Source organism: Leopardus geoffroyi, chromosome A3 (assembly GCF_018350155.1).
Source record: "Leopardus geoffroyi isolate Oge1 chromosome A3, O.geoffroyi_Oge1_pat1.0, whole genome shotgun sequence".
Lineage (NCBI taxonomy): Eukaryota > Metazoa > Chordata > Mammalia > Carnivora > Felidae > Leopardus > Leopardus geoffroyi.
This window is the reverse complement of record NC_059336.1, coordinates 13,208,460-13,782,500: the sequence shown is the minus strand read 5'-3', so window position 1 is coordinate 13,782,500 and position 574,041 is coordinate 13,208,460. Positions and strand designations below refer to the sequence as shown.

The following is a 574,041-nucleotide window of genomic DNA, read 5'->3' as shown; positions in this document are numbered from 1 at the left end:
GGTGGGTGGTGGAGAGGGGGATGGGAGCCAAAGCCCACAGGGATGCTACTCCTGGATGGGAAGTGAGAGAAAACAGAAGCTGAGAGCTGCTCCCGACTTTTGTGCTTATCAAAGCCCAATAGAAGGGCGCAGATTTTGGCGGGGCAAGAGGCAATCAAAGATTCTGTTCTGCACCATTGGCAATGGCTAGAGATGCTACTCCCCAGATCTGGACGTGCTCAGGGGACAGGAGACATAACTGGGGAAGTCATCAGCTTTGAGATGCCATTTAAAATCTTGATACTGGGGGCGCCTGGGTGGCTTAGTTGGTCGAGCGCCGACTTCAGGTCACAATCTCATGGTTTGTGAGTTCAAGTCCCGCATCAGGTTCTCTGCTGTCAGCGAGGAGCCTGCTTCGGAACCTCTGTCCCCCTCTTTGTGCCTCCCCTGCTCCTGTTGTCTCTCCAAAATAAATAAACGTTTAAAAAAGAAATAAAAGTAAACTCTTGATACTGAACAAGATCCTCTAGAAAGAGGGCAGTTCCCAGGGCGCCTGAGTGGTTCAGTCAGTGAAGCAAGTGTCCAACCCCTGACGGCTTTTATGTATATATGTATAATGTGTGTGTGTGTGTGTATATGTATACATGTATATATGTGTGCATATATGCGCATATGTGTTTATGTATACCTGTATATACATATACGTGTATATGTGTGTATATATATACGTCTATGTATATACATGTGTATATATATGTATACGTATATACTCATATAGATATATGTATACATATATATATACATACACATATATATTTTTAGGGAAGAGAAGGCTTTATTGATAAATAAGTTACAATGAAATAGATAGAGTGATGGTTTGTTGGGGAATAAAAACTCAAGCAGAATCTCAGTCTCTCTCCAGCCTGGCTCTAGCCTTCAGCTTACAGGTCAATGTGGATGAGGAGGCCTGTGTGGGCATGCTGGGCCTTCTGGGCCCTTGGGGGCCTCTGTCTTCCTGGCCAGGTGTTCAGGCACTGTCTCAGAGCACCGCCCCTAAGAGGAGCAGCAGCCTTGACTCTGGGCCCCACGTTGGCCCCTTGGGCAACAACCTCTTTAGAGACCTCGCTTTCCTTCTTTTTGGCTGGAGAAGCGTCACTAATTTTGCCCTTGGGAACCGTGGATTTTGAACTCTGACTCCTAGCTTTTGTGTTCATGTGGGCCTCACCGTCTTGGCTTCTCCTTGTGCCTTTGACCTTGGACTTCCCACTGGAGCCAGGGGCACTAGGAAGGGTCTGGCTGGCCTTGTAGGGCTGCTGGGAGGCCTTCCTGGCCTCACTCCGTCTTGCCTCTTGGTCTTTGGTCTGGCTGCCTTTCTTGGGAGCCTTCTCGGCTGCACCTGGTTTGGGAGAAACCTTGTCCTCACCTCTCCTGGCTTCATGGGTCCCCTTTTCACCTCACCTGGGTTGGGAGGGTCCTTCTTTGCCTCCGTTGGTTGTTTGGGGCCCTTCTCCTTGGCCTCACCAGGCCTCCTGGGGGCTGTCATGGTGGATGTCTTCCCTGGTTGGACTTTCCTTTTGTGCTTGGGAACTCAGTTAAGCTGCCAGAGGCCCCAGCATGGGGCTCGAACTCACGACCCCAAGATCAAGAGTTGCACACTCCACTGACTGAGCCAACCAGGTGCCCCCCAATAAATCTTTATAAAAAAAAGAAAAGGGGGCTCCTGGGTGGCTAAGTTGGTGGAGCATCCCACTTTGACTCAGATCATGATCTCGCAGTTAATGGGTTTGAGCCTCGTGTCGGGCTCTGTGCTGACAGCTCAGAGCCAGGATCCTGCTTTGGATTCTGTGTCTCCCTCTCTCTCTCTGCCCCTCCCCTACTCATGCTCTGTCTCTCTCTCTCTCTCTCTCTCTCTCAGAAATAATCCTTAAAATATTTATTTATTTAATTAATTACTTAAATTTACATCCCAGTTAGTTAGCATATAGTGCAACAATGATTTCAGGAGTAGATTCCTTAGTGCCCCTGACCCATCTAGCCCATCCCCCCTCCCACAACCCCTCCATTAACCCTCTGTTTGTTATCCAAACTTAAAAGTCTCTTCTGTTTTGTCCCCCTCCCTGTTTTTATATTATTTTTGCTTCCGTTCCCTTATGTTTATCTGTTTTGTATCTTAACGTCCTCATATGAATAAAGTCCTATGATATTTGCCTTTCTCTGACTAATTTTGTTTAGCATAATACCCTCCAGTTCCATCCATGTAGTTGCAAATGGCAAGATTTCCTTCTTTTTGATCGCCAAGTAACACTCCATTGTATATATATACCACATCTTCTTTATCCATTCATCCATCGATGGACATTTGGGCTCTTTCCATACTTTGGCTATTGTCGATAGTGCTGCTATAAACATTGGGGTGCATGTGTCCCTTTAAAACAGCACATCTGTATCCTATGGGTAAATACCTAGTAGTGCAGTTGCTGGGTCGTAGGGTAGCTCTAGTTTTAGTTTTTTGAGGAAGCTCTGTACTGTTTTCCAGAGCGGCTGCACCAGTTTGCATTCCCACCAGCAGTGCAAAAGAGATCCTCTTTCTCTGCATCCTTGCCGACATCTGTTGTTGCCTGAGTTGTTAATGTAGCCCTTCTGACAGGTGTGAGGTGGTATCTCGTTGTGGTTTTGATTTGTATTTCCCGGATGATGAGTGATGTTGACACATGGTGTTTTTTTCATGTGTCGGTTGGCCATCTGGATGTCTTCTTTGGAGAAGTGTCTATTCATGTCTTTCGCCCATTTCTTCACTGGATGATTTGTTTTTCGGGTGTTGAGTTTGATAAGTTCTCTATAGATTTTGGATACTAACCCTTTATCTGATATGTTGTTTGCAAACATCTCTCTCATTCTGTTGGTTGCCTTTTAGTTTTGCTGATTGTTTCCTTTGCTGTGCAGAAGCTTTTTGTTTTGATGAGGTCCCAATAGTTCATTTTTGCTTTTATTTCCCTTGCCTCTGGAGACGTGTTGAGTAAGAAGCTGCTGCGGCCAAGGTCAAAGAGGTTTTTGCCTGCTTTCTCCTCGGGGATTTTGATGGCTTCCTGTCTTATGTTTAGGTCTTTCATCCATTTTGAGTTTATTTTTGTGTATGGTGTAAGAAAGTGGTCCAGGTTAGTTTTTCTGCGTGTTGCTGTCCAGTTTTCCCAGCACCGCTTGCTGAAGAGACTGTCTTTATTCCCTTGGATATTCTTTCCTGCTTTGTCAAAGATTAGTTGGCCATACGTTTGTGGGTCCATTTCTGGGTTCTCTATTCTGTTCCATTGACCTGAGTGTCTGTTTTTGTGCCAGTAGCATACTGTCTTGATGATTACAGCTTTGTAATACAGCTTGAAGTCCGGGATTGTGATGCCTCCTTCTTTGGTTTTCTTTTTCAAGATTGCTGTTCGGGCTATTTGGGGTCTTTTCTGGTTCCATACAAATTTTAGGATTGTTTGTTCTAGCTCTGTGAAGAATGCTGGTGTTATTTTGACAGGGATTGCAAAAAATTTTTTCTTAAATAAATTAAAAAAAAAAAAAGGAAAAAAGAACCCTAAGGGTTATAGCCTCCATTATCAGGGTACCAAGAGAATTCGCTGAACTATATTTAAGAAATGTTTTAGGTCAATAAAGTAATAATAATGACCACTGAGGGAAGAACAATCATAATATTAAATTAATAATACTCGAGTACATTATTAGCGTGTGGGTTCCATCGCTGTACAAAGACTGAAAAAAGAACAGTAGATTTTTATTTCTCACTTAATGGTCCATATACTCGACGAGGCCAACAGCTCTGTGGGTGGCTCTAACTTGTTGCTCAGTATCTTCAACATGTGGCTTTCACCAGAAGGACCAAGACAGCTGCCTCAGCTCCCAGGAGGGAACAGAGAGGCAAGGCGCTCTCTTTCCCTTTCAAGGTCTTGATCCCAGAAGGTGCCTGCATTATTTATTTCCACTCCCATCTCATTGGCCAGAACCTTATCACGCGGTCGCATTTGGCAGTGAGGAAAGCTGGCAAATGTAATCTTTATTTTGTTAGAGTTTATTTATTCTGAGAGAGAGAGAGAGAAATTGTAAGTGTGAGCGGGGGAGGGGCACAGAGAGAGAGAGAAGTGGGGGTGGGAGGAGAGAGAATCCCAAGCAGGCTCCACGCTGTCAGCACAGAGCCCGCTGCAGGGCTCAATCCCACCACCCTGAAATCACGACCTGAGCCCAAATCCAGAGTTGGAAGCTCAACCCACTGGGCCACCCAAGCGCCCCTGGCAAATGCGATCTTTAATTGGGCAGCCCGGGGCTTCCTTCCGGTCACGTCTGGCAAAGATGAGTCTGTCCTGATTACTAGCAATGCAAGTGCACATTTTACATTTACACAAATAGTCTTGTGTCACGGGGCTCATTTGGTTTCTTTTTTTTCACTGCATTTGCAAGATCGATTCATGTCTCTATGAAAAACTAATCCCTGCCTTCCAGGGGCTTTCCCAGACTGGGTGCATCAGGCATATTTAACCAATGCACTCCCCTAGCGATGCACCCCCACCCCTGCCTTCACTTGCACCTGCTGCTTCTACATGTGTCATTGCCATGGGCATCTGCGTGCACGTTTCCTGGGGACCGAATGAGCTGTTCTGTGGACTCCATCCCCAGGAGAGGAGGTGCCTGGTCATGGGGACGTGGGTGGCACGGATGGCTGGGTTGCCTCCCACAGAACTGCTTCCAATCTTTACTCCCACCGGCTGTCGCGGGGGTTTCCGTAGTCTCCCACAGGTATTTTGTTCATCTGTGTTACACCTGGAGTTGGACATCTGTTGTTTTTGCCAGGCTATATCCATTCTTCCTTATTCCGGTCACTGGACCCTAGGTTTCTTTTGGGGAACCATCGCTAATCTCAGCCCACCTGATTCAGATGGCTGTGGCCTTGCTGTCTCACCTTCTAGTGGATATGAGTGGGCACTGGCCAATCGGAATCTTGCAATTCCCAGTCATTCAGGTGAAGGCAGGTGACTGACGCTAAGCCAAATTAGAGCCAACTCAGGACTTTTACTGGGACTGTTGGGGGAAGGGTGCCCTCTTTCCCTGGGAGTGTCTAAGCCGGTAAGTCAGGAGCTGCTGGAGGCCATCAGTGCTACTGTCTCAGGGGGAAAGCTGCTTGAGGGTGAAGTCGTTACAGAAGAAAGCATCTGAAAGATGACTAAATCATGATGTTGTTGTGTGTGCCCCTGGAACCAACCATGCCTGAAGCAGGTATACAGTGAAGCTTATAATTCATAAGCCAATGAATTTATATTGTTTTTTTTTGAAATTTTATTTTTATTTATTTTTCAGTATATGAAATTTATTGTCAAATTGATTTCCATACAACACCCAGTGTATTCTGTTTTTTTTTTTAAGTTTTTAATTTAAGTAAACTCTATACCTCACGTGGGGCTCGACCCCACAACCCTGAGATCAAGAGTCGCACACTCCTCTGAGCCAGCCAGGCCCCTCTCATTTTCTGCTTTTTAAATTTTTCATTATTTTTTAAAAATTTTTGATTAAAAAAATTTTTTTAATGTTTATTTATTTTTGACAGAGCATGAGTGGGGAGGGGCAGAGAGAGAGGGAGACCCAGAATTCGAAGCAGGCTCCAGGCTCTGAGCTGTCAGCACAGAGCCCGACGCGGGGCCATAACTCACAGACTACGAGATTATGACCTGAGCCGAAGTCAAACGCTCAACCGACTGAGCCACCCAGGTGCCCCTAATTTTGATTTTTTAATGTTTTTGTTTGAGAGAGAGAGAGAGAGCAAGCTGGGGAGAAGGGCAGAGAGAGAGAGAAAGAGAATCTTTTTTTTTTTTTTTTTTTTTTTTGGGACAGAGAGAGACAGAGCATGAACGGGGGAGGGGCAGAGAGAGAGGGAGACACAGAATCGGAAACAGGCTCCAGGCTCCAAGCCATCAGCCCAGAGCCCGACGCGGGGCTCGAACTCCCGGACCGCGAGATCGTGACCTGGCTGAAGTCGGACGTTTAACCGACTGCGCCACCCAGGCGCCCCGAGAAAGAGAATCTTAAACAGATTCCATGCTCAGCATGGAACCCAACACCGGGCTTGATCCAACGACCCTGGCATCATAACCTGAACTGAAATCAAGAGTCGGACACCCAACTGACTAAGCCACGCAGGCACCCCTATGTTTTTTTTAAGTAGCCTCCACACCCGGCATGGGGCTTGAACTCAGAACCCTGAGATCAAGAGTTGCACACTCCACTGACTGAGTCAGCCAGGAACCTCATTCTCTGCAGAAGCCTATTTGAGTTGGGCTAAGGAAAGCCATGACCAAGAGAATTCAGACTAACTATCCCACTGCCAAGCACATAGTAGGTCACAGAAGAAATGTTTGTTGAATGAATGAGTCCGTGTGTGGGAATAAATAAGACATCAGAAATAGCCACCCAGTGTTATGTGCCCCACGAGTTCTCCAGGAGTTCAGATGAAATAGTACTGGGAAGGCCCATTAATAAGAAAATGGGCCTCAAAAAATCCCTTTTTTTTAATTCAAATCTTCAGGCTAAGATATGTGTGAGCTTTTTGTTCCTTTCGCTTCCAGACAATGACCAATCGCTTCCTCGTTAAACGAGGAAGGTATCTGAAACCACCCCCCCCCCATTGTCCTGCTAGAGGGATGGAAATGAGACGAGCAGGTATAAGAATTTCTGTTCTGCAGCTTTTCCAGGGATGTTTCCCTTTGTGCTTGTTTTTACGAAGAGTGTGGTACTGAGAAATCCTAAGAGTGAGCACATTAGTGCCATCCATTCTTTCTATGTGTATTTATTTATTTAAATAATCTCTACACACAATAAGGGGCTTGCTTGAACTTGTGACCCCAAGATCAAGAGTCTATGCTCTTCATTTTTTGTTTTAGAGAGAGAGAGAGAGAGGCCCCAAGCAGGCTCCCCACTGTCAGCACAGAGCCCAACTTGGGGCTCGACCCCAGGAACCGTGAGATCATGGCCTGAGCCGAAACCAAGAGTTGGACACTCAGCTGACTGAGCCACCCCAGGCTCTCCTGGCCTTTGGATTTTTAAAAAAAAAGATTTTATTTTGGGGGCACCCGGGTGGCTCGGAATGGAGCCTGCTTGGAATTCTCTCTCCCCATCTTTTCCTCTCCCCCACTGGCATGCTCTCTCTCTCTCTCAAAGAAAAAAAAAGAAAAGAAAAAAAAAAGATTTTATTTTTAAGTAATCTCTGCACCAAACGTGGGGCTTGAACTTACAACCCCCAAATCAAAAGTTGCATGTTATACTGTCTGAGCCAGCCACGTGCCCCATGCCTTTGGATTTTTTGCTCATAAACAAAAGTAATACATAGAAAAAAAGTAATACGTGTAGTTTATTTTTTTAATGTTTATTTTTGAGAGACAGAGAGAGAGAGAGCGTGAGTGGGGGAGGGGCAGAGAAAGAAGGAGACACAGAATCCAAACAGGCTCCAGGCTCCAAGCTGTCAGCACAGAGCCTGATGCAGGGCTCGAACCCACAAACCATGAGATTGTGACCTGAGCTGAAGTTGGACGCTCAACCAACTGAGCCACCCAGGCGCTCCAATAGTGGAAGATTCTTTGCTCACTCTGCAGCAGTGCAGGAGAGATTAAAAGTGCCTGACAATTGTCAGTGGGATGTCCAAGTCCCTACAGAATTCGGGGATCCCTGTATAGCCCTGGGTAAGAGTAGGAAAAAGCCACCTGGATGATACAGGTGTAATTGGCCCCTCATGGCACTTAGGTGACTTGGGTGGTCCCTTTGAAGATCAGCCTCTGTGATGGGAGCCTGGAGGGGAGGGTCTGATTTGTTTTTATCTCTATTCTTAAGCCCCAAATTTCCAATTCATTAAAAAAGAAACCTGGGGGCACCAACTCTCAAGGAGCCCGTTAAGATTTGACTTTGGGGAATTGGCTTTTGAATTGCCAAGCAACATGAAATCATAAATATAATTATGTCATTGTACTGTTGTGTCTAAGTAGCACAAGAAATGAATCTGTGAGAGTTGGGGGGGGGGGCAGCTACAAACAGTAGACAACCTGATTCAGAGTGGCTTGTATTTTCTCCCAAAACAAGGAATCTGGAAGTAGGTAGCTGCTGTTGCTGGTTGAATGGTACCAGGGTCAGGTGCTCTGTGATCCCCTTGGCCTTCAGCTCACGGTGCAGCAACATGGCTGCTGTAGCTCCAGGCATCGTGTCAGTGTTCAAGGCAGGAAGAGGTAGGGGAGGGGCTGGAGCCAGTCGCATCTGTCCCTTCTATCAGGAAAACGAACATATTCCTGGAAATCCACCAGCATAGTTGGCAACGAGCTGCAGAGGAGCTTTCCAGCTTCTAAAACAGGAGGAAGAGGAGAGTCAAAGGTTGGGAGCAGTTGCTGGCTTAGCCTGCTGGCTGGCTGTGTCCGCCACAAGAAAACTCAGAAAACCCACGGTGTTTGGAATATTGAAATCTCTTGTCCTTCCTTCGGGTTTTGCACCTAAATGATGGACGCTGAAATAATTTTTCACGTCTGTGTACGCCCACAGGAGACCTAATAGTAATTCACTACGTGAGTTATTAAGGGTTATTAAAATGCAGTATTCATGAACTAAAATTAGCCAACTTATCCACACCCGTGTTCTGCCAAGTCCATCTGGCTAGCACTCAGTGCTTGATGGCCTTGCCTTTGCATAAGTAGCTGAAATTCATACAATTTAAGGAAAAGACACTTTGTTCTTGGTGTTATCTTGAATTTGTTATGGTTCTCAACAGCAGCTTCTATTTCCTGTGGACTAAAAGGTATTACACCCCATCGCGGGTTGAATTGTGCCTTCCCAAAAGGTATGCTCAACTCCTAATCCTCTGCTTGTGCATGTGACCTTATTTGGAAATAGGGTCATTGCAGATGGAATCAAATTAAAATGAGGTCACTCTGGATGAGCGTGGGTCCTAATCCAGTGACTGGAATCTTTATAAGAAGAGAAAACAGACCTTCGCGCGCTGTTTATGGGAATGTAAAATGGGGGGCAGCGGCTGTGGAAAACGGTTCGGCCTTTCCTCCAAAAGTTAAATATAAAATTACCAATTTTATGGTAATTTTGACCATACTATGGAATTATGACCAATTGCACTCCTAGGGATAGACCCCAAATAATTGAACACAGGTATCCAAAGAAATACCCGTACGAACAAATGTTCGTGGCACCACTATTCACGAAAGCCAAAAAAGGTAGAAACAACCCCAATGTCCCTCAACTGATGAATGGGTAAATGGAAGGTGTGATATTCGTACACTGGCCCATTATCCAGGCTCGAAAAGGAAGGAGGTACTGATACCTGTGGATCAAGTGTGGATGACCCTTGAAAACACCACGCTAAGTGGAAGAAGTCACACGCCTCCTGTAGGACGTCGTTGGTATGGAGTGCCCAGAATGAGTGAATTCACAGGAAAGGAAAGCTGATTAATGATCGCCAGAGGCCAGAAGGAGAGAGGCATGGAGAATGACACAAATAGGCACAAGGTTCCTTTTAGGGTGATGAAAATATTTTAGGCCTAGGTGATGAGCTAGGTAGTGGTGATACAACGCTACAATGGTGCTAAAGATCACCGATGGTTAAATTTACGCCATGTGAATTTCACCTAAATTTTGAAGGAGAAGGAGGAGCAGGGGGAGGAAGGAAAGAAAAAGAAAGAACCATGAGAGTTATTGCTTGTGGCCATACGAGAAAATCCTTATACATTTCTATACGGTTACAGCCTTCGGGCAGGATCTTTTAACATTTTTTTAAAGTTTTATTTATTTAAGTAACTTCTACACCCCGTGTGGGGCTCGAACTCACAACACCAGGATCCCACGCTCCACCAACTGAGCTAGCTAGGCGCCCCAGTATCTTTTAACATTTTTACGTTTCTACGGGATGGCTTCCATTCTTAGGAACCGATGGATGTAGGTGAGGGAAGATTTACATGGTATCATTCACAGTGGCAAACATGGGGAACAAAGCAGGTGCCTGGCTGGCTCAGGCGGTAGAGCACGCGACTCTTGATCTCAGGGTGGTGAAGTCAAGCCCCACGTTGGGTGCGGAGCTTACTCAAAAGAAAAAAATCAAACAAAAAAATGGCAAAGCAAATATTAATCCTTAGGGAGTGGTTGAATACATCATGGTACAGCCACACCACAAAATAGAAGCACACCCCATACTATATTGCACAATCACTGACGTGCTTTCTGCCAGGTCACCTGGAGGGATTTCTGATACTGTTAAATGAGAAAAGCAAAGTGCAGAAAAATGAGGATAACATGATGTCATCTATATAAACTCCTGTGTATTCAGTATAAATCTACATGTGTCTCTATGTGTGTTTGTGTATCTATCTGTGTCCAAACACATAGGGGTACATGACTTCGTATAAAATTACATATACCCCTATCTTTATAGGCGTATATGAACTAGAGGCGAGGAAGAGAGAGGAAAAGGAGAAAAGGTGGGAGGAGGAGCTAACCAGAAAAAAGGAAGAGAAACAGGACGATTTCCCTAGAAAAGGAAACCCGCCCAATACATACGATATGGTCACCCTTATGATTGTATGTAAAATTATGCACGTGTGCATAATATGCACGTATAAAAACTTTCAATCATAAACTTACTTTTAATGCATTCTAATGAATCAAACAGAACTAAACACAGAATTAGAATTACTATTGCCTTGGCTTTCTCATTATCAATTAATCCGTGATGCCTCGTTCGTGCGGAATGTAAAGCTGCATATTTGCATGAACGAGGTTTCTGGTGTATAATTTTCCACTTATCTGGCATTATAATATGTATGCGTTAGGATTCAAGTATGAATTATTCAGCATCTCCCCCCAAATATATCCCGAATCTTCCATATTAATTTATGTGATTAAATAATTAATATAAGTGCTTACAGCATCCCTGCCCCCAAAAGAAAGAGCATTCAGTCTTCGCCTTCTGGGCAACTGAGGTCCTCAAAGGAGATGGCCTTTCCCACTGGTTTCTCCGGACTTTTATGACGTGGAGAATGAACTAGGAGACAGAGGGGAAGCTATGGAGCAGCTGTCTGTATTTTTACCCGCTGAGCATTTGTCAAAGGGACCACCCCACCTACATCGCCATTCCGCTTGGTTCCTCTAGGTCCACGCCCGGGATCAACTCCTGCTACGGGCCTACCCAATCAGAGGACATTATTCATCTGGCCACTGTGATTGGTTCAGGGCTGGACACATGACCCGAAGCTGGACCAATCAGAGGATTCACTGACTACCCTGGGCTGCTGAAACTGTCAAGGGCACGCTCCTTTCTTAGAACTGTCTTCGCCATCGCCCGGAGAGAGGCAAGCCCATCCAGGGAGAAGCCGAGCAGGAGGGAGTGAAAGAGTCTGGTGACCAGGTTCTGCCAGGGGTGGAAGACGGAATCACTTTGGACATTTTATTTCAGTGCTTCAAGTCGTAAATAGTCTCCCCAAGTTAAAAAAAAATTTTTTTTAACTCAGTTTGAGTGTGATTCATTCACGGTTGCAGAAGGGGTCTCAAGTCAAGGGGAGAAAGGATGAAGAGCTAGACCAGTAGTTTTCTTTTCTTTTTTTTTAATTTTTTTTTTTAACGTTTATTTATTTTTGAGACAGAGAGAGACAGAGCATGAACGGGGAAGGGTCAGAGAGAGAGGGAGACACAGAATCTGAAACAGGCTCCAGGCTCTGAGCTGTCAGCACAGAGCCCGACGCGGGGCTCGAACTCAGGGACCGCGAGATCATGACCTGAGCCGAAGTCGGATGCTTAACCGACCGAGCCACCCAGGTGCCCCTAGACTGGTAGTTTTCAAACCTCCATGCGTAACACCTAAGCCTTGGTGCCTCAAACACAGATTCTGACCTAACTGGCTAGTGGTATGGCCTTGGCATCCAGGTTTTTAAAAAAGTTTTATTTATTTATTTTGAGAGAGAGAGAGGGAGGGAGAGAGAGAATCCCAAGCAGGCTCCAAGCTGCCAGTGCAGAGCCCAACGCGGGGCTTGAACTCATGAACGCAAGATCATGACCTGAGCCAAGATCAAGAGTCAGATGCTTCACTGACTGAGCCACCCAGGTACCCCCCAATTTTTTTTTAAGATTTTATTTTTGGGGCACCTAGGTGGCTCGGTCGGTTTAGCGTCCAGCTTTGGCTCAGGTCATGATCTCACAGTCGTGAGTTGGAGCCCCACCTCGGGCTCTGTGCTGACGGCTTGGAGCCTGGAACCTGCCGTGGATTCTGTGTCTCCCTCTCTGCCCCTCCCCCGTTCACACACACTCTCTCTCTCTCTCTCTCTCTCTCTCTCTCAAAAATAAATAAATAAAAAAAAAAAGATTTTATTTTTAAGTAATCTCCACACCCAGGGTAGGGCTCAAACTCACAACCCCAAGACCAAGAGTCGCATGTTCCACTGACTAAGCTAGCCAAGTGCCCTGGCATCCAGATTTTTCTAAACTGTCAAGATGTGCAGTCAAACTTAGGAATCAGTCAGCCAGGTTAGGTGCTTCTCCTTTTTCTTTCTTTTTAATGTTTGTTTATTTTTGATAGAGCATGAGCAGGGAAGGGCAGAGGGAGAGGGAGACCCAGAATCCGAAGCAGGCTCCAGGCTCTGAGCTGTCAGCACGGAGCCCGACGTGGGGCTCGAACTCACGAACCATGAGATCATGACCTGAGCTGAAGTTGGAGGCTCAACTGACTGAGCCACCCAGGCGCCCCAAAACTGAAAATTTTAAATATACGTGATCATTGGTTCATTTAAAATTATCCTTTTGGTGTTACGTTAGGGGCGCCTGGATGGCTCAGTTGGTTAAGTGTCCCACTTCGGCTCAGGTCATGATCTCACCATTTGTGAGTTCGAGCCCCACATCGGGCTCTGTGCTGATAGCTCAGAGCCTGGAACCTGCTTCAGATTCTGTGCCTCCCTCTTTCTGCCCCTCCCCCACTCGCACTCTGTCTCTCTCTCTCTCTCTGTCTCAAAAATAAATACATGTAAAAAAATTTTTTTTAAAGGGGCGCCTGGGTGGTTCAGTCGGTTAAGCGTCAGCTTGGGTCATGATCTCACAATTTGTGAGTTCGAGCCCCACATTGGGCTCTTTGCTGACAGCTCAGAGCCTGGAGCCTGTTTCAGATTCTGTCTCCTTCTCTCTCTGTCCCTCCCCTGCTCACACTCTTTCTCTCTGTGTCTCTCAAAAATAATAAGATAAACATTAAAAAATTTTTTTAATTAAAAAAAGGTAAGTTAAATAACAATTTTTTTAAATGAAAAGTGGCATTTTTTTTCCACCTGAACAAACAAAACTTAGTGGAGGGGCGCCTAGGTGGCTCACTAGGTTGAGCATCCGACTTTGGCTCAGGTCATGATCTCACAGTTCGTGGGTTCGAGCCCCACGTCGGGCTCTGTGCTGACAGCTCAGAGCCTGGGGCCTGCTTCGGATTCTGTGTCTCCCTCTCTCTCTCTGCCCTCCCTTGCTCACACTCTGTCTCTCTCTTCTCTCTCTCAAAAATAAACATTAAAAAAAAATTTTTTTTTTAATTGGTGGAAAAGTGAAATTGTTTTACATTTTTCTTTATCTCTTCAATGTCTGGTTTAATAGAAGAAGCCAGATTCTAATTTCTCCTTCTGCATTCAATCCATCATGATATGTCATTTTGCTTGAAACGCAGAAAGAAATTCTGGCCTCACAGAGATACGTTATGACAAAAAGGAGGGTCCGGTGGATCCCCTGAAAAGGTCTCAGGGACGCCCAGTGGCTCTTGGACCACGCTTTGGAAAACCACTGGCTTAGATCAATCAGAACTCACTCCTGGGCTATGGAGGGGCTTACCCCCACCCCTAACTCCACTCAGCTCAGCCTCCCTGTAAACACACGGTTGTTTCCATTCCTGAACAAAACCACAGTTCTCTTAGCAAACAGAATAGTGGCTATTGCTTTGGCAGCCTGTAGTGTTTGCCACAAAGCGCTTTAAGGTGGTGGTTTGTAAACTTATCTGACTGCATCTCATGGGAAGAAATACATTTAACATACGCTTCGCACATGCATGCTACAGGAAGAAAAGTTTTATAAAATACTTAGCCTTGCAACATGCAGTGCCTTCTGATATTTTCTATTCCTTTTATTCTATTTTCTTTCATTGGGAAAAAAAAGTGCCGGCCATAACCCATTACATTCATTTCATGACTCACTAGTGGGTCATAATCCTCAGTGTGAAAAATACTGCTCTCCAGGGACTTGTTGATTGATTGGATGGAGGGGTTGGACTGAGGTATCTGAGAGGAGGGAATTCAATAGGAATTGCCTCAAAAGTTGACCAGGGAAATTCCCTGAGATGCCCATGGTGACCCTGCCTTTTTTCTTACTGCGTGTGTTAATTCCTTTATGTTTAGCAGGGGGAAGAAGGCTCAACCCAAATAGCCCTAAGTTAAAAAGAAGAAGGAGAAAGAGAAGGAGAAGGAGAAGGAGAAGAAGAAGGAGAAGAAGAAGAATTTATTGACTCACAGAATTGGAAAGCCCAGGAGTGTCATGAGCTTCAGGCATAGCTGGAACCAGGTGTGCTCAAATGGTGGGTACCTATCAGTCTCCACCTATAAGCTCTGATGCCCTCCATATTGGCACCAATCTCAGGAAATAGTGGTCCCCTTCAGCTTTCCGACTGCAAAAACCATGAGGGCAAGAAAACTACATCTTCCTGGTAGTTCTAGAAAGATGTCCTAGTGCTGGTGCTTATTGGCCAAACCTGAGTTGTCTGTTCACCTTGGGAAGGTGATGTTGAGGTTAGCCACATCTGAATCACATGGGATCGGGGTGGATGGACAGTGGCTCCCCAGTGGAGAATTAAAAACCTGTTGCTTTATGAAGGGGATAGGATTACGATCAGGCAAAACCCAGCAGATGTTCACTACCCCAAGCTCCATGAGGGAAAAGGAAAATGTTGGGTCTTGACCACCATTATATTCTCAGTGACTGGTATAGACTAGGCTCAGAAAATACTTGTTGTATGTAAAAGGACTATTTTGTTTGTGTGATAGAGTACCCTGGGCCACTTCGCGTGTTTCAAAAGGGAAAAGAAGTAAGGATAGACAGATCCACAGAAGAGAATAGAGAGGCCAGTTTGGACTAACATATATATGGCCAACTGCTTTTCAACCAGAGCAGTAAGATAATTCCATGAGGGAAAAAAACCTTTGTTTTTCAACCAATGTTCCTGGAACAATTGGATATTCATACTGAAAAAGGTGAACCCAACTCCTACCTCGCACCATACATGAAAAATATTCAAGATAGATCGGAGAACTAAATATAAAAGCTAAAATTAGAAGGTCCTAGAAGAAAGTATAGGACCCAGTTGAGACGGGCAAGGATCTTTTATCTTGAAAAAAATTTTAATTAATTAAAAAAAAATTTTTTAACGTTTATTTATTTTTGAGACAGAGAGAGACAGAGCATGAACGGGGGAGGGTCAGAGAGAGAGGGAGACACAGAATCCGAAACAGGGTCCTGAGCTGTCAGCACAGAGCCCGACGCGGGGCTCGAACGCACGGACAGTGAGATCATGACCTGAGCGAAGTCGAATGCTTAACCGACTGAGCCACCCAGGTGCCCCAATCAATTAATTTATTTTGAGAGTGTGTGCACAAGTGCGGAGGGGCAGAGAGAGAAGAGAGAGAGACTCTCAAGCAGGTTCTGGACCGTCAGGGCAGAGCCCAATGCAGGGTTTGAACCCATGAGCCATGAGATCATGACCTGAGCTGAAGCTGGCCGCTTAACTGGCTGAACCACCCAGGCTTTTTTCCATTTTTAATTTAATTTTGTATAAGATTATTTTCCTTACCGTACGTATTTATTTATATTTAAAAATTTTTAATTTTATTTTAGAGAGTGTGGACACGAGTGGGGGAGAGGGGCAGAGAAAGAGAGACAGAGAATCTTAGGCAGGCTCCTTGCTCAGTGTGGGGCCCGACTCAGGACTGAATCAATCCACCGTGGTCAGCAGGGAGCCTTCCTGGGATCCTGTCTCTCTCTCTCTCTGCCCCTCTCTCCTACTTGCGCGTACTCTCTCTCTGTCTCTCTCTGAAAAATACGTAAACACTCAAAGAAACAAACGAACAAACAATACAGATATCTGACAAAGGAATTGGATCTAGAATATGTAAAGAACTCTTACCATTCAATAACGTGAAGATGTCCAGTAAGCACATGAAAAGATACTCAGCTTCATTAGTCATCAGAGAAATGCAAACTAAAAACTGTAAGGAAACACCACCACACGCCTATTAGAATGAGGTTTTGAGGGGCGCTTGGGTGGCTCAGAGCCTGGAGGCTGCTTCGGGTTCTGTGTCTCCCTCTCTCTCTGCCCCTCCCCCACTTGCACTCTGTCTCTGTCTCTCTATCAAAAATAAATAAAAACATTTAACAAAATGAGTTAAAAAAAAAAAAACAAGACTCAGTGATGTCAAGAATGTGGAGTAGCTGGAACTTTCCTTCATTGTTGGTGGCAATGCAAAATGATACAGCCACTTTGGAAGAGAGTTTGGCAGTTTCTTATATATATTTGTTTTTAATTTTTAGGAAGAGGGAGAGAGAGAGAGAGAGAGAGCAAGAGTGGGGGAGAGGGGCAGAGGGAGAGAGAGAGAGAATTTCAAGCAGGCTGCAGCCTGACTCAGGGCTTGATCTCATGATCCTGAGATCATGACCTGAGCTGAAAGTAAGAGTCAGACACTCAACCAGCTGAGCCACCCAGGCGCTCCTAGCAGTTTCTTATAAAGTTAAACATACAGTTAACATATGACTCAGCAATCCTACCTAGACATTCTGTATCTTTAAAAAAAAAATTTTTTTTTAATTTTAAGATCAAGACCTGAGCTGAGATCAAGAGTCAGATACTTAATGACTGAGCCACCCAAGATATTTTATATCTTTTTTTTTTTTTTAAATGTTTATTTTTGAAGGAGAGAGACACAGAGTGCGAGCAGGGGAGGGGCAGAGAGAGAGGGAGACACAGAATCTGAAGCAGGCTCCAGGCTCCGAGCTGTCAGCACAGAGCCCGAGGTGGGTCTTGAGCCCACAAACCGCGAGATCATGACCTGAGCTGAAGTTGGATGCTTAACCGACTGAGCCACCCAGGTGCTCCAAGATATTTTATATCTTGATTGTGATGGTGGTTACCTGACTATATACGTTTTGTCAAAACCTATAGAACTAAAAAGGATGAGTTTCACTATGTGTAGATTAGACCTCAATAAACCTGATGACTTAATTTTTTTAATTAAAAAAAAATTTTTTTTTAAGTTTTAAGTAGGCTCCATGCCCAACGTGGGGCTTGAACTCACGACCCTGAGATTAAGAGGCACATGCTCTACTGACTGAGCCAGCCAGGCGTCCCTGATGACATGAAACAAACAAACAAACAGCTGAAAATAACAAGGAATTGTGATGATGCAGAGAAACCAGAATCCACCTGTGTTGATGGTGGGAAGATAAAACATATAATGATACCAATAGAAAATATAAAAGTATAACCCAGTACAACCAATTTGGAAAACTTTGACGATTTCTTATACACTTGATCTTAGCCAAAAGGCCGAGAAGCGATGGTGATTTCTTATAAAGTCAAACACACAACTAACATAACACAGCAACCCCCCCTCCTAAGTATGTACCCAAGATGAGCACGTATGTCCACGCAAGCTTGTACAACAAAGTTCGTAGCAATTTTTTTCATCGTAGCCCCAAACTGAAACCTACCCAAATGCCCATCAGTTGGTGAACGAATCAACAAATTACGATGTGTTAATATAGGGACTTTATTTTGTTCGCTTCTGTCTCCCTGGGAACTAGAATGACTGCCTGCCTGGGACATAGTAGGCTGTTTTATGATGTGATTCTATACTTTGAATGAACAGCATCTATAATCATAGGATTATGTAAATATTTCCCACTGCAGAACAACTACGCTACGGGACCAACTGAAAGGGAAATAGATCTTCCTCTCTGGTTCCTTCTTCCACCAAGTGGCCCTGATCCCAGGGCTCCTGTTAAATCCCCCGCTGTCCCAAGGGTAGGGTGGTACCTTTCTACCAACAGGGTGCTGAAGCTGGCACGTCCCAGCTCACAGAAACTCATTGTACACACCTCTTCCCTTTTCCATGCTCAGTGCCCTCCTGTTGGCAGCTTGAAATCGGCCACGGTGGGAGTATTTACGTCTCCAAATTGGAACACACGACAAATCAGGGCTTGTTTCCAAAAACCAGTTGGTCGTTCACCAGCACACCCCTGTTTCCTGCTGTCCCTAATCCCTGCCTGCCTCTTGGTCTTCTGGCTTCTCAAACGTTCCATAACTTGTGGAACCAACTCCCCACACCAAATTCCCACAGTGAGTATTTAAAATCCTTGTTGATAGAAGAGACACATTTATTTTATTTTATTTTATTTTATTTTATTTTATTTTATTTTATTTTATTTTATTTTTTTATCTTTTGCTTTGAGAACATCTAGGTCTTTAGCCATATAATTTGGGTGGAACAAAAAATCGACTTTCTTCTTTATGGCAGTTTTCATACAGCCCGTTGACTTCCTGTTCTAATTTCTTGTTCTTATGTCTTCCTGGGCCTGTTGCCCATATGTCATGCATTCTTAGGTTCATTCCACCATCTCTCGCATACCATGCCTTTTTGCTTGTTTTGGTTTCCATTTTCATTTTTCTGGCACACATCTTGAATTCATTTTTGTTGGAAGGGTTACGCTTGTTTGATATGGAAATGTGGGTCTAAAGCACTTAGAAAAAATTCCTAAGCACTTTTTGCTGAAAAATTTTAGCTCCATATTCCGAAGAATTCCCTTGCTCTGATATTCCCACACACTAATTTGGTCTTTGGCCATTTTTATTCTATTTTCCGGCACATTCACGGATACACAATTTTTTCGAGCAACTATATTTTTAATGTCTAGAACCCTTTTCCCCGTTGTCTGATTGTTTCCTTTTCCTGACAGCCTGTTCTTTAAATAAAGTTAGAGGGGCGCCTGGCTGGCTCAGTCAGTAGAGCATGTGACTCTTGATCGCAGGGGTGGGAGTTCGAGCCCCACATCGGGCGTGGAGCTTACTTTAAGAAAGAAAGGAATAAAAGAAAGAGAGAAAGAAAGAAAGAAAGAAAGAAAGAAAGAAAGAAAGAAAGAAAGAAAGAAAGAAAGAGAGGAAGGAAGGAAGAAAATTAGAGATAACTATGCTTGTATCTATAGACAAAATGTAGCAAGGAGAAAAGATTTTTGCACAAACCACATTGCAACAACAGAACAGAATAATAACCATCTTGTGGGCATATTGTGTTGGTGAGGTAGGAAAACAGACACTGGCATACATCTCTGGGGGCAAGCTTTGTGGGGCAATTTACCAATACGTATCAAAAGTACTCTGAGGGGTTTGGCTGGCTCAGTTGTAGAACATGTGACTCTTGATCTCAGGGTGTGAGTTTGAGCCCCATGCTGAACACAGAGCCTGCTTAAAAATAATAATAATGCGGCACCTGGGTGGCTCAGTTGGTTGAGCGTCCAACTTCAGCTCAGGTCATGATCTTGTGGTCTGTGAGTTCCAGCCCCACATCGGACTCTGTGCTGACAGGTCGGAGCCTGGAGCCTGCTTTGGATTCTGTGTCTCCTTCTTCCTGCACTCCCCCTGCTCTCTGTCTGTCTGTCTGTCTGTCTCTCTCAAAAATGAATATTAAAAATTATTTTTCATAATAAAATAAAATCTTTGTAAAGTTTATTTATTTTGAGAGAGAGAGAGAGAGAGAGAGAGGGAGAGAGCAGGGGCAGGGGAGGGGCAGAGAGAGAGGGAGAGAGAGAATCCCAAGCAGGCTCCATGCTGCCAGCACAGAGCCCTATATGGGGCTTGAACTCACGAACTGTGACATCATGACCTGAGATGAAAACAAGAGTCAGATGCTTCACTGACTGAGTTATCCAAATGCCCCAAGAAAATAAAATCTTTCAAAAAAAGTACTCTGGCATTTTCCCTTTGCCCCAGCAAGTCTGCTTTCAGATATGTATATCACAGATATACCTGTGCACATACAGAAGAAGGTGAGTACAAAGTTTTTCGTTGTAGAATCATTGGTCATTGCCAGAGTGGAAATAAAGTTCCCATGTACAGGGAATGAGACCGAGACCCTGGAATGGTGTACCGTGATAAGGGAAGAACGAGGAAGCTCTCTGAGTACTGCTAGGGAATGATCTCCAGGATATGTTGGTGAGTGAAAAAGTCAAAATGCGGAAAAAATTTATGCGGAATGCCCCCTTTTGTATAGGAGGGCTAAGTATTTATGTTTGCTTAAAGACACAGAGGAAGTATTCACAAGAAACTAACAAACGTGTTTACCAGTGCTGTAGGGGAGAGGGAAGAAGTCCCTCTTTGGATCACTTTGCCTTTTTTTTTTTTTTTTTTAAGTTTATTCATTTATTTTGAGCGAGAGAGAGACTGAGCAAACAGAGAAGGGGCAGAGAGAGAGGGAGAGAGAGAATCGCAGGCACTGTCAGCACAGAGCCGATGTGGGGCTCAAACTCACGAACTGTGAGATCATGACCTGAGCTGAAATCAGGAGTAGGACACTTAACTGACTGAGCCACCCAAGGGACCTGTCTTTTTTTTTTTTTTTTTAACATTTATTTATTTTTGAGAGAAATAGAGACAGAGTGCAAGCTGGGGAGGGACAGAGAGAGAGGGAGACACAGAAGCTGAAGCAGGCTCCAGGCTCCAAGCTGTCAGCACAGAGCCGGATGCAGGGTTTGAACTCAGGAACTTCGAGATCATGACCTGAGCCGAAGTCAGATGCTTAATCAATCGAGTCACTCAGGCACCCCTAAGATTTTATTTTTAAGTAATCTCACCCAACATGGGGTTTAAACCCACAACCTTGACATCAAGAGTCACATGCTGTACCAACTGAGCCAGCCAGGCACCCTTCATATTGCTTTTTGAACCTTATGAATGTTTTTTATTAAAAAATTAAATGGATGCCTGGGGGGCTCAGTTGGTTGAGCGTCTGACTTCAGTTCAGGTCATGATCTCATGGTTGGTGGGTTCGAGCCCCGAATTGGGCTCTGCACTGAAAGTGTGGAACCTGCTTTGGATTCTCTCCCCCCTCTCTACCCCTACCCCACTTTCACCCGTGTGTGCACGCACACACACACACACACACACACACAAACACACACACACTGTCTCTCTCTCTCTCTCAAAATAAATAAATAAACTTAAGAAAACTAAATAGAAAAAATTAAATAGAAAAAATTAAAGCCAGAATAGATTGCTCATTTATTATGTGTCAAGTTCCATGGCGGGGATCTTTTATACATCACCTTATCTAAACCTCAGGCTGAGAAGCAGTAGTAAAAAACCGAATTTACGGAGGGAGAGACTGATGCTCAGAGAAGTTAAGTTACACAGGTAACTTGTGTTGTGACTCTGTGATTTGAACATGGGTATGTCTGACTTGAGACCTTTGCTCTCAACACTAGGCTGACCGAGGCAGTTAACATTTAACAGCATCCACGTCTCACCTCCCTTTTGCATATTTTATTTTCATTTTCCTGTGTCCCCACCCAGTCCCTGCCCAAATGAATACATAATTCTGTGTAATTGTCATTGTAGGGAAGTTTCAATTTTCTACTTTATAGGTAATATTTCTTTATTTTTTTCTTCCTTCCTTCCTTCCTTCCTTCCTTCCTTCCTTCCTTCCTTCCTTCAAAAAACTTTTTTGAGGGGGAATGCAGGTTGGTGCAGCCACTCTGGAAAACAGTATGGAGGTTCCTCAAAAAACTAAAAATAGAACTACCCTACGACCCAGGAATTGCACTACTAGGCATTTATCCAAGGGATACAGGTGTGCTGTTTCAAAGGGACACATGCACTCCCATGTTTATAGCAGCACTATCAACAATAGCCAAAGTATGGAAAGAGCCCAAATGTCCATCGATGGATGAATGTATAAAGAAGATGTGGTATATATATACAATGGAGTGTTACTCGGCAATCAAAAAGAATGAAATCTTGCCATTTGCAATTATGTGGATGGAACTGGAGGGTATTAGGCTAAGTGAAATTAGTCAGAGAAAGAAAAAAATCATATGACTTCACTCATATGATGATTTTAAGAGACAAAACTCATGAACATAAGGGAAGGGAAGCAAAAATACTATAAAAATAGGGAGGGGGACAAAACAGAAGAGACTCATAAATATGGAGAACAAACTGAGGGTTACTGGAGGGGTTATGGGAGGGGGGAGGATGATCTAAATGGGTAAGGGGCACTAAGGAATCTATTCCTGAAATCATTGTTGCACTATATGCTAACTAATTTGGATGTAAATTTAAAAAAAAATAATAAAACAAGTTAAAATTTTAAAAAAGCAAAAAAAGAAAGAAATATGTATCCAGCCAAAAAAAAAATTTTTTTTTTTTAATGTTTATTTTTAAAGGAGACAGAGACAGAATGTGAGTGGGTTAGGGGCAGAGAGAGAAGGAGACACGGAATCCGAAGCAGGTTTCAGGCTCTGAGCTGTCAGCACAGAGCCCGACGTGGGGCTCGAACTCACGAGCTGTGAGATCATGACCTGAGCTGAAGTGGGATGCTCAACCGACTGAGTCACCTAGGCGCCCCTATTTTTTATTTTTTAACGTTTATTTATTTTGAGAGAAAGAGCTCACAAGCAGGGAGGGGCAGAGAGAGATGGAGAGAGAGAATCCCAAGCAGGCTCCATGACTTCAGCATGGAGCTCAAACCCACCAACGGTGAGCTCATGACCTGAGCCAAAATCAAGAGTGGATGCTTGACCGACTGAGCCACCCAGGCGCCCCCTAGAGGAGGGAGGTGGAATCTGTCTCAAAAGCTTGCCACGTGGACAGAGAAGACAACTTCCATGATGGTGGCTGATAAGATGCCTCCAAGGTAGGCATCAAACAAGCGTGATTAATCTTGCTTTAACTTCCATATGAATTGATATTTAAGAAAAAGTGGGACCCAATTCATCGTTCCCTCTTTAGAAATAGGAACAGGCTTGCATTAGTTTCCTGTGGCTGGGGTGACAAATACCCATTATAATCTTGGCTGAAAAGGACAGAAATTGATTAGGTCACACTTCTGGAGGCTAGAAGTCTGAAAGTAAGTGTCTGCAGGTGTGATTCCTTCTGGAGGCTCTGAGGGAGCCTTTGCTCCAGGCCTGCCTCCCAGCTCATGGTGGTCATTAGCAATCCTTGGTATTCCTGGCATGTGACTACATCGCTCCGATACCCTGCCTCTGTCTTCACGCGCTTTCTCTGTGTGTCTGTCTCTCCTGTAATAAGGACTTGGGCCCACTCTAATCCAGTTGAACTCATCGTAATGATACGCTACCCAAAAATACAGCACCTCGACACACTGGGTGTTTTTTTATGTCTATTTATTTTCGAGAGAGAGAGAGAGAGAGAGTGTGAGCGGGGGATGGGCAGAGAGAGAGACACACACGCAGAATTCAAAGCAGGCTCCAGGCTCTGAGCTATCAGCAAGGAGCCTGACTTGGGGCTTGAACTCACCAACTGCTGTATCATGACCTGAGCTGAAGTCGGACGCTTAACCGACCGAGCCACCCAGGCACCCCAGGATGTTCTTTTTTCTTTTTAAAAAAAATTTTAATAATGTTTATCTTTATTTTTGAGACAGAGAGAGACAGAGCATGAGCGGGGGAGAGGCAGAGAGAGAGGGAGACACAGAATCGGAAGCAGGCTCCAGGCTCTGAGCTGTCAGCACAGAGCTCAAAGCGGGGCTCAAACTCGTCCACCGTGAGATCATGACCTGAGCTGAAGTCGGACGCTCAACTGACTGAGCCACCCAGGCGCCCCTCCAGGATTTTCTTTTTAAGTAATCTCTCCTCCGAACGTGGGGCTTGAACTTGCAACCCCGAGATTAAGAGTTGCACACTCCACCGACTGAGCCAGCCAGGCATTTCGGGTGTGACAGTATTAATATGCACTCCATTTTTTTCTTTTATGTTTATTTATTTATTTTGAGAGAGAGAGAGACAGCACACGCAGGGGAGGGGCTGAGAGAGAGAGGGGAGAAAGAGAATCCCAAGCAGGCTCCGCACAGAGGCTGATGCAGGGCTCCAACTTATGAACTGCGGGATCATGACCAGAGCAGAAATTATGAGTTCCTCACTTGGGGTGCCCGAGTGGCTCAGTGGGTTAAGCGTCCGCCTTCGGCTCAGGTCATGATCTCCCGGTTCGTGGGTTTGGGTCCCGCGTCGGGCTCTGTACTGAAAGCTCAGACAGCCTGGATGGAGCCTGCTTCGAGTTCTGTGTCTCCCTCTCTTTCCACCCCTCTCCCTCTCGCACTCCGTCTCTCTCAAAAATAAATAAACATTTAAAAAATTAAAAAAAAAAAAAAAAAAAAGGGGCGCCTGGGTGGCGCAGTCGGTTAAGCGTCCGACTTCAGCCAGGTCACGATCTCGCGGTCCGTGAGTTCGAGCCCCGTGTCGGGCTCTGGGCTGATGGCTCAGAGCCTGGAGCCTGTTTCCGATTCTGTGTCTCCCTCTCTCTCTGCCCCTCCCCCGTTCATGCTCTGTCTCTCTCTGTCCCAAAAATAAATAAACGTTGAAAAAAAAAATGCTATAAAAAAAAAAAAAGCCTGTGGCTTAACCGACTGAGCCCCTCAGGTGCCCCTGAATTCCATTTTTCTAAAACCCTAGCTTCCGCTCTATGGTCGGTGTATAAAAGGACGGAACTGAGAGGTTATGTTTGTGAACTCTAGACAGTGCAATTCTTTCCCCTGGAACCAGAAATACTTGCCTGCCTATTATTTAACAGAGTGCTCTGTAAGATTACGTTGTGATGGCTGTTGATTCTCAAATTTGGGCAGCCAGCATCTGCCATACAATTATGTCAAGTCACAGCATCCTGATTTTCCTCCAGGAAAACTCTCCCTTCTCCATCTCCATCCACGCAGTTTGGAGGAGCTAAGTCCATTCTTTGGCTCTACGAGTGGGCACGTGACCATGGTTCAGGAGATGAACCCATGACCGAAATTGAGCCCATCAGAGCCTTTGAGATCCAGTCCTGGCAGGGTGGAGGCAGGGGGTGGGGTGGGGCGGGAGTCGCCATTTCTCAGCCTTTTGGTTAAGATCAAGCAGAGATTCAGTCCTGGGCTTTTGCTGGAGTCGTTAGCACTGAGTGCCCGAATGCCTGGGTTATCAAACTGAATATAAAAAGCTGGAGCTCCAAGTCCCCCTCCCCCCTGCCCCCCACCTCCCCACCAGGGAGGAATGGGTCCCCTGGGTGGGAGATCAAAACAAGGGACATCAGGGCCAAGGGATCGAGAAGGTAGGCTCCCAATGACATTGTCTGAACTCCTAGATTCAGCTGTACTTGAACTCAGTCCGTAATCCTGACTACCAAGGATAAAGCAAAGAACTCTCTTTCAACCCAGTGTGAGCTGAGTTTCTGTTCTTTGCAACTGAGAGAGTCTTGGCTAACCGAACATTCCTTCAGTTTCCTTGGATTTCCAGTTTATGGCTTGAAGGTGAATGAGAAGAGAGCGTATGCTAGTGAAGTATGGAAAAAGGGGGACCTTTCGGGTCATCTAATTCTATGGGGTTCTGTGCCCGGCTTTGTCTTTGAGCTATTTTGCAACTCTGCAATTTGTCCCAAACTGATAATAATGCAAATGATCCTTGCCCATAGAGATGCAAATGAATTCTGTCCATTGGAGACCCAGTCGGTTTGCACCCTATGGAAGAGATAGTTCCAAACATCACATGTTGCTCTGCGGACATTGATCCGTTTTGTCTCTATTAGCAATTTCGTTTCAGCGTTGCTGAACTGCCTAAAAAGAAGTCGTCTTTGGATTCTCCTTTGATTCAATATTAGCATCTTACTGGTTCCTTTATTAATTCACTAGTTAAGTAAAATCTTTGACAGATATTTGCTTTATTATTATTATTTTTTCAGCTTTTTAAGTTAACGCTACATCCAATGTGGGCTCGAACTCATGACACAGAGATGGAGAGTCACACGCTCTACTGACCGAGCCAGCCAGGTGTCCCCCCCAATTTATCTTTTACAGTGGGGGGCGCACTGCTAATGAGAAGCAGAGAGGGGTGGACTGGTGTGTGGGGGGCTATTTTAGATCAGGTGGTGGAGAAGTCTTCTCTGAGAAGGTGGCATTTAAGCAAAGATGTTGGGCCTCAGTTTTCTCACCTATAAAATGGCTTCTAGGCCCTCCGGGACTTATTTCCAATGAGTTTGTTGATTCTTCTTTCAATTGAAAGGGTATCTCTGCACTGATCTTATTGGCAGTTTCTTCTTACAGCCTTTTTTTTTTTTTTTTTTTTTTGTGATCAGTAACAACAGAAGCCAAATCCTGTCTGTTCATTTAGCCAGCTCAGTATCTATTTTGCACGCCCCTGGTAATGGCATCCCAGTTCTCTGTTGGGGAACCAGCCCTTCTCCACCCTTAGAAACCACTACGTGGCCGTGCCTGGGCGGCTCAGCCGAGTCAGACTTCAGCTCAAGTCAACTCCCCGTTGGTGAGTTCAAGCCCCGTGTCGGGCTCTGTGCTGACAGCTCAGAGCCTGGAGCCTGCTTCGGATTCTGTGTCTCCCTCTCTCTCTGCCCCTCCCCTGCTCGTGCTCTCTCTCAAAGAATAAATAAACATTAAAAAAAAGAAAAAGAAGCCACTATGTGGTTTGGGAAGACCCTACCCCACGATCCAGGAGTGGGCATGTGACCCAGGCCTAATCAATGAAAGCATCGTCTCTCTGGCCAAAGTGATTGGCTTGGAGTGATTCAGGCTGAGCCAATGAGAGCCCACCTCAGAAGTTTTCTTGGAAGATTTGTCAAAGGGATTTCCTTTTTTCTTTCTTTTTTATTGTTTATTTATTTTTGAGAAAGAGGGATAAAGACAGAGCACGGGCGGGGGAGGGGCAGAGACAGAGGGAGACACAGAACCTGAAACAGGCTCCAGGCTCTGAGCAGTCAGCCCAGAGCCCGATGCGGGGCTCGAACTCACCAACCGCGAGATCATGACCTGAGCCCAAGTCAGACGCACAACCTACTGAGCCACCCAGGCACCCCAGGATTTCCTTTTTCCATTGGGGTTGCTAGGCTGGTGGGAAGGAACCTGGTAGTGACGTGTGGAGAAATCTTCGAGGGTGAAGCTAACATGGAAGAAAAGAACTAAGAGGACAGAGAGACCGGATACTGACAGCCAGGAGCCCTTGGAGTCACCTACGTCTGATATCGCCCCAGCGTTTTGTTTAAGCGAGTTTAAGTCGGGCTTGTATTTCTTACAAATGTGACTCCCGACTAATACCTCAAATCATTATAGCAAAAAGCTCTAACTGCTTCTAATATAGGATCAGTGTACCCAGATTATCTCCCTAATAATTTTGTTATTCCTTAGTATATGGATACCTTGGAGTTAGTCTTTGGAATCAGAGAGATCTGGGTTCAAATGATATCTCCACTGCTTACTCTATGGATGAGCTTGTTGAATTTTGATCAAGCATACGAAACTGTTCGTCTGGTATCTCTAGGCCTGAGGTATAGGAGTCACAAGCCAGACAAAATATTGCCATGCCTGTAGACTAGCAGAGAACTTAACTTTTCTGAATCTCAGTCTCCTCACCTATAGAATGGGTGCAAACATATTTTCAATATTTTTCAGTATTGCTGTATGAAATATTGCTATCTTGTTGTTATTACTTTTTGCTGTGAATGGGATCAAGAATCCTTATAGATTGAGACTCCTTTTCTGTAAGTTGGCACTTTCTTCATTGATTTGTACACCATATTTGTTTTTTTTTAACTTTTTAAAAATGTTTATTTATTTATTTTTGAGCGAGAGAGACAGGATGCAAGCAGGGGAGGGGCAGAGAGAGAGAGGGAGACACAGAATCCAAAGCAGGCTCCAGGCTCTGAGCTGTCGGCACAGAGCCTGACGTGGGGCTTGAACTCAAACTGTGAGATCATGACCTGAGCTGAAGTCAGACCCTTAACCGACTGAGCCACCCCGGTGCCCCTATACACCATATTTATTGATCAGCGACTATACGTCAACTCAGAGGAAAGGGAGTTCACGTCCAAATCCCAACTCTACCACTGCTTAGCCTTGGCCAAGTGGCTTAAGCCTTTGAGGCTTAATTTCAGGCAAGAAGGGTGATAAAATCTACTTCAAAGTGAAAAGAAGAGAGAAAAACAAGCAACAGGGAAACTAAAAACCTAAGGAAAAGGTTAAAGAGGAGAATGATGAAAAAATTACGAGCATAGAGTAGGCATGTCGTGGCTGTCTGTCCCCCCGCCCCTGTCCTCTCTCTGGAACACAGACCAGAACCACGCTCTGTGTTTGAGATGTTCTTCCTCTATTGCTGCTTCCTTTCTCCTTAAATATCCTTTCCTCTGGACAGGATGTTCCTGAAGGAGGCCACGAGGCAGAACATCTCTGCTAACTTTAGTTTGCTATTTTCAGCCTCAATTTGTTCCTGGACACATCAACCACGGACAGAGGAGCCTCTTCGGGCTGGACATTTCTCGCATGGTGCACTAGCGTTTTGCAGGACTTAAAAGCTTAGTTTCACTAACATCTGAGCCTTGAAACCCGGTGTGCATCTGGGTTAGGGTGCCTCCTCTGGTCTAAAAAACCCTAAACCGCAGAAGGTAGGGCATGATGAAGCTCTTTTCAGCATTCTTTTTATTTTATTTTTTGAATTAAAAATTTTTTTTTTGTTTTTGCATGATTTGCTTTTAAAGTTTATTTATTTATTTTGAGAGAGAAAGAGACAGCGCAAGTGGGGGAGGGAGACGGAATCCCAAGCGGGCTCCACATTGCCAGCGCAGAGCCTGATGCGGGGCTTGAACCCACGAAGCCGTGAGATCATGACCTGAGCCGAAACCGGGAGTCGGACGCCTACCCGACTAGCCACCCAGGCACCCCTGCATTCTTTTCTCGATGGACATATAGGGAAAACAACCACCACCCCCACCACAACAAACCTTCCCTCCTCCCCACCAAGACCCTCCTCATAACTGTCCCCCCAGGGGACTGAGAAACTGGGGCATTTGTCCACTGATTCCTGTATCACATTGGTTGAAGGTGGCCCCTGGTGGCATGAAGTCCCTGACACTTTTTCTGCCTGCCATGCAGCCTATACTGGAGCCAGACCACAGGCGGAGAGGCCTGGTGTGTGAGTGGGGAGGCCGGGAGCATACCAGCACATTCTGCCACGGCGGTAGCTGACCTCAGAAGTGGGCCAAGAGGATTTGGGATGGGGTCCTAAGAGCATCAGCTGCAAAGAAAATACACCTATTGGCCGGTAGAACTGGGAATACAGGGGAGAGTCTGGTTTCAGGCAGTGCTGAGTCAAGGACCTTGAGTCATGCCAACAGGACCTGGGTTCTCACCAGCTTTTAGTCCTTTTCACACAATGTTGGCTTTATTCACCACAGTGGCTCCTGGCACATCCAGGCATAATCCTACCTGTCCAGGAGTCCCAGAACAGAATGCGTTTTCTTCTTCTTCTTTTTTTTTTTCAGTTTATTTATTTGCTTTGGGAAAGAGTGAGAGACAGCAGGAGAGGGGCAGAGACGGAGAGAGGGAGAGAGAGAATCCCAAGCAGGCTCCCTTCTGTCGGCGCAGAGCCCAGTGTGGGGCTCGAACCCACGAGCTGCGAGATCATGACCTGAGCTGAAACCAAGAGTTGACGCGTAACCGACTGAGCCCGCTCCTTCTCCCCTTCTCCTTTTCAAATAAACTATATTTTAAAAGATTTTATTTATTTTTAAAAAGAGTGTATTCTTAAGTAATCTCCACACCCAATGTAGGGCTCGAACTCACAACCCCAAGATCAAGAGTCACATGCCCTGCTTTGGGTGAGCCCTGGTTCTCTCTCTACCTCTCTCTCTCTACCCCTTGCTTACTCGCTCCCTCTCCCTCTCCCTCTCTCTGTCTCTCTCTCAAAAAAAGGCATTTATTCTCATGCTAATGGGTCTACGAGTGTCAGCTGGGCTCAGCTGGCCAATTCTGCGCCAGGCTGCAGGGGCACTGGACTGGGTCGGCCCCACGTTTCCTCATCCTCCTTGGACCAGTGGCCACTTGAGACGTGTTCCTCTCAAGGCTCCCATAGGAGTTCCACGGGCCAAGTCAAACGGTGCAAGACACGACGGGCTCTGCTCTGCGCCCAGGACATTTGCCAACCTTCTATTGGCCAAAGCAAGTCACGTGGCCAAGCTCAGCTGTGGGACCAGGAAGTGTGCTTCAACCGCAGTGGGAGGCCTTGCAAAGTTACTTGGCATTCACCGGTTTGTGAAAAGCGGCTGTAGGTATTATTTCCGTTATTCTGCAAATCTCTTTGTTCAGTTAAGGCCTTATGGACGTTCATCCAGGTCTGTAGGGATGGGTCTAACTGGTTCTTTTTACTTATTTATTTTTTACTTTTTAAAAATATGTATTTATTCCTGAGAGGGAGAGGGAGAGACAGAGCGTGAGTGGGGAAGGGGCAGAGAGAGAGGGACACATAGAATCTGAAGCAGGCTCCAGGCTCCAAGCTGTCAGCCCAGAGCCTGACGCTTGAACAGTTCGAACTCTTCGAACCTCGAGATCATGACCTGAGTCCGACCTAAGTCGGACGCTTAATTGACTGAGCCACCCAGGTGCCCCTAACTGGTTCTTTTTAGTATTTGTACAAAATTGCATAGTTTAAACATGCCGCAATTTATCAGCCACTGTACTAATGAACTAAAGATCCATGTTTGCTGTTCAAGTATTTTGCCTTTTTTTTTTCTTTTTGCTTCAAACATTCTGCAATAAACATCCCAGTATGTATGTTCGTGTATGTGCTTTTTTTCTATAGCACAAGTTGACAAACCAAATTCCACAGACCAAATCCAGCCCAGCATGTATTTTTGCAAATAAAGTTTTATTGGAACACAGCCAAATGCATTAATTTACATAATAGCCATAGCTGCTTTCTCACTACTCTGGCAGAGGTGACTCATTGACACAGAGGCTGGATAGCCCACAAAGCCCAAAATGTTTACTATCTGGCTCTTTACAAAGGAGATTTTCTGACTCTGGTTTCATAAGAGAATCCCACAGTGGGAATGCTGGTTAACAAGAAAAGGGTATGAGTTTTTAAAATTTTAATAGATACTGACATAATTATTTTCCAGTAGTTAGGATATTCACTCTTCATTAATTTTAAAAGTTATACATGCTTGTTGTAAAAATAAAATCAAATACAGAAATGTATACAGAAGAAAGCACATTTCTCTTCTGCAGTCACTGTTAGCAGTTTGGTATAGTGGGTCCAATCAGTACAACGAAGCAGACACACAGTTCCTGCCTTTTTCTTTTTTAAGTTTATTTATTTTTGAGAGAGAGAGAGAGAGGGTGCAAGCCGGGGAGGGGCAAAGAGAGAGAGGAAAAGAGAGAATCTTAAGCAGGCTCTATGCTCAGCTTGGAGGCTGATGTGGGGCTCAATCCCACGACCCTGGGATCATCACCTGAGCTGAAATCAAGAGTTGGATGCTTAATTGACTGAGCCTCCCAGGTGCCCCCTTCTTTCCTCTTTTTTAAGACAAGAATGGGGGGAACCTGGGTGGCTCTGTCAGTTAAGCGTTTGACCTCGCTCGGCTCAGGTCATGATCTCGTGGTTTGTGAGTTCAAGCCCCACATCGGGTTTTCTGCTGTCAGCACGGATCCCACCTCAGATCCTCAACCTCTCTCTGTCCCTTTCCCCCCAATGTTTTTAATAAACATTAAAAATATTTTAGAAGATAATAAAACACGAATGGGATCGGATCATTCCTATAACTATGACCCCCCCCCAAATAATTTCGTATTATTCTGCCCTCTTTCTGATGGCTCCTATCCAAAGAGGTGACTGCAGGTGTTTGGACACAAAAGTCCTAGTGGCCAATGCCCTCACAGAATTTCAGAGAACACCCTCAAAGTAGACTTTCAAGTCAACAGATCGAAACTTTGAATATGTGTTGTCTGAGAAGCTAATAGTCACGTGTTTTTATGTCCTATGTCCCCGAAGAGCCATTTTCATATGACTCTTGGGCTTCAGACCATTCAGTGGCTTCCCAGTTCACTGAGTTAAAGATTCAAAATGCTTACCGTGGCCTGCAAGGCCCTCTGTGCCTTGGCTCTCAGCCAGGCTTCTCATGCCCATTCTCCCCCTGGTCCCTGCCTTCTTTCACTTCCTCCCAAAGTTGCACCAAGCCCTCTCAGGTCTTATCCTGGGTGAGTCAGAACTCTTTCAGTCACAGGGGACAGAAATCCCATTCACATTGGCCTATATGTAAAGGAGGATATTGGCCCGTGCACCTGAGAAGTTCCAGAGAAGGCCGGAGTAAGGAGTGGATGCCTCTGGTCTCCATTGGTTGCCCCAGCCTCTGATGTCTTATCTTCATTCCTGGTCTCTCCCAACGGGACGTGAAGTCCTCTTTAATCTTTTGTCCTGATTAGCTACCCTAGTGGAAAGAGGATTCTCACTTCCTCCCAACTGCTCTAGAAAAGGCCCTTGAATCAGCCGAGGTCAGGTGACCATCCCCAGACCAATCGTTGGGACCCGTCATGCGGGATGCACTGATTAGGCAATCCTGGGTCTCGTGCCTCCCATCTTCCCCACCAGAACAGGAGGCACGATCCGCCCCACGCGAAACTCAAGTCCTGCAGTCAGGGAGCTCCCCAAATGCAAGCCAAGGTGCTGTTACCCGGAGAAGCAAGATGGCTGCTGGTGAGCAAAACAGCCGTTGTCCAGGGCAGGCCCTTTCTACCTGTTGTCGCCCTCCTCCCACTTTTCACTGTGACAAGGTTGTTCTTCACAGTTTGGGTAGAGGAGACAAAAGACTGAAAATGGCACAGATGTCTGGGGTGCCTGGGGGGCTCAGGTTGAGCATCCAGCTTTTGATAGTGAAAGTCGTGATCTCTCAGTTTGTGGGTTGAAGCCTTGTCTCAGGCTCCATGCCGATAGTGCAGAGCCTGCTTGGGGTTCTGTCTCTCCCTCTCTCTGCCCCTCTTTGCTCGGTGCGTGCGCATTCTCTGTCAAAAAATAAATAAACTTGGGGCGCCTGGGTGGCGCAGTCGGTTAAGCGTCCGACTTCAGCCAGGTCACGATCTCGCGGTCCGTGAGTTCGAGCCCCGCGTCGGCTCTGGGCTGATGGCTCAGAGCCTGGAGCCTGTTTCCGATTCTGTGTCTCCCTCTCTCTCTGCCCCTCCCCCGTTCATGCTCTGTCTCTCTCTGTCCCAAAAATAAATAAACGTTGAAAAAAAAAATTAAAAAAAAAATAAACTGAAAAGAAAAAGAAAAGGGCACAAATGTCTATTACCATAATAGACTGGCAGGAACAGTGATTTTCAACCCGGGGTTTTAGGATCAGCTGCGGCACCTGGGAATTGGTTAGAAACGCAAATTCTCAGGCCCCACCCTTGGTCTATTGGGTGGGCCCAGCCTCTGGGTTTTAACAAGGCCTCGGGTGATGTTGCTCAACAGTAAGTTTGAGAACCACTGGGTTAGAATATTAATGCTCACACCCACAGTGGAAAGCTATTAGATACTTTTGTTGCAGAAACCATTTTCTTAGAGGCTTAGAACTTGAAGAAGTTGCTCATCAGTTACAAAAGCAGCATTCTTTTGGGTGCTGAACTTAATTATTCAGGTTGTTTTGCGCCCTGGCTCCTGTAGCTTCTGTGGCACAGCGGGGAGGCTCTCTTAACCTCCACTCAAAACTCTTCTCTCTTGCCTGGGGGCCAGAGCTAAAAATGAGATTATCCAGCCCTTTTCTCCTTTGAAGCTGTGTAAGAGGAAGCGTGCTGAGGGGTTACTGGAGAAGCTTTCATTCCCCTCCCACAGCATCAATAGGGATAAATACAACCAGCAAGGCCTTTTTGCCTCCCTCATCGTTCTTGTCTGGAACACGGATGTGATGCCTGCAGCTGCATAGCGACCTTGTAACCAGGAGATGAAAACCAGCATGCTAGGGGCGCCTGGGTGGCTCAGTTAAGTGTCCGACTCTTGAATTGGGCTCAGGTCAGGATCTCACGGTGTGTGGGTTCGAGCCCCGCGTCGGGCTCTGGGCTGACAGCTCGGAGCCTGGAGCCTGTTTCCGATTCTGTGTCTCCCCCTCTCTCTGCCCCTCCCCCGTTCATGCTCTGTCTCTCTCTGTCCCAAAAATAAATAAACGTTGAAAAAAAAAAAAAATGTTTAAAAAAAAAAAGAATAAAAAGGGCAAATCTATTGACTCCAACATACAAAAAGAAAAAAAAAACCATAAAAAAATTAATGACTAAGACATACTATTATCGTAGCATTATAAATTGTGAAATTCAGTCTTCATAAAAATGCCCCTATACATGCAAAGCTATTTGTCAGTTAGATTACCTCACTTTGCAAACAAGCAAAGTGCCGTGTGGTAATTGCCTACAAGCCGTGGCCCATGGCAAATTCAATGAATAATAATCTAATAAATTACAAAACTAATGTCAAAATTTTCTCTAACAAAAAATTACGTTGATGCAGGATATGGGTATATTTGCAAATCTCTTGTAACACACAACTTTTTTCTTGTCATATGCTAAGTGTGCTTTTCAAAATCATTGTAGGACATGTCTAGAGTCCGATAACATTTATTATACTTTAAGCCAATTAATTATCCAAGCTTCTAAGATAAGAAAACTTCCAGGGGCGCCTGGGTGGCTCAGTTGGTTAAGCATCTGATTCTTGATTTCAGCTCAGGTCAGGATCTCATGATTCATGAGTCGGAGCCCTGCATTGGGCTCTGCACTTTAAGCTGCACGGCTTGCTTGGGATTCTCTGCCTCCCTCTTTCTCTGCCCCTCCCCCACTCATTCTCTCTCAAATAAACATTAAAAAAAAAAAAAAAGAAAAGAAAGAAAACTGCCAAAATGAGGGGCGCCTGGGTGGCTCTGTTGGTTAAGCGTCCAACTCTTAGTTTCGGCTCAGGTCGTGATCTCGTGGTCTGTGAGTTCGAGCCCCGCTTGGGGTTTCTCTCTGCCCTCCCCTTGCTCACTCTCTCTGTCTCTAAATAAACTTAAAAAAATAAATACAGAAAAATAAAAGAAAACTGCCAAAATGAGATTTAGGAGCAGGTAAATCGAGCTATCACCTCTGTCGTTTGAAACATTGACCCCCTAGAGGAGATACTGTGCATTGTCCCTAATCTCAGTGCACTGCTAGTAATCCTGGGCTATTTTGCATTGCTCGCCACTCAGAGCCAAACTAAATCATGTCTGATGGATAGCTTTGTGTGATTTTTAAATTATGTGCGTGTGAACAGAATATATTCTATTTATTTATTTTGATAGTGATGGTAGTTATACACGCGGAGGCAATGGCCCAAACTCAGAAATGTAAGCTTAAAATGGGTGAATTATACTGTGTGTGAAGTATATCTCAAGTAAAGCTGGGGAGAAAAAGAAAAAACATATTTTTAAAATGTCAAGAAGGGCTGCCTGGGTGGCTCAGTCAGTTAAATGTCGGACTCTTGATTTTGGCTCAGGTCATGATCTCACGGTTGTGAGTTTGAGCCCTGTGTCAGGCTGTGCGCTGACAGTAAGGAGCCTGCTTGGGATTCTCTCTCTCCCCCTCTCTGCTCCTCCCTGCGTGTGCACATACATTCTCTCTCTCTCTGGCTCTCAAAATAAATAAATAAACATTTAAAAAAATTTTAATGTAAAGAAAAAAGTGTCTATGTGTATCAGGATTCTCCAAAGAAACAGAATCAGTAGGAGAGGTATGTGTGTATATTACTATATTACAATATATATAGATATACGTATATAATCTCTTTATATAAGGAATTGGCTCACACAAATATCGGAGGTTGGCAAACCCAAAATCTGCGGAGTCAATGTCCTTGTTCAACTCTGAAGGCCAGCAGGCTGTGGTAGATCCAAGAGAAGCTAATGTCCTAGCTCAAAGGTCATCTTTTACTTTATCCAGACCTTCAACTGATTGAATGAGGCCCACCACATTGTGGGGGCAATCTGCTTTACTCAGTCTGCTGATTTAAATGTTCACTGCATCTAAAACACACTCACAGAAACACCCAGAAAAATACTTGGCCAGTTTTCTGGGTACCCTGCGGCCAAATCAAGTTGACACATAAAAGTAACTGTTTTACCATGTATGTATAACATCAGCACAAAAGTGAGACAAATAAGGAAGCTCTTTGCATGATATGCCTGTAAGCTTACTTTTCTTTTATCATTGAGAAAGTTATCCATGTATATGGAAAATATTCAAACTGTAACAAAATGTTGCATAATTAAAAAGTTCTAGACCCTCTGCCTGGAGTCATTCACTCTTCCTGATTTCTTGTGTGTCCTTTTGAAATATGTTATGCTTATGCAAGCATAACTATAACTCTGTGTGTGTGTGTGTGTGTGTGTGTGTGTGTGTGTGTGTGTTTGTACATGGAGGACATTAAACCAATGTGTAAAAATAATTGGTCCTAGGGCATCACACTCCATAGCCCAAGATCCAGAGCCTGGCCTAGAGGGCGTAGATAATAAGGGTCCCTTGCAAAGTATAGAAAGGCTTCCCCTTCCTTCTCTGATAACAGGATCATGCATCAGGTTCGGAGTCCTTGTTGGAAAGGGAGACATGTTTAGAACAGCAAGAATATCAGGCTTTGAACCAGGGAGAGTTTAAGGGAATCAGTGTAATTAAAAAAACATTTTTTTTCAGTGTTTATTTTATTTTTTTTTTTAATTTTTTTTTTCAACGTTTATTTATTTTTGGGACAGAGAGAGACAGAGCATGAACGGGGGAGGGGCAGAGAGAGAGGGAGACACAGAATCGGAAACAGGCTCCAGGCTCTGAGCCATCAGCCCAGAGCCCGACGCGGGGCTCGAACTCACGGACTGCGAGATCGTGACCTGGCTGAAGTCGGACGCTTAACCGACTGCGCCACCCAGGCGCCCCCAATGTTTATTTTTGAGAGAGGGAGAGAGTGTGCGTGGGGGAGGAGCAGAGAGAGAAAGGGAGACACAGAATCTGAAATAGGCTCCAGGCTCTAAGCTGTCAGCACAGAGCCTGATGCGGGGCTCGAACTTGGGAACAGCAAGATCATGACCTAGGCTGAAGCTGGAACTTAACCGACTGAGCCACCCAGGCGCCCCTAAGGGAATCAGTTTATAGTTCCTCCCCTTCCTTTTATATCTTTTCTGCCAGCTTTTGTTCTCACTGCCCTCTGCCCAGTGTCCCTCTGTCCCTTTACAAAGGACAGTCAGGCTTCTCCCCAATCTTCTTTTGGAATAAAATCTTATGAAAATTTTATTTGATTACTATTAAATAAAACCTTATTTCATTATTTAATTTTAATTAAAAAAATCTTATTATTTTTAGGCATGCCTGGTTGGCTCAGTTGGTGGAGCATGTGACTCTTGATCTTGGACTGGTGAGTTCCAGCCCCGTGTTGGGCATAGAGATGACTTAAATACATTATAAAATACATATATGTATTTGAAGATTTTATTGGCAAAGAGGGTCAAGTAATATTTCCATTCTTGTTCATGGCTTATTTATTTATTTTTAAAATGTTTATTTATTTATTTTGGAGAGAGAGAAAGAGAGCGAGAGAGAGCAGGGAAGGGGCAGAGAGAGAGGGAGACAGAGCATCCAAAGCAGGCTACATGCTGTCAGCGCGGAGCCGGACGCGGGGCTCGAACTCACAAACGGTGAGATCATGACTTGAGGCAAGACCAAGAGTCGACCGCCCAACGGATCTAGCCACCCAGGTGCCCCATATTGTTCATGGCTTTTTTTTTTTTTTTTCAACGTTTATTTATTTTTTTTGGGACAGAGAGAGACAGAGCATGAACGGGGGAGGGGCAGAGAGAGAGGGAGACACAGAATCGGAAACAGGCTCCAGGCTCTGAGCCCCCGTCAGCCCAGAGCCCGACGCGGGGCTCGAACTCACGGACCGCGAGATCGTGACCTGGCTGAAGTCGGACGCTTAACCGACGGCGCCACCCAGGCGCCCCATTCATGGCTTTTTAAGAACAGATGATGGTGGAAAACAAACTATCATGCTATTGATGTTCTTTGGGGATCATTTCAGTGTGAAGAAACTGTTTTAAGATGTCAGTATTTATGGGGTGCAAACGTGACACCCCTTTCAGCTGTTTAAAAAATGGGATATAGGAAAAAATGTACAAGTATCTACCTAGTGTTTTGAAAACGACTGGAGAAAATGAGCAACGAAAAGGCTCGGGGACAACGAAGAAGGGAAGAGGGAGGCTCGTGGCTCAGGTTTCTGGCTCAGTGGAGTGTGATGGAGAAGAGAAAATCTGAGAGCTGAGGGCCCGGAGGGGAAAGAGCGGGCAGTGGAGGGGAACGCATGGGAGGAGGGCCTGAGCCCACACCTGATTCTGACTAAGTCGGGGGGAGGGTGCTGAGCCACCCCGGACACAGGCGTGGACAGGCAGAGAGCAGGCCCAGGGAGCACTCCCGAGGCATCCTTGCACGCTACCTGCCACGGGGTAGACCACGGCTGGGCTCAAGGTGGCCCTGCAGCGAGGCTGGTGGCAGGCCCTGGCCGGGCCTGGGTAGAGGTCGTAGCAGAAGCTTGGGGACGTCTGCAGACTGGGCCAAGGTGGAGCCCAGCTCATAGCATACATTTGGGCAGCAGATGCCAAGAGAAAGCCTTGGGATGGGACCCAGCCAGATGCCCTTTGGAGGATACCCACCAGTCCCAAGTTAAAGACCAGCTTACGTGCAGGGTTGACACAGTTAGGCAGATTGTGGACTGCACAAAAGCACCAGGCTGAAGGGGACTAAAATTCAGCTTTTGCTCTGGTCAAGAAGGAACTTTTTTTTTTTTTAATTGCCTTTTAGAGGAGAGCTTTTAAAAGCTTACATGAAGACCTCCCTCTATAGGCTGGGGCAGATGGCCTACAAAAACGTGTATACACTTGACATTCTTTATAAAAATTAAAAAAAAATTTTTTTACTGTTTATTTATTTTTGAGAGAGAGAGAGAGAGGAGAGAGAGAGACAGGGCGGAGTGGGGGGTGCGGCAGAGAGAGAAGGAGACACAGAATCCGAAGCAGGCTCCAGGCTCTGAGCTGTTAGCACAGAGCCCCACGTGGGGCTTGAACTCACAAACTGTGAGATCAGTGAATATTTTTGCTTGTGCTTCACCCATAGGCAACAGCATGCCGTAGCAGGCTTGTCCCTGCTCCGGAGAGCCAACTGTTCAAAATTCAGGAATCTTTTTTTTTTTTTTTTTTTTTTTTAAGATTTTATGTTTAAGTAATCTCTATACTCAACGTGGGGCTCAATGTTTCAGCCCTGAGATCACGAGTTGCATGCTCTATCAACTGAGCCAGCCAAGCGCCCCCCAAATTTAGGAATCTTTTTTTTCAACGTTTATTTATTTTTGGAACAGAGAGAGACAGAGCATGAACGGGGGAGGGGCAGAGAGAGAGGGAGACACAGAATCGGAAACAGGCTCCAGGCTCTGAGCCATCAGCCCAGAGCCCGACGCGGGGCTCGAACTCACGGACCGCGAGATCGTGACCTGGCTGAAGTCGGACGCTTAACCGACTGCGCCACCCAGGCGCCCCCCAAATTTAGGAATCTTAAGAGCTAGTTGTTAAAACATAGGTTGCTTGAAATCAGTTATGGTGGAAATATTTCCACCATGGGAGCTGGCAAATACTACAAACCAGGATGTTTTTCCTCTCCTGGAAAGCCCTTTACCAGCAGCATAGCATGAAGGGTTCCAAGGGTCAGGAGTCGGAGAGAACGGCCAATTAGCACCAAGAAATCAGAACAGGCTTTGGCCAGGACTTGTAGGTCAGGGAAGGAATTGAGATCTGGATAGCTGATTGACTCCCCCCCTCCCCCCGAAACGATGGACCCTTTGAATAAAATCAGGGCACTCTCGGGGTGGGGATCCGTAACCATATAAGGTGCTCTTGTCACTCTTGGTTTAATACCCAAACGGGCTGGTCACTAGGATAGAGCTATTGCCTAGAGCTGAGGTCAGAGATTATTACACAAGGTCAAGGTTTCCTCCCCTGTTTGCAGTAGTGATCAAATAGGAAAATGAATGCAGATATTTGCCAAAGCCTAAAATAGCCTCTCCAGATATTAGCGAATGTTGGAAAATGCCCGCATGATGATTTCCGCTATGATAATCACCACCCTTGCGAGGCAAAAATCAAATCCTTCTTGGTCCCGGCACAGCAACATGGCAACATCCAGCATTTCAGCCCAGCGTGGCCTTATCGGCCATCATTTTATGCCCCCAGGAAAGGAAAGATACAGAATTAGGAAAAACAAAAAGTCCCCACCATTATTGATGACTGTACTTGTGGAGGTTAAAGAGGCGTTTTGTCCTCATATAATTGCGAACTTGGTTATTTTAATAGCAGAAATCTCAGGAATAATCATCCACATTTGGGGATAAGCACACTTGATATGAAAATCTAGGAAGCAGAATGTGTCTGATTCATGATTCTCTTTTCTCACAAGATCTCGGGGACTTTCCATCCAGGTCCTGGCACCCTCCCTCCGTTGTCCTGAGGACATCCAGACAGGACAAAGAATCCGTCCCCCTTTTCTTCCCAGATTCTTCCTCAAGGGCCCCCCAGCCCCTGCACTGGTAAATGCTAGCAGCTCTCTCTTGATGTGTGTGGATTGTCCCCGTGCAGTAGGGACTCAAAGGCAAGCCAGTCCTGGGGGAGAAAGCAGGCATCAATTTGGGCAGCTCTGAAATCAGAGCCATAAAATGAGACTTCTGCTCTGAGAGGGGCTGCCCCCCGGGCAGCGGTAAGCAGGGCTTCCCAAACCTGAGTTCAAGGTGGGTTCAAATGTCCCCTCTCATCATGAGAGGTAGGCAGGGGGTGGTTCCTGACGAAGGAGGCGACTCAAGACAGATGGCTTTGCTGTCGGTGGGACTAGCACTGGGTGCGGCTGCTGTGGGTCACAGTCAGGCTCTTGCTTCCTTAATGCCAACCACAGGGGAACACGCGGCTGGGAGACCAGAGGCAGGAAGGGAGGGACGCCCTAACTCATTACCCTGCAGAAATCAGGTTAAAGTGCTTAACTAGGGGGACCTGGATGCCGAGGGGTGAAGTGATTTCCAGGCAGCCCCATCCCCCCGTTTCCTTTTCCCTCCTCCCTCTCCACTTTGGAAGCTCCCACCACTCGGATGAAATCCTCTGCAGAGAGACTGGAGATATGAATTCTCTGTGCTTAGCACGGACCGGGGGCCCAGGCCCGCCATTGAGACTTTCACCTCGCCTCCCGTCGGCCAGAGCGTTCACGGCCAAGGCGCCTAGAGCACATGTCAGACTTATCCCATCTGAAGGCTGGGCACCATGTTGCTGAGGGCTGCTGGTGGGACAAGTCCCCAGCATTACGGCCCGCCCTAGGTGAGGTCCAGAGAATGTTCCCAGGTGGGGAATCGCGGGTACATGTGGTAGAACCCCCCCCAATCTTGGTGGCTCATGTATCCCGGTCTGTCTCCAGTTTTTACAGGGGTTGGGGGGTTGGGGGGGTGGCGGCTCAGGAAGCTGCAGTGATTCATGGGCCCCAAGTCATGAAGCAGCCACCGTCTTGAGCACTGCTGATGACCCAACTAGAGAAAAAGAAAGCTGCCTGGAGAGTCCGGAATCTACAATTAAATGCTCTAACCAGAAGTGATCCGTGGCTCCTGAACAGCACTCATTGGCCAGAATTACTCACGCGGCCCCACCCAACTGCAGGGGGAGAGGAAGTGCCCTCCTACCTGAGCCTGGATGGCAGGGAGCTGCTTACTCTAAGTACCAAAACTTCTCACTGGCTCCAGCCATTATAGGGTAAAATGCAAGCCTATGAGCATTGTATACGTAAGACTTCCTTTAAAAAAAAAAAAAAATTTGTTTGATTTTATTTTTGAGCGAGAGACAGAGCACGAGTGGGGAGGGGGCAGAGAGAGAGAGACCCAGAATCCGAAGCAGGCCCCAGGCTCCGAGCTGTCAGCACAGAGCCTGATGCGGGGCTCGAACCCACGAACCGCGAGATCATGACCTGAGCCGAAGTCGGACGCTCGACCGACTGAGCCACCCAGGCGCCCCTGGACATAAGACTTTCTGAGACCCGTGTCCTCTCAATGTCCATTCTTGAAATAATCACATAATTTGGCTATTGGGCCCCACATTCCTGCCTCGAAACTCTCGGTTGAGCTGAGAACTGACCATCTTCTGTGGATGGAGTCGTGCTTTTACCTCAGTGTCAATGGGGCCTACCCTTCTAGAGGAGTCAGGAACCATGTCTGTCCTATACCCCTAAAATCTCCTAAAGCTTTCTACCACTCCCTTACGCACTTCCACTCCGACACCCACACTGTTTCCTTGCTCCTCCTCCAGCAGCCCAGGCTTGCACACACCCCATGGCCTTTGCACTGTGCTTTTCTCTGTCTGCCCAAAACACTCTGCTTCCAGAACTCCCTGGGGCTCCCATGCTTTCCACCCCCACATCCATGCCTTTTGTCTTGGTACCAATGCGCATCCTTGGGAGTCAAGTGTGAAGCCACAGTGGTGCCTGGCTAGCTTAGTCAGTGGAGCGTGTGACTCTTGATCTCGGGGTCATGAGTTCGAACCCCACATTGGGTTCGAATTTTTTAAAATCAAAAAAAAGATGGCGGAGCCACAAAATGGGGATTCAGGGACATAGATTCCCAAATCTTCACGTGGGGGAGATGTTCCTCTGATCAGGAATTTACAGGAGCAAGAATTAACCATCTATTGTGCCAAACCACCAAGATTTAGGACTTCTCTAACAACGACCCTGACAGTACCCTAATAAGTGAGCTTGTTCACGTTCAGGGGTGAAATGTTTGCAAGCCCACCTGTCTACAGTTCTCCCATTGGAAGCCGTGTTCTCCAATCAGTTTTCTCAGAGGTAAAAGTGATCATTTGTTCTCCCTAGGACACCTACATTCGTCCTTCAATGTATTCTGCATTTGGGTGAGGGCAGAGGTTGTTGCTTATTAATTGAGACTTCTAAAAAACATGGGGTGCCTGGGTGGCTCAGTCAGTTGAGCATCTGACTCCTGATTTGGGCTCAGGTCATGATCCCAGGGTCGTGGGATCAAGCCTTGCGTCGATCCACACTCAGCGTGGAGCCTGCTTGGGATTCTCTCTCTCCCTCCCTCTGCCCCTCCTGCTTGCGCTCTCGGTCTCTAAAATAACAAAAACAGGGGCGCCTGGGTGGCTCAGCTGGTTAAGCATCCAACTTCGGCTCAGGTCATGATCTCACAGTTCGTGAGTTTGAGCCCCGCGTCGGGCTCTGTGCTGACAGAGCCTGGAGCCTGCTTCAGAGTCTGTGTCTCCCTCTCTCTCTGCCCCTCCCCACTCATGCTCTGTCTTTCTGTCTTAAAAATAAATAAAACATTAAAAAAAATTAAAAACAAAAACAAAAACAAAAAAAAAAACTCCTAAAAAACCAACAAACCAACAACAGTTAAGTCCTGAAAATATCACTTGTGGTATTGATGAGAAGGAAGGAATAGGTTCCAAGACCTCTCAAAGGACATTGATGTGATTACACAATTGTTTTCTAGATAAAAGAGCAAACTGAAGTATTAAAAAAAATTTTTTAGGGGTGTCTGAGTGGCTCAGTCGGTTGAGTATCCGACTTCGGCTTTATGCCCAACATGGGGCTTGAATTCATAACCCTGAGATCTAGAGTCACACACTCTACTGACTGAGCCAGGAACCCTGAACCTGAACTATTAAAAAACAAATTTTTTTTTTTTTAGATCTTTATTTATTTTTGAGAGAGAAACAGACAAAGTGCGAGCAGGGGAGGGGCAGAGAGAGAGGGAGACACTGAATCTGAAGCAGGCTCCAGGCTCTGAGCTGTCGGCACAGAGCCCGACGTGGGGCTCAAACCCACAAACCGTGAGATCATGACCCGACCTGAAGTCGGATGCTTAACCGACTGAGCCACCCAGGTGCCCCACAATGGTTAACCTTCTTAACAGAGCAATGGTTCCACATTCTTAGCCACTAGGGCTTCTGATTTGAAAGCCTTGCCCTAAACTTGTTTCAATCTAACTTTGCTTCAGAAATGTTCTGATTACGTTTCCATTGCAGCTCCGTTAATCAGTGATGGTGATCAGACATAGAGAAAGAAGGAAATAGCAAGCAATTCTCTGGCCGCTTTCAAACAGGCCGAGAGTTCTAACAAACACTAATGGTGACACAGGGCTCTTACCTCCTTGGGGCTTTCAACCTATAGTCACACCCTGAAACATCACCCGGACACTGCTCTTAGAAATTGTATGTTTGATCTCCCTCCCGTGAGGAGGGCCATATGTACTCAGAGCTCTCAAATGACTTCCTCCTAGAAAATAGAGCTTTCAAGCTGCATGAAGCTTGGGTCCAAAAAACCGTGATTGGTAAAAACCAACCACGTTGCCCATAGACTCTATAGCCCCACGGTCATGGCCTATGTATTGTTATGTCATGTTATATTATAGTATTTTTTCATGCTGTTCTGTACTGTTTCATACTGTGTTTTATTTGTTTGTTATCTACCTTCTAAGAATTAAAACTCCCCGAGGGCAGGGGTCTGGTATTGTTGCCTATGTATCCTCAGTATCTACGTGAGTGTGACAGCAAGTGTTCATGATACGTTTTTGGAATGAATGTATGAGTGATCTGTTTAATATCCAAAATCAAGACATTTAAAGAAAAAAGTCTGAATTCACGAAAGTGTGGATTGTTAAAGTGGAAAATAGGAGTTATGCTGGTTAAGTATGCTTTAATTTTTTTTTTTTTTTCAACGTTTTTATTTTATTTTTGGGACAGAGAGAGACAGAGCATGAACGGGGGAGGGGCAGAGAGAGAGGGAGACACAGAATCGGAAACAGGCTCCAGGCTCTGAGCCATCAGCCCAGAGCCCGACGCGGGGCTCCAACTCAACTCACGGACCGCGAGATCGTGACCTGGCCGAAGTCGGACGCTTAACCGACTGCGCCACCCAGGCGCCCCTAAGTATGCTTTAATAGGGGAATAGTTACATAAATTATGGTAGATCCATGTTCCGGGTTACGGGATCATTGAGAATATGCTAGGTTGAATGCAACAGAAAGTGTAATACTGACCGGCTGAGGGGATCGCGGGAGGCAGTTGTTCATAATCTTGCAAGATCTATGGTAACATGGGCCTCCGGTTGTGTTTGGTTAGGGGCTTGGTGATTTCATCAAGCACAAGGTTTCCTTCCAGTTTGTCTGCGGCGTCTCCCATGGCAGCAGCTAGAAACAAAAGGTGGCTTCTAATCCCACGATCACAAGATGGCTGCCAAAGGGTCCGCAGTTAGGATTCTTCAGTCACGTTCAAAGAGGAAGATAGAGGGGCTCCTGGGGGCTCAGTCGGTTAAGTGTCTGCCTTTGGCTCAGGTCATGATCTCACCGTTTGTGAGGTTGGCTCGCATGGATTAATCTGGGTACATGCCCATTTCCAGAGCATGGGCTGTGTGGGGCAAATGTGGCGACCAGAATGAAAATTCAGGCCTTTTCCAAAGGAAACAGAACAAAGATATGATCTATTTTCTGTGGTCAGATGATTACATTTATGGAAAACAAAACAAAACAAAACAAGAAACAAAAGAGCCCACGCTATTTTCTATGCTCACATACGTATCCGCATAAATACGTACTAAGAACCTGGAAGGATCCAATGCAAACTTTCAGTAGTGGTTACTTCTGGGGAGGGTTCCCAAGATTGGGAATTGTGTGGTCAAGGGCTGTTTTAAGTTTACCTGGGAAAAACGATCCTCAATCAGAGGCAATTCTGCCTTCCAGGGAACATGAGGCAACGTCTCCAGATATTTCTGGTTGTCCAGCGGAGGCTGGGGGAGACGAAGAGTGCTACTGGCATCTAATGGGTGGAGGCCAGGGATGCTGCTTGACAGACGGAGCCCAGAACAGCCTTCACAACCAAGAGATATCTAGCCGAAAATGCCAACAGTGCCGATGTTGAGAAACCCTGGTCTAGAACATTTTAATTTTTTTTCTTTTTTTTTTTTTCAACGTTTATTTATTTTTGGGACAGAGAGAGACAGAGCATGAACGGGGGAGGGGCAGAGAGAGAGGGAGACACAGAATCGGAAACAGGCTTCAGGCTCTGAGCCATCAGCCCAGAGCCTGACGCGGGGCTCGAACTCCCGGACTGAGAGATCGTGACCTGGCTGAAGTCGGACGCTCAACCGACTGCGCCACCCAGGCGCCCCTAATTTTTTTTCTAATTATTATTATTATTTTTATTATTTTTATTTTTTTAATGTTTATTTTATTCTTGAGAGACAGAGAGAGAGAGAGAATGAGTGGGGAAGGGGCAGAGAGAGAGGGAGACACAGAATCCGAAGCAGGCTCCAGGCTCAGAGCTGTCAGCACAGAGCCCGACGCGGGGCTCGAACCCACGAACCATGAGATCATGACCTGAGCCGAAGTCAGGCACTTATCCGACTCAGCCACCCAGGTGCCCCTAGAACATTTTAATTTTTATAAGGAGGTGGGATTCAAGTATTACTTGCAGAGCCAAAAGTTGATTTTTTTTTATTATTTTTTATTATTTTTTATTTTTTTATTAAAAAAATTTTTTTTTTCAACGTTTATTTATTTTTGGGACAGAGAGAGACAGAGCATGAACGGGGGAGGGGCAGAGAGAGAGGGAGACACAGAATCAGAAACAGGCTCCAGGTTCTGAGCCATCAGCCCAGAGCCCGACGCGGGGCTCGAACTCACGGACCGCGAGATCGTGACCTGGCTGAAGTCGGACGCTTAACCGACTGCGCCACCCAGGCGCCCCAAAAGTTGATTTTTTTTTTTTTTTTAAATTTTTTTTTCAACGTTTTATTTATTTTTGGGACAGAGAGAGACAGAGCATGAACGGGGGAGGGGCAGAGAGAGAGGGAGACACAGAATCGGAAACAGGCTCCAGGCTCTGAGCGTCAGCCCAGAGCCTGACGCGGGGCTCGAACTCACGGACCGCGAGATCGTGACCTGGCTGAAGTCGGACGCTTAACCGACTGCGCCACCCAGGCGCCCCAAGTTGATTTTTTTTTTAAAGGATGTAGTGGATATTGTGATGTGCTGTCCACATAGCCCTTCGGGACCAGTCACTTATTCTCCCAGCTGCCGGGAGCCTTGGCTGCTGCTGACTCACATTTCTGGTGAATTCTCCAGAAATTGCCCTTAGCTAAAGGAAGCCGCTCTAAGATTATGAGTCCACTTCAAGAGCAGGCTTTATCCTTGAGAAACCTCAGCACTCTTGACACCTTGGGACAGTACTTGTTTGTCGTGGGAGCCGTCCTGGGCACTGTGGGATGTGTAGCAACACTCTGGTCTCTCCCGCTGGATGCCCAGTAGTACCCCTCCTCCAGCAACAACAACCAAAATGTCTCCAGACATGGCCAGGTGCTCTCTGGGGACAAAATTGGCTCCCCTCCCTGCATTAAGCACCCATGCCTGGTTGGAGCCCCTGGGTGGCTCAGTGGGTTAAGCGTCCAACTTCGGCTCAGGTCATGATCTCATGGCTCATGGGTTCGAGCCCCACATCAGGCTCTGTGCTGACAGCTCAGGGCCTGGAGCCTGCTTCAGAGTCTCTGTTTTCCTCTCTGCCTCTCCCCCACTTGTGCTCTGACTCTCTCTCTCTCTGTCTCAAAAATAAACAAATAAGCATTAAAAAACAAAAGAAAAAGAAACCAATGCCTGGTTGATGCAGGCATGCAAAGGCCCGGCCCCCCAGCCTCACTTTAGAACATCTCTGAGGGCCATCCCAGCTTTACGGCCCCGCAAGGGACTGACTGAGGCCTTCACTGCAACTGCCTCATACTTCATTTTCTCCCTGTGCACCCCCTTGCTCCCCTCACCCCTTCACGGGTGTTAAGTACTTCCCGGTAAAGGATCTATCTGCAAATCTCCCTCCCATAAGCTGTTCCCTGGGACAACAGGTTCAAGACTGAGATCAAGGCGCAGGGGGCTTAAGGGACTTGTGGAAGGAGCCACTGCAGGTTAGAAGGAGCTAAGACCGCAACCTGTCTCCCTATTCCGGAAATGCTCCCTATTCCAGAAAAAAAAGGTCGCATTAAACTTCACGACCTTCTTAACATTGGGCTCTGCTGACACCACAGTGAGCCTCACTTTCCCCTCCCCACTCCTCCCCCATGTGTGTTTCTATAATTGACGGAACAGAAGAAGAATGCACAGAATGTAAAACCTGATGGCATTAACTCAATTCCTTTTTCTTTGTGGCTCCTAAGCTACACACTTTACAGACGTGCTTGTCTGTGAGTTCTTTCAACTAGTTGATGGGGCGGCAAGTCCAGACATGTAGACATTTCATCTACAAGTAATTAGCACGACTGCTGAAAGGCCACCTGTTCAGCAGACTTTTTCCTTTGGATAAAAGTATGGATGTGAGAGATAAGGCCCATATGCACGTCATGGTTGGGACAAGGTCATTCCTCAGCGAGAGCGTCCATTTCTTTTTTTTTTAAATTTCTTTTTTTTTTTTTTTTTTTTTTCAACGTTTATTTATTTTTGGGACAGAGAGAGACAGAGCATGAACGGGGGAGGGGCAGAGAGAGAGGGAGACACAGAATCGGAAACAGGCTCCAGGCTCTGAGCCATCAGCCCAGAGCCCGACGCGGGGCTCGAACTCACGGACCGTGAGATCGTGACCTGGCTGAAGTCGGACGCTTAACCAACTGCGCCACCCAGGCGCCCCGAGAGCGTCCATTTCTAACAATGTGGGACAGTTAGGGAAGTTAGAAGGCCACGGTCTGCTGTGAGGGGTCTTACTATAGCCATAATTAAGACAAATAAGATGCGTTATTTTAATCATTATATAATATATACTAATAATAAACATTAATTGAGCCATTGCTAAATGCCAGGCACTTAAAAAAAAAAATTTTTTTTTAATGTTTATTTTTGAGAGAGAGAGAGAGAGAGAGAGAGAGTGAGCAGGGGAGGGGCGGAGAGAGAGGGAGACACAGAATCGGAAGCAGGCTCCAGGCTCTGAGCTGTCAGCACAGAGCCCGACGCAGGGCTTGAACTCACCATCCACAATATCATGACCTAAGCCGAAGTCAGTTTAACCAACTGAACCATCTAGGTGCCCCTGTCAGGCACATGTTTTGCATATACATATACATATACAGTTCTGTATTCTATTTTCATATATTATTAAATATATTATATACAGTATTATATTTGTATGTATTTTGCATATTATATATACTACTTATATGATATGTAATATGACATATTATGTATCATATATCTATGAGCGAGGTATTATTGTCTTGGCTGCTGAGGAATCTGAGGCACAGAGAGGTTAAGTAACTTGCTCAAATTCCCACAGCTCTTAAGTGGTAAAGCCACTCCAGCCTGCATGACTGCTTGTAATTTTCAAAAGCTATGGTTGGAGCACATTCATTCAATTGAATTCATTTATTAGGAAGAGAGAGAGAAAAAAAAAAAACAACAACTGTCTTTCTCCCTTCTTCCTAGCATATAGTAGGTCTTTAAAAAATAATAAAAGTAAATAAATTGCATGATCTTTGTCTTAAACTGGTATGTTCAAGCTGGTCAACCAGGTTCATTTAAGGAATGTGTATAAACGCTGAAAATGTATTTTTTTTTAATTTTATTTTTTATTTTTTAAAATTTACATCCAAATTAGTTGGCATGCAGTGCAACAATGATTTCAGGAGTAGATTCCTTAGTGCCCCTGACCCATTCAGCCCATCCCCCCTCCCACCACCCCTCCCGTAACCCTCAGTTTGTTCTCCATATTTATGAGTCTCTTCTGTTTTGTCCCCCTCCCTCTTTTTATATTATTTTTGTTTCCCTTTCCTGTGTTCATCTGTTTTGTCTCTTAAAGTCCTCATATGAGTGAAGTCATATGATTTTTGTCTTTCTCTGACTAATTTCACTTAGCCTAATACCCTCCAGTTCCATCCACATAGTTGTAAATGGCAAGATTTCCTTCTTTTTGATTGCCGAGTAACACTCCATTGTATATGTATACCGTATTTTCTTTATCCATTCATCCATCGATGGACTTTTGGGCTCTTTCCATACTTTGGCTGTTGTCGATCATGCTGCTATAAACATGGGGGTGCATGTGTCCCTTCAAAACAGCACACCTGTATCCCTTGGATAAATGCCTAGTCGTGCAATTCCTGGGTCGTAGGGTAGTTCTATTTTTAGTTTTTTGAGGGACCTCCGTACTGTTTTCCAGAGTGGCTGCACCAACTTGCATTCCCAACCCTGAAAATGTATTGGTGTTCATCATAGCTGCAAAGGAAAATATAATTATGAATTAGTGATGTATTTTCAAGCATTGTAACCGGCAACTTTCTTGTAACACCTCGGTATATTATTCAGCTACTGATCCTTCTAGTAGTGTCCGACTCTTTTTTCCATTCGTGCGCTATATGCGAAAAGTAGGGGAGTTGATCAATTACTCAGTGTTTAACACACTCTGCAAGGCATGTCTCTGTTGAAGGAGGGTTGCAAGAGCTAGAACTGACTGTGTCATTCCTCTCTGTACTCAGAAACCCTGCCTTGGGTTTTGTATTGGTTTGTTTTTGCTCTACCCCTGATGGGCAGGATCTGATCAGGTTGAGCTTCCTGTAGAATAATTCACAGAAAAGCTATTTATGGCTTCATAATCTTACTGATCTGAAATAGCAACTTAGGGTAAAGGAAGAGTGTGGAGGAAGTGGAGCATAGAAAAAAGAAAGAAAGAGAGAGAGAAAGAAAAGAAAGAAAGAAAGAAAGAAAGAAAGAAAGAAAGAAAGAAAGAAAGAAAGAAAAGAAAAGAATAAAAGCCTAAGGTGATGGCCAGGCTAGATGTCCTTTATAGGAAGAAAGTGTTCAAAATCACAGGCTGAGTAGCATGTTGTATTTGATGTCACATTTTATTTTTTAAATGTTTATTTATTTTGAGAGAGAGAGAGAGTGTGTGCGAGCAGGGGAGGGGCAGAAAGAGAGGGAAAGAGAGAATCCCAAGCAGGCTCCACACTGTCAGTGCAGAGCCCGAGGTGGGGCTCAGACTCACAAACCATGAGATCGTGACCCGAGCGGAAACCAAGAGACAGACGCTTAACCGACTGAGCCACCCAGCACCCCATGATGTCACATGTTTTAACATCTAACAGAGGAAGTTAAAAAACAAAACAACACTTGGTTCTGAGATTGAAAACTTCCTCCCTCCCTTTTAAGTTTATTCGAGAAGTTTAGCAGAGTGGCCTGGAGTCTGATTGTGTAGGTCCAAATCCTACCTCTGCCCCTTCCCAGTTTACCCGTAAAGGCTTACCTGAATTAATACACGTAAAGGGCTTAGAAAAGTGCCTGGCTCTCAGTAAACACTCACAAATGTTATATAATATTATGATAAATAATAATTTGAGTGATCATTGTTTTACGGGGACACTTCTCTTCCTCACATTTCAATTCATCTAATATTGGCTTAGTTCTTTCTAGATGCCCAGCCTTGCTTTCCATTGGGTACAACTCAGTTGTGGATAACATCAGGATAACATATTGTGCTTGGGGTTGAATCTACTGGAGCCACCATTTATTTATTTGTTTGTTTGTTCATTTATTTATTTATTTAATGTTTATTTTTGAGGGAGAGAGCGAGTGAGAGCTGGGGAGGGGCAGAGACAGAGGAACAGAGGATCTGAAGTGGGCTCTGTGATGACAGCAGTGAGCCCGATGTGGGACTTGAACTCATGAACTGCGAGATCATGACCCGAGCCAAAGTCAGACGCTCAACCGACTGAGCCACTCAGGCACCCCAGAGTCGCCATTTTTATTTGAGTTGTATGTTGGGCTGCGAAAGCCAGTAGGTCTGGGGCATGAAGACTGAGAACTCAGATGAGCCTATGCTATCTAAATAGTGATGAGTCTGATCAACATGGTTCTCTTACAATGTGAGACGTGAACAGATACCAAATTTACTACTTTACTGGATTGAATAGCGTCCCTCAAAATTCATGTCTACCTGGAACCTAAGAAGGTGACCTTCTCTAGAAATAGGGTGTTTGCAGATGTTAGCAAGTTAAAACGAGGTTGTACTGGATGAGGGTGGGCCCTAAGTACAACTTGTAAGAAGAGAGAAATTTGGACAGAGAGGCACAGACACAGAGGCAAAGGTCACCCCAAGATGGAGATAGAGATTGGAGGGTTGCATCTACAAGTCAAGGAATAATAAGAACCACCAGCACCAACCAGAGGCTAGTGGTGGCCAGGAAGGATTCTTTCTTGGAGACTTCGAAGGGAGCACAGCCCCGCCGACACCGTGATTTCCGTCTTCCGGCTTCCGGAACTGTGAAAGAATACATTTCTGTTGTTTAAAACCACCAAGTTTGTGGTAACTTGTCATTGCAGTCCTACAAAACTCACATTCATAATGAGAGAAATGAAAGTTACCATTACACTGACAGGCCATTTTTTTTTTTAATTTTTTTTTTTTCAACGTTTATTTATTTTTGGGACAGAGAGAGACAGAGCATGAACGGGGGAGGGGCAGAGAGAGAGGGAGACACAGAATCGGAAACAGGCTCCAGGCTCTGAGCCATCAGCCCAGAGCCCGACGCGGGGCTCGAACTCACGGACCGCGAGATCGTGACCTGGCTGAAGTCGGACGCTTAACCGACTGTGCCACCCAGGCGCCCCAGGCCATTTTTAACCTGCTGCTTTGATAAGGATCAAAAAGTCTGATAGCAGGGATGGCTTGGGGAGATATATATAGTACTTTTTGAATTCTGAGCCCTGGTAAATTACCTATTTGGAAAACAAAACAAAAATTTTCATTTTTTGTATTAAATTTATTTTTTAACGTTTATCTATGTTTGAGAAAGAGACAGAGAGAGAGAGACAGAGTGCGAGCTGCAGAGGGGCACAGAGAGAGGGAGACACGGAATCCAAAGCAGGCTCCAGGCTCTGAGCTGTCAGCACAGAGCCCGAACCCATGAACCATGAGACCATGACCTGAGCCAAAGTCAGATGCTTAACTCACTGAGCCACCCAGATGCCCCAAAAATTTAAATTTAAAAAGGTGAACAAGTTGAGGCACCTGGCTGGCTCAGCGGGTGGCGCCTAAGACTCTTGATCTCGGGGTTGTGAGTTCGAGCCCCACACAGGGCATAGAGTTTACTTAAAATACATAAATACAGAAGTAAGTAACTAGATAAATAAAATATTAAAAAAATTAAAAAGTGAGCAAATTGCTTTCACTAACGCATATATTCTTTGCACGACCGGTGAACTAAGGAAAGGCTTTTATCTTTCAATGGTTGGAAAAGAAAATCAAAGAAATAATTTTTTGACACATGAAAATTCTATACAATTCATGTTTCAATGTCCTCCAGCAAAGTGAATTGAAAGTCAGCCACACTCATTCCTTTGTGTTTTGGGTCTACAATGGCAGAGTTGAGACGCCCGAGGAAGATCCATAGAGCCTAAAATATTCATCTGGCCCTTTGCATAAACAGCTTTTGGATGCCTGTTCTAAAGAACCAAGTAATCATTTGCATGCCGGTAGAAATAAAAGGGGTTATTTAATAGCAAATGACCCTCCCATGAGGACTTTTTTTTTTTTTTAAGTAAACCCTACACCCAACGTGGGGCTTAAAGTCACCACCCAGAGATCAGAAGTCACATGCTCTACCAACTGAGCCAGCCAGGTGTCCCCCATAGAGGACTTTCAAAAATTAAGCAGCTCATGAAAAACTCAAAAGTAAACAGAATTTTCTTGCTTCACATTAAAGAACATCAGAAAATCTGGGGCTTCTGTAAACTTTAGTAAGACATAACCCTTACTGGGGTCTGGGTCTCCCCCTTCTCTAAGCCAGTGAGGCCATGGGGATGGGAACGTATCCCGACCGCCTTTCCTTTATCTTACTGAAAATTCAAACTATTTGGCTAACAGAAAACCAAAATGACCTGGAACTACATTTAACTTTTACTAAGTTTAAATCAAAGCTTTCTGGTTTTGTTATTTCGATAATGGGAAGAGGACTTTATCACCAATAAAACAGGTATAAAAAGATACCTGATTCCTTGAAAGTTCAGTTCTGGGTTTATGAGAGAAAAGAGACTCATGTAAAAAGTTAGGTCATAATAACACGGTCAGTAGCTGCATTTTTCAAACTTTTGGACAGCGATCCAGAGTAAAAAAGAAATGTTATATTATGACCCAGCATACATGTGTTTACACACATACTGAAACAAAACTATTGGTTTTAACATATGTCATTTAGTGCATTCTGGTACTTTCTATGTCATTCCATCGTTTTCTTTAAGAGGTTTTATTTATTGGGGCACCTGGGTGGCTCAGTCCGTTAAGCATCGGACTTTAGCTCTGGTCATGATCTCGTGGTTCATGAGTGTGAGCCCCATATAGGGCTCTCTGCTGTCAGCACGGAACCTGCTTCGGATCCTCTGTCCTGCTCTCTCTCTGCCCCTCCCCTGCTTGTGCTCTCTCTCTCTCAAAAATAAATACACATTAAAAAAATATTTTATCTATCTATCTACCTATTTAAAGTTTTATTTATTCAAGCAATCTCTACCCCCAACATGCAGCTGCTCAGACTCACAACCCCCAGACCGGGAGTCACACGCCACAGACTGAGCCAGCCAGGCTCCCCCTACTGTTTTCTATTCCATTTAGGTCTAGTCTAGTCTGCTTATAAATAAAATATTAGTCATGACCCAGAAAGTTAATTTTATAACCTACTAATGTATTGAAACCTGAGGTTTGAAAAACACTGGTCTATGTTCTTTAGAATCGTGGTCAAGGAGAATGGTCCCAGAAACTTGTTCAAATTAAATACAAGCAAACAGGATGGCTATATAATCATTAAAATAAATGTGGTAAAGGTCTATGTGCTGATGCAGAAAGTTGTCCCCAGAATATATTTGCAAGTTTATAAAACTGGGTTATAAATAGCACAGTATTAGGTGGGACCCTATAGTTGCAGGCGACCACACACACACACACACACACACACACACACACACGCCCCTCCATCCCACCTTCCCATGGCTTCAGGAAAAAAGCGATAACTGTCCATACTTGAATCACAGTTCCTTCCCCTACAGTTGGTCTGTAAGGATTGTAGGTGGGCAAAAAACACTTGACACAGGAAAATTAGGGCTAGTACTATCCAGAGAAGAGGGAAACCAGTGCTACTAAAGTTCAGTAAAAAGTAAGCACAATATGATCTAGCTGGTGTTTACGATGATTTTTTTTTCTTTTTAGAGAGAGAGCACAAGTGGGGGAGAGGGGCAGAGGGAGAGAGAGAAAGAGAGAGAGAGAGAGAGAGGGAATCCCAAGCAGGCTCTGCACTGTCAGCACAGAGCCTGATGCAGGGCTCGAACCCGTGAACCATGAAATCATGACCTGAGCTGAAATCAAGAGTCAGACACTTGAAAGACTGAGCCACCCAGGTTCTTCTTGCCTTCTTTTCTTCGGATGGAAATATTGTTATTGCCTTTTAAAATATACTGGTTAAAATAAAATAAAATAAAATAAAATAAAATAAAATAAAATAAAATATTTTGGTTCTAAAAGCAAGACATTTGTGGTAAAAAGTGCAAATGATACAGAAGGGAATAAAGTAAAAGGTGAGCATTCTCTTGTTAACCCCGCTCTTTAGAGGTCTACTGTTAACAAATCACTAGGTACTTATCCCTCCCAATATTTTTGCCTAAATCATCTTAAACATGGGGTGCCCGGTGGCTCAGTTGGTTGAGCATCCGACTCTTGATTTCGACTCAGGTCTGATCCCAGGGCCGGGGGGTGGAGTCCAATGAGGGCTCCAAGCTGAGCACAGAGCCTGCTTGGGATTTCTCTCTCCCTCTTTCTCTCTGCTCCTCCCCCGCTTGAGCACTCGCTCGCTCTCTCTCTCTCTTTCTTTCTCTCTTTCTCAAAAAATAAATAAACACAAAAACTCTATACATTTGCCCAACTCCAATCTTCTCACCGTTCCCAATCTCCATGATTTCCCAAAGATTACTGTCAGCATTTTCTTGATCACATCTGCAAATTGTTTCAGTCCTTGGGAATGTAATTCATCAGGTTTTAAAACTTTTTGACAAGGTGAATAAGGTAACAAAGCCCCACAGTTGAATGTTTTCCCAGGGCCTTCTGAACCTCTCCCCTTCGTGTACGATTTTCCTCTGATTACTTCTCCTTTCGTCTGTGTTTACATTTTGTGATTTCTTAAAAATGAGTTCCTAGGCAACACAGAGACCGAGGGTGGTTGTGGTGTACCCTGAACCAGGACTTGGGGACCCAGGCTGCTGGGTGGCCCTGCCCAAATCGGCTCAACAGTAGTAGACGTTCATTTTTCAGTCTACCTGGCAACATTTTTCGCTCTCCGGAAACTGCACGCCAACTTTCTTGGGGGATTTCCCCTCCCCCACTTGGTCTCTCTGGTTCCAGGGGGGCTGACCCCCATCCTTGAGCTCCAAGAATAAGCAAGTGACTCAGATCTGCCCGGACATCAGCATGGCTCATCTCAGGCCCCCGTGATCAGCTCAGAGATGGGCATGTGACCCAAGGCAGTCCAGTGAGGGTCAGTTCTGGGATGTTTACTAGAAATACTGGCAAAGAAGTGCTCTTTTTTAACCAGGATGTGATGGGGAGTAGGGTTGCATCTGCTATGGGCCACTGGATGGGAAGGCCTATGAAAGAATGAAATGGTACAGTGTCGGTGGGATGGTGGTGAGCTTAGCTGCCTTCCAAGAATGAAGTCGACACATAGGAGATAAACCAGGAGATGAGGAGAGAGTTCTGACTTACTGTCCGGATCCATCCATACCTGAACCTGTTGCTACCTATGACCCTTGTAGTCAGGTGAGCCTGTGAATTCTCACAGTTTGGTTTGGGTTTCCGTCACTTGCTGTCGAGAAACCTGATTAATATAATGTCCTTGGCTGAGCCATTTCATCCGTTGTCTCGGTTTCCTTATCTGTAAACAAAAGGAGGGGGGGTAGCAATCAAAGGAAGAAAATTTTTTAAAATGTTTATTTATTTTGAGAGAGAGAGAGAGAGAGAGAACTAGTGGGGGAGGGGCAGAGAAAGAGGGAGAGAGAATCCCAAGCAGGCTCTGTGATGTCAGCTCAGAGCCTGACTTGGGGCTCGAACTCACAAATGGTGAGATCACGACCTAAGCCGAAATCAAGAGTCGGACACTTACCCAACTGAGTCACCCAGGTGCCCCAAAGGAAGCAATTTTTTGGAAAGCAACAGGGATAGAAGGATAGAAAGGTTATACCAATTTATACTACTGCTAATAGGGTATGAGAATACCTACTCACTTCCTCACTTTTTTTTTTTTTTGTCTTTTTTTCATATTAAGAGAACTCCAATTTCTTTAAAAAATTTTTTTTGATGTTTATTTATTTTTGAGAGAGAGGCAGAGTGTGAGCAGGGAAGGGGCAGAGAGAGGGAGACACAGAATCTGAACGAGGCTCCAGGCTCTGAGCTGTGAGTAGAGTCCTACGTGGGGCTGGAACCCATGAACCATGAGATCATGACTTGAGCCGAATTCGGATGCTCAACAGATTGAGCCACCCAGGCACCCCAAGAGAACTCCAATTTCTAATCTAGTATATTGCCACTTGGAATAAAAGTTGAATTTCCCAGCTTCCCTTGCAGTTAGGTATAGTCACATGACTAGGCTCTAGCCAATGAGATATAAGTGGAAGTGAGTGGAGGAGGGGCTTCCAGAAAGGAGAGTGTGTGCTCTTCTCTTTCTCCCCCTGCATCCCACTGCCTGGGATGCAGATATGACAGATGGCGCTCCAGCCAACGTTGTGAGACGTGTGACTTTAAGAATGGAGTGCTGGATGGGGCGCCTGGGTGGCTCAGTTGGTTGAACGTTCCACTTCGGCTGAGGTCATGATCTCACGGTCCGTGAGTTCGAGCCCCGCGCCGGGCTCTGTGCTGACAGCTCGGAGCCTGGAGCCTGTTTGGATTCTGTGTCACCCTCTCTCTCTGCTCCTCCCCTGCTCATGCTCTGTCTCTCTCTGTCTCAGAAATAAATAAAAACATTAAAAAAATTTTTTTTAAAAGAATGGAGTGCTGGATAAGCAGGCACATGGACAGAAGCCAGGTCCCTGAGGAAAATGGACCCACGGTACCAGCTCCGGCTGACCTACAGCCTTCTTTTACATCACAAAAGAAATACACTTCTATCTCACTCAAGTCACCAATGTGTCACGTGTCTGTGGCTTATATTCCAAATCGGAGTCAGTCTCGTTGACAGTGCTGTTTTCCCTGCACCCTGGGCAGCACACTTTTTCATTTTGAAAGTCGGAGAGATAGATGCAAAAGCAATGCTACTTTATCGCTTTGAATTCATGTCTCCTGAACGTTGATCTTCTTTTCATACGTTTATGAGCCATTTGTCCCTTTTTTGCCCGTGAGCTGTCTCTTGTCATTTATTTCTTGACTCCAGGCTCAGGCTGCCCCTTCTCTGTGGTTGTAAAATGCTCGCCAGCAGCTCCTGCCTTCTATCTTGTCTTCTCGGCAGCCTCGGCAGGGTCACCACCACTTTCCAGGATGATCCCACCAAAGTGTGGGAAATGTCAAGGGAACAAGAAGACAAGCCACAGCCCGGGAGAAGACATTTGCCAAAGACATACACTAGCCTCCCCCCCCCCCCCCAGCCTGCCCCCCTTATCCACAAGGGATCCCTTCCAAGCCTGCCAGTGAGTGCCCAAAACCACAGGTAGTACCGAACCCTACATATGCCATGTTTTTTCCCGTACGTACGTTCGTAGGAGAAATTTTCATGTATAAACTAGGCACAGCGAGGAATGAACGACAACAACTGGTAATAATATAGGGCAATTCCAGCAACACACTGTACTAAAAGTCATGTGAATGTGGTCTCTCTCTCAAAATACCTTGTTGTACGGGACTCACCTTTGTTCTTGCGGTGATGAGAGACGATTAAATGTCTACGTGCTGGGATGAGGTGAGGTGACTGTCATAGCTGTTGTATGTAGTGTTGTATGTACGTATGTAGTCGTATGTGCTCTTGACTTTCCGAGGCTCGATCGGGAGAGGACCATCTGCTTCCGGGCTGGGGTTGACCTGAGGTCGCTGAAGCCAGGGAAACTCAAACTGAGGATAAAGGGGGACCACTGTTCTCCCGTAAAAGACTAGTATCCAAAATATACAAAGAACTCTTACAAACCCCACAGTGAGAAAACCAACAGCCGGATTTTTTTTTTTTTTAGGTTTGTTTATTTTTGAGAGCGAAAGACAGCATGAAAGAGGGGTAACGAGGGGCTGAAGCGGGCTCTGCACTGACAGCAGCAAGCCCGAGGTGGAACTGGAACTCACGGACTGTGAGATCATGACCTAAGTCAAGGTCGGACGCCTCACTGACTGAGTCACTCAGGCACCCCACAAACAGATTTTAAAAACATGCAAAAGGGGGCGCCTGGGTGGCTCAGTCGGTTACGCATCCAGCTTCAGCTCAGGTCATGATCTCACCGCTCATGAGTTCAAGCCCTGCATCCGGCTCTGTTCTGACAGCTCGGAGCCTGGAGCCTGCTTTCGATTCTGTCTCGTCTCTCTTTGGCCTCCCCCACTCGCACACACACTCTCTCTCTCTCTCAAATATACATTAATAAAAAATTAATAAAAACATTAACACAAATTAAAATGTTTAATTAAAATAATAAACATTAAATAACAAATTTCTTTAACGTTTATTTATTTTTGAGACAGAGAGAGACAGAGCATGAACGGGGGAGGGGCAGAGAGAGAGAGAGACACAGAATCGGAAGCAGGCTCCAGGCTCTGAGCCGTCAGCCCAGAGCCCGACGCGGGGCTCGAACTCACGGACTGCGAGATCGTGACCCGAGCTGAAGTCGGACGCTTAACCGACTGAGCCACCCAGGCGCCCCAATAAATTTTTAATTAAAATAATAAACATTAATAAAAATAAAAACAAAAACGAAAACATGCAAAAGACCTGAACACACACCTCTCCAAAGAAGATAAACAGATGGCAAATAAACATACGAAAAGATGCTTTTTACATCCCATGTCATCAGGGAAATACAAACTAAAACCATAAGTAAATATCACTACACAGCTCCTAGAATGGCTACAGTCGAAAACACTGACAACACCAAACACTGGAAGGGAGCAGGGCAAGAGGAACTCTCATTCACTCCTGGCAGGAATGCGAAAATGGTTTAACCACTTTGGAAGACAGATGGCAATTTCACGCAAAACTAAGCATACTTTTACCATACGATCCAACCATTGTACTCCTTGGTTAAATCCAAATTAATTGACATTTACATCTACGCAAAAACCTGTACACAAATGTTTAAAGCAGTTTTATTCATAATTGCCAAAACTTGGAAGCAACCAAGGTTTCCTTCAGTAGGTGAATGTGTTATATCCATACAGTGGACTATTATTCAGCACTAAAGTGAAATGACTCAGGGTGCCTGGGTGGCTCAGTCAGTTAAGCGTCCGACTGGCTCAGGTTCTCATGGTTTGTGAGTTCGAGCCCCACACGGGGCTCGCTGCTGTCAGCACAGAGCCTGCTTCGGGTCCTCTGTCTCCCTCTCTCTTCCCTCCCTCACTTGCACTCTCCCAAAAAAACAAACGAACAAATGAAATGAAATGACTTATCAAGCCATGAAGAGACATAGAGGGATCTTAAGGGCATATTAGTAAGTGAAAGAAGCCAGTGAAAAGGCTATTTGCTGTACCATTCCAACAATATGACATTCTGGAAAAGCTAAAACATTCTGGAGACAGTAAAAAGATCTGTGGTTGCCAGAGGTTGGGGGAAAGAAGGATAAATAGGTTGAGTACAGGGGATTTTTAGGGCAGTGAAACGACTGTGTATGATACTGTAATGGTAGATATGTGTCATGACATATTTGTCTAAACGTATAGAATCCACAACACCAAGAGTGAACTACTCTAGGGGCACTTAGGTGGCTCAGTTCGTTAGGTGTCTGACTCTTGATTTCGGCTCAGGTCATGATCTCACGGCTCGTGCACTTGAGCCCCGCGTCAGGCTCTGCCTAGTGGCATTCTCTCTCCTTCTCTCTCTGTCCCTCCCCTGCTCTCTCTCTCTCTCTCAAAAATAAATACATAAACATTTTTAAAAAATAAAAAACTTGGGGCGCCTGGGTGGCTCAGTCGGTTGAGCGGCCGACTTCGGCTCAGGTCACGATCTCGCAGTCCGTGAGTTCGAGCCCCGCGTCGGGCTCTGGGCTGACAGCTCAGAGCCTGGAGCCTGTTTCAGATTCTGTGTCTCCCTCTCTCTGACCCTCCCCCGTTCATGCTCTGTCTCTCTCTGTCTCAAAAATAAATAAATGTTAAAAAAAAAAAATTTTTTTTTAAATAAAAAACTTAAATGTTAAAAAAAAAAGTGAACTCTAATGTTGACTACAGACTTTGGTTGATAAGGATGTATCAGTGTGGGTTCACTAATCATACAAATATACCATTCTGGTAAGGGATGTTGATAGCAAGGAAAATGTGTGTGTGGGAGGGGGAGGGTTAATATCGAACTCTGTACTTTCCAGTCAATTTTACTGTGAATCTGAAACTGCTCTTAAAGAAAAAAAAACAGATCTGTTTAAAAATAATAATAATAAAGGAATTGGCTCTGACTGGACCAGATTGGGTCACATGTCTCTAGCTGATCAATGAGTGTAGTTGGGTCACGTGCCTCTCTCTGATCAATGGAGCATATTGATTGATTGGACCCAGGTGCCTGTCCCTCTCTGGAGCCAGTGGAATCAGCCCTCCCAAAGCGCGTGGAATGGGGGAGGGGAGGGATAGCACTTGAGAAAGAAAGAAAGAAGTGTTTGTTTCTCAACAAGAGGAAAATGGTTATCGAGAGGATAAATCAATAGACACTGACTATCCTAGGCAAAGAGCAGAATCAAATCTTATAATCAGGCAGAGTAGCAAGTCCAGAGGCCTGGAGGGCGTAAACGATATGGAGCTTGTGGGCAGACCGGGTGACGCATTCTCTTTTAGGTGTCTAATTAACTCACATTCGAGTCAACAACTTCATTAATTTACTGGGCACCAAACAGGGGCCAGATCCTATGTTCGGAGCTAAAGAGACTTTTGTGAATAATAACTCAGTGGACAAGTCCATTAATTTTCAAAGGCTTACTTAATGTTTATTCAATGAACATTTAGAAGACCATGTAAATTTCACCACTCCAAAATTAAATTATATATGGCCTAACTAGAATACCCATAATCCTTCCCGATCACTGCAATTTCAGAGAATTTAAGGATTCAGAGGAAGCCAGATCAGTCACATGACTCACCATGACCCTCCCCAGGCTCCCAGGACTCATGGCTAACTTTTGACCTTGACTAACTGTAGCGACCACTTAAAGGGAAGAAAGTGCCCACCAAGAGCTGTCCATGGTTACTCTTGACTAGCTGGACCCCAAAGTATGTGCGTCAATCTGGAGATTTTGTAACTGTTCAAAAGAGTGGAACACAAACCGTAAATTGTTTTTACATAGCCTTCAGAAAAAAATGCTTTTTACATAGCCTTTTAAAGTCAACAAAACCAACTCTTTAATATGATGCCTGAAATGAAATACAAACTTCTTTTAGTCTGAATTTTAGTCTCTGGACTCTTTGAAGTGGTTTTGTTAGTTTTTTTAGATTTTTGTGCACCAATACTGAATTGCTCCACTGCTATCTGAGATAAAAAGAAGGCAACGTCAATTTGTCTGCTCCCCCCACCCCACATTGTCCCTGTTTCTATTTTAAAGAGATGCTTACCTGGGGCGCCTAGGTGGTTCAGTCAGTTAGGTGTCTGACTTCGGCTCAGGTCATAATCTCACCGTTCGTGGGTTAGAGCCCCGCATTGGGCTCTATGCCGACCGTTCAGAGCCTGGAGCCTGCTTCGGATTCTCCGTCTCCCTCTCTCTCTGCCCCTCCCCTGCTCATGCTCTCTCTCTGTCTCTGTCTCTCCCTCAAAAATAAATAAACATTAAAAAAAAAAAAAACATTTAAAGAGATGCTTACCTGATTTAGATAAAGATGTGCCACATCATTAACTCTTTCAGTTAATTTACATTATTAAGCACTTAATATGTTCTGGGCACTGTGGAAAACACGAAAGAAATGGACACTACAGGCTGTCCATTAAGGAATCAAGATTCAGTCTGTGTGATCCTTTTTTTTTTCTTTGAAGTTTCTTTATTTTGAGAGAGAGCTCATGCACACGAGCAGGGGTTGGGGGGGAGGTGCAGAGAGAGAGAATTCCAAACAGGTTCCACACTGTCAACACAGAACCCAATGTGCGGCTAGAACTCACAAACCATGAGATGGTGACCTGAGCCAAAGCTGGATATTTAACCAACTGAGGCACCAGGCGCCACCAGTCTATGTGACCTTAAGCCCATTACTTAACATCTCTCAGCCTCTGTTTCCTGAACCATCAAGTAAGGATGAAAAATCACTCTTGCAAGGCTCTTATTTACTCATTTATTCAACCAGTCCAGGGTGAGTTTCTGCTCTGTGCCCCACCCTCTTCCAGGAAGCAGGGACACAGAACAGCGCTAGGAGCTGTGCAAGGTTTTCGGTGGGCAGGGAAGCTGGGCTGCAGGCAGGAAGTATTTGTATGTGAGCATTTCTGGTATATTACCTAAAGCCAGCACAGAAGAAAAGAACAGCCCATCTCCTAAGGCCAGTGTATTATTCTTGCTTATTGCTAGGTAACAAATTGCTTCAAAAGTTAGCAGCTTGAAACAATGAATAAATCTAAGCTTTTATCTGCGGGTTTCAGTGGCTTCAGGATCCAGGAGGGGTTTGGCTGGGTGGTTCTCATCAGGGTCTCTGAGCTGCTGGCAGGCAGGCTGTTGCTGGGGCTGTCTTCCCCTGAATGCTCACTTAGGGCTGGAGGATTTTTCTGAGCTGACTCACGTGGTTGTGGGAGGAAGTTTCGACCTCTCGCTAAGTGGGCCTCCCTGGAGGGCTCTCTGAACATGGCGGCTGGCTTCCCCTCTAAGCAAGTGACTTAAAACAGAGAAAGAGAGAGAGAGCAGCTAAGACAGAAGTCTTTGATAACTTCAGAAGTGAGGGTGTATCATTCACTTCTGGGGAATTCTCCGATTCATTCAGACCACCCTGGACGATGAGAGGGTGGGGGCCACACCAGGGTGTGATGGCCAGGAAGTAAAGACACGTTGGGTGCCATTTTCGACTCCGGCTACCAAAACGCCCACAATTTTTTTGTGATTCCTTTTCTCATTTTATTTATTTATTTGTTCATTCATTTACTTATTTATTTATATACAATTTTTTTTTAACGTTTATTTTTGAGAAACAGAGTGTGAGCAGGGGAGGAACAAAGAGAGAGGGAGACACAGAATCCCAAGCAGGTTCTGTGCTGTCAGCACAGAGCCCGACGTGGGGCTCAAACCCACCAACTGTGAGATCGAGACCTGAGCTGAAGTCACAGACACTTAACCGACTGAGCCACCCAGGCACTCCTCATTTTATTTACGTATTTATTTTTAAAGTAAGCTCTACACCCAATGTGGGGCTTAAACTCACAACCCTGAGATCAAGGGTCACAGGCTCCACAGACTGAGCCAGCCAGGCACCCCTCTTTTCTCATTTTAAATCACTACTCACCTTTATACTAATTTTGTATTTTTTTTTAAGAAGCCCCCCCCCCTCGCCCCCCCACCTGGATTGTATAAACTTCTGGTCCCAGCAAGCCTGGATCCATCTCTGGTCTGCTTTTCATGACACAGGGAGTGTTAGAGGTTTTCACACAGGGTCAGAAGTAGGACCGAGTCCAGGGACATTGTTTGCTGAGGACCAGCCCTGCCTGGTGGAAGGTGTAGTGTAGATTTCAGCTCCTTCCCGCTGCCCTCCCTCAACATTCCTTTGGAAGCTTAAGCTGCTGGAATTAAACCGGAGGTTTTGATGAGTGGCAAAGAGATAAAGTCTTGTTTGCACATTGTAATGGTGTATTTAAACATTTTGACAATGATCAGGTGAGCTCCTTGGCTGGTATTGACTCCACTCTTGTGTAAAGTGATTGTACTACTGGGCAGGAAGGCCCCTTGGCCACAGGACCGGGGAACTCACAAGTTAAGTGACTTGCTTTTTTTTTTTTTTTTTTTTTTCCTTTCATTTTGCTTAAGCCACACAAGTGAAGAAATGCAATTTTGTTGTTGTGATTTTCGTTTTCTTAGTGCACCAAGAAAAACAAAGCCGGCTTTTTCAATCCTATTGTGTCTCTTAACTTTTTGAGGCTCCAGCTGTGAATTAGCAAAAGCAAACAAACAAACCCCCCCCCCCCAAAAAAAAACCCACATCAATTCTTTTGGTCCTTGCTTGAATCTCTGATATGAGATAAATCAAGTTCCTCCCACGCTCCAAGATAGACCCCTAATGATGTGTTGAGATTTGCTTAATAAAAGAAATGGCCACTGTTTATTGAATGTCTATTTTTGTGTCACAATGTCTGCGTGTTTTATTATCTCATTTGCCACTCATTTAACAGGGTAAGTATATAATGACCCTCATTTTGCGGGGTCTCAGAGAGGCTACATGATTTGCCTAAGATCACACCGCACATAAATGATGAAAGTGGGCTTACATGGAGGTCTGCCTGGCTTAGGAGCTCATGTTCTTTTAAATTTTTCATGTCGATGTATTTGAGAGAGAGAGAGTACACGCACGAGCATGGGGGGGGGGCAGGGAGAGGAGGAGAAAGAGAGAGAATTCCAAGTAGGCTCCACACCAGAAGCAGGGAGCCTGACGAGGGGCTTGAACCGAACCCACAAACCACGAGATCGTGACCTGAGCCAAAACCAAGAGTTGGATGCCTAACTGACTGAGCCCCCCAGGCACCCCAGTACTCTTATGTGGCCTCCTCCATCATCAGATTAAGTCAGATTTTTCCATCATATGATTTTATAGCATCCAGTAGTTTTCTGCACAGTACTTACTAAAAGTCATTATTACATTACATCATATCATATATCCTATTGTATTATAATAGTTACCTATATTTGTGTAACAAACTACCACAAAACATAGTTGCTTAAAACAAGCATTTACTAGGGTACTTAGCTGGCTCAGCTGGGGGAACATGTGACCTTTGATCTTGGAGTTTTAAGTCTGAGCCCCACGTTGGGTGCAAAGATTATTTAAAAATAAAATCTTGGGGTACGTGGGTGGCTCAGTCGTTTAAGCATCTGACTTTTGATTTCGGCTCAGGTCATGATCTCACGGTTCATGGGTTGGAGCCACGCGCTGACGGCTCAGAGCCTGCTTGGGATTCTCTCTCTCCCTCTGCCTCTCTCTCTCTCTCTCTCTGCCCCTCCCCCGCTTGTGCTCTCTTGCTCTCTCTTAAAATAAATGCGTAAACAAAAAAAATCTTAAACACACACAAAAACAAACAAATAAAAGCCCAATCGTTTCTTATGAGCCTTTTTTTTTTTTTTTTTTCTTTAAGCAAGCTCTACCCCCAGTGCGGTTCTTGAACTTGCAAGTCTGAGATCAAACATTGCCTGTGCTCTACGGATTATACCAGTCAGGTCCCCCCATTTCCTATGATTCTTTGGGTTGGGGTGGGGGTCCTTCCGAGAGTTACATCCGGGTTTGCTCGCGCAGCTGCGGTCAGCTGGAGGGTCAGCGAGTTTAGCCAGATGGCCGGGTCTCTTTCCTTATGTGGTCTTTCTTTCAGGGCTGTTACTGGGATGGTAGACTCAGGGCAGAGTCCCAAGGCAGCGAAAGTGAAAGCTGCAAGACCTTTCAAGGTCAGGCTCTAGAACTTGTGCCGAGTGCCTTCCACCCTGTGATATTAGTCAAAACTAGTTCCTCTAAGCTTCGTACACGTTTAAACCATGTTGGCCTTTTTACAGCTGCGTTATTGTGCCCAGAACACTCCCCGGTACATAGAATATTTGCTGATATAAATGAGGTTATCACAGTGAATTTTGCTCCTAGCACAGTGTCTTATACATCAAAATTCCCTAAATGAGGGTTATTATTTTATAGCTTTCCCAGGGGAGAAAAATAATATAAGTATTATTTTTTTAATGTTTATTTATTTATTTATTTATTTATTGAGAGAGAGAGAGAGAGAGAGAGAGAGAGAGGAGCCTGATGTAGGGCCCGAGCTCTCAAACCATGAGATCATGACCTGAGCCAAAATCAAAAGTTGGATGCTTACCTGACTGAGCCACCCAGGCGCCCCTGTGGGGTTTTTTAAAGTTTATTTATTATTACTATTTTTTGAACGTTTATTTATTTTTGAGAGAGAGAGAGAGAGGGAGACAGAGTGTGAGTGCTGAAGGGGCAGAGAGAAGGAGACACAGAATCCAAAGCAGGCTCCAGGCTCTGAGCTGTCAGCACAGAGCCCAAAGTGGGGCTCGAACTCATGAACCGTGAGATCATGACCTGAGCCGAAGTTGGATGCTTCACCAACAGAGCCACCCAGGCGCCCCTATTTATTTATTTTTTTAGGAATCTCTATACCCAATGTGGGGCTTGAACTCACAACCCCAAGATCAAGAGTCATACTCTCCACCAACCGAGCCAGCCAGGCACCCCTCGATGATCTGTTCTTTCTAGGGATACCTCAGGTTTCCACAGAATGAGCACAGAATGATCTTCATCGTTCTCTCCAACCTATCCCCATTTTTCTGATACTCAGTAAATTGCAGGAGATGCATAAACTAATGGAGAGGCAGTAGAACATACGGACAAAACAGGTGGTCCCGGAGTTCAAGTCCTAGTCAGCCTCTCACTAGCTGTGAGAACTCAGACGAGTCATTTCAACCCTCTGCTTTTGTTTCCTCTTTCGTAAAACAAATACAATAATAAAATAGTACACATTTTTTTGAAACTGATGAATTAATTGACAATAAATTTCATATATTGAAAAAAAAAAGAAACTGATGAATTAAATGGGTTAATACTTGTATAAAGTATTCACAAGAGGATTGGCATGCAGTTACTGTTACATAAAAGTGTATTATTACAAGTAACCTATGAGGCCTGACTTCAGTTTCCAGGAGTCACTTTTTTAAGATGTACAACACAGACTTTTGAGAGCCGTTCTCCGTCTCACCCAACAGCCTTCAGAGAATCAGGAAGCCATTGAGATGAGCTCTGAGCAAGAGAGAAAGCAATCTTCCCCAGTGCATGGTTGGGTAGCTTTAATTCACCAATTTCTAATTTCATATATAACGTTTAGATTTTTAACGGTGGTTTTCTATTGGTATGAACCGAGGATGCCTTTGATGGGGAAGTCAACTTTATAGGCTTAAATAGAAAAATGATATTATAGCATGGAGCTTTCCTTTATTATGTTATTACTGTTTTATTATGGAAAATTTCTAACATACTCAAAAGGAGAGAAAACAGTATAATCAACCCTTGTATCCATCATCGGGTGGTTTGAGAAAACCTCGTCAAAAAATTGTGGTTGGCCTATAAAACGGCATACTGCAGACTTTAGAAAGAAAAAGGTGTATTGTTCTGGAAAAGATGTCCAAAAATATTACGTGAAAAAAAGTAAGTTGCAAATCAGTCTACACGTTATGTTTCCATTTGGTACAAAAACAATGTAGTTCACCAGCATGGATCTGTAACACGACTGTTTATTCTTACAGAGGCTGGAAAAGCAGGAAGGGACGGCTTTTCCCAGAATGCCAAGCAAGCTTACCGCTACCCAAGTAAACACACACAGTCAGCCAAGGTGGCAAACGTGGTTTTCCTCCCCAATTCGTTCTGCAGTCCCTGCTGGGTCTGAAAGGCAGCTCCCTCCTCTCTGCTGTCTCCCCGACTCCAGCTCAGGCCTGGTGGGCCCTTGCAATCATGGGGTTCCCCGTTTATGGTCTGAACTCACAATTCTATTGACTGCCTTTGGAACTGTCTTGGCGGGAGGCTCTAGTCTTCAGAAGTCCTCAGAGAGGAGCCTGTGCAAGACACATACCTCTCTCTCTTGCTGATGCTGAGTGCCTCCCTGGGCCCCGTGTTCAAGCTTCATCATTCGGGTGGGGAGGGAAAGAGGTGTGATAAGGTGAGTAAAATCCCTTCTTGCCTTGTGGGGGCTTGGAGATTTGGAGATCCTGGCAGTTAACATCTCCTGAGTGTTCACCTTGAGCCACTCTGCTGAGTGCTTTATGCTTAAACAACAACGGCAAACACACAGGGGTGCCTTTGTGGCGCAAGTGGTTAAGGTCCAACTCTTGATTTCTGCTCAGGTCACGATCTCAGGGTTTGTGCGATTGACACCGCCTCCCCCCCCCCCCCGCCCCCATGTTGGGCTCTGCATTGACAACATGGAGCCTGCTTGGGATTCTCTCTCCCTCTCTCTCTGCCCCTCCCCTGTTCATGCTCTCCCTCTCTCTCTCTTTCTAAAAATAAATAAACATTTTTTTTTAATTTTATTTTTTAACATTTGTTTATTTTTGAGACAGAGAGAGACAGAGCATGAACAGGGGAGGGGCAGAGAGAGAGGGAGACACAGAATCCGAAACAGGCTCCAGGCTCTGAGCGGTCAGCACAGGGCCTGACGCGGGACTGGAACTCACGGACCGTGAGATCATGACCTGAGCCGAAGTCGGACGCTTAACCGACCGAGCCACCCAGGCGCCCCTAAAAATAAACATTTAAAAACAAAAAACAAAAAATGGGCACCTGAGTGGCTCAGTAGGTTGAGCATCTGACTTTGGCTCAGGTCATGATCTCACTGTTCCTCAGTTTGAGTCCCACATCTGGGCTCATTGCCGTCAGCACAGAGAGAGCCCGCTTCAAATCCTCTGTCTCCTTCTCTCTGCCCTCCTCCACGTGTGCTCTCTCTCTCTCTCTCTCAAAAACAAACATTTAAAATAAAACAAAACCCCAAACTCCTTTGGTGTTTGCAACCACCCTGGGGGATGGTACTATGACTGTGCCCCTTTTAGGGATGTTCAGAGATGTTCAGAGATGTGCTCAAGGTCACACTAACTGTGGGATGCTTTGAACCTCAATGTCTTAACCATTAAAAACCAGCTGCCTCAACACGAAGAATGTTCTAGAAAAGCAGCAGAAAAAGAGCTCATAATGGTTACCCGTGGGGACTGAGCCTGGGCTGGGTGGAAGGGGAAAGGAAAGGGCATGAGGAGGCTTTTATTTCCCACCCAATACTTGGGTCAGGTAGATGATAGAAGTAGGCTGTGGCTAAGATCAGAGCCCAGACTCAAGAGCCAGACCGCACCACCCTCCAGTTCAGGGCTGTCCCTCCTCAAGTGCAGACAGTGATGGTCATAATGCCTACTTCACAGGGTTGCTGTGAGAATTAAGTGAGTTAATACATTCCTAAAACATTTCAAACAGTGCTTTGTCACATAGTAAATAGCATACACAACTTAACTATTCTTATTCTGGCCATGATTGGCATTTCCCCTAGAATGTGTATTAGTTCCAAAATAATGAAAAGAATAAGTTGGTTATTTTAAAAGGCCAACTTCAGTGTCTAGTAAAGTTAAACATATGCCTACTCTGTGACCCAGGAATTCCACTCTTGGGTTAAGAAAAATGAATGCACTTGGCCATAAAAAGACTTGGTCAAGAATATTCATAGCAGGGGTGCCTGGGTGGCTTGGTTGGTTGAGCGTCCAACTCTTGATTTTGGCTCAGGTCATGATCCCATGGTTGCTGGGTGTGGAGCCTGCTTGGGATTCTCTCTCCCTCTCCCTCCCCCTCCCTTTTTCCCTGCTTGCACACATGCCCTCTCTCTCTCTCTCACTCTCTCTCTCTCTCTCGAAAAAAAATGTTCATAACAGCTTTTTTTCATAATAGTCCACATTGGAAACAAGCAAATGTTCATCAACAAGAGGACAGATAAATAATGGTGGCATAGTTGGAAGATGGAACACTCAACAATAAAAACAAATGAACTACCCATGCATCCAATAGCGAACATGACTGATTCTGGAAAACAGTATTTGAGTGAAAGAAAATCAGATCCAAAACAGTTCATTCTGTGTGGTTCCATTTATACGAAGGCTGTGAGTAGGCAAAACTAATGGCAACAGAGGTCAGAATAGTGCTTAACTGGGTTTGGGAAGGGGCAGAGGGAACCTTCTGGGGAATGGAAATGTTTTGTGCTCCAGAGAGCAGGTGGCAATGTCTGGAGACATTTCTGGTGGCCACAACTGGTGGAAAGAGTGAGTACTACTGGCATCTGGTGGATAGAGACCAGAGATTCCACAGAACATTCTACAGTGCTTGGGACAACCCCCACAACAGAGAATTATCTGGCCCAAACTGCCAATAGTGCTGAGACTGAGAAATGTTGGTATATGGTTTAAATTGCTTACACGTGATCAAGGAATATCCCCCTCCTTGTGGATTCTTGCCATTATTAGAAGCAAAGTCGGAGTGCCAGCTATGGCTAGTTACCCTTAGGATAGAATTGTCACTGAAAAGCAAGCTGCCCAACCGGGGATATTTCCCACCCTCCTTTGCATCTGAGTGCAGCCATGTGATTCATTCTTGCAAATAGAATGTGAGCAAAACCAATGTGTATTAGCTCAGGGCAAGGCAGCTGAGAAATGTGAGTGCCGTCTCCACTCTCGTGTCCCTGCCAGCCCTGGATGCAGACAACCATGGAGAGCTGTCGGGCAACCGGCAACACAGCGTGGGAGAGCAGTGTGAACAGGAAATAAACTTCCGTTATGCAACCGTGAAATGCTGGGGTTTATTTGTTACCGTGGCTAGTGTTACTCTAATAGAGTATTCAATGAAAAATATAGTCTCTGAAGGGCAGGTCTTCCAAGCTGATCTACTGAGGAGTAGGTAACCTCACTTGTAAACTCTCCAAGAGCAGGGATCATATGGTACACATTTTCTTGATCCCCCAAAATACTAAGCACCATGTTCATTTGTCCTCTTCCTTCCTTCCTTCCTTCCTTCCTTCCTTCCTTCCTTCCTTCCTTCCTCTTTCTTTCCCTTCCTTTCTTTCTTTCTTTCTCTCTCTCTCTCTCTCTCTTTCTTTCTTTCTTTCTTTTCCCCCAAAGTCGTATGGCTCCATGGATTGGAAGAGAACTTAAATGTCTTTTTGTAGTCTTTCTAGGCACTATAGACCACAAACATCAATTCCTACACTGTCATATCATGTGTTGGGGTAGAATATACCTTATCCAACGCTCCAGCGTTGGGTTCTGATTGGCGAAAGCCAACTGATACATTTTCTTTTTTCTTTTTTTTTTTTTTAATTTTTTTTTTTAACATTTATTTATTTTTGAGACAGAGCATGAACGGGGGAGGGTCAGAGAGAGAGGGAGACACAGAATCTGAAACAGGCTCCAGGCTCTGAGCAGTCAGCACAGAGCCCGACGCGGGGCTCGAACTCACAGACCGCGAGATCGTGACCTGAGCTGAAGTCAGACGCTTAACCAACTGAGCCACCCAGGCGCCCCCTGATACATTTTCTTTTCCCTAGCCTCAGTGTTTGGTTCACAGATGAGCACATAACCAAGTCAGAGCCAATGAGATATAAAATATTAGCCGAGGTTCCTGAGGGGAAACAATTTCTTCTCTTTTAAGACAGAGCCCTAGGGGCGCCTGGGTGGCGCAGTCGGTTAAGCGTCCGACTTCAGCCAGGTCACGATCTCGCGGTCTGTGAGTTCGAGCCCCGCGTCGGGCTCTGGGCTGATGGCTCAGAGCCTGGAGCCTGTTTCCGATTCTGTGTCTCCCTCTCTCTCTGCCCCTCCCCCGTTCATGCTCTGTCTCTCTCTGTCCCAAAAATAAATAAACGTTGAAAAAAAAAAATTAAAAAAAAAAGACAGAGCCCTAAATACAACTCTCTGTTCCCCAGATGGTGGTGTAGGTTTGTGAGGCTTCCAGTTACTGTAGTCATTTAGCTACCGAGAGGGCAGTGCTTGGAATTGTCAAGAAGCCACAGGTAGAGAGAGTTCCCAGGGGCTCAAGCAGTGGCAGGACCTAAGTTCTTTCTGCATTTCTTCTCTGCCTCTTTCAACATGGCAGTTTTTTTCACCTGTGGTGGCAAAATAATGCCCATGATTCCAGACATTTGGGTCACAATGTCATGTGTCTCTGTTATTGAGAAAAACCTTTCCCAGAAGCACTCAGCAGATTTTTCCTCTTACCTTGTTGCTCCAGAGGGTATCACATAACAGTGCTCAAACCAATCACTGGAAAGTGGATCATCATGACTGGCCTGTTTCCATCTTGATTCTATTCCTCAGGCTGAGCCTGAGACTAGGACCATCTCCCTGGAAGAACATGGCCACCAGGAGGAAGGGGAAAACGTGGTCACAACCTGAATTCTGATCTAAAAAGGGAGAATTAAAAAAATCATGATAAAATACAAAATAAAAGGAGTGAATTGTTCTGAGTTGGCCAACAACAAGGTATGCAATATATCCTTCCCTTTATTATAGATATTCCTATATATGTTTTATCAGTCAATTGCAAGAAATATAAAGCCGAGGAGAAGAAAAAAGTTAGGAAAAACTTTAATCAGCTTGCAAATCCCAGAAGTTCAGAGGCATTCAGCTTCAGGCGTGGCTGGATCCAGGCAACGATATCATTAATATTTGGTCTCTTTTTTCATCTCTTGTCTCTGCTTTCCTGAGTGCAGTCTTTATTCTCAGGCAGAGGCTTACCAAATGATGACGTCAGAAGTTAGGCAACTGTTCCAACAAAAGTTTTAAGAATTGAGCCTCAATGACCTGGCTTGGATCACAACCCCATCCTTGAACCAGTCACTATACCCAAGAGTAGTGGAAAATTCTCATTGACCAATCATAAATCTTGTTCCTGCCTCTGAACCAGAAAATGAAGTTATTACCATATCCATCTAGATTAAGAGCGGTGGTGGGGCGCCTGGGTGGCTCAGTCAGTTAAGCTTCCGACTTCGGCTCAGGTCATGATCTCCCAGTTTGTGAGTTCGAGCCCCACGTTGGGCTCTGTGCTGACAGCTTGGAGCCTGGAGCCCGCTTCGGATTCTGTCTCTCCATCTCTCTCTGCCCCTCCCCCACTTGTGCTCTGTCTCTCTCTGTCTACCAAAAATAAATAAAATGTAAAAAAAAAAAAAAAATTAAAAAAAAAAGAGTGGTGGTGAGGGGGTACCTGGGTGGCTCAGTCGGTTAAGTGCCTGACTTCAGCTCAGGTCATGATCTCACGGTTCATGAGTTCGAGCCCCACATTGGGCTCTGCGCTGACAGCTCAGAGCCTGGAGCCTGCTTCTGATTCTGTGTCTCCTTCTCTCTCTCTCTCTGCCCTCTCTTGCTTGCACTCTCTTTCTCTCTCAAAAATAAATAAACATTAAAAAAAAATTTTTTTTTAATGTGGGAAAAGAGGTGCCTGGCTGGCTCTGTTGGTAGAGCATGCAACTCTTAATCTCAGGGTCATGAGTTTGAGCCCCATATTGGGTGCAGAGTTTACTGAAAAAAAAAAAAAGAAAGAAAGTAAGAAAAGAAACCGTAATGCTACCAAATTGCACGTAGAGTGACTGGATGACTCTGAAGGCACCTCCCAATCCCAGCGTGCTTTGCACCAAGGCAGCAGAGGTGTAAAGTTCCTCAGACTTTCTTTAGTTCCTTCATTGATTCCTACCTGTGGTTAAGACTTGTTCTCTGAACTTAGTCCCTGAGGCCAGGGCTTCTCAAAGACTCGTGTGCCTTTGAGTTATGAGGTGGTGGGGGGGATCTTTTTAAAATGCAGATTCTGGGGGCGCCTGGGTGGCGCAGTCGGTTAAGCGTCCGACTTCAGCCAGGTCACGATCTCGCGGTCCGTGAGTTCGAGCCCCGCGTCGGGCTCTGTGCTGGCAGCTCAGAGCCTGGAGCCTGCTTCCGATTCTGTGTCTCCCTCTCTCTGACCCTCCCCCGTTCATGCTCTATCTCTCTCTGTCCCAAAAATAAATAAACGTTGATAAAATGCAGATTCTGGGCACCTGGGTGGCTCAGTTGATTAAGCAACCAACTCTTGATTTCAGCTCACGTCATGATCTCGCGGTTTGGGGATCAAACCCTGAGTTGGGCTTTGCGTCGACAGTGTGGTGCCTGCTTGGGATTCTCTGTCCCTCTCTCTCTGTCCCTCATCTGGTCACGTGTGCTCCCTCTCTCTTTCAAAATAAATAAATAAACATTTAACATAAATACATAGGGGCGCCTGGGTAGCTCAGTTGGTTAAGCGTCTGACTTTGGCTCAGGCCACGATCTCATGGTTCATGGGTTCGAGCCCCACATCGGGCTCTGTGTTGGCAGCTTGGATCCTGGAGCCTGCTTTGGATTCTGTGTCTCCCTCTCTCTCCGTCCCTCCCCCGCTTGCACTCTGTCTCTCTCTGTCTCTGTCTCTGTCAAAAATAAAATACATTTTTTAAATGAATAAAATTTTTAAAATTAAAATAAATGAATGAATGAATGAATAAAATCAAATGCAGCTTCCGATTCGGCAGTTCTGAGTTAGAGCCTGAAGGTCTGCATTACTGTGGGCCACACGTTGAATGGCATGTTGTCAAGTGCTCCCTGGATATTATCTCAGCTTTCCAGAGGAAACCACAATTGAGTTAAGGAAGAAAAGCAGATCATACACACTTTCCTTTTTAAAGAAATTTAAATTAAAAGGCGAGTCAATTTAAATAAAAAATATTAAGTAAATAATACCAAGGTGGTTTGTGGCTGTGGCAAAAATCCCAAAGGCCCTATGTGAGTGACTCAGCTTTGGGGAATTCTGGTCGAGCCAGAATCTCTTCTAGACCTTTTTTTGCCTGAACGAAGTTGAACCAAAACTCCTTGCATGAAAACTAGTGCTGAAGAAAGACATCTCTCCAAGGACTCCCGGTGGATCTTCAAAATCCAAACAGCCTTTATTCGGGGCCCCTTTAAACCTGGGGGGCTATTTGTTCAAAACGAGGCCTTCATTTTTTGGGAGAGGAGGCCTTGTATACACTAATTGCCAGTTACAAGAACCAAGGGGCCGGGGCGTCTGGCTTTTGAAGTCTTGCGAAAGGTACTCATAAAAGTTCGCAGCCCTGGTAAGACCCTCGAGTGGCATCCAGAGTCCAGGGCCTTGAAAGAGCCCAGTGTGTTTATTTACAGAAAGTTTGCCTTTACTAACCGGGCCGATCGAAACCCCGCTTAGCCCTGGAAAGACCGCGTGTACGCGTCCCTGATCCTCCTTTCCCCCCTCACCCGGTTACAAACACCTAATCCCAAGGAACTGAGGCTCACGTCGCCTGGAACCGACTTTTCATTTACCCCTGGCACATCAGATATTCATCTCAGGGCGGTTGACAAGGCAGGGAGAGTGCCGACTGACTCTGGAGGGGAAGTTCAATCAGGTTTTTCACCACCCTTATTTGCAACAGCAGCTTCCCCCAAATCGTGTCTCATTTGCATTAATTCAGTAAAAATACTAATCAAAGATTGCATATTTTGATTCATTAAAAACGTCTTTATCCCACAACATGGCTGCTGGATCTGGTTCACAGAGACACGCTGCTAAATCTGAATAATGGGCGCTTTGGTTTTTTTGTTTGTTTGTTTGTTTTAAGAAAATGGCCTTGCCGTATCTTCTGTGTTTGGAAATGAAGGATAGAGGAACCCATACTATTCTTTCTTTCTTTCTTTCTTTCTTTCTTTCTTTCTTTCTTTCTTTCTTTCTTTTTTTTTTAAGTAGGTTTCATGCCCAGCGTGGAGCCCAATGTGGGGCTTGAACTCAAGGACCTGAACTAAAGTCAAGAGTGGGATGCTTAACTGACTGAGCTGCCCAGGCACCCCTAAAGGAACCCATACTAATTCTTTGGCCTGCTCTGACTGACTAAAAATCTTTGGTAGGCCGTTTTTTTTTTTTTCTCTCTCTTTCTCCCTTTCTCTCTCTCCCCTTCACCTTCTCTCCCTCCCTCCCTCCCTCCCTCCCTTTCTTTCTAAACTCTATTGAAACTCTAGGGTACTGCTATCTGTTTGGGATCAAGTCAGGCTCAGTCACTAGAGAATGCGACTCTTAATCTCAAGATCATGAGTTCAAGTCCCACACTGGGCCTAGAGCTTACTCAAAACAAAGCAACACAACACAACAGAATAATCCCGGCTCAGATGGAGTTCAGTTTCTGGGCAGGAGTGACAAACTCAAATGCACACCAGGAGCCAGAGATGCAAGGAATAGAGAGCTGGTTTGTGTAGGACAATAGGTTATAACTCACTCAGCCTCTTGGCAAGGACAGCGGTAAACTGGAGACCCCACCCCCACCCCTCATATTGGCCGTGCAGGAAGGGAGACCCTGTTTTTCCACACCCTCACGGTTTACGTTTCGGAAGAAGCCAGAAAGTGCCGGAAATTCAGATCCTTATTTAAAATCTACCAATATTCAAATACTGGCAACTAATTTAGACTTTGTAAAACATTGTATGAGTCAAATGGAACACATCTGTATTCTAGATTTGACTCAGGTAAAAAAAAGTAGCTTTCAAACATTTTTGATCTCGATTCACAGTGAGAAATACACTTTATATCATGGTGGTACGTGTGCAGACACGTATACACGCATACACGCTCCTGAAATGCCAGTTTCCAGAATACTTTCCTTTGCTATGTGTGATGCAGTATTTTCTCCTCATTTCTCTTCTAGTTTATTCTATCCTAACCTACTTTGTAATAAAAAAGACTGAGGGGCGTGTGGGTGGCTCAGTCGGTCAAGCGTCCGACTTCAGCTCAGGTCATGATCTCACGGTTTGTGAGTTCGAGCCCCGCGTTGGGCTCTGTGCTGACAGCTCAGAGCCTGGAGCCTGCTTCGGATTCTATCTCTCTCTCTCTCTCTGCTCCTCCCCCGCTCAGTCTCTGTCTCTGTCTCTGTCTCTCTCTCTGTCTCTCTGTCTCTGTCTCTCTCTCAAAATAAGTAAACATTTAAAAAACTGGGGATAATAACTAATACTTAGCTTGTCGAGTTGGTCAAGGATCAAATGAGCTGTGTAAATAGCTTTGCCTACTGTACTATATCTGTGGCAGGTGCTCAATAAATAGGGGCTATTGTTATGTGTGGGAAAGAAAGATTTAAATAAATGAGTTATTCAGAGTCCCAGCCAGACCTTTTATTTAAAGACAGCAGCTTCTGTTTGCTGTTTCTACCTGCTGCCTCTGACGTCGCGGGATGTGGTGGGACCTTGCTGTTTCCACCAGGGTTAGTAAGAAAGATGCTGGCAGGGCTGAGTTCATTTACATATTGCAGATGTGTGATTCTTGTTAAAATACTAACACTAGTAATAACAGTAACACTTATATGTTGCGTGATCAACTATCCTCGTTTCCCAGGGACTGAAGGGTTTTCCAGAAAGTGATACATATTCAGCTCATTCTGGTTTGCTCAAGACTTTGCAAATGTTTAGCACTGCAAGCCACAGGTCAAATCCAGCCCATTCTGTTGTTGTTGTTGTCGTTGTTGTCGTTGTTTATAGAAATTTTTGTTAATTACAGATTCACATGCAGTTGTAAGAAATAATACAGAGCGGGGCACCTGGCTGGCTTGGTCAGAGGGGCACATGACTCTTGATCTCAGGGTGGTGAGTTGGAGCCCCATGTTGTGGATAAAGATTACTTAAAAACAAAAATCATAAGGGGCGCCTGGGTGGCTCAGTCGGTGGAGCGTCTGACTCTGGGTCAGGTCATGATCTCACCATTTGTGAGTTCGAGCCCCGCGTCGGGCTCTGTGCTGACAGCTCCGAGCCTGGAGCCTGCTTCCGATTCTGTGTGTGTGTGTGTGTGTGTGTGTGTGTGTGTGTGTGTCTCCCTTGCTCTCTCTTGCTCTCTGCCCCTCCCCCACTCACACTCTGTCTCTCTCTCTCTCAAAAATAAACATTAAAAATAAACAAATAAATATCTTAAAAAAAGAGAGAGATCATACAGGGAGATGCCTTGTACACTTTGCCCATTCCGCCCCCGACCCCCACCCCCCAGTGATAACCTTCTACAACTCTGTAGTATAAATCACATTCAGGTTACTGACATTAATACAATCCAGTACCAAACAGTCTTGTTCAGATTTCCTCAATTTGACTTGTACGCATTTGTGCCCGTGTGTCTGTCCTATACAGTGTTGTCTGTGTGTCTGTCCTATGCAATGTTGTCATCTGTGGCTGTGCATCTACTGTCCTGGTCAAGATGTTGAACAGGGGTTTTTGTTTGTTTGCTTTTAAGTTTATTTGCTTTGAGAGAGAGAGGGAGAGAGCGCAAGCAGGTGAGGGGCAGAGAGAAGGAGAGAATCCCAAGCGGGCTCCACACCATCAACGCAGAGCCTGACAGGGGGCTCGAATTCACGAACTGTGAGTTCGTGACCTGAGCCAAAGTCGGACGCTCAATGGACTGAGACCCCCTTATTTTATTTTATTAAAAAAAATTTTTTTAACGTTTATTTTTGAGACAGAGGGAGACAGAGCATGAGCGGGGGAGGGGCAGAGAGAGAGGGAGACACAGAATCTGAAACAGGCTCCAGGCTCTGAGCTGTCAGCATAGAGCGTGATGCAGGGCTCAAACTCACGGACTGTGAGATCATGACCTGAGCCGAAGTCGGACGCTCAACCGACTGAGCCCCCCAGGCACCCCAAAGAATGATTTTTAAATTTCAGAAAAATATTTTGAATGTTTATTTATTTTTGAGAGACGGAGACAGAGCACCAGTGGGGGAGGGGCAGAGAGAGGGAGACACAGAATCCCAAGCAGGCTCCAGGCTCTGAGCTGTCAGTACAGAGCCCCATGTGGGGCTCTAGCCTCCGAACCGTGAGATTGTGACCTGAGCCAAAGTCAGACACTTAATCGACTGAGCCACCCAGGCGCCCCAAGTTTTCAATTTTTAACAGGTGACAGTCCAACCTTTGGGAAGGGAAAATATTGAAATCACTGAAAGGAGAAGTACCTTGTTTTGGGTCATATCTGCTTCTTTGTTGGTGAACCCAGACTCTAATTTTGGCCTCCATTTCCGTCCGCATCTAGGTAGTTCATCAGCCTTCTGTGTTTTTTAATGTTTACTTATTTATTTTGAGAGAAAGTGAGAGGGAGAGAGAGAGAGAGAGAGAAAACACAAGTAGGGGAGGGGCAGAGAGAACCGGAGAGAGAGAGAGAATCCCGAGCAGGCTCTGTGCTGTCAGCACAGAGCCTGACTCTGGGCTCAATCCCACGAACCATGAGATCATGATCTGAGCCAAAATCAAGAGTGGGACACTGAACTCACTAAGTCTCCCAGGTGTCCCTAGCCTTCTGTTTCTAAAATGGACTCCACTCCCCCACCAATCCCATAGTATGGTTTTTTTCTTTTCCTTTTTTTTTTTTTTTTTTGGTCAGAACTCTGCTTAAAAAAAGCAAAACAAAAAAACAAAAGAAACCACCACTTTTTTCCTTATTATTTTTGCACACAACTCAGTTTTCTCCAACAAGGCCTGAACTGCTATTGTTTGTGACAAACTTCTTTGCATCCAATCCTTCCTCTTTTCAAGATAAGGCCTGTTTTTCCCAGGGCTTGGGGAACCACACCTACAAGAGCTGTTCCAGGCACGTACAGCATTGTTTTCCTTTCTCTGATAAGCTTCTTTTGCTGAAAGCACTCCCTTTGTCTCCTACCTGTCTCCAGAGCACTCTGAGACTCGCTTTTATTTTCGTGTGATAGTGTGGCCATTTCTGTTGGGATGCCGGCTGATTATCCCTGTGTTGTACGTATCATTTCGCTGACCATCCCCAGAACCATGGCTTAAGCCAAAGGTTCTAAAGCTTGAACATGCATCAGAACCATTTGGACAGCTAGTTAAATCATGACTGCTGGGCCCTACCTCCAGAAGGTCTGATTTAGGGGCGCCTGGGTGGCTCAGTCAGTTAAGTGTCCGACTCTTGGTTTTGGCTCAGGACATGATCTCGTGATTAGTGAGTTCCAGCTCTGCATCAGGCTCCGGGCCGATAGCGTGGAGACTGCTCGGGATTCTCTCTCTCCCTCTCTCTCTCTGCTTCTCCCCTGCGTGAGCTTTCTCTCTCTCTCTCTCCCTCTCAAAACAACTAAATAAACTTTCAAAATAAATAAATACATGGGTAAATAAAAAAACTTAAAAAAAATATTAAAAAAAAAGAATTTCTGATTCAGTCATTCTGGGGAGAGGTCAAGAATCTGCATTACTGGGGCGCCTGGGTGGCTCAGTCGGGTGAGAGTCCTACTTCGGCTCAGGTCATGGTCTCATGGTTTGTGGGTTCGAGCCCCGTGTCGGGCTCTGTGCTAACAACTTGGAGCCTGGAGCCGGCATCAGATTCTGTGTCTCCTTCTCTCATTCTCTCTCTCTCTCTTTCGCTTCCCCACTCATGCTCTGTCTCTGTCTCTCAAAAATAAACATTAAAAAAAAAAAAAGGAATCTGCATTTCTAACCTGTTCTAGGTGATGCTTATGGTGCTCCTCCGTGGCCTACACTTTGAGAATCACTGGCATAAGCTGGCATTTATAGGACAGACTGATTATATTGAAGTATTTATTTAATTATTATTATTATTATTATTTATTAATTTTTCAAAAAATTTTTTGACGTTTTATTGTTTGCTTTTGAGAGAGACAGAGAGATGGAGCGTGAGCAGGGGAGGGAGAGAGAGAAAGGGAGACACAGAATCTGAAGCAGGCTCCAGGCTCTAAGCTGTGAGTAGAGTCCTACGCGGGGCTGGAACCCATGAACCGTGAGATAATGACCTGAGCCAAAGGACTCAGCCACCCAGGCACCCCAGTGATTATTATTTTTTAATGTTTGTTTTTATTTTTGAGAGAGAGAGAGAGTCAGTGGGGGACGGGCAGAGAGAGAGGGAGACAAAGAATCCGAAGCAGGCTCCAGGCTCTGAGCTGTCAGCACAGATCCCAACACGGGGCTTGAACCCACGAACTACGGGATCATGACCTGAGCTGAAGTCAGATGCTCAACCAACTGAGCCACTCAGGCACTCCTATTCAACTGTTTTTTAGGTACGCTCTGTGCCCAGCATGGGGCTCGAACATGACCCCCAAGATCAAGAGTTGCTTACCCTGCTGACTGAGCCAGCCAGGTGCCCCACATTGAAGTATTTTAAAGTCAATTACAGACATTGTGACACCCACAAAACCTGACAGCCCCGTCTTCCCAGGGGCTCAAACCTCTGCTTTCCCTTGTTCCCCTCGTCTAATCCGTCTTGAAGGTTCCTCTGTTCTAGCTTCAGTCTGTACCCCCACCCGTCCTTTCCTCCTGCAACCGTCCTAGCCCACGCACACGTCCCCTCTGACCTGCCACACTGCCTACCTGGTCCTCTCCCACTCCTGCCCCCGCATCACCCAAATGGTCTTTGACACACGAGTCAGATCATGTCATTCTGCCGAAAACACATCCAGTGGCTATTGCGATCACAATTAATTGCAAACTTCTCTTACGACGGCAAGAGCCTGCATGCCCCTGCCTCCCTGCCTGCCATCAACGCTTACTTCTGCTTGACCCATCACACTCCAGATGCACCAGAGGCTTCTGGGTTCTGCTTACACCAAGCCATTAGTGAAACAGGTAACCCTGGTTGCCTCTAGGGACAGAAACTTGGCATCTCGGGGAGCACAGGAGGAAGGAGATTTTCACCCTGTCCCTTGTAGCTTTGAATTTCGAACTTCATTAATGTATTATCTATTCAAAGTGAAAAGATAAACACAATCAAAACAAACTAAAGAGGCGTTTCTGTGGTTGCTCTCTGGCCTATCGTAATCAGCTATTTCTTTTATAGCACTGATCATGATCTGTAATTATCTTGCTTTTGTGTTTAACTTTAGTCCTCTGCCCCTTCCCCCCTCACTGGTTTACAAACTCCCCATGGCAGAAAGTGCTGGTCTCTGAGGCTCACTGTTATAGTCCCAGGGGTTAGCAGAGCTCCCGGTAAGTGGGAGTCACTTGATAAATGTTGTTGGATGAGTGACTCTTATACAGTGGGGACAGGAACGTGCAGTAGAATCACTCGGGGATTCGGGACTTGCATATCTGAACCCCAGACCCACTGGAACGGAAGCTCCAGGGGTTCGTGACTGTGTAACACACTTTGAAAGCCCAGGCATCCTCCGCGATCTCCTGGTGGTGGCCACTTGAGCAAGTCAGAGCCAGCAAAATAACTCTGGAATCATTTTGGCTGTATCAGGTCTTAGCTTTCCTGCCTGTGAAATGGGCATAGTGGGTTAACTTTCTCGGTCCATCTTTAGGATTTTTGCCATGTTCTCGTACCACCTACATCATTTATTTAGTTAGTAGATTTCTTGAAATCAACTCACTTATTTTTGGTTGTATAAGCTTTATTTCAAAAGGAAACATTATATCAGTATGTAAGCAGAAGGGGCACCTGGGTGGCTCAGTCGGCTAAGCATCCGACTTAATCATCCAAGACTGCTGTGTCTCTCTCTTTCACTGCCCCTCCCCAATTCATGCTGTGTCTCTCTCTCTCTCAAAAATAAATAAATGTTGGGGCGCCTGGGTGGCTCAGTCGGTTAAGCGGCCGACTTCAGCTCAGGTCACGATCTCGCGGTCCATGAGTTCGAGCCCCGCATCAGGCTCTGGGCTGATGGCTCAGAGCCTGCAGCCTGCTTTCGATTCTGTGTCTCCCTCTCTCTTTGCCCCTCCCCCACTCGCATTCTCTCTCTCTCTCTCTCTCTCTCTGTCTCCAAAAATGAATAAACGGTAAAACATTTTTTAAATTTATAATAAAGTAAAATAAAATAAATTTGTAAGCAGAAAACCTGAGTCCCTTGACATTCATGGAAGGTAGGGGTCAAGACCGTGAAGTAACTTAACAAGATTACATTCTGGCTAGAAACTTTAGGATTTCTGATGGCTTGTCCTTTGTTCAAAAAGGAAATTGCACCATACTGAGACTTCCTACTAAAGGTAGAATTGGAAGATATCTGAAAAAGGGGCGATTTTCTCACAGTGCTATGTAGAGTCGTCTAAATATTTGACCAAAAATCATCTTACCCACCTGTGGGGAAAACACTGAATTCAGACAGCTCATTTCAGAAATGGGGAAATTGAGGCCCAGAATGGAGAAGATAATTTCCCCCAGGACACCAGGACAACTCATTTGGGAATTTATCAAGTCCTTTGGACCATGAGCTTTGATACTAGAAGCTACAGCCACAGGTATCTGGGGCAGGGTCTGGAACACAGTGAAACTCAAGATATGAGTCCTAACGTGATCATTGTCATTCCACTCGTGTAGTTATCATCTGGGTGACTTGCCTGTATGGGGCAGTTAACATTTTTTTTTTTCTTTACGTTTATTTATTTATTTTGAGAGAGAGAGAAAGAGAGTGTGTGAGCAGGAGAGGGGCAGAGAGAAAATACTAAGCATGCTCCATGCTGTCGGTGAGGAGCCCAACACAGGGCTCAGGGTTCACGATCTCACAAACTGTGAGGTCCTGACCTGAGCTGGGCACTTAACTAACTGAGCCACCGAGGTGTGCCAGGGCAATTGACATTTGATCATTTTTGTCCTTAACTAAACTTTCAGTTCCTTGAGGGCAGCGACTGTATCTCATGACATATGTCTTATTAATTTTATTTATGTATTTCCTTTTTTTTTTTTTTTTTGGTAATCTCTATACCCAACGTGGGGCTCCAACTTATGACCCTGAGATCAAGAGGGTCACACGCTCTACAAACTAAGCCAGTCAGGTGCCCCATCAATAAAAGCTGATTTTTAAAACACATGTTAGGGGCACCTGGGTGGCTCAGTCAGTTAAACATCTGACTCTTGATTTTGGCTCAGGTCACCATCTCATGGTTCATGATTTCGAGCCCCATGTCTGGCTCCACGCTGACAGTGAGGAGCCTGCTTGGGATCCTCTCTCCCCTGCTCTGCCTGCGGTCTTTCCCTCAAAATAAATAAATAAACTTGAGAAAGAAAGAAGAAAGAAAGAAAGAAAGAAAGAAAGAAAGAAAGAAAGAAAGAAAGAAAGAAAAAGAAAGAAAGAAAGAAAGAAAGAAAGAAAGAAAGAAAGAAAGAAAGAAAAGAAAGAAAAAAGAAAAAGAAAAGAAGAAAACATATGGTATAAGGGGCGCCTGGCTGGCTCAGTTGGTGGAACATGTGACTCTTGATCTCGGGGTTGTGAATTGGAGCCCCATGTTGGGTGTAGAGATTACTTAAAACTAAAATCGTAAAAAGAAAAAATTGGCTTTTATGAAGATATAGTTTCTATACCATAAATTCACCCACTTAAAGTGTACAATTCAGGGGTGCCTGGGTGGCTCAGTCGGTTAAACATCCGACTTCGGCTCAGGTCATGATCTCGCAGTCCGTGGGTTCGAGCCCCGCATCGGGCTCGGAGCTGACAGCTCAGAGCCTGGAGCCTGCTTCAGATTCTGTGTCTCCCTCTCTCTCTGACCCTCCCCCGTTCATGCTCTGTCTCTCTCTGTCTCAAAAATAAATAAACATTAAAAAAAAATTAAAAAAAAAATAAAGTGTACAATTCATATAAAAATATATTAAGAAAATTAACAAGGGTACAATGGTTTTTAGTGGATTCATATCCATTACCATCACTATAATCAATGTTACAACATTTCATCACCCCCAAAGGAAACCCTATACCCATCAGCCATCAATCAGTCTTCCTGTCTTGCTCCCCCCCATCCCTCGGTAACCACGAAACTATCTTCTGTCTGTATGGTTTTGCCTGTCCACACATTTCATGTAAATCGATTCCTACAATATGTGGCCTTTGGTGAGTCGCGTCTTTCACTCAGCCTAAAGTTTCAAGATTCACCCACGAAACACGTATCAGTACTTGGTTCCTTCGTGGGACCAGACGATGTTCCACTAACGGATACACGACATTTTGTGTGCCCATTCATCAGTCGACGGGCATTTGGGGTTGTTTCTGCTTTGGGGCTCTCACGAAGGGTGCTGCTATGGACAGTCACGTGCAAGTTTTTGTATAGACATACGTTTTCATTTCTTTTGGGGATCTGCCTAGGAGTGGAGTTGCTGAGTCATGAGGTCGCTCTAGGTTTAACCTTTTTGGGAGCTAGATTGTGTTCTAAAGCACCTGCACCACATCACATCATGTCTTATAATATTTTGTGTCCTATATCAGCTTAGAGCTTTTGGTTGCAATAGATCAATCTACTTCAGGCAAGGGTGGGCTTCCCTGGGGCATAATCTTTTTTTTTTTCCTCCATGATCCTTGCAGAAAGCCAGCAAGAGCAGATTGCTGGATCATCTCTTGTCACCCACTCGGCCATGCTGCCATCCTGCTCCTCCCGGGATGCACCCCTATGTGCCCTCTGCCAGCAATGCCCTTTCCTCAGATATTTTGAGGGCTCCTTTCTTGTCACCACGCCTGTGTCACCTCAAATGTCATCTCCTTTCAGGAGCCTGACCTGACATCCTAAGGTAGCCTCCTCAGCCCCCAATCTCTGTTCTATTACCTTGGAATTATTTCTTTCATGGCGTTGATCACTTGATGTACCTATTTTCTTACTTTTGTGTTCACTTCGGGACTATCCATCCTTCTTCGCTGTCTCCCCATCCCTTGGAACTCTAGCTTTGTGGGAACAGGTCTCCGTGGTTCACCCTTCCATTTCCCATCCTGGAATAAGTGCCTGTGAGTGTGTTACCTTACATGGTCAAAGGGCACCTGGCTGGCTCAGTCGGAAGAGCATGTGACTCCCGATCTCAGGGTCCTGGGTTCGAGCCCCACGTGGGGTGTAGAGATTACTCAAACAGATAAAACTTAAAAAAAAAAAGGAAGAAAGGACTTTGCAAATGTGGTTAAGGATTTTGAAATGGAAAGATTATCTGAAGTTATCTGAGTGGGCCCAATGTAACCATAAGGGTCTTTATAAGAGGGAAGCAGGAGTGTCAGAGTCAAGAGAAGATGTGACAACAGAAGCAGAGGTGGGAGTGACGATAGAAGGGGGCCTTGAGCCAAGGAATGTGGGCAGTCTCTAGAAGTTGGAAAGGCAAGGAGACACATTCCTCCCTAGAGCCTCCAGAAGGAATGCAGTCTCTGATTTTAGCCCTTTAAGACCCATTCCAGGTTTTTGACATCTGAAACTGTAAGATAATAAATTTGTGTTGCTTTAAGCCACTATGTGGCTATTTGCCATAGCGGCAACAGGAAATAAATACAGCACTTAATAAGTATTTGGAAAGAAGAGTGAATGAAGGCCTCACAACACCCACAGAGTTCTGCTGGCCTTGGCCACATGGTCGCAGCACTCCACGATACCTCTAGCAAAGTTAGGGCTCTGTCCTTCACCGAGTTCAGTTACTTTCTCTATGTTTGGGTCTCCACAGGCCATCTTGTTTTCCTTCCTGCCACCTACCAGCTTCTCCTTCTCTACCCTGCTTGGTTCTTGGTCAAACTTGCTTGTCTTTACATTTATGAAATATCTTGTTCTTCTCTCCTATTTTGGTTCCTTTTTTGTGTGTCTTTATACGCCACTATATCACATCCTATCTCTTCCATGGTTCTTATCCTCGTACCCTGTCTGCTTGGGGTCTAATCGCATCTTTGCTTGTCTGCTGATTGCTAGCTCAAGGAGGACTCTCTCTGTGTGCTGTAATTTTGGATTGTAGGAGCCCAGGGCCTCATTTCCTGTCCTTACTTTTGCATCTCAACCCAAGACCCACAACACCTCCCTCTTCTGGCACTCACAGTGTCAGTTTGCACTTACTGGTCTAGTTTTCGGTTCCATTTTTGTTTTTTGGCACGAGGGGATTCCCCTCACTTTCTTGGGAACTCAGTTTTTTTCGTTTGAAAGAATATTTGTTATCTTTTACCCAGAATTGTCAGATGTCTTTGTCGGGGGCGGGCGGGGTGTTTCAACTTCTCTGAGTCTGCTGTACTGCTGGGGGTGACCTGCCTTCACTTTTCTTTTCTAGTATCTTCTCTCTGCCTCCCAGCTCTGGATATTCTGTTTCTGTTCTTTGTGTCCACTCTAGGACATGCTGTTTCTCTGTTCTTTATCCCTTCAGGCGCAAATCCTTTTATTAACTAGTTGATTCACTCCAGAGTTTCCTCCCCCCCCTTTTTTTTAAGTGTATTTATTTAGTTATTTACTTATTTAAGCAATCTCTACACTCAACGTAGGGCTCGAACTCACGACCCCGAGATCAAGAGTCACTGAGCCAGCCAGGCGCCCCCACTCTGTAGTTGTCTGATTCAAAGTCATACAAATGGAAATCTGACAAGTCAACCTGTTTCCTGTTTGGCTCAATATATTTGTGCCCAGCCACCTCAGAAATCACTAGGCAGCCCATGTATTTGGCTGCTGTTGGGGCTGATGCCCAAATGTGATCTAGTCAGCTGTGTCGTGAGCAGAAGTGGCCAAATACAGAGTACCAAAGACAGTGACTTCTGCCCTTCCTTTAGACGGGCCCGTGGGTGGGGCAGGCATCATAATTGATGTGTGTGGTGGCTTATCCTTAACAGACTCTGCAATCCAGTTGATTGATAATAGCCAGAGGGTGGTTTAAATTTTTTTTTTTTTTTTTTTTTTTTTTTTTTTTAACGCCAGGATCTTCACTTGGCTTACACATTTATTTACCCCTGGCATAGATACTGTTTTCATGCCTCAACACATCCATTCCTCCGATGTTTCTACTCTATAATTACTAAATAATTAGAAGAAGGTTTATCCATTAAATAAGCTCACTGTCATCACTTTAAAACCTAACTTCATTAAAAAAATAATAAAAAGAGAAGGAAACTGTAATTCCAGGGCTGGGGTCAGTCAACCTTTCAAAGCCCTAAGATTTGGGTCTCCCGGGGGGCTCAGTCCGTTGAGTGTCCTCGGACTTTGGCTCAGGTCATGATCTCGCGGTTCATGGGTTCGAGCCCCACAGCGGGCTTGCTGCTGTCAGCATGGAGGCCGCTTTGGATCCTCTGTCTGTCTCCCCCCTCTGCCCCTCCCCCACTTGTGGTCTCTCAAAAATAAATAAATAAATAAATAAATAAATAAATAAAAAAAAAAAACAAGCCCCGAGATTCCATGATGGGATGCCACGCAGACAACAAAATAACGAAGACGCTCAACACGTCCCAATGTGAAAAGATGTTCCAGATACCTGCCGGAAGAGAAAAAAGTTACGGGCAAAGCAGGGCACATTAGTACACCATCATTCGCGTACAAAAATTTATCTGTACGTGTACGTGTGTTTCTTTGTAAACGCATCTCGTATACAACATCTAAGAGACTGGTAACGGTGGTTACCTCTGGAAGAGCACTTGGGTGGCCAAGGGCCTTGACCTGGCATCTTGTTTGTGGAATTTAGAAGGAAAGAAAGAAGGAAAGAAGGAAGGAAAAGAGGGAAGGAAAATGTAAGAAAAGCCCCACAGCCAAGGTGGCAAGAATCTGCTGGAGAGTCCTCAAATCTATCCTCCTCTGGAGGAGAGGGGTGGGGTTGAATCTGGCTCCTCAAGGCCACTGTCTCCACCACCTTCCCACTTCTCAGTTGAATTTATCCTGGGAAGGAGCGGGGGATTTGGTTCTCAGTTCTATATGCTAAGCCTGGCAAAAAGGCTGGGGGTTATGAAAGAGAACGTAGGGGCCAGAAAGTCACTCTCCCTGCTCGGTGCCTTTAAGCATTTGACGGTGAATCACAGTGACAAATATATTTCACACGGTGATTCAGCATTCACACTTCTATATATACTTGAGGTAAAAATTTTAAGAAACAATACATACTACGGGAGATCTACTCTGATATTTCGCAAAATTCCATCACAAGTGTTTTAAAATCGTGGGCAAATCCCATGCTGTTGATTTTCAAACCCATGAATGGGTTTTGACTCACCATCTGGAAAACATGATATTGTCTCATGAAGCCAACTCCACTATTGCCTTTTGGAGACACTGATGTGTCCATCTTCAAAGATGCCTTTTCCTATCTGAACCAAAAAGCTCCACCTTTGATGATTCTTCCATTTCAGAACTTGGAGTTGCCTTGATTCAAAACATGACCATTGCTAGAAAACATCTCTGTCTCCTCTCATGGGGCCTTCTAGTCCCATTCCTCTGCTAGTCCTGGCAGGGTCTTAGGTTTCACATTGTCAAACTTTCTTTCTTTCTTTCTTTCTTTCTTTCTTTCTTTCTTTCTTTCTTTCTTTCTTTCTTTCTCTTTCTTTTTCGATGTTTATTTATTTTTGAGAGAGACAGCGTGTGAGTGAGGGAGGGGCAGAGAGAGAGGAAGACACAGAAACTGAGGCAGGCTCCAGGCTCTGAGCGCATAGCATGATGCAGGGCTCGTGCTCGAGAACTGCAAGATCATGACCTGAGCTGAAGTCGGAAGCTTAACTCACTGAGCCACCCAGGCGCCCCTGACATCATCCAACTTTCTAAATAGAAAGACTTCATTAATAAGATCTCTCTTTCTTTATATTTTATGATTACTAGTACCTGTTAAAATGTTTCTTTTAAGAGAGAGGTACAAGGAAATTCATTGTAACGGTAACAGACAGGAAACAAACTGAGTGTCTACTAATAATATCCACATTTTTGGGAAAAACATGACAGCTCTCTATGTGCTTTGTCATAAGGTCCTTGCAAAGACAAGGGCCAAAACATTGTGGACATTATGCTCTTGTTTATATAAGAAGCAATACATATATAAGTTTGGGTAGGCATAGACTATCCCTGGAAGGACAAGTAAGAAAATGGTGATGGTGGGGGTGCCTGGCTGGCTCAGTTGGAGGAGAGTGCAACTCTTTTTTTTTTTTTTTTTTTTTTTTAAGTTTACTTATTTATTTTGAGAGAGAGAGAGAGAGCGCAAGGGGGAGGGGCAGAGAGACAGGGAGAGAGAGAATCCCAAGCAGGCTCCCTGTTGTCAGTGCAGAGCCCAGCTTGGGACTTGATTTCATGAATTGTGAGATCATGACCTGAGCTGAAATCAAGAGTCGGATGCTTAACTGACTGAACCACCCAGTGCCCTGCGGTGTGACTCTTGATCTCCGGGTTGTGAGTTCAAGTCCCACGTTGGGTATAGAGGTTACTTAAAAATGAAATATTAAAAAGAAAAAGAAAAAAGGAAAATGTGATAGTAGTATCCCTGGAAAGAAGAAGATCTGAGAGCACGGGTGGGTAGAGGGTTACTTTTTATTTCTTACAAACTCTTTTTACCTTCTGAATTTCTACCATTATTTAAAATTTTTTTCTTTTCAGAGGCGCCCGGGTGGCTCAGGTCATGATCTCGTGGTTTGCGAGTTCGAGCCCCACATTAGGCTCGCTGCTGTCAGTGCAAATCCCCCTTCGGATCCTCTGTCCCTCTCTGTGTCCCTCCCCTGCTTGTGTGCTCGCTCTCTCTCTCCTTCTCAAAAAGAAAACGAACAGTAAAAAATTTTTTTCTTTTCACATCTCTGAGCATGATGTGAAAATTACCAATCTCACAAGTGCATTAACCACAATGGACACTTAAAAAAAAAACAAAAAAAAACACAACAGCTTTATTGAGATGTGATTCACATGCCATAAAAGTCACCCTTCTAAAGTATATGCTTCAGTGTTTTTTAGCATATCCCTCGCGTCACACTATCATTGCCACTACCTAATTTCAAAATATTTTCATCCCTCCAGAAAGAAATGCTGCACCCCTCCTTTGCCACCATCTCCCACGCTCCCCTCCTCCCGTCCCTAGCAACCACCAACCTACTTTTTGTTTCTTTAGACTTGCTAATTCTGTACATTTCATATAAATGGAATTATGTGATATATGACTGGCCCCCTTCGCTCAGCATGATGTTTCCAAGGTGCACCCATGTTATAGCACGTATCAGTACTTCATTTCTTTTTATTGCCAAATAATATTCCATTGAGTGGGTGCACATTTTGGTGGGGCCGCTTATCAGTCGATGGTCATTGGGGTTCTTTCCATTCTCCACGATAATGAGTAGCCATCATTCACTTGAATAATTTGAATATAACGACTAGATCATTTGACTATAATGAATAGAGTTGCCATAAACGTTTCTGTACAGTTTTTGTTTTTGTTTTGTTAAGTAGGCTTCCTGCGCAGCACCGAGCCCAGAGCGGGGGCTTGAACTCACCACCTGAGATCAAGACCTGAGCTGAGATCAAAGGACATCAAGAGTCAGATGCTTAGCCGACTGAGCCACCTGGGCGCCCCAGCTGTGTAAGTTTTTGAGCGGACTTCGGTTTTAAATTCTCTTGGGAATATACTTAGGGGTGGAATTGCTCTAGGTTTCACATTTTGATGACCTGCCAAGCTGTTATCTAAAATGGCTGCACCTGGATGGCTCAGCCGGTTGAGTGCCCGACTTCGGCTCAGGTCATGATCTCCGGGTCCGTGAGTTCGAGCCCCGCGTCGGGCTCTGGGCTGACGGCTCAGAGCCTGGAGCCTGTTTCAGATTCTATGTCTCCCTCTGTCTCTGCCCCTCCCCTGCTCGTGCTCGCGCTCTCTCTCTCTCTGTCAAAAATAAATAAACATTAAGTGGCTGCAGCATTTTACAGTCCCTACCAGCAGCATATGAAAGTTCCAGTTTTTCCTCATCCTTCCAACGCTTTTTTTTTTTTTTTTAATTTTAGCCTTCCAACGATGGGTACTTATAAAGCATTTGGTAGCAAACTAATTTTTTTTCCCTAAAGCAAACACATTTAATAAGTAAGTCCCAGAGGGGGAAGAAAAAAAAACCAAAGAGCAAAAAGCAAAAAGTGAGCTGGGCTTCAGAGTCTTCCTACTGTGTGGAGTCATTTGCAGGTTACGGGGATGGGGGAAGTCTATTGCAGGCAGCCAGCTGCCAATTTCAGCTGGGTCCTGAGACAGCTCTGGAACGAAAATCACAGGTCACCCAACCCCTGTTCTCGGTTTAAAGCAAGAGGTGTGAACAAGGTTACTCTGGGTCAGAAGGCTCAGGCTGCTTTTTGCCAACGAAAGATGGGCTTTAAATGCGATTCTTCACAGAGGTGTTTTCCTCTTTTAAGCAAAACAACAAGTAAAGCATTCACTGGCTGGAAATCTCTTTTGCCTGTGTGTGTGTGACTCCGGCTCAGCTGTGTGTCCTACCCAGGAGTGGACAGGTTCAGAGTGCACCCAGCCTAGGGGCGGAGCCTGGACCGGGGCCAACTCATTTTCAGGCTGGGTATTTCAAAACAGAGTGTCAGGCATGTGCAGGGTTTAGGTATCCACCCAAGCATTCTATTTTCACTTGCAGGGAAATTTCAGACTATAAGAAGTATGATGTGGCAAAATGGGGGGAAAGGAGGAAATTGTGACTAACCTTTGGGTATTAATTCCTGCACACCCCAAGTATAGAGCTACCGTATGTGATCATTATTAACATTTATTGAAGGTGTGCTTTGTGCTTGATCCTGCTTTTAGGGCTTTCACTGTATTGTTTTATGTAATCCTCCCATGAAATAGGTGTTATTTTAGTTCCCATTTTAGGACATGGAGGCACAGAAAGTTCAAGCAACCAGTCATTATCACACAGGTTGATAAGTAGCAGAACCAGCTGAGCAAGTCAGGCAGTGGGTGCAAAGCCCACACTCTTAACCACTAGGCTATATTGTCACAGTAAAAGAAGGAAGAATGCAGGGGACTGTCAGGGGGACAGGGACGAGAGTTGAGCCTCTGGGTTGTCCCCAAACAACTGAGAAACATTTACTCATCCTCTCAAAGGGAATGGTTGAAATAGTAAATGCTTGGATTCCCAGATTCCCTTGCAGCCAGCGGTGACCATGTGGCTCCTCTCTCCACTATGATGAGATGTAAGGGGACATTTGCTGCAGGGGCATGGGGGCCATGAAGGGCAGTAGGGAAGTTTGGGGAGAGAGTTGTATGTCTGAAAAAAAACAACAACAAACAAACGGGGAGAGAGGCGGCATCTGTCTTGACACCTATTCACTTTTCTGCTTTCCTGCATTCTAACTGGAATTGGAATTGGTGTGATTCTTCAGCTGTGGCAGCCATCTTGTGCCCATGAGGTTATAAACTAAGGACAGAAAGCCAATATGCTGAAGATGACAGAGGAGGATTGTAACATTCTGGTTCTTGATGAGCATACTCTGGATCTGTCTACTTTTAGACATATGTGACAATTAAATGTCTTTACTGTTTATGCATCTATGGAGAGACAATAAAGCATAACAGTTAAGATTATAGGCTTGTGAGCCTGGGTTTATACCCTGACTCTAGCATTTAGTACCTTATACCGTTGGGCAAGTTACTCACTTGTTCAACGCTCCCATTTATTCATGCATAAAATGGAGATAATGAAAGACCCACTGCTTAGGGTTATCACAAGGGTTAAATGAATTAATATATATAATGGACTTGGAATTGTGTCTGGTAAATATGTTTTCTATGAGTGCTGTTTAGTATTATCTTTTTTTTTTTTTTTTCTGCCAGAAATTTTTATTTTGGAAAATTGCAAGTCTACAGGAAAATTTCAACAACACAATAAACACCCGCATACTCTGAATCTAGATTTACTAATCGGTAAAATTTTGCCACGTTTGCTCACATGCAGTCTCTCTCTCTGTGCACGCACGCGGGTTATATTTTTCTCCCCTTGAATTATTTGAGAGTAAGTTGAAGGCAGGCTAGTTAGCATGATTACCGGTCTAGCAGCCTGTTACTTGCATACACAGCATGTGACCCGAGCTAGACCAATTGAACAAATTTCTCTCTCTCTCCCTCTTTTTTTTTTCTTTTGATTTTAAGTAATCTCTACACCTAAGGGGGGCCTCGAACTCACAACCCTGAGATCAAGAGTTGCATGTTCTACCAACGGAGCCAGCCAGGCACTCTTTGAATTTGAATCTTGGAATAGGGTGATGAGAAGATAGAAAAAAATGATTCAGCTCTAGATTTACTGTTGGTTCCAGAGAAGATATTCGGGATCTTCTTTTTCCCTGGTTTCTGACATTTTACTCCATCCCATAGTCTATTGTTGTTGCTTGCAACCCAAGAGCCCTGAAGGACACAGCTGTCCTTGAGGAAGGGAGCGCCTATCCTGGGAGTGTGGAGGTAGAGGTTTCGTGAGATCACAATTGTTGTAGGCAGAATCTCTTCATTTTTGGAGGGCTTTAGCTGGGTGACCTTATAACCTCATTCTCACAGCATTATGCTTCTGTGTACCCTAGGCCAAGGCAATTTGATTGGGGCAATTTCAGGATTTGAGACTACTCTTCCTACCTACTGAAAGTTTTCAGCCACAGGTCAGCAAAAGCACACACATGTAGAATGTTTCAGTTATCAATTGCTGTTAACAAACCACTGCAAAATTTAATGGTTTAAAGAACAACCATTTTATTATCTCTCATGATACTGTAGGATGATTTGGCTCAGTGGGTGGTTCTTCTGTTCTCGATCTTATTGGTGGGGACTGCAGTCCCCTGAGCCTCCAGGGACTGGCATGTGAAAAAAGGCTGACTCATGGGGCTGGCAGTAACTACTGGCTGGGATCTTAGCTGGGACTGTCGACTGGAGTCCCTCCCTTTTTTTTCCATGTGGACTCTCACTCTCCACGTGGCTTGGGGTTCCCACAGCATGGAGGCTGGGTTCCAAGAGGAAAGAAATGGAAGCTGCCAATCATCTTAGGGCATGAGCTGAAAGTCTCACCATAAAACTGCCACCATTTTCATTCATCGAACAGTTCCAGAGCAACCCCAATTCAAGAAAGAGGAAAGAAAGTTTACTCCTTGATGGAGGCACAACTTGTGCAAACAGGACGGAATGATAGCAGACATCTTCACAGACTATTTACTAGAGCATTTCACTCATTTGGCTTATATTTGAAGTCAAGAATAGTGTATTCCAGGGGTGCCTGGTGACTCAGTCCGTTAAGCATTGGACTTTGGCTCAGGTCATGATCTCGGGGTTGGCAGGCTGGAGCCCCTCTTAGGGCTCTGTGCCAACAGCGTGGAGCCTGCTTGGGATCTTCTGTCTCCCTCTGTCTGCCCTCCCCCTGCAAATAAATAAACATTAAAGAAAAAAAAAAAAAAAGAATAGTGTTTCCCAAATGTCACATCAAAACCTTGCCAAATTCAGCACAGAAGTTGCTTCCTCCTAGAAGCTTTTTCCAATACCCCTTGAGTTAAAAGGTCTATTCTTGGGTTCCCAAACAATTTGTATGTATTTTTTATTTTCATTTTTCGTATTTTTTACTTATTTTTTTAACATTTATTTATTTATTTTGAGAGAGAGAGAAAGTGTGCGCACAGGTGCAAGTGGGGGTGGGGCAGAGAGAGAGAATCCCAAGTAGGCTCTGTGGCGTCAGAGCAGAGGGGCTAGATCCCATGAACCATGAGGCTGCTGTGGGGCTTGATCCCTTGAACCGGGAGATCGTGACTTGGGCTGAAATTAAGAGTCAGACGGTCAACCGACTGGGCCACTCAGGAGCCCCCAGGCGCCCCCATATTTTTTAATTGTTAATATTAGTTACACCTGCTGTGAATCTATGTCTTCTATATGTATATGTATCTATACATATCTATAACATATTTATATGCGTAGAGATATATATTTTGGCCACATAAAGTAACCCATTTATTATAGGCTAGCAATGTTTCAAATGGTGGAACTTCTCCCGGTCTTTCTACTCCTTTAGTCTTCTGATGGGACTGTAGAGCTGGTAGTGTAGGTCCAGGTACCACCGGCCACCGTTTTCATGCAGGAGCCACAGTGCCAGATCCCCACAGCTTTTCTTTTCATCTTGGTTTTGCCACAGAAGGAGCAAATGTACTTGGCACACTAGCTTCTTTCAATCTTCACCATTTTCCTGTGGGAGGCACCTTAATGGGTCCCATATTTACTAATGATTCCCAACTTCTTGCTGTGTTTAGTCATGTTGCCACAAACTAGGTCTGAGACCAGAGAGCTGAATATATATGTGTGTGTGTACACACACACACACACACACATATAAGTATGTATGTATATATATGTACATGTATATATATGCATATACATGTTTACGTATATGTATATATATAATTGATAGATTGATTTCTTTTTTACCTTCTTTCCTTTCTTCTTTTCCCCTCCCTTTCCTTCCTTCTTTCTTTCTTTCCATTTCCTTCACAATTATTTAAGTGCCTACTCTAAGCCAGACACTAATCTGGGTGCTGGAGACGCTTGAGTGAACTGAACAAATTCCCTGCCCTCTTGGAGCGTTTGGTTTGGAAGATCTACTTGATCTTCTATGTTTTTTTTTTTTTTTTTAACTTTTTTTTAAGTTTATTTAAGTAATCTATACACCCAACTTGGGGCTCAAACTCACGACCCTGAGATTAAGAGCTGGAAGCTTCTTCACTCGCCCCTGATCTTCTTTGCTTTAGAAGATCTACCTGAATGACAATAGGTAGCAGAGATCTGAATGACAATGGGGAGCACGCCAAGAGGAATGAAAACTGCCGGAGAGCAAAGGGAACAAACAGCACAGTAAGCGACAGTCCCTGAGGCATGTTTGGGAAGTTCTCGAAACAAGAGAAATGTTAGTGTCTTGCACAGGATAAGAAATTAGAAAAGATCTATTACCTGAGATCGGAGAGGGAAGCAGAGACCAAGCCAGTTAGGTTCTGGGTTTTATCCCAAATGCAACAGGATGTCACTGGAACATGTTCAGGTTGGAAGTGACATGATTTAGTGCATGAGTTTTCAAAGATCCCTCTGGCTACTGTGTGGGGAGTGTTTTGGGGATTACTAAAGGGAAAAGCAAGGAGAGCTTCAGTCGTTCAGGTGAAAGTTCATGCAGGGTCTTAGCATTCATTTCGGGATCCTCAACATCCAACCACAGTGTTTATTATCTGTTGTTTGATGAGGGATTGAATACAAGTAGCATATACCGTCTGAGTGAGTACTCTCGCTAAACTATGTGGTGGGTCCTGAGAATACTACGTCAGAGAATGAAAGAGACAAAAGCTCTACCTTCATGGAGTTTTCATCCTAGTGAGGAAAAGAGATAATAAGTACCGCAAGTAAACAGAAATATGTTGTTTCCAATGATAAAAAATGCTATGAAAAGAAATGAAGCAGGGAAGAGGGATAGAGAAAGCTGAGACCACAGTGGGCGGGAATTTAAAATAGAGCAATCAGGGAAAGCCTCACTGAAGAAGTGACATTTGGACAATGAGGGGTGGGGAGGGAGATGAGGGAGGGTGTTGTTTAAACTTTCAGGTGGTGGTGGGGGTAGGGGTGGGGCGGGGAGCGAACCAGGCAGAAATAGCAGAGGCAGGGCCTCTGAGGTCAAGGTGTGGTAGGTATGTTGGAGGGACCCCAAGGAGTCCAAGTGGGCCTGGAATACAGCAGTGGGTTGGACAAGAAGCCGGTGATGGTGACTGAAAGGGGATAGACAGGTTGTATGGGCTCTGCAGGTTACTGTAAAGGTTTTGGAGGACAGACATAAAATGACTTGGTTTTTATCAGGACCTCTCTGGCTGCTACGTTGAGAGTAGGCTGGAATGGAAGCCGGGAGAACAGCAAGAAAGCTACTGCAGTAGTCCAGGTGGGAAAGGATGGGAGCAGAGCATAAAGTGGTTTTTTTTATTCTACTCACACTCGAGACATTTAACACTGATTCAACAGTATTATCTAATATAGAGTCTATATTACACCCCCCCCCCCCCCCCCGCTTCCTGCCGTCCGTTTTACATTAAAGAAAAAAAAATCTTGATCCAATCAAGGCTCATCTACTGCCATTTGGTTTTCACCTCTTCCGTGCTTTTTTAAGAGCCCAGGCAAGGTGTTTTGTAGCATGTCCCACATTGTGGATTTGCCTGGTTGTTTCTTCATAGTTAGGTTCAGGTCGGCTGTTTTTTTTTGGCAAGGATACTACTACAGAGGTGGCGTTGTGCCATCCCCATTGCATCATATCAGGAGACAAGTAATGTCAGTTTGATCCATTACTGGTGAAGCTAAGTGATAGTGTTTGGTGATTAGATCTCTCGGTTGAGATGGTGTCTGCCAGATCTGTCCACTGCAAAGCAAGCTATTCCGTGGGATACTTGGGGGCTGAATATATAGTGAATATACTATCACCCAACAACCTTTCGCCCGGTGACTTTAGCATCTAATGAAGGGCCCGGTGGCTTCTGACCGTGTGCCTCAGTTTGCTCCTCTGAACAATGAGGATAACAGTGGTCTCGAAGGGATGCTTGTTTTGAGGATCAGTACTTGGCATACAATAAACGCTAGGTAAAGGTTAGATATTACTGGACGAAGGCAAGTGTGACAGGATTGAGGGCAGGGCTGAGGCTGCACTCCAACGCTCCGGAACCCGCCGCGGCTCCCAGGCGGCGAGCCGGGGACACCGGCCTGGGGGTCCTCACCGCCACGCCCTCGCGCCGCGCGAGCGCGGCCGGGCGGGGGCACCCAGCGCCCAGGCCGCGCAAGGCCCCCTGGGACCGGTAGTGCTGGGCGTGGCCTCGGGACTACATATCCCGGAGGCCCCCGCGCCGCTGCTCCAGCCGCTGCCGCCTCAGCCTCCACACAGCGACGGCGGCGGCCGCGGCGGCTGAGTCGGTGGCGGCGGCGGTGGCGGCGGCTGCGGGCTGAGCGGCGAGTTTCCGATTTAAAGCTGAGCTGCGAGGAAAATGGCGGCGGGCGGTGAGTGGAGATAAAGGAGGAGCGGCGGCGGGCGAGGGGGTGGAGTGCGAGGCGGGGGTGAAGAGGGCGAGTCCCCGGGTTGCCGCGAGCCGGCGGCTTTGCGGCTCCGCGGCGGCGCTGAGGGGCGCGCCGAGCGGGGGGCGCGCTGGGATAGTTTTGGGGTGTCGGGGCCGCGCCGCTTCCCCGCAGCCCGGGGCGGCCCCGCGGCCGGAGGAGGGGAGTTGAGGTGGGGCGGCAGCCGGCTTGGGAGTCGGAGGGGGTCCCCGCGCGGAGGGGTCACCCCGAGGAGTTTCGGGGGGGGGGACCGCGGGGGCCCACTTTTCCCCTCCTGTCCCTGAAGTTTTGTCTTTCCCCAGCCCTTGGGGCTGCTTTAGAAAGCTCCCCGCGTCCGCCTCCCGCTGCCTCGGCTCCTTCGCAGTTATTCGGAAGAATTAGGGGGCGGGGGCAGCGGCGCAGACCCCACGACCCCCACCCCAGCCTCCAAGTCGCACCCAGAATCGGGTTGCGTTTTGTTGCTGTGTTTCCTCCCGCACCGGGGCATTTTTAATATTTGAACTCGAATGATCTGCGGAATTTCATTTTGGGCACGGGGAGGTTCTCCGCAGTTTTCTCGGTAAAAAGGCATTTTGCTACCTCTGGTGTGAAGGTTGGGAAATGGCAAGTGGGAAGTTGGCAGATCAAATTTGGGGTTTGGCTGTCTTCGTCAGGACTGTTTTTTCTCCCCCCCCCCCCCCCCCCCGTCCCCATCTCGAATCTTACGTACGTTGATGGAGTTTGCAATGATTTAAATTGTCTTGCACATGCCTTTAAATTAAAAAAAAAAAAAAAAAAAAAAGGATGATCCATGAGTCGTTGGGAGGCTTAGTTGCTCCCAGTTTGAGGGCACTCGGGGTGGAAAAGTTAACCAAAAGAGCAGTGGTGAGAGCGAGAAAGCATCGTCTCAAAATCTCATAAAACAGGAGGAGTTTGGGATTCCAAAATGGAATGACACGAAAGGCATGAAATTGTCCCGAAGTCGAAACTCACCCCCCCCCAGCCCCCCGCCCCCCGCCCCGTCTCGAATGCGAAGACTTCCTTTTTTGCAGTTTTTGAGCAGCGCTTCAAAGCCAACCTGTTTTTGTTATTAAGCCTGTACCGTAAAGAAACCGGAAGGCGAGTACCAGCTGTCTTGCTGCAGTGGTTTTTTAAATGGAGTTGAATGAGATGAGCGAGTGGGAGCGGTGTTGAGTGAGATTGCTGGATCTCCTGATTTAAATGCCCAGCCTCGGACCCACCTAACTGGTCCCTGGCTGCAAGAAAGCTTCAGTATATTTGTTGCAGCAGGTTGTAGAGAGGATGATGGAAAAAACAAAACAAACCAAACCAAACCCCAAACGTGGGTCTTGTGAATGCCGCATACACTGAAAGGTGAAATGGAAATCTGGAAGTTCGTGAAATATTTGTTCTTGAGAAAAATTTGAATTACTGCTCTGTTTAGAATAGGTTATACCAGATACGATACCCAACTGGAAAAAGGTACACAAGCGTTGAAAAAGGAGTCTCTCCCGTGAACCCTCCAATTCCGGCTCCTCGGAGGCAGTGGCTGTTGCCGGTTTCTGGAGTATCCTCGGTCTTTGGAATAATTATTTTAAGATTTTTATTTGAAACATAACCCTTGCTGGGTACCAAAGCCAGGAAGATAAGATGAACAGAAGAAAGGGAGAACGTGGCGGGAATATTGTTTTCTTTTCACTGTCTTGAACAAATGTTCATAGCTGTTAGAAAAAGCTTCTGAACTTACCTCTGATGTTGCCTTAAGCACTGACACCCTTAAAGAAGTAACAATCTGTGGGGCTTGAGGATGAAGAACGGCTGCCAGGGTGCATTGTTTGTATGTAAGATGAAGCCTCTGTTTGTAACATGTAAAATGATATTGAACACTATAGCTCCTGTCACTGGAGGTTGCTTCAGGTTCTGCATTTAAATGAGCAGTAATCTAGGTTGCCTGTGATCCTAAATTACAGTGGTATTTTATATATTGATAGAAGTGACTTAATTGTCCAATCAGCATTAAAAAAGAGGCATATGCCAGCTTCTAGTTTATACAAGTACATTTTGAACATGACTGTAGAATAAGCGGGTTGCCATGATGTTTCTAGAGCGGTTGCAGGAAATATTTCTACCATAAAATATTCCTTACCTACAGAGACCTCGAGAATGCAAACACAACCCCAGCATAATTAACAGGATTTCTATTTTTGTAAGTTCTAGAATGTTGGTTTTGAATTTACCAACACTACGGTTCATTAAAGAAATTCAGTAATACTAGAGTTTAGACGGTTAGGGATTGCATTAAATAATTTCACTGTATTTTGACATTGAGTAAACTGTGCATCCCCTCCCCCCTCCCCCCCATAAGAGTTATTTTTTATATCAGGGATACATTCTTAATCCCTGTATAAGAATTGTTTCTCTAAATTGCCCCTCACTCCCTAGACAAACAAATTAGAATTCATTCAGTAAGGAGTGTACTGCAGGACCCTGGATCCTTTTTCTGGGAGATGCGAAATGAATACTTTTTGAAATGGTTACTTACTAAAGCCTTCTTGACTGGTGTTTTGAAATAAACTTCAGGGACATATTAAAGATGAGGGTTTTTTTTTTTTTTTTTAAATTCTTTTGTGTATTAACTGATTCTAGAATCTTTTAAAGACGAGTATGTTTTTTGAGAAGTCTTTAAACAAATAATTTAAAAATAATTCAGACAATAAGGTAAGATATAAACCCAAATTGGTGTTAAAATAAATGGCTTTAGGGTTTCTTTTTCAGTTTTTTAGAATATATAATTTCAAGCCATGGCCTGAGGATGTAGACTACTTTCAAAAACTTAATTTTTGTAAGTTTAGAATGAGTATAGCCTCCAGTGGCTGTTTGTCTACAATGGAAAGGGACCACAATTTAATGCAGTTGTTACTTTAATGTTACCTAGGACTAGAAGGAGTTGTTGATCATGTTGAAGAGTTTCTCATGTAGTTTCTCATAGGTTAAACCAGAGAGTACCTGTCCCAGTTTGGTTTGAACTTATTATATACCCTGTAGTGTAAAATATTCTGTTTTTGTTTTTTCATTATCGAGTGTTTAAAGCTCTGGGAGCAGAAAATTAGTATTGGAAATGTATCTTAACTTTTCTTCTTTCTCATAGTTCAACAGATTAAAGAAATAGGTAACTGCATGTTAGTTTAGATCCACAGGGATAGTATGGAGATTGAATGCTGCAGTAAAATGTAGGCATTTTCTTCCATTTTATTGAGTGCTTTTTGGGGGTGGGGGAGGGGATCACAAAATGAACATTTCTCGGTAAAAGTGGAGGAGGGGCTGTATTGTAATGAGGCTTATTCCTTCTTTTTGTTAGTGTTTGCTGCGTAAATTCATTTAGCCCATTGGTTTTCTGATAGAGTTTCTGGGAGATTATTTTGGGTTAAGGGTGCAGTTTATCCAGAGTCTAACCTTATTTCCACTCCTAACAAATGACGGAATTGACTTGAATTTAATCGCCGTTCCCTTTCCTACCTTCTGGTGGGGAGTTAAATGAACAGGAAAATGGCCAGAAGATACACAGCAGGAGTTGAAAGGAAGACCTGCACTGTCTAGGAGGCTGATTTATCCACAAACTGGATAATCTTCTTAGACTACATACTGCCAGTTCCCAACTTTGTCAGCATTAACTCAGTTTGGTAGGTTCTGCTGGCCTAGGTCAATTTACAGGGGGGGCAGTAATAAAGGTTTATTTAACTGTAATAAATTTTGTGGCCTAGAGGCAAAGGAAAGAAGTCTGACCTATCTGGCAAATGGGCTTTACCTAGTTCAAAGAATATTTTAAGAGCAAATGTACTAGTCTTTTCTGTTAGTATTTTTTCCTGTTTTTCATTATGAACGTCTGTGTCCTATTTTTTCTTTTCCATTGATATTTTTTACCGGTATGTTTGGGGAAAGAATGACTTTTTTTTTTTTTTTTTTGAGTGTAAAAAAATTTTTTTTTGTATGCTGTCCACCTATGAAGGTATTCTTCTGAAATGTTTAATTTCTTTGATTAGAGGTTAAGAGGGTTCTGAAGGTTCAGTTTTTGGAAACTAGGCTGATTAGATTACTAAATTTAACTCTTTATCATCCATGTAAGGATGAAAAGGGAATATTGGCATGGGTACCACATAGTAATGGATAATCTACTGCTCCCTGGGGCTTTGCTTTTGGTAGCTATAGCAGCTGAGTGGGAGTAGTAGATGGATAGATGGGAAAAGACTGCAGAACTCAGCATAATCCTCAATTAGGATAAGCCTCATGGTTAATTGAATGTTGAGTGCACAGGTTAAATCCCATTATAACAAACTCCAGGGGACTAGCTAAATTATTTTGTTGTACTGGGATTGAACTTTTTTGAATATTGTTTGAAATAAATTAGTCTTTTTGTTTTTGTTAGAGGTGTTAGAAAAATTTTTATGTATTGTAACAATTTGAGAAGTTGTTACTCATGAACCAATGTGTCCAAGGTTTAATTTTAATGCTTTTGCCTTTAAAAAGGAAATAACTCATGTTGAACGGGGCATATACTTTATCCGCCCCCCCCCCCCGCCCCCCCCCCATGCTCCCACATCTAGGTCTGTGTCTAGAGTAGCTCCATTGGTTTATTTCAACAACCAAATACATTTATGGGTACTGCTGCCACCATTAAAGTGTGGTCAGAGGAAATGGGAAATTCCCCATGTTTCCAGGTGACTGCTGCTGGTAATTTTTTCTTCCCTTGAAAACTTTTTAAAATAAATGAATATACTTCACTCTTGTGAACTTTACTTTTTTGGTAATAATTAAGGTAGCCCTTTTCCACTGATCCCAGTGTAGTTGGTGACAGAGATCTATATGGTTTAAAAAAAAAAAGGGATGGTAGTATTGTAGTTATAAATGTGGAATTTTTCAGAAACAGGATTAGTATACATATGAGAAAAGTTAGTATTATGCTTGGCCAGAAATACACTTTTTGTTTTTTTTCCTGTCTTGTATTTTCAGATTGGTGTTTGAGGAACTTCAGGTGTTTATATCCCACCTTCATATCTAAGGCTAGCGTTTTTAGTTTGCGTAGAGAGTGTTGATTGGGTGCAGCAAGACATTTTTGAAGTCATTCTTTTAAATAGATGTTCCATGAAGGAGGGAAAATCTGAAAGAGGGAATTTCAAAGCAACCCAAGCAGTGTTTTGAAAGTTCTCGAGTCAAGAATAATGACTGGCCAGTAGGCAGGAAGCCTGCAGTTGTATTGTGGTATTGTGCCTCCAGCTTACGCGTTTGAGAACTTGAGTACAAAAGAGGAGAAAGCGTGGGGAGGGGAAGAAAGAGTTTTAACAACAACAAAAAGAGGGGGGTGGGGGAGACTCTTAGAGTAAATACTCTTTGCTTTTCTGTTTAAGTGAAATCTAAAACCAAATTATTTTTACTTTGAGAGGAAATGTTTGTTTATCATAATCTAAATGGCCTAAACTGACATTTTTATACATGAGAGTTAATTGTTACTGGTGGAAAGAGCAGCATGATCATACACTCAGTTTTAAAACAACTTTAATAAAAAAAAAAAAAATCTCGGGGAATCTGGCTGATTCAGTGGGAAGAGCATGCTCGATCTCCAGTTCATGAGTTCGAGGCCCACGTTGGGTGTGGAGATGACTAAAAAATAAATAAACCTGAAAAAAATCTACACACGAAAACTTTTGGATATTCCCCTCTTTTGTTACCTAATCAGTATCATTTGTTGGCCTGTTACTTTGAAAATGATACTTGTGAAGAAGAGTTGAGAATAATTTGCAAGCTAGTATTGTAAGCTTCATGCAAATCAATCTCAAGACATTCCTTAAAATTTATAAAACAAAGGGGGTGGAATATGTGATCTCCAAAGTTCATTATATTGGAGAATTCTATAAACTTAAAGCATTGTATAGATATGTAGAACGGTCTTATATTTAAATTTTGTTGGTCAAACATTAAATGGGTTAAGCTCTTTATATCAGATAATGGTAACCTTTCAGTGCTGACTCATGAGTTGGGAGATAGAATGATTTTTGAGCTCCTGACTTCATAGTAGGTGCTACAAGCTGCAAAGTGTGTGCTGGCACATATGTGTCTGGGGAAGGGGGAGGGGGAGAGAATTTTCAACCCCCTCCTTCTCTTGTAAGAAAATGAAGTCATATTTTTCTTTACTCTCAGTAAAGCTGTCATCAGTGGAATGGATTATTGAATTTAAGTCACTCTGTAGAGTAGCTATATCAGCTTGATTTTGTTTCCAGATTGAAATTTGGCAACTTTATTTGAAAATGTTTTAAGGATTACCCAGTATTCTTTTCACCAAATTGTGTCTTTAGTCTAAACACCCTCTGCTCCATCCAAGCTCATCTCTTTTCCTCTTTTACCTGTCTGGTGGTGGTTGTGTTTTTATACGACTTTCATCCCAGTGAACACAGTTGGCCCCATTGCTGTCAGAGCAAGTCCTTGGCTGCATCCAGGAAAATCTAACTTCGCCAGTGAGAAAAATAACTCCACACATCCGTTGCATCCGTCGGAGTGCCAGTTGTATATTCTTCATACAATAAGACAGGACTATCACTGTATTAAGATTTAAGAATAATCTCACCAGGCATCAATACAGTGAGTTCAGGAAGCTACTTTCAAAGCGCACAGCCACATCTAGTCTCATTTAAGTAAATTTCCCAGACCACCACAACTGAAAATACAGTTCTAGAATATGGTAGAAGCCTTAGGTGTAGGGAAACCAAGTTAGGTGAACCTGGAATTGTGAACTTGTCCAATAAACTCCACTTTTCTGTTTCTTTGTTTAAAGTATGAAATACCTCCCACATGTTAATTCTTTTTTTTTTTTTCAACGTTTATTTATTTTTGGGACAGAGAGAGAGACAGAGCATGAACGGGGGAGGGGCAGAGAGAGAGGGAGACACAGAATCGGAAACAGGCTCCAGGCTCTGAGCCATCAGCCCAGAGCCTGACGCGGGGCTCGAACTCACGGACCGCGAGATCGTGACCTGGCTGAAGTCGGACGCTTAACCGACTGCGCCACCCAGGCGCCCCTCTTTTTTTAAGTTTTATTAATTTTGAGGGAGAGTGTGAGTGCGTGCACGAGTGGGGGAGGGGCAGAGAGAGGAAGAGAGAATCCTCAGGGATTGGGGTGGGGGGAGGGGGAGATCATGACCCGAGCCCTGAGCCAAAATCAAGAGATGCTTAACTGACTGAGCCACCCAGGCACGCCTCCCACATGTTACTTTTTATTTATTTATTTAAAAAAAATTTTTTTTTTTTTAACATTTATTTATTTTTGAGACAGAGAGAGAGACAGCATGAACCGGGGAGGGTCAGAGAGAGAGGGAGACACAGAATCGGAAGCAGGCTCCAGGCTCCGAGCTGTCAGCACAGAGCCCGACGTGGGGCTCGAACCCACAGACCGCGAGATCATGACCTGAGTCGAAGTCGGACGCTTAACCAACTGAGCCACCCAGGCGCCCCCACATGTTACTTTTTAAACTGACTTTTCATACCAGCATTCAGCATTCTCTTAGCTATGAGGCCCCAAGCTTTAATCATCTTTAATTTGCTACTGTTTGGCGGTTGCCCACTCCCCCATACACACATACTTAACCAGTATTTATTAAGCCTGTAGTGTTGAAGGCGCTGTGAGAGTTAATAAGGTTTTGACCTCCAAGTGCACACAATCAATCAGGTATTCACATCACTTCAGTATGAGGCAATTTATTTTGCTTATAAAGATCAAGAAGAAGTTCAGAGGAGGAAAGGACTACTTCTGACCAGGTGATGAGAATGCAAGACTTTGAAGAATGAGTGAGATTTTAATATGGAGACAACAGTTTCTGTTGGTGAGAAATCATTAGCAAGAGCTCAGAGGTAAGGCATTTTAAGACTTGGCCATTTAAATACTCAAATGTTAGTGGATTTGAGTAAACTCGTTTTGTTTTTGCAGAATCCTGTTGATACATTTCTCTTAAATATATTTTCATTACAATTTCTAAAACTCTAGTTCAGGCCCTTTATTTCTAGATGTTTGTAATAGTTTTCAAAGTAGTCCCTATTGTTTCCCTAAGTCCTCTCTGTACTTCTTAAACATCATTTTGATTACATTTTTTGCTTAAAAATTTGCAAAGTACAATCGAAATTCCTTAACCTAATATTCAGTTTTTAACCATCGTCTTTTTAAAATCAATCTTTCCCATTTTTGTTGCCTCTTGAGTCACGCTGGTGCTTTCTGACTCTTCTCCCTTGCTATCTAACCTAGCCATTAAGGTCTAGTTCAGATCCTGTCTCATTTAAGTAAATTTCCCAGACCACCACAACTGAAAATACAGTTCTTATTTTCTGATATGAATTTTAATTATCTCTTCACATGCATAGGAGTCTGCATTTATTGATTGGTAGGGCAGATTCAATCAGATGGTCTATTTTTGAAGTGGGCACCGTTTTTTTTTTTTAAATAAGCTTCTAAAGTCATCTATTATTTTTTTGATTATATTCATTTTAGGTGTCCCCTCCCCCAATGCTTGGCATTTGGACATGAAAGTTTCATAAAGTTCTAACTCTCAGGTCAGCTTTTCTATCTGGAAATTGAGATAAAATTAGAGTCTTAGTCCTAAGGACCTATGTCTTCCTTACAGAGTTGTCCCAGATTAATCCTGTCCGGGCCTTAGGATTCGTACTTCCCAGATGTCCTAAGACTGGACCGTCCTTCTGCGAGTTGTTCGAATGTTTTTATTCAGTACCACGGTTCTTCAAAGAATTATGCTAAGCATTGTAGGCATTAAAATCCCTTTGTGATCTAGGAGCTTATAATCTAGTTGAGAAATAAGTATAACTGAAAAAACATAGTTGCAACAACATAAATAAGTGGTTCAGAAGTTCAGAGGGAGAAAAGGTCATTTTCAACTAGAATTGTTAGGGAAAACTTCTTGGAGGAGATGGAGTAGATCTAAACGGAATTAATTGCTGTTTCTGATCTCTCTTTCCCACATCTTTTAATATGTAGTGCTTAGTACAATAAAAAAATTGTGTGTATGTATATATATATATATATACATTATTTTAAACTAAAAAGGCATAACATGGTAGAGTTTAAACATTACAAAAAGGTGTGTGTGTGTGTGTGTGTGTGTGTGTGTGTGTGTATGTGTATACACATATCTTGAAAAAGTAAGGATCATGGTCCCCCAGGTCTTTGGTTTTTGTAGCTACTCTCCTTCCCAAAGGCAACTGCTATTAGAGGATATTCTGTGCAGATAGTTATGGATGTCTCTCCAGTGTGTGTGTGTGTGTGTGTGTGTGTGTGTGTGTGTGTGTTTATTTATTTATTTATTTATTTTTGAGAGAGAGAGAGAGAGAGAGAGAGAGAGAGAGAGAAACAGTATGAGCAGGGGAGGGGCAGAGAGAGAAAGATACAGAATCTGAAGCAGGCCCCAGGCTCTGAGCTGTCAGCACAGAGCCTGATGTGGGGCTCAAACCCAGGAACTGAGACACCCCTATCTTTTTTTTTTTTTTAAAGTAATCTCTACTCCCAATGTGGGGTTCTAACTCATGACCCTGAGATCTAGAGTCACATGCTGCACTGACTGAGTCAGCCAGGTGCACTTCTTATTTATCTTTCTTTTTGGTATTTATCTATCTGTCTGTGTGTGTGTGTATGTATGTATGTATGTATTTAATTAAAAGTAGGCTCCGCATACAACATGGGGCTTGAACTCACGAGCCTGAGATCGAGTCGCATGCTCAACCAACTGAGCCAGCCAGGTTTCCCCTCTTACTTATCTTTTAAAAACTTATCCCATCCCAAGTCGCTTGACTGCTTGAAGGCATGAAATCTATTGTTCATTGTCTAAGATTATGAAACTAAACTCCTTCCCATGGAGTTCCCAAAGCCTTTCATAATCTGATTCTAATCTACATTTCCAGCATCATCTTATTTCTGTGTGTCTTATACTTTAGCTGCTATTAAGTTTCTCTTGTTCTGCCTTCCCTGGTCTTACCCTACTAAAAATTATCTCTCCTGTGTTCTGATTCATATTCTTAGGTATAAAAGCTAAAAGCTAGAATTTATCCAAGCTAATATGCCTGGACAGTTTTGGGTGTTTAATGTCCATTATCTCATTTAACTGTCTTGTACTGCAGAGCTCTTTTTTTCCCTTCCACTGAAGTCTTATACAAAACCCTATTCGAAATAGAAAATGCGATTTTATTAAAACTTATTTTCTAAGTTGAAATTTAAACTGTTTGCTGGTTGTAAAGGCAGTGAAAATGAAATTGCTGTGATGAATATAAAATTTGAAATTGGGTTCTTAACAACTATTATGGATCTAAATCCACCTCTGCTTCTAGTTTATTTCTGTATTATGAAAATCCCAGCTCATACAGAGATATAGTTGTAAATGGTGTCAGTTCAAAAATATTTTTTGATATATGTAACAGGTGCACATGGGACAAATTCAAAAGGGACCAGAGGGTATGTATACAGTGCAAAGTAAGGCATCCTTCCTCAGGCGTTTCCCAGCCACCTCCCTATCCCCTGCTCAGAGTTCTTGTTAACTGTAGAGTCATTGTTAACTTTAGATACATACATAAATGCATATGCTTAAAAGCTTTTAAGTTCAGTGAATTTCTCCTACATTTTTGGGTAACGTATAATAAAGTGTAGCATACATTCAGGAAAATGCATAAGTACAGGCCTATAAATTTTCATAAAACAAACACACTTCTGTAATTGGCACTCAGGAGCCCTCTTCTGGATTGTGTGTATTTTTTAAATGATCTTGGGGAGAGGTTTCACGTCTGTATTTATAACTACTAAGTTCTTTCTAATGGTTACACAGCATTCCGCTGTGTAGTGGATATATCATAATTTATCCAGTTTTATATTATTACAAACAGCTGTAAGCGAATATCCTCATACGTATTTCTCTGTCCCATGTTTTGTTGTAAAGCATATAAAAATTTCTGGCAGTAGAATGCTAGAGTATTAAAGGGTATGACTTTAAGTTTTACAGGTATTGCAAGTGGCTTCCTGTTGTAGAGGTTGTAGCAAGTGCTGTATGGAAGTGCTTGTTTTCCCTATCTTGTGTTTCTTTTAATGCTTTTATGCTTTCCTTTTCTTTTATAACAAAAATCAAATGTAAAAACTAAAAAAATGTAAAATAGAAAAATGTCAGGATATCAGACTGTTAGCATAGTTTAATGAGGTGGTAAACTACAATATGTTGTAACTATATATTCTGTTTAATGTGTTTAAAGATGTTTGAAATGTAAATGTACCTATTTATCATTTGTGGGTGTGTGTTACAATTTTTTATAAATTAAAAAAAATTTTTTTAATGTTTATTTTTGAGAGAGAGAGAGAGAGAAAGAGACAGAGAGTGTGAGCAGGGGAGAAGCAGAGAGAGAGGGAGACCCAGAATGCGAAGCAGGCTCTAGGCTCTGAGCTGTCAGCACAGAGCCTGACGCGGGGCTCAAACTTGTGAACTGTGAGATCGTGACCTGAGCTGTGACCTGAGCCGAAGTCAGACGCTTAACTGACTGAGCCACTCAGGTACTCTGTTTTTTTGTTAAAATTTTTTAGTGTTTATTGTTGAGAAAGAGACAGAGAGAGAGAGAGAGAGACAGAGTGTGAGCGGGAGCAGGGGAGGAGCAGAGAGAGACACACACACACACACACACACACACACACACACACACACACAGAATCCGAAGCAGGCTCCAGGCTCTGAGCTGTCAGCACAAAGCCTGACATGGGGCTCGAATTCACAGATTATGAATTCATGACCTGAGCCTAAATCTGACATTTAACCGACTGACCTACCCAGGCGCCTCTGGGTATGCTTTTTTTTTTTTTTTTTTTTTTAATTTGTAGAAATCTATTTTGAGGTATAATTTACTTACACTAAAATTGAACCATTTTAAGCGTGTTGTTTGTTTTGACACATGTAAACTGTTGTGTTACTACCAACCACAATCAAGGTACAGAACATTTCCATCACCCCAGAAAGTAGTATCTTGCTCATTTGTATTTAGTCCTTTTCTAGGTTTTGGAGTATTCAGTGAACCATTGTTTGGCCTTCTGTCACTATAGGTTACTTTTTTCTTTTTTTACCTTTATTGAGGTATAATTGACATTCAGTTAATTACATACGTTTAAAGTGTATAATTTGAGTTTTGACCTAGAGGTCTACCTGTGAATCTGTCACCACAGTTACAGCAATGGAAATATCTGTTAGCTCTAGTGGACATATCCTTGTATCTCTTTATAATCTATCCCTTCCTGTCTTCAGGTGATTGCTGATCAGCCTAAGTCACTGAAGATTAGTTTACCTTTTTGGGAATTGATATAAATGGAATTCTTTGCTGTGTACTTTTTTTCCCCCTTTCGTTGTCAGATGATCCTTTACTGAAATATTTCCCTTTGTAGTTTTTTTTTTTTTAAGTTTATTTATTTATTTTGAGAGAGAGAGAAAGAGCGCATGCCTGTAAGTGGGTGAGGTGCAGAGAGGGACGGAGGGAGAGAATTCCAAGCAGGCTCTGTGCTGATGGCACTCGGGGCTCTATCCCAGGAACTATGAGATTGTGACCTGAGCCGAAATCAAGAGTCAGACGCCCAACTGACTGAGCCACCTGGACGCCCCTTCCTTTGTAGTTCTTAACTAGCTGGGCATTCCACTGCTCCACTATTGATGTCATCTATGATGCCATGAGGGTGGTGGCCATTAACATTGCAGCCCATAGACTGGGTTAGTCCCCAGGATCTCTTTAATGGTTCTAGGGAGTTTCTGTGGCTAAAGATCTGTGCCTCATCTGTCAGGCAGTGTTGATAGTCTCATCAAAAGTGATTCCTGCCGTGCTTAAAAGGGAATAGGCCACTCACTGTTTTTCTACTTTTTTCTGTCTCTTGGCAATTCCTTGAGGGGTTTGATAGTCAGGGAAGAGGCGGAAGGTACCATTTCATTCTGGGCCTGAATGGTCAGTTTCACCTAATCCTCATACCTTTCCAGTCACCATTTGTTTTTGTGGTGTCATTACCAACCTTTTTTGGGAGATGGGTCCAGAGGACTGATCTTGATCTCCGTTCAGACGAGGCACTTACTTCCTCACTGGTACACCTCAGGTATATGAATTTGATCTCATTAGGGTTGAACTTAGGTGACATGATGGAGGTGGCTGATGAACCTGGGTTTGGGATGACAGAAAACAGTTGCACCTTTGCCGCATCTGAGCAGAAAGTCAAAAGTACCATGTACTTTTTTCCAAGGGGAACTGGTTTCTTTCACTTAGTACTGTCTAGTTATTTTGAGATTCGTGCATGTTGTTACATATATCAGTATATTTTTTAAAGGTTTTATTTTTAAGTGGTCTCTACACCCAACGTGGGGCTCAAATTTAGAGCCCTGAGATCAAGAGTTTTATGCTCTACCGACTGAGTCAGCCAGCTAGTCCTCATATTATCAGTCGTTCTATTTTTTATTGCTTAGTACTATTGCCTTGCATTAGGTGTATCTCAGTTTATTTATTTATTCATCTGTTGATGAACATTTGGGTTATGTTCAGTTTTTGGTTATTAAAAATAGAGCTTCTATGACATTTTGTTTGCAAGGATTTGTGAGGACATACATAGGCTTTTATTTCTCTTATAAATATGTAGGAATGGAATGGCTGAGTTATATACTAAGTGTATTTTTAACCTTTAAACTTTTTTAAAAAATGTGTTTGTAAAATTTATTTTTGACAGAGTCAAAGAGAGAGGGGTGATAGGATCTGAAGCAGGCTCTGTGCTAACATCAGAGAGCCTGATTTGGGGCTCAAACTCATGAACCATGAGATCATGACCTGAACTGAAGTCGGACACTTAACTGACTGAGCCACCCATGCATCCCAATGCTTCAAAATTTTAAGAAACTGCCACTTGTTTCTCAAAGCAGTTGTACCATCTTACATTTCTTCTAGCAGGGTATGATAGTTTTGGTCATTCTACAGTCTCAACAACACTTGGTATGGTCAGTCTTTTTATTTTTTAAGCTTTAAAAATTTTTCAAATTTTATTTATTAAAATTTTTTTCGTTGTATTTATTTTATTAAAAAAATTTTTTTTAATGTTTATTTATTTTTGAGACACAGAGAGACACAGCATGAGCAGGGAAGGGGCAGAGAGAGAGGGAGACACAGAATGTGAAGCAGGCTCCAGGCTCTGAGCTATCAGCACAGAGCCCGACGCGGGGCTCGAACTCATGAACTGAGATCATGACCTGAGCCGAAGTTGGACGCTTAACCGACTGAGCCACCCAGGTGCCCCTCGTTGTATTTATTTTAGAGAGACAGAGAGCACACATGAGCGGGGGAGAGGGGCAAAGGGAGAGAGAGAATCCCAGGCAGGCTCCACGCTCAGCACTGAGCCCGACCTCACAACCCTGGGATCATGACCCAAGCCAAAATCAAGAGCCGGGCGCTCAGCTAACTGAACCACCCAGGCGCCCCTGATTTTTTTATTTTTATGTTTAAGTAATCTCTACACCCAACATGGGACTCCCAAGTCCCAACCCCGAGATCAGGAGTCTCCTGCTGTACCTACCGAGCCAGCCAGATACCCCAATATGGTCAGTCTTTTTAATGTTAGCCATTCTAGTGGGTATATTAGTGGTATCTCTTTGTGGCTTCAATGTGAGTTTCCTTAATGACTCATGATGTTGAGCATATTTTCATGTACTTATTTAGGTGAAGTATCTTGTTCATATTTTTTGCCCATTTTTAAGTTGAGTTATCATACGGAGGTGTAAGAGTTCTTTAGATACAGATCTTTTTTGGATATATGTTTTAGAAATGTTTAACTTGAGACTGGTCTGTTTCATTTTCGTAACTGTTTTTGGAAGAGCAAAAGTTTTTAATGTTATTGGAATTCAACTTATTATTATTTTTTTTAATATGTGTGTTTTCTTTTGTAGTCGATACCTCTCTGTTGCATTTAAGAAATCCTAGCCCAGCCGAAGGTCATTCAGATTTTTTTCATACGCTTTCTAGAAGTTTTAAAGATTAAAAATTTTGTTTAAAATGTTTATTTTTGAAAGAGAGAGAAAGAGAGATGAGAGACACAGAGTGCGAGTGGGGGAAGGGCAGAGAGAGAGAGGGAGACATAGAATCTGAAGCAGGCTCCCGGGTCTCAGCTGTCAGCGTAGAGCCCGGGGCTCGAACCGACAAACCACGAGATCATGACCTGAGCTGAAGTTGGATGCTTAACCGACTGAGCTACTCAGGCACCCCTTAAAGATTTTTTAAAATGTTTATTTGTTTATTTTATTTTGAAAAATATTTGTTTATTTTTGGGAGACAAATACACAGTGGGGGAGGGGCCGAGAGACAGAATCTGAAGCAGGCTTCAGGCTGTGAGCTGTCAGCACACAGTCCAACGTGGGGCTCGAACCCATGAACTGTGAGATCATGACCTGAGCTGAAGTCGGAAGCTCACCCAACTGAGCCACCCAGGCTCCCCTAATTGTTTATTTTTGAAAGAGAGACATAGAGAGTGTGAGTGGGGTAGGGGCAGAGAGAAAGGGAGACAGAATCCCAAGCAGGCTTCTGACTCGGGTTCCAACCTGCAAGTTGTGAGATCATGGCCTGAACCAAAACCAAGACTTGGATGTGGATGCTTAACCCACTGAGCCACCTAGGTGCTCCCTAGAAGTTTTAGGGTTTAAGCCCTTGAATTTAGGTCTATGACCATTTGAGTTAATTTTTGTATATGGTGAGATAAGAGTTGAGGTTCATTTAAAAAAAAATTTTTTTTTAATGTTTATTTTTAAGAGAGAGAGAGACCGAACACAAGCAGGGGAGGGGCAGAGAGAGAGGGAGACACAGAATCTGAATCGGGCTCTAGGCTCTGAGTTGTCAGCTGCGGGGGTTCAACCCATGAACTGTGAGATCATGACCTGAGTCAAAGTTGGATGCTCAACTGACTGAGCTGCCCAGGTGCCCCAATATATGGCTATTGAACTTTCCCAGCACCATTTGTTGATAAGATTATACGTTTGCTATTGCATTGATTTGGCACCTTTGTTGAAAATCAATCAAATCGGGGCGCCTGGGTGGCGCAGTCGGTTAAGCGTCCGACTTCAGCCAGGTCACGATCTCGCGGTCCGTGAGTTCGAGCCCCGCGTCGGGTTCTGGGCTGATGGCTCAGAGCCTGGAGCCTGTTTCCGATTCTGTGTCTCCCTCTCTCTCTGCCCTTCCCCCGTTCATGCTCTGTCTCTCTCTGTCCCAAAAATAAATAAACGTTGGAAAAAAAAAAATTAAAAAAAAAAAAAAAAAAGAAAATCAATCAAATATATGCAGTTCAGTTTATCTGTCTGTCTTAACCCTTGTCTTGAAATGAGATAGGATAAATCTTCCAACTTTGTCTTCCCCTTTCCCTTTGTTTTGGTTATTCTAGGCCCTTTGCATTTCCATATGGTTGTTAGAATCATCTGCAAAATTTCTGTTGTGTTTTGATTGTGATTGCACTGAATCAATTGATCAATTTGGGAAGAATTGATTTCTTAAAAATGTGTGTCTTCTGTTCCATGAACATGTTCTAGATTTCTCCATTTATTTAGGTCTTTAATTTCTCTTAGTATTTTGTAGTTAGCAGCATATAGATCTTGTCAAATTTATCACTGAGTCCCGTATTTTAAAATGTGATTGTACATATAGTATTTAACAAATATCAATTTTCCAGTGATTTGTTAACATATAGAAATATGACTAACTTTTGTATTTTGTATTTTTTGTAACCATGCTAGACTTATATTTTAGTAGTTTTTATGTAGTTTGCTTAGGATTGTATACATAGTTAATCATGTTGTTTGTGAATAATTAAAATTTTTTTTAATGTTTGTTTATTGAGAGAGAGAGAGAGAGAGATAGTGAGTGGGGAGGGGTAGAGACAAAGAGGGAGGCAGAGAATCCCAAGCAGGCTCTGTGCTGTCAGCACAGATCCCAGCGTGGGGCTCTATCTCACGAACTGTGAGATCATGATCTGAGTGAGCCGAGATCAGGAGTTGGATGCTTAACTGACTGAGCCAATCAGGTACTCCTCTTCTCTTTTTTTAATGTTTATCAATTTATATTGAGAGAGAGAGTGTGTGTCTGTACATGAGGGTGTAAGGGACAGGGAGAGAGAATCCTAAGCAGGCTCTGTGCTCTTAACATAGAGCCTGACTCTGGGCTCAAACTTACAAACCCTGAGACCGTGCATGACCTGAGCCAAAATGGAGTCAGAAGCTCAACTCAACTGAGCCACCCAGGCACCCCATCTCCTCTCCTCTCCTCTCCTCTCCTCTCCTCTCCTCTCCTCTCCTCTCCTCTCCTCTCCTCTCCTCTCCTCTCCCCTCCCCTCCCCTCCCCTCCCCTCCCCTCCCCTCCCCTCCCCTCCCCTCCCCTCCCCCCTCCCCTCCTCTCCTGCTTTACTGTAATAACTAAAACTAATGCTTCCAGGACAATCTTGGGATTTTGATTGTTATCAATTTGATCAATTTGGGGGAATAGGTATCTTTGTCTTAGGGGTAAGCATTCAGTGTTTCACTGCTAAATAAGGTATTACTTCAAGTTCTGCTGATCTGCTTTGTGTCAGTGTATCTGCACTTTCTATTCCCCCTCTTTTTGTTACTCAGCTTTAAGGGTTTATCTTTTTTTTTTTTTTTGAGAGACCGGGCGCAAGTGAGCAAGGGGCAGAGAGAGAGAGAGCGAGAGAGCGAGAGAGAGAGAGAGAGAGAGAGAATCCTATGAGGGGCGGGGGGTGGGGGATGCAAGTGAGTGAGGGGCAGAGAGAGAGGGAGAGAGGGAGAGGGAGGGAAGCAGGGCTTGTGTTTTACCTGAAGTGGGGCTGGAGCTCACCTGAAGCAGGGCTCAAGCTTACCTGATGTGGTACTCAAACTTGTCAATTGTGAGATCATGACCTCAGCCGAAGTCGGATGCTTAACGACTGAACCAACCTGATGCCCCAAAGGTTTCTTTTTTTTAAATGTATATTCTGGATGTACATCTTTATTAGATGCATTTTTACAAGTATTTTCTCTCAGTCTTTGCTAGTACAGATCTTTATTGGTGATCAGCAGTGTCTTTGTACTAATGCTCAAGTTCTTGGTCACATGTGTATTTTGGAGGAATAACAGGTGCTTTAACGCTTGAATGATAGTTATGCAAAAATGTATTATAACCCCACTTCTTAACTCATGTAAATGGAAGGAAATGACTGTTAACCTAGAACATATCAGTTCTTAAACATAGTAAATTTTCTATAACATTTAACTATTAAAAGTTATTTTTCATTTTAAATAGCCTGGAGCCTGATGTGTCGTTTTACCTCTTTAATAAAACTGAAACAATAAGGCTTTGTCTATTTCCTGATTTATTATTGTAGATGAAGATTAAAAATATCGAATATTGGTCTGGTATAATCCTAATGAAGAAGTTCTGAAGACCTGTGTAAAAACTGAATCTTAGCTATGTGGGTTTGTCATTCTTCTTCCCTCCTTAACCCTTATTGAAAGACCCAGTGTTACCTGTATTAGTGTAGATGTATTCCGTTCTTATCAAGCTGTATTATACTGTTTTCTCTTTCTATGGTTTTTATGTTTAACTGTTCCACTGATTAGATTAGCTTTTGAATGCCTCTACTACAAGCTAATGAAAAAATACCAGCTTACAGTGTGCTATTTATCACATTTAGTTATTTATATTAAATTATTGGAACTTTAAATTGCCTTAGTATCTCCCTGGACACTTTCTTTTCCCTTTCTTGAAAAAAAAAAAAATGACCTCTCAGTTTGCTTACCAGTCCCCTCACCCAAATTTGAAGATCTATATTTTAATTCTTTTCTGTCTGAATTATTCTTTCTGTCACGCTAGAATTTTGGAATATTTTGCAATTTATATTTAAGAAGCCTAGTTTAAAAAAACAGTGGAAATTTCCAGCTTAAAAATATAAAACAGCCACTGCTCTAATAACTGCTTTGCAGGAAGAAATATGAAAAAGAACCGCAGACGTTCTGGATGTCAGCCTGTGAAATTTTCCACGATTCTTCATAATAACACGCAGGCATGCTTATACTGCTGGATTCAGTGCAACAGCACTTGTGCTCTGAGTGGCGCAGCTCCTCTATCAGTGATAAAATGGTACCTGGCCAGCTTTTAGTGACGAGTGCATAAATTCACACATCTGCGGTACTGTGTGTTTGTTTCATCTGTGGTCATAACACTGAACTTGCAGAGTTATTTAAAAATCTTTAGATTCCTTTTGATTCCAAAATTCCTGTTTTAAATGAATTTTGGGGGTGCCTGGGTGGCTTAGTCAGTTGAGCATCCAGCTCTTGATTTCGGCTCAGGTCGTGAGCTCACAGATCCATGAGATCCAGTCCCAGTTGTGCTCTGTGCCAACAGTGCGGAGCCTGCTTGGGATTCTCTCTTTTCCTCTCTTCCTGCCCTTCACCCCCCCTCTCAGAATAGATAAATAAAAACTTTAAAAAAAATGGATTTTGATTTTTTAAATTCAGTAGATTCATTATTCCTCTGAGAATATAGACCTATAAAGTCATTATTTTAGTTACAATGCTGTCTAAATATTTATTTAGTAGCATTTTTACTGTACTGAAGAGTGCTCAGAACATTAAAATAAAGATTTGCGGAAGCTCGGGAGTGCCTGGCTGACTCAGTAGAGCGTGCGATTCTTGATCTCAAGGTTATGAGTTTAATCCCCACGTTGGGCATGGAGCCTACTTAAAATAAGTAAATGAAATAAAAAAAAAAACAATTAAAAGATTTGCATAAGCTCAATATTAATTTGGTGTGGATTCAAGACCTATTTTAACCTCTATTTCAGATTCCTGTTAATGTTTCAAAGGGTCAGTAGATTTTTATATGAAAGCTGATAATTGTGTTGCAGTTTGGCGATTTCAAATTCGAAGGCACCCTATTATACTGTTTTCCTAGTGAGGAAACTGTAAACTGGCAGAGCAGAACCATGAGGAGTAGATTACAAAAAGGTTCGGGGTGCCTAGGTGGCCCAGTCGGTTAACCATCTGACTCTTGATTTCCGCTCAGGTCATGATCTCACGGTTTGTGAGATCGAGCCCTGTGTTGGGTTGTGTGCTGATAGCTCGGAGCCTGCTTGGGATTCTCTTTCTCCCTCTCTACCTGTCCCTCCCTCCCTCCCTCTCTCTTGCTCGCACGTGCGCGCGCGCTCTCTCTCTCTCTCTCGCAAAATAAATAAAGTTAAAAAAAAAGGGTTGGATCACCTACTTCTCCCTTCCTTCATCTCTTCTGTGGCAGTTGTCTACCAGTGGTTTTAAGGAATGAAATTAAAAAAATTTCTGATTTCAGATGCCCCCAACCTTTTGAAGCCTTATGCATTTCTGCAGTGAGGAATTTGAATGTTCAAAGTGATACAGCAGATAATACATACGTATCTTTGTGCGTTTTAACACCCATAAGTCATTTTGGAAATAAAGGCATATAACGTGTATCTTTTTCAGGACTGTCTTCAGTTTGAACAACACCGTTGTGACATAACAACAGCCTCCACCCCTTCCCTGTGGTCTCTTGCTTCTCCCTGGTACAGTCTCTTCCGTCTTGGTGACTTCTGTACCTGTAACTCTTCTCCCGTCCCCTTTATGCCTTTGCTCTTCTTAGCCCTTTTTGTCTCCAACTATTTTATCCCTTTCCTCTTGGCCTAAATTTTCTTCTGACTCATAGCCTTTTTTGTCTTTGTCAACCTTCTGTCCTTCAGGTCTCTCACTTCTTCTAGTTGATCACTGTTCACCAAATTTCTTTTTTACCTGTGGAAGGCTTCTTCGCTCTAGGTGTTCTCTGCTCCTATCAGATGGATTTACTTTTGTCTTTGACCCCTGAAACGTGTATCCTCCCACTGTCCCGGGTCCTTTAACTCTCCTCTGTCTCCATGTTTTAATTTATTTCACGGAGATTTACTGAGTGCTTGCCATGTGTCTGGCTCTTTTCTAGATATTAGGGATTTACCAGTGACCAGAAGGACTATGGAAAAAAAAGCCTCATAAGGAGACTGGAAAGTGGTATGTATGTGTGTTGGGAGATTAACGCTTTAGGTGGGTAGTCATGGTAACCTTCCTGAGAAAGTAGCATTTGAACAAAGTGTCCAGGAAATAAGCTTTGTGAATATCGGGGAGTGGGGAGGGTTCTGTGCCAAGGGAACAGCCAGTGCAAAGGCCCTTTGGTAGGAGCATTTTTAGTGTGTTTGAAGAACAGTAAGGGGACCAGCCTGCCTGAGCACGTGACTAGAGCAGTAAGTAGTAAGAGAAGGAATCTGTGAGGTGACAGTGGTGGCTGTAATGTTTTCAGCTTTTACTTTGAGCATGCTAGGGAACCACTGCAGGTTTTTTTTTTTTTTTTCGTTGTTTCAGAAATATCTTCTGACCATTTTTTCCCCTTCTAATTAAAGCATTTCATTTTTTTTGTTAAGAAGTAATTCACGTTCATGTGGCAAACAGGAGTACAAAGGAGAAAATAAATCAAAGCGCAATTACTAGTAAGCTTCATTCTGCACTATTGAAGATTTTGTGTGTCTATCTTTCCTCTCATTTTTCTTTGTGCTTGTATATGTACACACATACCCCTTCTCCACTGGAGGGTTTTAGCAGAGAGCAAATAAACTGAATCAGGCTTTAAAGAGATCCCTCCAGCTGCTTTATGAAAAGTAGCCTTAAGAGGGCAGGAATCAGGGAGACTTATTAGAACGCTATTACTGTAATCCAGGAAGGAGATAATGTTGGTTTAGACCTATGTGGTGGCAGTGGAGGTGATAAGAAGTGGTTGGATTTTGTATGTATTTTGAAGGTAGAGCCAACAGAATTTTGTGATGGATTCAATGGAGGGGGATGTCGAGTAAGGTGGGGTGGGGCGGGGCAAGAGAGAAGGAGGGTGACTCAGAAGCTTTTGGCTTGAACAACAAGAAACCTTCGGTTTCATTTTTCTTGTCAAACTATCCAAGGTTCATTTCTGGCTCTTTTATTATGTGTTTTTCCTGTTCATTTGAACCTGTGATTATTATTTTTTGTTTTACCAAGCTTCTAGTCTCTTTTGCCCAGCTTGGCCCTTGGTACCCACCACAAGCCATATATAACAAATTGTTTCACTGGTATTAGTCTCCCTAACTAGATAATGTGAACATCTGTTTATTGTTAAAATCTATTTATTATTAAATTTTTTAAAATCTTTTATTTAAATAATCTCTATACCCCATGTAGGGCTTAAACTCACAACCTCCCAAAATTGAGAGCCACATTACTGAACATCCTTTTAGAGGATGATGCTGAACTTATGCATTTGCTCAGGGACTAGTAACATTGTGGACATTCAGTTAATGTTGATTAATGGTACACTTCTCAAGCCTGAGAACAAGGTATGAGACAACCTTAAAGTAAATGCCTAATTTAGCTTACTTTGATGTGTTGGCATCTTTTGAGGATGAATTGTTTTAATTTCCCTCAGTTATTTTAAGTCTAAAAAAAACATTAAATACTTTTTGTTTCCATAGGATGCTATCTATTTTCTTGAATTTTACAGCCATATGAAGACTTTAAAAATTTTTATTATTATTATTATTTATTCTTAAAATTATTAAATTTAATGTTCATTTTTGAGAGAGAGAGCGAGAGAGAGAGCAAGCATGAGTGGGGGAGGAGCAGAGAGAGGGAGATACAGAATTGAAAGCAGGCTCTAGGCTCTAAGCTGTCAGCACAGAGCCTGATGTGGGGCTTGGACCCACGAACCACGAGATTGTGACCCGAGCTAAAGTCAGACACTTAACTGACTGAGCCACCCAGGTGCCCCAAAGACTTTTTTTTTTTTCTCTTTTTTCTTTTTAAGTAAGCTTCATGCCCTATGTGGGGCTTGAACTCATGACCTCTAGATGAAGAGTTCCATGCTCTGTTGACTGAGCCAGCCAGATGCCCTGAGACTTTTTTTTTTTAAAGTTTATTTATTTTGAGAGAGAGCATGAGCGCACACATGGGCCTGGAGGGGGAAGAGGGAGAAGGGAGAGAGGGAGAGAGAGAATCTCAAGTAGACTCTGCACTGGCAGCACAGAGCCCCATGTGGGACTCCATCTCACAAATTATGAGATCATGACTTGAGCCGAAATCAGGAGTCCCCGATGCTCAACCAATTGAGCCACCCAGGTGCCCCAAGACTTTTAATATTAATTTCTTACTTGATCTGTGTAAAGTATTTTTGGAGTTAAAAATATGAGAAAGAAAGGCCCCGGCCCAGAAAGGAGTTTTTGTGCTTTGGGGGAGACAGCATAACATACACACAAGTATGTGTCCTTTATGAATATAACATTGTATTGTAATTTATTTATTTATTTATTTATTTATTTATTTTTGGGACAGAGAGAGACAGAGTATGAACGGGGGAGGGGCAGAGAGAGGGAGACACAGAATCGGAAACAGGCTCCAGGCTCTGAGCCATCAGCCCAGAGCCTGATGCGGGGCTCGAACTCACGGACCGCGAGATCGTGACCTGGCTGAAGTCGGACGCTTAACTGACTGCGCCACCCAGGCGCCCCTGAGTTCTTATTTTTTAAAATAGTTTTTCAGACTTAGTTTTAACTGTTGCTGCTTGCTAATGTCAACTGTGCATATCCATCCCCCCCCTTTTTTTTTTATTATTTTTATTTATTTATTTTTTTTAACGTTTATTTATTTTTGAGACAGGGAGAGACAGAGCATGAACGGGGGAGGGTCAGAGAGAGAGGGAGACACAGAATCTGAAACAGGCTCCAGGCTCTGAGCTGGCAGCATAGAGCCTGACGCGGGGCTCGAACTCACGGACCGTGAGATCATGACCTGAGCCGAAGTCGGACGCTTAACCGACTGAGCCACCCAGGCGCCCCTCCATCCCCTTTCCCTTTACTTTTATTTGTGTGAGATTTCCTGGGAGCCTTATTTTATATCAGTATTCTTTCTGTTTTTATTTAAAAGAGTCTCATGTTCAGACCTTTAACTACAACTAACTGCACATCTTTACAAGCTTGGGAAGAATGATTTGTTGACACATTTATTTATAAGATGATTTTTATAGACCTGATTTGCTGTCTCCTGGACTGTATTTCACAAATAACCCAAATTATTATTCCACTTTCAAATCTAATGTATGTTTTATTTTCGGAAACTAGAGATGATGTTATGTCTCCCTTTCTTGTCCTTTTTCCTCTTCTCTAATTTTTCTTTTTTCTTTTTTGTTTTTAATTCAGTATTTGTTCCTGGTTCTTCTTTTCCCCAAACCTTTATTTAGAGCAGAAATGCTTGGATGCCCTGTTTTGCTTCCAAGACTTTGAGTTTGGTTGCATTTTAGTATCTTTCTTGGATTGCTTAGCTTTTTCAATATTTGGGACAATCTGTTGACTTAGTTTTGATTTTTTACCTTTATTTTTGTGTGCCATAGAAAGTATATGTACTGATAGAACATAAACACTGTGAGGACTGGGAATTATTTTGTTTACTCTTATATTCTTAGCACCCAGAATGGTGGCAGGTACATAGTAGGCACTCAGATCTTTGTGGAATGAATTCAGAGAAGCAGTAGCAGTGGTTCCTATTTATTGAGCATATACTATGTGCCTAAGAGCTGAGCACTTTGAGTAGAATTGTTGGTATATCCATTTTTACTGCCGAATGAGTTGTCTACTATTCATACGATAGGTGTGAATGGGTGTGAGGGAGGAAGGAGGTAAAGCTAGCCTTTGTTGAGGATGCTGCCAGCTGTCACCAAATTTAATCAACTTCAGGTTGTACAATGCATAATTTTATATAGTACTAGGTAAGGAAATGTAAAACTGCCAATTAAGCTATGGGATACTGAAAATAACATGACATATTCTGCTTTCACAGATGAAAAAAAATTCAAGAATCTCTGAAATAAGGAATCCTGTAGCTTTGTATAAACTCTCTTTTAATGATCATAAAGCTTTCTATAGGTGGCTCTTATTGTCCTTATTTTAGAGGTGAAGGAATTGAAATTTATGGGTTAAGTTCACAGGTTCTCAAGCTGTAGAGGATCCAAAAAGAGGTCTCCTTGATTTCAGAGACCGTGCCCTTTTTACCACTCCATGTTGCTTCAGGAATCGGTAAAACAAAATAGTACGTTGGCCTGTCAACTCTGGCTTGAAGCTTCTTAGTTGGCGTGGCTTTAAACGTTTTCTTAATGTAACTCTTCATTTTTTTAAATCAACAAATATCTTTGTATTTGTATTACTGTGCACCAGCTACTCCGTGTTCTTTGTGTATACAAAACAATATAAGGTCTTATCTCTTCCTCTCAAATTTATAGTCTGTTTGGGGATATGAGAAATAAACATGAAAGTTAGATAACTAGAGAAGATTTAAATAACATTTCAGAGAATAATGAAAGAGGTTTAACAAGGCAATGCAGGATTAATTGCCAAATAAATTGTACAAATAATTGCTTTTGGAGTTTAGAGGAAGAAGGAGAGATTGCTTGAGGCTGGAGTAATCCAGGGCAGGATTTAAATGAATTCCTGGGAGATTGGTTCAGTTAGTGAGATTATTTACTTACTTTAAAATTGTATTAATGTTTGTTACAAATGGAACTGCAGACTGTTGAACATGAAGAACGTTGGTATGTACGTGTTTTCCTCTCTGCGTGGGAGCGGTGGAATCACCTCCGGTAGAAAAGTAGAAGAAATCATGTGCTATCAACTGGATGGGGAAAACACTCATTTCAGGAGGGTGAAAGGGGAAGAGGAGTTCCCCTGCCCCGTGTGCCGAGTGCTGTTCTTGCCTCATTTACAGTCACTTGTATACTTGAACCATTGCTCAGGCTATTTTGGGTGGCTCTTGGAGTCTGCGATGGACTTCTGAAGGCTGGAAGCAAGCATTAACCCCTTTATGTTGCTGTGTGTTCTGAAATACGGCCTTTTAGGTGACGATGCACAGCAAACCGTGTCAGGTTGATACGACAGACTGGCAGTCTTTCAAGACTTCATTCCTGAATCAGATACTCAGAGCTCAACGTGGGGTTGAAAAGTGGGTTACTTGTTTTGCAGACCAGTCAAAAGCAAAACAGTAAAGTCTTATTAGAAAGCAAGGGAATTGCCTTTAGGAACCTGTTGGGTAATCTTGGGCATTGATTTAACCTTCCGGAAACATCTGAGCATACTTAATGCCCTGCCCTTTCCCTATTTTTTATTTTTATTTTTTTATTTCTTAAAAGTTTGTGTTTATTTTTGAGGTAGAGCGCGGGCCCATGTAGGGGAGGGACAGAGAGAGAGGGAGAGAATCCCAAGTGGCCTCCGTGCTTGGGGGTGGGGGGCTTGATCTCAGGAACCATGAGATCGTGACCTGAGCTGAAATCAAGTCGGACACTTACCCGATTAAGCCACTCAGGCATCCCTTTCCCTATATTTAAAAACATTTTTTCTTATTGTTAAAAAAAATTGGTAATACGTGTACATGGCTAACAAAAATTCACACTCTTTAAGACTGTAATGAGGTGGGGTTTCCCTCCCATTTTCTTTTGTTTCCTAGTTTCTTCAGGCAATCACTTGTTACCATTTGTTTTTGTGTATATTTACAAACATATATATGTCTTTGTAATCATCTTCATGATCTATTTATCTATGCAACAATTGTAGCATATGAAAAACATTGGGCTTTGTACCTTGTTACATTTATGTATTTTGAAAATGGTTTTGTATCAGTACATACAGATTTGACTCCTTTTTTTTTTTTTAGCATATTTTCATTTTATTAATTTATTTAACCAGTTTATTTTTGATGGACGCAGTTTGTTTCCATTATGTTGCCGTATATCAGCAGAGAGTGCTGTAGTGAATTTTCTTGTGTACATTTTATTATAGTTTCAATTTGCATCTCCAATATTAGGAAGGATTTTAAATATTCTTCTCCCCACCAAATGTTTGAAGGGCATTTGTGTTTCCTTATTTAATAAAATATATTTTTTAGGGGGAAGTTATTGGTTTTTTACAGATTATTTCCATAGAATAAATAAGTTTAATAAAATAAATTTCATATATTTAAAAATTTTTTTTAATGTTTATTTTTTGAGAGAGAGAGAGAGAGAGAGAGAGAGAGAGACAGAGCATGTGGGAGAGGGACAGAGAGAGAAGGAGACACAGAATCTGAAGCAGGCACCAGGTTCCAAGCTGTTAGCACAGAGTCTGAGTGGGGCTCGAACTCATGAACCACAAGATCCTGACCTGAGCCTAAGTCGGATGTAACCGAAAGAGCCACCTAGGCGCCCCTCCAGTATTCTTTTTTTTTTTTTAAGCTTATTTATATAACTATTTAATCTCTACACCCAACGTGGGGCTCAAACTCATGACCCTGAGATCAAGAGTTGCATACTCCTCTGACTGAGCCACCTAGGCGCCCCTCCAGTATTCTTCATTACGTTCTTTGTAGCTCATCTTGTATATTTTTGTACAAGATGAAGTTACGCTTTTTTTTTTTTTTTAAATGTTTGTTTATTTTTGAGAGGGGCGCCTGGGTGGCTCAGTCGGTTAAGTGTCCGACTTCGGCTCAGGTCATGATCTCGCGGTCCGTGGATTCGAGCCCTGTGTCGGGTTCTGTGCTGACAGCTCAGAGCCTGGAGCCTGTTTCAGATTCTGTGTCTCCCTCTTTCTCTGACCCTCCCCTGTTCATGCTCTCTGTCTCTCTGTCTCAAAAATAAATAAACGTTAAAAAAAATTTATATTTATTTTTGAGAGAGAGAGAGACACACACACACACAGAGTGTGAGCTGGGGAGGGGCAGAGAGAGAGGGAGACACAGAATCCAAAGCAGGCTCCATGCTCTGAGCTGTCAGCACAGAGCTCGATGTGGGGCTTGAACCCATGAACTATGAGATTACGACCTGAGCCGAAGTTGGAGGCTTAACCAACTGAGCCACTCAGGTGCCCCTACGCTTCTTAATATATATTGTGTATGTAATATACCTAATATGTTTAGACATATCTTTATTTAAAAATTTTTTTTTAATCTTTACTTTTGAGAGAGAGAGAGAGAAAGAGCGATTGGGGGAGGAACAGAGAGAGAGAGGGAGACACAATCCGAAGCAGGTTCCAGGCTCTGAGCTGTCAGCACAAAGCCCGATGCCGGGCTTGAACTCAGGAACTGCGAGATCATGACCTGATCTGAAGTCAGATGCTTAACCACTGACCCACCCAGACGCCCCCTAGACATATCTTTATTGTGGTAAAATATATATAAAATTTACCATTTTTAATGTACAATTCAGTGGTATTAAGTATATTGGTTATGTGTACAACCATTGTCATCGGCATTTCCAGAACTTTTTCATGATCCCAAACAGACCTGGTGGTTTTAGGTAACAGTTTCAACTTAAAACTTTTAAATTTTTTTTTTTTTCAACGTTTATTTATTTTTGGGACAGAGAGAGACAGAGCATGAATGGGGGAGGGGCAGAGAGAGAGGGAGACACAGAATCGGAAACAGGCTCCAGGCTCTGAGCCATCAGCCCAGAGCCCGACGCGGGGCTCGAACTCACGGACTGCGAGATCGTGACCTGGCTGAAGTCGGACGCTTAACCGACTGCGCCACCCAGGCGCCCCATCAACTTAAAACTTTTAATAATAACTATGTTCAAATTTAAAAGAATACATAGGAGTTCTTTTCGACCCAAAGACCCAGAAATCTATTATCTTTGTTTGAGGGAGAGGCTTTGAGAGAGATACAGATATAATTGGGAAAAAGTCTCTTACAATATGAGCATTTTCTACTGATGGCTTACCTCCAATTTAAGTTACTGTTTTTGTTTTTGTTTTTAATTTTTTTTAAATTTTAGCACATGTGAATGGGGGAGAGGGGCAGAAGGAGAGAGAATCTCAAGCAGGCTCCACACTGAGCCTGGGGTCATGACCCAAGCCGAAATCAGGAGTAGGGTGCTCAATCGACTGAGCCTCCCGGTCTCCCCTAGGTTATTGTTTTCTCGATCCTCCTGCAGCAGTACTGCTTTTTTCTTCTATTTTGGGCAAATTTCAAACCTAAAGAGTAGAGTAGTATATTGGTCCCCATTACTCATCACTCAAGTTCACTAATGACCAGTTATTACCAATGTTGTTTCATCTATATCTTCATTTACTCCCTTTGCCCATATTACTTTGGTATTTAAAAAATTTTTTTTAACATTTATTTATTTTTGAGAGAGAGAGTGAGAAAGAGTGTGAGCTAGGGAGGCGCAGAGAGAGAGGGAGACACAGAATCTAAAGCAGGCTCCAGGCTCTGAGCTGTCAGCACAGAGCCTGATGTGGGGCTCAAACCCATAAACTATGAGATTACCACCTGAGCCAAATTTGGAGGCTTAACCAACTGAGCCAACCAGGTGCCCCTCCCCCATATTTTGAAGCAAATAACAGACATCATACGGTTTCCCTAGGTATCTCTAAAAGATAAGGACTTTCAGAAAAAAACAAAAACATAACCACAATACCATTATTAAAAACTTTTTTTTTAATGTTTATTTTTGAGAGACAGAATGCGAGTAGGGGAGGGGCAGAGAGAGAGGGAGACACAGAATCCAAAACAGGCTCCAGGCTCTGAGCTGTCAGCACAGAGCCTGATGCAGGGCTCGAACTCACAAACCGAGATCGTGACCTGAGCCGAAGTCGGACGCTTAACCACTGAACCACCCAGGTGCCCCACCACAATACCATTATTACATCCAGAAAAATTATAATATTTCTTAGTAGCTCTAAATATACAGTCACTATGTAATTTTCTAGTTCTTTCCCTTCTTTATTTGTTTGAATCGAATCCAAATGAGACTCACACACTGCAGTTTGGTTGTTACTTAAGTTGCTTTAAATGCAGGTTACCTCTCCATCTCTTTTTTCCTTTGAGTTTATTACACTTTTTCCCTGTAGCTTCCTATTGTCCACATTTTGAGTATATTCTTATGACATTGTTTAAATTGGTCCTCTGTATTTTTTAACAAGATTATTTAATTAAAAAAATTTTTTATTGTTTATTTATTTTTGAGAGACAGAGACACACAGTATGAGTGGGGGAGGAACAGAGAGAGAGGGAGACGCAGTATGAAGCAGGCTCCAGGCTCTGAGCTGTCAGCACAGAGCCCGGCGAGGGGCTTGAACCCATGAACTCTGAAATCATGACCTGAGCTGAAATTGCACGCTTAACCAATTGAGCCACCTAGGTGCCCCAATTTATTTTAGGGAGAGTAATAAGCAAGTGTGTGTGGGGGAGTGGGGCGGAGGGAGAGAGCGTCTTAAGCAGACTCCACACTCAGTGTGGAGCCTGATGTGGGGCTGGATCCCATGACTCTGGGATCATGACCTAAGCTGAAATCAAGGGTCAGATAATAGGCTGAGCCACCCAGGCGCCTCTGTATTTTTTATTTTTAAAAAATAAATTGGTAGTTTACTGTAAGCCTTGATCAGATTAATAAGGTTCAGTTATTACTTTTGGTAAACACATTGGTTATCTATTAACTGTGTAACAAATTGTCCCCAAACGTAGCAGCTTAAAATAGCACTTATTACCTTCCATAGTTTCCGAAGGTCAGGCTTATCTGGGTAGTTGTGACTCAAGGTCTCTTGCAGCGAAGCTTTCTCCCAGGGTTGCAGTCATCTGGAGGTTTGACAGGGCCTGGAAGATCTGCTTTCCTTGTGGCTCACTCACATGAGACCTGTGGCAGGAGGTCTCAGTTTCTTGCCTGAGTATCCTCAAGGCAGGCTGTGAGACCAAGTGATCAGAGAGGGACGGAGATAGGGAGGAAGAAGGGTGTCATGCCTTTTGTAACTAGAGAGGTGACATACCGTGATTTCTGCTCTATTCTTCTGGTCATCTACATTGACCCTGATACTGTGTGGAAGGCGACTCTTCAAGGGTGTGAATTCTAGGGGATGGGATCCCTAGTAGCCATTTTGGAGGGGGGCTATCACAGATAGACTGCTTCCCATGTGGTGTGGCTTACCAGGAGACACATGATGCTATTTTTCGTTCTCTTTGTGATATTAGCAGCTACTGATTATTAGTGTGCTTTAGCTGGTAATTTATTAGGGGTAGCAAATGTTGATGTGGACTTTCCAGTTATTTTGGTTGTCTGAAATTCATTCTCTAATAAATTTCTCAGGAAGAGCTTATTCTTTGAGTTCTATATTTAAAAGTTTGTCTACAGCTTTAATAGTTGAAAGCTGGTTTGGCTGATTATAAAATTCTTTTGTAGAGTGTCTGTCATTCCATTGTTTTCTGGCATAGTGCATTGCTGTTACAGTGATGTCAATCTGGTTTTTAAAAAAATTTTTTTTAAATGTTTATTTTTGAGAGAGAGAGAGACACACACACACACACACACACAAAGTGCAAGCGGGGGAGGGGCAGAGAGAGAGGGAGACACAGAATCCAAAGCAGGCTCCGGGCTCTGAGCTGTCAGCGCAGAGCCGATGCGGGGCTCGAACTCACGTACTGCAAGATCATGACCTGAGCCGAAGTCAGACGCTTAACCGACTGAGCCACCCAGGCGCCCCTGTTTTTTGTTTTTTGTTTTTTTTTATTTTTATTTTTATTTTTTTTTTAAAAAATTTTTTTTTTTTCAACATTTATTTATTTTTGGGACAGAGAGAGACAGAGCATGAACGGGGGAGGGGCAGAGAGAGAGGGAGACACAGAATCGGAAACAGGCTCCAGGCTCCGAGCCGTCAGCCCAGAGCCCGACGCGGGGCTCGAACTCACGGACCGCGAGATCGTGACCTGGCTGAAGTCGGACGCTTCACCGACTGCGCCACCCAGGCGCCCCTGTTTTTTTTTAATAAATGGGCTTAGCTTTTTTTTGTCTTTGCCTGAATGTCCAAAAGGTTTTTTTCATAGTATTTTTATGTATTGGTGTTGATCATTCTGAGTCATTTTTCCTTAGGCATATGCAGTAAGTCCTTTCATTATGCAGTTTCATCACCTGCCTCTGTCTCTCTGCCTTTCAACATAAGAAGGTTTTCTTGACTTGTAAGTTTCTTTTTTTTTTTTTAATGTTTATTTTGAGGGGAGAGGGTGAGCTGGGGAGGTGCAGAGGGAGAGGGGGATGAGGGATCTGAAGGGGCTCTGTGCCAACATCAGTGAGCCCAATGTGGAGCTTGAGCCCATGAACTGTGAGATCATGACCTGAGGTGAGTCGAAAGCTCAACTCACTGAGCCACCCAGGTGCCCTGATTTGTAGGTTTTTGGGGGGGGTTTGTTTTTTCCTTTTTGTTTTTGTTGTTCCATTGCTTTGGTTTTTTTTCTTTGGAACTATACATAGGATTGTACATTTTCTTCTTTGGGTCATACACACACACACACACACACACACACACACACACTCTGTATATATGTTGGATCCTTGTATATTATTCATGAGAGATAAACCTCTCTGCCATTTCCAGACTTGTATATCCACCTGTTTTCTCAACCTATCCATTTGGATTTTTTAAAAAATATTTTATTTTTTAAAGTAATTTCTACACCCAACATGGGGCTTGAACCTAGAACCCTGAGATCAGAAGTCGCATGTTCCATGGGCTGAGCCGGCCAGAAGCTCTGATCCATTTGGATTTGTAATAGACCTCTCAAAGTCATCACGTCTAAAACTGAGCTCCTGATCTTCCTTGCTGAATCTTCAAGAAGGCTTCCATGTCTTGTTGGTTTTTCCAGCTGTGCAGGCCACATACCTAGATTCTTCTTACTCTTTCTTCCCTATTTCTATGTTTAAGTTGAATCTGGAATCTGGCCACATTTTCATACTTCCTCTGAGACAGCATCTTCTGCTGCTTGAGTTACTGTGATAACATTCTAACATGTCTCCTTGCTTTTACCCTTGCCTCCTTACAGTTTGTTAATAATGTAAGATTTGGGGGCGCCTGGGTGGCACAGTCGGTTAAGCGTCCGACTTCAGCCAGGTCACGATCTCGCGGTCCGTGAGTTCGAGCCCCGCGTCGGGCTCTGGGCTGATGGCTCGGAGCCTGGAGCCTGCTTCCGATTCTGTGTCTCCCTCTCTCTCTGCCCCTCCCCCGTTCATGCTCTGTCTCTCTCTGTCCCAAAAATAAATAAACGTTGAAAAAAAAAAATAATGTAAGATTTGGAGGGATCTTTTAAAATCCTATGCCAGTTTGTCATTCCTCTCAAGAATCTGCAGAGGGGGGCGCCTGGGTGGCGCAGTCGGTTGAGTGTCCGACTTCATCCAGGTCACGATCTCGCGGTCCGTGAGTTCGAGCCCCGCGTCAGGCTCTGGGCTGATGGCTCAGAGCCTGGAGCCTGTTTCCGATTCTGTGTCTCCCTCTCTCTCTGCCCCTCCCCCGTTCATGCTCTGTCTCTCTGTCCCCCAAAAAATGGATGAACGTTGAAAAAAAAAAAAAAAAAAAAAAAGAATCTGCAGAGGTTTCCTCATTTCACTTAGAGTAAAAACAGAAGCCCTTACCTTGGTGTATGAGGCTGTGTGACTTCCCCTTACGTATCTCCGATTTCACTTTTCATTTCTCTTCCTTCCTCACTTGTAATCCAGTGCTGTTCTCATCTATTATGGGCACACTTCTGCCTTTGGGTGTGCCCTCTGTGTGGAACGCTTTTTTCATCATGTATCTGTTCAGCTGACTTTCTCCTCTCTTTTTTTTTTCTCTTTTCTCTCTCTCTCTTTTTCCCTCATCTCTTTTAATACTTCAAGTCTTACCCTCTTAGTGAGGCTCATTCTCACCACCCCATTTAACACCAAAACCTCTCCCTTCATAGCTCTGTTCTTTGTAAGCTACTATATACTTTATTTATTTATTGTGTTTAATAGTTGTATGTTTTTCCTTGATAAAATAAAAGTTCCACAAGGACAGGGATTTTAGTCTCTCTTGCTCACCGACATATCTCAAACACTTATCTAAGTGCTTGGCATATGGTAGATGTTCATTATTCATTTGTTGAGTGAGTAAATATGCCCTGTATTTCCTTGAAAGGAGGATGTCCTTCTCAAACTGTTCTCCCACCCCTGTCTGTGGCATTAAGATGTTTTTCCGGGGCAGAGCATGTGTTTTATCTTTAAACTCCATGGGACTACATTAGGGAAGTCCCTGGTCTCTGTTGGTTTTATTTTAGTTCTGGTCTATTTAGGCTGGAGTTGCATATAGAAGTCCACTCAAGATGGATATTGACTCTGAAATTGATTAAAGGTAGGGTGACCTGTGAAGAAACTCTGAATAGTAGTTAACCATTCATCATATATGCAAGGGTATTCATTTTTAATTTTCTTATTCTACCAGTCAGATAATAAAAGGTTTCTTTTACTGAATTTTCAGTGGCAGTTTGAGGAGAGAAGGTAGTAGGTGTAGGAATTAATTAACATGCAATTGAAAATTGCTTTAAAGATAAGTATATGTGTATATTATGTCTTCCACCCAGTGTTTCTGTAATTCTGTTTGAGCAAATTAAATGAGTTGTAGTAGTCCAGAAAAGATTCTATCATGGTAGTTTATTGAGTAGTCTCCCCAAGAAAGGCTACTACGTTCTGCACACGGCTTTCAGCTATAAGATGTGAGATATAGTAGTGGGGTTTCCAGTTGGAGAACATGTTAAAATCAAATATTGTTATAAAGGGTGTCAAAGAAAACCATTTAGTGAGGCTTAAGAAAATTACTATCGAGAGCATTTGTTATATAAGTAACATATATAACAAAATAACATATTTTCTGTTTGGATTCAATGTAATCTATAAAAAAAACTTCAAAGGTGTTGTAAAATCTTATTAGAAAGTTAATACATGTTCTCTAAAGGTGATAGAAAATTAAAATGTTAAAATAAACCCAAGAAAGGGGTGCTTGGCTGGCTCAGTTGGTGGAGTGTACAACTCTTGATCTCGGGTTTGTGGGTTCGAGCCCCATGCTGGCTGTAGAGATTACTTTAAAAAATGGGGGTACCTGGGTGGCTCAGTCAGTTAAGCGTCCAACTTGATTTTGGCTCAGGTCATGATCTCACAGTTTGTGAGTTCAGGCCCCCATCAGGCTGTGTGCTGACAGTGTGGAGCCGGCTTGGGATTCTGTCTGTCTGTCTGTCTGTCTGTCTGTCTGTCTCTCTCTCTCTCTCTCTGCCCTTCCCCTGCTAGTTCTCTCTCTCAAAGTAAATAAACATAAAAAAAAAAAAAAGCCTTACTGATTTTATATATTAAAAAAAAACAATCCAGGAAAGATCATTTTAGTGCATACCTTTTCAGTTTCTATTTATGCATAAGTCCACATACACAGTGCATAAGAAATGGAAATGGGATCATATTCTGTATTACAGTATGTGAACGTTTAAAAAATTTTTAAAAATTTTAATCTTTACTATTTATTTTTGAGAAAGAGAGAGAGTATGAGCAGGGGAGGGGCAGAGAGAGAGGGAGACACAGAATCCGAAGCAGGCTCCAGGCTCCAGGCTCCGAGCTGGTAGCACAGAGCCCGATGCAGGGCTCGAACCCATGAACCATGAGATCATGACCTGAGCCGAAGTTGGACGCTTAACCGACTGAGCCACCCAGGTGCCCTAGTATGTGAACATTTTTAGAGGCCGTATAGTATTTTATTAAGAATATATAATAATTCAGTTTTCTGATGTACATTTAGGTTATCTTTTTTTTTTTCTTTGCCAGAATAAAATATAGTGAAAGTTTGTCCTTACTTGATGTGTTATTGAAGTGAAACCTTTTTTTGTGAATGTTTAAGTAATTAGCCTGGGGGTGCCTGTCTGGTTCAGTTGGAGGAGTATGGGACTCTTGATCTCTGGGTTGTGAGTTCAAGCCCCACGTTGGGTATACAGATTACTTAAAGATAAAATCTTTAAAAAAGTAACCAGCTTTAAGAAATTTATATTTCTTGGGGCGCCTGGGTGGCTCACTTGGTTGAGCGACTGACTTTGGCTCAGGTCATGATCTCACAGCTTGTGAGTTTGAGTCCTGCATCGGGCTCTGTGCTGACAGCTCAGGGCCTGGAGCCTGCTTCGGATTCTGTGCCTCCCTCTCTCTGTGCCCCTAACCCACTCGCATTCTGTCTCTATCTCTCTCAAAAATAAATAAGCATTAAAAAAAAAAATTAAGAGAAAAATTTATATTTCTTTTTCAGATTAGTTTAAAATTATACATAAAATTAAAAATTTTAATCATTTTTTTAAATGTTTATTTATTTTTGAGAGACAGATGGAGTGTGAGCAAGGGAGGGGCACAGAGAGAGGCGCCCCAAATAGCTCCTTTTATTAAGGGTAATAAAAGAAGCCTGTCATAACTTCCCCCAAATGCATTGTTAATTTAGGCAAGAATTAGTACTGTGTGTCCTTGCCTCCTATTCATACATATTTTATTATTTATTTATTTATTTATTTTTTTAAATGTTTATTTATTTTTGAGACAGAGCATGAACGGGGGAGGGTCAGAGAGAGAGGGAGACACAGAATCGGAAGCAGGCTCCAGGCTCTGAGCTGTCAGCACAGAGCCCGACGCAGGGCTCGAACTCACGGACCGTGAGATCATGACCTGAGCCGAAGTTGGGCGCTTAACTGACTGAGCCACCCCAGGCACCCCATTCATACATATTTTAAAGTTTTAGTGTGGTACCATAAGGAGCTTATTATTTTTGTTTTAAAATAGTTTTAATAGGGGCGCCTGGGTGGCTCAGTCGGTTAGGCGTCTGGCTTCGGCTCAGGTCATGATCTCGCAGTCTGTGAGTTCGAGCCCCGCGTTGGGCTCTGGGCTGACAGCTCAGAGCCTGGAGCCTGTTTCAGATTGTGTCTCCCTCTCTCTGACCCTCCCCCGTTCATGCTCTGTCTCTCTCTGTCTCAGAAATAAATAAACATTAAAAAAAAATAAAAATAGTTTTAATAATATATTTTATTTATTTAACAAATTTGTATGTTACAACCTTTTAAAGCAGAATGTGACTTCTACTCACAAAAGAGTCTGAGTTACTCTTGAACAGTTTAGGAGTTTATTTTTTGAAAGAAGGTCAAGTACTTTTTATCCAGTTTCATTTACATGTGTATTTTATATGTATTGTTTATTAAATACAATTAAGAAAAAATATGTTTTCTGATTTTATAAAAAGTATCATGTTTATTAAAATGATGCACATTTAAAAAATGTAGTACAGAAAAGTACCGAGAAAGCAACTGCTAATATTGATGTATCTTTCTGTGTTTCTCTCTATGGACTTTTGGGTATGTCAGAAAGAAGGGATTTTTGCATGCTGTTCTGTAATCTTTTATTTTTCCATTTTATGTGATGGACAGTTTTTCCAGGTTAGTAAGTTGAAATCAATACAATTTTTATAGTTGCTACTACATATGCAACATCTTTCTCTTTTCTAATATCCACTGTCCTTTATTTTTTTATTATTTTTTTAAAGTTTATTTTATGAGAGAGAACACGCATGAACGCACACAAGTGGAGGAGGGGTAGAGAGAAGGAGGGACAAAATCCGAAGCAGTTTCGGCACCATCTATGCATAGGCCAGTGAGGGGCTTGATTGAACTCAGAGTCCGATGATTAACTGACTGCACCACCCAGGTGCCCCAGTATCTGCCATCCTTTAATTCTGTCCTCTGTTGATGAGATATGTTAGATTGTTCTCAGTTAGGTACATAAAGCATAGATTTCTCACTAATTTCTTAATAAATAAGATCAAGACTTTCATAATTGGCTTTGTGCTTTAAGGATTCCCATCTCCACCCCCCCCCCCCCCTTTTTTTAATTGGAAAAAGCTTAGGGAGTTTATTTGTAGTAAAAATATCCAGGAGAGAAAGTTCTCTTATTTTATAAAAGTGTGTACTTCAGTGAAAAATAAATTGTCTTTGGCTATGAATGATTGAAATATTTCTGTAGTTTTATTTTTTTAATGTTTATTTTTTATTTTTGAGAGAGAGAGTATAAGTGGGAGAGGAGCAGAGAGAGGGAGACAGAGAATCTGAAGGGGGCTCCGTGTTGACAGCAGAAAACCTGATGTGGGGCTTGAACTCACGAATTTCGAGATTATGACGTGAGCCAAAGTTAGACGCTCAACCGACTGAGCCACCCAGGTGCCCCTACTTCTGTAATTTTAGTTACAATATTCAACAGTGTATTTAATGCTGATTGAAGAGCATGTCCACTAGATCCTTTTTTTGTTTCCCTTAAAACGTCAAATGTTTTTTTTTAAAATGATTATTTCTTTCAATTTTTAAAAAAGGTTTATTTAGAGAGAGAGCATGAGCAGGGTAGCGGCAGAGGGTGGGGGGTGGGGGGTGGGGAGAGAATCCCAAGCAGGCTCTATGCTTTCAGCACAAAGCCCAGTGTGGGGCTCAAACTCACAAACCGTGAGAACATGACCTGAACCTGACTCTTAACTGACTGAGCCGCTCAGGTGCCCCCAAACACGGTGGTTTTTTTTTTTTCTTACCAATTTTTAAAGTTTATTTATTTTGAGAAAGAGAGAGAGAGAGAGAGAGAGCATGAGCGGGGGAAGGGTAGAGATAGAGAGGGAGAGACAGAAAATTCCAAGCAGGCTCCACACTCAGTGCTAGAACTCAGGAAACTGTGAAAGCATGACTTGAGCCGAAACCGAGAGTCAGATACTTAATGGACTGAGCCAGGTGTCCCCCCAAACGTGTTTTTAAAATGAGGTTGTATATAAATTTTAAACCACTTAACCTACAAGTTGATAAATGTGTTTTCATGTTAAAATACAGATAAGCAGGTAGTAGTTTTCTAGTCATGTAGTATAAGATAGCCTTTCTTTTTTTCTTTCCTTTTCTTTTTTTTTTAGTATTTGTTTTTGAGGGAGAAAGTGCGTGCACTTGGGATGGGAGCACTAGTGGGGGAGGGGGGGAGTAGAGGGGGGATAGAGGGTCTGAAGCAGGCTCTCCACTGACAGCAGAGAGCCTGACACAAGCCTTGAGATCATGACCTGAAGCTGAGGTCAGATGCTCAACCTACTGAGCCTCGTAGGCGCCCCAGGATAGCTTTTCTGAGTTATTCTGCATCTTGTCCCTAAATTCTTTGCTTGCGTATAGGAGAAACACATGCCTTTTTCTTTTTTAAGCCAGAAACAACTTTTTATTTATTTATTTTTGAGAGAGAGAGAGAGAGAGCGAGCAGAGGAGGGGCAGAGAGAGAGGGAGACATGGAATCCAAAGCAGGCTCCAGGCTCTGAGCTGTTGGCACAGAGCCCGATGCGGGGCTCGAACTCATGAACTGCGAGATCATGACCTCAGCCGAAGTCAGACACTTAACTAACTGAGGCACACAGGTGCGCTCCTACCTTTTTCCTTTTTGAAAATGTTACCAAATTAGATCATTTAAAGGGAGCGGATGGTCTTTCTCCATGCTACGGTGGTAGTAGTTGGAAATATTGTATAAGTGTTGCAGTTTTTGGGACTTTCAAATACTGCATTTTAATTTTAATAAATCTGGCTGATTATAAATAAAATGTATTTTTATGTTCTTGAAATTTGAGTTTAAGATTGCTTTGATGTGAAGTAACAAAGCACAAATGTGTATGATACTTAGTTCTCTCTCTCCCTTTTACTTCTTAAAGCTGTAGTAGGAAGTAGGCTTTTGAGTGGATAGTCAGAGGTTTATAGTGTATTGATGTTGTGTTAGCCAGATATAACCGTGAGGCAGAAGTTTATTTGGTGAGGAATAAAGATAATTGGAATAATAAAAGTCAAAGTCACACTCTCATAGATACATTTTTATGATGTCTTTAATTCTTTTGTCCTGTTATTTTGCCTTCTGTTGGGAGGGTATGCTATAAAATACTTGTGTATATAACTTACATATATGTGTTTATATAAATAAAGGTGTTTATAAATTTTAGAACACTTAAATACCTGTGAGTTGATGAATGTGTTACCATGTTAAAATAGAAATAAGCAGGTAGTGGCTTTCTGGTGCCTGCCATTTATAGATGCTTTCTACACGTTGATTCTCCAACTTGTACTTGCAGTCAGAGCTGTTAAAGTTCACTTGCACCTAGTGTCTTGAAACGATCTTACTTTGGGTCTGTGAAGGCTTGGTAAGGGCTTATGAGATAGTTTTAAAAATCTTTTCATTATGAAATTTCAGCCCAAACTAGAAAGAATACTATAATGAATTCTCATGAAAGTGTCTTTGAGCTTCAGAAATTACTAATTCATGGCCAATCTTACTTTTATTCAGATTTCCCCTTTTTCCATATTATTTAAAGCAAGTTCCAGATAACATAACTGTTCTAATTGTAAGCGTTTTAGTATCTATAAACTATAAGGACTATTCAAAACAAAACAAAACCCTCATCATTTACCTTAAATTCCTTCATGTCATATCCAGGCACCTTTGAATTTCCAGTTGCTTGATATGTAACTATGTTTTATAGTTTGTTTGAATCAGATGCCCATATTGCAGTTTGTTATATCTTCTAGGTCTCTTAATTTAGCTTCTTCCTGCTTCTCTTTTTTTTACCTTGCAGTTTATTTGTTTGAAAAATTGGATTTGTGTTCTGCAAAATTTTCTGTATTGTGGATTTTGCATCTGAGTGATGTCATTTAGCACATTCTTCTGTCCTCTGTATTTTCTATAAATTGGTTGGATTTGGAAGCTTTAACACAAATCATTTAAAGAGAATTAGTCTTCAGATTTGTAAACTTTTTAAAAAAGATTTTATTTTATTAATATTTATTTTTGAGGAAGAGAGAGAGAGAGAGAGCATGCAAGTGAGGGAGGGGTGGAGAGAGGAGACAGAGGATCCAAAGCAGTCTCTGCGCTAAGAGTGTGGAGTCTGATGTGAGGCTTAGAACCTATGAACCGTGAGATCGTGACCTGAGCTGAAGTCAGACGCTTAACTGACTGAGCCACTCAGGTGCCCCTGTAAACTTAAAAAAGATTTTTTTTACCATCTTGTTTTTAAAAATTAAAAAAAAAAAAAAAATGCTTTATTTGTTTATTTATTTAGAGAGAATCCCAAGCAGGCTCCATGCTGTCATTGCAGAGCCCGGTGTGGGGCTCAATCTCAGGAACTGTGAGATCATGAACTGAGCCAAAAACAACAGTCAGTGGCTTTACCAACTGAGCCACCCAGGAGCCCCTATGTTATGTTATGTTATGTTATGTTATGTTATGTTATGTTATGTTATGTTTAAAGTAATCTCTATACCCAATGTGGGGCTTGAATTTACAACCCCGAGATCAAGAGTTGCAAGCTTCACTGACTGAGCTGTCTAGGCACCCCAACTTTTGTTCTTTTCTTCTTTTTAATGTTTATTTATTTTAGAGAGCATGCATGTGAGCACAGAGATGCAGAGAGGTGGGGGACAGAAGATCTGAAGCGGGCGCTTTGCTGACAGCAGAGACCCCGATGTGGGGCTCGCTCGAACCCAGAAACCGTGAGGTTATGACCTGAGCTGAAATTGGACACTGAACTGACTGAGCCACTGAGGTGCTGCTACCTTTTGTTCTTTTAAATCCTTAAGTTGGTCTGCTTTGCAGAGTCTTATTTTTTAGATGTCTCCTTTCACAGTTGCTCTTTTAACTGCAAAAAGAAAGGAAGAATTGTTTTTACTATGTTGCCTTGGTACTGGGGTATTTAAAAAAAACTGGTGTTTGTAACAACACATGGAGAATTACAAATACTGGTCTCAGGGTTTATTTTTTTTTTTTTATTTTTTATTTTTTTTTTAAATTTTTTTTCCAACGTTTATTTATTTTTGGGACAGAGAGAGGCAGAGCATGAACGGGGGAAGGGCAGAGAGAGAGGGAGACACAGAATCGGAAACAGGCTCCAGGCTCTGAGCCATCAGCCCAGAGCCCGACGCGGGGCTCGAACTCACGGACCACGAGATCGTGACCTGGCTGAAGTCGGACGCTTAACCGACTGCGCCACCCAGGCGCCCCTGGTCTCAGGGTTTAAAAAGTGAATGACTCAGGGCACCTGGGTGGCTCAGTTAGTTAAGTGTCCGACTCTTGATTTCGGCTCAGGTCATGATCTTATGGTTTGTTGAGTTCAAGATCTGCATTGGGATTATCTCTCCCTCTTGCTCTCTGCCCCTCCTCCACTCATGCGTTTTCTTTCTCTCTCTCTCTCAAAATAAACGTTAAAAAAAAGTGAATGATTCAGTAATAAATGGTTTGTTGGTCAGGTACTTCTGGTTGTGTTTTCATCAAAATTGAAGGGATAGTTGACCAAACTGCTAAGAGATAATGAAAAAATAATTTTTTAAAAGTTTATTTTGAGAGAGTAGGAGAGCATGAGCAAGGGAGGGGCAGAGAGAAAGGGAGAAAGAGAGAGACAGAGAGAGAGAGAGAGAGAGAGAGAGAGAGAGAGAATCCTAAGCAGGCTCCATGCTGTTAGCACAGGGCCTGATGCAGAGCTTGATCCTACAAACTGTGAGATCATGACCTGAGCCAAAATCAAGAGTTGGATGATCAACTGACTGAGCCACCCAGGTGCCCCAAAAATAATTTTAAAGAGTTTTTATTTATTTATTTTGAGAGAGAGTGTGCGTATGCAAGTGGGGAAGGGGCAGACAGACGGGAGAGAGAATCCCAGGCAGGCTCTTTGCTGTCAGTGCAGAGCCTGACGTGGGGCTTGATCTCATGGAACTGTGACACCATGACCTGTGCTGAAATCAAGAGTTGGACGTCTCACCAACTGAGCTACCCAGGCGCTTCCCCCCAAATAATTTTGGATCACAGTTCACTGAGATTTTTGTCATGAGACTAAGATTGCATTGAAAGAGGGGAGCTTGGGTGATTCATTTGGTTAAGCATCCAACTTCAGCTGAGGTCATAATCTCCTGGTTTCTCAGTTTGAGACCTGCGTTGGGTTCTGTGCTGACAGCTCAGAACCTGGAGCCTGCTTTGGATTCTGTGTATCCCTCTCTCTGCCCCTTCCTCTCTTGTACTCTGTCTCTCTCTCTGTCTCAAAAAAAAAAAAAAAAAAAAAAAAGATTGCATTTGAAGACTTGAGAGCCTTTGCTTTCACATAGCTCCTTACACTTAATTATCTATATAAGCAAAGTTTTATTTATAATTTTACAAATAAAACTGTATAAATAAATGGGGGCCTGGGTGGCTTAGTTGGTCTTGCGTCTGACTCTCCATTTCAGCTCAGGTCACGATCCCAGGGTTGTGGGACTGAGCCCTGCTTCGGGATCTGTGTTGAGTGTGGAGCCTGCTTAAGAGTCTCTCTCTCTCTCTCTCTCTCTCTCTCTGCCTGCTCTTCTTCCCTACTTGTGCTCTCTCTCTGAAAAAAAACCAAACAAACAAAAAGTATAAATTATTGAACACTGTGGCATTTTAGCAGTATTACTCATTGTGGATACCTGTAGGCATGGAGTTTGGGGTCGGGGAGAGGAAGCCCTGCCTGTGTATCTTAACAGATTCACTTACAATGCAAAATGTACTTTTAACATGTATTTTACCAAACTTGTAATACATTTATATTTTGAACAATTATATCCTAATAATGATTGTAGGAATAATTCAGAATAAATGTGTTTTCAATGCTTAGAGCCTGTGATGAGATGGACTTTAATTATTATTTCAGCTTACATACATTCTAGTTGTAGAGATGGGATGATCAGTAAAATACTTTCAAGCATAAAATAATACTCCATTATGATCAAGTACTGTGGACGACGAGGAATGGAAATTCATATTCCAGGAGAAAGGAACAGTTATAAAATTTCTGGCTGTTAGTAAGGGATGATAATAATCCAGTTTGCTTTGTATACGTGAGTGATGTAGCAGTTCACTAAAAATATCAATACTGGGGTTCCTGGATGGCTTAGTCAATGAGCATCCAACTTCAGCTCAGGTCATGATCTCACAGTTCGAGCTCGAAATTTGCACTGACAGTGCTGAGCCCACTTGGGATTCTCTGTCTCCCTCTCTCTGTGCTCTTCCCCCACTCACGCTTGCTCTCTCTCAAAAATAAACATTTAGAGACACAGGGGCACCTGAGTGGCTCAGTAGTTTAAGCGTCGGTCTGACTTTGGCTCAGGGCATGATATCACGGTGTTCGAGCCCCACGTTAGGGTCTGTGCTGACAGCTCAGAGCGTGGAGCCTCCTTCGGATTTTGTGTCTCCCTCTGTCTGTGCCCGTTCGCACTCTGTCTCTCAAAAATAAACATTAAGGGGCGCCTGGGTGGCGCAGTCGGTTAAGCATCCGACTTCAGCCAGGTCACGATCTCGCGGTCCCTGAGTTCGAGCCCCGTGTCAGGCTCTGGGCTGACGGCTCAGAGCCTGGAGCCTGTTTCCGATTCTGTGTCTCCCTCTCTCTCTGCCCCTCCCCCGTTCATGCTCTGTCTCTCTCTGTCCCAAAAAATAAATAAACGTTGAAAAAAAAAATAAAAAAAAAATAAAAAAAATAAACATTAAAACACTTTAAAAAATATGTTAATACTAAAAATATCTTGCAAATGACTGCTGTGTAAGTAATTAATAAGTTGGTGAAAAGTTTAAATGTCAGCTTACAAATGTTCCGGGGTATACAGTTTTTCAAGATTCTCTTGGTAGGTGTGCAAAAAGATGAAATCCTTTGGCACTTACTTGATGTTAGGCCCTGTGTTGACTGTATTGGTGATAAAATGACTAAAGAGTTACATTCCTGGCTTTCAAGGAATAGATTCCCTAGGAAAAAATACATCATCTGTGTCTGAAGCCAAAGACGTAACTTTATAAAAAACACCAAATATAAAGAAACTTGTGTACTTCTCCCACCCCCTCTTGGCAAACAACCAGCTGACTCTTTAGGGTAAATAAGTAAAATTACAAATCCATATTTTATATTTGGAACTGTAAGTCAACCTTTTTCTTGTGTTTTCTTTATCAAAGCATAGGCTGGAATAAAACAGTCTTACTAGAATGAATTCTTCGGAAAATGATTAAAAGATTAGAATAGTGGTGATTGTTAACAATTTTAAACATGCATTTTTCAAAAATTAAAAATTACTATGCATATCTTAATTGGTTTTGCCCACATAGGAAACAAATAAAAGTAAAAAGAAAAGAATAATTTATGCCCAGCTTCATATTTCATCATTCAGATAAGTTAATGCATGTGTCCCTCCTTCAGAAAGAATAAATAGGAAGGTTAAAATAGGTTAATAAAACGTTTTTTAAAATTAATTTTTTTGGCTTGAAGGAAGCTCTGTTTCCTTAGGTTTTTAAATCCTCATGCACCAGGTTGGTCCTTTTGCTGAGGATGAGGCACTTTTGTGGTAGTGTTGCCATGGTGACTGCCTTCCAAGAGCTGCCTCAAGGTCACTCATCACTCATAGCCCTGAATACTTGGATTTTGTTAAAGAAGAATATCAACATTCAGTGGATAAAATGAAGTTAATTATCACATTGCGCGATTCAATCAGATCTATCGCAGTTACACTTACAAGCAGTATTTTGTGTTGACAGTGTCGGTAGATTATAATTTCTTTGAGTATTGAATTTTAATCTTCCGAAGGCTAATAGTATATCTAAGAAATAATCCATAGCCATATATTGTAATAACTTGATTTTATTCCATCTGTGATTTTGTTTTAGCACAGCAACTTTATTTTATTGGATTTATGCTTGAGTATGTCTAAACATACCTGCCTCAGTATTTGTTGCGGTTTTGATATGAGACAAGCACATATTCCTTTAACATTCTTTTTCTTTTTGGTAAACTTCGCTTGGTATATTTAGTTGCTAGTTGCATCAGCCTTTGTTCATTTAGGATGTTCATCTTATTTTCCCCAAACTACATTTCAGAGATCTATTGTCTACCTGGCTTCTATTTCGTGTATTTTTTGTCTCATACGGCTGTTAGTTTTCCTTGTCCTTTCCTTCTGGATTTTTATCTTTTAGTTTAATGTACATGTTCTGCCATCAAAGATTTTCATATATTGTTATCAAACTGGGTTTCAGTAAAGGAAAATATTAAAAGAAATGCCTCCTTGCATTATTTATTTTCTTATGAATCTTGTTTTGAGGGAGAGGAGTCAGAGCTATGTGCCTCCATTAGGCTGCAAGGTGACTTTGAAATCAGAGATGAGAAACATTAGTTTGAAAAGGAAAGTGTCATTGAAACAAACAAATTACTATTCCAACATATATGGCTAGAAAATTTTGTCTTTCAGCTAATTAGTATCTAACTAGTTGTCCTACCTCCAGGGGAATTGGATGAATTGGTTCTCATAAAGCATCTCATCTCTGCTTTTGCAGAGCAGACACCTTTGTGATGTCTGATCAAGATATTTTACATGCTTGAAATTTCAATGAATGCACAGCTCTATAGATAGTATTGCAAATATGCCAGGTAGTAAATGCCAGCAAACGTTTGTTTCATTTATGCATATTTATGAAACCAAGTATGTTATCTGATGCTATTTTTGCTAATTTATTTGGAAAAAGGAATTTATTTAAAACCGTAAGCTAAGATGTGAGGCAGTATGATCTAGAAAAAAGAATATTAGACTGGGAAGTCAGGGCCCTGCACTGATCCTCTTTCTTACTGTGTGAACTTGGTCAAGTCACTTTTTGTGTTTCATTTTCCCTTACCTGTAAAACAAAGTGGTTCCATTTTCATTGTGACCTTCTGTGGTATTGTTCTGTGTATTCACATCGGTTTACCTTCAGAAACATGGGTATTGCAGTTCATACTAATCTAAAGTGCCCTATCTTTTCAACTAATTTGTCTGATTTTGGGTGCAGATTTATTTTTTCTTAGGTACCATTAAAGTGATTTTGTGTTCCAGGTGCATATTTAACTAGATTATTTTGAAAGGGGGGGAGGAAGAGTTTGAGAGTGTGACTTAGTTATGTGGCAAATAATTAGCAGTTTTAAAATGTTTTGTGACTACATAAAGTTAGAATATAGAAATTGAAAAATATCAAGTAGAAATTGATTTTTGACTATCTTGAACATGGGCTCGATATAGATTCTGGGCTTTTTCAATAATGAGGAAGGGTGAATGTGTAATATATTTTTACCTGAAGTTTTCCTTAACATATCCCATTCAATAGTACAGGAAAGCATTAGTCTGAAAAGATGGTACATATTCCTGTTTCTTTTTTAGTAGGAAAAAAATTAATATTATGAGTTCTAAAGAAGTTTATAAATACATAGAACACATGAGCAAAAAGTGAAAGCTATGGGGCGCCTGGGTGGCTCAGTCGGTTAAGTGTCTGACTTTGGCTCAGGTCATGATCTCACGGTTCATGGGTTCGAGCCCCACGTCGGGCTCTGTGCTGGCAGCTTGGAGCCTGGAGCCTGCTTTGGATTCTGTGCCTCCCTCTCTCTCTGTCCCTCCCCAGTTCGCACTCTGTCTCTGTCTCTCTCAAAAATAAAAAAAGTTAAAAAAAAAATTAAAAAAAATGAACATTAAAACAAATTAAAAAAAAGTTGCTAAGCCACCTGTGCACCCCAAAATGGGGTTTAAATTGCCATTTCTTTCAATCCAAAGTTTGTTTCTTCTGTCCAAAAACAGTGTCTCTAATATTGCTCAGGTCAAGAGGACTGTCTTTAATAGGTACAAATAAAAATTCAGAATATGCATATTTTTCTGCAAAAAAAGTGATCTATTAATATAATTATACATTAATAATGCCATAGCCCAAATAGTGTAGATTATATACTTTATTAAAAAAAGTATGCGTGATACCTAATTCATGATTCTGGCTTTAGGTATTTGATTTTATGACTTTGGAAATGGGTCTACTTGTCTTTTTTTTTTTTTTTAAGTTTCTAATTTTTTTTAAAGTAATCTTTACATGCAACGTGGGACTCGAGCTTACAACCCTGAGATCAAGAGTCACATGCTGTACCAACTGAGCCAACCAGTCCCCCTGGAAATGTGTCCAATTCTAAGTGGTGTTGAAATTAGCTTAAGGAACCAGTGACTACAACTAGAAATAACACTGCCAGTCTATAAACCCAGTGTAATTTTAGGAAGATTAGGCTGTATGAGTTTGCTAGGGCTGCCCTAACAAAGTACCACAGGCCAGGTGCTGTAAAGGAGAAACTTTCTTACAGTTCTGGAGGCTAGAAGTCTAGATCAAGGTATCTGCAGGATTGGTTTCATCTGAAGTGTTTCTCCTTGGCTTGTAGATTGTCATCATCTCCTTGTGTACATGTACTTGTCTGTGTCCAGTTCCCACCTCTTACAAGGACATTAGTCATCTAAGACACTAATGACCTCATTGTAACTAATTGCCTCTTTAAAGACCCTGTTTCCAGGGGTGCCTGGCTGGCTCAGTCAGTGCAGCATGCAACTCTTGATTTTTGGGGGTCATGAATTCAGTCCCCACATTGGGCATAGAGCTTACTTAAAAACAAACAAAAAGCGCCGTTTTCGAATACAGCCACATTCTGAGATATTGATGACTAGAGCTTCAACAGATGAATTTTGGAGGTTGCAATTCATTCCATAACATAGGTCATATTTTATTTTGTCTTATACATTTTAGGGATTTTGGAATTTTTATGCTTGTAATGTTGAAATGTGAGTTTTAGGTGCCCTTTATAGATTTGAAATGACTTTGATTTAGCATTGTGAAAATACTAAGTACTCGTTAACAAATTTTTTTCCTATACAAAATGTAAATGTATTTAGTTAGTAATTATGATAACTCATTTTCATAAGAATTTTTTTTGGAGGGGTTGCCTGGGTGGCTTAGTCATTTGAGCCTATTTTGGCTTAGGTCATGATCCTGGGGTCATGGGATTGAGTCTCATGTGGGGCTCTCGCTGAGAGTGGGGCCTGTTTAGGACTCTCTCTCTCTCTCTCTCTCTCTCTCTCTCCCTCTGCCCCTCCCCTCTGCTCATGCTCTCTCTCTAAAATGAAAAAGAAAACAGAATTTTTTTTGGGAGGGGGCACAGTTTAGAAAAAATATTCATCATTAGAAAAGCTAAGGAAGTGAGGAACAGTAGCAGGAGTGTAACTTTTGTTATATGGCTCTTGCTTTCCTGAGATTCCTTCTATCCTGAAGCAGTAATATCAAGTTACCATTTATTGAGCACTTCATACGTGTATTAGGATTTGAGTATTTTAAATGCTTTATGTAATTCTCTGATAGTTCTCACAACAACCTCATAAGGTATTTTTTTTTTTATGTCCGTTTTAGGATGAGGCCCTCCGAGGGATAGACTTGTCTGTCAATATCCAAAGTTTGTAATCTTTACTGCCTTCTCATTTTCTACTTATTTGAAATTTGTCTTTTATGACCTGTTTCTCTACTGTATTGTATATGATTTCATCTTTCCTGGGCAGGCTGGTTTACTCACATACTGCAAAACATACAGGGGCCAGAGGTTTCCTTCTTTGGCAGAATTCCAAAAATCATTCCTGGAACAGAAAACTGAAGGCATTTGGTGTTTTACAGCACAACATTAAGTCATGTGTGTGTGTGTGTGCGTGTGTGTGTTTTAAATTCCAGACAACTGTAGTAGCTGTGTTGGCGTCTTTTAATTATAGTTTAACTTGTTGAGTCCGAGAGATTTATATCAGTGTCACAGACATTGATCTCAGATTTATTCTTGTTTTTCAGTACTATTTCACTTTATTTTCATTTGTGCTTGCAACCAAGAAGATAGTTTTACTTATAGTAGAATATCTTCTTCAGAGAATTTTTCAAATGTTATGAGGTTTTCTGTAAAACCTTCTTGTATATTGGTAGGCAACTTCCAGGTATTTTGACTTCTTTATAGGGAATAATTCTGCAAGATCTCTGAGCATCCTGTACGTATGCACCTGTATGTGTCTTTCCTCCCCTCATTTATTTAATCAAAATGTTGTGTGCCTGCTATGTGTTAGGCATATGCAGAGACTCAGACTCTGTCTTTAAGAGGGGAAAGAGCAAGAGAGGCAGTTACCAGGTTGAAAGCACAGTAGAGATATTCAGAGGTGTTATTGGGCCATTGGGGGAGTGTATAACCTAATTTGAGATTAGGAGAGTGGGCTGGAAGAGACCTAGTGGAAGCATCTGGAGGATGCTTTCAGGAGGAAGAGTGTTATAAGGTATAAATTGGAGATGGATGGGTCGGTAGGGTGGCATTCTGACCAGCAGTGACTTCTGCACAAAGACTTGGCACAGTTGGGTGTATTTTGGGAAATGTTACGTTATTTAGTGTGGCTGGACCATTAGGTATAAGGAGAGGTCTTTAGAAATGAACTGAAAAAGGAACTTGAGCTATATAGTCACGGAAAGATTGTCCTGATTCAGCTGAGGATTAAGTGAAGTATAAAGGTAGACTTTTGGACCCAGGGAAAATGTACTACCTACTACCACTAAAGGGTAGTAGTAATGGGGTTCAGATGAAATGGGTAAATTTGAGAAATATGAAAAACTAATGATACCGTGGGCTGTTGGTAGTGCAGGACATGGATAAGAGCACCTTGTGTCTCTGAGTTCCAGGTTTGCTTATAGTGGGCATTCAGTAAATGTTTTTTGAACAAATGAATGAAATGGGTAATTTTGGTGATGATCAGAGTTTATAAACTAACATACTTCTTTTCTTACTACTGCATGTTTTTAGACATCTGAGTATTGTTGTTATGAGCGTGTAGTGGAATTTTCACATAAGTCTATTTAAAAAGTTGCTGGACAGACTGTCAAACTGTTTTCTTAAATTTCCCCTGAGGTCATGTATGTGCAGACCTCCTGAGAGAATTTAAGTCTTCTCAGTTCTTAATTCAGGTGCCCTTTGTGGTATCTCATAGGATACTTTTTTCTTGTAGTCACATAACATATTGAACCATATTAAAACTTCATACAAGCCCTTTTGAAGATTTTATTTGGTCTTTTGTTCTGAAGATAGTAAACTGAATCTTTTTTGAGAGAGAGAGAGTGCGAGAGATAGAGAGAGCGTGTGCATGCATGTGAGGGAGTGACAGAGGGAGAGATAATTTTTTTTTAAGTTTATTTATTTTGAGAGAGCACACACTTGACGCAAGCAGGGAAGGGGCAGAGGGAGAGGGAGAGAGAGAATCCCAAACTGATAGTGTGGAGCCCTACATGGGGCTCAAACCCATGAACTTTGAGATCTGAGATCGTTAACCTGAGCTGAAATCAAAAGTTGGACGCCTGATTAAGCCACCCAGGCACTCCAGGGAGGAGAGAGAATCTTAAGCAGGCTCCGTGCCCAGCGTATAAGCCCGACTTGGGGCTCGATTTCATGACTGTGAGATCATGACCTGAGCTTGAAACTGACTCAACCACCCAGGTGCCCCTATAACAAATGGAATCTTAACTCTAACATGACCTCATCGGTATATTTTGAGAAATGGAATTTGTTGGGGAGGAAAATTTACCTCTAAAGGTTCTTTTAGGTTGGTCCAACAATTAAATTGATGTGAGACAGATTAATAGGAGAAAATCATAATTATGTGTATAAGGGGGCTCCATAAGAATATGAGGCCCATAGGTAGTCAGGCAATTGAGGCTTATATGCCATTCAGAGCTAAGGAGAAGAGGGTGGTGGGATCAAGGACGTCAAAGGGAAGGAAGACAGTTTGCAGGAAATTGAGAAAGTAAATGTTTGCTGGCCCACACAGAAGGGATAGAACACAGAGCAGTGGATTTAATAAGACTTTTCTGAGTTCATCCTTGTCTACCACACCTAGTTCATATTCTCCTGTAGCTGTCTCTGGTGCTAGCTCCCTTCCAAGCAGGTCTTCCATCTAAATTCTAGGCAGGTAGGGGGAAGGCCAAACGTTCTTCTTGAGCTTTTTCTTTCTTGAATATAGCCTATGATCCACATGCTAAAGGGACACATTTTGGAGTGGCAAATTTTGCTCCTCTACATATTGAATTGACAAAATTGCTTGTGACTTTCAAAAATCATCATGGGGAAGATTGAGAATCTCCGTGGGCAAGCAGGAAGGATGAGAGAGGAAGGATGGAAGTGTTCTTCAAGTTGGGTTATGTGAGATCTGTATGAGAGATTGCTTTAGTCCCCTGCGACTCAAAAATTTAGTCTGCTTTCCTGCAGTATTTCTATCATCTGGTCAACATTAGAAGTGCAAATTCAAGCCCTCTACTCCAGGGCCTGATGAATTGTAATCACTGGGGGTAGGGCCTGGGAATTTAGCCCCTCCCACCCAGGTGATTCTCCTCCCTAAAAGTTTGAGAAGAACTGCACTAGACTAGACAAATAGGAAGGGAGGATTAAGTCAATCTATTTTCTCTTTTTAGGAGTATGATGAACTCCTGTGTTTAGGAGTATATGCCTTGGACAATCCTAAAAATCAGGTTTCTTCTAAAGCTGGTTGTTTTCAAACTTTAGAACACTCCAGAATCACCTGAATGCTTAAATTAGGGATTGCTGGGCCCACCTTCACAGTTTTACTGTACTGGCATAGGGTTCAAGAATTTGTATTTCTAATTTCTCTGCTGCTTTGGGAACCACAGTTGGATAGCCACTGCTTTGACAAGTGTAGTGGTAAGGAATGTACATCGAGCATGGAATGGGAAGATGGGGGTTCTGATTCTGGCAGGAAATTGTCACCAGCTAATGGTTTTCTAGACCCAAGATTCTGTATTATGGGAAGGAAGTAGGGGATGAGACTATACTTCTAATATTCCTTGATTACATATTGGAAAAGGTTAGTGTTAGGTAGTTGTTGGGTACCTGTTTTCTACCTGTGTGCCCCTCCTCCTCCCAAAATTGCAAAATTGTTGCTATTGGGTAATTTTAGAATCAAAATTTATACAATCACGATTATTATTATTAAAATTTTTTTTAAACATTTATTATTGAGAGACAGAGAGACACAGAGCATGAGCAGGGAAGGGGCAGAGAAAGGGGGAGACACAGAATCTGAAGCAGGCTCCAGGCTCTGAGCCGTCAGCACAGAGCCCGACGTGGGGCTCGAACTCACAAACTGCGAGATCATGACCTGAGCTGAAGTCAGATGCTTAACTGACTGAGCCACCCAGGTGCCCTACAGTCACAATTATCAATACAACTAAAATTTGGGGGAGAATGATAGTACAAAATGCATGAGCTTGGAATTCAGGCTATTCTGAGTCCTTTTTTTTAATGTTTATTTAAAAACAATTTTAAAAAATATTTATTATTGAGAGACAGAGAGAGACACATGTGCATGAGCACGGGAGGGGGCAGAGAGAAGGGAAGACAGACTCTGAAGCAGGCTGCACGCTCTGAGCTGAAAGCACAGACCCTGATGCGGGGTTCGAACTCACATGACCTGAGATCATGACCTGAGATCATGACCTGAGCTGGAGTCGGATGTTTCACCAGCTGAGCCACCCAGGCGCCCCAATGTTTGTTTATTTTTGAGAGAGAGAGAGAGAGCGAGCGAGCAGAGGAAGGGCAGAGAGAAAGAGACACAGAATCTGAAGCAGGCTCCAGGTTCTGAGCTGTTATCACAGAGCCCCATGTGGAGCTCAAACCCATGAACTGTGAGATCATGACCTGAGCCAAGGTCGGGCCGTTAACCTCCTGAGCCACTCAGGTGCCTCCAGGCTGTTCTGAGTTCTGATTAATCTCTGTTCCATCAGTTGTGAGACATTGAGCAAGTTATTATTATTAGTACTATTTTATTATTAATTTTTAGTGAGCGCTACACCCAGTGTGGGGCTTGAACGCACAACCTTGACCGAGATCAAGAGTCACATGCTGTACTGACTGAGCCAGCCAGGCACCCCGAGCAAGATATTCTAACCTACCTAAACTTTTGATGTCTTATGCATGGACAATGAAATGCTGTGCACCCTAGGATTCTAGTAAATGTTTGTTCCTTTGCTTCTGTTTATGGAAGGATGTAGTTTAAAATAATTTAAACAATTTATTTCCCCAGGTTCAAAATGGTGAATGAAAATAATTGGATTGACAAAGGGGTAAAAATTATTTGGGATTAATTGTATGCAAAACACAATCTTTCATAGTATAATTTGATCAGTTAATGAGTGGTGCTCACCAGATTTTCTTAATGTAGATTCTAATTTTTTTTTAACGTTTATTTATTTATTTTGAGAGAGAGAGAGAGTGAATGAGCAGGGGAGGGGCAGAGAGAGAGGGAGAAAGGATCCCAAGCAGGCTCAGCTCACCATAGAGCCTGACGCAGCGACTTGGTCCCACGACCCTGAGATCATGACCTGACCAAATCAAGAGTTGGTTGCTCAACTGACTGAGCCACCCGGGCTCCCCTGATTGGTTATATTTTATAAGAAGGTTGTGATTAGAAAGTTGTTTATAAAAGTGGCTTGTAATGGCCATTTTTTTTTTTTTTTCTATTTAAAACGTTGGTATAGGACTTACAGAATTTTTTGCTGGCCTTTTACCTGAATGAATTTAATTAATGGCCCTAATGCAGCTGAATGTAAGCAGATTGGTTTACACAGAGTGGTTTAAATCTGTTCAGAATATTTTTATTATGTTAGGATTTCCCATTTACCACAGATGGAATCTTAGCATATTTGAATGTGTGCTTCATCAGAGAGGACAAGTTACAGCTCTGGAGTCCTTCCTTGTCTGTAAAATGGGATACTTTTCTGATAATTTAATGTATAGCATTACTGTAATTAACACTTTTAAAGTACTGTAAAAATACGGTTATTGCTTTACTTTCTACTTGTGCTATACAAGTCTCTTGGTGATGGAAATTTTAAGTTCTAATAGATTTACTAGTGTCTTTCTTTTAAAAGCCTGAACGTACTTTCTCCCTGTAGTGCTTGAAAGAACTGCCTATGTGCAAACTTTTATATTCTTCAAGACCTGTGCCAGAAGTGGTGTTTGCTGTTTATGCATATGCCTGAAAGGGTGTCCGTGTAATAAACAGCAGTCCCTTAAGTGCTTACTTGGTACTTGAAGGCTTTGTCATTATTAGGAATTGTCAAGGTTGCATTGCTTGCCTTCTGTGTGAATCTACCCAGCCACTCTGGGTTATTGATTGAGGTAAGGAGCTGCCTGTGAAACTGATTTAAAATATTTCCTTTCCCTGATTTATTTAGTCACATGTTTGTGCTTTTTTGTATTTGATCCAAAAATAACAAAATACTTTGTAATTTTGCAGGTTAAATTTCTTCTTGGTAAGATAGCTCTGAGGTTTTGTGTGAATCGCTACAGTCTGTACTTCTGTGTTGGTAACATCTGAAAGTTTGTATTTTCTCGCTACTTAACAGTCCTGAGAACAAGTTTATTGGAAGAGATTTTCACTGGAATATTAGATTAATTTCCTCGATAAGTCAGAAACTGTTATTACAGTATATTTAGCTTGGTACATAGTAGACATTTGCTATATGTTTTTAAATCGGTAGGAAAAAATCTTAAATTTTTTTCCTTTTTAATGCAGACAATATTACAAAGACTTAACGACAATTGTGTGAGAATTTTAAAGAACAAAACTTCAGTGTTGAATTAAGTTTAAATTTATCATTGAAGCAGGTTTATCATTGAGGACCAACATGGCTGGATTAATGACCCAGAGAGTGCATTGTTTGTGGTGAAGAATTGTCATGTTACTTTTCTTTTTGGAAGTGTTGGGTGGCATAAGTAAGCTATGTGGTATAAAAATTCGGCAGCCTTTTTTTGAAAGTTTTATACAACTCAATTATTAAAAACAAAAAAACAACCAAAACTTAGTTACTTAATTTGTGTTAGATGTCCACTTGAAAAAGCAGCATATTTCTTTGTAATTCTTTTTTTTTTTTTAAATTTTTGAGAGAGCCTGTGGGAGCAGGGGGAGGGCAGAGAGAGAGAAAGAGAGTGGGGTGGGGCCTGACCCCACAAACCATGAAAGTAGGACATGAGCCGAAATCAAGAGTTGGGCGCTCAACCCTCTGAGCCACCGAGCCACCCAGGCGCACACTCTTCTTTGTAATTCTTAACATTAAAAAATTAATAGACTTTATAGAATGTTTTAGATTTACAGAAAAATTGAGGAGTTAATAGAGTGTTCCCATATTCTGCCCCCTTTGCCCTCTTAACGTTTTGCATTAGAGTGGTACAAGGCACGCTTGTTATACTTAATTAACTAATATGAATGCAAGATGATTAACTGAAGTCCACAGTTTACATTCAGTTTTTTGTGTTTATAGTTCTGTAGGTTTTGACAGACTTGTAATGTGGTCTGTCCTTACAGTGTCCTGTAGAACAGTTTCAGCTCTTTACAAGTTACCTGTGCTTCGCCTATTCATCCTCCTCCCCTCCATCTGAACCCCTGGCAACCACTGACCTTTTTATTGTTTCCACAGTGTTGGCTTTTGCAGAATGTCATATGGTTGGAATCATATCATATGTAGCTTTTTCAGATTGGCTTCTCTTAGCAGTGTGCATTTAAGTTTCCTCCATGTCTTTTCTTGGCTTGACCATGCATTTTTTTGTTGTTGTTGCTGAATAATGTTCCACTGTGTGGATATACAACAGTTAATCCACTTTAACCCATTAGAGGACATCTTGGTTTCTTTCAGGTTTGGGAAATAATAAATAAAGCTGCTATTAAACATTTGTGTGTAGATTTTGTATGGACATGTTTTCAGCTTACTTGGGTAAATACCTAGGAGTGTGACTGTTGGATCCTATGATAAAAGTATGTTCAACTTTGTAAGAAACTGCCAGTGTCTGTCTTCTTCAAGTGGTTGTACCATTTGCATTTTCCCCAGCTGTGAATGAGAGTTCCTGTTGCTCTGTGTGCTCATAAGCATTTGTTATTGTTGTTTTTCAGATTTTAGCCATTCTACTAGATGTGTGGTGGTGTTTCATTTTAGTTTTAATTTGTCATTCCTTAAAGACATATGATATTGAGCATCTTTTCCATGTGCTTGCCATCTGTATATCTTTAGTGTGGTGTCTAGATTTTTTGCCATTTTTAAATTGAGTTGTGTTCTTATGTTGATAATTGTTACTGTTATTTAAGAGTTCTTTGTATATTTTGGATACAAATCCGATATCAGATCAGTTTTGCAAATAATTTCTCCCAGTCTGTGACTTGTCTTGATTTTTTGTTTTGTTTAAATTTGGCAAATGATGGTCAGGAATTGGGCTTACGATCTAGTTTAGGTAAGGGGTTAGAATTTTGTATTTCAAATATAAGTTTAGGAATGTTTATAAATAAATCACATCCTTGTCACCTACCTTTTATTTTGTGATCATAAGAGCAAATCCAGCTAATTTTGGAAATATTGGGGCAATTTCAAAGTAGAAAAAGGATAGTAGTTATCTTGGGCATTAACATTTCAGTGCATTTACTTAATTTTTCTTCTTTATCCTGTGTTACAGTTATATGTATTTCTTCATCTTGCTTTTATGTCTAATGCTTTGTCACAAAACATAGGTCATTCACCTCACTTCATTTTTTTTTATCATCTCACATCACATCATTACAAGAAGAAAGATAAGTACAATACTTAGAAACTGTATTCACATAACTTTTATTACAGTATATCTTTCTGTCTTACTGTTATTAATCTTTTATTGTGCCTAATTGAGAAACTTCATCATAGGTAAATATATATAGGAAAAACCATAGTGTATATGGTTTACCACGGTCCCTGGTTTTAGGCATCCACTGGAATTCTTGGAATGTTTTCCTTGCAGTTAAGGTGGGAGACTACTGTACTTCCTTTTCATAGACTCCTGGAAGTAGAATCTGGATCAAAGATATTTTTAAAATGTATATTTATTTATTTTGAGAGAGAGTGAGAGAGTGCAGAGCCTGACATGGGAGTTGATCCCATGAACCGTGAGGTCATGACCTGAGCCGAAATCAAGAGTTGGTTGCTTAACTGACTGAGCCGCCCAGGCGCCTGGATCAAAGATTTAAGACTCTGGGTGCATGTTACCTGTTTTTTTCTAGTCTGTTAATTTGTATGTTACATTAAGGAGTTTAATGATGTGTGCAGCTTAACAATTTTTTTGTGGCATCTTCTTTTTTTTTTTTTTTAAATTTTTTTTTTTCAACGTTTATTCATTTTTGGGACAGAGAGAGACAGAGCATGAACGGGGGAGGGGCAGAGAGAGAGGGAGACACAGAATCAGAAACAGGCTCCAGGCTCTGAGCCATCAGCCCAGAGCCTGATGCGGGGCTCGAACTCACGGACCGCGAGATCGTGACCTGGCTGAAGTCGGACGCCTAACCGACTGCGCCACCCAGGCGCCCCTGTGGCATCTTCTTTAAATTTAATTTTTATTTTAAAATATTGATAAGAAACTTATTTGTAATCCCAGCTCCTGAAAAGGCATTCCTATACTTTAATCGTTTATCAAAATTGTTGAAGCTTTCTTTACTTTTCCCCAAGTATAAACAGACATAGCTATGCAGACATGTCTCACTCTGAAACAGTCATGTTATATGTTACCTACAAGTTGTCTTTTCCATTTATTTCATGGGCATCTTTTTAGGTGGTTATATATGTACACCTACTGCATTCTTTTTTTTTAAATTTTAGTATTTATAAATTTATGCTGCGTTCCTTTCAGTTGCTGTATAATATACCATTTGGAATATCCTTTCTTTAACCATTTGTCCATTAGTTGAGCAAATATATGCTGAGTACCTGTCATGTACTAGTTATTAGAGATAAATATTAACAAATAGAACATACTGGAATCTGGGGCACCTGCATTGGTTAAGTGTCTGACTTCTGCTCAGGTCATGATCTCCCAGTTTGTGAATTTGAGCCCCGCATAAATTAGACTCTTTGCTGATAGCTCAGAGCCTGCTTGGGATATCCTCTCTCTCTCTCTCTCTCTCTCTCTCTCCCCCCCCTTCCCTCCCTCCCCCTCCCTCCCCCTCCCTCTCTTTCCCCCTCTCTCCCTCTCTCCCCCCTCTCTCCCCCCCCGCTCTCCTTCTCTTTCCTTCTCTTTCCCTCCCTCTCCCTCCCTCTCTCTCCCTCTCTCTCCCTCTCTCTTCCTCTCTCTTCCTCTCTCTTCCTCTCTCTTCCTCTCTCTTCCTCTCTCTTCCTCTCTCTCCCTCTCTCTCCCCCCTCTCCCCCTCCCTCCCGCTCTCCTTCTCTCTCCTCTTTCCCTCCCTCTCTCTCCCTCTCTCTCCCTCTCTTTCCCTCTCTCTCCCTCTCTTTCCCGCTCTCTCCCTCTTTCTTCCTCTCTTTCCCTCTCTCTCCCCCCCCTCCCCCTCCCTCCCGCTCTCCTTCTCTTTCTCCTCCCCCACTTGTGCACACCTTCTCTCAAAGTAAATAAATAAACTTAAAAACCTATTGGAATCTAACCTCAAGGAGCTTACATGAAGTTAGAGTTTATATTTGCCTATTTATGATCACTATTTGTACTTTCCTCCCTTTTTTGTTCTTTTATAGGATATTATATTGGATATCCTTATACATATCTTTATATCTGTGTACTTCTGGTATATTCCTAGCCATGGAATAAAGGGTTCATGCTTAAAATGACTAGTTTCTGCCAACTGATGCTGTTTTCTTTCATTGTTTTTATTTTGCATTTTCCAAGCCCTTAGAATTCTGCATATTTTCAGTATTTATTGGCCATTTGTACTACTCTGAACTGCCTCTTCTGATTCTTTGACCATTTGCCTTGTTATGTTGTCTTTTCTTACTAATTTATAAGGGATCCTGTGTGTTCTGGGTTTTTATTCTTTGTCCCAGTTAGACACTGCACATGTTTTCTCCCAGTCTGTTATTTACCTTTTATTTTTCATTTCTCTTTAATTTGGAATTTATAGAAAAGTTGTAGCATTTATATAAAGAAGTACTATGTGACCTTCAGTCATATTCTTCAAATGTTACCATTTTACTATATTTGCTTTTCTCCTTTTATCATTTAAAAACGTACATATTTTTTTCTGAGCAGTTTGAGAGTAAGTTGTAATAGATATGATGCTCCTTTACACCTAAATAGTATATATTTCCTCAAAACAATTTTTTTTCACATTAGCACACTGCAGTTAAAAAATCATGGAATTAAGGGCACCTGGATGGCTCAGTCGGTTGAGCGTCCAACTTTGGCTCAGGTCACCGTCTCATGGCTTGTGAGTTTGAGCCCTGCGTCGGGCTCTGGGCTGACAGCTCAGAGCCTGGAGCCTGTTTCGGATTCTGTGTCTCCCTCTCTCTGCCCCTCCCCTGTTCACACTGTCTCTGTCTCTCTCAAAAATAAAACATTTAAAAAAAATCATGGAATTAATGTTGATACAGTATCCTATAAGTCTTACTCACATCTCGCCAGTTGTCCCTGTAATGTCCTCTAAAGGGAAGGAAAATCCAGGATTTTGCACATTGCATTCAGTTGTCATGTCTCTTCAGTCCTTTTTAGCCTGGGACAGTTTCTTATCTTTCTTTGTGTTTCATGGTATTGATACTTTTGAAGGCGAGAGAGGAGTTACTTTGTGGAAGTTCCCACATTTTGTGCTTGTGTGGCGTTTCCTCATGTTTAGATTCAGGTAGTGCACTTTTGGGGGGAGGAGAACCATAGAAGTGATTTCTTTTTTTTTCAGTCTATTGTAATCAAGAGCCCCATTATTGACGATGCTTAACCTTAACCATTTGGTTGAGATAGTGTCTGCCGCTTTCTCCACTGTCAGGTTACTTGTGGGAGATACCTGGTAAGTTTCCTGTGGAGTTAAAGGTTTTGAGTCTATGATTATGGAAATAGCCTACTATCCCTTAAACTTAATGCCCACTAGTTTTAGCATCCGTTGGTGATTCTTGCCTCTTGAATGAATTATTTTTAAAAAATTAAAAAATTGTTTTAATGTTTATTTTTTGAGAGAGACAGAGCATGAGTGGGGTAGGGGCAGAGAGAGAGGGAGACACAGAATCTGAAGCAGGTTCCAGGCTCTGAGCTGTCAGTACAGAACTTGACACGGGGCTTTAACTCACATATTGCAAGATCATGACCTGAGCTGAAGAATTGAGCCAGCCAGGTGCCCCTTGAATGAATTATTAATATGATTTAGCAAATGGTGACTTTCTAGTTCCATCATTATCTTCTATATTAGTTGGCTTTGTTGTAAGGGAGAGCTTTTCCTTTGGGTGTATATTTTCATATTATGAATTCATGAATTTTTAGCTTATTCAAGAGATTATAATCCTTTATTTGCCATTATATCTTGGTGCTCAAATTGTATGAGATTTGTCCAGTTGATGATTAGCTTTGATTACATACATGAAAAAAAAAAAACCTACAAAAATATGCTAATTTTTAATGTGTTGATCTCTTTAGGCTTCTGGATTTTATAATGTATTTAGGGGAACCTCTCTTTTGCCTTAACTCTGCCTCCCTACTTTTGATCATCTCAGCCCCATGATTTTCTAACCTTTATGGCTTGCCTTCTGATCATTCCATTGCTTCTAAGCACCGCACTTGGGGAGTGGCTGGGAATAGAGGGAAAAAGTTGCAGAGAAGAACAAGGAACAGTGTAATGTTTACTGTGCCTAGCCCAAAACACAACCATTAAGGCATGGACACTTTGCTTGTGGAAATTTAACCCTTGGAAATGTATATTCTTTTTTTTTTGTTTTTTAATTTTTTTTTTTTAACGTTTACTTATTATTGAGAGAGAGACACACACACACACAGCATGAGCAGGGGAGGGGCAGAGAGAGGGGGAGACACAGAATCCAGAGCAGGCCCCAGGCTCTGAGCTATCAGCACAGAGCCCAATGCGGGGCTCGAACCCATGAACCATGAGATCATGACCTGAGCTGAAGTGGGACGCTTAACGCGCTGAGACACCCAGGCACCCCCCCCCCCCCTTTTTATATCATACCACCTTACTTATTTTCTTTATGGATGGCACTTAGGTTTTCTGGAAATGTTTGCTTATTTGTTGTTCGTTAATACTCAGTAAAATGTACAAGCTTTTTGATTTTTGGCCTTTCTTCATCTTTAGAGTTTATCCCGTCTCAAAGGCACATGTTAATGCTTTTTAGACTCAGAGCACCTTCCTTTGCCATGCCCAGGGGACTAGGCTGTAGGAATTTAAGGACTTCTATGAGGGCCACATGTAGTGTTTAGCTTTGTATCCACAGAAGCTGGAATAGCAGTAGTGTACAATATGGCATCATTTCAGCAAACATTTGTGAAATGATGGATGATTTACATTTATTGTGACTGTGGTAAGCACTGGAATGACAACCTGTTGGTTTTTCACTTGAGAGTTATGGTTGAGGCTCATAGTCCAATGTGTTTTTTGTTTGCTTATTTATTTTGGAGAGAGAGAGAGAGAGAGAGAGAGAGAGAGAGAGAGAGAGAGAAGATCCCAAGCAGGCTCTGCACTGTCAGCACAGAGTCTGATGTGGGGCTTGAACTCACTAACTGTGAGATCATGACATGAGCCGAAATCAAGTGTTGGTTGCTTAACTGACTGAGCCCCCCAAGCACCCCAGTCCAATATGGTTTTTAAAAGAATTTTTTTCAACGTTTATTTATTTTTGGGACAGAGAGAGACAGAGCATGAACGGGGGAGGGGCAGAGAGAGAGGGAGACACAGAATCGGAAACAGGCTCCAGGCTCTGAGCCATCAGCCCAGAGCCTGATGCGGGGCTCGAACTCACGGACCGCGAGATCGTGACCTGGCTGAAGTCGGACGCTTAACCGACTGCGCCACCCAGGCGCCCCCAATATGGTTTTTAAAGAGCATATGGCATAGTTACATTATTACTGAGTAATGATACCATTCTATATGGTGTAGTACTTTGAATTTTTTGTAATGGAAGTTTTCAGTTGTGGGATGGCCAGTCTATCTGGTTTGATGCTGTAGAAAATAACTGAAACAAAGTTTTTAAACAATCTGTGACTCTTAGCAATCCTCAAACTTGTGTCTGTGAACCACTCTGGCAGAGCAAAAGACACTCAGGCCAACATTTTGTTTGTTTTTATTTTATAGCTGATGTTTCCTTTCAGGTTCTATTTTTGACATAGAAGCTGGGTTGGTACAGGAAGACCAGGCAGCTAGCTGCCCTGACCCTGATTGAGTTGGTCTCACTTGCCGAGGAAGGAACACGTTGGGTACTTGGATAAAACCAGGGGAGAGGAATGATGTGGCTGGAGATGTGAAGGAATGAGTGCACCTCCTTCACCCTGATGTACATGGCAAGAAGCTAACTACTGCTTAACTCTTTGCTTTGTTTTGAGTTATTTTTGGAATAATTCATGTGGTCAAGAAAAGAATTTGAGGAAAGTTTATCCCCTCCTGAGTGCCTCACAAGGTGTGCTGGTGAGAAGGTGTATGAATGATGAATTTTATTTACCCTTTGTCCATTTTTAGAATTTGTCCCATCTCAAAGGCACGTGATTAAGTCTTGTTGAACCCTTCTGAATGCTTTCCTCTGCTGCAACCAGCAACTAGATTCTCTGAATTCAGGGACTTCTCACATTGTTTTTTATTTTTTTAAACCTGGTTGCCTTCCTTTTCCTAAAATGATTTAAAAAGCCCTTTACATATATGGAAGGCTCTGTGCCTGTTAATAGTCCTTTTCTGCCAGTCATTGAAAGGTAAAAGACTTAAAAAAAAATCAAACTGTATAAGTTTGTTTGAACTTGAGCATCTAACATCTATTAATTTTTTTGTTGAAGTTATTTCAATCAAGATACAATGATGGGGAGCATAAGGGAGGGACAAAATTATATGTACAAAATGGAAACATCATGCGTTTTAATGTACAATATGTACAATTTATGTACAAAATGGAAACATGCGTTTTAACATGCTGATGATTAAAAAAGAGACAGGTATTGTGTGTGTTTTTAAAAATTTTTATTTATTTATTTACAAAAATTCATTTATATATTTTGAGAGAGAGAGAGAGAGAGATGGAAAGAAAGGGAGAAAAGGGGGGAGGGGCAGAGAGAGAATTCCAAGCAGGCGCCACACTGTCAGCAGCTCCGGGCTGGGCTTGAACTCATGAACTGTGAGGTCATGACCTGAGCCAAAATCAAGAGACATGAAACCGACTGAGCCACCCAGGCACCCCAGGTGTTGTTTATTATACAACCACTAATACAGAGGTGATTTTGCTGATTACATGTCTCTGTGGAATGTCATGGTAACTCCATTTGGCAGGTAGGAAAAACACACACAAAAGCAATTTAATTTATCCAACGTTAAATAGAAAGTTAGAAAATTAGAAGAATCCTATAGATTTTCTTACTCTACCTAATATTTTATCCAGTTAGTTGAGATGTATATAGAACCTCAAAGAGGACTGACAAAGTACTTAGTATGGTTTCCTAACAGTACATAGTAACTGCTCAATTAAATCTTGGCATATAATTATTCAGGGAGAGGATTTGTTCTAGTTACTGGTAATGTTTATTTTGATGATACTTGTTTTTTGAGCATAGAAACTGTGATACTTGTATTAATGTTGGTGAGAGGAAAATCAATTGAATTTCAGCACAAAACTTTAGCAGGTATTTTGCAGTATAGACTTTTGTTTTGGATTTATACTTTCTTGACTTTAGGCTACCCTGGGTTTTAACAAAAAAATTTTTTTTTAACGTTTTATTTTTATTATTGAGAGAGAGATACAGAGCATGAGCAGGGGAGGGTAGAGAGAGGGGGAGACACAGAATCCGAAGCACGCTCCAGGCTCCGAGCTGTCAGCACAGAGTCCGACACGGGGCTCAAACTCACAAACTGAGATCATGACCTGAGCCAAAGTCGGTCGCCCAACCAAATGAGCCACTCAGGCGCCCTGGCTACCCTTGGTTTTTAGATGGGAGAAATTTAATCTCTGAATCTATCTTCTTCAGGGGCCTGTCTCTTCCTTTGTAGGCTATTTTGCATAGAGGTCTTATTGTATTAATACTAAATTTACTTCAGTATTGGGTAGTAGATGATTTGTATAGTATTAGGAGTGAAATGTTTTAATATATTGTTGCAGTGAGGATATATTTTTATTTTGAATTTTTATTTATGTATTTGTTTTTTGAAGATTTTATTTTTAAGTAATCTCTACACCCAACTTGAGGCTCGAACTTACAATCCTGAGAGCCAGAGTTCCATGATCCACTGACAGCACCAGCCAGGCACCCAGAGGATATTTTTGATATAATTTTGACGTGAACATTATATAATGATTAAATTTCTGCTTTTAAATATTAATGACTGGAAATATTTTAATCTTTATATGCCAGGAATTCTGGGATCTTCATGTTGCCCCCTTCTTATACAGCTGCTAGTGGAGATGGAAGTTTATCTCAGTGTTAATAAATGCCATCACCCATTCCCTTCCCCCAATCCTTACTCGGGAGCCTAGTTTGCCTGCAGCTGCAATGGTAGGCATCTTTCAGGAAGTGACCTTGGCTTGTATTAATCAAATTCAGAACACACAGAAAAGCTTCTTGCTAACATGCTGACTTGATGTAAAATTTTATCGCATCCATTTTCTTTCAAAATGAGGCCATCTTGTAAAAAGAAGATATACAGAAGACTCCTCTAATTTAATGTATAAAAGACGCTTCTGCAGGCCATGTTAGAAAAAAAAACTACTAGATTTTAAATGTGTAGATTTTTTAATTGGCAAATATGCATAAACCTCATGAAGGCTTAGGAGTTGTTACTAGAAAATTACTTGTTTTAATGCTAAATTAAAAAACTTTATCTGTATCAAGTTTCTTTATTTACTGATTTAACAACTGACATTAAATTGCTGTGGAAACTTTATACACTATGGATTTATTTTGAAGTTCTTTAGCAACAGTTATATATAAAGTAAGGCACTTTTGTATATTAGTTACCTTCGGATGTTCAGAAATGACTAGTTTCTTAATTTTGCTAGCTTGGGTAAGAAAATGAGTATGTTACGTGAAATCATTTTCTTAGGCAGTGGTAGTGGCTACAGGGGCTTCTAAATAGAAGTTTAAAATTTTAAAGCCAGTAAGACTGCTAAAATCTGACCGCCATGTATTAATGAAAAATATTGCTAACTACCGATTCACACATCTGCTTATTTAGGATTTAACTGATCATTCTGATAGAGTAGTTAACATAGCTGTTTCACTTTTATCATGTAATGCTTCAAAGAAATCTCATTCTTAAATGTAGGATAATTAAGGTGTGTATGGGTACAGATCTTCATTTTACCCTTGCTTAATGTTAAATATAGAATGTTGAAAATAGTATTTAATGGATTAGTTTAGTGATGTTTACTGCATTTGTAGATTTACATAAAATGAATGAATGAATGAATGAATGAATGAGGGAGCAGTTGTGTGTATTGCCAAAGAGATCACCCTTGAGTTTATTGTATGAAAGATCACTCCTTGGTACTAAAGTGTTAGGAGAGGTGAAATATGGGAAAAGAAAGCTTTAAACCTTAGGAGCTATACCTGCATTTTGCTGGATGCAGAGTATGAAAAGGACAGGCGTGTTGCATGTGTATATGAATGATTTGGAGACGAGGTGGGGAATTTATGTAGATAAAAAATTGGGATGTAGATAAATACTTAAGTGTCTTAATTATCTGAGTTATTTTTAAGGGGTTATTGAAAACACAAGCAATGTCTTTCATCATATTATAAATTGTTCTTAGAATTGCAGCCTCTTGGAGATAAATCTTTCTCCTTAACCTGCCTAAGTTCACTCTTTGCCTGGATTTGATACTAGCATTAATGATTAGTTTGTTAGATATTACAGGATACAGAAACTGGTTTCAAGGAGAAAGATAATTGCTTGATCATTTCTTCCCTCACATACCTGCTTAAAATACGTGGTCTTAAGTAAAATTGTCACCTTGAACTTAAAAAATGTTCTTTGCCTTCTCCCACTCCTTCCCCCCTTGAAAAAGAAGAAGAAAAAATGAAAAAGAAAAGCCTACCAGAAAAGGAATATATGCAATTCCGGTAGCCAATGAGTTAATGTTCATTTGCAGCCTGAGGGGTCAGCGTACAGTGTCTGTTTTCTGATTGGCTGCTAAGAGGTGAAATTGAAACCACTGTAAACTTTTGACCCTGTAGCAATTCTTGTGGAACGCCTTCCACTGGTGGAGCCCAGAGCTTCGCTCGGCTCTCCACCCAACCCTCCCACCCCCTTTCCTGTATTTATTTTGTGTGATCGTGCAGTACTGCATGCAGTTTTTCCAAGAGAGGGGAGAGGGAGGCAGAACAAGCACCGGCAGGCGACTTGCTTGCATGGCTGTGTTAGTAACCACGTTAGTACTAACTGCAGCTCGGCCAAAGATACTGGGGCTTGTTAATAAACTGGGCTGCCAACTGGATTTTTTAGTTTTCCCCTTCACCTCAAGGTAATTTTAAAAATGCAGAAGGGTTGTATTTACTGCCAGTGCTTATCTGTGGATAGCACCATTGTGTAAGCAGAATTTCCTAGATATGTTGAGTTAAAAATACCTTTCATTTTTAGCAACCTGTATGTACACCCCATTAAAATTTCCTATGTCTCCTGTACTTTTTACATTAACGGCTAACGTTTTACAATTTTTTTTCTTCTTTGCCTTTGTCTTCTATTATAAAGAAAAGGCATTTTGGTTATGATAACTGTGGAAAATAATTATAGAATTTATCTGTACATTTGAATTTCATTAATTCTCTCTCTGCTGAAGTAAATGGTTTTGGGTTTGTCTTGTTTTGCATTAAAATAGTGCTTTACAGTTACCATAGCAGTCCTCTGAAAAAGGCAAGGTAGTTCATTCTAATATTCTCATTGGAGGGGCCTCTCGGTGGCTCAGTCATTTGTGGCTGACTCTTGACCTCGGCTCAGGTCATGATCTCACGGTTCGTGAGTTTGAGCCCCATATCGGGCTCTGTGCCGACAGCTCAGAGCCTGGAGCCTGCTTCAGATTCTGTGCCTCCCTCTCTTCCCTTCCCCTCCCCTGCTTGTCCCTCCCCCCCCCCCCCCCAAAAAAAAATTAAGCATACCACTAGTGGCATTCTACACCTGCTTCTCCTTTTCTGATTAGTTGCAGGTACCATATTTTGCTCATGCTTCTGCAGGCCAGTGTAACGCCTGGCCTCTCCTAGGTACACAGGAAACATTCGGTTGATTTAAATGTCTCACAGAAGGTCACCTCAAGAAGCTGGACTTCCAAAACAGGTTTTCTGAAAGCAAGGCTTCTGTTTTCACTGCATCATTTAAATTTTCATATTGACTCCATATAGAACTAAACATTTATTGCAACTTACTAAATGACGATGTAGAATAAATTATTATAAATCAGCTTAGTCCTTTTTAGTTTATAGTATGAGATTAGTAATACATGTTAACCCTGCCTTACTTTACTAGATGTGTAATTAGAAATAATCCCCCCCTCTCCGTGTCCAAAAGACTTTGGTATTTAAAAAAGTTTGTCATCAATATATTACTAGTGTGCACTTGGGTAGCAAATACATTTTACTTATTATTTACTAGAACACATAATAATGGATAAGTAATGGTAAGGAAAAAAATTTTTTAAACTGAGTTAAGTTTATACAGCTGCAAAAAAAGTGGCACTTTTATAAATAATTTTAAATTTCCATTTGATTTTTAACTTACATTTGGTTTTTTCTTTTCAGTATAGCTACAAATTTGTTGCAATTGACTGCTGCAAGTAAAATCTGTTGTTACAGTTTTGAAAAATGATATTATTTTTTTGAGATTATTATAAATAATCTCAACTTCAAGAGAATGTTTTATTTATACCAATATCATGTAAACTTTAACCTGAAATTGATGGGTAAATTTATTCCGTAGTGCTTTGGAGAGGAGTGGGCAACAGCTGACTTAACCAAAGATGGTGATTCCCCATCTCTAGGATTTTTAGGGAAATGAGAGAATCCCTCAGAGCACTACCCACAGTAGCATGGCAGGAACAATGAGTTTAATATGATGAATAGCAGAATCCTTGCCCCCTTCCATTTTCAACAGCAAAAGAAGAGTCATGTTCATGGTATTCAGTGGCCTCTTTTTGTACTACTGATGTTTCCAGGCATCAGCATTATATAGTTTGGGTTTTCTTCTGTCAACACCCCTCCCCCAGTTTGATTCTTTGTTCTGGCCTGGAGGCACGTCTTCTCAGACAAGCTATTAACAAAGCTCAGTTTAATTTTTTTTTCTTCCCCATTAGATTTCAAGTGATGCAGGTTTTGATAATGTGGATCCCATCAATCACATTTTTTGTTAATTCTGGTAGAAAAATTAACCTGCATCTCCCCATATTTAGTATTTTGGGGACACGTCATTTAGTTTTTGTCAGTGTGATTTGCCTTGTGTTTGTGATAGGCTGAAGTCCAAATTATGAAAAAATTATGCTTATTTTTGATGAAGGTAAAAAATAACAGTCCCAAGAAATCTGCTGGGACTGTTGCCTTTGCAGAACCTTGGTTGTAGACAGGTTAACTGCAGCGTTCCCAGGTTCTATACTTTATAGGATCTAGTGTATAGCACTTTTTATTTACTTATTTTTTAAAGTTTTATTTATTTACTTTTTTAGTAATCTTTATACTCTACGTGGGGCTCGAACTCAGAGCCACGAGATCGAGTCACATGCGCTTCTGACTGAGCCAGCCCGGCACCCCTGTTGTATAGTACTTTTTAGCCTATCTACCCCTGCAGGGTCCTGGTAGGCAAGCCAGTCATTTGTCTGTGAGTTTCTGGGGACCACTCTAGCCCAACTGCACACTTCTTGGGAGGGGAAATTTGTGGATAGTGTTTCTTTGGATCCCGGGGGTTATGGGTTAGTACTAGGGAGCAGTAGTCGTTTCCTGGGCCAGTCATTATGGTACCACGTACGTTCTGACTCAAATTCCTTTTCCTCCCCACTCATCCTGCTCTGTAGATGCTAACCCTACCCCACGACCTTCCTCCTTCCCCTGTAAAAAGGAGCAAAAACAAAAGAACCATTGCTGAAATGAAACTTGATTTAAAACCAGGCCAGAAAACCTTGGGCTTTCTTAATAGAAGCTCTGCCTTCCTTTCACCCTTCACCTTCTAATTAAATTAGATATCATAAAAATTCAGGTACTAAAGCATTGAATTCATTTAGACACTAAAACTAATGACTGTATTTTCTCCCATTTTTTTATTTGAATGTGCTTGGATTTTTTTGTCTTCTCTTTTTGAGAGAGAGAGGAGAGCAGGGAAAGGGAGGGGGACGCTTAACCAACCGAACCACCCAGGTGCCCCTGTGCTTTGATATTCTTAAATCAGATGTCAGATAGTCTTTTGTTGGCTAATAATAGTTTTTCTTTATTGAGCATTTATGCATCAGGTACTGATAAGTAATTTAAGCATTTCACTTAATCTTCACAAGTGCCTTAATAGGTGTGATCCCCATTTTATAATGAGAAATCTAAGGCTCAAAGAAGTCTTCAGGTTGAGGGGTGCCTGGGTAGCTCCATCGGTTAAGTGTCTAATTCTTGGTTTTGGCTTGGGTCATGATCACGCAGTTTCGTGGGTCCGAGCCCCCACATTGGGTTCTGTGCTAGCAGCGTGGAACCTGCTTGGGACTCTCTCTCTGTCCCTCTCTGGCTGCCCCTCCCCTACTCCTGCTATCTCTGTCTCTTTCAAAAATAAATAAACTTAAAAAATTTTTTAAAAAAATCTTTAAAAAAAAGCCTTCAAGTTGAATATCTAGGTCGTAAGTGAAAGCTGGGCATTAAGTCTAGATCTGGTGTACTCCAAACCTTCCACTCTTCAAACCATTATGCTAACAAGTAGTTATATTATCGTGGATTGAAGATGTTTTCCAAGAACCAACTCTCTTTTGACATCTCCGTTATAAGCCAGAGATTATACTGTAATGAGAAATAGATATGTTAGTAGATATAATAGTTCTTTTTTAGACTTCAGTTGCGTGGCATTGATACGCTTACCTGTATTTTCCTCCTTTTCGTTTGTGAACATGTGATGTGCTTCCTTCTCACTCCTCAATTTTCTCACCTTTAAATTGGGTTTCAGAAGTGCAACAGACCCTTCGCATGATGCAGATAGGTTATGGTTGATTGTCCCTCTCTTGTCCACGTGGATTGGCCAAGGCTGTGATACGGAACTTGTATATACATAATTTTTTCTTCACCCCTTTCCAACAGACCTGCAAATTCCAGCATGAATGCAATGAACTTTGGGGCATAATTAGGGCTATTGTCTTGATATATACACCTCTAGAGTTAGTGGTAATCAGATTGTTGCTGTATTGTTACATTTGGAAGTTTGTAAAGTGAAGGTGAATGTTTTTTTTTATTGGCTTACTTTTTTGTTGCATCATAGCCTGCTCTGTATTTCCTCAAGTACAGAGAAGCTGTTTATATGTTCAGGTATTCTATTGCAGATTATTTTGAAGAACTCCTCATTTTCCTTTCCCATTTAAAAATATGTCTTGTTGGTGGCCCAAATGCAGTCTTTACTAGAAGAGGGGGAAAAACATCCATGGTTTTTCTCTCCTTTTTTTCTTCATTGCTTGCTTGCTTGCCTGCTTTATGCATCCATCCACCCACCTATCTGGTAGGTATTTCTGTCTTTGGACTCGGGTATTTAAGCATTCGCTTCTGCCAAGATATCACTATTGTTTTTAATTGTTAATTGTTGAGTATTTCTTTTGGACAGGAGTTGGTTTCCTCGTCTCCTGTTTTGCATTATTCATGTTTACAAACTGTGACACGGTATATTGTATATGCTACACCGGACTTTGTAAGCAGAAGTAGTATTGTGTGGCAAAATAAGGCATCACCTCAGATTCCTAGGAGGACTTGTACTTGATAGCATGTTTTGTTTTTGCTTATTTCATGTATGTCCAGAGAAGGGAATGATGGGAAAGGTTAATTTGTGTGTGACTAATAATACTACTTACATTAAGAAAGGGCAATAAAATTCAACATCCCCTCCCCTTTTTTTGTTCTCAGGATCAAAATACTTGCTGAACAGTGGAGTCAGAGACCAATAAAAATAAGCTCCTACTTGAACGTCATTTGACTGGTTAGCCAGGTAATTCAGTTTTACTTTGACTCAATCCTTTGTCATTTTGTCTTTATCCTCTGAAGATACCCATTTCCTTTCATTTATTATTTAATCTTAAACTCGTGTTACAGTTTTTATCTTTAACGATAGTATGAGTTGACTGAATGGTCTTAAAATGAGCGAGTATATGTGTATATTCATATATATATGTGTATATATACAAACGTAACTTTTTTTAGGGAGGCAGGGAACTATGTGTTATGGTTCAACATGCCCACTTTCCCTTCTGTGTGTATATTTTAATGGTGTGTGTTCAAAATCTGAATAAATTCCACTTATTTTTAATATTTCACCTTGTGAGGACTAGTTTCCCCAGTTTGCATGTGCTGACATATAATAACTCTTTTCCTAACTCCTGTTGCACTAGAATAGGAGAAATGAGAATAGAAAAAGTTGTCTGATAGCCAAGAAAGCAGTTATGCTTTGCTTAGCTCGTCAAATTTCTTTTTGTTAGTAATACCATCATTCTTATGGTTAGCTCTGCTTGAAATCTGAGTCATCTTTGGCTCCTCCCTGCCCCCAACCTGATACATTTAGTAATTTAGTAAACGGGCGATGTCTGGTGTTCTATTTTCATGTCTTCTGTACTTGTACCACTTTCTGCTAGTATCTTAACTTCCCAGGCCAAGACCCCATAATTTCATGCTTGTATTTGTTCACATGTCTCTTTATTCCCTCTTATCTACTGTTTCTAGCACTTGAAATTTTGCTTACACAATTTCCTTACGTACGTCCCTTTTAATTAAGTCTCTGCTATGCTCTAAGCTTTGTGCTGCCATTCCCTGGCTTACGGAAAGAAAAGTACAAACTCCCTTCGCTGACATTTGAAACAGTTCTTTATCTGGGAATCTATCTAAGCCTCCATCCAGTCTCTGCTCTTGCTATTTCCCCACAAAATCCTTTCATCAATTATGATATATATACATTATATTCTGAATATAGTAGATAACTATCTCCATAGTATTTATGTTAAAAAGAACCCCTTTTATTTGGAAGTTATTTTAGTAACTTCTGTAAGTTGGAAATTGAGTATAAAAGGACATCTAAATATCCTCTAGCCACATTTGCTCACTTGTTTATTACTTGCATCTCTATGTGCTGTCACTCCTTCCCACTCTCTCTACTCATGTAGAGTTCTTTTCTGAATTATTTGAGGGGAAGTTACATATATTGAGCTTCTTTCTGCTAACACTTTGGTATTTCCTAAGAATAGGGTCATTCTCTTATATAACTATTGTACACTTAATCAACTTTGTAAATGGACACTGACACAAATGTATGGTCTGTCTTCCAGTCTGATCAGTTGGCCTTAATAAAGTGTTAACAGCATTTCCCTTGCTTCCTGTACAGAATCCAATCTGGGGTCAGGTGCTGTACTTAGTTATTATTTCTCTTTAGCCTCCTTTTTCCTGGAATCTTTCCATAGCCTTTCTTTGTCTTTTATGACATTGACATTTTTGAAGAACACAACCCTTCCCCCTTTTAATAGAATAGTCTTCATTTTATGTTTGTCTGCAGTTGCCTTGTGATTAGATTGAGGCTATGCATTCTTGCCTGGAATACTGTATAGGTGATGTGATATCTTGAGAAAGATGCACAACTTTTGGAGGCACATGGTGTCTTTTGCCCCTTATTCTGTTGTTAATATTGATTACTTGGCCAAGATGTTGCCAGATTTCTCCACTGTATAGTTTATTTTCCTTCTTTTGCAAGCAATAAGCATTTTATGGGGAGACAGTGCAAGTACGTTTCTCATCACAGTTTGCCCTAGATTTAGCATTCATTGATGATTCTTATCTGATCGAATTTTTCACTGTGATGGTTCCAAAATGGTTTTTTTTCTGATTCCAGTATTCCCTTCCTACCACCAGTCAGCCCTTGACATTAATGTGTAATCACAAGCCCTGTATATCAGTTTGGACTCATGGATTCCTAGGTTTTGAATTGGTAAATTCATTACCTAATTATTTTGGTTCTCCAGTTGTCCTAGGTTTGGAAAGTGGAACTGTTTTAATCAATCTCTGTGTCCTTGTGGGGAATAGTATTAGAGAGCTAGTAAAATACGCATGTTTATACACACATACCTGTATACATAAACATATTTGCACATAAACACATTCATTGTAACATGCATATACATGGGTTAGAAATCGTGACTTTATATCAGTATGTCCAGCTTCACTACCTATCTACAGGGCTCTTTGCACTTATCTTTTCACATTTTTATGTCCCTTTTTTATGCCATGAGAACCTTGGCTCCCAACATTGTCAGTGCATTTACTCATTCGCTCTGTCCTACATACTACATCTAAAATACTTTCAGAATTACTTTGCCCATTTCACCACAATAAACAAACTTACTTCACGTGAGCGGGCAATTTATATGTAGTTCTTCACTTGCTCATAACCATCTTGCCCAAGACTGAGAATAAATAAATAAATACTGTATTCTTAAATTGCTTGAATCAGCCCTCCTTTCTCCCTCCCCTCCCCTCTCCTCCCCTCCCCTCCCTACTTTTACTTCCTGCTCTTTCTTTCTGCATAAGGTAGTTACGGTATTCGTTCGAAATAAAATCAGGTTCATTTATTTGTTTGAGTTTCAGGGTTTTGTTAATGCTCATTCTCATTCTAATTGTCTATTATTTTTATTTTTCCTTTACTTTTACTTATGCTTTTTAATATTTCACCTTGTAAGGACTAGTTATAATATACTAGCAGAAGTATATTTATACTTCTGTCTGTCTGTCTGTCTGTCTCTCTCTCTCTCTAATTAGGCCTCACACACAGTGCGGAGCCCAATGTGGACTTAACTCACAACCCTGAGATCAAGACCTGAGCTGAGATCAAGAGTCTGATGCTTAGTTGATGGAGCCACCCAGGCACTCCTGATGGGATTTATTTTTTGAATTTGTAGAAAACGAACATGGTTTCAAAAGTTAAAATTATACAGAAGATACACTTCCCTTCTGTATTTTTTCCATCCCATTTCCCTCATTTCTCATAGGTAACCAACCTCACTGTTTTGAGTTCAGCCTTCCCTGCATTTCTTTTGGTAATCGCCAGCAGATACATGTTATTTTCTTTTTACTTTTTGTTTACACAAAAATTGTAGCATGTTGCATATACTGTTTTGTGCTTTGCTGTATTTTTTTTTTTTTTTTTTAATTTAAACAGGAAAAAATGAAATTTAATAGGCATACATACTGGGAATCCACACAGACGTAGAATTCTGTGTATTTTGCTGTTTTCATTTATTAATATCTCCTGGAAATAGGCCATATCACATCAAAGGGATCTTTCCCATTCATTTGTAAAAATTGTGGTAAAATTTAGGGATGCCTGGCTGGCTCAGTTGGTGGGGTGTGCAGCTCTTTTTTCTTTTTTTTTTGAAGTTCATTTATTTTGAGCAAGAAAGCATATACGCACATGCAGGGGAGGGGCAGAGAGAGAGAGGGTGAGAGAGAATGCCAAGCAGACTCCCCACTGTCAGAGCCCTTGACAGATTGACATGGGGCTCAATTTCACACCGTGAGATCGTGACCTGAGCTGAAATCAAAAGTTGGCTGCTTAACCAACTGAGTCACTCACGTGCCCCAGTGCACCTCTTGATCTTAGCGTTGTGAGTTCAAGCCCCATGTTAGGCCTAGAGCTTACTTAAAAAAGTGGTAAAATGTATATAAAACTTAAAATAGCCATTTAATGCATTAAATACATTCACATTCTTTTGTGACCATCACGCCATTCACTTCCAGAACATTTTTTCATCTTTCTAGAATGAAACTCTATACTCTTTAGAGTGATAATTCCTTCTCCCCTCCCCCAGCCCCTGTCTCATCTATTTTTTACATAGTTTTCATTACATGCATATTGCATAGTTTATTTAGCAGCATCCTATGTATAGGTATATAGGTTGTTTCCAGTATTTTGTGAGGAAAATAATGCTGTAGTGAGTAACTTTGTGAATATACATTTTTGTGTTTTGGGAATGTACCTTCATGATTGATGAGTTCTTAGAGGTGAGACTACTGGGTTAAAGGGTAAATGTGTATGTTGTTTTAAAAAAATTTTTTTTTTTAATGTTTTTATTCATTTTTGAGACAGAGAGAGACAGAGCATGAACGGGGGAGGGGCAGAGAGAGAGGGAGACACAGAATTGGAAGCAGGCTCCAGGCTCTGAGCCATCAGCCCAGAGCCCGACGCGGGGCTCGAACTCACGGACCGCGAGATCGTGACCTGGCTGAAGTCGGACGCTTAACTGACTGCGCCACCCAGGCGCCCCAGTGTTGTTTTTGTTAGATATCATTAAATCACAGTCCATAAGGATTACACCATTTTAAATTCCAACCAGCAGGGTGGGAGAGCCTGTTGTGTTTCTCCATAGTCACACTGTAAAAGTCCTTTCACTTCACAGAGTATATTTTTTAGATGCATCCACATCAATGCATGTATCAGTAGTTTTTTTAAATTTCTGAGTAGTATTCTACTGTGGGAATATACCACAACTTTTAGTTTCTGGTTTTTGGCTATTATGATGAATAAAGTTGCTGTGAACATTCAAGTACAGGTCTCTGCATACATTCCCTCCCTCCCCCTTGAGTAAATAGAATTGCAGGGTCTTAATGTCAAGTGTATGCTTATCCTATCTATTTGTTTTTGTTTAAGTTTTTTTGAGAGGACAAGTATAAGCAGGGGAGGAGGGGCAGAGGGAGGGAGAATCTCAGGCAGACTCCATGCCCAGCCCTGAACCAAATGAGGGGCTCGACTCCATCACCCTGAAATCATGACCTGAGCTGAAATCAAGAGTCAGATGCTCAACCCTCTGAGCCACCCAGGCGCACCCCTCAATTTTTCATTTCAGTTCTAATTAGTCAGAAGACATAGCTTTTATTTATTTGTTTTTTTGTTCCAATTTTTAATTTAAATTCTAGTTGAGTGTATGCTTACCTTTATAAGAAATTCTGAAACTCTTCTGAAGTGACTATACCCCTTTTATTGCAGTTGCAAGGTAAAAGTTAAGTTTGTATCGTTCCTATTGGGTATTTTCACTTATTAAATTTCAACCATTTTAATGGGATTGGTAGTGTTACTGCCTTGTGGCTTTAATTAGCATTTCCATGATGTGTAATGATAGAATAGTTTCTCATTAACCACATTTATCTCTTCTTTTATAAGGTGACTATTTAAATGTTTTGCCCATTTTTTAAAATTGGGCAGTTTGTTTTCTTATTGTAGAAGTTTAAAAAGAATATATATTCTGGCTACAAATTTTTACCAGATACCTTTTAAAGGTAATTTCATCTGTTTTTTGTCCTTCCTTTTTATTTTCTTAATTTTTTGGAAGTACAGGCATTTTGAATTTTCAAGTACAATTTATCAGATTTTTCTTTTGTGATTAGTGCTTTTTGATGTATTAAGAGATCTTTGCCTACCCATAGGTTCTGAAGATCTTCTCTTCTGTTTTCTTGTAGAAGTTTTTATACTTTTAGCTTTTATATATAGGTCTGTGATTCATTTTGATTTAATTTTTGTGTATGGTGTGAAGAAAGGATTGAAGGTCAATTTTTAAAATGTGGCTATTCTGTTCCAGAGCTGTTTATTGGAAAGATTAACCTTTTTCCATTGTATTGTCTTGGTAACTTAACCAACTGCCTGTATACATGAGGATCTTGTTCTGGTCTTTTTTCCCTTCCACTGACCAATCCTTATGCCCACGTACATTGTCCTGATTACTATAGCTTTTATAGTAAGGTCTGAAAGTAAGTAATGTGAAATTTTCAACTTCTTTTTTGGTGGTGATTACTTTGGCTAATCCACAGCTTTTGCATTTTGATACTAATTTCAGAATCAGTTTGTGAATCCCTACAATTTTTCAATCACTCTGAGAAACTGCCCTGCAGAATTTGGCTTGCTGGGACATCCTGAATTCTGGTCATTGTCTTGTCAATTCAAGATTGCTGGGCTCTTTTTGGGTCCCTCTTTCTGTGCTGTGCTGTGGAAATTGCTTTCTGGCAGAAAAGACTGGGTACTAGCAGTTGCCCCTTTCTCCTCAAATGTTTCCCTAATCTCCGGGACAACAGTTTTTCACTGCCTGTTCTCTGATACCTGAATATAGTTTGTTCTTATAATTTGTCTTGTTCATGGTAGGATGAGAGTTTGTTACTCTCTCGAATTAAAGCAGAAGTCCCATAGCTGATTCTTGAGTTCATTAAAAAAAGGCTCTTCTCATGCTTTGGCTGAGTTACAGTGTTTTTTATTTTTTATTTTTTAACATAGGTGCAAAAATATGTATTTGTTAAAAGTGTCTTTGAACCTTTTTTTTTTTTTTTTTTTTTTTTTAAGTAAGCTCTGTGCCCAGTGTGGGGCTTGAACTCATGACCCTGAGAGCAAGAGTTGCATGTTCTACCAACTGAACCAGCTGGGTGCCCCTGTGCATATTTTATGGAGCAACTTTTGAGGCTACAGGATTAATTTCTGTCTGAAAGTTTTCCTGAGGAATGTAGGATTGATGTTTCTTTTTTTTTTTTTTTTTTTTTTAAATTTTTTTTTAACATTTATTTATTTTTGGGACAGAGAGAGACAGAGCATGAACGGGGGAGGGGCAGAGAGAGAGGGAGACACAGAATCGGAAACAGGCTCCAGGCTCTGAGCCATCAGCCCAGAGCCCGACGCGGGGCTCGAACTCACGGACCGCGAGATCGCGACCTGGCTGAAATCGGACGCTTAACCGACTGCGCCACCCAGGCGCCCCAGGATTGATGTTTCAAAGTCTCTTTTATTTGTTCTTGTATCTTGAGACTAGGAAACCAATCCAAATAAACTCTCGGTACCAGATTTCACGTATAAACTTGAGCGAAATCATCTCTTTTCCAGGTTCCCTAGTTACTAAGTCTCGGGCCTCTCTGAATGTAACCTTCCTTCCACCTTGGTTCCTAAAAACTAAGAATAGGTACCAGGCTCATATGCATTGACTTATGTGAAGCGCAGTCTTTGTTTGTTAATGGTGGGCTTTTCATGCCTGATTAAATGGGAATGATTCTCTCAGTTTTGACCATTCAAGATAATGGTCTCAGTTGTCCAATTAATTACCCTGGTAAATCGATTGACAAATTTTTACTAAACCTTTGCAATTAACATTATTGGCATGGAAAGTAGAGAGGAGAGTCTTTACTTTTTTATTCAGGAGCATGCCTGCACGTGCACGCATACACTTCTGACATTTGAAGAGTTAGAATCAGGTGCCACTTTAAAGTGTTTTCAGTTTGGGGACGCCTGGGTGGCTCAGTCGGTTAAACTTCTGATTTCGGCTCAAGTCATAATCTCTCGGTTCATGGGTTCAAGCCCTGTGTGGGGCTCTGTGCTGATAGCTCAGAGCCTGGAGCCTGTTACGGATTCTGTGTCTCCCTCTTTCTCTGCCCCTCCCCCACATGTGCTCTGTCTCTGTCTCTCTCTGTCTCTCTGTCTCTCTCTCAAAAATAAATATTAAAAAAATTAAAAGCAAAAGTGTTTTTAGTTTGGGTAAGTGTAATTTGTTAAATTGAGGGCTAGAGGTAGATGAAAAAGAAAAAGGGGCTTTCTCATTTCCCCATCAGAAAACATTAAATAATAATCCAAATCAAACAGCAGTTAAATTTCTTCACTAGTTCATTCAGTCCTATGTAATTCTGTTTTGCTTATTCATCTTTTTCTGTAGTCCGCTCTAAAGAAGTCATCTCCTTTAGGTGTATAAAGAGATCTACACATTTTAAATTGTCCTCTAGTACATTTGTAAAGTTGTGGAAGTTCCCTTAGCTCAGTAGTGCATTAGCCAGCGTCTGTTTCCCGAAATATCAAGATTTAAAACTACTTTGTACTGTCTTGTCCATGAGGATCTTAGACTTGAGAGCAAATCTCAGAAGGAAAGAGAACCACCTGTTTGGCAAAAGACACTTTTGATGCTCTTCATTCATTCTTATATATGAGTTTTCACCTGCTGTCCTTTCCCCTTAGTCCGAAGGATAGATATCCTTTTATTTACTGAAGTGTTTGTGGATAATTGTCTCAACTTTTATCTGGAAATGTTTTTATTTCACATTAACTTTGAAAGACTGTTCACTGGTTGTAAAATTGTGGCTTGACAGTTTCTTATTTCAGCACTTTATCTATCTATCTATCTGAAATGTTTATTGAATGATTTCCCATGCATCTTGATTCAGGGTGCTAAGTGCTGCTTCCGTCTGAACACGCCTCCTTCTGTAAGGCTGGCAAAAGACAGTGGTGTAGCCAGCACACAAGACTATTGTTCATGCATGGCCGAGGACGGCGGTGGTTTTATAGCATCCTGGGCACTTCACTTCCATGAAGCAGGAGTTGGGGCCCTGCACCAGGTGCTACTTCTTGTGGTGCTGCCTCTCTTCTTTCCTGGAGGAACAGAGCAAGTCTTTTGTAAGGGGCATGTTCTCGTGGGAGGTAGTCCCCACCGGAAGGTAGTGCAGTGCTTTAAAGATGTTGTTCCATTGTTTTATTGTTGTGTCTGAAAAGGTAACTTTTATCCTTGTTCCTCTGTATGTATGGTCTTTTTTCCCCTGTGGCTACCTTTAAGATTTTCTGTTTTTAAATGGTTAGACTCTGGTCTAGGTTTCTTTGTATTTGTTTTCCTTGGGATTCTTTGATCTCCTTCAGTGTTTAGATTGGTGTTTTGAGGAAGTTTGGGCCGTTATTACTTCAAGTATTTTTTTCTTCTCCTTCATTCTGACTTCTGTGACTCCGATTACATGTTTGTTAGACCATTTGATATATATATATTTTTAATGTTTATTAATTTTTGAGAGCGAGTGACAGAGTGAGAGAGAGAGGAAGGGAGAAAGGATGAGCCGGGGAGGGGCAGAGAGAGGAAGACACAGAATCCAAAGCAGACTCCAGGCTCTGGGCTGTCAGCATAGAGCCCGATGCGGGGCTCAAACTCACGAATGACAAGATCATGACCTGAGCTGAAGTCGGCTGCTTAACCAACTGAGCCACCCAGGTGCCCCTTGATATATTACATATACTTAAGGCTCTGTCCATTTTTCTTCAAAAAAATTTTTTTCTTTCCTGGTCAGTTACTTTTTCTGTCATTTCCAATCTGAGTAACATTCAAAAATAAAATGCTTTTACATCTCATCTTGTTCTTATGACCCACTGTAGAAAGGGCCTTAAGAAAAGCTAACAGAGGAGCATCTGGTAGTTCAGTGGGTTAAGCATCCAGCTCTTGACTTTGGCTCAGGTCATGATCTCGCTGTTCATGAGTTTGAGCCTCCTGTTGGCTCTGCGCTGACAGCAGCCTGTGCCCTGACAGCGTGGAGCCTGCTCGAGATTCTCTCCCTCTCTCTTGTCCCTCCTTTGCTCACGTGCATGCATTCTCTCTCTCTCTCTCTCTCTCTTTCAGGATAAATAAATAAAAATTAAAAAAAAAAAGAAAGCTAATCTTTGAGATGACCTTGCCCAGCAGTGAAAAAATGTGTAGGGTTATTCAAAAGAAATTCATCTTTAACGACAGAAGTTTTAAAACCATGAGTTTTTGGACTCTCAGGCTATGATATCTCATGGTCTTTGAAATTAACTCTTTGAAGTATAGTCTCTTACCAGTGTCTTTTACTTCATGAAAATTTCTCAAACCAATTTTTGTGTCATCTTAATTAAAATGAGAGCACTGTGTAGTTGGATAAAGGAATGAAGACATTGCCAAGGTCAGGATAGTTAAGTGCCTTTATGTCTCATTTTACTAACATTCTAGTTTCTAAAGTTCTGTAATAACCTTCTAAAGAATTTTGATGTTAAAAATATTAGTAGCATATGAATGGCATTCTAAATTGTAAGGACTGTATCTCTGTCCTTCAGTTTAGTTCAAAATTGAATTACTAAAGTTTAAAGATAACTTTTAATGATAAGTTCTGCTTTTATTATGCCTTATAATTAAAATGAATCCAGCTCATGGATATCTTGTAAAGCAGCTAGTATTTAAAAACCAACAATTCAGGGGGTGCATGATGGCTCAGTTGGTAGAGCATGCGACTCTTGATCCTCAGGGGTGTGAGTTCAAGCCCCACATGGGGCATGGGGCCTACTTAAAATAAAAATAAAAAAAAATTAAGAAAATTGCTTTTAGGCTTCTATTTTATATATGTAGACAAATTGACATTTGTTAATTTCATCAATTGCCTGCTGAGATATAACAACCTTTAAATTTAAAGCTTGAAAACCCAGTCTATCAGAGTTGGTGGTTTTTTTTTTTTTTTTTGCATGGAAGCTAGGAGTCTCGACATCATCAGTTTCCTTATATAAGGATCAATTTGCTTGTTTTATAGAACATCATAGGTTGTTTCCAGTTTAAGTTTCTATGATTGATGGATCTCGTTCCTCATTACAGAGCCTTTAGTTACCCTCCTGTGTTTCCCCCACCGCATGCTGATTATACTTAAATAAAAACGTTGATAAGGTGAAGATAGTTAAAACTATTTTCAAAGACATGTACAGGGATGAGTCAAGAATCTATAGTTATTGGTGATCACCTGGTAAGAGCCATCCATCAGTCTTAACTGTTTTCTTTTTTTTAAAGACTGGTAGGAATTAAAAAAAATTTTTTTAAACGTTTATTATTGAGAGAGAAACAGAGCATGAGCATGGGAGGGGCGGAGAGAGGGGGAGACACAGATTCTGAAGCAGGCTCCAGGCTCTGAGCTGTCAGCACAGAGCCCGATGCGGGGCTCAAACCCACGAACTGCGAGATCATGACCTGAGCTGAAGTCGGACGCTCAACCGACTGAGCCACCCAGGCGCCCCGAGACTGGTAGGAATTTTTAATTAATGTGACCAGAAAACAGTAACTTTTTACTGAAACTTAACGCTGGGCCAGTTCTATTGAAAGGCAGTTGTTCGAACAGCTGTAGACAGTGCAGTTACACTCAGATTTCACTCAGAAAAAAGTTACATTCAGAAAAAAGGAGTAAACTGTTTAGTTTTTAGTTGAAATGGTTAAGAGCTTGGACTCTGATATTAGAAAGACCTGGATTTAGTTTCTAGTTCCATCACTTACTAGATGTATGACCTTGAGAGAGTTATTTTGTTTCCTATAATCTGTTTTCTCATGTAAAAGATGATAAATTTGAACTCTACTCTTATCTGCTTTGCATATCAGAGGGCTGTGGTAGGGATGAAATGAGAGTAATAAATGGAATGCTTTCCACACAATATCTAGCTCAAATATTAGATGAAGTGTATATTCACTTAACATTAACTTAACAATTTTTATTTTATTTTAGTCTAGTTTAGTTTTAAATGTTTATTCATTTTGAGAAAAAGAGAAGGAATTTTAAGAAGTCTCCACACTCAGTTTAGAACCCATGTGGGGCTCAATCTCATGAGATCATGACCTGAGCCGATATCAAGAGTCAGACACAGGACGCTCAGTTGGTTAAGCGTCTGACTTTGCCTCAGGTCATGATCTCAGGGTTCATGAGTTCGAGCCCTACATCGGCCTCTGTGCTGACAGCTCAGAGCCTGAATGGAACCTGCTTCAAGTTCTGTGTCCACCTCTCTCTGCCCCTCTCCCACTTGCACTCTCTCTCAAAAATAAATAAACATTAAAAAAATAAAAAAAGTCGGATGCTCAACCAACTGAGCCACCCAGGTGCCCTTAACTTAACATTCTTAATATATTAGTGTTTTTAAATTTAACATTAAAATTATACAATATTTTATATAAATAGCAGTATATATTGTATGTGTTATGAAGTGTACTTCGAAAAACATCTATGAACCCACTACTTGAACTTAACTGGCTTAAGGTTGTTAGGTGTACCTGCTCCCTGTGTGTGTGTTTTCTCCGTTTTACTCGTCTTTCTGCTTCTGTCCCAGAAGTAACAGCTGTCATAATTCACTTGCATTTTAAAAACTTGAAAACCACATGTGTGTGTTCATGAGCCATGTTTAGTTTTTGTTTTTAGCTTTACAAAAAAATTAATGTACTTGCTTTTAAAAAAACTTTCGATTCCGAAGTTGAGATTCAACCATATTGTGCATAATTTATTTGTGCCACTACTATATCTATATCTATATCTATATATATATATATATATATTTTTTTTTTTTTTTTTGGTATGACTTTATTTTTTAAAATTGGGATTCATGGTCATTAGAATGTCCTGGTTTTTGATGTATGAATGAAATTTCAGTGAACATTTTTGTGTATTTTGTTGCAAGAACATTTTTATTACACTAAAGTTTTTAAACATAAACTTGATTTTAACTGCTGATGTAATAAATTTGCTTTTTGTGTAGAACTCCTTTAGAAAAGGTAAGTTTTCTTACTGAAATAACCCTCTCTAATTAGCTAATTTATTTTATCTTATGCCAGTCATTTATTACTTACCACACAATTAGCAATATGTACTGCTGTTTTCCTTACATGAGTTTAAGTATTTGATTTTAAAGGACAACTTTATTAAAGTATAGTTTACATACAGTAAATTTCACCAACCTTAAAATTACAATTTGCTGAGTTTTGATAAATATAACCCATTACCACAGTCATCATATAAAACACTCCCACCACCCCCTAAAAGGTCTTTTGTCGCTTTGTGCAATCAGTCCACTCCACTGATAGCTGGCAGCCATTGGTCTACTGTAGGTCACTAATCGTGCCTTTTCTTGCATTTCATGTAAATGGCATTCCCCTTCTGTATATAACGTACTTTCCAGAATTGTTCCACCATCTTGGATATTCTTTCCTTTTTCTTTTTTTCTCTTGGCATTTCAGTTTTGGAAGCTTGTATTAATCTTCAGATTTGTGGATTTTATTTTTTTCTTTTTTAGTTACGTCCAGTCAGCTGATGAGCCCATCGAAGGCATTCATTTCTGTTAGTTTTTTTTTCGATTTCTAATATTCCCGTTTACTTCTTTCTCAGAGTTTCCATCTCTTTCCTTACATTACCCATCTCTTCTTGCTTGTTGTCTACTTTTTCCATTAGGGTGCTTACCATATTAATCATAATAAAAATCCCACAGTTGGTCTCCAGTTATTTTATCTTATTTTTATTTGAGAGAGAGAGAGAGAGAGAGAGAGAGAGTGTGAATGGGGGAGAGGGGCAGAGGGAGAGAGAGAATCTTAATCAGAATCCATGCCCTGCGGAGCCTGATGCAGGGCTTGATCTCACAACCCTGGAATCCTGACCTGAGCTGAAATTAAGAGTCAGATGCTCAACCGACTGAACCGCCCCATTGTTAGTGTTTTTAAAGAACCTGGCTTCTTTCCTGTTTACTAGCAAATTTTGGAGGCTTCATTGCATACAGCATCAAAAATCTGTTTTCACTTACCAGCACTCATGGTTTCTCATTTAAGAATATAGGTGACCACATAAAAACTTGGTATATAAATGTTCAAAGTAGCATTATTCATAATAGCCAAAAAGTGGAAAGAATTTAAATGCCCATCAGCTGATGAATGGATAAATAAAATTGTATTTCTATACGATTAAGTGTTCACACACACACGGAATGAACTACTGATGTATGCTCTAACATGGATAAATTTGAAAGGATTATGCTAAGTGAAAGAAGCCAGTCATAAAGGAGTAGATATTTTATGATTCCATTTGTATGAATTGTCCAAAATAGATGAATTTTTTAGAGCAGAAAGTTAGATTAGTGGTTGCCTAGGGTGGGGGGTGGGGCAGAGGTGCTATGAGGTTAAACGGGGGAAAAAACGGGAGGGGGGTAACAGCTAAGGGGTACTGGGCTGCTTTTTTGGGATAATGAAAATGCTCTAAAATAGATTGTAATGATGGTTGTACAACTCTGAATATATTTAAAAAAGGCATTGAAATGGACACTGAGTCTATGGTATGTGAATTATATCTCTATGAAGCTGTGAAAGAATATACCTGTTGTACTGAGGGTAAGATCTCTATGCTGCCATGAAAGAATTTTATGGAAAAATAATATTACTTTTCTCATGGCACTGACCTCAGAAGGTTTGTTCTCTATGCCAAACATTCCTGGGTTTCAAAAATAACATGTTAATTGAAGTTACCTCCAGGTTTTCTAAAACCTTATTCTGCCTTTGTTATACGAGTCAACTGCTAATTCTAGGGCTAATGTTAATTCCAGCACCATATCATTTCCATGTCAGGAAGATTTGTGTTAAAGATTTTCTTAAAAACTAATTCCAAGTTCATACACAAACCCATCTGCACTTTTCTATTTGTCCATTAAATATGTTTGTGAGATGCTTGAGTATATTATAGCAGTACATCCAGAAATTTTGCTCTTAAGCTTATAATATCAAATAAATTACCATGAAAGCCATAATTTTGGTGGATCTGCTGTTTTAGGGCTAATAAAGTGCTGTGGTTACAAGTGGCAAACCTGTTATTTTATTTTAGATAATCTGACCAAACTTAGTCCCTCAGCCCCTTTTTAGTGTGTGTGTGTGTGTGTGTGTGTGTGTGTGTGTGTGTATTTTAAGGTCTTAATACTTTAGAGTCTCCTATGAAAGGAAGATTTTTACTAGTGGTATTATAGTTAAAGTGTAGAGGTAATTATATGATGATATGTAAGAGAATATTAATACATTTATAATTTAAAAGCTTAAATATTTTAATGTTGATCAAACAGCAATTTACTTTAAAAATAACTTTTTTTGGGGCACCTAGGTGGCTCAGTTGGTTGAGCGTCCGACTTCGGCTCAGGTTATGGTCTCACAGCTCGTGAGTTCGAGTCCCACATCATGCTCTGTGCTGACAGCTCAGAGCCTGGAGCCTGCTTCTGCTTCTGTGTCTCCCTCTCTCTCTGCCCCTAACCCACTGCATTCTGTCTCTGTCTCTCTCAAAAATAAATAAACATTAAAAAAAATTTTTTAAATGTAACTTTTTAAAAAATGTTTATTTTTGAGAGATGAAGAGAGAGAGAGAGAGAGAGAGAGAGAGAGAGAGAATCCCAAGCAGGCTCTGCACTGTCAGCATAGAGCCTGATGTGGGGCTTGAATTCATGAAATGTGGGATCATGATCTGAACTGAAATTGAAGGTCAGACACTTAACCAATTGACCCACTGAGGTGCCCTTAAAAAGTAACTTTTTTGAGCATAGGACCTATACTACATAGGAATGGTCTTACATTTTTTTTTTTAAATGTTTATTTTTGAGAGAGAGAGAGAGAGAGCGAGCGTGAGTCGGGGAGGGGCAGAGAGAGTGAGGGAGACACAGAATCTGAAGCAGGCTCCAGGCTCCAAGTAGTCATCACAGAGCCCAACGTGGGGCTCAAACCCATGAACCATGAGATCATGACCTGAGCTGAAGTTGGATGCCTACCTGACTGAGCCACCCAGGTGCCATGATACAGGAATGCTTTTAAAAGAAAATTCCTAGTGGGGTGTCTGTGTGGCTCAATTGGTTAAGCATCCCACTCTTTATATTGGCTCAGGTCATGATCTCATGGTTCGTGAGATCGCCCCGAGCTCCATGTGGCTCCGTGCCGATAGCAAGGAGCCTGCTTGTGATTCTCTTTCTCCCCTCCCCTGCTCTCTCTAGCTCTCTCTCTCTCTCTCTCTCTCTCTGTCTCTCAAAATAAATAAACATTAAAAAAAAAAGAAAATTACTATTGATGGTTGTGTTTTTATTATTAAAGTCAAAAACTGAAAGTTAAGCTGGTTTGCTTTCGATGAGTCTTTCAAAATATGTAGAGAGAACTGTTAAAGTTGTAAGATCATCTTTGACATGAGCAACAAACTAAACTGCACTAATTCCGTCACTGTAAAGCTCTTGGTGAAAATGGATGGAGATAACTTTTTAGTAATTGTTTACAGTCAAGGTTCATAAAGAGGGCAGTTTTATTGGATTTGGAAAATACAGACAGAAAACATTTGTCACATTGCTAATAACATAGCTCTTATAGTACTTAATTGTGTAACTAGATTAAGAAATGTAATTGGCCTGGGCACCTGGATGGCTCAGTGAGTTAAGTGTCCGACTCTTGATTTCCGCCCAGATTGTGATGTCCCAGTTTGAGAGAGCCCCGCATCGGGCTCTGTGCCGACAGCACCCAGCCTGCTTGGGATTCTCTGTCTCCCTTTCTCTGCCCCTCCCCTGCTTGCTCTCTATCTCTATCTCAAAAATAAACAAACATTAAAAAAAAGAAATATAATTGGCCCCCTTATCAGCTCAATGATCTAAAAACTGAACTGCTGTACAAATAGTCCAGTTTATACCACTGTTATAAATGGCCCTATCATATGCCAGACTCTTAGAGTAATTACTTTCTTAGGATTCTGTCTTTGTTTAATAAGAATATGTTTTTGAATCTGTGTAATATTTAACGTATAAAGCCTGCGTTATTTTGAAGTTGATATTGAAAACCTCTAAACTTCTGACCTTGAATAGAATTTGCTATGTATAACCATTACGTGCAGCTGGTGGGTTCAAAATTGCCTGTTCTGGGACTCTGCTTTGTGAAAAATAGTGTGTTTTGGACATGAATGCATGGCAGCTGACATTTATCAAGGATAACAGGAGCCTTACTCATGTTCACATTTTAAAGTAACTTTGAAAGCTTTGCATGTGCACACATGCTCAGCATATGTTCCTAAGATTTAAATCTATTTTCCGTTATGTATTAATGAAACCAAATTTCAGTCTTTAATGAGCCTCAACGTTAAACTTCTATGTGAGTACACAAACATCTAAAGACCAATAGTGTAGGGAATTTAATCCACTCCCATAGAATTTTATCTCTCATACTTTAAAATTATTACAAGTAAAAATGTACCTACTGTATTCTAGGTAGCGCTCTTATTACATAATGTGTTATTTGGCATTTCTTTCATTCTCCTATAAAATTTGGGCCTAATGTAGAAGACTGGGTTGTAGAAATTATCTTTTTCTAATCAACTACTGGTATATTGCTCTGCTCTTTGAAAAGATTTTTATAGACCTAGTTATTTTACAGGAGGGTGACATAAATAGAATTGGAATTGCATGATTTTATTCTTGGTTCTTACCCTTTTAAAATTTTCCTTAAAAATAGATTGCAATAATATTTTAAAAAGAATTCTAGAATAAGACTGTGAAGTTCCTGCGTTGGCAAACTTGTTAATTAAAATAACACCTTTTAGTGGTTGATATGGGTTTCAGACACTGCTACCCTTCGATATATTGATATGCAGATTGCACTGACTGGCTGCAAGGTAACGGTAACCGGAGACATGCCTTGACTTCTGAAGATAAATTGGCCGTGCATAGCTGTGATCCCACTGTCTTTTCCTTTCTAGATGTGGTTGAATAGTAGTGTAAGGCGTTTGATACCTGGGTCCTGGGTAGTAAGTTGAAATTTGAATTTTTTGTGTATGTGAGTTTTCACTCGGGCTTCTGATAAGCCTGTCTTGTGGTGTGAAGGTACCACGTAAATTGTGGATGTTTTTTACTTAAATAGCTCTCTCTGAATTTGAAATGTAAGAAAGTTGAGTTTCAGTTTTTCCCCCCATTTCCCTTTTGGCAGTTAAAAAGGAAGCCATTCTATTAAGAGTGATAAATAGTGAAAAGAATTTCAAATTTAGGCTAGTTAAGTTGCTAAGTGACTTTTTTTAAACATTTATTTTTGAGAGCCAGAGACACAAAGCACAAGCAGGGGAGGGGCAGAGAGAGGAAGACAGAATGGGAAGCAGGCTCCAGGCTCTGAGCTGTCAGCCCAGAGCCCGACGTGGGGCTCGAACTCGTGACCTGCGAGATCAAGACCTGAGCAGAAGTCGGACGCTTAACCGACTGAGCCACACAGGTGCCCTCTAAAGTGAAATGTTTTTAAGTTTATTTATTTATTTTGAGACAGAGTGTGCACAAGCAGGGGAGGGACCGGGGTGGGGGGTAGGAGAATTCTAAGCAGGTTCCACGCTGCCAGGGCAGAGCCTGACGTGGGGCTCGATCCCATGAACCATGAAATCATGACCTGAGCCGAAAGCAAGAGTCATATGCTTAGCTGAATGAGCCACCCCTGTGCCCCCTTGGTCATCTTTCTCAGATCAGTTTTCAAATACATTTGGGAATTTTTCTTTACAATTTGCATCTTTAATAGGAAATTTAGCTTTCCCTTTTCTTTTGGTGCCCTCCATGTGTCCCCTTCTCCCTGGCCTGGCACCCTAGCTCTTTTTTTGTCACCTCCCATTTCCACCTTGCCTTCAGTCTAGGTCCGGGTTTCCATTCTGAAGTGTTACTGTGGTATCGGAGAGATGCGTGACTCTTTCTTCTGCTGCAGGTTATAGTTTGATATAATCAGTATTGATACTGACAGTCATAGCTTTTCTTCACCTTCCTTTTAGGAATTTTTTGGTTTGGATTTTATCTATGAGCCTTGCGTTTGGTCCTGTTACCTTGTGCATGATTGGATTTCCCGACTGCTTTTGCTAGTGTCAGGTCCTGAATTCAGTAGGTTTAAGGAGTCATCAATTCATTATGGTATATTTGCTCTTTGTCTTGGTCCACAGGCATATTTTTTATGTTTCAGCATGTTTGTGTCCTCCAAAATTAATAAAAAATAATATCCTTTGTCATTATTATATTTGGAGTCCTGTTCTTAAAATATTTATTTTAATTAAGTTTTTAATTTCATTTTTAAATTCTAATTAATTGATTTTTGAGAGAGAGAGAGAGAGAGAGAGAGAGAGAGAGAGAGAGACAGAGTATGAGTGGGGGAGGGGCAAAAAGAGAGGGAGACACAGATTCTGAAGCAGGCCTCAGGCTCTGAGCTGTCAGCACAGAAGCTACTGTGGGGCTTGAACTTGTGAACTGCGAGATCATGACCTGGGCTGAAGTTGGAGGCTTAACAGCTGAGCCACCCAGGTGCCCCTTAAGTTTTTTATTTTAATTCCAGTATAGTTAACATACAGTGTGTTATATTGGTTTCAGGTGTACAATATAGTGATTCAGTAGTTCTGTATGTTAGTCAGTGCTGATCATGATAAGTATATTCTTTAATTCCCATCACCTATTTCACCTACTGCACACCCCCCCGCCCCGGTAACCATCAGTTTGTTCTCTGTAGTTAAGAGTCTGTTTCTTGGTTTCTCTCTCTCTCTCTCATTTCCTTTGTTCATTGTTTTGTTTCTTAAATTCCACATATGAGTGAAATCATATGGTATATTTGTCTTTCTGATTGACTTACTCTGTTTAGCATTTTTGTTGCAAATGGCAAGATTTCATTCTTTTTTTTATGGCTGAATAGTATTCCTGTGTGTGTGTGTGTGTGTGTGTGTGTGTGTGTGTGTGTGTGTGTGTGTACATGTGCGTATATACATACACAGCACATCTTTTTTTTTTTATATATAATTTGTCAAATTGGTTTCCATACAACACCCAGTGCTCATCCCAACAAGTGCCCTCTTCTCTCCCTGCCCATCACCAACTTTCCCCTCTCCCCACCCCCATCAACCCTCATTTTGTTCTTAGTATCCAAGAGTCTCTTATCATTTGCCTCCCTCCCTCTCTGTAGCTTTTTTTTTCCCATTCCCCTCCCCCATGGTCTTCTGTTAAGTTTCTCAAGATCTACATATGAGTAAAAACACACGGTATTTGTCTTTCTTTGACTTTTTTCACTTAGCATAATACCTTCTTTACCTTCTTTATCTGTTCTATCTTGATGGACATTTGGGTTGCTTCCATAATTTGGCTGTTGTAAATAGTGCTGCAGTAAACATGGGGTGCTTGTAATTCTTTGAATTTAGTGTTCTTGTATTTTTTGGGTAAATATTCAGTAGTATAATTACTGGATCATATGGTAGTTCTATTTTTAACTTTTTGAGGAATGTCCATACTGTCTTCCACAGTGGCTGTACCAGTTTGCCTTCTCATCAATAGTGCACAAGGGTTACTTTTTCTCCACATCCTCACCAACACTTGTTGTTTCTTGTGTTTTTTATTTTAGCCATTCTGACAGGTGTGAGGTGATATATCATTGTGGTTTGAGGTGCATTTCCCTGATGATGAGTGATGTTGAGCATCTATTCATGTATCTGTGGGCCATGTGTATGTCTTCTTTAGTCATATGTCTGTTCATGTCTTCTGCCCATTTTTAATTGATTAGTATTGTTTCATTTTGAGTTGTGTGTAAGTTCTTTATATAATTTGGATACTAACCTTTTACTGGATATGTCATTTGCAGATATCTTCTCCCATTCAGTAGGCTGTCTTTAGTTTTGTTGATTGTGTTGTTCTTTGATGTGCAGAAGCTTTTTATTTTGATGAAGTCAGGAAGTTCTTTTTGATTTCACAGCATGGCCTATTTATATAGACTTGCAGATAGTAGGTACTGAAATGTTTATTAAATGAATGTATGGAGGGTCTTGAGAAGCTGTACCAGTTTCAAACCTTCAATCCCAATCTTAATCTAGTACAGTGGTTCTCAGAGTGTGGTTCATGTTCCTTTGGGGAGCGCCTGAGAACTTTTACAGGGACCACACAGTTAAAACTATTTTCATAATAACCCGTTATTTGCCATTTTCATTCTGTTGGTGTTTGCACCGATGGTGCAAAATCAGTGGTGCAGAAAACTGCTGACATCTTAGTTTGAACCAAGGGAGTGGCACTACTAGACTGTACTAGCAGTCTTTACATTCTTTACTGCCATGCACTTGACTTAAAGGGAAAAAACGTTTCTCACTTAGGATTGCCCCGCGTGATGCAGCAAAATTTGCTCATTTCATTAAATCTTGACTCTTGGGTACCGTATTTTTAAAATTCTGTTTAGTGAGAATGGAAAACATGTGGGAAGCACTTTGCCCACCGAAGTATAATGGTTATCTTGAGGAATAGCCCTTGTGTGGTAGGTTTGTTAACCGAACTGGCCACTTTTTTTCCATGGAATACCATTTTTACATGAAAGAATGGTCAACAAGCTATGGTTATTGAAACCTGGGTATTTGGCAGTGGTATTTGCCTGGGTATTTGCTCAGAAACTGAGCAAGATGAACCCATTACTTCAAGGAAAGCATGGTATTTGGTAACAAATACTAATGGTATTTGTTGACAGTGATAAAATTTGAGTTTTCAAGTGAAAATTGTAATGTTGGTAAATTTGAACATGCCACCATGAGTGTAACAGCTTCTCAGTACTAAAGACTTTCAAGAGGAGACGGGTGGTGGTATTAATATGATGGAGATTTTGATATTGTATCATGAAATACCACTATTTGAAAATATCCTTGATCAGTGAACTGATATTGTTAAAATGACGATGTTTGATGTTACAAAATCATGCCTGGGTAAAAGATTTGTTCAGAGTGCAAGCTAGGGGAGTATATTTTATTTATTTTTTTATTTTATTTTATTTTATTTTTTTATTTATTTTTGGGACAGAGAGAGACAGAGCATGAACGGGGGAGGGGCAGAGAGAGAGGGAGACACAGAATCGGAAACAGGCTCCAGGCTCTGAGCCATCCGCCCAGAGCCCGACGCGGGGCTCGAACTCACGGACTGCGAGATCGTGACCTGGCTGAAGTCGGACGCTTAACCGACTGCGCCACCCAGGCGCCCCTAGGGGAGTATATTTTAATGTAACAGCATGAAAGGTGGTCAGAATGGTTTCAGATTTCACTCTGCAACTAGCCTTTAAGAAAGTACTTGTCGAGTTTTAGCATAATACCAATTATTATTATCTACAATAATTTGCAAAAGGCTATTGAGATAGTCCTTTTTTTAACATGAGTACATGTCTCTGAGGCTGGATTTCCTTCATATGTTTTAGTCAGATGAACATTGCAGCATATTGAATGGAGAAGTAGGTAAGTGAATCTTCTTTGAGTCAGACATAAGAGATGTAAACATGTAGAAACAGTACCACCTCTCTCACTGATGGTTTTGTTTCAGAAAATTTATTTTTCATAAAAATTATTTATAAAATTTTTTTTAATGTTTATTTTTGAGAGAGAGCAAGTGAGCAAGTGGGGGGAAGTGCAGAGAGAGAGGGAGACAAAGAATCTGAATGGGACTTCAGGCTTTGAGCTGTCAGCACAGGGCCCGATGTGGGGTTCAAACTCACGAAATGGGAGATCATGACCTGAGCCAAAGTCAGATGCTTAACCAACTGAGCCCACCCAGGTGCCCCTGAATTTTTGTTTTTTAAAGTTTACTTATTTATTTTAAATGAGGGCGGGGGGAGGGAGGGAGGGAGAGGTAGAATGGGGGAAGGGTTCTGTCTCTAGAGAGAAGTCCAAGCAGGCTGCACACTGCCAGCACAGAGCCTGACGCGGGGCTCGAAATCACAGACTGAGAGATCACGACCTGAGCCAAAATCAAGAGCCGGATGCTCAACTGACTCAGTCACCAGGCGCCCCATGTTTATGAAATTGTTAACACGTAATGGGTTTGTTTCGAAATGAATTAATATTTCAGATGTTTGTAAGTTTTAATTTTGAATATGGTAGATATTAATAGATATAACCAACATAACAAAAAAGCTTTGGCATTCCCAGTTTTTAAGGTGTAAAGGAATCCTAATATCACAAAAGTTGAGAATCACTGATGTAGTATTTGGTTGGAGCTCTAGAGGCATTTGACTTAAACCTTTCACTCTGCTGTATATATTTGTTGCTTTGAAGCACGTCCAATTCCTGCTGTGGTTGTCTCTGTTCTGATGACCTACTTAAACAGGAAGGGGTCCTGAGCTAATGGTAAAATTTGGCCATTTTCAAGGACACACAGGTCATTACCCTGAATCTTACTTTTAGTAGTAAGAACCAGATTGACTGCAAAGGTTAGGACTTTGAACAGTTGTATAACATTGAGTGCTATGTCTGATACACAGTGTTCCTGCTTTTGAATTAACAGGTCAGCCTTAATTTTCCAGCAGAGACCTTTCATAGCACATAATACATTTTGGGATACTCTACTTACTATTTTGTTAGTTTTGGACACTGGGTCATTAGTGTGTTAAAGGCAAAAAAACTTGTCTTTATTTTATTTTATTTTATTTTATTTTATTTTATTTTATTTTATTTTATTGTTTTATTTTAGAGAGAAATGGAGTATGTGAGTAAGGGAGAGGGGCAGAGGGAAAGAGAGAGAATTTTTAGAATGCTCCACGCTGAGCGTGGAGCCTGACGCAGGGCTCCATCCCACGGCCCTGGGGTCATGACCTGAACCAAAGTCAACAGTCGGATGCTCAGCCAGCTGAGCCACCCAGGTGCCCCAAACCTTGTCTGTTTTGATCAACAGTTTATCCCAAGCACATGGCATAGGGAACGCAAACTCCTGTGTGTAAGTGGACAACATCCAATATGTTGGAGAGTGATCGCTTAAAATTTTTGTCCTCTAGTTTTATTGAGAAATAATTGACATACATTACTGTGTAAATTTATGGTAGACAGCTTGATGGTTTGATTTATGTGTACTGTGAAATCGTTACGATAGGTTCAGCTAATAGCCATGTTCTATAGAAACAGTAAAAAGAAAAGAAGGAAAAATTCTCCTTGTGATGAGAATTCTTAGGAGCTAGTCTTCTTAACTTTCCTAGGGCAGTGTTAGCCCCAGTCCTCTTGGTGTCTGTTACATCCCTAGTGCTTAGTGACCAGTTAAGATGCTTGCTGGGTGGTTGGTTTTAGCCAGTATAGAGGTATGCATGGTTTTACAAGAGTTCATAATTAAATTTTTGCCTCCAGTGTTCTTCAGCAGTAATGAGGCGCCCCCAGTCTTCATTTAATAGACACGTGTAGGCTGGTTTTGTGAAATACAGAAAGAAGCTCTTTAAAGTCATGAGTCATAAAACTGACCTTTGAACAGCAGTGAATAAAAAGCAAGCTATGTTTTATTTAAATTATTTGAGTGATGCTCTTTTTTTTCTGTTCCTCAGTATTTTATATTCTTTCTTGCTGCAAATTTCTTTTCTGGAACAATCATGACCTAGAGGCACAGATTTTAGCTTCACACAGTGTTACTATATATATTAGCTGTATTTTGAAGGGGGTTTATTTAAGGAGGCAGTTTGAGGGTATTGTTCAATTTAGACTTTGATACTTTTTAAACAATTGTACCAGTGTTACCCCACCTTGAACAGGTATAGTCCTTTAAAAAGGACTTTTTTGAATTTAAAGTTATTTAGGCTAGGAGTGGAATTATAATTGCTGAAAGGTAGTACGCTGTGAGGTCAGAAAAAGAAAAAAGACAACAGAAGCAGCAAACAAGGACTGAGTCACAGACTAATCTGCAGTAAAGATGATGCCCCATTCAGGAAGTCTCATGAGTCAGACTTGCCATGTTGTGTCACTAGCATTCGAAAACATCTGCTCCAATATCTTGGCTTTATTAAAGATGTATTTTTTATTTTTAAGTGATCTCTGTACCCAGTGCGGGGCTCAAACTTAACCCTGAGATCAAGAGTTGTATGCTCCACAGACTGAGCCAGCCAGGCACCCCTCCAGTGTCTTTGCTTTTAAAGAAGGAAATCTAGTTAAGATGGGTTTTAGCCTTGATACATCTCTCTCTTTTCCACCATCAGTATTTTTCTTTGAAAAATTCATCCAACTTCCATATTGTTAATTTTTATTATGTCAGTGTCACAGGTAAACCCTCTGTAGCTATTTTATGTTTTTGATATTGGTGTCCAGGGCTAACTTCAGTACTGTAGGGGGAGGGTCTTGTTACTTTCAGTTTCTCATTCCGCAGGTACTGCGGTTTGGGAGTATCCGGATTGCCCACTGACCTACAGTTAGCATTCCCTGTTGCTTGCTTTCATTGCTTGCTTATTACTGCCATTTCCTGTAGCAGCTTTGGTTACTCGGTGGCTAACGTCTGCTCTTAAGTTTTAAAATTTCTCCTATATCTTTTTTTTTCTTCTCTGAAGCAGATATAATGGGTTAGGAGAAAACGGGGCACATGATCCTTTTTACATCTTTATTGCTTATTAATTGAATTTATATCAGATTTTATTTCTGCTTTCTGCAAATGTCCTTCTAACTCATCACTGCTTATCTTAATCCAGGTGCTTTTTACTAACATTTACCTCAAGGGGGCTAAAAACTTAGTTTCTCTCTTGTCCTCTCTTTCTTTGCAGCTTATATTTCATTATATGCCAAGAGAGAACCTTAGGTATAAATAGTTTTTTTTTTTTTTTTAAACATTTATTTATTTTTGAGAGACAGAGACAGAGTATGAGCAGGAGAGGGGCAGAGAGAGAGGGAGACACCAGAATTCGAAGCAGGCTCCAGGCTCCAAGCTGTCAGCACAGAGCCCGACGCGGGGCTCGAACTCACAAACCGCGATACCATGACCCGAACCGAAGTCGGACGCTTAACCAACTCAGCCACCCAGGTGTGCCCCTAAATAGTTTTGATGTAGAGATATTTACGTCTGTCAAGGAAAAATTAAACCACAGATCCAGAAGTAAAACAGGATCATAAAGAACCACCACTGTGTGTTTTACCCAATACCTTTGCAGGTGGATACCCTCTGCAGAATCTTCTAAAAGATGTCTGTGTATTCTTATGCTTTTGAATCTTGGGAACACAGAGATATCTCTGACAGTAGCTCTGTTTTCCTGTTTCTTCCCACTCACACTAGTGGGAGAAAGTTGTGAGTCTGTAAGTTGAGGATAACCTGAATAGTTCTGGCTAATTTGTTATTTGTCTGAAACCTTTTAATTTGTTGTCATATGGGCTATTTGTAACTATTTGTTTTTCACTGGAGAACAGAATTCCTGTCGCTGAACATACATCTTTGTTTTTGGTATTGAAGGATCACCTTATTCCCTTTGTCCCTTGCTTGCTTTGTATTGTTTTTCATGCTCACATCGAACATATGAATATGTGAGGTGTGATTCTCCTCAGAGTTAACAGGTGATAGACTCTTTAAAGGAGACGAAAGTTTATCTTTTAGTAAAATTGAGATTCAGCTCTCAAGTTTGATTCCAACAAAGCTCCGTTGTCTTTTCATTGTGTCATAGTAAATCAACTGAAGGATTCATACCCTTGAGTTTTATTTCAATAGGCAGCTTGGAGCCACTATATTTGTTGGAGTGGGAATACCCAAGTGAAAAATGACATGTCAAAGAGAAGCAAAAATGTTCCACAGAGTTTTTACTATCCCTCTAGCCCCCCTTACATATTCTCTGTATTTTAAGGAAGACTGTAGAGTTGGTCAAAAGTGCCACTGAGGGGATGGCAAAGAAAAGAGCAGGAGTTGGATGAAGAACCAGGGGAATGGTGGGTAGGAGCAGTAAAAAAAGAAAGAGGAAGGAGTTTGTAATAGTCTTGTACAAGGTGTTTTCTCTCTCTCTCTCTCTCTCTCTTTTTTAAGTTTATCTATAAAAAAAGTTTTAAGTAATCTCTACAATCAATGTGGGGCTCAGACTCATGACCCTGAGATCAGGAGTCACATGCTCTACAGACTGAACCAACCAGGCGCCCCTCCTATAAGTTTTTGTAATGGTTTCGAGCTTGCCGTGTAGAAAGTGGAGACAAAAAAGTGAACAGGAATAGAATGCAGTGTGTAAAACAGTGTAGTAAAAGTATGAAAAGCGCATCAGGATAAGGAAGGGAAAACTTCGTCTAATTGGGAGAAATTGAATGGTTTCCCTAGAGGCGACAGTTGAACTTGATCTTGAAGGATGGATGAGTAGGAGTATTCTAGATAGGAAAGAGATGAAAGGGAAGATTTAAAAAGAAATGAATGACATAAAAGCAAAACAGGAACTATTTCAGCGATCATCCTTTGTCAGAACCTCTCAGCATAGGTCATTTGGGAGCTGCTGCTGGGGGTGGGGGTGGGGGTGTGCTGAAGAAGTATGGCAGCATGTTTTTTAGAGTGAAGCTGAAATCAGGTTTATGCCGCTCAGGTTAGATCTGAGAGATTCAGTGCATTAAATTGTAGGGTCAGTGTTACCTTTAAAATAACTAAAGAATTATCCAGGTAGTTAGTACGCTGTCAGGAGAGAGTAATTTGATTTAGATGGAATTGGCGTGCCTAACTCCCTCTGCACAGTGTATATTGGTGAACTTCAACTCCTTTGCTTCTGTGGAGGTTGAGAAGTCTCTTGGCAACAAGCTTCCAGTTGCAACTAACACCTGCTTTGGCTAATTGGTATGCCCAGCTCTGGTAGCAGAGCCTCTGGAGAGTTTGTGTTTGAATTCAACTTCATCAGGTTTAAACTGGAACATAAATGTGAAGGGGCTTTGGGCTCAGCCTGTGGATTGAGGATGAAAAGGCAGGACGTACAAAGGGAGAAGAGAGAGTGACACCTGTGGATAAAATAGCTGTCAACTTACACTTGGATGCTTTTCAGCTTAATTTGTATATTAAAAATAGGATGTTTTACTCTATGGTTCTCTGCCAGCCCCCTTTCAAGTTAGCTGGCAGGATGAACTAAAGACAGGAGAAGAATGACCAGAACCCGAGAGCATACCCTTTCTGTCATATGTCCTCACCAAGGTAGTTTACTGTGGACACTGTTTATATGCCTTTTCTTTTAAAAAAAACAACTGTAGGCTGGTAGGTTTCCTATCAGCTCTGTTCCCATGACACTATGCAGTGCCTTCATTTTAATACTTACCAAACTGTGTTGTTACAATCATTTATGCTTTCCTCTTGTGCTAGCCTGAGAGTTGCCGCAACGTATGCTGTCATTCGTCTCTATTTCCTGGACCTGAAGTGGTTCTGGGCATGTAAGTGTTTGAGCTGAAATGGAATTAGATTGAAAAATGGATTGCATTAGGTAGTTTTTTCTTGATCCCACTAAATAAACATAACAGGTTATCAGCAACAAAACAAAAGGACATTGCCAGTTAAGTTTAATTGAAACTTTCCCTCTCTTTTCTCTCTTTGTCTCCTTTCAGCTCTTGTCCTCTTTGCCAGGGTTGAATTAAAATATAAAAGTAGGAGATACTCACTGGAAGAGGCATCCAGTTGATGAGGAAGCTTTCATAGGGGTTCCATGTTTATGACACTCCCACCCCCTCCCCCATGGTCTCTTAAACACACACAGGTTCTCTTTCCTTCAGTCCTTTCCTCTGTGGTGCTGGTTCTTTTGGAGCCACACCATAGGTTGAAATAAAACCTTTAACTTGATATTTTAGAAAATACAATTTTGTAGGATTAAAGCTTTAACTAGTGGTGACTATGTACTAAATTGTCTCAAGTAAGAGTGTCAATTTGGAGCTTTTAGTTTTGGGTAGTGATTTATATATATATTTATATATATTTATATGTTTAGAATGTCTCATAATTTTTCCCAAGAGCAATTTTTTCCCCCTAATTGGATTGAGCAGTCTCTGCTTTTACATACAGCTTCAAGTGGTTTTCAGTAAATCATTCCAAATCTATAGTTGTTGTTGGAAAATTTTCCTCAAGTTACTGTGATTCTCAGGAGACACCCAGAAACACTCCCTAATTACCAAGTGTATTTAATCATACCTTGTATAAGTCAGCCAAACAGGCCTGATGAATAAACTGAATTACTGGTGGGATAGTCAAAAGTTTTTGGCCCCAGCATTTAACCTTAGAAAACCCAAGAATAAAAATATTTGACAGGCTATTTTAGGGTATAGTTCATGCTTTTCTGATCTCAAGTTTTCTTCTTGCTGTTTAAGCCGAGACAGTTGATTTCAAGTGGAAGTAAGGGTTATGGTTAATATTAGACCACCCCCAGAGGGCCATTTATCTGGTGACCTGTAGACCAGTGGTTAGTTTTGGGGACTTGAGAGGAGTAACAGCATTAGTACCTGTTGAGTTGGAGTGGCTCCTTGCCTCTGCCCCTGATCCAGCATACCCACAAACCCTGAGTATACAACGTCTCAGTGTTCTTACTGATGAGCTAAGAAGTTTTCTGGGTAACCGGTTGGAGATGGTGTGATTCAAAAAAAAAAGTTTATTTCAGTGAGGGATAAAATGCCCAAGGAACATATGATACAGATTTGTTGGTCTGAGTCCTAGTTATGCCATCCAGTATCTATGTGTGATCTTTGGAAAGTTATTTAGTTGTGTACTTATCTATAAAATGGGAATAATAATACATATCTTCGAGAGTCATTGTGAGAGATTATGCAGAATATGCGATATGCTCAGCACTGTACTGCCACAGAAGTTATCCCCTTCCCTTTCCCTTATTAACTTAGGAAAACTGAAATATTTTCGTTGGTTTCTGTGCCATTTGAGATTTACTGGGTAACATATCATCCCATTTTGGCGTGGCTTTTCTTAGACCCTCCTCCCCCGCACCCCCCCCCCCCCCCCCTTGTGGCTTACCTAATGGGCGTTAGCACTGTTGATTGGTATCTTTTCCTTTTGGACAGGAATACTTCCTGTATCCTTGTGCATCTGGCTAGTTGTACACAATCAAGATTTTTCTCTCGTCTTAACTGTCAAATAACCAAAAGAAAAGCTAGTTGATGCTGCTCAGTCATACAGCCAACATTATCATGACTTTTGAGTGACAAGTAAAATTCTTTTTTTTTTTTTTTTTTTAATTTAAAAAAATATTGTAAAAATGGCTCAAGGATCCAGATGGCTGTGTTCACATTGAAAGACTGAATACGTTTTGGGCCTTTGAATTCTGATTCAATGAAAAGTTCTCCACTGTAGTCCTTTTAGATACTATGGTGTCAGGGGCTTAGAAAAGCTTCTGTGATTGGATTGCATTCTGCCTGGAAGTGTGGTTGAGGTGGACCTCCAGCTTAATAATCAGTCGGAGGACATCTCTTCATTAGCAACTTCAAAGTATATCTATGCAAGTCATTATTGGATTTACGAGGGGATTTCAAGAGTTACTTGGGCAGGTGTATATTGTGTCTTAATTTTCTACTCAGCTATTTAGATGATCTTTAATTGTAGGGAGTCAGAATTTAGAAGGGGCTCAGTATTCATAGACTGTTCTTATCAAAGATACTTTGGGGCTCTTTTGCTGTATTATTTCCCCTTTGAATGTTGATTTTACCAACTCCACATATCCTCTAACCTAGATGGGTAATAATTTAAGATGTAAAAATGTAAGCTATACAGTTACTGATTTATGTTTCTTAACTTTTAGTTTTTTTGGGGGAAAAATTATTCATGGGCCTAGTATGTAATGTCTTCTCTCCTCCCACCTTGGTTCTTGACTACTGACTGAAAATGATCTAAATTTAGGATGTGTACACTAAACATTGACCTCTCGTACCTTAGAAAGAGTAATTTACCAAAATAGATAATATATCCCCTCAGACAGATAGTTTTGAGTCCATCTTTGCCAGCCAGAAGCGGGCAGCAGACTTGGCAAGTAAAACAATGCTATTGACAATTTTTATGTTTGTAACGAAGATTAATACCAAATAAACAAAACTATACATAAAGTATTTGTCATAGTCATTTGTGCTCAGGAGTAATTGTATTAGCTGTTGTATATGCTGAAAAGTATTATTTTTTAAGCAGAAATAGTTATAATTGTTCATATTGAGCATTTTCTTGGTCATAATGAAATTTAGGAGATATATTTACTGATATATTTTTTTGTTATTTTAACATATCATTCACTCTTGGAAATCATGTGGTCTTTTTTTTTTAACGTATTGTGCAATAAAAATCTCCCCCCCTTTTTTTTCAATATATGAAGTTTATTGTCAAATTGGTTTCCAATCCCCCCCCCCCCCCCACTTTTTAAAGTTTTTATTTATTTTGAGAAAGCACGAGCATGCACAAGCGGTGGAGGGACAGAGAGAGAGAGAGAGAGAGAGAGAGAGAGAGGGAGGGAGGGAGGGAGGGAGAGAATCCCAAGCAGGTTCTGTGCTGTCAGTGTGGAGCCCACTGTGGGGCTCAAACTCATAAACTGTGAGATCGTGACCTGAGCCAAGATCAAGAGTCCAATGCTTAACTGACAGAGCCACCCAGACACTTCAAAGCCTTTTTTTTTTTTTTAAAGTTTATTTATTTATTTTGAGAGAACGAGTGCACGGCCCATGCACGCATGGGGTGGGGTGGGGGGAGAGAATCCCAAGCAGGCTCCACACTGTCAGCCTAGAGCCCAGCTCGGGGCTCAAACTCACAAACTGGGAGATCATGACCTGGACCCAAATCAAGAGTCAGTCACTTAACTGACTGAGCTACCCAGACGCCCCTAGGTATCATGCAGTAAATGTGGTGTGGTTCCAAGGTTTGTTCATGTCTGAGTAAGAACTAGAAAAGAAATTGGCAAATCTTTTCTTTAAAAAAAAAAAAAAAAAAAAATTTATGTCTTAAATAACGAAACCTTCATGGTTTTTACATTAGAATTTAGCGTTAGTACATTGCTGGATAATTGCCTTTGTTATTTAGAGGTCAGTGGATTCTGTGAAAGAGTAAATTTGGTGACACATAGACTAGACAGTCATGCACATTATAGCTTGTTGTTATGCCACATGAAGACAAAGAGCCACGTCTGTGTACATGGACACATGGAGATATATTTATGTTTCTCCCAGTGCACATAAAAATTGGCTTAATGTGAATGACTTGGGTGCATTTCCTGTTTAGACTTAATATAATTATTATTGATTTCTTCCATACTAAGAGATTGTCATGGTTTTGATTCTCTATTGATACAATCTATGCCTTTAAAACTCATTTTGGTGGCATCCTATATCAAGTGTAGAAGTGAAAATTTTAAAAAGTTTTAACTTTGGGGCACCTGGTTGATTCATTCGGTTAAGCAACTGACTCTTGATTTGGCTCACGTCACGGTCTCAAGGTTTGTGGGCTCCACGCTGATAGCATGGAGCTTGCTTGGGATACTCTGTCTCTCCCTCTTTCTGCCCCTCCCCTGCTCTCCCTTTCCACCACATCCACCCCCCCACCCCCCCCACCCCCGCATGCACACTCTTTCTCTCAAAATAAATAAATAAACTTTAAAAAAGTTTTAACTTTTATATAGATTAGAATGAAGGGAATTCTAAAGTATGACTTAATAAGTTGAGTGTTCTGTTCATGCAATATTAACTCACCACCTATTACATGCTAGGGACCTTACACTCTATTGGAGATTCAGCTTAACAGCAAAGAAGGGTGAAATAATACTGAAAATAGAGAATAAATTATGTCTTTCAAATGAAAAAATACTATTTATTCACTAAATAGTTTGCCATTGAATTTTGGGTATTCAGTTTATGTTTAACATCAAAGTAAGGAAATAATATCCAGAATGTGGAATAGATTTTATGTATATTATATAATGCATATGTATATATAACATACATATATTTATACAAGTATTTTAATTTTTTAAATTTTATTTGAGAGCAAGCGAGTGAGCTGAGGAGAGAGGGGGCTGAGGGACAGAGAGAGAGAGAGAAAGAAATCTTAAGCAGGCTCCACATTCATCATAGATCCTAACCCAGGGCTCGATCGCAGCCCTAGGATCATGACCTGAGCCAAAATCAAGAGTCATATGCTCAACTGGCTGAGCCACCTTGGTGCCCTGGAAATAGATTTTATATATACATATTTTTCCTATTTTATTTATTTTAAATTTATTTTTAATTTACATCCAAGTTAGCATATAGTGCAACAATGATTTCAGGAGTAGATTCTTTAATGCCCATTTAGCCCAGTCCCCCTCCCACAATCCCTGTTTGTTCCCTGTATTTGAGTCTTTTACGTTTTGTCCCCCTCCATTTTTATATTATTTTTGCTTCCCTTCCCTTATGATCATCTGTTTTGTATCTTAAATTCCTCATATGAGTGAAGTCATACGATACTTGTCTTTCTCTGATTAATTTTGCTTAGCATAATACCCTCTAGTTCCTTCCATGTAGTTGCAAATGGCAAGATTTCATTCTTTTTGATTGCCGAGTAATACTCCATTGTATATACAGACCACATCTTTATCTGTTTATCCATCGATGGACATTTGGGCTCTTTCCTTACTTTGGCTATTGTTAGAGTATATTTTTAACATAAATATTATTACTCAGGCGCCTGGGTTGCTCAGTTGGATGAGCATCTGACTTTGGCTCAGGTCATGATCTCATGGTTCATGTGTTCGAGCCCCGCGTCGGTGTCTGTGCTGTCGGCTTAGAGCCTGGAACCTGCTTCCGATTCTGTGTCTGCCTCTCCCCCACTTGTGCGCGCGTGCGCACTCTCTCTCTCTCTCTCTCTCTCTCTAAAGTAAACAAACATTAAAAAAATAAAAATGTTATTATTCACTGAATAGTTGGCCACTCAATTTAAAAATAACTGTGAGTGAAACAAATACAAAATTTGTGTATTGAGACATAGCTAAAACTATTTTTCTGTACTTAAGGACTGTTTTAGGAAAAGTGGAAATAAAAACTGAACATGCTTTAAAAATATTTTTATTTGGGAATAATTTTAAACTAAAATCAAAGTTGCAGGAAAAAGAATAGAATTTAAAAGTTTCTCTTCTACCAGGTTTTATCCAGTGCCAGTATTTTGCTACCCTCCTTTCTCCCTCTCCTTTGCTTCTCCTGTTCCTTTTCTCACTCACCTAAAATGGCCTCTACCATTGGAGGGCCATTTACATACATAATGACCCATTTGCTGTAAATATCAAGAATAAGGATAGCTTCTAGGGCGTCTGGGTGGCTCAATCAGTTAAGCCGTCGACTTTGACTCAGGTCACGATCTCACCGCTGGTGGGTTCAAGCCCCGCATGGAGCTCTCTGCTGACAGCTCAGAGCCTGGAGCCTGCTTCACATTCTGTGCCTTTCCCTCTCTAACGCCCACCACCATGTCCCGCATTCTGTGTGTGTCTGTCTGTCTGTCTCTCTCTCTGAGAATTAAATAAACGTTATAAAAAAAAAAAAAAAAAAAGAATAAGGATAGCTTCTTAAATATGTACAGAACTCAACTTCAGTAAATTTAACATTGATAAAATAATCCTGTCCTCCATATTTTAAACTTGTCAGTCGATCCCATCATGTGCTTTATAGCATCTCCCCTCTATAGGACAGAATCCAGTATGGGATGATATATCATATTTGTCATTTCTCTTTAGTTTTCTTTAATCTGGAATATTTATAGACTCTTTTATTACATTGTCATTTTTGAAGAATACATTTTTTCTGGCATTGTGAGATCTGGGTATGCTTTAAAACCTTAATATTAAGCCACTATTAATCAAAGATATTTTAAGCTCTGGGGCACCTGGGTGGCTCAGTTGATTAAGCGTCCGACTTCGGGTCAGGTCATGATCTTGCAGTTCGTGAATTCGAGCCCCATGTCAGGCTCGGTGCTGACAGCTCAGAGCCTGGAGGCTGCTTCGGATTCTGTGTCTCCCCCTCTCTCTGTCCCTCCCCTGCTCACGCTCTGTTTCTCTGTCTTTCCCCAAAATTAAGTAAACATTAAAAAATTGTTAAAAAAAAAAGGCATTTTAAGTACTTTACTCTCCTTTACTTTAGCTTAATGTTGTGAGGAGAAAAAGACTCTTGGAAACCTCTCTCTGCCTTTCAGCTTTGATTTTACATTTTACTACCAAACTTCTAGGTAGAATGAATTTTATTGGTATTTAATTCATACCTACAGTATCTGTACAGGTGATGTCATAATCTAGAACTCTTGGTTAGTGATTATGTGGTTTTGATTTTTTAAAAGCTATGCTTTTTTAAGTTTCATTAGCATCCTGTATGAAATTTTGCATTTTTGTCTCCTCTCTCTCTGTAGTATTGTGCCACCTAGTGGAAATTTATGTCCTTCAGTATATGTCTAAAAATCTAGATGGAATGCAAGATGCATTTTAACATACTGAGAAAAAGGTTGGAAAATTCGAACTTCTTGATTGACTTGGAATTCTTTAGAACAAGGATTGTCTTCCTAAATAAGAATTTAGGACAAATAAAATTCTTTGTACGTGAAGGTTTAGTAGAGGTCTTAAAATTATGAGCTGCTGACTGTTAAAACACTGTTACTGTTTCAACAAGAAACACCCTACGTGGGGTGGGGTGCCTGGGTGGCTCAGTCGGGTAAGCGTCTGACTTCAGCTCAGGTCATGATCTCGCGGTTCATGGGTTCGAGCCCCACATCGGGCTCTGTGCTGACAGCTCAGAGACTGAAACCTGCTTCAGATTCTGTGCCCCCCCCCACCCTTCCCCCCACTTGCGCATGCGCGCTCTCTCTCTCTCTCTCTCAAAAATAAACATTAAAAAAAAAAAAATAAAGAAACACCCTTCGTTATTTTCATCATTGAAACCTTAACCAAAACATTATATTTCCATCAGTCGTTACTAAAATGATTGTTGCTATTTAGATACCCTGAAAATCCCCCCCCCCCCCCCCCCCCCCCACTTTTCATTGTGCATCTACTCTCCAGGCCTCATGTAGTGGGGCTTACAGATTATTTACATGCTCTAAGATTAGTTTTGAAGTCATAGAAGAAAAACACAGTGGGTAATAAATATTAATGAAATAGTTTAAAGGAAAGCAATGTGCTACATTGAAAATAGCCTGAAAAAAAATGTAGACATGTATCATTTGAAGACTCCTTACCAAGTGACAGGATAATCTCTAATTTGTCCTTAGTTGGGTATAAATAAAACTCAGGATTTCTTTCTTATTTTCCATTTTTTTTTATTTGAGAGAGAATGAATGAATGAATAAATGAATGAATGAGTCTTGAGCAGGCTCCACGCTCAGAGCAGAGCACAAAATGGATGGGGCTCCATCCCACGACCCTGGGATCATGACCTGAGCCAAAATCAGGAGTCTGATTCTCAACCGAGTGAGCCACCCAGGCACCCCTAGGATTTTTTTTTTTTTTTTTGAGATTTTATTTTTAAGTAATCTCCACACCTAAGGTGGAGCTTGAACTTGGGACCCCAAGATCAAGAGTTGCATGCTCTACTGACTGAGCCAGCCAGGCACCCCAGGATTTTATCACTTGGAAAAAGTTGATGGTCTCTTTTTCTTGTTATTAAATATGAAGAAGATGCCTTCCTCATCCTTTGAAGTATTCAGAGTATTCAACATACACATTTTTTTTTTTTTAATTTTTTTTTTCAACGTTTATTTATTTTTGGGACAGAGAGAGACAGAGCATGAACGGGGGAGGGGCAGAGAGAGAGGGAGACACAGAATCGGAAACAGGCTCCAGGCTCTGAGCCATCAGCCCAGAGCCTGACGCGGGGCTCGAACTCACGGACCGCGAGATCGTGACCTGGCTGAAGTCGGACGCTTAACCGACTGCGCCACCCAGGCGCCCCTCAACATACACATTTTTAGTGGGACTTGAGAAACATTTTAGTCTTGGGGTTTGACATTCTGCAGAATTAAACTAGAATATGAACTTTTGACGTTGTCTTCAGGGTACTCATTTATAATTAAGAATATTAAGACTTACCTAACCATTTAGGGAAAGTAGTTCTGAATTATAAGATTCAACCATTCAAGCATACAACATGGGTATTTTACAATGTTTTCATCTTATCATCATTCTTTCTTAGTTGCTGATGTATAGTCACAATGAGCGGATTAGGAGAAAACTCCTTGGATCCACTGGCCCCTGATTCACGAAAACGCAAATTGCCATGTGATACTCCAGGACAGGGGTAGGTCGTTTATTTCCTGATCCTTCATCAAGGTCTCCTCCCGCTACCATTATTTTTTTGACTTAAAATGAACATTTTAGCTTTCTGTTGTTTAAGTTCTCAGGTAGATTTTTGTCTTTGCTTAAATAATATGATTTTGCTTTGAATTAAGTAGAATGGCTCAGTGATCAGATAGACATCCTTATGATATAATAGAAATCTTATTGGTGATTCAGATAAAAGTTAGTTAGTCCAATAACTAACACTTTTGAGGTAGTGTGAGGCATTTTTTAGTGAAAGAGGTAGGTAGGAGTCAGGAATAGAGCATCAAGATTGTTGCAAATCAGATTACTCTTTAAATTCCTGTAAGAAGATGTTGTAAGTTGATATTTTAGCCTTTGTGAAGTTTCATCGTCCTTTTCCTGAATAAAGTTTGCAGTTTAAAAAATAGAAATCTAATATTTCATGCAATGTTACGCTAGCCTTTTTAGTATTTGCCAAGGTCACTATGACTTGAGTTTTAATGTGATTCTTACAAAGTAAAAAATGGCTTATAAGCCTTATGTAAAACCTTGTCATTAATAAGTAGCTAACACTCTTTTTGTTATTATTTGTTGTTTTACTGTCTCTTTGATGTAAAGACTGTGTATCCTTATTTTCTGCATGGTCAGAGGCTAAGTGTCCCCAAGGCCACCAGGCTAACCAAAAGGTGGACTTGAATTAGGTTTGCCTGAATTTCTGCTGTATTGTACTTCTTCTCCAAGATGAGTTTTTGATGGTTTCTATTGGCTAAATTTTATTTGCTTATGTATGAAGGTGCTGGTGATTCTGCTCCCAGCGTTTTTTTGTGATAGGTACATTCATGGCCTTCTCTCCCCGCCACACCCCCCCCCCCCCCCCCCCCCCCATCTTCTCTCTCAGTCTTACCTGCAGTGGTGAAAAGTGGAGACGGGAGCAGGAGAGTAAATATATTGAAGAACTGGCTGAACTTATATCTGCTAATCTTAGTGATATTGACAATTTCAATGTCAAACCAGATAAATGTGCAATTTTAAAGGAAACAGTAAGACAGATCCGTCAAATAAAAGAGCAAGGTAATACAAAGTAAGAAAAACACTCCAATCTTTTTAGAAGGAACTTGTTAACTATGTTTACATCCTTTTTGCTACCTTGTTGCTCACGTGTGGACTAGTGGGACCTGTCCTGTGTGGGATTGGACAAATGAGTTGGCCAACTTAGTACTCCTTGAGAAATAGTTAATAGAGAATTAGAAAGAGGCCAGTGTTCTCACCCTGTCCCATGTTAGTTGCCTTTCAGGAAGCCATGGGATAGTACATATAGTAGTGAAAGAAAATTAAGGGTATCTTCTGCCCTCCTGTGTAACTCAAGTTTTAAGATTTAAAAATTGCAGAATTGGTTTCTTATTAGGAAATGTTGTATATGTGCATATGTATGCGTGTGCGTGCGTGCGTGTGTGCATGTGTGTGTGTGTGTGTTCGTGTTCTGGGGACTGTTTGGAGGTGAATTTGATCTGTAACTGATATTTGTGATGTTTGTAGTATTGTCTTCTGTCTTTTCAGGAAAAGCCATTTCCAATGATGATGATGTTCAGAAAGCTGATGTATCTTCTACGGGGCAGGGAGTAATTGATAAAGATTCCTTAGGGCCACTTTTACTTCAGGCAAGTATATTATACTTGTGAGGAATTTTTAAGACTTAAGAATATGCTTTTTGTGACGTGCTTAAACATTGTTTTGTAAGTAGTTGTCCTCAATAGGTATGATTTGCCTATAGCATGTTTCTCTCCCTGTAAAGCAGGAGACGGGAACAGAGAGGAGGCTCTTCATAAAGTGCAACTATTAACTTTTTTTTGTTTCAACTAGTTCACTTCAAGTATTTCTCAGTTGCTCCGTTCAGTTCTTTGTAAATTCTCATTAGGGAGTGGGGTGGCTCCTGTAACTTGATTTCGTATCAAATGGAAAACCAAGAAGTGCTAAGGATATTTCATTTTTAAAAACTCTTTTCAAGATGTAATTCTTCAAACATTAGATTAGACATTCATTCAGATTTTATGTTGGCTGTATTTATCTTTTTTCCCTCAAATTCTTTTTATTTTTAATTCTTTAAATACAATCCTATGGTAATTGTGCTGTGTGAATAGAAATGGCTAAGTGGCAGCTAATAGTTGTTTGCAGTGGTTGTTAAATCACTAGTAGTTGTAAAAAATTCTGTTTAGTGCTAAGGCTGGTGCCTTTAATTGGTGAAGACTGCCATGACAAAATATCATAGATTAGGTGGCTTAAACAACAGGACTTTATTTTTAAAGTTCTGGAGGCTAGAAGTCCAAGGTCAAGGTATTGGCATGCTTGGTTTCTCCTGAACCCTCTTTGCTTAGCTTGTGGATGGTTGCCTTTTCCTTGTGTTTTCACATGACCTTTTCTCTGTGTCTGTGCACCCCTCGTATCTGTCTTCTTACCTAGGAACATCAGTCCTATTGGATTGGAGCCTTAGTCTTATGACCTCATTTAACCTTAACCCCATAACCAGGGCCCTGTGTCCAAATATCCGCATATAGCCACATTGAGAGTTAGGGCTTCAACATGTGAATTTGGGTGGGGGATACAGTTCAGTCCATAATAGCCCATATTAACCTATCCCACTTTAGGCATTGGATGGTTTCCTGTTTGTGGTGAATCGTGATGGAAACATTGTATTTGTGTCAGAAAATGTCACACAATACCTGCAATATAAGCAAGAAGACCTGGTTAACACAAGTGTCTACAGTATCTTGCATGAAGAAGACAGAAAGGATTTCCTTAAAAACTTACCGAAATCTACAGGTAGTCTTTTAATGTGTATTTCCTTTCTTAATTTTGTAAACACTAAAAAATAAGGTTTATTTTTGAAGGAAGGGGGCAAGTTGGGGAGGGGCAGAGAGAGAAGGAGACAGAGGATCCGAAGCAGAGCACAGAGCCCCATGTGGGGCTCGAACTCATGAACTGTGAGATCATGACCTTGAGCCGAAGTTGGATGCTTAACTGACTGAGTCACCTAGGCACCCCTGAATTGCCAGCTTTTTAAAAAACTTTTTTCAATTTGTTTTCCAAAGTCAATGGAGTTGCCTGGACAAATGAGACCCAGAGACAAAAAAGCCATACTTTTAATTGCCGTATGCTGATGAAAACACCACATGATATTCTGGAAGACATCAACACTAATCCTGAAATGCGCCAGAGATATGAAACAATGCAGTGCTTTGCCCTGTCTCAGCCTCGAGCTATGATGGAGGAAGGGGAAGGTAAGATTGACCACATGTTTGAAATGTTTTTCAGACAGCAGCCAAATTTGTAGTTCTGTGATTTCCATTGTTGTATTCATTGACTGAATTCCATGTCCTTACTTGTCTATTTGAGAGATCTGTCCAAAAGTTAAATGTAATCCTTACCTGGTTGAATTTGTATTGTAGATTTGCAATCCTGTATGATCTGTGTAGCACGTCGCATTACTACAGGCGAAAGAGCGTTTCCCTCAAACCCCGAGAGCTTTATTACTAGACATGATCTTTCAGGTAAAAACTTTGTGTATGTGTGTATATACATTTTGTTCATTTGAGAGTTATTATGAAAGTTAACTATTTTTGCAGCCTGCACGCTCATGTAAAAGTACCTATACCCACTGTAGTGAATGCTTTGCGTAGATTATTTCTTACGTTTCTTTCTTTTTTTTTTTTTGAAATTTATTTATTTTAGAGAGAGAAAGAAAGCATGCGGGCGCGGGCGAAGGGCAGAGAGAGGGAGAGACAGAATCCCAAGCAGGCTCTCCATGGTCAGCGCAGAGCCTAAGTGGGGCACAAACTCAAACCGTGAGCCGAGACCAGGAGTCAGATGCTCAACCGAATGAGCCACCCAGCACCCCCATTTCTTATGTTTCTTATGCAACTCTTAAGATTCAGTAAAACCCTTGGCATTTGAGTTGGGTATATTTGACAGTTAAACTCCCTCAAATAAACAAATAAAAAATAAATGTAGAGACACGTAGCTTTCTCTCCCAGTAGCATTTGAAATCAGTATATTTCTGTTCTCTAACTTCAAACCCATTTTTCATAAACAAGTTTTCAAAAATACGATAATTTTAAGAATTACTGGGAGTAATTTTTGATATCAACATGAGCTTCAGACTTGGTCTGCCCTTTTTTGACTATGGGAATAAAGACTTAAAGCCATGGGGCGCCTGGGTGGCGCAGTCAGTTATGCGTCCGACTTCAGCCAGGTCACGATCTCGCGGTCCGTGAGTTCGAGCCCCGCGTCGGGCTCTGGGGTGATGGCTCAGAGCCTGGAGCCTGTTTCCGATTCTGTGTCTCCCTATCTCTCTGCCCCTCCCCCGTTCATGCTCTGTCTCTCTCTGTCCCAAAAATAAATAAACGTTGAAAAAAAAAAAAATTTAATAAAAAAAAAATAAAGACTTAAAGCCAGTATAAGTGATCAAGCGCATAATGAAATTAAATGTAGTTGCATTATTATCTGTATTCACCTTCAGGATTGCTCATGCGATCATCTAACCCTGAATGGTGATGTCAAGGCTTGTCTTGTAGGTGCCATCCCAGAGATGAGGAAGCAGGTCGGGCGGCAGAGATTGAGTTCCTTGCCCAACATTAGATCCTGGGTGGTAAAGAATTTGCAGTTGGGTCTGCCTGATGTCAAAGCCTGTACTGTTTGCTTTGTATGCACCTTGTGGACCTGCAATAAGTAATTTGATAAAATGGAATAGGTTTAAATATACATGGGGTGCCTGGGTGGTGGCCCAGTCAGTTCAGCATCCAACTTTGGCTCAAGTCTCGATCTCATGGTTCGTGAGTTCGAGCCCCACATCAGGTTCTGCCAGTGGAGCCTGCTTGGGATTCTCCCTCCCTCCCTCCATGTGTCTGTCTGTCTCTCTCTCTCTCTCTCTCTCTCTCTCCCTCTCCCTCTCTCCACCCCCCCCCCCCCCACCCCTGCCCTGTGCATACACTCTCTCTATCCCTCTCAAAAATAAACTTGAAAAAAATTTAAATATACGTAACATACCTATAGCTATTACATGTGCATATATATGTATATGTTATGTACACATGCACACATAACAGTATTCTACTCTTAAAAAAAAAAAGCTATTTTTGTAGTTTTCAATCATTTTATGCCAGGCTCAGTTACCTGTCTTGAAGTTGCTTGAGATTAATTTCCACAGATGAAAAAAGTAGCAAAAAAAGTTTTTTGTATACTTAATTGACAGTCTGTTTACACTGATAAATATTATCTTACATAGGAAAAATTTTTTCTTTATTAACTTACTTTGAGATAATCAAACCTGGTGACAGAAATTTTTATGTGAATTTTTACCTTCTAGAGTGGTTCTTACTCTGTACCTATTATGTTTTGGCAGGCTAAATTTTCTCCCTGAATAACAATATTTCACATTTTATAGCTGAAAATACTAAATAGAACATCTTTACTCAAGCAATTTAGTGAATAGAACCTTTAAAATTATCTCATTAATGTCTCCTCTTATTATAAAAGGTAGAAGTTACCAGGCAGGCAAAGTGAAATCCTTTTGTCTGGTTCACATCTGAGAGCCATCTCACCATAGCCGGCATTTTCTAGTTGCTGTCTCTCCTTTCATAGGAGGTTTCTTGCCCTCCACAGAATACTTATTTTGGACTCTGGAGAGATTTTATTCTCTGTCCCAGATGTGAACTTTTTCTGAGCATCTATTTTGTGTTTGTCATCTGGGTGTCAGAGCTGAGCTCAGAGGAGGGGTTGAGGACAGGCCATCTTTATTCTGGGCACAGCACGCAAACGTTTACTCTTCCCCTGCAGTGCATTTGTCACTTCTCCCTAGGTGGGACATCCCCCCCCCCCCCCCGTTAAGATTTTTTTAATATGTCATGAAGGGTCTGGATTTTACACAGATTCTTAACTGGGGACTCTGTCCATGAGCTCATCCACTGTTAGTACCTTTCTCATCCCCAGCAGCTTTTTCAGAACCATCTTACACCGTGTGTTTTCCCAATCCAAACCTGATTTTCTTCAGCATTTTTACTTTTCTGACAAACCCATCATGGACAGGGTAAATAGATTGGAAAGCCTTTTCTGTATCTTTCCCAGTCTGTCAGAGATCAAGTCATTAACCACTCCTTTTAAGTCATTTGTCTGCCCCTCTTGGGTCAGGATTTCCATCACCTTCCCAATTTGGTGGGCCTGTTAGTGCCAAGCATAAGAGGTTGTCTGGGTCTGAGTATTGCCTTTTCAGTAAGGCATATGTGGAACAGGCAGAAACAACCATTGATTTCTTGATATCAACATGAGCTTTCAGTCATAGTCTGGCTCTTTTTGCCGTGGAGCACATTTTGTCTTGGGCATCCATGTCCCGAATGTTGATCTCACGGTTTTTGCCCAGTGCATCCTCAGTAATTATTTTGAATTTTTAAAATGTGACTTCAACATTCTGGGGACCAGTAAGGCTCACTTCAGAAGCACAGTTCTTGAGGCCATCAGAGACCATTGTGGTCCGTCGACAGAGTTCTTATGACTGATGTTGTCTGAACATTCCTTTCACTGAACATAGCGGGTGCTTTCTCCTCATATTGCTCTTTCTTCGACAATGGATCAACTCTTTTCTTCTTGGCTCCTTTTGCCACATTTTGTTAGGTGTGTATTCTTGCCAATGTTTATTCTTGTCCTAATACTGCTCAGAAAGTGTTGAAAGGCCTAGCCATTTTTTTAAAGGGCCATCTTCATAAAACCTTTAATTTTGTAGTGTTTTTGAGTCGTATAAATTTTGTCTCTCTAGTGTATTTGATGTTAAACAAAAGTTGTCAGAAACTTCCAGACTGGTAGAAATGAGTATTTGGTTAACCTTCCTGGTTTAGATTTTAAGTGTCCAAAGATGCAGTCACCTCTCAGATGAAAAGAATTGTCCCTGCTAGCTGTGTAGGTAGGTATTTTCATAGCTGCAGGGACAGACTATCTTCAGAAGAACAATTTTACTGGTAGGTGGTATTTTTTTCCTTTAAGTGAAAATGAACCTAAGGTTATGTGGCCGTGTTCTATTCTGTGCATTCAGAAAGTGAAAGGAGTTCTGTGATACTCTGTACAGGAGGACATTTAATGTAAGAATGTCCTGTAGGACTGTGTCCTTAAAAATAAAAGCCCTGGATCTAGCAGAGTAAGCAGAGCAAAGATTTGGTGTCTTTATTTGAATCTTCAGAGCTAAGCCATGCGGTCAGCGTGCAACCAGTAAATACTTGTGGGTTGGATTTAACTCTTTATTTTCTGTTTAATAGGAAAAGTTGTCAATATAGATACAAATTCACTGAGATCTTCCATGAGGCCTGGCTTTGAAGATATTATCCGAAGGTGTATCCAGAGGTTTTTTAGTCTTAATGATGGTCAGTCGTGGTCCCAGAAACGTCACTATCAAGAAGGTAAAGAATTCTGAGGTTGATTCTTGGTCTTGTTTGTTTTTGTGTTTGTATATAGCATAAAGTACGTACAAGGCTGTAGTTGCTGTTCTGTGCATGTGGGGCAGGAATTCTTGTAGCCTGCTTGTAATTTTGGTGCAGGTCCAGTCTTTTCCCTGGATTTTGAAAATGTGGCACTTGAAGTAGACTTCCTTTCTCTCCTCTCTTACATGTGTCTGTTTTGCCAACTGTAGTCGCTAGTAATGGTGTATTTTCCCCAACAGCTTATATCCATGGCCATGCAGAAACCCCGGTGTATAGATTCTCATTGGCCGACGGAACCATAGTGACTGCACAGACCAAAAGCAAACTCTTCCGAAACCCTGTCACAAATGATCGGCATGGCTTTGTCTCGACCCACTTTCTTCAGAGGTAATGATAGATTCCTGCATCTCCTCACATTAAATGCAGTGGTGTTCTCAGGGTGCCTTATTATTAATGTGAAAAGCAAGATTTAATAGAAAAAGCAGAGCCTTTGGATTTGCTGAAGTGAGTTTAGATTCCTGGGTTATGATATATTTTTTAAGGTTATATTTTTATGTGAAAATGAGGATTTGCTCATTAGTTACTTCCTGGGAAAGCTCGGGAATGGGAAGGCCTAATGGATAAAAGAACTATCTAATGTGACTACCGCTGTTCCCTTTCATTTCTGATGATGTGTTACATTGCTTCCAGGGATTGCATTTAAAATTTGAAAGTAGACTCTAAGCAAAACTGAGAGTTACTCTTGTTGTTGCTAGTGGTAAGTGAGCAACACGTGGAAAAGCAGGATATTTACCCATTAACGATCTTGCATAATTTGCAGGTACCTCCAGGTTAGCCCCTAGATGTGTGGCGACTCTAGTAAAGTCCCGCCGAGATTCCAGTTAGTGTAACTGTTGGTCCTCAGTGCTGTGGTGGTGGTCACTCCTAGATTTTGTGGCATATTAAAAAGTATTTCACTGGGCTCGTCATAACTGATCAATATTTAGGTTGGAATTGGTACTAAGTGTTGGAATGGTGCCTAGGAAGTGAAGTTCGTGGCACTTCATCATTTAAAAAAAAATCTTGAGTGTTTTAATGCATGCTTGTAATGTTTAAAAAAAATTTTTTTTTAATGTTTATTTCTGAGAGAGAGACCGAGCACGAGTGGGGGAGGGGCAGAGAGAGAGGGAGACACAGAATCCGAAGCAGGCTCCAGGCTCTCAGCTGTCAGCACAGAGCCCGACACGGGGCTCGAACTCACTGACCACAAGATCATGACCTGAGCTGCAGTTGAACATTTAACCAACTGAGCCACCCAGGCACCCCGCATGCTTGTAATATTTTAGTGAAGGTTTGTCTTCTTTCTTTGCAGGGAACAGAATGGGTATAGACCAAACGCGAATCCTGTTGGACAAGGCATTAGACCTCCAGCAGCTGGATGCAACAGTTCGGTAGGCGGCATGAGCATGTCGCCAAACCAAGGCTTACAGATGCTAAGCGGCAGGCCCTATGGCTTGGCCGACCCCAGCTCCACAGGGCAGATGAGTGGGCCTAGGTATGGGGCTTCCAGCACCATAGCTTCAATGAACGCTGGGCCAGGCATGCAGTCCCCATCTTCCTATCAGAATAGCACCTATGGTCTCAACATGAGTAGCCCCCCACACGGGAGCCCTGGCCTTGGCTCCAACCAGCAGAACATCATGATTTCTCCTCGTAATCGTGGGAGTCCAAAGATGGCCTCACACCAGTTTTCTCCTGTTGCAGGTATTTGTGTTGGCATTTCCGTTTCTTTAGTTTTTACTCTTCAGTAATCCTTCTCTTTTTATTCTGCTGCAGTTCTTGTAAAGTCAGTTCATTTTATAATAGAGTTAAGTGGCATTTTGTTACAGCATCTGATAGTCTTAATTGTTGCCTTAATTTTTCTCCACATCCAGGTGTGCACTCGCCCATGGGATCTTCTGGAAATACTGGGAGCCACAGCTTTTCTAGTAGCTCTCTGAGTGCTCTTCAAGCTATCAGTGAGGGTGTGGGGACTTCTCTTTTATCCACTCTGTCTTCACCAGGCCCCAAACTGGATAACTCTCCCAATATGAATATAAGCCAGCCAAGTAAAGTGAACAGTCAGGATTCCAAGAGTCCCCTGGGCTTGTATTGTGATCAGAATCCAGTGGAGAGTTCAATGTGTCAGTCAAATAGCAGGGATCACCTCAGTGACAAAGAAAGTAAGGAGAGCAGTATCGAAGGGTCAGAGAATCAGAGGGGTCCTCTGGAAAGCAAAGGTCATAAAAAATTACTGCAGTTACTTACCTGTTCTTCTGATGATCGGGGCCATTCCTCTTTGACCAACTCCCCCCTGGATTCAAGTTGTAAAGACTCTTCCATTAGTGTCACCAGCCCCTCTGGGGTCTCTTCTTCGACCTCTGGAGGAGTGTCCTCCACATCCAATATGCACGGGTCACTGCTGCAGGAGAAACACCGGATCCTGCACAAGTTGCTGCAGAATGGGAATTCACCCGCAGAAGTAGCCAAGATTACCGCAGAAGCCACGGGGAAAGACACCGGTAGTGCAGCGTCTGGTGTGGAAGGAAGCGTCAAGCAGGAGCAACTGAGTCCTAAGAAGAAGGAGAATAATGCACTTCTTAGATACCTGCTGGACAGGGATGATCCCAGTGATCCGCTCTCTAAAGAACTGCAGCCCAAAGTGGAAGGAGTGGACAATAAAGGGAGTCAGTGCAGCAGCTCCGCCGTTCCTAGCTCGAGTCAAGAGAAAGACTCTAAAATTAAGACAGAAACAAATGAAGAGGTAATTTGTTCTATTTTCCAGCTTAGTCATCGTGGTTAATCCTTGCATTTCTGTGTTAGAAAGACAGTATGTTACGTGCAAAAGCTTATCTTCTATTTTAGGTTTATGTGATGGAAGTCATTCTTGAGCTGTCGGTTCTTTGTCATTCTTTTGGGCATTGTGAAGTGTAATGTGACGCAATTTGGAAATAACCAGATGTGGGTGTTTTAAAATGTGACTATAACTTGAACCAGTTAGTAGAGAATTTGAAAATTTTCATGGAGGTTTTGTTGTTGGAATGAGAAGGTTGGGTCATGTAATGGTATAGTAGAAAGAAATGGGGGGGAGAACTTAATGCGTTAAGTAACAGAATTTTGATTTTTACCTAAAATCATGTTTCCCTCTGTACATGATCTCATTCCGTATAAGCGTTTGTCAAACTCTGACTCCTCTGGGAGGTGTTAATATGCACCTGAGAAAATTAAAGTCTTGGGGAAGTCTTGCTGTTTGGATGTCTATTTAATTTTTGTTTAACCTAGTGCTCCAAATTTATGGACCAAGAGCTCTTTTTATTTTTATTTTATTAAAAAAATTTTTTTAATGTTTATTTATATTTGAGAGATAGAGACAGAGTGTGAACAGGGGAGGGATAGAGAGAGAAGGAGACAGAATGTGAAGCAGGCTTCAGGCTGTGAACTGTCAGCACAGAGCCCGATGCGGGGCTTGAACCCATAAACCTGGAAATCATGACCTGAGCCGAAGTCAGATGCTTAACTGACTGAGCCACCCAGGCACCGCCCCCCTTCCCCCCCCCCCCCCCCCCCTCCCCGAGCCCTTTTTAAAGCATGCCTGTGAATCTTTTGTTGAATGTCAGCTTGTTGCCTTTGTTACTAATCATACTTGTTTTGGAAGGTATGTATAGAAGCAGGCCTCTCTGTCAGCTGATGATCCTGAGTAACACTAGCTCGAAAATACCTACGGTTTGAGAATTAAAGTTCTAGTGCAGATTTAAAAATGCCCCTGTTGAAAGCACTTCCAAACCCAGAGATTTATTTCAGTAGTTAAAACTATTCTTCATTTCAAGGAAGAAGATTTAGGGTGGGGGTCTTAGTAAGCTAGCCTTTAAGTTGGGCGTTATCATTTCCGGTAACTTGTATTTTACTTGTTCCCGTTTCATTTGTGTTCTTCTGATGAATGTGTATGCGTATATATCTAGTAATGCACACAGGTTAATTAAAAAAAACTTTTTTTCCCCCCAGGGATCTGGAGATTTGGATAATCTAGATGCTATTCTTGGTGATCTGACTAGTTCTGACTTCTACAATAATTCCGTATCCACAAATGGTAGTAATCTTGGAACCAAGCAGCAGATGTTTCAGGGAACTAATTCTCTGGGTAAGAAAGAACTAGGTTTTATTCTTGCTGCCTTTTTAACGTTTCTTCACACTTGTATGTATAGTTAACCCTTGAACAACACAGGTTTGAACAGCACGTGTTTATTTACACACGTGTATTTTTTAAAAATAAATACAGTACAGTACTATAAACATTTTCTCATGGTTTTCTTAATGTTTTCTCCATTTTATTATGAGAGTGCAGTATATAATACATATGACATACAAAATGTATGTTAATTGACTTATCAAAGTGTTTTGGTCAAAGTAGATAATTAGTAGTAAGTTTTTGGGGAATCAGAAGTTGTATGGATTTTTTACTGTGTTGGGGGCTTGGTGCCCCTAAGCCCTGTGTTGTTCAAGAGTCAGCTGTGCTCTTACACTAAGATTGGAATCTACACATTTTTTTTAAGAGAAAGAGGGCAAGCATGTGTGTGTGCGAGCAGTGAGGAGGGGCGGAGAGAGAATCTTAAGCAGCTTTATGCTCAGTGTGACGCAGGGCTCAATGTCATGACCCTGAGGTCGTGGCCCGAGTTGATGTCAAGACACTCAACCAGCTGAGCCACCCAGGTGCCCCTAATTAGCATTTGTAAACTTCAAAATGCATACTCTACCTCTCAGTTTTGAATACTAATTCATAGTGCATATGTTTTAAAAAGCTTTCTGGACGTTTTTCTATTTTTTAAAATTTCCTGTTTCTAATTAATATACCAGTAATCCTGGAACTTTTAGGAAAATGTTCATCATTGGTTGCTCCAGATGAGTACCAGGTACCTGAGCATCTATTTTTGTGAGGCTTAGAGACTTAAATTAAAAAGCAACTAAAACTGTAGGTAGAAGCCTGTCCTGTGACATTTATGGAACCTGGTTATCTAGCTGGGAGACTTCTTTAGTGTTTGCTGATTCTCCCTCAGCCTCTCTTCCACAGCTATGTGGTTTCCTCATTCATCAGTTTAACGAGGGTATATTACAGGTATCGATCAAAAAAGAATAATTCACAGTTATCAGGAATGGTGATTATTCATTTTCGATGGCACTGTTTCCTAAACTAAAATGGATAGATCAATCAAATGGATTGGAAACAGTAAAAAGTTAGGAAATTTTGTATTTCATTCCTTGTTTGACTAGAGGGCAACTTACCTGGTTATATTTAATTACAAAATTTTAAATAGAATCCACTTAAGTTCCCTTAGGGAAGAACCTCTGGCAGTTTGAATGTTGCTAGCAGTTGTAATATTAAGCGAAGCAGAACACAAATGACCGTATCAGGCTGCAGAACGATGCCCTAGTACAGCAGCCAGTGCTGGGACCCTTGTTTTCTACTGGATTTGGAATACGGGGTTTTTGTTGTTGTTGTCGTCGTCGTCGTCTTCTCCTCCTCCTCCTCCTCCTCCTCCTCCTCCTCCTCCTTTGTGTGTGTGTGTGTGTGTGTGTTTAGTGTTTAGTGTTTATTTTGGTAAGAGACAGTCTTGTGTGGGTGGTGTTGGTATTGATGTGTTGTCCTTGATTACTTATGTACTGAATTGTCAGAGGACATTTTGTATTGTGTATCTGTGTTTCAGGTTTGAGGAGCCCACAGTCTGTGCAGTCCATTCGTCCTCCGTATAACCGAGCGGTGTCTCTAGATAGCCCTGTTTCTGTTGGCTCGAGTCCTCCAGTAAAGAATATCAGTGCTTTCCCCATGTTACCAAAGCAGCCCATGTTGGGTGGGAATCCAAGAATGATGGATAGTCAGGAAAACTATGGCTCAACTATGGGTATGTTATTTCTCATAAGTATTTATGATTCAACTTTTCTTTTGGGAAAAGCAAATTTAGAATACTTAAAGCCATTTAAATAATTGGGATTAAGTAATAGGTTTATGAGTAACAGTAGCACAGTAGTTCTTTCATAAGTCTCCTTAATTTATTCTATGGCCTGGTTATTTAAGCTCTTTAAAAAATATTTATTTATTTTGAGAGAAAGCGAGAGAGAGACAGAGAGATTATGAGAATGTGTGCATGTGAGACACGAGCAAGTGGGGGAGGGGCAGAGAGAGGGAGAGAGAGGATCCCAAGCAGGCTCTGTGCTGAGAGCACAGATCCCGATGTGGGTTTTGATCCCATGAACTATGAGATCATGACCTGAGCTGAAATTCGCCTAATGCTTAACCAAACTAGCCACCCGGGCGCCCCTGGCTATTTAAACTCTTAAGGAAGCTTTCGGTCTGAGACCTTTTCTAACTTGTAATGAATACATGGCAACAGTTGCCTATCAAAATATGTCTTTATTTATTTATTTATTTAAAGTTTAATTTTAATTTTATTTTTTTTTAACGTTTATTAATTTTTGAGACAGAGAGAGAGCATGAACGGGGGAGGGGCAGAGAGAGACAGGGAGACACAGAATCGGAAGCAGGCTCCAGGCTCTGAGCTATCAGCCCAGAGCCTGACGTGGGGCTCGAACTCACGGACCGTGAGATCGTGACCTCAGCTGAAGTCGGACGCTTAACCGACTGAGCCACCCAGGCGCCCCTCAAAAAATATCTTTAAAAAAATAGTCTTCGGGGCGCCTGGGTGGTGCAGTCGGTTAAGCGTCCGACTTCGGCCAGGTCACGATCTCGCGGTCCGTGAGTTCGAGCCCCACATCAGGCTCTGGGCTGATGGCTCAGAGCCTGGAGCCTGTTTCCGATTCTGTGTCTCCCTCTCTCTCTGCCCCTCCCCCGTTCATGCTCTGTCTCTCTCTGTCCCAAAAAAATAAATAAATAAACGTTGGGGAAAAAATAAATAAATAAATAAATAGTCTTCATAGTTGGCCAGTCCTATTTTTAGGATGGCAAAGCTTTTATTTTATTTTTATTTTTGGTTAAGTTCATGTGTAATGACGGTACTTACACAGCAAGGATTTCATGATAATCTGGAAAAGACGTAATCATTTCTACCTGTTTTAGGTGGACCAAACAGAAATGTGACTGTGAATCAGACTGCTTCCTCGGGAGACTGGGGCTTGCCAAGCTCAAAGACGAGCAGAATGGAGCCTTTGAGTTCAAACTCCATGGGAAGACCAGGAGCAGATTACAACACTTCTTTACCCAGACCTGCAGTGAGCGGCTCGATGCCCACGTTGCCCCTTCGGTCCGCTGGCATCCCAGGTGCGAGGCCGGCGTTGCCGCCACAGCAGCCGCCACAGCAGCAGATGCTTCAAATGCGTAAGCGTCCCCTTCGCCAAAAGAGAAAGTGAGATGACACGGGGCGGTGTTTGCTCTTGCCTTCTTTGAAAATGCATCCCCTCTTTTTCCTCCACCAGGGCCTGGTGAAATTCCCATGGGAATGGGGGTCAGTCCGTATGGCCAAGCAGCACCGTCCAACCAGCCGGGTTCCTGGCCAGATGGCATGTTGTCCGTGGAACAAGGCTCTCATGGGACTCAAAATAGGTGAGGCTTTATTATGTGACTCTGTAGAAGATGTTAGCATTGGATTATCTAGAAAATGCTCAGAGCACAGGAGCAAACCTGAAAGAGAATGAGAAAAACTCACTGTGACCGAGGTGCCTGGTTGCCACCTGGGCATTCCAGGAATGATGGTGAAAGTGCACCACAGCACTCTGTTTCTGTGAAAGACTGTGTGTCTTCTGTTTTTGTTTAGCTTGATCAGTTACTCATTTGCATGAAAGAAGCCACCTGTCAGTGTCAGTTCTGTCTTTAGTTCTGTAATAGAGAAAAAATGGCTTGATCTGTTGGGGGGACAGTGGTGTAGCTTTGTGCGTTTATTAGCTTCAGTGCTTCTCTACCCAGTGGAGAACAAATAGCCTCACCACAGAATTTTTCCTGAGGCAGAATGAGTATCTAGGTCCATGCCCTTCTGATGTGTTGGAGGGCTATGGCACCTTATTGTGGGTAAATGGAATTTGTATTGTACTTGTTAACACATGAGCTCTGTGGCCACGGGGAACAAAAAGTTATTTTGGCAGGTCCCAGGCTCAGTTTGCTGATGGTTGAACATTTGTGTTTTTTTCTTTTTTTTCTGGTCCTTTGTGGGTTACTTCAACTTAACAAATATCATAACTGTGACCACCTCTGTTCTTGTATGATCTTGAGAATAGCACCCTGTTCCATCCCCCTCAACCTCTGCTGTCCCCTAAATGTGTAGGGATCTAGCAGTTACATTTGGTGGTGGGAGTGTGTGCTAGGCATGTGTAAGCTAGATGTGGTAGCTGTAGATGGCCTGGTGGAAGGTTAAAATTGTGGGCCTTCAATTTAAGTTGGTGACATTTGCTCTTCTCTGTTAACCAACCAAGTTGGTTTATTGTTTCTACTTGTAATAATTAAGGTATTACTGTATATTAAAAACGTGTGTGGTTAGAGAGAGAGAGAGAGAGGGAGTGTGTGTGTGTGTGTGTGTGTGTGTGTGTGTGTGTGTAAGAGGAAAAGCACCATTGGCATTGATTGCAAGTCTCTGTTTAGGCCACTTCTTAGGAATTCCCTGGATGATCTTCTTGGGCCACCTTCTAACCTGGAAGGGCAGAGTGATGAACGAGCGTTGTTGGACCAGCTACACACTCTCTTGAGCAACACAGATGCCACAGGCTTGGAAGAAATTGACAGAGCTCTGGGCATCCCTGAACTTGTGAATCAAGTAGGTAGCATTAACATGGAAATTGAAGTGTGTATGTGCACACGTGTGTGCACACATTCATGAAGCCATGCACAAGAATGCCTGTATGTGTTTCTTTCCGATCACTTGTGTTACCTCACTGTGTTCACGGAGAGTGATGATTGGAGTTCCTAACCCTCACAAGCACTGTGCTGTGGCCCACGTGGATGAAGCCACACGTAGTGTGGACAAGCAAGTGGTGAAACAGATACAGAGCATGATTATTCTTTTAAATCTTTTTCAGTCTGTTGGGCAACAAAGGTGCTTGTTTTATTTATTTTTTTAAAGATTTGAGTAACCTGTACACCCACCGTGAATTTTGAACTCAAAACCCTAAGATCAGGAGTGTCATACTGAACCAACTAAGCCAGCCAGATGCCCCAAAGATGTTTGTCTTAAATTGTATTTTGTTGATTGCAAGATAGAACGTATTTTATGTTTTTTTTTATATGTGTTTTAAAAATAGTTTTCTGATGGAGTTTTTCTTGATATGCAACAGTACGTTATTTATGTAGGTTTACTTACTGATTTATTGATTCTTTCATTTAACAAATATTTACCTTCTATTATGCCAGTTAGTGTTAGAGGCTGAGGGGAAGTAGTGAACAAACGAATTCCTGCTCCCGAAGCTCACATCCCATTGGACAGGCAAGCATCAGGCAAGGAGCCACCTGGATAGCAGCAGACACGGTAGGGTAGAGATTAGCAGGAAAGGCCTAGGACACTAGGAGACTATCGTAAAAGAACCTTTTCTTGGGGTGTGGACGGGGTGTCCAGATTTTACTCTAAAAATGCCATCTGAGCTACCATTTGAAGGCTGTTAACTCGTCTCCTACGTTTAAATCGTTTTCCCAGTTTCTTTTCGGTGGGGACTTGTTTGTAGTTTTGTTCTTTAGTTTAAAAGTGTTTGTGTTTTCAAGTCCAGGATGATGAGATGAAGAATTACTGGGGACTCGAGTGAACGGTCAGGAAAGCTTTTTCTGGGGAGATGGCATGTCAGTTGATGTTTGAAGGGTGAGTTGGAGCCAGCTCAGAACACAGCGAGGGGAAGAATGTTCCATAAGGGGTATGGCTAACTCAAAGGTCCTCAGGCAGAAAAGGGCTTGGGGGTTCAACAAAGTGACTAAAAGTCCACGAGAGAAGGGGAGGGATTGCTGTAGGATGATGTTGGAGAGGAGAGGTCAGTGGAGGTTAGGTTCCACAAAGCCATCTTAAGGAGTCTTCCATTTTTCTGCTATATTGGGAAGCCATAAAAGATTTTAAGGAGAGTAGTGAAGAGATTTGCTTTTCTTTTTTGTTACTTTTAATTTTAATTTTTTTTAAGTTCATTTATTTTGAGGGGGAGAGAGAGAGTTGGGGGGGGAGGGGCAGAGAGAGGATGGGTACAGAAGATCCGAAGCAGGTTCTGTGTTGACAGCAGAGACCCCCATGTGGGGTCTCGAACTCATGAACCGTGAGAACACGACCTGAGCCAAAGTCGGACACTTAACCGACTAAGCGGTCCAGGCGCCCCTAATTGTTATTTTTGCCAAGTAATCTGTGTTTGTAACTTTGAAATGATACAGAAATATACTCTTTGAAGAATCATGCACATTTACCCTAGTCAGAGATAGTGAAACTCAGCTCTTTATTTTGGGAATATTCTAAGTAATATGCTTGTGCAACTGTCCTTCATCAACTTCAATCTGTATCTGTTGGTTTCCTGATAGGATAGTTGACTGTGCATTCATAGTCCCTTATCTGAGAACTTGGGGCTCAGGAATTTTTGGATTTAGAAAGATCAAGTGGTTGTGTATGTGCCACATACTCTGTGATGCCCCTGGTGGAGTTTTGAGCAATATTGTAGTTTTAGGCAGTAGCCGGTCATCATACATGCTAATATTTTTATAGCAAAATAGTCACACCAAATGAGACATCTAGAGATTATGTATTGCTTCATTAAGTTCAGATCAAGTTTTGCTATTAAATACATTTAGTGCAGATGAAAAATTGTGTTGCTTTTTTTAGAACTTTTTTTTTTTGGATTTTTTTTTGGAATTTCAGATAAATTGTGGATTTGTATTTAGCTCCCCTTTCTCCACATCCATACGCATTACATAGTACTCCCAGAATAATTATGTCTTTTGTTGTTAAATAGGTGGTCAATATTTATATTAATTTGATTCCTTGCTGAGCCAGGTATAGTTTGTATAGGATTTTGGTTTTGGTTTGTCTGATTTTGAGTTAATTGCCCTTTTTTTGTTTGTTTGTTTTTTGTTTATTATTTTGAGAGAGAGAGACAGAGACAGCATGAGTGGAGGAGGGGCGGAGAGAGGGAGAGAGAGAATCTCAAGCAGGCTCTGCACTGATTCAGGGCTCAAGTTCGTGAAACTGAGAGATCATGACCTGAGCCAAAACCAAGAGTCAGATGCTTAACCGACTGAGCCAGCCAGGCGCCCCAGCTGCCTTCCTTTTTGATTTGCTTTGTTTTTACACATTTCTAATCCTTTCCAAATACTGCAGCGGAACTGTAAAATTTCTTTTAATTTTTTCTTCACGTATTCAGACACATTTTTAGGTAATTCTTCAGTTCCTTGTTTCCCTCTTGTGATTCTCCGTTGGTCTGCTTTACTCTGTCCTGAGAGGCAGGTCTAGACGCTTTTCTGTGTCAGATCTCCCAGCTCTGGTCCCAAGTGGTTTTCCCTCTTGCTTTATTCCTTTGTTTTGTTGAAACACAGTTTCTGTTAATTTCTCCACCCCCACTGCATGGGATAAAGTCTGAAAATATCTTTTATTCCACTCTCCTGCATTAAATTTTGGGTTGAAAATAATTTTTTCTTAGCATTCTGAAAGAATTGTTTGATAGCTTTCTGGCATCCATTGTTGCCACTGACTCATAGTCAGTCTGATTCCTGTTTTTATGTGTGATTAGTTTTTTCTGTTTGGAATTACTCAGGAACTTTTTCTCTGAAATTGCAGGAAGCCTTATCTTGGTATGGGCCTTGTTTCATTCATTCTGCTGTATATCAAGTGCACAGATAATCTTTTTGGTTTGGGGGCATTTTCTGTGTCCTGTCTTTTTTTTAACTAGTGAGTTTTGTTTTCAGTTCTTAATACACTAGTGTTTTCGTTTTTTTTAATATAATTTGTCAAATTGGCTAACGTACAGTGTGCCCTTGGTTTTGGGGGTAGATTCCCATGGTTCATCAGTTACATACAACACCCAGTGCTCATCCCAACAAGCACCCTCCTCAGTGCTCATCACCCATTTTCCCCTCTCCCGCCCGCCCCTCCCCCCGCCATCCACCCTCAGTTCGTTCTCTGTAGTTAAGAGTCTCTTGCGGTTTGCCTCCCTCCCTCTCTGGTGACTCGTCAGTTTTAATTGCATTTATTAGTAATGAGGCTGAACATTAGTAAAGCTTACAGACATGTCATTTGGTATCATTTCTTTAATAATTTTATCTCTTCTGTTTTTTTCTTCTTGGATGTTGATTGACATGTTGGGTATTACACTGAGTCTCTGTTTTTTAATCTCTCTTTTTCTTGTCTCTGAGTAACGTTTTATTTGAGTCACTTTCATGTTGAAAGCTGTCTTCGTCAGATATCTGGTTGATCCTTGGCTATCTTTTTATATTTAAGTATGATGTATTAAAAAGGATCAGCCGTCACTGAAAGTGGTTGGTCAGGGGCTGGCCCTTTTATTTCAGGACTCCCCAGAATTCAACATGTAGAGCCATTGATGCATCTCCCCTCCTACTCCCACTTTACAGTTTTTCTCACCTGGGAATTTATTACCTGATTGTATTTTGGGAACTAGGCTGGGCGTGCAAGTAGATGATACCATAGTATTAAGATATAAAATTATAAAAATAAAAATTTTACTAGAAATCATAAATAAGACTTCCTGTTTTCAGGCTCTGTCTACCCTTGCCCTCTGCTGTGCCTGGTGTCCCAGAACTGAGGTTGCCGAGGGAGTAGGTGGAAAGTAGGGCCACGCAGCTGTGCGGAGTCGGGGGACAGGTGGAGGGCAGGGAGGTGGCTGCCCCCTGCTCTCTGCCCAGATTCCTCACCAGTCCCGTTTGAGCACTTTGCCTGAGCCTCTGCCGTCCCAGTGGAGCCTGTCGTTGGCTCGGTGTCTTATGTGTGTTTTTCTCCACAGACGCGTTAGTGCCTACTTTCTCTCTCTCTCTCTCTCTCTCTCTCTCTTTTAATTTTCTAACGTTTTATTTATTTTTGAGAGAGAGAGAGAGAGAGAGAGAGAGAGAGTGAGAGTGTGAGACACAGAATCCGAAGTAGGCTCCAGGCTCTGAGCTGTCAGCACAGAGCCTGACTTGAGGCTCGAACCCACGAACCGCGAGATCATGACCTGAGCCAAAGTTGGACACTTACTGAGCCACCCAGGTGCCCCGGTGCCTACTCTCTTGAGTTGGTTACTCCTCTCTTTTCCTGTCTTGCAAATACCTGTTGAAATATTTTATCTTGTTGCCTTCCTTATTCTCATTGTTTTGTGGATAAATACTACCTTTTAAATTCTTCGCTGGTATTTTAGTAGAGTTAGCAAGAGAAAGGAGGTAAATATGCATGATCGATCCGTGTTTCACTTACAGTGTGATTTACTTTATAGAAAGATATTTCAGATGGCTCTCTAGGGAGGGGAATTGGTATGAGGGGACAGAGTAGACACATAGATGTCAGTTACTACAAGAGTCCAAGAAAGTGTCTTAGAGAGGGTCACAGCTGTGGAATGGAAGAAGGGAAGGATGCATAATGTGTCCTGGAAGAAAACTGACAGGACTTGGTGGACCGTGTATGCACACACATGCTTGGAAAGGGAGAGGGGGGCACCTGGGTGGCTCAGTCGGCTGAGCGTCCGACTTTGGCTCAGGTCACGATCTCACAGTTCGTGAGTTCAAACCCTTCATCGGGCTTGCTGCTGTCAGTGCAGAGCCTGCTTCAGATCCTCTGTACCCCTCTCTCTATGCTCCTACCCTGCTCACGCTCTTTCTCCCAAAAATAAAACATTAAAAAAGGGGGGAGGATGTGAGGATTCCAGATTGCTGGCTTTAGTTCTGGGCAAATGGTGTTGTCATGTTGCCATGAGGGAAGATTGGAGGAGAATTGGGTCTTTTGGGCGAGGGACTCTTTGGAACCACTACCTGTGTTTTCTACACGTGAAGTCTGAGATGCCTGAGACATCCAGGTAAAGATGTTAAGTAGCCATCTGCGTAAGCAGAATTAGAACTCGGAGACACTTGAGCCGGAGGCAAGTTCAGCAGTCGTCACTAGTAGATGAGACCAAAATAGAAAATGTAATGAGAGGAAAAAGGTCCGAGGACTGAATCCTGATGAACTCTTAACGTGCCTCCAAAGGGGAGATCAGGGGGGTAGGGAGATTGAGGGTGGTGTCACCGTCACAGTGGGGTGAAGTGTGTTTTGGGACGAGACTGTTGCCTGCATACTTGGCCTTCTGTGCCCGTGGATAGGACGGTAAAGGTGAATGCAGTATCTGACAGGCTCTTCTTGTCTTAGCGTGGCAGCTCTTCCCTCCTGCGGGATTCTTTTTTAGAACATTTTTTAATGTTTATTTTATTTTTGAGAGAGACAGAGACAGAGCGTGAGCTGGGGAGGGGCCGAGAGAGAGGGAGACACAGAACCCGAAGCAGGCTCCAGGCCCTGAGCTGTCAGCACAGAGCCCAACGCGGGGCTCAAGCTCATGACTCGAGATCATGACCTGAGCCGAAGTCGGTTGCTTAACTGACTGAGCCACCCAGGCGCCCCTGGAATGTGTGTGTCACTGCTTTTTCTGTCAGCTGCTGGACTTTATTTTGGAGACATTTTTAGCATGCAGAGAGGTGATGCCGGCACATAGCAGGCACTTACAAATCTTGTTGAATGAATGGGTTTCTTAACAGTCCCTCCGGCCTGTTAAGGCCAAACAGTAGCGAATGACCACCTTTAGGTTTTGTGTATGCAGCTAGCAATAGCCTCGGGGGATATGAGCTTCTGTTGATTTGCCCTGTCTCTACCAAAATCACTTCTAACCACTGTCAAAAACATTTTTGTACGAAATTGTGTGAGAATTAATTGATCCCTGTGGTTTTAATTAGTTTATTTTGTACTTGGCTTGGTCTGTGTTGGTACAGAAATGTGGTCTGGAACAAATAGTCTTTCTCCAGATACTTGAGTGTCCATGTGAGACTTTGAGCTAGGCACTAGGACACATCTGTGAGAAGATGGGTCATGATCTGGATTCTGACAGAACTTCAGACAAGAAACTTGATTTTGCCTTTGGAATTCTGTGACATCCTTGTTCGTACGCATTGACTTTATGTTTTACCTTCCTTGGAGCATTTGATTTCTGTCGCTTTCTCAGATGTCCTTCATTGTTCATTTATGTGTTTAATGTTTTAGGGACAAGCTTTGGAGTCCAAACAGGATGCCTTCCAAGGCCAAGAAGCGGCAGTAATGATGGATCAGAAGGCGGCATTATATGGGCAGACGTATGCAGCACAGGGGCCTCCAATGCAAGGGGGCTTTAATCTTCAGGGACAATCACCATCTTTTAACTCCATGATGAATCAGATGAGCCAACAAGGCAGTTTTCCTCTGCAAGGAATGCACCCGCGGGCCAATATCATGAGACCTCGGACAAACACCCCCAAGCAACTCCGAATGCAGCTTCAGCAGAGGCTGCAGGGCCAGCAGGTAACCAGCTGTCCCTTGTCAACTAAAAGTCCTTTTGTTTCGACTTCTCTGTAATGTTTTGTTTGTATAGATGTTCCTTGTTAGGGAGCGGTCCTGTGGGAGTTGGATAAGATGGTTCTGTTGTACAGGTTAGAAAGTAAAAAATGTCAGGATTGCCCTTGGGGGAGAAGAGTATTTCTTGATGGCTTCATTAGTTTTAGAGATAGATGATTTTTTTTTAAAGTTTATTCATTTTGAGAGAGTGAGAGTGAGTGGGGGGGTGGTGGGGGGCGGGGGCAGAGAGAAAGAGAGGGAATCCCAAGCAGGTTCTGTGTTGTCAGTGCAGAGAGCCTGATGCAAGGCTCAGACCCACAAATCATGAGATCGTGACCTGAGCTGAAATCAGGAGTCAGACGCTTGACTGACTGAGCTGACCAGGTGCCTTGAGGTAGATGATTTCTATTTTATTTATTTATTTATTTACTTATTTACTTATTTTGAGAGTGTTCATGCGCACATGTGCTCCCACACACACGTGCATAGGCACACACACAGTGAGGGAGGGGCAAAGAGAGGGAGAGAGGGAGAGAGAGCAGCCGTGCTGTCAGTGCGGAGTCCGACGTGGGGCTTGATCTCAGGAACTGCGGGATCATGACCTGAGCCGAAATCAAGACTTGGACGCTCAGCCGAGCCACCTACAAGCCCCATGATTTGTGCATTCTTTTTCTGGAACCTCTGCTTTCTAGGTGTTTTGTGAAACTTGAGCTTTCTTAACATTCTAAGATAAGATTTCCCTTTTTTATGGTTTCCTTAATGCCCGACAAATCTTTTAAAATTTAATTACTTACATTGTTTGTGCTGAGTTAGTGAATGTGGCAGAATGCAACCATGTAAGCAGCTGAGTGAGTGAGTGTGGCGTCCAGCGAGCCACAGACTGTGCTAGTGCCTTCCCACTCCTAAAAGTCAGCGTGGGTCCCCTGAGAAGCCGTGCTCACACGTGCATGGTATCATTTGGCTTTTCACCCCTTCTTTCCTCTAAAAGTTACCTGGGAGAAGCTAATAGAAGAGGAAGTTCATTCAGTATTAGTTTGAGCAAGTTAAAGCTATTTCCCTAATGACCTAAATAATTCTAGGGAAAAATCTCACTTTATGAATCCTTCAACTTTCTTTTGAAGATCGTCTTTTTTTTTTAATGTTTGTTTATTTTTGAGAAAGTGAGCGCCTGCGCAGAAGCGAGGGAGGCGCAGAGAGAGAGAGGAAGCACAGAATGTGAAGCAGACTTCAGGCTCTGATCTGTGGCTCGAACCCTTGAACTGTGAGATCATGACCTCAGCCAAAGTCAGGGGCTTAATTGACTGAGCCACCCAGGTGCCCCAAAGATCGTCTTTAAGCTGCACAATTACACTTTTACTTTTCCTCCTGATGCCAAATAAAGCTTCAAATGCTCGCCAAGGACTTTTCAGCCTGAACTTTTTTGAACACAGGGCTTGAACTCACGACCCTGAGATCAAGACCTGAGCTGAGATCGAGTCAGACGCTTAGCCGACTGAGCCACCCAGGTGCCGCCCCCCCCCCCCTTTTTTTTTTTTTAAGATTTTACATCTTTATTTTTAAGTAATCTCTACACCCAACGTGGGGCTTGAATTTAAAACCCTGAGGTCAAGAGCTGCATGCTCCACTGACTGAGCCAGCCAGGCCGCCCTCAGCCTGAACTTGTTTTGAAGTGTGGAAGCGTGCGGGTTCCGTGTAGATGTGACGTGGCCAGGTTAACGGGTTGGAGGTGGCATCGTGACCTCTCCGGGTGGTGCCGAGGATTTGGAAAGCTGTTTGGGGCTCATCGACATAGTCCACGTCCATCCTAACCAGCCTGTCTCTCCCCAGTTTTTGAATCAGAGCCGTCAGGCACTGGAAATGAAAATGGAAAACCCCACTGCTGGGGGTGCTGCGGTGATGAGGCCCATGATGCAGCCCCAGGTAAATCCCCAGGTGAGAACAGACCTCTCCAAGTGCATTGCTGTGGGGCCTGCTCCACAACTGGCCCTCAGTAAACGTGTGTTACAGCAAGTTTCTGGTGTAAGAAATCATTCCACCATCTCCTCACACTCCCTCTTCCATTCTTCTGTCTTGCTGGTGATGAGGAAGAGTCAGGAGGAGAGGTTCTTTTATTAAAACCGCTATTTTGTGTTTGCTAATTAATTCCCTTTGTGATCATTTGCTGTGTTGTGAAAACAGCTATCACTTACTTTTTAGGAATTCAGTAAATCTGGAAACTTCTCTCTGTTTCTGGGTTTTGAAACCACGCGCTCGCCGGGTAAAATCTGAGGTTATAAGAAGAAAATAAATAATACATAATCCTACTCTCAAGGATCACCTCTGAGATGACCTGTTTCCCATAGTGGGAAGGGTGATGTTCAAGTTCTCTGTACCTCCAGCCCAAGGTGGAGACTGTTCTACGGTATTAATGTGCATGAGGCAGATGACCACCCGGAAGTCCTCTACTGTGGTTAGAAATTCTGTTCATAATTACTGTAGAGAAACAACCCACTGTGAAATGCCCAGTATTTACTGTCTTAAGCCTACTCGGAAGTACTTTGATGATAACACAGTTTGAGTAAGCTGAGTTAGGGTGCCCTCCAAAAAGATGAGTTTGCTTTTTGGAGATGTTCTCTTCCAGCTGATGGGGCCCAAATCAGCTCTTTGGTTCTGGGCTTGGACCATGTACCTCCGGACCCTCCAGACCGCTGCTCCTAACCCTCCGTCTCTCCCTTCAGAAGCTTTAAGGAGACTATACAGGCCCTTTCTGGGGTAGATTCCTGCTTACCGGAGGGTCACCCCATTCCATTGGGGAGTGCTCTGTTGTGCCTCCCCTCCTCCTGCACTCTTACTGCTGCCTTTTTCCTTCTTGTAGTTTTATTTCATATTTTCTGAAAAGTTTGTCCTCACATTCTACCCTTCAGTGTTCTCTCACTTTGAGAAATGTTTTCTGTGTTAAAGCTTGATGACTCGCCTGAACAATTTCCAGGTCCCTGTTCTGCACCTCGTCGCCTCACCAGAACGCCTTTACCGTGATGAGAACCGTGCATTTTTCCTTTTTTGTGAAGAGAGGCATCGGGTGATTTTTCGCACCTAATGTATTGTGGTGGTACTACATGTATGGAATTGGCTGGTTCTGGCTCTGTGTAATTACATTCTCTTTTGGGGTATCAGCAGGGTTTTCTTAATGCCCAGATGGTTGCCCAGCGCAGCAGAGAGCTGCTCAGTCATCACTTCCGACAGCAGAGGGTGGCCATGATGATGCAGCAGCAGCAGCAGCAGCAGCAGCAGCAGCAACAGCAGCAGCAGCAAACCCAGGCCTTCAGCCCACCCCCCAACGTGACCGCTTCCCCCAGCATGGATGGGGTCTTGGCAGGGCCCGTGATGCCACAAGCCCCTCCCCAGCAGTTTCCATACCCGCCAAATTATGGTAAATTTGACAGCGAGAATGTCTTCCCCGGAGTGACATTACTAAGGTCATAAGATTCATAGGTCTGTTGCATGTTAAACACAAAATCCTATTTACTCCCTCTGTTAGTCACAAGGAAGACAGAATTAACTAAAAACAACAGAACAAAGGATATGGTGACCGATGAGGCAGACAAGGGACAAGCAGAGGCCGGATCAGATGAAGAGTTTTGGTGATATTCTGAAGGCAGTGGGGAGTCACTGAATGTTAATAGACATGTTTGCACTGGGGAAAGGTCATCAGGCCTGTGAGGCATGTCCGTTAGAAGGCGAGAAGAGAGAGTGGAAGAAGGGAGGACAATTAGAGCACCCCTAACAAGAGATGATGGTCATGCAGCATCACAGAGGGGGTAGTCCGAATGGAGAGAACCTGATTCGTTGAAAGAAACACACCAAAATGTTTCTGGTGGTGCACAGGTGATTGTAATTGAGGTAGATGTTCTATCAGGGTTAAGCATTTTTATTTTTTTTCAGGTCTTGTTTTTTTTTCAGCTCCCCACATCTTGATTTGGAAGAAAGACAACACCTCCCCCCCCTCCCCCCTTATGTCCCAGTGTGGTAGAACCCTACAGTCTGAGCACTTGGCCACAAAGGAGTGATGGGTGGGCTTCTGGGTTCCTCTCCTTGGTGACTTGGGTGTATTAATTACAATAATACACATTACCTTTTCAGGTCAGTCTTTGAGAGAGACTAGGAACATGGTAGGAACGGGGATAGAGGTGTCTTTTGGGGAAATCATATTTTCAGTGCACTCCTGCCAGCTTGGGACAGAGGGACAGTGATGTGAACAGCAGGAAGCGGCATCCCTTTCACACAGAAATGTCCACGAAGGAACAGCTCTTCAGGTGACCCAAATGCTTTCTGCAGTGAGCCCCTTCCTCCAGTCTTGGTGGGAAGCAAGAGGAACTGGCAGGCAGCATCCTGTGGCACTTTACATCTTGTCTGTCTGACGTTCTCCCACGTTTAGAAAAGAACATAAAGCTTCTATAGACAGTTGATACTCTAAGGAAGATACCATTTTAGCATTATAATTTCTGCTTTTTCTTCTTCTTTTTTTTTCGAGGGATGGGACAACAGCCAGATCCAGCTTTTGGGCGAGTGTCTAGTCCTCCCAATGCAATGATGCCCTCAAGAATGGGGCCCTCCCAGAATCCCATGATGCAGCACCCTCAGACCGCGCCCATGTATCAGTCCTCGGAAATAAAAGGCTGGCCATCAGGAAACCTGGCCAGGAACAGGTGAAGAACAGAGACTTTAAAAGCCATTCACATTCTAGTGCCCAGAAATTCAGGAAATTAACCTCTGCATTTTTCTGTGTGGATGGAGAGATCAAAAGGCCTGGGTTCATCTTAGTGTGGTATTTGGCTCATCCGTTTTGAGGCTTTTTCCTCCCCTACGCATGCCTAGGAAGCTTTGATTGCACACAGCTGTGAAACCTAGAAGGCAGGCAGTCAGGGAATCTTCTCTCCTCCTGTTCTCTGCTTAAGTACAGCAACATTTGACAGTTGTGATGGTCTCTGCGTGCATGTCTGGTGTTACTAGAATGAGCCAGGAGGTAATTTCACACTTCTTTTTACAGCTCTTTTCCCCAGCAGCCATTTGCCCACCAGGGGAACCCCGCAGCATACGGTATGGTGCACATGAATGGCAGCAGTGGTCCCATGGGACAGGTGAACGTGAACCCCATGCCCATGTCTGGCATGCCCATGGGTCCTGATCAGGTATGGGGCTCTAGCCTGAACTTTTCTCAAAAAATTTTTCCTTTTCTCTTGAGAGAACCCAAACTTCAACTGTAATCTAAAGGTCCTCGGCAGATTTTTAACTTGGGCGTATAACTCAGAACTATAGTGGTTGAAAAAACTTGTGGTTTGAAGGCATTGGGCCATTAAATATGTTTTCGGTAATGTGAGATCTAAGGAATTGGAGTCAGCCAGAGTCAGGTTGCAGGCCATCATTATAGACCTATGGATTCTTCTGTGTTGTGCAGAGCATATGTTTTACTCAACGTGTCTTCTGGTTGCTAACAGAAATATTGCTGACACTTCTACACCTCCAAGGAAGTCACTGTAGAAATGACACTGCACTAGAACTATTGGAAGTAAAGAATTGTCCCACGCACCTGCCAGCTCTGAAGAGGGAACCAGCTTTGATCTCTGTGAAGGGTATTCCAAGTGATGTCATTGGAGCAGGACTGGGTTTGAAATTGAAGTGCGATGTCTACCTGGATTTTTCCTTCTTCTGTGTATCGTGGGATTCAAAACAAATATTTTTTTGACATTCTGCCTCTTAGGGATGTGATTCTGGAGGTACGGAGTGTTACTGATCACAAAACTCTGCCGTGTCCCTTCTTTCTGCCTGTCAGTGTTTCAGATAAATGTGGGTGGGCTAGAGAACACTGGAGAAGTACGGCGAGATTAGGATGCCTGGTCTCTCTAGTGGCAGCAGCAGGTAAAGAGCACAGCCCCAGCCCTCACGTGTTCTTGTCGCTACCACATACTCCGTGTTCCCACCCTCTGTCCTGAGAAGTTGGCTTGTCCTATAATGATTGTGTTGAGTTGCTCCAATCCTGTTCTTGGTTGTCCTGGACTTTTTCCTAAATAGGAATTTCCTCTGTCCCTAACGTCCTAGAATACTTCACCTCCAGGAACTGTCCTTGATGTCCTATGGTTTTGCAGAAGGGGAAATGACAGTATTTAATTGCAGCATAGCAGTTTTTTCACATGCTAATGTGCAGCTGAGTGCACTTTATTTAAAGAGTAATGGATACATGCAATATTCTGGAGGTCTTGAGGAATGGCGAACCACATTCCCGCCCGGTTTTTGTCTGAACGAATCAGTTGGACGAGAACTATGATTGTTTTGTCGTCGTCGAGAGTACCCGTGTCACCCTTTGCCTATATGGTAGAGCAATAATGCTTTTTGAAAATAAACTGCAGAAATCCAAGGCCAGGTACTGCATTCTGAATCAGAATTTTGCAGTGTTTCTGTGAATAGATTCTCTTTTGTAAATACGATCTTTAAGATATTGTATTATGTAAAATATGTATATACCTTTTTTGCAGGTCACGGCAACTCATTTTTACAGAGTTTGTGAAGCTAAATATTTAACATTGTTGACTTCAGTAAGCTCAGTGTGGTGAGGCTGCAAACAGAAGAGACAGCCCCTGAATTTTTTGGCCTGGGGGAGGGGGGGCAGTGGTCTGCAGCTCCCCACCTCCCCCCCCCGCCCCCCTAGTGTTAGATGGTTCCCTATCAGTCTCTTAATCTTAAATGCTTTCGAAAAAGATCATTTGTTTAGATGTAGGCATTTTCAACTTGTCTTTTAAATTCCTCTACCAGAACTAAGCACTTTGTTAATTTTAGGGGAAAGAATAGATAGGGGGAAATAAACTTAAAAAAAAAAAATCAAGAATTTTAAAAGATCAAGCGATTTAAAAAAGAATCTTGGATTTTAAGCGGTCCATAAATTAATAGCAATTCATAGTATTTTGTTTTTTAATCGAAATACATTGCCTTTCATCGGTTGTAGGAGTTTCCGTAAGGTTTTGGTTGCTAGGACCCAAATCCCACATTGAGATCTCAGGGGTTGAACCCTTGATGTGTGGTTTCCGGTGTCTGCTTGGCTGTCTCATCACTGAGATGTGTTCTCATCCCTGAGAACTAGAGGAGCGACACGGTGGTTCCTTAGGGAGCTCAGCCTCCAGGACAGCCAGGTCGTCGAGCTCCAGAGCTGGAGTCCAGCAGAGCGAGTCCCTTTGCACCCGCTGCCCCTGCCCCTTTTGTGCTGTTGTCAGGCTTTGACTCTTGTTTTAGTCCGTTGGGGATAGAGAAAAAGTCCATTTAATTCCTTCTATCTGGTTCACTTTATTAGCTTCAAATAGCTGAGTGAAATTGGGTTTTAAAAATGTCTTGTGAATTTCAAAGGTCTCTGCTAGCTTTGGTGTCAATTTCCTAGCAATAACTGAGAGCCAGTTCACTTTTATTTTATTTCATACGTGTTTAGGCAATTTTTCTAGGTGTCTCTGAAGGTAAGATCATTTCATTTCTTTGATTTCTGTGTAAGTAAAACCTGTATTTCCAGAACCACCAGTGGAATAGATTTGGGTTTTACACCGTCTCCCCCACCACCCGGTTAAAAATAAATCTAAGATTGTAAATCCATCAACTTCCATCATAGTGGCCTGTACTTTTTAGATAACACATTCTCCTGTCTGGAGACAGAGGCGTAGCCGAGTAAGAGTCTGTCTTAATAGTTACAGCCGTGTCAGGTATCTGAACTTTTCTCGTTTAAGTCATGGGTGCGTGGGGAGAAACAGAATGGTGCTCTTACCTTTCTTGACTTTTAAAAAGTAAAAAAAAAAAAAAAAAGTTTTTTGATTCTTTTCCTCAGTCCCAGCTCCAGGCTAACTGGAAGGCAGCACCCCTTTTATATGGGAAAAAAAGAAAGTTTATTATAAGTTTTTATATTTTCTACTTGTTCATTTTATTGGTGCAAACTTAAGAATTTGATCTTTCTTTTAATAGATGCTGTCTTTTGAAATAATTTGTTTTTACCTTTATTGCCCTTTTATCTTTTTTGGATAATTCTCTTTGTACTCTGGCTGCCTACCTCTCCTCACCCCTACCCCCCACTTTTTTAAACCTTGGTATCCGTTTCATCTGCTTTTAGAATGTGTGATATTTCCAGTACCTACTTTTTTGCTGAATCCAAAGATATATAAATATAAATATATATATATATATTTTATAAAGATCAAAATGATATAAAGGAGACACGTTTCTTCCTTTAAGAAAACAGATAGAAATTCATTGTGAATGTTCATATTATGCCAGTTTTCTAAATTGTGCATCTTGATGGAAAGGTGTAAATATCAATCACCAGGACTGCTTAGTTAATTGGTATTTAATATCTAGGTGAGTTGGGGGTGTGTGGGGGGGGTAGTACAGAACATACGTGCTTGCCGTCTGGATGGACTGCCCGTTGTCCATATGCCTGTCTGGTTCCAGGAGTTTGATTCACAAGTGGGGGTATCACAGGCATGAAGCCTGTAGGACAAAACCCTTGCTTCAGGAGGAACAGGAGTTGCTGTTCAGCTCGGAGGCCAACTGTTTAACAATAACGAGCAAGGTGTTTTTTTTTTTTTCTTCTCTCTCTCTCTTGCCAATGTGTGGAATTTCAATGATGGAAAGGTCTTTCTGAGAGCAATATTTAAAATTCTCAGGAATTGACGTATAGTATTGAGAATGAATTTAGTTTCAATCAAGTTTACATTAAATGTTGGTTTTAAAAATCTAAATCATTCTTTACACTGCAAAGAATACAGACCACATGGGATAACTTATGAGATGGACTGCTTTGCTGATCATTTCGGATGTCACTGTAAATAAAGGTTTCTATTTAAAATTGAAGCCCAAGGGCTTGTCTCTCTGTTTCTTTTTAAAGTCTCTATTCGGTTCAAGGGGAAAAGAGAAGGTTAAAGAATCCTGTTTCAAATAATAGCAGTCTCTCTAAGGTTAACAGAATTCTTGAGAAGCATGGAGCTGCCCTTCTCAAAGGTGAGCACTTCGGGGTCATTTCCAGTGTCTGGTGAGAAGTATGTCACATTGGGTGGTGGCTGAAGAGGGTCCTCCTGTTTCTCGCCCCTGGCCTCTGACCGCTACCTTCTCCAGGCTACACTAGCTGCTGCACAGAGAGGGGTTGGTTAGGGTGAATCGCTTTGCCGTCGATTAACATTTTTTAAAGAATGAGGTCCTAAAGCCAGTGTAATGCGACACTTACCTGTGAGGTCCCTGAAGTAGGGTCAATTGTCATTAATTTACGCCCATCTATTCCCCCTCTAAAAAACCCAAGGTGTCTCCTTTGAAAAAGGTGTTGACCGGTAGATCTTGAATGCTTTTTTTAAAAAAAACCAAACACACCAAAAAACTCCCAAGAACGGCCTTTTACAAAATGTCAAAGGTTACCTCATACCAACTGCTGGTCGTTGGCTGGGATTTTGAACATTGTATGACAATACTTAGACTACAAAATGTCTTTACAAACACAATTTTGTGAAAACCGGGGACATACATCGACTTCACTTCTTTTCAGTACTTTGAAAAACATCAGTTCTGGGACAGATAACAAAGAAATACTAGGAGAAACGGTATCTGGTCGGGAACAGAAATGTCCACAACGGCCGAGGGGTTTTCTTCACCGGCCGCAGAGCGTTTATTGACAGCACAACTCTGGAAAATTGCGTTTTCTTACTAGATTCCCCTAAGAGTTCCCACGCTGGTGGCATGTAAATAGTCACATATGTACAGCGAAGTCCGTTTCTTCAGAGGCGACCTGGGTTGTGGTGCTAAATAAAAGTCCCTTCTTTTGTGCTGTTGACTCGGCCGTCAGCTCTGCACCACTCCCAGCGTCTGCAGGTTGCTCCTGTCCTGCTTTGTCTTCGTCCTTCTTTGTGACAAACTAAAAGAGGAGGAGGGTTTAAAACAGGGTTGTTCTTCCCCCATGATTTAAAGAAACAAAAACAAGAAAAAAAAAAAACTCCAGTGACTTTCACCGTTGGGGGAAGTTTCCAAGAAAATCTTTTTCCCTCGTCAGCCTCTCAGAGAGGGTTAGTGGTGACCGTTTGATATGAAAATGCATTTTGTGCAGCTGGTGAGGTATAATCCAAAGCAAAAGCAGGGCAAAAATGGGCTTCCTGAAGTTAGCTACTCCCGACAGTTCTCTTCCAGAGTGTGCCGTGTTGACTGAAAGCAAGTCCTGTGAGCGCAGGTGGCCCGCCCAACGGCGCAGGCCCGCCTGAGACTGTCCGCGGTTTTCATCGTCTGTACGATCAGGTGGTGCCTCTGGTTTGGAGGCCCTCGTGTGCTTCTTAACCTTCCCAGCCTTCCCACAGCTGTCCCCTGTAGAACAAAGCAAACTCCTCTTAGCGTCTGATTAAGAAGCCCAGAGGCGGCATGACACAATGATCAGCCCTGAAGCCTGGAACCCTCTGCTTCAAGGATGCAGCTGCGGGGAGGACCCTTCGAGACCCTTCGAGACCCCTCAGAATGGGCTTGCTCCCACCCGGTCATCCAGACTTTTGGCTCTGGGCTCACACGCTGGTAAAGGCACTGAGGACGTTCAGATGTAGACCTGGCAAATGCTTAGCTGGCCCGTCATCCTATTAAAGCTACAGAGGGGGGTTTATATGCATATAAAGGAAGAAGGAAAAAACAGACCAGAAGTTGCAAATGGCAGTACACCAAGGGGGTCTGTTTGCCTGCCTGGCAACTTAACATCAAATGAATTGCCAATGTTAACAAAAAATCCTGACCCGTAACTGCGTTTTTGGATTTTCATGATGAATTAGAGGGTTCAAGCCGCCTCCCATCGGTGCTGCTCCCCTTAGACTAGAGGTGACCTTTCTAGGCTGCCAGTCTCGGCCCTCTACCAGCCTCTCTGGCACTGGAGAGAGATGCCGTGGCCTGGATATTTCAGGTGCCCTCTAGTGAGGCTGCCCTGCTGCTGACATGGACCAGGGGACCCTTCTGCAGCCACAGCCTTGAAGATGTCGGGCAGGTCGGACATTTAAATGCTTCTTGACCTGTACGGACTCCCTGGAGTTTACCAAGCCCAAGTTACTCTATGGAGAACAACAGTGTATGAAACACGGTACTAATCTGAAACACAGGAAGACTTCCTGCTCCCTTCTCATGACAGCAGCAGAGAGGGTTACGAAAGAAATGGCATGCACCCAGAACGTGGCCCGGCAGACCAGCTCTCCACCGGTAAACTGGTTCCTCAACTCACAGCGATTTGGAAGAAGGTCTCTTCATTTCTGGCCACTTTCGACGCTGAAACTGCCTGTGTTTTTGGGTGTCAAAAGGAGAATGGGTGTTAGCCTCACCTAGGAAGACCGAGTTCCCCCTCCCTGGTGGGCGAACCAGGCCCCTGGCAGACCAGAGAAAGGGCAGGGCCTCAGCCGCACACGAGCCACAGAGGTTAGACCAGAGACGGGCCAGGATCGGGGAGCCGTCCCAGGCTATAACAACAAAAACTGATACCTGTATTGTTCGTAGCTTCCGCCATCTTTAAGTCCTGAATGAGACAGAAATGAGCGAAACAGAAACATTAGGTTAAAGGTGGCACAAGCAATGACAAACTTTGTAACTGCCTCTTTTTAAAAACATTTTAGGCTTTTTTTTTTTTTTTTTTTTCCTGATGTGGATAGCGACCCCCAGGCAGACAGAGTGGCTGAATCCTGACGTGAGCTTGCCCAGAAACTTGTCGATTGCCTGTACTCTAATGTCCTAGCAGCTTTAGGACCCTCATGTATCTATTCATGACCTGGGTCACGGTGGGGGAGGCAGGTATGGGCAGGGACACCTATGTGACAGGGGACAGAAGGCCATGGGCCTGAGAGAGGGGATGGTGGGGAGAGCCTGGGTCTTGGCGCTCAGCGAGGTTCCTGGAGAATGAGCAGCGTGACCAGGTGTGTGGGTTTGGAATCAGTCGGCCTGGTCACTTTAACGGTGATGAGATAACGACCATACGACACCTAGCCCAGTGACTGGCACATGGCGATAAACGGGCGATCGGGCTTCTCGTAAACGCGGCCCTTGGTTGGTGGACCTTAGTGATAGGTCAGCTGCTGGGGAGGATTCACCAGGTCCTGGTGATGCCAGGTTCATCCATCAGACTAGACGTGACCTCCTACCTCCCCCCTCCCACGGCAGCCCCGCTCCCTACAGGCCCCGCTGCGGAGCGCCTGCTCACCCAGGTCCATGTTTCGAGTCCGGGGGTTACACTGCTTGTAACCCTTGCAGCTCCGCAGCTCCATGAGCTGCACGTGCAGCTGGTTGAGGACGTCCCTGTCCAGCGTGTTCACCGCGTTCATCAGCTGGTTGGAACAAAAGGTCATCCACATGGTGAGTGCAGGGATCCCCTCGGCTTCCGCCAACCGGGGGACTTCCCTCGGGCGGCAGGGGGAGCGGAGGTGTGCTGGGATGGTGACCTTTATCCTGCAAGGGCTGGAGTTGGGCACAGTCCGGGCTGCCTTGTGCCTGCAGCCCCTCCAGGCGCTCTCCACCCGCTGTGTGCTTCACTTTCCTGACCAGTGGCTCTAGACCTTCATTCACTGCCCGCCCCCGCCCCCCTCCTCTTGACTGCAGAGTGGCCACTTGGTGATGGGAGGGGGAGGGGGCCTGGGTCCTTGCCTCATCTGGGAGCTACTGGTGAGGGACCTGCCGTGCTTTGACACCCCCTTTGTAAAACATGGGCACGACCCACCTAAGGAGAAAGACCGGGAGCCTGTATGGTAGTGACAACAAAGAACAAGAACGCAGAGTTGCTGGCATTTAAAAATCAGGTTCCCTATAAAGCGACTGCAGGCATTTCTTGAAACACAGATCGGACAGTACCGAGGCCACACTAGTGCGAAGGGCCCCGTGGGGACCGTGTGGTTCAGAAGGGACACGTGCAGTCCACTCGCCAGAGGCTTGTGGCTCCTTTTGTCTTCCATGTTCTGGGCCACTTTGGTCACAGACGTGTTCCGATGATTAAATACACGGAAACGCTTAAGACGGTGCCCGTGAGCGCTGGCTGTGTCCCGTTATCTGTGTGGTCCCTGCAGGCGCCCAAGTGTGCAGGGTTTGGTCTGATCCTAGGGGCCCCCAAAGCCCTCCAGTTCTAGGGGTCTTCGACATAAAGCCTGTGTCATCACCCCCAGGTGCCTAAGTTAGAGGGGGAGGCTGTATAGGACCCAGATCACAGGGGCAGCAAGATGGAGGGAGAGGGCCCCGGTGTGCATCCAGTCCCTTCAGAACTCACTTCTGCCTCAGGGACTCCGTGGGACTTGAAGATTCACTGTCACTTCCTCAGGGGGCCCAGCCCTGCAGCACCTGTGTGGCCCACGCCCCCCACATCTCCAGCCTGTGAGGTCTGTACCTGGTAGGGGTCTGTGTTGAGATCAAAGTACTCCAGGAAGCCGGTTGCGAATTCGCAGAAGAGGAAATTGTGGGTCTCGTTGATGGTCCGCATGCACCAGTAGGTGTTGTTGTTGGCGCTGGTGCAGGCACAGAAGGGCCCCACTGCCAAGGGAAGGGACAGCGGGCCCAGAGTGGGCAATTCCCGCCTGGGACGGGTTCCCTCCCCGGGCCTCTTTCTGTCTGGATCTGGAGCCGCTGCTGTCAGGGAACCCGCCCCGAGAGGCCCCGGGCTGGGGGCCAGCGGTCCCCATCCTGCCCCCGCCCGTCCACTGGCTCACGTGTCCAGAGCGGTGCCGTCTGCCAGTGCTGGTTGTCGTGCGTGAAGCACGTGAGGCCCGGCATGCTGCACGTGTCGTTGTTCTGCAGTCGCTTGAGCAGCTTGCGAAGTTTCTTCTTGCGCTTCTGCTCCCGCAGCAGCCACACCTTGTCCTTCTCCTGCAGACCCTTCCTAGGGGCACACAGGGCCACACCCCTCACACCTCCCTCGACCCCCGCCTGCAGCCTCCTGGGGGGCCGTGACCCCGAGCCTCTGCTCTTCCTGCCCAGAGCCGGATGCACAGCCAGCCGGGGAGGGGCCCCCAAGCGAACGACCCGAGACCGACCCACTGCTGATCTGAGGCCCCCTTGCGGCCTGCTCGGCGGGGCTGCAGCACCTCCTCCAGCCGCGAGGGGGCGCCGGAGAGCCACTCTGGGAGTCCCGCCTCTTCCAGGGCTGTGCTGACCTCCCAGGAAGGGCCTGGACCTCTTCTGTTCGCTTTATTAGCTCCCCTGAGCCTTAAACCGCCCTTACCTGAAAGGATGCAGGCTGGAGCCTTTGTGCTTGAGGCGGCCTTTGTGCTGGGTGTGGTAACTGTAAGAGACCAGGGCAACTCGTGTGTGTGTGTGTGTGTGTGTGTGTGTGTGTGTGTGTGTGTGTGTATGTGTGTGTGTGTGCGCGCGCGCGCGCAAACCGCGGTGCCCTGGGATCCCTGTCCCACTTTCTGGGGGCAGTGCTGGGGTGGGAACCATCCCTAGCGCGGCAGCTCCCTGGCTGGCTCCTTTCTGCAGATGCCAGCTGGGGCCCTGGCTGAAGGCCGCAGGCCAGGCTTGGAAGGTCAGGGTGGGTGTCAGTCGGCGGGGACTGGAAGCTGCGCCTGGCTCCCCGTGGCTTCAGCCTTAATCATCTCCAGGTTGGGCCCCCCCCCCCCCAGGCCCGCGCCCACCTCTTGCTGGCTTAGGGCCAGCCCCAGGGGAACCCGTGTTTTGCAAGCCTCTTCCGGAAGGTGGCAGAGACTGCGGATGCGCCGTGTGGCGCCGGCGCCACCGGCCACCTGTGGCGATTTCAATTGAATTAAAACCCCAAGTTCAGCTCCTCGGTTATACTGGCCACGTTTCAGGAGCTCAACAGCCACGTGTGGTTGGTGGCTGCCTTAGCGGACAGCACAGATGCAGCCCAGCCCGTCATCACAGCAGTTCTGCTGGACGGTGACCTCCCCGGGCTGGGGTTCCCCGAGCTGGCACTGTGCACCTCGGGCCATAGGACTGTTTGGGAAGGGCAGTGGGCGGAGTCTCCTTCCCCTCCCGGAAGCCGGCCCCACACAGCGAGCGCGCTCCTCAGACCACAGCGCCTATGCCTGGCGTCTGGCTGGCCACCTGAGGGCAGTGGTCTCGGCCCAGGGGACAACGGGCACCTGAATTATTACTGATTTTTCCCCTTGCTCTGAGGGAGGAGATAGGGATCTAAAGATAATGCAAGGAGTCACAGAGGGGAGGCTGTGTGTCCCCAGGAGGGGTCCTGCAGGAGCACTAAGGGCCTTCCCGGGGTCTCTTTGCTACTCACCTGATTTTGTGACAGTCACATTCTTCTGGCCGCTTTTTCTTCAGGTGGCCTCGGACTTCCCTCAGGTTCTTAATTTTGTTCTGCAGGGTTTCGATCTGGGGCAGAGAACAGGCAAGGGGGCCGTGAAACTCTGGGGGGCTGGGTGAGCAGGGACGGCCTGGTGGGGTCCCCGGCCACCGCCTGCACTTGTGGCTGCTGAGGGGTCCTTGGTCCCTTCCACCTGCTGAAGTGACCAGGCTCCCGAGAGCTGGTTGAGCCGGGAGGACCTGTCTCCCCCCCGGGCTGGCGGAAGGGCTGAAGTCATGTGAGCATCTTTAAAGCAAGAAGGGGGGTGAGGTGAGCACGCTGCCCCCTCCACGGAGGTTCTGGGGAAGCGTCGCTCCCAGGGCCCGGCCTCGCTGCCTCCCGGATGTGGCTGATGGCCCTGCCGAGCTCGTGGTGGTGAGAAGGTGCCCCCTGCCCAGACCCCCCTCACCTCGTGGTCAATGTGCAGCTTGTGGTCTTTCCAGGCCTGCAGGGACTGGTACAGGCCCAGGTCGCACTGGACCGTGTCATTCTCCAGGATGTAGCACCTGCCCGGGAGAAGGGGTCACGTGTGCGCTGAGGGGGCCGAGCCAGGGGCCCGAGGCAGGGGCGTCCCTGCCAAGGCCCCCCCTGCCCCCTCCGCCCCCTGCCCTCTGCCTGGACTCTCACCGGTGTGTGACTTTAATGGGGTTGGGGGCTGAGTAGTCCGGGAGGCCCCCCGTGCCGCTGAAGTCTCCGGGGTCCTTGTCGTCCGGATCCTCAGGGGCCCCCGGCCAGTGCCGCTTGGTAAGGTTGCGGGACTGGGGTGCGTCGTCCAGGCCTCTGTGGTGCACCCCGCCATCCGCCTCGATGGCCACTGAGCGGACGGAGCGGTTCCGTGCGTAGCCGGTCTTGTACTCTGTGGGCGTCAGCGGGTGGCTGGGTGAGGGGGGCTGGGCAGGCTGGCTGGGCTCCCTGGGCCGCGGACTATTGATCCGGAGGCTTGGAAAGGACCCCCGTGGGTTCAGTTGGGGAAACGAGGCTCGGGGCTAAGGAGGAAGAGGCTTGGGATAGTCCCCAGAAAGAGCTGAGCGTGAATACACACGGCCTATCGGTGTGATGGGATGTTTGGCGACAGAGGAACACAGCCGTGATGCAAGCTACCGCGTGGGTGGGCGTCATGCTCCGCGAACACGGCCACACGTGCGGGGTCCCCTGTCGTGTGGGCCTATTTGTTTGGAATGTCCAGAGTAGGTGAAGACATAGGCACCGAGAGCAAGTTAATGGCTGCCGTGGGATGGGGGGCAAGGCAGTAATGGGGTTCCCTTTCCGGGTGATGGAAGGTGTTGGAACTGGATCGAGGCAGTGATACGCCACCCTGTAAACGCTTCTGAGTCGTAGACTTTAACTTTGTAGACTTTACCAATTTTACAAACTTTTAAAACAACGGTAGTCTTTAAGTTTGTAAAAATGGTAAATTTTCCGGTGTGTGAACTTTACCTCAATAAAAAAAAAAAAAAAAAAAAAGAAATGAAAAGACAGGATGTGGATATGAAATCATTCAATGAGGAGACTGAATCGGTTACTCAGAAACTTCCCAATGAAGAGAAGTCCAGGGCCAGATGGTTTCACTGGTGACTTCTACCAGATATTTCAAGAAGAATTAACACCAGCCTGTCTCAAACTCTTCTAAGAAACCGAGGAAGAGGGAACACGTCCAAACTCATTTCAAAGGCCACCATGACTCTGACACCAAAAACGGGCAAGGACGCCACAAGACCGGAGAATTACAGGCCAGTTTCCCTCACGGACACAGATGCAGAACCTCTGAGCAAAAATATTAGCAAGCCGAATTCAACACTACGTGGAAAGGATCATGCACCGTGATAAAGTGGCCTATTACTCCCAGGATGCGAGAATGTTTCACCATCTGCCAATCAAGCCACGTGATACGCTGCATTTAACAGAATGAGGGAGGAAAATCGTGTGATCATCTCAGTGGGTGCAGGAAAAGCATTTGACAAAATTCACCAGCCATTTAGGATAAAAAACTGACAAGAAGGAGGTTACCAGCCAAAATGTATAAAAACTTATACAACTCCATAACAAAAAACCAAAAACAATCTGATTAGAAAACGGACAGAGGACCTCAACTGACGTTTTTCCAAAGAAGACGTCCCGACGGCCAACAGGCGCCTGAAAAGGTTCTCGCCATCAGGGAAACGCAAATCAAAACCACAAGCAGATATTGCTCTCCACCTGTTTGAATGGCTATCATGAAAAAGACCAGAAATAACAGGTAGGGCGAGGATGTGGAGAAAAGGGAACTCTCACGCACTGTTGGGGGGGAATGTAAGTCGGTGCAGTTGCTGTGGAGTACAGTATGGGGAGTCCTCAAAAACTAAAAACAGAACTGCCATATGATCCAACAATTCTGAGAGTTTTCTCGGAAGAAAACAAAAACACTAACACAGGAGATCAGTGCCCTCCTCTTTGCTGCATACTGTTTACAACGGCCGAGACACGGAAACAGCCTGGGTCCGTTGATGGATGAACGGTACAGAAAACGTGGAGAGTGTGTGTGTGTGTGCATGCGTGTGCGTGATGGAATACTATTCAGCCATAAAAAAGGATCGAAATTTGCCATTTGCGACAACATGGACGGACCTCGTGAGGTATTATGCTAAGGGAAACAAGTCAGAGAAAGACAAATACCACCTGATCTCACTTCTACGTGGAATCTAAAAATAAACCCCAAACAAGAAAAGCACGAGCTCAAAGATACACAGAACAGACTGGCGGCTGTGAGGGGGCGTGGGGTCAGGAGTGGGCAAAATGGGTTAAGGGGGTCAAAAGGGAGAAACTTCCCGTTATAAAACAAGTAGGTCCTGGGGATGCACCCTACGGGAAAGTTGCTAAGAGATCTTCAAAGTTTTCATCACAAGAAAAAAAGTTTCTGTAATTGTACGACAATGGCTATTAGCTACTTACAATCATTTTGCAACGGAGGCAAATATCGAATCGTTATGCTTCATACCCCACACTAACACGATGTTCTATGTCAACTACACCTCAAGAAGAAACAGAGATGTTGGGGCGCCTGGGTGGCGCAGTCGGTTAAGCGTCCGACTTCAGCCAGGTCACGATCTCGCGGTCCGTGAGTTCGAGCCCCGCGTCGGGCTCTGGGCTGACGGCTCAGAGCCTGGAGCCTGTTTCCGATTCTGTGTCTCCCTCTCTCTCTGCCCCTCCCCCGTTCATGCTCTGTCTCTCTCTGTCCCAAAAATAAATAAACGTTGGAAAAAAAAAAAAAGAAGAAGAAACAGAGACGCTAAAGAAACCCCATTAATTTGAATCGGAAAAGAAAAAAGCTAGGTGGCGGTCTCCTGGATAGAAGAGGGAGCAGCGTAGGGAGGTTTCTCCGCTTTTCTTAGCTTCTCTGTTTGGCCAGCAGTGAGCTGGATGCTGTCCCCAGCCAGGCAGCGACATGGGGTTCCGCGGCATCTTTCCATGTTCTAAGTCAACGACTGAAAACTGAGGGCGTGCGGGCTAAAGCCAGAGCCCGGATTTCTCGCATCTTCTATATATTCAAAGACAAAATTATTTTTTGAGAGAGAGCGAGTGAGCGAGCGCATGTAGGGGAGAGGGGCAGAGGAAGAGAGAGAGAGAGAATCTTCAGCAGACCCCATGCTCAGTACTGAGCCCGATGTGGGGCTTGATCCCAGGACCTTGGGGTCATGACCTGAGCCAAAACCAAGAGTCAGACACTCAACTGATGGAGCCACCCAGGTGCCCCTAAAAGACAAAGTCGATCACGTCGCTAACACTTGAGAAAAACGGGGGTGGTGGTCATGCAGGAGTGCAGATTTCCAGCTTCTGAAGAGAAAACCACAAACAAGTGCCTGCCTGCATGGCGCCCACAGACCTGCACGGTAGGCCCAGGCAGGAGCTGAGGCCGCCCCTTTAGACGGGCGGTCTCCTCTCCGTCCCTCAGGTCTGGCTCTGTCACGCCTCACGACTGTGACCCCACTGGTCTAAACGCACATCTTTTTGGAGAAGGCCTGGAGCTCCGCACGGCCCGGGTCTCTGCTGGGTTCCCCAAGTGGCCACCAGGTGGCGCCCAAGGCACAAGAACTGGGCTGGAGGCGGGCGGCGGTGGCCTCCAAGAACCCAGGATGGGACTCCCTCTCCAGGTGGCCCAGGGGCCCTGGGCTCCAGGATCTGCTCCTGCTGTCCCCACCCTTGGGGCAGATGTTTCTATCTTTCAGTTCTCAGACTCCTTCTATCAGAATCACCTGGGCCAGGGGATCTGGGGGCCCAGCTCCAGGAGAGGCATCTCTCAGCACAACCTTGGGCCTTTTCTGGCCCCAGGCAGCCCCCTCCTTGGCCTTTTCCTCCCTGGGTTAAGTCTCCCTGCGGCCACGATACCTGGGCCCCTGATGCACAAAATCTGAACCGGTGTCCCTGTGGGAGGTCACGCCTGCCCACGACGGCCGTGAGACAGACACACACCGGGTCCTTTCTGCCCCTTTTGTCTTGCTTGTGCAGGAATCAAGTGCTTTGTATCTTCCCACCTCCAGCCCCAGCCAGAAACCCAAAGATCCCCACGCTGTGGCCTAAGGGCCGAGTCTGGCCCTCTGCCCGGGTCTGTAAATAAGCTACCGAGCCCAAGGCTCTTTCCTGGCTCCAGAGGCAGGACTGAGAGGTCGACAGGGACACTGTTCAGCCTGCAAAGCCTCAAATATTTGCTCTCTGGTTCTTTACGGACAAGGCTGCCGGCCCCTGTGTGAACCTTTGCCTGGACTTGAAGCCACGCCACTCGCTCTCCTGGTCTCCCTAGCGGTCCTTGTTTCCATGCTCCCACGGGGGCCTCTCCCCCAACCCCGTGTGCTGGGCACGGAGGGGCCTGGTAACCCCGTGGCCGAGGGCATCGGCTCTGGAATCTGACCGTCGGGTGCCGGTGCTGAGCAAATGCGTGCCTGCGGACAATGTGGCTAACTCCTGAGCAGCTGTGTTCCCACGACGGTCCCTGCCCTACAGGGCTGGTTGCAGGGTGACGCGAACGGAACGGGTAACTTTCTCAGCACCGGGAAGCTGGCATCGAGCGGCCGCTCTGTGGTCTGGGGACCCCGCAGCTGTGCCATCCTCGTCCAAGGTCGCAAGCCGGGCCCATCCGCCTCCCCGGGGCTCTCCGGGGCTGGGACCCACAGGGCCTTCGTGCTCCCTCTTCCCGGACCTAGGGCCTGAACCTCTTACTTCTCCCCGCTGAGCTCTTACGTACACGCCCGCCAACCGCCCACCCTCTCCCTCCTGGTCACGTCACTCTTTTCACTTCCTCCACGAATCTTTCACCGACAGAAGTGGTCTTCCCGGACCTCGTCTCCTCCATGAGGCCCGATCAGCATCTCATCCGGCCGCTGGCACGTGATAGGGCTGCAGATTCGCCGGGAGCCCAAGCGAACGCCCGCCGGCCGCCTGGGCCCATCGCCAGCGGCCCGCCCTCCGCCCCGTTCTGGGCTGGCTGGCTCCGCCTGGCTTCGGCCCACCACAGCTGGCATGTCCGTGGACCAAGGCGCGCTGGGGTCCGAGCTGCTCCAAACTGGGGCTTCTCAGCCTCACAACTGCTGACGTTTTGAGGCCAGATACTCCTCTGTTGGGAGAGACTGTCCTGTGTGTTGCAAGGGGCTTGGCAGCATCCCTGGTGTCTACCCCCAGGGGCCAGGGGCATCCCCCCATCATCACACAGCTGCGACAGCCACAGGAATGTCTCCATATTGGGGGCCAAACTGCCGGGAGGCTGAGAAGCCTGCTCCGGGCCGGCTGCTCAGAAGGGGTCAGGAGATGCCTTTGCTGGAGGCACCAGCAGGAGGAAGAACGTGGGGCCAGGGGATGAGGCTCGGGCCCCCAAATTGGCCGCGTGACCCAGGCTTTCCTGTCCATCCTAAGGAGGGTCACCCGCCTCGGTCCCCGGGTTGCCGCGAGGTACACCTGAGACAGGACTTGGACGTTATGCCGAACTCGCGTGGGAACCTGGGCTGACTTGAGTCTCGGCTGTCTGGGTGCATTTTCTTTCCTCTGAGCATTAACGGGGGGGAGGGGGAGGGCGGTGCGAGGGAAGCTTAACTGAGTCCCAGCTTCTCATATTGTTTAAAGATCATGGGGGCGCCTGGGTGGCTCAGTCCATTAGGCGACCGACTTCGGCTCAGGTCACGATCTCCCGGTCTGTGAGTTTGAGCCCCTGGGTCAGGTTCTGTGCCGACAGCTCGGAGCCTGGAGCCTGCTTTGTACTGGGTCTCCCTCTCTCTCTGCCCCTTCCCCACGCATGCTGTCTCCCTCTCTCATAAACAAATACACTTAAAAATTAAAAAACAAAAAAAGATCGTGCCCCGGGCTGTGGGCCAAAGCGAGGAGACGTGGGCTGCGTAATTCAATCTGGAAGCCAGTCGTCTTGTTCGGCTGCAAAAGATTAACTCGGCAGCTACGAAGCAGCCTGTGGGGCAACGTGACGGGGGGCCATCAGGGGAAGCGCCGTTGGAGGCAGGAGCACGGAGGCAGCCCCCTGCTTCGCTTCGAGGGCGTCCTCTGCCGAGGCTCGGCGGGGGGGAGGGGGCTGTGGGGACCACCGAACCCCCCGCCTCTAACTGGCAACACGGGAGCACCATTCAGCCTTGAAAAAGGAAGGGAGTTCTGACCCAGGCTACACCCTGGATGAGCCCTGAGGACGTCGTGCCGAGTGAAAAGAGCCAGTCTCGGGAGGACACGGCATGTTCCGCGTACACGAGGTCCCTCGTGCAGTTGGACGCACGGAGATGGAAAGGCCAAGCGAGGTGGCCGGGGCAGGGGAGCGGGGAGGGACAGTTACAGTTTCATGGGGACAGAGTTTCGGTCCGGCAAGGTGAGGCAGAGCTCTGGGGGGTGGATGGGGGTGACGGTCGCACACCCACGTTATGCACTTAGAAATGGTCAGAATGAAAAACTTTACGTGTGTTTTGCCCCAGAAAACAAACCGACACAAAACACCTCAGAACTGCAACCTAAGTAGCTTGGCTGTCCTTGGGTCGGGGGGCCAGAGGAGTGGGTGGCGTGGGAAACTGCCCAGCTCTGGAGGGGACACTTCTGGCCAGAGACCCAGGCCTCTGAGCACGTTCAAGGCACAGGGGCGTTCTTTCAAGGGGGAGCTGAACCTCGGAATGGGGCCGTGACTGGCCCAGAGTGACGGGAGTTTTGCAGGAGGATCCAAGGGGATCCACTTTCCCTGCTCGTTGTCCTTCCCCGGCCCCTGCTGGGAGCGAGCCGTGAAGTCTGGGACGGCTCTTTCCGTTGGGATGGGGGCTCTTCCCCGCTCGTCCACACTACAGTCGACTCTCATGATTGGAGGCTGTTCTATGAGGTCACCTGAACCCCGAATTGGCCGATACCGCAGCACTGCTCCCAAGGGGAAACGCGGGGTTAGGTTCCCGCCAGCCTCCGGTCACGACATTTTGGTTCACTCTCGGCCCAGAGCCTTGTTTTACGCGTGTTCCCGTTTAATATCCAGTGCGGTTTCTTTACCACCGAACTCAAGGCCAACAGCACGGAATCTTGTGCCTGCAGGAAGCTCATCTGACCCCTGTGTCTTCTCCTAGGGGTGCTGCTTGGCCTTCCCGTACTTACAAACCACGTGGCACTTCGGCACCAGGCTTGGGGGCCGCGGCGACTCGTGAAGCCGCCAAGCAAAAGCACCAAGTGCAAGGACCGTGGCGCTAAATGCATGGGCGAAGGACTTGCCTGCAGCACGAGAGCTGAAGCCCGAGTCCTCCTCGGCTGGGAACGTGCATGCCGGGGGGACTCAAAAAGTTCTGCCGCCCCACACGTGCCGTGAACGCCCGAGAAAGCACCCCGCGTACTGATTTGGGGGGCTACGAGTGAATCTGAGACATGGGATCCACAAGTAATGGGGACTGAGTGTATCAGGCGCTCTCCCTCCAAGTCCCGTCCGGAACCCGACCTCTGCTTCCTTCCCCGCCGCCATCCGGTCCCAGCACCACGGCCTCTCGCCAGGCCTCCGCCCGGTCTCCTGACGGGCCTCCTGCTCCAGCCCCCCCCCCCCCAAACGTGGCCCGAGCCCCCATCCCAACGGCTGCCGGAGGAACCCTTGAAAACACAAATCTGATCCCGGCTCTTCCGCTCAAAACCATCCCGTGGCTTCTCGTCTCCGAGGAAGGGCTCTGTGGGGCCCCTCTCCCGCCGCCCTCTCCCCTGCTTCAGCTCCTGCTCTCGGCTCGCTACCAAATGGCCTTCCCCCTTTAGTCTCGCCCCGGAGGGCCGCCGGGCACTGGCACCCGTGTCTGTGGGGCCGGGTGAACGCACGGACGGGGCTCCCCAGGCACGATCGCGCCCCCCCCCCCCCCCCCCCGCCCCCGGGGCCGCCACACTTACTCTTGTTGAAGAACTTCTTCCTGCGCCCGGCCAGGCTGAGCTTGTAGTCGCTGCTGGCACAGAGGCAGGCGTCGCCACCCTGCCCGTAGTACTTGGGCACCAGGTTGGAGAGGGCCCTGCCCCCCGGCCGCGCGGGGGCCTTGCACCTGTGCAGCTTCAGCTTCCCCGACGCGTCCTCCACGCACTGCCACTTCTGCGAGACACGGCGAGGGCCTCAGGCTCCGCGGCCGCGGCCGCCCCGGGAGACGTCCCGCTCCCCGCCGCCCTCGCTGGGGCCCCGGGACCGCCGCTGGCTGCTCAGTGCCCCACAGACACACGTCTGTCGTGGGGGGGAGCACAGAAGGGGCACTAGGGCCGACACTTGGTGGCTGGGCACGAGCTCCAGTCACAGGGAGGCCCCCCAGGGGAGGCACCGGGCTGGCGAGAGGGGGTGGCTGCTGAGGCTGGGGTCCGGGAGGCCCCGGAGCGGTAGCTGGGGCTCCGGACCGATGCCCCCCCCAGCTGGTCCAGGGCCCAGCCCCCACCCCCAGCGCTCTCTTCCTTTGGGGTCGAGCAGTGCGCCCTGATAATCTGTTCTGAAGATGCTCATGCCTGCCGCTGCCCTGGGACCGCCCGACCTCCCGTCTGGGCGGGGGACAGATGTGCAAAGGGGGGGAATGTGCCAACACTCTGGGGGGGGGGGACAAGGGCCCTTGGCTCAGCAGCTCACTCCTTGTGGCTCGGAACTGAAATTGGAGCCCTTCTGGGATGTCCCCAGCACGCAGCTCCGGGAGGCCAGGGGTTTCCGCTGGGGGCATTCAGGGCCATGGCTCCAGGGCCTGGATCAGCGCTCGGCAATGAGAAGGGACCGGCATAACCCAGAGCTCTGGTCCCGAGGCACAGACTGGCTTCCGCAGCATGGGGAGGGGTCTGGGGCTTACGAGCAAACGGGGTGGGGACACGGCCACGGGGATGGGCCTCATTCTGAGTCTGGCGATAAGAGGGAGCCGCCCCCGCCCGGCCTCGGCCTCGGAAGGCCACAGCCTATGGTGAGCAATGGGATCCAAAGGCCCTGGTTTTACTCGTACTTATGGGCGCACATCTCCAGGCCTGAGTTACTGCGGGGGAGGGGGGGGGGCTCAAAGTACCAGCCGGCAGACTGAGGCAGGGACACACGCCCCACACCCCTTGAGCCGGGCCGCCCTGCCTGCTTCCCAGTTCCTCGGCCCTCCCCTCCCCTCCCCTCCGCAGCTCCCCTGGCCGTCTAGGCCTCAGAAAAGCCAGGTTCAGACTCTTCCAACATCACTCACAGCCCCTGCTATCTCTAAATACTATTTGGTTGTAATTTTCTTAATCTTTCCCTCGCAATCAACTCACTTTTTAAAAACCTTTATTTATTAAAAAGGCAATTTCCTATTGCTCCTATAAATGAAAAGCCGGCCTCACTGGCTGTGTGGGCCCGAGGGAGGAGGCCCCGGCCTGGGCTGCAGCGCGGAGGGCCGGCCCCTGGGAGGGAGGGCAGGAGGCCCCAGGGCACCAGCCACACGACCTCACCTGTCCCAGCTGCTCGCACGCGGTCTGGTACTCCGCCCGCTGACACAGGTCTTTCACGCGCTGGTATTTGGGCAGGAAGTTCTCCTCCTGAGCATCCACCTTGTCGTTGTCCCTCTTGTGAAGCAGTTTGCTGTGGGGCAGAGAGCGGGACACGCGGCTGGCCGCTGCGCTCGGAAGGAGCCTGCGCCCGCCCGGGGGGGCGGACCCCACGCAGCCCGTGTGACGTCACCACGGAGGGTGCAGGGACTGTTACGAGGCTTCAGTAATGGGAATTTGCCAAGAAGCCTCCCAAGTTGCAGGAGAGTCGGCAACACGTGAGAAAACGTTCGGAGCATCGCACGGGCAGGAGCACAGGTCTGAAGGGTCCACGTGGCCTCCAGACTCAAATTCCGAACGAGGCCCGGGGACAGCGAACGGGCTTCCTCCGTGTCTAGGGGGCCGTGGACACGTATCTGAGCAGGGATAGTAAGAGCGGTGGTCTCTCTCCTGGCCCGGCAGTGAGATCTTCGATGCCACGGGTACAGGGGGCAGGGACGCTGCCAGGAGCTTCCCGGGATGGGCAGGTGGGGGGCCCTCAAATGCCCTGGGTGGGGAGCGGGGGGGCCTCCGGGACCTGGCACTTACCCTCTCTCCACCAGGAAGGAGTCCCGCCAGACCCTCACCTTCTTCTTCAAGTGAAACCTGGAGGAAAAAAAGCCCACTTTCACCTTCCCATCGACGTGGGGGCCTCCCACGTCCCCCCATCTCCGGGAAGCAGGGATAGTTGGGGTGCGGGGGCCCAGCTGGGCGCAGGAGGGGCCTGGGTGCTCACACCCCACACTGAACTGAGCCACATCTCCCCCGGAGTGGAGATATGGGTCTGAGGGCTCCCCCCCGGGGCAGAAGTGGCGGGGGGGGGGGGGGGGGGCGGGGCTGAGCTTGTCAGGTCTTGGGGGGGGATTTCTTCTTTGATCCTTTACAGTTGGGCGGTGAATTTGAGCGTGGGTTTCGTGCAATCTCACTCTATTGCCACGTCCCAGGGAGAGGCTCGGGTTGCCGGAAGAAGGTTCCATCCTGCCCCCGACTCCCAGGGGTCCCGGCTCCCAAGCCAGTGCCCCAACTGCTGCCCCAAATGTGCCCATTTTACACCCGTACAGCTCAGAACACCTCACAAAGGGAGGAGGCTCAGTACAGGTGGTCCCCCGAGAGAGCAGGGGACGGCACCCCGCACGGCTGGAGCTGCTGAGCTGCCTTCGGGCGCAAGCAGGGGGGTTCTGCCGCCGTCAGCACTCTGGGGCCATCAACCCCGAGGGCAGTCACGGTGCCGGCCACCAGATGTCGCCGTGACCACGCCGGTGGCCGCGTCCTCCTTTCCCGTCCCCACCAGACCCCGCTCACCTTCCCACCGGACTGGTTTTTGTTCTTGTTCACGTCACTGTTCCCCGTTGTGCCTCCGGGACACCTGGGGACGTGTTCCCATCGTCCCACCGGGCACTGAAACCTTCGAGCTCGGGGAGGAGGCGTCAGAGCCTCTGACCGGGAGACCTCGACGCCCAGACTCGCAGAGAGACCTCTAGCCAGTCGCTTGCTCTCTCTGGGGTCCGGTTTCCAACCCGGCAGAACGGGATGTTAGTAACGCCTGCCTCACTGGGTTCTTGTGACGATCAAAAGGGCAAGTCCCCCGCAAAGCAAGTCCCCCTCCTCACCGATTCACCGGCCGCTCCGTGTCCAGCAGCTTGAGGATGGACTTTCCATCCATATCCGAGGGGATGTCCAGACCTGCAATGTCCAGGATGGTGGGGGCCAGGTCGATGTTGAGGACGATGTGGGGGTTCCTGAGGGAGGCGGGGAGAACAGGACTCGGCCACCCGGGCAGTGGTGCCCCAGCCTCGCTTGGGGGAAGGGCGGCTGGAGGGACGGAGGTCGCCCGTGGCTCACGCCCCGAGGGTGGGGAAGCGGTGATCTCCTCACTCACCCGCACCCCAGCCCTCCGGGCCCCCTTCTGCGGCCCCAATTCAGCCGAGCCCCACCTTCTGCGCACTCCACGCTTGCCGCCGGGTACCCGGATTAACGGGCCTCCACTTGGCTACTTCGGCTGGCAGTGCCCTCCCTGCCTCCCACCGCCTGAACAAAGGACACCCGCCTTTAGGAGCCGCTCTAGACCCTGGTCCTGCCCCCAGACCTGTCTCCGAACCTCCTCTGAGGCAAACACTGGCCCTTTGCTATTCTTGGCCAGGCAGGTGTCTGGCCTCAGGACCTTTGCTCTTGCTGTTCCCTCTGCTGGAATGTTCTTCCTCCAGATGCCAGGGTAGCACTTGCCCCCAACCCCTGAGTTCTTTGTTCAGCAATTACCAAGGCAGCCCGGGCCAGACCCCGTGATCCCTGCCCTCCGGTGTTCACACCTCTGCGCGATCCCCTCCCCTCAAGGGTGGGCCAAACCAATGGCAAGGGCGATGACGTGTCCCAAACCAATGGCAAGGGCGATGACGTGTCCCAGCGTGGCTATGTTACCCGACATACGGCTTCATCCTGCCGGCTGTCCCTCCGCTGTCTACTTGTCTCCCCTGGCCGTCTCTGAAGGTCACCCACCCCCCAGCGAGGACGCCTGGCAAACATCCTGGGAGGCGGGCTGTGTGACGTCAGGTCCGCGGCTTGCACCTGAACAACCTCGTCAAGTGGGGAAGCCGGTCCTTCCCTAGTCAAACTTCCAGCCCTGTCTTCCTTTCAGCCTCAGTGGGCGACCAGGCTGGGCCCAGACTTGTGACCCGCAGACACGGCGAGACGGAACGCGAGCGTTCTTTTCACTCGCCGAGTTTGTAATGACTTGTTATTGCATCGTAGATTAATACCAGGTCCTTCCTGAGGACTCCTCCCGGCGCTCCTGTCCCTTCCCTGAGGCCTATATATTTTAGTCATTCATCTGGCTGACTGTCTAGTCCCCAATTAGAACCTAACTGGAAGACAGACCCTTTATCCGTCTTGCTCCCTTCTGTATCCCTAGCACTTCTGCACTTAGAATACACAGTAGGTGCTCAATAAGTGTTCGCTTAGTGACTTTTGTTATGTATCTCTGCCAGACATCTGTCACCTCTCCCGTCTCCTGTTTCTACCTGGTGGTGTGCCCGGCGTGGTGGTAAGTGATTTTAGGGATGTGCCCAACACAGGGGTTGGCTCCTGTCATGTGAATGACGACCATGTGGGAGCACTTTCCATCAAGGCGGCCGGGGGTCCCGACCCCATCCCCTGGGGCTGAGGGGCAGGGTCGGGGTCCTAGGGTTTCAGTTGCCTTTGACCCCTTCCTCCGGAGCCCAGCACCTTGTGAACCCCGGACAGGTAGCCAGGTGCGGGGTGCGGCTGCCTGGTGGGAGGGCTGGGAGGCCAGAGTAAAGCCTAACGACGTAACCTGTAGGCAGGGGGAGCTGGGGAAGACTGCCGGGCAAGCAGGCGCCACGTCGAATGTTGGCAACGAGCAGCTGAGGTGGCCTGAGGCGTGTCCAGCAGTCTTGCTCCCCAGGACTGGGGTGGGATGGGGACGACTGCTTTTCCTACGTCCCTCTTGGTGGTAACAGTGCCCCGCCCCATTCAGATTCCACCACCTGATGTCTTTGGCCTGGTCACTCGAGGTTTTCTATCACCCTGGCTACGGTGATTCATTCAGGGATGGACACGTGACCCATGTCAGGCTGGTGAGAGTCACCTTAAGGCTCCTGTTCAAATCACTGCTTGGTTTCCTACACTGAATGGCTGAAAGTCATGGTGAGTCTGCCACCATGAGGGAAAAGCCTGCCTGAGAATGAAGTCAATTCAAAGGAAGCTGGCTGAGGGATGGAAAATGAAAGCTTCCTGACATTATTGTGTGACTGCTGGATCCAGCCATGCCTGAAGCCAATAGAGCCTTGGACTTTCCGGTTACTTTAGTTCCTGTATTCTTTTTTTTTTCGAAGTTTATTTATTTATGTATTTGAGAGAGAGAGAGAGAGAGAGAATGAGTGGGGAAGGGGCAGAGAGAGAGAGAGAGAGAGAGAGAGAGAGAATCCCAAGCAGGTTCCGCGCTGTCAGCACAGAGCCCGACACAGGGCTCAAACCCACGAACTGTGAGGTCATGACCTGAGCCACAATCAAGAGCTGGATGCTCAACTGAGCCACCCAGGCCCCCCCCAGTTCCTGTATCTCCTTCATCTTATTATTACCTTTTGGTCTTATCTGGTTTCTGCATACAGCCAAAGGTGTCCCAGCCTCTGGCCCCAAGCCTGACATTAGCACTTTCTCTCGTCCACATGGGGTATGGTTTTGGGTCCTATCAACCAGATCAGAGACTCTGAAGCTGACCAAACCCATAATGTCAATGCCTGTAGAGTCTTTAGTGGGTCACATTCTTTCTATTTACAGGGGTGGCTCAAGGTTTCAGAGACGCAGGAACAGAGAGGCTGCGGGGCTTGAAATCCCAGCTCCTCCTCTGATGTGTCACGTGACCTCGGGCAACCTCACCTCCCTGGGCCTCAGTAGACAGGGTGACAGTAACATCCACCCCACAGGGCTGTTGGGATGCTTCCATGAATTACACGGCTCAGACCCGGGCTGCAGAATAAGGACTGGACAGCACACCTGTTATCCTAACTCTCCTTCCAGGTGGGGACCCTGGGAGCCAAAGACGGAGAGGAATGTGTTGAGGCAGGCAGGCAAAGAGCCAGGAGCCTTGCCTTGAACCCACACACCCACCTTCTAGAGCTGTCACCAAGCTTTCCTCCCAAGGGATGGAAGTCAGGCCAGATAAGCGCCTGAAGGGCAATTTATCCGCATTTCAAAAAAACCATCTGAGCTGGTCTCCAACAGCTGCTGCTGCGGTTACCTGCCTTTCTAGAGCTCCCTGCCCCAGATGAGGCAGTTTCCTGCCAGAATGTGTCACCTCCAAGGTCAGCCCAAGGAGAATGCCGGCTGAGGGCCCACAGGGTCCTGGAGGAAGGATGGGAGGGAGACCGGTTCCCTCTGTGCTGTGGCCAACACCCCCCGACGGGGGCGGCAGGGTCCCTCCCTGAGAGCCACCCCAAGGGTCACCAGGCCCCACAGAAGTCAAGGTGGCCTTCCCGCACGCTGGCGCAGCACACGCAGCCCGGCCCCGATTCCCTGGCGCTCTGCCCGCCACAGACCATCTGTTTTCACAGGTGCTAACGGCCCCCGGTCTCTCCTTCCCCAGCAGAGGGGTATAAAATGTGCCGGAACCCACCCCGGGTGACATAATCACCGTTTCGCTTGGCACTGAGAGGCTCGCCTGCCCAATAAAGTGCTGCCCGAGGGAGTGGCTTGGGGCTAAGCGGTTGGGCCACCTGCTGCTTGCCCACCCCGGGGGGGGGGGGGGGGGCGGGGGGGGGCGATGGAGGCCCCAGAGGTCTCCCTGGAGGAGGGGGGCCCTGGGGCGTGATGCACTCACAGCGAGCCGGCCTCCACGTTGGGGCCCCTCACGTAGAACGGGACCCTGATGTCAAACTCGTACGGCATGGACTTGCCCTTCACCAGGCCGAACTGGCCGATGTGGTAGCCGTGGTCTGCGGTATACATGATGTACGTGTTGTCCAGCTCGCCCGTCTCGACCAGCATGTTGTAAATCTGAAACGCGGGCGGGCCGGTGAGGGGCGCAGGGAAGGGGTGCGGACGCCCTGCCACCCGGGCCCTCTCGGGGGGCGGAGAGGTGCCTGTGCTCTCGGGCCGTCCCTCCTGTTTCAGGCCCTCCCTGCGCCTCGCTGCTCAGCGGGGGTCCCCGGGAAGGACACGTTCATAACCGCAGCCTCCCCACCTCCTGTCACTTGCTGCCCCCCCCCCCTTCTTCACAGTGCTTCTCCCATCTTGTCTGCATGGTTGTGGCTCGTCTGTCCCCCGAATTAGAATGTGAGCTCCATCAGGACAGGGACTATGGTCACCTTGTTCTCTGCTGTATCCCAAGGCACTGGCCATTTGGCCAATGCTGCTGAACGAACGAACGAACGAACGAGTGACGCCGGGCTGTGGCCTGGGGCAGGTGCCGGTGACGCTCGGCAGGCCTGTCCCACGGAACCTTCCGCAGCGTCGGGACCTGTGCTGTCCAACATGGTGGCCACCAGTCACGCATGTCTACTGAGCCCCTGACCCACGGCCGGTGCGACTAGGGAGCTGGACTTTAAACAGTCCTGAGTTCGATTACATTTAAATAGCCACGCACAAATTAAAAAAAAAATCTCTACGCAGCGGAATATTACTCAGCCGTGAAAAGAAAGGAAGTGCAGATATGGGCTGCCACACGCACGGATCCATCTCGAAGACGTGATGCCGAGTGGAACAAGCCAGCCACCGGCGACCACGCAGCGTGGGATTCGACTCACGGGAAACATTCGGAAGACGCAAATCCACCATAAGTTAGCGGTGGCCTACACACAAAGGGTGAGGGGGTCCCGGGGGATGACGGCGAAGGGCCACGGGGCTTCTCGCCGGGGTAACGGAAACCTTCTGGAATTGACCGTGGCGGGCACACGGCTCCGCCAATGTATCAGGGCCGCTGAGCTGTATACTTGGGAGTGAATTGTAGGGGACGTGCGTTGTATCTCAACTAAGCTGCTCAAGAATGTGAGCTGCCGTGTCACCTGGCTGCCATAGCAAACAGAACAGATCCCGCACCGGAGTTTCACGGAGGCAGGGGCGTGCGTCGGGGCGGCTCAGGCCATCTCCCCGGGCCTGCGGCCCTGCCCGCTCCTCCCGCCCCCGTTTCCGCTCCTGTCCAGCCAGGCCGGGAGCCGGGCGAGGACGGGGAGGCTCCGGGGCCTGCACGGTGGCCGCGGGCTCGGAGGGGGCGGGGGCCTACCGTCTCCATGGAGTCGTCCACGGACATGAGGGTCTGTAGGCGCTTTCGCTGCAGCATGTTGGTGAACTCCATGTGGATGGGCTTCATGGGCCCCGTGTAGCGCATGATCCAGTGCTTGTCCGGGTTGGGCGCGTAGTTGTAGCTCGGTGTGCTGGGTGGGGGGAGGGGGGTCAAACGTACACCCAGGTCAGGCGGGTGTGGGGCCCACCCGCATCCCCCGGGGCCCCCAGACCCCCTGCCTCGGGTGAGCAGTCTCCTGTGCCACGTGTGCGCCCGTCCGGGGAAGCCGTGACGCGTCACGGGCTCCGCTAAACCTCCGTCGGTGTTTCTCCGGCGGGTGCTGTGCCCGTGGGCGGGCCGGGGGTCACCCAGTGTTAAGTGACCCGGGGCCATACGGTGAGAACGGCAGCGTCTCCCGGTCGGGCCCTGCCAGCCCTCCCGCTACATCAGGGCCAAAGTCACAGGCGGACAGCTCCCCGGAATCCACGCGGCTCTTTTTTTCAGCAGGGGAGAGGCTCACGCCCAGAGCCTCCGGCAGGCCAGGCCCCCCACTCAAATTTCTCAGCCTTGCGTTGATTTTTCAGTTACCCCGGGCAACTGCCAAGCTCTGGCGATTAAGGCACGACTAGGGAATTTCCTCTTGCAATAGATTGGGGTTAAAAAAAAAAGAAAAGAAAAGAAAAAGGAAGTTGGCTACAACGTTAGGTCGAGAATAGTCATGCGTGTACGGGGCCCCTGGACGTACGTGTGTCACAATTATTCTTCCCGTTCGCTCTCTTCTCTCATTTACTGAAGAGGAAACAGAGGGTCGGAGGAGTTCGGGGGCCTGCCCACAGCCTCCCTGAGCCGGCGGTGGAGCCAGGGGACTCCGTGATTTCTGCTGTGGGGTCCGCTGGGACTAACGATAACCGGACAAGGAACCATACTCTCTGACTTCTACGGGGCGCTTACGCTTGCCACGCGCTGGGCCCGGCTCGAAGGGTTCACCGCCTCCGGCCGTCTAACACTCAAGGTCCTAGGGGCGCGTGCTGTGCTTATTGTCCTCGTGAGAAATGAGGAGACTGAGGCCCAGCGAGGGCCTAACTTGCCAAAGGCCGAAGAAGCGGGGCCTCAACTCCAGGACTGGATATGGTCACTTCCTGCCACAGTGACACGTGGGCCCGTCCAGAGACCCTCCTATCCACGAGTGCTCGGGCATGACTTTTGCCAAGACACTCCTGCTGGAGGACGTAGCAGAAAAGTCCCCTCCGGTCTGGTCTCACCCTCCCCCGTCAAAGCTGAAAATAAAGTTGGAGTTTCCACTGCCTGAAGACAAAAGGCTTTTCAAACCGGCTATTAAGGGGCCAAGGGGCTGTGCGCAGGGAAGAGGCTGTGTTTGTCGAGATGGCAGAAAGCTCGCTAGCGTCTCACCTGCCCCACCAGGACCTTCCCAGAGTCTCGAATATCAGATATCGTTCGGGGAGAGGAGTTATGGAGACCGTTGCTATGTGGAGCGGGGGGCGGGGGGTGAGTCATAAGTCTTGAGATTCCTTCTGGACTTTGCTTTGAGTCCCTGGCTGGTCTCCCGCCGCTAAATCCAGCCCAGCCCCCCAGCCTCCTTTGATTAAGGGCAAGGCCTCACCGTCCTGTGGGCCGGCTTAGGGCCTGACCCGCATGTAGAACGTTCCCAGGAACAAGCCCCCCCGCCCCGCCCATCCCCCACGCAGAACGAAGGGGGCTGCTGGGGGCCAGGGCTGCGTGGACACAGCCTCAGAGCCATTTGGCCGTGTGGGAAAACTGTTCCAGAAGGCCCAAGGGGCCAGATTCCAGGACGCAATTTTGAGCAATCATCCCTGAATCTATTAGGTTCTACTAGGCTGGGTGTCTGCCCTCGAGAACAGGAGGACAGGGAGGAGTGGGTCTGTCAGGAGTCTGGGGGGGGATGACTTCTGAAGGCCTCTCTCTGGAGACCTCTTTTGGAGGAGGATGTCAGAGCCAGGAGGCGGCAGGGCCTGGGGCCCCTGTCGGCCAATGCCCGTTTGCGGGTCCCCTGCATAAGGCCAGGCTCCTCCGGGGACAGAGCCACACTTTCTGAAGGGCCCAGCCGTTGGCTGAACAAAGAGGGGAAAGCCTCAGCTCAAGACTTCGAGCCCTGTCCACAAGAGCCTGGCTCCCACAGGTTATAAAAGGCCTGTGAACCCACCATCAGATGCCACACCTCAAAGGAAGCTCTGGGGGCTGGTGGGGGTTGGGGTGTCTTTGCGTGTGTGTGTGTGTGTGTGTGTGTGTGTGTGTGTGTGTGTGTGTTTGTGCATCTGTGTGTCTTCACGTTTGTGTGCACGCGTCTGGGTGTAGAGCTGGGCTTATATGCCTGTGTATATGTGTCCGTGTCTTTGTGTGTCCATGTAATCTGTGTGTACGTATCTGCGTCTGTGTTTATGCATTTGTGTATCTGTATCTGTTTGTAAATCTGTGTCTGTGTGCTTCTGCGCATGTTTGCGTATCTGTATCTTTGTATCTGTGTGTGTGTGGGTATCTGTGTCTATGCGTGCCCGCCTTTGCACACGCATTCATGTACCTTTGTATGTGTGTGTGTATGTGTGTGTATATGCGTGTGCACCTGCATACGTATCTATTTGCATCTTCGTGTATCTGTGCCCCTATCTGTATCTTCGTGTCTGTTTGTGTACGTGTGTGCGTATGCGTTCGTGCCTGCTGCGTGTATCTGTTTGCATCTCTGTGTGTTTGCACAGGTGTGTGCAGCAGGGGGCGGGACGGGGCCCTGGGCAGGTGGAGGGGGCCGCGCCGCGTCAGGCAGCACTTGCGGGAGCCCACGGGGACCACTGCAAGAACACGACACCAAACTTGAGTGGGTGACAGTCTGACAGGAGCCTCCCGACAGGAAGATCTGCAGCTCTGACCCACCAGCAGGGCCCTGTCCCCTCCCCGCCCCCCCCCCCCCCCCCAGACTGTCATAATTAAATACCCCAGCTGCAGAACCTTCTGGGTTTTGGTTCTAGTGAGGAAGTGATTATACCCCGGAGATAAGAGAGCCTTCCCAAACAGACCCCTCATAAGGCGAGGGGGGTGGTTCTGGGTAAGTAATAGCAGGCGTTACTCATGTTCAATTTCTGTAATTTCCATTTCAAAGGGGAAATAAGCGAGCAGGCAATGTCAAGCCACCTCGTCCAGGGCTGCTGGTGGGGAGGGAAGCCAGAACCTCTCTTAAAGGAGAAGCTGCGGAAGCAGGGTGTGCCCCCCGCCCCCCAAGGTAGGACTGAGCTGGCCACGCCCCCTCCCACAAAGGGGAGCCGCTGGAGGGGGTGGAGGTGGGGGGGGGAGGGCAGGCAAGTCAGGTGTGCAGACAGGCGGTGCTGCGGCCGGACGGGTGAGCTGGGCGCCGCAGCCCCTGGAACGCGGTTCGCCATCTGTCCGACTGTCCTCCCCAAAGACCAGGGGGATCAGGAGGTTAACACACCGCCTCATCCTCTCGGAGCCACGTCAGGGCGCTGTCAGAAAGTAATTAGATGCGAAGGGCAACACATCCTGATCGTAATGAAAATTAAACGCCCGGAATATTCAGGCCGATTCCAAAGTGCCCTGTCCTTGTCGCCCCAATGTCGCAGCCAGGGCTGCGGCGTATCATTGCTAAGCGGGAGGTGGTTTGAGGCAGAGAAGGAGAGAACTTTCCAGAGCGATTTACTAAGCAGCTGGAGGGAGGAGGACTGGACAGGAGGGCAGAGAGAGAGGAGGTGTGACTGGGGGAGGGATTCCAAGCTGGCTCTGCCGTTTACCAGCTGCGAGTCACCTTGCCTCTCCGTGCCTCAGTTTCCCCCTCTGTGAAATGGGAATGCCAGGTGCGGTAGGCAGCCCGTGTGACCAATGGAATACGACACAGCGATGGTGTGTCCCTTTTAGATTAGGTTCCAAAGGACCCCGGCTTCCATCTCAGCCTCTGTCTACCCCAGGCCCCCCAGTCCGTTCCTCTGTCTCTGATCATTTGCTCTGGGGGAAGCCAGCTAGAGTTGCCATGTTGTGAGGACACTCAAGCCACCCTGGTCGAGGGGCCGCCATGCGAGTGAGCCCCAGGCTAGACTCAGGCGGCTGCAGCCCCCGCAGACACCTTGATTAGAACCTCAGGAAACCCTGCACTAGAACCTTCCGGAGGAGGAGGCCGCTCCCAGATTCCCAACTCATGGACGCTGTGAGGTCGTGCACGTTTGTGACTTTAGCTGCTCAGTTTCAGGGTAATTTCTTCCGCAGCAAGAGATTGCTAGCATTTCAAGGGTCGTCGTGAACATTCAGGGATTTGGTGTCACCTAAAGGACTGAGCACGGAGCCTGCCACACAGCCCACAGCTCAGTAAAGGCTGGAGAACATGCTCACAGCCTGACGAGGCTATGGACGCCTTCTCAAAAAACACGTTTAAAATGCACAGAATAGGGGTGCCTGAGTGGCTCAGTCGATTAAGCGTCCCACTTCGGTTCAGGTCGTGATCTCACGGTTTGTGGGTTCGAGCCCCGCGTCGGGCTCTGTGCTGACAGCTCACAGCCTGGAGCCTGCTTCCGATCCTCTGTCCCCCTATCTCTGCCCCTCCCCTGCTTATGCTCGCCCCCCCCCCCACCTCGCCCCAAATAAATATAAAAAAAAAGTATAGCATAAAGTACACAGGGTTATGAAGGAAGCCTATTATACTGCAATGCAGTTCTATGCACAGACCCCTCGGGGGAGGATGAGGGCCCCGAGGGAACAGCACTGCCACCTGCTTTGGTCTGTTAGCCAGGCTGGCTGGCTTTGCACCCGGTTTCCCCACAGAAGAGCAGCAGGTTCCCGGGTTCTTTGAACCAGGAGGATCAGAGCGAAGGCAGAGCTCTGTCACTGCCATCACCGTCCCAGAGCCCGACCCTCCCACCTTCGTCACCCGGCGGCTCGGCAGGCAGGACGCCGAAGCTTACATGTGCTGGGACGCGTTGGGGAAGAGGCCTGAGTACTGGGGGGCGGAGTCCTCGGGGCCGTGGGGGGCCGCGTGGCTGATGACCATCAGGACGGGCCTGTGCGGGTACATCTTCTTGGACGTGCGGAAGAAGCTCACGCTGTCGTTGGTGATGAGGTCTGTCAGGTAATCCTGGGGGGCAGGGAGAGACAGGAGAGCCAGTGAGGAGCTGAGCACCCGTGGTGTTAGGTGCCCAGCAGACGCGCTCGGGGCACAGCGGGAACCCAGACAGACAATCCCTGCGTTCCTGGAGCCCATCCTAGGGGCAGACAGACGATAAATGAGCAACTACACGGAACGTCGAATGGTGCTGATGGAGAAAAATGAGGAGAGAGGGGGTCAGGGAGGATAGAGGAGAAATGGCAGTCTGTCAGTCATTCACAACAGATGCTGAAATAATACCAGCTCGCACTTTTGAGTGCTTATGCTATGCGAGGTACGGTTCTGCGTTCACTTCTGTTGGCTTGTTGAAATCCCCGTGTAACTGTAGAAAGTAGGTGGGATGATAATTCCTGTTTTCCAGAACAGGGAAGTTAAATGAATTGCCTGATGTCACGCAGCTGGTAAGTGTTGCAGCCACGCCTCCTGAGTCTTGGTTCCTAAGCCTGAACTCCTTTCCAGGCTCCAGAAAGACCACGAAAGACCCACAGGGTGGGTACATCCCTGTGTTCCTGGCGCGCTGTGCTGGGGGCAGGGACAGCTGAACACGTGACGAAGGAAATAAGCTGTGACCGAGGAGCCGGAGTGGGGGTGTCCTTTGGCAGGGGCAGTCAGGGAGGGCCTCCTGGAGGGGGTGACACTGGAGCTGAGACCTGAGTGATGAGGAGCTAGATGTGGGGAGATTTTTATCACCCTCGGTTGTCTGCCGGGATCCTTGAGGGCGATTTGCTGGGCCTACTCTCAGAGACGCTGGTTTTTAAAATATATATATATATATATATATTTTAATTTTTTTTAATGTTTATTTATTTTTGAGACTGAGAGAGACAGAGCACGAATGGGGGAGGGGCAGAGAGAGAGGGAGACACAGAATCGGAAGCAGGCTCCAGGCTCTGAGCCGTCAGCCCAGAGCCTGACGTGGGGCTCGAACTCACGGATCGCGAGATCGTGACGTGGCTGAAGTCGGACGCTTAACCGACTGAGCCACCCAGGCGCCCCTAAAATATATATATTTTTAATGTTTGTTTATTTTTGAGAGAGGGAGAGAGAGCATGCATGGAGGAAGGGCAGAGAGAGAAGGAGACAGCAGATCTGAAGCGGGCTCTGTGCTGAAAGCAGAGAGCCCGATGTGGGGCTCAAACCCACAAACTGTGAGATCACGACCTGGGCTGAAGTCAGACGCTCAACTGACTGAGCCACCCGGGTGCCCCAGAGATGCTGGTTTAACTGGTCTGTGGCTTTCTTCAGGCACTGGACTTTTAATTTTCTTTAGTTTTATTTTTTAAAGTTTATTTGTTGAGAGAGAAAGAGAGAGAGGGGGAGAGAGAGAGAGAGAGAGAGAGAGAGAGAGAGAGAGAGAGAGCGCAGGGGAGGGGCAGCGAGAGAAAGAGAATCCCGAGCAGGCTCCACGCTGTCAGCACAGAGCCCGATGCAGGGCTCGAACTCACAAAACCGTTGGATCGTGACCTGTGCTGGGATCAAGCGTCGGATGCTTAACCAATTGAACTATCCAGGTGCCCCACACACATTAGACTTAAAAAAAAAATTTTTTTTAACGTTTATTTATTTTTGAGACAGAGAAAGACAGAGCATCAACAGGGGAGGGTCAGAGAGAGAGGGAGACACAGAACCCGAAACAGGCTCCAGGCTCTGAGCTGTCAGCACAGAGCCCGACGTGGGGCTCGAACCCACGGACCGCGAGATCGTGACCTGAGCCGAAGTCGGACGCCCAACCGACTGAGCCACCCAGGTGCCCCCACATTGGACTTTCAAAAAGCTCCCAAGGATCCTGATGTGCAGCCAGGACTGAGAATCACCCATCTAGAGGAAGAGCTCCAGGCGGAGGGAACAGCAGGGACTCCGATGCAGGAACTGAACCTGTTCGAGGACTCTCAGCAGGAAGGAGCAGAAAAGCAGAGGCGTGCAGGGGGTCTCCTGAGAGTCAGACCTGCTTAGACGCCAGGCGGGATGAGAGGAGAGGGGGAAATGTAACGAGCAGGAACTGAGGGCTTTAAAAGCTCAGCTATTAAGGGCTCAGCCGAGAAGCTGAGATGTGCCTGAACTCTTCAGCAGGACGGCATACAGCGGGCGTCCCCGTGCGTCTAAGACAGGACTTCGGGGACACTTGTACTCTATACTAAATGCACAGGGAGAGTCACTGCAGTGGCGTTCATAAAGCAAAAACGTATTGCCGTGACCAGCAACAGGAAGGCGATGAATGAAGTAAATGTAATGCTGTGCTGTGCAGATGTTACACAGAAGCGAATTCGTAGCTACTGAGGTGGAAACGTGTCCAAGATACGCTGTTAAGGGAAAGAACAAGCTACTTTCAAATCCAGGAAGATCCCACCTTTTTGTGGGAAGGGAGGGAGGCGGGGTGGGGAGGGCGGAGGGGTGGAGAGGAGAAGCCAAACCCTTAACTTCATATGAGCACCAAGGAAGAATCTAGAAGGACAGATATCAAAGTGCTAACTGGGGTCTGGGATAAAACAGAGGGGGAGAAAGCCACTTGCTACTTGGTGTACTTTTCCCGAAATACTTTTTATGAATAGTCCTGGGGAGTTATCTGTAGAACCTATTATATAAAAGTAACATTATAGAACACCCAAATCCAAGAGTTGCTGCCACGGTTATGGAGCATGACCCGAAGGCGCAGGGAAAGTTCTTAAAATGACAAAGGTAACTGCGGAACCAGCAGGTGGGTCCGCTGTCTCCGGCTGGTGGGGAACCATGGGCCGCAGCTGCTTGCTCTCCATAGGAACCCCGTCTTCACTGCTTGATTTTGGAACTGTGCGCCTACTTGGCTGTGATGAAACATGTTTTTAAAAAAGCTACTGTGGGCGCCTGGGTGGCTCAGTCGGTCGAGCGTCTGACTTCGGCTCAGGTCACGATCAACCGGTTCATGAGTTCGAGCCCCGCGTTGGGCTCTGTGCTGACATCTCGGAGCCTGGAGCCTGCTTTGGATTCTGTGTCTCCCCCTCTCTCTGCCCCTCCCCAATCGCCCTCTGTCTCTCAAAAATAAATAAATGTTAAAAAAACAATGAAAAAATAAACAGCTACTGTGGACATCTATTCCCAGGAGAGACATACGGCGCCGTGATAGGGCATCCAATTAACAAACTAGGGCTACCTGGGTCCACACGCACAAACCTGCCAGACCTGACCCTGGGTGAAGAAAGCAGGCTGGAGGACACGCACGGCATGATACCGTTTATATACAGGCTAAGAACACAGAAAACGATGCTATACAGTGTTTGAGACGCTTTCCTATGTAATAAGCGCATCCGTGGCAATCAGCAGGAGACGGGTGACCTTCCTGGGAGGGGGCAGGCCAGGAAAGGGGCTCGGGAGGGTAATACGGGGCCCCTGTAGCCTGTGATATTCCACGTTCAGAAGCGTATGTGGTGTCATTACCGTGTCTGACTCTCAAGGCTGGCATGAGGGTCTCGAGCGCTAAGAGGCGCAAAGCTCTTGGCACGGTGCCTTGCACGTAGCCGGCCAACATTATGCCTGTCTTAGCGGTGCGACAGCCTTTCCGCATGCCTGACAGCCGCCCACCTTCCTGGGTCTCCTCAAAGCCACTCCTGCTCTAGCTAAGCCCCTGCTGATCCCTGATGGCTGCAGCAGGGCACCCGCGATGACGTAGGACAAGCTGCACACCCACCTCCCAACCATCCGTGTGGACCGAAGGGGACGCCACCCGTACTCCAGGGGCGGGTGGTGAAGCCCCAGGCTGGCCAACGAGGACACGCCATCTCTCCGGCCACGGTACTTGAGCCGAGTCCAGGTGTCGGAGGGACAAGGGGACCTGGGCCAGGGTGGCGGTGGCATGGTCCAGTCCCGGCTGGGAGCAGATTCAACAGACAGGATGTGTCCATTGGCTGGCTGGGGGGGGGGGGGCAGTGGGCTGGCAGTCATCCCCCCCTCCCCCCCACCCCACGGTTTCTGGCTGGGGTGAAGGGTATAGAGATGGGGGTCCAGGAGAAAGAGAGTGTCAGGGTGTGGGCGGGAGTGCTATATGTTCAGTTCTGGACAAGTTGAGCTGCCTGCCTGGGTCAGTCGTGAAGAAGACGTGAGGGAGGTGGGCTGTTAACAGGAAGGGTAAGACAGGTATGAGGACGAAGCAGGCTGGAAGGTGAATTTTCTAGAACCTGGAGACGAGCCGACAGACGATGAGGAACTCCCCTCTCTGCCCCCCTTCAGTCGTGGGCCGGGCCCATTCCTGCTCTCCAGGGGGAGGTGCTAGACTTTCCCCTGGTGCACTCCTGGCCAGGTGCAGGGGGCTGGGGATGCCAGGTTCTGGGGACTTGGCTCCTACCCGGAGCTTAGCAGCCAGAGCTGGGTCCTCCTGCCTCCCCTCCCCATCCTGACCTCCCGCTGACTTTGATCAGTAAACCAAGAGGAACCCAGTACTTCGGTGGGGATCGCTAGCCAGGGCTCTGGGCAAAAATGTCCATTGCCAATGGGGGTGTGGGGCGTCCTCCCGGGCTCCGTGACAGCCTGGCCCCTCTTGTTCCCAGCCTCGTTCCTCAGGCATGGCCTCTGCCGCTCTCGTTTACGTGCTCACTCAGCAACTACTTGTTGGGTGCCTGTTACCAGGGTTCCGGGCTTCCTGTTAAGGGCTGGGGCTGTGGTCACAGGTCCCTGTCCCCATGGTGACCACAGTCCTGTGCGGGGTGTGGGAAAGCATTCTCATCAGCGGTAAGAAGGCGGCAGGGAACCTGGGAGGGACAGGGAGGTTTTCGCTCACTTAGGATTACCCCTGGCTGCTGGGGATGGGGGGACTGCAAGGACGGGAATGGGGACCATGGCTGATGTGACGGGAAGCTCTGCCCGGACAAACGTGTCCCATGGGTGCCTCCTGGGAGATCTGCCCACGGAAGCCCGTGGTTCTACCTCTTTTTGAACTTGGGTGAGATAAGCCAGCTCACCCCAAAGCTCTCAGGGCCCCTCCCCAGATGGGAGTCTCCTGGCTTCCAGAACTAGTTAACTGTTCTGCTTGGGAAGCCCACTTGTGGGCTGCTTTCGGGCTGTGCCTTGAGACAGATGACTGTGCCCCTGAGACCTGGTTTGAGGGGCAGGGCGGGGGTTGGGGGTTGGGGGGGGTTGCCCGCACCCTGGCGCAGCTCTCGAGCCCACCTCTCGATGTTTTCTCCACTTGGCAAGTCAACCTTCTGTAACTCCGGGACGGTCTCCTTTTCTGAGCCACTGGCTTCCTCCGTCTAAATTATATTCTACATCATAATGCGGACACTGCACCCTCTACAGCCCCTTGTGTTCAAAAGAGGTTCATGTCCCTTTAAGGAGCAATCATATTTCATGAAGCTGAGGGCTCTGGAGTCAGCAACACTGGGTTCACACCCCGGCTTTATCACCTGCTATCTGTGGGCCAGCGGCTCGCCTTTGTGCCCCTCAGAAAGCACCTTTCCGCCTCTAAAACATGGGCCCGATAACAGTCCCTTCTTCAGATGGTGGGAGCATTTCACACGGGAATGAAGCACTTGGCAATACCCTCGGAGCCAGACCTCACGCCTTTGTATTTTTTGTCTGCTCCATCGTTCCCGCCCCTCCCCGGCCCCCAAACAAAATTACTAACGCGCATGGGGTGGTTTACACCAAGCATCAACAAACCTTTTCTGTAAAGGGTCAGATAGGAAACATTTGAGGCTTTGCAGGCCGGAGGTCTCATTTGCATTACTCACTGCCACTGTAGCAAGAGAGCAGCCGCTGGGTAAATGAACGGGCCTGTCTGCGCTCCAGTAAAACCTTATGCGGCCAAACCGCAAATTTCATGTCAGTTTCACAAGTCAGGAGAAGAGCGCTGGTCACATGTTGCTGTTTTTGTGATTTTTTCCCCAGCTAGTTAAGAACATAAAAAGCCCTTCTAAGCTCAGAGGCTGGACAAAAACACTTGGCCGGCAGGACTTGACCCATGGGCGGCAGTTCAGAGAATGGATTTGGAGGCCAGATGGCCTAGGCTCGGATGATACCGCTTTACCACTCACTAGCTGTGTGGCCTAGTTCCTTAGCCTCTCTGTGCCTCAGTTTCCTCGTGTGCTGGTTGTGAACAGTAACTATGGTGAGACATACATGGGCTAATTCAGGTGGAACGATTCCAATAGTATCTGGTGCACGTTAGGTCTAAGGGAGCGGGAGTCATTATTCCTCAAGAATCACGCGGCTGTGGGGGCGCCTGGGTGGCTCAGTCGGTTGAGCGTCCGACTTCGGCTCAGGTCACGATCAACCGGTCCGTGAGTTCGAGCCCCACGTCAGGCTCTGTGCTGACCGCTCAGAGCCTGGAGCCTGTTTCAGATTCTGTGTCTCCCTCTCTCTCTGATCCTCCCCTGTTCATGCTCTGTCTCTCTCAGTCTCAAAAATAAATAAACGTTAAAAAAAAAAAATTAAAAAAAAAAATCACGCGGCTGTGTTTTCCACGCGAAAATGAAAACAGTACAAACAAATCTGGTTCCCTTTGATTACTCCTCACACCCCCCTGCTTCCAATCTTGGCCCCTTTGGGCCTTAACCAGGAAGTATTTTTTTCAGATGCCTTGTTACACGTGTTAGAGTATGGCTTTATGCATCTTTTTACATCGGTTGGATCACACTGTGTATATTTTCTTTCTTTCCTTTCCTTTCCTTCTTGGTCTCTTCCTTCCTTCCTTCCTTCCTCCCTTCCTCCCTTCCCTCCCCTCCCCTCCTTCCTTCCTTTTCCTTCCTTCCTTCCTTCCTTCCTTCCTTCCTTCCTTCCTTCCTTCCTCCCTTCCTTCCTTCCATTCCACATGGCAGGGAACAAAGCAAAGTCACACGCCTGCCTTCATGGCCTTGTACTCTAATGAGAGGAGACAGATGTTAACAAGTGACCCAGGGATACACACAGGTGTGGTGATCACTGCGGGGGCAGGAGAGTTGGGGTGCGATGCCCTGGGCTCGGGGTGCTCTAGGAGACATCTGAACTGGGGCTTACAGGAGCTCTCTCTGCAACCCGCTCTTTCCATCAGCCCCGTGTCCAAAGCCCTTCTGATGGCGTTACATACAGATCTCCTCATCTTTTTCTAGAAATTCTCCAGGGTAGGGTCCCTTTGTGGTCTTTTAATCATTTCTTGCATTGGTGGCCCTTGTGGATTTCTTTCAATGACAAAGCTGCAATGAACAACTCAACGGTCCCAACCTGCATAGAGGGAGGCTTCTCCACGACAGAAAAGCGCAAATGACAAAGGGCGGCTCAAAGGGTGGTCTCATTCGAGTTTACAGACACCGCTGTTCCTTAGGGCCTTTCCACCACCTGACCCTCATCATTCCCCTCTCCCACTGGTCCCGCCTTCTCTGGTCCTCTTTGGTGATCAGTGCGTGTGCCACATCACTCTTTTGTCATCATTGCTGCCGCTCTGTCCCCCTGCCATCAGGACCCTTTTCATGGCATCCAGCCTTGGGATTAGTGACTCAGAACAGAGACCTCAGAGGGCCTTTGAGGGGACCTCCGGAAGGACTGTCACTTCCTCCCGAGCTGGGCCTCTTGCTGAAGCCACTGAGGGCAGCGACACACAGGCATCTCACTCCTCAGAGTGCTGGAGCAGGGAGCCCCAGGCAACTCCGAGCTCCCTCTCGCTCCCGCCCAGTGCGACGGCTCCCACTGCCTGCTGCCCGCCCCGGGTCTGAACCCTGGACCTGAGCCAGCTCTGACCCCAAAGGGGCCCCCATCCCTCTGTTCCCAGGCCTCTGGGAACAGGGAGCCCAGGAATCCTCCCACGGGGCTCATTCACAGGGGAGATGTGTCTGTGGCAGGAAACGGGGTAAGTAGCAGCCACGGCATGTTCCGTCCTCAGCCCCAGAGGGACTCTGAGTCTCCCTGGATAACTTGATTACAGGGCTGCTCTGAGACCAGGCATGGACGTGGTGAGGAATTTTAACAAGGACGGAGTGGAGTTTTCTAGGTAGTGGACGATGTGCCTGTGCTGAGTCTGGGAGGAGAGAAGCAGCGTGTTCAGCCCCAAGACACTATAATCTGTATTTCTAATGTACAAATCCCCCCATCAGGACTTTGGAATCAATTCACTCGGAGGTAATGGAGGCCTGAGACCCAGGGTGAGGGGAGAGGGTGCTGTCCAGGCGATGTCACACGTGGTTGCTGCCACCAGGGCCTGAACGATCAGACTCAGTAAGGGGGACACATGAGTGGGATCCTTGGTCAAAGGCAGGAGGGATCCCCAAGTGTGCAGTGTTTCCAGAAGGGGAGTGGGATAGGGTGCTTTTAGGCCACTGAGCATCCCGCCCATTTTCATTTGGACTCTATTCTCAGCCAATGTTCCAGGGTTTGGCTCCAGAGTGGGGCTCCCGCTGTCCCTGCCTCTGGCTAGGAAGTGGGGCAGGTGACTTACAGCCCATCAAAACCCTGCATCCCCTGGCCACACCGATTGGTCCGGGGACAGACATGTGACTGAGCCAAGAGCCAATGAGATGCAGTGAGATTTGCTGGGAATCCTGGGAAGGAGACTCCCTCACTTGCAGCTGGGCAGGAAGGTGAAACGTGGAAGGGCGGCCATATTGCTACAAGGGGCAGGGAAAGCGAGGGGGGAGGGCGGGAGAGGGAGAAGGGGGAGGGGCGGGAGGGGGAGAGACCGTAGATGGCACCGCAGAGAAGAAAACAGAGCTTCGAGGAGAAAGAAACCACCGCCGAAAGATTTTGTGTGAGCCCCTGGACCCAGCCGTGCCTGATGCCGTTACTGCTGGACCAGTTAAATAAGCGGACGTTTCCTCTTCAGTTGAGCCATTTTGAGTTGAGTTTCTGTTCACAAGCAACTGAGAGAGGCCGGTGTGATTCAAGAAAGGATAAATCCTGTAGTTTGGGGCCCTTGGGGAAGGATTCACAGAAGAGAAGATGGGTAAAACTTGGAAAAACCCAGGGCAGGAGAGCACTAGCAAAGATTTGGGGGTGCTTGTAAGAACGGACAAGGCTGGTCCGGTTGAACTGGCTCGTAGGGAGCTGATGAAGTGGGCAACGGGGCCGATGTGACGGTGTATGTGTGAGTGCACGCACACACGTGGGCCCATCACTTCACAGTTAATAACCCACCTCCACATCCCAGGCTGTGAATGCCTGATCTGTTTTTGTTCATCCCTGGGTACCCAGCACCTAACACAGTGCCTGGCATATAGCAGGCTCTCAACAAATACTTGTTGAGGGGATGCACGAATGACATGACCAAACTTGACTAGTCCGCTCACGCCTCTGATTGCTGGGGATTAGAAATACTACACATAAAACACCCAGCACGGGGGCGCCTGGGCGGCTCAGTCGGTGAAGCGTCTGACTTCGGCTCAGGTCACGATCTCACGGTTCGTGAGTTCGAGCCCCGCGTCGGGCTCTGGGCTGTGTCTCCCTCCGTCTGCCCCTCTGCTGCCTGCACTCTGTCTCTCGCGTCATCTCAAAAATAAATAAACGTTTAAAAAAAAAACAACAACAAAAGCCACCCAGCGCAGTTGCTTGGACCCTAATAGGCACTCAGTAAAAAGATGTGCACGTTATTAAGTATGTACCAGTGTGCCCACTTCCCAGATTTGGGAACTGAGACTCTTAGGAGTAGGTAGCATGTCCAAGGGCACATGATATGTGTCAAGGCGGGGCTCTGCACCCCAGTCCTGCAACTCTAAGACGGGAAGTCACTGCCCGGTCCCCAGAGGGCGGTGGGCAGAACAAGGCAGGGGGCCGCCAAGGCTGTACATCCACGGGTCAGGCACGCTTGATTCATGCAGGATTCTAGGAAATTAGCTGCCATTGTTTAAAAATCAGGAGATCTCACAGGAAAAAAAAAAAACACGCGTCAGTTTGTAGCTTCTGCTGAAAAATCAGAAAACCTGGCCCTCTTGGGCCCACGTTTCTATGCAAGACAGACAGGCCTGATGGACGTTGGCTGCCCCCTCTTGGATACATTCTTCCTAGTCCCCAACACCCACCTGCCGTCTCCCCTACCCCTGGCTTCCCATCCTGTGTGTGTGGCTCCTGTCCCCTGCCGACTTCTGCCTGGGGGCCTTGTGCAGCGATTCAGAGAGAGTCCATCTAGGGAGGGCGGTCATCACACCACCCCACAGAGCCCCGGTTATGACACTCAGCCAGGCCCAGGGTCAGTGGCAGTGAGCGTGGGGAAGAGAGAGGGAAGGGAAGAATGTGTGGGGAAAGAATGGGTCAACTGTGGAGGGGGGGGGGCACACGAGCTGGTTTAGAAGATTTAGTTGGGCCAGGAATATTTGCTAGTGTCCGGAGTTTTGTTTTTTTTAACGGAAAGTTTGGAGGAGACATCACGGTCAGTCCCCCCTCCTCCTCCCCCTCACTTAGGCCAAGAATCAGCAAACTCTAGCCTGTTGACCAGCGGCTGCCTGTTTTTATAAATAAAGTTTTACTGGAACTAGCCAAGCTTACTTGTTTACATATTACCCGCGGTGGCTTTCATACTACAACGGCAGGCTTGGGTCATTGCCATAGCGTCCGTGTGGCTCGTAAAGCCTAAAATATTGGGTCTGTGGCGCCCTAGAGAAGAAGTTGGCTGTCCTGAACTGCTACGCATGGGGTATCACTATGGAGAAAGGGCTTTTCTGATCACCTTCACTTATGTGATCCTCAAAAATCTTTCTGGTAAAACCATAATGAAATGTGGTAAAAAAAAAAAGACGACAATACCCGTGCTGATAAGCACCGTGGAACAACGGGAACCTTTGTAACATTTCTGGCCATAAATCGGGAACCTACACCTGGTTCAGCCACGTAACCTACCGTGTATCCCGGCAATTCTAGGCCCCGGGAGAAGAGTGCGTGTGCCTCCCCAAAGCCCTGTGAGAGGACGTTCCCAGCAGCCTGACTCCTAAGAGACGCAAACTGGAGACCACAATGTCCCCCGGGCGTGAACGGACACCTACCCCCCATCCCCGCAAGGGGGCGCTTCATAGCAGTTCCCGCTGATGACGTGTGGCCACACGGGTGACCGTCACAGGCGTGACGCCAGGTGGAAAAACCCCAACCCGAGAGAGCACACAGCACACGATTCCATTTACGCGAGGTTCTAGAACAGGCACAGCCAATCCATGGTGATAGAAGGGTCGCCTCGGGGGCGGGGTCACCCACACACGACAACGGGGCTGGATCTCAACGTGGTGCGGGGCCAAGGAAGCCGGATTCAGAATGAACGTGCCACAGTGTGCGTCTGCGGGTGGCTGTCCCCGTGGGGGGACGGCTGGTGGGAAGGGTTACACGAGGGGGCTCTCGGGGCTGGCGGGGATGCCCTGCTTGCTGACCTCCCTGGGCGCTGGGTGCACGCGCCTGCTCGGTTTGCGAAAATTCACGGATCGGTACCCTCTGTGCGTGCGCTTTCTGCCAGAATGTTCTGCCCCGGCAGATTGCGGACAACGCTCTCAGAGACTGTTAAGCGAGAGATGAAAACACCGAGATGATACGCGTTGGCTGCGCGAGATCCCTCGTCTAGGGCAGGGTCACCGTCCAAAGCCAGGCAGTGGAGCTCCCGGGTCACCTTCCGCGCTGCCCCCCTCCCCCCCCCCCCCCGTTTCCCACCCCCGCCGAGGGGGCCACGCAGGACGTACCTTGGAGTAATCGAAGCCGTGTTTCTCCTTCACCCCGTTCCGACAGAGCGTGTAGTTGTAAAAACGGGAGTTTTTCAGGAGGCCGACCCACTCCTTCCAGCCTGGTGGCACGTAGGAGCCATTGTATTCGTTAAGATACTTCCCGAAGAAAGCTGGAGGGGGAGAAGGGTCAGGAGGCCACGTGAGAACACGGTCAGCAAGAGCCTTCTCTGCCACCCGACCACCGTGTCCCCGAGGTCTCTCACTGCCCCGAGCCACCGAGCCCTTCGAAAGCAGGCGAAGCCTAAAATAAAATATATAGGATTAGACAGCGAGTAAATTATTCTGAAATGTAATTATCCGAACACTGAAAGAACGTGCCATCTAGTAACCCGCCCTCTCAAAACAGCTGGTCAAGGGCCTTGGGAAGAATAATAATTTCACAGTGGTGACAAGTGAGAACATTTTCTGGCATCTGCAACCAGTGCCGTGGGGCATGACGAGATCGGGGACTCGTACGGACGACCAGACGACAGATCCTCTCGGGTTACGGTGGGTGGTCTACCTTCCTCGCCGAAGGCGATGTTAAGCGACGGTGCAGGGCCATAAAAGTAAGAGTGCGATTCTTTCCCGTGCAGGCTTATGGGCCCCTTGAACCCTGTCTACGACACGGGACCAGAACACAAGAACTGACGTTAGAAAACGAACGGTGCCAATTGTTGCTGGTGATGTGGAACGCGGGCCCTTTATTAACGGCCAGGGCCACGCGGCGGGTCCGCCTCCTGCGGGACCCTGGCTGGCAGCGTCTGCTGAACCTGAGCGCGCTCGCACCTTGTGCCCCAGCGATTCGAACCCTGGGTGTTCGCTCGACGGTAAAGCATTCGTTGGTTCACGAGCGTGAGCAGGACGCGCTGAGGGTAGCGCTCTTCCCGACAGCAGCTAGCTAGCTAGGAGCCAGTCGGATGCCGGTCAACCAAAGGGGTGGCTGAATCCACTGTGGATGTTCCCATCACGGGATGTCGCGTTTAATAACACACACGCGTCTCGGGGCGCCTGGGCGGCTCAGTCGGTCGTGCGCCTGACTCTCGATTTCGGCTCCGGTCAAGATCTCGTGGTCATCAGATCGAGCCCCACGTCGGGCTCTGTGCTGAGCATGGAGACTGCTTGGGATCCTCTCTCCTCTCTCTCCCCCTCTCTTCCTCTGCCCCCCACCCCCGACTTGCGCGTGCGCACGCTCGCTCTCAAAAAGAACAACAACCCAGGCGCGTCTCAACCACCTAATCACGTTAAGAGAAATAAACCAGATATGGAACAACGCACACGGCAGGGTCTCATTCAGAAGATGCTCCAAAACGGGGAAAACGGACGTACGGTGGAGGAAAGCAAGCGGGCAGGGCACGCCTCCCGGGGCACAGTCTCGTTCTCTCTCTCGCTGCAACGTGGGTGCTTCGGCTGGTGAAACCCCACTGAGCTAGGCGTTCAGGAGCCACGCGCTTCCCCGAGTGCACGTTCAACACCGGCCACAGAGCTTAAAGAAAAATGGCCGTGATTCACCTGGAAAGGGATACACCAAAAAACCCTCGGTGGGGGAGGAGGGAGCAGACGAGATCCTCTCGGTGGTACTTTCTTGTTCTTTTTTCTTCTCAGCGAGCAACTGGGAGTTTTAAAAATGACAACCGATAAAGCCAGTTCGAAGTGACCGTTTCTCCAGGGACAGAGGCCCGATGCCGGCTCTCTCCTTCAGATGAGGACACCGGGGCCTCGGAGACACCCGAGAACCAGCACTGAGGGCTCAAGAGTGGGAGAGCTGGGGTTGCTGAAGCGGGTTGCAGGGTGCCTCGTGCCCGGCAAAGTGCGAGTGTTGGGCAGGTGCCTGTTCAGAGCCGAAGATGAGAGGAGACAGACGGGGAGGCGAACATCCACAGGAGAAGGAGTGGCCTGGGGCCGGGCTGTGCTGGCAGCAGAGGATGAGATGACCCCCTGCCCCCCTACCCCCAACCTGGCGTGGGTCGGGAGAGCAGGGATAAGCTGGAGCCCTCCATGGGGACATTTTCCTGGAGACCTGGCAGGTGGCTGGGACCGCCTCGGGGTGGGAAGCCCCCTTAAGGACCCGAGCAGCCAATTCCCGAGTCCCCGTGGCACAGGACAAAGGGACGCACGTCCATTCAATCCTCCCCTGGCACCAGCTGGGCCAGGAGGCTGAGGAAGTACCTCCTGGAAGGATCTGGGCACCAGAGGAGGCGAAAACAGGAAGAGAGGGTCCCGAGCAGCTTCAGGGTAAGCCCAGGGTGGGGCCTCCCTTGGCGTGGCTGGGGGGCAAAGTGGACATAGAAAGAACCCGAGCTTTCCGGGGAGGAGGGGCAGGGAAACTGGCCACCGGGCTCGGAGTCCCGGGTAACATCCGATATTCAGAGAGTAAAAGCAGGTAGGTAGGGGCGCCTGGGCGGCTCAGTCGGCTGAGCGTCCAGCTTCGGCTCAGGTCACGATCTCACAGCTCGAGAGTTCCAGCCCCGCGTCGGGCTCTGTGCTGACAGCGAAGAGCCTGGATTCTGCGTCTCCCTCCCTCTCTGCCCCAACCCACTCTCATTCTGTCTCTGTGTCTCTCAAAAATAAACATTAAAGGAAAAAAAAAGCAGTCAGGTGGCGGGTGTCCACTTACACAGCGACTGTGCGTCCCTGAGCACGTGTGGATTCACATATCTACACCCATTTATTAGGCCCCAATGGTATGCCAGGAGCCGTCCCAGGCGATGGCAACACAGCAGTGAATGAGGCCACCAGAATCCCCGCCCTCTTGGGGTGGACATTCTAGCGGGGGAACTGTGATCACAGAGGTGATGCTGTTGATAAAAACAAAGTGATGAAGAAAATAAAGATGGTGTTCCAACAAAGTGGCTAGAGATGGACCCCGGCAGGTACCAAGGGCTTGAGCAGTCAAGGAAGGCTGCTGAGGACGAATCGGGGGGAATAGGAATACAAGGGAAACTGCTCTAGACAGAGGAAATGGCAAGTGCAAAGGTCCTGTGGCAGGAACAAGCTTGGAGGCATTTGAGGAACACAGGGAAGCCACTGAGGAAGGGAGAAGATGACGTTACAGGGTAGAGGGACCAGATCGTGAGCAGAAGCCACAGGAGGCATGATGGGGAAACTGAAAAGGGCCCACACGTCCCCTGAAATACTATACATCAGATTTTACATGTTGTGTGCATTTTCCTGGAATCGGGACACGTTCTGAAAGCAACCCAAGACCTCAAGTAGCTTCAGAAACATACAACTTCCCTCAGGTTCACCCTGAAGGGTGAACAAAAGCCCCGGGAAAAAGGCACCCTGAATCTCCCTGCTGGGAAAACTGGGTTCTCTCCTAGGTCCCCCAAACCCTGGCTTGGGATCCTATGGTTTGAAGGTCCTGAAGATCTGGACCAAAGGTCTTTCTGATGAATGTGCAGCTTGGAATGCTAAAGAGCTTCAATCTTGGCCCGGCCGGTGGGATAACTTTCTTGGAGGGGGGCCGCCTCAGGAAGCCCACCCCTGCCCATTATCGCCCAATGCCACGGGTGTCAAAGTGGCCGAGGCCATTTCCTCCGCTGGAATGCCCTCTTTCACATCTCTCTCCTCTCTCCAACCCCCAACTCTTAAAAAATCCAGAAAGAGTTTACTATTCAGGCTCCACGAGACCCTAGAAAACAGGGCTTCAGTCAAAGGCTTTTAGTGCCAAATTAGATTTTGCTCTCATTTGATTAGATTTCCCCCAGGCGGTTTTTAAAATGGTTATTCTGGTACCAGTTGAGGTGGGAGAAGCAAATTAGCGTGGGCCCTGGGGCTCCGGGGCTGGGAGATACAGCCAGGAGAATGAGCTGGAATTAAAATCAAGATTAAAAATACAGCCCATGTCCTGGCTGGAGCCCCGAGCGTTTAGCTTTCGCGGCCGGGACGGCGCAAAAGAAAGAACAACCCGGGGGCTGGTGTGGGGGTGGAATAACTTGGCAGGCAGGTTAAGAGGAATTAAATGCCAGGCCAGGAAAGGCCACCAATAATGTGCTGGCTGACGCCGCCCCTCGGGAGCAGGCTGGCATCAGTTGAAAGGATGGAGTGCTCACTGCCTCCCGCGTACCAGGCACAGGGTGGAAATTTACCCCTGGAAGTGGAGACTTTTATTTTGCCTGCTTGATCCTGACTGTGGTCCTTTGGGTACCATTACTTCCTTACTTAAGTCACATGGGCTGATCTTAACTCCAGACGCCAGGGTGGCAGGCATAATCTCAGCCGGACCAATCAGAGGACTACATTCCCCTGGCTACCTGTCATTGGTTCAGGGCCAGGCATGTGACCCAAGCTGGGCCAATGAGAGTGAGCCCTGGGACTTTGAGGGAGCTACTGGAAAAGGGACGTTCTTCGAGATGGCTTAAAGCTGATGGGGACATAAACTTGAAGCTGCTGGCAGCCATCTTGCCACCAAGAGTGGGTGGTTGTTCTGTTTGCTGAATTCAGTTTTTCAGTTGAGCTCTCGCACTTGCAATCAAAAGACCCGAGGAAAAGCAGATGAGACGCTTAGCGGAGAGCAGGGTTTGGCAAAGCAAATCTGGCTGCCACCTGTTTTTGTCAATACTTCTACCTACTGGAACAGAGCCACACCCATGTGTTTATATAGTCGTTATGGCTGCGTGCACACTACGATGGCAGAGTTGAGTTGTTGCAACAGAGACCGTGTGGCTGCAAGTCCAAAACATTTACTACCCGGCCCTTTGTAGGAAGGGATTTTCAACCCTTGGTGTTATGAGCAAAATTCCCTGTGCGGGGTGAGGGATCCCTCAGGGATGGAAACAGGGCTGTGTTTAATCCGGATAAAGAGGTGCCAGAAGTAGGCTCTGAACTGGGCCAAGGCAGTGAGGGGGCTCCAGGGCGCAAAGGGACGACCCACAGACCCAACGGCAACGACAACAAGAACAGAGCAGTCAGTCACAGGCGGTCTTCGCCTTGCGTGGTCCCGATACACGCAAATGTCACTTTCCCCAGTTCAGTCTCCCACAACACGGTTCCGACTTAGCCACCGAGGCTCATTAACTGTAATTGCACAAAGTAACACACGTGGCTACCGGCCCTCCCGTCCACCAATCACTGTGTAAGGAACACGCACATCAGGACCAGGGGCCGGTCACGTCATTTCTTGCAAAGTCTGTCGGTGACCGGTCCCCGTGCACCTGATACTCGGTTCACGCACAGACAACAGAGCGCGTGGCTGGGTTGCCTCCCTGTCTCCTGGTGATACGTCTACAAGACCCGTTACAAAAGTGGATTGTCGAAGGGGAGAAGTGGCCAACAGAGATGAGAGAGAGCAACCAAGTAATGAAAAGCTAGCTGAAGCGGAAACATGAGGGGAAGGGAAAAGGAGCCCGAGAGGAAACGAAGCTGACCGTGGGGATGGTCGACACGCACAGGGCGGGAAGCTCTCCATTTGCAGCCAGACACCTCAGTCACCGATACAATGTGATCATGACAGAAAGGGTGCAGATGTCCCAGAAGAAGGTACGTCAGCAAAAACACTCCACGTTAAAGGGGCCCTCAGATGGGGCGCCTGGTGGCTCAGTCGGTTGAGCATCCGACTTTGGCCCAGGTCGTGATCTCACTGTCTGTGAGTCTGAGCCCCGCGTCGGGCTCTGTGCTGACAGCTCGGAGCCTGGAACCTGCTTCTGATTCTGTGTCTCCCTCTCTCTCTGCCCCTCCCTTTCTCATGCTCTGTCTCTCTCAAAAAATGAATAAACATTAAAAAAAAATTAAAAAAAGGGGGGGGCTTTCGGAGATATGTTGCAACACTGAAAGCTGTGTGTCCTTGGGCAACTAGTTTAATCTTCTGATGCCTCAGTTTCTCCATTTGTAAAATGGGGAAGATGACAGTACCCATGTCGTGGGTTTGCTGACCGAACTAACACACACATCTGGGCACACCATATGGTCTCGTCCTTCGCTTTATTTTTATTATTCAAAAAAATTTTTAGGGGCGCCTGGGTGGCGCAGTCGGTTAAGCGTCCGACTTCAGCCAGGTCACGATCTCGCGGTCCGTGAGTTCGAGCCCCGTGTCGGGCTCTGGGCTGATGGCTCAGAGCCTGGAGCCTGTTTCCGATTCTGTGTCTCCCTCTCTCTCTGCCCCTCCCCGTTCATGCTCTGTCTCTCTCTGTCCCAAAAATAAATAAAAGTTGAAAAAAAAAAATTAAAAAAAAAATTTTTTTTTAATGTTTATTTTTGAGAGAAAGAGAGAGACAGAGCGCGAGCAGGGGAGGGACAGAGAGAGGGAGACACAGAAGCAGAAGCAGGTTCCAGGCTCTGAGCCGTCAGCACAGAGCCCGACGTGGGGCTTGAACCCACGAACCGCGAGATCATGACCTGAGCCGAAGTCGGAGGCTTAACCGCCTGGGCCACCCAGGCGCCCCTTTCAGCAATATTTTTAAATTAAGGTATGTGCGCTGCCTTTTTTTTTTTTTTATTAAAACAAATTTTTTTAAACTCTATTCTTTGCGAGAGACAGAGACAGCGTGAGTGGGGGAGGGGCAGAGAGAAAGAAGGAGAGGGAGCGCATCCCAAGCAGGCTCCCCGCCATCAGCACAGAGCCCGATGCGTGGCTCGAACTCACGAAACCGTGAGATCACGACCTGAGCCGACACCAAGAGCCGGACGCCTAACGGCCTGAGCCACCCAGGCGCCCCCAGGCATTGCTTTTTCACGATACTATTGCACACTTAATGTAAACATCACTTTTATACACACGGGGAAACCGAAAATTCCTTTGGCTTGCTTGAGTGCTCTGTTGGCTTTGTGGTGGCGGTCTGGGACTGAACACGCGACATCTCTGAGACATGCCTGTACTGCTCAGACCCGGCACACGACCGGGTATGCCCGCTAAGCGTTACTTTCATCATGACCAACGGGTCCCCCTCCCTGCTCCATTAATACCTTATTTAAAAGAGCCCTTGCAGAGACCGATGTCAAAATCCACCCTCCCTCGCCGCCAACTTTAAGGGGATTGATTAACCCCCAAGTCCTTTTGAAACCCTCCCTCCCGGTCCTGCCGGCCGGGGCAGGCGGCCCTTCAGCGGAAAGCTGCTGTGCCCGTTCCCCTCCCGGCTGCTTCCTCCATTTGTCTGAGTTAAGTGCTGCTGGGGAGCCATTCAGAGTCTGATGGGAGAACCGGGCCCTTCTGTTATCTCTCCCAGCCCTGAATCTAACTGAAATTGCCTCGTCGTAATCGCATTTGTGGTCTCTAAAAGCCATGTGTTGCAGGGACTGGAGACTGAGATTAGCTGGCGGTAAACCTCGCTCAGGAGGGCAGATGAAGGCATCGTTTTGGAGACGGGGGCGACGGAGGGTTTCTGCAACAGGAATCCTGGGGGCATCTCTCTGTGCTGGAGAGCGGGCTGGGCCCGGGGTGGGGGACGCTTGAACCTCAGGACAGCCACGAGTTAGTCCTCTGTCTGGGTGACGCGGGAGGCGACACAGGAGAACGGCCGAGAGCGTGCCTCTGCAGCCAGAGTCTCCTGGTCTGTCACCTCCCGATTGTGGAACCCCAGGCAAGTGACCTCACCCCTCTGTGCCTTGGTGCACAGCAATGACAGCAAGCCACTGCCTACCGTCATGCGGGGGGGAAGGAACCAACAGGTGTAAGGAACGTGGAGAAGTGCCCAGCAAGTGGGACTGGTGGGACTTAGAGTACCCACTGCCAGGGGGGAGCTTTCTCCCGCCCCTCGTGGGCCATCTGGATGGAGCTGTCAGCCGGGCTGTTTTAAGGACACTGGCGTCTCCCAATGCACATTTGTCCCCACACCGTCTCTCCCCACAGCCTACATTAGCAATAATGGATACACAACTATGAGTCGAAATATTCCAGAGTTGACTGGTTGAATCATGCTACGTTTCGTGATTTACATTCAGATCTAAATATTTCAATGAATGTTTATCCATTTTGACTTGGGAGTTTCCTCCGTATTTTGGAGCAAACATACCCACACATGCATGAATACACACACACACGCCTTTCCTTCAAGTAACCCCTGAAAAGCCACAGCCACCGCATCCCTGGTTCTTCCCAAATACAAAGGTCCCAGCTGTCAATCAGGGTGCTCCTTCCCACCTAAGGGGTGGGTGTATGGCTGAGCTTGGCCAATCAGACTCTACTCTGGGACTTTGCATCTTGAGCTAGGAGACTCAGAGGCAGAGAAAGGGTTGGAGTTTTGGAAGCCCCCCCCCCCCCCGCCCCGAGGAGACAGTTGCTCAACAGCTGCAACCTGACTCCCCAGATCCCGTGTTTGGGACTCCGAATAAAAGAGGCAAAAGACCCTCAGGGTGGGAAGGTCTCAGAAGTGATGGAAACGTGTCTTGCTTTTTTATCCTCATTTCCTCGCTCACAGTGGAAACGGCCTCCCCTCATCTTGCGCGTCCCTTTTTGCCTTCCCGTAACGCGGTCACCCCCAAACGGCCAGGAAGACCCTTCTGAACCCGAGACCGCTTTTGCCCTCCCCCTTCAGGGCCTGGCTGCCCGCGAGTGCCGCTACCTCTGCCCCCGTCTCCCACCGCTCGCCCCTCTGCTCCCTCCGTTCTAGCCACTCCCGGCCTCTCGTTCCCTAAAGCGCACCCAACACACTGCCACCCCAGGGCATTGGCACCTCCTCTTCTCTCTACCTCAGACATGCGCCTGCGCCCCCCTCACATGGACTGGCTCCTACTCACTGGGATGTCTCAGATCAGATGGCACCTCGTCCGAGCAGCTGGCCCGGATCGCCCCGCCTCAAGGTCCCCGTCCTCCTGTGCCGGGCTGTTTACCTTCTCTGTGGCCCTCTGTACTCTCTGAAATCACCCGTGGATGTTTGCTTCCTCGTTTATCATCATGTCCCTGGGCACGGGCCCCTTCCGGGCGCTGCGGTACCCTCCTGTACCTGGCCTGGAGCGGACACATGTCACAGCTGCTGACGAGGTGACCGGGTCAACGGTTTTGGGCATGAGGCACAGGCCACACAGCGCAAAGCTGCCGCTGACCAGGGTCTCAAGCCTCCCTCTCTCCTGTGTCGGAGTACTCCTAACAAGGATCGGGCCAGCTGGGGCGAGTGCTCCCTGGGGGACACTGGGCAATGTCTGGAGACACTGTGGGTTGTCCCAGCTGTCGGATAGAGTGCTGCTGGCCCGACAAGAGACGCGCTAACCACCCTACCGGGCACAGGGTGGCCCTCACCACAGACAAGGACCCAGGGCTCGGGCTGAGAAACCTTGGGCTGGGTGTGGGTCTCCAGTGATGCGGGGACAGGGGGTGGTGCAGTGTGGCTCTCAAGGGCCTGGTTTCCGGAGTCGGAGGGCCTGGGTCTCCTGGGGCAAGTGAGTGCCTCTCTCTCAGCCTCGGTAATTCCATCTATAAAATGGGAACGGCAACCCATGAGATGATGTCTGGCCCAGAGTTCCTAAAACAGAAGCCGCTTCCTTTTTGGGGGTTGAGCCGGGGATGAAAACACAGGTCTCTGGAGAAATGAAAATAGACACCAGAGGTGACACCATCTCGGAAAAATAACCAGGCCCCTCCGAGACTCTGGAACGAGCCTGGGCGAGGATGTTTACGCCGCACAGAGCAACGGGCCGGGCACGACCCACATCTATTGGCAAAGATGGGCCGGAGCGCAGAGCCGAGCCAACGACGATAAGCGACGTTTGCCAGAGCAGTTCGGAGAGGCCAGTGAAACATGAAGTAGAACCTTCTGGAAAGTCCATCTTGCCCAGACCAAACCACTCCATTTCACACGCCAGGGGTTTGGTCTCTGCTTCTCGTGACACCTTCCACGTTCCAGACGTCTGTGTGCCTCTTTCAGGCGTTTCCCCATTTTTATGTGTCGTTTGGATGATTACAAACTTCATCATCTACCTTCAGGTCAACTCGTTTGGTGCCCAACAGGCGGATCAGGCTGGACTCTTGCTCGGTGCCCTGCACCTGCCTCTCTCCCGACATTCCCGCGAGTGCCAGACTCTCAAGGCCACACACCTGCCAGGGTCTTTGGCTCCTCTGTCCCCACTCACGTCCACTGACGGCCTTTCACGGAGGCTCTCCCTTCAGAACGGACCCAGGACGGAGCCCTTCCCACATCTCCCAGTGACCGGCTTGGGGTCCCAGCCACACCTTCTCCCACCTGGACCCTGTCGGAGCCTCCTCCCTCGTCTTCTGCCACTGTAGCCACAAGGCATCGGATAAATCACAAATCCGATAAAGCCACAGCCCTGCGTGAAACCCTTCAGTGGCTCCGTATCACACTCTCACTAAAATCCAGACTCCTTGGCATGGCCTGCAAGGTTCCATGGGATCTGTCTTGCGTCCCCTCTCTGACCTCATCTCCCTCATTTTGCCTTGATCCATTCTCCTCCAGCCACAGCGGCCTCCTCCTGTCTTCCCAGGCCCAAGTTCATTTCTGCCTCAGGGCCTTTGCCCTCACTGTTCCCTCTGAAGGACCCCCTTCCTCAGACGCCTGCCTGGATCGCTTCCTCACCTCTTCCAGGCACTCGCTCAAATATCACCTTCCTGCGTTACATCCCGAACCACCCTATTATAATGGTCTCTTCCGACCCCGGTGCTCCCTCTTCTCCTCACTTTGTTTCTCCGTGGTATTTCTCCCCACCCGACAAATGCAACCGTCTTCTGGTTTTTATCACCTGCCTGCCCAACGAGAAGCATCAGCTCCCTGACGTCAGGGCTTCCCGCGTGCCTCGTTCCCGCCCGTGTCCCCGCATCTAGAACAGAGCTTGGGAAGCAGTGAGACCTCAACAGACGTTTGTGGCACAAATGAGCAAATGACGGACCCACCAAACACCCAGGTTATAGGAGGCGGGGGGGGGGGGAGGGAACCACACCGCCCCCCCCCCCCCGGGGGTAAGAGCAGATTCCCGTCGCCCATCACACGGCTGCATCATCTCTGAGTGGAGAAGCAGGGAGAATTCTTACATCATTGTGTTTCTGTTTGATTTCGTGGCATCTGTTCGATTGAATCTGGATCCATTTAATCCACGTGGGGCAGGACTCACTGTGGGGTGCCCTGCAAAACTGAGGAAGAGCCCAAGGCCAGGGCCAGTCAGCAGCCCCGGTCCTCGGTCGTTCGGTTACCAAGGTCCCTTTAGACTCCTAGTGACTCTGAACGATTCTTGAGGACCCCCATTAGCTACCTAGAGATCGCTACCATGTCAGAAAACTGACAAGTCTCAAACACATGATCTAAAAATGGTAACAATAAACCTACTTGTTAGTATGTGTGTTTTTTTTTTTAAATGGTAAGCATTTTAGCAAAACCAAATAAAATCAGTGAGGAGAGCTGCACTGTTTTCCATTTTTGCCAGGCTCTCTGGAGTCCGGTTTAGCAGAGGACAGCTGGATTCTCAGGTCTACTCCTGCGTGCAGCCTGGTGAGATATGTTGTTTTGGTGACGTTTCAAGAAAAGTCCAGCCTTGCTGGATATGCACACAGAAAGGAGAGGGGTATTTTCGTGCCCTTTTTAGAGAACTGTGGGTATGTTATGCATCCTCAGAGAACACTGCAAACTTGAAGCAAGTGAGGGTGAAGGGCAGATCCTGTCTCCGTATCAAGAAAATGGTTTTGGGTCCAGGGCTCCTGGGGGCACACTCTGAGAACCGCTAGGTTAGAGGATGACGATGTTCCACGACAACCCAATGAGACAGACGCGGTTTTTGTCCCCAGTGTACAGCTGGAGGAACTGAGGCGTAGAGAGGTGAAGTCCTTTTTGTGCCCAACGTCCCACAGCTGGTGAGTGGCAGAGCTGAGACTCAAACCCCGGGGGGCTGTCTCCACGCTACCTTCCCCCACATCCCTCCGGACTGTATCCCTGCGGGACCACATCTCTGCAGAATGGCACGTCCCGTCACTGTCCCTTGGGTGGGTGGGTGGGTGGGGGCAGGGACAAAGGCAACAGCAAGTGGACTGCTCGACAGCTGAAGTCAGGGACAAGGACAAACGGACCTTGTTACCCCAGAGACCCTGCTCCTTAACAGCCCCCCGACTACCCTCTCCAGAGCGCCTCCTGCTGGAATTCCAGGAGGGACAGAGATTCCCACACCGAGTTCATGCCCCATGCTCCACCCTCCCAAGCTTTATCTGCCCGTGGGCTGCTGAGGGAAGGCCATTCCCAGAGCCCGAGGGCCTGGCCTTTCTCAGAGCGTCAGCATGGGAACGGGGGGCGGAGCCGGACATCATCCCCGGGACTCTTGCCAGACGTGTGGGGCGTGAGGGGTGTTTCTATCTTGGGGGGTAGTCGGGCGTGAGGTTGCGTATGGGGGGCTCTAGACCTGACGGCCTGGGTTTAAGTTCAGCTATTCCGAACCTACCAGCTCAGTCTTCCCAACCATAAAATGGGGATAATAATATGCCTGCCTGACAAAGTCGTTGGGGAGCGTTCAATGAGGAAACACAGGGAAACTGCCCCCACAATGCTGCTCGCCGTTCGTAGTTTAACATTACTTATCAGGATGTTACATGTGCATGCATGCATTCATTCATTCATTCATTCATTCATTCAACATTCAGAAGAGCACCGCTTTTGCGCTAGGCTTGGTTCTAGGTACCAGGGACACCACTGAACAAAAGGAAGCGTGTGAACAACTAAAACCGTACCTTCGTGGCGCTTATGTTCTAGGATTGAGGACAGTACGAAGCGGGGAGGCAGGACCCCCGGAGGCTGTCACCGTGATTCAGGAGAGAGGCCGGGATGGTTGTAAGCGGGCGGGGGTGGGGGGCTCGGCTGGTTTCAGGCTGTTTTTGGAGGTGGAACTGCCAAGGTCTGTGGATGGATTAGATGTGGCGTGGGAAAGGAGAGGAGTCAAGGACAGTTTGGAGGTTTCTGTCCTGAGCACCAAGGACACCCGTCATCATCTAGGAAGGGGGCACCGCGGGAGGGGCAGGTCCTGCGGTGGAGGTGACGAAGAGCTTGAGGTCTGCCACGTTAACCTTGAGGTTCTCGTTAGTCGGTTAGTGGAGGTGGAGACAGAGGGCATCTGGAGATATGCGTGCGTTCAGGTTCAAGGGCAAGGTCTGGGCTGGGAGTAGAAACGTGGGAGGGGTCAGCATGTCGACGGCATTTAATATCATGGAATTGAATGAGATCACCTAAGGAAGGGGTTCTTAATCTGCGGTTCCTGAATTTGGATGGAAAAACTACAGGTGTGTTTGTTTCCATTATCCCCTAACTTGCATCTCCTTCAATAAGAAATGAAGGTGACAAGTCACAGTCACAGTAGTACCTGTGCCTGGGTCCCCAGAAGCCAGATATTTTCACATCGCATTCCAATGAACAGACCTCTCAAACTATCATTGAAGCCAGCATTACTGTGAAATCACGTGAGTTGTAAGACCTACCAGTTATCTGCTCAATACCCACCACGTCATGTCACTGAACGTGGGAAGAAGCACACATATCACAGTTCGACGGTATTGGGATGAATGTGTCTTGATAGACCTGGCTTCCTCTGCAATCCTGTGTATTTTCTTCTTTGCGTTTAACTTTGAACGTATTCTGAAAAGGGTCCACACAGATGCCAAGGGGGGCATGTGGCTCTCCAAGGGGTAAAATCCCCAGTTAGGGAACGCATATTGCAGGAGAAGAGGGTCCCGGGCTCCGGAATAAGGGGTCAGGATGGGAGGACAGCAGCCCCGCGGACTGGAGAGAAGCTGCAGGTGGGGGAGGAGGAGAACCTAGCGGGAGGCCGGATGTAGGAAGTGCTTCCAGGAGTTTGGTGGGATCGACCCAGCTCATGCCGTCAAAGACGACGGTGTTTCTTTCCCCAAGGCGAGTGAGAATCCTGCCCACGGTCCCCGCCGGGCATTCCAGCTTCCAAAGTACAGTTCAGCCTCTCCCTGGCCCCGCACTTTGAACGGACCTAGGAATGTACTCAGCTCAGTGATTTCCCAATCGCTAATGTATGCGGGAAGGGGACGCACTTTTTAGGATCCCATGCCTGCAACCTTCCCTCTGCCCTTGGAATACATCACATCCCTTTCTTCCTCCTCCCCGGGGAGAGAGTGTACATCATTTACGACCTGGCACAGAAACTCAAACGAGATTCAGTTGCTCCGGTAGAGGAACGAAACGGACCAAGGATAAGAGAAGGAGAGGTGTGTGGGGACCGGAGGTTCTCGCCTTGCCTGTGAACTCCCACAGAGTCGGCCGTGTCACCCCAGTGCCCATTTGCTTCTTCTCCGCAGAAACAGTATTACTAGCTGGGCACAAGGCTGCCGGGGTGGAGGTGACATTCTCAGCCTCCCTCCCAGCTGGCTGTGGCCATGATCAACTTTTGGTGGAGACATGGGTGGGAGTGGTGGGAGTTCCCACAGGAAGTGGGTGTGCCCCCCTGTATTTCCTCCTTCCCGTTTGCTGGATGTGGGCGTGGTGAGCCGTTTTGGACAGGGGCAGTCCCCTGGGTTGGTGGGGCAACATCACAGACTGTTATCATCCCTGAGCTGTTAATGCCCAGACCGTGGAAGGAGAGAAAAATAAGCACCTACCACCTCCAAGCCACTGTTCTTTGGGGACCAAAGTACCCTCAGCTGTACCTGTATTCTAACAAATACTGGGGGGGGGGGACGGGGGGAGCTGTGACCCAGATCCAGCTGGCTGCTGCCATTTAGTAGTGGACAGCAAACCTTTCCTGCAAAGGGTCGGACTGCAGCTCTCACTTTGCAGCCACATGGTCTCCGCTGCAATTATTCAACTCTGCCACGATAGAGTGAAAGCAGCCATAGACAATACGTAAATGAATGAGCTGTGTTCTAATAAAACTTTATTTATAAAAACAGCTACCAAACTTCTGTGGGCTATAGTCTGCTGACCCCTACTGTCTAGGAATGTTGCTGATATTTGGCAAGATCAACTATCTATCATCTACCTACCTACCTACCTATTTTTAATTTTTTTTTGAGAGAGAGGACGGGGCAGAGGGAGGGAGGGAGAGAGAGAGAGAAAAAAAAAAAGAAAGAAAGAGAGAGAGAATGAATCTGAAGCAAGCTCCATGCTCAGGGCAAAGCCCAACTCGGGGCTCGATCCCATGACTCTGGGATCATGACCCGAGCTGAAATCGAGAGTCAGACACTCAACTGAACCACCCAAGTGCCCCCTCTGCCCCATTTTAAAGCAAAGTATGGAGGCCGAATGTTTTGGTGAAATTTCCAGATTAAAAAAAAAAAAAACACCTTATAATTCAAACAGAATATCTTCGGGGTTGACATGTGAACTCAGGCTGCTGGCTGCCATCTTGCAAGACCCACATGTAGTCCCAAGGGGCGCAGAATAGAAGCTGAGCTGGTCCAGGCTAAGGTTCAATCCCACCCCTGTCGCCCACAAGACGGCTCTGAGTTGTGAGACCTTCACCATGCATCATGTGGCTTTTAGGGGCTCCTGATCTGGGCAGAGGAAAACAATCCCTCTAACTTTCTGGAGGTGGAGCTGGGGTCTCCTGAGGAACAAGTGATAAATGAGAAGGAAATGCTTTTGCAAACTCTAGAACGCTATAAATATTAGATGCAAAATGCCACAGGACTGAAGTCTTTGTTTTTTTGGCAGACAAATTGGCTGAGGAAGCAGGGCTGGGAAGATATGCATTAAATAAACCCTGAGCCCCAAAGCTCTTAGGGCCGGGGCATTTCTGATATTCTGTAACCAGATCTTTTTAACTTTGGGCTGCTTGCAAGGTTATAACACGAGTCTCTTTCTTCCGCTTTTGAAAAGACACCAAACGCGGATTGCTGCACAAAGTGATAAATCAACGTTGTAAAAGTTCTGGATGCCAGAGATGGGATCTCGCTGAATGGAGAACTGTGGGAAAAGGAGGTGAGGAAGGTGGGGGCGTAACTACCCACGAAGGAGGCATCTTGTGCTGGAAGCAGAGAGCTGGGCAACATGCCCTCCTCCCACTTGCCCCTTGAGGGGGGAAGCCGGATTTGGGTTTCTATAGTAGACACTTGTTTTATTTTTCTGCCCAGCATCCATTCTCCTGCCTTTTGGTAACTGTGCCTTCTGAGGTGCATATTCTAGCTCCCAGCTCCTGGGCAAGGCGTAGGGTGTCCCACCTCCCCTGGCCACCGTGATTGGGTAGAGAAGAGACACGTGGCCCTGGCTGAGCCAATGAAAGCCTCCCCTGAGACTTTCGCTGGAGCACTAGGAAGAGGCTCTCTCTGTTAGCCAGGGTCGCTGTGCTGGAGGGGTGGGGCCAGTGAGGGCCATCTTAAGGTCACAAAGGAGAACCTTCCAAGGAATAAAGTTAAGCCAGATGAAAGAAAATCCGAGAAGCAGAAAGATGGGTTCTGATGACAATGTTTGAGTATGGGGACTCAGCTAAGTTTTCCTGAACTAATTGCACTCATATTTCTGAATGCTGGGAGAGGGAGACAGTAATCCAAATTCCATTTTGTTCTCATTTTCTGCTTCAAGCCTAAGGCTGAAGCGTCATCCGTTCATTCAAATCTTTATTGGGTACCCAGTACCTGCCTGGGACTGTTCTTGGATATGAGGATACAGTACGAACAAAACAGGCAAGAACTAAATTCACAACAGCCGAGATAATTTCAACGGGATGATAAATCCTACAAAGGACATAAAGCAAGGTATCATGATAGAGGCTGACAGGGGTTGGGGAAGGCTAATTCACGCAGGGAGGTCGGGGAAGCAGAAGGGACCTGAGTGCTGTTAGAAAGGAAGAGAGGTAGGAGATGTGGCCAGAGAGGGGTGCAGGACGAGGTTGTGCAAGGCCTTGGCAGCTTTGATGAGTGGTGAGTTTATTCTAAGAGCGGTGAGCCAGGGGAGGATCTCGCGCAGGGAATGACCTGATCAGAATTCCATTTTCCTTTTCTCTTCTTTCTTTCCTTTTTTTTTTTTTTTTAACAGCTTTTCGTTTTTTAACGTTATTTTTGAGAGAGAGAGACTCACACACAGAGCACGAGCGGGGTTGGGGCAGAGAGAGAGAGGGAGACACAGCATCCGAAGCAGGCTCCAGGCTCCGAGCTGTCAGCACAGAGCCTCACGTAGGGCTTGAACCCACGAACCGTGAGATGGTGACCTGAACCGAAGTTGGACGCCTAACTAACTGAGCCACCAGACGCCCCAGAATTCCATTTTTCAAAGCTTCCTTCCTCTTGATGCTGGGTGGGGAGGAGAAACAGCTAATGGCTGGGGAGAGAGAGGCAGGGGCAAGGAATAACCAGAGGCTGAAGGCTGCTGTCTGCCATGTCCCTTCACTCCTGCACGCTGCCTGTCTGTTTCTGGTGAGGTCGCTGCTATTGAGGAAGACTGAGCTGTCGTGGTTGGAGAGGTGGAGGGCGGGCTGCCTGGGCCTCGAATTAAATGCTGGCCTTGGCCTCACACTCCCTGGGAGGGCCATGCATGACCAGCAGGTGAAGCCGGGGGCCCATGCGTGTCCTGGAAACTTGACGAGTTGGGCAGGGCAGGCTCCCCCAGCACTAGGGACAGGTTTTATCACCGGCCGAGTCAACATCAGCAAGGGCTGTATTTGAAAATCTTTCTGCCCCTTTTATTTTTAAAAAAAAATTTTTTTTTCAACGTTTTTATTTATTTTTGGGACAGAGAGAGACAGAGCATGAACGGGGGAGGGGCAGAGAGAGAGGGAGACACAGAATCGGAAACAGGCTCCAGGCTCTGAGCCATCAGCCCAGAGCCCGACGTGGGGCTCGAACTCACGGACCGCGAGATCGTGACCTGGCTGAAGTCGGACGCTTAACCGACTGCGCCACCCAGGCGCCCCCTTTCTGCCCCTTTTAAAGCATGGTTTTGTCCAGAAGGATGGAGTGGGTAGGGGGTGGGGAGGTGGGGAGAAAATCCACAACAGACCCTCAGAACAAGGCCTGGGGAGACTGTCGATCATGGGATGTTTAATTATCACCTCGGAGGACGCTGACACGAAGCTGATCCTTCAAAGAGCGGCGCTCGATGCCATTAGGCTGATGTCCATTTCTATGACAAGTATTTTGTAACAGTCCCTTATTCTCCTGGAAGAAATCTACACGTAACAAAAGCCACTTATGCACATCATTTCCAAAAACATCAATACGATGCTCTAACTTCAGTCTATAAGCAGAGTAAGAGGAAGGCAATTTGCAACAAAGAAAAATTTCAGCATGAGCTTCTGAGCACATCCGTCAAGGAGATGTGAGGGAATAGTCTGGGGCTTGGACCCAGACGCAGATTCGGAGGAGCATGAGGAACAGGTGTAGCGTGGGTGGGCCCGCGGCAGGGGCCATTCAAATATTTTTGGTGGCCCCGCCCTCAGCGCCGAGATTTTTAGTAATACGGCATGACTCCTGGAAAAGTTTTGTATTGAGGTATGATAGTCCTTCCGTTTACTTCTCACTTAGCTTCCTGGACAATTCAGAGTGTTTACGTATAAAATGGATTTAGGGTTAAGGCTCAGATCACAATCAACGTAAAAGAATCCCCTCATACGATGATCTGGCGGAAGATTCAGAAGCCATGAGGAGCCCAAGGCAACATGGGAGCCCTGTGGGGCTCTCCTGCGCACAACAGGCCATCGAAAGTCCCTGGTTCCTGCCCCCCCCAGGAGGCCAGTAGCATCCCCAACTTTAGAACCACCAGAAACGCTTTCATAGATTTGAGCCCCTAGGGGGCAGTGTGCTCCCTTGGGAACCACCAGGTTAGAAAAAAGTTTGCAAACCCGTGGCCTGTGGGTTGAATCCATCCCACAGGTGTGTTTGCTTTGGGTTTGCCTGGTGTTTTTATTTTTTTAATGTTTATTTATTTTTGAGAGACAGAGAGAGACAGCATGAGCGGGAGAGGGCAGAGAGAGAGGGAGACCCAGAATCTGAAGCAGCCTCCAGGCTCTGTGCTGACAGCTCAGAGGGGCTCGAACCCACGAACGGTGAGATCATGACCTGAGCCGAAGTCGGAAGCTCAACCAACTGAGCCACCCAGGCGCCCCTATTTTATTTTTTTTAAAGTACAGCAAACAGTCCACATTTGAAATCTGGACAATTTCACATAAAAATCTGGGTACCACACTTCTAACGAATCAGAAGACCTGCACCTCTGGGCCCACCCATCATCCAATGGGCACATCTGGCTGGGCTGTGGGGCGGTGCCCCCTTCCCCACCTGGCCCCTCTAGACGCTGGACTTTGGTTTCTCTGGGTAGAAAAGGGCTCACACAGGCCTGGCAGAGAGCAGACCCCTCTTCGGCCTTGGGCAGGCTGATGCGTAGGGGCGCCCAGTTTCCCCTCCTTTGCTGAAAGCCCTCCTACTCTGATCTCCCCCTGCAACAGCACAGAGGGTTCTGCCGGAAGTGACCTGCTGGCCAAGGGCTGGGATGTGCCAAGTGTTCAGAGAATGAGGACCTGTCCATGGACAAGTGGGCCCACAGGCCGCAGCTTGGAGCCCTCCTGCATAGCTGCCCTTGGTCCTGAAACCTGACCCATGACCCAGCCACAGGATGGCCTGGGAAGGCCTGGAGAGGAAGGGCAAAGGAACCAGATCGCCGTGCTCAGACTTGAGGGGGAACAGTACAGGAAGGAGGAGAGGCATCCGCCTCAAAGGCGTGTGTGAGCGTTAAGATAAATCATGTAACTCACCAGGAGCAAGGTCTGGGCATGGCCAAGGCTCGATAAGAACAATTCGCATTTTTTTCTTAATTAAAAAAGACTTCTTTTTGAGAGCGAGAGAGAGAGTGCACACACACAAGTGGGGGAGGGGCAGGGAGAGCGTGAGAGAGAATCCCAAGCAGGCTCTCAACCACGCTCAGTTTGGAGCCAGATGTGGGGCTCGATCCCCCGACCGCGAGACCACGACCCGAGCCGAAACCAAGAGTCGGATGCTCAACCGACTGAGCCGCCCAGGTGCCCCAGAACAACTTGCCTTTTAAAAATCACTGTTGTCATTCTTTTTACATTCTGGAAGGTTTGTGTGCCCCCCTCCAAAAAGACTTTGCTTGAACGACACGCTACCCTGAGGCTGTCCTACAGAACTTTTTGCGATGATGGAAAACGTTCTGTATCTACAGCATCCAATCTGGCACCCACGCGCACCCATTGGGCACTTGAAACGCGCCCCGTGTGACTAAGAAACAGAATCTTTAACGTGATTTGTTTTTAATTAACTTAAAATTAAATAGTTCCCAGTGGCCGGTGGCTACCATGTTGGGCCCAGCAGCTCTAGTGTTGGTCCTTCTAGAATGTTCAGGGGAGTTGCAGCTAGGACCAGGGAGAGGCTGTGAGAGGTCACACTTAGCCTGAAAACCCTCTCAAACTCTTGGAGGCTCAGTAGGTAGGCTTTAAACATCCACCGAGTGTAGTCACCCTGCCTGTCGCTTTTATTCGACTTCCACGACTCTTTCAACTGCCCACAAAGTCAGAGACTCCCTGAGTGAAATGGGAGTTAGAGACCCCGGTGAGCAGAACCAAAGCCACTCGCTGGCGGGCTGGGCGGCCGCAGCGCTCCACACTCAGGACCACAGCGGACCACGAAGGGGGAGGCAGCGGGTTTTCTGAGGGTCCCCGCTTGCTTGCAAGGTTTCCGCGTTTAACTCAAGACTCTGCAGCTTTGCACGGAGGTCAACGCGTCGCTGTGGGGATTAAATAAGACGGCGTGCGCGGAAGACCCCAGCTGATGGGGGCTGAATCGGGTCCCCCAAAATATATGTTCAAGTTCTAACCCCAGGTGTGTGTGAATGTGACTTTATTTGGATATAGGGTCTTCGTAGATGGTCATCAAGATGAGGTCATTAGGGTGGGCCCTCGCCCAGAGACTAAGTGTCCCGAGAAGAGGGGAATTTGGACACGGACACGCACAGGAGACAGGAGAAGGCCATGTGAAGAGAGGGACCCTCAGGGAGGCTGCCACGCGAACACCGAGGCAGGGACTGGAGCAGTGTGGCCACAAGCCAAGGAGCACCGGGGACTGCCAGGGCCACCAGGAGCTGGACGAGGCAAGGAAGGATCTTCTCCGAGAGCCTTCAGCAGGAGCGAGGCTCTGCTGACACTTGATTTCGGGCTTCTGGCCTCCAGAACCGTGAGAGAATATATTTCCGTTCTTTGAAGCCACCCGTTTGTGGGGCTTTGTTACAGAGGCCACTGGAAACCCATACGCCAGCTCCTGGGCAGGGGCAGAGAGAGCTCCCGCGTCGGTCGGGGGCAAACAGAAATTCCACCCACCGGCCTCACTCCCAGCTTTTGAGAAGTTGGTAAGCGTGACCATCTGTGTCTTTCCTGTGGCCCCCTTTCTCTTCCGGCCCCAGGGAGCACCCCCCAAAAGTGTGGGCACTGGTCACCTGACCCTCGAGGGTGGAGTCCTGTTAAAGGCACCGCATAACTTACACGTATACGTTGTAACTCCACTGCACAGATGGGGAAACTGAGGCCCAGAGGGGGGCGGGTCTCAGCCCAAGGCTACAAAGGAGTTAGAAGCAGAGCCGAATTCTCTAGAGTCCTGCACCAATGTTTTACTTGTTTTGAAACTTAAAGGTCTTGGAGAAAGGGAGTGACCGCTGAATCGGGAGTTTAAAGACAAATGTGGGTGCCCTGGGCCAGCCTGGGCCCTGGGGGGCTGCCCGGGAGCCTCGTAAGGTGGGTCTACTTCGAGGGGCGGTCACACCCCCAGGCCGGAGCTGGGGGCAGCTGGGCGAGGGAAGAAGGGACCAGTGTGTGCACGCGTGTGTGAGCCCATTTGAGGGGAGAGGAAGGGAGCGGGGGGCACAACCAGGAGAAAGGCCAAGTGCAGAGAAGGCCGCCATTGTGAAGGCAGGACAGCTGCACCAGGGGCCCAGAGGACGTTTCGCGGGAAGAATCCGAGTCCTTTCTTCTCTGTGCGTGTGCAGAAGGGCCAAGAAGAAAGGAGGAGGGGCCGAGATGGTGGGATGGGGGTGGGGTGGGGAGGAGAGAGACAGGAGAGAAAAGAGAGAGCATAGAAAGCTGGTGGAGGGTGGGGGTGGGGGGAGCTGCTGGCTCTGGATGGAATTTGCAGACTCATCCATGATGGTCCTGCCACGATTCCCCGAGCACCTATGACGGGGCAGGCCCTCTTCCAGGCACCGGGATGCGGGAGAGGACAGCCCAGGTAGTCCCTGCTCCCAGTGAGCTGACATTTCAGAAGGGAGGTAACCAGTGAGATCAATGGCGGAACGCACGTTTGTGGTAGAAAGGGCCAGAGAGATGGATGAAGCAGGGTTCGAACCAGGGTCCTGAAGGGGGGATGGTGACATGTTCCAACTTGGGAGGCTGAACAACAGATATATGTTAAGTGCTGACAGGAGCTCTGAAGGACGATGAAGCAGGGTGAGGGGATGAAGAGGGGAAAGGAACCCTCTTGTGGATGTGCCCCCCTCCACAGCCGGCGCATTCTAGAATGCAATGAGGGAGGGGCTGAAGGCTCACCACCAGTGCCCACATCTCTACGAACGTCTGTACCAGATGGCAGAAGCTGGGCACGGACACAGCCTCAGAACGGCCAGACTCAGATGGCAACATGGAAGGAGAAGGCGTGACCCCCACGAGGAGACAATGGACACTTCTGTCTAGTTTGCCAGAAAGCGCCGGAAAAGGCGTCCCCCCCTTACCCGCAAAGCAGTGGAGTGGAAATCCGTGACTGCCACCTCCGTGCGTTTTTCCTCCTCTTCGTTCCCACAGCCCTCGATTTACTTCCGCTCTGCCAGAAATTGCCAAATCGCTTCTTGGCGTGGAGGTGCCAATGTGCATTCCCACTGCTGATGTATGGGGCTTCCTGTTTTCCCACATCCCCTCCCCCCGCCCCCCGCCAGACTTTGCTGTGATGGGGCCTCTGAACATTGGCTATGGCCATTGTGGGCTTAATTGGCATTTTACTGATCACCAGACAGGTTGAGCGCGTGCTACCAATTTGGATCTGTGTGTACAACTTGAATGGATCAGCTTATCCATCGTGACGTTCATGGGAACACTGGTCTGGGGGAGGTTGTGCGATGCTACGATGCTTGTGTAACTCGTCACCATCCTCAGAGCTAACACCGCTTAAGGGCTTACTCTGTATCACCATTCTAACGTATTTGATCCTCACAAAACCCTATGAGCTGAGTAACATCCTTAGCCTTAGTTGCGGTAACCGAGGCTAAGAAGTTAAATGACTCGTCCAAATTCACTCAGTTAGAAAGCGGAATCAGAGAGACTCTTAACGACAGAGAACAAACGGACGGTTGATGGAGGAAGGTGGGTGGGGGATGGGCTAGCTAGATGGGTGATGGGCGTTAAGGAGGGCGCTTGTTGGGATGAGCACTGGGCGTTGTATATAAGGGATGAATCACTGGTTCTACTCCTGAAACCAATGTTGCGCTGTATGTTAACGAACTAAAATTTAAATTAAAAAATGCCTATTCAAAAAAAAAAAAAAAAAAAAAAAAGAAAAAAGAAAGTAGTGGAATCAGGATTGGAACCCAGGCAGAGTCCTTGCTCTCAATGGCTTTGTGAAGAGCGGGGAGGCATCTCCTTCCAAGAACACGATAGAACTCCGACTCGTGGGTAGGTAAGAGAGCACGGTCGGGCAGCTGGCACGGGCTGAAAGTTAGGACTGAGTGCATTTTGTAAAAACCGAGGAGGCAATTCATCCCTTTCAGGGTGTTTATAATTGAGCTCTAGGTTCCCGGAGAAGCCAACACACAGAAACACCCGTGAACAAACTGCTGTTTATCCCGCTTTGCCTCTCTCACTTCCTGCAAAACACGGGCTAGCAGAAAGCACGGGGGTTGCAAAATGAGCTTGCAAATCTTGCCAAAGAGGCCAAGGTTTGGTGACATTAATTAAAGGGATGCTGGAGGACGGCTCGAAGCACACGCAAATCCACCGACAAACAAAATTCTGGTAACTGAAGAAGAGACTGTTAGAAACGATGGGGAGTAGTAATTACGTACTTCACAAGGGGGAGATTCAGGAGTCAAAGGATTAAGAGAGGCCCTTGCGAAACCCGACCCAATCCCGAATACTTCTGCAAGAATGACCTGTTATGATGTTGATCTCCTGTACTCAAAAGAGCATCACATACACAAGTGGCTGTGAACCGTTACTGTACTTTGATTTTAATCTTCCCTCAGCACCCCTTTGCTTCTCCTTCTACGGGAAAGAATTTCTAGCTGGGAATATGGTCACCCAGCATGAAGACTGCCCTGCCCAGCCTCCTCTGCGGCCACGTGTGCTCATGTGACTTGTTTCTCATCAATGAGGTACAAGGAAAAATGGAGAGCAGCTGAAACTCTGATCAATCTAGGAACACCTAAACATATGAAGCAAATATTGACAGATCCAAAGGGAGAAACAGACAGCAATAAATTAATCGTAGGGGACTCGAATGCCCCACTTCTGTCAACGGATAGATCATCTAGACAGATCATCGTAAGGCAACATTGGCCTTAAATGACACGTTGGACCAGATGGACTTAAGATTTCCAGAACATTCCATTCCAAAGCAACAGAACACACATTCTTCTCGAGTGCACATGGAACATTCTCCACGATAGATCATATGTGGGACCACAAAACTAGTCTTAATACATTTAGGAAAACCGAAATCAGATCAAGCAACTTTTTTCCTACCATGATGGTATGAAATTAGAAATCAATCATGAGAAGAAAACTGGAACATTCATGAATGTGTGGAGAGTAAACAACATAAAACGGAACAACCACTGGGCCAAAGAAGAACTCAAGAGAAATTTCAAAAATACCGCGAGACAAATGAAAATGGAAATAAAACAGCCCAGAACTTACGGGATACAGCAAAAGCAGTTCTAAGAGGGAAGTTCATAGCGATAAATGCCAACATCAAGAAACCAGAAAAATCTGAAAGAAAGCACATAACTTTACACCTCAAGGAACTAGGAAAACAGGAACAAACAAAGCTCAAAGTTAGCAGAAGGAAGAAAATAACGAAAATCACAACAGAAATAAGTAAAATAGGGACAAAACAACAATGGAAAAGATCAATACAACTAAGAGCTTGTTCTTTGAAAAGATATACCAAATCGACGACTCTTTAGCCAGACTTACCAAGACAAAGAGAGAGGGCTCAAATAAATAAAACCAGAAACGAGAGATGTTACACAGAAATACAAAGGATCATTAAGAGACTATACTATGGGCAATTATACACTCACAAATTGGACAACCTAGAAGAAAGGGATACATTCCTAGAAACACACAACTTACCAAGACTGAATCGTGAAGAAATTGGAAATCTGGGGGCGCCTGGGTGGCGCAGTCGGTTAAGCGTCCGACTTCAGCCAGGTCACGATCTCGCGGTCCGTGAGTTCGAGCCCCGCGTCGGGCTCTGGGCTGATGGCTCGGAGCCTGGAGCCTGTTTCCGATTCTGTGTCTCCCTCTCTCTCTGCCCCTCCCCCGTTCATGCTCTGTCTCTCTCTGTCCCAAAAATAAATAAACATTGAAAAAAAAAAATTAAAAAAAAAAAAAAAAAAGAAATTGGAAATCTGAATAGATCACTTACTACTAAGGAGATTGAACCAGGGATCAAAAACTTCTCAACAAGCAAAAGTCCAGGACCAGACGGCTTCACTGGTGAGTTCTACCAAGCATTTAAAGAATAATTAATATGAATCCTTTTCAAATGTCTCCAAAAAAACGGAAGAGGAGAAAACACTGCTAGACTCGTTCTATGAGACCGGCATCACCCTGATACCAAAACCAAAGACACCACAAGAAAATTACAGCCCAATATCCCTGATGAACATAGATGCAAAAACTGTCAACAAAATATTAGCAAATGGAATCCAACAATACATTAAAAGGATCAAATGGGATTTATCCAGGGGGAGCAATATGTGATACACCACATTAACAAAGTGAAGGATAAAACCGTATGATCATCTCATTAGATGCAGAAAAAGCATTTGACGAAATTCAACATTCATTTATGATGAAAACTCTCAGCCAAGTGGGTATAGAGGAGAAGCACCTCAACACAATAAAGGCCATATAGGATCAGCCCACAGCTAACTCACTCAACAGTGAAAAACTGAAATCCGTTGTTCTAAGATCAGGAGTAAGACAAGGATGCCTATTCTTGTCACTTTTTTTTTTAATGTTTTAATTTATTTTTGAGATAGACAGAGTGTGAGTGGAGGAGGGGCAGAGAGAGGGAGACACAGAATCTGAAGCAGGCTCCAGGCTCTGAGTGGTCAGCACAGAGCCCGACGCGGGGCTTGAACTCACAAACCGTGAGATCATGTCCTGAGCCGAAGTCGGATGCCCAACCGACTGAGCCACCCAGGTGCCCCTACTCTTGTCACTTCCATTCAATGCAGTATCAGAAGTCCTAGCCAGAGCAATTAGGTATGAAAAAGAAAGAAAAGCCACCCAAATTGGGAAGGTAGAATTAAACTCTCACTATTTGCATATGACATGATATCACACATAGAAACCCCAAAATAACTGTTAGAATAGACAAATTCAGTGAAGGTGCGGGATACGAAATCGACACGCAAAAATCCATCGTATCTCTATACACCAGCAATGAACTATCAGAAAGAAAAATGAAGAAACAATCCCCTTTACGATTGCATCAAAAAGAATCAGATACCTAGGAATAAATTTAACCAAGGAGGTGAAAGACCCATACGCTGAAAACTGTCACATATTCATGAAAGACACTGAAGAAGACCCAAATAAATGGAAAGATACTCTGTGCTCATGGATTGGAAGAATTAATACTGTAATATGCCCACAGTACCCAAAGCAATGGAGATTCAACCCAATCCCTATTCAAATTCCAGCGGCATTTGTCACAGAAGTAGAACAAATAATCTTAAAACTCGTATGGAACCACAAAAGACCCCCAACTAGCTTAAGCAATCTTGAGAAAGAAGAACGAAGCTGAAGGCATCATGCTTGCTGACTTCAAACTGTATTACGAAGCTACAGTAATCAAAACAGTATGGCGTTGGCGTTAAAACAGACACACAGATCAGTGTAACAGAACAGAGCCTAGAAATAAACCCCCACAGATATGGTCAACTAATTGACATCAAAGGAGCCTAGAATATACAATGGGGAAAGGACAGTCTCTTCAATGAGTGGTGCTGGGGAAACGAGCCAGCCACACAAACAAAATGAACCTGGACCCCTGACGTCATCCACAAAAACGAACTAGAAATGGATTAAAGACTTGAACACAAGACCCGAAACCATAATGTGACATTAGTCTTGGCGACGATTTTTTGGATCTGACACCAGAAGCAAAGGCAATTCACGACAAACATAAATAACCGGGACCACACCAAACTGAAAAGCTTCTGCACAGCAAAAGAAACCATCAGCACAATGAAAGGGCAACCTGCCGAACTGGAGAAAATGTTTGCAACTCTTTTTTCTGAAAAGGGGTTACTATCCAAAAGATATAAAGAAGTCCTAAGGCTCAACAGCAAAAACACAAACAATTAGTAAAAGGCGAAAGATTTATACGATCTGAAGAGAAACCAGAGTATTGAAAACACAAACAATTAATCAAACAAGGGGCAAAGGATCTGAACGGACATTTTGCCAAAGAAGACATCCAGGTGGCCAACAGGCATGTGAAAAACTGCCGAACGTCACTCATCATCAGGGAAATGCAAATCGAAACCACAATGAGATATCACTTCACACCTGTCAGGACGGCTGTTACCAGAAGGACAGGAGACAGCAAGTGTGGGTGGGTGAGGGTGTGGAGAAAAGGGAACCCTCACGCACCGCTGGCCGGAATGAAAATCGGTGCAGCCACAACGGAAACACTACGGAGCTTCCTCACGAAATTAAAAACAGAACTCCCATACGATCCAACAATTCCCCTTCTGGGGATTGATCTGCAGGAAATGAAAACATGAACTTGAAAAGCTATCTGCACCCCTACGTCCGCTGCAGCATTATTTACAACGGCCAGGACATGGAAAGAAGCTACGTGTCCGTCGATGGCTGAATGGATAAAGATGTGGTGTAGGTAGACAAGGAACGATCATCCAGCTGCGTGAGTGAAACCTTGTCATTTGCAACAACAAGGATGCACCTTGAGGGCGTTATGCTAAGTGAAAGAAGCCAGAGAGAGACAAATACTGTTATGATCTCGCTCATATGTAAGAATCCAAGAAAACAACACTGAGCTCGTAGATACAGAGGACAGATTGGCGGTTGCCAGTGGCGGTGGGCAGGGCTAGGGGTGGTACCCCAAACTAATATAATGTTATACGCCAATTATACCTCATTCTCAAAAAAGCAAATGGTTGAGTCTCTGGTCAATTCATGGAGCAGGCCCACCAAAGAAGCACGGGCTTTTATTTTTTAATTTTTTAATTTTTTCCCAATATATGAAATTTATTGTCCAATCGGTTTCCATACAACACCCAGGGCTCATCCCAAAAGGTGCCCTCCTCAATACCCATCACCCACCCTCCCCTCCCTCCCACCCCCCGTCAACCCTCCGTTTGTTCTCAGTTTTTAAGAGTCTCTTATGCTTTGGTTCTCTCTTCCACTCTAACCTCTTTTTTTTTTTGTTTCCTTCCCTTCCCCCATGGGTTTCTGTTAAGTTTCTCAGGATCCAACTAAGAGTGAAACCATATGGTACCTGTCTTTCTCTGTATGGCTTAGTTCACTTAGCATCACACTCTCCAGTTCCATCCACGTTGCTACAAAGGGCCAGATTTCATTCTTTCTCGTTGCCACGTAGTACTCCATTGTGTATATAAACCACAATTTCTTTATCCATTCATCGGTTGATGGACATTTAGGCTCTTTCCATAATTTGGCTATTGTGGAGAGTGCTAGAAGCAGGGGCTTTTAACTGCAAGCAATAAGTGATTGCTCTCTTGGGTCTCATACGCAGCCAAACGTAAATCCAACTCAACCAACTTTGCTAAATACCCGTGACAATGCAGAGTTGAATGTGCCTAAAGACCCAGAAAGAGCAGCTGACCACTGGTCCTTGGGAGACTAAGGTTGTTACACGTTGTAATGTGAGTCATACCTATCAAATTCATCTAAGAGGAATTTTCAATTCATTAGTTTCCTGTCATTTTCCTCAATCAACCAACAATGACCAGCATAACTAACATTATTAGTGGTATCTTTAAAATGTTTTCACCTTAAATAGCAACTTAATATAAAACTCAAGTCAGAGCTTCCTAGCTGCCAGGGCAAAGAGGAAAAGTATACAGGGTACATAGCTCTTGCTATTTTTTTTTTTTTAACTTTTTTTTTTTTTTTTCAACGTTTATTTATTTTTGGGACAGAGAGAGACAGAGCATGAACGGGGGAGGGGCAGAGAGAGAGGGAGACACAGAATTGGAAACAGGCTCCAGGCTCTGAGCCCTCAGCCTAGAGCCTGACGCGGGGCTCGAACTCACGGACCGCGAGATCGTGACCTGGCTGAAGTCGGACGCTTAACCGACTGCGCCACCCAGGCGCCCCAGCTCTTGCTATTTAATGACCAGGAGGCCATCAGAACAAACAGGCATTTTCAGGGTCCTGAGTTCTGAAAGTCACGCTGTAGCAGGGTCTCTCGCACAGAGAGACATTCTAACTGTAACGAATAAAATTCTCAGGGACAGTTTTACAAAAAATGTAAATGCTCTGTGTATGGCTATTTACGCTTGGACGTTATGATCTCAGTCTTCACTGAAGCGATACCGAGTAAGCATAGTTGGATGAAAGCAAGCCTTTGGGAAGACAGCTTTTCGGCGATGTGTGCAAATTCAAGAACGAAGTTTGGGAAATCAATTTTGAGGAACATTTATTATTGAAATAGTTCCTTTTCTTGTGCCAGCTGTATGATTCTAAGGCATTAGTCACCGGTTCCCACCAGGAGCGCCCACGATATCACAGGGTATGTGTTTCCTTTCAGTGTGAAGGATGCTCCAAACTTGCTTTGAATTCCCACGGTCTTCGGTTTCCATTTTGGTTGTGTCACAAGCACCCCAACTGAGGACTCTGGGCACATCTCTTTTCTGGGCTGCAGTTGTCTGGCTATCAAATAAGGGGTGTTGATGAGAACACCTTAGGGTCCTTACTGTTCTTTTAGCATCCAAATCGGAAGTTTCCTACGCAGACCTTTCAGTCAGATGTTCTACAGGGGGTCTGTGAGCTATACTCTGCCTTCAGACAAGCTTTTGTTTGGCCCACGGTGTATATTTTTTAAGAAATTGATGATGGCAACGTTTTTTTCCCCCTTCTATCAGCATATTTCAGCCACGCATTCAGGTTAGAAATATGCGAAGATTGGTACTCCTGGGCACGAATGGCTATAATTATCTGGACCGGTGTAGAAGATGCCCCTTTCCGTAGGTGCCCTCTGGTGTGCTGCGGGACCCCCGTGTCCTGCTTCTTTATTTACATGCAGGTCCCCACAACCAGCTGCGCGGCGGCCCGTGCTGACCTCTGACACGTGCGGCTTTCTGCAGAGATCCAGGAACCAACAGCTTATGCATATGGGATGGAGGCCTTCTGAGTTCTCTCAGGAGGCCCCGCTTTCTGGGTGACCCTGGCAGGAGAATCAGTCCACAAGAAGATGCACCTTCCTCTTGTTCCCCACCCCGACGTGCCCCGCCAGCCACACGGGTATCCCAGGGAAAGCACCCCCCAGCCTGGAAGGCTGCTTCATCTCTGAGCTCAGCTGAGGGAGGCGTCGATCCCCCCCCCTCCCTCCTGTCACTCCCCCGGAAACAAGCCCCTGGTCACTCGGACGCGACTTCTCAGGGTGGCAGCATCCCAGCCGCAATGTCTGATTTCACGATCGCCTCGCTCGGCTCTCAGTGGGGAGTGTTTACTTTTTCAAAATTCAATTTAATGGAGTTTTGGAGGATTTCGCATGGTGCTGGAGGTAAGTGTTTGTAATTGTGTCTTTGCCCCAGGCCAGCAGCCTGACAGGTGAGCCTTGGGAACCGGCCAAGGTACCTCCTGCAAGATAGACCGGAAGACCTAATTGCTCTGTATCCATCCACGATATAGCTCTGCAGCACTGACCGCAGGAGAGGTGGGGCGTGCTGGGTAGTGTAGACGGACAAGTGTAGACAAGCCGTCCATGTCAATTTCCCACACAGTCCCACACGTGCTCCTGTCCATTTTCCACACCAGTTTTCATCCCTGCCTCCCACCCCAATGTTCTTCTGGAACCTTCTTCCATGCTGATGGTCTGAAGTCAATAAACCGGTCCCTAACATAACACATGGTGAATACAAACTCACACATAAATACTTCTAGCCTCTCTCTGTATTATATTTCATATTTTAAGTGGACTCATTAAAAAAATTCAAATTGCTTTGAAAAGGTCACGTTCTTTCACTACTATAGGCAAATCATTTTGTGTTTTCCTTTTTTTTAATATTTTATTTTTCTTATTCTTTTTTTTTCTTCTATTTTAGAGAACGAGGGAGCGAGCTTGTATGAGCGGGACAGAGGGAGGGAGGGAGAGAGAGAGAATCTCAAGCAGGTGCCATGCTCAGCGTGGAGCCAGAGGCGGGGCTCAGTCCCACGACCTTGGGATCACGACCTGAGCTGAAATCAAGAGTCGGACGCTCCACCTGCTGCCCCTCGTGTCGTATTTTTCTAGGGCCCACGGGCATAAGCCAACGCTTTTAAGTTAAAATGAAGCGGTCCACGGGCTGCCTGACACCATCTCCAATCCCTGCAGTACAGGGTCCACATGCTGGTCTGAGGTCGGGGCGCCCGGGCCCCACATCCAAAGCTGCGCGCCCGCCTGCCCGCCCGCGGCCTCCTGGCTCCCCTTACCTGTCCGGTAGCCCGTGCTGTTGAGGTACACGGCGAAGGTGCGGCTCTCGTGCTGTGCCTGCCAGGAGGGCGAGGAGCAGTTCTCGTTGTTGGTGTAGGTGTTGTGGTTGTGGACATACTTCCCGGTGAGGATAGAGGAACGCGAAGGGCAGCACATGGGCGTGGTCACGAAGGCGTTGACGAAGTGCGCCCCGCCCCGCTCCATGATGCGCCTTGTCTTGTTCATCACCTGCATGGAACCTGCAACCAGGAGCCAAGGTGAGTGCGGCCGTTCCCAGCTGGTGCCCGGTGGGCCATGCGACCGCTGGGGACAGGCGCTGAGTGGTTCTTAACCCCATCCCTGGGGAGGGGGCGCATTTTGGAAATCTCTGGGGACACATGAGGGGGGCGGGGGCCACAACGGTTAGTTGTGAGCATGGGCCAGCGAGGCACTGTGGGGTAGTCCTGTGCAAGAAATATCCTGGGTCCCCAGTCCCGCTGCGTGCTCATGGGGAGTAGATAAAAACCTGTTTGTCATACATATAAACCAAACATCTTTTTTTTTTTTTTTTTTTTTTTGCAGGATATTAACATGCAGTGTATTTATTTATTTATTTTTGGTAAGCAACCACTGTGTAAACCAAGGGAAGATTATACTTTGTTTTGTTTGGAACTTGCCCAAGAATCGTTCGTTTTTACTGAAATCTGGTCATGCCAACCCACCTGGCTCACCTCCCTGAACACTCCTCTGCTCCTTTGTCCACATGGTCCTTCTAGTTTGGGATTCTCTTCCCACCTCTCTCCGGACTCGAGCCATCGGCCAAGCCACACCTCTTCCAGTGATCACACTGGCTTCTGATTCCCTCGAGCGCGTAGTATGCATGCGGCAGGTGTTATTAGGGCTTAATTATATACCACTGGGTATCGTGGCTTCGTTCGCGCCTTTTCTCGTTCGCAAACGAAGCTGTAAGCAGCGAAAGGCGCTCAGGACGGAAAGGAAACTAACGTGCAGGAGACCCACTGTGCACAGGTGCTTTCCTGGTCACTGCTCCGCTGAGGGCCCCACGAGGGCAGAGGGTGCGTGCCCTGCTCCGTGCTGAATTCTCAACGCCCTCGTGGGGTGTGATACACAGTAGGCACTCAATAAACGTTTGCAGAGTGGATGCACAAACCTATGGCTGGTATCAGGATATTTAGTAGGGTTAGGGAAATACTCAAGGGAAATCCTTTCTCTCTTCCTCCTCCCACCCTCAGTTTCCTTCCTTTTCCTTAGAGTTCTTAGTCTGCTGCGGATTGAGTGACGCAAACTCTCCCCCACCCTCCATACGTCCTCGTCCTCACCCTCGACACCTGTGAATGTGACCTTATTTGGAAAAAAGCGTCTTTGCGGGTGTAGTTAAGGATCTTGGGGGGAGATCGTTCTGGATTACCTGGGTGGGCCCCAAATCCAATGACAAGCGTCGTGTAAGAGCCAGAAGGGAGAAGACACACAGACACGGTGGGGACGGCCATGTGAGGACCGAGGCAGAGGCTGGAGGGACGCAGCCACAGGCTAAGGAACTCCCGGGGCCCCCAGGAGCTGGAAGAGGAAGGAAGGATTCTCCTCTAGAGCCTTCGGAGGAAGCATAACCCTGTCAACACGTGGATTCCGGACTTCTGGCTTCTAGAACTACTGAAGAGTAAGCCAATGCAGTCTACCAGGCGTTTGGAGTTTTTACTGGAGAGGTGCCCAGCCCAATCACCAACAGCCCCTTAGAGGTTTTAACAAAAACTAATCACTCTCACCTCAGCACTCTGTCCCTACAGGCGAAGAATGGAAAGGAGATTTATATGGCTCTTTTATCCCATCTTTCTGCCAAATAGGGACGGAAGAGAGTTAGAGCTTCCCTGAGGCAAACATAGATCATATCTCCTCACTATTTAAAACCATCGGATAGCTTCCCGTGGCACTCGGAAGGACACCGGAATTCCTTACTGTGGCCTAAGACTCTTCCAGACTCTTCCAGACTCGTCCTTGCTGCCAAGCCACCTCCCATGTTCCTTTGACCTCATCTCTCCCCTCCCCCTTGCTCACTTGGTTACACTGGCCTCCTCATGGTTTCTCAAATGCTCCACTCCCATCCCTGCCCCAGGATCTTTGCACTGGCTACCGCTTCTGCTGGGACTCTTCCTGAGACATCCCTTTGTTGGCTTATCCCATTAAGTCAGACCTCAACTCGACGTCACCTCCTCAGCAAGGCCTGGCCAGCCCCCCTGCGGCACTTGAGCTGGTTTTTATAAGGGAGGCCCTTCTGGGACCAGGTGTGTCTCCTGAGCCTCTTGGCCAAGGCTGGCAGCGGTGGGTGGAGGAAAGAGCCAGCTCTGTGTGACGAACTGAACAGGAATTATCAGGCCCGGAACCGTGTGAACATCTATCCTCAAGGTCACATGCCCTCCCAAGAAGCCCCAGGGGACGCAGTTGTAACCGAAGGCAACTACAGGTATGACCTCCCTCTGGAGGGGACAGATGACATGGGCTTTCCGAGGTCCAGCCTGCGAAGCGAGCAGGGCACAGTCTCAGGGTTCAGCCGAGCCCTGGGGCCTCACCAGCCTCGGGGCCGCTCCTGGGGAACGCTTTCCGGGAAGGCCTCCCACTCGCCGATGGGTTCTTTCTACCCTGAACTTTTACCACGAATCGAGACATCGGCGTCCCGACGCCCGAGGCCCAAGCCTGAACACTAGCCACGTTCCCGGCTCGCGGCCTTTGCCGGAGCTCTGCCCTCTGCCTGGAGCGCTCCCTCCTTCAGGTTACTGAGCAAACGTCAAGTATCTCAGGGGAGGCCTTCCCTGGCCCAGAATCTGGCAGGGATTTAGGCCTGCTTTGTTCGCCGTTACATTCCCAAGCCTAGAACAGTGCCTGGCACAGAGTAGGTTCTCCATAAACGTCTGGAAATTAACAGAAGATCTGATCTTACTGTTTGAGGTTTCTATAGAACTTAGGAGCCCCAGGTGGTTCGTATTCGTAGACATGTGTGTTTTGTGCAGCGGGTTCGAAAACTCTGCCTTTAAAGAGCATGAAATCCATCCCGCGTTCTCTGGTTTGCTACCCTAGCCACAGCTCCTTATGGTCCCACATCCCACATCTGCCCATTCACGTACCCGCCAGGCGCCTGAAGGCCTGGGTTTGGCAGCCTCCTAACATAACTTAGTGGATGAGACAGGTCCAGCTTCTCCGTGGGGTAGAGGGCAGTGTTATCCGTCAATAATAATCGTTATGCTCGCTAATAGTCGCGATGGCCGAGTGCCGGCTGTATGCACGGCTGGGCACGTGTTATGCGCCGTTTTACTTAATCCTTTCAACAGCCCTTTTGAGGACAGAGAGCGAAATGCCCAGTCAAAGCCACACACCTTTGGAAGCGTGATGTGAGGGCTCAAACCCAGGCTTGTCCGGCGGGGATGGTGGGTGCTTGGAGTCAGGTTCAAGAAACGTACGGTTCACACCGCACGGGAGGTAGCATAAATACACCCAGGAAACGCACTGAGATCCCAACGCACTTGGTCAATTCTCGACCTCAAGGAGGCTCAGAAGAGTCCTGGACTGGAGGCTGGGTCCCCTGGTCATCCCAGAGGTGACTTTAGCTGGCACACCAGCGGTGGGAGCAGCAGGGGGGCACATCACCAAATATCAGGGACGCCAGCCGTGGGCAAGTGATTCCCTCCACTACTGATCAACACAAAAGGCCAACTGGTGTGGTCACGTCCTTGACACCTACACAATTCCTGCCTCAACGGGGAGTGAACCAGTCGCCTGTCAGAACGCTCAGGGCGCAGCAATGTTGGCTTATATTTAGTCGACTGGCTTAGTTTTCCTTTCCTTAGAGCAGTTAATCCTGGCTTCTCTCATTTAGGGTAGCAGAATCTTGTTGTTCTTTTCTTTTTTTTAATATGCTTTAAAAAGAATTTCTTAATGTTTATTTATTTTTGAGAGACAGAGAGAGACAGAGAATGAGCAGAGGAGGGGCAGAGGGAGAGGGAGACACAGAATCCGAAACAGGCTCCAGGCTCCGAGCTGCCGGCACAGAGCCCGACGCGGGGCTCGAACCCACGAACGGTGACATCATGATCTGAGCTGAACTTAGACGCTTCACCGACCGAGCCACCCAGGCGCCCTGAATCTTTTTCTTAAACACACACACACCAATTACAGCTGATTAACGGAAGTCCACGGAAGGGGCGCCCGGGTGGCTCAGGTTGAGAACGGACTCTCGATCTTGACTTAGGTCGTGATCCCAGGGTTCGTGAGTTCGAGCCGTGCATCCAGCTCTGTGCTGACAGTGCAGAGCCTGCTTGGGATTCTCTCAGACACCATCAGTGCCTCATACCCTAACCCGAGCTCCTGCTGCCACCTGCCCCCTCGTGCCTCCTCTTTTCTCCAGCTACGTGGGCAAAAATCTAGCTATTCCTCAGTCCCATCTCGCTGTTCCCACATCGAATCCATCCGCAAAGCCTGTCCACCATCCGGCCCTGTCGCCCTCCTCCCTGGGCATCCTCTCTCTTCCGAATTAGGTCAGCTGCTTCACCTCCTCGCTGGACTCTGCCCAGTTATTCTGCACGGAGCAGCCAGAGCGCCTCCTCTCCTTGGCACCCTCTGGGGCTCCCACTCACCGGAGAACAAAGTCTTGAAGTCCTCCACAGGCCTACCTGGGTCCAGACCTCGTCCGGCAGGGGCCTCGTCTCCGCCCTCAGACCTGCCAGGCCTGCTCCTGCCTCAGAGCCTTCGCCTTGCTGCTCCTTTGCTTGGAAGGCCTTTCCCCCTGAACCCTGACGGCCTGTGCGATCACCCCCTTCTCGTCTGTACTCCCTGCCCCTGACAGTTGAGACCCCTCCCTTGTTTTTTAAGTTTCTGACTCCGTAACTGTCATCTGTAACTAACCACAGACTTTTACACACTTACATATTTATGTTGCTGTCTGCCTGCGCCCGGTCACTGAGGCCTCCCAGCCCCGAGGTCTGGAGCGGCCCTCGGCACAGGGTAGGTGCTCAGTTAAGTATTCCTCAAAGGAATGAGTCCAGGGCACTCCAGGCAGAATCAACTCTTCGCCCGCTCTTTACAAACTGTGGGGAGAAAGGACGGGGCGGCTGGTGGTGAGAACCCGGCCCATCTGGGTCTCCCAGGTCTGCAGAAAAGACAACGCTGGCCCCCCACCCGACCTGTCAGACCCTCCTCCAGGAGGCAGGAGGCCGCCACCTGGCGAACAATTCCCCTGCAGTCAGCAGCCCCGAATGCCGCACTGGCAAAAAGCAAAAGCCAGTAGAACCGTTTCTTTCTTTCTCTTTCTTTTTTTTTTTTTAAAAATGGGCTCAGAACCAGGGTCTCAAAGCGCTTCCGTCTCCACCATACTATGTCCGAGGAGAGGAGCGATTGCCGCTCTCGTCCAGGAGTCCCGTGCGTATCTGCTCGGTGCGCTCGCCCCTGCCCACATGAGCCGGCTGCAGGGGAGCTGTGTCCATGCGCCGCTCAGGTACGAGGTGACGACGCCCCCAGAGGACAGCGGCTTCTGTGCCCGAGCAGCACTACCATGAAGCCTCCCCGTGGGGACAGTGACCTGCTTTAGCACAACTGCCACAGCGATGGGGCTCTGTACGTCCACATCCGGAACACAAAAACATATGATCTAATCTCGCCCAGCCCGGCCCTCAGGCAGATGGACCAGTCTGATGGGGGGAAGAACCTGGAAGACGGGGCCACGCAGAAATAAAAAGGCCAGTTTTCAACACGTTAAATGAAGCCAGGCCGGCCAACCCAGACTCACTCTGTCCAACACAAACTTGGGACGTGCACACAAAAACAGGCCCGGTTTCCTTCTGTGATCAAACCTTCCAACCCAGCTGGGCCAGGGGTGAGGTCACCCGACACCTCTGTGCGACTCTAATGGTCCCACCCCCCTGGCCTTGACGCTTATCTGGCCGCCCCTTTCTGATCGCTTTCTGGGGCCTCCTTGGTAGACCACCTGTGCTATTATTTATCCTTATTTGATATTTTTCCTTAAAGCGACTTAAAATTAAAAAAAAAATTTTTTTAACGTTTATTTATTTATTTATTTATTTATTTATTTATTTATTTTTTTCCCCAATGTTTATTCATTTTTGGGACAGAGAGAGACAGAGCATGAACGGGGGAGGGGCAGAGAGAGAGGGAGACACAGAATCTGAAACAGGCTCCAGGCTCTGAGCTGTCGGCACAGAGCCCGACGCGGGGCTCGAACTCACGGACCACGAGATCATGACCTGAGCCGAAGTTGGATGCTTAACTGACTGAGCCACCCAGGCGCCCCCCCCCCCACTTTTTTTTTTTAATGTTTATTTTTGAAAGAGAGCGAGAGAGAGATGGGGAAGGGGCAGAGAGAGAGGGAGACAGGGAATCTGGAAGCAGGCTCCAGGCTGTGAGCCGTCAGCACAGAGCCCGACGCGGGGCTCGAACCCACGAACCGCGAGATCATGACCTGCGCCGAAGTCGGGCGCTGACCCGACGGAGCCACCCAGGCGCCCCTTAACGTGACTTGAAACAGATAAACTTGAATCTCAACCCGAGTCACTACGTGAAACTCTGTGTCTGATATGCTGATCAAAACGTTTTTTTTTTTTGATGCACATGAAAATAAGTTTGTAAGTAGTAAAATCCATGCTTTTTGACTTGTCACATGAGATACCTCGTGCCTTACCTGTCGTAGAAAGGCATCTGGGAAACGCTGAATTCGTTTGCTCTTCTCAAAGTCTGGGTCGGAGCAACCACGACCTCTAGGGAACGAGCGGGTGCCGGGGGCTTGCGAGATTCAAAAGTGACTCAATTTTTGTCCCTTCCAGGGCTTAGGTGGTTCCCACCCACTTTTTGCCCTAGAGGCCTGTGTCAGCTGGGGGCAGAAGCACCCCACGGCCCTTTAAGACAGACTCCTGTGGCCCCCAGTGTGGGTGGCAGGGGAGGCACTGGTTTTGACAGACGACTACTGAAACGATGCCTTCTGATGTTTGTTTTCTTAACGTTACAGGTCAACAGAGTCTGTGACGTGTTCTCGCCTCCAGAGAGCGGTGGCAGGGAGATGGGATGTGGGGAAAAATAAAGCCCTGGGGTAAACCCAGGGTCTTGACTGAAATCAGCATTTTCCTTTAACGGTCTTTGCAATTTGTTTGAGAGGGTGCGTGCACAGGTGTGCGAGCGGCGGAGGGGCAGAGAGAGGGGGACAGAGGATCCGAAGCGGGTTCTATGCGGACGGCAGAGAGCCCGATGCGGGGCTTGATCTCACAAACCGCGAGATCATGACCTGAGTCGGAGTCTGATGCTTAACCGACTGAGCCACCCAGGTGCCCCTTAAACCACACTCTCTAACCACCACCCCTGACCCTCATCTGGACCTACTGAGGCAGTCACTCCAACTGGCTCCCGGCTCCCACCCTCGTCCCCTGCAGTACGTTCTCCACCTGGTGGCCACAGGGCTCCTTTTAAAACGTTAAGTCACACCATGACTTCCTTTGCTCAAACTCAGCCAACGAGCGTCCATCTTGCTTAGAATAAAACCCAAAGTACACCCCCCCCGCCCCGCCCCCTTTGGCCCAGGAAACCCCATGTGAGCTACACGCTGATTCTCCCCAAGTACAACTTGTACCTCCGTCCCCCACTTGCCCTCTGCTCCGGCCACGCTGACCTTCTCACCACTCCTTGAACACGCCAAGCACGCTCCTGCCTCAGGGCCTTTGCACTTGCCTCCGCCCCTCCCTGCCCCGTGGCATCCAGGTCTTTACCGAAACTGCCTCCTCAGGGAGGCTTTCCCTGGACTGTGCTAAGCTCTCTCCTTCGTCCCCCTCTCGCTCCTTGAGAAAATGTTCTCAGCAGATACACACGCTGTAGAGGATGGTTGCTTCCGGGTGAGCCCTGTGAATGGTGGCTGCGGAAGGCTACTTTGGCTTTGAATCGTTTGAGTGTTTGAAGGTAAGGCTGTATGGCTCGTCTAATTTGAAATACTTTGGAGGCTCAGGGGGGAGGAGAGAACTGACTGCAAACAGGCCAATCCACGAACACTCCACGATGTGTGTCGCCTTCCTATCTGTGCCTTTCATTTGGGGAAAGATAATCTAATCGAGCAGAGGCCTTTCAGCAAGGACCTCCCCGTTATCTGTGGAGACCACAGGTGACTCTGAACACAAAACCGGAGGCCACAGTCAGAAAGCCAGAGGCAGGGCCTGCCCATGAGAATGTTTGGTGATGCTTTTTCCAGTGTGTCAAGATTCTGGGACACCGGGAGGGGGCCCAAGAGTCCGACTCATTTCGGACACCGTCTACACAGAGTCAGCATCGGATGCCACAGGTTAAGGGCTCAAGTCCCGCAAGGGTGCCCCACTCTCCCCGACTCCCCCTGCACGGACGCTGGCCACAAGCCCGGGCTGTCACCTGTGCTCTGACCAACAGGCCACAGAGTAGCAGTAGAAGGCTTACAGAACTCAGGGAAACACATTCACCTGTTTGTTAAAGGACAGGAAGCAGCGGCCAGGCGCCCTGGGCAAGGTCTGGGGGCGGGCGGTGCTTACAGAGGCGTCATTACAGAGTCCCGATTGATCAAGTCTTCGGCCCCGGGCTGATTCAGCCTCCAGCCCCCTCCGCCAACCCTCCAGTCACATGGTCCAGGGGTTCCCAAGCAGTGTTTTCTCCTCTCCTGGGGGGTGGAAAAGCAGGAGCCGAAGGGCCAGCTGGCACGGGGCCAGGCGGCGGGTGAAGGGGCCACGACCCACGTCCTCTCCAGGGCCATCCTTCTCTGAGCGATTCTTCTCTCAGCCACTTAGCTCTGTATGTTAAACGGGTTCCGCTGCTCCATACGTGTGCGGGTGTAACCCGCATCAGCACGCTTCTGTTCTGGACGGAACGCGGGGCACGACCCCCCACCCCCCCGCCATCTGTAGACTCTGGGTATCAAAGAGCCCACAGAATGAAGTGTGATCTGTCCTATTAAGTCACTGACTTTCTTGGGGCCTTCGTTTCCCTTCTGTCAAAGTACAGCGCGGGAACAGCTTTAGGTTAAGGTTTCCTTTGACCGTGACATTCAAGGACTATTCTCGAATACCCTCTGACATCTTCTGCAGTGTGCTGGGAAGGGCCCTAGAGGCACATGGCCTGAGTTCAATTCCTGACCTCGCCGCTTCCTGTCGGCCACATACCCTGGTGCAAATGAGTTACCACCCCCCCCACCCCCCCAAGTACCTTGGTGTCCTCGTGGGCAAAGTGGGGAGAATAAGAGTGCCTCCTTCCCACGGGATGTTCCAAGATTTAATTGAGGAAAATACGGGCGAAGCCTCTAGTGCAGGACACGGCATATGAAAACGCTTAACACGCGGTAGCTGTCGAAAGTTTTAGTTGCTGTAGCTCCCAAGTACTGCGTCACACCGAGTTCACAGAGGGCCTCTGGACACATTCTGGTCTGTGCGCTCGAAAGCGTTTAAAACATTAACTAATTCTTTTTTTTTTTTTTTTAATTGGGAGATTTCACATCAATCCAGTTTTCTGGCTTGGCTTGAAAAAATACAGAGATCTGGCCTTGCTGGGTTCACAGTGAGTGGACCTGAGTGGCAAAGGCCCGGTTTAGAAGGGCCGCGCTGGTTCTCTGGGCTCCCCACTTCCCACATTTACAAGACCTGCCTGGCCCTGGGGGCACTGGGTTTACAACCTGCAGCTGTTTCTATTCCAGGGGAAGGGACCAGCTGAGTAAACCTTCAGAGTAACACTTACTATGACCCAGAGCCCTACAGAGAGCAGGCTTTAAGAGGGGGAGGAGAGCTGTGGGTGTGGGTGCAGGCTAGGACAGAGCCTTGACCTGGACAGGCAGGTGGGGGGCGGGGGAGGGGACGGGGGAGGGCCATCAGCTCGGGCCACAGGTGGCAAAGCATCTGTGTCCTGTGCTGCCCTGCAGCCACCAGGCTGGAGTACCCGAGGCAGCCCTCATCCGGGCCTCGAGTGTCCCTGGAATGCCCGCGATGTCACCGGATCAGACTGTGAGCCGCCTGCCCGTGGCAGACTGTCTAACCACCACGGGAGGCTGGGTCCCATCAGCCCGACCGCCCAGAATAGCTCTGTCCCCAGCAGGCGGGGAGAGGGAGGCCGGGGGATGAGCAGCAGTGGAGGCCACATCTGGGCAGAGGGACCCCACTGTTTCCCGGACAACGACATCTGTGCCCGGATGTGCTCACCGCTGTGCCTCCAACTCGACCCAGAATAACCGCGCCGGCTGCCGGGGCCCTGCTGCTCGGGCAGCTTTTCCTCACGGCGGCAAAGGGGGAGCCGCTCCGGACTCCGCAATCTTACAAAACAGAAGAGGTTTTTTTGTTTTTAAGTTTTTATGTATTTATTTTGAGAGAGAGGTAGAGACAGAACGTGCCGGGGAGGGGCGGAGAGAGAGGGGGGACAGAGGATCTGAATTGGGCTCTGTACCGTCAGCACAGAGCCCGACACGGGGCTCGAACTCACAGACCGCGAGATCATGACCTGAGCCGAAGTTGCGTGCTTAACCGACTGAGCCACCCAGGCGCCCTGGGAACTTACAAAATAAAGTCAAATGCTGTTGCTGGTTTTAGCTACGAAAAGCCGAGGCTCGAAATCGCTTCCTAAACCCAGTATCATTAAGCAGATGTCGAAGACAGCCATGCTAGAATTTCATTAATGAACATCGGACTGTCAGAGAGATCATGAAGTGAATTTTTTTTCCTCCTCTGCCTTCTGCTCCTTCTGGCTGTGAAGCCTCGGGGAGGAAATTCTGATATATTCCCTCTCAATGGAGGGGAGGTGGCCCAGAGGCCCTGGAAAAGGGTCACTTGCCAACCAATCACCGGTCCCTTCCTCCCCGAGGAGCTCCACCCACAGACCGTTCCTTGCCAGAGGCTATTTATGCAAAGTCCGGGGTGTTTTGCCCACTTTTCGTCCTGTGCCACACAGAGCCAGTCACCTGGCCACCAGCCTGGTGGTGATGTGTGCAAAGCAGCTTGATGTCTGTCCTGAGCCTGAAAACCTGTTCCTCCTCCCCCAGTGTCCCCATCTCTGTAAATGGCACTACCATCGGCCCAACGGCTCAGCCAAAACCTCTGAGTGATTCTCTGATTCTCGACGCTCCTTCCCTCCCCCTTGCAATCCGTCCATGAGCCCTGCCTGCTGACCCCCAAAACAGAACCCGCCCCACCTGCCACCGCCTCTCCAGAGCACCCACCGGCTCCCACCCGGACGACTGGTCTTCCTGATTCTGATCCGGTCCCCGGGCCACCACCCCTCCACCCGCAGCCAGACTGAGCCACCGAGAACACGAATCACGCGTACTTGACCTGCTCAGAACAGCTCAGTGACTTTCCATCGGCCCTGGAAGAAAATCCAGACCTTCCCCCATCATTCTCCCCCTCATTCCCCAGGTCCTGCTGCCCTCCTCTAAGTTCCTGGCCAGTCCATTCCTGCCACAGGGCTCTTACACTTGTCCTTTGGCCTGGGATGCTCCTCCCCCCAATTCCCATGTGACCACCTCCTTCTGGAGGTGCAGGTCTCACGAGTGCCCTTCATACAACTGCCTCCCCCGTCCCCTACCACCCCCATGCTAGAGGTGCTACCCCTCACCGGGACCCTTGCTCCTGATCTGGTGTGGGAGAGACCCCGGTGGCCTATTGATGTAGGTTTCCCTTTCTTAAGAGGCTCTGGTTTTAACCTTGAATGCACTGAGCTAGGAAATACATTTGCTAGACGCTCTTGTAGCTAAACGTGCAAACGGTCCTCGCTTTGGCCTTCTAGATCAGTTCCGTGCCCAGTGATCCAGACCAGCGAGCTGACCTGGATGGGTTGCACCCACAATTGTCTTTACCCTCTAGCTTTGGGCTGGATTTGGCCAATGCGGGGGGGGGGGGGGCCCTGGTGGAAGATCAGCAGAAGCAGAAAGGGATGTTGGGATATGGATGTCTCCAACACTCTCCCTGGGGTATCAACAGAGGGGGACGGCTCCTGTTGGGGGGGGGGGGACTCTCTGTGTCCCAGTAACCATTTGCCCCCTCATCCCCTTGGCCTTGGGGTGGGAATGGCTGCAATGTTACTAAACAGATTTCCCCACACTTTAGCAAAATCTAGTTAAGCCCTGCTTGAATAATCCAAATTTGAGTGTGCCCCACATTTCTTGCTGAGATCATGTGGCTAATTAAATAAGTTCTGTCTGTGTTGTACGTGATGTCTGGAATGAGGTCCTTAAAGGGAGCCGACTTAACTTGAAGTCCATTCTTTTTACCCTTTTGCTTCCTCCTTCTCTGATGCCTGGAACGTGGCTCTGATAGATGGAGCTCCAGCAGCCTTTCAGAACCATGAGGTGACCTTAATAATGACAGAAAGCCACACAGCAAGCATGGCAGAACGGAAAGGTAGAGGAGCTTGGGTGCCTGATAACCTTGAAGCCACCAAGCCAGCCCTGGAATGCCAACTTCCAGAGATTTCTATGTGAGTGAGACGCAAAATTCTATCTTGTTTAAGCCCCTGTTATTTTATATTTTCTTTTATATGCAGCCAAACCTAATCCCAATATATTTAGCTTCCAGAATTTAAGTATCTCCCAAGTGTTGCTGAATTTAAAAAAAAAAAAAAAAAAAAGGTCTTGCAGGAATGTGCTTGGCAAGTTGAACACCAGGGTGGGTCTAGATGAGCCTTTCTTCCTCCCGAGATAACCTGCAGCCACATGTTTTTGTAACTCTGGTGAGAAATGCGAGAATGTCAGGGGTTGGTGTCTTAGAGAGGCCAGGCTGGGAGTTACGCTGATCTGCTGTCCGGAATCTGGGCACGCTGTCTCCTGGGCTTTCAGCCATTTGGCCCCTACAGAGTGCCCAAGCCTGAAATTTAGAATTGATTTCTGGAGATCAGTCTGCAGTACAGGGAGTGGTTTCCTCGTGTTCACAGATGGAAAGTGGAAAACAAGGGCCTGGCCAGAAACCCTCCCAAGCCTTTCTCTCAAAAGCCTGCCTCTCCCACAAGGCAGCCGTCGGGGCCGGGGGCCCCCGCAACTTTCCAGATCACAGACCTCCCTGGGAATCCGGTGAGGGTCTTGGACCCAGCAGAGCACACCCAGGCACGCAATCTACACACAGTTCTGGCCCCCTCCCTGGTCGTCCCTCGTTCCCAGCCCTTCCGGACCTGGGCCTCTTCCCCGAACTCTCGACTCTGAACACTGACTGCCTAGGACAGTTCCTTTTGATTTTTCACAGCCTCTGCCACTTACTAGGTCCAGAAGCAGAATGAGCTCCTGACCATCACTCTCCGCAGCTCTGTAAACAGAGACTCCCTCTTTGCAGTCACTCAGGCCAAAACCTTGGAGTTATTCACGACTCTTCTGTCCCACTCCACATCAGGCCCATCAGCACATCTTTTTATTTTTTTTTAGTAATTTTTAAAATTTTATTTATTTTGAGAAACAGAGCGGAGGAGGGGCAGAGAGAGAGGGAGAGAGAGAATCTCAGGCAGGCTCCGTGCTGTCAGTGCAGAGCCTGATGCAGGACTTGAACTCACGAACCGTGAGATCATGACCTGAGCCGAAACCAAGAGTCGGATGCTTAACCAACGGAGCCACCGGGCGCCCCCTGTTAGAAACGTTTAAGTGTTTATTTTTGAGAGAGAGACAAAAAGACAGAGCGTGTGTGGGGGAGGGGCAGAGAGAGAGAGGGAGACACAGACTCGGAAGCAGGCTCCGGGTTCTGAGCTGTCAGCAAAGAGCCCAAAGCAGGGCTTGAACTCACAAACCAAGAGATCATGACCTGAGCCGAAGTCGGACGCTTAACTGACTGAGCCACGCTTATCAGAGCACATCTTACCAGCACCACCTGATAACTAGGTATAGCATCGACCCCCCTCCCCCCCACCTCTGGTCTGAGTGGCCATCGCCTCGTGCTTGGACTCCTGCAGTAGACTCCGCACTGGGCTCCCTGCCCTCACGACACCCCTTTGGCTTATTCTCCGTATCATAGACAGAGGGGTCATATTAACACGTAAGTCAGATAATGTCCCTCTTCTGCTCAGCGTCCTCCATTGGTGTATCACTTACAAAGTCAAAATCCTCCCTCCCTCTGGTTCAAAGACCCTGCATGGTCCACCCTTCCGCCATCACCCCATTACCTCTCAGAAATCACCACTTCCTGGACGTTTGCTCACATTGCCCTGTTGTCCTGACCTCTTTGCGGCTCTGAGCCCGGCGGGACCCCTTTCTCCCTCAGGGCCTCTGTCCCCCCTGTTCCCTCTGCCTGGAATGCTCTTCCTGGGGGAACTCCCTTCACTGGGGTCCTCACCTTCTTTGCCCCAATGTCCCCTTCTCAGTACAGAAAATCATAACTCTCTTTCCTTCTCCTTGCTGCCTTCTGTTCCTTCCTTTATCCCTCCCACCACTTTTCACTATCATAGGCACTGTAGACTTTATAAATCTTTTTTATTAACTCTTGCAATAGTACGTAAGCTCCATAAGAGTAGAGATGTTGCCTATTTTGTTTGCTGCTGGGCCCCCTTCAGCACATGGTAGGTGCTCAGTGAGTATCTGTTGAATGAATGAGTCTGGCCTGCCCTTTGAGCCAGCACCCCGCTTTGGAGAGAGCCCCGTGAGCGTGCCCTGGGCATTTCTTGAGCATTGGCTGTAGGGTTGGCACCTGCCTTCTTCTGGCACCAGCGCTTGGATTTTTCTTTAGGGAAGCATCACACCTAACTCCCTCTCCCAATCCTCATGGCTCATGTGGGGTTGGCCCCAGGCCTGACGCCAGGGATGTGCATGCGACCCAGGCCAGCCAGTCACTGCATTCCATGCACCCCTCCGATGGTTCGGGGTCGACCAGCTGTCCCGGAGAGTACCAGCCCCAAGATACTTCGTTTGGGGACGTTTATTGGTACCTGTGGGAGAAAGACCCTCTCTTTCTACGAGGATGGCTTGCTGTAACATTAATGCGGGTCTGGTGATGCCAGGTGGAAAGCTGGGTGGAGGGTGAAGCCAATTTGGAGGAGAGCTGAGTTTGCAGAGATGGATCGATAGATGAGAGCCAGACAGAGCTCCTGGATCCAGCCATACCTGAAGCTCAAAATACGCTTGGATTTTGTATTTACATGAGTCAAATAAACTCCTTCTCTTTTTTGTATGGTCAGTCTAGTTGGAATTGGGTTTCTGTCACTCATCACTGAGAGAACCCAGACTGACAGAAAGGGGTTGTGATACGTGTGTTTTTATATCCACTGGAACACCTGTTCCCATGGTATTTTATAGCCCTCCAACAGCATCACCTGGTTGCCTTTGTCACCCCAAACGGCACAATTCTGTTCACACGGTCTGAAAACCAGTAATCTGAGGGGGCACCTTGTTGCTACCCTGCGTGGACCCTCAGGAGATCAACAGTGGAAAATCAGTGCCAGACTTTCTGGGGTGTGGGGGTCTGTCTCCGCAACCCTCGGGCACCAGAGCTCCCATGTTAGTGGGGCTCCAACATGAAAAGCCTGTGACTCCCACCTGGCAAGTCCTTCCCTCTCCCCGCTTCCATCCGACTGGGTCAAGGAGAACGTCTCGGGGACGTGTCACTGCCCTCGCTCTTTGTAACAAAGACACGCCAGCCTTGTGGGAGGCCGACTCTTGCTGAAATGCAAAAACACTGCTGTTCTCACCGTGCCTGCTTTTGCAGTGACCTTTTACAAAAGACAACGGATCCTGGCTTTTCACTTAACACTCATAATCGAAGGCTTCCTTTAAAAATAATATTTAAGCTTCAGAAAGCAAGTCCAGTTAAGTAAAATCTCAAATGACAGGACAGACGGGCCGGGGACGCTGCAAGTTTTCTCTTGCTCCGTGAGGACCGCGTCTCACTCATCGAGCCTGCCTGAGCCATGAAGGCTCACGAACGGTTTGGCTGGATCGAATTAGACCAATAAGCCTCGGTAGGGTCTGTCACAGCCTATCTGACCGAACGACACGTGCAAACAAGACTGGCTTCTGTGTGCTTCTCCTTCTCTTATCCTTCTGGTAAAGAAGGCAACCCAAGACCCCGCCGGTCTCCAAGGATCACCCAAACACAGGGATTTTACCCACTTTGAAAATGGATTGAGAACTGAGGCTACTTACTGAGCACTGTGCCCGGGAACCAGTTCCCCTGGGCAGCCGACACTTCTGAGTGACAGCTCGGGGAAGGGTGTCAGATGCATGTGAGAAAAGAGAAAATGAACGTACAGCCTCCCCTCCCCCTGCCCCAACCTCGCAATCGGGACACAGGACGAGCCCCTCTTCTGTCTGGGTCCCGTAACGGTTCTCTCAACCAGACCCTAATTAGGATGGACGGCTGTTCTCCACCCGGGACTGGAAGGAAGCCTGGAATTAGCTCAGTCGAGAAGTCTTCAGCCCTGAGAACCGTCAGAACTGCCGCACGGATGAGCAGAAAATAGCAGATGATAAATTTTTTAGGACCACCCTCTGTGTGCCAGTTGTAGTAGACTGTGAGATAATGTGCTGGCCTTTTTGGGAACATGCATTATTGATCTGGGTCTGTCTAGTGGTTTATAAAAAGCCCACCATCCCTCTCCCCACCCCCCCCCCCCCCCCCACCTTCCCATCCCTCACCTCCTGAGAGCCGCACAGCCTCCTTCAGAAGCCGGTTCTGCTGTGGGAGGGGTGGGGGCTCGAGCGTGGAGGGAAGGTTTGCACCGATCTCTGCAGGGTGGTGCTGCTGGGTGGGAGCTGACAGACGCCAGCTCTCAATGCCCCGAATCCACTTCCTGGAATTTATCTTTCAGAAACGCTTGCTTGCGTGCGCGAAGATGCATGTAGAAAGACATTCCCAGCAATGATATTTGTGACAGCGAAAACCAACTAACACACACGCTAACAATCTAGAAGCCACTCAACAGCCATTCCAGGAGACTGGTTAAGTAGAGCAGTGGTTAAGACCAGGGGCTCTGGGCTTAGATCTTGTTTGGCCATGCTCTGGCAGCGTGGCTGTGACCTTGGATAAGTAACTCCATTTCCCTGTGCCCTAATCGCTCCCTCTGTAACCCCTGCTCTCCTCCTTCCTGTGTCCTTACCATAGATCCTTTTTTTCTTTTTTTTAAATAGGCTTCACGCCCAGGGCAGAGCTCAACGTGAGTCTTGAACTCACGACTCTGAGATCAAGACCTGAGCTGAGATCAAGGGTCACCCAGGCAGCCCTGATCCTTTTTTTTTATATTTGCATATCCTCTTGGTTTCATTCAGGAGTCACAGATGTAAACTTGTAATCACTTGGTGACACGTAGCTTAGCTGGATCATGCTGCTACGGCAAAAACGTGTTGCTCCTAAACGTGGCTGTTCAATCGCTCACCTTGGTTCAGGCCCCAAATCTAGGAGGTGCCCTTGATCTTCCTCTTTTCTGTAGCCCCCACATTCAACCACCCACTGGTGCCTCATTGGTGCCACTGCTCCCACCCTGGTCCATGCTCCCGTCATCACCTGCCCAATTCGTTCATGCCTCCGACTAGGGCTACCTGTCTCTGCTTTTGCTCTCGGCAAGCCAGTTGCAACGTAACAGCCAGAGGGATCCTGCTGGAATCTAAGTCCGCTCACGGCCCCCTGCTAAAGGCTCCCTAATGCATATCCATTTCACTAAGAAGAAAACCCTAAACCCTCGTCACGGCCACAAGGCCCCTCATGACCTGTTCTCAGTCGACTCCTGGCCTCCTCTCTTTCCGCTTCTAGCCCGGCTCCCTCCAGCCCACAGGCTTTCTCCGTCTGTCCGAACCCGCCAAGTTCATTGCTAACTAACATGGTGTCTTTGCCTCTGCTGTTCTCTTGACCTGGAATGCCCCTTTCCCTCTAGCTCCCAGCACGGTGCACTGCACAAAGTGGATGCTTAATAAATTATCTGCTGAATGCATGAGTGGACGTTCCCGGAGTCTTGTACTCCTGGGCATGACTGCCGTCGAGGGGCCCCATGAAGCAAGACCATTGTGCTCTGAGATCCAGGCGCTGTCTGCAAAATTCCCCCAGAAACAAAACTTGCATCCTTATGGCCATGACCTATGGACTCCCCATGGTTATCCAACACGTTTCCAGCTAAATGCTGCTGGAGAGATCGGGATTATACGTGTGAAATTGTCAATAAAAGTTCTGGGCTTTGATTGCTTCCTGGCTGCAAGTTCTTTTTGCCCTTGATAACCTCCCTGAGAAAAATCTATACTTGTAATCATTAATACAAATCATTATAAGGAGCAGCTTGGATGGCTATAAATCACCGCTTCTTAGCAGTTAAAAAGACTCGTGTGTGCTTTTAAGACTTCACCACATTCTTAGGTTTGGCTGCAAAGGCTTTAAATTTGTTGCCGCCAGTAATACTCAAACGTCCTTTGACAGTGGATAGAGGCTAAAAGCCCACCCCTCACCTGGCCAACCACTGGCACTCTTGACCGCAACCCGTGACAGCCTCCGAGATATGGCTCCAGCCTCTCTCTCCGGTCTCCGATTCCATCCCCCTGCCCCAAGCTCCAGCCCCATCTGGCTCCTCGCTCCTGCCTCAGGGCCTTTGCACATGCTGGCTCCCTTGCTTAGAAGTCTTGTCCCAGATCTTCACGATACACAGCGCTGATGGTTCGAAGAGAAATTGCAGAAGCAAAATGCACAAGGATGTGTGCTGTCCAATACGGCAGCCACAAGCCACAGGTGGCTACCGAGCACTAGAAAGGCGGCTAGTCCTAAATGAGACGCGCTCTTGCCGAGAAGTACATGCCAGATTTCAGAAACAATATAAAAACTGTAAACAATCTCATTGACGACTTTCTGTATTGACTACACGTTGAGATGATTATCATTCGGACAGACGAGGTTAAACAAAAGATGTGATTAGTTTCACCTGTTTTTAAAACTTCAAAAAAAGCGTAGCCACTAGAAAACTTTAAAATTATTTGTCATTTGCATTCGTGGCTCGCATTATATTTCTCTAGGGCAGTTCTGTATAGGGTTTACTGGTGGAGAAACGGAACCCCCCAAATCAGTGAATTCGGCGGGGGGGCGGGTGGAGAAGACACAAGCTAGGGAGAAAGAAGGTTTACCCTGGGAAAGCCCCCCAGAGGTGAGCTGGAAATACAGGTGGAGTTTCCCACCCCCCCCCACCCCGCCCCCCAGGAGAGCAGAAGGTCCAGCTAGGCTGAACTGTGCATGGCTCACTCTTGGTGGCCTCACTTGTGAGGCTCCTCCTCGTGCAAGGAAACACGTGGTGGGCGAGAAAGGCCTCGTGCAAACGCGGCGCCCGCAGCTCAGGTGGACCAGACGGGAGGGTTTACGCAGTGGGGCAAGGAGCGGCCGGGGGTGCTCGTGTGGGGGATAAAGGCGCTGAGGTTGTGAGCTCAAGGGGCCCTGGTCACACCTGGCCGTCGGTACAAGAGAACTAAACCCCGGCGAGGGTCCCCGTCCTCACCCGCTTTACCCGGAGCCAAAGCACTGCCAGGGGAGGGAGTCCCGACCAGAGTCGGCCAAGCTCATCCACCGGAGGCTCCATCTTTGCGAACAGGGTCGGGTCACTAGGAATAGCGTCCACCCTCCCTGTCCCTGGATGCCACCGAGGGACGCCGAGCCCACCCAAAGCTGGGGTTAAGATTAGAGGGGCAGGGCCCACATGTGCATGTGTGGGCACACACACGTACACACACACACACACACACTCCGGCTGGCTCCTTCTTCCTGTCAGTGTCAGCTCAAACATCACCCCCTCCGGGAGCCCCTCCAGGATTAATTACCGATCCGCAGCAGCTCCCGCCGCCCCATCCGGCACAGCACTCTCATTCCCCTCCCCTGCGCATTTCTCCCTTCTCGAGATTACTTTATGTGCGGTCTTGGAGCGGTGATTATCCGTGCCCCTCGCTCCACGAGAGTGGATGCAATGTGCCTGTCTTACCCATCACTGAAGTGCCAGGCCCTGCGAGACTGCTTGGCACACAGCAGGTACTCAGTAGCAGCTGGGGGAAAATCACGAACTGGTCTATACATCTCTTCTCCTTAAGACTTTTGGAGAAATCCAGCTGCCTTAGGGGTAAGTTGGAGACCCCTAACCCTGAGGCCCAAGCTGCAAATGCACACGTGTGGGTCAACCCCACCCCCCACCCCCTCCCCCCCGTGACTTGGTCTTAATCCACTAGACGTGAGCTCCACAGGTCTACACAGCCGACCTGCGTCAGGAGCCTCAGGCCCAGGACAGGGACCCTGGGTAGGCAGTGCCTGCTGGCCAGCTGCTTACCGAGCTCCACGTCCTGGTCGTCCGTCAGCACCAGGATGATGTTGGGGCGGATGTTCCTGCGGTCCCTCTGGAACCTGCCTTTGAGGCGGTGGTGTGACAGGAAGGCCGAGCTTCCGCCCAGGAGAGAGAAGACGGCGGCGGAGAGCAAACAAAGCAGGAGGCCGGGGGATGCCATCTTCCACGTGGCTGGCCCGTCGCCTCTGGCGGGACGCAGGGGCCTCAAGTTGCGTCTCGTGGATTTGCTTCTTCTCCCTTCTTCCCGCTCTACTCACGGATCTAGAGTAGGAGGAGAAGAATCAGGTCAGTCTTTACGTAAAGGCCGCCTGACGGCTGGGCTTGCATAATGATTTCTGGCACGGACAGCGAGGGCGTCTCTGATCGGGGGTAGCCACAGCCGAGAAAACCTAACTCGGAGAAAGTTACAAGCAGAGGATTCGCAATCCGCTCGGGCCACAGAGTGGCCGGAGAGCCTTCTCTGACCGCTTCTGCAGACAGACCCCCGCCCCCCTCCCTGGACCGGCGATCCTCTGAATGTGCTGGCGGCGGCCCACGTCCAAGGTCGGATGACCAGCAAGCCCCAGAACCATCTGACCCGCTCGACAGACAGATCAGCCCCAGAGAAAGGAAAGGAAGGAGCCCAGTCTGGGGGAGCTGATATTTCTGGATGTCCCCCCTCCGCCGGCACCGGGGGGTTGAGGTGAGCCGGATGGAACCCCAGCTCTTGGGCGGCGTGTGGCCCAGGGAGGGATGTGCAGGTGTGGCACTGAACAACTCCGTGCGTCGCTCACCCTCCGGGTGTCCCCACCCGGCCAGCAAGGAACCTTGGTTTTCCCACGGATAGAATGGGGACACGAGGGCGTTACGGGAGCCCCAGCCAGTGGGGGTGGGTGTGAAGGCCCCCCCGCAGACAGACCCCACAGCTGGGCAACTCATTCGCACTGGCTTTAAGTGGCAGAATAAACACGACAGAGGAGAATGTTGAGGGCTAAAAAGCCATGGGGGAAGAGCCGTCAGTCGGCTGCGACCTCGGTCACCCCTGAACCCCGGGTCGGACGGGCTCCCCAGCGAACTGGGGGGAGAGAAGGCAGGATGGCGAATCTCGGCTCGAGCGGGTCTGATCTGGTTCTGCTCCTTGCTCTCTGTGGTCATTTTTCTACTTCTTGAGGAAATGAGCCTTCAGGTCCTTCCACATATAGACTTCTGGTCTCATTTATTTAAAATGAGAGAGAGCGAGAGCGAGAGAGCGAGAGTGAGAGCGCGAGCAGACCTGTCAGGAGGAAACCAAGCTCATTGGAGGTGGGCTGCATGACCTTGAAGGATTGTTTGCCAGCCCCCCCCTCCCCCGCCACTGCCGGCCCCAAGTCACAGCTCGGGGAACTCATCGAGGGCTCCGGTCCGCAGAAGGGGACGTGCCGCTACAACGCCCCTCGCAGAGGTCCCCCCACTTTCCCTCACGGCGCCCCCACCCTCCATTCTCTCCAGGACGGCCAGCAGGATCTTCCTAGGATGGAAATCCCGTCTTATTCCTCCGCAGGCCTGGCCCAGGCCGAGACCAGCAAGGGGCTCAGGGCGCAACACGGAGGGGACGCTCACTCCACGTGGTGCCGGTGCAGGGCACTCACCTTCGTCCCAGTTCTGTCCCTCACCTGCTCGGACTGTCCCTCAGCTTCTCTGCTCAAGGAATACAAGGCGCACTCCATGCCAGGGCCCACAGGGGACCCAAGTGATCCAGCCCCAGCCTACCTCTCCTTAGTCCTGCCAATCGCTCCCCAGCCCCACCGGCTTCTTTCTGTTGCTCGGACAACGCAAGCTTGCTCCTGCCCCAGGGCCTTTGCATTTACTCTTCCTCAAGCCTGGAAGAGCCCTCTCCCAGATTTTCTATGCTGGGCTCACTCTCCTCTGCTAAGTCTCGGCACAAACGTCACCTCCTCAGAAAGGCCTGCCCTGATTGCCCTGATCTAACGTGGTGCCCCCACCTGAGACACCCTCTGTGTTTTATGACCTGTTTTATCCTCATAGTCCCTACTGCGACCTGCAATTATCTTATTTGCCCAGTTCTCCCCACTAAAGGGTCAGCTCCACGAGGGTAGCAAAGAGGCCTGTGTTATGCACAGCTCGGTCCCCAGCACCTAGGCTAAGCCTGGTACATAGTAGGTGCCAAATGAATATTCAGATGGCTAAAGGAAAGGAGATCTTGTCAAGGTCTTCTGAGTCCTGCAGAGGGAGGGACGTGGGGCTGGGCAGGGCCATGCGGTAACCCCGGTCTGGAGGCTCGGAAGCATCGCCGACCCCCCCGTCCCCCAGGAAGGGTCCCAGGGTGGGCTGCTCCCTCCCTTTGATCCATTTGCCACCCTGCTCTGGGCCCCAGGAAGCCACTCTGACCTCTGCAGACTGCACCTGCCTCGTCTCCTGCTTCCTGCTGGTTCTCGCCTCTGCTGGGAGGCTGCCGGGCAGGGGGAGGTAGGAAATCAGGCTCCTTATTCCCCTCTGCCCCCTCCCTGGCACCAGCGGTGTCCCAGGGCCTCTGTCTCTCTAGTCTGGCCACTGTTCCACTCGCCTCCAGTCCTGGGGGCACCTCTCCCTCCTCTTGCCCCTGCAGGCTTGTGGGTAGCGCGCCTCCCCTCCCTTGCTGGCTCCTTCCGGGTGTTGCAAGATTCCTCGTTTGCTCTCTTAACCCAAACTGCCTCTGGAAGTGGTGCCTCCGATGGTCACTGCCCAGGGCAGGCTGAGAGCAGGAGCACGTTCCATGGGGTACTCCCCCCCCCGTCCCCACCCCAGGGGCCTCCGACAGGCCATCTGTGCAGATCGGGGAGATGCGGATCACGTTCTCAGGGGAGCTGACCTGGGAACCGGGACTTTCACAGGACCCGAGGGCAAGAAACGGCTCCCGTCTCGAGACCTCTCGACAGCCGGAGCCACCGCATCAACTGTGTATTGAGTACCTGCCGTGTGCCACACGGCGGGATGGTTACGACACGGATTCTGGAGCCACTTGCTGAGGGACCCCGGGCAGATAGCACCTCTGTGCCTCGGCTTCCTCATCTATAAAATGGGTGTGAAGGACGAAACGGGTTAATACAGGGTGCTGAGCCTGCAGCCTGGCGCACGGAATTAACCAGAACACGTCACACAAAGTACACCTTCGCCGGACGATGATCCCTGTGGCCGTGGCTGGGCTGTGACGGGCACATTCTGCCTGCAGAACCTCCCCCGCTCCCAACAACCCCTAGTGCTGCCCCCACGTCACAGTTGAGAACTGAGCTTAATCACCGTCCTAAGGTTCCCCAGAGAGAAAACGGCAGAGATGGCCTCACCCCTGCTCCCCTGCCGGCTCAGCGTGCCCCCCGCCCCCCTGCACATTTCCCAACCTCCTCTGTTCCAGTGCCAGAGCCCCCGTTCCTGCTACATCTGCGCAACCCTTCCCCTGTGAAATGGCCTCATTTAAAAATAAAAACACGAATACATGTTTTTGAAAAAGACTTTCTATCCCAGGGTCAACGGAAAATCGGCAGCCCTTTTCCATCAAACTAACTCACACAAAATGAAAGAAAGCAGACACTTAATGCAGCCTCACGGCTTCTAGTTCCTTCCTAAGGCTGTGAGCCGAGCCCTGGGCCTGTCTGCTCTCCCCGCCCCTGCACACGCTCTCTTTTTTAAGGGAGACCAGCAGGTGTTGGAAGGGGTCAAAGGGCATCAGCACCGTGCCAGACGTTCTGCTGGGGGCGGGTGGGGGTGGGGAGTGTGAGGCTGGGAGAGGATTGAAAAAAAGCCACGCTCCATCATCTCATCGGTCCCTGAGTTACCCCAAATCGTGGGGTGGTGCCCAAATCATGTTGTTTATCAGCCTGTGTCCCACCTGCCCCTGGAAATACACCAGGATGCTTTGCGCTTTAACTGATGTGCCAACCAGCCCCACGGCTTTGTCTGTGAAACGCACACTCCTGTTCCTTCAGACAGACATCAGGCCCTAAGACGACAGCGAGCGAATTTCCAAGGGAGGCCCCACAGGTGTCATCTATCAGAAACAACAACAGCAAATGCTTGCTGAGAGCCTGCGATGCTCCAGCCCCCGCGACACGTTCTACGTTTCCTCCGCATCTCTGCGCCTCGATATTATACCCGTTTGATGGATGAGGAAGGTGAGGCACCGAGAGTTAAAAGTACTTTTCCATGATCACGTGGTTAAAGCAGCAGCAGACACGGGTTCAAACGCAGCCTGGCTTGGCCGGGCTGCTCCACCAGAACCTCCTGGAAGCAGACTGCTGGGCCAGTTCGGGAGTCTCCCAGCCTCAGTTTCCTCACTTGCAAAACGCAGCAGGCGGTGGCCAGGTGTCCTCCGAGGGTCTTTTGGGCTCCGGGCCTGTGCCGTGGAGGGAGGTATGGAGCTGGGAGCTGCAGCCCGGATGGGGAGCCCTGGGTCGGAGGGTGGGCGCAGCTGGGAGACGCGGGTCAGCTGGACTCTGTTCCTGGCACCCAGGTTGGTTCTCTCATGCCCTCCCCCCCCCCACCCCGTTCCCAGGCAACTACAACCCACCGGCCAGGATGCTCCCCCTCTGGATGGGAGGCAAAGCTCTGTACTCAGAGACTTGAGAGTAACAGGAGCTAATTATTTCATCAGAAGGTCGATTTTCGATGAATTCCCCCAGCGCTGACTTCCCCTGGCTTTGTGCCAGCCTCTCTCCGGATGCTGAAGAAATCAATTAAAAATGACACAAGGGAACCTGCCTCCATTTTTTTCCTTCTTGGTAAAGAATTCAATGTGGCTGAACAGGAATCCGTATAGCACCAGTGGACTGACGTTCTGTCCGTCCCTCGGAGACTTCCTCTCACACCCACCAGCTCGCCGCAACGTCCATCTGGCTCCTTCTCTTTGTCCTGTGTCTTCTCGCCGACCTTGGCAAAGGCTTCCCAGCCCAGAAAGGCAGCTCCAGAAACGACTAACGTCCCAAGTGTTCAGCAACATCACTCCTGCTTCTAGATTTATCTGTTAATCTGCAGAGAGGAACAAGTCCCCGGTGGGGGGGGGGGGGGGGGCGGGGACCGATGACCCCCCCCCGGCCCCATGCACCATAGCTTCGGGGAGCCTCCCTAGATCTCACCCAGGCCCTGTCCAGAAAGACCCAGATGGTACTCTTCCTGTGCGGATCCCCAAATTCAACGAGAGTAGCCGAGAGCGGCCTGGGAATGACCGGGCAACTGTGGGGGTGGGAGAGGAGGAGGTGGCCAGAGGCAGAACAAGGCACTGACCGGATGGAAGAACCGGGAGAAGGGGCGAAAGGGGACTGCGGGGTGTGGAGAGATGCCCTGTGTGCTGGGGCCAGGTGGTCCAGACAGCCCGACCGCTCGGTCTCCCCTCATTTACCTTACAAATACGGATTTAGGGCCCTACTGTGTGCGAGGGAGTATAACAGCCTCCCACTGGTCTCCCTGTTTCTATCCTCTCCTCCTTCTATCAAGTAGCCAGAGGATCCCGTTAAAACGAAACAGGACGTCTCCCTCCACTGAAAAGCCTTCAAGGGCTCCCATCTCATGCAGAATAAAACCCCAAGCTACCCAAAAGGCCAACGAGCCCCTACGGTCTGTCCATCCCCTCTCTGACCTCATCTCCCAGTCTCCCCCTTGTCCACCCGGCCTTCAGCCACACGCCCCTCTCTACTGTTTCTTGCACATGCCAGGCATGTCCCCACCCCAGGGCCTTTGCACTTGCTGTTTCCGCTGCTTGGAGACATCATCCAGATATCTTCAAGGCCCTTTCCTCACCTCCTTCTGGTTTTTGCTTACATTTTCTTTGTAGGTCAGAAATAAATCTCTTCCCTTCCCGCTGGCACTTCCCACCTCTGACAAACTTTGGTATTTTATTCATTTCTTTCTTGATGGTCCTTTTCTCCCCCCCCACCCCCACCCCCACTAGAATGTCAGCTCCCTGAGGGGCATGGATTTTTGTCAGCCTTATTCACGTCTGTATCCCCAACTCCTAAAACAGAGCCTGACACACAGCAAACACTCAAGGTATTTACTGACTTGGCCAAGAATTTTCTCCCTCCTGGACAGTACTCCAGCTCTGGTTGGGGGGTCACGGCCACCCCCTTACCGAGCTAGGTGCCATCTGAATGTAGAGCTGAACATGTGACCCACGTGGAACCAACCAGCACGGTCCGTCTCTCTAGTTCCAGTGACTGGCCCAGAGACAGACATGTGACCCAGGCCCGGCCAATGGGAGAGGGTAGGTGGGGGGCTGGGCGCTGACAGCAAGCCAGCCCTGCCAGCCAGCGGAGGCTCAGAGGGGACGCCGGTGACACCGGGCTGAACCAAGTTGCACCTTGTGGCCAGTTACAGGCTCAAGCTCACACACTTTCGTTGCTTCAGTTAATGTGAGTCGGGACTGTCCTTTGCAACAGGAAGCACCAGGCCCAACCCAGTAAACGCCCTCAAGGAACAGTGACGAAGAACTACAAACTTATGGGGTGCTTCTCACAGGCCCCACCCTGGGGGGTTCATTCGTGCTCTCTGGCTCCCGGTGGGGTTTGGGCAAGGGGGGACACTGCCAGGGGGTGGCCCGCCCAGCTGCTGGGAACTGACCACTTCCCTCTATCGCCGCTGGGGGCCGCCGTGGCGGGTGGCCCTCTCCGGGTTCCAGCAAATGCTCCCCACCGTGCCCAGTCCCAGGGCTCTGTATTACTCATTTTCTTATATTCTGCTCATGCCTTTGTTGGAGGCCACGATCTGTTTCCTGCGGGGCCCTGGATGGATAAAGCAAGCAGACCTCACGGCTGAGCTCCACGCCCCGACATCCTGACCCCCCCCAGCCCTCTCTGGCCTCCTAGGCTCACTTGGAAACCCAGGAATGAGGCAAGAAACTGAGGTTAAGCGCGTTGCGCAAACAGGAAGAAGGGGAAAAAACCCCTGCTGGCCTGGGGAGGGGGCAGTCAGAGGGCTGCCTGGAGGAGGTCTTACGGAGTCAAGTTTAGGAAGCCTAAGGGGAAGGAAGCTCGGAAGAGTCCCCAGGGTTTTTCTGAATTAGAGGGTGGAGGACAGGGTGCATCAGGCAGGGCAAATGGCCTGAGCAAACGGCAGGCAGAGTGGGAGGGAATGTAAATGTGTGGTCCCGAACTTCACAAGACCAGAAGTTGTCTAGACAGGGGACGACACAAGTACATCTGTTAAACCTGACACTCCCCTGGTAGCTCTTCTTCTGGGCCGCGGGTTTTTCCCAGCCTTCTCTCTGGGCTGTCCAAGAAACGACAGGAGCGCCTGTAACCTATGGGCCCAGGTTGTGCGTTCCCTACCCCCGGGCCAGGGCATCTGGTGCTCTCGGTGCCTGTTCTTGGAATTCTAGCCGGAGGCACGCACAGGACAGGATGCAGGACAAGAGAAGTCTTTCAAAGGGAGGAGGGAAGGATCAGGTTTCAAGACAAGGGCTCAGGCTCTAGAAAGCAAATCAGGGCAGAAAGAAAAGGGCTTAAAACTCCATTGCCGCCATAACTATTCATTCAACAAGAAATCCTCAAAGGCCTACTATGTGCCAGGCACAGTTCCTGGCACGGTGGATAAAGCAGTGGGGGGGGGGGGGGCGGAAAGTCCCTGTCCTCGAGGAGCTGACCTTCTAAGCAGTCAACACATCCAAAGCCAGAGTTGAAAAACTCCAGCTAGAAGTGAGAAGTGTGAGAAAACAGGGCTAGAAGGAATGGCAAACCACGGTGTGAACTCTTAGGACAGGGCCTTGGAGTGGAGTTAGAGCTCAAAGACAGTTTAGAAACAATGTATTCAAGGTCTTGGAAAGCCCGGAACATCACAAGGTTTCGCCTGTAACCTGAGTGGGTGTTGGAGAGGCCGCGTCATTCACGTGCCCAAACATCTGAGCATCTATGCGCAAGTCTTGTTTCATGATCAGAGATAAAAAGCAGACACACATCTCACGGAGCTGACAGGGTAGAGAAAGCCACGCAGATAGATACGTGCTAAAATGTGGCAGGAAATGAATACAGAAGGGTGGAGCCAGACTGCTGGGGTTCAAATCTTGGCTGCACTCTGGACTAGTTGGGCAAGTGACTTAACCTCTTGGGGCCTCAGTGTCTTCAAATGTCAAGTGGGGGTCAATGACAGCACTTAACAGAGTTGTGAGGACAAAATGGCCTAATGCCAACGAAGCCCGTAGAATAGAACTGCATACAGTAAGTCCCGTATACGTGTTAGCTAGCATTTTTTTGTTGGGTTTGGGCCAACTTTTTTTTTTTTGAATGTTGGTTTATTTATTTTTGAGAGAGAAAGAGAGAGAGAGAACAGACGAACGAGCAGAGGAGGCGCAGAGAGACAGGGAAAGAGAGAGAACCCCAAGCAGGCTCTTAGCTGTCAGCACAGAGCCCATCTCGGGGTTCGAACTCACGAACTGCGAGATCACGCCCTGAGCAGAAATCAAGAGTGGGATGCCTGACCAACTGAGCCACCCGGGCACCCCGGGCCAACTTCCTCTCTGTAACAGCAGCAGTTTTCATTTGGGGATCCTCGGTCCATTAATAAGGTTCAAATCAGACCCCAGCTGCAGAGCGGACCGTGTGATCCAGACCTGCGCCCATCAGAGCCTCCAATCCCTCTGCCTGGGTGGTTGGCCAATTAGAGTAATCTGGCCTCACTAGGAAGAGATGTGGACTCTTTCCAACAGGCTAACTGGTTCTATGTCATTCCACCATGAGAGTAAGGAAGACTGACACCATCGTGCCTCACGCAGAGGTTGGAATGAAGCCAAGAGACAGAAGGAAGGTGAGCGGAGTAAGGGAACATAGTTGCGTTTTGAGAACATTTGAGACCCGGATCCAGCTAAGCCCGAAGGAGGAAGATTTTCCTCTGGGTTCTTGGTTTCAGGCGCCAATAGATTCCTTTTTCTCCTTTGGCTGGTTTCAGCTGTTTTCTTTCTTTCTTCTTCTTTCAGCTTTCTCACACGTTGACTCCCCAGGGACATGAATCAAATTCTCTTTGTTTCTTGGGTCACTCCAAGTTGCCTTCTCTGTCACTTGCGACCGAAGGAGCCCGCATGGTAGAACAAGCCGGAGGGGGAGCGCTGACTCAGGTGGCCTCCCAGCCGCCTTCTGCCTCTGTGTAGAAACCTGACAACGTGGCTTGCTGGCCCTTGGCCGGGGCCTGAGCCCAACTCGGTCTTCGCGTCGGCAAACGGCCCTCATCCTTGTCAACTGATAAGAACAAGGTGGTGTGGCAAAGAGAAGGAACGTGGGTGGGGGAGTCAGGAACTCTGGTCCTGATCCGGTCTTCGTTTCCTCACCTGCCAAGCAAAATAGACTGTTCCCTGGGCCCGGCCCTGGAGTCTGGGATGGGTGGAGTCTGACAGGTGGGGAGAGGGCCTTCCCTGGCCTCCCTCCTGGAAGCAGGTGCATCCAAGGTTTGTTTCCTCGGAACACTCATCACAACACGTGATTCTCGATGGGCTGTCTGTTCCGGTCTTTATTTGTGGGGGTTGTTTTTCCACCGGAAGCTCCACAGGGGTAGGGCTGTCTCTTTTCTAAATCCACAGCCCCAGCTCCTGCCCCCCCCTCCCCCGGTGCCCATTCTTCCAGTTAGCCAACAAATATTTACTGAGCACCTACTATGCACAGGCCCTGTTCTACAGGCCGGTGATCCAGAAATGAACGAGCTTGCATGAATCAGGCACCAAAAGAGATCACAGGCATGAGGCGATGAGTCCTCAGGAGCGGAGGCAGGAGAGGGAGGTCAGAAGTGACGGTGGGGGTGGGAGGAAGGTTGCATCTTTAGAGAGGGGAGTCAACAGAGCAGAGTCCTGTAGGAGGTGAAGGAATGTGCCTTGCAGACATCTTAGGGGAACGGTGTTCCAGGCATAGGGGAGAACAGGTACAGATGTCCTGGGGGAGGCGCGTACCTGGGAGTCTAAGGAAGGTAAAGTGCGCAACTATGGCTGGGGCGGAGTTGAGTGAGGGGAAGGCTCATTGGGAGAGGAGGATCTGGAAGGTTCCAGCCTGGGAGTACTGAGATTGGATGTAGGTTTTAACAGGGCAGGCTTTAACAGAACACACTGCAGGGAATGAGGGTAGACGCAGGAAGGCCAGTGAGACAGCTGCCCTGGAGCGTGCTTGGACCAGGACAGGGGCGGTGAGGGGGCTAGACATGAGATTCTGGATACTGATGAACGAATGAAAGAGTGAATGAATGAGTGAATGAATGAACGAGTGAAGGAATGAATAAGTGAATGAATGAAAGAGTGAACGACCAAGTGAAATGAACAAATCAATGAATGAGTGAATGAACGAACAAATGAGTGAACGACTGAGTGAACGAATGAGTGAATGAATCAATGAGAGAAAAAACGAGTGAATGAACTAGTGAATGAGTGAACAAATGAGCAAATGAGTGAATGAATGAGTGAAGGAATGAATGAACAAATGAGTGAAGGAATGAATGAATGAGTGAATGAACGAATGAGTGAAGGGCTGAGCGAATGAGTGAAAAAATGAGTGAATGAGTGAATGAATGAACAAATGAGTGAAGGAATGAGTGAATGAACGAATGAGTGAAGGAATGAACGAGTGAAGGGCTGAATGAGTGAAAAAATGAGTGAATGAGTGAAGGAATGAACAAATGAGTGAAGGAATGAGTGAATGAACGAAGGAGTGAAGGAGTGAAGGAATGAGTGAATGAATGAATGAGTGAAGGAACGAATGAGTGAAGGAATGAATGAATGAGTGAATGAATGAATGAGTGAAGGGCTGAGTGAATGAGTGAACAAATGAGTGAAGGAATGAACAAATGAGTGCAGGAATGAGTGAATTAATGAATGAGTGAAGGAATGAATGAGTGAATGAATGAACGAATGAGTGAAGGGCTGAGTGAATGAGTGAACAAATGAGTGAATGAATGAACAAATGAGTGAAGGAATGAGTGAATGAGTGAACAAATGAGTGAAGGAACGAATGAGTGAAGGAATGAATGAGTGAATGAACGAATGAGTGAAGGGCTGAGTGAATGAGTAAACAAAGGAGTGAATGAATGAACAAATGAGTGAAGGAATGAGTGAGTGAACGAATGAGTGAAGGAATGAAGGAACGAATGAGTGAAGGAATGAATGAATGAGTGAATGAACGAATGAGTGAAGGAACGAATGAGTGAAGGAATGAATGAATGAGTGAAGGAATGAATGAATGAGTGAATGAACGAATGAGTGAAGGGCTGAGTGAATGAGTGAACAAACGAGTGAATGAACAAATGAGTGAAGGAATGAGTGAATGAACGAATGAGTGAAGGAACAAATGAGTGAAGGAATGAATGAGTGAATGAACGAATGAGTGAAGGGCTGAGTGAATGAGTAAACAAAGGAGTGAATGAATGAACAAATGAGTGAAGGAATGAGTGAGTGAACGAATGAGTGAAGGAATGAAGGAACGAATGAGTGAAGGAATGAATGAATGAGTGAAGGAATGAATGAATGAGTGAATGAACGAATGAGTGAATGACTGAAGGAACGAATGAGTGAAGGAATGAACGAGTGAACGAATGAGTGAATGAACGAACAAATGGAGGGCAGACTGGCACACGCCAGGTGCTGCAGCAACTACTTCTGTGTAACAATTTACCTTCAACCTTAGCAGGAGAATAAAGTCCTTTTTGTTTGTTTGTTTTTTGCCTCCGGGAGCTCAAACGGGACACAGCACAGAACGCTGGCCTCTGCTTTAGAATGTGTGCGGTCATAGCCGGGGTCACCGAAGACCCGCCACGGGCAGTTGGTCAGGACCTCAGGGAGGCTCCTCCTCGAGGCCCGGGCTCCCTCCCACCACGGTGGCCTCAGGGTGGGGTCTGCTTCCGGCTCGGGAGGCGGCTGTCCCAGCAACGGGCAGGGCCGCCTCGGTGTCTCCAACCCAACTCCGTCTTTTCTGCTGTCCCCAGTGTCACTCCTGCCTCACTCTATCGGTCACGGGCGGGTCCCAAGTCTGGCCGGGTTCAAAAGGAGGGGACGGGGACCCCCTGCCCCCTCTCCCTGGAGGAGCGCCAAGGTCACAGCGTGGACGAGCAGGCAGGCTGTCCCGCGGCTGTCCTGGAAACACGGCGGGACCCGCCAAGTCACAGGGGCCTGGGCGCCACAGCGTGGGGGCCACGTGGGCCTCTGCCCGGCACACATCAGCCTTTCTAGGAAGTGAAACTTGAACGGACTCCGATTCCGTGTCTGCGTCTGGCAGGCACTGGAGTTTGTGCCCACGCCAGCCTCGGAGATCCCTGGGCCTCAGGAGGCCCTGGGTCACCCGGGGGGCCCCCTGACCCCACTCCTCCGTCCTGTACGACCCGAAGGGCTCAGTTAACTCGGCGGGGTCAGGTCCGGCAGCTCTGAGGGGACGACGGGCCGAGAGAAAAGCTTGCGCTAGACGTGGAAAGCCACGGAGAACGGAGCTTCCCGTGATCTTGGCCCAGAAAACGTTTACTCCCGCTTCAAAAGAACCCTTCCCCCTCCTCGTTTTTAAGGAGGAAGGCAGCCAACAGACCCAGAAACCCAGAGCGAAGTGTGGGACCTGGTTTCGGGGAACTGGCCCTAATTGCCCTCACTTCCCTCCTGCTGACGTCGGAAGTGACGATCCTGAGCCTTGGCCCCTCGGCCCTCTGAGCCCAGGGCCACCATCCACACAGAAGAGTGCGGGAGGGGAGGCCGCCGGCCCGTCTCCTCGGGCGGCCGGCTGCTTGTCCGGCAGCGGGAGAGGCGACTTCAACTGGGGGGGCTCCAGACCGGGGCGGTGGGGGCACGGCTGGGGACCAGGTTTGGGAGGGAGGGCTGACAATGTCAGGACAGAGGAGAGGGCCGCAGACCAGCCGCCAGCCCTTGGGAACTCGGCCGAGGCAACGCAGCCGCTCCGCCTGGCCCAGAATCAACGGGTGCATTTCTACAGGCGGCTCCCAGGAAGGTTCTGGAGAGATGGCCGCTTCCAGGGCAGGGGCCCTGGCGTGAGGCGCACGGTCCGTTCTGCTCTGAAAGGGGCGACAGGACCGACCTCTACCTGGCGTACCTGCTTTGAGGGGAAGGTCTCAGAAGTTCGACTGATCACCTGTGCTCTCATTTCCGCCAGATTCTTCTTCAGTTTGCTCCCTTTGCTATTTTAGCAAATTTATCTACAAAGGAGGCTTGTCTTTCTCTGGGGAATGAGCATCACCTGCACTAAACCAGACTCTTAACCTGGCACTTCTGATGTTTGGGGCCGGGCCATCGTCTGCCGGGGGTGGGGGTGGGGGTGGGGGTGGGGGAGGGCTGTGCATTGCAGGGTGTTTAGCAGCCTCCCTGGCCTCTACCTGTGAGAGGTGACTAGCACCCAACCCCAGTTGTGGACATCAACAATGTCTCTGGACACTGTCACATGTCCCAGGGGCGAGGGGGGGGTGGTGGCGAAATTGCTCCCAGGGGAGAACCCCGGGCCATAAATGGGGGGCAACATCAAGAAACAAATGCGTGACGTTGCACTTGGATCCTTGCTTGCCGAGGGCACTGACCTTTTTCTTACAGGCCTCCTTGAAGGCCACAAAGGAGGAGTATCAGGGACTCCCTCCCCGATGACTCAGAAGGCTCAGAAGAGAACACAGTGAAATCTGATGTCACTCACGGAAGGACCCCTAACACATGGCCCTAAAGTGAGGACCACTGGGTCCTGCCCGCTGGATGCCTTCGTCCAGTCAGTGGGCCTGGGTCGGCTAGAGCCCAGCGGGCTGGCCCATGGCCTTAGCTCAGGAGAAGCCTGGATGTTGTGTGGCTAATTCTGGGGAGACATGCTCGTCTGCAGTGGAGTCTGTCTACAGCAGGGCCTCAAACTCAAATGCCTGCAGGGGCTAGGCTCCAGAATTGAGTGACATGCTCTGGACTTGGGAGAATGGGTTAGAGGGTGGGGACTGGACCACACTGGAGACTTTGTTTCCAAAGTGAAAGCATTCAATACATTTGAAACACCGAACGAACGACCAAAGGAAGTTCCACTAGAGTGTGGCTGGAGGCCTATTTGCAACCCTTCAAAGCTATGCGATCTTTTCTGAGCACCTACTATGTGCCTGGTGCTATATGGGATGCTGGCAAACAGCCATAAACATGGAACAGGCCAGGCCTCTACCCGCAAGGAGCTGACATCCTGGTGGGGGAGACAGATAATACGTGAAGATAAATTTCAGGTCGTCTGAAGAGCTTTGAAGAAAACTGTCGGGGAGACAGGATAGACAGTAAATCAGGGGAAGCCTCTAGGAAGGAGTGATGTTTGAGCTGAGACCTGAAGGTGGGGAGAAGCCAGTTATAGGCAAAATGCTTTACAACCGAAGGAAAAAGCAGGTGCAAAGGCCCAGTGGTAGGAACGAGTTTGGCTGGTTTGAAGAATAAACAGAATAAAGACCAGAATGACAGGAACAGGAGTGCCAGCCTGCCACAGAGGAGACTGGACATCACCTTCTGCCAGCCCACACCTTCCAGGTAGGCCACACCTGTTGTTCTTGCTAGGTGTTCAGGGGAAATGGGGAATCAGACACAGAAATACCCACCTCTGTCCTTTGTTCTTTTGTCTTAGCTGTGAACGAAAGCTTCCCTGGCAGCAAGTTACAAAGTTATTTCTGCAAAAGGCCTTTGGCCAAAAGCAATAAAGTTGGACCTGAACAGAGTCATTATTCACGCCTAATTGTGGGCTGGTTCTCAGTGTAGACTGCCTGGGCCAGGACTGCGGATCCCAGGCCCCCCTCTATTTTTTTCAACCCCACTCTTTCCCAGCACGGTTTACCCCCCCCCCCCCAGGACATGTATTTATGGTTCCAGAGACTGTATATAGTTTCCTTTGAGCAGAACATAAAGGGATAAAAGTCTGTTTTGGTGGCCTGGTATTCATAATCTAATTACTTCTTCCCTTTCCACCCATTCCACAGCCCCGTGCACTGTCTTCGCCCATCATGCCCCTGCTATCAACAGATGAGCTTCTCATTAGCTCACCTTGGAAACAGCCTGGCACTTAACAATTATTTGAGAAGCCTGCACTCATAGGCAGGAGGAGGAGTCTGAAGCAACTTTTACCAAATAACTCACTAAATTTAGAGACGGGAATCCAGAGAATTTTGCAGGACAGGTCCATTTCCAACCCTGGCATGCTGTGCAATTTAATCGGTGGGTGGAAATAGACGGCCAAGGGGAGGAAAGCGGAGGTTAGAAGTGGTGCTCCTTGAGTTCGGATCAGTTTTTCCCACTGGAGCGGTCTCGCTGCGCTGGGGGACTCGCTGAGTGTCACAAGGCGTACTCTCTGAACAGGTGCACAGTGGCTGGAGGAGAGGGCGTGAGAGCTCACCGCCAGTGTCCACGTGGGGTGGGGTCTGGGGAGGCGGGAGCACATTCGCTGTGCTGGCAGTTCGGTCATGACCGCACATGCTCTCCCTGCCGGGAGCCAGCTCCAATTATCCCCATCTTTGGGGTCAGGATGCTGGGGTTAGAATTCTGGGAGCCAATTTTGCCCCGTGAAGAGGTCTTTCAGACCCCCAGCAGTGCCTGAGTTATGGGGCCCCTGACCCGGAAGAGATGCCACACAGGTTTGGGCATTCTACTTCTAGCAGATTTTTAAAAAAATGCCTTCATTCATTCATTCATTCATTCACCCACCCATCTATCCATCCATTCACTCAAAAATGTTAACTGCTCATCCTGGGGGAGTCACTTATTCAGGGGCTGAGCAGTGGTTTCTAACTTTGTCCGGCCACTGGTCCACTACTCTCGACACTAGAAACCCAATTTCCTTTTGATGAATTTCTCTCGCCTGACAAGATGTGTTGCCCTCTCTCTCGCCATGTGACTGAGTGGTGATCATGTGACCAAAGTTGGCCCATCAGACTCTCTCATCGGGCTTTTGACTCTCAAATGGAATGTCAAGGGCAGAAGGGACAAACAGGGGTGTATTTGTCCCATTGGAACCCCTCTTCCAGCAGCTCCTTGGGGGTCCCTATAACTTCCTAAGCTAAAGCCTTAGAAAGCCTGGTAGCTTTCATTGTTGGGCTCCTAGGAGTCAGAAGACCGTGAGACCGACCACCATAGGTGAGTGAGCGCGGTAAGAGGCCACGTGGGGGAGGAGGTAACTCCCCCGTGTGACCAGCACTCGCTGAAGGTCATCAGAGTGGACCCATTTTGGACCTTTTAGCTGATACCACAGGGAGCAGGAGAACCCTGACAACTCACAGAACGGTTACAAATTATTACATTGTTGCTTTAAGCCACCCAGCCGCAGGTGCTCTCTCCTAAAGCAGAAACACAACCAAAGAGCCTTGAAGGCTATGACCAGTCAAGATTTTTGGTATCCAGTGGCCAGTGGCTTTAATCAGTGTCCTCAAAGAAGGGCATCGTTCGTTCCTTCTTTCAATCCCTTTTCAAACAGCCAGGAAGCTCAGCATGGAGGGTACGGAGATGACCAAGCTGAAGGAGCTGCTAGTCCGGGGGGGGGGGGGGGGGAGGAGCACCACACATGGTGCCTTAGTTACAAAATGGAGAGGATAATGGGCCCTGATCAGAGAGAGAGAGAGAGAGAGAGAGAGACAGAGAGAAAGTGAGCGAGGAGGGGAGGGGCAGAGAGGGAGGGAGAGAGAGAACCCCAAACGGGCTCCACGCTGTCAGCACAGAGCCTGACGTGGGGCTTGAACTCACGAACCGTGAGATCATGACCTGAGCTGAAATCAAGAGGGGGACACTGAACCGACTGGGCCACCCAGGCGCTCCTAAAATCTCAGAATTTTTAAAAATCTGACAACTAACTTTAAAAAAATGTTTGAAACAGGGGCACCTGGGTGGCTCAGTCAGTCAAGCGTCTGACTCTTGATTTTGACTCAGGTCACGATCTCAACAGTTTGTAGGATCGAGCCTCGTATCTGGTTCCGTGTGCTGATGGTGCAGAGCCTGCTTGGGATTCTCTCTCCCTGCCCTCTCCCTCCCCCCCCCCACCCCCCGTGCTGTATGCTCTCTCTCTCTCCCAAAATAAATAAACTTAAAGAAAAGTTCAAAACAGTGTGTAGGTTAAACATCTCTGTGAGCTGAATACAGGCCCTGCTTAGCCAGCCTGCGATGTCCTGTTCTGAGAGGGCAGAACGAGGAGAGGCTTCTTTCTGCCTCACTTTCCTTGTCTGTAAAATGGGGATTAGAAGGTCCCTGTGCTGTAGACGAATGCTTGTGTCTCCCCAAAATTCGTACGTTGAAACCTCATCCCAATCCAATAGTATTAGGAGGTGGGGTCTTTGCAGGTCATCAGGTCATGAGGGTGGGACCCTCATGAATGGGATTAGTGTCCTTATAAAACAGACCCCAGAGAGCTCCCTTGCCCCTCTGCCATGCGAGGCCACGAGAAGGTGTCACCTGTGAAGGAGGAAGCGGGCTTTCACCAGACTCTGAATCTGCTGGCACCACGACCTTGGACTTGTCAGCCCCAGAACTGTGAGAAATAAATTTCTGTTGCTTCTAAACCTTCTAGTCTCCGGGATTCTGTTGCAGCCTGAACGGACTAAGACAACCCGTGTCATGTTCACCTGCGCGGCCGCTTAGAATGCTGTCTGGGGCACAGAAATGTGAGCCTTCAGGAGTGTGAGTTTGGGACAGGAGGTGACAGAGGCAGGTCTCCTGGGCTGTGACAGCTCCTTTCAGGAGGGGACAATGAGGGCGGGGGGGGGGGGGGATGGCGGGGGAGAGCTGTCTTTCCCAGGGCACCTGCAGAAATGTCCTGCCACTGATCTCACAGATTAACTTCCGTGTACCAAGTGGCCTGAAACTGGTCAGAAGCAGCAGATTCTGCCAGCCCTCGCACAGGGCCTGACGTCCCCGCTGTGGCCCGAGGCGGATGTGAGTGACCTCAGCACACACCCCAGCTCCAGCGCCGGGATGGATGCCAGAGGGTCCCAGGACTTGTGAGCATGCAAAAGCAACCCTCCCCACCCCCCACCTTTGCTTTCTGCAAATGACAAACTGGTTCTGACTCCTTCACCTTGAGCAGTTGCCCTCGAAGGATCCCCAAACCCTAGATTCAGACCCAGCGGCACATCTCCGAGCCTCCTTCCCAGGTTCCCTCATCCAAAAAATATTTCCTGAGCACTCAGAGTCCCGGGCCTTGTTCTGGGTGCTGGGGTTACAGTGGTGAGTGAGACAGACCCGATTCCTGCAGCCGCGAGGCTTCCTTTTTAGGGAGAGGAGAGAGGACAAAGGACGAATAAGTCAATCGAGATAATTCCAGAGAGTGGCAAGTGTTATAAACATAAAACAGGTGTCATTCCAGGCATTTAAGGATGTGACGTTTGAGCGGAGACCCGATGGATCGGAAGGAGCCAGACTTGTGACGTCCAGGCACGGGGGGACAGCAAGGGCAAAGGCCCTGGGGTTGGAACAAGTTCGGATGCGGCCAACGAACAGAGAAGAGGCCAGTGGGATGGCACAATAAGCTCGGAGGTGGAGGAAGTGAGACGGGGCGTCTGGACTTTACGACAGGTGCAACAGGTAACTGGGAGGAGGGGTTTGTTAGAGCCGCTGCCACCACCAACCGCAGAAACGCCCGACAGAAGGCACCCCATCCAGCACCTTCTCTTCCTGCCTCAGCCGTCTGAACCTTGAGCTACCCACTGGAGTCACCTGGTTGCTCGGATGCCCAGGCCCCACCCCCAGGCCGCCGAGTTACCTGGTCTGGGTGTGGCCTGGGCTGGGCGCCGGGGTTTTTAAGAGCTGCCCTGGAGATTGTTCGGAACCCCTGCTCCCCTTATGAGCATCTCCTGGGTCCATGGTGACAAGCCCACCTCGGGCTCCCGGGACGGGCTCGGAGCCCTATAGGTTGGCCCCCCAGGTTTGCTCCCTTCCTGAGCTGGCCTGACTGAGGCCTAAAAGAGGGGCGGGTGGGGGCGGGGTGGGGAGCGGGGCACAGCGCAGCTCGACAGCTCAGGAGGCCTCAGGATGCGGACTTCCTCAGCTCGGGGTGGGGGGTCCTGCAGCCTTCCTCGCGGGCCGACGGGAGTTAAGTACAGGAGCACTTCAAGAAGCTGAGAAGAAAGCACCGTGGCCGTTCCTCCCCACGTTAAACACGGAACATACGACCTAGCAACTGCCCTTCCGGGATTTATACAAAGGAAACGAAATCACCGTCTCGAAAAGCTACCTGCACGCGTACGTCCACGGCGGCCAAGCCACGGAAGCCACCGCCGTGGCCGCGGAGGGGTGAGCGGAGAGAGGAGAGGTGATGCGTATACGCAGACGATGGGAATATTACTCGGCCAGGAGAAAGGAGGAAACCCTGCCGTTTGGGGCACGGGCCATCAAGGGAAAGACAAACTCAGCACGAGCTCGCCTGTATGCGGAATCTTCAACACCACCACCACCACCCGAAACACGGGACTCATACGGAGAAGAGACTGGGGAGGCAGCGGTGGGAGATATGGGCGAAGGCGGTTAAAAGGTACAGACTTCCCGTTGCAACCGGGGACGACGCACTGCACGGTTAATGAGGCTGTGTTTTGCACCCGGAAGTTGCTAAGAGCCTAAACCCTAAACATTCTCATCCCCAGGAAAAACATTTAACTGCGCGATGATGCATATTAACTAACCTTACTCTGGTAATCGTTTTCCAACATACACGCGTATCAAATCATGTTGTACACCTAAGACAAATATCGTTATATGTCAATTACATCTCGGTAAAAACAAAAACAAAAACAAAAGCAAAAAGGCTAGGGGATCTACAAGTATAAGCAATAATAAGGACGCCTGACTTTTGGAAGCAATTTCCATGTGCCGACCCAGTGAACTAGTGTTTCGCCGTGACTCTGCCAGGGAGCTGCCGTGATCATCCCCATTTGACAGAAGAGGGGTCTGAGGCTCAGAGAAATGAGTTGACTTGACCATCTCCGCCCAGCTACTGAGCGGCACAGCTGGTAGGTGAATCAGGAAGTCTGGTTCTAGAATGCACCCTGTTAACCAGGGGGACTCTCAGAGATGTCTCTTACGTCCAGTCTTCTATACCTTCTTCATCTCCTGCCCAAGTGGAAGCCGCTGATACCTGGATGTGCCCAAGAACTCAGGAGCCCATTTGCTGGAGAGCTGGTTCGTGCTAACAACATGGGATCGTTTCACCTGAGGGACTAGGGTATTGTAGGAACATGTCGACAAGGAGGGCAATAAGCTGTCCCCAGGGACAGTTCTGAGGCAGAAGCTGTGGGTGGCCCCCACAGGATCACTCCTCAGTTTACGGGCCCGGAGGTGCACCCCTGTTTTGGCAATAAACCAGCACTGGCGTAAGCCCTTGGCTCTCAGAAGAGTGAAATCAGCCCAGAGGGGTGTTCGCAGGAATTTGTGAAGAGTGTTTGGTCGTCATGGTAACTGGGGGATGTTTCTGGCGTCTGGTAGGGGAGCAGGGATGCTGGATAATTTGCCACCCTCCACGCAGTGAAGAACCCAATGTGGGGCTCGATCTCACGATCCCAAGATCGAGAGTCTCATGCCCTTCCAACCGAGCCAGCCAGGCACCCCAGAACTGCCCCATTTCCAACTGAGTACGTTCTATTTATTATTCTTAAGTAATCTCTACCCCCAATGTGGGGCTCGATCTCACGATCCCAAGATCGAGAGTCTCATGCCCTTCCAACCGAGCCAGCCAGGCACCCCCAGAACTGCCCCATTTCCGGCATGACTTTCCGATGTCCCACAAGACACTCACGTAGGCGAAAAAGCTCTTACAGTTAGCTACCTGGCCTCAGAAACGAGCTCCATTTCACATATAAACACAAAAGCTGTTTTGCCTGGTTCTAGTCTACGCTGAATTTTCTGGGAATGCAACCGCGAGGTAAACCAAGGGAAGACTGTCGTTTGTTTTGTTCGGAGATTTTGGTAAATTGTTCGCCATTTGGGAAAATCACATGGTTTATGGCTGTAGCACTTGTGGTATGTTCCTACCCCGCTGTGTCTGTAGCTGTCAGATTTATGTGATTCCACACTAGTGTGGGCATCTGACTGCTTTATTACGTCTTCCAATGTAGTTGTGCCTAAGATTTATAGCTGGCCATACATATGTTTACTTACAACTCACTTTCCTCTTAGTTTTTCTTTAAATTATACTCAGGATACTTTATCAGTTGAAAAACGTGCAGAGAGGTTCTATTACCAGGAATTCATTTCAGGTAAACCTGCCAAAAATATTTGCTATATGAGGGCGTCTGATCTGCTAATTTTGGGAACCACCGAGTGACGTCAAACACGAAAAGCCCGTTTCCCTCTGCCAGTGTTTGGTTTAGGTGTGCGTACAAAACCCAACCCTGGACCAATAAGGCATGAAGCAAAGTCTGCTGGGGTGAGGGTGTTCTTGGAAGGATTTTGCTCTCTGATTAAAAGGCTGACAGCATGGGGTCCCACTCTTTATTTCCACTTTGTATGGGGATGTAATACCTAGAGCTGCAGCAGCCATCTTGAGACCATGAAGCAGCAAGGCCAAAGACGCATGAGGACTGAGGAACAGAGGACTGGAAGATCTTGGGTCTCGAAGACATCGTACAAACTGGCTCCAGGGCTCCCCTGGCTTGGACTGTTGTTAAGCGAGAGCTAACGTTTCTATTGGGTAAGCCACTCTCAGCCAGGAATTCTATTACTTGCGGTGAATATATCTTGATTCACATTCAAATGCTTAGGACTCAAAGCCTCTAAGAACTGTGGTAGGATTTCTTGGTGTCTGAAATATCCAGGAAAGTGGCCCGCATGCACAAGTCTGTGGACAGTGTCTGTCTCTAGAGCAGGCCAGAAATGCAGCTTTGGGATGATTTGACTTTCACCAGAGCATGAACATCTCCTGAACTTCTGGGAGCCATTTTCCATTCTCTTTTCAAAACGCTCCTCTCTTTGGCCACTGAGGAGGGCCAGTCACCCACTGGGGCCCTGACTGGGAGCCAGTAACAAAGGCTACTGGCTATATTCTTCACCTAACACATCTGGCTTCCACCTGGCTAAACACGTCATGGCCCCTGGGGATGGCCCCGTCCATCAACTCACGCTTATAAGACCTACTCGTAACGACTCTGGGTCTGGGGTAGAATTTACTTAATGTTTCAAGCAGGGCCCAAGTGCGCAGAGCCGTGGGCCAGGCTTTTGCAAGACAAAGCCATGTGTCAGAGGCCAGGGCCCCTGGACAACGTATGTTTTGGAATCTCATTAAGAGACTGTGTAGCATTCAAAATGGCGGTGGTCTCTGGTGAGAGAATCCCATGAAGTCTGGGTCTGGGCTGGAGGAAGAGCTTCGAAGACGATGCCAACAGGTGATCTACCAGGGAGGCATCATGTTGCCTATGAGGCCCAAGATCCCACCTGACCTTCAGTTCCCAAAGGTACCTGTTGTCAAGTGATGAATATTTGGTTCTATCCGCTAATCACTGAGCAGTGAGGAGACGGACAAGGGGAGGCTCAGCCTGGGGCTTTGTGAGTTTCTCAGGAGCATCATTAGGAGGTGAGCCTGTGAGGTGTGCTAAAAATAGTCATCAGATAGATGCAGGACAGGCAGGTGGAGGGGAGGGGCAGACCACACCAGAGAACAAAATACATTTTCCCCGGACGGTCGTGTCCAGTCCCATGGCTTAAAATAACATGGATCCTCCAAGGCCTCCCAGATGTAGGCTGCCAGCCCCAACCAGCTCCAGACGTGGGTATCCCACAGCGACCGAGAGCTCAGATCCCCTGGTCATCTCAAACCCAACATGTCCACGACTGAATTCTGGATCATCTCCCTGCCCCCAAACCTCTCTCTTAGTCTTATTCAGGAATCCCCACGTTCCAGGCTGCCCAGTCACCTGGTTCCCCGGTACAATGGATATTTGTTGTGAGGTCCCTTGCAGACACCCCGGGATGTTTAGCAGGCTGTAGCAATGAGGCTTCCTTCCACTGGGAGCCCCCCAACTTGTGCTCTCCAGGACTCTGGGGGCTCCGTTGCTCTGTCCCCAGCCCCAGGGTGGGGCCTGGGAGCCTGGCCTAAGCCCACCGTCGGGCGCTCGTTTCCTTGACCAGTGTGGGTTTGGAGTAAGCACGTGACATAAACCAGTGCCATCAGAGGGACGCCCGGGGCGAGGGTGAGCATTTCCAGAAAAGAGGCTTGTTCTTTCCTCTTGGGCTTAGACCAGGGAGAACAAGAGGACCGCTCTTCAGCAGCCAACTCAGACACCTCAATTATGATAACAGCCGGCGTTTACTGAGGGCCTGCTGAGGTCAGATGCCTCGCGAAGCCCTTGCTGCTGATGACTTCACTTCATCCTTTACCAAAACCAGGAGGGAAGTGCTACTATAGTCATCGTCATTTGCTGGATGACAACGCCGGGGCCCAGAGAGGTTAACTAATGCTCCCCGGATCACACAGCGGGGCAGGAAGCCCGGGCCTGCCCACCCCTTGGAGCCAGAGGGCAACCGGCCCCGTGGAAGGAGGAGCAGACAGGCAGAGGAACGGATGCTCATGACAGAATCGGAGCCCTGATTCCAGCTGCATCTGAAGCCAGAGTCACCCGAGCAGTTTGTGGCCATAAAAGCGAACACGTCCCTTCTTTTCTCCTTATGCTGGTTTGAGACTCTGTGATATTCCCTTTGCGACCTGCACACAGCAGTTGCTCAGTAAACACCAGCAGATGCCGGGAAGACTGCTCGGGTCGTCCGCCTCCCTGCCCCCCATTAACTGCTGGTTGTGTAGCCAGAACACCCGACTGCGGCCAGACCCACGCGACTTCCTCTTTCGGCTCCAAGTGAGGCCCGGTTCCCTAGCAACCATCCCAGTTAGGCAATCACGCCATTTATCAGGATGCCAATTAATTATAATGATCTTAATGATCTTCCAATTAGGTAGCGCCTTGAATCAGATCAGGGGCCCCTCAGCCTCCCCGGGCGGGGGCTCATCGCAAGGCAGGCAGGTTGAGGTGAGGCGACCGCACCTGCAGGTCAGCACTGAGAAGCCCCACCTTCCGTGCCCACCAGCCACAGAGGGCCCCGGGGCCTGATGGAAAGCTGGGAACCTCCCGGCCACCTCTCCAAGGACAGGCCAGTGCGACTCCATCACCAACCACAAGAGGGCCTCGCTTCTCGGAAAACGTTAACCCTTCCGCCCCTCGGAGGCCGTGCTTTTTTGCATCAGCCACATTAGATGCGTCCCTTTGCATTCTGACTAGGGGAGCGTGTGTGTGTGTTTGCACGGGGCAGGAAACGCGGCCCGGCAATCGCACACTTTCCTCAGGCCGCAACCCCCCCACAAACCAAACACAAATCCGAGATTCTGTCAAATAGTGGAGATTTTTGGAGAGGAGAGGGGTTACTGATGGGCTTCTGCCTTTCAAACTTTTGTCTAGATGCGTTTTCTTCCACGGGGCATGTATTTCTTCCACATCTGGAAGAAAGACCCAGGTCACGGAGGGAGGAGAGTACAGTGGGTCAGAATGGACCCTGGAGCCACAGGGCCTCTTACATCCTGGCTCCACCACTGACCAATTGTCCCAGGAAGGTCACAATCCCCTCTGTGTCCTCGTCTTTAACAGGACGAAAACCACAAGACCTACCCCACAGGGTTTTTGTGTGGATTAAAGGAGTTATTATGCATGAGGGGTTGGAACAGCGTATGGCTCACAAAACACTACATAAGTGTTATCTATCACCCTAAGTCTAGACGAAGCTCGTTCTTTGAACTACAAGCGGGTTGGGAATTCTGATATTCTTCTGGAGGACAAGGCTTTTGGTTCCTTTCTGGGGGGACAGAGTTGAAGAACCGACTTGGCGGGGTTGGGTGATGTTCCCAGTCTGGCTGACTTAGGAGACCAGAAAGCTGCCCCTCGAGGCACGGCCAAATGGATAAATTAAACACGTCTAGGGAAAGGAAGAGAGAGTTGTCGCCCCCGAATCCAAAGGTGGACTTCACATGCCGGGCAGTGCAGTCACCCCTTTCTAGGCCCTCAGGACGGCAGCTGAACAGAGCGACTGGGCAGGGGACACAACTCCTGCACACGCGCATGCACGCACACACAATCTCACACACGGCCACACTGTCTTCCTCCAAGCCCCGGCTTTTTACACTTAACTCATCACTCAACCCTTAAGTTTGAAAACGTAACATGTTATTAGGGTTTTTTAAAAAGCCATAAATTCAAATAAGAAAACCACGCAAAGCCCAAACCCCAAACCCCAAACCCACATGGGCTTTCAAGCATTTATGTACATAAACGTGGCCCAAGGAAGGCACACCCTTCGTGTGCAAATGTCCAGCGAGCCTCCTATCAGCCAAGCCTGCCACTGTTCCCCTTTGAGCCGCTTATTAGAACACTAATCTGCACCCCCGGATGGGCTGTTTTGAGGAGTGTTCTGTCCTCCATGAGGTGGGACAGGCAAAGCCGGAGGAACCTCTCTTGCCAGGTGAGTGGTCTCCAGTCTGTCCTCCCCACCCCCTTTATAAACGCATGAATGGCTTTAATTGAATTACAACCGTCCAGCGGGTTCTGTGATGGGTAGCCGGGATGCAGGAAGAAATTCCCCTCACTATTAACTGCCAGATGAGAGTAACTCTGGCCGCTCTGGGGAGAGACGCCCGTGTCCTCTGGGGAAAGCCCATCCTACCTGCTTCTCTGTCGCCAGAGAACCCGCGGGAGAGCAGGCTCTCGGCTCTGCCCCGAAGGAAGGGAGGGCGGCCCTGTGGGACAGAGGCAGGGGCAGGTGGAGGGGGCCAGGGCCAGCCTCCCCGCAGGCACAGATGTGCAAACACCCAGATTCAAGCGTAAGCTGAATGTAATTACTTGGTTAATTAAATATTGACTTTTAACTCAAAAAGTGATTAAAACAAGCTGCTGGAAAGAGAGTAGAGGGGGCAGGGAAGGGATCAGAACTTTCAGGAAGAGGAGGAGGAGGGGGACTGTGTTGTGCGCAGGGGGCACCGTCTTCAGTCCTAGGGCAGGTAGGGAACTGCGGACAGAGGTCACTGTGCAAAACTAGGATTTGCTGGTGTCTCTTTACAGTTTCCACCCTGAGACCACATCTCTTTACTAGGCTGCCTTCAAAGCGAACCGAGCGAGCCTCTGGCTCAGGAACTATACAGATCGTCGCCTTTTCTTGGAGCTAATGCGGAACCTGGCACGAGGACGTGCTCCATGGATGCTTGTAGAACGAATGAATGAACTACTAGAAAGAATTAAGATAAAAGAGACAAAAACCAGAAGGAAAGAAAAGCGCACTCCTAGAAATCGCCTCGCCGCCACACTTCGGAAACCCCGGGGAGCCCGGGGAGGGGAGCATCTCCCCGCAAGGCGATGAGAACCGGTTCTGACCTGGCCTGGGAGGAAGTTTGTCTTTTCGATCCCGTTGGCCCTTTCGGTAGCTGCGAGCTCCCAGTCACCCTGAAGATCCGGTCCACCGCTTTCCCGTGTCCTGCCTGGACAAGCCCCACGTGGTCTGGCTTCTAACTCAAAGGGGTCAAGGAGGCCATCCCCCTGCGGCCGGCGGGCCCGGGCGCGCTTCCCCGGAGTCCTCCAGGGCTCCGCGTGGCTCCCGCGGGTCAGGGGCGCGGTGGGAAGCCGTCACCCGCTCGCCAAGCCCGCCGGCGGGGTCAAACGGGTCATCCCCCCGCCCCCTGCCCCCCGCGGCCCGCCGGCGCCGGGGCCTCCCTCTGGACGGCCGGGTCCCACCTCCGCGCGCCGCGCCGGGGCCTGAGCCGGGCGGTCGGGACCGGCCGCCCGCTCACCTGGGCGGCGCTGCGGCGGCCGGGGGGCCCCCCCGCCCCGCCCCCCCCCCCCCGGGCCCCGCGCGCCCCACTCACCGGCGCGCACGGCCCCGGCGGCCTCACCCCGCGCGGGGCGCCGCCGCCTCTGCCGCAGCCCGGCCGGGCCGCGGGGCGCAGGGGACTCCGCGCCGCTGCCGCCGCCGCCGCTGCATCCCCCGGCGAGTGCTGCCGCCGCTCCTCCTCCCCTCCCTCCGCCTCCTCCCGCCTCTCCGCCCCCCCTTCCCCCGGCTCCTCCGCCGCCGCCGCCCCCACCCCGGCCCCCGCCCCGGCGCACCGCCCTCGCCAAAGTCCGGCTCCGCGCCGCGCCCGGGCCGCTCTCACATCGCCCCAGCCCGGCCGGCCGGGCTGCCCGAGCCAGCCCCTTGGCACACGGCGCGGCCCGGCTCCCCGCCCGCCGGCCTCCGAGCGGGGAAGGCGAGCGCGCGCCGGGGCGGGGGGCGCCAGACCCGGAGCCGCGGGCGGCGGGGGCCCGGGGCCGGTGTAGGGGGGGGGAACCCGCCGCGGCGCCCTCCCCGCGCCCCCCGCGCCCCAGCGCTTTACCTCCGGCTCGATGGACGCGCGGCCGGGCCGGCCCGGTCCTTGTTCCCGCGGCGCGCGCGGCCCTGGCCCCGAAGTCCGGCCCCGGACGGGGCAGCGGCGGAGAGCGGGGGTCCGCGCGGCTCTCGGCTTCCCGATGCCTCGGGACCCGGCTGGCCGCGCTCCCGGCGCCAAGCGCGCACCCTCGCCGGGACACAGACGCACACTCGCTCCCGCTCGCCCTCGGCGGAGAGTTGAAACAGCTGTGGGATTCGCCCAGGAGCTGGAAATGAGGGAGGGACGCGAGCCAGAGCCGTGCGTGCGTGCGTGTGTGTGTGTGTTTGTGTGTAAAAGACACAAACGGGGGGGGGGCATCGCTAATAAATCAAACACCGCAATAAAGTGAGGAGGGCCATTGATCAGGTCCCCTTGGCTGGAAACGAAGAGTATCCTTCCTTCCTCTCCGCTTTTTCTCCTCCCGCGGGCTGGAAGGAGCCAGTGTTGCGCGGGGCGTGCGACAGCCCCGGCCGGGCGCTCCCCTCGTAATGACACGTTAATAAATGTTTTCTTTTATCTGCTCTCACAAGGGCTCGCCCCGGTCTGCAAACACCCGACCGCCTTTGCTGAAAGCGCGGCGCTCGCCTCTCACCACACGCATCTGCCTTTGGAGATGCCGGCTGCAGCCCGAGCCCCCAGCTAGAGCGCAGGGTGAACTGCCCCCGCGCCCAGGAACCCTCCCGAGATCCTAACTTGAACTCAAGCGAAAATAGCTGCCGTTGCCCAGAAATGATCCGGGAATAGGAAAGAAAGGAGAAACCCGCTTTCTCCTCCGAAAGGGGAGGAATGCGACTCAAGGTGGTGCTGTCCACCGCGGTTTCCACTGTCCCCAGCGCCACAGCAGAGGCCTGAGGGGGACCGGGCTGACGGGGTTGGGCAAAGAGCCGGCAGGGAACCAACCAGTAGCTGCAGGAACACCGCAGAGTTGCTAAGGGGAAGCAGACCTTGCTGCGGATACGTGCCCGTAGGTAGGCAACGGTGACTTGTTGAAACCTAATGGTCTTACAAGAGAGGTGTTAGGCCCATTCTACAGACGTGGAGACCAAGTCACAGGGAGGTTAAGGAACCGGCCCAAGGTCACACACTTGCTACGGGGTGCACCCAGCATTGGAATGCGGGAAGCTTGGCTCCAGAGTTCTGCTAAGTCCGAGACCCCTTTTCGCTGGAACAGCTCCTCTCTCTGACTTAGTCTTCCTTCGCACAAGTTGGCTTGTCACATTTAGTAAATAAAGATATCGGAGGCCCACAAGGTGTGCTAAACTATTCTTTGTTTATTTGAGATGCAAATCGGGTGTCCTAACCCGGCTGGGAAGCATGAAAGTCCCCCACCGTCTTCTCCCTTCACCGCCCCCAGATGGATCTATCGTCTAAATAAATCAGGGGCACCCGGCTGGCTCAGTTGACTGAGCCACGGACTCTTGATTTCGGCTGTGGGCACGGTGGAGAGCTCAAGCCCCACGTGGGGATCTGTGTGGAGTGTGGAGCCTGCTTGGGATTTTCCCTCTCTCTCCCTCTCTCTCTGGCCCTACCCCGCTCTCGCTTGCTCACTCTCTCCCCAAATCAATCAATCAATAGACATTTAAAGTAATTTAACGAAATCAGGAAAATCGGGAACCTCTTTTCCTAAATCAGATTCCTGCCTCACGTTTGGCACCACTGAGGTTGCTGACCTCCTGCCCTTCTTCAGGACGTCAGGCTCGCGTCTTCACCCTCGGGGAGCAAAAAATAACGGGGACCCTCTTCCCCTCTGTCTCATCTCTGCGGCAGGAAGGATGGACACGTTTCCTGCAGAACTTCTAGTACGGTGCTGTCTGGTAGAAGGAAAAAGCAGGCCATGGTTGGAGTTGAGAATTTTCTAGTAGCTGCATTAAAAAGTAACATGGAACAGGTGAAGTTAGTTTTTTTTTTTTTTTTCCAACGTTTATTTATTTTTGGGACAGAGAGACAGAGCATGAACGGGGGAGGGGCAGAGAGAGAGGGAGACACAGAATCGGAAACAGGCTCCAGGCTCTGAGCCATCAGCCCAGAGCCTGATGCGGGGCTCGAACTCACGGACCGCGAGATCGTGACCTGGCTGAAGTCGGACGCTTAACCGACTGCGCCACCCAGGCGCCCCATTTGATAATATGTTTAACATAGTCTACCCAAAACATCTCTTCAACATGCGATCGATATAAAAACTATTAATGAGCTATTTCACATTCTTTTTTCCTACCAAGTCTTTGGAGTCTGGTGCGTGTTTTACACGTCCACCATCTCACAATTTGGACTGGCCACGTGGGGCTGGGATTCCCACAGGGAGTATAGTTCTAGTAGGTTCCGTGGTCCACTGCTGAATGTTTCCACCAGGTTATCTTATGTAATCCTTGTTACCAATTTTTCAAGAAAACTTACGCTTACAAAGGTCAAGTGTTGTGACCAAGGTCACAAAGTTGGCAAAGTGGGATTTTAACTCATTTGAGACTGTGCCTGACTTTGGGACACGTATCTCTTGCGACAGTAATTTTCTACCTGGGTCCTCAGAGCCCCCTGGGGTGCCTCCGGGGCTGGCGGTGGGGAGGGAGGTGAGACCTGCGTTTACCTGCTTTTTATGCTGGAGAATATTTCAGAGGTGGGGAGATTTCTACCACAAGTACACTGCCTTCCTTTAGGCCTCAAGTTCACGAACACAGGTCTCCTTTCCCTAGAGGGGTCCTGCCCACAATTTTCTCCTCACCAGGAAACCCCACGCGTGGAGGGGCAGCTCACAATCCCTTACATGGGGCTGTAGGCAGGGCTGAGATGACATCACCTGGTTATCGCTTTTGGATATTTATTCTTTCTGTTGCTGTCATAGGCTGAACATGGTGTCATCTGTGTTTTGCCCCTTATTTTTCCTTAGGAAGGAGACAGATCTCATGTGTCAGTGCCTCTTTGTGTGTGTCTGTGTGCACGTGTGCAAACACATGTGTGTGTGCTCACCATAGGCCCGTGCCACGGATCGGGTTTCAGGTGAGGCCCTCATTCACCAACTCAGACGCTCGCAGAGTCAAAGGGTCTGCAAAGCGCCCCCTGGCCACATCTCATTCCCATGATTCACAGCAAACTCCATGGTCCTTGGGGGTCGGAGGCCTCAGCCTAAGTTTTCCAGCTTCCTTCCAGGCAGGAGGGGGACTCTGGCCACATTTGGGAGCTCGGTGTCTGCCTGGGAGACTTGGGAGGCCTCGGGCGCTCAGATGTCCCCCAGCCTGGAAAATCCCTCAGCCACTGAGCCAGGGCCTGGGTGGGGCCTCAGTGTGATTCTCGGGATCCTCTGGCCTCCTGACACCCCGGCCCCTGACCGTCTCCATCCACACTGTCTGGGACAGCCTTTCTCCTCTGGGGTCCCTCGTCGCCCCGATGGCATCCGTCTCCGTGAGCGTCCTGGCTGGATAATCGGCTTTTCGGGGCCCTCAGGACTGGCCTGACTCCCCACCCCCTTGCTGGTTTCACCTCAAGGGGACCATTCTGTTGACACCCACACGCCTCATTTCATCCTTCCGTGAGTTCCCTGGCGGCCCTCGGCGCAGATCGCCCGGCTGGTTCTATCCACCTTGCAAAGCCAGGATGCTGTTATTTCTGGAACTCCTATACAACAATTAAAAAGAAAAAAAAAGAATCGCTCCTGCTGTGTTGTTTTCACAGTCAAGAGGCTGAAACTCAATCTGATTGTCCCAGCACTTCTGGCTGCGTTTGGATTGGAGTAGATGCGGTTTTACGAGGTTGTAAAAGTCAGGCTTTTAACATGTCTCAAACGAATTGACGTGTGAAGGAACAGCGTTAAAGGTAGAAACATGGCCACAGACGGGAGGGCCTGGGAATGCGAGCGGGCCACCGAACTGGGGCACGGGTGGCTTTCATAACCCGCACGAGTGCGGGACATGGGGATCCGACTTCTCAGCTCCGGAGTGGGGACAGTTTTGCACGGGTTTTAAAATACAGATCCCAGCGTCATCCATAACATTATCCATTTGTGGTTAATTCTGCTGAGTTTTCACTTAGACCCAAGCTGTCTTGTCGGTGGAAACGCGATTGCATTAGAGAAAAACTGTTTGTATTTCTTGAGATCTTGTGATCGTGAAAAACAGCACCATAAACCCCCATTAAGTCAGAAGAACATTAATTGTATCTCATGCTGCCTTCCTGGGCTGGCACGGTGACACAGACGTACTTTACTTGAGCAAAACAGGGCTAATCTTTGCAACACGGTACCCATTCCCCCTTCCCCCCCTTAATTACACGTAATTGTATAGTCTAATTTATTCTAACGCCTAACGCCTAAAAGTGCACATTCATGAATCAAGGGTTAGATTAGGAGGTAGGAAAATTATAAATGGGTATAATTGCAGTCTCCTGGGGGCTGCTTATGAGTGATCTCAAAGAGCGGTGATGTTTATTCTGAACTCTTACCGGTGAAAGAGGGTTGCACTGCCTCCAGTGAGGAACGCAGATAACAGTGACAATTTGTCTAGTCGCTTAACAATACACCGATAGTTCTCTTTTGGATACGTAGGCAAGAAAAGATTAAATGCGTGAATTTCGTATAATTTGTGATGTGATAAAATGGGGCACCCCGGCATCAGTCCGCAGGTAATTGGGTATCAAAATGAGTAACACGGCCCCAGGAAGCACAGCTGCAGATCTGTGGACAAGGTGGAGCTCTGCCTTCTGTTTTTAGTATAAAAATCTCCAACCAAATTGTTGAAAGAGTAGGACAGTGGCTATGCAACGCCTTCCACCTGCAATCAACAGTTGTTAATGTTCGGCCATGTGTGCACTATATCTAGCTGCACCATTTGAAAGAAGTCATGATCATTATGGCACATCACCCCTTGTGACCTGAGCGTGCACTTCCTAAGAATAAGCTGGTGCCCCAGGTGACCTCCCCTTCGTTATCACACCTAAGGAAATGAACAGCAATTCCATAATCATTCCCCAGATGATGCGAGATGGCTCACATTAACGGAGCCACAAGGGTGTCTTTCTCTTGGTTCCTTAAGCCTTTTCCTGCCCCAGGGCCTTTGCACTTGCTGTGCCCTCTCTCTGGTCTTGCTCTTTGTCATCATTCGCCTCTCAGTTCAGCTGTCACCTCCCTGAGAGTTCTCTCCTGTCTTACCCAAAGATGTTTCCTGGTCGCCTTCACTCTCTATCCTCCCTCCTTATTTTATTGCCTTCCTACAGCATGCCACTATATAAAATTCCGTTTTTATTCTGTGCCTGTGACCAGGGTCCCTTCAGCACCCATCCCCCACCCCCACCCCGCCTGCAGCCCACACTAGCTTCAGGGGAGCAGGGGCTGCGTCTGGCTTGTTTGCTATCGTAGGTCCAGTGCCTATAAGAGTGCCTAGTACACAGTTGGTGTTCTGTAGGTATTTGTGAAATGAGTGAACGAATATACCTGTGTGTGATGCTTTCAAACGGACGTGGTGAAGTGGAGAGATTGGGACCCCAGTGTTTAGAAGCAAAGCCACAGAGGTTCAAGGCTACCACTCCCCGGTTGTTTGTCACACTGATCTACCAAGTGGGGATAATGACCATAGTCCCCACTTCCTAGGGCTGTCGCGAGCTATTAACGAGTTTATACGCAGGGTGCTCAGAACAGTGCTGGCACATAACAACCAGCCTTCTTTGTGCACTTATAATTGATGTTAAGTCCGCTGGCCAGAGGCCTGTGATTATAAGCACCCTTGGCCATCCGCAGGCTCACACGGAAACAGTCTCCAAGCATAATGACCCAGGGAAAACTTCTTGGAAGTGCTGATGTGGCCACACCGTTGGCCACATGCTGCCCTGCGCGAGAGGCCGGTCAGATCAACATTTGGCCTGGAAAAGGCTCTGGTTGTTTACAGCAGCCGTCTGAGCTGATGCGTCGGGCCCGTCGCTAAATATTTTTACTCTCGCCCCTGAGACCAGCCCTTGGAGGCTCACACGGGGGCCGAGGCAGGGGAGCGTGGAGAGGAGGGGACAAAAGTAGCCCCCTCTCCCCGCTGGAGGAGAGTGAACTCAGCAGCACGAGCTCTGACTCAGCACGTTCCCTCTCACCGCCCTTGGGAGGTAGACTGTTACACATTTTACCCTATTAGTGGCTGGACGTTAAAAAAAAACAAAAAACAAAAAACTTCAGTGCTGGGTGTCCATTTGCAGGGGCATGTAGGTAAATATACATTTGTAAGCTCACATTGCAATAACATAGAAGTTAGGAATCAGGGAAAGGGTTGGAAATTTGGATGATAAAAATGGCATCAAACTGGAGATAAAATAAGGTAGTCTATCCAGGAGAGTATGTATGGACCACACAGATTTTTGCTTTTTTGAGGGAGAACTGGGATTGCTTTCAGGGTCCATTTGTCCAGTTTAAAAAAAATGTTTATTGGGGCGCCTGGGTGGCTCAGCCGGTTAAGCGTCCGACTTCGGCTCAGGTCATGATCTCGCGGTTCGTGAGTTCGAGCCCCGCGTCGGGCTCTGTGCTGACAGCTCGGAGCCTGGAGTCCTGCTTCGGATTCTGTGTCTTCCTCTCTCTCTGCCCCTCCCCTGCTCGCACTCTGTCTCTGAAAAATAAATAGAGAGATTAAAAAAAAAAAGTGTATTTTTGACAGAGAGAGAACACGAGGGGGGGTTAGGGGCAGAAAAGGAGAGAGAATCCCCAAGCAGGCTCCGCACTGCCAGTGCGGAACCCCACGTAGGGCTTAAACTCACGAACTGTAAAACGATGACCTGAGCTGAAATCAAGAGCCTGACACTTAGCAGATTAAGTCACCCAGGCGTCCCCATGTGCCCAGCTTTTATAACAAGAACTCTCCTCTCCTATGGGGAAACCGGTCCCTCTTGGATTTCCTCCACTAGAGCCTCTAGTGACGTGGCTTCGGCTTTGGGCATGTGACTCAGACCTGGCCAATCTGTGCATTCCATGCTCTGTCCGGTGATTGGTTCAGACATAGGGATGCATCCTTTTTGAGCCAATGGGGATAAATGGCCTATTTTCATTCACTCTATTGAAAGGAGCTTTCTTACTTCCGGGTTTGAACTGGGTGCTAATTGAGGCCACGTGTGGGCTTAGACCTGCGGCAGAAGGAGAGCTGTGGGGTAGATGGATTGCATTGTAATGTTAAGGTGGCACCCAAGATTCCTGCCCCTCTCGGATATAGGCTCCGTAGAACCCTGTCCCCCTGGGTGTGGGCAGGACTGTGGATATGATGGATTTCACTCCCACGATTGAGATAAAGGGGAGGGATTTTGAAGATGTGATTAAGGACCCCTATCAGTTGAACTTGAATGAATCAAAAGGGAGAAAATCCTGGGTGGGCTTGACCCATCAGGTGTAAATCCTGAAAAGGGACTGGGGTCTTCCCTGGAATCAGAGATGCTCCAGCTGGCCCTGAAAGGTCAAAATGCTGTCTTGTGATGAAGGCCACTTGGCAGGGTGTGGCCTTTCCGTGACAGACAGCAAACAGGCGGGGATCGTTTTCCTCTAACTAACAGGAACTGAAGTCTTCCACAGCCAGCAAGTGTGGAAGAGGAACCTGAATGTGAAATGACTTGCAGCTTCAAACATTTGTCACGAAGGCTGCTAAAGTCAGACCCTGATTTCAGCCTGCTGTGACCCTGAGCAGAGACCCAAGCTAACCCATAGCCTGATTTCTGACCCATGGGAACTGTGAGATAAGAAACCCATATTGGCCGAAGCTGCCAAGTTTGTGGTAATTTGTTATGCAGCAATAGAAAGCAAGTACATGTGTGGACACCTAGGTCAAGCTGTACCTGAAGCTGGCAAGAGAACACTTTCAATTATGTGAGACAGTAAATCCTCCCCTTCCTCCTCTTTATTCTTAAGACTGTTTTATAGCAGAGTCCCAAGACTGCATCTCACTGACCTGACTTATTTCACACACTACTGCCTGAACCAGTCATTACGCCTGGGAACATAACACATGTACTGTGATTGGCCTCGTCTGGGTCGTGGGCCTGAGTTGGGAGCTATGTGCTCGTGTGATTTGTCATCATTTCACGGGCATCTTACACGCTGACCCCGCGGATACAGATTTCTGTCCGCAACCTCCGTATCATTTTTGATCCTCTCCTAGTCGTTGTAGGGGACTTGGGAGGCACCACAGCAGACTTTTAACATAAAGGGACAGGGTAAAGAGTTTAGGCTTTGTGGGCCACGTTCAGCCTTGGTTCTATCTTCTTTCTCCTCCTCCTCCTCGTCCTCGTCCTCCTCCTCCTCCTTTCCCTCTTCTTCCCCTTTAAAAATGGGTTAAAAGCCATTCTCAGCCTGCAGGCCATACAAATACATGCCCAGGCAGGCCAGATTGGCCCACGGGCCACAGTTTCCAGAAATCTGGTTTGGGGCACAGCCTCTGGAGCCAGGTTTTGGGGCTCAAATCTAGTCCTCTGTCTCTTTAAAAAAAAATTTTTTTTTAATGTTTATTTTTTTTTTTAATTTTTTTTTTTCAACATTTATTTTTGGGACAGAGAGAGACAGAGCATGAACGGGGGAGGGGCAGAGAGAGAGGGAGACACAGAATCGGAAACAGGCTCCAGGCTCTGAGCCATCAGCCCAGAGCCCGACGCGGGGCTCGAACTCACGGACCGCGAGATCGTGACCTGGCTAAAGTCGGACGCTTAACCGACTGCGCCACCCAGGCGCCCCTTAATGTTTATTTTTGAGAGAAGGACAGAGTGTGAGCAGGGGCGGGGCAGGGAGAGGGAGGGAGACACAGAATCCGAAGCAGGCTCCAGGCTCCGAGCTGTCAGCACAGACCTGGACACGGGGCTCGAACTCACCAACCATGAGATCATGACCTGAGCCAAAGTCGGACGGTTAACCAACTGAACCACCCAGGCACCTCTGCAGTTCCCTGCCTCTTACAAGCTGTGAGACTCTGGGCCAGGTACTTGACTTCTCTGAACCCTGATTTCCTTACCTGGGAAAAGGGGACGATGAGTCCCGACCCCATATTTTGGCTGTGGAATTGAATGAATTCACGTGCGTCTCCTTCAGGTGATGTTTGGCCCAAGATCTGGGCTATGTGTAATTATTCTTAGGGGTGATCACTAATCATCATTCTCTTCCCCAACCTTGCAATCTGGAACCAATTGAGCAACGGGCTTGAGGGCCTGTTAGGTGAAGATCAACACCGCAGCACTTTCTTTGGTAGGATGGAGTGAGATGACATGACCCGTGGGCTTTCCCAGTTCCCATCCCCCCAGGCCCAGGAGCCCCTGGGGATCCTCCAGAAGGACACTTATGGAGACACCACCTTGTCACGCCAACCTGGAGGGGAGCCGAGCCTCAGACCTGTTTCTTAGAGGAGGCCCGGGGCTGTTACAGAGGCACAGTTACTGCAGGAAGTGGAGAAGGGGGCCGCACCTGTCGCTGTATCGTCTGGTCCTGACAAGGTTCACTGGGTTCCCGTTCTCCACGTGCTGGGTTGAATAGCGTCCCTCCGGAATTCCTGTCCATCCAGAACCTCGGAGTGTGGCCTTATTTGGAGAAAGGGTCTTAGCAGATGTAAGTACTTAAGATGAGGTCATTCTGGACAAGGGTGGGCCCAGTCCAATGATTGGTGTCCTTGTAAGAAGGGAAAACAGGGACATGGACAGACATAGGGAGGGAGGCCACATGAGGAGGGAGGCAGGGATGCCAAGGCTCGTGGGCAACTACCAGAAGCTGGGAGAAGCATGGAAGGGTCCTCCCTGGAACCTTGGGGGGAGCATGACTCTGCTGACACGTGGACTGCAGACTTCTGGCCCCAGGACCCTGGAGCAGAGTGGATTCCTGTTGTCTTAAGCCACCCAGGTTGTGGTGGTGGTTACGGTGGCCCCAGAAAGTGAATGGGGGGGGGTCACTCCTTCTCCCTCGAGGTGAGCGTGTGAATGATGGCAGTGGAATGAAATGTTTGGGGTCACGGTGACACCAGAGTGGGGGTCTTGGCCCAGGCCCCAAACCAGAGATTCTGATTTAATGGGGGTAGCCGTGGGCCTAGACATGAGTATTTTTTAAAGAACAACTTTAGTGGACCGCCTGAGCGGCTCAGTCAGTTAAGCATCTGACCTCAGCTCAGGTCATGATCTTGCAGTTCGTGGGTTCGAGCCCCGCGTCGGGCTCTGTGCTGACGGCTCGGAGCCTGGAGCCTGCTTCGGATTCTGTGTCTCCCTCTCTCTCTGCCCCTCCCCCATTCATGCTCTGTCTCTCTCTCTCTCCTAAAAATAAAAACATTAAAAAAAAAATGACAAGGTTAGTGAAGTATAATTTACATACCATAAAACTCACCCACTTTCAGTGGGTGATTTTAAAATTTCCCTGGTTGTGCAACCACCCCCATAATTCGGTTCTAGAACTTTCTCATCACCCTCCTAATAAGATCCCTCATGGGCATGGGTCGTTTTAAAGCTCCTGAGGTGATTCTCACCTTCGGTGCCTGGTGGCTGGGCTGAGAGCCCTGCCCAGGGGTGGGGGCCTCAGGAAAGACAGGAAGGTGACGTAAGTTTGCCCAGACAGTTCTGAGGCCCCCAGCTGACCCTGAGGTGTGTGTAGGTAAATGAAGACAATATAAATAAGACCCCACAGGAGCAGTGGTTGTGGGGAGGGGAGGGATGGGGACGGAGGCCGGGCGGCTGCGACGGGTGGGCCAAAGCGAGGCCCAGGCCCAGAGAGGTCCGTCCAGGCTGCGGCTAGAGCTGGAGGGGGGTGGGTAAGGAGGGAGGGGCACACTCCCCATTTCCACCTGCGAAGAGAGGCCCGTGTGCACCCCTGGTCTACCCATCCTACCTCCTCTGGAACTTAGGAGGGGAGGGTGGGTTAGGGGAGCGGCGATGGTTGTGGGGGGAGCCTGCCTGCGTGACCCCTCGCCTGGCCTGGCCCAGAGCCAGGCCCCCTGGAGTCACTGCCCCCGGTGGGGTGAAGCAGCCTCCCCAGGGACACAGGCTGGGCCAACACAGACCAGAGTGAAGGGCCCCGGGCTTCTGCTGAGCCTGGAAGGACTGTCCGTTCTGCTCAGTGTCCCCAGCTGGCCCCCTCTGGCACCCCCAACGTACCCACTTACCTTCCTTCCAGTGGGACCTGGCCTCACCCCACGGCTCTGTCCCAGGAAGTGGCTCCCGTCAGTCTCAGCGCCATCTCCTGCGTGGCTTTGGCAGCAGCTCGGTCTCCAGGCACCCAGGGCTATCCTCGTCCCGTGATTGCTCCTGGTGACTCATCCACTTGTGTTCACATCCGGTCGTCTGGGGCTCTGGCGGGTGCTGTGCCCATGAGGGCTGGGCTGCCGACCAAGACTGCAGCAGAGGCCTCTGCCATGAGCTGGATGTATTCTGGTCTGTGCCCTTCACCTTGGAGGGAGGACTCACCTTGGAGGGAGGACTCACCTTGGAGGGAGGACTCGGGAGCAGGAGCCCCGAGTCAGAGTAGGTTACTGCCTCTGCCTGCGGGAACCAGGTTGCTCCTAGAGGACCGGCTTTGGCTAGTTAAAGCCAGAAAGGGATTTGATAAAAGATACTAAGTATCCTCGAATCTGTGGGAGGGTCAGAATGCAGGCTTTGAAGCCAGGCGGCCAGAAAAGACTTCACCCACACCACCCGGGCTGCTTTGGCAACACAACACCGCCCCCGTGTCTGTCCTGATGAAATCGGGCTTGGGCTCTGCAGGCTGAGCCGCGCTGAGCCCCAGGAAGAACCAAAAGCTTTGCCATAGCGTTTTCTAGAAGCTCAGATCGCTTGGACATAGCCAAGCTTCGCCCTGAATCCCTGTCTCACATGGGTGTGTCTGATTGGCAGAGCCTGGACCATGTGACCGCATCCCGGCTGCAAAGAAGGGCGGGAATTTGAGTTTCTGGAATTGGCTTGGGAAGGCGGGCCTCCTCGTGGGATGTTAGCATCGTATCGAGAGGGAATGGAGTGGCCACAAACAAACAAAGGACAAATGCCTGTTGCACCTTCGGTGAGCCAGAGCGGGGACGAGCCCTCCGTGTCTCTCATTTTACCCTCATCCTTCTAGTTAGGAAGCAAGGAGCAGCAGGGGGAGGGACGCGTCCAAGGTGGCGGGGAGCTCAGACGCCAGAACCTTCGAACCTTCCAGCTGCAGAACTAGATGGAGACTGTCACAGACCCCCAGCCGTCCAGATGCCCTGATGCTGGCCTGGGGCCCCAACCACAAGTGACCCCATTTCGTGTCACAGGATGGGCTGGGTGTTCCTGCTCACTCAGCCCTCTGACCGAAGCAGGAAGCGGTTCGTCTGTGAACAGCCAGATCACGTAAAGTTCACCCGTGCGCTCGTGGTCGGAGGACTTGGGCTCTGGTGCAGCTTCCTGTTGCGCAGCCTCGGGCCTCATTCGCTCTCTCAGCCTCATCTGTGAAATGGGCACCCGAATCTCGCCCCACTTCCCTCCCTCCAGGACTGTCATCGGGATCAAAGGTGAATGGGAGTGCAGAGCGAAAGGATAAACTGCGCGGGAAAGGCGCGCTTCCTCATCGGTCTCGTTCCCCGCCAGCAACCCATGGATAAACGGAATCTGCACGCCTACTGGCAACCGCATTTGCTCTGGTTCATAAGGAATCACGAGCTGGGCTACGGGAGCTCTCGGTGTCGTCTGCTGAGACAACACGGGGATTGAGGGCTTGTTTCTTTGCCTTGAATGGAGACCACACCCCATGGGCCATTAACAGACTATTGGGGACCGATGGCCGCAGTCTGTCTGCATCTGCCTGGGTGCACGCAGCAGCAAAGACCCCCAAACAAGGGTTGTTCTTGAGTTACCCCCCGGCAGCGTGCGGGTCCCGCAGGGCATTTCAGAGCAGGAAGCCAGGCGTCCCCCGGGGGCGGGGAGACGTGGAGAGAGAAACCACACGGGCTGCTTTGGAGGAACCCACTGGGGACTGGCTGGCCCGGCCTTGGAGTTGCTGCAAAGGCTCTTTGATCAGGGTTATCAGATCACCGAGCAGCCTCACACATCTTTGGGGAGATGCTCGTCGGTTCATTCATTTGACAGACCTTTCTAAAGTTGCCACTAAGTCTCAGTAACTCAGTCTCAGAGCCCAGGGCCTAGGGCGACTTTGATGACCCTTGCTTCCAAGGGCTTAGAGTCTGGTGGGTGAAAAAAGAGACATCAAGTGAGCTCAGCAGATGCGGCAGAACATCTTGGTTCTTACAGACATCTGCTGCTGTTTTCCCCCTTGCCAGTAGACACTGGATTTTGTCTGGGTGTGGCCATGTGCCCCACTCAAGGGGTGGCTTAGGATCCTTTTAAGCCAGGCTTTCTCAAGGGTGGTCCCGGACCGGCAGCATCAGCATCACCTGGGAGCTTGTTAGAAATGCTGACTCGAGGGCCCACCCGGGCCGGCTGATCCTCACTGTGGGGGTGGGGCCAGCCATCTCTGCCTAGACGGCCCGCACCCCTACACGTGTGTGGGCGCAGGGCCAGTTCTTGCCCATGAGATGTAAGCAGGCATCTGCCGGGGACTTGGGGGAAATAGTTTTCTTCCTGCTAAAAAGGTAGAAGTCTTAGAAGGTAGCGCTTCTGCCTCGTGACCTCTTCCTGCTGTTCCAGAAGTCGCCACGGGTGCACAGGGGCCTGATGCCGGGGAGACGCATCATGTGGCCGGGAGGGGGCGGCGTCCCCGACGGGCTGAGGGTGGCAGACAGGGAAGAGCCTGAACTGCCCAACCACTTGGGGACCTTGTATTAAGAAAACGGTAAAATGGGGCGCCTGGGTGGCTCGGTCGGTGAAGCGTCCGACTTCGGCTCAGGTCGTGATCTCACGGTCCATGAGTTCGAGCCCCGCGTCGGGCTCTGTGCTGACATCTCGGAGCCTGGAGCTGCTTCCGATTCTGTGTCTCCCTCTCTCTCTGCCCCTCCCCGTTCAGGCTCTGTCTCTCTCTGCCTCAAAACTAAATAAACGTTAAAAAGAAAAAACTAGAAAAAAAAAAAAGAAAACGGTAAATGTCCTCACGGCATTGCCACAGCATTTGCTACATTGTAGCCAAGCGCGTCCCCACAGACCCAGGTTCGTGGGAGTGACAGCGAGCTGAGCGCGGACGCTCGTGCACGCTGGCCTCCTTATGATGTGGAGCGAGGCCTTGTCTTCCTCTCTACCTTCTCCCGCTTCACCGCCCCACACCCGCCAGAACGGCTACGATCCCAAACTCCAGGCAATAACAAACGTCGGCGGGGACGCGGCGGAGGTGGGGCCCTTGGGCCCTGGTGGGGGGAATGCAAAATGGTGTCACCGCCGTGGGAAACAGGATGGCAGTTCTTCAAGAAGTTGAAGGTGGAATGATTACCACGTGATCCGGCAAGTCTAGGTCTGGGTGTATGCACAAGAGAACTGAGTCTCGGGGAGATACACGGCGTGCTCCTATTCGGAGCGGTATTATTCACGGTGGTCAAAAGGGAGAAGCAAACCCAAGTGTCTTCCAAGCGGTTAAGATGGAAAATTTTATGTGTATTTTACCGCAATAAAAAACAAAACAAAGCAAGAAGCACACACCCCCCCCCCCCCTTAAAGTCCTTCTCCCTTCCCTCGACTACCTCTGCCCACAGATGGTCTCTGTAACTCTTGCCTCTCCTCTGAGTTCTGGCCCCATACGCCCCCACGGACCTCTTGACACGGTCACCTGGATCTTTTGAAGGCAGCTCCAAGTTCAATGAGCCGCCGGAGTGTGAACTCGTGACCTCCCTCCCCAAACCTGCTCCTCCTGCCATGTTTGTCTTTGGGGTGCCTGACACCTCCGTCCATTGTAAGTCAGAGGGCAGCCTCTTAGCCTCCTCCGCCAGCCAAATCCATTGCAAATTCCTGGTGACCGCCCTTCTTGAATGCCAGCCAAGGGCAGCCACCCCGTCCAACCTCTTCCAGTATCGCCTCCGATGACAGCAGCGGGGCCCGACGGGGTTCCCTGTGCACATGCCCCCGTGCCACCCAGGTCCGGGCTTCAGGGCAGAGCCACAGCGAGTTTTTCTGACTGCAGGTCTGATTGATTCCATTCGAGCTTCCCTTGCAGGAATCAATACCATACGAAAATATTTCACGGAAAAATCCAGCCCCTCCTGGAGTAAATTGCCATGCAGGCTTCTCCTGAGTTGATTTCGCGTCTATTTGTAAGAGCGAGCTGATTGAGTCTCTCGGATTTGGGGTCTGACGCTGGGGGCTGGGGGTGGGACGAATGTGACTGATGCTCAGTGCCTTAGACGGGGCTGTCCCAGGTGGAGACTCTGGGACAAGAATTGGAGAGCAAGTGATTTATTTGGGAGGTGATTCCAGGAAACACTGGCTGGGAGCAGGAAGTGAGAGTGGGAAGGCAGGAGAGGCGTTCGGGACGTGTTATTAAGCCTGCTGGTTCAGAGGACAGCTGGAGTTCACCCCCACGGAGAAAGTCTGGGAGCAGAGCCAGTCAAGTGTGGACAGGCTGCCCCCGGAGCCAGGGACACCAACTCTGACAAGTCATTCTTTGGGGGCTACTGCAGGGGGTGTTAATTCTCTGGCACTTTCTGCCAGCCCCATGCGGGCAAAGCGGTCTGCTGAGGGTGTGTCCAAAAGCTCTCAGGCAAAGAGAGACAGATACTGGTGGTGTACTGGGTTCCAGGGCTCTGTGCAGGGCACGGTCAGTGCCTGCTCCCCAGTGTGGGGGATGACGAATGACACTCATTAAATGACTCAGACCCTCAGGACAGAACATAGAGACACATGTTTTGAAAGCCCATCCTTTTGAATTTTCCTTTCCTTCCAATAGGAAAGTCTCAGTTTGTGCTAATAGGGCTTAGCGGTGAGAGCCCGTGTAAGACGGGAGGAACGACCGCGGCTCCCTCCTGCGTGTCCCCAGGGCCTCCTCGGGCGACAGGACAAGCAGGATGCTCAGCCCAGGGAAGGATAACCAGGGTGGGACTGGGGGCCCACTCGGCAGGGGGTGAGGCCTCGTCCTCTCTTAGCCGGCCCCGTCTGTGGCCACATGGAGCCTGCGGGGCTCCGGTCCCCCACTCTGCGTCACACCGGAGATAGTCTGTGCTGGTGGCTGGGGGTGCCAGGCGCCCATCTCTGGGTCGGGTTTGGGGAACCATCAGAGGCCTGAGCAGGAGGCCCCGGGGGTGGCCGTGTGGCTGTGGAGGGAGGAGCAGGGGTGGGGAGGAGGAAAATGCACCTAGACCTCCTCTAATCTCTCTTGTCCTGCCAGCGGAGGAGTGAGGCCCAGCACATTCCCTGGGCTGCTCCCGAGCTGGGCATGGTGGCCGGCGGGTCTGGGGGGTGGGGGCAGGGGCAGTCTGCAGACCCTTCCTCCAGAGCTGAGGCCGTGTGTGTGTGTGTGTGTGTGTGTGTGTGTGTGTGTGAGATGGTGGTCTGAGCACTTCACCTGTATTTTATGTTGGTAGTTTTTTTTAATGTTTATTACTTACTTTGAGAGAGAGAGAGAACTGGGGAGGAGCAGAGAGACAGAGGAGAGAGGACCCCAGGCAGGCTCCACACTGCCTGCACGGAGCCTGATGCAGGGCTTGAGCTCACGAACCGCGAGATCATGAGATCTTGAGATCTGAAACCGCGAGATCTGAAATCTAGAGTTGGATGCTTAACCAACTGAGCCACCCGGGCGCCCCTGTTCGTATTTTTATTCAACAAATACTTGTGCTTGCTCTGTGGAGGCACTCTTCTCATTGTTTTACCAAAACAAAAAACATTTTAAGGCATTTAATCATTAAATCTCCCAATCCTCACAAGAACCTCAAGGGGAGACACCGTCCTTGTTTCGATTTGCAGACAGACGGTTGGTGACTCACCCAGGGTCCTAGAGGCAGCGAGTGGAAGGGCCGGTGGGTTGACCAGCCATCGCGTTCCCAAGTCAGGCTCCTCCCCGTGATGCCTGGTTTCATCATGCTGATAAAAGGCTATGGGTCAATTACGCATATTACCCAATTTACGGATGGAAAAATGGAGGCACACAAGGGTTAGCAATTTCTCAGCTCGGAAGCGGCCCAGCCAGGACCCAGCCCAGCCTGCAGGCCCAGGCCCACACGGTAACCACCTGGCCATCGGCCCATGGTAATGAGCCCTTTGAAAGACGGTGAGTCACTTACCTTGGCTGTGCCTCAGTTTCCTCATTTGCCAAGCTGGGCCCTGGTAATCCTGCCCTACTGACTCACGAGGAGTGGTGAGAGAAGGGATCAGGGCCAAGGCTCCCAGAAGCTTCCATCGGGGAGGCGCCCTGGCCTGGGAGGAAGCTGGTCTTGGCCGGCTCTGCCCCAGCGCCCCGGGTGCCCGTGGCCGTCCTCGTCTCCCCGTCACCTGCGTTTCCCCACCTGGAGCGGGGGTGGCCCGGGGTGCGAGCTCGGCCTCGTCAAGCTCCGCCTGCCCAACCGTCCGGCTCGTCCCGATGGGCTGCCCGTGGTGACCATCCAGGAACTGGGTCACTGGGGACGGCACACCCGGCGATCCCAGGCTCGTTCCGGGGACGTGCACTCGGGCCAAGCCTGGCTCTGGCTCTGGGTGGTCCCTGTGGTCAGATCACCGCGCAGAGGTCCTTTGTGTGGAGTGCCACAGACCCTGGTGGAACTCGGGCTCTTGGAGGCTCGTCCTGAGGGTCACAGCACGAGGCGTCCAGCCCCTGGGTTCGGGCGCCCCGGGCCAGGCCAGCTTCCGTTCGTCTCCCCGAGTTCTCCTTTGAGGCGGTGCTCGGGACTGGGCGTCGCTCACTCGTTCAATTCGTTCATTCACCGGCTCCTCACGGAGCAACTCCCGGGGGCCGGGCGCCGCTTCAGGCACCGAGGCTACCGCTGCGAGTGGAGCAGACCGAGGCCCAGTTCTCATGGAGCCGACCTTCCAGTGGAGGGGGAGGGGGCAGTGAACGTTAAGGCCCACCCCCCACGTGCAGTCACAGAGACATGCACATGTGTGTATGTGCACACAGATACGTAAATGGAAACGCATGTATGCACACACACATGCACACATACGTATATGTATACAGCTGTTATATGGTATGAAAGATGTTTAAAAATCAGGCAAAGTATTGGGATAGAGACTTCTGGGGAGCTACGTTAGGTTGGGGTTGCTGAAAGTCCTGTCTGTGCTGTACCATTTGGGCCAATGCGAGAAGGAATTAGAGGATCCTTCCATGTGCATATCTGGAGGAAACATGTTCCCGATAGTGGAAACAGCATGTGCAAAGGCCCTGCGGTGGGAACATGTTCTAGGAAGGTTAGAGTGGAGCGGGCAAGGGGGAGAAGCCAGACTTCTTAGGTAAGGGCTTATAGGGCACGGAAGAGAAATTTTGGTCACGTTCTAAGAGACATGGGATGTGACTTGAGACTTGCCCAGGGGACTTTCTAGATTTTGCCTTGATATTTGAAAGGATTCCTCGGGCTCCCTGTGGAGGGTGAACAAGAGTCAGGGCAGGAGACCAGTGAGGAGGCAGCTGCAATAGTCCAGCTGGAGACGGTGGATGCTCAGACCATTCATGGAGGAGGTGGGGAGGCGATCGAATTCTGGCCAGAGTCACAGATGAAGCCAACACGAATTGCTTTAATTACAAACGGCCACGTCCTTCCTAAAATTCCATCTGTGAAGTTTCCAGGGCAGTTTTGACATTTTCTTTTAAAGACTCAGCCTGCATTTTGGTCTAATGGCTGGGGTTCATTCCCCCGAAGGATGGGGAGTCCCGCAGTTAAAGGATGAATGGATGAACATTCCATCAGCACCCAGAGTGCCCCAGGCCCACAAAGGAGATTTAGTGTGGCAGCCACCTGTCCAGATGGGTTTGTCGGAAAGTACCACATCTGTTAAAGGGATTTTGAATGTTAAAGAGGGATATCAATTGCGGGAAGGAAATTACTGAGTCTTCAAATACCATCAACTGGGAAAAAGACGGATGGGGCTTTTATGGACGTGTAGTTTGTCCCAATAAAATAAAACATCTTAAAACCTGTCTTTACTGGCATCGAAGTCCTGCAGGGTCGTCTAACAGAGCAGTTGACGTCTCACTGATGAGTTTCTTAAAAACGAAAAACAAGACAGCGGTTTCACCCAGCTCTCTGGCTTTCTAAAGCAACTAGAATGAAAATATACATTTATTTAGGCAATGAAATCCACAAAGCACCTGCTAAGAGCACTAAGGGCTAAGGAGAGGAGAAGTGGATCAGGTTTCGTTCTCAGCAGGCACCTGGCTGGCGGGGGGCCGTGAACAGGGACCTAAATTAGCACGCGGGGAGCAGTGGGTTAGTGCGGTGAGAAAGTTCCGAGGTTCCGAGAAGGGAGAGGTTGCTGGGTGCTGGGGGGCCAGAGACGGCTTTGGGAAGGGATGGCGTGTCAGTCGGCTTGCTTTCGCTGGCATGTGATGAAACTCCTAACAAATGTGGCCGACGCTCTAAGAAAATTTATTTCCCACGACAGCATCCACTGGTTAGGTAGACTTGAGAACGGCTTGATGCAGCGGTGATACACCACCACCAGCTTCTCTGTTTGGCCATCTGCTGTTGTCAGTTCCTCTCTTGGCCACAAGATAGCCGCCATCAGCAACGGGGGCCACATGTCTCCTGGTCCCGGTGGCACTGGGAGAGAAACCTCGGGGAGTGATGTAGGCTCTCCCTCCCACACAACGGGCCAGCTCAGCCCGCGTGCCCCCTCCGGACCACTAACAACCTCCGGGGGATTGCAATACGCTCATAACCACTGACTAATCAGGGTGACCCTCGAAGCGGGGCTCAGGGCAGTGTCCCCTTGAGCCAAGGGGCTGCACGGGGCCCGGCTGGACCCCAGGGCAAAGTTGAGCTTTGTCTGGAAAGAGGAACGTGGGAAGGGAAATTGGTTAGGCAGCCATCTGAGCGGGGCACAGGCCGGTCGGTGGGCTTTTAGACTAGCAAAGACAACGACAACCACCACCTCAATTTAATAATAATAATAAAGGTGGGAGGTAGTGATGAGCAGTTTTTACAATCCGTTCGTTGCACTTAGGGCGTTCAATCCAGAGTAGGATCTCTCCCACCCAAAGCCCCTCATCCGACTCAGCTGATTATCTGAAGCTTGAACACGTAGCGAAACCTACAGCTTGGGACCGTCGGCTCCTCTCTGAAATGCCTCTTTACTGAAAGTCACCGGTTTTGTTCCCAAACCTGTTTCCTCCAGATGTGAATTATTTACAAATATGTGAGAAGAGCAAAAAACTGAAAAAGAGGTTGGAGAAAATATCCAGAAGGGCACTGCCTCCCCCCGATAGTAGCTGCTGGCCATGCACGTGGCTACTGAGCGCTTGACACGTGGCTGGTGGGACCCAGAGACTGACTTTTTGATGGTGTATACGGTTGATTAATTTATTAAAGACAGACACGTGATTCAGTTATTGAAAGACTTTAAAACACATTTGGGGCCAGTTGTTTACATGAATCTTTGAACCGTAAATGCCCCGAAATCTAAATGAAGATCGAGTGTTTCTGATAAACCTAGAGATGCATTGTGAGTCTATCATACACACCAGATTTTGACGATTTATATGAAAAAAATGCAGACTATCTTAATTTTAATATTTATTATGTGTTGACGTGATATCTCAGATATGTTTAGTGAAATCAGAGATACCGTTTAAATTAATGTCATCTGTTTCTTTTTTAGTTTTCTTCCCTAACGTAGTTACTAAAACCTTCAAAACTGGGGCGGCTGAGTGGATCAGTCAGTTAAGCAGCTGATTCTTGATTTTGGCTCAGGCCATCATCTCATGGTTCGTAGGATCGAGCTCCATGTCCGGTCCTGTGCTGATAGCTTGGAGCTTGCTTGGGATTCTCTCTCTTCCTCTCTCTCTCTGCTCCTCCCCCGCTCGTGCTCTCTCTCTCTCTCTCTCTCTCTCTCAAAATAAATAAAGTTACAAAAATAAAAACTTCAAAATTACATGTGTGGTTCACGTCGGATTTCCGTTATTTCTGCTGGCTAGGATTCTGGAAGATTCTGCCCTCAGATCGCTGTGCAAGCCAGCATTCGTGTGAAATAAATCAAAACTGAACATTGTATGATTATACAAAAGGAAGGAGACAACGAGAGAACCCAGTAACAGACTCACATTAAAAAAAAGGTCTTGTCTCTGTCATAAAAATCTTCACCAAACAATGGACACTTACGTGTTTCTGTTAACTTGTGTAAGGATGTGACCGTAATTTTTTTTTTTTAATTCCTCGGTTGAGCCAGTGTAGTTTTATTAATGGAGCCATGGCCAGTCCCGGTTATTTTGGATAAGAGGGCTCCTCTTGGGTTTTAGAGCAGCCCTTGGAGGTCAGTGCAGGTACGATGATTCCCACTTTAGAGATGGGGAAAACTGAGGCTCCAGGAGGGAGAATAATGTGCTGAGGATCCCACAGACAGGGCGTCAAGGGAAAGGGTGGACTCGAGTCCTGACCTACCTGACATCGTCTCAGGCTTACTTTCTTCCCACCCCCACGCTGCTTGGGTCCTGGACACAGGGCTCTGGCTGTGAGTGGCTCTGGCTTTAAGTACGTGCATGTTATGGACTGTAAGTTTGTGTCTCCCAAACCCAGATGCTGAAGTCCTGATCTCAGTGTGATGGTGTTTGGGGGTGAGGCTTTGGGAGGCAATTAAACCACGAGGGTGGAGCCCCCAGGATGGGATTAGGGCCCTTATAAGAAGAGACCCCGGGGGTGCCTGGGTGGTTCAGTCGGTTGAGCATCTGACTTCGGCTCAGGTCATGATCTCACAGTTCATGGATTTGAGATTCGAGCCCCGCGTCAGGATCTGTGCTGACAGCTCGGAGCCTGGAGCCTGCTTCCGATTCTGTGTCTCCCTCTGTCTCTGTTCCTCCCCCGCTCATGCTCTATCTCTCTCTCTGTCTCTCAAAAATAAGTAAATGTTAAAAAAATAAAATAAAATAAAAAGAAGAGACCCCGAGGAGAAGAGAACAAGCTTCCACGTCCTCTGCTCTGCAGTGTGAGGATACAGCGAGGAGGTGACTGCCTGCAAGACAGGAGGCGGGTTCTCGCCAGGCGTTGTATTGGCCAGCACTTTGACCTTGGACTTCCCAGCCTCCAGAGCTATGAGAAAAGATTCGTTCCAGCAGCCCAAGCTGACGAGGACTCCGTGGTCCCTTCCTCCCTCCCCTGGTTGACAACTTGGGTGCATCCTGAAGCTGCTCAGACTCGCTCAGCTCTAAGAACAGGTGCATCACCCAGGAAGCAGAGTCCACTCCAGGATATATCAACACCCAGTCTCACAACCAATCTGATCGTCTCCTGTTGTGAATTCCCTCCCAGGTTCTGCTTCCAAACATCCCTCTCCTCTCAGGTGGGGTTGGCGGTCGTTGGCTCGCGGATCCTTCCGGCACTCTCTTTAGGATGACCCGGTTCCGACACCCCCAGCTTCGGGAGTTCAGCCACATTCCAAGTCCCTCAGAAAAGTCTTGCTCAATCCCACTGCCCTGGCTTCACTGCCTTGGAGGAGTGGGACTTCTTCCAGGGAAGAGCGATGTCGGTGGCTGGGGCTGTCACCGCCGCCCCTCCTCCACCAGAGAGGGCACAGTCAGTGGGCGGCCAGCAGCCGGCGGTGCAGCCTGGACACCGGCTGTGCGGCCCTCGCTCACGGGCCCCAGGGAGTGTGGACCCCTGTCCCACCCGACCCTGCTCCTCTGGGACATGTGGCTCCTGATCGAGCCGTGAGACCGCGTCCAGGAGAGGGGTAAGCGAGGTCACGCACAGGAGCTCTCAGGGCCCCAGTCCCCACACGAGGTCGGGGCCCTGAGTCAGCCCACTGTCGTCAGCGGGTCGCCAATCGGGGTCACAGACGAATCGGGTCGAGAGGCCGCCCTGGAATCAGGGCTTCAGGTGTAGGAGGAGAGATTTCTGCAGGAACGCTTTGAGATTTAGCCTGCAATGGCAGCTTTCCTTCCAATCCCTCCCAAGGGACAGGCCACGAAAGGTTGATTGTCCTTAAACCGGGCGCAGAAGGGGCCGCGGGGAGGGATGGTGGCCTCGCCCCTGAGATGCGCCCACTCCTCCAGCTGCCAGACACAGATGGACGTTCCAAAGCTCTGGGCTCGGGCCCGGCTGCCTTTTCTCCTTCTGCTTCTTAATTAAAAACAAAATATATCCCGAAGCCTCCATTACTACGGATTCCCCGACGCTCTGCTGTGGGCTGATCTTCAGGAAAGGCATAGTCTTTCTTAAGTGTTTCTCTTCTCGGCGTATCCACCCTCTATGATCTTGAGACCAGAGAGAACACGTGTTCTCACTCAGTCCTGGAAAATGTTCATTCTTAAATCTTCCTTCCTCTCTCCTCCCTCTCTTTCTGGCTAGTGTTTCTCTTTCTCCTTGGGGGCAATGGATTATGAATTCCCCGGAGGCGGTAAAGCAGGTTTGAAATACGACGGTGCTGTTATTACGAACGTCCCCGATGATAAAGGCGTGCCCCTCCCCCTCCCCGATCCTGGGCCACTGTGACGCATCCTCTCTCAGACGACCGAGTCCAGCCACTTCGAACACTTGCAGAAGACAGCACGGAACCAGCTTGGCTGGATAAAGGTCTTTCACGAGCAAGCAGAGAAGAAAGCTCTAGAAAGAAAGAAGCATGTCTGGGAGGGGCCTGGGAGGTTACATCTGTTTGCACCTCAGTCCCATCTTTGATACCTTTATTCAATAAACATTTATTATTTTTTTTACATTTTATTTATTTTTGAGACAGACAGAGCACAAGTGGGGGAGGGGCAGAGAGAGAGAAGGAGACACAGGATCCGAAACAGGCTCCAGACTCTGAGCTGTCAGCACAGAGCCCCACACGGGGCTCGAACTCACAGACTGTGAGATCATGACCCGAGCCGAAGTCGGATGCTTAACCGACTGAGCCACCCAGGCGCCCCACAATAAACATTCATTAAGGAATTTCTATGTACCAGACTCTATCCTAGGCATTGGGTTTGCAAGGACAGGGTCCCCGTACACAGAGAGGCCACATCTAGGAGGCAGGGACAGAAAATGGGTGATGAAGCCAATAAGTGATGTCATTTCAGACCGTACTCAGTAGCGGAAGATAACATGTGACAGTGAGGGACAGGGGGCTGATGTGACAGTGAGGGACAGGGGGCTGCTCTCATTAGGGATGGCTGTCTGTAAAAAGTTGAGACCTGAAGAAAGGAATACAGCAAGCAGAAACTAGTGGGAGGTGAATGAATGCATAAACAAAAACGTGGCTCATCCGTACAACAGAATGTTACCGAGCCTTAAAAAGAAAGGAAAATCTGATACACGCCATCACGTGGACAAATCTTGAGAACATGATGCTAAGTGAAATACACCTGTCACCAAAGAACAAATACTGTATGATCCCACTTAGGTGGGGTGCTTAAAGCAGCCAAATTCATAGGCACAGAAAGCAGAATGGTCAGGGGAAGGGGGAAAGGGGAGCGGGGAGAGCTTGTTCAACGGGGACAGAGGTTTGGTTTTGCAAGGTGAAAGGCGTCCTGTTGAGGACTGGTGACGAAGATAACATCATGTCGTGGAAGTGCTAATGCTGCTGAATTGTACACTTGAAAGTGATAAATGTAAGTGATGTTTATTTTCCTGCAATGAAAAAAAAATGATCCGAAGACCGTTCCAGGCTTAGGGAGCAGCAGGTGCAAAGGCCCTGTGGCAGGGATGGGTTTGGCACACTTGAGACACAGAAAGGAGCCCAGTGCTCTAGGAACGAAGCGAGTAGTCGGTTGGAGAGTGGGCGGAACTGCGACTGGAAAGATGGACAGGAGCCAGAGCTTGTAAGTTTGGATTTTATTTTATAGATGTGAAGAAAAGAGTCCCAATAATTCGCCTGGGGTCAAATAGCCAGTAAACAGCCACGGCAGGAAGTGCTAGTGGTCTTCCGTAAGCTTAGTGTCCCCCACTGCTGATTATCAGCTGTGTGTATTGTCACCCAGAGTGAGGACTATGTTTCCCAGCTTCCCTTGCAACTAGGCATGGCCATGTGACTTAGTCCTAGGCAGCGTGAAGGAAGGGGAAGTATCGTGGCCAACTTCGGGGACATGTCCTTAAAGGGAGGGGGCATTCCCTTCTTTGTCTTTTGTGCCTTCTTGCCACTGGAATGTCAATGTAATGGCTGGAGCAAACACCCGAGTTCCCAAGAGCCTGGGAAAAGGGCTGGCGTATCGGCAGGTGTGGGGCCTGGGCGTCCGTCTCCAGGCGAGGACGGACAGATCTGTGGCCTTGCGACCCGAGATGGACCGCGTTCAGCTTCACGTGACACGTGGGGATCCACCTGCAGCGGGAAGGTGAGGGGCTTTGAGCCGTGATTCCTGGGTGGAGACATTTCTCCTCGCTCACGCGAGCCCACAAGACCAGAGACTGTAGCAGAGGTGGCCCTTCCCGGGAGGCCGGGTTGCAGCTGAACGTGAGCCAGACGTTGCGCTCTGTTCTGTGCAGCCAGACCCGCCCGCGGCCGGGCCGGAGCAGCCGTCCGAGGCTTGTCCCCGACCTGCTCACCAGAAACGCACGCCAGGGACCCGAGGAGCTCGGCAGCGATTCCATCCGTGCGTGAGAAAGATGGAAACGCAACTTCCGGGGATCAGGCAATCAGACGCTCACAGCGCGTGAGGCCTACGGTTGGGTGCCCTTTGCCGAACAGAATCCTGTCGTTTGGGCGTTGCGGGCTGCACGGCGCGTCTCTACGGCACGGCGAACCCTGCTGCCCTGGGTTGCCCTGCATGCCCGTCACCTGGACACAGAGCTCGCGGGAGAGCTGGGTCCTCCTTAGTCCTGGGAACTTACAGCGGTGGGCGCCTCCTGCCCCCCATCTGTGAGGTCACACAGCCCGGGTCAGCCCCTCGGAAGCTCACGTCCTGGGCCGAGATCTTCCTGGCCCTGGGGCCGATTAGCATGTGACGGTCTGAGGGGTCCTTGCACACAGGGGCAGGGTGGGCCAGGGGCAGGGGCGATCCTGGGTCCGGTCCTGCTTCTTGAGAGGTGAGTCGTCAGCCACCTCCCGCTGGCACCGGTGCCGAAAACGGCAATATTTCCCCAAACTCAGCTGCACCTGTGGAGGCGAGAACACAAGGCAGCCTATTTTTAGCAGGTGACAGACTGCTGGGCCCGGAGACCATGCATTCACTCGGGAGCTGTAATTAGCCTCTTGCTGAAAAGGTGAAGTTTCGAACCCGATGCAGGTGACAGCCCCGGGGGGGGCCCCTCACCTCGGCACCTGTCTCCGGCGTCTGGCCTGGGGAGGGGCGGCTGCACCCGGGAAGGCCCCGGGGTTCCCGGGAGTCCCAGGAAGGCGGCAAAGGCCCCTGTGGGTAACGTTCCCGTCAGCGCTCCCTGCCTCGCTCCTCCTGGCCGGTCCATTTGCAGAAGGCTCGATCCAACGCCCGGATGTAAGTGCTGTCGTCCCACCGGGATGACCTGGCCAGGGGGATAAAGAGGGCCTGTCACGCCGGTGTCGGCTTTGCAGGACATCTGTCCCCCACTCACGGCTGCCCTGTCGGGGGACGGGACGGGGTTGGCGAGCTGTGGCACAGACCGTGGGGCCCTCCCCACGGTCCCCCTCCGTGTCCCTCACTGTAGCAGGGAAACCGGCTGCCTGGAAGAAAGACCACATTTCCCTTGTGACTTTAAGGTGGCCACTGGGGTGTGAGCACCGCCTCTCTCTCTCTTTCCATTGGCTGGGAGAGAACGAGAATGCAGGGTTAGGTGGTGGAAGGACCTCCGTTTCCTTAGTTGTACAGTTGATAGGTAACCGTGCCCGCCTGCCTCCTCCGGTTTCTACGAATTAGAAATGTTTTCAATTGCCAAATTACAAAGAAAACCCACAGGTCAAGGCAAAAAGGGGCTTATTGGCTCAGGCAAGTGGAAGTTTCCAGAAAGAGCTGCCTCAGGCCCTGACTGAGGAAGAAGTGAGAACCGAAGGGAGGACTTCTTTAACGAGATAAACCTTGACTCCATCCAGAGTTCCCAATAATCGATTAGCTTCTGCGGTATGGGGGGGGGGGGCGGTGTCCCACCAGTGATGGTGACAGGGACTGTCAAGCTCGAGGAACATAGCGGACAGGTGGTGGATGGACAGCGCTGTCTCTGCCGCCTGGCTGTGGAAACTCACGGAAGGAGGGAAACCCTCTCCCGTTTGTCCTGGGCCCGGGGCCGCACTTCGAGGGGCGCCTGCTGTTTTCCCAGGACGTTTGCCCGGAGCGCACGGGCTGGCGGGGCCCAGAGCATCTCCAAGGAGGCCGGGCTGGGGGCTGGCGGCCTGCTCGGGCCCGGCATCCGTGGGAGGTCAGTCCGAGGCCGTCCCCGGGGGTCTCCGCGATTCGGGGCTGACATCTGCGCGGCCCCTCCGTCCCCACCCCCTGCCTCTGCCAGCGGAGTCCTCTCCGCACCTGTCACGCGCTTCCGGCTCCTGCGGGAGTCCCGCAGGCGCGCGGGGCTCGGACTCCTCCTTGTCCCTCCTCCCCCAGGTTCCACGCCACAGGCCGCTGGGATGGGCACATTTTCCTGGTGACCCCGTGGGGGCACACACGCAGGCGACTGGGTGATTTTGTGGATGCCCCGGTCCCCTGGCCACGTCTGCCAACCCCAGCGTCAGGAGGTGCAGCCTAGCGCCCCCGAAGCCCCTCCTCCCTCCTCCCCCCCAAACTGCTGCCCACCATCCGCGTATAGCTCCCCAGCGCCTGCTGTGTGGCCTTCTTCCAGCCTTGGGACCACACGGGCACACCCGAGCAGCTTTTCGAGATCATTTCCCACACTACGGAAGCTCCTCTCTCTCATCCCCGCTGGTGACAGGTGTTTTCTCCCCGCGACACTCGCCAGGATGATCACGGCCACTCCCCGGCTGTCCGCTCTACGCCAGCATTGCGCCTGGGCCTTTCCCGCGTGAGCTCACTTCTCTGCACGAGGGCTCCATGAGGTGGGGACTGTTTTCCCATTTTACAGAGGAGAAAACTGAGGATGGGGCAGGAGAAGGGACTTGATTGGGCCGGGGGTGGGGGGGGGGGTGGGGGGAGGGTTTGTGGAATGCCGTCTCATCCCAGCCCAAGCTCCTGACTGTTGCTCACTGTTTTCCCTGTTTTCTTGAGACATAATTGAAATGTAATATTATATTAGCTTTTGGTTCCAACGTAATGATTTGATGCATGTGTACATTGCAAAATAATCACCACAAAAAGCCTAGTTAACATCCACCAGCACGCATAGTTACAACAAGTGGGTTTTTTTCTCTCGTGATGAGAATTTTTAAGTTCTACAGGTGGAAGTTTGTACGTTTTGACTCCCTTTACCCGTTTCACCAACGCCCCCCTCCCAACCGTTTACCTAATTTTAGTTACCCGCTGGCTATTAGCTCTGTTTTCCCCACATTCATACATCGGCAGGATGCTCCTTTATTTAATGTTTTTCTTTAAATAAATCTATTTTTCTTTTCACCAAAAAACTGTCGCTTGAAAGAAAACCATGTCAGCGCCTCTTGCTGGAAAAAGGATGGTGACCATAGAAATAAACACAACGAGCCTGGACAGAGGGGCTGCATTCTGCTGTGAGCCCAAGGCCTGTTCCTTCTTTGTTGCAGAGGATGACGAGCCGGGCCCAGAGAGGGGCTGAGGGCAGATTAGCAGCAAATCGCGAGGTTGTCTTTGAGGGAATCGGAAGAAGTGGAGAGGAACCACTGTAGGATTCAGTGTCACCGGACACCACATCCATCGGCCCTGTCGTCTCCTCATGTTTGCCATTTGGGAGGCCCTGGTAGGGAGGAGGGGCTGGGCGGCGTGGGAGAGGAGCCTTCCGGGGGTGCGGGGAGGGGGACAGCAGCATCGCCCAGGCCCGAGAAGAGAGGAGGCCGGATGAGCAGTGTGGAGAGAGGGCAGAGGAGGCTGGAGGTGGGCAGGAAGGGGCCTGAGGCCACGGTCAGGAATTCCAAGGGTGACAACGGGGAGACACTCTGAGGGTGACACAGCCGGGGGTGGAGGGGTCAGGTGGGTACCGTTGAAGTCCACGTGGCCCTGGGAGAGAAGGGATAGAAGACAACCGAGCCAGATGGGACAGCATGTGACCCAGGGGCCTGTTCCATTGTGTCACCTGCCCCCTCCCTCTGAACCCCCAGATGCTCCTCCCCAGCAGGTGGCCAATGCATCCTTCTGAGGCTGAGCTTGAGGGTCAAGTGGAGACTTTGAGTCTCCATCTGCTGAACCCACATGCCAGTCTCTAGGCAGGCACCCCGGAGCCAGCTCAGGGAAAGGGGTGCAGCGACGGTCAGCGACAGCCCCACCTGTCCCCTGTGAGGTGCCCGGGATTGGATTTCTGAAGCCTCGCCAGCCCTGAGAACCGCCCTGCTCCCCGGGGCCAGGGACCCTCTCCACCCACCTGCCGCTGCTGCTGGGATCGAATCCATTGACTCCCTGTCTCTCAGCCCCTTCCCTGAAACGCGAAAGATGTGATGATTTCAATGATTTACTTATTTCAGTCAACAGGGTCGTGTTAGAAGTGATTTCCCTTCATAATTCAGGCTCTCTAAAGAACAATGGAAATACTATAAGACGGATTGAGCCACTGTAGAGAGGAGGCCCAAAGCACAGGGCTGGGGTCTCTAAATTACCTACCCAGCCAGGTGGTTCTCTAGGGCACAGGCCAGGCCTCCTGGATTCAGCTGTAGGTGGGGAGTATTGATAGAGAATCTTTACCACACGGAGTCGCATTGAAAACAAAGTGGCCCTGACCTTCCGGGAGGCCACGGTCTAGGGCTGGGGGCTGGGGCGTATAGAGCAAGGCCTCACAGCACTGCAGCATGATTTTGGCTTCATAGAAAGAGGACTAGACGATGTTAGGAGCAGAGTGGAGGTGAGTGAGGGAGGTGAATGCACACCAGACAGAAGTTATTTGATGCTTAAATATAATTTACAAATCCCTCCTTTTTTTTATGTGCTGTTTTTTTTTTTTTTTGTGGGGGGGGGGCGTGTACAAAGGAAGCCCTCACGGAATTAAAACAAAAGATTTTTGCGGGCTATACTCTGATCATAATCTAATGACATTAAAACAAATAATAAAGAGATATCCACGCTGGAAATACTCTGTATCCTGGCTGTAGCAATGCTTACCCTGGTGGACACGTTGGTCAAAGCTCGCTGGGCTGGGCACTGAAGACGGGGGCATTGTACTGGAAGGCTTCCTTTCCCAAATAACTCCCGGATCAAAGCAGAAATCAAAACGAAAATGATATTTGTAGAAAACGGTGAAAGGGAGAAGAGTTCGTATCTGAACCGGGGACATAGCTAAGCTGGACTTGGAAGAAAGCTCTTTAAAAATGGCAGGGAGGGCGCCTGGGTGGCTCAGTCGGTTAAGTGTCTGACTTCGGCTCAGGTCATGATCTTGCTGTGGGTTCGAGCCCCGCGTCGGGCTCTGTGCTGACAGCTTGGAGCCTGGAGCCTGCTTTGGATTCTGTGTCTCCCTCTCTCTCTGCCCCTCCCCTGCTCGCACTCTGTCTCTCTCTCTCTCTCAAAAAATAAATAAACATAAAAAAGTTTTTTAAGAAATCATAAAAATAGGGGGGAAAGAGGAACAAAATAAACCAGGACAAAGCAGGGAGAGGGAACTAATAAGGATAAGGGCCCAAATCCAAAACGCACATGGTCAGCGTCTAGAAGATGAGTTTTCAGAGGAGCTAGGGAAGTAGGAATGCAGGTTAGGAAATGCAGTTTTCCACTTCAGGAGCCGGAAGGTTCTTGTGCAGGAGAGCGGTGCGCCGGGAGCTGGGTGCGGTGGCTCTGACCCCAGCATGGCGAGCAGCTAGAGGCAGGCAAACTAGGGGCTGACCTCCTCCTCCGCCTGGGCTCTAAGTATTTCCTCAACTTTTCTAACCCATCCCAGAGGGTTTGGGTGCTAGCTCCGCCCTGCCTCTGGGATACGCAGGCCGGGGATGAGAGCTTGAGAGGGCGGACGCGTCTCCTTAAAGTCCCATCCCAACCAAAGACATCCGAGGTCTGGTAGGGCCCGTGATGAGCTTGTACGCCGTCTGGAGTGGTTGGGACAAGACTCTCCGGATTCCCCATGATGGGAAGGAGCAAGGAGAGCGTTGGCCACGGGGAACTCCGGCATGGGAGATGCCAGCCCAGCCAGGTCCTTGGAAGACCCTGCCGGTCCAGCTGCCCTAACTGGGATGTGACAAGGTGGCTGAAGGCAGGAGGTGAGCCCAGAACTAGAGCTTGGAGAAGCAAGGGCCAGAGAGGATCCCCTAGAGAAAGGGGACCGGGGGCCCCTGGCAGGTGGTGGCTCACCTATAAAAAATGTCTTTGTAGGGGCGCCTGGGTGGCGCCGTCGGTTAAGCGTCCGACTTCAGCCAGGTCACGATCTCGCGGTCCGTGAGTTCGAGCCCTGCGTCGGGCTCTGGGCTGATGGCTCAGAGCCTGGAGCCTGTTTCCGATTCTGTGTCTCCCCCTCTTTCTCTGCCCCTCCTCCGTTCATGCTCTGTCTCTCTCTGTCCCAAAAATAAATAAATGTTGAAAAAAAAAAAATGTCTTTGTCTTCCTCAGTCCAAATCCCCCTGGGAGTAAAAATATATTAAAACCTTTTTACTTTTATTTTTATTTTATTTTACATTTATTTATTTTGGAGAGGGGAGGGGCAGAGAGAGAGGGGGACACAGAATCGGAAGCAGGCTCCAGGCTCCGAGCTGTCGGCACAGAGCCCGACGTGGGGCTCGAACCCGCGAACCGTGAGATCACGACCTGAGCCAAAGTCGGACGCTCAACCGACTGAGCCACCCAGGCGCCCCTGGAGTAAAAATATATTGGAGTATAACCTCCATAAGAAAAGGGCCCAGATCACAAACGCAAACTGGATGAACCATCGCAAGGTGACGAATGCACACCAGTACCCAGCTCCAGATGGAGACACGGCATGGCCAGTAAACCCAGGTCGTATGCATATACTCTCCGAGCGGCACCTTAATCCTCTGGACCCCAGAGAGCCTCGGCCCCTCCCAGCCGTTCTGCTTGGGTGTTCAAGGTGTAGTTTTACACACTGTATTTCCTGAAAGGAGAACTTTTTTTAATTGCTTCTTATTGTTTTTATTATTTCAGAGAGAGAGCATGAGCGGGGGAGAGGGACAGAGGGAGAGAGCCAGAGAGAGAGGGAGAGAATCTCATCTCAAACAGGCTCCACACTACCACGGGGCCCGCCGCAGGGTTCGATCCCACGACCCTGGGATCATGACCTGAGCCAAAATCAAGAGTTGGGCGCTCAACCGCCTGAGCCACCCAGGTGCCCTGTGTTTTTAGGTTTTAATTTCATCTTGATTCTACCCAGCTGGGCAGCAAATACTCCAAACCACGGAATGTGGTGCAGGAAATCTGGAAGGGACGGACTTACTTGTTTTAACCACCGGAGGAAAAGCCACCCGGGAAGTTGGCCGGAGCAGGCAGGAGCTCAGCTCTCGTGAGCGAGAGGGCCAGGCGGCCAACAGTGGGGACGTAGGACACACACGACACCCCGGGATGGCCGCTGTGGCCTGAGTGCTGCTTCCTGGAAGGCACGAACTGGCTAGGACTCGCGGGAGGGTGTCATCAGGGCTCAAGGGACAGGTCTGAGCTGGCCCTACAGTTCACGTGTCAGAGAAGCTCCCACCACAAGAGCAAGTAAGCTCCAGTCCCCGTTGTCCCAGCTTCCCCGCTCCGCCCCCGGTGCACTTTGCCCCAGTAAGGAAATACATTATGGTTTCTGAAGGCAATTGCTTTGTCTTCCTCCCCTGTGAACAGCCGAGCAAAGAATTAATTTGGAGTTTTGCAACGTCGGGGCCTCTCTCATTAGATTACTCCCACTGTCTCTTGGGAGCCCTGGTAACTTGCTTTAATGACCTCGCATCCTTGAAAACTGCTTCATGTGTCTCCCTGCACCAGCAAATCTTCAATCTGTTGGCCGCCCGAGGTTCCTTGTCCTTGGCCCGCGCCCCGAGGCCTCGTTCCCTCCCCGTCCCTGTCCTCGACCCTGTTCTCGGCTCCCCATCTTCCCCCACCCCTAGCCGTATCTTCTGTTGTCTCTGCACCCCTTTGCTCGCCGAATCTCCGTGTTCTCTTCTCCTACTAAAAATTCTACCCAACCATACTGGTTTGAACAAAGAAACAAACAAACAACAACAACACGGAAACGACGATGATCCCTATGTTTTTATCAAAAGTCACTGCCCGAGGGTTTACGTTTGGTGGGATGGGAGGGGCAGGCAGTGAGGGAGGGCGGGGCCCGCCGTGGCCTGTGCAGTTGAAGTAAGGGTGCTTAGCCACTTCCTTCTCAGCAACAAACGTGGAAGAAGGGGACCTTTCCCTCCTTACTGCGGCCCCCTGGTTACACGTGATGCCAGGAGAGAAGTGCACACACCCTCTTAGTCTGCAGAACTCAGGTAAAGCAAGAAGTTTGTTCACTTCAAAGTGAAGACAAATTTCTATATGAAGAACGCCGCCGTGGGATGGATTGTACTGCGTCCCGAACCCCCAGAGACTCCGACTCATGCGAACGTCTGTTTTGCTCCCCCGGGTCTCTGGCCTCCTTGTATTCAAAGCTGCAGGAAAGCCAACGGGCAACAGCGTTGGGACTCGGGAAGGGCAAAGCTCAAGGTGACCTTGGGAATCAAGCTCTGAAAAGCCCCGCCCCCCTCCTGGGTCAGGCCTGGGGCCGAGGCTGGGACAGAAGATGGAATCTTGTCTTGCCAGGCTCAGCAGGGAGGTGGGCTGAACGTTTCCAGATTGTTGCAGGAGGCGGTACGTGCTTGATCACAGGCTCGGCGGGTTTGGCACAAGGGCTACGTTCAGAGATACAGGAAGGTAAACCAAGTTAGGGCCATGTATCGGTCACCTGTTGCCGTGTAACAAATACCTACTCCCACCCCACCCCAAGTTTAGTAGCTTCAAGCAACACACATCTGCTACCTCGCACGGTTTCTGAGGGTCAGGATTCTGGGAGCAGCTAGCTGGGGTTTCTGGCTCAGGATCTCCAGGAGGCTGCGGGGAAGTCGTGCCCTGGGGCTGCAGTCTTCAAAGGCTGGCAGGAGTTGGAGAAGACTCACTCACGTGGCTGTCGGCAGAGGCTTCACTCCTTCACCACACGGGCCTCTGTGCCACGTGGCTTCAGAGAGAGACAGGTGGAGAGACAGAGACACAGAGAGACAGGGAGAGAAGCTGAAGCCTTTAATCACCTAATGTTGGAAGTGACACTTGGTCATACACACCAAATATGGGAGGGGATAGCAGAGTGTCAGGAGCGGGGGGTGGGGGTGGGGGGGGTGGGGGAACGTTGGAAGCTAGTACCACAGGCTGGACGTCTCTCTCTTGTTCAGGAAGTATTTATTAAGCCCCCTGCCAGGAGCCAAGCAGCACTGTGCTCTCTGGGGATTCAACAGGAAACAAAACAGACAAGGTCTCTGCCTCAGGGAGTTTGCGTTTTAGAAGAGAGGCAGATAAGATACAAATAAATACGAGCCCCAGCCGTCCAGGACCTGTGGGGCAAGAGGAGGGACAGCCGCGTACCTGGACATCGGGTTGAACTGCAGCCGGGGCCGCGGGCCCGGCGGGAGCTGTGGGTGTTGAGGATTGCCACAGCCCAGCACGGAGGAGGCGAGACATCCACGTCCCAGCTCTCTCTGATCCTGTCCTCAACTTCCGGCCAGTGCTCACCGGGCAGAATCCAGGGGGAGCTGAGGACAGGGAGCCTGTGTGAGGTCGGCGTCCCGGGGCACAGAGCAAGTGGAGAAGGGCGGAGGACCGGCGTGGCCAAGCGGGAATGTCATTGGCATGCGGGATAAAAGGAGAGTGAATGAGCGAGGGGGACATCCCAGGCAATCAGAGAAAGCCACTCTGTGAAGTCACAGCTGAGCTAAGACACAGGGAACAGGGACATCTGGGGGACGTCCCAGTGAGGGCACCTGAGGGCGTGTGAATGTATGCAAGGGAGCAGGTGCTCCTGAGAGGAGTGAGCGTGAGAAGCGAGGCCAGGGATAAAGTCAGAAAGTTAGGAAGATTCTGGACCAAGAGCAGGGCCCTGTGGGCCATGGTGAGGAGCTTGGGTTTGCCTCAGGGGTGGCTGGAGCCACTGGGGAGGGACGCGGTCCAGCGAAGGTTTGAAAGGGTCCATGTGGCTGCCATGTGCCATGTGGCCTGTAGTGGGCGAGATGGAGACAGGGGGCCGGTGAGGGGGTTCCACACAATCCCGGGGAGAGAGGAGGTCCCCAGGTCCAGGGTGGGACTGCGGAGGTGGAAGGAGAGGTCGGGTTGAGGATGTATTTTGAAAGGAGAGCGGGTTGGATTTGTTGATCAGTTGAAAATGACGAGAAAGGGAGAAAGGAGTCAAGAACAAATCCAAGGTCATGCTGCATAGATCCTGCGAAGATGTGCTCAGAACACTAGAATTTATTAACTATGATTTACAATTAAGACTACATTGGCGGAGGGGCGCCTGGGTGGCTCAGTGGGTTGAGCGACCGACTTCGGCTCAGGTCACGATCTCGCGGTCCGTGAGTTCGAACCCCGCGTCGGGCTCTGTGCTGACAGCTCAGAGCCTGGAGCCTGCTTTGGATTCTGTGTCTCCCTCTCTCTCTCTACACCTCCCCAGCTTGTGCCCTGTCTCTCTCTCTCTCTCAAAAATAAAATAAAATAAACGTAAAAGAGTACGTTGGTGGATACTCTAAGGCGTTCTTTAGAATGTTCTAATGTGGAAAACAAAGTTCAGCAAGGTGGGAGCTCTGAGGCTCACCCCTCGACACATAAAATGTGTACTTTAATATGCAACATGTATCATTAAAGCTGTCCCATGGTGATTTGTGTGGTGGGAAATGACCGGACCGTCTGCTGCAAACCTGAAGAGTGTCCGTGCCAGCGGGGGCGATGGGATGTTAACACAGGAAGGTGCAGCGCATTGGGCTGAGTGAACCACGTGGTCATGTGGTGCCCCCCCCCCCCCCGCCCTGTAAACAATGGGAGGAGGAGTCTCGGGTCCCCCCCAGCTCCGTGCTGGGTGCAATGACAGCATCCAGACCACTTTGGGCTCCCTGGGGAAGTGGGGCCACACTGGGCAGAGTGGCTCAGGTGTGCCTGTCCCGGGGAGCATGCAGCCGAGCCATGCATGAGAGAAGGGAGGTCAAAAGATGGCTTGTGGGGAGCCGACAGGTGGCCTGGGCTGGGTGGGCAAGATGGGAGGTCGAGGGAGGGGATCCTGGACAAAGGGCCAGGAAGACTTGAGGGTCTAGAGCCCCTTTTATCCATTAAGGCCCCTTGGCTGCCGTGACAGACGCCTAACTCAACACAGAGAGGTAGGGGCGGCCCTGTGGGGTGTCCTTAGGCCCAGGGAGGGCTGTGACCAGGCACGGAAAGGGCCCTTCCGCAGCCGGAGCTGTGGGGTAGCCTGGTCCAGGTGTTGCCTTTGGAATTCATGACACAAGCACCCTCTGTCTTTGGACTTGAAGGACAAGGAACCGCAGAGCCCTCATAACCTCCTCATGTCGCACACGAGGATCGGGAGGCCCAGGAGGCCATTCGGGGTGCCCAAAGTCACGGGGTCAGCAAGTGGCAGAGGGAGGGTGTGCCTGCAAGCCCACAGACACCCAGACTTGGGATTTTTCTACTGCAACAGCCTTTCCCTAACTTCAGGCATCCCCGAGCTACTTTCGTGACCGTTATCATTTGCCTTATACTATCTCTTCTGTTAATTAAAATTTTCCTTTAAATCTACTTACTTGAATTTTCTTCTTTCTTTCTTTCTCTCTCTCTCTCTTTCTTTCTTTCTTTCTCTCTTTCTTTCTTTCTTTCTTTCTTTCTTTCTTTCTTGCTTTCTTTCTTTTCTCTTTCTTTCAAGAGAGAGAGAGCACGAGCAGGGGAGGGGCAGAAGGAGAGAGAGAATCCTAAGCAGCCTCCATGCCCAGTGCAGAGTTTCACAGCAGGGCTCCGTGAGATCACGCCCTGAGCTGAAATCATGAGTCAGATGCTTAACTGACTGAGCCACCCAGGCACCCCTATTTACTTGAGCTTTCTATTCATCAGTGTATGGCTAGTTTTATTTTGGGCCGATGCGCATCAAATACTCTTTGCTCTGAGAATAAGCAACATTCATCTGAGAAGGATCCAGATAGTCTTTGGAGGTGGATATGCTGCGTTTTGGGAAACCCTGTATCATCATCAGGGTGCTTTTCTCGCAGGAGGATAATGCAAACTGAATATGCTCAGGTCTGAGAGGTTGGGTGGGGGCGGGGGGGGGGACTGGATGGGGAGGGCTTTTCCTCTGAGGGAGTTGGGAGCCCTGGAAGTGTGGATAAAGGTAGGAGGTCGTGATCGGACCGAAGTCCTGGCAGGATCCCTCCCACGGCAGCGGGGAGGATAGACGATAGAGGCAAAGTCACAAGCAGGGAGGCCTGGTAGCCTGTGCTGGTCCGAGCCAGATGCTGTTCATGGAGGTGGTGAGAGCAGGTCTATGCATATTTTGTAGGCTATGATTTTCACCTTGTCCCATGTCCTCAGTCACAGACGCCCATTCTCAGAGCCTAAGTGAGTTTGGGGGTTGGGGACCATTGGGCCCCTGTGGGTGGCGGGTCAGGGTGTTGGTAGCCCCTCCACCCCAGGGCAGACCATGGGGCCAGGCACCCACTGGGCATAGTCCCCAGGGCACAGGGCAGGTGTGTGTGTGTGTTTGGTGGGGGGGGGGGGGGGACAGAGAGATCCTAGAGCCTGAATTGCTGGGCTTTTCCCCACTGCCCGGTTTAAACTTGCTGTGGTAGATTCCCTTTTTAAGTCGGTGGAAGATTGATGATTTCATTATCTGTGGCACTCGGCAATAAATCTGGGAGTTTTCGGCTAAAGCGAGCACTTTCCCCGAGTTGCATTTCGGGCGCACTGTTATTCATCACGTCCAATCACTCGTTCACCTTGGTGAGCCCTGGCCTGGGGGGGCGAGGGGCGGCTCCTCCCAGACCTGACAACTTTTACTCCTTAGGGGCTGGGGGAGGGGACCGCACAGGAAGGGACAGGGCTGGGGAGGGCGGTCGGGGCTCGAGGCGGCCTGGAGCAAGTGGCCCCAACAAAGGCCAGAGAATGAGCCAGAAGGGGGATTACAGGAGAAGCCTCGGGGCCTCAAAGCCCGGCCCACTGCCAAGAAAATCTCCCGTGGGGGGGGAGGGGGTAACACTGCGAAGAGAGGAAGAGAAACCGCCAAAGAGTTCTCTGCCAAGGGAGTGTCGGAGATTTTAATTCAAGATGAAATGTGTTCTTGTTTGTGTACAACTCATTTCCCTCCCAAATGGAGGGTTTTGTCTATCACTCGGGTGTTTCAATAGCAACCGTGTAATTAAGGTAGCATGTGCCTCTTTAGTTTGCAAAGCAGGCTGTTTGCGTTAACATGTTGGGGAAGCAAACATGGCTTGGATTGGATCCTGGGTCTAAGGAGGAAAACAACAACAACAACAACAAAGAAAAGAAGAAAACACCTCCCCATTAGAGATTTGGCTGCCTCGGGGATGACGTCATCTGGAAATGAGAGCAGGACCATTCCCTCTGAATGAAGAGCCCCCAGCTTCCGGGTCCTTCCTAGCTGGGGAGCCGTGAGAAGGAAAATTCAAACCGGGTCCAGAGAGTCTGGAAACCGGAGTCGGAAATTCACGCGTCTCCAGGGCCGGGCGGGAGGGTGTGTGAGGGTGGAGGGTGGGCTGTGTTTTTTCACACGAGGGCATTTTGTTTGCGTTGTAAATACATGGGTAAGTACTTCAATTCCGCTCACACACACAAAAAAATGTGCTCACGTTTTTCCTGAACCATATGGATCTCTTAAATTAACTTTTTTTTTTTTTTTTTTTGCTTTTAATACAGAGATGGTAAATTACGTTTCTACTGCAGCATAACAAACTACCGCTAATTAAATGGCCTAAAACAATACCCATTTATTACTTCCCAGTTCTGTAAGTCAGAAATCCAGCGTTATGTAGCTCTCCGTCAAGGGTCTTAACAGCTAAAAGGATACCCTAGGTATCCGCAGAGGCCGTGGTTCTCATCGGGAACTTAGGGTTCCCGGGTCAGGTCAAGGTCATGGCGGGTCAAGTCCTCATGCTTCGAATCTCTGTACCTTAGTCGTCTGTTTTTCAGGGCTCATGTGATTCTGGGGGCCCGCCTGGATACTCGGGGACCGTCTCCCTATTTTAATGTCAGCTGATTAGTAATCTTCACTACACCTGTAAAGTCCCTTTTCCATGCAGTGTGATGCAATAATGGAAGTCACATCAGATGGTGGAGATTCCGGGGGCCACCCCGATATAGAGATGATAAAACAACGTGATTCAAGAGGGCAAAAGATCTGAACCGACATTTCCACCAAAAAGATACATGAATGGCAACGAAGCACATGAAAAGATGCTTTGACCTCTCTGTAGACGAGAAGCCAAATCCCCAGGCGATACCACTGTGCACCCAACAGTATTGCTAAAACTAGAAAGGTCGACCAGACCAAGTGTTGGCAAGTGTTTGGAAGAATGGCACACTCCTACGTTACTGGCAGTAGTTCAAGTAGCATGGCCACTTTGCGAAAATGGTTTTACAGTTTCCGATAAAGCTAAACGCACAATTACCCTTTGACCTGGTGATCTCGCTCCTCAGCATTTATCCCAAAGAAATGAAAACGATTTGTAATGATTACAAGTCGTTGGTACGGGGCGGCGGGGGGGATGAAGGGACTGCAATGGAGCAGGAAGGAGCCTTCTGGGGGTGATGGATCGTTCTATACCATGACTTCTTTGATGGTTGCATCACTTGTCAAAACTCGTCACGTTGCTCACTTAAAACTGGTGTTTTTCGGGGCGCCTGGGTGGCTCAGTCGGTTGGGCGTCTGACTTCAGCTCAGGTCATGATCTCACGGTTCGTGGGTTCGAGAGCCCCGAGTCGGGCTCTGTGCTGACAGCTCGGAGCCTGGAACCTGCTTCAGATTCTGTGCCCCCTCCCTCTCCGCCCCACCCATGCTTGTGCTCTGTCTCTGTCTCTCTGTCTCTCGAAAATAAATAAACATCAAAAAAAACAAAAACAAAAACAAAAACAAAACTGCTGAGTTTCACTGCATGCAAATTCTCTCCCAATAAAGCTTATTTTTAAAAGCAACTTTATATCATCACCGTTAATGGAAAATCAGTGTTACCTGCCAGAGGAGCAGGTGACCATGAAAAGAAATACATATGTTTAAAAAGCATATGAAAAGAGATCCCAACTTTGAGACCCTCTGCTCGGAGTCTCAAAAGGCTTCAAAGTGTTGGTGGGAACTGGAATATCATCTAAGGCACAGGGTCATCTAAGCTGAAGTGTTGGCAGAATCAATTTTCTTACAGTTGCAGAAGTCATGGCAGCTTACCTTATCAATGCCAGCAGGAAAGCATCTCTCTGGGTTTTAATTTCTCCCTCCAGGGAGGTCCAGGGCTCTCTTTTAAATGGCTCACCAGATTAGGTCAGGCCCACCTAGGATAATCTCTCTTTTGATTAATTCTGGCTCAACTGATTAGGGACCTTAATCACACCCGCAAAAGCCCTCTGCCTTTGCCATAAAACATAATGTAGGCTTGGGAGTGAAAGCCCACTGTATGTACAAGTCCCCCCCACTCTCAGCGGGAGGATGTTATACACCCGGGGGCGGAAATCTCAGGCGCCATCTTAGAATTTTGCCCACCACATAGGCTTTTGGTTTAAAAGGATTTCTTTGTCAGCAACTCTGTCTGTCTTCCCCTCTTACTGCCATCTTTGTTTGTCAGCATTTTATTTATCCTTGGAGACCTGGCTCGGATTCCCTTCACCACCACCTTCTCTATGTCTCAGGCAGGTAAAGATTTGGGGTCACCTTCTTTTGCCCGAATCCAGGTGGTTTGGTGTTTGTCAGCATCGAATGTATAGACACACGCGTGTGCACCCATGGGAATGGATGGTACACGGTGCCTGTTGTGGTCACTTTCCTCTCTCTTCCCTCCCCCTCACGTCTGTGTCTCCATCAACACAGAGCCTGCACTAAAAAACAAGACAAAGCAGGACTAGCCTGTGTGCTTCCACGTTTTTCTTTCTACTCGTGTAATCCCATAATCCTACAAAGTGCATCACACACACACACACGCACACACACACGCACACAGGTACAAGGGCATTTTGGGGGGGAGAGTCATTGTTTTACAAAAATGGCACCATATAATGCATTTTTCTGCATCCCGCTGTTCTTAATACTTTGTAGAAACACCTTTGAGCCCTCCTGTGTAGCTCTAAATTTGATTCTTTACAGAGGCTGTGCAATATGCTTCGTGTTGGATATATTCGCGAAGTTCCCAGAAATGCGGATCTGTTTTGCTTCTGGTTCTGTGCCACTGGAACAATGCCACAGTACATGTTCCTGTACGCACGGGCACAGGCAGGATAGATTTCCAGCAGCTCAAGAGCTGGGTGTATACACAGGGCGTTTGCACTTTTTAAATCTTATTAAATGTTGCCAGATTACCTTCAGAAACGACGGTACGGTTCCACATTTCTACCAGACTGTGGGAGAGTACGCTTTCCCCAGAGCCCAGCCAACAACGGGATTTATAGCCCTTTTAAATTTTTGCCAGTCTTACAGGGATAGGTCATAACTCAGAGTTGAATGGGAAATTTTCTGACTACTGGTGAATTCAAACATTTTTTCCTTCCTTTCTTTCCTTCTCTCGGCTGTTTTCTTTCGTTCTTTTGTTTTCTCTCTTTCTTTTCTTTCTTTGTTTTCTTTCTTTTATTTTCCTTGTTAGGATTTCTCTTTTGGGAGTGGTCTCCTTATAACCTTTGTTCCTTTTTCTGGTTACTTTCCAAGAACATTTGGTATACTCTAGAAGTGAACCCTTTCTCTATCATTTGCTTTACCAATAATTTTGCAGACTTCTAGTTTTTATGTAGATTTCCTTGATGTAATCTTATGACGTGCAAAATTTTAATGTTAAAATGTCTTTTTTTGCTTTGATTCCTAGAATTCCTGTTCTTGATTTGTGAGTTCTCCCCAACTGCTATATTGTATTTGTATTAGCCTAGATTTTCGTATAAAGTTTTAATTGCATTCTTTATAATTAAGTCTTTTTTTTTTTCATTTGAGGTGGGGGGGAGACTGTGAGTCGGGGAGAGGGGCAGAAGGAGAGAAAGAGAGAGAATCCCAAGGAGGCTCCATGCTCAATGTGGAGCCAGACTTGGGGCTCGATCTCATGACCCTGGGATCATGACCTGAGCTGAAATCAAGAAATGGACACTCAACTGACTGAGTCACCCAGGAGCCCCTGTAATTATTTTTTTAAGTTTATTTATTTACTCTAAGAGCACGTGTGAGAGAAAGCTGGGAAGGGGCAGAAAAAGGGAGAGAGAGAGAGAGAGAGAGAGAGAGAGAGAGAGAGAATCCCCAGCAGGCTCCACGCTGCCACACGGGGCCCGAAATGGGGCTCAAACTCATGAACCATGAAATCATGACCTGAGCCAAAATCAAGAGTCAGACACTTAACCAACTGAGCCACCCAGCCCCTATAATTAAGTCTTAATAAGGCACCAGAATTTAATTTTTCATAAGGCATGGGATGGAATCCATTTTAACTTTAATTTTCCTACAAATCGTTAACCCGTGGTGCTGGCATCATTTGTTACACAGCTCATTCTCGGCCAAGTGAATTGAACCAGACTTTTTTTTTTTTTTTTTTAATGTTTATTTATTTTTGAGACAGAGAGAGACAGAGCATGAACGGGGGAGGGTCAGAGAGAGAGGGAGACACAGAATATGTCCCTCTAAATGAATGTACTGAAGACAGGGACTCCACTGCTCCAAATAAAGAGGACAGATCTGGTGGAAACATGTTTGAGACCCTAACTTCAAAAGCCAAGTTTGGGGTGCCTGGGTGGCTCAGTTGGTTGGGCATCTGGCTTTGGCCCAGTTCATGATCTCACAGCTGGTGAGTTCGAGCCCCGCGTCGGGCTCTGTGCTGACAGCTTAGAGCCCGGAGCCTGCTTCGGCTTCTGTGTCTCCCTCTCTCTCTGGCCTCCCTGACTCGTGCTCTGTCTCTGTCCCTTAAAAAATGAATAAATGTTGGGCACCTGGATGGCTTAGTCAGTTAAGCCTCTGACCTTGGCTCAGGTCATGATCTCATGGTTCATGAGTTCAAGCCCCGCGTCGGGCTCTGGGCTGACAGCTCAGAGCCTGGAGCCTGCTTCGGCTTCTGTGTCTTCCTCTCTCTCTGCCCCTCCTTAGCTCACGCTCTTTCTCTGCTTCAAAAATAAATAAACATGGAAAAAAAAAACCCAAGTGGAAAGTTTTAAAGGAAGCGTGTTTTCTTACATTTAACAGAAGTGATGCTTCACTTGCAACGGCGCGCTGATACAACAGAGAATGGAGAGAGTATTGATTTGGGGGTGTCGTTTTCCTCTAACCCTCCTCCACCTTATACTTAATGTCCACAGTTCAAGCAAAGGAAGTTTTGTTTTGGAAAATATCTCAGGGCTCGTCGATTTCCCCCAAAGGATTCTGCATTCTTTCAGAGACAAATAGTTCTCTTTGAAAGCACCCGTCAGCCAGGCTGATGATCACTCGGTCTCCCAGCCCTGCCTTCAGGCGTCAATTGGCTTTGTGAGCTGTTCTCACCGACATCAATTTTATGAAAGTCATGAAAGGCTGGAGCTGTTGCAAGGTGTGTTTTTTTTTTTTTTCCACGTTGCACTCTGTTTTCATTTACTTGGATTATGTGGGCGGGTGTTTATGTGTCATCCACGGGAACACTCGCCTGTGAGGACGTGGGGTGGCTGATAGAGGGGAGACAGGTGCTGCTGTGAACCTGCCAGTGTGGATTCTGGGGATCAATTTTATAAGTGATCCGTTCATCAGTGGACACTTCTGGACTCCGATGGCCTTGTCGCTCTTTACCACTTTGTAATAATTCTGGGGACTCAGGTCAAAAAGATCCTATCGATCAGGACTTTTTTCTCGAAATAACTGTAATCTACAAGAGAGGACAGGAATTTCGGTGGAGTGCTGTGGCTGTTCGCAGGAGGCGGATTCTTGTCTAGTTGGGAAGCTCATGGGGAAGTGGTGACGGGGGCTCTTCGGGGTGGCAAGAGCAGGCTAAATGGTCCCTGAGGGATGAGTTGGATTTGCACACGCAGAGGTGCTGGAAGGGCATCCTAGCTAAAAGGAACAGCATAAGCAAATGCACCGAGCCTGCCATCTCCCCGCCTTGCTCTGTGCAGAGCCCTTTACCTGGTGGACAGGGCCCAGCGCTCCCTGGCCCCTCCGGCCCCCTCATCTCTTCCGTGCTTCTCGGGGCTCTCCCCCTGCTCCTGCCACACTCGCTCTTCCCGGGACAGGCCTGGTGCTCCCCTGTTGGGTCTTCACCTTTGCTCTGTTCTCCCCCGATCTTTGCCCACGTGTCCACCGCTGCTCCCTCACCTCCGGGGCACCTGCTCCAACGTCACCTCCTCCGTGGGCTCCTTCTGCCTGCCCCCTCCCTCCACGACCACCCCCGCTCCTACTCCACACATCTCCAGGCCACTCACCGCCACGTGACAACTCCGTGCCTTACCGAGGGCCTTATGCTGGATTCCTCCAGAAGCTGACCCCGAGACTGGGTGTGAGTGTAGCGGTTTATCTGGAGGAGACCCAGGGAGCTCTTGCGGGGAAGGGAGACGGGAAGGAGAAGGATCATGGCGCCAACCCTGCTGGGCGGTGAGCAGGTGACCACGGCGGGTGCGGGGCTCAGTCCCCCCGGGGTCCCGTGGGAGATGGTGGGGAACAGGCCTCGGGGGGACGGGTGCTCCACCAGCTCCCGTCCGGTCCTTGGCCAGGGCTGCTTTCCGGGACGTCAGCTTGTGACCTGCAGCCGGAGGCCTCAGAGGCAGAGAGAGGCCACCGAGGGGCAAGTGTCAAGGAACGAGGGGGCAGATGGCATCGGCCGGGGGCTGCGCTCACTGTCCTGGGCTGTCACTGCCTGCTGTGTGTCTCCCTCCGTCGAGGCCCCTCCTGGGGCCGGGCCTTGGCCGCTTCCCTGGGGGCCTCAGCTGTCGCTGGCGCATCTCAGGCCCTCCCGAGACGCCTGCGGAATGAAGGAACGAAGCCTTCGAGACCCTCTCCTGGGCTGCCGAGCTGACGCTTAGTCCTCGAAGAGCTGGGTGCTGCAGCAAATGCTCTGATTCTACCACTCTGCAGACGTCACCCCGATGCCTGCTGCCTCTGAAGCCGCTGCTGCTTGGGGTCAGGTCGGGCGTCAGTGTCAGAGGGGCTCGGGCGGACCGGCTGCGCAAGCCTCCTTTCCTGGCGGGTGCTGGGGTGATGCTTCCTGAGAGATGCCCTTGGATGGCGTTGCCGCCATGGATCCTGACGGCAGCCGTGACGGGCATCGTCCCAATTACCCGGCTGTCTCGCTTGATGGGACCACCAGGAGCCCGCAGATTGCTCCCGAGTGAGCCTCTCTAGCGACCGTCTTTTTCTGGAACCAGAGCGCCTGGTTTGCTCAGGAGGAGGAAGCAACAAATATATGTATTATCCCTCCGATGGAGAAGTTGCGATCATCTGGAAAACATCCGGAGATGGTCCAAATGCCCAAGACCCCAGTGACACAGACTCCGGAGCTTTGACTCCGTGTTTGGAGGCCAAGGTTCCTTCTGTGCATTTCTGGGACCAGACCAGGGCTGGGCACAGGGCAGAGCTCAAAGAAGGAGTGTCTGTGCTGACCCCCGGGTGAGGTCAGAGGGGACAGTGCATTGATCAGCTTCCCTCCTTCCGTGAAGAAGAACGCTCTCTCCTAACCACCGATTTCGGTGTCATTATGGACTCGTGGGGCCTTGTTTTTTTCACACCATGTATTCACATCCATTACCCTCATTTTTTCATGTGTAAATATTCCTAGATGTGGCAGTGGGAGCCAAACTGATTTATTCCAGTTTCTGTTTCCTTGATTTGTCCTATCATCCTCTGAGTACTTCTTGGCTTTCTGGTCCAAGATAAAAATCTTAAAAAAAAAAAAAAGGCGAAATCATGAAAGACAAAAAGCCTTGTTGTAGCAGCTGAGTTAAAGGCAATGCACAATCGCTTAGAATTAGGGGAAAAAAGCTCTAAATTTGGACTATATTGAACCAGATTTCTGCATCAACATTAAATGTTACAAGGGTAAAAATGGTTTGGACACTTTGTAGAAGAATCTTTTTTTTTTTTTTTTTTTCAGTGACATATATTCTGAAGAGTTTAGGCATGAAATATCACGTTGTTTGCACCATACTCTCTAATGTTGGGGCACAAAAACGGGGGGGGGTGCAGGGGGAAATCCTGACATATATTATAAATAATACACACGGACACTGAAACAGGCCGGTACCGTGTCAGCAGCTGGTGACTGAGATAGAGGAGATGGGGTGAGCGGATGTTCACGTACGATGCGTTAAGCTTTCCAGTAGCTTTGGCATTTTTCAAACTAGTAAGTTGAGGAGAACAAAACTCAAATCAAGTCAGTCAGACACAGACGGGAATTGTGGTCAGAGACACGCCCGCGCCCTTCGCCTGCCCTGTAAAAATAGCTCCCATCACGGCTGTCGCTGTGCGACAGGAGGAATCTATATACTGTTTGCTTTTACCAACTAAAGGTTAAATCGAGACAGATCTGAGCAGCACCTGTCTCTCTGTCATTCAGGAGAAGGATAATAAGGCCGAAAAGGAGGGAGGAAAGGAAGGAAAAGAAGGGTGAAGAGAAAGAAAGAAAGACGGGAGGCGGGAATTGACAGGTCAACACGACTGAGCGCGTGCTGTATCAGGTACTTTTTTCTATATTACTCATCTGTTTCTAACAACCTTTTTTTTAAAAAAAAATGTTTATTTATTTCTTTTTGAGAGAGAGAGAGAGAGAGAGACAGTAAGCAGGGGAGGGGCACAGAGAGAGGGAGAGAGGGCTCAGCGCAGAGCCCCACGCCGGGCTCAAACTCCCAAATTGTGAGATCACCACCTGAGCCAAAATCAAGACTCGGATGCCTAAGTGACTGAGCCACCCGGGCGCCCCTCTAACAACAGCCTTAAAAAGACAAGAACCTTGAGGCTTAGAGAGGTCAGAAACCTATCTGGTGACCACAAAATAAAAACTGGTCATCTCAGGCCATAATGTCCGGGGAAGGAATATGACGAAGCCAATTAGTCATAAGGAAAGAGGGTGAAATCTACCTGAACAGGGCTTGTGAACCTTGTGAACGCAGAGGCCGCTTTGTGGCACTGGGCTGGAGTGATGGAAGCTGGAAAGCGGCCCACAGCCGCTGCCCGGGCTGAATGCTGACAGTCCCAACAGATGCACCCACCTTAAAACATCCACAGAGCCTAACTGACCAACGGGCTGCTCACAAGCAGGCGCAGGTACCAAAACAGAGAAGATTCCGTACGTTTCCATCCCCCCTCGCCTTCCGCTTTAAACGCGACTCCCATCCACTGCCCGGTGGCGGACAGCCTCTCCTCTGCTGTCTCGCCCCACTGTGCTCTTCGTGTGCTCGGTAAACTTGTCCCCCCTTTGTTCTGCCTGCGCCGTTGGCCTCCACCTGATCGTCACCCCACATCTGGGGGCCCCCATCCGGTCGGGACAGACGCCACGCTGACCATGGTTTACCTGCTTTTCAGAGAGAGCTTGGGAGCGGGAGGGGCTGTGTCCTTGGTGCTGAACCTGGAAAGGCCATCTGGACCTCTCACCTCAGCTCCGCCCTGGCCCAGAGGGAGAGTCTAGGGGAGCGGGTTCCCTCCCCCTGTGCCTGGTACCCCTTGGTAGGAAGCCCCGCAGGGAGGGGGGCCCCGGGGGCGTGGCCTGCGGGGTGAGGCCTGAGGGGGTGGGCGGGGCTGGTGCGGGTGCAGCTCTGACCCTGGCCTGAGCTCCCCAGGGATCCACAGCCCTCCCCCTGCCTTCCCACTGGCAGAAACGAAGGGGCTTCCTCCTCCATCTGAAGTGGTCCTCAGCCTCTGGGCTGGCACGCAGGCTCCCGCCTTGTGTGGCTGGTTGGCGTGTGAAAATTCGGGGATTCTAGTCGGGGTGAGCGGGTGGGGCATGGGCCCCCCTCCCCTGCCCGCCCCCCTGCAGGCCCCGCAGCCCGGGCAGGAAAGGACACTTTTGCTGAGATGCCTTCTGATTGCGCTCCCTCGTAGAGATTAAGCAAATTAGCCAATTAAGGCATCTCCACTAACTAGGCTCCACATTCAGGCAGTTGGCTGTTTACTTGCCACGCGGACAAAGAAACTAAAAAAAGGAACCAAATCAACATCTCAGAAAGGAAAAATATCTTTGATGAACGAATTAAAATGGAAGATTTCTTGATTTATGGAAAGCAGCTGAAATGATTGTCACTGCAGGGTCGAGGGCCAGGCGCCCTTCCCAGACCTGTTTCTGTCCTTCCCGCAGGAAGGTGCTGGGGAGAGGAGGGGTCTCAGCAGAGCAGTTTCGGGGCTCACGACCACTGCCCCGGGGAAAGTTGGGGTCTGGACACGGAAGGTGAGCCCAACTCTGATGACAGGGTCTCCACCCCAAGGTCAGGGCTGTGCCAGAGATGTGACCGCAGGGGCTGCTGGTCAACCCGGGCCCCAGGGGAAAATCGCCCTGGTTTGTAGCAGTTGCTGGTTTCCGAGGGGTGAATCTTCCTGCCGGCTGATCCCCAGCGACCAGGTGGTGAAATTCCTGAACATTCCACAGCAGGCTGTGAGAGCTGGCCGTCCTCTGCGACGCATGGGTGCGAGTGACCAGGCGGGTCCCCTCCAGGGGTCTCATGGCAGATGACAGGATGGGGGCACCAGGGGGCCCTGGTGGGCTGGCACACCTCACCACATGGCCGCGGGCGACCCTCACCCACGAGGTCACAGCCAAGGAGGATCTGGCAGATTCAGGCCCTTAACACCAGAGAGGAGAAGCCCTGGCGCAGAGGAGGGGGCGGGCTGTCCGGGGGAGAACCGACCCCCAGGGACAGGCGAGGCCCTGGGGAGGTTCCAGAGGCCCCGACTCTCCTTTGATCAGCGTGGAAGTCAAACCTGGAGGGAAGGGCAGTGGACGCCCTGCACTTCTATCGGAAATATCACGGAAGCAGTGTTTGATTCTTTTGGATTACTCTGAGAATTGGGGTACATTTCCCACCATCACCTGGGAGTTGTTACACATGAGATTAAATTTATTTTTCCATCAAGGTTAGTTTCATTTTTCTAGATAAAGCCTTTGCTCAGAAGAGGTGGTTGAGAACAGGAACTCCCCTGCCAGTTGCCAGTGGGGAAAACTTCCTGTGCCTCAGCGTCCCCATCTGTAAAATGGGAATAATAATAACAGTATCTATGGTGTGGAGGACTGACTGCTTTAATATACGTAGAGTACGGAGAACAGATCTGGCCTGCAGTAAATCCCAGGTAAATGTTGGTTAGATACCTCACAAATATTTGCTGTGGAACTTTGGTACCCAAATTAACTGGATTCGCCTAAAGTCGCCTTTTTATCTATTTGGGTCATCCTCACATAATAAGGACCTCATGTTATTATATGTGGTCCTTGCTGGGAAAGAAAGACACATGGCATCATGGGAGGGGCTTTGGGGACCAGACCTGGGCCCTGGGACGAGCTGGGGGCTGATGAGAAACATAGCAGAGCCCCCAAGGAGGTGCTGTTTCTTCTGAGACCTGACAGGTGGGCTGCAGGTAACTAGGTGAGGGGTTGGGGGTGGGGTGGGGTAGATCCTCCAGGAGGAGGGAACAGCATGTGCAAAGCCCTCAGGTGCCAGGAGCGTGGTGTGTCTAAGGCCAGAGGAGAGGCCAGTGTGGCCGGGACCAGGGGAACACTGTGAGCGGTGGGTGGTGGGTCTGGTGAGGGGCGGGTCCCGTGGGAGTTGGGGCTCCGTCCTGAGGGCTGAGGGCCGTCTGGAAGGTTTGAAGCTGGGGTATGACTGGGATCACACTGGCCTTTTTGGATGTTCCCATTTGTAAAGGGAACTTTGCTGGTCTGGACCTCTCGTTTTCCTCCTCGTTGCCCGTCACAGCCTGTTTCCCGGCTAAGAGCCTGGGTGGGACGGTGGACCTCTGTTTTAGGGCCTTGGTCACGTCTCAGAGGAAACCAGTGCAGAGGGTCAGGAAATGCTGAGCGAGGAAGCCCGGCGTGGGCGGCAGGGGCCTGGGCTCAGTCAGCAGCGGGGCCTTGTTCTGGGCCAAGTCGGGCGCAGGGCTTTGCGCAGAAGCCTCAGGACGCGTCCGGAGTCCGGAGTCACAGGGGGGTCGGGCTCCGAACGGCAGTAGCGGCCTCGGGGGCTTGAGTGGCGAGCACCGCGGGGCCGGGAGTTCGGAGCCTGCCCGGCTGCGGTTGGCGCGGGGCCCCGGAGACACGGGCGCATCTCTGGGCCAGCAACCTCAGCACTCGCGGGTTGTACCCCCGTGACATGTGAACATTATGAAAATTCCTCGAGGGGGTAACCCCAGGCCTCTGTGTTCCATCTGCGCCCGCTGAGGGGTGAACGGACGATGTCATTACGAAGCACAAGCAGCATTGGGAGCAAAGACAGAGAATTAACTGCAAATCGGGGGAGCGGTGAAGTTCCGTCACAGGGTCGTTTACGAATAATGAAGAGGCCAACGTGTGGCTGTATTTCAACGAGACTCACGCTTGGCCTGTGGCTTCTCCCTGCGTCGCACGGGAGAACCTGTTTCCCGGCACGAGGAGGCTCCCAATTAAATCTTATTCGTCAAGAAGGCGAGACGCGTTTGTGTTTCCCTGGGCTCCCGTTGTTACAAAGTTTGCAGTGTTTCCTCTGAAAAATGCTCCTTCTCTGCTCAAAAGAGCTGGATGGCTGGTGTTTTCCTCTTCTACTGTGAGAAGGAAATGCTACAAGTTCTTTGTCAGGTGATCAATTATCCTCCTTGAAGGATCCCTGAAGTCATCGTGTGAAGATAATGGCTTGTGAAAAATAATAAAATTCCATGTTTACATACTGTTGCATGGCAGAGTGAGTTTCCCTCCCCCTCTGGGTCACAGAGCCCGTCAGTTGTCCGTGTTAATGACCTCTGGCTCCAAATACGTTCATCTCTGCCTGTCACGTGTGGGGCTTTGCTGTTTATACCGCGTCAGCTTCTCGAAGCCTGTAATGTGCTCCAATTAGCGATGCGTCCTTCCCTCTCCTACGACTCAGTCTAATTGCTCTTCTCCGTGTCCCTCGACAATGAGCACACCATGAGTGTCATTTGTACCTCTGTGTGGAGTAGGAAGGGCTCAAGTTCAAGGTCCCTGGTGGGGAACCGAGGCAATTTCAAGTTCACGGACATCCTCGGCAATCACCATCAACAACTCGTCAAGGAAACAAGACCTTGGCCCTGTTGGTGAGTAGCAGCCACTTATGAGCTTGTCGGCATAATCCACGGTCCCTGATCTGTATCGATATGAAATAAGAAACCATTTGAGAGGAGTCAAGAAAACACGGCCTCCCTCCCGCCTCCCCCTCCTATTCGACACTGACTCATTCATGTATGAAATTGCGTCTTTGTGTTGGCGAAGCACGAAAGATCCTGTGTACTCAAATTAATATCAGGCGAGCAGAGAGTGGAAACAGGTTATTAAATGTCCCCTCATTTGCCCTCCTCCCAGCAGGCGGAAGTAAGAAACCGGAGGCCCGGATGCAAACTATGAATTCAGGTTCAAGTATTCGGGAGAACCAGCACAGGCTGGGGAAGGGAAAGCAGGGTCGATGTCCCAGATAACTTGGGTTGGAAAGACTTTTATTCAAAGCCTGGCAGTCAGGGCGCCTGGCCGGCTCGGTGTGTGGAGACTCTTGATCTCGGGGTCGTGAGTTGAAGCCCCATGTTGGGTGTGGAGCTTATTAAAAAACAAAAAAACCAAACCAACATCCCAACAGGAAAAGCATCCCAGTCATGCAGGCACGGCTTGCAGATTCTGCCAAAGGTTTCGCATCCTGTGTTCTTTCGAATGAGCCTCAACATTCACGCCAGCATCCAGAGGACCTGTCACAGCACCTCTGACGTTCCTTGACCAGAGGCAAGTGTTCAGGTCCCAGCTCTGCCACCACGTGAGGGCTAGGCAGGTCGTCTTTCCTCCTGGGCTTCAGTCCCCTCATTTGTAACTGCGCACCCCTCTGACATCCCTTGGTGCTGCCCAGGGCAGGATAAAGGACCCTGCGGGATGGACGAGACTCCGCTTCTGCTGGGGTTCCGAGAAGACAGCGTCCATCTCAGGACATCCTGCGATGGGTCCCGGGGAGAGTGACGCCTTGAGGTCGCGAGGGACTTGTGCGGGACTCACAGCCTCTGATGGAACAGCAAACCTTCAACTTACCACAAGTTCCTGTTTGGGGTGGGGGACCCCTCCCTCGCCAACGGGGTGAGTAGGAGGCGGTCAGAGCACATGGGATCCCGTGGCCCTGCAGGGAATCAGTTTCCGTGGTGGGAGACAGGTGGGGCTGGAAAAATCGGATGGGGCGTGTAACCTGCGTCTGGTACGAGGTCCTTACACTCTTTTTCTTTAGTTTCTAATCTCCCTCCTCCAAAAAGGAAGCTCCGAGGGAAGAAATTTGACGCTTCGTCTCCCCGCTCTATCTGGAGCACTTGAAACAGCGAGTAGCCCCCAGTTTGCCTCTATAAGTATGTACGGAATGAACAACTGTGCAAACCAGTGTGGTCACAAAACCACCTTGGCTCGGCAAGAATGACGCGCTTCTCGACACGAGGGTTTGTGGCAAATGCGGAGCCGACCCTCCTGTCTTCCCTCAGCTGCAGCCTCTCACCTCCTCGCGTCTTGCCTCCCGGGGTGGAGGGTGGAGGGATGGTCTTTCTCCTCCTCTCTCCCCGCCTCTCCCCTCCGCTCCCAGCCAGTTCCCTCACCCGGGGAGAGGCTTTCCCGGCTGCCGCCTTTTCTGCAGTCCCTCAGCACATCCCCGTTCTTCCATGGATCCCAGGCCAGTTTTAAAGGGCAACCTGTACCCACAGCCTGAAACCGCCACCGCTCGCGAAACGCGTGGACCCGTCCTTCAGGGCTCTTTGGGAGGCTGTCTGCGGGGCCCACGTCCCACACTGGGCAGCAAGGCCTTCCCGGGAGGGGGATGGGCAGCACACCTCCCGCCCACCCCAGACTGGGGCCGGTCGCCAGGGGGCAGAGGTCACAGCCCAGGCTTGACCTGTGGCCCGCCGGGTGTGTGTGAACAGACAGGAACCCCTCGGAATCGGTTTCTGGATCTATAAACCGGAAAGAACACCGACTCTCCGGGGCCCAGAGATGCCCCCCTTTCCGTGCTGACATCCCTCTGACCTCGTGGTGTCGTGTCATCGATGGGGCCCCGGCCATCGCCTCCTAATTGAACTGTCAGTGTTTCCCCGCGTAGTGACACGGGAGCGGTGATGCACCTCATCGCCTGTCTGAGATGCGAGGAAGGCAGCGTCGTGTGACCGACTAGGAGGAAGGTCAGGTGTGGCCGCGGGCTTGAGAGAGGCCTGTGCGGATCCCAAAATGCGCGGGCCGTTGGCCGTGGCTCTGCCTGGAGAGCGTCCCTGTCCTCCGGGGGGGGGGGGGGGGGTCGTGCCTCCTTTCCGGGCCCCAGGACGCGGGCAGGGGACGGAGCTGATGCTGAGATTCGCTCTCCCGGGGACGGGCTGGAGGGGGGTCCCCGGAAACCCCCGGCCGGGAGCACAGCCCGCTCTGCGCGGAGATCTCCGGGACGGTGGGGGTGAGGCCGGGATGGGAGGTCTCCGAGGGGCCTGAGCTGACGTTGTAGGACGGGCGAGGGTTTCCTGGGGCCCAGGGCGGGGCGGCCGGTGGAGGCCCGTGCCCACCTCGGGGGGGCACCACTCGCGCCCTGGTGGGAACGCGCCCCCGCAGATGTGCGGAGGGCACCCGCATGACCGCGCCTGGGGCCTTGGGGCCGCTCTTCCGGGAAGGGGTGACAGGCCCCCCCGAACGTGCTGCTGGGCACACGGCTCGACGGGCCCAAGGCAAGAGGCCACTGCGGTGAAAGGGAACCGGCCGGATGACCCCGTTTCGAGAAGTGCGGGCAGCCAGACGTGGGTGCCTGTCGGCCGCGTCTACGCAGGTGGGGGCCGCGTCGCTGGTTCCTGATCTGGTTGGGCTGCGGGCGGTTTAAGGGACGGGCCGTGGTAACTGGAGAGCCCGGACAGGCGCCTGCAGGCGGTGTTTCTGGGGAGCCGCTGTCTGACCCCCGCGGGAACCGACCACAGCGCTGGGGCCGCGGTGAGGACAGAAAGCGGGCAGACGACCGACCGGAGGAGTTTGAGCCCAGCAGCCTCAGCTTCTGGTTTGCCACTTTCAGAAACTGTGGCTTTTTTTCCCCTAAATGAAAATCAGTTTTATTGTAAGAGTTGTAAACATTCGTTGTAAAACTAAATAATCCCGTGAGTACAGCCCAGCATGGCTTCTGCAGGAATAGAGTCCAGAGAGCTGCCTTTTCCACGAGGAGCCATCACGTGTCCCCTGACCCCGCCTGCCCCTGGAGGGAAGCTGAGAGTCATGAGTCTGGCATGCAAGGCTCACGGTGGTCCCATCCCAGGTGACGGGTAGGGGACAGGAGCCATTTGTGGCTCCCCAGGACCCACTTCCCCTCTCTGGAGCTGCCCGGCTTCCTTCTGGGAGCCTCCCTCCCCGGGTGGGAGGGTTGAGGGCGATTCCCAGGGACGCCTTCCACCCGGAAAGCAGAGGGGCGAGGTCTCCCTCTCCCACCCTGCTGTCCGGGCGCTGGGCACTGGTCTAGGGCTGGCCTGTCACATGCTGTTTCCTGGGACTTGGTTTTGAGCCAGCGAAGGAAAGGAGGTCGAGTGGAGGGAGGTCACTTCTCCCAGGGCGTGATCCGGGTCCCCTGGTTGCGCATGTAACATGCCATCTCTTGGCCCCACGGCCCCTGTGGTTCCTGCCTGATGCCTCGAGCGCTCGGTCTGTGGGGCTTGAGATCCTGTGGACAAAGCCCGCTGGGCTCACGTCACCCAGGCGGGTCTCCGTCATTCACCGCCGCGGACCTTGTCTGGACCTTGGCCCGCCTGGTGGTGTAGGAGACGATGTCCCTTGGCTCCCACTCTCCTGCTGCCGGAGGAAAGGCTAACCCTCTGGTGCCAGCGCTTAGCTGGATCCCTTTTTCAAAACTCTGAGATCTTGTCTCGGGGGAGGAAACAAAACAGGGTTTGTGCAAGTGTATAAGGTAACTTCTGGTCGTGCAGGGCAGACGCCAGGTCAGAGGGCTGGACCTAGGGGAGAGTGTGCGGCCAGGACACGGGACACGCGCAGGAAGTGGCAGGTAGGAGACGGGGCCCAGGCTTGGGAAGGCACGTGGTCCCAATCCCAGGTGGCCACCCTGTCCTCCCTGGCCATTTAGCTGCTCAATCTCGGTCTCCTTAGTGCAGTGACATTTGGCACGTTCTTCTTGGCCCTGATTAGGTCAGGTGCCCTGTCCTCATCCGGGCAGCCCTGGACCCGAGCCCGGGTCACACATGGCTGCTGGAGGTCACCCCTGCGAGTGTGTGGGACCGTCATGTGAGAAGGACGCCAGGTGAGCACGGGCCTCAAGCTTGGCCGCCTCGGAGCCCTCGGGACCGTGCGGGTCTCGGTGACACCCCCTGGTCGTCAACACACACACCTCCCTAGCCGACGGGCGCAATGGATTAAGCTGTCCCCCTATCAGAGGGATCTACAAATTACTTTTTAATAAATGGTCTCTTTAGAAAGTGCTCCAGGGAGAAGGATGGCCTCTGGTTCTTACAGCCCCAGCGTGTTTCCCTTTGAGATAAGAACTGATTTGTAACGCTCATCATAAACCATTAAGTTTACTTTCGTGGGAGGAAGTGCAGAAGGATTTCTCTTTCACAAACCTATCAAATTATAGGCGGTTGTGAGCAAGAGTTTTCATAAGCGGCGTGTCCGGTTGACGGCCGGGAATATGAGAAGTTTCAACCATAATTAGATTAGCTCCCCTCCCCCTCCCCGCGGAGCTGTTGTGTCTGTGCAGTTGTCCAGGAAGGGCGTCCGCGCTTAAGGCCCCCCTTCACGCAGACATAGTGCAGACAAGCCCGCCTTCCCAAGCCGTGTTGATCTTTGGGTTTCTTGGTCTTCTGTTTCATCAAGGCTCTTTTTCCTTTTTTTGTTTTTTTGTTTTTTTTCTTTTTTTGGCTTCATCGTAACGTGTTGAAATATAAATTCGCCCCTTTAAAGTGAACAATTCAATGGTATGGAAGGTCTCATCTCACCGAAGCGTCCGACGTGTGGTGAGCGGAATTCTGGGTGACCCCCAGTGAGCCTGGTGTCACCGGCTCTTGAGTCCGTAAATTTACTGAGATACTATTTCTGTGGTTCTGTGATGTTATGTGACGGAAGGGATTGTGCAAGTTTAGATCGGGTCACTAATTAGTTGGCCTTGTGTTAATCGAAAGGGAGATCACGCAGGTGGACGTGAGTTAATGACTCCAGCCCTTTAAATCTGAGTTTAGGGCTCTGAGACAGAGGATGTTGGAGACTCAGATTCACTGTGTTGTCGGCTTAAAGAGCCTTCAGGTAAGAACTCAACACCTTGATTTCAGCTTTGCGGTACCTGGAGCTGAGAACCTAGTCATGCTGCGCTGAACTTCTGACCTATGGAATTGTGACCCAAAAAATAGGTGTTGTATGGAATGTATGGAGTGTGTGGTAAACTGATGTAGCAGTAGAAAACTAATGCAAGAAACGATCTGGCTTCAGGTATTGCTGTATCCAGGGGCTTAAGAAAAGGTCACCCGGACTCAGTTTCTCTGCATCTCTCAAGTCTAATCCCTTCTACTCAGGTGTCGTTAATGTTGAGGGTCCTTAGCGGGGAGGGTCACTAGCCGCTCCCTTTCTACCCTCCTTCCTCCTTTGCTCACTTTAGTGCCCCCAGGGTTGGGGACAATACAGAAGAATGAGCCTTTGCATTTTTCACGCCGGTGATGATGGATGTGTAGCAGGTGAACAAATGCTGCATTTCACTGTGTGGTGCATTTCACTCATTAATTGATTGTTCATTCATTGAATAAATATTTATCAAGCTCTAGAATATCGCACACTGTTCTCAGCACTCAGGATACAGCTATGAAATCAACAAAACACCTGTACACATGCAGCTTATATTTCAATCAAGAGAGACAAATAGGAGCCAAATAACTACACACATCATTTAGTACCTTAGAGGGTTCCACGTGCTATGGAGAAAGGTGATGGGGGGTTGGGGTGCGGGTCCCTTGACTGCCTTCCCCCAGTTCTCTGCAGCACCCATGCGTCCCTGAGTGCAGACTGCCTAGGGCTTGTGATGGTATTTTCGTATGAACTTCTTATTCTCAACAAGGGGAAGCAGCTGGGAGCTTCTCCATCCTCCACAGGGACTGTCATTTAACGAAACCTGCCGACACCTTGACAAAGGGAAATCAGCTCGGGTAACATGGCTAAACAAACCCACTCAGATTGATTCCAGCACAGGGACACAGAAGCCAAAATTATTTACAGATCCATCTGCCAGCCCATCAGTATTTGTTAACAGACAACATCCTGGGGAATAGACGTGCATTCATTCCTTGCCTTCATGAAGATTCCAGCCTAGAAGGGGACACCAGCCATTCAAAGAATAAATACAAATGATCCTCCAACAATTTGAGAGTGTGCAAAAGGCAGTGAAGGGAAAATTGGATTCTGGGAAAGCCTAGCATTTTTCCTGGGGTCGGGGGACAAGGCCTCGGGCTTAGGGGCTGGGAATGGAGGGAAAGCATATTGAAGGGAAGACAGCAAGGAGGAGTAGGAATTAGCCAGATGACTGCAGGTGAAGGATGGGGAAGTGTGTTTCAGGCAAGGGAACAGCATGTGCCAAAGCCTGGAGGTGAGGAGGATATACACTGTGTTCCTGGAACAAAGGAACATCCCACAGGCTGGAGGTGAGTGGGGTGAGGAAGGATGGGAGCTGTCTTCCATTGATCTATTTGTCTATTATTCTTTTTTTTTTTTTTAATTTTTTTTCAACGTTTATTTATTTTTGGGACAGAGAGAGACAGAGCATGAACGGGGGAGGGGCAGAGAGAGAGGGAGACACAGAACTGGAAACAGGCTCCAGGCTCTGAGCCATCAGCCCAGAGCCCGACGCGGGGCTTGAACTCACGGACTGCGAGATCGTGACCTGGCTGAAGTCGGATGCTTAACCGACTGCGCCACCCAGGCGCCCCTATTTGTCTATTATTCTTGATTACTGTAGGTTTCTAGTACATCTTGAAGTTGAGTGATGCCAACCCTTCAATTCTGTTCTCTTTCAACACCATATCGGCAATGCTGGGTCTTTTGCCTCCTCCATAAAAACTTCAGAATTGGTTTGTTGATATCCCCAAAATAACCCTGGGATTTTGATTGGGTTTGCATGGAATCTATAGGTCAAGTTGGAAAGAACTGACATCTTAACGATGTTGAGTTGTCTTATCCACGAGCATGAAATATCTCTTCTTGTATTTAGTTCTTTGATGTCTTTCCTCAGTGTTATAGTTTTTCTTGTATAGACTTGTGGATACTTTGTAAGATTTATTTCATTTATTTCATTTATTTTTGGTGCAAATGTAAATGAAATCAAACTTCAAAAAAAAATTTTTTTTTTAAGTATGTTTCACGCCCAGCACGGAGCCTGATGTGGGGCTTGAACTCGCGACTGTGAGATAAAGACCTGAGCTGAGGTCGAGTCAGATGCTTCACCAACTGAGCCATCCAGACACCCCCTGGAATTGAATTTTTAATTTTAAATTCCATTTGTTCACTGCTGATATATAGAAACGCGATTGACATTTTAATATCAATCTTATATCCTGTAATTGCTTATTAGTTGCAACAGGTTTTTTTTTGTTGTTGTTGTTGATTCTTTCAGATTTTCTATGTAGACAATCATGTATTTGCAGACAAAGACAGTTTTATTTCCTTTTAAAAGTCTGTATATTAATTTCACTTTCTTGTGTTATTGCATTGGCTAGGACTCCTAAATAGGGAGATCTGCAAAGCGCAAGTGCAGAGGCTCTGAACTGGGCTGAGTCTGTTCTGTTTGAGGAAATGTGATAAGGCCAGTGGGCAGGAACCTGGTGCTAGAGAGGAGGCAGGGCCAGACAGGCTTGGGCACAGTAGGCTGGGGTGAGTCAGGATGCCCTAGGACAATGGGAAGGTTTTAAAGGATTTTAGGGAGGGGAATAGCGTTTGGAGATACTGAATATTCTGGGAATCTCAGTACATTCATAGTTTGAATGTTAAGAAGATACCAGAAGAAACCAAGTCCCTGCCCGACCCAGAGCCGTCTGGGCCCCAGCAGCCCGTCTGACCAGGAACTCCCCACTCACTTGGAGAAGATCGGTCAGAGGCCAGGGTGTAGACGGGAGCTGCTCTGCGCCAGGGTCTGCACCTGTTCCCTGCTGGGAGGCCTGGGAACTCGGCTCTGGTTCTCGGGCCCCCCAGGTGGGGCCGCCCCGTTAGCGTGTGGGTGTCGCGCGTCCCGCCGGCTCCAGACTCTTCCCTTCCCGCCTCTGGCTTCGGGGAGCCTGGGGACACTGGCTCACCTACTGCACACTGTGGCAGGGTGTCCCCCAGCCCCGGGTCCCGCTGCTGCCCTGTCTGCTGACACCTCGCCAGATGACCCGGGGCCAGGCCCCGCCGACCCCTTCACCCCCCGGGGCCCATCCCAGGGCCCGTTTCACGGCTCATTCAAAAGGAAGGAGGACTTTTCCTCCCAACACAGCCCGGTGCCTGGACCATTCTGATCAAAGCCACCCAAACCCCAGCAAGCTCTGCGTTAGGCCCCCAACAGAGGTGGCCTACCAGGCCCGAGGGCACATCTGGTCACAGCAAATGAGGCTCGGACTGGGAGGGAGCAGAGCGGGCCTGACTCCCATCATGCGGTGGAGGCCCGATCGACACCCACAAACGACGGGGATCCAGCCCCCCCTGAAGACGGCTGTTCGGTGCAAATACATCTGAGAAAGGTTTAATTGAATGCTAACGGGGACGTTATTCCTGGAGCAGTTGTTAGCCCCAGGGGACTTCAGCGCCTGACCCTGCTCACACAGTCTCTGTGCACGGGCACGGGTCCCTTCCCTCCCGCCGTCCTGGCTGCTCCCGGTGGAGACCAGTGAGGCCAGCGCGGCCAGCCCTCAGCTCAAAGCAGGGGGATGCAGGGTGTGAGTGGGGGAGTAGGGGCTTGCCGGGGCGGGGGGCAGTTTCAGGAGGGGGAGCATGAGCCACAGCCCTGCATCGACATGCCGAGGCCTTCCCGATGCCCCTGCCTGGCCTGTCCACGGGTCCCCGCAGGGCTCCATGGTGGCTCCCACCGGAGGCTCCCTCCTGCAGCTCTCCGTGCTCCCTGGGGCTTCGAGGTCCCGCGGTTCCTTGGAGATGCTCCATCATCCCTCCACGTGCCAGGAAAGACCCTCCTGGGACTGCAGACTCCGAGAGCCCGTCCTGGGTAAAAGTGGTGCCATATTTCCCTGGCCGCTGTGATTGGTCCAGAGATGGGCACATGACACAAGGCCGGCCAGTGGGAGAGACAGCTGGGACTTTGCTAAGACTGTAGAGAAAGGATCATCCTTTTTGTCGGAGTCACGGAGCTGGAAGGCTAAGTTGCAAAGCTGCTGGTGCCATTTTTCGACCTTATTTCGTGAGTTTTCCTGCGAATGAAGCTAACACAGAAGGCAAAGTTAAGAGAGAGAGGGAGAGGGAGGCAGAGAGGGAGAAAAAGATGGGGTGGGGAAACCACAAGGAGAGCACTTAGAGCTCTAGAAATAGCTGTACCTCAAACAAGGGGAACGTGTGAACTCAGCTATGGCGGCTAACGTAACGTTTCTTCACTTAAACAGTTTGGATTGGTTTCTGTCTCGTGATTTGGAAACCAAAGATCCTGATTAATATCTCCAGGAATTGTAAAGCTTAAAAAAAAAAACCTAGATAAGAAGAATTAAGCCATGATTATTATGACTGGCAGAGAAAAAATGGTCTATAATTATGATTATCTTTTTCCTCTGAGACTAAAATACAAAATATATAGAAAAATAGACCCAAGCAAAGCTTTAGGAAGTTATTTCGTGGAGAAGCAATGGAGAGCAGAGATTGGTCTGGGAACTTCTGTTCAGGGGGCAACGTAGAATCTAGCATGTTCTTCACTACGCTGAGGTGCAGACGATTTCCCATGAGCCTTGGTGTGCAGCCTGGTGACATGGCAGGTGTCACAGCCGTACCCCATGGTGGCCCAGCGAGTCCCACCTCTGCCATGATGAGCGGGATGTCTGCTACCTGACAAATGACCGTACCTTGAGAATCTCAGCCCCTTCCTTTCCCCCAACGGAAGGAACTGCTTTCTTGAGTTGGTCTTTATTATTCCTGTGTTTGTCGTCACAGTTCCAGCACAAGTGCGTGCCTCACGGATATGTGTACAATGGAGCCATTACAGACTCAATGTTCGTGTCCTCCCAAGTTCATGTGTTGAATCCTAAATCCCAAGATGATGGTATTGGGAGTTGGGGGGCCTTTGGGTGATTAGGTTGTGAGGGTGGGGCCCTCGCGAGTGGGATTAGTGCTCTCGTAGGAAGAGACTTGAGGGGCTCTCTCATTCTTTCTGCCACGGGAGGACACGGTGACCAAAGAGCTGGGCACGAACCAGGAAGCGGGCGCCCACCGGACACAGAGTCTGCTGGTGCCTTGATTTTGGACTCCCCAGCCTCCAGAACCGTGAGAAATAATGTTCGTTGGTTAAGCCGTGCAGTGGATGGCAGTTTGTTATAGCAGCCAAATAGACCAAACACAATTGCATTGAGTTTTAGGACATCGATATTAGGAATTCTACCGTGTGGATGTTTCTGGGTTCCCACTTGCTGTGGGCATCTATCAGGTGTCCATTTTGGCTCGCCATTCTCTCCCTGAGATTCATCCACATTGGCTTTTACTGTAGCCTGGTTTGCTCATTTCTCATGCCTGCGTGATGTTCTTTCATTGTATGATGGGAACAGGAGATACGCATCCATTGTCCCCCTGGGGAGCATTTGGGGCCATTATGAACGTCCTTACACATTTCTCCTGGACGCGAATGCAAGGTTCTTCTCGCCAGTGGCTTTTCATTTTTTCATTTTATCCCAGATAAGAAATGTCATTTGAGTCATAACCCAACACACACACACACACACACACACACACACACACACACACTTTCACAGGAATGTATGACAAAGAACGATTTCACGATACGTTCTTATCCTTATAACGTGTGGCAGTGTTTGGATCTATTTTATTTACTTAAAAAATGCTGGTGTGTTGAAGATTCACCGATGGAAGCCCTACCCTTCTTGCTTATATACCGAGGAGTGGAATTGCTAGGTCATCAAGTGTGCACGGCACCATAGTAACTAGGAAAAAACCAAAACAAAAACAAGTGTTTTTCTGGACACGGTGGTAACAGCTTGAGAGATCCCCTGCTCCCTAATGCCCTAATGCTTGAATTTACAGGGTTTTGAGATTTTTGCCAATCTGGTGGGTGTTACGAGGTTATCTCATTATATTTTTAGTTTGCATTTCCTGAGTGCTATGGAGGTTGGGAATGTTTTCATGTTTTTCTTGGCCATTCATTCACATTTCCTCTTCTGCAGAGAGCTGGCTCAAGTCTCTGCCTGTTTTGTATTGGATAGTTGGCATTTTTGACTTTCCTTTCTTGACAGGATTCTTCATGGAGTCTGGATATTAATCCTGGTGGCTATGTGTGTGCAGAACCCTGGTTCTAATATACCAGCATCGGCCTGAGGAAAGCCTCTGTTAGTTTGTTGGATGATGTGGGGGATGCTGAAAATTCTGTGGGGCCGGGCTGGGCCTGGGAGAGAGTGTCCTCAGGGCACCTGGGGTCCTGGGGGGGCCAGAGAGCACCTTCTGTCTTTTCACGGGGAGCCTGGAACCATGCAAGGTACTTTTTTTTTTTTTTTTAATTTTTTTTTTTCAACGTTTATTTATTTTTGGGACAGAGAGAGACAGAGCATGAACGGGGGAGGGGCAGAGAGAGAGGGAGACACAGAATCGGAAACAGGCTCCAGGCTCTGAGCCATCAGCCCAGAGCCTGACGCGGGGCTCGAACTCACGGACCGTGAGATCGTGACCTGGCTGAAGTCGGACGCTTAACCGACTGCGCCACCCAGGCGCCCCCATGCAAGGTACTTTACATAGATGGCCTCACCTAGTCCTCACAAAACCCCAGTGAAGTTGGTATTCTTTTTTTGTAATTATTATTTTTTTAATTTTTGAGAGCGAGAGAGAGAGAGAGAGAGAGAGAGTACAAGCAGGGGAGGGGCAGAGAGAGACATACACACACAGAACCCGAAGCAGGCTCCAGGATCTGAGCTGTCAGCACAAATGTGGGGCCGGAACTAGTGAACTGCGAGATCATGACCTGAGCTGAAGTCAGACGCTCAACCAACTGAGCCACCCAGGCGCCCCAACTATTTTTTTTAAATATTTATTTATTTTTGAGAGGGAGAGGGAGAGACATAAAAAACAGGAGGAGGGGAGGGGCAGAGAGAGGGAGACACAGAATCCCAAGCAGGCTCCAGGCTCTGAGCTGTCAGCACAGAGCCCGACGCGGGGCTCGAACCCATGAACCGTGAGATCATGACCTGAGCCGAACTCGGACGCTTCACCGACTGAGCCACCCAGGCGCCCCTGAAGTCCGTATTCTTATCTTCATTCTATAGACAGGCCAGTAAGGATCAGAGAGGTTAACCGCTCACCCAACGTCAGGCATCTAGTAAAGGGCAGAGCCCGCGTTAGGGCTCAGGTCTGTCTTACCCCAAAACTAGTGCTTTTGATGCAACCCTCGTTCGGTTTACAGCTTCGGTTTACAAACGATGAAGCAGGTGCCAGGAAGGTCTAAGTAATCTGTGCAGGCTTATGTGGCTGGTACGTGGCCCTGGGAAGATCCAAACTCGGAGGGACCTAACTCCAAGTGCCCCGTGTCCTCGCTGCCCGTCACCAGTTTCTGGAATCGATGGAGGAGAAAGCCACAGGGTGGGGATCGTCATCCCAACACAGGGTGGGAAGAGAGCCCGAAACACCCACCGGGGCCTCCTGTTGGATGCTCCAGTCCCTCCTTGTGGGAAGGCTCACAGCCTGTTCACCATTGCATAAAACCCCAGCAGCTAGGTTCGGTTTTCTACTCAGAAATTTCCACGACTCCCAAGCTGGGAGCTCCATGAGAATGCTCCCTGTGGAATAATCCAGATGGCCGAGCAAACCAGAGACGCCACAACCGCGTTCACGAGAGTAGAGGGAGCCCGATGATCCTGAGGCCGTTCTGGGCTGACCAGCACTGGACGCCCGGCGGTCACAGGATGGCCCCCAGACAAGCCACCGAGGCCGAGGGTGAGGTGCGCTGATCGGCGCGGCCGGGGTCACGTGCCTGGGGCTGGGAGGGAGGCTGCCCCCAACACACTGGGGCAGAGAGCCAGGCGGGGTGGTTGTCCCGGGGAATCATGTGCATGTTACCAGCAGAGGTGGGGGGGGGTGCGGTTTGGAAATTGTGGAGAGAGGAAGAGGCACAAATGGCCCTATGCTCACTTTAACGGTGCATCATAGACACCGGGCACGGCAACATTTCTGTTGAACTGTGGGATTTGGGGAAGCCAAGTGGGTCATGCTCCCGCGTCAGGCAACCCCAGCCCCTCGAGACGACAGCAAGTGGCACTTGTAGGCCCTTCGGGCACCGGAAATGTCCGGTGTGACTTTACAAGTCCCCAGCACGGACGTACAGCTGTTTGTCCCCCGATCGATGCTGACTGAGCACCTGCTGTGTCGGATCCTGGCGGAGGGCCCGGGCGTGGATGAGACCCGAGACCCGAGACCGGCAAGGAGCTGCTGTCCCCCCCGGGGGGCCGACGGAGAAGAGGCAGGTAAACAGAGACTATCCGAGAGCGACCTGAGGGGAGTAAGCCGCGGGGGCACGACAGGGGTCTGTCACCTGAGGTCCGGGCTTCCCGGAGGAGGGGGCCCTGGAACGGAGACCCAGGAGAGGGGGGGGGAGCTGCCCGGGGAGGGCCTGCGGGGAGAGGACTCCGGCAGAGGGAGCACGACCAGCAAGGGGCCCCCGGAAACTCTGTGTCCCTTCTGGGGAGCAGCAAACTCTCAGATGTCCCTCTTTCCCGGCTCCTGTCTCTGCGCCTTCACGAGGGTGGCCCTGTGGCAGCCAGATTGGTGGCAGCTCGGCACGAGGGTTCCGCCGGATGACTGGTGTTTCTTGACCCTTCCCTTCAGCAAATGCAGGGGCGCAGCTTCTAGAATCCACCCTGTTTGTTTTCAAACACGTTCTCCCAAGGCCCGAAGGTTTGTCCGTCAGTGGAATTCGATTCACGGGTGCGTGCGTTCACTCACTCACTCGCACATCCCACAAAGACTTAGGAAGTGTCCACGACATGTCTGACGCTGTTCTGGGTGCTGGGAACAGAGCAGTGGAAAACCAGACATGCAGAGCTCCCTGCCCTTGTGGGCCAAGTGTCCTAATGTAGAAAGAGGAATGCTGCCATGAATGGAAATCGGTAAGGGGAGTGGTCTGGCAGGTCTGGCCGGTGCTTTGGTGAGGAATAAAGCAGGGGAGGGAGCCAGGGAGTGTGCGGGATGTGGTGAGGGATGTTATTCTACAAGTGGGGTCCAGGAGATTTCCCTGAGAAAGTGACAGGCGAGGGAGCGGCCATGAGACTCTCTGGGGGAGGAGCTTTCCCAGCAGAGGTAATGGCCGCGCAAAGGCCCTGGGGTAGGCATGCACCCGGCATTTCCAGGCACAGCCAGGAGGGCGGTGGAGCCAGAGAGGAGGGAGAGAGGGGTAGGGGCCGGGGAGTCAGCAGTGAGCGGGGGGGGGGCTGGGTCGGGCACTCACTCCACTGCTGGCTCGGTTGAACTCGCTTCTTGAACACGACCCGGCCTCGGCCGTCCCACAGTCCCGTGGCTGCTGACGTGTCCAGTTTGGGCACCTGCGTGGCTGGGCGGCCCGGGGCCCGCTCTGCACGGGTCTCTCATTTGTGGCGCTTCTCACGTTCGCTCCCTCCCGAGTCTGGCCCATTTACGGGCCTCATTACACCCTGGCCCGGAGAACGAGGCCAGCAAATGGCTCATAACGCATCTTTTTAAAGGTTAATGGTCACTGGCGAGGGAAGAAAGGGCCACGGAGCACGGGTGTTCTCTTTGATGAGGAGGATTTTCAATTAAGTGAAATGAGGGCCACGCCTCCTCACAGGTTCCTGGTCTGATTACCAAGCAGCCAAGGAGGCCTCGGGGTGTCTCGGAGGCCGGGCCGTCAGCCCCGTGTGAGCTCCGAGCGCTGTTCCCTAAGCTGCTCCCACGCAAAGGAGAGCGGGTCGGGGGGTCCCAGCCCTGCCGGCTGCTCAGCCCAGGTGAGCCGTGTGCGAGGAGAGAGGGTTCGGAGAGACCGCGCTCTGGCCAGTGACTTCTGGGACGGCAGGGTTGGGTCTGTTTTCGGATTCACTGGCCGCTCCGGCCACGGCAGGTGTGCAGGCGCGGGGTTGATCTCAAATACTGGGTCCGGCTCGGTCACCCCGGGGCGAGAAGGAAAATCGCCCCGAGCGCGCTCCGGGCCACACCTCGCCAAACTCCGGCAGCATTTCCAGGGGACAGAGCTGCACGCGGTGTCTGTGCATCAGTCAGGATGAGTGTTGGCCGCTGCTGTAACAACACGTCCCAAGCCTTGACACGGACACCCAAGGGCTCTTTCTGCTCTCGTCTGAGGCTCACGCGGTGGCGAGGCTCTCCTGGTGAGACCTCCTCTAAGCCACGGCTCAGGGATTCAGGCTCCTTCAACCTCGTGATGTGACCGTGTTCACCTTGTGTGTTCAAGGTCCACCGTGTAAGGGGGCGGGAGACGAGGGGCTCGCGCAGAGGTTTTAAGGCTCGGTCTGGCCTTGTCTTCTGTCCTTTGCGCTTTTGTTCCCTTGGTCAGAACTCAGGCACACGTCCCCAGATTCCCTGCAAGGAGGCTGGAAAATGTCATTGTCCTGCATATCTGGGAAGAGCAAGCAGGCTGGTGAGCAGGTGGCCAGACTCAGTCATACCCGGTGAGATGGGCAGCGATCGGCCCCGGGAAGGAGTTGTTTATTCACCCAACATGCACTGCATTTGCTGAGTGGGCTTCATTCTAGGCACCGGGGACACGCAAACATACCAGATGAGGTTCTGGCCTCAGGGAACCTCCATTCTCGTGGGGGAGAGACAACCCCCTGATAAACACGAATGTTTGCATAGTGTCAGTTACTGATTAGTGATAAATGCAGGGACAATAAAGGAAGACAAGGGCTGGAGAAGGAGGGGGTGTGCTATTTGACGTACATGGTCAGGGAGGGGGCAGCTCTGACCTGGTGACACTGAGCAGGGATAGGAAGTGAGGGAGCAGGCCTGGGAATCATCAGGGAGAAGAGTTACCAGGAGGAGGGAACAGAGGTGCCGAGGTGCCGAGGTGCAGAGGCCAGCATGCTTCAGACCGTTCAAAGACAGCGGGGAGGCTGGTGGGGCCGAGTGTGGCCAAAGAAGGCAGCCGGGGGGGGGGAGTTGGGGAGGTCGGGGCTGCAAAGAACATTGGTCTTTGGGGGCGGGTTTCAGGTTCATTCTGAGCTCAGTGGAAAGGTCTGCAGGTGCTAGGACCAGGCAGCACCATGGTGGGGTCCTGGGTCAGAGGGGCCCCTCCCGTGAGGCTGGAGACTTTGTTCTCTTGCGCCCTGACCGCCTCGTTTCAGAATCTCTGTGGGTTAGTAATTTTTTATAATTTGTTTTTAAATGTTTATTTATTTCGGAGAGAGAGACACACACAAAGAGCATAAGCGGGGGAGGGGCAGAGAGAGAGAGAGAGAGAGAGAGAGAAACAGAATCCAAAGCAGACTCCAGGTTCCAAGCTGTCAGCACAGAGCCTGATGCAGGGCTTGAACCCACAAACCGTGAGATCATGACCTGAGCCCAAGTCGGGCACTTAAGGGACTGAGTCACCCAGATGCCCCAGTAAATTTTCTTTTATAAAAAACTTTTTTAATGTTTATTTATTTTGAGAGAGAGAGAAAGAGAATGTGAGCAGGGGAGGCATAGAGACAGAGAGAGAGAGAGAGAGAAAGAATCCCAAGCAGGCTCCGTGCTATTCTAGCAGAGCCTGACATGTGGCTCGATCCCCCAAAGCGTGAGATCATGACTTGAGTCAAAATCAAGAGTCAGACGCTCAACTAGCTGAGCCACCCAGGCGTCCCTGGGGATTAGTAGTTTTTATTCTTTGCAACTCTGAAAGGAACATCTCTTTCCCAAGGCTCTGACTGTGCTCTCACACGGTCTGATATGTCTTATTTTAATAATGACCCGAAAGGAGAACGTGTATGAAATTCTGGAATTATGCAGGAGGAAACAGGAATTTTGAAGAGAAGCGTAAGCCTCATAAAGGCAAAGGGTGGATTAAAGGATGTGCAGGGCGGAGGAACGAGGAACGTTTCATTCAATAAAACCACACCTCTTGCTGAGTTCATTGCCACAACCTGTCTGGAGGGCAATTTGGCAACACGGGGCGACTACAACTAAAGGTGCATAACTTCGGGCCCCAGATTCTACGTATAGGAATTTATCCACGGAAATCATTAGAAAAATACGCGAAGGTGGATCGCAAAGAATCTAAGAGGAGAGACGTATCAAAGCCTCAATGCCTGGTGGGGTAGGTGGGCCGCAGAGACAGCTACAGGGGGGGAGACAGGCCCAGAGAGCTTAAGCAAGTTACCCAAGGTCACACAGCAGGATGTGGCAGGGCTGGCTGGACTGCAGCCGGGGAGGGGACTCCAGAGCTGTTCCCCACTGGGCTTTGCCCCCTCAAAGGGGAATGAGAATGTCTCTGCCCTGGAGGAACATGGAGATTTCTCTGGGGAGCTGGGGACGGAGTAGGACTGGGAGGGTCTGAAATGTGGAGTCCTGGGGCCCAGTCCTTGGTGCCGCGAACACACCAGGCTCAGGCGGCAGGACTGTGGTGGCCAGAGTATCCCCAGGTGGCCTCCTCAGCCACCCCCTGCTTGGGGTGGGGGTTGTGTCCTTTGCTGCCCCCCCCTCCAATCTGTCCCCTCTGGGCCCTGAACCAGCAGCGGGGCAACCTGGCCTCCTGAACACCCGAGACCCTCCCCCCAATGTGGGCCTGGGAAGGAAAACCTGCCTTTATAGGTGAAATCGGGTTATAAACACGTCTATCAGGACCCAAAAGGCCACGTCGCAAGCACGGCCGGGAAGACTGTCACCATCAGTGGCACGGAAATGAGGGAGACCAGAGGGACAGTGTCTGTCCAGAGATGAGCAAGACGGGAAGCGTGTGGTAGACAAGGGCAGGAGGGCAGAGACTGGCCTGCGGGAGGAAGCGGCCCCCTCTGGGGATCAGAGGGAGCCCTCGGCACGGGGACAGGAGGCATCGCTTACTGTCCTCATTACTGCCGCAGCCACTGTTGATGCCCTGACCTCAGCCACCGTGTCTGCCTCTGGGGCTGCCATGAGCACGAAGTGAGGTAACCACGCGGGGCCGGTGTGCCGGCTGGGGCAACGTCAGCTGAGTGGAGCCACACGGTAACAGGAGGAATAACGCCCCCTAACGTATTAACAGTCTTGTGCCTGTTTCTCTGGGCCCGGGGGTTGTTTGCAAGCCCTGAGAGCCTGCCCCCGAGGGCGGGTCACAGGCGGGTCTGGGGTCCCTGGGAAGGGCGGCCGGGCCCAGCTCAGAGCCCGCTGCACCTTGGGGGCCGGGGCCCCACAGATGCCCCAGGGTGGGCTGGGGAGACGCCAGGGCTGAGGGTTCTGCCATCCGGTCTGTGCCCCCAACCCCACCAATACCCCGCTTTGGAGGCTGCTGGGCAACCACTGGAGGTCGTGACCTCTCAAGGTCTGCTGGGCACCACCCTTGTCCCGCCCCTGCTCTCCGGAGGAGAAAGTGGGCCACCTTCCCACCGCTGTGGGATAAAGGATGTCTAGTCCAACACCATTCATACCGGATGTTTCTGGGCACAGTTTATCAAGCGGCGGGTTGTGATCATTAGTGGGTATTGAAATCAACATAGAGGGTGGAGCCGGGGGTTCGAGATCTGCAGTCACCGCAACAGAGTAGACTGGGAAATGTCGTGCGTGGCAGGTGCTGGGGGCAGGCAGCGTTTGGGGAAAGCCCTGCTCTGTCTGCTATAAACAGACGTGTGTCTGTGTGCATGTGAGTGTGTATGTCACGGTGTGAAATCTGATTCTCACTGTGGGTTGCATTAAACAAAAGTTCAGGGGCACGGGGGTGGCTCAGTCGGTTGAGCATCCAACTCTGGCTCAGGTCATGATCTTGAGGTTCGTGGGTTCGAGCCCCGCGTCGGGCTCTGTGCTGATGGCTCGGAGCCTGGAGCCTGCTTTGGAGTCTGTGTCTCCCTCTCTCTCTGTCCCTCCCCTGCTCGCGCTCTGTCTCTCTCTCAAAAAGTAAATAAACATTAAAAAAAAAAAGTTAAAAAAACTGTCTCACGGGTTTTGTGAGTCCTATGACCCGACTGGGACGTCACCTAGGGGGCCCAGCAGGTCTGGGCTCTGTTGATTAGGGAAGATTGTAGAGCCTGGGAAATAAAAGTGAGCCAGAACTGCAGGATGGGTCACAGTGAGACAGCTCTAAGGCTGGCATAGTGATGAGTGCCGGGGCCTGCCTTCCACTGTCCTCCTTGTCACTCGATCTGCACCCCATGTCCCTGCTTCCCCTGTTTACAGTGCTGAGAAATTAATGCTCCAAGGGGGGACCCTACTCCAGGTCGCATGGAGTTGGGGTAACAGTTCTCATGCGTCTTGGCTGGGATAACCCAGAGGAGCAGGTCTATGCAGCAGGCTCCCCAGCGGGGCAGGCATGGTGGTAACTGGCTAGAGGGAGCACGACCGCCCCTTCCCAGGATGCCCAGGCCCATCTTCTGACCGGTGCTCCCGGGCTGGGCTTGCAGTCTTGCAGGGCAACGCCTGGTTGCCTTCCAGAGAAACAGGCAGAATGCTGGCTGGCTCCGTCCCTTCTGGGTCTCCCTGCCCCACACCCAGCTGGCGTCGTTTGGGCTCACCCCCCAAATAAACTACTTCACCTTGAGACCTCACCTCGGGGTCTGCTTCTGGGGAAAGCAAAACCAAGACAGAGGGCGGAGGGCTTGCTTCTGGTCTGTGTTACGTTCTGCGCGCCTGATGTGTGCCCGTGTGTGTGTGTGTGTGTGTGTGTGTGTGTGTGTACGCATGCGTGATGGATGGATTTTTCCCCGCGTCGGGGGATCTGCAGGGCCGAGAAACGGGTGCACACCTGCGTCAAAGCTTTTCCACGGCCAGGCGGGGAGGCTGTGGTCCTCCCATCCTGCACCCCTCACGTGGGGCTGGGGGGGCAGGGCAGAGGCTGCAAAGTAGAGGAGAGCGGGGAGGGGAGGGAGGGGCGAGGCAGGCAGGCGGGGGGAGGGGCAGAGGAAGGCGGAAAGGGAGGGCTGGCGAATGGGAGGGCGGAGAGAAAGGAGGAGGTGGGTGTCGGCGGAGCCGGGGTCGGTGGCCGCCTGACACGGAAACTCGAGTGCCCCGTCAGTGACTCCTCGGAGCTTAAGGACCGCGACAGCGTGAAACGCGTCCACCAGATCTTTGGGGCCGGTTTCCACGTCCCACACTCGGGGCCTGGACACGTGAGTGTGCGGACTGACACACGCGCGCACACGTTCCACGGCCGCACACCCTCGGGCACAGACACGGCAAGTCACGTGCCATTCACACGCCAGGTCGCAGAGCCCCTGTGACCCTGCTGATCGTTACAAGCTTGACAGGACGAGCTTGGGGGCGAGACAGCGTGAAGCAGGAGCCGGTAGTAACTGGAGTACAGTTGTTGACCGCGTTCGAAGTGCTTAGCGGGTGTGCGTATGAATCCCAAAGATCCATGGCGTCTGGCGGATCCCGAAGCTTCTTGCCGGTGGCGGGGGTGGGGGCGGGGGGCGGGAAGAAAGAAAACTCGCAGGTTTGAGTCCACCTCCCACGCAGTCCCGGAGTCACTGCTGGACGGGGGCGAACGTCCGGGCACAAAACGTGGGAGAAGATCCGAACGCGGGCACACACGGGGTCTCTCGGGCCCGGTGGTGACCGGGCCCACGGAACACCCAGCTCCAGGAGGCAGGACTCCGGGCCCCTTGCTGCTCGCCTCTGGGGGTGGGGCCCGGGGAGCAGCGGGCTGGGGTGAAGGGGGAGGCAGAGAGAGCTGCAGAGAAATGGCCGAATTTGTTCCTCCGTCCGTAGCAGGGTCTCGGACCCCAAGGCCCGGACGGGCCCGGCAAGTAGTAGAAGGAGTGAGGACCCCACCAGCCACCAGCCGCCAGCCAGCACCTCCCCAGGGATTACCCCCGCCAGACACGGTCCAAGCAGGTGCGGATCCGGGCTCGGCCAATGCCCAGCCGAGCCGTGGGTCCTGTTACACTTTCTGTCGATGCAGGGGGAGCGCCCGGGGAGGCCGAGGAGCTGGCCGGGGTCACACGGCCGGCCAGGGGCACCTGGGCGACACAGCACAGGAGTCCGGGCGGCAGGTCCTGGGCTCGTGCTGGGAGATGATGGGGGGCAGTGGAGACGGCTCACACTGGGAGCACGGGCCCGCCTAGGGGGGTGGTGGGATTTTGCCCACGGTCGCTACTCGAGAGGGTGTGGGCCCAGGGTGCCCCATCTCCTGGGACCTCAGGAGAATCAATCCGAGTCGCAAATGAAATCTCCAGGCTTTCACACGTTGACCCCGGAGTCCCATGTCTCAAAAAACACCAAGGGGACACACGGGCCGGGTCTGCCGGCTCCTTTGGGGCCAGTGTGACCTCTGACCCCAGGAGAGAAACAGTCATTCCAGAATGTCATGACCATCAAGAGTGGGCTGGGCGGCGTGGGGATCACAGGGACAGATGAGGTGACGGCGTCTCCCCCCCCTCCCCAACCGGGCCGCTTTTGCGGGTCACACGTTCAGGGGCGACCGCCCACCGAGCTAAAGCTGTGGGGGCCGCAGACTTCATTGGGGTGACCTCTCCGTCCCAGCCCAGTGGCCGAGGAGGGCGTCCTGGGTGGAGGTCGGACACAGGGGTGCGAGGATGTGACGGGACCCGGCCCTGTCCCGACAAGCTCACAGTCCCAGAGCGGACAGTGACCCCCGTCTTCCCAGGATGGCCCTGGCTGCTGGAAGGTCCGTGGGTGCTGGGCCCGTGTTTCCACGTGGGCTGCACTGGCTGGAGACAGGGCTGGTCCGGTGGGCCAGGCCCCCTTCCCCCGCCCCTGCACGAGTCCCCTGACCCCCGGGCCTGTAGCCCCTCCCCCGTGCAGAGCCGCAGCCCCTCTGGGCCAGGGCGGAGGCAGGTCGGGACCCTGTTCTCCTGCCCCCTCGTGGGCTGAGCGGCCCCCCAGAGGCCGGATGGAGGCCCCACCATAACCCTCTCCGCACAATGGCCGGCTGTCCCTGCAGGGTCGCTTGTGAAGGATGCCATGTGGCGGGCGCCGGATTTTGGCATCTGACGCGCTCCCATTCGCTCCCTGGGAGCAAAGCGGTCGTCTTTTGTGACTCTGATGGCGAACAACTGGCCGGGTCCTTCAATTAGCCGGGGACGTGCTGAGCGGTGGCCTCCTGCCGGGCTCGGTAAACGTGCACGAAATCGGCCTGCCCGCGCTGCGCCTCCCTGCCGCCCGCGAGGCTCCGCTGAGGCCGAGGAGCCCCGGCCCCGATCTGGCTCCCGAGTCTGAGAACAGCCTCCGGGAGAAAACACCAACCGGCCAGGATTCCTGGCGGCCGCTCAATCCGGCAAATCATTTCTTGCAAATTACTTCTTAAGACCGAAATCTGGGCAGGACTCCGCAAGTTCTCGGGCGTCTATAATCTGCCGGTGTTTAGCCGCCTGGACACATCCGAGGGCAGGCTGTCATCTGTGGGTGGGGGATGCCGCCCCGATCGGCCCGGTGCCTTCTCTGCTCCTTCTCCTCCCTTTTGAAGGGGTAGTTATGGCCGGGGCGGGGGACCGGTGGGGGCCGGGGCGGGGCGGCAAGCCCCCTGTGGCGCATTCCGGGAGACCTCGTGTCAGGCGGGACGGGAGCGAGTCAAGCGCCATTTCTGTTGGAAAGAACCCCCGGTGGGTCCCGGGCCCTCCCTGTCCCCAGGGCCACCTGTCTGAGGCTGTGCATGGGCACGGGGTGGGCAGGGGTACAGGACGCGGCCGGAGGTACGGGGTCACCAGGCGCGGGGCACGGGCAGGGGGCAGGAGCGCGGATGGAGACCTCGGTGCTCACCCCAGCCGTGCAAATGAGAGAGCAGGAGAGGGGGAAGCCCTCGTGCCGGGCCGAGCCCCGGAGTCCCCGGGCAGCCGGGCAGCGGACGGCGGAGACAGCAGGCCCCGAAGTGGGCGCAGGGAGCCCACCGCACTGCATCCTGCTTGCCCAGACCCCCTGTCCGCGGAGACCCCCCGGCAGGGGCCCCACACCCGTGAATATGCCGGCCCCTGGCGCTCTGTCTCCCTCGGGTCCCCGCAAGGACGGAGTCTCACGGCCCTGTCGGTGGCCCGGCGGTGTCTCCCGCTCGCTGCCCTCTGCCCGCGCCCTGCCCCAGGTGCTTGTCCTCCCTGCTCCTGGGGCTCGGCGTCTGCGCGGCCCTGACAGCCGGGGCTTGCTCCCCGGGCTGGTGTCTCCCTCCTGCAGAAAGCGCCCCGCAGCGCGGCGCCACCGGGCCCCGGGCAGAGCAGGGACGGGCCGACTCAGGGTGTTGGGCTCTGCTGTTTCCGGGCCTCCCACGGACCCTCCTCTCAGAGCCTCGCCTGGTGACTCCCTGTGTCTCCCTGTTGGAGCCCCCGGGTGACACCCCTCCCTTTGTAATCGGCAATTCCAGGAAACCTCTAGGGGTGGGTTGCGGGGAGAGGAGGTGAAACACGGAGGGTAGGGGAGAAGCAGGCAGCAGGGGTATTAATTTTTCTTGACGAGTTGCCAGGCTGCAGTTAAACTCCTTGTCTATATAAAAGCGTGGGCACACACTCCGGGAAAGTGGTGCTTCAATGCCAACTGTGCTTGTCTTTCAATTATACCCTTTGCATGTCAATTTGGACATCTGGTCTCCTCACGGCACTTTTTTTTTTTTTTTAATCGCTTGCAACATGCTGGGGTTTTCACCTAAACAGTAATGGTGGACAAACATACTCAGGTCAGACACTGTGCCCGCTACAGTACCTCATTCATCTCATAGCAGCCCTATGAAATGGATGCTTATTATCTCCATTCCATAGAGGAGGAAATAGGGACAGAGAGGCTGATTAACCAGCCCAAGGTAGCCCAGCCGGTAAGTGGTAGACCTGGGATTTGAACCTAGGTACCCTGGCACCAGAGTCTATGTTCTTAAACATTCATTACAAGGCCTCTAATACTCCCAGGATGCAATTTCAGGAACTTTTGTGTGGGGGCAGGAGGAAGGACATTTCTCTGTGGGTCCCACGGGGCCAGCTGGGAAGGGCGGGGTTGGCTGTAACTCAGATTCCACTCCGATGCCCTCCGTGCCCGGAGTGCCCTTCCTGGCCCCTCCGGCGATGTGCTCCTTCTTCCTCTTCGGGCTGAGGTCGGACGTCCCTTCCTCATTCTGAGTCCCCATCCAAGCCCGCCTGCCCGTCCCTCGGCGCTTCAGCCTGGTTAAATGTCTTCCCAGCATGCTTCATGCTCCGGGTGTTGCTTTGATTTCTTGCTCACTGGGTGTCTCCCCCAGGGTGCCGGGTCTGTGGGGGTAGGACTGGGGTCGGGGCTGCACCCCGGAGCCTGGAACTGGGACCGGCACAGGGCGGGTGCTCAGGGGTGCCTGTTGCATGAACGCCACGCGCCGGAAGGAATCCCCAACATCGCCCCGTCCACCCTGCTCTCTCGACAGAGGAAATGAAGGCAGGCGGGGGCTGCCGGAGCTGTGGCCCTGACCACCAGGCTGCACTGCCACACGAGCTCATGCCACGGATGCACGTGACACAGGTCGTTGACCTTCCGACAACAGAGAAGTCGTCTGTCCCGTCCCAGCTCAGCCTCCAGAACCCACGCCATGTGGGTGCCCTAAACCAACAGACCATGGGATACTGGGAGGAGGGGCCAGGGTGGAAAGGACCCCCTCCCACGTACACACCTGTATGCGGGGGGACAGAACATAAACGGAGGGGGGTGGCTAATGCTTACCCATCCTCAGCCAGGACGGGGTTTCCATCCACCCTGTTTCATTTGGCTTTTCTGGAAGAAATCCTGACATTTCTCTTCGTCGTCTCCTCCTTCTCCTTCTTCTCCTTCCTCCTCTTCCTTTTTTTTTTTTTTTTTTTGGCTCTTTTACTCCGAAGGGGGGTGGGCATGGGCGGTGGTGGAATAATCACCTAGAAGATTTGCTTCCCTTCCGCATCCTGAGCTCGAACCAGGTGGCGCCCCGAGGAAGTGACAGTCAGTGACGCTGGAGAGAAGCGTGGGCATTTTCAGCAGCGCGATTTTCTGGCAAGAGGGGGGCGAGGCGAGTTTGTGCCCAAGGAGTCTTGGTGGGGGAGTCTCTTTCTAAAACCGAACTGAGTTTGCTCATCCTGCCTGTTGCTTTCATTGCAGAGGTGCCTGGAGACGGCGGGACGTGGGGGGAGCCCCATCCCGGGGCGGCAGGTGCCTTGGGGGGGATGCCTGCGGGACCCAGGCCTGGCGCTCTGGCCTCTCAGCGGGCTGACTTCCGGAGAGGCTCTCGGCCTTGCCGAGTCTCCATTTTCCTCATGTCTGCAAGGAGAAGAACGGTGTCCAGGGTTGTTGGGGAATTACCTAAATTGATGGACACCAGGACCCATCGCAGAGTGCAATTGGTCTACACCTGTAAATTGTTCCAAAAATCTGATGTCAAGTTTCCAGTGCTTGACAGGTTCTGATGTCTGTTTCTCGCCCATATTGCAAAGATAGTTTCCTCCGTGGTCCACAGTGGCACATTACTGTTCGCTAAACTGCACTTTATTCAGATTTCACTCGTTTTTCTGTTCTACAATCCCATTCAGGATCCCATATTGTATACACCATGCACCTCAAGCTTTTTGGAACATGACCCAAAGTTAGAAATACATTTTACATCAGTAGACAATATACCCCTTTATGTATGGAAACACAATACTTTTAGCAACTGGGATATACTCTGGCGTTTTCTATCCTATCCTATCCTATCCTATGCTATTGTTTTCCATTCCATTCCACTGTATTCCATCCCATCTCATCCCATCCCATCCATTTCTATTCCAACATAAAAATACCCTTCAAATCGAACCCACAAATGGGCCACTCCCTACCTGTGTTTAAAAACTCGTCTTGCAGAAAGACGTCCTCTCTCATTGCTTTTGCCACAGTGAGTAATAATTCTGTTTATCTCCTGGACCCACTGTGAGCTCCTGGCCCCGTGGGATGGTGTCTTCATTCTTCCTCGGACTCTGACACGGGGCACTGCCCTTGCCGTGTGGAATCTGTAAATGCCCACCACCTGGATGGCACAATGCAGAGACCCCTTTTTTCTGTTTGCTCATATTTTGTCATGACTGTCTATTTTTGCAGGGCTGGATGCTCCCCGAGTAGCCTCCACTTTCTCTGGAGGTGTGGCTGGTTGGTAATGGAATGTCTGCAGGCCCCAGAGCTCAGAAGTAACCAGCCTGGCACACTTGGAAAGAGCTTTGCCCAGGCAATGGTGCAAGGGAAGGGTACTCCCCCCACTGAGGTTCTAAAGGCATTTGAAGAGTTAGATCTGCAGGCAAACCCAGTGCCTGGAAATGAGTGGGGTGGTTTCAGTGACAATGATCGGGGTAAAGATAAATGTCCTTCAATGCCTGGGACAGTCCCTTGCAATGGATTGCCTTGCACAAAACGCCAATAATGTCCCCTGTTGATGTACTTTGCCAAGACCGGACTGAGACTGGAAATAGGAAGGATGATGGGAGTCTGTTTCGTCCCCTGCAGGCTTTCCTTCTCTCCAAATATCAGTCAGTAAGCGTTAAGCTGGGGGAGGCCGTCCCTGGGACAAGTGGTGGGCACGTTTAAGAGAACGCCTGGCCCTCAACGGCCAGGTTAGGCTGCAGGAGTGGTGAGTCTCGACGGGTCCGGGCTCCCCGGGTCCCCAGGCGATGGAATGCCCTGCAGACTCTAGTATGGCGAGGAGAGGGAGCCACGGTCCTTCTGGGTAAATCCTCTGCAGTCACACCCCGGCGCGCCCTTCTAATCCCTGCCCCACAAGGAACCCTTCCCCCTTCCTGCACACACACACACACACACACACGTGGGGCTCAGGCTTTCTGGGAGCATTTCCCTGGGAATGGGGGACTTAAACTCCCTCTGCCGCCCCTGTGAGGGTGGGTCCATCCACTCCCCACCAGACGTCTGTGATCCGCCAAGCGTCAGGGGCCCAGTGGCTCGGGCAAACGCCCTGGGTCCCCCTCGGTTCGGTGTCTCGCCCCGCCCCAGCCCATCAGCACGGCTGCCTCCTTGGATGTGCCTCCAGAGGTCACCTTGCGTGAATCTCTTTCCTTCGTCTCCCTGCTTCGCTCGGGCACCAGCCACCCTCGCTTTGCCGCCTCACTCGTGTCTCAACCTCTGTTCCGGCCCCACACGGCAGCCAGAGGGGTCCTGGAAGAGAATAAATCAGACCACGTTTCTGCGCTCCTCACATCCCTTGCCTGTGGCTCCCGTCACGTGCACGTTGAAATCCGTCACTCTGGTCTCCCCCCGCCCCCCCCCCCCCACCCCGCCTCTGTCAACCTTCTCCACTCAGGCCACACAGACCTCGCTCTTTTTTGAACACTCAGGGCTCGGGGCTTTTGTGCTTGCTGCACGGACCCCCATCTGAGAGGCTCCTTTGGCTTCTTGGCATTTGCTGCTCTTACTCATCCTTCAGGGCTCAGCCGGAGAGACACCTCCTCCATGAGGCCTTCCAGGATTACCTCGCCTACAGCGGTCTCCATCACCTCTTCCCTGCGCGTCACGCCCGCCCTAGTTTATCCTCTTAATGGTACAGATAATCACCTTTAATTATCATGTCTGTCCGTTACCCCAATCAAATGTCAACCCTGGGAAGGTAGGGACAGTGTCTGCCTCGTTCAGTTTTGGCCTGCGCACCTCAAACAGGGTTCAGCGGCCATTTGGTGAATGAGGAGTAATAATAATCAAAGTATCCTCAGTGCAGGCTATGCACCGTTACCATCGAAAGCCGTTCACGTACCAAACTCCTTTCATTCTATCATATTCCATGAGAGAGGCTGCTATCCCTGTCTCCAGTCTAGACAATGAAACGGAGTCACTGGGAAGTAAAGTGACTTGCCCAAGGGCACCCTCCTGGGACTTGAACTCGCCCGGACTGAATTTAGAATCTTGGTGCTTGGCTGCCTCGCGCGCCACGGGGATGGACGGAACGTCAGTGGTCCCGGAGCCGTGATTCTAGAAGGCACACATGTTCAAGTGGCGGGGAGAGACAAATTGGTAAAAGCGAGAGATGGCAGCATGCGATGGGGAGCTCCAGGCGTGTGGGAGGGGGGGTGTTCCTGTCCTAGGGCTGCTGTCACAGATGATCACAAACTTGGGGGATTAAGACAACACAGATTTTCTTCTCGTAACGGTTCTGGAGGCCAGAGTCCACAGTCAGTTTCACTGGGGCTAAAGTCAAGGTGTCAGCAAGGCTGGGCCCTTCTGGGGACTGGAGGGGAGAGTCCGTTCCCTTAGCCTCTGGCTGAGTACCCCTCGCGTTCCTGCGTGTTCGCCGGCTTGTGGCACCCTCTCCATCTTCAGGGGACTTCTGCCCCATCCCTGCTTCTGTCGTGACACTTCCTTGGACTCTAAGCCTCCTCTTTCCCCCCTTGTAAGGACCGTCTAAAGACCTTTGTGGTTACACCGGGCCCACCCAGATAATCCCCATAATTTGCCCACCTCGAGAGCCTTCACTGAATCATACCTGCAAAGTCCGTTTTGCTCTGTAAGGTGAAAATTCACAGGTTCTGGGGACTAGGACCTGGGCGTATGTAGGGAGGGGTGCGCTGTTCAGCTGATTGCAGAGGGTGGTTGGCAATTTTAAATAGGTGGTGGGGGAAGGCCTGGCTGAGAAGACAATGTCTGGCAGACGTGGAGGAACCCGGGCGGTGGCCCATGGTGACCTTAGGACAGAGCCTTCAGAGAAAGGCACAGCGCCTGTGGCTGGCGTGTGGCTGGCATCATCCGGCAAAGGCCGGGAGGTCAGCCTAGCTCGGCTGAGTGGGGGAGGGGGCAATGGTGGGACATGAGGTCACAGAGGCCATGGGGACAGGCCCTCAGGGCCGTAGGTGGGAGCCAGCGGGCTTCTGAGCAGAGGACAGACAGGATCTGATTCGGGTTTTCACAAGCTTTCTCTGGCTGCCAGGTGGAGAACAGTCTGTTGGGCAAGAGTGGAAGAACGAGGCCTGCTGGGGAACTTTGGCAAGAGCCCAGATGAGGGAGGCTGGGGAGAGGCTGCGATGTGCCCCCAGAGTCTCCTTCCAAACCAGAGAATCCCGGGCCGGCTGCTGCTGAGAGATCAGGGCCGAGTCCCTCCCCAGGGAACGCTGTTGGCCAAAGGGAGCTGCTTTGCCCAAGGCCACTTTCTTTCCATGGGAGGCATCCGTTTCCAAAGACTGGTAAATCCGGGAGTATAAAGGTTCATCCCCCATGGCTCAATTTAGTGCATGTGTGAAGGGCCATCTTAGCTCCAGACCTCCCAGGATTGACTGCAGGGCCCCACCTAGACTGTGTGGGGTCTAGGCACACACACACACGCACACACACACACACACACACACACACACACATGGATTTTTCCCAGGGTCTCAGTCTACATAGTTTGTTTAAAAAATGTATTTCAGGGGCGCCTGGGTGGTGCAGTCGGTTAAACGTCCGACTTCAGCCAGGTCACGATCTTGCGGTCCGTGAGTTCGAGCCCCGCGTCAGGCTCTGGGCTGATGGCACAGAGCCTGGAGCCTGTTTCCGAATCTGTGTCTCCCTCTCTCTCTGCCCCTCCCCCGTTCATGCTCTGTCTCTCTCTGTCCCCAAAATAAATAAACGTTGAAAAAAAAATAAAAAAAAAATGTATTTCAAAATTCCTGGGCCTGTGTGAGGTAGAGTGTTTTATCCTTGAAGGTGTTAGAATGATGGGTAGAGAAGAGGCGTTTACGTACTTTTTCGTCCAACACGGGCGCGCCCAGATTCTTCACAGAGCCTAGGCACCATCACTGCCCGGGGAGACCCCGATTGTACAAGAAAAGTGGAACAAACCAGATGCAAAGCAACACAGCCCCTTGTGAACTCTGTCAATGCAGTCGTCCACTTGTGGATCTGTTCATTCATTTAACAAGTGTTGATCGTGTACCTTTGCTCATATCCCGTCTGGTTTCCAGGACCCAGCAGTGAACAAGACAGATGTGATCCCTCTGTTCTCATGAGGTTCCAGTTTATGAGGATAGACAATATACAGCGACACAAATAAATATACAGAAAATTTCAGACTGTGAGAAATGCAGACTGGAAACAACATGGGGGATGGGATAAAGAATGATGGGCGGTGGGGGGCCACTGGTTCATTTCAGGTGGTCTGGGGGGAGCTTTCTGAGGAGGTGGCGTGTGGACTGAGTCCTAAAGGGTGAGACGGGCTGGCATGGGAGGTCTGAGGGAACAGTGTGCCAGGCAGAGGGAACAGCAGGTGAAGAGACCGAGGGGAGGAAACAGGTCTTGAGAATCGGAGGACTAGAAACGAGGCCAGCGTGTGTGAGTCATAAGGCATAAGAGTGGTTGGAGATGGGGACATGGAAAGACTTCGCAAAGCATCGAGTGGGCCAGAAGGAGAAGGGAATGGTGTTGTCATTGTGAGTTATTACTGCAGTGACAGTGGGCTTTGTGTCCAGCCCTAGATTCCAGAGACGAGGAGGACCTTCCCACCCGTTCACTTCAGGAAGACCATGAACCTTCCCCCTTGCATCGCCATTGGCTGAATCAGGTCGGCTCTGCTGGCTGCAGACTCGTTCTCTGTTTATCAAAGGCTGTAGCAGGTGCATTAAAACGTATCAGCCCAGCCCCAGGCAGATGGAGGCGACACGGAGAGCTTGGAATCGAAAGGAGCTGCTGATCACCGTGACCCCAAGATACACCTGCTTTCTCTTTGTTAAGGAATTAGACACGATACTTTCATCTTTAAAAACAGGTAAATAAAACTCGAACTGTCTACAGAAATGGGACCCGGAGGGAAATTCTGTTTTACGGTTCCGGCATTCGGGGCGGTATTTCCACATTCCCTTTTGTTTGTGTAAAGGGTTAGACCGTGCAAAACTATCTTCTCAGGCACAAGTTCATTTGTCCTCATTGAAATGTGTGGAAGGCATTTACATGTCACACATATTTATAATTCTTTTCCAGATCAAAGAAAGGAAGGAAGGTAGGAAGGAAGGAAGAAAATGCCTGCAAATCCTTGGTCGTACATACTTTCTGGTAAGCACGATGACTCATTTCTGCATTTCGTCTCATAGTTCAACCTCTCCTTTCTCCGTAGCGTATGGTTAACACTACAAACCCGTTCTCCCACCCCTTTCATTCATGAGCATGTGGTGCGGGCATCTGTTACTTTTGTCCACCCAGCATCCTCCTCCTTTCTGGCAGCTGTGCTCTGATTTTATTTGGAGCAAATGATCCCTCCCCTGTTCGATCCACAAGCCTCCAGTTCTAGATTTGGCCTCAGAACCCAGGGGCTTGGCAATAAGAATGTTCTCCCTCTCCACTCCCACCCACACCCTCTTCGGTCAAGGTGGTTCCTGGGTGGCAAATGGAATTCAATGCCAGATTTGGTTGGATTTCCTGGAAAGAATATCTCCCTTTTTCTCAGGACTTGTTTTTTTTTTGGGCACGCAACACCCTCAGGGTGCCCGGTGCGTTTGCTCCCTGCAGTTGTTACGAAAACAGGATAATGTCTATCGGGCGATTAAAAACAACGTTTTGTCCCGATCGTAACCAGTCCCGAACACATACAGGCTTCAATCACTTGCAAGAAAAAAGAAAGAAAGAAAGAAAAAGACGTGGGGGAGAAAAGAAAAAAAATCAGTGACGCAAGTGTTTCCAAATTTCCAAACATCTGGCGTTTTGGAGGCCAAGCATCCAAGAGTTTTGGTGGTTGATTCGTGGAGCTAGAGCAGACACTTACAAAGCTGACGTCTGTACCAGTCTCAGAGCAGGGCTGGAGAGGACTGTCCTGGTCGCAGCTGAATCTGAAACTCTCGCCTGGAAATCCTCACCTCCCCGGCCCCGTGGGGTCCCCAGTGTGTACACAACGGTGATGGCGGGGGTGGGGGGGGGGATCCTGGCACATGGAGGTTTCGTCTAGGAAACCCTTGCCCAAGGAATGTTCTAGGACTCAATTGTTGTCACTTGAAATGATGTCAGAGGCATGATGCTGGCTGCATCTCAGGTCAAGAGAACCGAACACCGAGAAGGGAAAGGAGGGCAGGTCCCGGGGGAGGTCGGGAGCCAGGACTTTGAGGCAGGAACGCATTTCTGGTGTTTGGGAAGGTGGCAGAGAGCTGGGACCTGCTTCAGCCCTTAAGGCTTCCTTTCCTCTAGGGAAGACCCCCAATTCACACCATCTGTGATGAGGGAAATGTTGGAGGCTCCCCTGGGCTCCTGTCCTTGTCTGGGGCCCCTGGGGATCACCACTTCCTTGATCTTGAAGTAAATTCGGGACTGGGGCTAAGTTGAGGCGGGTCAGGCACGGACTGGCCTTGGGCACAAGGATTTTGGGGGTGCCCCCAAATCTCAGTAAAAAAAGATAAATATGATTTTAATGCAGTATTTTATTTTTTCAACGTTTATTTATTTTTGGGACAGAGAGAGACAGAGCATGAACGGGGGAGGGTCAGAGAGAGAGGGAGACACAGAATCGGAAACAGGCTCCAGGCTCTGAGCCATCAGCCCAGAGCCCGACGCGGGGCTCGAACTCACGGACCGCGAGATCGTGACCTGACTGAAGTCGGACGCTTAACCGACTGCGCCACCCAGGCGCCCCAATGCAGTATTTTAAAAACCAGAACGAATGCAAAAAAAGTCCGCAACAAACAAAATATCAAATTTTAAAATAAAGACAGGATCTGTTGTTTTATTGGGAGTTAAAATTAAAAAAAAATTTTTTTTAAATGTTTATTCATGTTTGAGAGAGAGAGTGCGAGTGGGGGAGGGGCAGAGAGAGGGGGAGACACAGACTCTGAAACAGGCTCCAGGCTCTGAGCTGTCCACACAGAGCCCGACGCGGGGCTCAAACTCACGGACCGCGAGATCATGACCTGAGCAGAAGTCGGACGCTTCACTGACTGAGCCACTCAGGTGCCCTTATTGGGAGTTATAATTTGAGTTGTATGCCTCTAATTTCCTGATTAATTGTAAAACCAATTCTGCTTTTAAGTATTATGATGAGAACCATGGCTTACTAAATAAATAAAAAACCCTAACCAGCCAATTTATATCAGAAACAAATCATGATTTTTTTTTTTTAATTTTTTTTTTTTCAACGTTTATTTATTTTTGGGACAGAGAGAGACAGAGCATGAACGGGGGAGGGGCAGAGAGAGAGAGAGGGAGACACAGAATCGGAAACAGGCTCCAGGCTCTGAGCCATCCGCCCAGAGCCCGACGCGGGGCTCGAACTCACGGACCGCGAGATCGTGACCTGGCTGAAGTCGGACGCTTCACCGACTGCGCCACCCAGGCGCCTCAGATCATGATTTTTTTTTTTCGGAGACAGTGGAACCAGAATTTCACTATATTTTATGATCCGAGCAGATACTATTTTTGAGTCGTTCACTGACTGAAATGCCCAACCGAGTTGGTCAACAGGAACGACCCAAACAATGAAACCCTAATCTCAGTTGCAAACCTTTTTGGGTTCATAAATTCAGCTCCCCGAGTTCTTAACAGTCATCTTCACTTGCCTCAGTCCCGAAGGATCTGCCTCCTGTTTTCTCAGGTCTGCAGAAACCCAGAGAAGAAAACTCATCTTCTGATCTGAAGGGAGATGAAAAGCATGTTTTAACAGCGCATTTCCAGTGCGTTCCGTGCCCGTCACAGAAGCATCCAAGTACCTACGTCATTTTGAAAGCGGCAGGAGAGCGAATAATGAGTGCGGAATATGCGAACGATTCATGTCGCTTTTGAAAAAAATGCAACCCAGGCAGAGAAAGCTTCGCAGAAGATCTGAAGACAAAATAAAGTCACTGCTGTTTGCAAAGTCAAGGCAGTAATGAGATGATTAAGCCCAAACAAACCTGAGATTTAACCTTAACGGGAGTGAACATTTTAATTTTTTAAAAGGTGGAGAAAATGCCATAAAAGGGTGTCTGAGGGTTACGGAAACTGTTAGGAAAACGAGAATTCTGTGCTCTGAGCTGTTCACAGCTCTGTCCCCGGGGTGTGAAATTAGCGACGGAGGCAGATTTCACAGGCACTTCGGGAGCGTGGCGGTGTGGCTGCGGATTTGCGACAGGGGCCTCCCCGCCAAGTCCTGCCCACTGGCAAGCTGCTGTCTCTATTCGTGCAAAGCACAGAGAACCCTGAGTGTCTGGAGCGTTTTGCATTTATATTGAACACAGACTCTCCTTCCGTGGGAGTGAGTCTAGCCCTTGGGCGGAGCGCCCCGGAAGGAAGCGTCGCGAGACGACGTTCTCACCAAAACCCTATTTTTCTCTTGTGAGAAAAACTCCATCCATACGGATTACGCTTGTGGGAAATGCTGGGAAAATGTGTATAAAATAGGAATATGGTTAAAAACGTGAAACTTAAAATATCTCCAAGGGCAGCGAGGAATTCTGAGTTCTGGGTCTGAAACGACGGGTGATGGCGTCCCCGGGACACCACGGTCTGGAGAGCTGGTTTGGGGAAATTTACTAGAGAAGAGAAACTTGGGGAGACAGTGGGTGGGAGGAGGTTGTACTTCCTGATTCTCTTCCCGTCGTTCTGGGTTTCATCCAGGTGGTTATACAGGACAACGGCCCGCAAGTGGAATTATTCCTTGTCCTGCTTTCCACCTTTGTCGCAGTTATCTGAGCTTGGTGCCAGATAAAGGGATTTTTTCTTAAACTCAGCTAACAGGTCCCAGAATACAGTTACCCCAACAGCCGGAGAAAACAATGGCCTCAGGAGAAAGTCTTAGCTGTTTTAGCATCTTTGGAAGCCCCTGGGACTGTTGTATTGATTCACTTTGGGGAGCATTATGTTTTCTAAACGCAACCCGATATCGATATCGATCGTTAGCAAATCGCTTCCCTTTCAAATGCGGTATTCACCCTTTTATGGCCTCCTTGCTGTTGGCAGGTGTTTGACATCTCCCAGACGTGGTTTGAACTTTGAACAGTCTTATGGAAAATTTGAGATCGTGTAAGAACGGGCTCACCGCTCTCCCCCGACACTGTAACAGGAACTCATACTGATATTGGCTTATTAAGTTACAAAGCATGTGGGTTCCCATCAGTCAACAGGTGAGTCAGCAATCCAAAGAGGTCTCCAAGGACCGGATTCTTTCCATCTTGGCGTTGTCTTCTGAGTGGACTTCTTTCTGCCCGAGGGAGGAGACCCTCCTGGGGACTGAGGGTCACGTGGGTTCAGAAGAAGCAATCAGGCCGAGGAAAGCTTTGGAAGCTTCCTTAAAGGAGCAAGCAGGAAGTTTTCTAGAAAACTCCAGCAAACCCTTTCTGGAATCTCCTTGGCCCCAACTGCATCACATGTGTGTTCTTGACCAAATCACTGCCCAGGAAAACGGCTGGAGTCAGCCCGTCACAGGCCCGTGGAATGTGAGGGGGACAGGGGCTTCACGAGAAGCCAAGGACCCTTCCTGGGGAGGGCTGGTCGTGGATGCAGTGGGCAGTCAGTGATACCCACCGGCTGCCTAGGAAAACCAGCCTCATCCACCAGCCTCACTGAAGGCAAACTCTGTTTTCTTCTCCTTACCGCTCGCATCGAACACTTCTTCCCACACCCCCCAATTCTGCAGCACAGCTGGGTGTACTGCAATTCAGTTCAGTTCCGACACTGTCCGCTCTGAGTTAGCGTCAGACCCCACAGGCCAAGGGCTCAGTCCCACAAGACCCCACAGGCCAAGGGCTCAGTCCCACAAGACCACCCCATTTCAGACGCTAATCACAAGTCCTAGGATGTCACCGGGACTTCTGGCCTACAGGCTGTAATTTGGGGTTCCCGGGGCCACACTTTGTTGGATTTGATAATCTGCTAGAATGGACAGAACTCGGGGAAATACTTCCTTTTGTTTACCAGTTTATTACAAAGGATATAGGAAAGGATACAGGTGAACAGTGAGAGGAAGAGACACATAAGGAAGGGTCTGGAAAGGTCCTGAGTGCGGGCACTTCTGTCCTTGTACCCCATCCCCCCCGCCTGTGGATGTGTTCACCAGCCCAGATGCTCTCTGAACCCCATAGTTTAGGGATTTTTATGGAGGCTTTATCACATAGGCATGATCCGTTATCAGCTTACGCTGAAAGTTCCAGACTGCTAATCTTGGCTTGGTCTTTCTGGTGACCAGCTGCCATCCAGGAGGCCACCAAGAGTCGCTTCATTAGAACAGAAGACACTCCTATCGCCCAGGAAATTCCAAGGGATTTAGGAGCTCCGTGTCAGAAAGAAGATCAAAGGTCAAATGTTAGGACGAACCAGGGAGACCATTTTCACATACCCCTTCTTCCCTAGGGGCTGGTGTCTGATCCTCGAAAGTAATTTCACAGATGTGGAAATAGAGACGCGGAAAAGCGATAACTCATCCAAGTTCCCACAGCCAGCGAGTAACGGAGCTGAGCTTCGAGTCCATGCAGCTTCCCTTGGGACCCCCTCCTTCCTCTTCTGCGGGTGGAGGTCACAAGTACCCTGCTGGGGAAATCGAGGGCTGAGTCCTCATATGTCACAGCGGCCTGTTGGCAACCAATGTCCCATGCCGTCAGAGGTAGATGTGGAGCGAATGTACCTCCCATACATCGGCCCATCACCCATTTTCCCCTCTCCCCCACCCCCCCATCCACCCTCAGTTTGTTCTCTGTATTGAAGGGTCTCTTATGGAACCGGAAGATATTATGCTGAGTGAAATCAGTCAGAGAAGGACAGATATCGTATGTTTTCACTCGTACGTGGATCTTGAGAAACTTAACAGAAGACCCTGGGGGAGGGGAAGGGGAAAAAATAGTTACAAACAGAGAGGGAGGGAGGCGAACCATCAGAGACTCTTGGGCCGTTTTAGAAAGTTAAAACGTACATCTGTTCTCTGACTCAGTAATTCTACCCCTAGGTTTATACACCAAGAGACATGAAAACACATCCAGAAAGAGGAGGAGCAGGGACGCTCAGAGCGGCTCTCGCCGTAATAGCTCTAAATTGGAAACAACGCAAGCGTCCATCGATAGGAAAACCACTAGTATTCGCGGTGGAATACCACTCAGCAGTGGAAAGGGAGCCACCCTTAAGGCAGGTCACAACATAGGCATTGTGAATCAGATGCGTCGCTTTCAGAAGTATCTAAGTTCAGGGGCGCCTGGGTGGCTCAGTCGGTTAAGCGTCCGACTTCGGCTCAGGTCACGATCTTGCGGTCCGTGAGTTCGAGCCCCGCATCGGGCTCTGGGCTGATGGCTCGGAGCCTGGAGCCTGCTTCCGATTCTGTGTCTCCCTCTCTGTCTGCCCCTCCCCCCGTTCATGCTCTGTCTCTCTCTGTCTCAAAAATAAATAAAAACGTTAAAAAAAAAAAAAAAAAAAAAAGAAGTATCTAAGTTCAGAAGCCACCGAAAAATGGTTGATCCTGGAGGTGGACCAGAGGTCGGGAGCGAGAGACCAAAGACAGATGCTACATTCTCAGCCTTTCTGTCCTTGTGGTAACTTAAAAAATCACGTATTATTTAGTTTAACAAAACCCAAAGGGTCCATTTCTTCTCTCTGCCCCATGACTCTCAGGTAACAGTTTTGTTCAGTAACCGGGAGCCCCACTCACTCAAGTTCAGCTTGGATATTTGGAGGAAATAGAGGTCAGATAGATAGAACTGCATGACTCGGGTGACCAGGGCTTGGTGGCACTGGCCTGAGAGGGTCTCAGCAGAGGTGGCTTATTCACAGGGAGGGACAAGCTGGGGGCGCCTCAGATGAGAATGGCCTTGAGGGTGAAGCCCCTACACTCACAGGTCACGCGTACCCGTGACGGAGGCCCCGCCACCAGCCTTGAAAGAGTCCCAGCCAGGAGCCCGTCAATGAACTAGAAAAGGTAAGTAGAGGAAAGTGTGCCATCTTACATAAATGAAGGATTCTCTGAGAAGATAGTTTCTCAAGCTGATTGGCACTGGGATTCAAAAGTGCAACTGAAGGGCGCCTGGGTGGCTCAGTCGGTTGAGCGTCCGACTTCGGCTCAGGTCAGGATCTCACGGTTCCGTGAGTTCGAGCCCCGCGTCGGGCCCTGCGCTGACGGCTCGGAGCCTGGAGCCTGCTTCGGATTGTGTCTCCCTCTCTCTCTCTGCCCCTCCCCGGTTCATGCTCTGTCCCTCTCTGTCTCAAAAATAAATAAACGTTAAAAAAAATTATAATTACAGAAATGCAACTGAAAACAACCTTTGCTGAACCAGAAACCTGGAAAGCTCCAGTGAATCTAGAACTTAAAAAAAAAAAAAAAAAAAGAGCGAGACAAAAAAGAAAAAATTAGGGGTTTGTCACGTGTATTACATAAGTATTCACCCTGTTCAAAGAAGCAGAACTTGGAATGTGATTTGTTTTACAAAAATTCTATGTAGACAGCTCTTTCCATACAGGTTCTAAGGCTCGTCTGCAGTCCTTAGCCTGCCCATCGTCCGGGTCCCACCCACCCCGACTGTGTTCACACGCGCTGGGGGATGGGATCCCTGCCACAAGGTGCCACACACCTGCCACAGGTGAGGAATCCGGGAGATGCTTCTTGTGGGAAGGACGGATGAAAGGTTTCTTTGTCTCGAACTAATTTTTTCCATTTGGTTTTCAAGTGCTATATTATTAATGTTTTAGGTAAACATTCCAGGAAGACTTGGGGAATCTTTTATTGGCTTTTTTTGTTTGTAGTCGGCTTACTTTGTTTTGTTTTGGGGTCAGAACTCTTTGTAAGACACAGGAAACGACTCTGGCTGCCAGAATAGACATGAATCCAGTATTTTTGATGTTTTGATCACCTTGCTTCAGACATGGCTTTAAGACACGGCTTCTGACAGAGAGACTAGATCGTCCAGGCTTGGGTCAGCGGTTACCCCTCAAGGGAACCAGGCGCCCTGATTGACAGATCCTCCAGTCTGTATCCAACGGTGAAAACTTTGTTCCCCAAAGAGAATGGGAAGGCTGTTCTTGGAGAAAGAGAAATCTGATGGCAGCGTTCCATGGAAACAGTGGTTCTCAACCCTCATGACTAACTCAACACCTGCCTTTATGGCAAATATTGTGTAATGCTGCCTCACACCCCGGAAATGAAATTCATGAGTAATATGACCTACTTATACGCATCATTTAAAAAATTAGAATATTGCCCTAGTCACCATATCGAGGAGAAATAAAAGGAAATTAACTTATAGGATATTGCTTATAATAAAAATAACAAAACGGTAGAACTATACAAAATTCGAGGATAATAAAAACGCACTTGGGAGCAGCTATACTACAAGATTTAAAGAATCAGTGAGATGTTTGCTTCTGCTGTTGATGAATAAGTGTACTTAAAAGCCGCAAAACAGGGGCGCCTGGTGGCTCAGTCGGTTAAGCGTCTGCCTTCGGCTCAGGTCACGATCTCTCGGTCCGTGCGTTCGAGCCACGCGTCGGGCTCTCCGCTGGAGAGCCTGGAACCTGCTTCAGATTCTGTGTCGCCCTCTCTCTCTGCCCCTCCCCCTCTCACACACTGTCTCTCTCTCTCTCTCTCTGTCTCAAAAATTAGCATTAAAAAATTAAAAATAAGGGGCGCCTGGGTGGCGCAGTCGGTTAAGCGTCCGACTTCAGCCAGGTCACGATCTCGCGGTCCGTGAGTTCGAGCCCCGCGTCAGGCTCTGGGCTGATGGCTCAGAGCCTGGAGCCTGTTTCCGATTCTGTGTCTCCCTCTCTCTCTGCCCCTCCCCCATTCATGCTCTGTCTCTCTCTGTCCCAAAAATAAATAAACGTTGAAAAAAAAAAAATTTAAAAAAATTAAAAATAAGTAAAAGCAGCAAGTCAATGAGAAGCCAGCCTGTACAAGACATATTCAAAACGAAAGAACACACGAGGGGCAGACACTGGAGTAAAACCTATTCAATGCACATGAACAGGTGCAACAAAGTCATTTGTGTTCCCAGGCTGGAGGCTCAGTTGATCACAAACAGGGCCCGTACTTAGGGGAATATCCAGAAGGACATTTACAAGCCATGCGGGGCACAGGGAGGCTGTGGTGGGAGTTGTAGCGTCCCTGGGCTCCTGTCCACTAAATGCCAGTAGCCCATTGGGTAAAATTGGGAAAGATTTTGCAATGTGGCGGGTGTCTTCACTAGCTCATCGTCCCAGGTGATCTTCCCCTTTGCTTGTCTTAGACTAGGTTTTTTTTTTTTTACAATCCCATAAGGATAAAAGTTCATTTATAGCAAACTGATAGTAACACAAATCATTCCTGTCCATAGAAATGCATGTTATGTCCAGGGGGTGTTTTTAACTGACTTTCTCCGCCGCCCTCACCCCTCCCCCCCCATTATGGAAGAAGTCTCTTTTGCATGTGTTAATGAAATTCATTTCAACCTTCCTAATGGCCTACAAATGTGTGTGCACTTTGCATTTCTCTTTTTTATTTATTTATTTAAAAACATTTTTTTGGTGGGGGAGGGGCAGAGAGAGAGGGAGACACAGAATCCGAAACAGGCTCCAGGCTCCGAGCTGTCAGCACAGAGCCCGATGCGGGGCTCGAACCCACAAACTGCGAGATCATGACCTGAGCCGAAGTCGGAAGCTTAACCAACTGAGCCACCCAGGCACCCCGGGATTTTTCTTTGACTTGGTTTTAAAACTTTTCTGGCTCCTTCATTACTGCGTTCACACCTCTGACACATTCATCGAATATTTGTCTGAGAGTCGTAGTTTTACCTTTTTTTTGGGAAAATTATTCTTGAACGATCCCAACCCTTGCGTAACCAGAAGTGAGCCCCTCGACCTTCAGGCTCCCCGTAAGACAATACTACACGCATTGAATCACTGCGTTAACACACACACACACGCGCGCGCACACACACATCTACGAGCCGAGAAATGACAAACCTAAAGAAACCTGATATTCTCTTATCTCTACCCTGTGGCCGCGTAGCACGATATCTGATTGGATGCTCCATTGTTCTTGCTTTACAAACCCTCCGCTGTGGGTCCTTAGGGTTTGAGACCTCTACCTCCAGCTGCCGTCCTCAAGAGCCACACTTCGTTCACAGCCATTTTAGTTAATCCACGATCTCAGCTTTTTGGCTCTTGCAGGAGGAAAATCACAACTCGAGATGACCCAGTACCCTTTGGCATTTCTGTGAAAGGGAATTACATCCTGTGTAATTCTAATCTTCTCCGCCACGGTTGTTTCTTTGGTGTCGTGGGGGTAGTTTTAAGCCTCAAAAGGAAAAAGAAGGAGAAAATCCGAGGAGACCACCCCCCAAGTCTGAAATCCTGTTAAACCTTCAAACAAAACCAAACCCACCAGGGCTTGACGACATGAGCTCACGGGCAGGGCGGAGCGTGGCCGTCGTGCTGCGATTCTGCGGGTTCCTCTGTGAAACCCGGGGTCCCCTCCATCCGGACGGCGGTGGACGGGGAGGGTTTCCCATTTCCCGGGTCTCCTGGTTGTTGGGCTACGTGGAACGGAAGGGACCACTCTCTGATCTCTGGGTTCAGTGCTCATTTTCATAACCCTAGTCTTTTTAAGAGCAAGGGACAGAACTCATCACCAAAGACTTGTAGCAGAACACGGAAGGGGCTTGAGGCATGTGCTGTCCCAGAGATGGTGGGGCCAACTTTTGGGCTGAGGACGGTCGCGGAGCAACCAGGGGGAAATCAGAGAAAGGCTTCACAGAAGAAGTGACAGATGCAGAGGGATGAGTAGGAGCTGACCCAGAGAAGTGGGGACTGAGGGAAAGGCATTTGGGCAGAGGGAACAGTCTATGCAAAGGTATGGAGGCCCTAAGAGCTGTTGCTGACAAGAGAATGTAGGGCGTGGCCTGCAAGTGGCGAAATTTTCTGAATGATGACTCTGCTTCTCATGTCCCCAGGCATTCCGATCCTGAGTTATCTTTTGAGAGTTGCCCAAGCGCGGGGCATGGTGGAGAACGCAGAGAAACACACAGCACATCCCGTCCTCCCGGAGCTCTGTGTAGCCAGGCAGGCTCGTAAAGGGGAGCAAGACTGAAGGACCTGTTAGGTGTTCAAGGCATCACGCTGAGCACACGTTGGGGATCCGTGCCTCACTCACCGGGTAGGGACAGAGCAGCAAAGCTCATTAGAGAGTGGCCGGGTCATTCATTCTTTCCTCCGTTCGTGTATTCACAAATATTTATTGGCACTTGCCTTATGTGCCTGGCACAGCTGAGGTGTTTGGGAGAGAGAGGTGAACTTAACTTGGGCCGTCGAAGCCTCTCGAGCTATTCCATTGCCTTCCCCGAGTGTCTTCCTCTTTCCTGCCCTTGACTCTCCCCCTTCCACCTGCTCTGGCCACACAGTGACAGCTTCCCTCTGACGCCGAGTCCCTAAGCCACCCAATTTCCTGTGCCTTATTAAAATGATTAAAACACAAAGCCCGAGCGCAGCTGTTATCTTTCTTGTCGACCCGCAGAGAAAAGACAGAGGCAGAGAAAAGAAGAACCTAAAACGCTGTGACATTGGATATCGGCCCAGCCCAGCGAGACAAAGGCTGGATGATTCTCCGGTTGGCACGTGACAGTTCACCAGGCGCTCGGTACGGAGACTCTTTGAAACAATGACACCGCGTGGTGGCAGCTGTCATTCACTGAGGCTCTCGGGGGCTGTCTGGTGCTGGGGAGTCAGGAAGGGAATCGCTTATACACAGGGCTTAGGTATATCAGTCAACATTCATCGAGCACTTCCTGTGTACCCGGCACGCTCTAAGCATGCCCAGGTGTTATATATAATTCTTGGGGAGGGCAGTGTTATCAGTCATGTGTCAGGGGAAACTGAGGCCGAGGATGGTGAAGTGTTTGCTCCTTGTCCCACCGCTAGTGAGAGATGGAATTTGGACTTCATTGTAGTGCATTTACTACACACACTGTATCCGAAAAGCCCAGGTCTGGAGGAAGAGAGCCGATGATCACGACAACCAGGATTCCGTGCCCCCAGCCCCTTCTTGTACATGACCGTGGGCCGTGGGGCTGGGCTTTCATTCAGACACTCCCAGTTGGTGGAAAACAGCCTCTGAGATATTCCTCATCATGCTCCACGTTCAGGGCAACAGTCTTCCATCTACTGTTGTCTGCTGCTGACTCTCTGGGGTCTGTGTGCACATGCACACGTGTGTGTGTGTGTGTGTGTGTGTGTGTACGTGTATAGTGTGTGCAGAAGCAGCATCTCTAAAGTCACACTGGGCTTGGATCCTGGCTCAGCCACTCCCAGAAACAACCTTGGGAACACTGCTTAAACCCTCGGTGCCTCAGTTTCCTTCTCTGTCACACGGTGACAATCAGCCCCACCTCATAACGTCCGTCGATGTGAGCATTAGATGAATTAGTCCGTGTGGAGCTTAGATGGGGGCCCGGCACGGGGTCGGTGCTGGATGAATGTCGTTCCTTGTTACCCTGGCTCTGTTGGGCACGTAGCCCAAACTCCCTCTCCCCGGGGACGGCTCCTCTCTGGATGCAGGCAAGAGGCATCCTGGCCCCCTGGAACCTAGCTGGGTGGCCTTGAGCCAGCTGCTTCACCTCCTTGGGCCTCGGTTTCCTCCTCTGGAAAATGGGACAATAATCACACTTCCTGCCTGGGAAGGCAGGGCCATTAAGTATCCGTTGCCATTTCTACCATTACCTGCCTTGTCTCCCTTCCTCCTGCAGCTAGGTACTGAGCCACGTACTCCGCTCCACACACTCATGGCCTGGGGTCCTCCAGGTCCCTCTGCTTGGATCGCCCTCCCCTGGACCTTTATTTAGTGACTTCCTGTGCGCACGTTGTCTCCTTAGGCTTCCCCGACCATGTATTTGATGGAGCTCTTGGCCCAGCACCGGCCATTCTCCATCCCGGCAGTCCGCCACGCACAGCTAGGGGGCAAACCCAGCCCGCTGTCTGTGTTTGTCAATAAAGTTTTATTGAAACAACCACACTGATTCGCTTACGTGTCGTCTGTGGCTGCTTTCTCGCTACAGGGCATTGTTGAATAGTTGTGACAGAGACTGCGCCCCGCGGAGCCTAGAGCATTTAGCCTCTGGCCCTTTACAGAAAAGGTTTGTCGGCCCCCGTTCTGTCCACATGTCATTTGATTCCCACCAACCTTGGGTCTGGCTCCCAGTGCCAGACGCTGAGGCAAGGTAAAGGGTTTATTGCGGGAGACACTGCAGGGCAGTGGGGCAGCGGGACAGGGCAGGTGGGCTGCAAGCAAGCCCTCAGGGTCCCAGCCATCACTGGCAGAGGCATCTGGGGTGTCAGCTCCCAGCACTTCCCAGGTCAGGAGGACACCGTCAGGAGGTGTCTGGGGCTTGTGGTCAGATCGCAGGTGGCAAGGACCGGCTGGCCATGAGTGTTGACACGGGGTGTGGGCTGTGTTGACAGTCACATTGTTTTCTTGTCTGTCCTTATCTGTCCCCTGCTCGAGCGGATACTCATCACCATGGACCCTCACGGGGGAGGGACGCTGAGGAATGTCGGCTGAGGGCATCAGGGGTTCTCATCTCCCGGGGTCTCTCTACCATCACGATCACAGACGTCTGCCGTGGATTCTGCCTCTTCTGTTCATTCCTGACAAGACACGGCAGGTTTGTTTGGGGTAGCAGACAAGGACGTTGAGGTCCGGAAATGTGACCTATCTCAAACCTTGTGGTTGCTCAGGGACCAAGACTCTCCAAGTCTTGCCATATCTCGACGTAATCTGTCCTCTACCCCGTGGGAGGGCAGAAGGGTTCACCCACCACCTCGCCCAGTGCCCACTGCGTGTCCTCCATGCAGCCAGGGGGATCGCTAAATGCACCAAACCCACTCACCCTGCTGTCTAAATGCTTCGAGGGCCTCACCTTACCCTAAAAATAAAGACCAAAGCTCCCGGATGTGCTGTGTCAGTTGAGGATAGTTTGATTGTGTGTAGCAGAGACTTCAAATAACTGTGGCCTGAGTACAGTAGAAGAAACAGAGGAAAGATCCGGCGTGGCTGGGCCCAGTAAGTCTAGGGACGAACGTCAGGGGGCCGTCAGAGAGGCAGCCGTGATCACATCCCGTGGGGCTGGTAGCGTGAGACCTTCACTCTGGGCATGGGGAAGAAGTCAGAGGATTCTGAGCAGGTGAGTAACGTGATTTTATTGACTTTGAAAGCATATGCTTGTCTCAGTCTGCGTATTAGATTTATATGAATGGCTGTTCGGTTAGTATCTGCCCTCCCAATCTCTAGCCCAAATGGACCATCCATGGTGGCGGGGGCCATGCCTATTTTTTTCTCAGCAGTGTATGTCCCGCTTCTAACACATTGCTGGGCAGATGGTAGACAGTCGACAAATATTTGTTGAGGATAGAGAGAAGGGAGGGATACAGGGCTTAGGGTGGACCCCGGGGCAGCCCTCTCTCTGCCCGTTTCATACGTGGACATCCCGGGTGGACTGGCTCCGTCATCTCCCAGGCTGTGTCTACATCTGATGTTTAGCATATAAAAACCTTTCGGGAACGACCACATTGATCCTGAGGTTGCCTTCGTGCTGAGCCAGAATGAGTAATGATGCGAGGTGCTTCGACAACAATTCAACCGTCTCTTCGTTGCTCTAAAGGAGAGTGGCTAAAGAGACAGAGGCCTTCGGGGAAGCGGTTAAGCATTGTGTGTCACCCCTGAGGACAGCCATAACTGGAGGATGATTTATTGCAGCCTTCTGGCACGGGGAGAGCCAATGGCTTACAGGGGAAAATAGCTCTTCCGTGGCCACCTGCCTGGAGAGTTGAGTGAGCTTCGTTTAGCTGTCCAGAAACTCGGAGCTCCTTTCCTGCATCTGGCAAACTTTATACCTTACAAACTACCGGCTCAGCGGAACTCTAGCTACTCAGTTTCCCAGACTCCCTTGCAGCTAGGGCGGCAGGTGACTCCGGTTGTGCCCACGCACGTACGTAAACTTTGAATTGGAGTCTGGTTGCGTTGAGAATCAGGAACCTCATGAAATGCATTCTGGGGATGGCCAGCGAGCGGGGAAACTACGTGTCAGTGCTTTGGGCAGTGGGAGCCATAGCGTCTGCGTCTGACGTACTGGAGGTATCTTCAGGTGAATAGCTCCGTGGGGGTGAGTCTTAGACCAAGTTCTTAGCTGGGTGGGCTTTCAGTTTGATTCTCTGGCCCTTCTGGGAAATTTCCCAGCTACCCACTGTGTTTTAGTAAAGTCCTTTTCTGCTTAAATTTGCTATAAATTTACTAGTATGAGTTCTTTTGTTTTTCAACTCACCGCCCTGACTCACATCTGGTGCAGGTGCACAGAGCCGCCTCGCAGGGACCAGAGAGGCAGATGGTAAATCAAGAAGGTGCACGTGTTCTGGACTTAAGCAGGCACCTGGAAACGGGAACCAGGTAAACAACCACAGGCTGTCTACAATGGATCCCACTTACTTTCTCATATTTATTAAATACTGTCTATACCAGGCACCGGGCTGGCTGCTGGGGATACAGTACTGAACGGGACAGACAAGGTCCCTGTCCTCCTGAGGCTTCTATCCTGGGGAGTTGGCGGGGGGGGGGGGGAGGGAGACAGCAAGAGATAACACACAAATGAATAAATGAGATACATTCAGATTGTCGTAAGTGCCGTGAAGGAAAGGCACACAGGGAAGGGATCTCTGATGGGTCAGTCTTAGGGACGAGAAGCAGCTGGCCAGACTGGGGGTGGGGGAGCACGGGTGCCGGGGGGCGGGGGGAGAAATGGTAAGCGTATGGCCCTGAGCATGAAAGGACGTGGCATTGTTACGGGAGTGGTAAGGGTCCAGGCCATGCAGGGCCTCGTGGGCCACAGTGAGGAGTCTGGATGGTACTGGGTGGGAAGTCATTGGAGAGATTTATGCAAAGGAGTGACATGGTATGACTTGTGTGGAAGTGTGGAAGCGGACCATGAGCCTGTGCGGGCGGCAGGGAGCGGGGGATCTGACAGGTGTGAGGGCTTGTCTACGGGGAAGCTCAGTAGAGACTCGGCACCCAGGGTTTTTGTTGGGGGTTGGTCACGTAGGCACCTTGCGGACGGGCAGAAGGACGGTGTTCCGCATAAACTACACCCTTCATCCATCCTGGGTAAAGATGGGGAGGGATATGGGGCGCCCGGGGGGCTCAGGCTGTTGAGAGCGTCCAACTTCAGCTCAAGTCACGATCTCGTGGTTCGTGAGTTCGAGTCCCACGTTGGGCTCGCTGCTGTCGGCGCAGAGCCTGCGTGGGACCCTCTGTCTCCCTCTCTCTGCCCCTCCCCCTGCTCGAAAATAAATAAACATTCCAAAAACATGAGGGGAGGGATAGAGAGAAGCGTGTGGATTCAGAGTCTACTCGGGGGTCGAGCTGTCAGGAAGTGCTAATGGGTTGGGTCAGGGAACATAAGGCAGCGAGGTGTCAGTGCCTGATCATCATCAGAGGGGGGGAATCATGACCATCACTGGTAATGATCACTGGGCGCTTTGGAGTTCAACCTCCACAGCTGCAGGTGTCTCTCTCACCGAGTCACAGAAATTTCACGACGAGAAGATTCTTAGCAGCCTCTGGTATAACTACTTCCTTTGACAAGTGAGGAAACTGAGGCCCCGGGGAGAGTTAGCAGTCGACTCAAGACTGGAATGTCCATTCTCTGATTTCGAAGTAAGTGCTCCTCCAATATGCCCTTTTGAGGACAACTAAAAAGATCGGAGTAATAGAGTGGGAAAGCCGGAAATGACCGTGGGCAGGTTACTAAGCTACCGTCTCTTGGCCGCCAACGTACCCTTCTAAACTGTTCTGTAATGCCAGGGCTGAGACTCTACAGAGCCCGCTTAGTTTTTCCCCGCTGGCTTTTTGCTGGGTCCCACCTATGTAGCAGCCTGGGCCCCATCGAAAGACAGAACCGTGCCATGATTTAAACAGGGGAAATGTTATATAAAGAATTATTAACCTATGATAAAAGAGTCACTAAGGGCCATAAGGAAACCCTAGGTGGTTCCCTAGGGCTAAGGGAGAGTCTCCTAGGAAGGACAAACTTGGACGGGGGCCCCTTCCAAAGGCTGGGGTTCAGATCTCTTCGTAGGATGTGGTTTACTGGCCCCTGGTTTAGTTCACTGCCGTAGTGCAGCAGCACCGAATGAAGTCACCCACCTTCCTAATATTCACCAGTTCGTCTCTCCACCCCCCACGGCTGCCATTTTGGTCCGAGCCACCATCATCTCTCACCCGATGATTGCAATAGTCACCGAACTGGTCTTTTGATCTTGACCCATATTAGGTCAGTTTTTGAAGCAGAGCCTGCGATGGAGATCCCTATGCGTGTGACTTATTGAGGACATCTCCCGAGAGGAGGGAGGGAGGGCGCAGAAAAGGGAGGGGGGCGGGGCGGGGAAAGCTAAGCGAAGAAAGAGAGCAGCTTCAGCCTGAGCCCATGGATAGCCCTGGAGCATGAATCGTATCCCAGAGTTGGTCCCAACTTGAGGCAAGGGGGCTGGCATTTGGACCTCCCTGTCGCCCCCGTCATTGGCTGCTCTGGGGCGTGCGTGGGGATTACAGCCTCCTGAGCAAGGAAGCTCCCATTTGGCCTAAGTGCAGCTCTCACTCTGGGGAGGGGCGTCTACGAGCCTCTAGTGAACTGGATCCAGACCTCGAGTCCAGTAGCGTCCTGCTCAAGCCCCGACCTTGCCCTTCTCTGGCCATGGGACTTTGGGTGAGCTTCTTCCTCCCTCTCGTTTCATTTCCCATCTGAAGGTGGGGCCCTGCCTGCCAGCTATCCACGGGACTAATTCTGGGGCCGGACACATGGGCACCAATTTTGAACGCCCCTCTGGACATCCACGTAGATTAAAAAGCCGTCTAAGACGACCTGAGCCCAGAACCCAACTCTATTTTGCATAGACACAAGATTACTTTTTTTCCTTGTTTGGAACGATCTGGAGTTTTCAGGAATAAACCATGGTGTAAGGGAAGACGGTGTTTTGTTTCGCTCAGGACTCTTTACCAAGGTCCCCTTGCCCGTTTGAAGGCTTGAATGACCAATGGCAAAGCTTCTCCTGGTGCCTGAGTTGCCCCCAAACAGCAGAACTGTCCCGGGTCTGCGTGTGTAGCTTCGTTCACTGGGATTCTACGTCCAAGTTCAAGCATCTGATTACTTGACTGTACCTTCCAGATGAGTTGTGCCAGAGCATTTACGTGTCGAAACGTGTTTTATTTTGTCATGAATTCCTTTCCTTTCCCCCTTTATCTTACACTTGGGATATTACATTTATTTAAAAATACGTATGTAGGTAGGTGATATTAATTATGAATTTCATTCCAGTTGAACAGAAGCCGTGAAATACTTGTTTTAAAAACCAGGCATTGGCTCTGATACAGCTGAGAACCACACATCTGAACAGAATTAGCAACGTCTTCTCTTTCCCCAGGGGACCCACAGCCTCATTCAGAGACACGTTTGAGCTACTTGTTAGCTCGAGCCGAATTTTACAAGGACAGAGTCCTCTTTGCCCTCCGGTCCCATCTAATTCTCCTTTGTTGTGATATATACCTTCTTTTCAGAAGTCTACTGAAGACCCAAGTAATTTTCATCCCGCCTCCGTGGGCCCCGTGTCCTGGAATGGTCCCTACCAACGGAGTGTGGCTGGCTGGCTCCCCTCCTCTGGGCGGAGCAGAACTGGGCTTTTGCCAGATGTAGGTCTCTGTCCAGTGAGCAAGTAATTGCTTTCCTCTGTAGGAGACACAACAACAATCCAGAAACAAACAAACACACTTTTGAAAAAAGCAGAAACGCTTAGTCATGCAAATCAGGGCAAGGAGAGGGTAAAGAAAAGAGCCTCATTCACATGCAACAGCTCCAGCAGGACCCTGGCTCACTGGCCGATTTCTATGAAAACCCTGGGCCCAGAGCAGCGACCGCCCCGGCACATTAATGCACATTAATAAAGGTTTGTCCCAAGTGGAGTAAACACCACCCGTTCCCAGGACACCAAGAAGCAGAAAATTATCCAGAGGTTAACTGGGTCATTAACGGTGGCACAATGCGGGTCATTCGAGATGTAATTTCGTCCCCTCCAGCTAGAGGCTCCAATACAGCCACCAGTTCTCACAGCGGGGGGACAGTGACTTGGCTGCAAGTTGAGGTCTCTTGGATACCAGGCCCAGAGTCGTCATGATGATTCACGGCGCCTCTGACATCACAGGTGCTTTTGTGATGCAAAGTCACGTGTTGTCCAAACACACAGGGGACCTGTGAATGTGTGTGTCCTTGTTGTGTGCACGGCCACAAAGTGGGACGGACAGATGCACGCACGGGACTAGATGAATAACCGGATAAGTAGCGGTTAGATGGCTGTCCCGAAGCCTGGCTTCTCGCACAGCCGCGTGCTTTCACCGCACGGGCACTTGGGAACTTGCAGGGATAAAGGGCCACAAATCCGAGGGTTACAATTACAGGTTCTGCGTCTGTTCTGCCTTTACCTCCCGTGTGGAAAGTGTAAGACGCAAACAGGCGGAGAAGGAGGCTCAAACGGGCAGATTTCACGTGGGCAGAACCAGAAAGGAATCGCCAGGCAGGGGACCCCCTCGTCAGCGTCCCTCCGCTGGCTCGGGGAAGCCTGTCACAGGATGCTACCTGGGTCTGGAGATTGGGTAGCACGTGCGCGCCTGTGACCGGTCCCCCTCCCTGCTCCTCATTCTGAGGTGCCCCAACCGGATGGCAGAGGCCCGAGCGGTGAGGAAGGAGCCAGGCTGGGCCGGGGCTGTCTGGCTTAGCCGGCCCTGGGCTTCTGGCGAGAACAGCGGGGGCCTGCCTCCCGCGCCCCAGCACCCTCCTCACCCACCCGACGGCCCCTTCCTGCCCAGAGTGGGGGCTCTCTCCGCCCTGAGAACCGCTCGGAGATGTGCCTGGGTTCACAGGCCCTGGGGCACGTGGAGGCCTGTCCCCCCCATCCCCCTTCCCCCGGACCCCCTGACCTCCCTTCTGTGCCACTAACGTGCCAGGTTCGTCCCCACCCAGGGCCTCTGTGCCCGCCGTGTGGCCTCCTCCATGCTGTCCCCAGCTCACCTTCCAGAAGCTGCCCCTTCTCACCCTCCAGGGCTCTGCCAAGCGTCACCCGGTCAGCGAGCCCCCTGACGGTGCTGTCCGCCCAGGCCCCTCCCGGCACGCGGCCCCCTGTCTCTTCCCACCGTGGGAAGTGACCTCGAGGGCACGTGTCCTTGCTGTCACCTCCCTCGCCCTCCCCGCTGCACTGTGAGCTCCCAGGCAGCAGGGACGCCCCGTCCTGCCAAGCCCCAGGCTCCCAGCACCTGCAGCCGTGCCTGGCCCAGAGGCGCTGCCCGGAACGTGCCTGGGGGGCGACTCCGTGGCTGACCTGGCATCCGCCGTCCTGGGCTCAGGTCCCGCGGGCTGTTTGCTGGCCACCGACGGTGGCACGGGGACGCCTCCTGTGTGGGTCCAGGCTTCCTCCTCTGTGGAGAGGGGCTGGTAGCAGAGTCCCCGTCTCCCACGACTGTTGGGAGGCTCAGAGACAGAGGACACCTGCATCGAAGCTACGGGGACGGGAGAGGCCCTGTCACTGTCGCGGTGAGCACCTGGGTGGGGGTCGGGGGCCAAGGCTCAGGCTGAGGAGACTCAGTGCCCGTGTGCCCGTGTGTGGGCACATTTGCGCGTATGTGTGCGTGTGTGTGAGTGTGTGTGCCATACGTGTGCGTGTGTGTGTGCTCGTGTGCATGTGGGTGAACGCTCTTTACTATTCCACTGCTCTCTCCCCATGAACATCCATTAATACTCACTACGTGCCAGCCTCTGTTCCAGATGTTTCACGTTAATTAACTCACTTAATTCTGACGATCGAACCTACCTGTGATTGTTATCACCCCCATTCTATAGATAAGGAAACTGAGGCACAAGGAGGCTAGGTTACTCCTAGCAACTCCAGCAACTGGTGTGTGTGTGTGGGGGGGGGAGGTCCCAGCTGGGACAGAGAGCTGGCTTCTGCACAGGCACGAGCCCCAGCTGGAAGCAGACAAGGACGTGACTTGACCCTCCACGGGGCAACATTTGTTCTATTTCCCTTGAACTTGGCAAGGCCTAGGTGGTCCTGTGGTGAGGTGATTGATCTCGCCAAGTGCTTCTGAGCAGAAACATCTAGCTGTCTCTCTATGCCCCTTCTCCCTTCTTTTATACAGACAGAGCCCTCAGACCCTCAGTGGGACAGGGGGCTGCTAGAACAGAGCACGACTCCTTCCCTGTGCCTCTGCTCGGGGTGGCCTGTGACCGAGTTCTGGCCAATGGGCTGGGAAGAGAAGTGAGGGGTCTGACTTCCAGGCTTCAAAGTGAGAGACTTCTCTTTCCTTCCTTCCCCCTCCCCACTGGCTGGAATTTGGACCTGGGAGAGGGCCATCTTGGTCACCTGCATGAGCACAACACCCCAGAAAGAGTGGGACAAGAAAGGGGCAGAGCCTGGTCCCCAACCCCTTGGAGCTTTCAGGAAGGGGTGGAGGAGGGTGACGTGGAGGGCGGGGCAGGGCACCGTTTGGGGTTGAATCTTTGTTCCTCAGGGTTGAGGCTCCTCTCCCTCCTCCCACACCTTCCTGCCATCTGCCCCCGGGGTGAAAGTCCCTCCTCAGAGCCTGTCCTCCAACCCCCCGTAGTCCCCGATCCACGGGAGTGACCGGCCGTGGGGGTTCCCCTGCCCCTTCCCGGACTGTGCTCCGAAGTCACACTAGCCACATGTCAAGGGCCCTGTGATGGTGCAGTGAATGTTTACCCCACTGGACGGGCAGATACAGAACATGTCATCATCGCAGAAAGTTCTCGTGGACGATGCTGGCCAGACACACAAGGTTTTGGATCTAGTAAGACATCGGGTGGGAAAGAGGCACCGGGCAAGAAGGGAATGAGGCACAAAGGGGGCTTTGACCAAAGGCCTTCTGTCGAGCTCCTTCCGGGGACTGGAGCCCTGTTATGGCCCCAGGGAAACAAGAGAGAATTAGACGCAGCCCCAGGCCTCAGGGGGCTCCTGGCCCAGCCTGGGGGCTGGGGTGCAGACAGGAGAGAAGGAAGTGAATAAATCAAGAAACAAGACACTTCCAGGAAATAACAAATGTCACGTGCACAGCAGAGTGGGGTAATATAATGGGGACTCTGTCTGCAGGGGGGCCGGGCTGGGTTTAGCGAAATCCGTCATCTCTGGACAACCCAAGATTGCAGGCCAGGGTGACGTCAGAGCCTCGGGAGGGCGAGGAGCGTGATGCTCCAGAGACCAGCTCCTGAAAGGCGGGGAGAGCCTGGGTCAGGGCACCACGGAGCTCTGGGAACTAGGACGCGTCCCCCTCCCAGAACTGGAGGTGCGCTGGGGCCCCCAGAGAGCAGAGAGGACCTGAACTGCAGCAGGGGTCGCGGCCAGCAGCGGAGGTTATTCCGGGGGCGCATCAGAGTCTGTTAGGAGGGACGTGCCCTGCCCTTGGCCTGACACTGGCTGGGGGTGGGGGCTGTTCTGGTTTCCAGCTTTGGAGGCCTTACCATCTCTCCCCTTGGAGCCTCTGCCACGAAATTTCTGGGCGCTCAGGGCGCTTCGCCGTCGGGGAGGCGGCAGCTTCAGCTCAGCAGAGGCCCCGAGAGCCCCCCTCCTTGGAGGTCAGCAGGCAGAGCCCTTCGGCCACCACTGCCTTTTTATCCCCACAACAAAGCTGGCCGGAGGCCAGAGCCTTTGACGGGTGGGCAGCGGCCTCCAGAGGCCCAGGGGGAGCTGAGAGGCCGGGAGGGGACAGGGCCCCGCAGACCTGGGCGCTGGGGTGCAGGAACCGGCCCTGGAGGCAGCTGCAACAACAGTTCGAGCCCCGGCAGGGAGTGCCAGGCAGGCGTGTTTTCCTTGAACAAAGCCTCAGGAATAAAGGTGCCGAGAGTTCCCTCTGCGGCAAGAACTTTCCGTTTCTTCACGTGTGGGGGGCGCAGTTACGTATGAGGGTTTTAAAACAGACCAGAATGTGTTCTTCTGGCAGGAAGTGAGCAAAACCACCCCCGGTGACCGTTCCCTGACAGTTCAGTGAGTTCAGCCAAGGAAAAGGACCCACGCGGCAGCGGGCGAGGCCCACCCAGGATGGTCACAAACAGTCAACTCAGCAGGTGTAAATGTCCTCTTGGTTCCGGGCCGGCTGGAGATTTCCCAAGGGGCCACGGACGCTCTGCCCCAAACCGAACCTTCTGCTGGATGCTCCTGGTGACGCGACCCAGACCCGACTCAGGGGCTCAGGCCCGGGGCCTCAATAGGCTCACGCACTGGTGTTGGTGGTCGGGCAGAGCTGGGTCTGGGGGCTCAGAGGCCATCCTGTGGGTTGGGCTGGTCTCCCGTGTCCCCCTGCACCGCCCCTGGTGCCGGCCCCCTGCAGACTCCCCTCGGGGCCGGGCAGCGGCAGGTGTCCCCCGCGTGGTTCCAACCCCCCACGGTTCCAGCTCCAGCCCCACACTCGCTCAGGTCCGAGTGCAGGGACACGAACAGGATGCCATCAGAGCCCCAGAGTCACTGACGGCCGGCTGAGGTCCCTCCTGTCACCGAGCCCGTTGTCGGGCAGTGGTGGCTCCTGTGGCCCGCCTTTGCCCGAGGGCCTGGGGTTCGGGGTCCCGTGGACAGAGGTAGGAAGGTGAATTCTCAAACGGCAGCCAGGTTCTGTTTACACGGCAAGGGGAAGCAGACGTCAGAGGGCACGAGAGGTGTTCGTTCCGGGAAGGGAACGTGTAGGGTGCCCACCGCACCGCCGGAGATCCCGAAGGCATCAGATGGTCGGAGCGGAAGGAGTTCTGCCGATTCCGGATTCACGTGTGGAAGCTCGAGCCCACCTGGGAGTGAGTAACTGAGAGCGTGGTCACTGGATGCGGGGTGGCGGCTACGTTCTGTGTACATCAGAGAACAAGTGAGTTTGGGGACCCCAGTGCCGTGCAAGCGGATCACAGTGATGGACCAGGCGCCTCGGTTATCAGGGGCCAGCTGTGCGTGCTTCTCCCAGCCAGGACCCCGCTCAGCTCGAAGCCACAGAAACCAGCTCCAGGAGCTTGACCGGTGGTGGTTGGCCTTACTCCCGACGAACAGGTCTGGGGCTGCTGTGGGGGCTGCGTGGTGTCACCGAGGCTGGCTCCTTCTGCTGTCCTGCCCTCCCTTGGGCGTCTCTCGTGGCTGCAGATGCTGCCACTCTTTCCCAGCCAGGGAGGAGGGAGTGGGGGGAGGAGGAGGAGGGGGGAGGGGGAAGGGGAGGGAGGGGGAGGAGGGGGAAGAAGAGGAGGGAAAGGAGGAGGGAGGAGGGAGAGGAGGAAGGAGGAGGGGAAAGGGGTGGGAGGGGGAGGAGGGGGAAAAAGAGGAGGAGGGAGGAGGAGGAGGGAGGAGGAGGAGGGAGGAGGAGGAGGGAGGAGGAGGAGGAGGGAAAGGAGGAGGGAGGAGGAAGATGGAGGGAAAGGAGGAGGGAGGAGGGAGAGGAGGAAGGAAGAGGGGGAAGGGGTGGGAGGGGGAGGAGGGGGAAGAAGAGGAGGAGGGAGGAGAAGGAGGGAGGAGGAGGAGGAGGGAAAGGAGGAGGGAAGAGGAAGATGGAGGAGGAAGACGGAGGAGGGAGGAGGAGGAAGGAGGAGGGAGAGGAGGAGGGAGGAGGAAGATGGAGGAGGGAGGAGGAGGAGGAGGAGGGAGAGGAGGAGGGAGGAGGCGAAAGAGGTGGGAGGGTGAGGAGGAGGGAGGAGCAAGAGGGGGAGGAGGGAGGAGGAGGAGGAGGGAAAGGAGGAGGGAGGAGGAAGATGGAGGGAAAGGAGGAGGGAGGAGGGAGAGGAGGAAGGAGGAGGGGGAAGGGGTAGGAGGGGGAGGAGGGGGAAGAAGAGGAGGAGGGAGGAGAAGGAGGGAGGAGGAGGAGGAGGGAAAGGAGGAGGGAAGAGGAAGATGGAGGAGGAAGACGGAGGAGGGAGGAGGAGGAAAGAGGAGGGAGAGGAGGAGGGAGGAGGAAGATGGAGGAGGGAGGAGGAGGAGGGAGGAGGAGGAGGAGGCTGAAATAGGAAACCAGCACTTGCCCAGAACCCCCAGCAGCCTCTGCGTCCCCTCATGGCCAGAGCAGTGTCACAGGGGCACAGGGGCGGGGGCTGGACAAGGCTTAGGGAGTCATGAGCTAGAAGGAAGGGCCCTGGGTAGACACCTGGTGGTGCATGTCACGGTCCGATGAATTGGCCCAAAGGGTCGGCGTTTCTGTGCAGAGGATGCAGCAGCTGTTCTCAATCAAAGGCACATAATTCATATCTTTGGAGACAGAAATTCCTGCTTTTGAGTAATGAAGGCAACCGAGCCACATGATTCTGCCTGCAAACATTCCACCGGCCCCGAGATGCCCCAGCTAAGCATCATGTGGCTCAGAGTCAACAGAAACCCCCAAATCTCCTACCTCCTGGGGTGCACAGACGTGCTGTCCGCAGCGGCCCGTGTTGGCTGCGTCTGTGCCCGCGCGGGTCACCCCGACCCCCGGTCGCTGGGCACCGAGGGCTCAGCCGTCCTCCACCTGCAGACAAGCCGCCGAGGCATTAAACCTCGTCGCCGGCCAGGGAGCCTGGGCTTGTCCCCAGCAGCTCCAGCCTGGATGCGGTCCCGGAGATAAATCATACCTCTTTAAACAGCCACGGCGGCCCATTATTTCTGCTTGAAAACACCCCTGGATCTTCACTCGAGAGCCGGGGTGACAGGCCCCGGCTGTCGTGCTCAGCTCTGCATAAAATCGCCATCAGCCGGTTGGCTCTGTGATGAGCAAGCCGGTAGCTTCCGACGGGTGTCGACGCAAACCCTCCCCCTGCGTGCGGGACCGGCCGAAGGTCTCAGAGTCCCGTCCACAGAAGACGCGAGAATAGGTCCTGTCTCGGGCCCGTGGCCACGTGACATGCCCTGTTGTCGCCCGGTTCACACGGGGAAGCGGCAAAATGACAGAGTGGACGTTCCCGGTCTGCGTTTTGTCACATCCTGCAATATTTCCTCAAGTGAACAGCTATCTTAAAAAATGAACTGAGCACATTTAAACAATGATCATGGAGATTTTCCACCGGGAGAAGGCAATGAACCATCTGCCCCTCACCCACGTTCCGCACTTACCCGGCTTTGCCCGCTCCCTCCAGCTGCCTCCCCTCTTCCCGCCAAGGTATTTTCAAGCCAGTCCCAGCCTGTACTGGATGGGTTTTCCTTTGAAAGGGAACTGCAGTGTCCTCATCACCGGGAGTGTGCAGATCTCGGCAGCTGCCTCACAAGGGCCTTTCTCTCCTTGCTTGTCCAGAGTCAGGACACAAGCAAGAGCCCCCGGCCCTTGGTTAGGTCTCTGCAGGTCTTGGTTGAGTGTGATGCCCTCCCTTGATTTGGCAGGTCAGGTCATGTCACTGCCTTGCGGAATTCCCGGGATCGGTGGCCTGAAAGGCCCCACGGTGACGGTGTGAATCTGTGGGTCCCCGCCTGTCCCTGCCACGGTTCAGTTCCCTCCCCTGCAGGGAGAAGGGGTCCCACCGAGCAACCTGGGGAAGGGGCTCCACCTGGGGAAGGCGCTCAGTTGATTGGAAACCCAGGGGGTTGGAGCCCAGCGGGGCCGGCCTCTAGCAGGTGCCGAACGAAGGGCCTGGGTGCGTGTTAGGAGGCTTCCTGGATCGTCCTTAACTAGCAAAGGAAGCGTTTGCTCCCAGGCATCACCACCTCATCGTGTCAGCTCTGTTCTGGGGCGAGCCACTAGTCAGCTGCCCCGCCTCTCCCAGGGGACCCGCAAATTAGAATCACAGCCCCCACAGCAGGGCCTGGTCCTCCCCCAAGTGACCCTCACCAGCAGTTGTGACAGAGTGAGTGAAGGACGCGAGAGGGGCTGTGCTACCCACCCGCGTGTACTTGGCAGACGAAGGGCACTTATCCAGGCCCGGGTCACCCCGGGTCACGGGCTGGGGAGGCCAGTGTCCTCTCGATACAGCTCCAGAAAGACCCTGACGCCGTGGGCTGGGCTCCTCCACGGGCGACATCTTACTGCGTTCTCAATGGTGATTCCTTCACCCCACAGATGAGGACCGCGGCTCGGGGGAGAGAAATTTGCTCAAGGTCACACGTCTCGCAGACCTGGGGATCGGCCTGCCCTCTGCTTCCACGATTGCCCAGCCCAATAGCTTCCACCAGGCAGCCGAGCGGTGCAAACCAGCCAGGACGTGCCCCTCCCCGTACACACCCCGCCTGTTGCTTCCTTCCATTCTTCTCTCGAACCCCAGGGCATTGCCTTGTCCCTGGAGGCCTGTGCCCCCCTTCCTGCCTCTCTGCAACCCACCGGCCCCCACTGCCCCAGGCCTCGGCCCCCTCTCTGTTCCTTGTCCAGCCCAGACCTGCCTCTAGGCCTTTGCACGTGCTGTGCCTTTTGCCTGGAATGCTCTCCTGATGGCCTCTGCCTGGCCGGAATCTGCTGTGTTCATCTGGGGTCAAAGTCACCTCTCCAGAGAGGCTGTCACTGATCTCGCTGTCTAACGTGGTCTCTATTCCCTGCTTTCTTTCAACTCTCAGTTTTTTTCCCACAGAGAAATTCCACAAAATCCTCTTTGTCAACCTTGTTTTTTCTGTGATTGTTCGTAGTGTCTCCTATACTAAAAGCTTCACCCTCTGAGGCCAAGGCTCTGGTTGTCCATTCATTGCCCAGGGAAGGCGATTCATAAATATTTGCTCAGAAAATGGGGAATCAGTGAATGCAACAGGTCTGAATGAATGAATAAAATCTAAGGTAAATATAATCTTTCCACGAAGTCATATTATTATGGCAGAAGTGAAGAAAAAAAAAAAAAGGAAAGGAAAGAAAAGAGACTGTTCTGTCTGAAGAAAGCCAGGCTGTTGTAACTCATTCCCGTTCTACGCGAAGAATAGGAAATAAGGAAATAAGGACGCTGGGGATTTGGGTTGGAAACAGCATCAGTAGACCGTCTCCACTTCTGATCTGGTCACTGGAGTGGTCCACGTTATAAGTGACAGGACCTTACGTGTCATGCCGGAGCCGGAAGGTCTATTTCCTGGTCCTTCAAGGGACATCTGGCCCCTTGTCTGTTTATTCCATAGGGCCATGCGGAAATGCTTGGTTTGGTTTTGTCTCTCCATCTGAGGACTTTCCTTGCCCCCTGCCCACCCGAGGCCGTGAAGTCAGCACTAATTATATCACAGGGATGCTGAAAAGGGCTCTGAGTGGCCCTGGACAGAAGGAGACCTCGTCATTCCCCACGGAGGAGCCTGGGCCCGGAGGCATTTTTTTTTTCCCTTCTTCCCCTTCATTTCCAGGCTGATGCAGGCGGCCTTTTCTTCCTGCTTCACTTCAGGTGTCCCTTCTCTGAAGCCAGAGTCACCTGCTGCTTTGTCTCATGGCTTCACGGTGCCTTTCATGATGTTTTTATTCCAGAACCACTTCTGTACCTGAGAGAAAGAAGAACTGGCTATAAAAAGGAATCGTTTCTCTTAATTACTCTTAAACTCCGGAGTGACTGGCCCGAGGGCAGGGAGCCGAGGCGGTGCGGCGTTTGTGAAAGCAGGGGCCGTAAATCATGCCGGCCCTGCCGCTGGCCCGGCTGCCTCCTGCAGACTGCGTCAGAACTGCTCTCGGTGGCGTTTAATTGATGGCTTTTCTGGGAGCTCTGAGCGATGCTGTCTTCTGTGAGATGAGAATCCACGGGCAACTGCCTCTGGAGGGAACGTTCCAGAAGGGGCTGACCCCAGGTTGCCCCTCTGTTGGGTGTAGGGAACGCTCACGGAGGATGCTTTGGCCCACCAGGCAGCCCTTGCGTTCCTTGGACTCCACGGATGCGGCAACCGCACAGAATATTCTGCAGACCATGCTTCCTCCACGTAGGCAGGAGGGAAGGGGCCCCTGACAAGACCCCAAGCTCTTTCCCCATCCACTCACAGCCGCCGCCCTGCCATCGCCTCCCCGGAGGCCCGCAGGCTGGTTCACTTCCACCTTTGTCCTGTTCAGGTCGGTCCTCGAAGACCACCCAGGACCCTGGTCCTCCCTCATCCCCGGCTATTGCCCCACAGCTGTGGGGCCAGAGCGGAACCCCCACTCTCCCAGACCCCTTTCTGCTTCCCACCCCACGTCCGCCTTGCACACACCCAGTGTCTTGCTCACGAACCTGGCTGAATTCTAGAATGTGAGCTCTTGTGGGGAGAGCTTCAGTCTGGACATTTTTGTCTCCTGAAAACTCACAGCAGCTCTCGGAGAGGGAGCAGCCCCGTCCCCTCCAAGCCCCATTCCCAAATGGGGTTCAGAGCCACAGGCGGCCCTTGTGGAAGGGCCGCATGGGGTGAGGCTGTCTGCTGGGGTTGGGCTGGGGCTCTGTGCTCCGCAGAGCCCTGCACGTCCTGCCTGCCATGGGTCAAGAAGAGTGAGGGGACACTCGGGTCAGGGGCTGGAGTGCCACTGGCCCTTTGCTTTCTGGATAAGTGGTGGGACAGGTCAAGAGGAGGCTGCTCTGAGGGCTCAAGGAGGTCACCGGACACCAGGGTTCCCTGCAGTCAGGTTGTGCATTAGTGCACGGTTGTATCGGTTCCAGGGGCCCGGAGATCAGTGCGGGGGAAGGGGCCCCGAACTCAGGACTGGAAGGTGATTGTAGCTGCAGCCCCGTCACAGGGACCTGTGGCACAGGAGCCTGAGTAACCCGCGCTGGCCCCAGTTCCCGAGCCCCGAGACCTCCCTGAGGTCTGAGGACCTGACGGGGCAGCGGTGCCCCGAAGGCGTGCCCGCCACCCCTGCAGCTCTGTGCCCACGAGGAAGGGGCTGGTCCCCGCCCCCACCGCCCAGCAGATGCACCCAGGGGACGTTTGCTGCCTTCCCCGCAGCGGGATGGACGAGGACTTCGGGACTCCTGATCTGCTGGGACAGACAGACGCCTTTTCTTGGTCTTTCTTCCTCTTTTCTCTTCTTTCTCTTTCCTGTTTTTGATTGTTTGGTTCCATTTGCCCCAAGGGGAAGCTCTACAGAGAAGGGGGCTGTCCGACGGCAGAATCCGGGCCACAATCCGGATGCGGGAGCAGGGGCGAGGCCGGGGGAGCTACTCGGCGGACCTCACGTAAACTGTGAAGTTGTGTGAACCAGTGCGAACGCTGTGAAAGAGCACGAGGAACAGTTTTGTTAAGCGAGACATCGGCCGAACACTCAGGGGCCCAGACCGTCCGGCCTGTGGGCCGTGCACCTGGCGGGCTGCTCGGTGCCCCGAGGCGGTGTCCCCACTCCAGGGCCCACGCGAGCCACCTGGGGGGCTGGCGAAGGTTCGGACCCCCCAGTAGGACCTGGATGGGACCTGACAGTCTGCATTTTCAGTGCGCTGCCCCGTGGGGAAGGTGTGCTGGTCTGTGGACCACACTTCGAGGAGCGAGGCCTCAGTCTGCTTTGACTTTGAACCTTTGTGACAATCCTCGAACTGAGAGAAACTGGTTCAGAGAAGGTGAGTGGCCTCCTCGGTCAGTGGCCTGTCCAGGGAAGGGACCACTCAGGTAAGTGGCACTGTCAGGCAAGCGATGTCCCCGGGTCAGCGTCCTCCCTGGGGCCGCACGGCAGGCACAGGATGAGTCGGGATTTGAGTAGGGACCTCTTCCATCCCAAACCCCCCAGTCTTCACCGACGCCTGCCTGTAACCCCAAGTACACGGGCGGTTTTCCTCAATTTCTCCTGAAGTCTGTTCCGCATGACGGTTTTACGGATGAACCGTCATAAGATGACGTCTCCTCCAAGTCGCCGGACTGGAAATTGCTCTCGTCAGCCCGGGAGAAGCGAGTGGACGTCAACGTCGCCTCGGAAGGAGGGAACGCGGGGACACCGAGCAAACCGGCCGCTAGGTTCTCACCGCCAACAGCTCGGCAGAAACCGAAGGCATTTTACGGTGGCCTGAAGCACGGTCGCGTTTTCCGTAAGGTCCCAACACAGAGTCTTTACGGCCAGAGCGCGGACTCGAAGAGGCTGCCGTTACCTTGGTGAATGTTGTGGAGCCCCAGGAGAGAGACGTCTCGCCAGGTCTCCCGTCCCGTCCCGTCCCGTCCCCCCAGCCCTCTGCTGTGCCCACGCCGGCCAAGTCCAACGCGGGGTCCGCCTCTCAGGGCCCTGCTTCAGGGAACCAGGAGGGGGTACGTCAGTCCCCGTCTCTTTGTCTTAGGAGGGAAGTAGGGGAGAAGAGAGGACCCAACACACAGGCAGCAACTGTGAGAACAAAATCCCCGAAGAGTAGATTCCAAAGGGAGTGCGGACATAAAATGTATGTCAATGATGTATTCTGCATTTATATCCCCTTTATAAAAAAATTTTTTTAACGTTGATTTATTTTTGAGAGAGAGAGACAGAGTGTGAGTGGGGGTGGGGGGGCAGGGAGAGAGGGAGACACAGAATCCAAAGACAGGCTCCACGCTCTGAGCTGTCAGCACAGAGTCCAACGTGGGGTTCGAACCCACGAACCGTGAGATCACAACCTGAGCCGAAGTCGGACGCTTAACCGACTGAGCCACCCAGGCACCCCAAGATTTTTTTTTTTGAGTGGGAACATGTGCAGATCTATACCCAAACAACAGTATCACATTGAAAAAAATGAAGTCATCTGAGTTTGCAGAGAAAAGCGACATTCCACATCGACGGAATACCAGAATCCCTCCCCATTTGGTAATCGGAACCGCGCATGTCCCTGGAGCAGAGATTTTATCACTCTAGAGTCTACGACCGCAAACGTTTGCCACTTCATTTTGCGTGTGTGGACACGAACTCTGCACGGGTAGATGAAGCCCTTCGTGTCTTGCTCCGGTGGCCTCTTGCTGTGTGAACCCAGAAATGTGAACAACCAGCTGCAGAAGGGCCAGCCCTGCACCCCCCCGTGATCTGGGCCCACCTTTTCTTCACCACCTCACTTTGCTCACGAGGCTGAGCTCGGTGAGCTTGAGGGCCTCTCCTCTCACTCCAACGTTTAGATTTCGAGAACCAAGCTGGTTCTGAGAAGGTATGTATCACACCCAAGCGAAGAATTGCTTTAATCATCTGCCCCTTACTCTTCTGTGACCTTGAGCAGATAGACGGAAGGCTGTGGTCACAAGGAAGAGAGAACTCCGTGCCAACAGGCTTGAACAACAGGGGGTTGATGGCCTCAAGCTTTAAAAGATCCTGGAGATAAAAGGCTTCAGGAATGATTTGATCAAGCAGTGATTCAGTTTCCCTGAACTTCTCTCGGTGCCTCTCTCTTTCAAGGGCCAGTGCCGATTTCGGATGCTATCTCTCACGGCAGCAAGATAAGGCTGTAGTCCCTTCTAGAGTGGCATCCACATCTACCTTGCCCAGAGGGAAACTTGGAAGAACCAGGGAGCCCAGGCACATATCTCAGTGCCCACCCAGGCCAGGTGCCCGTCTCTGAACAAATCCAGGTTCATATCCCACATCCCAAAGAGTGAGACGAGCTGACTGGTCAGGACAATCATGGCCCACACGCTCCTGGAGCTGGGGCCGGGACACTCAGAGTCCTGTGACTCTGCTACTGGGGCGGGACACTCAGAGTCCTGTGAAGAAGGGGGTGGCGAGTAGTTGCCTACAATCTTCCCATAGGTCCCCACGGCATGGAGAAAGTCACCACATCTTCTTTGGCAAAAGCAGGACAGTGATTAGGATCATGATAATAAACACAAGCTTCTTCTCCAACCTTGCACCGTTGTCGTAAGAATCAAATGAGGGAGGCAGAGGCTTTGGAATCAGCAAAGCCCTGAATGGCCATTAGCAGGAACAGATGTCCTGGTTATTACTGTTATTATTATTAATGCACCAGAATGTGTCTGTTTACTGTGAAATTGGTTCTTTCAGGATGACGGAGCGTTTGATGTCAGACATCTCAATCATGGAAACCGAAAATTCTGTTCCTTTACTGTGAAATCGATATTGCATGAAATTGATTTTTTAATTAAAATTAATTTTCATTACCCAAGCAATACATAAGGATCTTCCCCATGTAAGAAAATCAAAACATTAGAGATAAGCCCAAGTCCCGATTGACCCCGCCACCCCCCCACCCCCACCCCTGCCCAGCTTCTCCCTGCCCACACGCAACCACTGTTACCAGCTAGATGTGATGAAAGCCCTTGCATGGGCTCTTTCTATGCACTTGTCTGTGTGGTTACTCAAGTAAAATATGTAATATTTATCCTCTCAACGAATGTTTATTGAGTACTCGTCCTATGCCAAGCCCCCACGGAGGAGACATTCCACTGAAGGAACCAGAGAACGAAGAAACAAATTGCAGAGCAGGGTGAAGAAACGGAGGTGGGTGGTCAGGAAGTCTACCTGGCGGAGGGCTGGCCCAGCAGGGGGTGGGAATGGGGGGCAGGGGCGGAAACCCTGGAGCTGGAACATTCTGTGCTTCCAGGAACAGAGGCAGGGAGGGCAATGAAAAGGGAGGGGACCCAGCCTCCCAGATGGACTCTACAGGCTTTCGATCAATAAATGTTTCTACCTGTATGCGTATAGGTCACAGAGTTACTCTGTGTTACGTAGAGTGACTTTGTGGGCTTTTAGAGTACGTACACGTACGTACATGTGCATATTGTGTGCATGTGGGTCTATGTAGGCTGCATGTACACATGTATGTAGACTTGTGTTTATCTGTGTTTAACGTGTGTGTGCATTGGGTTCCAGGTTCTGGCTCATTCCTCACTGTGACAGCACAGTGCTCTTCAGGGAGGGTCCACCACAGCTGTTTTCGCCCTTCCTTGCTCAGATTTTTTCTTTCTTCCTTTCTTCCTTCCTTCCTTCCTTCCTTCCTTCCTTCCTTCCTTTCTTCTTTCTTTCTTTCTTTTTTCTCTCTTTTCTTTCTTTCTTTCTTTCTTCTTCTTCCTTTTTTTAATGTTTATCGATTGATTTTTGAGACAGAGAGAGAGAGACAGGAGAGGGGCAGAGAGAGAGAAGGGAGAGAATCCCAAGCAGGCTCTGAGCTGTCAGTGCAGCATCTGTCATGGGGCTCGAACTCACTAACCGTGAGATCGGGACCTGAGCTGAAATCAAGAGTCCCCCGCTGCACTGACTGAGTCACCCGGGTGCCCCTCCTTGTTCAGATTTTCTGCCATTAATCTTCTCCTCACCAGTATACTCTTGTCCCTGGAATCCCTGACAGGCCACCAAGCAGTCATGACTGAGTGGGGGGGACCTTTGCTTCTTCACTGCTTGGGGCCCACAGAGAAGGTGTCTGCAAGCCTCTGCCAGGCCACCCAAAAGCCCCGCCTTTCCCAACCACACTAGACGGTGGGCCGGAGGCGGCCGTGCCACCAAAGCGAGGACACAGGCCTGGAGCATTACATCTGCTTGGAACTAGGAGATATTAAAGGCAGGGTCAGGGCAAGGGCGGGGCCAGGCTGGGAGGTGGGGCCGGCTTAGGAGGTGTGGCCGGGGGCGGGGCCAACCTGGGGGCCTGGCCAAGCTGGGGGTGGGGCCAGGCCGTGGGTGGGGCCGCGACAGGGGCGGGGCTTTGCTGTAGGTTGGGGAAGGTCTGGGCCCACACAAAGGCTCTGTTAGCCCAGAGTCCTGTCCAGGGGCCTCACAGTCCCTCTGCTGATGCTTCCGTCCCACAATTCTTATGGCTTCTGCTAACAGCTTTCATTGTAGTCTTGACGTTCATTCCAACATGTTTTTTCAAAAACCTATTGAGGGGTGCCTGGGTGGCTCCGTTGGTTGGGCGTCCGACTTCAGCTTAGGTCATGATCTCACGGTTCGTGGCTCTCACCCCTGTGTCCGGGTCTGTGCTGACAGCTCAGAGCCTGGAGCCTGGCGCCTGCTTCCGATTCTGTGTCTCCCTCTATCTCTGCCCCTCCCCTGCTCGTGCTCTGTGTCTCTCTCTCAAAAAATAAAAACACATTTAAAAAAATTTAATAAAGACCCATTGAAAAGATGTGACTTTGGAGAACTTGCTCAGGAGAATACACTTGCCCAGGGACTGCTTCCACACTCTGACCCTTTTGGGAGCTTGACCTGTGAGAGTCTGCACTGCCCCGCGAGGACCTCCATACCCACTAAATAGTGAACAAGAGAGACTGCAGAAGAAAAGAAAAATCTTTCTTAGTTTAGAACTTTAAATGGCATTTTCTTCCTGCTTTGGAGCACATTTTCAATTTGCAGAGGTTCCACAAATTATGTGGTTGAAGCTGCCTGGAGAACAGTAATAAATCTCCTGGAGGTCACCCTCGCTCCCTCTGACCCTCTGCAGGGTGTTGCTCGCGGGCACAGGAAGTCCAAAAGCTCGGGATGCCCCACGGCCTCGCCCGTCTCCATTTGGGGCAGCCCTCGAAGCCCTCCGGCCAACACCTGGGCGCCGTCCTCCCTCCTTCCTTCCACACTCCGCTCCTCCCCGGGCAGGGCAGCGTGTCCTTCCGGCTCCACCCGACCCCTCTCACCTCCTCCACCAAGACCGCCTGGCTCCGGCCGGCCGCCTTCACCTCGTCCCGCCTCCTGGTCTCCCTGCCCCGGGCCTTGCCCCGCACCCCCCCTGCACCGGCCAGATGATCCCGTTCAAGTGTGAACCAGGTCTGGTCCCGGTGACTCTCGCTTCGCTCAGAGTCGAAGCCTTAGTCTTCAGAGGGATCCAGGGTCCTGAGAGCTGTCACCTCCTCCCTGCCATCACCTGTCACCCCTCTGGCCTCATGTCCCCCTCGCGCCCCTTCCCCCACTTGGCTCCGGCCACACCGGCCTCCTCGCTGCTCTGCAGACTCAGGCTACTGTCCCGTCTCGGGGCTTCATCCTTGCCGCTCCCTCTCGCTGCACCCCGCGCCCCAGCCGGCCCCCGCTTCCAGCCGCACCCCACGCGCCAAGCCTGCCCGGACCCCCTGGTCAACCTGGGACCCATTCCCGGCTCCCCTCCCGATATTCTTGGCTGTGGGGCATAGTCACACTTTGCTCTGTCGCTGTCTGCCGTCCCCGCACGGTGTCCCCGCACGAGGGCCACTTGCCGTGCTCGCCGCTGCGTCCCCGGGGCCCAGAGGGGGCACCAGGTGCGCACTTGCGCGTGTTTGACGGAACGCGCGCACGCACGGCTGAGAATACGCCTTCTCCGCCGGGCGATGCTGCTCCCAGGGGGGCAGAGCGTGGTTTCTGGGTGAAAAGATGTCACTGTCATCATGGAGGAGCAAAGGGGCACACGCGGCGGCACACAAACCACCGCGTGGCGCTTCTGTGGCGTTAACATTTCACGAGGGACCCAGAAACGAATGTCTAAAATGGCTCCGTAGGGGACGATCAGGAAATGAAGGCTGAGAACAGCCTTAGAGGAAACGAAAGCGCGGCCTTGTCCTCCCCCGCGAGGCCCGGACGCGGGCAGGAGGGCGGCGGGCGGCCAGGCCGTGCAGCGCCCGCCGTGGGCAGTAATCCCAGGCACTTTCCAGGTGGGGAAGTGACGGAAGGGGTGGCTCCCAGCTCCGGGGACACGTCTGTCTTTTCCCTGCCGAGGGACGGGACGGACTTACAGAGGGCGATAGTTACATTTTCCCCAAGCCTCTAATTTCCTCATTTATCATTTGTCAGCGCCCGCGGCCCTTCCACGGCACGTGGGATGTTTGCACACATCTAATGATCCCTTTTGCCAAACAGACGTCACAGTCTCCACGAGGAGATTCGTTAACGCTGCCGAGGCTGCTAATTCCATCCATTAATGTCACACTGTGCGCCGCTCGCTCGCAGGATCTGGGGCAGCGCCTGTCACCCTGTGCCCCGGGGCTCTTGGGAACTCTTCTCCGACTGGGAACCATGGAAACCGCCCAGCAGGGCCGCTGAGATGAGCAGAGCACGTTGGACGCCCCTTCCAGTGGCTGAGCTGGGGTGAATGGGGACCTGGGCTGGGGACTGAGGCCTGGTTTCTAGAACTCCGCCCACGCCCAGGGCGGGGGCCCGCCCCCCTCCCTCCCTGGACTCACCCAGTGGGGAGCTTGGGGAGGGCCTTGAACCAGCCCCAGGGAAGGCAGAGCAGGCTGGTGCCTCTGGCCCTGGGAGAGGCCTGGGGCGCCAGGGAGGGCCCCCCAGGAGGGCCCCCCCAAACGCTCCCCCCCAACCGCCCCCCCCCAATCGCTTTCCTCCCTCCCTGCATCAGCCCCACCCAGGCTGCTGACCAACACCAGGCTCTTTACATCAATTCAGTTCTGCCCCCAGCACAGAGCTGCCCGGTTCCAGCTGACCCTTCAGGGAGCATTCAGGTCCTGCTGAGTCCCAGGGCTCTTGTGACCGAGGGCAGGGGACAGCAAAGCACCTTCTGGATCCTTCCTCACCAGTCAGCTTCCGTGGCAGCAGCATGCTGATCGGTGCTCGGCTTCACAGACCGAGTCTCGGAGAACGGAGAACAGTGTTTTGTAACTTGTTAGCTACTCCTGAGTCCCGGCCCTCTGAGAGACATTGAAAACATCTCCGGGCTGGGAGTCCCCACGACGCCAGCGGGTGGAGGGGCCTTACTTCCACGGTCGAATCCAGGTCTGTCCACAGAGGAGCCTGGAGTTTTCTCTCCACCGAGTGCAGCTGAGACGTGTCAATTTGCACAAACCACACGCGGGGCCACCCCAGCCACAGTGGGGCTCCTGGCTTCGCGGCCTCACTGAGGTCCTGCTCAGAGCGCGGGCCAGGCGAGGGGCGGCTGCCTTGGAGAACATTCCTAGCAGGCGGCCGGCGGAGACAGGAGGTACTGGGAAAACGCCAACGCCTTCAAAACTAGTGTAAGAATGCCCAGGTCAGGCAGCTTTCTGCATTCCCCACCGCGGGGTCAGGCCGGCCTCTGTCCCTGTCGCGGGCCTTGCTCTGACAGCGGTCACACCCCCTGGGTCCTTCCAGGCTCTGCTGCAGGCATTCGTGTCACTGCTTGGAGCAAAGCGGCCCGTCAGCGGGTTCATGCCAGTGAGCGGCTTCCTCGGTGGGCGGACTGGCCACTCAGCAGACTGGCTTTGGCCGGTGACCTGGGGTGGCTGAGGGCAGGCGGGTGCAGGTCTGGGCAGCGGAGGGACGTGCTCTGCGCGGTGTCCATGGAGCTTCCGTTTTGCCCTCACGCCCGTCTGTGCAGACGCCGGAGCCCCGGCTGGACGGGGGGATCCGGTCTGTGTCCTTCTTGAAGCTCAGACGGGCTTGTCCTTCCTCCCCCGACTAGAAGCCGGAGGCCACGTCTCCCCGAATACCTAAGTCAGCGTGCACCCGGCTCCACGCTTCGTGTCCTCCCGTGCCCACGGGTTTTCGTGCCGTGTCTCCCGTGGTTGTGACAAGCGCTCAGGGTGGTACGATCACTGTCTCCACAAGTTAAGGAACTTGCCGAGGTCACGGGGACGGCTGGCTCTAACACGCTCGGGCACACACAGATTTGAAGATACGTATTGAGGGAATCTTAAGTCTCCAGCCGAAGCGAAGGGTGACACCGCTTCCCCTTGGGGGCTCCCCTTTGCTCCCCAGAAGGCGTTGGACGCAGTCAATAAAGACACGCGTGTCCCCTTAGCTTGGGGAAAGAGCACTGTTCAGTACAAAGGGACAAGCTCACCTTCCCGCTCGTTGGAGGAGCCCATGGGACTGTCTCGTCCCGATCTACGTTGTATCCAGTCCACTGTGGACTCTCTGCTTCTGCGAAGCCCGGACTTCCTATGGGCAAGCTGGGATCACACAGGAAGTCGGGGTTGCTCGCCGCACGCCAGCCACTCCGGGCGCAGAAGGTGCTGGGGCTGACCTCTGACCCGAGGCAGGCGGTGGGCGTTTGCGGAAAGTCAAGGCCCGAGCACGTCTGAGTCTGAGGCTAGGGGACAATGAGACCTTTTGTGTGAATGCTCCTGGAGGGGGGCCGAGCAGGCAGGGAGACCAGGGGCTTAATGCAGGGACAGCAGCAGAGGCCTTAGCGAGCAAATTCAGAAAGCGACCCTCGGAGGTCAGGCCACGCACAGCAAAGTCGGAGCTAGAATTTGCAGGGACGTGATGCGGCAAAAAATCGGAGCTGCAGGTCGGGGACCTTGGGGCCCGCCAGGCACCCGGGGGCTTTGTGCTGAGGCCCCACGACAGGCAGGAATGGTCACCAGAGGTGCCGAGGCCTCAGTGCTTCGCGATGCTCGTGTGCTTTGCTCCCACTTTCCCGAGGGGACGTCTGTGCCTCTGACCCTGACCCTGGTTGCTTTGCTGCTCCCTCTGGTCGCCTTTCCGAGTGGACGTGGTTGCAAGGGACCGGCTGTCCATGGAGCCACAAGGAGACGCACTCTGTCAGGCACAGCGTTTCCCAAGCTTTGGTCCCTCGGGGTCCCCTTCGGAATCGTTGCCAGACCGTGTAACGCCGTGTCATGATCTTACTGAAGATCTCCTTTATGCCGAAGCAGCTCCCGGTTCTCTTAAATAAATACATGCTTTAGGGTACCCCCTGCCTCCACCCCCTCCCCCGTCCTCATGGCATCACGGGCCGGATGACAAGCTGGGATTCTCCCCCAGCTCACCTTGACGTGAAAAGGGAACGGTCAAAACACAAATGCACCCCCTGACTTCTGGGTGTTTGGTCCACCGGCTGGTGCAGGGACCCCAGTGCCAGTGGCTGAACGAGGCAGAAGTTAGTCTCCCTCCGGGCAGCAGCCTCGGTGGGAGGCCCGGAGCTGGGGGGGCGGCGCCACGGGGGTGTCTGGACCTTCTTCCTCGCTGCTCTGCCGCTTTAGGTCGCTGTTCCCGTTCACCTGGTGCAATGGGCGGGTCACATTAGGCAGGAGGGAGGAAAGGGGGGTGGGGGAGGAGCGCTCCAGCTGCACCCGATCAGGTGGGAAATTCGGGTTTGGTCTGGAATGCCACGTGCCCGGCTGAAAACTGGGATTTCTTTTTTACTTTATTTGTTTACGTTTTTAAAAATGTTTATTTATTATCTTTGAGAGACAGAGAGACAGAGCGTGAGCAGGGGAGGGGCAGAAAGACAGGGAGACACAGAATCCGAAGCAGGCTCCAGGCTCCGAGCTGTCAGCACGGAGTCCGATGTGGGGCTCGAACCCACGAACCTCGAGATCATGACCTTGGCCGAAGTCGGACACTTAACCGACTGAGCCACCCAGGTGCCCTGAAAACTGAGACTTCTAATATTCCACAACGGGGATGTAGATATCGAGGGACCACCAGTAACCTGTGCCGCTTCTGTGGACTCCCCTAGATCAGGACTCTACCACCAGGGGCCTGCCTCCTGCATTTTGTGAAAATTAACCTTTTAGGAGAGGATCCTTTCTGACACCATCATGAGGGCTACGGAGGAGCAAGTCCGTAAGTCATGGTTAAGAGGACCTCGTCACTGTAGGGGGCCAAGGCCACCTGCATGTTCCACCCACACTGATGGAATCCGCCACACTTCCTGATGCGGCTCTCCCAGGCACTGTGCTCATTTTGCTGACGTTGCTTGACATGGAGACAAAGTGGGTTGGCTCAGAATTTCTAGCTATGTCACAGTAAGATGCAGACCACAGGGTGAACAACAGTCAACACGATGTGGACCGACCTCCGTTTCAGGGATTGGTGACCTGGAGTGAAAAGCTGGGAAGGGACTTGTGTAAGGCTGTTCAGTTGTCAGTCATGGAAGCAAAATCCACCTGGGTCCCTGGGCTCTTTCTGACAACCTCCCCACACCCTCACTGGTCCTCAGTTTCCCTGCATTGGAGTTGATCTTTTGAAATCAAGAGATACGTGGTCACCGAGTGAAACACTATGGACTGTGTCCTTTCGCTGTCCACCTTTTCCCAGAGACATCCACGATCATTCCCTTAGCTGTTCTGCAAGTTAATTCCAAATCTTGGAAGAGTAAGACCTTCATGGAGCTTTTACGTTGTGTTGTTATCTCTCTGCCCCCCTAGATGAGGGGTGAGGTCTCCACTCCACCTGCACCATGCCTCCCACCCCCCTCCATGGGTCAGTCACAGTTTCAGTCAAGTCACAATCCACATTTATGTCATAAGACCAGGGAGAGGTTATTCACTGCAAAGTCAGTTGTGATATGATCGCATTTTCTTTCCTTTGCATCTTTTGTTTTCCCTGGAGTTAGTAATTTCCTTTATTTTTTTTTACTTACAAAATCACTTACAGATACTTAGTTCTTGCCAAATCTTCCATCATTTCAGCCACACCAGTGTTTTTCTTTTTCTTTTTTTTTTAATGTTTATTATTTATCGTTGAGAGACAGACTACAAGTGGGGGAGGGACAGAGAGACAGGGAGACACAGAATCCAAAGTAGGCTCCGGGCTCCGAGCTGTCAGCACAGAGCCTGATGTGGGGCTCGAACCCACAAACCATGAGATCATGATCTGAGCCAAAGTTGGACGCTTAACTGACTGAGCCACCCAGGCACCCCTCAGTCCAGTGTTTTTCAAGCCATTTTCCCCACAACCCATGGTAAGAAATATATTTTACAAGACCTGGCATGCACATGCACACATAAGCTATGAAACTAAAATTTCACAAAACAGTACTTACCTGGGCTATACCCTTTGATATTTTCTACTCGGTTTTGTTATTTCACATCTTAAAATGCTGGTTTGGTCAGCGTCGCATCATGAAACTGATCTCAGGCTCCACTAAGGAGGCACGGCCTGCACTTTGGGAAGCTCTGACTCGCCTCACACGGCCCTGCTTTCCCTGGGTCCTCCCGCGGCCTCTGCCCCTGCCTCACTCGGGCGTGCTGACTCATGCGACTGTCCAGGGCTCACGGAGACTTTTCTTTGCCCTTCTCTGGGATGATGCCCGTTTGCTGAGCCCACGTCTTCTTTCTTCACTGATTTTCAGCTTCCCATGCGTCATTTCCAAATTACTTCTTTTTCATTGAAGAAAACAAAATTGTTCTCGGCTCTCCAGCGTATTTTATTTTTTCAGTATTTCTCCAGTGACAAAAAATAAAAGTGGGAAGGAGAAGATTACAGTAGGACGAAGCCGGAGAGCAAACAATTGATTTACGCATGGTTTTCGTTGCGCATGAATTCATGCCCGTGGTGCCCGATGAAAAGCCAGACCACCAGCTGTGTGTCATTCCTGGCAATATCCGTCCAGGGAATGAAATGTTGACCATGGCTGTGAATCAGGGCTTTTCACTCGTGCCTCTGTTGACCTTCCGGGCAGGACCCGCCTTGGTTCGTCGTGGGGCGTCCTGTGCATCGTGGGGTGTTTAGCAGCATCCCCGGCCTCCACCCTCTAGATGCACTTGTATCCCTCCACGTGGTGACAACCAAAACTGTCCCCAGACATTGCCCCGTGTGCCCCAGGTGCAGACCACCCCTGGCTGGAACCGCTGCTCCCAGGTTTGGACCGAGCCCGCACCTGCGGTTCTGTGCAGGCTTCCGGATGGTTGATGATGAGACATCAAGTTGAGCTTGAACTGGCCGATCGCATCGTCAATCGGCCCCGCTGGGTGTAATCAGCTGACGTTTGTCATTTCCCGTCTCGGGTGAGCGGAGACAGAACACGGTCTCACGCAAAGCATAGGCTCAGGGTGTGTCCCAGGTCACGTCTGCACCGGCCGTGCTCCTGCTGGGGGGGGGGGGATCTTCACCCCCTCCGACTTACTAAGAACGACCATCATCGATGCCCCAGAATCGACACTACCTCTTCCTGATGGGCCTGGGAGCAAATCGCAGCAAAAATGACCTGGGGCTTACGAAGCTGTGATCAAAGTGGGGCCTTTGCTGGCACTTGGCACCTGTCACCAGTTCTGTGTCAGCATCGATGTCTGTGATGACGTCTGCGGGACACAGGGGTCGTAGCTGCAACGGATGTGGGGACCACAGACAATCAAGTGGCCAGGGTGTGCCTGTCCCTCAGCAAGACAAAATAAGGTCACACCGTGGATCTAAAATTTCCCAGGAATTCCTTCCGGAGGAGGCAGGAGCGATTCCCCAGCACGTCGGGCCGTCACGTGGTTTCTGACCTGATGGAACAGCCAGCAGCCCTGCAGCCGGCGCTCCCCGGGTCAGGGTCACCGAGTCTGCGCCCGTGAGGCCAGCCCGAGGCCGGTTCCCTCCGTCTCACGGCTGGAGCAGCGGGGTCGGTCTGGGCGAGAGGGGCAGACGTGACACGAGTACGTCCCAAGGACAGTTACCGAGGACCCACGATGTCTGTTCGAGTTTCCGTCCCAAGAACCGCCCGTCATCCCACTCAACCCTGCCTCGCTGCTCAGCCCTGGAAACGGTTCCCCTGGGGCCACCGAGCTGGGTGGGAATCCGCCTTCGGGACCCTTTCTGCTCACCCTGGGGGGGGGAACCCTGACTCCTCCCCGTGGCCGGAGATAACCGGAACCGGAAACAGGGTGGGCAGGGGCCGCTCTGAGCCAAGAAGGGTTCCGGGGGTCGTCTGAGTCGATGTCATTTCTTTGTCATTCTTTCTCAGAGTGGAGTTCGAGGGCCCTTTTAGAATTTGGGTCACCCCAGTGTCATGTGTCCTGGAGGGAGGCATCGAGGGGCGAGGCAGGGCGTGAGCTTCGCGTACTTGAATACCGTTGTCCCTGCAATGACTCTGGGGTCTCCACTTCCCCTGCTGCCCGAACCGGGGGACGAGCGAGTTAGAGGGTCTGGGTTCGCTGGGGCCTCGTCAGGAGCCGCGTCACAGCTGGGCCCTCACTCCCCCAGACGCTCGTGGCTTCCGGCCACCAAGTCCGCGCTGACCGCTGGGCGAGTGGTGTGCCGTTGACGATGGGCTGGGTGGCAGGTGGGTGGCGAGCGGGCTAGGGGACCCGGAGGCCTGACCTCCCTTCCGTCTCAGTTCTGGGGTTTGGGGTTGGGAGACAAGTGTCCTCCTCTGTAGTCGTGGATCAGAGCTCCAAGCCAGGCCCACGGAGTTGGCGAGGAGCTTTCCGGTCCTGTCTGGTTTTGCAGACAGACTGCTTCCTGGAGGTGGCATTAGGAGGTGGGTTTGCGGCCCAAGGTCGAGCTGCTCCCTGCAGCCTCAGGAGTAACGTGAGGTTCATCGACTGCCCCTGCGGTCCCCAAACCTGTCCTCAGGGTTCTAAACTGGGAGCAGGGGAGGCGTGAGATCCACGACCATCCACACGTCCCAGCAAAGACTTGTTAAAGTTAGATGTGGTGACACACTTCACTTTTATTTGTGTGATCAGTTAAGTGGTGTTTACCATTTGTGGTTTTTACACTGTGGGCTGGTGGGATCTGCTTTATGGAAACAGGTGCTTTATGGAAACCGGCCTTGCTGGGGGGACCGGAAGCTGGGGTGGCCAGGAACCCATCGTGGGCCGGGGAAGAGCTGGCCCAGCTCCTGGCTGGCTCCTGTCTCCCTCCAGGGTGTGGGGTCTGTCGGGGGGCATCGCTCAGGGGAGGCCTGCCCCAGGCCAGGCGGGAGCACCGAGGAACAAGGCTTTGCCTGCAGAGGATGATCCCCTATTTGTTCTCTGCGAGGCCCCCGCAGGCGGACACGCGTAAATAATCGCCCGCAGGCGCCGAGACAGAAGCACTCCGCAAAAAGAAAACCCTTGGAAATCTTGTCTGTGAAACGCAGTCTTTGTAGCAGAAATGCATCCCCGCCCCGAGCTAACAGGGCGCCCCTGGGCTCTGTGGGAGCCTGCCAGGCCGGGGGGCTGGTGAAGTGTGTGCAGACCGTGGGTCAAGGACGCCAGAGAGCTGCAAGGGCATCCGCGGCCTGACTGGTGCAGTCATCTCCTGGGCCTACGGGACCGGCGAGGCTCAGGACGCACAGGGACTTTCCAGGACCCCCAGGTAGCGGGTGGCAGAGGCGAGGCCAAGCTCCTGACTCCTGCCTCAGTGCTCTCTCTACCGGCCCCTCCTGGCGCCCCCCTCCCACCCCCGCCCCGGGCCAGGCTGTGCTGAGCGCTTTGAGACATCAGCCCATTGAGTCCTGACCATCCCAGACACGAGGCTGAGGATACCCATTCTGCAGATGGGGAAGGGAGGCTGGTGATGCTGGAGATCACACAGCCATGGGGTGGGGGTAGGGGGGGCAGGGCTGGGACTCCAGTGCCCTAACCTCTGCGCTCCTCAGACAGGATATTCTACCCCATGACAGTTTTCCTGACTGTCAAGGACAAGCACAGGTAAATTGCCAGGGGATGACACTCCAATGAGACATTCAAGGGGGTTTGTACCACCTGAGCATCGACAGGACTGCTAAGAGCTCAGAGTAGCTTCTGTCCACACTGTGCCCGGCCCTGCTCTAAACGCTTCTCCGGTATATGCTTGTTTCAACTTGAAACAAACGAATGTGAGACGATTTGGTGTGACATCTTTACCCCTGTGTTACAGATGTGGAGATCTGTGCAGGGAGAAAAGAAATGCTGCTCCAAAACCCACGGTGCAGGATTCTGTGTCTTTGGAAATATGCCCAGGATGGGGCTTGACGCCCTTGGGAGCCTATGTTGTTGTTGTTGATGATACTTTTTAATTTTTTTTTTAACGATTATTTATTTTAGAGAGAGACATAGTGCGAGCCAGGGAGGAACAGAGAGAAAGGGAGACGGAGAATTCAAAGCAGGCTCCAGGCTCCGAGCTGTCAGCAAAGAGGGCGACACGGGGCTCGAACTCACAAACCACGCGTTCGTGACCTGAGCTGAAGTCAGACGCTTAACCGACTGAGCCACCCAGGTGCCCCTGGGAGCCTATATTGTTGCACATCACTGCTCTTTATTCTCCCATCTTCCTTCCTTGATTCATGCCCCTTGTCAGACGACTTTGGGGGCTGTCCCTCTAGGTGGGAAGTCTCCTGTGTCATCGACACGGAATTTGGTCCTGTGATTTGCTTCGGCTGATGTGATGTGGGCAGAGGGTTGAAACGTGCTTGCACAGCTGGTCTTGCCCTCTTGTGCTCTCGCCGTGGTTAGGGTTAGGAACGTGCTCTGGTCTTCACTGGTCCCGGGAAGATGGGAGACACGCGGTGGGGCAGCCTTGGACTCACCCCTCAGCGTGAAGCCCAGAAAAGAAGCCAGGCTCAGCCTAGATGTGATGGACCCAACAGCCCTGTAGACTTGAGAATGAGAAACAGATGCTTGTTATTCTTTGCAGCTGAGTTTGGGCGGTTTGTTACGCAGCTTAGTGGTGATAGTGGCTGACCGCTACGAGGTTCAGCGGATGCACTGCGGTGCTCGGTAGGGTCTGGGTGTCCTTGCTCTCAGCACAGGTGGGAACAGCCCGTCTTCCGCCGACACACCACACTTCCCGCTACCCCTCGGAGCGTCTTCATGTCCGACACCGTGTCCCCGACCACCGTGTCGTGTCGCCAATGTTCCCAAGGGGCGGGCACCAGGGTTGTGTTGTCTGCGTCCAGTAGGGGCGGTGCCGTTGTGCCCAGGCTTTGTTAGCGTTCTTTCTTTTCTTTAATCAGACATTCAAGGGCTCATCAAGTCCCACTGATGCCGAGAACATCTGCTTGGACCACATGATGTCAGCTCACTTTCTACTTTTCCGAGCTGCTTCACTAAGCACGTGGCAGGTTGGAGTTGGCCTCTTCCCGGTGACAGGAGACTAGCAGAAGAGGTCAGTCTCCAATTCGGATTATACATCACTCCGTTTCCTTGTTCATCCTGACACCTTCGCTGGAGAGGATCCACCCGTGTCCCCTCCTGATGACTGTCCTCGCGTGGAGTTTATGACTGGGTGACCGTCAACAACACTATCGCTGCTCCTCTTGGAAGCGGGGGCGGGGGGCACAGCTCTGTTTTTCCACGTTAGGAGTCGAGAGAGAATTGACAAGAACGTCTCCCCCACAAGCGCTTCCCCAGAGGTGCTGTCAGGCTGGGCTGCCCTGTCACGCCATCTCACGGTTTATGCTGCCAGCTCCAGAGAGCATCACCACCGTTACCCTCCCTGGACAGAGGAGATGGAGCTCAGAGAGGTTCTGCAGCCAGCCCGAGGGCACACAGCTACAGACTTTCCGTACGGAGGAAGAAGCTTCAGGCAGTTGGACCAGAAGGGGCTTTAGGGGGCTTCTCTGTTGCTCTTTCCCAGAGGTTCTCCCTGCTTATTGGGGGATGAATTCGGGGGTGTGATGGGAGTGGACTGGGGCTAAAATCCCCCCGGGTCTCGCCTTGGCGTCACCCTGATAACAAACGGTTGTCACCATGAAGTCCGAGTCCGGGGGCGAGAGCCTGGGTTGCTGTGGAGATGTCGCCGTGTTGTGGCTGTCCCTCGTCCTCCTGAGCCCTGGTGGCTCTGGCTCACCCAGCAGGTGTCGTATGGTTCACTCACTGCACACCTGCGGCCTCTGTGCTGTCAGGAGGGCGCCTCCTACCTTCCTTTCTCATTGTCCCCCTGGGATTCCACAGGGGCGCCAAACTTCCTGTTGTTTCGGATGACCTTGGGCTCTGACCCTTCTTGACCTAAGCAGCACCTCTGTGTGGACCTTGTGTGAGGGGCCGGCAGGGAGGGAGCGGGGAAACCACCGGGCTCCCCTGTGGCCCGAGGCCGCTCACTGGGCTTCAGGTCCCCTGCGAGCGTCTGGGGAGCGAGGGCAGCCATCTGAGCCGCGAGGACAGTGCCCGTCACACGGGAAGGTGGCCCTGCAGGCGTCTCTTCACTTGTATCTTGAAAGCGTCCTAAACGCCCCGGTGCCTCGTTCTGCACATTTGTTCAACGACAGATGCCTCGGGGAGGGAACTGGACTGAGCGGGAGAGAGAGGAAACAGCACCAGCTGATCTGAGCGGGAGCAGGGAAGCAGGTGAATGCGTGAGGCACTGAAGACAGTTGTCGTAAGAGTCGTTGACAGTTGTTGGAAAAACGGCTGGGAAAATCCTGCGGCTCTATAGCTCCGCGGACGCTCAGTAGAATGAAGCGACGGTTCACAGAGCTTCTAGAATCATCTATATCTAAAAACACTAGTCTGCACCCCGAGGTCCTGGGCAATTATGCAGCCATTGTAGCAGCGCCTCGTTTTAAATATAAGTACAGGCTGTGGGGGGATAAAGACTCACAGGAAAGGTAGGAGCTCGTCTCTCAGCTCTGCAGCAGGGGTGAAACGCTCTTTGTTGTGGATTTGGAGGTGTGAAGGTGCCACCCCGGACCCGCCAGCAGCTTCTTGCCGCAGTGGGAGATTTTCAAGAAAGGAGCCCAGACCCCTGAAGTCAGAGCCAATAATGGAGAGAGTGGGGTCCTGGAGGCACCCGTGCCTGAACCCCACACTACCCCCCGGAGTTCTCTGCTAATGAACCAATGCATTTATTTGAAAATGTTTTTCTTAAATCTAGGTTGAGTTGTCTTTCTATTACATGCAATCAAGATGTGTCACCTCTTTTCGATCTGTCACGAGGGCCTAAAGACTGTGAAGCCACATGGAGTCTTTTCTTCTGGAAGAAGATATGGCTGTGACAGTGCATTTGCCCCCTTCGATGCAGACCCGGGGCCAGAGTGGCTCGTTCTGATAGGAAAAGACACCTGCGAACCATCGTTCAAGGATAACTCTGCAGAAGGACAGTTCCGTATTAAGCTTTCAGGCTGAAAGTTTGAGCTTTTATATTAAATCAGATGAACTTAGGACTATAGGAGCTGGTCTCTTAGAACAGTCAGCTCTAGTGAGATGCTGGTTTTAAGCTGGAGGTGTCCAATTTTCCAACATTCTTCTGTCTGCTACAGGAGAGCCAGAGAGAGAAACATCCCTGGTGACGTGGCTCCTTCCCAGGCAACCCCCAGGAGGCCCTGTGTCTCGTCACTCGGGAGGAGACGGAAGAACCAGAGGCTGGTGTCTCCCTCCGTGGAGTGTCTGTTCTTGGAAGGAGCTCAGAGCCTCCTGGGCCTCCCCGGAGAAGACACACTTTGTTATATTGAGCTAAAAAATACGAGAAGCGGGGCACCCGGGTGTCTCAATCGGTTAAGCGTCCACCTCTCGCTTTTGGCTCAGGTCATGATCTCACGGTTCGTGGGATCAAGCCCCGAGTGGGGTCTGAGCTGACAGCATGGAACCTGCTTGGGATTCTCTCTCTCTTTCTCTCTCTCCACCCCCACCTTGCTTTTCCCATGTTCTCTCTCTAATCAACATTTTTTAAAAACAAGAAAAGAACGTATGAGCTGCTATATTTTAAAAAGCTAATCTGCACTGGATTGGTTACATTTCCCGCGGTCATGCCCTTTCTTTCTGCTTCCTCAGGCTGAAAGGTGGGATCGCGCAGGTGCCCCCACCCACCAGCTGGGAGGAGGTACCGGGGGGAGGGCCCTCCCGGGGTGACGGCTCTCGGTGCCCACGTGTGGCCCCGGGGGGCTTGCACACGCTTCACACTCACCCTCGGCCCTGCACACGGAACCCTGGGAAACCTTGGGATTTACTTCCAACTTGGGCTTAGGAACAAAGAAGTTCCGCTTCTCCATTAGGCACTTAAATTATCGCAAAAGTTATCCAAGACTCCCGAGTAAGGATGTTTATGGCAAGGTTTTTTTATATCATTCCAACAAACTAGCACAAAATAGAGAAAACAACCTTACGGTCGTGCAGGAGGGGAATCATTGCACGTCTGCGTGATGGAATGTTTCTAGCTGTTAACATTTATGCCTCTGATGTCACGGTACAGAGCATTGCGTGTGATATAACGTGAGGGACAAATCCAGGCAGAATCTGAAGAGTACATATTCAGATTAAATCCTTAGTTTACACACTAAGGAGACTTTTTATATGTGTGGTAAAATATCAGAGTTGGATTTTACTTTTTCTCCCTTTTGTAGGAATATATTATATTCCTATAAACTTTCCTTTATTTCTCAGATCAGAAAAATAAATGAACATCATTAAAAGTAAAGATCTAATAAAGGCATAGAGCAGCCTCTGGCCATGACGCGTCGCTGTCTTTTCAGCTGGAACATTTTTTTAGCTCCACAAACTCTCCCTTCTTCCCTGGGAGCCCCCAGGGCAAGGACCCTGTCTCCTTTCTGTCTTCGTGGCGCCAGGAACATAATCAGGGCTCAATAAATAATTGATCATCACAGAGACCCCAAAAGGAACCCATTCTCTTCAGCAGGGCGCCCGCTAACTCCTGGAGGCATTCTCTTAAGTGCGTTTCACTTGTTTTTAATTTTTCTGCTACTTAGACGGATGGACACGGAAGCCGGGAGGGAGCTGTTGGCTTGCTGAGAGCCGGAAAGGAGCAGAATCCACGAATGACAGGCACTGCGGGGCCCCCGCGTGGAGCCGGAGCCCAGGCACCACCAGGACGGGGGGCCCTTCTCAGGGGCTGGAGAGCCTTCCTGCCCGTCTGGACACAAGGTGAAGCCACCTTCCAGTTTCCTGTTTGCAAAGGGGTGTTTGTTGCGCAACGTGCTCTGAGGCTCTATGATCTAGGAATCAATAAAGAAAGGGCATGATGTCTGAAAACCGCTCAAAATCGGCATAAGAGAGACAGACTCATGAGGTGAGAGGGAGACGGCCCCGCTTCTGAGTCATTCACTGACAGGTGTTTCCGGGACATCGCCTGCGGGCACTGCTCCGAATGCCAGGACAGGGCGGGGAACCAAACAACGTCCCGCTCTCACAGAGGCTACCTTCTCGACTCAGGACAAGCAGTAGTCATCGAACCAATCATTGTATGATGTGTAGGGAGGGGATCATTGCTAGAAGGGACAGCAGAGCTGATGGAGGAGGTCCCCTATGAGGGCGGGGAGGGTCCTATGCGTGAGGAGATGAGCCAGTCCTGGGAAGAGCACACCAAGCAGAGGGAGGAGCAGGTGCAAAGGCCCTGAGGCAGGAGAGCCCTTGGTGGTCCTTGGTGAGGAGGAGCCAGGAGGCCGGGGCAGCTGGAGCCGTGTGAAGGAGAGGAGGAGGTTGGAGGAGCCGGCCGACCCGTCTGCCACATACCGCAGGGCCCTGCAGGCCAGGGCAGGGCGCCGAGTGGAGCACAAGGGAGGTGGCCATGACCCGGTGGTCACCATCTTGAAATGCCAGAGGGCTGAGGGTCACCGTCAGGAGGAGCTTTCCAGGAAAATGGTCACGTGGGGGCCCGGGCATGTGCTTGCTCTGGAAATCTCCTTCAGGGCCTTCTAGGACGGGAGGCGACTGTCTGGGCTGGGTGGCACTGTCCTCTCGCCTCCTCTTCTCCGACTTCCTCAGCACCCCCAGACTTGTCACGGAAGGTCCCATTTGCTGTGTGCTGGCCTGGTGTCACTTGCTTCCCGGAGGCAGGGTCACACTGGGGGCCTCAGGTGCATGTGTCTCTCTGCCCATGGTCCTGTCTTCCTGTCCCCAGGAGGTCACCAGGTGTGGCTACCTTGTCACAGGCACCGTCCCAGGGCACAGGCAGCTGCCCTTCCCATCTGGGAAGGACTCAGCCCCCTGGAGAGTTTAGAGGGGACGGGGAGGGCGGAGAGCGGGCAAGGCGGGAGAAGATTCCTGAAGATCAGAGAGAGGTCATGTTCCCGATTCCGAGGGGAGGTGCTGGGGGCAGAGTGTGGCCGCGAGGTCCCCCCGTCTGCAGTGGGGAGGCGCTGGAGCCCGCAGGGGGCTGGCTTGCGCGACGGTGTGAGTTGCGTTTCTTCTTCTAGGCCTGGGTCTGGCCGTGGCTCTCCTCCTGGGCTGCACTTTGTAACCCCCCGGAAGCTTGAATGTTCCTGCCGCCCACGTTGGATGGCAGACTCAGCAAATCAGAACCCCTGGGAAGGAGACCCAGATATTAACTAATTGGCGTTGAGCGGCATCCCGGGTCTGTACCCAGCAGATCCCAGGAGCACCCGCCCCGCCTGTCACAACCACAAATGTCTCCAGGCACACCTGTCTGGGGTGCGTGTGCAAAACCGTCCCGGGTTGAGCCCCTGCCTCGTCTGAGTCCGAGTCTCTACGATTTCCGGCTGCGGCTCTCAGTTCCACGTTAACCTGTATTCAACTTTCGTATCTGCTTAGTGCCTTCCGGAGCAGACTGGGTCCGGCCAGGGGGGCCACCGCTCTGACCCCGACTCCGCCCTTCGAGCCGCCCCCTCGCCCCGTGGCCGCGGCCCAGGCATAGAGGACACTGCAGCCACGTGTTGCGGGGTCCGCCACCCTGCAGTGGGGACAGCCACGGTGGCCCGGGCACAGCTCACGGCAGTTCTTTCCACGGCTGTCTCATTTGCAATCAATGGGTACGAGCAGTGCCCGTTCTCAGAGATTGGGAAACTGAGGCGCGGGGCGTTTCAATGTCCTGCGCGCATTAGAGCGAGTCGGGGCACAGCCCGCTCTGTCCTGAGGGGTCCGGATCCGGGGGCCGGGGCTCCAGGCAGCACAGAACTTGCTGGAAGCGAAGGCGTTGTCCACCTCGGCCTGTGTCCCAGGCTGTCTCGGGTCCTATTTAGCACGAAGCCTCTACTCAGAGCCGCCTGGCGGATGCCCTACTCTGGCCCCTCATCCCGGCCGTGACCAGATCTGCGTGTTGTTCACCACTGGGTCTCAGAGTCTAGCAGAATCCTTGGTGCGTGGCCGGGACTTGTCCTTGTTTGCCGAGTTTGATGGAATTGTATCACTTTGCTTTGGACACCTCGTCACACCTAACCGTGTTTTGCACAGAGTAGTTGTTCAAAAATAGTCGTCAGAAGGTTTAATGTTTGGTCAATCAATAGGTTTTCAACTGAGTGTCCTCACAAGTGAATATCATGAATGACTATAAAAATTCTTTTATTACTGTATGTTGATTACTCCAATTAAATGCTTTTCCCTAAGCATCCGAGAGCACAATGATTCAGTTCTTGTAATTTTAAGCGCTGGTCTTTTCAGTTTTGAGATACTCAGGTTTGGAAACCTGTGAAATTTATAACACGGATGCTGTGAATCCGTAATGCCGGGGAGCAATTTAAAAAATTCTTATGGAAATTTATATTCATTAGAAGTGATGGCAAGTTCCAGAATGGGATTCTGCAGAATCAATTTAAGGGCATTTGTTTCAGGGAGATAACCGAGGAGCCGTAAGCTGAGAAGCCAGCGTGGATGTGACGTCCCCGCGAGACAAGATGCTCGATGATGAATGGTGCTGAGCTTGGCAAGGGCTGAGTGCCCGTCCCAAGAGGGCCGCTTATTTTCTGACAATTGGTAACTCTATCTGTTCGCTACAAATGTGTTGTGGGACAAGGAGGAAGATTGTCTTCAGCCCTCAGAGAATGAGACAATAGTCCCCTTGACTTCTACACTCTCCGGCTTCTAAGTGACCCTTTGGGATTCATCAGGGTGAGATCCTTGGGTATTTCACCAGATCCCGCGAAGGGCTGCGACCAATCCAGATGGGAAATCTGTCCGGGAGGCAGGGAGAAGGGAAGCCAGGAAGTAGATCTATCCTGGACAAGGGCACGGCTCTGCTCAATCACCCGCCTCCCAAGTGGCACAGACCCCATCCAGATCCGCTTGGGGGGGAACCAGCCCTTGGCTCTGCACTTGCGAGGCAAAAATTCTAGAAGAATCACTGCTCCCTCGAGGAGGAGAGTTTAGGGCCGGGAGAGTTGCAGGCATGCTCTCTGGTGCTCTGTGGGCAAGGTTCCCGCTACAGCCTGCGTTGAGTCTCGGAGCCCAGTTTGGGACTATTCAGTCCCCGGAGAAGAGTTTCTTTGCCAGGGGCTGGCTCTCCCACTGAGAGAGCAAATGCACCTGCATCACTTCCAGGTGATGAGTGAGAGCACTGATAAAACAGCATCTGCCGATCACTTCAGGCAGGCGACAAAAGCACGAGTTTTTTTTTATTAATGTTTTTAAGTTTATTTTTGCAGAGAGAGAGTGAGTGAGTGAGTGGGGCATGGGGAGAGAGAGAGGGAGACACAGAATCTGAAACAGGCCCCAGGGTCCGAGCTGTCAGCACAGAGCCCGATGCAGGGCTCGAACTCACCAACCGGAGATAATGACCTGAGCCGAGGTCGGACGCTCAACCGACTGAGCCACCTAGGTGCCCCTCTTTTTTTTTAAGCTCATTTTTATTTATTTGGAGAGAGATACAGAGAGCAAGCGGGGGGAGGGGCAGTGAGAGAAGGATGACGGAATCCCAGGCAGGCTCCCCACTGTCAGCAGTGTGTGTGCAGAGCCCGATGCGGGGCTTGAACTCACGAACCATGAGATCACGACCTGAGCTGAATTCAAGAGTCGGAGGCTTGGGGCGCTTGGGTGGTGCAGTCGGTTAAGCCTCTGACTCTTGATCTCAGCTCAGGTTACGAGTTCGAGGATGTGAGTTCAAGCCCCACATCGGGGCACAGACCCTGCTTTGGATTCTTTCTCCTTCTCTCTGCCCCTCCCCAGCTTGTGCCCTCTCTCTCTCTCTCTCTCTCAAAATAAATAAACTTAAAAAAATTAAAAAAAAAAAAGACTCAGAGGCTTAGCTGACCGAGCCACCCAGGCCCTTCCCACAAACAAATTTTTTGAATGTGGGACTGAAAGTCGAGCCCCCACATCACCGAGAAACTCCCTTTCAGCAGGCTCGCCTCTGTTCCAGAGAGATCGGTCCGCACGGACAAGTGTTTGTCCCTGTCTCGTTCTGCACCAGGTGTTGGCCGCACTCTGAAGCCATCCTCAAGGTCATGGGTGGCTGGCTCGGCAAGGTGCGCTAAACCGGGGTTTGGAAAGCTGTTGATTGCTGAGCTTCGTCATTTTCGTTGTAAAGGGAAGTCTGGAATTTAGAGACAAGGCGGCCCGAAACTTTTAAAGGTGCTGTCTTTTCCATTCCATGCCTCTGTGTATCCAACGATACAACAGAAACAAAAACAAACCTGGGAGGGCAGAGTGGAGAAGGCACACCACACTTTCTTCAGGCTCCAAGGGTGAAAGGCCCCACGGTTAGCCTTGAGGCCCCTCGGGGAAGGGCCTGGAAGTGGCTCCATAGCTGGGCATGGCGTCGCGGGTGAGACCGAGGCAGGGGCTGGGCCTCGGTGGGGCGGGCAAAGCTCTCAGCCGCAGGGCTTCCTCCCCTCCCATCTGTCTGGGGACCTTCTGGGCCCCTGTCGTGACAGAGAAGCTTCTTTTACTGGTGGCTTTTTCACCGGGCACCGCGTCGGCCTCCGGGTTTTGGCCAAAAGTTGAAAAACCCCACCTTTCGGAAGACATTTTAGTTTGCACAAGTGGACTCAATCCACAGCCAGGCTGGACCACAGGTGGAGTCGCTACGAGGTGTTGTGGGTAGAAAGTGGGGCCGGGGCCTCCAGGAAGTGAAGGAGCCTCACCCAGAAGCCCCCCATCTAGGTGTGCGCGTGTGTGCGCATGTACAGGGATGTACGTGTGTGCACGTGTGCATGTGCCTGTGTATACGCGCGTGTATATGTTTGCATTTTGCCTCCCACGTTAACGTGAAGATCCCGGGGGCCAGTCCTCTGTTTCTAGGTCCTCCCTGAGTTCTATTAGCGCCCAAACCCGCTGAGAAACGAATAAATACTTCAGGGTTGAAAACCTTTAGTAACTTGGAGACGGGTCCGCAGAGGGATCACATTCCCCTCCCCACTGTGATGGGTTGGGAGGTGATCAGTAACACAGGACGGAGCCAATGAATGCTTGGCATTCCCCTTGGCTACCGGAATTGGTTCAGAATTGGGCATGTGACCGAGTTGGTCCAATGAGAATAAAGATAGGACTTTTTTTTTTTTTTAAAGCAATAGTCTTCGTGTTTAAAACAGTTTTGTTTCACAGCAAAATGGAGCAGAAGGTTCAGATGGATCTTCCCACGTGCACAGCCATCCCCACCACCAACACCCCCCAGGGGAGTGGTCCCTTGGTTACCATTGATGAGGCCGCATTGACTCCCAAAGCCCACAGTGTAGGTCAGGGTTCGCTCCTGGCGTTGCACATTCCGTAGGTTTGGGCAAACGGGTCAGCCTGCCATCACACAGAGTATCTTCACTGCCCTAAAGATCCTCTGTGCTCTGTCCATTCGTCCCTCCCTCTCCAGTCCCTGCCAACCACTGATCTTTCTACTGTCTTCAGAGTTTTGCCTTTTCCAGAATGTCACATAATTGGAATCGTATAGTATGCAGCCTTTTCAGATTGGCTTCTTCCACTTAGTAATACGCATTTAAGTTTCCTCCATGTGTTCTCATGGCCCCATCACTCATCTTTTTAGCACTGAACAATATTCCACTGTCTTGATGTATCACAGTTTATTTATCCACTCACCTACCGAAGGACACCTTGGTTGCTTCCAAGTTGGGCCATTTATAAATAAAGCTGCTATAAACATCCACCTGCAGGTTTTTGTGTGGATGTAAGTTTTTAACTCCTTTCTCACGTGGAAAATGAGGGTGACGGTGTTGACCTCATCAGGAGCTGTGGTGCCTGGTTGGGAAGGGGTGTGGGTCAGGGTCTCTGTGGTTTTCACCTGCCCAGCAGCCTTCATCCCAGAATCTTTAGAGCAGCTCCAACTCCCCCTCCCCCCCCCACCGCCCCGCTGAAAGTTTCTTCCTTTTGATTGACCTGTCACCTACATCCATTGCTACGAACTATTCTCAAGTGTAAACGCGGCACATGTTTTTCAACGTTTATTTATTTTTGGGACAGAGAGAGACAGAGCATGAACGGGGGAGGGGCAGAGAGAGAGGGAGACACAGAATCGGAAACAGGCTCCAGGCTCTGAGCCATCAGCCCAGAGCCCGAGGCGGGGCTCGAACTCCCGGACCGCGAGATCGTGACCTGGCTGAAGTCGGACGCTTAACCGACTGCGCCACCCAGGCGCCCCGGGACATGTTTTTCATATATACACACACCCATGTGCCAACTTCCAAGTAAAGATACAGACCATTTCCAACAAACAGGTGCCCCCCACCCCCGCAAACGCCTTCTGACTTAACACCCATCCAGAATTAACTACCATTCTGATTTAGATTATCACTGAAATCAGTTTTATTTTTCTTGAATTTCGTGTAAAAGAGATCATACCATATTTTGCCTTCTGTGTCTGTTTTTTTTTTTGTTTGTTTGTTTCTTTGCTCCTCATTATATCTGTAAACGTGTCCGTGCTGTGCCTTGTAGCGGCAATTCCTTCTTTTTATGAAACATAGCATTCCGTTGTGCGTATGAATAGACTCCATTCTACTGCCTAATGGGCATTTTAAAGTTCTTTTTTTCTGTTTTGGAATACAACTGCTTTGAACACGCACGTATGTGTCCCTTGGTGGTCGTGTGCGGTCCTTTCTCTGGGGTAGATTTCCAGGGTAAGAGGACTGGGTCATAGTGAAGAGGTGAAAGTTTCAGCTTGGGAAATGTTGCCATTTTCCCAAGTGGTTGTAGCAATTTCCACTCCCACCGACAGCATATGAGAGTTCTAGCTGCTCCCCATCTTTGCCAACACTGAGTGTCTGTCTTTAAGAATTTTAGCCGTGGGGCAGCTGGGTGGTTCCATCAGCTAAGCGTCTGACTCTTAATTTCGGTTCAGGTCATGATCTCATGGGTTCATGGGATTGAGCCCTGTGTTGGGCTCTGTGTTGACAGCGTGGAGCCTGCCTGGGATTCTCTGTCTCCTTCTCTCCCTGACCCTCTGTCTCAAAATAAATAAATAAACTTAAAAAAAAAAAGAATTTTAGCCATTTGGTGGATGTGTGGGGGACTTTCATGGCTTTAATTCATGCTTCCCTTATAATCATGATCTGAAGCTTAGTTTTATATGTTTGTTTATTGGACATTTGGGTCTCCTATTTTGTTAAAATCCGTTCAGATCCTTAATTGATTACTTAATCGGTTGTCTTCTCTTTACTGATTTGTAGGAACTTTCTCTATATTTTACATACTGTCCATTGTCAGGTGTAATTATCACAAATGTCTTCTTCTGATCTGAGACCTGCCTTTTCACTCCCGTTCACTTTGTTAATGGTGTTTTTGATGAATGGAAGGTATGAATTACACTGAAGTTTGGTTTATCAATCTTTCCTTTTATGGGTAGACTAAGAAATATTTGCCTCCCCCCATGTGTATTTTGATCATTTTGGTTAATCAAGCAGCCAAAGCCAGCCCACTGAGAATTTGTCCCCAAGGCTAAGTAGCTTGAAGAGGAAGCACCAAAATTTAGTCACGTCTTCTGGCTCCAAAATGCATGCTTGTAACAATTGCCCTGTACAGCCTTTCTGCCATCCAGATTCTTTTTTTTTTTTTTTTTAATGTTTATTTATTTTTTAGAGAGAGAGAGACAGAGACAGAGACAGAGCATGAGCAGGGAAGGGGCAGAGAGAGAAGGAAACAGAATCCGGAGCAAGCTCCAGGCTCCAAGCTGTCAGCAGAGAGCCCAACACGGGGCTCGAACCCATGAACCATGAGATCGTGACCTGAGCTGAAGTCAGATGCTTAACCTCCTGAGCCACTCAGGTGCCCTTCTGCCATCAAGATTCTTTTAATTGCAAGTAATTGAAGTCTACTTCTTTTTTTTTTTTTTTTTTTTAAGATTTTTTCAACGTTTATTTATTTTTGGGACAGAGAGAGACAGAGCACGAACGGGGGAGGGGCAGAGAGAGAGGGAGACACAGAATCAGAAACAGGCTCCAGGCTCTGAGCCATCAGCCCAGAGCCTGACGCGGGGCTCGAACTCACGGACCGCGAGATCGTGACCTGGCTGAAGTCGGACGCTTAACCGACTGCGCCACCCAGGCGCCCCGTTTTGAAGTCTACTTCTTAAAAGTATCTGGCTTCAGGCATGGATGGATCCAGGTGCTGGCATATTATGAGAATCAAGTCTGCAGATGGCTACAACAGTCTTCCTATTTCCCATGCTCATCTGTACTGTGACCTTGACATTCCTGCCACCGAGAGGTGGCTCCGTGTCCTCTGTCCTTGAGCCTGGGCAGTCCTGTGACTTCAGAGACTAGGTCATGGCAGCTTTGGCTTCGTTCTCAGGGACACTTGCCTTCGAAGCTCTGAACTGGTAGGAAATTCTGCTGTGTTGTGACTGCCGTGCGTGGGGAAGCCCAGCTCTGTGGAGGTGCTGAGGGTGACAGCTTCAGCTGAGGTCCCGGAGCACAGCCAGCAGCAGGCATGAGGTGGAGACTGAATGAAGATACTTCTGGATGATTCTGGCCCCTAGCTGTAGAGACATCTTCAGCTGTCGATACTTCCTAGCTGAGGCATCAGATGCTATCATCCTGCTCTGGTTTGTCTGAGTTCCTGATCACAGGGTCCATGAGGCCATGAAATGGTTATCTGAAGCCCTTCCATTTGGGAATAATTTGCTACGTGCTATTAGTCAGTGGAGCACCAGGCTTATTTCTTGCCAATGTCACGGCCCTACTAGAAAGAGGCTCTTCTTCCCGACTGTTCTGAGGCAGGGCGGTCATCAGACCAGGCTGGGGTGCATTCCGTCCTGAGCCAATTGCTACAGTCTGGAAATATCATGGTCTACGGGGCCAGACCTGGACCACGTGCCCACTGGAGGGGGGTCAGTCCTGGGAATTGCCACGATGTTTGGGAATGGGGAGAGAGACGCTTCCCCAGGGGAAAAATGGAACGACATGGGGAACAAATGATGGCTGGAGGGTGGACAGACAGAAACAACCGTTGATCCTTCAGCAATTTACAATGATTAATGAGCTTAATTTTGAAATGAATCAAAGCAATCTCACCTCATGTCTCTACAGGATGCAGCCTGGGCCCTAGGCGCTGGCCCTTTGCACCTTCCCCATGACTCTCCCCCATGGATCCCCCTGCTGGGATCTCACATTTCCATCCGCTCTGAGATAATGCAGGGGGTGATGCTAATCTTCCCATCTGGCCGGTGGGAAGACTGAGTCACAGAGAAAGGACAGGCCTTGAGCCTACCCCAAGCAGCGCAGGAGGGGTGATGGGGGCAGAGCGGCAGGTGCTGACCCAGGAAGGCTGACCCTTTCCTCCAGGCCAGGCAGACGGTCAGCCACGGGGACGTATCGGCCACCAGGACGTCTGCGATCACCACCTGCCCCCGTGCCTGGTTGGCCACTGGCCTAATCCTTGCCCCATCTGCGGCGAGGACCCCTGGCGGGAGGAGGAAGACCCCAGGCCCAGATTCAGCAGGTCTGTGGAGCAGTCAGAGCCCCGCCAGGCACTCAGGGCGCCTCGTGTTAATCCCCAGGGAGTCATGTCTCCACATCCGGCACGTCAGCCAGAGGGCAAATCAATACCGTCGCCTCGAGACACAAGCGCCCATATTTTTCGAGCAGGCCTAGGGCTCGGCTGACGTCGGGGCCTCTCCTGCGCTTCCCCGCCGCACAGACAATTATCTCCGAACGATCCGGTCAAGACTCGAGAAGCTGGAGAGAGGCAGCGAGCGTTTTTCTCTCTGATCGCTCTTCCCTGGCAGGGCCGGCTGCAGAAGGACAGCCCCTCCCCCCGTCTGGAGCGTTGACGTGAAAAAGAATCGCACAGGTTGTGACATCTGCCCAGACGCCCCCGACTCGTTAAATCACTTCTGACGTGGACAGGACACCGGGCTGCGCTGGCGTCCGCTCAGCCAGCCGCCCCGGTGCCCCGCGTGCGTCGCTCTTCTGTCCCGTGTCCGACGCTGCCCTTGGTGTTTCCCTTCCGCACAAGCAGCAGGTAACAGTCAACGCGGAGACCGCGGGCCCGAGCTGGCCGATCGCCCGCCAAACGTGCATGACCCGCGAGCGGGGGACGTGGGGACCCAGAGAGTGGGCGTCCCAGCTCTCTTCTCGGAGGCTCACGATCGAGCTGGGGAGCTAAGATGTGGGAAATAACACCTTAGCTCGTTCAGCAGACACGTGCTGAGCCCCAGCCCCACCCCCAGCACGTGCTGGGCGCTGCCCTGGGCAGTGGGCCAGGCGGCCACCGTCCTCTGCTTGCGGGAACGACGACAGGGGGCAGCAGTGCCGCCTCGGGGGAGGTCTGTGAGTCCGGACGGCAGGAAGGAGGAGACCCCCACCCAGGAGAGGCTTCCGGGGAGCGGGACCGCTGCACCGGGGCCGGTGGGACAGCGAGGACCCTGCCTGCCGGCCAGAGCGACGGAAGGAGGTTCCAGCAGGGGCGCGGCGTGCAAAGGCCCGCAGGCACCAGGGTGCAGCCAGCTCGGGAAGGAAAGCGGTGCGTGGCGGCGAAGCGACGTCCGAGGACGAGGACACTGAGGGCAGAGGGCAGGCAGTGGAGGGGAGGGCGCGGGGGCGGACAGCGCAGGGCCTGGGGCCACGCCGGGAGCACCCAGGGTCCTTAGGAGCAGCCTGGAGGCCTCGTGATGCTCAGCAGGGGTGGGACGTGGTCGCCGCGTCCGTGGTGTGGAGTGGGCGGAGCGTGTGCCCAGGGCGATCCGTGAGAGGGGCGAGGCGGTCACGCGGTGAGAGAGGCGGTCCCCCGAGCTGGGAGGGTGATGGCAGCGGGGGGGTGGGGGGGGGGTGCGGGGCAGGGTGCAGAGATACCCAGGAGCCCACGCAGCGGGAATTAGGTTTGGGATGCGAGGGAGGGGAGGGGACAGGAGAGATGCCCAGGACCCGGCAAGGACCCGGTGGATGGCGTCACCGGCCGGTGAGGGGAGACATCCAGAGAGGCCACGTCTGGGGGTGACCGTGGGACGTTCACGTGGACACACAGGTCTAAAGCCGAGGAGAGTCTGGGCTGCGTGTGGTGAAGGGGTCACCTGCCTGTACATGGCCCCTGAAGTCATGGGGAGGCTGAGACCCCCCGGAGGGAGAGCACAGTGTGACAGCGGGGGAGGGAGGCAGCTGGACCCGCACTGTCCATGGTGGCGGCTACAAGCTCCACGGATGCGTGTGTGTCTAGATGTGTGTGTCTAAGGGTGTGTGCGTCTAGGTGCGTGTGCACGTCCGTTGACGGGAAGGAGCCTGTAGCACGTGGGCTGTGGGGGCAGGAAAGGCCTGAGCTGTGGGAGCCAAGCCGGGCGGGGGAGCCTGCCCTGGAGGAAGTGACCGGAGCTCGGGTCGGCTGAGCTGATCCTGGGCGGTCCCAGGACAGAGCGCCGAGCACCCCAGTTAAGCCCCCAGTGCCCAGCAGGACACCCATTTTACAGAGGAGGGGACTGAGACCACAGAGGGAGGTGAGGTCCCCACGGTCACCGAGTGGGAGGCCGAGCCCGCAGCCCTCACCCCTGCTCTGCAGCACCGCAGGGAGCTGGGGAGGCAGGCGGGGATCTGAGGGGGAGCCTGGAGGTGCTGTGGGGGCGGTGGGCAGGGAGGTGGGGAGGGCAAAGCAGTGGTGCAGGGGTGTAGAGGCGGCGCCTCACTCAGCAGGCGCTCGCCGGGGGCTGTCCCATCGCCTACTTGTCACGCATCGTGTGTTTCGTCCGCTTGCGGCGTCTTGTTGCAGGTTTATCCAGCAGGAGGGAAGAGGCGGACAGGGCCCGGTGCCCGTGGACGCACCGCCTCACAGATTTGCGGGCCGCACAGGATCCCTCGGGGCTTAAGATTTCTGCTCAGATCACTGTTTGAGATATGATCTAGGTGCCTTTTGTGTCTTGGTAGGAGGAGAGTAGGGGTATTTCAAATATTAGTATAAAGAAGGTCACTTGGTTTTTCACTCTTGGAGATTATCAATCATTTGGAACTCTTTGGGGACAATGCATTTCACGGCAACTTTGACCAGGTGCAAATTGAGCGTTCAAGTTCAAGTTCAAATGTCTCTCATCCTTGACTTTGAGGTAACATCACGTCATATTTTGCTCATGAGCTGCATGCCTATAAGCAAAGTCAACTTTCAGAGTCTGGATCCCCAGTTAGCGGCAAGATAACTCTGTATTCTTCTGCTCTGGCTGCCGCGACAAAGAGCCACGTACTAGCGGCTTTAAATATCAGACATTTATTTTCTCATGGTTCCGGAGGCTGGAGGTCCAAGGTCAAGGGGGACGCAACCCCGCCCAGAATGGCTATTTTTCACGAAAGCAAGGCTCTTCCTTCTTTTTTCAGCGCTCCCAGCCCCCACCAAGATCTGTCACCTCCTGATCCTTAGAGTTATTAATCAAGTTGTCAGCAAGAATTTACTTGGGACTTCTTGCTCTCAGGTTCAAGGAATAATGGATGGTGCTAAGATGTTAAGAATGAGACACTGAATTCACAGAAGATTTGGTCTACCTGGAGAGATAAACATAGTTAATCAAAGAGATACCCAAACTTTCTTTTCCTATTGCCAGGAAAAACCTACAAGAGGAAGACCCTCCCTGGGGATCTTCAGAGATGCTCTTGGTCAACACTGCTTGCCATTTCTAGTCTTTTAAGGAAAATGCTGAATGTTGCCCCTGTATTAGTTCCGGACTTCCCATTTTGCCCACATGTAATTGAAAATGTAGCCATTCTTGTCCTAGTGACTCAGCACTAAAGAAGTCATCAATCTCAGGCTTAAAATTAACTGCAAAATGTAAAAGAGACAATTCGGCACAGGGGGGAGGTAAGCATCGAGCTCATTTTGCAAACTTAAAAGCAATTTGGAATAAAATAATCACACTTGGAAAACTGGAAACTGGAGAAAAACTCCGCCAAGTTTGTTATGAAAAAAAAAAAAACACCTCATTATGAATCTTGAAACTCTTTAGGAATATTTTATCAAATGGTCCGTTTCCAGCAAGGTTATTTTGGGGATCCATTCGATACCAGCTGACATGATTCTATTCTGCACTGACTTTAAAAACCACAGCCCCTACATCATAGTCTCCAATAAAAGAAGTGAGCAGGTGGAGGCTGATCGATACATTTATTTCTACACCCATCTCGTTCTTGCTTCAGCTGATGGCCTGGCTCATGGCGATGGCTTGTGAACTTGACCACTCTGTTTTACGTGAAAGCCCTGTAGTCCCAGAGGTCCCGTGGCCCGTCCCGCACAGGGCAAAAGCAAGTCTCTGCCTTGGGAGCCCACTGTGAGGAGGTTTTGTGAAGGCTGATGTCTGTTTGTGATGCCATGGGCTCCCAGGGGTTGGTCCCCTCTGAGAGCAGATAAAAAGGGCTCATTTTTATTTTTTTTTATTTTTTTTTAATGCTTCTTTATTTTTGAGAGAGACAGAGACAGAGTGTGAGCGGGGGGGGGGGGGGGAGGCAGAGAGAGAGGGAGACAGAATCCGAAGCAGGCTCCGGGGTCTGAGCAAGCTGTCAGCACAGAGCCCGACGCGGGGCTCGAACTCACAAACTGCGAGATTGTGACCTAAGCCAAAGTCGGACGCTCAACTGACTGAGCCACCCAGGCGCCCCCAAAAAGGGCTCATTTTTAATGAAGGGGATTCACCTACATGGTGAATCTTTAGGCAGGGACTTTTTTTCCCCCAAAAGTTCCACAATTGACTCAACTTGGGAATCCCTAATGATTCCTTTTGGCCTGAGGCAGCGCTTCCCCTAGAGACCTCCACGATATGAAGCACCATTCACTCGAGGAGACCCTGGCCCAGTAATGTGGCCTCCATGTTGGGTTGGTAGGTATCAGAAGGGTTCCTGTGTCTCTGGATGGTTCAGTTTCCCAAATTCGGTTCTCAAGCAATGATCTGTGAAGACCGCAGTGAGGTGGAAGCTAGAAGCAGGCACACCAGGGAATTAAAGCGTAAAAGGAATACTTTGCATTAGTAAGCCATCTGCAGCTAATATCTTCTGTCTCCCCCAGTCTTCCCCAGTGTGGGGGGACCCGCCACCGCCTCCATCAGCATCACCATTACCCTCTGTCGCCGTGATTTCAGCCACAGTCTGCGCCAACAACTACCAGGCTGAGCTGGAAGATGCCAGAAAATGCTTTGGGCAAGCCGACTTCAAAAGAAAACAAAAACAGAAACAAAAACGTACTGGTCACCAATCAACTGGTGGGTTTCTTGGACACAATTTCTGAACCCGTGGAGATTGAAAGCAGGCTAACCTCTCTTTGCTACGAAAATACTGCAGGCTAGTTTCAAGAAAGGGCAGGGACGTGAGGCCTGGAAATACCCGTTGTTAATGGTGGGATACTTTGAAATGAATTGCTGCTACGTTTGACCTATTCTGAATTTTATAGGTTCAACGTGGGTGAGAGAAAAGTGACTCATCTGCAGAGGGAAAAAAAAAAAAATTTCCCAGAGGATTTTTGGTTTCTAAATGGAGACCCTATTTGAGTCAATCCAAATCCTGCCATGCTGTCGTAGGGTGGGTGGAGCGAAATCAAAAGAGGGGGAATTTTTCACCTCTGTTAATGCTCATGCGCACACCATTCTTTCTCTTCATAAAACAGAGACCTCGAAGGTTGTTGTGAATCCCCTCCCCCACCATGTATTGTGCTGTCTCGGGAAAGCAGACAGCCACGAAGGGAAAGAGAAAACTGGAAGGCCCGAGAAGTTGTATGAAAGCAAGCAGCGTGTGTAATTATGTCACAATATATCCTTGGGTGAGTTTCCTTTGGTCCCAGAGACCATCGCACATTTCAATTGAAGTAGGCTCCATTTAGAATTCATTTCTGTCTAAACCCAATCACGTCTTCTCCTCCTGGAGCATCCCCCAATTTTTTTTTTTTTTTGAGGTTAAAGCTATGAACAACATCTTCTCTTGGGTGTCCCTTGAGCAGAGCTGGAGGCAAGGGCTTGAGTCAGGTCGACTGGGGAAGTGATTCTAGGAACAGAAGTCAGGGCACTGGGGAGAGTAGAACAGAGAAGGAAGAGAAGACAATCTGTGGATGTAACTTGAGTTAGTTAGTATGCACGGTGGTTTGAGAATATGGTTGCACATTTTTGACACTCTTCCAATCAAGAGCTGGAATCTATGCCCCCTCTCCTGGCCTGGGACTCTTCTAGCTGGTGGAAGCTATGCTGTGTGAACCCCCAATGCTAGATCAGAAAAGGCCATTCATCTTCCACCTTGTTTCTAGAACATTTGCTCTTGGGATGCTGAGCCCCCACGCAAGCAGTATGCCTCCCTGGAGGCTGCCATGTTGCAAGGAAGCCCAAGCCACATGGGGACGCCATGTTTAGACCCTCTGGTGGATAGTCCCAGCTGAGATTAATCTTTGAGCCTTTCCAGGAAGACATCAAACATGGAAACGAAGAAGTCTCCAGATGATTCGGTCCCCCAGGGATTTGAGTCACCCCCGGCACCATACCTCTTCCTAGAGGGAGCCCTTCAGAGACTATGGGGTTGTGTCCTACCTGAGTTCCTGACCCATGGTACCAATGAACGTAACAGACTGGTCTTTGCTTTATGTCACTAAGTTTTGGGGTCATTTGCTATATAGCAATAGGTAACTGGGACACACGGGTGGGAAAGGGGGCTCCATCCCGCTGGAGACCTTCTCAGGAACATTGAAAGTATGCATTCTCACTGTCTGCAGATTCACTGGGAGGGGAATGTTTACTCACTGACACTCATCCCAAGCTGGCACTGTTTATATTTCCATTATGCTCTGCATGGATATTTTCTCCAGGTAGTTCACAACTAGACCGTCCACTCCATCAGATCTTTGCACAAATGTAGCCTTCTCGGGCAGGTTTTTCCTGCCCGTCCTTGTTAAACTGCACCCCCTTGGCACGTATCTCTCCTTCTGGTTTTATTTATCCCCATGGCACCTAATGCCCTCCAATAATCTTTATTTGGGTTACCCTTATCTTCCCCTAATTAGACTCCACAAGGGTAATAACGTGTGTCACTTTGCTCAACGCTTTATCTTTGGCTCCCAGAAAAGTGCCCAGCATCTAGTAGGCACTCTGAAAAAATTTACTGAATGAAATAAACAAAATTTATTGCCTGAAATTCATTGCCTCGTTTACCGTTTATCCTTCCCTGAAAGACAGAGAAACACAGTGTGCATGATTGTTAATGTCTGGCAGAAAAAGATACATAATTGAAATAAAGGTTTCCAATTTTTTGGAAATTTCAAATGAATGCTGCTTGAACTGGACTTCTTTTTCCGGGCCCACTCTTTTTCTTCTCATTGTGAGCTCAAAATGTTGACTCTAGCTTCGCTTTTTATTCCTTCTCAAATACTGGCTTTAGTTCCTGGGTGGCCCCATTGTCTACAAGAGACATTTTAACATGATACGTTCAAGGTTACCGATGATATTTTAAATGTTTCTTAAAAATTATTTTGGTTTGGCAAGATTCGGAATCCAGAAACACATTCTGTTATGCATTCTCTTACTTACTATTTACATATTTCTTTAAAAAAACAGTGATTTTCGTTCTGTCTTAGAGTTACATTCATGCCTTTCTTTATTGGCTCACGACACAAAAATGTGTTTAAAAGGGATCTGCTTCCCCAATGGCCCCTAAGTAAGTATTTTCCATCAGTTGATACATCTGCTATTAGTGTATGAAATCTGCTTTTATCCAGAGGCACACAAATGAACCTTTGCAGTACCTATCACAACGTGTGTATCTTAGGGGAGAAAAAGACCTTCAAACATTCATATCTTCCCAAGCCACAAGTCCCAAGGACCAGGATCGTCTTGAGAGAAAGATAAGGCAGGCTTCGCAAAGAATGTAAAATCACTTCTTCACTCAGGCTGGAACTTTGCTTATGTGAATAACGAACACTCCTCCTTTGTGCGACTGAATACGTGTGACAGGGAAGAAGCCGCCCGGCACGGGTCCGCATGCACCTGCTTGGTTTTCGTTATTTTCCGCCAGGGGAAATGTACGATTTCCCCACAGCAGGGAGGCCCGCGATTGTGACACACGGGCTCCCGGGTGCCGTCGGGAGGCTTCCTGAGGAGGCCTCGTGGCTGCGACGCGGGAGGCCCCGCCGCGGGCAGCGCCCGTCCTCTGCTTCTCTCTGGCTGTGAGGTTGCAGGTGGGAGGCTGGCGGGGGGGCTTGTGGCCATGGCACCTGCAGGGTCGGCGCCCGGGGCTCAGCTGCGGGCCAAGGCGGGGCTCGGCCGGGCCAGGTCCCTGCTCCGGCTCCGCCCAGAAGTGGGACTCATGAAGGAAAGGCGGCCCCTGCCTCCCGTGAACCCTCTGTCTCCATCCAGGTAGGTCCCCTAAGGCCAAGGTCAGCCAGGAGCGAACGTCCGTTTGCCCAGAATGTGGGACACCAGCTCCTCAGGGGGGCCTCCCGGAAGGAAGAGGGGCTGGTGGACGGGCAGGGGCTGGGCCCCCACCCCTGCTCCGCAGGCCACAGTCCCCGGGAAGTCGCCCCCGTCCCTGCACACTCCTTCCCCGGTGGGAGAGGGTCCCAGAGCTGGCCTTCCTTCCCTGAGCTCTGGGAGGGCCTGCTGGGCTGCAGAGGATTTGAGTCCTGCACACAGAGGGGCCCCGGGTCTGGGCTGTTAACCAGGCGGGGAGTTCTTAACGCGAGAGGGGGGATTCTGGTGCCAACTTGAGGAAGTTACTCGCGTCCCGAAGGACGAAACATAGACGAGAGCTGGGTCCTTAGGGGGATGTGGGCCCAGCATCCACCATCAAGCGGCACCAACGTCTCAAAAACGTAAACAAGCGAAGCCGGGGACCGTCTGGTGGCCTGTCCACAGCCCCTCCGAACAGACCTGGACTCTCGTTTCTCACCTGGGAGCCGAGAGGCCTCTGTCTCCTTTGTCCCCGTTCTCTCCGTCCCTCCTTCTCACCCCCTCTTTGTTCCTCTTTCTGCCTTTGCTCAAACTGCAGCCCAGAATGCGCCGCGAAGGCACGAGTCCTCTGAGAAGCAGAGCAGCCGGACGAAGGGAGCGTGTGTCCTCGATGATGCCGAGAGGCTGAAACCTTGACATTTTCCTGCGGTCGAGTTGTCTCCCCGTTTCCAGGGGTGGTGCGTCCACAGGGCCGGCGTGGGGTGTTCTGGACACACCCGCCGCCTAAGGACGCCCCTCCCCCACCCGTGGTGGGGGGTCCGGGAGGATCGTGGCAGGTGATCGGTGGCCCCTCAGTTTCCTCCGTGAGTCTGGGGCCTGGCTCTGCCCTGGGCAGCACCCCCCCCCCCCGCCCCGGCACCGGGCTCCATGCTGCCCCAATGTCCAGATCGGGGTCGGTCCTGGGCTGGCGAGGTGCCCACTGTCTCCTGGCCCCCTCGGGCCTGAGGGAGGCGCCCCAGCTGCTCCAGAGGAAGAGCCACTCTGGCTTCCAGATCCGGGGGTTTTCGACAACACTGCACAAGACCCGGGTTCCCTTCCTCGGTCGGTGGGGCCGCCAAACGCCTGTCAGGCCAGGGACCTGCCCACGTGTCATCCTGTGGGCCTCCCTCTTCTTCCGGCCCGCGTCCAGTCCACAAAACTCAAAGTAGTCTCCAGTCTGTCTGCCCCTCTGTCCCCTGCCATCACCCGTGTCCTCGCTTGGGTCACCACCGCAGCCGGACGGCTCCTCCTGCTGGCCTCCTGGCCCCACGCCCAGATCGACGCTCCACACGCTCCCAGAGTGAGAGTGAGCCCCGTGAGATCCACAGGAGACACGTCCCCCTGAGTAGATGTGTCGGTGGAGGAAGGGGACCCCACTTCCTGTTACACCTGCACAGCCCAGCACGACTCCTGTGGGTTCTGTGGAATCATCTCCGATTGCCTCCCCTCCCTCCCTCTCAGGGAACCGGCCTCCTGGCTCCCCCTACACACCCCAAGTCTCCCTGCCTCAGGGCCTTTGCATGTGCCGCCCCCGCTTCCCCAGACCTGCTGCCTCATGCCCTTCCAGTCTCTGCTCAAGTGTCACCTCCTCAGATAGTAGCTGTGACCACCTGCCCACGGAAGCCGTCTGCACCCTACATCCTGTCCCTATTTCCTGCACAGCTGTCTCCATCTGATATTGATTATTCATCACCTTTTGCACCCACAGGAATGGCAACCGCGTGAGAGCCGGAACCCCCTCTGTCTGTCTGTCTGCTGTTGGCTTCCTGCTCTGAGGACAGAGTCGGTTCTTGATCTGCATTCGTTGAGTCACTGAAGGGCTGGGAAGAACAATAGAATGGAACCTTAAGAATTCTGAAATTGGAATCCTGGAACATTCGAGTCAGAAGGAGCCCTTGGAAATCGCTTAGTCAAACCCATTCCCTTTGCAATTGCGTGAACCGAGTCTCAGGAGGACAAGTGATTTGCTTCACATCTGAGGCCCCGGGGCTGCTGCTCGGTTAGAGGGACCCGCGTAGCCCGCTGCTCCGTGCACCGGCTGAGGGGAGGCTCTCGGGACTTCTCCTCCCCTGACACACGGCCGAGGACAGTAGGGACAGGTGGCACAAATAGGCCAGAGGACACATGACGAGAAGCAGTGGGTTCTGAGGAGACAGAGCTGGGGGGTGGGGACGGGGGCCCAGAAAGGCTCCCCGAGCGCGAGCAGGTCGAATGGCCTGAGGGGCAGGCGAACCCCACATGTGAGGCTCTTCGGCAAGAACGGGGTGAGGCCCGTCTCTCCAGTCCCTCAGGACTGCCCGGCTCGGCCAGAATGGACGTCAGACCATGTGCTCCCTCCTAGAAGCTTCTACTGGCTTCTGTATCCGCTTCCCAGGGCTGCCTTGACAAGTCGCCACAAACCGGGGGCTCCAAACCACAGAGAACGGTCTTCTCCCAGTTTGGGGGGACAGAAGTCCGGAACCAGGGGGTTGGCGGGGCTGGTGCCTCTGGCGGCTCCGAGGGGGCCCCTGCCCCTTGCCTCCAGCTCGGCCACGAGGACGAGGACTCAGACTCTCGTCCTCTGTGCATCTCGGGACCTAGAGCTGGCCTGGCCCAGCGAGGGCGGATCTGAGCCCCTGAGTGTGTGTCCCCCGGACCCTCGGACGGCCTGCGGGGCCCCTGAGGAGCACGAGGAGGAGGGGCGGGCAGGTTCGGGGCAGGGTCCCCAGGGCCCGGCTCCCGCCTCACATCTGAAGGTCACCTTGGGCTTCTGCTGACGGGTGGACACAGGCAGTGAGACAGAGCGAACGAAACAAGTCAAGACGACCCCAAGGCCTTGGTCTGAGCAGCTGGAGAAACGGGGCACCGGGTGAGTCGGGGGAGGGGCGTCTCAGGAGGAGCCGGCAGGGCAGGGAGGGGCCGAGAGGCAGGGAGACCAGGCTGGTGCTGAGCCGCCCAGCGGAACCTTCCGGAGAGGACGGGGCCTGAGCCCCCTCGCCCCAGGCTCAAGAGCTTCCTTCACGGGAGCTGGAGGAAGACCACCTGCGTCGTCACGCAGCAGGTGAGGCCAGCCAGACCCTGCACTCGTGTCTCCCTCTGAGGGACAAAGGTCAGTGTCACAGCAGTCAGCTCTGATGCTGGCTCTGGGCCAAGACCCTTAATATTCCATGAGAACTCTGCACTGATGAAATTTTCATTAAAGAAACATTATCCCTTTCACTCTCCTTGTTATTCCGTGGCTCTGAGTGTCAGGCTAATTTGGGTTTGATTACCCCGGTGATCCGAAGATTGGAGCATTATTAAAAATTTAGATGAGCAATGATATGTCTGGCCCTCCCTCTCCTCTCTCAGCCGGAGCACAAGGGCCTCTGCTAATGATTGCAGGGAAGTGGGGCAGTCGTGGCAATTCGGGAGTTATCTGTAGTTGGAGGGAGCTTCGACCGCTCCACCTCCCGCGGGAATTGGCTGCTCGCCTTGCAGGGCACGCGGATTTAATTGATACAATGCATCAAAAGGAAACTCCAGTCCTGGACCCAGGTTAAGGACTGAGGGGCTGTCCGTTTGCCTGGGCAGCTCCCTTCCCCTTTCTGTGACTCACACGCGTCCCGCGTGGAGAGTGAGGAGGCTGGACCGGGGCAGATGCTGAGACATGGTGGCCTGTGGGCTGAAATCAGCTTCCAGAGGGAGTCTGTCCTGTGCACGGTCGTGTTTGTTTGATGAGCGTTCTCCCAGACTTGAGATCTCCGCTGCTGCGCGTTTCGTGTCTGTTCCCTTGTCTCATTTTCCCACCCGTGACATAGATACACCTCTTCCCACTTCACTGACGGGGAAACGCTGGCCAAGATGGGTTAGGCGACTTTCCCTGGGTCGCCTGCTTGGCAGGAGGACAGGCAGGATTGGAACCCAGGTGGTCTGACTTCCAAAGCCAATGCTCTCAACATGATGCCTCTGTGCCAAACTGTTGTTTTTATTATTATTTTCATTTTCGGAAGCACGTTGTTAAAAAATAATTAATTGTCGGAATTTTCATAGCGTGCATTTTTGTACAAAACATAGTTTATATGTTAAAATAATTGAACTCTTTCAAAACTCAGTCCACATTTCCTCCTTGCTATAAGCAGCCAGTACCAACATCCCCTTAGCATGGAACATTCTTCCTCTGGGCTGTCAAACCCCCCAGTCCCAGAGTCTCCTCATCACTATGACCACGTATCATTCACTTATTGAATTTTCCCTTTTAATGATGCTTGGGTTGCTTCACATTTTGACTTAATTGCCTGGTACCAGTAGGCATTTGGGTTTGTAACCTTTGAGCTGGATGCTCTCTTAGTCTTTCCTGTGGTTGGAATTTTTGGTTTCATGAGAAAGTAGCAACAAAAGTAATTTCTTATTTATCTAGTTAAGAGATGCAGATATCTAGCTCTTCAATCCTAGCTTTCTAGGCATCTATGTCTACTTTAGTACGCAGGAAGGGACCCCTCTCTATTTAGGAATGATGGAATACCATATATCAGACCAAGGGGAACACCTAGCAAAGATTAGTAAACCGAAAGAAAGGAAGTAAGGAAGAAGACTTAAAGGCATCAGAAAGCAACCCAGGCTGCCAGGACGTGATGTCCATGATTCCAGAGAGAAGTGAGGTACATGCAGTGGGCCCCACATTCTTCACCCCGTCCAGTCTTTGCACTAGCTGTCAGTTTGTAAGTGCCAATTCAGAGCTCTCTGCTAAGTTCATAGATCTGTTGACATAGGAGTTGGCATTCGAGGCTACGGAGCAATCAAGCACTTGGGGGCCCAAGACACCCGAGAAAGCAGCCTCCCCCCGGCAGTGAGTCTGACCTTCTGCAGCACTTTCAGGAAGGTATTTGTTGATTCCTAAGCTTACAGAACACGATGCCCAGAAACCAAGCTGAAAGGGGGGTTGCGGAAAAGCTGAGAAACGTACCTGCGTGTTCACCAATATCACGTGGCCCTAACGATAAATATTAGCGTTCAAGACTCAAAGCACAGGAGTCCTGAAAAATGTGCAAGTCTTACAGGTGAGACCCTAGAATGACTTTCTCTGGGAGTAAGTTCAAGCCAAAATAAACTAGGCTGTGTGAGGACTGCCAGTGTGACTTAAATGATCTTAAGTCCAGGTCCAGATTGGATCAAGAAATCTGCCCCAACCTCTGTGGCTGCTGGAAGAACGCACTCTCTAGGAGAAAACAAGAGCGTTAAGTGACACTAAATTTCTCAAATAAGATATTCAGGTTTCACAGAAAGTTACCAAACCCAACAGGAGCAGGAACCAATGACCAAAATCAAACAGTGAAAAAACAGAAGACAGGAAAAGACTCATGGATGCCTCAGTGCTGGAATGTTCCAGGCAAGAACTTTGAAATTATTATCCATATGTTAACCTAAAAATATTAACAGTGGGAACATTCAATCAGAGAAAGGCAATTTATACAGAGTCAGATGAATAGTCTGAAACTGAAAAATAAAACAAGTGAAATAAAAAAACAACACAAGAGGTTGGTATATCAACAATTTCGACAGAAAAAGAAAAAAGGTGTTTTTTTTTAAAAAAAATATCCACAGTAAGCAGGGAATAAAAACGTTAAAAATACGGAATATTGTGAGAAGTTCTAAAATATGTGTAATTGAAATTCTAAGAAAAAAAAAAGGGGGGGAAATTGTCGCAGGAATGCTATGTCAAGAGATTTTGAGGATTTTCCCAACGCCGATGACATACATCGGGTTGCAAATTCAAGAACTCCTATCATGACGAAAACAGGGAAACATACGCTTGATTACATCATGGCGAAACCGCCAACCATGAAGACGTAGAGGAAATCTTGAACACAGCCGGAGAAAACCCACTCGTCTCCTTCAAAGGAGAAACAATGGTAAACAGTGGACTTCTCCCTAAGAACAACGGAGCCAGAAGATACTGGAATGTGGCGCGGATGGGGGGGTGGGGGGTGGGGAAACCCTGCCCAGTCGTGATTTTATACCGATTGGAAATACACTTTGGAAGTGAAGGTGAGATAGGCGCATTTTCAGAGAAGCAAAAATTGGAAAAATTTTCTGCCAGCAGGTTGGCACTCAAATAGACATGGAAGGGATTGCTGAGGCAGAGGGAAAATGATTCCAAATGAAAATTCAGAAACACATGGAAGAAAGAGGAGCAATAGGAAGTTGTTTAACGAGTTCACAAAACAGTCGTAATAATAATGTCCTGCTGGGTTTACAGTCCACGAGGAATGAAACTCAACGGCGATAAGAGAAACATCCAGAAGGATGCTAAGTGGTAGGACAGTGTCCTCAGGGTCCTTGTCATTCAGGAAGGGGTAAGGTTCTAATTCAGGGCAGACTCTAACCAGTGGAGGGAGTATATGCCCTAGTCCCTAGTACGTGCCTTAAAACAATAATGAAGACGTCACGACAATCTAGTTGAAGGTTACAAAATAAAATAATACAGATATGTGACAATACAAAACAGGGAAGGAAAGGAGAGAAGGAGATGATACAGATAGAAGACAGACAGTAAGGGGTCCCTGGGTGGCTCAGTCGGTTGAGCGTCTGACCTCAGCTCAGGTCATGATCTCAGAGCTCGTGAGTTCAGGCCCTGAGTTGGCCCTGTGTCTCCTTCTCTCTCTGCCCCTTCCCTGCTCATTCTCTGCCTCTTAAAAAAAAAAAGTTAAAAAGTAAAACAAAAAATAAAGAAAACAAGGAGTAAGGGCATAGACTTAAACCATAGGAATAATTACATTAACTGTAAACAGGCTGGTCTTGTTTTTGTATCTGTAGAGAAAAATGAGTCTGCGTCTCACCTACTGCGCATGTTTCAAAGGTAGATGTGCTTGTGACTCACTCGAGGAGCTCGCGGAAATGTGGGACTCCCCGGGCCCAAGTTCAATGTTCAGGGGCGGGATTAGAGAAGCTGCATTTATAATAAGCAGACCTGTCTTCAAGGGAACGAGAGGGACAGGAATGAGGATAAACCCAAAGCACACAGTTACTTTTCGTGGAGCTTAGAGATCAACGAGGGAATAATACAGGCACACAAATGAATGCAGGAAATCGCAGAAGTGTCTTCAGTGAGGGTCCTCTGCCCTCATGCAAACGACCCAGGGTCAGAGATCTCCCGTCATCTCAACCAGTCGGGTCTTGACAGCTGTGAGTGGGAGCCCGGGTGGGCAGGGATCCCGCCACGTACTTGTCTGCTTATTGATGGAGCTCAGCTCAAGCAAAGAAAGTTAAATCCGGGCTGGAGAAGGAGGCTGATGCTGTGTGGGGACACATGGCTCCATCTGGTTCAGGATGCCTGTCCCCCCCCCCCCCCCCCCCCCCCCCCCCCCCCCCCCCCCCCCCCCCCCCCCCCGCCAAGCCCTGCTGGAGACAGAACACCGAGGGGGAGGGGCCGTGGTTTCAAGGCCAAGAGCAGCTGGCCGGTTCACTGGCTCCTGGTGTCCCCAGGGGTCCCCGGCCTCAGCAGGTGAAGGTGACATAGGGATTTGATCCCAGAGGAGGAGGGCTCACGCCGGCCCTGAGGTGCTGGGAAGCTCTTTCTGTGACTGAGCTTCCGGATCCCCAAAGGTGGACCTGAAAAGGGTCCCCTGAGGCAGAGGCCATGCGGGTGGGGGGCGCAGGCCTGTCCTGCCTCCGGCTGCCCAGGGCACACGTGCGGGGCTGCGAGCGTCTCCTGGCGAGCTGACGTGGTTGGAGGGGCGGCTCCAGAGTCCTTGGCACCACGGCCGATGTCCTAGGACGGACCCGGGGAGGTGGTGGTGGCAGTGACTGGGGCCACGCTGATCTGCTCAACTCTACCAGGGGGGAAGAAGATGAGGATGCGGGTGACTTTGCCCTTGTGTCATTTTTGGAATTCTACGATTAATTTTTAATTATACAACTAACAGATGGATGTGCTTTCTGGGCCCACGTGGCGCTCAGAACAATTCATTTGAAAAGACCCAGCGCTCAGAGACATCGTCATGAATTCACACAAATCTGGGAAGAAGAGAAAATCCTAGAAGCCTCCAGAGAGGAGTTGCTCTCAAATTCAGGACCAGGACTCAGGAAGCAACCCTGGGGCTGGAAGAGAGCAGCGGCTTCAAACCTCTTGGGAAATTTACTCCGAGCGTAGAGCGTGAACCACGGCCACGTCACAGATCAAGGGCAAGGTCAGAAGGAGCACGTTCACCTGCAAGATCATCTCCTCCGTGCCCTTTCTCGGGAAGCCACGGGCAGAGGCCATGCTGCGCCAGCAAGGGGTGGGTCAGGAAAGCCACCCTGGGTCCCAGACGAGGAGGTGGGAGGTCCTTCGGAGGCGGGGGAGGGGCAGAGTCTCCAGGACGAATCAGAGCACGGGGGGGGGGGGGGTGGGGGGGAACGGCAGGAAGCAGATCTCGAGAGCAGCCCAAGAAAACCATCAACAGGTCTCCTCACCTGGCGGTGTGAGCCTCCTGAGGGGCGGGTTATAAGCAAGGCTCGGACCGTAGGGATGGATTAGCGACAGCAATGGAGAAAACGTAGGAAGCGGAAGAAAGCCAAGGCAATTACTCATTTTAGAGAAACGAAACACAGCAAAACCCAAACTTATAAAATGGCCAATTGAACTTCACATCACACAGCTCATCTGTGCGTGTTCTTTTGCTGGACAACGAACACCGTGTGTTTCTTCCGTGCCACTAAGTCTCGCTCTGTCAGGATGATGCGGGAGGGTGAATGAACATGCAGCTACGCAAGCCTATTGTCTAGACACACGGCGGTAGGTACTCATAGCAACACTAGAATTGCTGAAAATGGTTGTTTCCTGGAGCGCAAGTCCGTGGCGAGGGGTGGGACAGGCAGGTTCTCACCGTCAGCCCTATAATCCAGTAATCCTCTATGACCTCGATAAAAGTTATAATTAAGTGAAGAGCATAGGTATTTTTTGGTGTAGACTTTACATATAAATAAAAGCATGCTGTGTCGTGTTCCCCGTTGCCTTTCTTCCTCGAGGATATGTTTTTCGTTCTCACGTGACCATGTGCAGTTGGAGCTTTCTTTTGTTTGCTGGATGGCATCCCTTGGCAACGTCACTGTCACAGCTCTTCATCCCCTTGCCTGGTAGACATTTGGGGTCTTCCCGAATTTTCCCTCTTACGGACAAGCCTGCCGGGAGCGTCTTGGTGTGTGTGTACGTGTGTGTTTTCCCCGAGTTTGATTCCGAAGACTGTCCTTGCCGGATCCGAGGGACTCACCTCTTGGCTTTCATGGATGATGCCAAGTCACCGAGCCCCTGTCTAAGCAGCCAAGATAACAGCAAAATATGTTAAAAAACAAACAAACAAACAAACAAAACAACTCTCTGAATCAAGCTAGATTCTCTTTGCTTTTCTCCTCCTTTCTTATTTTTGACTGAGAATTTTACGGTTGACTGCTTTCACCATATGTCTCCTCAACCTCTCTGTACCCTCTATTTCTTCCACAAACACTGACTGATTGCTCTATTTTCCAGGCCCTGGCTGTGACACCGGCCACATGGTGACAGAGGGCACAGGCCCTGTCTTTGAGAACTCAGGGCTGGGAAAGAGGCATGTGAAGAGATGATTAAGGTACAGACGAGGAAGGTCATGGCGAAAGAAACAACAGCTGCGGGATCGCAGGTCTGAGTGACCGCCTGGCCACCTTCTCAGGGTGTCTCTGTCTCCCTCCCTCCGGCAGCTCCGTCCAGAAGCCTCTGGACCAGAGTCACCCCTCCTCCCTCCCTCTCTGTCTTCCCAACCCCAATCTGGCAGGTGAGTCACATCAGCCACCCCTCAGCTCAAAGGTGGCCGGAGGCTTTTGATCTCCCTTAGAGTGAAAGCCAGGGACACGACAGGGAGTTATGGACTGAATGTCTGTGTCCCCCAAACTCGTATGTTGAAACCCTACCCAACATGGTGGTGTTAGGAGTTGGGGCCTTTGGAGATTGGACCACGAGGGTAGAGGCCCCACGAGTGGGATTCGTGCCCTTGGAAGAGTCACAAGAGACCTTCCTCGTCTTCTCTCCTTCCTGCCACGTGAGGATCCAGGAAGTCCGCAGTCTGAAGAGGCGCCAGAACCGGCCTCTGCTGACACCACGACGTCAGACTTCCAGCCTCCAGAACCGTGGGAATACATTTCTGATGTTCGTAAGCCACCCCACCTATGGTGCTTTGTTAGAACAGCTCCAGCTGGCCAACACACAAGGATCCTCAAAGCCCTGGAGGACCTCGTTCTTTCCTCCTCATTTTGTGCTTGTCTTGGAATCGGATGCCAGGTCGATGCCAAAGAGAGACAGCTTGTTGACCAGAACACGAGAGGCCCTGGCCTCTCCAACACAGAACAGCCAGAGCAGAACATTCTTTTCCTTGAACAGTGACCAAGTGCGTGAGGAAATCCCTATTGTGGTCACTGCAAACATCGCTATTCTAGAACAGTGCGTGTGTTACGACTACTGTTGGCTTGTTTGATGTTTTGACAGAATAATTATACCGTTTTGAATGGTAGCTTCATACACAGGAAGCAGGTTACCGCCAGCTTCTTGCCTCCCAAGTGTGAGGGAGACACAACAGGAGGGAGGCTCCCTGCCCTTGGTCACCTGACAGGTGGAACGAAGGTAGACTTGGTTCCCTTAGAGGCAGCCTCAGAGGAGATGGTCCAGGCTGGATGGAGCTGACCTGAAGCCCCTCAGCATTGCTTACCCACAGCCCAGTCCAGTTGGGGCCCCAGAGCCCTGCTCCAGGGTGCTGGGGCTCAGCCGGCAGGGAGCAGGGACAGGGTCCCACCTTTGTAGGACTAGGCCCAGGCTTGAGGACAAGAGGGAAGGCTCCGGAAGGCTGGCCGGAGCAGTGCTCTTGGCTGGTTCCATGTTCCTGTCGTGGAGACTGAGGACAGAACGACGGAAAGCCCGGCAGGACTTTTCAGCTTCCACGTGGCATGCCCAACGGCCCAATCTGCTTTTTGTCCTGTTTTCTTTCTTTTTTTACGGAATGTTTTGTAAAAGGGAGAGCCCGTTTAGAGCAATACGGATATTTTAGGGTTTTTTTTTTTCTCTTCAGGTTTTAATTTCACGAGTAATATAAAAAGATTTTATTAAAATGGAGGTAGTTTGTAAGTGTGTAGGGTAAAAATATCCCCCTCTTCCACGATTCCACTCCCTCCCCCTGCTAAACTCTATTCTTATTTCAATATGATTTTTTCTAGCTTATTTTATATGCACATGCCTCTATACGTGTGGGCATGTAAACGTATGTAAGATATGCGTACATATAATTATTCTTTACTTATTCTTTGCAAAATAGATGCCTTGGATGTAATGGTCTGTGAGTACATATTGGCTTCTCTTCTTTAACTGATGACATAGTAGTATATACTATGGATGGGCCACTTACCATCGTGTTGTAGATATGTGGCTATTTCCCATTTATTTGTGTACTCATTCGTGTACTTTTGCTGTTATAAATATTACCCATAGAGAACATCTTTGGGCATATATTTTTAAATATTTAATGGCATCCTTCGCTATGCAGAGGTTTTAAAGTTTAATGGAGTAAATTGCAAGAGACACTCAATTTGAACTGATTTGAGCAAGAGTAAAATGTATTGACTCATAACTGAAAACCTCAGAGGTCAGTCTCCAGGTACCGATGGAGTCAGGGGCTCCAACAGTGTCATCAGGACCCTGTTAACTTGAGCTCTGTTCATGATGGTGTCATTCCGGGGATCTCCGGGACGGTAAGAGCCCGGTAGCTCCCAAACCATCCATATTTCTGGTCCACTTAAAAAAAAAAAAAAAAAAAAAAAAAAGAATTGACTAGAATAATGATACCTCAGTCTAGAGAGTAGTTTAAATACTAACCCCCCCTCCCCACCCCACCCCTCCACACATAACAAAACCAAAGGTAGTTAGTTCTGGGAGTGATTCAGTAACACTAACTGACCCCCTCTAGACTGGGGGGCTGTGCTGTGCTGGCGGGAATAAGGGCTGCGGGAGCCGCGGGGTTGACCTCCAGCAGCACCTGCCCCCGGGAGCATCTCTCCCAATCGCTCCTGCCCCAGAAACGGGATCGTGTCACGTGCTCATCCTGGACCGCTTCCGGGTCTGGGGGCTTTGCCAGCTGATTGGCTGGGCTGGGTCACATGTTCCACCCGTACACCTGCCGCAGAGCTGATCCTGAACGCCGTGAACGGACAACGGGAGAGTGTCTGTTTATTGGGGTGTGGAACCAGAAGGTGGGGTGGGGGGACGCGTGCTGAAAACTCAGCACAGGAAGTTCATACCAGGGAAGCCGCATGAACGTGTCCTCGTCCTGTTCGGAATATACTGTCAGTTTCTGAGAGTGAGTTTCCGGTGAGCTTCCCCACTTTCTCTCTGCTCTGTTCCCCTCTGGAGTGAACGGTGAACGGGAAAAAGGATTTGTTAATGAGCTCTTTTCCTCTTCCTCTGCATTTCCCTTGCTCTCACCACCTCACACCTGTGCCAAATCTCCCTCTGCCTTTTAGGTGGGCATTCAGGGTCACCGTTGGCCAACGTGAGTGCCCATTAAAGCCACAGATACTCTTTAAAGACCTCACTTCCAGCCTGTGACTCCACAGGGCCCCTGTAGAGGTAGGTGCCAGCGAGAAGGCTAATGACATCGCCCATCTTCTACCAGAAGTTCTATTTCTGCTGCCCTAAATGGAAGACATCCACGTTGCTTTATTCTCCCTATGTACCTATTAGCAGCTTTTGAAGAATCAGAGTTGCACAAAGGCTTGAAATTGGTGTGTTCCAGCATGGGCCCAGCTACACAAGCAATCCGAATGTTCGTGGCTTTAAAATGACTTGGTAATCTGTCTATAAAATGGCTTGTGGTCTGAAAGGGGAAGAAAACACGCTGCATATGTTAGCGAGCCATTGATTGTTTCTGGAGCTACGTAACCTTTGTGACCAAAATCAGAGAACAGCCAGGGCCCGAGCAATCAAATCGGCTGTTAAGAATCCTGCCTAGGGGCGCCTGGGTGGCGCAGTCGGTTAAGCGTCCGACTTCAGCCAGGTCACGATCTCGCGGTCCGTGGGTTCGAGCCCCGCGTCGGGCTCTGGGCTGATGGCTCAGAGCCTGGAGCCTGTTTCCGATTCTGTGTCTCCCTCTCTCTCTGCCCCTCCCCCGTTCATGCTCTGTCTCTCTCTGTCCCCAAAATAAATAAACGTTGAAAAAAAAAAAAAAAGAAAAAGAAAAGTAATTTAAAAAAAAAAAAAGAATCCTGCCCGGTCCCCAGGGACCGCACCTGCCCGGTCCCCTGCCGCACCTCAGGGTTCTTGGGGAGAAAAATGAAAGGGAAGGAGGTTTAGCCGTAAATGCAGGGGACGTGCAATCAGGCTGGACAAAGGTTGGCGAGGTTGGGGACCGTTCATGGCACCGGTGGTCTGTGACTTCCCCTAACCCCCTCCTGGGTTAAATACAGGGGAGCAAACTGCAAAGTGACATTGGGGCTCAGAGACCAGGAGACAGGCGAGGTGCCTGTCCTGCCATCTCCTGTCGCCGCAGATGTAAGGGCGACAGAGACGTGTGTGGTCGGGGCAAATACGGAGGAAAGACCCTCTGAGTTCCTCTCTTCTCGGGGAGACGTCTGGTGTCTGTGAGTTCCTTCAGGCCGGGTCTGAGAAGTCCCCGTCCCCAGGCCAGCCACTCACTGCGACTGTCTCATTCCACAGCAGTGTCACGGGGAGAGTGGATGGCAATTATCGGAGCTTTGTATTAAACGTGCAGTGATGGTTTAATAAGTGGTATTGTGTATTTAACCGCAGGCATTTTGGGCGTTTTAGATGAAATTTTATGTAGCAGAGAGTTCACCTTTACTCTTAAAAGTGACAGCCCAATTTTGTGGAATGCATCCTCTGTTTAAAAATCTACATTTGAGAAACACCACATATACCAGAGAGATGTGAAGATGTTCATAGAGGCGCTGTTTGCTTTACGGAAAACGTCAGGACACACGCCATTTTCCTATTACTGCCCTGACAACTTACCGCGAACGCGGTGACTTAAAACATAAATTTATTCTCCTCTGTGCAGGTCAGGAGTGTAAGATGGGTTGGGAGGGCTGCTGGAGGGGAGAACCCGTTTCCCTCCCTTTTCTGGCTTCCGGAAGCCACCTGGGCTCCTTGGCTCGTGGCCCCTCCGCCGTGTTCGTGCCCAGCAGCGCGGCATCTTCCCATCTCTCTCCGTTTCTGAGGTCACATCACCTCCTCCTGGCTCTGAGTCTCCCGCCCTCTTCTAAGGACCCTCGCGATGACCCTGGGCCCACCTGAGTAGTCCAGGTTAGTGGTCCGGTCTCAAGACCTTTAATGGGGCGCCTGGGTGGCGCAGTTGGTTAAGCGTCCGACTTCAGCCAGGTCACGATCTCGCGGTCCGTGAGTTCGAGCCCCGCGTCGGGCTCTGGGGCTGATGGCTCAGAGCCTGGAGCCTGTTTCCGATTCTGTGTCTCCCTCTCTCTCTGCCCCTCCCCCGTTCATGCTCTGTCTCTCTCTGTCCCAAAAATAAATAAACGTTGAAAAAAAAAAAAAAAAAGACCTTTAAGCTGATCACATGTACAAAGTCCCTTTACCATGTAAGGTAGCATATTCACAAATTCTGGGAATTAGGATGTGGACGGCTTTGAGGGACTGTTACTCAGTTGACCACAGGAGAATCTGCATCAAAGACAGACAAGATGCTTCCCCAACAACAAACAGCTCCCAAGCCCCAGGGCTTAACCAGTGAAGGTTGATTCTCACTCACACTCCCCATCCCTCTCGGGTAGGCAGGAGCGCTGCTTTATGTTGTCCCCCCTCAGGGACCCCAGTGAGCGTGGCAAATCAGGGGGGTTCTTAGTGTCTGCCTTGAAGTGAGATGTGGGACTCGTGCTCACATTTCATTGGTCAAAGTCAACCAGGTGACCATGACCACATGTGGAACAGGGCAGAGAAGGGCACGAACTGGGTGTGCGTCCCTTGGGGAAGGCGGTGTGAACTGCGGTTTCCCTGCACTGTGGGTGCCACTCAGCCGACGTGGGGGTGAGGGACCTATGTGAAGCAGGGTGGACAGGCCTGCAATGCGTGTACCCGAGGGAGAGAAAATGCAAGATGCAGAACCGCATGTGATGTGAACGACGTCTATGTAAATACGTGCCCAGTAAAATACCATCTCGTCCCTGTGGAGGGTCATGTCTGTAGTACTTGGGAACCAGTTCTGGAAGCTGGGACACTGATATCAGCATGGTGACTACCTCTCAAGGGGGATCAAGCCCAGGACTGGGAGGGAATCACTAGTGGGTGCTACTTACAAGGTTTTCATTTATTTATTTATTTATTTTAAAAAATTTTTTTTTTTCAACGTTTATTTATTTTTGGGACAGTTAGAGACAGAGCATGAACGGGGGAGGGGCAGAGAGAGAGGGAGACACAGAATCAGAAACAGGCTCCAGGCTCTGAGCCATCAGCCCAGAGCCCGACGCGGGGCTCGAACTCACGGACCGCGAGATCGTGACCTGGCTGAAGTCGGACGCCCAACCGACTGCGCCACCCAGGCGCCCCAAGGTTTTCATTTTTTTAAAAAGGAGACCACCTTTAAGTATTTATTATTTACATAAGAATTAATTTTAACTTGATTTTTCCATAGCGAGAGGATAATGCAGAGACCCTGACTCCCATCCCAGGGCTTTGTCCAGCACCCCCAGCCCCAACCTAGGGCAGGACTGCCAAGACTCGGTCCAACCACTTACTTGCTCTGTGCCCTGGGGCAAGTCACTTGCCTTCTCTGTGCCCAGGTTTATTTTTTTCACCTATGAAATAAGATAGGGTGGTACAAATTCTCCACCATGCCCACCACTCTTCCCTCCCCTCTTTCAAGGATCAAGCTGATGCCATGTATGAAAGCATTTTGCATAGTTTCCCATAAAGCACTCCAGAAATTATTTTATTATTAATTAATACATTGGTATCTAAATATTAACAATAACAAGATGATAGCCATCCTTAATCATCCAATTGCATTACTAACATTATTGATAATAATTATTAAAATATCTACGAGGAAGCCATAAATGTACAACTAGAAGAAAGTTCCAGGTCGAGGACATTGACTTATTCGGTACCAACCACCTTGTCTGTAAACTCAGCTACTGCCCGACTCCATTCCCCAAATGTGAGTGCATTTCCCCAAGGAGCCGCTGCCTGGGGCTGGGAACATTCTGTGAGCTTCCTGTGTCCGCACAGCTGAGGCTCTAACAGTCTGCCAGCTGGGCAGAGGCGAGTTCCCGAGAGCCCCAGTGGGCTTCGCCGAGGACGGGCTGAACCTGGCTGTGTACCTGGGAGTCCCCCTCTGATCCTGGAGGGAAAGTCCCTATGGACACAGATGCCTCAGATGCCCGTGGTGCTTGGAGACAGGGAGGGGACACAGTTTCAGCATGATAACTCCCTCCCCGCCCACCAGTTTTTTCTTATTTCATACAGAATGGGGTTTACCATGAGCTGACACGCCTCCTTGGTTCTTGAATATCCTCAAATATAAAATGGGCTGGAGCGGAAACCAACTCTCTGTGCCCAGCCCCGAGCCCCTAGCCCACCTGGCTTCTCTCTTTCCAGGACCTGCCCAGCCCCGAGGGCATCAGAGCAAGCCACCTCTGGGTTAGGAGTGGCTTCCCAAAGCAGTGATGTCTGAACCGCGCCCCCCCCCCCGCCCCCCCCCCCGCCCAAGTATGGGGAGGATGCCAAGAGAAGGGTCAAAGTTCATGAATAGAAAGCATAAACATAAGGGTGGGTGACACTCCGTTAGAGGGATAATGCCCCAGCCATCATTCAGAAATGTTCTTTTGGACAGTTGGTTAAGCATCTGACTTCGGCTCAGGTCATGATCTCATGGTTCATGAGTTGAGCCCCGCGTCGGGCTCTGTGCTGTCTGTGTGGAGGCTGCTTTGCATCCTCTGTCCCCCCCTCTCTCTCCCCCTCCCCGCCACTCTCTCTCTCTCTCTCTCTCAAAAATAAATAAAACGTTTAAAAGTTAAAAAAATAAAAGTGTTCTTTTAATTTTGAAATATTTTGAACAGATAAAAATAAACTCAGCCGAGTGTTAAAAGTTAAACAAAGAAGAGGCTGATTTAGAAACGCGGAAAGATTCACACTCTTGATACTTAAGCTCTGGGATCCTTTGAAGAAAAGCTCACTGGTAAGAGTTTCTACAATTTCATTAACTCTGGGGAGACAACGAGTGCAAATGTTATCGTCCCGTTTCTTCCCGTTTTAAAAGCAGTAAGTTCTTTGTCCCCGGGCCCACCTGCTTCCACCATTGCATTTGGGTTCTTGGAAAGAGCCCGCATCTCAGGACCTGCAGAGAATTCCTTTTCCACTGTCCCGTGTCAGCTGTCATGTGGCACCGTGTGACTCAGGCTGGGACAACCACCCCTAGCTAGGGACTCTACTGAGCGATGGTGGCTCTGTCTTGCTTGACCCTGGGCCCTTTGCAGGTGGTTCCCTCCTGCCTGGCTCTTGGGGGGGGGGGGCCTGGTCTCAGGGGCCCTCCCAGGCCTCCATGGCATCGATCTTTCAGACCCCGAGATTCCAGGCTCAAGGCGTGGCCATCGTTAATGTCCCAGATTTGAGCACCACTGATACAATAAGCCAACGCCCAGGGAACAGAGTAAACTCGGGGAGAGGCAGACACCCCAGTGTGACATGGGGGCCGCGGAGATCACGACTCTGGAGACAGGTAGCTTGGGTTTGAATCTTGGTTTGGCTTGCTTCACTGTGTGACCTTGGACAAGAGAGGCCCCTCAGCGTGCTTGGGTCCCTTTGTCCGGAGAGCTGGAGAGTCACAGTACTTACCCCATGGGGTTAAGTGACTTCGGTGAGATACTTCCCAGGAGCGGGCTAGTAGCAGGGGACGTGCCATGTACGGTTTGTCAAGAAAACCCCCAAGTCGTCTTGTCTCCTGTGTGTTGTTGACCCTCCGATGGCCCCTAAAGCAGAAAAGCTTCTCGTCAGTGACGTTCCACTCCTTCACCCTGGGAAGAGGTCAGCTGGGGCCCCCGCCAAGGGCCACACAGCTGGGGTGGAGGCGGCTGGACTTCAGCCCGAGGCCTGGGCTCGACTCCACGGCCGTGACTTTCCCCAAACACGCGGCCCTCCCGCTCCCCCGCCCCCGTGTTATTCCGTCACTCTAAAAAAATAAATAACAGGCTCCGGCTGAGCTAGTTGGACGCCCCCCGCTCTATTTACTTTCCAGCATCTGCTTCATAAACCGTTGGACGTCCGTGTTCATTTTCCTTATTGCTGTTAACCTCGCCTTCCAATTATGCAGAATGTTCAGGCGCAGCGGGCCCCCTATTCCAGGGGCCCCGTCTGGCTGACATTTGCTGCTGTGTATCTTGGCCTTGACCGACAAAGGCAGCGACTTGTCACGTTGGTCCCATTTTCTTCAAAGTGCAGACGACTCCACGACCAGACGGGTGTCTGGGGGGCCCCGGGGCTCCGGGGGCTGCCGAGCAGGTAAAGAAACACTTATACAAAAAATGCCAAGGCCGATGAAACCGTGTTTATTTGGTTTCTTCAAAAAACATGAAGGTTGGGAGGGACTAGAGAAAAAGGTTGCCACTGTGTGGTTTCGGCTTTTTCTTTCTATGGACAATTTCAAGTTCATGTGGCCCATTTCACTTGGCATTTGAGGCTCCCGTGAATGCTCTGTGTTGCCGGGTTTCCCAATTAAACCCCGAATCATTCATTCATTCAAGATGTAGTGGTGATGTGTCTGTTATGTTCCAGGCACTGTTCTAGGCTCGATGTATAAAGCGGAAGATCGGTAGAGGTCTTGACATTAGGGAGCTCACCTTCTGGTCAAGGGCAATCGATAAAAAGATGACATTATCTGGAACAAATCAGGCTGGTGCTAGGAAGGAAAGTGTGGCAGGGAATGGTGGGTTTGGGGTCCTCAGAGGACGCTGACATGGAACAGAGACCTGAAAGCCAAGAGGGAGAGAGACAGGCCAATATCTGGAGAGAGAGTGTATTCCAGGCAGTGGGAACAGCAAGTGCAAAGGGCCTGGGGCAGGAGCATGTCTGGCAAGTTTGAGCAGCAGAGCGTGACCAGTGTGGCCACAGCAGAGGGAAGGAGGGAGACAGGTGTACAGAAAAGCCCAGAGGGGTGGACAGAGTGGACCACACTGGGCCTCTTAAGCCATTGTGAGGATTTGGATTTTATGTGAGTGAGGAGGACTTTGGAGGATTTTGAACAGAGGAGAGTGTACTAATTTTCCAGTATTGTGTGATTTGTTACCGTATAGCAAATGACCACAAATTTAGTGGCTTAAAACAACACAAATTCATTTTCTCAGTTTCTGTGGGCTGGGACTCCGACATGTTTTAGCCGGATCCTCTGCTCAGGGTGTCACAAAGATGAAGTCGAGTTGTCGGCCGGTTGCAACCACATCTGGAGTGTGCACTAGGAAAGGTCCGCTTCCCGATTCCCTCAGATTGTTGATGGAATTAATTTCCTTGTGGCTGAGGGACCGGGATCCCTGTTTACTTGCTAACTGTTAGCTGAACACCACTGTCACTTCCTCAGGTCCTCATCACGTGTCCCCTTCCATCATAGCTCACAGCTCCTTCAGAAGATCCTAGCTCCTTTGAGGGGCTCACCTGATTAGGTCAGGCCCACCCAGATCGTCACCCGTTGTATTAATTCAGAGCCAATGGATTCGTCACCCATCATAAGGGTGACTTTGCAATATCCCATCATATTGCCAGTTTCTGTCCATACTCTAGGGGAAGGGATTATGTACCAGGGAGGCGGGAATTTGGGGGCCATCTTAGAAGACTTCCTTTGACAGAGTTGACTTGTAATTAAGAGGATCATCCCAACCGTTGTGTTAAGAGCAGACAGTGGGGAGGGCTGGGTCGGGGGGCAGGGGCGGACCCCGGGAGCTCAGTGAGGGAGGAGACAGTTTCCATGGTGGCTTTGACCAAGGCAGTAGCGAGGGGGTGACAGAGCGGTTGAAGCTAGGCTGCCGCGGGTGTAGAGCGCATTGGATGTTTTTGTACAATACATGCAATGAAAAAAATGGGCGTTTCCTGGGTTGACTCCAAGCTCGTTTGGTCTGAGAAACTAGAGTTTTGAGCCATGACAGCTTATCGAGTTTATTAAGAAGCCTACAGGTTTCCAAAAGAGTCGTTTTGTGCTTGTGGAAGTAAAGGTAGGTGCTTTCTCCGGCGTTGTGATTTCTTCATAAAAGTAGCGACATATATCTATGCAGGTGACGCGTGTGTCATTAGGTTCCCAAACTGCCATTTTCATCTCTTAAGGAAACAATACAGAAAAAGCAAGTGATATCGCCTCCAACTTTATCAGGTTGGGTTTTTGTTTTTTTGGTGTTTTTTTGTTTCCAGCTATTGGTTTCCGAAAAAAATTGTAACACGAGCCAATCGGTGACTATAATTTGTGGAAGAGGTACAGATAGGCTAGGAATTGGCTCGCGTCGCCGGTTTTAACTTGAATCATGTGGAAGACGGATGAGCCGAGTCAGGCTGTCGTGCAGCAGAAAATACTGCAATGTCACAAGGAACAATAAAGGTGCGAAAGCTGAGCAGAAACAGATGTTCTTCCAGAAATTAGCTGTTCGCTACGTGCCTTTCTCTTGTTGATGTTATCACTACGAGATCCAGAATCATCCCACAGCAAGGAAACACGGCCGCTAGCTGGGGAGCTGTCTGCCGCTTCATCAGATCCACTCATGAACTTGACACATGGCTTGTGCTGCTCAGCAAGACAAAGGGAATCATATCTCTGCTTTTGCTCGCAGCGTGTTAGGACGAGAGGCCAGCTTGGGGTGCTGACCACGGGGTGTGCGGCCACCCAATACGGCCAGGACCTTCGGCACCGTGTTCTCTGTTGTCCCAAACCCAAAAGACAGTCTACTAAGCCCAACACCACCTCTCTGGACTCGGGCGCCCAGGGCTTCCTCCCAGGACCACGAGATGTTTCCTGGCAGAGGAAAGGGTGCCTTTGCGACCTGATGTAGGTCTTCTCTTTGCAAAAGGCTGCTGCTGTGTTAATTTCAGATACAAGTTGGTAAGGAAGCGCCCTGGTGATCCACTCCACATCATGAACATGTCCTATCAAGAGTGATCACTGCCGGGGTGGCTGGGTGGCTCAGTCGCTTAAAGCGTCCCACTTCGGCCCAAGTCTTGATCGCATGGCTCATGAGTTCAAGCCTCATGTCAGGCTCTGGGCTGACAGCTCGGAGCCAGGAGCCTGCTTCGGATTCTGTGTCTCCCTCTCTCTCTGCCCTTCCCCTGCTCGCACTCTGTCTCTCAAAAATAAATAAACATTACAAAAAATTAAAAAAAAAAAAAGAATGAACACTGCCAGGGCCCTCCCCTCCCTCAGAGAAGGCTGCAGGGGGCAGGGGGAGCGGGAGGCTGAAGTTCTCTCTGTTCAGTCCCCATTATCTTCTTGCCCCGAAGATGAGGGGTTTCCATCTCTAGGGCTCTGGGGCTGAAACTCTAACAGATAGGAAGTAGCTCAAATATGAAGCCACAGATGGCCTGCCATTTTTACCTGAAGTGCTGGAATTTTCCGGAAAATGCCGGAGGAAGGGAAGAGGTCAAGTCGGCTGGCTCAGCCATTCATCATCTCTGGGTGTGACTGAACAGAGGCAAGCCCCGAAAATGTGAGCACCCTTCAAAGGGGCAGGGGAGCAGGAGGGCTTTACCTGCAGCCCTGCCCCGCCCCCCTCCCCTCGGTCTTGCGCGCAATTGTGGTTTTAGGTATTTGTGTCTCTTCCTACGACAGTGAGCGCCTGGAGGAGGGCGTGTCCCAGTGCCTTGCGTGTCAGGCGCTGGGTACTGGGGGCGGGCAGATGTCCGGGTGTGTTCGGGGACATCCGGCGTGTGTCTGTCGGCCCCCTTCACCGTTCCCAGCAGCCCCTTCCAATCCCACTGATCATTATGCCTCAGAACTGCCCTCTGGCTAAATTAAAGCAGAAGGAACTCCTTGCGAGGGTATGGAGTGCCTTTCTCAAGAGGTAATTTCTTGCCTCGGATGATGAAAAAATCAGTCACAAGTTGGGGGGTGGGGGTGCAGGTCCAGTTTGCCCAGTATAGTCCCCATTTAGGCCTGTTGTTCTGGAGTAGTTGTCAAAGAGTGCCCCTTTTGCCCTCACGTGTGTCCCGTGGACAGTACGTCATATGGTCATCTTAAACACTTGTTGGGCACAGCTACCTTCAGACCTCAGATTCATTGGTTACCAGGACGTACAGGCCTTGGCTTAACTCTCAGGACCAGATGGGGTTAGAGTGGCCCTGGGACCATTTTCAAACAACGGGCTATGGTCGACCCGTTTTCTAGTAGCTTCCACCAAAGCCTGAGATGAACTTTGATTGGATCGGCTTGGGTCACGTGCCCACCCCATAATGAATTCCTGTTGCCAAGGCAACGCTAGAGCTGTTAGGTTTAACCCGGATCATAAGTCCCACCTCCCGAGTCTGGGGTGCCTTTCCCTGCATACCATATCGACTGGGTATTGACTGGAGGGTAGAATCTTCCAAATGAGAATCAAGTTGTTGTTCTCATCTCCCCCCAACAGAATTTGGGCCCTTTTGAGGCCATCAGGGATTTCTGTCCTTTGTGTTCAATGTTATACTTTTAGCATGTAGAATAGTACTTGCTTATAGGAGAAGCTCCTTAAATAGCTGTTGAATGAATAAATACTGAGAAGGAAAATGGCAAGTTTTCTTGACACAGCCTCCTGTATTAAATATGATATACTTTATTGCCACAAATGCTCTGTGAAGCAGGCTTGAAATAAAGATAAACACAATGACCTTCCCCAAGAGAATCATCCTAAGACATTAGAAAGACATACTTTAAACCACTGCCCCATGGCCCGTGTAGGTCTCTCATACACTGGTGGTACAGACCCTCCCGATATCTCAAGCACTGGACTTGGCCAGGCCATGTTTACAGGAACTCCAATGATGTTTACAAGCCCCGTTTACAAGAGGACACTCCCTCTTCCGGTGAAATCAGTGTGCTGGGCATGAAAGAACTCACAGGAAGCTGGTCTCCCAATCGCCTTCACAGGGACCTGCCCCTGTGAAATGCACACATTGGAGGATTTTCTCAACTGAGCTAACAACTTCCTCCTGGGAGTTTAGCAGAATCACTGACTAGAAGCTCTTCAAGGGCGGGGATTACATCACTCTGTTCCTAGCATCGTGCCCGGCACCCAGGAGGGGTCGGAAAATGTGACTTTGTGGCCCAGAAGGTGAATTCTCCTAGCCATCTCTTCAAAGAGCCATGCCGTGACCCCATCCCAGGGTAAGGATAGTGAACGCACTGGGGAGAGGGAGCAGGAAGAGACGTTGCCAACCTTGGATCTGCTGCAAACCCCCCACCCATCATCCTTGGCACATCCCGTGAACATTGCATCCATCGGCCAGGGTCTTTTGGTTGCAAGCAACAGAAGCTGGCTTTGGCCAGTCTTATCAAGAATCTATGGAAGGATGTGGGGGTGACTTTGGAAACAACAGGAAGGGCTGGGGGACCAGGCTCTGAAGGACAAGAACTGGGTCAGTTCTGGGGGCCAGGGAGTAGGAACTCCTGGGCAATCTCTCCCGGGCTTGTGTTTTGGGGTGATGACCCAATCATCCTTTCTTCTTGTGTCACTCATCCTAAGAGAAGGTTTCCCAGGAGAGAAGTCAGAGCCTGTCCACTGCACCCCCCCACACGCCCCCAGCCAGAGGAACATGATCGTCCGCTCCATCCAGACGGCAACAGAGTGGGCATGGGATCCTTTAGGGAAAATTGGGGTCCCAGGGCAGATGAGAGGGGAACTGAGGCTGGCCCACCCACAGCAGCAGAAACTCACCCCAGCCAATTTCTGTGTTGCCCACCTAGGGATTCTTGCAGCCTTGGATGTGCCTGGCACTTAGCGGGTCTTCAGAAAATGTTGACTGTGCCTAACTAACCGCACTTAAGGCGGAACCGCTTCCCCCTCCGCTTCATCCCAGAGGACTTTATGGTCATATCCATCACCTCAGTTAACCTACCTCGTTAGAGCTGATGACACGCTTTTACCTCTTGGAGTGGGAATCGTGTCTCTTTTACTTCTGTTGCCTCAGTGGCCAGCTGAGTTCTTGACACAGAGTGGAGCCCAGTACATGTTTGTTGAGCAGGTGAATGACTGGGATGGAAGTCTTCAAGGGGAGAGAGCTCCAGTCAGACCAACATATTTATCTTTGAGGGCTGGGAGAAGACTTCGGATGTTAAGAATAAATATCCCACACTCGAGAATAAGGCCCAAAGATGACCGTGAGATCTTTTAGGGTCAGGGTGGAGAGCAGTGTCGCGAGCCCACGTCAGGGACGTCTGACGCTAAGGAAACGAGATAAGACCTTGACCTCCTGTGATTACTGGCTACAGCTCTGACGTTTTGCCACGCTGGAAAGGTAGAGGTCAACATACAGAAAAATGGTAACATGCAATACTTACTTTTCTGGTGGTACTAAAGACAACCCCAAAGTCATAGTTCTACTGCCCAGGGAAATGCTGAAATGGTTGTATCTAACTTGGCATTGTATTCTACGGTCTTCCTTTTTCACCCACCAGACAGAGCCCTTGTTCTCACGTCCTGTTGCGAGTCAGCCGGGCCACCCTATTAATGGCATCGTCCGTGAGTTAAATAGATTTGGCAAACAGTCACCGCGGGGTTCGTCAAAATTATGTTTTTAACATTTGGAGGATTATCCTTTGACACACACACATTTCTCTGTCTCTCTCTTTCTCTCTCTCTCTCGCCCCTGGGAAACTAGAGTCTTTCTCTTCCGAAACTGAATGGCTTTCATTACACGAAAATACCACGTCCATGCCAAAAACACCTTTTCCTGGAATCACATCTGGAATTTATACCGTGGCTTTCCTTTGCCAAACATGAGCTCCAGTCTCCCGATTTCTCCACCAGGGAGTTGGGAATTTAGCGCTGCATTTGTCATAACCCCTTTGCCAATTTTTGAAAGTGATATAACTGTGGTCAAGAGCAGCACTGGGGGAGCTACACTGAGAGAATACCTGGGGAGGGGACATTTGTCATGATCTGCGGTCGTCCAGAAACTTTGGAAAGCCTTTCTACATTCAGGGGAGTTTCCCCCCTAATGTGTCTGCACATCCTCAAAAGAGAAGCCAGAACCTCACCTTCCCAGCCTCCCTCGCAGCTGGAGAGAGCAGGCACGTGATGTCGATCCCACTGATCAGCTGGGGACAAAAAAGACTGGGGAGAGAAGTGAGTGAAGGGTGGCAGGGGGCAGAGTGCATTCTGGGGAGGGGGGCCAAGAGATACGGGGCTTTCAGAAGCTACCCGGGAGAGGCAGAAGGTTGTCCCCTGGTACCCCGTGCTCAGTGTCAGGGACGTGAGTGCCAGGGGCAACGAACCTGACTTGTTCCTGGTTACGACCTCTGAGTCTGATTCTTTCGCTTTGTGGAGACCCCGGGGGCCACTAGATAAAATGTCCTTTCTGGCCTGAACAAGCAAAGGGGTTCCAAATATGCGCTCTTGGGGTGCCTGGGTGGCTCCGTCAGTTAAGCATCCGACTTCGGCTCAGGTCATGATCTCACGGTTCGTGGGTTCAAGCCCCGCATTGGGTTCTGTGCTGACAGCTCGGAGCCTGGAGCCTGCTTCTGATTCTGTGTCTCCCTCGCTCTCTGCCCCTCCTCTGCTCATGCTGTCTCTCAACAATAAATAAATGTAAAAAAAAAATTCAAAATATGCCCTTTAAATATGCCACTTTGACATACTGATTATTTTGAGCTGAAGGCATTTGAGAAACCACAGATGTGGGAAGGGCTCTCTGACTCGCCATCTCCCATGAGAAAGATGTCTTGCCTGCACGAGGAAGAGAACATTCTTATCTTGTCCCAGAGTCTGGGAGTCCAGGCCAAAATGGATCCGTCCAAACAAGCCTACTAACATAACCCTTATCTTCCATTAGTTTCCCCATACATTTCCTAGTCACTGTCCCCCAATTTATTGCCCCTAGTCCAAGCCACTTTGTCTTGTCACATCCCTATAATTTACCGTTCTTTGTTTAAAAAAGGTGTATAAGCTTTGGGGCCTAGTGGCGTCTTAGAGTCTTTAGTTTTCCTTTTGAAGACTCCCATGCATGCATAAAAATATTAAATAAAATGTGTGGGATTTCTCTTGTCGATCTGTCTTATGTCAGCTTAATTCTTAGGTCCAGCCACAGAATCTAAGAGGGCAGAGGGAAGTTTGGCCTCCCCTACGATAGCTGGAGTGGATTCCATTGTTTGCAATTCAGACCCGTGCCCGATCCAAACTCTGAATAATTGAGCAGAGATGCCCGGATCGGAGACAGCGGGGTGGAGGGACAGGAGGCTCACCCTCCTGGATGGTTCTAGAACATCTATAGTTTGTCATGGGACTGAGTAAAGCTTTGTGGTGCCAGCAGACTACGTTGCTGACCACGCCTGTAAACTTTTACCCTCTTCTGTAAGTACTATCTCAGCTTTAATTATTCTTGAAGTTCCATCCAGCTCTTTGATTTCCGGATTCTCTGATGCTTCTTAACAAATGCAAACAATTGAAGGTTATCTGGAGTTTGACTCGTATCAATCTTGGAAAAATAACAGTGAAATCTCTAGGGATCAGCACACCAGCCACCTGGCATGCCAGCAGGGGTTAGCAAATTAAAAATACATATATATTCAAAAACTTGATGATCAGGAAATTACTCCTGAGATGAGCTTTCTTGTTACTGACTTCAAAGAAGGATTTGTTATTATGGCGAAATGAAAACGCATTATAATTTGACGTTTTGCATGCAAATGGAAAAGCAGCAGGACTGTCTGTCACTTCAGTTCAAGGAAGGACCCACTTGGCAAAAGAAGAAATACACCTGCTGCCCCATCAGGAGGCAGAGGTTTGCATATCCTCCACCATGATAATCAGGATACAACACAGATTCGTCACCCTTAAAATCTTCTTGGTGTGGCCCCTTGTAGCCAACCCCTCTTCTCCCCAGTGCTGGCAACCACTGATCTACCCTCCAAACTCTGCAGTTCCCATTCCAAGAACGTCCTAGGGGCCCCTGGGTGGCCCCGTCGGTTAAGCGTCCGACTTCGGCTCAGGTCATGATCTCACAGTTCATGGGTTCGGGCCCCGAGTCGGGCTCTGTGCCGACAGCTCAGAGCCTGGAGCCTGCTTCGGATTCTGTGTCTCCCTCTCTCTCTGCCCCTCCCCTGCTCACGATCCGTCTCCCTCTCTCTCAAAAATCAACATTAAAAAAAAAAAAAGTATTAAAGAACGTCCTATAAATGGCATCCTACAGCACGCGACTTTTTAAGGCTGGCTTTTTTTCCCTTCAGCGTCACGTCTGTGAGATTCACCCAAGTGATGGTGCGCGTCCACAGTTTCTTTTCCTTTTTTGTTGCTGAATAGTATTCCGCACTACGGATACGCCACAGTTTTGTTTTGTTTCTTTAATCCGCCCGCCAACTGGTGGTTATTGGGATTGTTTCCACGTCTTGGCTAATATGAATGATGCTGTGAACACCGATGCACACATGTGTGTGTGTGGACATATGTTTCCATTTTTTTCTTGGCTTGTCACCGCAGGGTAGGGGGTGGTCTCCCGGAAAATCTATGGGGAATATTTTGTTACTAAAAATAGCGTGAGTGAATGTGTTTGAGGGAGGGGCCGCGATGAACACTTGTCTTCTACACTGAGCCAAGTTGTTTTTTTTTTTTAATCAAATAAAGTCAGTTTTGGTATTTTATCCTTGCAGTTTACCAACATTCTTGCGTCTCTTATTATAGCTCATTTGTTTTGAGAACAAAAGTATAGAGGCTCTTATTTCTACACTTGTGCTTAAAACATGTGGACCAGCCTTCATGTAGAACATATTTTCTCTATGTTTTCTCCTCCCACTTCTTAATGGGTTTAAGATGAAGTACACTCACAACGTGGGTGACAATCATGTAACTCAAATAACCCCCAAATGGTACCAAGCATCCAAGTCTCGATGGTTCGTTCCTACCTGTCACTAGACCGTTTCTGTTTCTAAATTTAGATCTCTTTTGACACAGCCATTAAAAGTGTCCTTCGCTGATGTCAGCGCTTCTAAATGTATCTTTCCTGTGCGTCAGATTCAATATTGGGGAAGTCAGCGGCTCTCTCGTCTATAACACTTCTGTGGTTTTTTTTTTTTTTTTTTTTCCCTGCCTGGAGGAGACTTGAACACCAATCATCGTTTGAGCCTAAGTTTAGAGGGATTCATGGGCTTTTAATGTATCCATCTGTAGGATATTGTGGGGGAAGATACTGGATGCACTAATTAGGCTGGGTGAGGGTATGTTGCAGGGACAGTGCTGAACTCTCCGTAGCTTAACACAACGAAAGTTTTCTCGCTCACACCGTGTGTCTAATGTGAGCTATTGGCGGGGGGGGGGGGGCTCTGCTCATCATGGGCACTCAGTAACCCAGTCGGATGGAGGCTACACCATCTCAATACATGTCCCCGTGGACACCGCAGCATGGGAAGCAAGCAGAGAAATCACAACCCAGCTCTTACATGCTTCTGTTCGGACACAGCACCTGTCACTTTCTCTCGGGTTTCTTTGGCCAGGAGCGGTCACCTGTCCATGAGTGCCTATGAGGGGTGGGGGAGACTGATCCTTCTGGGGGCCTGGAAGAAGTAGGGAGCTGGGGATTTTGGTGGGTCTGGCAATGTCTGTCAAGAGGCGCGTGGGGTTTGCGGAGGGAAAAATTGACTTAACAAACTTTACTCATGTGATGATTTTCTCTTTGACTCTGGATCTCAGCAAAATTATTGGGTCTCCGTGTTGATGGATTAAAGGGAACGATTATTTGAGGTTGGGCATTTTTTGCACCCAATATCTCCATAATCTTATTTTTGTCTGCATGAAGGCATTAGCATACATATTCTGGGCTCTGAGCCAAGATGAGTCATTTTGTCTGTTTCCTCGTCTCCATGGTGCCCCCATCTTTGACAGAATCAAACAGCCGTCCCAGTCAGGAACCGCGCCGGGGACCCTGAATCCCCCAAGCCTGGAGCCCGGTCACCCCTCCCGCCCGCTTGATGGAACCGACCCTCAACAGATGCCACCGGCAGGGCCAGGTGCCAGAGACAATGCCACTTGGAATCTGATAAGTAGCACTTGGTGCCCTGCCCAGACCAACTTTTCATCACCTTGGAAAGGGGAAGGGCTTGGGACATCTCAGTCTCCACCGAAACCCTCAGGCATGCCTTGGTTATTGCCGGGTGGGATTATTGTCATGCTCTGCTGCATGGCCCCACCCCCACCTCAGGCTACGTGAAGATTAGAGAGGGTGAAGAAGCAAAATGAAAATGTCAGATTTCTGTTGGGGATTAGGAGGTGCTCAACTCCAGTGAAGTTTTAGTTTTCCTTGTCTAAAGGAAGAAAACCAGAGTACAACCTATAAACTCTCTCTCTGCAGCATTCCATAAATTCATGAATTAGAAGGTGGAAAAAAAAAAACAAAACACCCAAAACAAAACCGAACAATTTGGCCAGGCAGCCAGGATTTCTTGGCCTGAAATGTTTTAGTTTTCTATGACTTTGAAGTCAGCACACGCAAGTTTCTAAGTCCCATCTCTGGCGTGAATGGGGGATGAATCCAGGAGACAGAGCCCCCCTAAAGTGGAAATAAAAGGCACAATTCATTCCATCAACCGTCAAAAATTTGGTCAGAATATTTGCTGAGTAAAATAACCATGTTGACTGACTCTTATTCTGAAAAAGGCAGTTTCTTAATTTTTTATTATTGTTTTTTTTTTTATGTCTTATTTTTATTTTTGAGAGAGAGAGAGAGAGACAGAGTGTGAGCTGGGAAGGGGCAGAGAGCGAGGGAGACACAGAATGGCCGGGTTCTGAGCCATCAGCACAGAGCCCGACGCGGGGCTCAACTCACAACGTGAGATCACGACCTGAGTCCAACCGACTGAGCCACCCAGGCACCCCTGAAAAAGGCAGTTTCGAATTCACGTGGCTCCAGTCTTCACTCATGTAGTCTTTCGCAACTATTTCTAGGTGTAAATATTTTCGTCAAAGAAAACCTGTCATAGAAACTCAACTTGCAAAACAGACCAGAAGCAGAGCTGCTCTGGGGGGTGAGCCCTGCCCCCCTGCCCACCCCCACCGTTGTCTTTGAATCTTGCAGACACAGTTCACACATTTTAAGAATCCTTGGACAGGGGCGCCTGGGTGGCGCAGTCGGTTAAGCGTCCGACTTCAGCCAGGTCACGATCTCGCGGTCCGTGAGTTCGAGCCCCGCGTCGGGCTCTGGGCTGATGGCTCAGAGCCTGGAGCCTGTTTCCGATTCTGTGTCTCCCTCTCTCTCTGCCCCTCCCCCGTTCATGCTCTGTCTCTCTCTGTCCCAAAAAAAAATAAACGTTGAAAAAAAAAATTAAAAAAAAAAAAAAAAAGAATCCTTGGACAGACCGAGGGTCGAGAGCATTAGAGGGCATTTGGAAGTTTCTAGGGGGGTTCTGGAGTGTCACAATAACTGATGGCTGATGTCCTTTCTGGCATTTCGTGTGTGGGATCAGGATGCTACTGTATAACTTGCAATGGAAAAGACAAGCCTTCACAGCAAAGAATCGTCCTGTCCAAATATCCACACAGCCCCCATGAAGAGACAGCTAACTACAGGCTTTAGCTGCCTTTCAGGGGCAGGAGCTAAGGGTCACCTGCCCAGCTCTAGCCTCAGTTTCCCTATCAGGAGGAGGATGCCATCCCCCCCCTCCCCACACACACACCACCCCACTCCACCTCACTGTAGAGCACAGATAGACCAGTCTCCATGGCTACCAGGAATGGCCACGGGACCCAAGTCTGACTAATGCAACAGGAGAGTAAATGTATTCTGGGGTCTGGAGAATCTTCTAGAAAGATTTTCATCTTTAATAAAATGGATGCACAGAAAGAAACTCTATTTCCTGCCTTTGAAAAGAACTGGTTGAGGGAAAGAAAGTCTATTTCCTGACTTTGAAAAGAACTGGTTGAGGACAAGATGCTAGAACCCAGGCAGCCATTCTGCGATCATGAGGAGATACACTTACGAACCAGGCCAAGGAGATGAGGAAGACAAGGCAGAAAGACAAATGTGGTGAAGCTAAGTCAATCATCGTTTCCGCTACCGGGGACAATAAACAAGATTCTTTAAGTTTGTGTTACTCGGATATTTGGTTACCGACACGCAAGCACATCTCAGTGGACAGATTTTCCTGCTTCAGATTCATCCAGAAATACAGAGCAGAGCTCCGAGGCAATGTTCTGCACGTACCCCGACACTTTGATTTTCACTGGGGTTTTTCTTGTTGACTCAGAGGCTGTATAAACCTTTTCCGACATTGTAATTGATCCTTCTGCTTCTGCCTGAGGGTGGTTGTCTGTGTTCTGTTAAGTAGTCCAGGAGCTTCTGGTTATTAACAGCCATTCTATACTTAAATTCTTTAGAATCTTTTATCTGGTAGGCCAGCCTCAACACAACCAAGAATGCCCAGTGACAGGAGGTGACATTCACTATTGACTTTGAGACAGAGCAACTCTCCCTCTGCTCCCTTCTCCTCCCAGTGTAGACCTGGGGACGCCCCCAGGGAAAGCAGGGAGGGTGGGAGCTCCTGTGGTTTCTAGTACCAGCCTTTCTCCTCCCTCCCAGATCCCCGATTCTGTACCCTGCGGCACCCCCAGAGATAGTCCCGCAGCCCCTGCTACGCGCGGGCACATAGGGATCAGCCATCCCACCTGGGAGAAAGCCCAAAAGGAAGGAATCGCTGATGGTGGGCCCGTCAGCCTCCAGGAGGTGAGGGAGACTCAGGTTCTGCCACCCCAGGCCCGGAGGTGGAGTCAGGGCAGGGACACCGGGTCCCAGCTGCGCCTGTCTCTGTGAGCGTCAGGGCCCCCCTCGTCCTCCTGCGCAGACACGGGGGCCCCTGGAAGATCTCAGCGCGGATGCGGCCGGACAAAGTCCAGGTCCCTGTGGGGAGACGGCTGTGCCCGCAGCCCCTTCCTGACTCCTGACCGATGGTCAACAGATGCCATGACAATGGGACGGAGGGCTGCGGGGAGGAGGGCATCCTCTCTGCCCAAAGCACGGCAAAAACACCCACGGGATCCCGAGAGGCGGGGAGCAGGGGGGGAGGCGGCTTCTGGGTGGAATGAGCGAGGGCGCTCACAGCCTGACGTTATCTAAGGAAGATGTGCAGACTCGGGACAGAAATCGTTTCGGGGCAAAGCAGACGTGCTCTGGCCATGGGTTGTACACTTGCAACTTGACTTCTAAGACAAATTTTTTTTTAATGTCTATTTATTTTTGAGAGAGAGAGAGAAAGAGAGAGAGAGAGCATGAGTGGGGAAGGGGCAGAGAGAGAGGGGGACACAGAATCTGAAGCAGACTCCAGGCCCTGAGCTGTCAGCACAGAGCCCGACATGGGGCTCGAACTCACGAACCGTGAGATCATGACCTGAGCCAAAGTCTGACGCTTAACCGACTGAGCCACCCAGGCGCCCCAATTTTTTTTTTTAAGAAGCATTTTATACGTACAGAAAAGTGTTAGATAACAAGCATCTGGGTACTCACTGCTCCGTGATCAGAAATCTGACTTCTGAAGTTCATTTGAAACTTCCTGTGCGTCCCTTCCCGTGGATTTCCCTCCCTCTCCCCAAGAAGTAGCCACTTCTTTAGCTTTGTTTTCTTACCGTGCTTGTGCATATTATACTTCTAATGAATCCGTTTATACTCCCAAATGTTACACATACTACTTGGCCCAAATGGTATTATTGTATGTATTCTTCTACAATCTGCTTGGTTTTATTTCATATAATGTCTTCGAGCTTGATTCTTGTCGGTATCTACTTTCCTAGTTTATTTGGACCCCCGTCCCCATGCTGTCGGCTTCGGTCAATGGATATTCAAGTGGACTCTATGTGTTTCGCGAACACAGAGCTGCAATGAACATTCTGGGCGACTCGTCCCTGAGCCTTTTCCCGAGACCGTCGCTCGGGTATTTACCTGGGAGAGGGAGGGGCTTGCGTTTCCGGGCAAGTCGAGGGAAGCTGTAGAACAAAGAGGGCATCCAGGGCAAAGGGAGGCACCACTGTTTGCCCTCTCGAGCCACCCCCACTTGTGAAAAGCATCTGGATTTCCTTTTGGAGAATTCCCCTTCCCCATCAGGTGCAGCCTCGGCGGGACTCTTTGATCAAGATGGCCTCCCTGTCCCCATAAACCAGGGTGGCCATGTAATCCCAGCTGGGTCCGTGGGTAATTTCCGTCTCTAGGTAATTTGACTCTGAGGAGAGGAAAAAATGCAGCCCGGGAATGACGAGACACCCACTGGGGTGCCCTGAAGAAATTGTCTTTATTTCCTCTTTGTGGCACTTCAGAGATGATTCAGTTCTTGCCTCCTCCCTTTTTTGTCTTTGCCTGTTTATTTATTTATTTCGAGAGAGCAAGCATGAGCAGGGGAGGGGCAGGGAGGGAGAGAGATGATCCAAGCGGGCTCTGCACTGTCAGTGAGGAGCCCACCGCGGGGCTCAGGCTCAAAAACCGTGAGATCGTGACCTGAGCCGAAATCAAGAGTGGGACGCTTACCCGACACAGCCACCCAGGCACCCCAGTTCTTGCCCTTTCTAAGGCTGCCTCTTCCTTTTTTGAGGTAACCCATATCCTTCCAGGAACTTCTTTTGTTTTTTTTGTGCTTAAGCTCACTGGACCCAGTGTCTGTGGGTTTCAACCAAAGTTTCCTGACTAATACAGCCACCCAGGAAATATGCCAAGAGTGGCAGGTGGGCAAGTCTTCCGTGAACGGAAGACTCCCACCTTGTTCACAGCCCCTGCCTTGAACCCTTCGACCTTGAAGAGGGTTTGGGGCACGGGCCCTTTGTGAAGCAGCCAATCCCGAAGTAGGAAAATTCATTCCCAGCCATCAACTCACATTCAGCCAGCGCCAGTGCTGGGCTGGGCGCTGTGTTGGCATGGAAGACGTACTCTTCACCCTTGGAGGGTGAATTGAATTCTCACCAGGGACCACAGTTCATCAAAATGAGCTCGCTGTGAAAGCTCCCTTAGGTGTGTATTCTACCCGGGAAAGAAATGTCCATCTAAGGTAGGTCTCAATTCCTTCCTCTGCAGAGGGCTTGTACGGCACTCGGTTTCCACTGAAGGATGGTTCCGTGCTCCGGCATGCCCCAGGAATTGGGGAGAAGGAATAGTTTCATCTTTTAAGGCAGACAAGGTATCTCATAAACGCGTGCCAGTCCGCGAACTCACCAGTCACTGCTGAATCAAGAGACCCCATCAACAATAGGTCAGTGATTTCAAATCCATTTTCCAAACACAAACAGATGAGTCTGAACGACGTAGACGACACTCCGGAAGAGGTCACTGGGGGTTATATATATTTTTATTGCTGCCAAGTAATATCAGGGAAAAAAAAAATCGAACTTTTCGCACATAGGAGCCTGGGCCTTGTGAGTAGTTGTTTTTAAACTCCTGCATCTCTATTTCTTTATTTTGGAAACAGAACTTTCTTACGCCTCCCCCCACCCCCCCCACGCACCCCCCCCCCTTCCACTTGCCTTTGGAAGTCCTCCCCTGGAGCCTTTGATCCATCTGATCTGGGAATCAGGGAAGAGACCCACGACCCAGAGCTAAGCCAGTCACTGTGTCGGGTCCCCTGGCAACATTGGTTCATCAAGGGTGAGCATATGACCAACCAGAATGATTCTCAGGATTTAACCTGGAAGCTCCTGGCTGTTTTCTTCTGGGTTGGACCTGGAGGAAGAGGCTGGAGGGACCGCAGGGCCCTTGCCACCCAGAGCCCCGGAAGGAGGCAAACACGGCCGATGATGGCGCCACGGCCCGGGAGAAACTGAGCCTCGTATTGAGTCCAGAATCTAGTCATGCCTGAAGCCAGCGTGGCTCTTAGATGTTTTGTTTGGGGGGCCAACAAAACTCTCTTCTTGCTGAAACAAGCTCGGTTTGCATCGTCTGTCACTCACTACTGAAGAGAGAGGAGTTCTCACTAACACCCGAGGGTGGCAGAGCGCCAAAGTATGGAGGCCTCAGTTTCCCCATTGGATCTAATGAGCTTCAGCACCGTCTTCCAGCAGCCCCATCCTGGTTCTCTGGTTCTGGGTGATTCTTCACTGCCTGTGTTGCTGCGTGTGTGAGTTTGGTGCCGACTGCCCGGTTTCAAACCTCCATGTCACCACCAGTAGCTGTGACTATGGGCAAGTGACGTAAGCCCTCTGTGTCTCAGTTTTCTTACCTGTGACATGGAAATGAAGACAGTAGACCCTCATAAAACTGTTAGGAGATGTGAAGGTGTTAAAATCTGCAGCGTGATCAGAATAGTGGCACAGAGAAAGTGCCTTCCCAGCGGCGACTGTCCTTACTGTTTATGTCGTAATTTATGGTGACGATGCCTGTCCAGACATCTCCCTCCTTCTCGGTGGTTGTCACCATTCCCAGGCGCCTTGCTGTCTTGGTTAGGGCTCCACCTTTTATTCCTTTTCACGGTCTTTGCTGCTCTGTGTCCCAGCACTAGGGGATTTCTCTTTCCAAGCTCACAGGTATCTAACGCGAGAAGTCAACTCAGCAAATACGTCCATGGGGTTCCCCTTTGGACAGGAGGTGAGTAAAAGTTTCTGTCCATCCCACTTCAGTTTAAAAATCTCTTTAACGAGTAAGATTTTTTTTTTTTTTTGTAATGTATATTAATTTTTTTTGGCTACTCAGAATCCACTGCCCTACCCTTGGTGACCAGCTCCCTGGGAACCGCTTTCCCACCACCTTACTCTCACCTAAATGGCTTAACCAGCCTTCCGGGTTCCGTGGGGTGAGATCATCGTGGCTTTCCTTTCCCGGCAACTGTGATTGGCTCAGGGACGGGCATGTGACACCGTCAGGGCCAATGAGATGCAACGAGACTGTTGCAGTGGCTTCTGGGAATGCTGTACACTTTTGTCCCTGTTGCGGCCGTGACAGGAGAGTCTAAAAGTGGACCTGAGAGAGGAGGGAGGAGCTCAGAGATCAGGAGACACTAGGCAGGACCTGGTGACGTCATCTGAACCTCTGGATCCAGCTGTGCCCGAGACTAACGACTCCTTGCCCTTCGTAGGTATCTGATGTCATAAATCCCTTTAGTTCAAAGCTATTGAACCCAGGTTTCGTATGCAACCAAGAGTCCTGATAAAATCGTTGAACTTTACGACGTTTGCATTTAAAAAGGAGCATTTAGTGTCTCAGTCTAGAAGACTCAGATAGGATCGCAGACACATGGCAGTCCAGGGAAGAAGGGGATGGTTTGTGGAGGGTCTCGGATATTACGCAGGAAAGCTGGTGACTCTCAGTGTCTAGATTCAGCTGGTTCTGCGAGAAGAGTCATCAAGTTATCAGTTGTCCCCCTTCGTTCCTCCAGAAGGTGCCCTTTAACACAGCATGCAAATAGCTTGGGATGGCTTTGATTAGTCCAACAGTGGAGAAAACGAGAGGCACTCAAAGCCAGAACCTTTGGAAGATGATGATGTATGGTTAAAGGGTCACCCAGGTGGCACCGACATCATTCAGGTCTTTGATGCTGGGAGGGGGTGGTCTGGTTTCCCTCAACTTCTTCAAAATGGTGGATCCCCGATCGGCCAAGACCCCAGATAGATGGGGAAACATTTATATGCTGGTGGGAAGATAACCTTTCTAGGCACAAAGTGAGAATTTCAGTTATTTTACCACCATTGATCCAGAAAATCATGGTCTAAAATAGAGATTTTTTTTTTTTTTTTTTTAATGTGCAAATGAGCTGCATGGTTGACTTCAAGGGGCAAAGGTTCCCACCGGCCTTCGGGGCTGGCCATTCGTCAAGTGAGCTGGCCGACACGGGATGGTGTCTGTGTCTGTGTGCGCTCTCGTGCAATAGCAGGTCATGTCCTTTTGACTCACTAATCAGTTTCCCCGAGTTTTCTGGGCTAATGAATCACTTTCTCTGGTTTCCATTAGCTGCACATGGTGTTTCTGTTGGAAAGACCTTCATGTTTACATTCTTATTTAATAGAGAGCTTTGATGGACACCAGGCCTGCTTATTGATGAGAGCCTCCGACCCTGGGTCAGAGCAGGAAATGGGATTTTCAAGAAATGTCACAAAGGTCATAGAAGGCAGGAATAAAGAAGTGATCCCAGACACAGCGCTGAAAGATCTATGAGAAGTAGCAAAACCCGGGTGTGTGTGGGGGGGACGGTGGGGGGGGGGGTGTTGTATCAGTCCGAGCTCTCCAGACAAATAGAACTGATGGGAGATTGTGTGTGTGTATGTGTGTGTGTGTGTGTGTGTGTGTGTGTGTGTAGTTTATTGTAAGGTATTGACTCACATGGTTATGGAGGCTGAGAAGTCCCATGATCTCCAAGCTGGAGACCCAGGAAAGCCAGAGGTGTAGGTCCAGTCTGAGTCCGAAAGCCAAAAGAACCAGGGGAGCTCATGGTGCAGGTTCCAGCGCAAGGGCAGGAGAAAACCCACGTTCCCACTCAGACCGTCAGCAGACAAAGCAGATTCTCCCTGCTTCCTACCTTTTTGGTTCCAATCAGGCCAGGTGATGCCCACCCACGTTAGGAAACAATCTGTCTTCCTGGGTCCACCAATTCAAATGCTAATCTCAGCTAGAAACTCCCTCCAGAGACACACCCCAAAATAACATTTAATTAGATATCAGGACACTCCGTGACCCAGTCAAGTTGACACGTAAAATCAACCATCACGGCAGCGGATTCCTGGGTCCTTCCTGAAGGCAAAGCAGGGGAGAGAATGTTTTCACGTTTTGCGTTTGTAAAATTTATTCCCCAAAGGCAGCAGCGCAAGTCTGACTTGGCTAGAAGGCTGCAGGTTTTGGAGAGGAAGACGCAGTTACAAGGATTAGCCGGATACAGAGTAACTGCCTCCCAGAGTTAACACGGGAAGCTCCAGCTCTTTGCGGGTGACTCTGGGCGATACCAGGACGGGTGAGGTTGTGCTACAGTGGCAAACAAGACCCACAGGGCAGCGGCTGACAAGAGGGAACAGTTCCTTCGCGCCAAGGGCGCATTCCCACCTCGGGGTCAGCTGGTCTGCACACCGCGACCCTGACTGGCCCTCAAAACCACCACACCTTGTGACGGGCGCCGATGTGTAGCCGGTGAGCCCTGAATCCCTCTCTCGTGCTGCTGCCCGAGCAGGCAGGTGGATCCAGGCCTCTTAGCCGCTGCGCGAGGCCCGCCCGCCCACCGCTTGGGTCCTCGATGCCACAAAGACCCCGGCTGCCCTCTCGTCCGCTTTGTAACATTTTCACGAATTAACACAAATGTAGATTCTTTGTGAAAGGTTAGCCCTAGGAGAAGGCAGTGCCTCATCATGGGAGGAAGGAAAACTTGAGAAGAAGAGAGGTTAAAGGAGTTCTGTTCTCAGCAAGCTGCTCTTCTGGGAAAAAATTAGAGAGCCAAATGCAAAGGACAGACATGACAAAGTTGTGTAAACGACAGAGTAGTGTAAATGTTGATATTTTGCAATAAAACGGTTACATTCTCCTTTTAAGTGTCCTTTTAAATCCTTTCCAAAAACGTGCTGAGTTTTCTGAACCATTAGCAATATGTCTTATTCCTTTTTCTCCTTGAAAGATCTCTTCCACTTCTCCCTGATGCTTCTCTCCTATTTCAGTGTATTTTTATCCTGTCACTTAGTTTACTTCTAAATTAAGCATGTTTAAAATGTCTCCTGGGTTGAGTAATTGTCGGAATTATTTGTAATGCCCAACTGATCCAAGCAACATAAATGTATAGTAAATTTGGATAAATAATTATTAAACATCAAACACCACTTTATTGGCACTGCACGGCCTGTGAGGTGGATGGAGGGAAGCAGGGGGTCTTAATTAAAGGGCACTTTAATTAAAAGGGAATCAGGGGGTCTTAATTAAAGGGCATCCAGACCCCGGTATTGCAAGCTGCCCCCTTGTTACATGTGGGGGAGGTTTGCACATCTCCAGGCAAGGCACTATGGGAGGACTGGGATGGGTGAAGATCCTCCCTCTTCTTTTAAAAAAAATTTTTTTTTACATTTATATTTGAGAGACAGAGAGAGAGAGAGAGAGAGAGAGCAAGAGGGGGAGGGGCAGAGAGAGAGGGAGACACAGAATCCAAAGCAAGCTCCAGGCTCTGAGCTGTCAACACAGAGCCCGACACGGGGCCCGAACCCATACACCATGAGACCATGACCTGAGCCGAAGTCGGACCCTCAACCGACTGAGCCACCCAGGCGCCCCTACCTCGTCTTCTAAGCTGGGAAAAGGGCAACTGTGAAGGAGAGACGGGAAAGGTCAGGTAGGTCAACAGAGGGAACACTAACCTGTGTAGTTTGAGAGTCTGTACCCGTGTACTTTCGGGCAATGTGCCCCCGGGAGAGAGCTGGCTTTGATTAAAAAATGGTCTGTTCCCTGACTTGCTGGCCTGGCTTCCCTCTCTCTGCTCACACAGGAATAGCAAAAATTGGGGGAAAGCACCGGACTCCTTCTGCAGTATTTCTCACACTGCCATTCGTCCCTCACGACCACGCGAGGAGGTTCCCAGAGCAGAAACATCTCTACCACCATGCCGCCATAGAATGGAGGATGACATATAGTTTTGTTGGCTCGTGGGCACCCCACACCTTCCTTCGGTTCCCCATCCTTTCCCTCCAAGACCCCACCTCCCTGTCACTTCCCTCTTCCTCCCCTGGTCCCCTACTCTCCCTTCCCCAGCTCCCGTCTCTCTCCTCTGTTCTGTTCTCTCCTCCAGCCTTCTCTCTCCTGGAAATCATCATCATCACAGGACCAAGGCTTGGATATTGTTTGCATAAAACCATTACGAAGAGGGCAAGAGTGACATTTCTTTACGGGCTTGGGTCCAAGCTTGTGACAAACAGAGGTGATCTCAGGGAAAACAAATTGTTAACGTGATCTGGAAATTTCACTGCGGGCACTACATATTTGCATAGAGGAGCCAAACAGAGCAGGGTCGAGGCAGATGAATTCCGTTCCCAAAACACTACAATGAAAAGGCGACTGCAAATTAGGTTTGAAATGGACATCCCTGTCCTCAGAGATTTCGCAGTGACAAATGGATTAGTCCCCAAGTGGAACACAAGCTACTTTGCTTTCATAGGAGTGAGGAAGACTAATAAAGCCGCGTCTCTATGCAGCCCCAGTCAACCAGGCTTCGTCAACCTCTGTTAAATAGCCCGACGCTTCTCCGCCGAGCTTCTTAATTAAGTCGCAATAAGAGTTTGCCCTTAAGAAATCCTTACAAGCTTGGATCCTTGAGTTTATTTATTAATATTTAATATTCTTTCATTTAAAATGAAAAATGCTTAATTATCTTATTGTTATTTATTATTTTAAAATTAATAGTGGTTCCAAGGAATGGCTTGGAAAGGAACCCTTTAGAGCCCCCAATAACATCCGTCAAAGTGCCCTCAATGCCGTCCCACGTAATATAATGCCAAGCGTATATATACGAAGTCAAGCAAGGTCATTGGTAGGAAACATTTTCCCAGGATTTACGCGGGACACACACTCCATGTGGCCGGGGTGACGCCGCAAACAGCCTCCAGCCGTATCCCAAGCTCCCGCCCCTCGCCCCTAGCTGCACATCGGTCAGGAACGTCTGGGTTCTGCTTCAGTAACAAATAACCCCCCAAATGCTGTTTTAAAATATCCGGATTTGTTTTTCTTTCTCATGTAATATCAACTGCCTGTCCAGAGTCCTGGACTCAGCCATCCAGGGGCCTTCCGTCTTGCAGGGTGGGCCTTGCAGCATCGAATGTCACCATCCCAGTGCAGGGCAGAGCCCCGGGGCTCCTGCACCTGCCAGAAATGCTTCAGTGAAGCGACGACATGACGTCTCTTCCATTCACAGCAATTGTCTAGGGCAGGTCCTATGGCCCCACCGAGCTTCAAAGGGACGGGAAGAGGCTTTTCTCTACATTTCCCCAAGGATGGGGGCTCCAGGTATGTAGAAACACTCCAGGTCTCTGTCGTTCCCCCTTCCACAAAAAAACTGCTGCCTCCAAGACCCTTCTGGGAACAAAATTTCGGAGCCACAAACGCTTCTCACAATACGGACCAAACGTTTCGCAAAGACACAAACAATTTTTTTTTTTTTCTTTTTTCCTTTACGTAGGGCAGGTCCCGTGCCCTTGGACCTGGAACAGTGCCTGGCAATTAACTGGCGTATATAAATACCTACTGTGGGAATTAATGAATACATGACAGGCCGAGCGAGGGGAGGAGGGCTTGGTAACGCCTCTCGCGCTGCAGCCGCACTCCTCGCGGACACAGACCTCTGCAAAGCGCCATCAGGGGAAGACGGACTAGACGGTCCGGCCGCGTCTCTGCCGGCGGCGCTGGTGCATGAAGGCGCATGCGTGCTGTGCAGACACCTGCATGAAGGCGCATGCGTGCTGTGCGGACACCTGCAGGCGGGGGAGGGCGGAGCAGAGAGAAGCACCAAGAAACCGTCGGGAGTTAGGAACCCAGGAAAAGGTTGAACTTCGTATTAGGGAGGTAGAAAGAAGGAAGGGTCTGGCTGGCTATCTGTTGCGGAAAGCCGGATCACACAAATGTAACTGTGTGCAAAATATGAGAGACCTGGAAACCAGCGAGGAAAGCGAGTTGGCTTTGTCACTAATTAACGATCGTAACTTCTGCATAAGCTCGCGCAGACAAGAATAATACGAACAACACAACCATGCCCAGGATTCTACAGTTGGCAAAGCACTTTATTTTTGTTGTTGTTGTTTGTTTGTTTTTATTTTTTAAAACCTATGGTAGGTTTTATGGCAGTTTTAATATATTCTTTATTTTTTGAGAGAGTAAGCCGGGGGAGGGGCAGAGAGAAAGGGGACAGAGGATCCGAAGGCTGACAGCAGAGAGCCCCGCCCGGGGCTTGAGCCCACAAACTGTGGGATCGTGACCTGAGCCGAAGTTGGGCACTAAACTGACTGAGCCACTGAGGTGCCCTGCAAAGCACTTTAATATACATGTATATTAATATACATGTATACATGTGTATGTAAAATACACACACACACACATATGTGTATTTTTTTCTCTCTGAAAAATAAACATTTTTAAAAAATTATTAAAAAAAGTATGGAATCCATTCTATTAACATTCCACCGGACAAAGTTCTGGGCACAGTCTGAATACCTTACAGCTATTTACTTTAATCCTCACTGCAAGACTATCCTCTTTTGACAGTGAGGAAACTGAGGCAGGGAAATGAAGTATTTTGCTCAAGCTTATACAGTTAGTGGCAGAACTCGTATCTGTATTTCTCACCCAGGTATAAGGCTCTGGAGGCCACACACCGAACTCCGCATCCTGCAGCCTGAGGAAAATGAAATAAAACTCTTCTGGCGATGCCAGGGGCTGGGATTCATCGTTTACCCAGGACGGTAGGGTTGGAATTTCTCAGAGGGAAGGCTCTGTTTTTGGAGGTTGTGGAGGGGAAAATACCTGAGTTTTGTCTTGGTCTGATCTCATCCCGTAGCATGAAGACATTTTGTACCATATTTTTATTCTTTTACTTATTTATTCTCCCATGAACAAAATTTATTGAGCATTTACTATGTGCCGGGGGATGTTCAAAGCTTTAAAAACATTTTTTTTAACACTTATTTATTATTGAGAGACAGAGAGACACAGAGCGTGAGCAGGGGAGGGGCCGAGAGAGAGAGAGAGACACAGAATCCGAAGCGGGCTCCAGGCTCCGAGCTGTCAGCACAGAGCCCAACGCGGGGCTCGAACTCACAAACTATGAGATTATGACCTGAGCCGAAGTCAGACGCTTAACTGACTGAGCCACCCAGGCGCCCCATCCCTGGGGTCTCTTTATAAGGGTGCTAATCCCATTCAAGGGCTCCTCCTTCAAGACCTAGTCATGTCCCAAAAGGCCCCCCTTCCTACTGCCACCACCTTAGGGCTTAGGCTTCAACACAGGAATTTCAGGAGGGTGCAAGCGTTTAGTTCACAGGACAACTTTCATAGCAACTCTTCCTGCTCGGTGAGGACCAGGGTTAGAATCTTCCCATTTTATAGGTGATGCACAGAGGAAACTGAGGCACAGAGAGGCGAACTCACTGGGGACACCTCTGGGGCCCCTTGTGGATGAGGCCACCTCACTCCAGAGCCCTCACTCTTAGCACCACACTCCGCTCCAGGTCAGATGTCACGAGTTGCGTGCAGACATCTCTAACAGAGTTCAGGGCTTCCTCGGGGACCCCTGGGAATCCCTCATTCCGGTCAAATGGTTCTGTAATTTTTATTTGCACATTTATCTCCCCAGTAGACTGTGGGCCCCTGAGAAGAGAGACTGGCTGTGCTCAGAACTTTCCTGATGTCTGCACTCGAGGGGATGGCCCGGTGGACGGAGCGCCTGACCGGGGGCACTTCTGTGAGGGTCTCAGGCACTTCCTGGGGGCTAGCCACTGTGCGTGTTCATATGCGCCTCTGAGAGACCCAGAGGGAGGTGGACAGACGCAGACAGAGGAAGACAGTCATGGAGAGGTGCAGGGAGAGATGGGGAGACCATAGAGATGGGAGAGGCGCAAAGAAACCCCAAAAGAGGGCGTAAAGGGAGAGAGGAAGGACAGAGGAGGAGCCCCCAAAACAATTTGAGCCCCCAGGACAGGGGCGCCCCCAGCAAGGTGCTGACCCACCCCTTCCTGCCTGTGTCCCCTCCCCCACTCTGTGCAGGCCACGTGTCACCTTGCCAGTCGCTGCACATCCACAGTCACTCCTACCTCAGGGCCTTTGCACAGCAGTTCCCTCCCCCCGGCATGCCCTTCTCTCTGGCCCCGCTCTCTTTCTCATCACCTGGGTCTCTCACACATACTCCAGAATGCTTCCTAAAGTAGCTCCCGCTCTGCCCAGTCACACTCACTGTTGTGTCTTGCAAAGCACGTAATACCATCTGACATCTTATTTATTTGTTTACTTTCCAGGTTCTGTCTCCCTCATGTGTACATGGGCTTGATGGATGATAGCCGGCCGCCTCCGTTTGCCTAGGATTGTAACCCTTGTGCTTAAAACGGTGCTTGTCATAGAAACTCGGTGGCTGGAAGGAACCCGAGGTCTGGAGGAAGGGAAAAAGAAAGGCAGTAGGAATGGAAGGAGGGAGGGAGGGATGAATAACAAAGGAAGGAAGGGAGACCCCCTACACCTGCTGCTCCCTGTGCTGCCCTACACTGTAGACCATGTGCACAGACAGATGCAAATCCTGTTCAGGAAGCAGGCTGCAAAGTCATGCCCTCTCGGGTCTCTCTGTGTCATAAGGGTCAAGGTCTCCCTCGGTCAAGGCCTGAGGGCTCTGCTGAACCCTGGCTCCTAGCAGCTCTGCTCAAGAGGAGTGTAGGGGACTGGACTGTGTCCACACCCTCTGCCCCACCTCATATGTTGAAATCCTAACCTCTAAGACTGTGTTTGAGACGGGGCTTTTAGGAGACAATTAAGGTTCAATGAGGCCATAAGGGTGGGGCCACAATCCGAGGGGGCTCGTGTCCTTGTAAGAAGAGGAGGAGACACCAGGAAGGTGCACACACAGAGGAGAGGCCATGTGAGGGCACAGAGAGGAGGCGGCCATCTACAAGCCAGGAAGGGAGGTCTCACCAGTAAACCAACCCTGCTGGCACCTTGATCTTGGACTTCAGCCTCTAGAACTGAGAGAAAACAAAAATTCCTTTGTTTAAACTCCTAGTCTGTTATGGTAGTCCAAGCAGACGAAGACAAGGACGCTCTTCTGGACGGAACGTCTCACGTCTGCGGCAGGCAGGGGCCCTGGAAAGAGCAGTTCAAGGCCTCCCTGAGGTCTATCACGTGGCAGAGAGAGCACAGAACACTTCTCAATGATAGGAGCGAGGGGGACGCACATTAAAAATGCAAGACTCCAAGTTGATGTCCCCTTAGATGAAGGAGACAGAATCGTGTGTCCCTTGGAAGGAAAGAAGGGTATATCCTTGCTCTGCTTTCTTTGTTTTGAGGCCTGGAATAGCAATACTCCATCTCCTGGCTGGGAGACCCAGCCTTTTACTCTGCCAGGCTGTTTCTTTTCTCTGACATGGGGATACTCATATGGCAATGGATTGTTGGGGCTTTCAAATGAAATAATGTAAATAAGGGGACTTTGTGAGGTGGAATTCACTCAGTCATTCATTCATTCACTCATTCATTCATTCACCCATACCCTCAATGGGTTCACTGAAGGCTTATTGTGCCAAACCCTGCTGAACGTCCCTGAGGTATAGACAGTAATAAGACATATAGAGGTTAAAGGTACATGGCTGGAACCAGACTGCCTGGGGTCAACCCTGGCTCTGTCACCTACCTCCTAACTAGGGGAAAGTTAAGTGATAATAATATTACCTTACTCAAAGGACTGTTGTCAAGTTGAGGTGAGTTAATATTTGTAAAGCATTTAGGATAGGGGCCTGGCCCAGAGTAACTACTGTAAGAGCCTTTGATAACAACAACAAAAAAATACTCTTGAAATGAACAACGAGGAAATTAACTTACAGTAAGTATTTCTATCTAAGGAGTCACGGCTGCCTATTGTATCTTAAAAAAAAAAAGGAAAGAAAACTGGAGGAGTTAAAAGAATAGAACAATGAGCATCAGTATAACCTTTTAGAAAGATTTGCAACCAAATTTCTGTAAATGTAAAATCGAGCTTTAACCCTTAGCCATTAACCGCTAAGAACACCCAGAACTCTAGAATGCCTTAGTTCGTGCGGGTTAATGTCGCAATTTATTAGCCCCAATCTCTGTGGCTTAAAGCAACACCTTTTGCTCAAATCCAGGGCAGTGGGCAAGCCCGGTTTCACAATATTCTCCCTGATAGGTGTGATGGCAGTTTCTCTCCCGACTAGAATTCAGAAGAGGGAAGAAAGCCTGAGAAACACTGGATCTTAAAGACAAAGTGACACATACGTCGAGTCCGCCACGTGGCCACCCCCGACTGCACCAGGAGGAAGCAGTTCAATTCTCCCAAACGCCTGACTTCCCCACTTCCGTGTGACTGTGGCCAAGTCGCTTACTTTTCACTGTCTCGGTTTCCTTGTTTGTTTGTATGAAGACAGACCCATGACTTTGTTCGTGGCGTTGTTAAGAGGATTAAATGTGACAATGAACAACAAAACATGTTAGACGGCTGATGTCATCTACGCTGAGAACATAGAAAATATTATTTGTGTGTGTTGCATCCATTAACTGCAAGTAGCATCAGGCTATGATGCTTTCAGAGCTAGTAGAAATGTGTGATCTGGCTGAAACAATAACCTTCCATTCATTCCGTAATTATGTGCGCGCGTGCGCGTGCACACACACACACACACACACACACACACACACAATACAGCTGGGGACCCGGAGTCGGAGCCGTGACGAACAAAGGAGAGTGAGTTGGGGTGGAAAAGAGGGCGCGCAGGCCATTCCCAGGGACTGGGGGCCGAGGAAGGGTGGAGAAAGGGAGGCGCCTCGGTGGAAGCCGCGTCCCAGAGGCAGAGGCCCAGGGAGGGGGCAGGTGGCCGTGCCGGTGAGGGGGCGGGGGCAGAAGTCCTGAGAATTGACGTCCGGGGTCCAAAGGCCACGAGGAGCCAAGGAGCGCAAGGGCTCTGGGCCGACTCTGGAGGCCAATCACCTAGACGGATGTGAACCAGGTCCTTGAGCCTGAGCTCGCTCTGGGCACCGCGGCTTTGCTTGTGTCAGGCCATGTGACCCAAGTTTGGCCAATCAGACCTTCTCACCACGGTGATTGGCTCAAGAATAGCATGTGACTGCAGTCAGAGCCAATCAGAACTAACCCTGGGCCTTCGTGGGAGGAACAGGTTCATTTGCTGAGGGACCTGAGGTTGGAAGGCTGTGAAACTCAGACTGCAAGGTACCCACGGGGAGGTCATCTCCCTAAGGGTGAAGTCAAAGAAAAACACGCTGGAATGGAGAGAAAAAGAGAGTCAAAGTCCCTGGTTTTAGATATGCCCACAGCCCATCGCTGGCCTTTGGCGTGAGCCACAAATTCCTTTACTTTGGACAAGCCAGATAGACTTGGGTTTTCTGTTACTTGCAAGCAAAATCTCTCCTGGAAGATAGGAGAGTAACTTTGGAGGTTACTGCTACTTTTCTTTGCAACGAATGTTCTCCACTCTGCAGAGACACTTGCCAGATGTTTTTGACCTAACTAGACTAAATTATATTGCATTCTCAAAAATCACATTTCCGTTCAGCTTTCCCCCAAGAAATCCGGTGTTAATTTATTCGTTAAGAACGCACATCTCCAGAAGAGACTCTCCAACCTCTGATACCAATTTTCCTCTTGGTCATTGGCTCTGAGTCATTAATGTCACGTATGGCTTCATGCCCATACAGGCTACCCAGTAATCTCCTTGGGGCCAGTCATCATGTGGTCGGTTTTGATGACAAAAATAACTATTGAGACCCTACAATTTGTTTACTCTGAATGTATTAAGATGGTAGTTATCACATTGGTACTATATCACCCCTTAAATTACCTTGAAAACAAAATCAATAGTTTATTTGAACACAGTCAAGAAAAGAAAAAACGCTCCCAAGGAATCTGTGTTAGTTTTCCTGGGAAGGCAAAATGTACAGAAGCTAAGAGTAAACAAGATATGTGGTGACTTCAAGGAATAAACCAACCCCCAGGTTATGATAATTTCTTGGCTCCTTCTTACAAATTAGCTCAACAGACCTTTGCAAAGTCTGGACTTTCTGACCGAGTGATTAGAATAAAAGCACTGTTGACCTAACAGTTGGGCAGTGTGGATACTGATGCTATTTCTTTTTCTTTTTTTTAATGTCTGTTTATTTTTGAGAGAGAGAGAGAGCGTGCACGTGAGCAAGGGAGGTGCAGACAGAGAGAGGGGGACAGAAGATCGGAAGCGGGCTCCACGCTGACAGCAGAGAGGCTGAGGCGGGGCTCGAACTCACCAACCGTGAGATCATGACCTGAGCCAGCTGGATGCTTAACCGACTGAACCACCCAGGCGCCCCTACTGATGCTATTTCTTTTACTAAACACTTGAGATCATTCATACATTGAGCTTATCAGTGCCCCAGATCGGACTCCAGGAGCAATGTGTGAGCTAATTCAGATACCACCACCTGAACTGCTTTTATTTATTTAAAAAACAAATTCTTTAAATTTGAAATTTCTCAGGTTTGCCACCCCCAAGTCATAGCTCTTCTGCCTTTGGTGAAATTGTCAGTTGTCTAAGGGATGGCACCCTCAGCGTTCTTGCTGCATAGACTCCAAGATGGCTGACTGGCTTGCTCTTTCTTCCATAGAGTCTGCGAGCTCCCAACACCCTTTACTAAATTCCTTTCCCACTTAAGTAGCTGCAGTGGGGGTTGGTTTATTCCTTCAAGTCACTGCATATCCAGAGAGAGACAGAGCATGAGTGGGGGAAGGGCAGAGAGAGAGAGAGAGAGAGACACACACACACAGAATCCGAAGCAGGTTCCGGGCTCCGAGCTGTCAGCACAGAGCCCGACGCGGGGCTTGAACTCACGGACCGCGAGATCATGACCTGAGCCAAAGTCGGACGCTTAACCGACTGAGCCACCCAGGTGCCCCAAGTCACTGCATATCTTGTTTACTCCTAGCTTCTGTGGATTCCAGTGCTAGCAACCGAGAGCCTAGACAGATGTGCTTGTTACGATGTTGCATTTTAAGGGCTCACCCTTTCCAGGTCTGAACGGCTGGAAGGATAGCCACCACCCAAGTGTCTGACGTGCAGGAGACATTCCTGCTGGCCTTCCCAGGGCAGCTGACAAACTAACCGAGCAGAAAATGTACTCATTTATATTTTTTAAAAACAGTCTTCTTGAGGTTGCAATTGATATACAAAAAAATGCACCTGTTATATGTGTACAATTTGATGAGTCTGTACGTATGAAAATGTCTGTGAAACCATCAGCACAATCCAGGTAATAGATCTATCCATCAGCCCCCAAATTCCTTGGGTCCCCTTCTTTTTTCTTTGTGGTAAGGACACGTAACATGAGATCCGCTCTCCTAACACATTTTTAAGTGCGTAATACAGTATTGTTGGCTGGAAGCAGAAAACATTTAATTTTTTGCTTCAAAATACGAGAACTGCATCATAAATCAATGGAAAGCCGCCTACGAACATGTGTTCACAAATTCTAAACGTTATAACCGCCCGTGTTTATACGAGACAGAAATACGTTCTTATCTTGTTGAAGGTACTGTCCATCGCGGGGAAACGCATAGCGGAGTGACATCTCAGATCTCATCTCGGCAGGTGCCGCTGAGCCAGAAGCCTTGGGGAGATTCAAAGTGTAGGAGGTGGTGCGAGTATCCGCTCTGATCGGAAGCGGTGGTGAGAAGCCCACGCCCGGGCGGTGGACCGGGCGGCGTGAAGGGCTGTACGAGATGTCAGAGTTTGGAGAAAGGTGGGCACTCGGGGACTGGCTGGAACAGGAGGGATAGGGAGCTGGGCCCTGAGGCTCCAGAATGAGGGGAGGAGCGCAGAGGGAGCAAGCTTCTCCTCCACAGCTTAGAAAGGGGCGTCGGCCTTCTATCGGAGAATCAAACCACACCAGGGTGAGATTCTCCGAGGAAATCAGTGCAGAGGAAAGCTTGCCCAGTTCAGATTTCGTGACACACATATCTAGACTACCTAGCACACGGTCAGCTCTCAACAGTTATTCGCTGGTTGAAATAAAAGAAGGGATGATAGGGGAGTCTGGGCGGCTCCGTCGGTGAAGCGTCCGACTTCGGCTCAGGTCATGATCTCAGGGTTCGTGGATTCGAGCCCCACGTCAGGCTCTGTGCTGACAGCTCGGAGCCCGGAGCCTGCTTGGGATTCTGTGTCTCCCTCTCTCTCTCTGCCCCTCCCCTGCTCATGCTCTGTCTCTCTCTGTCTTTCACAAATAAATAAATGTTTAAAAAAAAATTTTTTTTTTTTACAAAAGAAGGAATGATTCCATGGAAAAGAGCCAGAGAGACAAAAGAGGAACGGCGTGGCCTAGTGGCCGAGAACAGGTGCCTGAGTCCTAGCGTGTATGTCTTCAGATCTGTGCATCCCAGATCAATGGCTAAGAAATAGTGTTCAACAAATACAGACGAGTCACGTTGTTACTGCCACTGCTGTTGTCGTGGGTACGGTGGAGCGTGGTGTTCACGGGAGGATCTGATTGCAAATGGAAGGATCCAGGATACATAAGCCGATTGTCTCTTTCCAAACTTCCTTCGTTTCCTCTGCGTCCGCAGGCGCAGCTGAACCCTCCTTCAAATCCCGGGCTAGTCTCCGTTCCTCTGGGACATCTCCCTGATCCCCAGCAATCTGTCCTCCCCTTTGTCACCTCGTCACCGGGCACTGGATGCAGCTGTCCTGTGACATCCTGGACGGACTTGACTTATTTCCCTCCTTGGATCCCCGCATGCGATGGGCAAACCAGACCCTGCAAGATACCTGACCCCTGCCTAACTGTACAGACTCGTCCTTGTATCTCCTCCGGCTTCAAACATCACAGCCATAGTCTCACAGTCTTAAGCTTTCAGCTAAAATTTTTAACCTAGGTTTACGTATGTATTTGGATGTCATTCTAGAACTTATATATAATGTTAATATAGAAGTATTATATATTACTAAAATAGAATATGTATTTATTTCACCTATAAATAAAAATTGGGGGGAGCCTGGGGAGCTCAGTCAGTTACGTGTCCGACTCTTGGTTCTGGCTCAGGTCATGATCTCACAGTTCGTGGGGTCAAGCCCCATGTGGGGTTCTGTACTGTCAGAGCAGAGCCTGCTTGGGATTCTCTCTCTCTCTCCCTCTCTCTCTGCTCCTTCCCCACTCACTCTTTCTCTCAAAATAAAGAAATAAACTTAAAAAATGTATATATGCTTTACATATAAGAAGTATAATTAAAATTAATATACAGCTGTAATATTTGGCATGTTGTAAATATTAATATTTTAAAAGGAAACAGTAATGTCACTTTCAAAGTATGTGCAACTGAAGCTCCATGCCATTGTGGATTTGAAAGAAAAGCATGTACGAGCTTCGTTTTAATTGCCAGAAATTCTGCATTGTTCTTTTAACTCACTGAAGTTCACTCCCCTGGCAGATATTTGGTCCTGATGTATTTGTATTCGTAGAAGCCTTTTATTAATGACTATTATACATCACTGACTGCAACAAAAATAGTCTCATGATTTGAAATTTAAATTTTAAACATTTTCGTTCACTACAAGTCTTTAAATTTTAAAGTAAGTTATTTTTAATTCAATTATCATTATTGTTCTCAGGAGAACACGATTGATCAAAACAGGATAAATATGTCATAGCTCATGATAAAGAATGATAAATCCTAGGGCGCCTGGGTGGCTCAGTCGGTTAAGCGGCTGACGTCGGCTCAGGTCATGATCTCGCGTTCCTGAGTTTGAGCCCCGTGTCAGGCTCTGTGCTGACAGCTTGGAGCCTGGAGCCTGCTTTGGATTGTGTGTCTCCGCGTCTCTCTCCCCCTCCCCTGCTGGAGCTTTGTCTGTCTCTCTCTCAAAAATAAGTAAACATTAAAAGAAAAAAAAAGAATGATTAATCCTAAAAAAGTAAAATACTTGGGCGCCTGGGTGGCTCAGTCGGTTAAGTGTGCGACTTCGGCTCAGGTCGTGATCTCGAGGTCCGTGAGTTTGAGCCCCACATCAGGCTCTGTGCTGACAGCTCAGAGACTGGAGCCTGCTTCATATCTGTGTCTCCCCCACTCTCTCTGCCCCTCCCCTGCTCACGCTCTGTCTCTGTCTCTCAAAAATAAATAAATGTTTAACAAAAATTAAAAAAAAAAGTAAAATACTTGGCAATATGCTTCTCTTAAAATGATAGGCGGGACTATTTTTTCCGGTCAACGTATTTATGAATGAATATTGCTATTTTAAAGAGACAGGGGCCCACATGAATCTTATTCACACCATTTTGTTTTTGTGGATGTCGGCACCGAAACACCATGCACGCAAAAACACAGGAATACAAGGGCTTCTGTCATATGCTGCCCCATCGCTCGCGCTCCTGTCGTTATATGCCAGAAATTCCACGGTGCTTTTTGATAATCCGTGACCTGACACTGGTACTAGGTTCTTCTTCAACTTCAGTGACAGCAAAGACTTGAAACCACTCTGACTAGCTGAAGGGTGTGGTTTCTTGGTCAAAGACAGAGGTGGTACCCACTTATCAGCGACATTTGTGTTCTGAACACCGAGGTGAATATTTCTTTTTTTAAACGTTTATGTATTTATTTTTGAGGGGTGGGGCTGAGGGGCAGAGAGAGAATCCCAAGCAGACTCCACACTGCCCTTGCGGAGCCTGACGCGGGGCTCAGACTCACAAAGCACGAGATCATGACCTGAGCCGAAGTTGGACGCTTGACCCACTAAGCCCACCCAGGTGCCTCAATGAGCCTATTTTTAAAGTATTTTTAAAGTGCTTATTTATTTTGAGAGAGAGGGAGAGAGCACGAACACGATAGCAGGGAAGAGGCAGAGAGAGAAAGAGAATCCCAAGCAGGCTTCGCGCTGTCAGCGCAGAGCCTGACTCGGGGCTCAGACTCACCAGTCGTGAGATCGTGACCTGAGCCAAAACCAAGAGTCGGCCGCTTAACCGACTGAGCCACCCAGACGCCCCTGGCCTACGTTTTAGGTAGTGGAGGAAGGACCTGTGTGAAGGAAGCGATGGCAAATAGGACACACGTCGGTGGAGGTCTGGAAATGGATTCTCATAAAACATCCGTGCTTATGGACCCTTAGCACATCTTCATGTCCCCCGCAGGAGTCTGGTTTGATGAAGGCCCGTCCAGTGCCTGACCATCCGTCTGTATCCCCTCCGCTGTAGAATGGTAATGACACAGTTGGGAGCCAAATAGACATTGAAGAAGGCCGGTAAGTGCTTTTTCACAAACGCCATATGACGAGGGCAAATCGCCTACAGCCCCGATGTGTGTCCGGCACCTTCCGTCCTTCGCGGCTGCCCAGACACACCCACCGCTGGCCTCACCTGCAGGGGAAGTGAATGTCTTCCCTTGAGCTGATGTATGTGACGGGGGCTGGCTTCACAAAGCCAGGACCCCGAGATTGTCTGCTGCGTCTGGCATCCATCATCCCTGACGGGGAGCCTGCCTGGTTTCTCCACCAGGCTGTCTGCAGTGCTGATTTAGACATTCCAGACGACCCCCCGAGAGTGCTTTATTGCAGCGGCGGACCCCGGAGCTACAATAACATGCAAAGAGTTAGGGGTCCCCGGGTCAGGCCGGCAGCTGCAGTTTAAGTTGAAATTGGAGTTAAGATGTGTGCAGGACCCACCTGCTGAAGAGGGGAGCGATGATCTCACATCCCCCATCCCAGATTGGCTAGAAGCCCCCCGGGGGCCCTCACCCATTGTTCTTGGTGCCACTGGAACTTGAGGCTACTGGCACGTGGCTGTGGGCTGTGTGTGCATTAGCTGCCACTGTGATTTTGCCCTTTGGGAGGGTATTTTGGATTCTGGCACGTAGGCGTGTGGGTACATATCATAAGCGTGTTTAGGGCCATGGCTCACGTGACGGTCCAGATAGTTGTCCAGAAAACACTCATTCTCTCCCCTTCCCGCTGTGAGCGGACAGTGCTTCACACCCCCTTGACGTGGCTTTGGCTCTGTGACTTCCTTTGACCATAGGCACGTCAGCGCCAGTGACAAGAGCCGAGGGGTCAAATGTGCTCCCGCCCTTAACCTTGCTCTTGCCCTTGGGAAGCAGCCGCGAGAAGAGCGCGCTCCTTCAGATCGGGCTGGGAAGGACCCTCGTGGAGCCCACCCGAGCCCCAGCCCGCGTCAAGCCCGGTGGAGCCTAGCCGAGATCAGCCGAGATCAGCCGAGATCAGCCGAGCTGTGGTGGCCCCACAGGCCTGCGAGTGTGGGGACAAACCACTTTTTGCAAACCGCTGAGCTGGGCTGGAAACAACTGACAACTGACTTGAGTTTGCCGATTCTGCTCTGCCGAACCCAAGGGAACGTGTTTCCAAAATACTTCTCTACCCACAGTCGGGTTTCATTCTTCCCGACATGTATTTATGGATGTGCTTGTTTCCTCTGCAAACCTGTGGATCACCCTCCGCCTCGAGCGCCGGTTCTCCCGCTCTGCTCGGCTTCATGTGGTTCTCCGGGGCCAGGCCGGGGTGGGGTGAGTGGAAAGGAATCCTGCTCCTGCCTGGACAGGCTCAGAGGATCCCCCGCCTCCCTCCCCTGCATGAAATCAGAGGCTGTGGGGGGACAGGGGAGGTGATGCTCGCCTTCTCCGCCCCGAGGGGAACAGGTGTTCTCACCTCTTGCCTGGGTTAATTGGCTCAGCCACTCTGTGGTTGGCCTCGTGTCTGTTTTCAGAAAAAGAAACTGAGGCAATAACTCACCCAGTGACTGGCACAGGGCAGGAGCCTTAAGTGGTAATTACTATTACGCAAGTCCCCATGATTAGGGAAGTTGAAAGGCCTGACCTTAGAGACTGAACTCTTGAACGTCTGTGCAGAAGAGAGTGGCCACAGCAGGCCTGACGGTGCCCTCTGAAAGGCCTGCAGAGAGGGTTGGCCCTTGGCTGGTGTCTGGGAACTGGGATTCGGGGAGGGTTCCCAACACCCTGACTGATAAGAAAGGCTCACGGGGCCGAAAGTGTTTATACAAAACAATATGGTTTATGCTGAACACCTGCTTTCCTTCTGGGAGTCTGGGATTTTGGCACATGCTCGGCAGAGGCTGCTACATGATGCGACTCGAGTAAAGGTCCCAGGCACCGAGTCTCTGACGAGCGTCCCTGGTGGGTGACGTTTTGCACGTGTTGTCATAACGCGTCGCGGGAGGAACTCAGGGAGTCTTGTGGGACTCCGGTGGGAGAGACCCTTGGAGGCCTGCTCTTGGTTTCCTCCAGACTTCACCCCTTCTGCCTTCTCCCTCTGCTGAGATACTGTAATAAACCATCGCCATGAATGCAACCATACGCGGAGTCCTGCAAACCCTGTCTCAGCGGACGCGAGGTCTTGGGAACCCCTGACACGGCATCCCTTCTCTTTTCTTGACTCTAAGCTGTTGCTGTGGATGCTTCCTCCCACCCACAACACCGCCCTCGACTTTTAGGACCAGCTTACTGACCCACAGGACTCTGTCCAAATCTCACCTTGACCAAGAGTTCCGTTTTTTTTTTTTTTTTTTTTTTTTTTTTATGATTCTTGAGATTCTCTGGCATTTACTTTCAGAACCACCCATCAGACACCGTGTCTTAAATGATCACGGTTCCCTCCCTAAGAACTGTCTGAGTTTTGAGTTTTGTGACATGTGTCACTTGATCGCCGCTTTTAGCCTAGGAGCCAAGATACAATGATATAAAACGAATGTTTTGACATTGGTTTTGCCTGGTCCTCAATGCTCCGTGTTCACGGAAAGAAGACGTTTGAAGATAGAATCTTAATAGATAGCAAATTATTACCTAACTTCACAATATTTTGACAGCTTCTCATAGACACAGCTATAGCAAAATATCTCTGAGTGATAGTGCCTCAACTGGAATTAGCTCTAGGACTGTGAATCCTATTTTTAAATGTGATGAGAATTTTACTCCCTGATAGTTTTAACTCTTTAATCCGGTCGTCAAAAGTTGATTAAGTGCCCAAGTGCCAGTGACCGTGAATACTGTGGAAATTCAGTCTCTGCCTTGGAAAGACATGGGTCCTACGTTGGGTAGTTTTTGTAGGTATTTTTCACGCCTATCCAGTATCTAACTGCCCGTGTCCCTTCCACACGGTATCCTCAGGGGATGCTCACCCTTCTTCCGGGTACCCCACGTCTCTCAGGGAAACTGACCTCAGGCCCAGCGACAGCGGTGGGACCCTCATGTTCCAGAAAGCCAGCATGATTCCACCCTTTCGGCCACATGATTGTTTCCGAGAAACCGGGTGTAAGCTGATGGCCATATAATACTTTCCTGGATACAGGTTGGCCCAGCCAGTGCAGAACTCCTATTTTCCTTGGAACCCCCTCCGAAGGTAGAAGCGTTGGTGATTCGAATCGTGGAACTATTTTGGGAAGCCAGGCTGAGGAGGCGACGAGGGGCCCGCCACAGAAAATGAGAGAGAAAGCGTAGAGGGATCTTAATCAAGCCACTCCTGATGTCTGAACCTCTGGACTTAATTGCTTACATGAACAACAAATCATTTGAAATAATTAAGTGTGATGCATTAGCCCTTTTGATGTTTGCATTTAAAATTAACTTAAGTGATTCTGTCTACCCACTTATCCTTTCTCCCATAGTTTACATTCTGGTTTTCCTTTGGGAAGATCACCCCTCCTGTATTCCCAGACGCAAGCCTTGGGTGGGACTGACACCATGCTCAGTTACGTAGGGAAGCTCATGTAAGCTTCCATCAAGCAGTACAGTCTCCCCATTCTGGCTTTGATGATTGGCTTAGGAATAGACGTATAACCCTCTTGGGCTAGCAAAAGGATAAAAAACTCAAGACCTAGGCAGTAGAAACTATGAGACCCCCTTTTCCCCCGCTAGTTTGCGTCATATGGAGAACTGTATTCTGGACACCCAGGAATTATTGTATTGCTACCAGACAAGCGTCCAGAACGGCCAGAAGATAGAGTCCAAAGATAAAGTCAACATTACAGAAAGCAGAGATGAACAAGAGAAATGGAATCACTTAAGATCCTGGATTAGACCTGCCATGAAGCATGCTACCTCTGGACTTTCCTGTTATGGGCACCAACCCACGTCAAACCAAACGACAACAAAGCCAGACTCTGGGATGAATGAAACGAGGCGCTGGAGCTGGAGAGGTTCACATCCTGTGGTGCAGGTGGCAAACACACATGGGACCGTGACGTAAGGACAGTTGTAATAAACACATTCAATGAATGAATGGATCATTATTCTTTTAAGTTTATTTATTTATTTCGAGAGAGACAGAGACGGCACAAGTTGGGAAGGGGCAGAGAGAGAGGGAGAGAGAGAGAATCCCAAACAAGGTCTGCATTGATGGAGTGGACTCGAACCCACGGAGCCATGAGATCATGATCTGAGCCGAAATCAAGAGTCAGATGCTCAACCAACTGGGCCACCCAGGTACCCCTGCATCGTTATTCTTAAAAAAATGATGTCTGTCCTTCAGGTCCCAGGTAAGAGAAACAGTTTGCCCTGTGTCTCTCACTGGTTAAATCTATAGAGCCTGGAAAGATTGCATGGAGCAGTGAACGGAGACTCTGAAAAGGAAATCGTCGTAGGTCATTTAGGGAGGAAGACCAGAATTTAAAGCGTCACCAATCTGGTGGTGACTTTGCCAGATTTCCACCTCTCCTGTCAAGTGTCCTGATCCCCAGATCCAGACATGGCATGAGAGCAAAGATGGAGAGAGGTCCAGGAGAAGCCCAGAGGGGCCCGCTAGCCTTGTTCGGGGAACCCATTCTGGTAGAGGGAACTTCCAACGTTCAGACAGAGTGTGGCCATCCCCCACTTTCCCCCCTTCTTTTCTCCATTCTCTCATATCCAAACTCTTTTAATTTTTTTTAATGTTTGTTTATTTGTGAGAGAGAGCCAGAGTGTGAGCAGGGGAGGGACAGAGAGAGAGGGAGACACCGAATCCGAAGCAGGCTCCAGGCTCTGAGCTGTCAGCACAGAGCCCAACACGGGGCTTGAACCCATGAACTGTGAGATCATGACCTGAGCTGAAGTCGGTCGCTTAATCGACTGAGCCACCCAGGCACCCCTCTCATATCCAAACTCTTAAGCAACATCGTGGTGCACAGGATATGAACAAGACTCCGAGGCTCATGGCAAAATGTCCAGGGTAAAATCTAAAATTGCTTGATCTATAAACAACCGGGAAAACCTCACCACTTATGGAAAACATAGTTAACAGACACCTGCAATGAAATAACGCGGATATTGAAATTTTCTGACAAGGACTTTAAATCAGGGATGATAAAAAAAATCCTTCAATACACAATTGTGGACATACATGAAACAAATGGAAAAATCGAATCTAAGGCAAGAATAGGAAACATCTCTGTGGCCCGTGGTTAGGAAAAGGTTTCTAGGCTTGATACCAAAAGCATGACCCATAAAAGAAAAAATGAACAAAACTGACTCTGTAAAAATCAGAAATTTAATTTTAGATGATAAATGTATTCCGTGAAAGACACTTAAAAACCTGTTAAATCAGGTTGGTTATTGGGAGAAAAGACATGCAAATCGCATAGCTGAATATATATTTGCTAATCATTTATCCAGAATATGTAAAAAAAAAAAAAAAATCTTGAAACTCAGTAAGCAAACAAAAAAAACCAGCTAAAGAATCGGCAAAGATGTGAGCAGACTCTTCGCGAGAGAGGGTGTATGGATGGCAAAAATACACGTGACAAAATTTTCTATGTCATTAGGCATCTGGACAATGCAAATGAAAGCCACAATGAAATAGCCCTGCATGCGTATGGGAATGGCTGTGACACAGACTGGACGGGGTGGGGGGGGTGTGCAGGAGACCCTGTGGCACAATTGGAGCTCACACATTGCTTTTAGGAATATAAAACGGTACAGACACTCTGGAAAACAAGTTTGTCAGTTCCTTATAAAACTAAACACACACTTACCAGATGACCCAGCGCCCCCATTGCCTCACCCCAGAGGAAAGAAAACTTATGTTCACACCAAAACCTGTACACGAATGGTTACAGCACCTCAATCTGTAATTGCAAAAACATGGGAGCAACTGATCTTCAGCGGGCGAATGGTTAAATAGTTTGGAGTTCACGCACATGACAGAATACTACCTAGCAATAAGAGGAATGAACTGTTGATACCCACAGCTTTGATATCTGGAAGGCATTATGTTGAGTGAAAGAAAACAGTCTCAAAGATTACGTACTGTGCATTTCCATGTATATGACTTCCTGAAAAAGCAGAAAAATCATTTTAATAGAGAACAGTACAGGGGCCGCCAGGAGTTACGTGTGTGTGTTTGGTGGTGGTGGTGGTGGTGGTGGGGTGTGACTCTAAGGGAATCGCGGGAGGCTGGATTTTTTTTGTGGGGGAGCCGATAGAACTGTTCTGTATCCTCATTATCAAGATGGTCATGCAAAGCATATACATACATTAAAATTCACAGAAATGTACACCAAAAGTTAGCTTTTACTGTATAATTTTTTTTAAATGATATTGAAAGTCACACACACAAAACTGATACTCTGGACACATTAGTTGGATTTCTCTTCAAAATAAGACTCTTCTCTCTCTATCAAAAAAAAAAAAAAAAAAGTGGGGGAGGGTGGCAGTGCTCGGTTGGCTCAGTTGGTTAAGTATCCGACTCTTGATTTCAGCTCAGGTCATGATCTCACAGTCATGGGATTCACACCCAGCATGGAGCCAGCTTAGAATTCTCTCCCTCCCTCTCTCTCTGCCCCTCCCCTGCTTGTGCACACTCATACAGACGCACACTCTCTGTCTTTCAAAAACACAAAGCAAACAAGCAAACAAGCAAAAAAAAAACCAAGACTCTCCTATAGGCCTTGCTGTCTTCCAGGTATGGCCTGCTTTCCAAAACTGAATCCCTTCAGGAGGTTGGTGCCAGGAAACCTTCCTTCAACGTGGCATCAACCCCTGTGCCTACGCATAAAAATACAGAGCAGGCAAAGTCCTGGACTTAAGTCTCAGGGTCTTTCTCTTTCCCCTCCCCAGTCCAGACAGGCATATGGAAATAATGTTAGAAATGTAAACTTTGAGCATGAATGGGAATTTTATTTCCAGAGATGTTTATAATTTTTTTTTCCTCTTGGGTTGAAACCCTCATTCATACCCAAATAAATTATTTGGGGGTGTTGATAAGGAGATAAATCTTAAAGGGTTTTCACAAAGGTCTGTATTCAGAAAATCCACCTTTCTCTGGGCTCACTTTTTATAGGGAGTCGGGTGAGTGTTGTATGACAACCCAAATTTGCTGTATTTTCTTTTCCTTTTTATATGTTCGCAAAATACTCTAGATACCGGGGAATCACAAGTTCAAGGTGGGAAGCAAGATAGGCTTTTCTAGGGACAATCACCTTTCAGAGCACACACAAGGATTCAACATACTCCAGGAGCCTTACGAAGGGGGACAGCGACAGACCGGAGGCTTTGTTCGCATTTCCTAAAGCAGCAATCGGGAAACATCAGTAGCAAGATAGGGGATGCCTGTTGTCTATGCTTAGCTTTGGGTTTAGGTAGCCGGGGCTCTGTTGAAATGTCTGACGAGTGAGTATAGACATGTCACTTAGTGGGGAGGCCAGTGTTTAAAGAATTGTAGTTTTAAGGTTTTATATGAGAACTATGGTTTTTACTTTTCTGCATTCCCTCTCTCCCCCAATTTTGATAACAGACATGTGTATTAGTTAGTAGGCTTTGGCTACAAGTGGTAGGGATCCAAATTAAACAGAATTCGAAGGATGTTCATCTTGTCTAACTGAAAATTCTGTGTAGGAGTGGGGTGGATTACAGGCATGGTTGGATCTAGGGAGTGTTACTGGTTATGAGCTGGTTACAAACAGGAGAAGTCTACCTAGCTTGTGTAAGTGTAAAAGGGCTTATTGAAGGCTGTTACATGGCTCACACAACCTCTGAGAAGAGTAAGGGATCAGGTGTGGTGTCCTTGCTCCTGGGGACACTGGGGCGAGCCCAGGCACCAGCATGAAAGCCCCCTATATTGATGCCATCTGGAAGCTGTGTGTCCCTCACCAACAAGAATCTGTGGGGAGCCTTCTCCAGGCTACTGGCTTCCAGATCACATGGGGCATCCCACTTGCCAAGCATCCTAGCTGCAAGGGAGTCTGGGAAAACATGTCCCCAGCTTCCCACCGGGGAGGCGTGAACCCATAAGATGGGAAGTTCTCTATGTATGGGAGGTGCTCAGGGACAAACTATAATGAAAACAACAATAATGACGGCAGCAGTAGCTGGCACATTTCAGTAACGTATGGTGTGCCTGGCAGTCTTCTGAGTACATCACACTTAATGTCCTCATGGCATCTCTTTGGAGACAGATACTCCTCGGGTGAAGAACCCGCGACAGAGAGCTGAAGTAACTTACTTACATCCAGAGTGACCATGCATCCTGGTTTGCCTGGGACACCCCAACATAATAATTATGAGTACCTCCATTTATTCTCAAAAGTGGTCCAATTTGAGTAGTAAATTCTATGATTATTCTACCAAGGTCACACAGCTGGGAAGAGGAGAAGCTTGGGTGACGAGTAGCCACTAACGGGGTCAGCTGCCATCATCACCAGACTCAGTCTCTCTCTCTCTCTCCCCATCTCTCAGCTCTGCCTTCCTTCGTTTGGGCTCACCCCCAGGTGGTACAGTGAGGCCTTCCCACACCCAAGGCCGATGGGAAGAGACACCACCCCTACCCCTCATTCCCCCCACTCTGCCAAGATTCTAAAAAGCAATCACAGGTTTTCAACTCATTGGCCCAGTGTGGGTTTAGAGCTCCCTTCTGGAACCTAGGCTGATGCCCCAGGAGACCCCAGTGCTAAGCAGGGTAAGGGGTGCCGCCAAATGAAAACAGCGGTGCTGTGATCCAGAGAAGCACGATGAGGGCCTGGGTGGCTCAGTCGGTTGAGTGTCCGACTCTTGATTTCAGCTCAGGTCATGAGCTCATGGTTTGTGAGTTCGAGCCCCATGTTGGGCTCTGTGCTGACAGTGTGGAGCCTGCTTGGGATTCTCTCTCCCTCTCTCTTGGCCCCCTCCCAATCATACTCTCTCTGAAAATAAATAAATAAACATTAAAAAATAGCCACAAAGAAGCACAACAGATACCATGCAGGCACAAAGAGCGGATGTCCCATGTAACTGTCGGTACCAACTGTCTAGTCTGACTCTTGTGTATGAAAATGTGGATGGCAAAATTAGATTCCCCGTGTGCTCTGAAACACTGCATTGACTGATAATCACAGGGGACTGATTATATCATGATCATGATGCAATCAGATGTCGCCATTGGAACCCATCCAGTAAGACAGAGAGACATGAAGGGAACAAAAAGCCCTCCCTCAAGGCCAGGTAATGAATATTTTAGCCTTTGCAGGCCGAACGTGATCTTCGCTGCACACATGCGTGTGGGTACGTGTGCGTAGAATGTGGAAAACCGCTGTTTATGGGTCCAGGGGCTGGACAAACGTAGGCCGTGTGGGCTGGATTTGGCCCAGGGTCCTTGTTCGCCAACAGCGATCTATCAGAGAAGGCAAGACATAGATGTGTGACTAGAGGACCCCGGGAGCCTTATGTCGCCTGCGCTGGCCCCACATGTGTGTCTGAGGAGACCCCGTGGAAGGATGGGCATTGGGAAGGTCCCTGGAAGTGACACTTGGCCGTGCGTAGACTGGAGGGCCGCTGGAGTGGCTCCCGGTGATTCCAGCCCCCTACAACCCATCCGTCTGCTTCCTACTGGCAGGGTGGGATGATCCTCTGGAGAAACTTCTGTCTCCTGCTCAGCTCAGACCACGGCCCTCCAGGGTCTTCTCCCCAGTCACAGGAAAGGTCCAGGAATGGGCACGCGGCCCCCAAAGTCTGTGAGCCTGCCTGCTGCCCGAGGGTCCTTTGGATGCAGATCAGAGCCTCACCCCTGCTCTCCACCCTCCAATGGCAGCTCGTTCAACGAGAAGAATAAGCATCAAGCTTCTCCCGCAGCCTGATGGGATTCCTGCCCGCTTCACTCCTCCCCTGCTTGACCTCCGTCCCCAGAACCCCCGCCTCCCGTTCTTCCATTGACACACCCGGCAGTCCCTCGCTGTGACTCTGCCTAGGACACTCTTCTCTCCGAGGTTCACAGAGCTCGCTTCACGTAGGCCTCTTCCAAGGAGCGACCTCAAGGGGCCCTTCCCGACGGCTCTAACACAGCCACCCCGCCGTCCCCCTCTCTTCCTGCCTTGCGCTGCCTTACTTCTCTTCGTCGCATTTGTCACTACGGGTCACCTTTCATGTATTTACGCGCGAACCCATTCATCGCCGGCACTGGCCGCTCCAGGAGGGCAGGGGTTCATCTCTGTTTCGTCTCCGGCGTCTTCAGCACCTGGAAAACAATCTGGAACAGCGTGATGCTTCCCACCTTCCTGAATATTCCTGGATGAATAAATTCCTGTTGGCACAAAGAGGCTCCCTCTCTCCAGAAGCCTCGCATCTGAGAACAGATGAAATGTGCCCCAGCCACGAGGGGAAATTTATCTGAGAACGGGGAAGTACCGGGTCCTGGTGGGGTCCTTTGAACAACTTAGTCAATCTGTACCCGAAGCCCAAACCCCTACCGCTGCGTTCAATTACAGACGCCGATGCGCGGTCTCTAGGCACCAACCATTTTGCATTGGGGGTTTTGTTGCTTGAATAAAGGAGCCTTTAGAGTATCGTTTGGCTGGTCAGAGAGGAGGACAGGGAGCAAAGGAGAGGAGAGGGGAGGCATGCTGCGTGGTGAAGTGATACGGGCAGAGACGGCGATTCTGGCCTCTGATGCAGTTCAAGTCCTTTGTGCCTCAGAGAAAAGCTCTCTACAAACGCAGCAGAGCAGGAATCAAAGGAACCCTACAGGGAGGTGTTGTAAAACTCAGGGTAATCAAGCCGGGCCTCCTGGGACTTCTATCTTCTCGCTACAAAGTCGGAGGAGCAAGGGTCACAGAGAGAACACGGCCTCGGGGGTCAAGTGCGCTGAGAGGCGCTCCTGCCTGCGCTCGGGGCCTCTTCCCGCTGCACCCGAGCCTCGAGTTCCCTGTCTGAAAAATGACAAATACCAGTCTCGGCAGTTTCTGAGGAGGATTAAATTGGGACAAAACGATAAAGCGCCCGGCATAGACGGTGACCCACGGCAGGCGTTCAGTAAATGGTGGCTCGTGGTGACAGGTGTGGACCGTCCAGCTTCAAACCAGCGCTTGAATTGGGGGAGTGGCTGAGAACGCCAGCCCTGGAATCGAGGGTCAGAAATAACGACCGCTTCCTGTGCCCTGTCAGCTCTCTCCAGCAGCCACAGTGACGATGATCGTAGTTTTATGGAAACGCCCCGTGGGCGGCCCGGCGTCACCCCCCCTGGCAGGTCCCAGAGGCTCTCTCGGCCACTCTCACAGAACACACCAGGGACAGAGCTGAAATGGTTCCTCTCTCCTCTCCGCCCTCTGGGTGAGCCACGAAGAGAGCCTCGGTTGGGTGCTGAGATGCCTTACCCTCCCTTCAGGGCTTCCTGATCTCCTGAAGCTAATTAGGGATGTTGTTGGGACAGGAATCCAAGCCGCTGACGGCACAGCCACTGCATCTTTCAACACTTCTGTGCACATTCTTTTATTAGATTAGCCGAGTCCTAAGAACTGGGTGGAGGGCCAAAGGCTGGTCCCCCAGGAAATCGGGGGACAAAGAGTGTAGGCCGTTAGACTCTAGGAGTCCCGGGAGGTGGCCACCAAGAGAAGAGCAACGGGGACACGCGATAGCTACAGTCGTCCTCTCTCCACCATTTTTGTGGGAAGATGCCCAGACCCGTCCAGATGCGTCCGTTCCAGTAGAAAGGTGCAACGTGGGGACTCGTGCCTGCCCTGTCTGCATCTGGACACCTCCAAGTCTTCGGGTTTGCAGAGCCTGGGCTCCGACCACCATCCATCACAGGCTGGCGAGGGACCCAGTGCCAGGGCCTGTGTGCCTGGAGCTAACAGAGTCCATCTGTATGGGCTGCATGGCACCAGATCACACGGGCCTGGGCAGACCGCCGATGGAGAAAGGGCTGGGGCTGGCGGCCACAGATGTTTTCCCTTACATTTCTCTGTCCAGCAGCAGGAGACAGTGCGGAATGCACCCCTCCAGAGAGGCAGCCTCTGAGG

General features: G+C 48.9%; 2 protein-coding genes, 3 long non-coding RNA genes, 1 other non-coding gene and 2 pseudogenes across 23 annotated transcripts; 3 read left to right on the top strand and 5 right to left on the bottom strand.

The window, feature by feature from the left end:
- Nucleotides 1-927: 927 nt before the first annotated feature.
- LOC123579809 lies at nucleotides 928-1,619 on the bottom strand (annotated as a pseudogene).
- Nucleotides 1,620-86,739: 85,120 nt separating this feature from the next.
- TRNAG-CCC lies at nucleotides 86,740-86,812 on the top strand. Its single transcript has one exon. It is a non-coding gene; the product is annotated as a tRNA-Gly (tRNA).
- A 9,811-nt stretch (nucleotides 86,813-96,623) lies between these two features.
- LOC123579808 lies at nucleotides 96,624-96,913 on the bottom strand (annotated as a pseudogene).
- Nucleotides 96,914-99,478: 2,565 nt separating this feature from the next.
- Nucleotides 99,479-239,909, top strand: NCOA3 (nuclear receptor coactivator 3). Of its 15 annotated transcripts, none has more exons than XM_045444313.1 (23): nucleotides 99,485-99,670; nucleotides 171,492-171,573; nucleotides 207,987-208,091; nucleotides 208,992-209,164; nucleotides 209,651-209,751; nucleotides 210,736-210,910; nucleotides 211,180-211,368; nucleotides 211,537-211,638; nucleotides 215,389-215,529; nucleotides 215,790-215,937; nucleotides 216,902-217,293; nucleotides 217,464-218,332; nucleotides 219,571-219,706; nucleotides 221,268-221,462; nucleotides 222,635-222,892; nucleotides 222,991-223,117; nucleotides 224,147-224,318; nucleotides 230,727-231,020; nucleotides 232,881-232,985; nucleotides 234,210-234,462; nucleotides 235,564-235,738; nucleotides 236,080-236,221; nucleotides 236,528-239,909. In XM_045444313.1, exons 3-23 carry the CDS (start codon nucleotides 208,006-208,008, stop codon nucleotides 236,537-236,539), a joined length of 4,245 nt encoding a protein of 1,414 aa, XP_045300269.1. In that variant the 5' UTR covers nucleotides 99,485-99,670; nucleotides 171,492-171,573; nucleotides 207,987-208,005; the 3' UTR covers nucleotides 236,540-239,909. The 15 variants fall into 15 exon arrangements, with proteins under 15 accessions (XP_045300267.1, XP_045300269.1, XP_045300274.1 ...); XM_045444318.1 differs by having other exon boundaries at nucleotides 99,497-99,670; nucleotides 232,881-232,973; XM_045444316.1 differs by having other exon boundaries at nucleotides 99,497-99,670; nucleotides 232,881-232,973; nucleotides 234,207-234,462.
- Nucleotides 239,910-240,427: 518 nt separating this feature from the next.
- SULF2 (sulfatase 2) lies at nucleotides 240,428-359,580 on the bottom strand. 3 transcript variants are annotated; one of them, XM_045444322.1, is made up of 21 exons: nucleotides 358,994-359,580; nucleotides 331,722-331,997; nucleotides 311,501-311,740; nucleotides 279,761-279,912; nucleotides 267,976-268,145; nucleotides 263,042-263,192; nucleotides 261,641-261,816; nucleotides 257,919-258,047; nucleotides 256,858-256,914; nucleotides 256,234-256,363; nucleotides 254,701-254,893; nucleotides 246,976-247,204; nucleotides 246,758-246,854; nucleotides 246,283-246,377; nucleotides 245,254-245,313; nucleotides 244,742-244,911; nucleotides 244,423-244,565; nucleotides 243,253-243,376; nucleotides 242,541-242,574; nucleotides 242,287-242,340; nucleotides 240,428-241,397 (listed from the first exon to the last, which is right to left on the bottom strand). In XM_045444322.1, the coding sequence occupies exons 2-21, from the start codon at nucleotides 331,894-331,896 to the stop codon at nucleotides 241,367-241,369; spliced, it is 2,610 nt and encodes an 869-aa protein (XP_045300278.1). In that variant the 5' UTR covers nucleotides 331,897-331,997; nucleotides 358,994-359,580; the 3' UTR covers nucleotides 240,428-241,366. The 3 variants fall into 3 exon arrangements, with proteins under 3 accessions (XP_045300278.1, XP_045300279.1, XP_045300280.1); XM_045444323.1 differs by lacking the exon at nucleotides 358,994-359,580 and adding an exon at nucleotides 358,490-358,626; XM_045444324.1 differs by lacking the exon at nucleotides 358,994-359,580 and adding an exon at nucleotides 358,002-358,276.
- A 957-nt stretch (nucleotides 359,581-360,537) lies between these two features.
- Nucleotides 360,538-370,959, bottom strand: LOC123580063. 2 transcript variants are annotated; one of them, XR_006703109.1, is made up of 3 exons: nucleotides 370,090-370,959; nucleotides 361,988-362,632; nucleotides 360,538-360,888 (listed from the first exon to the last, which is right to left on the bottom strand). It is a non-coding gene; the product is annotated as an uncharacterized LOC123580063 (long non-coding RNA). The 2 variants fall into 2 exon arrangements; XR_006703110.1 differs by having other exon boundaries at nucleotides 362,035-362,632.
- Nucleotides 370,960-392,113: 21,154 nt separating this feature from the next.
- On the bottom strand, nucleotides 392,114-393,497 carry LOC123579629. The gene is made up of 3 exons (XR_006702861.1): nucleotides 393,486-393,497; nucleotides 392,880-393,084; nucleotides 392,114-392,761 (listed from the first exon to the last, which is right to left on the bottom strand). It is a non-coding gene; the product is annotated as an uncharacterized LOC123579629 (long non-coding RNA).
- Nucleotides 393,498-440,580: 47,083 nt separating this feature from the next.
- LOC123580061 lies at nucleotides 440,581-446,967 on the top strand. The gene is made up of 3 exons (XR_006703108.1): nucleotides 440,581-441,155; nucleotides 441,368-441,439; nucleotides 445,301-446,967. It is a non-coding gene; the product is annotated as an uncharacterized LOC123580061 (long non-coding RNA).
- The last annotated feature ends 127,074 nt before the right edge of the window (nucleotides 446,968-574,041 follow it).

What these genes read in the sequence shown, in the direction of transcription:
- NCOA3 (XM_045444307.1), top strand. Translation starts at nt 208,006, where the DNA reads ATGAGCGGATTAGGAGAAAACTCCTTGGATCCACTGGCCCCTGATTCA. An exon ending in TATGATGGAGGAAGGGGAAG is followed by an intron (nt 211,369 to 211,536) that starts GTAAGATTGACC and finishes TTTGTATTGTAG; the next exon opens with ATTTGCAATCCTGTATGATC. An exon ending in TCCCTGAACTTGTGAATCAA is followed by an intron (nt 224,319 to 230,726) that starts GTAGGTAGCATT and finishes TTAATGTTTTAG; the next exon opens with GGACAAGCTTTGGAGTCCAA.
- SULF2 (XM_045444322.1), bottom strand. Translation starts at nt 331,896, where the DNA reads ATGGCATCCCCCGGCCTCCTGCTTTGTTTGCTCTCCGCCGCCGTCTTC. An exon ending in TCCAGCCTGCATCCTTTCAG is followed by an intron (nt 244,912 to 245,253) that starts GTAAGGGCGGTT and finishes GTGTGCCCCTAG; the next exon opens with GAAGGGTCTGCAGGAGAAGG. An exon ending in GGAAGCTACGAACAATACAG is followed by an intron (nt 242,341 to 242,540) that starts GTATCAGTTTTT and finishes CCAAAAACACAG; the next exon opens with GCAGTTTCAGCGTCGAAAGT.